This window comes from Cynocephalus volans, chromosome 11, assembly GCF_027409185.1.
Source record: "Cynocephalus volans isolate mCynVol1 chromosome 11, mCynVol1.pri, whole genome shotgun sequence".
Classification (NCBI taxonomy): Eukaryota; Metazoa; Chordata; class Mammalia; order Dermoptera; family Cynocephalidae; genus Cynocephalus; species Cynocephalus volans.
The window spans coordinates 33,504,701-34,081,416 of record NC_084470.1 but is presented as its reverse complement, the minus strand read 5'-3'; the positions used below and the strand labels follow the sequence as shown (position 1 = coordinate 34,081,416).

Sequence of the window (576,716 nt, the reverse complement as noted above, 5' to 3'; positions counted from 1 at the left end):
TCTAAGTCTGTGTTCTTAGAAAGTCTTCATAGGTTTTATTATGATTGTGACAATGGATCCTTCTCCTTTCCCTATTTAATTAACACATCATTCAAAACGCTAGGGATTTCCCTCCATTCATCCCACAGAAGGCCATAAATGTCTCGAAGAGGTTGGCATGTATCAATTATCCTTTCCTTTGTTTGTGTTAATTAGGTTAAACAACAAGTCATAAAATAGACTTACAAACATTATTTTTTTGGAAATGTTCTCCATTTCATTGCAGGTCGTTATAATAAATGTTTTATACCTAAAGCCAAGCAAAGACAAAAGTAATAATTACCCGTTTTCACCCCATAGAGGGAGGGGGGAAGAAGAATGTGCAAAGGGTCATGAAAATCAACTACAATGTATATTGAGAAGTTGAAAGAAAAAAAAATGTTTACTGTATATCCACATTTCCAAAAAGCATTTGATGAAGCTTAAAATAAATACTAATATTTGAGGAGTTCTTAAAATGATTAAATAATAAGTAAACTTTAGAAGCATGTATAGAACTGGCACTTGGTTTGCATGATAGCAATTTGGACATTATTTAATTGTATACAAGACTATAGCTTTTTTGTATGGTATTTTTCTACTCTCCAAGCATCATTCTAGTAGGCTGTATATCTTATAATTTTCTGATGGCCTCATCTCCCAAGAATGACAACATGCCATAGATATTAAATAAATGTTTCTCATTGGTATTTCCCTCTTCCCAGTAACTCTTTCAAATAATAGAGCTCAAAAAGGAAAAGCACTTATGACTGGCACCAAATAGTTGACCTCTCACTGATTCTGACATCTCTATTATCTTTATCTCTTATTTAAATCCTATTATAATTTCAGCTTTTATGTAGGTAAGGATTCTCTTTAGCTTAGATGAAAGGAACTAATTTCTATTACATATTCAAGGTTGATATTTGAAACCAGATCAACTCCTGGTTTGAAACAGATTCTAACCAATCAAAATAGATCTCACTGTACTCAAGCAGTAAGACTGTATCAGAGCGTTCCAGGCCCAGCACCTGTCTGCTGTGCATACCACACCTACTTGTTGGCTGTTTCACATACATTAACCTTTTTAATTGAATATTCTACAAATTGGCATTATTTTAAATCTAGAGCAAAGGAAGTTCAGAGAAAATAAGGGACTAGGGACTAAACAAGATCATACATTTTATCAATTAGGAATTATTGTTAATGGGTTATGAACTTAAACATAATAAAAATTAATTTTAATCATGTTAAAATAATTTAAAAGTAGGCAGCCCATGGTTTATATAGAGCCTCCAAAAGTCACCATGGACTCATGCTCTTTCTCAAACAGCTGCTTGAGTTATAGAAATTACATCTACATTCTAGGTAGGAAACAAGTGAAAGTATGGCAGAAGACAGAAAAAGTTCATTTCAGCTGTCTATCCCCCTCTTAAGGACTTTTCATGGAAGCCTCTGTAGGGGGAAAAAGTAATACCCATCAAAAGGGATCATGACTGAAACCTCTATAACAGAAGACAGATTAACAAGAGAAGAAAAGTATAACACATCTATTTAATCAAAGTTTTACATGACATGGGAACCTTCAGAGATAAAGACCTCCAGTCCCAGGGAAAACTGTGCATTTTTATGAACAGTTTTGCATAAGTGTGATTGGACAAAAAAGGGGTATGATCTAATGGTAATAAACTGGGGGCAACTTAGCAAAGCCCATTTGTTCAGATTCTTCTTGGCCTCCAGGCATAGAGCAGGACCCTCTGGAATGAAAGTCTTATGACCTACTTTCAGGTAAAGTAGATCAGGGAATTCCTTTATGATCATACTTCAGGGAATTATGGTCAGAGGTCAGAGGTCAGAATGACCTTGCTTCTGAGGTCTTCTCAATTACCAAAGTGCCATATTTGGGGGTGTCATGTTCTGAGCTCAGACAACCCCCCCCAACAACTCCCTTTCATTTGCTATTGGTTAATTACAGCATCATAGGAATGGATACAAAGGTGCTTGGAGGAAAAAAGACTCTGTTTCTAAGGTAAAAGTCACAGATGAATTTTGGATAGGCAACAAGCAATCTTTATCACACATAGCTGATAAGCATGATGGTCAGAATCTTAACCTGGGTCTCAGTGACTTACTCACTACTATACATACAGCCTGTCACATGGGGGGTAAACACTTAGAATTAATTAGGAAAACAAACTTTATGTTTTATATTCTTTCTTTTTATATATATCACAGTATCAGCTAATATTGGGAATAATGACTATTTGTTAAGTAGATGAATGAATGAATGCCTGAGTGCGTGAAAGGAGAGAAAGATGGATGAATAACATTGTATATTACTATCTACTATGTGTTTTCTTTTTACAAATAATTGTGGTAGAGCTTAGGATAAACTGGTGGTGGTAGTGAGAAATGAAAGACAAACTGAAATCTTGAATTGGAATTCTGTATATGTCTTACTGTTAACTATTAACACTTAAAGCATATATGCAAAAATCTTTGACACCAGTAAGGCACTAAATTGCTATCAGCTTCATTCATTCATTTATATTCATTTTGTTATTAATTCATCTGTCTTTAAAAAGTTCATGTCAAACATATGTAGCAAATATATTTCTCCTTGTAATGATTATTCAATTGATATGTTTTTGATTGCTGAGGTCTCAAAATCTCTATTTTAAAGTGCAAAATGAGATGGATAAGTAAAACAACTACCTGAATATTTCAGAAACATTTTGGTTTCAGTAGCTTTAAAGGCAATTAACAAGATAATACCCTCAATTTTCATTTCAAACATCGTGTTTGTCTATTAAATTAAATTAACCATTCAGCCCTTATTTTGTATTCCACTTTTAATTTAAATAAACACACACACACACACACACACACACACACAAACACACTGTCATGTAGTTAATCTTATCAACCTCTCATTGTTCAGTGAGTTCAGTTACTTTTAATGAAGATGCCTAATTTGGCCTCTTAGGTAAGTAATGATTAGATGTGCAGTAAATCTGCTGCTTATTTGGAGCAAATCCTTCCCTTCTGTGTGAAGGTATGCCTAAATTTGGTACATAGGGAAAAAAGCATTTGACTATTTCCAGCAACTCAGCTCTCAATTGTTTGCATTTGAAGCAAAGATTCCAGAATAAACCCCAAAATAAACCGAAATCTTCTTAGTCAAATTCGTCACAGTCAGGAATGTCGTAAGACTACCTGTGTGCCTTTAATGCAGTGGCATTATGCTGTGTCAAATATTCCTGAAAATAGATGAGCTGCTGCTTAGGACTTGAAAATGATTTTATAATGTGAAACCTCAGGTTATAGTGGCTTTTGTTGGTAAATAATCTGCCTCCTTAATTTGTTGGTGGCTTTGTCCTGAGATTTAGATCTCTTTGATAGCTATATTTGTCATGCAAGTTAATAGGCCAATTTTAAAGGTTCAACTTGTTTCAAAATAATAACTAAAACTAAATGTGTAGACAAAGGTAGAAATGAATGATCAAAAGCAAAGCAAGAGTATTTTCATTTCTGATAACAGATATCACATGCGTCATTTTCTATTTGTTGGAAAAAAATGATTTTGCTGAGAGAGAATATAAAAAGGGAAATGAACAAATAGAATGGAATGCACGTGGCTGATCTGGGGTAGCATGACACATGCAAAAATCACACAAATCTTCAGAAATGTATAACAGGAGTGAGATTTGCCTGCAAAATACAGAGCGATCTCGTCTCAAGATGGTAACAAGGATAGAAAGCTAGTTAATACCTCTATCTCCTTGCTCCTGTTACTGCTGTGTTGCTATATTCTCATTCTTGGGACCACAGTTGTAGGATATTTTAATCCTCTTGTTTCTTTGGTTCATTTAAAAACAGCTGGCAGTGGATGCCTATTTTGGTTATCTGGCCCTGTCACCCTGTGTCAGTCACTAGCACCAGCACTCAGAAAGCAATCACTTAACCAGACATCACATCAGCCAGTCAGTCAAAATAAAGGATCTTTCCAGTTTAGAAGAAATCAGTTCTTGAGGAACTTGGTTGTTAAAAAACACCTTGCAGTTTAAACACACACACACACACACACACACACACACACACACACACACACACACACACACACACACCCCTCTTTGTTTTTCAGCTGCCTCTGTTGCTCTTGGGCTCAAGGTTAAATGTCAGTGTTGGAGGAATGAGAGGGTATAATAAATTTATCAGGTGGGAAATGAGTCATGAGTATGAAGGAATGTAGCTTGAAATTGGTAAGTAGATAGCATCCCTTGTAAGCATCTTTAGAAAGCCTGGATCCTAATGGTCAAAGAGCTGATGCCTGTAGATTACATGCTTTTTCACAGTCCAAGCACAGCAACCTGCACATATCCCCTTTTTCTGCATTTGAGCACTGCAAGAAATGTGCACACATATCTCTGGTCCTAAAGGCAGACAAGTCAGATGTGAAGCTGAACAGCTGTCATTGGGGATGTACGTTTGGAAATAACAATTATGCAATATTTCATCTCAAAGGAAGACATAAAATATAGTTTTGCCGTCAAAAATGGCTACATTGACTAGTATGAAAAATCTCATAACTCCCTTAACATGATAAATGCAAAAAAGTCATCTCAGCTGTGTGTGAAAATTATCATATGGACACCAAAATTTCCTATGATGTGACATGCTATCAGACCAACAATGGAGATGTCCATTAAAATATTCCTTTCCAATTAAAAAGCAATACATATTAATTGTTGAATATTTTAAAAAATAAAGAAAAGCACAAAGGGAGAAAACACAATTTCTTAAGCCTAGTACTTATATAAACATCTAGGGACATTTCCTTCCAGATTTCTCTCTCCTTTTTGCCTCTTTGGCCTTTCTTCATGATCATATTCTAGATCTTGCTTCATTTTCATTCAACCTTACATTATGAAATTTTATGTGTTTTATCAACTATCTTCTAAATCATAATAGCATTTAGCTATAAAGTATTAATTCTATCCTAAGGATGAAGACCACTCAACTGTCTCTAATATTTGGACAATACTGCAGGTCAAATTCTCTAGGAAACCAACTTTGACACCGAGATTAGAATTCAGGAAGTTGATTAGAGAATGTTGTCCAGATATACAGTAGTGTGGAAGGGAAATGAAGCAGGAATGGGCAGAGCAAGAAGTTGGTCCATGATGTGGTTATAACAAAGGTCTCAGAGGAGCACAGAGTCTATGAAGCTGGTTGTACCTTTGGTGTTAGCCCAAGGATGGCCAAAGCATCCAGACCCTTATACCCACATTTCCCCAGATGCAGGCTGTCCAGAAAGGAGGTGAGATATTGAGTGAGGCAGCTCTCTCCATCTGAGGGCAAATAGAAAGCATCCCTGTGGTCACTTTTAGAAAGCCCATGTTATAATGGCCAGATACTTAGTTCCTGTTGATTAGACCAATCCCAGTCTACTAGCCAAGAGCACTCTTAGCAGCTAGGGAAATAGGTTGGCCCATTCTGAGAGAATGTCAGTGGTATATCACAACTACTAAAACAGTCCACCCCTTGCATTACTCAGAACACTTCTTTGTGCAAGTTCTGGAAGCAGCTCCTTCAGGATTTGGTGGTACTGTTTTCCTGGAGTGAACTTACAGGAGAAGGATTAGTGAGGTAAGTGATAGTTCCTGCCACTGAAGCTTGTCTCCCACAGCTGTTGCTCTTTATTTCCCTTCTCTGTTAACATTTTAGTTTCTCCTCATCCTTAGCTGCCCTCTCTGCTGTTTTGACTCAGATCCTCATTCCATAAACATTTGAATCTCCTGTCATCCTGCCCATCTCAGTTCTTGGTTGTTACACTTGTTTATTTACTATCAAAATTGGGTAAGGGAGCACCAAGAGTTGACTAAGGGGATCTTCTGAATGCTGAACATATTCAGCCATACTCCCATTGGGTAAGAGCAGCCCTACTTCCCTGTTGATTAGGGTCAAATACTCCTGTTAATGCTTCCTGGTACCTTAGCACGAGAAACCTGCAGTGCCTGATGGCAGCTGTAACTTAAATTTCCATGGGACACTTTCTGTATGTCCTGGTGAATAATTCCCATTTGAGAACTACTTCCTGCAAGTTCACAGAGCCTGGATTTATGGAGAGGGGAAATTGCCCAAGAGGGCTAGTAAAACGATGAAGAATGTGCTGTCCCTATTCTAACCCTTTGATTTATGGACCCTCCATTATGGACCCTGTATTTGGGAGCAAAGCATGATATAATAATTGTTGATTTAGAGTGTATTTTGAATAAAATACCATCCTTGTGGAGTATTACTATTTTTAAGCTGGTGCCTCAGCCATGCTTTCAGGACGGGGAAAGATAAAGAAGCAAGATTTCCCCAGAGGAGATAATAATCTGCAGTGCCATCACAACGAAGTCCTACTCAAGGCTTCGAAGGATCCCATGGGGAAGCTCTAAAACTGAGATAGACTTTCAGTGTTGCCTTTAGGGGAGGCAAAGAGGTTGGGCCTTTATGCCCCTGCATCTACCAAGCAGTGGCTATAGGCTGCTCCAGGGAAGAGGTGTCATCTTAGGCAAGGCAACTCTCTTCAAATGAAGGCTATTCTTGAAGAGGGCTGACAGCTGGCAACATTCCAAGTAGCTAGGAGAATAGGTTCAATAGGTTCTTCTGTCCTAAACAGAACATCTGGGTCATACAATACAGTGTCTACTATATATAAAAAAAGCTATGTTCAATTTTGATAAATATTTATAGACAGCCTTTTATTTGTATAGGTTTTCTTTGCTTGTTCTCATTTTTAATTAAAGAAAATTTTGCTAGTGTATCTTTGTAAATGGAATTTGCTATCAGAAGATATTTGCTTGGTGCTGCCCTTCAGTCAAATGTCTGAAAAAAATCAGATTCCAAATGGGTCCTATTTGCCTCTACCTGGAATGGGCTATGCAGTTTGATTGACTTCCATCCAAAAACAAAATAAAAATAACAACAACAACAAAATAACAAATTTCTGAATAAGTAAGAATTGACTCTTTCAAAAAATTGTTGCTAGTTCGTGTGTTTAGTGTGAAATTATTTCCATGGTTCTTGATTAAGTTGCTGACCAAGAGCATGTGGTTACCTGCTTCCATCTGCCATGCCTTGTCCGAAGCCTTATCTTCATGTCCAATATCTGTGGACTTATTGATTTCACACTTTTCATATGAATTCTTATTATATTCTACTCTGATCCATATCTTTCAGGTCTTTCTCAGACAAATGTTCTCATCTTAACATGAGCTTAACATGACCTGAAGAAAAAAATTCTACCATGGTGGGTTAATTGCTTTTACTCAGGCAACTTACCTCCAAAATTTTAAGGTAATTTTAGAATCAATTAGAAACTGAAACATAAACTACTGGAACATGGAAGACAGGAATTCATGTATTGTCTCTGCCTCATGCTCTCTACCCTTCACAATACAATCAGCAAAACCAAGACCATGAAAGGGATCAGCAGAGAGATTGCCTCTTTTACCAATCTCTTTTCATCTAGTCTGATTTTTAAAAAAACATTCTATGATTTCTGAAATAGTTTTTTTGTATGGTGGGAATAAGTATAATTATATACTGCATTATGTATTAATTCATTATAAATGTGTGCTCAAATTTATTTGCTAAATTCCAGAAAAATTCTGTATAAGAAAATACATATATATGAGGATACTTCAAACAGTTCATGGAAAAATAGAATTAAAAGAAAATACAAATATTTCCATGAACATTTTAAATTATCTTCACACACACACACACATACACACACACACACACACGTCAAGACCTACATATGCAACTGCCTATTCAACATTGCATTTGGGATATCTCACAGGAACCATAAACTCAGCGTGTCTCAACCTGAAATCATCTTTCACTTCAGTACCAGTACTCTTGCTGTACTCCCTACTTTAAAGAAAGCCCCCAACTTTGTCCAGATATACAGACATCTCGAATGCCCATCACATCCCCTTCCTCTCCATCCATATCAACCTCGTCTTATCATGCACAGCCTTCCAAATCCATCCAGGGTCTCTGGCTTCTTCTACTGCCTTTTCACTGAATATCTCGCAAAATGGCTACCACGTTGAACTTCTACTCTTTCTCTCCCTCTCTTCTTCTTCTTTTTTGTTTCAGTGGCTGGCTGGGATGGGGATCCACGCCCTTGACCTTGGTGTTATCAGCACCGAGCTCTAACAAGCAAGCTAACCAGCCAGCCCTCTGCTTGTTCTTTAAATGTGCCATCCTCTATCCTTCCTCAGAGAGATTGTCCCTGCTGTTTCCTCCACCCCCAAATCTCTTTCTTCTCACCCACTCCATTCCTTCGATTTTCAGTTCAAACATCCCTTTCTCTGGGAAAACTTTCCTGAGAAGTTTCCATTGTCACACGCCCTCATAGTGCCCCATCCCTTGTAACAATTACTGAAGCTTATATTTATTTGTGATTATTTGATTCAAGTCTGGCTTTTTACGAGGCTATAAACCCCATGAGGACAAAGGATCATGTCTCTTTGGTTTATTCATGTAACCAAATTACTTAGCATAGTGCCTGACATATAAAAAGATTCTTAAAACATTTATTCACCTGAATGAATACAAGAAATAAATACAAGGAATAAAATAACCTTCTTCAAGTCCTTGAATGAGAGCAGCTGTGAAAAAATTTTGCTGAAATTTATTTCTGCACTTCAGACCTCGTGGGATTAGACCACCTGATCTTCTGATCTTCTGAGAGTGTCTATCTGAATCTGCCTATGTATGACTTAGCTGTTACTCTTACAAAAAAAGAGTTGTCTTCCTATAACAGTGATCTATAAAAAATTGTGAATATATTTTAAGATATTTGCAAGGAGGAATAATTTTGTATATTTGTAAAATAGAATATTGTGCAATCATTAATAAATAAATGCTCAATATATTATTTCACTTCTGACATTGAACATGATGGTGGGGAAGATCTGTAGCCAAACTACAATTTTGCAACTTCTGTATGCCTTGTTTTTCCTCCCTGTGGGCCCTTGTGATTCCTTTTTTCTTTCTTTAACCTTTGAAATGGTCTTCAATTTTTTTACTTGTTTAAAATTTTCTATTAGTAAATCCCAGGATATGCTGAGTCTTTTGATTTGCAGATTCAGTATAGTTTTCTTCTATTATATTTTTGGTGTTTCTTTGTTTTTCTTATTACTGATCTTCAGGAATTTTGCTGTCCTTGTTTTCCATATACATCATTTTAGTGATGATAATTTTATATGTTACATTTTCACTATTTCGTTTATATTATTTTCCCTGATCCTTCCAACACAATACTGACTATATTTTAATTTATCTTTTATTCTATAATGTAGCTTGCAGCTTTGCCATGTTTATATTTTTTCAAAGTTTTTATATTCTGTGGTCTTGAAATATCTTCTTCGAATATTTCCATCTTTTCCTTGAGCTATTTGTCTAGAGAGATTATATTTTCATAAATCTCCTTGAGAAAGAAATATTTGTTTGAATTTCTTACCTTTTTCTTGGATATTTTCTTTAGGTATACGTCTTACATATTTTCCTCTTCTACTTTTATTTTCCCCATTCCTCTCACCCCCATTTCTGCGGTCCAAAAGTCTGTATGGTTTAAAATCCCATGTAATTCTCATCATGAAATGGGATTTTAACCAATAAATGTTTTAGTCTCTTTTTTTTTTCTTAATTCTTTCCTTTCTTTTTTCTTCTATTGTTCATACTACAGTTTGAAAGTATGATCTGGGGACTTCAGAGATCCCAAATGACAAAATATTTATTACCAATGAATACAACTTATCCTCTTAGTTACTTTGGTAGCAGTAGTAGTTCATCTCCTTTGGAAAGGAAATACCTTTGAAGCTGGGACATGTAATGGAAGACTTTCCTCCAAATCATAATGGCCATATCACTGCAATCATGATTATAGGCAGAAAACCTCATTGTGCATCAGTGTAGGCCATGATTTCCAGCAGTCAAGCTGTGCCTGCGAAATGTGGTCTCACGTCTCATTGGAGCATGTAAAATACTGTGTGCTTTGGATTGTAATTGCAGGTGTAAATAGCAATCTGGTCTTGTGGTTGGCATCTGAACATGCAATTTACCATTTTATGATTCTGCTTGTGTTTGGGTCCAGGTGCAGTAGCAAATATGCCTCCAAGAGGCAGGCACTCCAAGCCTCATCATGTTTTCACAATCCACTGTACTGTACACTATAATTTGGTAAATGTGGGAAACAAACATGGTTGATGAATCTGCATTATTAAATTTATTTCTGTTAATTATTTAAAGATCAAACATGATGCATCTGTATACTAAAATTATTTATAACTTAAAGTCTTAACCTTTTTCAATGTGTTGCTAAAAGTTAGTCTAGTAGATTAAAACCAGTTCCCTATAAAAGAAAGCAATCTGAATCTAATCCACATTTGTCAGAACAAAAATTTAGTCTTCTTCAAAAGAAAAATGTATCTAAGAAATAATTAAAATAGTGTACATCTATCTAAAGACATGCCAAAGAGCCTTAGCAAAGCAGACTATGAAACAGCCATTTTATATGATAATAGACAGATGACTCTATAGGATTTACGTTGGCGGAAATGAAGTAAATTTTATATGTACACATACACACACACAGACACACACAGACAAAGAGAAAAACTAGTTCAGAAGAGCAAGTAGAAAGTCTTTCTGAATATACAACATTCTTTCAAGAGACTATTTATACCTTGGATATGTAATTATTTGACAATTGAGAAGTAGTATGTGCAAGTTTTTAAAATCAACTTTGTATTTAATAATAGTTTTAGATTTACAGAAAAATTTCAAAGAAAGTACAGAATTCACATATAACCCACACCCAGTTTCCCTTATTATTAACATCTTATAATAATATGGTCTATTTGTTGCAATTAATGAACTAATTGATATGTTATTATTAACTAAGGTCCATACTTTATTTCCGATTCCCTTAATTTTTACATAATGTTGTTTTTTGTTCAAGGATTTCATTCAGGGGACAATACTACATTTAGTTGTCATGTCTCCTTACCCTCTTTTTGATTATGACACCTTCTCAGACTTTATTTTTAATGACTTCGAGTTTTTAAAAAAATTATTTTCTCTCTTTTTTATAATTAATATTGTTTTTGATTGATAAATCATAATAGCATAAATTTATAGAGTACAATGTTTTGATGTATGTATGCAATGTGGAATGATTAAATCAAGCTGATTAACATCCATCACCTTGCTTATTTATCTTTTCTGTGTTGAGACATTTGAAATTAACTCTCAGTTATTTTGATAAAATACAATACATTATTATTGACTATAGTCACCTTGCTGTGCAATAGATCTCAAAACCTATTCCTCCTGCCTATCTGAAACTTTGTACCCTTTAATCAACAGCTCCTCATTCTTTCCCATAGAATTAGGTGGTGAGCCCCAAGCCTGTAGTAACCATCATCTACTTCCATGAGTTAACTTTTTCAAATTCTGTATATAGGTGAGATCCTGCAGTGTTTGTTCTTCTGCGTCTGGCTTATTTAACTTAGTATAATGACCTCCAGATTGATCCATGTTGCAACAAATGAAAGGATACCCCCTTTTAAAGTCTGAATAGTATTACATTGTGCACATATACCACATTTCCTTTACCTGTTTATCTGTTATTGGACACTTAGGTTTATTCCATATCTTGGCTATCTTGAATAATGCTGCGATGAACATGAGAGTGCAGGTATCCTTTCAAAATATTGATTTCCATTCCTGTGGATATATACCCAGAAGTGGGATTACTGGATCATATGTTAGTTCTATTTTTAGTTTTCTGAGGAAACTCCATACCATTTTCCATAATTGTGCTAATTTACATTCCCACCAAAAATGTACAAGAGTTACCTTTGTTCCACATCCTTGCCAACATTTAGCTTTCATCTTTTTGACAAAAGCGATTATAACAGGTGTGAGGTAATATTTATTTGGCTTTAATTTGCATTTCCTTAATGATTAGTGATGCTAAGCATTTTTTCATGTACTTATTGTCTATTTGTATGCCTTCATTCTAGAAATGTCTTTACAGGCCCATTCCCCATTTTTAAATCAAGTTATTAGTTATTTTTGCTATTGAGTTAATTGAATTTTTATATATTTTGGATATTTATCTCTTTCATGTGTGCATGATTTGCAAATATTTTCTCCCATTCTGTGGGTTGTCTCTCCACTTTGTTAATTGCTTCTTTTGCTGTCAGAAGCTATTTAGTTTGATGCAATCCTGTTTTCTCTTTTTGCTTTTGTTGCCTGTGCTTTCTGGGTCATATTCAAAAAAATCGTTGGGGGCTTCAGTCAAAATGGAGGAATAGACAGTCCCCAGCATCACTTTTTCCCAAAAATCAACCAATTTAAAACTATTAAAAAGCTGCAACAGCCAAGCTGGGGCTGCTATATCTCAGGGGAAGAGGAGGAGAGATCTACTGAGTTCATAAAGGCAGGAGAAGCCTTGATGAGAGAAAGAAAGGATTGCTCCCACCATTTTGAGCCCTGGCTACTTTAAGTCTGGAGCTGGTAAGCACATGGAGCAAGAGCTGGCAAAAGCCTCCACTTTGCTCTTTGTATGAATTTGCTTAGAGGTGGCAGGGGAAGAAGGCACAAAGGCCCCCAGGCCAGCAAGATCACTGACAAGGTTCCTGTGGATCTACATAGGAGTGAGGGGCCACAGACAACTGAAAAAAGGAGCCAGTCAAAGGCTGGTGAGTCATTGCAAGGGACTGGCACACAGCCTGTCCTATGGGAAGTATTTGGAGTGCTGGCATGGACAAGATGGGCCCACCGGGGAAATATTGGGGCACAGCCTGGACTGCTGTTCTGCCTTCCTATCAGCACAGGACCACTCAGTGGAGACTGGTCAGGAATATAGAAATGCAGAGGGTGCAGTTTGCTGATAAGACTCAGGCCCAGATTGGAGTTTCCACAAAACCCAAGTATACCGTACCTCACAAGACCCAGAAATGCTTACATGGCCAACAATTAAAACCTGGGCTGCACAAAAAGCCTCCCCCAGAAAATCAGCAGCAAAGCAGCAGTTTATCTCAACCACAGGGCTCTAGTGCTGGTTCCCACAGGAAGTTCCTCCATTTTAGAAGTAAAAAATGGGCAACAAATTAGTTCCAGTGCAGCGTTTAAGTGGTGGGAACAGCAAATAATCCAACACAGAACTGAAAGTAAAAACAAAATACCCACGGGTCAAAGTTTGATAATAACCAGTAAGGGTCTAACGCCACCAAAGAACACCTATAAAACCTGGAAGGACTGGAAGCCCGCTGGGCTTCCAAGCTGGGGAGGAAGGAAGGCCCTGGGCCTCAGCCATGCACCTCAATGACTATACCCAGCCCAGTGATGACCACCATGCTGATGCAGGAAATGCCCCAGGGTCCTGAGTCAGAGCAGTGGGGGGCTGAGGGCCTCATCCATGACCCCCAACATCTGCAGCCAGCCCAGCAATGACTATGGAGCTGCCACTGGTAGTGCCCTGGGCTCCTGAGATGTGGTGATGGGGGACCAAGGGCCTCAGCCATGCCCCTGCAACCTCCACAACTAGCCCAGCAATGACTACTGAGTTGCCACCAGAAACACCGTGAGCTCCTGAGCCAGACAATTTGGGGGCCAAGGGCTTCATCCACACCCCTCCAACACCTGCATCCAGCCCAGCATGATAGCGCTGCTGCTGGAACCTCTCTGGTCTCCCCTGCTGGAATGAGGGTGTTGCCATGGGCCTTGACCACACTTCCCTTCCCTTCTTCCTCCTGCCACCTTATTTCCAACCCCCTTTTACTCTCCGCCTCCCCCCCAACTGTTCCACAACAACATCTTAGAATGAGGCCTGGAGCTGGGGGAAGCTGAACCCAGCTTCAACTAGGCAAACTACCACCACCGCCCTGGGGCCCTGCCAGGCTTCTGAAGTATGGAGCCAGGGGAAGCCAAACCCAGCTGCAACTAGACAAGCTGCTGCCACCACCCTTGAGCCCCACCAAGGTCCTGAGGTATGGAGCTGGGGGAAGCCAAACCCAGCCACAACTAGGCAAGCTTCCACCACTGCCCTGGGCCCCACCAGGGTTCAGAGGCATGGATGGAGCTAGGGGAAGCTGAGCCCAGCCACAACCAGATAAAGAGCATACCAAGAACACCATTTCCAAATAGGCAGCCCACCATAACCACTACAATTGCATGGCTGCCACAAAAGCAGCTAGTCTTTATAGCAGCAATCACAGCCACCATGCAGATGGCTTGCCAGACTCTCAACTACATTGATACAAGGAAAGGCATCAGAGAAGAGGTCCTCTCTCTCCACAAACACACTCCAGAGCAATAGAAGAAGCATCTGCTTTATGATAATAGGGGAAGGGTTGATCACACCTGTCTCAATACTGGAAAGATCATCCAGGTGACAAACCAACAGAGGAACAGTTAATTTATCAGATGGAGAGAACAAATCTATGGTTACTAGAGAGGGGAGGGGGTGGCGAAAGGGGTATCAGTTGTATTGTTTCCTGTTTCATTTACGGTCTTATTTATTTGCATCTTCTCTCTTTTTTTTCCTAGTCTAGCTAAGGGATTATTGATTATATTTACTTTTTCAAAAAAAACCCTCATTTTGTTGATTTTTTCATTTGTTTTTTCTAGTCTTTATGTTATGTATGTCTGCTAACTTCAGGCTTAGTTTTTTCTTCTTCTAGTTTATTGATGTGTAATGTTAGACTGTTTATTTGAGATCTTTCTTCTTTTTTGGTATAGATATAGATATTTATTGCCATAAATTTTCCTTTTAGGACCACTTTTTCTGCATCCCATAAATTTTGGTATGCTGCGTTTTCATTTTTGTTTGTCTCAAGGTATTATTTTACTTTCTTTTTGATTTCTTCTGTGACCCATTGGCTGTTTAGAAAGAATGCTGTTTAATTTCCAGATATTTGTATATTTTCCAAGATTTCTCCTGTTATTGATTTCTATTTTCATGCCAATGTAATCTGAAAAGGTACTTGATATGATTACAATCCTCTTAAATTTGTTAAGATTTGTCTTGTGGCCTAAAATATGGTCTACTCTGTAGACTGTTCTATGTGTACTAGAGAAGAATGTGTATTCTGCTGCTGTTGGAAGGAATGTTCTGAATATGTCTGTTAGATATCTCTGGTCTAGAATGTAATTCAAGTCCTATATTTTCATATTGATTTTCTGTCTAGATGGTCTGTTCATTATTGAAAGTGGGATATTGAAGTCTCCTATTCTTATAGTATTACACTTTCTCTCCCTTTAAATCATTTAATAATAGCTTTATGTTCTAAAGTGCTCTGATGTTGGATGCATATATATTTACAAGTATTATGTCCTCTCAGTGAATTGACCCCTTTATCATTATGTAATGGCCTTCTTTGTCTTTTTGTAGTTTTTGATATGTCCATTTTGCCTGATAGCTACTCCTGCTCTATTTTGTGTTTTGTTTGCATAAATATCTCTTTCCATTTCTTCATGGTTAGTTTATGCATGTTCTTGCTAGTAAAGTGTGCCTCTGGTAAGCAGCATATGGTTGAATCTTATTTTTTCTTTATACATTCATCAACTCTGTCTTTTTATTGAAATATTTAATCCATTTAAATTAAAGGTAATTATTAATAGGTATGGCCATTTTATAATTTATTTTCTTATTTTTCTGTAGGTTCTTTGCTTTTTTTCTTCTGCTCTTGCCATCTTCCCTGTAGTTTGATGCTTTTGGTGGTGGTATGCCATAAATCCTTTTTTTTATATTTTGTGCAACTACTATAGGTGTTAGCTTTATTATTACCAGGAAGCCTACATAAAATATTTTATCCTCATAAAGAATTATTCTAAGATGATAAAAATTTAACTTTATTATTTTTTAAACAAATTGAAGTGCATGCAAAACCAGCATTTCCATTCCCCCTTTTACAATTTTGATGTTAAAGTTTACATTTTTTGCAGTTTGTGTCTCTTAACAACTGTACCAGTTATTTTAAATAATTATGTACTTCAATCTTCACAGCAGGAAAAACATTGCTTTACATAACACTCTTACAGTGTTAGAGAATTCTGAAGGTGACTGGGTGTTACTTATACCATTGAGATTTTTACTTTCATATGAGTTTTGTTATTAATTAACTGCCTTTTCTTTTAGTTTAAAGAGCTCCTTTTAGCAATTTCTGTAAATCAGGCCTAGTGGTGATGAATCACTTTAGCCTTTGTTTCTCAGAGAAAGTTCTTATTTCTCCCTCAGTTCTGAAGGACAGCTTTTCCAGATAAAGTATTCTTGGTTGGAAAATTTTTACCTTCAACCATTTGAATATATATCATTCTACTCTCTCCTAGCCTGTAGAGTTTCTGCTGAAAAATATGCTGAAAACTGTACTGGGGGTCCTTTTAGTATATGTTTCTTATATGTTGCTGCTCTCAGTACTTAGTTTTGTCTTTGATTTTTGATAATTTGATTATAGTATGTCTCGGTGAGCTCCTTTTTGGATTGAGTTTGTTTGGTGACCTTTGAGCTTCATATACCTGGATGTTGTTGTCTTTCACCATATTAGGAAGAAATTTTATCTATTATTTCCTTAAGCATGCCTTCTAGGCCCTTTTCTTTCTCCTATCCTTCTTAAACTCATATTATGCAAAGGTTTGTTCACTTCATGATGTTTCATAATTCCCATAGACCTTCTTTATTCTTTTTCACTCTTTATTCTTTTTGCTCCTCTGATTGCATATTTTTTATGTGTAGGTTCTTTATTGTAGATTAATATGGGGAGCTTTGAGGCTGAGTATTAGAAGGGGAGGGATCAATATGAACACTGGGTTCACACAGTTCAAATTGTGAGGATACAGTGGGCAGAAAAGAAAAAAAACTGAATTATGAGCTTTTAGGAAAATAAGTGTTTGTTCCATCTCACCTGGGTTGTTCTATCTGTGTCCATAATTTTCTCTGAGCTTATCTCTTGAACTCAATGGCCTAATCACAGTGTTCAATTTTTATTCTAAAATATTCTTGCAACATCTTCTTAATTCATGTTTAAATAAGATCCAGTTCTATTGAGAATATTTGAGCATAATACAAATTCTGCTATTTGGTAATTTGGAAAAAATAGCATTGGGTTTTTTCTCACTCATATATATATTTTTCTCTATGATTTTATTTTTTAATTCAGAGAACCAGGGACAATAAACTAAATTGGGCAAATTGTCTGTCATTTTGGCTCTTTATACCAATTGGTCATGAGTATATTCTTTTGATACTTAGGTCAAATAATCCAACTTGCCTTGTAAGAGTAATGAAATAGATACATTAGTCTTGATCAATAAAGCACAAATAAGTTGAAATGATCAAAATGCTAAAGTTTATTATTAATAGTTGCATAATTTTAAGCAATCTCAAATCTGAGTGAAGCACTTTTAAATTCAAAAGAATAATTTAAAATGTCCTATATTCTAGCTATTTCTATGTCTTTTAAAAATTATTTATGTTTTTTCATAATTTGTCATTTTGTTCATGATTTGTTTTCCAAATTTTATTTAATTTTCTGTGTGTATTTTCTTAGTGTTCACTTAACTTCTTTAAGAAGATTATTTTGAGTTCTTTGTCAGTCATTTCTTTGATCTCATTTCCTCCAGGTTCATTATTGGAACTTATTATGTTTTTCTTGTGGTGTCATATTTTCCCAATTTTTCATAAAGTTTATGTCCTTACATTGATGCCTACACATTTGAGAAAATGGTCACCTCTTTTTTGGTGGTGATAGACCTTTACAAGTTAGTCTAGCCTGGGATTCTGGATAGGCCAGCAGGTAGCAACCTTGGACAGGCAAACCTTGTTATCAAGTTCTGTAATTGAGCTGTATAGCCTTCCTGTACTCTGAGATCTAATGGTGCTGCTGACTGTGCTTTGCGGTCTGGTGAGACCACTGGCTGGACTCTGTTGTCAGACAAAACTGCTGGCTCAGCTCAGCGATGGTCTCTTGTTGGGAAGGGTTATAGGATGTCTTCCCTGTTTGGAATCTTTAGTTGGGCAGGTGCTGTGTGCTGGGCTCCAAGGCTGAGTGACGTATCTGAGGTTGTGTTCAGCCATCGAAGGTGAACAGAGCCAGGGTCTGTGCTCTGCAGATATGTATGAACTTGGGCTTGCCTCCCAGCCTAGGATAGGCTTAAGCAGAGCACCAAAGCTTGGTGGAGTTGCTGCTCAGTATCTTGTGTAACACAGGGCCAGATGCTCCTTCTGTAGGTAACTGCTGACCTGAAATTGCGTCCTGGCCTGGGAAAGACTTAACAAGAGAACCAGGGCTTAGTTGGATTACTTCTCAGCTGCTGAGGTTAGGCAGGGCCAGGTGCTCTCTCTGTGGGTAATGACTAACTTGCAGTTGTCTCCCAGTCTTGGAAAGACTTAAGAGTATCAGGACTGTGTGAGGAAACTGGCTAGGGACTCAAGCCTGGTAGACCTGGGGAACATGCTTCCTGCAACGCAATGATGTTAACTAGTCTCTCTGGTGTGACACCTTTGCTAGCTAGAAAGCAGAGAAATGGCCAAGATCTGTGCATTGGACACTGTGAGCCCTATCCATGTTCTAATGTAATTTCTAAATGTTTCTAAGTGACCCCAGGCAGACTAGCCCTGCTGGTATTCCCAATGTTTCCTGTGGGGTGAGGCAGGAGAGCATCCTGAGAAAGGTCCCAGAATAGTGGGGCAGCTTAATGTTTGCCTTCAACTCACTTTTTCCACTGAAGAAACCATGGATTCAGGGAAATCCTGTGTATGGCACTGTGCCAGCTTGGGGGAGGGGTGGTGTGGTGAAAGAGAACTGTTCCTCTTAGTCTTTGAACATGGCTTTTCTCAGTTATGTAATGCAAGGAGGTGTCTCACCCTCACTCCTGAATTCTGGAATATTGACAAAGGTATACTTGCCTGTGGATAGTTGCTAGTTGCATTTTTGTCGGGGGTAGTGGAGCTGGAGAACTATTCAGCCCGTCTTGCTGGTGTCATTCTGTGTTTGACGACCTTGAGAGTTATGAGGAGTTTTGGTCATGTATGTGTAGAATTCCCCTGAATTGGGATTTATGTAATGTTTTTCCTATGGTTAGACTGGATTTATGGATTTTAGGAAGAAAGGCCACAATGGTAAAATTCAATCTCATGACATTTTATCAACAACATGATTTATCTCTACTGATGTCAACCTTGATTATCTGGATGAGATAGTATTTATTGGGCTTCTCCACTTTAAGTTACTCTCCATTTTTCCTGCTTTCCACACTGTGCTCTCTGGAATAAAGTCAATACGTGCAGCCTACACTTAATGAGTACCACCACCTTGTAGGTGAAGTGGATAAATGAATTATTTATAATTCTTCTGCAAGGGAGATCAGTCTATTCCTCATTATATTTTCAATCATTTATTTATATCAGTATGGGTGTTTGGATATTTATTTTATATTTTTGGTTATAATCAAATACCACTTTAATTTTTGCTCAAATTGTTTCAGCCTTGGCCATTGAGAACTCTTTCAGCTGGCTCCTATGCACCTTTAACATACTGTATCATTGTATTTTTTGTTTCGTTTTGTTTTTTACAGGGAGGGCTCTTCCTTACTTTTTGGCACTATCAAATGCTCCAGACTCATCTTGTATATTTCCTGCCTGTATTAGTCTGTTTTGTGTTGCTAGAACAGAAATACCTGAGACTGGGCAATGTATAAAGAACAGAGGTTTATTTGGCTTACGATTCCAGGACAGCTGCATCTGGTGCAGGCCTCAGGCTGCTTCTACTCAGGGCAGAAAGCAGCAGGCAGCTGGCGGGTACAAGCAGATCACATGGAGAGAGGAAGCAAGAGAGAGAAGAGAGAGACAGATTCTCCTCTTCTTTTAAAGCCCTCAGAACCACACCGCTCACCATTTTTAATACATGCACTATAGCACGGTCTTACAATCTAATCACTTCTTCAAGGCTCAACTTTTCAATTACCATAATAGGATTTCCCACCCTCTTAACAGTCACAGTGGGGGCTAAGTTCTAATACATAAAACTTGGGGGATATAATTCAAGCTTCAGGGAGTTTTGCGGGTACATAATTCAATCCACTACATTGTCCTAGTCCTAGAATCAGCCATTTCTCCAAGAAGCCCTACATTTTGTCATAGAATGGTATTAGAAACCAAGATCTAGACACTAGATGTACACATTCAACTGGAGTGTCATTGCTTCTAGACTCTCTCAGCTGTCGGAGTAGGAAATATATGTGTGTATGCTAACCCATGTATATATATACACATATCTATAAATATTTTTATCCCTAACCATCTTATCTAAATAGGTAAATAGGAGTTTTAGGAGTTTTTTTTTTTTTAACTCCTTAGCTAAATAGAAGTTCACACTGTGTCTCCAACTCTAACATATTATTGCGTAGATCATATCAGTCCCCCCCCACCTTGTCGTTCATCAGTATTTGCACATACCACCAGTGAGAAACCTGCCTCCCATCATCCACCATCCATTTTCTTAACCATTCCATTCCAGTGTGCATGTATAGCTGTTTAAGAATACTTAACCTGTACCCCCCTGTAACACAACCTCTCAATTAGAGTACAGTATGAGGGTACTTCAGAAAAATCACAAAAAAATAGAACTGAAAGACAACATGAATCTTTTCATGACCTTTATGAAGTACCCTCATACTTTGGTATCTTTCACCTTCGGTTTTACAGATTCCACAAAATTCCAAGGTTACTTAGATACCTTTTCTTCTTCCTTAGTGAGGTTATTTTCTACAATTGTAACAGTTATATTCTTTTGTCACATTCTGCATTCTATACTGGAATACTTTAAACTCCTAAATATATTAAATATATTTTAATTAAATTTAAATATTTTTAAAAATTCAGTTTTTACACATTAAGGTTCACTCTTGGTGCTGTAAAGTTCCACAAGTTTGACAAGTGTTTATGTACCCACCATTGCAGTATCATGCAGAATAGTTTTCCTTCCCTGAAATATCCTTGTGCTTCACCTATTCAACAGATGCAACCTGATCTTTACTTTCTTGGTAACGGGTTTGCTAAGACCCAGGTCAACTTGAGCTCAAATGCCTACCTTTATGAAACAGTTGGACATGACTGGGGATCTCATTTCTGAAAGTCTGGGCTCTGAATTCTGGCTGCCCATTGGAATCACCTTGGGAGCTTTTAACAGTCCTAATGGCCAGGCAAAAAAAAAACAGAAAGTTAAATGGAATCTCTAGGGGTAGAGTTCAGGTATCAGTACATTTTAAAGCTCCAAGGTGATTCCAATGTGCGGCCAAGTTTGAGAACAATTGCATTAAACATAGAGACATGAACTGATCATTACCTTGCCAACTTAAAACAATGCTGCAAAGCCCTTTCTAACCATGTCTAGATTTCTCCTTTCATAAGCAATCAAACTAAATTGCATAGAACAATTCACATAAACAACTAAGCAACTGCAAACTTATATATGTATATATATGACTCTCCTCATTCTTAATTTACTCTTTTAACTTTTACTTCTGAAATTATATTATTCTTTTCTGGTTTTCTGGGATGCACTTATTTGTTTGTTTCTTGGTTTTTAAACTAGTGTTGGCAGAACATTTTTTTTTTTTTTTTTTGGTCATTGGCTGGTATGGGGATCCAGCAGAAAAACTTTTGAATGGAAAGCATATCATATATGTTTAACTAACTGTATGATCTGTATTGAATACAGTTTTCTCTAACTTGCTTTAGCATTAGGGAGAGTCATCAGCTTTTCTTAAAAAATTTTTTTAAAGTATATACTCTGTAGGATAATATAAGCATTATATATATTATATACATTTACATAGTATAGTATAATACACATCAAAAATCGCATGTCCAAAGACAGACAACAGTAGTGATGCCAGACCCTAAAAAGTCCTCTTGCTATCTAATCATTAAATATACATTACAGTCAAGTTTTGGTGGGTGACAGACTTTGGTATCTGTTTTTCCTTCAGTGTGGTCTGACTCTCAGAAGCCATTTAGACAAGCACACAACCCAGGAACTCCAGCACACAGGAAGCAAATATGAATGTTGGCAACTGAGCTGAGCATATGTCCTCTCATCACTGGCTTGGATACAAAAACTGACAAGCTGCACACCTTATATTTAGTTCACTTATCCCACATTGAGAGCAAATTTATATTCCTATCCATTAGAAGGAGAAATGATAAACCACCTCTATTTTTTTTTTCATTTTAAATTGAGAGTGATATAATGGCTACAACAGAATCAATTGCTTTGAAAGTAATGGGGTGAGGCTCTCCACACCATTACTTTCAGCTCCAGCTTCTTGCCAATTTTACCCAATAGACATTGTAACCAGGTTCAGTGATTTGCACATTTTGTTCACAAGTTTACAGAGATTTTTTGAATTTTCCCCTTTCGATCCCAACACACACAGACACAGACGTGCGGAATAAGGGCTGGATTCCAGCAGTTTCTAAAGGGGAATTCAGGTTCAACTCTACATTTTGGAGCTCACACGTGTTCTCTAATGTTGCGTCATCTTTGTGTGTGTTCCTGATAATCTTCATTTCTCAAACAACTGCCTATTGCAAGTGTTGGTTAGAGCTGTGTTTCAGGAAATGGGTTTCCTATGTCACTGGTGGGTCACTCACCATGGCTGAGGTCATTACCCACTCCACAGAAAACGCCATCAATGGAAAAAATCATACCCTACTAATCTGATTTAATTAAGAATGGGTCTGAGGCTGCAAATAAGAAGAATAGTGTCTAACTATTTTTCCATTTTTATCTCTGTCAAAGCACATTGCTTCTAAAAAGTATTTTAAAAGATGAACACTGATTTTCATATTGGGACTTAGGATATGCATGGGCTTTTACTTTTCCCAGGAACATATATTGAAGGGAGCTTTTGTATTGTGTGAAGACAGGCATCATTTTTTTAACCTAATTTAAATGTGTATATAGATCTATTTCATCTATACTTAAAAAAATCAAATGTAATATATCAAAATAAAATATTTATTTTATTGCTCCATTTAGAGAAAAACTCTTTCACGTGGCAAACTTTTCATGGATGCAGACATTATGAGAGGTGGCAAGGAACCCCTAACTAGAAAGGACATGGGAAGGAGTGTCACTCCCCATTGTTTCTGAAATTGCCCAGATCTGAAAAGCAAGATTTTTCTGGAGAAAGAGGAGAGAATGCTGATTGCCCAGAGTTTATCCCAAAGTTCATAAAGTGACTTCAAAACTTAAATTTAGGTTCATTTAATGAAAATTCAAAGGCAATTACTGCATTATATTTCTGTTTTGGCTAATTTTTAATTCTTCCACACTTAACAGTTTTTCTGGACATCTTTAAAACATCCTAAGAGATAAGCTCTGGGACAAACAGTATTTCTCTCCCCTTTCTTCTGGTTTTAAGAATAACTTAGCAAAACTATACAAACAAACAACAACAACAAAAACAATAAAAGGTGAGATCTGAAGAACACTAATACATTTATTTTACCATTTTATCATTTTTTTCATTAAAAGACATCATGAATTATTACTCATCAAAGATACATGTGTTAGAAGGTGAAGATAGTGTGTTTTCAACAACTCCTATATTACTTTGAAAAGGAAAAACGAAACTTAAATAAGAAATGGAGGGTGGAAAGTGAGAACTCAAGGACATAAAATTTCAACAAGTAATAGCTAAATAGCTTTGCACGACACATATTTTGATCTAGAGAGAAAGAGAAGAAAAGAGAGGACCACAGAGAGAAGCGGGGAGACTAAGGAGAGAAAACAGAGCTTCCCAGGAGGTTAGTCAGCATATTATCATAATTTATAAACTGTTTGGCATGAGAGGAATTAAGGGACTATCAAGTCATGTTCAAAATGGTAGGGAGGTGACAGAGGTGTGGAATTTCTCCAGGTGTGCAGTAGAGTTGGGAGAGACAAGAGTGACCTTTTTTGCAGCACTCAGTTAAGTCAGATAGCCTCAAGCTGACCTTTACCTTCTGACCAGCATATAATTATCACACTTACTTATTAGAATAAATGTAAATCCAGCTAAAAGCAAAGAAAGAGTAAGTAGCTATTTGAGTATCTTTATTCCAGGCTTAATGAGAATTTCCATTAGGCTTTTAAATACGGTAAAACCTTATACATTCAGGGAGGGCAGATTGGGAACCATTTGTTCAGTTCAGCATCATTCATGTTACAGATGAGAAAATGGAAGACCTGAAGAATGTCAGTGTCTTTGATTGGCCTGAAATACACTCAGTGAACAATACTAAGGCTGACTTTTAGGTTTTAGCTTATGCCTTCAGGTGTTAGGATTTTTTTTTTTTTTTTTTTTTTTTTTTAATTTATAGAGTTTTTACAGAACTTTCCCTAAGGAATGTCTCAGTTCCTAACAAGTGGATGCAGGTCCACAAGTTCCAGATTTTACTTATTCCTAGCATCCCTATTCATTTAATCAAAATTGTTCGGGAAATTTCTAAAAAGAAAAATGCATTTTGCTTTAAAGTACACCCCTTGACTGAACCCTTGAGTTAAATCATCTTTGTGGCCAGCAGAGACAGATTACATCACTGCCTCCTGCTGCATCCACTGGTATGGTAGATTGGCTTTGCCTTTCTCTGACTCTCTTTTCTGTTCCACAAGGAAATTGCTGACTAGGAAACATGTTTTGGGGAGGGAAATATGGGAATGTGCCACAAATGCAAACTGATGGCTGAAACAATCAGCTGGCAGCCCCACAATGTGGTATTTGTTCCTGAGATCAATCGAAAGTGCAAAAGTTAATTCTATCAAAATTCTTTTTCTTCTTCTCTCCTCTTGAAAAACATGTCTAAGGCAATGAACTCACTTGGGAATTAGAGGTCAGGCTGTGACTAAGACAGTGGTTTAATCATACAGGAAAGGATGGCCAGAACATTTATTTGTGTTCAATGAGCTGAGATAATTTTACTCCCTTTTCTATATCTTCTCGAAAAAGATTTTATAGGGCCATTCAAAAATGGAATGCCTTTAACGTCATCCTTTATTTTAAGGACCTAGAAGGAATATTTGAGTCATCCTAATTTCACAGAAATTTTCCTGAAAGAGGAGAAATGTATGTCTTTGCTTTGCATGTCCTTGGCCTTAAATGTACTGAGCGAGTAGGGGAATTTGACAGCTTTTGTTCTAAACTTAGCCCTCATTCTCTATTTCAGACTCAACAGGGGAAGGTCTGAACTTTGTAATTAATACCCAGGAAATTAGCAATCAGCAAGGGCAGAAACATAAAATGAGAGTGTGGCTGAATCTCAACCTCCCCTGACCGGCAGAGGCCAGTGAAAGGCTCACAACAGCAAAAATATCAACAGCAGCAGCAGCAGCAGCAGCAGCAACTCTTTTTAGCTGTTTTTTAAAAATTATTTTTAAATGCACTTTATTTAATGTTCCAGAGATGTAAAAGCAGGTCTTATTCTTCTTATTCTTGCCACTGTGCCTCTGGCTCTTTACCTTAGGACCTTTTTTTTTTTTTTTTAAGTGGGTAGTTGTTTCAGCTTCATTTAGAAGTACTCAGATGAACCAAAGTTAGCTTCTTTATCAATATTTTCTTCCCCTCTTCCACGGAAATAAAAGTATCTGTGAGTTGGCTTTCGATCCAGGTGGCCTAGAGAGGTCAAGCATTTTGGAGAGGTCAAGAACAAGAGTAAGCAGGGATCCTGTCTGTGAGCACTGATGTTGACCTTAGGTGATCTTCACATTGTTTAGGGAGAACAGTAAATTTTTGATTGACTTAATTGTCCTTAGAAGTGACAAAGAGCGTTCATAGAATTATAAATTCTAAAGGAATCATTCCTGCATGATTGTGGTAACAAAGGCTTTTATTAGTATACGTGTGTATGCTTGTATATTTATATGTTTATCTCTGTGTTTGTATACTCAGAGAGATTGTAAAAACCCTGAATGTGCATCCACCTTAAAAACTAGAGCAAACAAGTCAGTGTGTATCATTTTCTTTGTTTTCGCTACGTCTTGGAGGTTTTGAAATCTTGCTTCTCTCACCCAGTACTACTATTTATTCAATAAGCATTCATCAAACATTTTCTGCCCACCACGAACAGAGAGAGGCACTAGAGATGTCTTTTGACCTAAAGCAATTCACGATCTTCATGGGATCTTTTTATTTCTCTGTTGTTACATAGCCTTCTACTGTAGTGGTCATGGCCTTTGCCCCAAACAAACCTCTATCTCCTCTGGGCTCTTTAATCATTCTGTTTCCAGTTCACTAACATTTCCTGATTTTTTATTTTATCTTATATCAGGTATGTCATACTCTTTTACATCACCTCCTTGCCCCTTTAGGCATTAGAGTTTTCAATGTTCTACTTCACATTGACTCTTCATTATAATTATCGTCTTTATTACAGGAATAATAAAGAAACTTTTTTTCTAATAATTCAACCATAACACTCTGGAAGTGAAGCTGAAAATAGCATATTTAACTGAGTTCTTGGGTAAGTAATTTAACTTTTCTGGTTCTTATTTTTCTTATTTTCTCAAATGCGAGTGGTGGAATGTATAAATGGATCTCAAATTTCAGGATGCATAAAACCCACCCAAATAATTTATTAAAAATGTGCATTCCCAGGCCTTGATCTCAAAGCTTTAAACTATGTAATTCTCATCAGGTACCTAAGAATCATTATTTCAGCATAGGTGTTGATATGGTTTGCATGTTTGTTCCCACCAAAACTTGTTATGAAATTTTGTTGCCATTGGGGCAGTGTTAGGAGTTAGGTGTTAGGTACTAGGAAGTGGGACCTTTGGGATGCAATCGGGTGATGAAGGATCTGCCCTTGTGGGTGGGATTAATTCTTATAAATGGGCAAGTTTAGTTCCCTCTTGCCCTCTCTTACCCTTTCACTTTCCACCATGTGATGGTGCAACATGAGGGCTCTTGCAAGATGCTGGCACCTTGATCTTGGACTTTCCAGTTTCCAGAACCATGAGAAAATAAATTTCTGCTCTTTATGAATTATCCAGTCTCAAGCATTATGTTACAGCCACACAAACAGAATAAGATATATTTCTGGTAATTTTAATTGGACATACTTTGAGAAACAATGTTCTAGATAATTTCTATGGTAGATTTTATTTTTTAAAAATATTCCCACATTATATCTCATCCCACATGTTCTTCTTATAATGTGGTATTGATGCACCTCAAGAAAGAGGTGGAGATTATGTAACTTCCATATGAAGCTGGCTGAGCTGTGTGACTTGTGGTGCCAGGTTATAAAAGATAGCATAACTTTCTTCTGGTTCTTTGGGGGTGCTTGCTTTTGGAACCCAGCTACTATATATGTGAGAAAGCCACAACTAGGCCTTGAAGAGAGGGACCTTGAAGAGGCCATGTATAGGTTCATCTGGACTGTTTTGGCCAACAGTCACAGACACATGTCAAGCTGACAGCTAGAACCGACTTGCTGGCCAGGTCTGTGAGCATATTGTAAATGGATCCTCTAGCCATGTGATGCTTTGTCGAACAGAGAAGCCTTCTCTGATTAACTCTGCCCAAATTAGGCTTGTGAATTAAATAAATGATTGTTGTTGTTTTAAGCCACTAAGTTTTGGGTTGATTTTTTGCACTATAATAGATAATTTTAAAAAATTCTAAAAATTATATAGTCTGAAATTAGACAAATGTAATGGTCAGATTATGAACTTTGAAATCAGACAGACCTGAGCTTAAATGGTGTCTCCACAATCAGTTACTGGGTGACTGTAGTCAAGTCACTGAAACCTTCCAAGCCTCAGAGACCTTATTTATAAAATGACAAATATTACCTACCACTTGAGGCTATTTTAATTACATGAAGTAATGAATGGAAAATATTTTTATGCCATATTTTTTCTAATCCTAAGAATTTCAGTGATGCACATAACCAGGACACATATACAACTTGCAGTTTTTGGAGATAAATGACCTCTTTTCAGTGACTCTCCCTCCTTTAAATACTAGTATATAGATATTTACATACCCTTCAACATTGTTCCAGTTAGGAGATTTTATTTCTTGATATCTAATAAGAATGAGAACTATATTAAATTTTGCTCATAGAGGAAGTTTATGAATCTTTTGGTATTCAACACAAAGCATATACCTACCGTGGAACTGAGGTTAGCAAATATAATAGAGGTATAAGAATTGGAAAAGAAGTAAGTCTTTCTATTTGCAGATAATCTGATATAGCATACCCAAGACTATTCATGATAGAGCTAACACAAATGATAAAATAATTCAGGAAGGAATAAAACGCAAAACTAAATTAAACAAGTCTAAGGCCTTCTTATACTAAGACAATAGCCAGTTAAAAGGTATTAATCTATGCTTTTCCTAGGACTTGAATGCTTCTTTTTCTCTGTCTTATGCATTAGTAATTTAATCTGATGTATAGTATGTGATGAAAGCTGCAGAGATGGAAATAAAACTACTCGAGATATATGCATGTTTATATATATATATATATATATATATATATATATATTTATTTATTTTTGAGCCATGAATTTAATTTTACTTAGTTTTTTTGTAGCTTTATTAAGATATAATTGATATTAAATAAATTGCATATATTTAAAATGTACAATTTAATAAGTTTTGACTTCCACTGTAGATTAGTTTGCTATTTCTAGAATCAAATATAAATGGAATCATACAGTACATTCTTTTTTCTGTCTTATTTCACTCAGCATAATTATGTTAAAATTTATTCTTGTTGTTCTCTGTAGCAATAGTTTACTCCTTTCTAGCTCAGTAGTATTCCATTGTATATACATATAATAATTTGTTTATTCATTCAACTGTTAATAGACATTTAGGTTACTTCTAGTTTTGACTATCACCAACAGTGCTGCTTGTGCAAGGATTTTATGATTATATGCTTTCATTTCTCTTAGAGTTGAATTCATGGATCACTTGAGAGGTGTATGTTTAACCCTTTAAGAAACTGCCAAACCCTTCTAAAGTGGCTGTGCCACTAGCAATTTATGAGAGTTCTAATTACTCCACATTCCTCCCAGCTATTTTTATGGTCAGTCTCCTGAACATCCCCAATATTGTTCTGTTATTCATTTCTAATTTAATTCCATTGTGATACTTTATCTTACCTCCAACTTTTTTAATCTATTGAGATGTGTTCTATGGCCTAGAATATGGCCTATCTGCATAAATGTTCCATGCACATTTGAAAAAAATAAGTGTTTTGTAGATGTAAGGTGGGTTGTTTTCATAATGGCTATAAGGTCAAGTAAGTTAATAGGGTTTTCAAGTCTACCGTATTCTTGATGATTTTCTATCTAATGTTCTGTCATTTATTGAAAGATTGGCATTGAAATTTCCAATTAAAATTGCCTATTTCTCTTTGCAGTCCTATTAGCTTTTTCTTCATGTACTTTGAAACTATTATTATGTGTATGAATGTTTAGAATGGCTATGTTCTATTAATTAATTAATCTTTTAAAAATTAGGAACTTATCATTTTAACCTCTGCTAAACTGTGAAATCTACTTTGATAAGATATAGCCACTCCAGTTTTCTGGAATTTTGATTGCTGTTAGTATTGTATATATTTCCCCATTCTTTTATGTTCAATCTGTTTGTGTCTTTATATTTGAAGTTCCTTTCTTTTATGCAGCATATAGTTGGATCTTGCTATCTTATCCAATATGCTAATCTCCATCATTTAATTGGGATGTTTAGATCATTTACATTTAATTGGATTATTGATATGATTAAGTTTAACTCTATCATTTTGCCATTTGGTTTACATCTGTGCCATCTATATTTTGTTTTCTTTTTCCTCTTTTTCTGCCTCCTTTTGGATGAACTCAATTTTTTAAATGATTTCAGTTAGTCCCCTTTTTTGGCCTATTAGTTATAACTTATATTGTTATTTTAGTGGTCACTTCAGGGTTCATAGTATCTTTAATTTATTATAGCCTACTTTAATTTATCATAGTCTAATATATTATAGTCTACTTTCAAATGATAGCATATCACTGCACATACAGTGAAGCAAACTTACAATAATATAGTTTCATTTATTTTCTTTATGACCTTTGTGCTACGATTGTCATACACTTTGCTTTTATGTGTATTATAAACACCACACTACAATGTTTTTCAATTTTTAACATTCACTTGTGCATATTTGTGAGGTGCAGTGTGTTGTTTCAATACATGCATATACTGTACAATAATTCACTTGGGGTAGACAGCATAGTTTTGTACCTATAAGTCTATCACTTCTCCTTCCCCTGCCCTCCCAGCCTCTGGTAATCATTATTCTACTCTCTACTTCTATGAGAACCACTTCTGCTTTTTTTTACATTTTCCACATATGAGTGAGATCATGTGGTATTTGTCTTTTTATGCCTGGCTTACTTCACTTAACATGAAGGTTTCCAGTTCCATTCATGTTGCTGCAAGTGATATAATTTCATTTCTTTTTACAGCTGAATAGTATTCCATTGTGTATATATACCACAGTTATTTTTTCTTCATCCATCCATTTATTCATGGGCATTTAGGTTGATAGCATGTCTACATTATTGTTAGTAGCACTGTGATGAACATGGCATTGTTATATACCAACTAAGATATATATTAGAATTTCAAAATCACCATTATATAATTATGATAATATTTTATTGCAGCAAGGGACATCTAATAAATGCTAAAATTTTGGGGTAAAATGTTTAGAAACAGAAGATTTACTTGTCCTTAAGTTTCATGCCATATCCCATAGACTTTTTATTACATATAAAAGGTAAAATTTCTTTCATAAGGAAGATAGTGGTAGACACCACCTAAACTCAGAGACAAAACTTGGTATTACCATTTGTAGAGCAAACTGTTATCATATACTTCTGATGTGATGAAAATAGAAGTAAATAACATCCTCTAGGTAGTAGTCTTGATAAAAGATGTTTCTCCTGAACCAAATTATTAGGAAATAATTATACAAACCCTGATTGTAAGATATTTTACAATACAACTAGCTAGACTAGACTCAAAAAAAAAAAAAAAGAGAGAGAGGGTGAGAGAGAGAGAGAGAGAAAGATAGTTAGAAAGCATGATAAAGCAAATGTGCCCTAAATTTGACAATTGTTAATCTTAATGAATGATATACAAATGTTTACTGTATGGCTATTCTTTCAACTTCTTTGTAGGTTTGCATTTAAAAAAAATTTTTTTTTTTCCTTCGGGGGAGATGTTTCTGATTACATCCTTGGAAGAATGTTCTTAACTCTGAACATAACCCACCTTGTAGCTTGTAGTAGATAAAGGGTGGAGATCCCTCGCTTAAGAGTATAATATTATAGCGAGGCAGAATCTGCATGCATAAAAGAATCAACCAAAAATTTTATATTTTTCACTTACAGTGTCACAGACTGCCCAGAAACTATGTTGAAATACACAGATTTTGATCAATGATATTCACTGTATGTCATTACATAATCATTTTAAGTCACAGTTTTTTCGTCTAGAGTAATGTCTACTTCACAGGATTGTTGGAATAATTAAATAAGACATACATATAATACAACTACTCTAGTGCCTAACACAGAATAAGTAGGTGTTTAATCAACAGTAGCTTCTTTTCCCCTGGACTCTTAAGGTCTCTGTGAAGGCAGAGCTCTGTCTGGGCACCACAGTATTCACTGATCACATTGAAGCCTGACACGTCCCTTTAACCAACATGAACTTCTAACCCAGATCCCTGCTTCCCATTGGTCCCTTATATAGTCCATGTACACCTTTGTCAATTGCTCAATAGAGGGATTTTTTTTTTAAGTTTATCTATTTATGTGCTCCCCATAGTACCTAGATCAGTGTCTTTAGTTAGCAAAAGCACAGTGAATATTTTTGACTAAAAAATTATGAAGTCTGGGGACATACCTTAGCATTCTACCTTTTTCCAACACCAGTGATTCTTCATTTGGAATGCCTAAAAATGCCATGATTTTTTACTTTATAATGAGCCTCTACTAAAGCCTAAAAAAAATCTTCTGACCTCAAGCATAGACCATGAAAGGAAATGGAAAGCAAAGCAAAGAAAAGAAACTCATTTATCAATATACTTGCCATCTTTTTCTGAGACTTAATTAAAATTAATCTGTTTTTGGCTAACTTTAGGCTTATTTTTTTTCTAACCAGTTTCTCCTTGATGAAGAAAAATGTGTTCCTGATGTTCAAATATAACATTTCATTTCTTTTCCACCCTAGCCTATTTTGGAGAACTTTTCTAATATTTTGAAACCTTCACACAGTAAATAATTATCAGTTGGAATTAAGCACTCTGTATAGAGGGATTTCACCAATAAAGGAGAGCATTGCATTACCAGATTAGGCAAAAGGAAATGGTCCCCCCAAAAAAAATTTAAAAAGAAAGAAAGAAACAGAAGGCAAAATTAAAATGTGAACTAACTCTCTTTTCAGTTTTTACAGAGTAAGAATAAGAGTCCACAGCCCTCCATGGAGGAAAACCCCAGCTTCAGGCTGATGTTGAGAAGATTATACAGAAGCAGAAACATGAATCACATGGAAGGGAAATCACAATCTAAAAATGTGTTCAGCCAATTGTACAGTTAAATTTTTAGCAATGGAACCACGCTCAGAAATGGCCATGGCATTAGATTGGAGATACAATTATAATTACATTCCAACTAAATTTTCTATATAATTAGCTCTAAACAGCTGCAGTGGACATTGTAACACCATCCTAAGTTCTAATATGCCTTTATCTTTCTGAGCAGGAGGGGGAAATACTGAGCACCTTTAGACCTGATCCTAAGTCCTCAAAAACCCCTTAATGAATGTGGAAAAAGCAGCAATGACTAAAAGCTGTTTTGCTGCTATTACTGGTACATAAAAAAAAAAGTGATTGTGATGAAAAAACCAATCTATCCCATGTTGCTAACATGGAAATCAGAGTCCCAAGAATGGCCTTAACAGAACTGCCAAAGGAGGCACTAAACACTTATTGCTCATCCCGCTTGGGATTCAGAACTGTGCCAGGTGAGGTTCAATACCATAATTTATTAACTTTATGGCCAAGAAGAAATTCATGCTTATTGAGAGCTAGCAACAGTGAATTATTATCCTTTTTATCACACCTGATTGTCAGTCTTACCACTCTTTTTCTGTGTTAGGATTTCCTCTTCAATGGGGGAATTTAGATGTAAGTGGTATATGCAACCACCTTTAAAGTGTGGTTGGCCTTCGACCTATTACCTAATATTTCTCAAACAGACTGCCATTACTTCTTTTCCTGGTTAAAATGAAAATGCCCTTGGGAGAAAATAATGGTTGAAGGAACTTTAAGTCATTTATTATTGAGTGTGAATGTGTTTCAGATGCTTTTTGATAAAAGAAAGAGGATATTGACAGACATAAAAATCTTCAGGGGTTAGCAATAAACAAAGTGGACAATAAGATAAAGAGAGATGGAAAACACTAAAATGATGCCAGGTTGCCACTTACATATAGTTTATGGAAGCTTTTCCCAATGTTTACCTCTGTTTTCCTAAAATGAATTATGATTTTTGGTTCAAGATATATTATTGAGAGTACTCACAAGGACTTATTCTCTGACTTCATAAAAATTAGATATTTAAAAATCTGTACTCCCAGGAAAGAATAGCATTCTAGCTAACCTGGGACCATACACACCTTGTAGACAAGGGCTTAGTCTATATTTTCAGGGAGCACATAGTAGGTGTTCAGTAAATCTTGGTTAAAAAAATGAATGAATGAATGTAACATCAGTCAGTTGTTATTTGTCAATGTGTTTCACTACTAGGTCTATCTAATCCATATAGCCTATATCCATACGTCTTTCTTTAGTTGCTTGCCAGTTACCAAAGCAGACACTTATTAACTGAACTCCCTTCACTGTGGCTGTTAAACCTTCAGCGTGTTCATCTCCATGAATGGACACATGATCTTTAGTTCTTATGGACAGATTTTTTGATAGCTATTCAAAGGAATTCTGGTAAAAAATGAATCAAGATACAGCCCTAAGGGGTCATGCTAGCTTTTTTGCCCTCCAAATTATGAAACTAAACCCAATTTAATATTAAGTAGATAGCATTCTAATGCCATAGTTGAAAACTTCATACATAATCCCTTATCTTGCCTAACCAAATATTTGAGTTTTTGCACATTAACATGAAGTTTTCCAGGAATTTGCCCTAAGAATGCAAATTGGGGATCAATGTGAGTTGTGAGAAGCCAAGGAAAACAAGCTGTCATCTTGCAAACCAAATCCTTAAATGATTTATGTGTTTGGCTTCAACTTTGGATTATCATTACTGAAATATCTGAACCACAATGAATTGGCTGAACCTTAATGCCTTATCAAAGACTTTTAAATTATTGACCAGACATCTAGCTGTTCTGCCAAATCACAAACTATTATTTCGGAAATCTGGGCAAGCATAGTGGGGGAATATTTGAATCACTAAATCATGGTTTTTAACAGAGGATAATGATGCAAACATATTAATTAAAGAAGTTAATTTTGTCACTTGAACTTGAAGTTGAGGAATATAGTTGTTCTCTGGTCCCCATGTATAAGTTTGAATGGTTGTTTGGATTTTTGTCAAGTATACACGAGAGTCAAAACAACTGTGTTTTTAAAGAAAAAGTAATTTTAAAGATATTATTTTCTAAATGCTTCTTGAATAATATTCTGGTGATGTGTAGTACAATCAGTCCTATTTTACTGTATGTAAATCATCACAATGATCACTATGATTATATAGTATTTGAACATGTATATTTAAAAATGTGCTCAACTATTTAAATAAGAAAAAGACACTGAATATTAACTGCAATGGTACCATCATCAACACACACACTTATGTAGCTGTCACTATATCCATGGCAGTATGTTAGCTCTGGGAAACAGACTGCATAATAGGATCAGTGTATCCCCTATATTGACTTACAGAAGCAAAAAGAGTGGCTGGGAGATCTAGGTGATACAAAAGCGTATAGATAAAACCACTAAAAACCCAGAGAATAAGGATATGAACAAGCTAATTCTAAAGAATATGCATAGCTTAAAAATAACTAGAGCTGTCATTAATGTATTAATCCATTCATTTATGCATCTTATATGTATATATATATATCTGAGTGACAGGAAAACAATGGCCTAGCCATCTGTGGTAAAAAAGCAGAGCTTTCTCTTGGGTAGAAAAGACACATAAATAAAAATGATTAACAAATCAAGAAGGCACAGATATCAAGAAAATACTACAATATTTTTATATGTTGATGTCCTAATCCACCTCCTATGTCATTGTACTTGGAAATAGAACCTTTAGAGAGGTAGTTAAGGTTGAATGAAGTCATAAGGGGGAGGCCTTATCTGAATAGTGCTGCTGTCCATATAAGAAGAGAAAGAGACACCAGAGCTCTCTCTTTCTCTCTCTGCTATGTGAAGAAGGTAGCTGTCTGCAAGCCAGGAACCTCACCAGAAATGAAATCACTACCACCTTGATCTTGCACTTCCCAGAATCTAGAACTGTAAGTAATTTATTTCTCTTGCTTAAGCCACCCAGTCTATGGTATTTTGTTACAGCATCCTAAGCAGACTAATACAGCAGCATTACTCATAATAGTCAAAATGTGGGTATAACCCGAATGTCCCTCATATAATGAATGAATTAATGAAATGGAGTATATATATATATATATATATATATGTGTGTGTGTGTGTGTGTGTGTGTGTGTGTATATATACACACACACGTGTGTGTGTATATATATATATAAAATGAAATATTATTTGGCAATAAGAAATGAAATACTGATATGTGCTTAGAACATGTATGGACCTTAAAAACATCATGCTGAGTGAAAGCGTCCAGTCATAAAACACCATAGACTGTACCATTCCATTTATATGAAATGTCCAGAATAGGCAATCTATAAAGAAAGAAGGATTGATTAGTGGTTGCCTAGGGATAGAGGGGGGAGGTGGATGGAGAGTGAGTACTAACAGATTTGAGTTTTTTTAAGGGGTACAAAGTATTTTAAATTTAGATTGCAGTAATAGGTATACAACTCTGTGACAAAAATCATTGAATTGTACCCTTTAAAAAGTGAAATGCATAGTATGTGCATTGTATATCAATCAAGCTGTTTAATAATTATTTTATTAAAGTTGCTCCATGTTATTCAATCCAGGTGATGTTATTTGAGCTCTGAATCCAATCACACAAAAAGAATCTTGATCCATAGTCTACTCCATTAAGTTTTAATACATTTTTTGTTATGTTTAAGAAGGCTCAACATCAGAATAAGGAATAATGTCATTTTCTAATTAAACTCATTTATACATATATTTTTTACAAATTTTTTAAAAAGCAACTTTTAGCTATAATATATTTAAAATAATATGCACCCATTTTAAGTGTACAGTTTGATAAAATTTGATATGTACATGTGTGTAACCTCGACTATAATCAAGAGGTTGAACATTTCCATCAACTTAAATGGCTTCCTTATGCCCCTTTGCATTCAAGCTCCCACCACCAGCCCCAGAAAACTGCCAATCTGCTTTCTCTCACTGTAGATTGGAAGAAATATGAATGACCAATAAACACCCGAAGAGATGTTCAATTTTATTAGGCATCAGGAAAATGCAAACTGAAACCACACTAAGGTATTCCATATACCTTCAGTATAATAGCTAAAATACACACACTGTCCCAATTGTTGGCTGGATGAATATAGAACAACTGGACACATATGCTGCTGGTGGAGATCAAAAATAGTACAAAACTTTAGGAAACAGTTTGTCAGTTTCTAGTAAAGTTACATATATAATTACCATATAAACCAGCAATGCTACTTGTAAGTATTTTATACAAGAGAAATGAAAACATTAGTCTGCCAGAAGACTTAAATATAAATTTGTTTTATTTCTATTTTTGTACTAGTGCCACAGTGCTTCAGTTATTTTAGTTTTGATATATATTTTAAATTTGAGAAGGGTAAACCTCTGCTTACTATGATTTAATAGAATTTCCTGGATATTCAAGGTTATACATTTTCCCAAAATCTCAGTATTATTTTGTTAATCACAAAAATTTTCCTATATTAAGAACTACCACATACATAATATTGAATCTTAATAAAAGCCAAAAGAACTTTCCATTTATTCAAATATTATTAACGTTCCTAAGTTGGGTTTTTGTTATTTTTATGCATGTTTCTTGATAATTAGTTTTAAAAAAGCATAGTAAGACCAAGAATTCCTTAAGGAAAATGAGTAAAAAATATGAGTTGAGCAGATGAACACACAATATGATTATTATATGAATTATAGAGTGGGGAAGATGGAGAAAAGCCCTGGCTTTCAGGGTGTACCCTAGATGTGGATTTTGACCTATTGTCAGATGGTTACATACACCAAAAGATTATGTATATCTAAAAGTGTGTTTTGGAATGACGTCTGTTAGGCAGAGTAATATGGTATAAAAACACTGATTCACAAGTCAGGAACTCAATATTATAGTTTGAGTTCAGCAAAGACACGTGTTGTTCTGGGCAAGCCCTTTGATGTTCCAGGATCTTGCTTGTCTCATCTGTAAAAAATAAGGTTGGATTTAGTAATTTCTAACTTTTCTGCTAGCTTCAATGTCTTGTGATTCAGCTAATTGTTAATTCCACATGAATGCTTTCTCTCAATATTTTTTGTTAAATTTTCAATTTATATTTCTCTGTTTTGTGTTAAAAAGTTACATATACTTATTATGTGCAATGTGATGTTTTGAAAGTTATATATATTGTGAAATAATTGAAAGCCAGTCAACTTAACCTCACATACTTACCATTTGTGTTTTTGGTGAGAACATTTAAAATCTACTCTTAGCAATTTTCAAGTGTATAATACATTATTAATTACTGTATTCACCATGCTGTACAGTAGATCTCTAGAACATATTCCTCCTGCCTAACTGAAACTTTGTACCCTTTCATCAGTATCGCTACATTTCCTCACTGTCCCACCCCTACCCTCAGCCCTGGTAACCACCGTTCTACTCTCTGCTTCTGTGAGTTCAACTTTTTTAGATTCTACATGTAAATGAGATTGTGCAGTATTTGTCTTTCTGTGCCTGGCTTAATTCACTTAGAATAATGTGCTCCAGTTGAATCCATATTGTCATAGATGATGTGATTTCTTTCTTTTACTAAGCTGAATAGTATTCGTGTGTATGTGTGTATACAACTTCAAAAAGTTGGTGAAAATATTCATATTGTCTTTCAATTTTATTTTTCCATGAACTTTTTGAAGTATCTTTCTGTGCATGTATGTATATATCACATTTTCTTTATCCATTCATTCATTCATGAATGCTTACATTGGTTCTATGTCTTGGCTATTATGAGTAAAGCTGTAAAAACATGGGAATTTCTCTACAACATACTGATTTCATTTCCTTTGGAGATATAACCAGAAGTAGAATAACTGGATCATTTTTTGATTTTTTGAGGAACATTCATAGTTTTCCATAATGGCTGTATTAATTTACATTTCCAACAACAGTGTACAAGTGTTCCCTTTTCTCCACACCCTTGCTGACATTTTTTATCTCTTGTCTTTTTTAAAAAAATTGCTCATTTATTTTGGTCACATAGTAATGGTACATATTTATGGGGTACAATGTGATGTTTCAATATATGTACACAATGTGTAATAACCAAATTAGGGTAATTGGCATATTCATCACCTCAGACATTTACCATTTTTTTTTGTGGTGAGAACATTCAAAATCCTGTCTTCTTTCTATTTTGAAATACACAATATATTGTTGTTAACTATATCACCCTACTGCATAATGGAACACTATAACTTATTCCTCCTATCTAACTGTATCTTTGTACTCATTTACCAAACTCTCCCTAACCTCCCTTCTCCCCTACCCTTCCCAGCCTCTGGTAAACTCTATTTTACTCTCTACTTCTATGAAGGAAATTGTTTTAGAGTCCACAGATGAGTAAGTGAGAACATGTGGTATTTGTCTTCCTGTGCCTGGCTTGTTTCACTCAACATAATGTCTTCCAGGCACATCTATGTTGCTGCAAATGACAGGATTTCATTTTTTTAATGGTTGAATAGTATTCAATTGTGTAAATACACCACATTTCCTTTATCCATTCATCTGCTGGTGGACACTTAGTTTGATTTTATGTCTTGGCTATTGTGAATAGTGCTGCAATAAGCATGAGTGTGCACCTATCTCGTCAACATACCGATTTCATTTCCTTTGGCTGTATACCCAAAGGTGAATTTGCTGGATGATATTGTAGTCCTATCTTTATTTATTTATTTATTATTTTGGTGGCTGTCCAGCCCATACAGGAATCCGAACCTGTGACCTTGGTGTTATCAGCACTGTGCTCTAATCAACTGATCTAACCAGCCAGCTATTTTTAATTTTTGAGGAACCTCCATACTGTTTTCCATAGTGGCTGGACTAACTTACATCTTCACCAACAATGTATAAGAGTTCCCCTTTCTTCACATCATTCCTAGCATTTGTTATTTTCTGTCTTTTTGATAATGGCTATTCTAACTCACGTTAGATGATATCTCACTGTGGTATTGATTTGCATTTCCCTGGTGATTTGCATTAGTGATGTTGAACATTATTTCATATACTTGTTGGCCTTTGCATGTCTTCTTTTGAAAAATGAAGTTTTTGAACCATTTTGAACTGATTTTTGTAAGTGGTGAGAGATAGGGGTCTAGTTACATTCTTCTGCATGTGGCTATCCAGTTTTCCCAGCACCATTTATTGAAGACTGTCCTTTCCTCAATGTATGTTCTTGGTCCCTTTGCCGAAGATTTGATGATAGCTGTTTTGTGATATAATGATAAATAAATATTGGTTTTTGTCCACATTTCCTGGCTCATGCTACTCTCTAAACTTCTGCCCTCCTTTCACTTACTCCTTTTTCTCCCTGAGGCAGGAAATTATCTGACCTACCTTAGCTGATTGTCTAATCTGTTAGCATTAGATCATACTTTTTTGTCTGTTTACATTTCTACATGGTTGTCCATACTTCAATCATGCCTGTGTAATGAAGCTTTCATAAAAACCGAAAATCACAGGGTTCAAAGAGCTTCCAGATAGCTGAAGATTTGAAGGTTCCTGGAGGATTGCATACCCAGGGAGGGCATGGAAGCTCCACACCTTTCCCCCTACACCTAGCCCTATGTATCTCTTCATCTGTATCCTTTGTAACATCCTCTATAATAAACTGTGAAGCATAAACATTTCTCTGAGTTCTGTGATCTGCTTAGCAAAATAACTGAACCCAAGCAGGGGTCTTGGGATCCCCAATTTATAGCTAGTCAGCCAGAAGCATAGGCAAAACAACTTGGAACATGATTGGCATCAAAAAGTTGGAGCAGTCTTAGATACTCAGCTTTCAATCCAACTTCAATTCTGGGTCCTCTAATTCAATTCTGACATTATTTATCCAACGATGCTATCTTCAGATAAATAATGTCAGAATTGAATTAGAGGACACGTGGCTGGTGTCTGCTATAGAACGAATTGCTTGATTAATGTGTGGGGAGAAACCCCTGCACATTTGGTCACAGAAGTTTCTGTGTTGTTAATTGTTGATGAGCAAGACTATAGAAAAAATATTTTGTGTGTTTTTCATTTTTCACATTCACATTCTAACGGTATGAGGTGATATGCCATTGTGGTTTTAATTTGCATTTTTCTGATTATTAGCGATGTTGAGAATTTTTTCATATACATGTTTGCCATTTGTGTGTCTTTTTTTTTTTTTTTTTTAAGAAATGTCTATTGGGTCCTAGTCAGAGCAATTAGGCAAAATAATAATAATAGTAATAACAAATAAAAGGTATCTAAATTGGAATGAAAGAAGTTAAATTATGTTTGTTTGAAAATGACATGATCTCATATATTGAAAATTGTAGACTTCAACAAAAATTCGTTAGAACTAATAAATGCATTCAGTAAATTTTCAGAATATAAAATAAACACACAAAAATCAGTAACATTTCTAAACACTAACAGCAAACTATCTGAAAAAAATTAAGAAAACTATTTGCAAATGCATCAATAAAATAAAATAAAATACTTAGGAATAAATTTAACCCAGGAGGTCAAATATCTGTTCACTGAAAACTATAAAACTTTGATGAAAGAAGTTGAAGAAGAAACAAATAAATGGAAAGATATCCTGTATTCATGGAGTGCAAGAATTAATATTGTTATAATGTTCATACTATCCAAGTAAATCTACAGATTCAATTCAATCGCTGCCAAAATTCCAATGACAGTTTTCACAGAAATAGAAAAAAAAATCCTGAAATTTATATGGAAACACAAAAGACCCCAATAGCAAAAGCAATCTTGAGCTAAAAGGGCAAAGCTGTAGGCATCACACTACCTGTACTCACAATATACTACAAAGCTGTAGTAATCAAAACAGCTTGGTACTGGCATAAAAATAGACATGTAGACTCAGAAATAAATTGATACATTTACCATTGAAAAAGGTGCCAAGATCACACAATGGGGAAAAACAGTATGTTTAATAAATGGTATTGGAAAAACTGGATATCCATAAAACAGAAGAATGAAATTGAATCCTTATCTTACACCATATACAAAAATCAACTCAAAATGGATTAAAGACATAAACATAAGACATAAAACTCTAAAACTTCTAGAAAGAAAAAAATAGGAAAAAAGCTTCTTGACACTGGTCTCTACAAATATTCTTTGGATATAGCCTCAAAAACACAGGCAACAAAAGCAAAAATAGACAAATGTGATTTCATCAAACTAAAAGGCTGCACAGCATAGGAAACAATTGACAGAGTGAAGACACAACCTATAAAATGGGGGGAAATACTTGCAAACTGTACATTTGATAAGGGGTTAATATTCAGAATATATAAGAAACTCAACTCAATAGTGACAAAACAAATAACCCAATTAGAAAATGGTCAATTTATATTCTGATAGTAACATAGTTTTAAATCTTAGAAAATGTGAAATAATTTCAATTTCAAACAAATTCATCATGCTCAAATTCAATTCATTTTTAAAACATATTTTCACCATTTTAAAATTTTTTGCATTGTAGAAAGTAAGTCTGCAAAGCATGTGATTGTGTTTTTTTTTTTATCCCCCTCCGAGGAAGGCTTCTCTCAGTCATTTGAAATACTGGTTTCCATTTTAACAGATGGAACTACTGGATATAAATATGACAGTTAATGAGGGAAGTTCAAAGAATGTTGATGGATTTGCCATTTGTATCAAGTCAATTTTAAAGCATTGTGGATTTTTCCTTTTTTCATTAACATTAGAAGTCCTTTCTTCAAGGACTTTCGTCTTGAATCTCTAGTCTATATGTGTGCATTAGCCTTCTAACTGGACTCTCTGGCTGCTGTCACATTTCTCTCTAAGTCATTTGATCAAAATCAATGCCCATGCCATTTGTTATCACTCCTTAGTGAGCTACAATGACTATCAGATGAAGTCAAACACTATCTTGTGTATTCAAGATCGTTGCTCATGTGGCTTTATCACAGCAATTCACCTGTATCTCAGAGTAGTCTCTATTGCTCATCCTGTGTCACCATGTATAATCTCTCCTTCTCCAGTAAAATTTATCCTACTTTTTTTTTGAGATGTGTTTAGTTGCTCATTGAAACCATTCTGTACTTGTTCCAGGGCATGATAGCCTCCTCCTTCTTGCTATTTATTCTCTACCTGTTCTTATTTCATTTATATGTGTGTATGCACACACATAATCTCTCTCGCTCCCTCTCTGTCTCTATTTATGTACACACACACACACACAAACACACACACAACATATTGACTCATGAGTTTATTTATGAATGTATCTCTTTACAGCAATAACTTTTAATCTTTTTCACAAAAATAATTTTGGGTGATATGCATTAGTCCAACAAATACTTACTGACAATGAATTACACATGCTGAGAATACAATGGTAAAGAAAGCAGACACAATCTCTGCCCCAGCAGCTTATAGGCTAGCAGGATTTGTAAAAATTCTCTGTCTTATAAAATATCCTTTTTATAAGACTCATGCTATGTGACTTGACACCCTGCCTCTGGCCCAATCACACTCCAATTTGTCCTAAATAGCTCTTCAGGCTTAAAATTTATAAAGCATAGCTCTTAGTATCTAATTTTCTTAATTGAACACCATCTGTATCTTCCTATATCTTGTTGACTTAAGAACAATCCCAGCAAGTCCTTGACAGGATATTCCTAACTTGACTTTTGAGGCATATTAGTAGATAGTGAGTTTCCAGGCATGTGTATTGCACTGAGTTTTATGCGAATAAGAGTTATATCATACAGTCATTTCCCCACATAAACTGTTTCCTATTTCTCTCTATATACTCTGATTTCTCATCTAATTCTGCTTCTTCTAGTTGGAATGCCTCCTTTACCAACTTAAAGTGAGAAGTTCTATCTCAAATGCCAACTCCTCTATAAAATTTGCTGATCCCTATCTCCAATAAAAAGTAATATTTCTCTTATAAAAGTCCCCATAGTTGTTCTGGGTATCACCTTTACAGAATTTGTCTTCTCTACTTTAACAGATTCTTCAAAAAATTTTATTGGATTACTTCTTTTAATTTGAAATCTTTTTAAAAATATAAAATAGCCATTTTTAAGTCAAAACAGTCAAATATTGGCAATTTCATATGGTTCAATCTAACAATAAAGAGAATGAAGACATTCTGCTCTGTTTCTCAGTTTCAGGTTCAAAGCTTTATACTCTGAAGATCTGTATTTGTCACAGTAACTACCACTATTGCTCAAAGCTAACAAATGTAACATCATTAGGCAGAGATTGGCTAAAAACAAACTTCATAAATGCCTTCATATATGCTTGATGAGAACGTAATTTCTTTTTTCTTTTTAGCTAACTACAGTTAAAACAGAACAAAAAATTACAGATGGTTCCAGGGTAATTTCAGCCTAATTCTGAGGTACGTTATCAGGTCAAATTCCCAGGGGGTTGACCGATTAGCATGAGTACAAGCTTTAGAATCACTCTTAATTAAAATGACTGATAGAAAATGCTGTGTAGGATCTTTCCCTCACAATGGTCCAGAAAAGGCCACTGTGTGAATATGTCTTCTAAAATCCACATTGGAGCTTCCATTGGAGAAGCCAAAATAAAGCTTATCCATTCATTTCTCTTTTCATTCATCACTGGTAAGTGTTAGTTCTTTTAAAGGAAGGTAAGGAAAATATCATCTCAAGAACACCACAGTCCAGTGAAGACACCAGAGAGCTGTATTATGGAAAACTCCTCTACTTTCATTTGGAAGCATTTATATCCCTCTTATGGTTCATCCTCCCCAATCTCTGCCATCTCAGTGCTCCTAAAGGGCTCCAACTGATAAACTTTTCAAAAAATTGTCATGTATTTACATGTATGTCACCTCCACTAATGTGTGAATTCTTTTCCTGGCTTTATTATTAGTATATAGGACAAAATTGATCCTGATAAATGAAAAATATTTCTTGAACATGTAAATGAATTAACAAAAGAACAAAGAATAAAGATATGTGGTTCAAGAAAAGGAACAGAAAAAGAGCTCATAGTGGTCTTGAGTGAAAAGAACATTATCCTTTCAGTGCCTAACAGTTCACTAATGGTTGGCCCTCAAAATAGAAACAGGACCTTGGGAAGAGGATCAAAAATGTGAGTTCTTTCTTTAAAGGCTCATTTTTTAAAAAATTGACAAATAAATCAAAGGACGTGAGTTTTAAATCTAGTCCTAACACTGACTTACTGGACAATCAGCGTAAAACCTCTGGTTTTTCTACCTACAAACTCCTCCAGAGTTCGTGTGTAGTTTATAAAGCTAAATCAGATTACATAGAAAAGGTACTTTGTGAGTAAAATTCTGTCGCAATGAATGAATTTATTCAATGCTCCAAGTTGCACTGTGTCTAAAAAGATTTGGCTGGGGATAAATTGGGAGCCTGCATTTATGCACATCGGATGTAATAGCTTATTGGGCTAAAGAAAGTTGTTGGATGTCTGAACTAGCTGGGTGAGTTATTTCTTCCCTTGGCTTTTATTATGCACCTGGCTTTGAGTCATAGTTAAATACAGTTTGTCAAATAATTGAAATCTGTCTGACCCTGAACCAAACTTTCTTCCCAAATTGAAGGCATTTTAGAACACAGTAAAAAAAAAAAAGACAAGAAATTTGTTATTTTAAAAATGAGGAAATGAGACATATTTTGAAGTCATCACTACACTGAAGGAGGAAAATATTACGTTGCCATTTAATTAAGAGCTCAGAGATTATTTCTCCCTTGGTGGTTCTTAACCAAATGCCACCACTTAGCTGAGAAAGACACTGTCTCAAACAAAATGGGCAAAACCTTTTTGGTGTAAAGAATTTTGTACGAGAAGTTTTGTTTCACTTTGTGTGTTTTTTTTAACTCTTTATTTAGAGATAATTTTAGAAATACAGAAGAGTTGCAAAAATATTACAGAGTTCCCACATTCCCTTTACTCAGGATCTTCTAATGTTAACATCTAGTAGCTGGACTTTCTTTTAGTAGAAACTATGATCTGTGTTATGTGTGTTCATTGCTACTGGGGTGTCATTGCTTTTAGACCCTTTTATCTAATAGAGGAAGAAAATATGTCTGTATACTAAGCTGTGTATATGCACACATATATAAATATTTCTACATGTAGCCATCATATCTTTTAAGCTAAATGTAAATTTCTACCAATGTCTCTATTTCATTGCTACATGGATCATTCTAGCCTCTTCCACTTGATTAGTTTCCTCCATTTGCTTAGCTGTAATCTCACACTCCAATAGGCAGAAATACTTCTCCTATTCTACCCCATCTATTTACTTAACTGTTCAATTCCAGAATACGTGAGAGTTGTCAATGCATACCTCTGCGAAAACAGGTGTTATCCTAATGGGTGCAGGAGAAATGATGCTAACCTAAGTAACTTTGGACGTAAGTGAAGTCTATAAGACTAAAGACAAAAAGAACTTATGTCCAAAGTTACTTGGGTTGGCACCATTTCTCCCGCACCCATTAGTGATGTTGTTTACATATTTTAGAATACAATTAAGTTCTCTTGCCACAGACTGCATTCCTTCTTGGATCTCTTGAACTTCTAGGTGATTTTTTAAAAATCTGCATACTTTATAGTTTACTTTTTATACTATGAAGTTCTATGGTCTTTGACAAATGCTTAATGTCACGTATCATACAGAATAGTTTCACTACCCAAAAAATTCCCTGTGATTTACCTATTCAACACTTTGCTTTTCTCCCTTCCTCTTGGAAACCACTGAGTCTTTTTCTTTTCTATATAAACTTTATAATCAGTTTGTTAATACCTGCACAACAACTTTCTGGGATTTTGATTGAGACTGTGTTAAATTTACAGATCAAGTTGGGAAGAACTGACATCTTAAAGATACTAAGCTTTCCAATACATGAATACAGAATATCTTTCTGTTTGTTTAGATATTTTAAATTTATTTTATCAGAGATTCACAGTTTTGTGCATGATGATCTAGTACATGTTTTGTCAGGTTGATCCCTATTTTATTTTTGGTGCTATTGTAAGTAATACTGCTTTTAATTTCAAATTCCAATTGTTCACAGCTTGCATATAGGAAAGAAATTGACTTCTGTTTATTAATGTTGTATCCTGCAACCTAGCTATACTTGGTTATTAGTTCCAGGCATATGTTCCTTTATTTTTGGTCTTTTCTACATAGACAATCATGTCATCTGTGAAAAAGACAGTTTCATTTCCTCCTTCCCAATCTGTTATCCTTCTCACTTTTATTTTCTTGTCATGTTGCACTAGCTAGGACTTCCAGCGCAACGATTAACAGTAGTAGTGAGAGGGTACATCCTTGCCTTGTTTGCAATCTTAAGGGGAAAGATCTAGTTCTCACCATTAAGTATGATGTTAGCTCTAAGTTTTTTGTAGATGATCTTTATCAAGTTGAGGAATTTTTCGTTCAGATTTTTTTTTAAATGAAGGGTGAAGTGTCATCCCTCAAAATAAATAACTACAGAAAATTTTTCAGAAGGGTATTAATAGAAAGTTACTCCATTCTTATGAGAAGGAAAAGTCAATTTCCAAAAATATGTCTCTCTTCAACCCTAGCTCTCTGCCCTCTTTCTTTATGAAGCTCTTTCTGAAGTGATGAGCTGACTGGCTAATAACTTCTCCAGTTTCAATTATATCATTCCTCAATTACATTCATTGTAAGCAAGTTTTGTATTCACTGTTCAGATAGCCCAAGGAAAGATCCTTTCTTTTAGCTTCTTTATTCTCCCCTACAGATTTCAATACTTTCATATAACATCTTGTAGATCAGTCATATTTCAGTGCCATGCTCCTCGATACCATCCCTCTCTCCTTTTCTCCTGAGACTCTGGAATACTGAAGCTTTCTACAAAAAAAAACTATGCTTAGAAACTTGTTATAACACTTATCAGCTATGTAAGTAGAGCTATTTGATCTCTCTGATTTCAGTTTTCTAGCAGATGATAATTTTCTTTTTTACCTTATTGATAGTTTTGAATGTTAAAGACAAAATTGATATAAAATGTCTGATATTTAACAGACTTTCAATAAGTGTTATTTTAACCTCTATTTCTAAACATTTTTATCTGGCAATTCGGTGGGGTAGTTATTTTAAAGACCTCTCATCTGTCATTGACTAATTCACTCAAATAGAGACTAGTATCTGTCATGTAAAAATATATTTATACTAAAAATGAGGTTGTATGATTGTTCTGAAAACACGTACAGAAACAACTGTAATACAATTTGATAAATATATACTAAAGCTATGAGGCCAATGTATGGGGCAGAGAACTTTTCATAGAGAGATTGAAAATCAGAAAAGTAAAATTGTCCTTCTTGAACTTTAAACTAAGCATATTATAGATTAATGCATAGGTCTGCAAAATCACCTTAAAGAGATCAGCTCCTAGATCAGTGACACTAAACTGCAATGTGAATGAAGGTGCAAATGTGGCTGAAGAGAGAATGTGTTGGCCATCTATGGAAGCAAGGGACATGAGAATTCAAAGAGGACACTAGCAGAATTCCTGAAAACTCTACCCAAGTGGAGGGTGTTGAGCACGAGGATTTCTTATGTGACCTGATATGGAGAAGGATGAATCTCACTGAGCTGACATAGTGACAGTAAACATTAATGTCCTCGTACCCTGTTTTAATCTCACACTGCTTAGACCACCTTCTGATTGTAAGCTGGCTCCCCAGAAATTCTGCATTAGAATTTCTAAGTGGGAAGACTGCATTAGAAGTTTCCTTCAAATGAAAAAATAAAAAAGAAAATTGTTTTCAAAGTTTATTCATTAGTATCATAAGTTGTTTAATATGAATCTGTTCTTAAGAGAGAAAAGTCATCTTGAAATGCCAAAAAATGAGATTTGGGGGCTCTCAAAGACTAGAAAATTTTTAATAAAAATTTATTAAGGTAAAGTTATTCTTTGAAGTCTCTTAGATGATTGTCTTGAAGAGCCAGATCGGGAGACAATGTTTTTCAAACAGGCATTGATGAACAGTGAGAGACATGTACAGGGAATGTTTGTCTGACTGGGAAGTATGAAAATTTAAGTGTATTGATGTGGGAAAGGGAAGGAGGAGTAGGAAAATGGAATATTGAAAGAAAATAAACCTGGGAAGGTAAGTTGGGGCCAGAGAATAAATGAACTTGCCTGTCAGGCAATGGACTATAGACAATATGGAACTCTTTCAGGGAAGATTATGCTGAGGAATGGTATGACTAATACTTCATTTATCTATTGCTAGATGACACACAACAGTAAAATGTATTAGCTTTAAACAACTACACATATTAGGTTATGTGGTTCATTAGGACCATCAAACTCTACCATTATGACCCATCCATCTGGTGGCAGTATGAAGAATGAACTGGGTCAGAGAGAGACGTGAGAATGGGAGACCAATTCATTGGAGACCAAGATACACAGTGCACAAGCAGGGATCTCCATAAAATTTCTAAACTTGGATTAACAAATACAGTTCTGATAGAATCTTATGAGAAAAGGAGAGAAATAAATGGAGTATATTTATTTTGACCCATAATAAACAAGTCATCTCCCCTTTTCTATCCCGTAGAAGTACAGGGGATCAGGATTGCAAAGAGAACTAGATAAAACTGAACAATATATTTTACATTTTGAATATGCAAAATTATCCAAAATGGTATTGGCTTTGTTTATTGTTTGATCATTTGTTACTTTGCTTTATTTCCTCTTGCCACCTTTCTGTTCCTCTCCGTTGTCTAACATACTAAGTTACCCCTTCTCATGCTTACCTGAGCCCAGAAAGTACATATTGACAGAAAGTCTGAGAAATTCTTTAAAAGTAGACAGAACATATGAAGAATGATCACGGTGGTATTTTCTTCAACACTTTCACAGCTAGTGCTATCTGTGATCTTCCTTAATAACCAATCACTATCTTAGATAAAAAGGAATGTATAGTCCTCTAAAGCTTTATGTAAAAGTTTTCCTATGCCATATGAGGTAAAAGAAAGGACTCAGGACTGAACAAATTCAAACCCAGCTCTGCTAATAAGTATCTTGGTGATATGTAGCCAATTACCTAAACTCTTTAGCTAAGTAGTAGCTCTCTCCATTTACAGAATGAAGGGGTTGGACTTGGAATTTAAAATCTCTTCCAGCTTTTGTATATTTTATAAGCACTGACCCTTCTTGGAAATTTAAACAATGTCTTTCCCATGGGTTAATTTCATGTATTTTGTTTTATTTTCCTTCTAAAATAAGGTCCTTGTCTTATTGGTATTACAATCAATAAAATCCAGATTTCACAGGCTAATGTGGTCGGAAACCAGAAATCAGGAAGAACTAAAAATCTCATGAGATGCTCAGATTAATGTTGAAATGCTGTGGTTACCCACAATCAGGGAAGGTTTTGGATGAACACTCAAGGGTCCAATACTTACAGGATTTGGAATCCCTGCTATTATTCTAAATAAATTTTTCATTAAAAATATGTTATATCAAAGAATGGTAATACTTTGTATTTGTATGACTATTTTGTGTTGCTATAACAGAATTACCTGAGACTGGGTAATTTATAAAGAAAAGAGGTTTATTTGGCTTATGATTCTGGGATGGTTGCATCTAGCACAGGCCTCAGGCTGCTTCTACTCATGGCAGAAAGTGGCAGGCAGCCAATGGGTATGAGCAGATCATGTGGCGAGAGGAAGCGAGAGAGAGAGAGAGAGAGAGAGAGAGAGAGAGAGAGAGAGAGGAGGTGACAGGGTCCTTTAAACAGCAAGCTCTCATGGGAACTAAAAGAGGAGAACTCACTCATTACTCCCCCCTCCCCCAGGGAGAGCATTAATTCATTCATAAGGGACCCGCCCCCATGACTCAATCAGTCTCCAACACTGCCACATTGGGGATCAAATTTCGACATGAGTTTTGGAGGGGACAACACATCCAAACTCCATCAATGATATAAAGTACTTTATAGGGCCGAGCCCATGGCGCACTCGGGAGAGGGCGACGCTCCCACCGCGGGTTCGGATCCTATATAGGAATGGCCGGTGCACTCACTGGCTGAGTACCAGTCACGAAAAAGACACACACACACACAAAAAACAGTACTTTATAGATGTTACTTCTTTTAGAAGATTAAAATTTATTTATTTTACATATGTGTTAGGAGAAGCAATCATAAAAAGTCTGTTTTCTTTTTTGAAAAGATAATTTGTTATAAATATATGTGGGGTACTAAGTTGGCTTTCAATAGTTGTGTACAATGCGTGATGGTCAGATCAGGATAGTTAGTTTATTCGTCATTACAATATGTAATCATTCTTTGTGTGCATTAACCAATTTCTCATTAACCCCCCTTCCTTTCACCCTCCCCTCCCCTTTTCCATCTCTAGTGACCACAGTTCTTTTCTCTCCTTTAAAAGTTTAACATATTATTGTGATTGTTATTTCTTTCTTTTTCTCTCTCTCTTTACTGTTTATTTGTTTATCTATGGATTCAGCTCCCACTTATGAGTGAGGACATGTGGTATTTATCTTTCTGCACCTGGATTCTTTATTTAGCATAATTTTCTCCAGGCTTATCCATGTTTCTGCAAATGGCAGAATTTCATTCTTTTTATGGATGAGTAGTATTCCATTGTGTCTATATACCACATTTTTTCTTATCCAGTCATCTAGTGATGTACATTTAGTTTGGTTCCATAGCCTGGCTCTTGTAAATAGAGCTGCAATAAACATGGAAATGCAGATATTCCTTTGACATGATGGTTTTCATTCCTCCATATATATGTACATACACAGTAGTGGGATTGCTAGAGCCTCTTCAATAAATGGTGCTGGGAAAACTGGATATCCACATGTAGAAGAATGAAACTTGGTCTGTACCTCTTGCCATATACCAAAATCAACTCAAAATGGATTAAAACTTAAATGTAAGACCTGAAACTTTAAAACTCCTAGAAGAAAACATAGGATAAACACTCCAGGATGCAGGACTAGACAAAGACTTTATGAATAAGATCCCAAGAGCACAGGCAACAAAAGAAAAAATAAACAAATAGGATTATATCAAGCTAAAAATCTTCTGCACATCAAAACAAACAATCTACCGAGTAAAAAGACAGCCTACAAAATGGGAGAAAATATTTGCAAACTTCACCTCTGACAAGGGATTAATATCTAGAATATACAAAGAGCTCAAACAATTTTACAGTAAAAAAAAAATCCAATTAAAAAATGGGCAAAGGAGCTGAATAGACATCTCTCAAAGAGGACATACAAATGGCCAACAAGTATATGAAAAAATGTTTAACATAGCTAATCATCAAGGAAATGTAAATCAAAACCACTTTGAGATACCATCTCACCCCAGTTAGACTAGCTATTATAAAAAAGACAGAGATTAAAAAATGCTGGTGAGGCTATGGAGAAAGGGGGACCCCTCTGCACAGATGGTAGGACTGTGAGTACAGCCGTTATAGAGACCAGTTTGGAAGTTCCTTAAACAACTATAGATAGAACTACCATAAAATCTTAATACAGGTAGAGAGAACCAAGGGTTGGTATGAATAAAACACAAGGTGTGTGACAAGAGATTTATATACTAATACGTTCATTTCTTCCTTTATACATCACATAATTCTCAGATGCTTAGTATGTGCCAGGCAGTGTGCTAGTTGCTATACATAGAAAGATAACTAAATTCCTGCCATAGAAGTAATAACATTCTAGGAATAGATATAGCAATTACAAAATAATGTGATAAGTAAAAGGGGTATTATGGGGCACCTAGAGATAACACCTAATTGGAATTTGGAATGTTAAGAAAGCTGTCAGGAATGAAAGAAAGAAAGAACAATCATAAAGATATATTGAATTTTCAGAAGGACAGAAGAAAATTGTGGTTTCTAGAGCCAGGAAAGGGAAGAAAGTGGGAGGATATAAAGAAATGGGTTAATGGGCACAAAACAGCTAGTTAGGAAAAATAACTTACATTGATGTGCAGTCAAGCTAGGTACCTATAATTATTAATTTGCGCCATGTTATCAAATGGCTAGAAGAGAGGAGATCAAATGTTCTCACCACAAATAAATGATTATGTTTTGCGATGATGAATATGCTAATTATCCTGACTCGATCATTGCACATTGTGCGTGGTTATTGATACTCTGTACCCTACAAATATGTATGATCAATTACATTTCAATAAAAAAAAAAAGAGAGAGAGAGCTGTGAAGAGAAGCTACATCTTAGCCAAGGTGAATTGGTGAGAGTAGAGTATTCCATGCAGAGGGGAAGTCATACAAAAATTCAAAGACCAGGGAGATGATGTTAGAAAATAAGATGGATTTTAGCTTAAGCTGAGTAGAGAGTACAATGTGGAGAGCAACATAGGGCTAGGCTAGAGATATCAACAAGGAAGACCCTGAAGGATATGGTTAGCCACCAGAAGGACATTTAATTTCATTCTGAAGGCAATGAGAAGCCATTGGACATCTTTAGGTGGTCACTGACATGGTTTCAAATGTTTACTATAGCTGAAGTGCGAAGTATAGGATGGAAATGGAACAATACTTGAAAGAGTCACAGGCAACATACTTAGAAAAGAAGGCATATACAAGTTGAAGTGGTTCTATATAGGGTTGTGACAAGTGGCACTCAAGAGAAGTGGAAGAATTTGAGTCATAAGAAGACCTGGAATCAACAGGTGCTGTGGGTCACATATGTCCTCCAAAAGTTCATGTGTTGGAAACTTGATCCCCACTGTAACAATGTTAAGAGGGTTGGAAATTTGATTACAGTATTTGAAAGGTGGTGACTTTGAGAGGTTATCAGATCATGAGGACTATGCTCTTATGAATGGATTAATGAGTTATCATAGGTGTGGACTGGTGGCTTTACAAGGAGAGCACATAAAAGAGCTGATATCATTCTTACCATGTGATACCCTGTGTTGCCACAGGTCTCTGTCTAGAGGCACCACCATGAAAAAGGCCCTCACCGGATGTGTTTCCTGGACCTTGGACGTCCCAGCCTCCAAAACTGTAATAAATAAACCTCTTTTCTTTATATATTACCCAGTTTCAGGTATTCTGTTATCAGTGACAGAAAATGGACTAGTAAACAGGACCGATGATGGATATGAGGTAAAGGAAAAGAAAAAGTTACCAGGTTTAATGCCCAGTTTTTCATTTTAAGCACTGGGTTGGTGGTGGTGTCTTTAAATGAGCTGTGGATCTCAGAAAATAGAGCAAACAGGGACTGGTAGGTGATGACAGGGATTCAGTTTTAGACATACTAAGTCTTTGGAGTTTGTGTGACCTCTAAGTGAAAATGTCAAGTAGGCAGTTGGATGTAATAATTATAGGACTTGGGTAAAATGTTCCAGCTGAAGGAGTAGATTGGTGAGTCACCAACATAAACACAGTAATGATAAGGTCACTAAATGCTTATTTAGAGCTTACTATGTTTTGATTACTATTCTAAGTGCTTTACACATATTAACTCCTTAAATCTTCACAGTAACTCTTTGATGTAGATACTGTTGTTTATATTTTGTAGATGAGAAAACAAAGGCATGGAAAGTTTAGTAAGTGGCAGAGCCAGAACTGAACCCAGGCACCCTGGCCCCAGATTCCATGCTTTTAACCACTAGGGTCATTGAAGTCATAGGAAGACTGATTTGTGCTCTAAAGAAAATACATAGAGTGACAATAGAATAAGCCTCAGAGAGGACTCTGGGGAACAACAATATTATTGAGATTGAAAGAAAGAGAAAAGCATGCAAAGAAGAAAACAAAAAGAAGGGGATAGACAGTCAGGAGGAAAAGATTATCTGTATTGTAAAAATGCAAAGGCAAAGCATTTCGTAAATCATACAGAGTAGTCAATGCTATCAAATTCTGCTCAGAAGTCAATGAAGATCAGTCCTAAAATGTGCTCATAGTACTTGAAACACATAATGAGCCCCACTGTGGAAAGTCTTATATGTCATACTGAAGTGTTTGACTCTTGTTCTATGGTCCATTGATTGCTTCGGTTTCATGAATCAGAATTCCCTGGATGCTTTTTAGATATGCAGATGCCTGTCTGCCCAACTGAGGTCCAATGACTTAGAAACTCTTGGGAGGCAGGGTACATCAACACACGTTTAAAGCTCTGCAAAAGACTTTGATACCCACCCAATGTTCATAATCAGCACTATTAGTCACTGGGGAGTCACATTGTCACATGCATGTTTTAGGAAGATTCTTTTGATGGTTGTATACCAGCACATGGGAGGAATAGAGGCCAAACAATAGCTCAAAGATTGAGTGAGTCTAGTATCAGGTAATGTCCTAGGAGAGGACTGAGAGTTATAGCTACTCTTTGAATTTATCATACTCTTTACTTTCTTGATGAAGATTCTACTTTATATACCTATACCCTGTATCACTTGTTATATTTCCAGTGTGAAAAAGCTTTTCACAGTGAGTTTGAAAATGATTTAGTTTAGCAATTATGAAGTTCATCAAGAAATTTTAGGAAGTTTGGGATGAAGTTGAAAATAAAGGGCTTCCTTACACTATGTCGTGTAGTTAGAAAGGAGCTATTTTTTTCTATTGTTTAGAAATGATACTTTAATATGTCTATAATTCTAAAATTGGGGAAGGGGTTCCAATTGAAAATGTTGGGTTTATTTATTATAAAGAATTACAAAGAATAGAAGGAAAAATTCGTTGTTTTCTGTTGAAAAGAAAAAAAAAAAATCTTTAATTGAGCACAGCTGTGATATGGCACCGACCTAAAACAGGAAAGGAGTGTTTCAATAATGGTACATTTCCACAGCACTTAAACATCATGGTGAAAATACCAACAACAATACCTTCTGAGATTAACTGTGAAAAGATGGATTTAATTCACCAAACTATTTCAGGAGATCCTATTTTCAAAGATTCTGAAAAACATCTCTTTTCTCTAAGTTGTAAGGATATACCAAAAATAAAAGTAAAAAGCAAGAGAAAAGAAGAAAAAAGTTAGTATACAAAACAGAGGAAAAAGCTGCTGTTCCAAGCAGAATTTTTCTTTCCTGAGCTGAGGCTGCCGAGTATAATTTCATATTTTTTTATTTAAGAGCGTTCTTCTTGGGATCACTTCTTTAGCGGGAATGTGGCAGTGATGAAGTGCCTGGGTTCTTGGACAAGGTTCTTAAGCACTTTGCAATGATTCAGTTTGGGGAAAGCTTTTTTAAAAGACTTCCAGTGTCAACAAATGTTAAAGCTAGTAGCAGCCCTATGTCACACACACCCTCTCCCACCACTGCCCCTCGTTCATCCCAGGATTTATTTGTATTACTAACATATAACTCTGACCCAGTGACATTGTTGCTTGCAGCATAAGGAAACTCTTGCTTTAGATCATTTGACTACCATGTTCTGGGTCACAGATTGTTGGGTTTGGGTGATCTGCAAAGTGTGCTCAAAATAGCAATATTTATGTTCTTTGTTTTTCAAATAGGCTTCCTTGAGAAAACAAAAGAAAATTAAAGAAACCAAAAGAAAACTAGGACCCTTTTCATCTTGTGTTTTTTAGGAAACTGATCAGTAAATTTAGTTCAGTTTGAAAAGCATTTATTGAGCACATAGAGTCCCAAGCACTGAGCTATATGTTGGTAATGCAAAGATCTACCTTAAATGGATTATAATTTAGTGCAGGAGTCTGCAAGCTTTTTTCTGTCCAGAGACTAGATATACATATCTAGAATGGACTTTGTGGGCCATGTGTAGCCTGTGCCATATGTCCTACTTTCTTATGGTTTTTACAGTCATTTAAAGTGTAAAAACCTTTCTTGTCACATGAGTCATACCAAAGCAGACTCCTGGTTAAATGGATAAATAAATGATATATAAAATGTAGTTTCATTTATAAATGGAAAAACAATAGCTTGAGCTATGTGAAATTGCCAATAATTGATCATTTTAATGGGAATTTCATATGATCCAAACTATGTGTTAAGTCCAAACTAACACATAAGTTCTGGACAACTGTATACTTACTATAAGGCTAAATATAAATGTGTATGTGGAGAAATTAGTCAATGATAACTAAGAGTATCTCATCAGAAATATGAATTTTGGTTTACTTTTTGATGAGCAGATACAGAAGATGGAGAGGGAACAAGAGAATCCAAGTAGGTAAAGCAGAGAAAGGTGAGGTACCAAATCCCCACAGCAGAGCTGAAGTGAAAGTGTGTCTGGAAGATGTAATGAGTAAAGTCTAACTGGATTGTCCACAGCCTTGTACAACTTGCTAAAGAGTTTAAACTTTACAGTACAAACAGCACAATAGGCAGTAGACACAAACGAGATTCAATCTATGTTCTAGAAAGCTAACTTTATTCAGGTCCATCAATTCTATATGGAACTTAACATGCAAATTAGCAAAAGACATTGCTTTCTTAAGTCATTTTCTTTCCATATGTTGGAAAATTGTTTTAATACACTTACTTTGTTAGAACAAAGCACTTTACTATTATCTACTGGAAATTTGCCATAATAGAACAAAAAAAATCTGTAACATCTGCCATGTGAATGGTGCTTGTGAGGTGTAGCATCTTTTGTACTAATTATATGTATGGCAGCTGTATCTCTGGAAACAGTGTAAGGTTAATTGTAGTAAGGAGAAAAGTAACATTCAAGTAAGTCAGAAATTTTTTTAAAAGTAATTCTGGGTGAAGTGGTGGTAATGGATGTTACAATCACAGAAGCTCTATGAGGTGTTGAGTGAAAAGATCAAGGGAGAGAAATAGGATTTATAACAACTCTAAGAATTGTTTCTGAGAGGAATGTGTGAAGAGCATTGCCTTTAACTATGAGAGGAAATGCAGGAGGGGTGGCAGGTTTAGAGAGAATTTGCAGAATTGAATTCAGAAGATGTTAAGTTTGACATACAGTAGGCCTTCCTTATCCACAGGGAATACGTTCCAAGACCCACAGTGGATGCCTGAAACAGCAGACAGTAATGAACCCTGTATATATTATGTTTTTTTCCCTATACACACATACCTATCATAAAGCTTAACTTATAAATCAGGCATAGTAAGAGATTAACAACAATACCTAACACTAAAATAGGTGAATTATAACAATATGCCAGCATCCCTACTCTTGTGACTTGGGTCTGTTATTAGATAAAATAAGGGTTACTTGAACACGAGCATTGCAATATCATGACAGTCAATCTGATAACCCAGACAGCTACTAGGGGGGATCTACAGCTTGGAGATGCTGGACAAATGGATGATTCATATTCTCGGGGGTACTGAACAGGAAGGTGCAAGATTTCATCACACTACTTAGAAGAGCAAGCAATTTAAAACTTACAAATTGTTTATTTTTAGAATTTTCCATTTATTATTTTCAGACCACAGGTAACTGAAACCTGAAACCACAGAAAGTAAAACCTAAGGTGGGACGACTGTAAATGTGAAACATACAGGCAATTGCCAGTAGAGGTCTGAAACTGGAGAGAGAGATCATGTGATTGCTCAGAGGGTAAAAATAGGAGAAAATCTGAAAGCAGAAGGAGAAATCTAGATGAGAAACAGAAATCATCAGATAACAAAATATACAAATTTTGAGGAAAAATTCCTTTAAAAAACCAGATGGAAGTGATATCATAGATTCAAAAAGGAAGAGAAACAGTCCAAAAGGAGTAAACATCAAGATATCCATCCTTATGAGGCTAAGTCTAATGGCCATGGAGTTAGGAAGTCAGTGGTCACCTTCATAAAAGCAGTTTGAAGATAGAATTCAAAGATAGACAAAGATAGAATTCAAATTTCCAGATGTCGAGGACAGATGAAAAATGAGGATTAGAAAGCAGTGAGTATCAAATACTTTTGTCATTATCATCTTTAAAATGTCTAACTGCTGAGTAAGGAAAAATAAATAAGAGTCAGTGTGGATGAAAAGTTTTCTTGTTTGTTTTGTTTTGTTGGTAAGGATTAGAGAGAAATGGCAATAAAAGAAGATTGGATATGCAAAAAATAATTACATGCATGCATAATATATGAAAGATGAGTGAAAAGAAAAAGACAGTGATCCAACTTTAAAAGCTTAAATATCAACAGAAGCATTATGTGTGAACGTACATAGCAACACATGACTAATTGCCCAATGGGCAGCCTGAACTGGAGGTGTTATCAATTTAGGCATTATTAGAATTTGCCTCAGTTTCTCCATCTGAGCATCTCTTTCAGTTTCACTAGGTTGTAGGAATTTGGAAAGCTAGAGGAAAGGAAGATGATATAACATTTTCCACGGGGCTTGGAGATATTTGGAGAAGATTGAGCTGATGGTCTGCCACAATTTGACCTTTCCCAAGCCACCTCCACAAGAGAAGAAAAAATATCTCTGCTCTTATCAACTACCTTATATTGGGTCTGCAAATTAAAGACAGATTTGAAAATAAAATCACTCATCATAAATGTAAAAGTTCTTTCTCTGCACATGAATTTCAGAACTCCAAACAGTAAATTAAAGTTTAATGTCTTTTAAAAATTGTTGTTGGTTCTCTCCCTCCGTCCCTTTCCCTGTTCTCCTCATTAATGTTTAAATCATTCGGATTAATTTGGTATGTTTAGATTTCCCAAGGAAGCAGATTTGTTCTAAGGACAGGTGTGTAAGCACATTTCTCTCCTGTGATTAAATGGAGCCAGTGTTCCTTCTGACACCCAAGAACACAAGCTTTCCTCTTCTAAGATGGATCGATAGGAATAATCTTCTGTATTGAGTGTCACTCCTGGCTCTCCTCATTTGTGCACAGACAACAATCTCCCTCTGAATCTTAAAGTGGATGACTCCATACATTATTCCCAGCAAACAGAGAGAGCTGAATCATTTTGAGTTCATCCGTACTCTGATTAGAAACAATGATACATTTAGGAGGAACACACCAGAGACCAGAGGGCATCTATCATCCTAGCCTATTGAGTACACCTTTAGAACTTAATGATGTAGTCTCTGAGTCTTACTAGACCTTTCAAATATTCTTTGTTCTTCCCTGTTGGTAAAGAGCCTTGCGGAATATACAAAAATCCAAGCCATCCAGGACTAAAATTCCAAAGTTGAATCAGATAGGCAGGGTAGGAAAAGGGCAAGTTTGCTTTATTTTGGCGATGAGATGTGAAGGAGTGAAACTACAGCTTGAAATTTCCAAAATCTATTTGCCTGGTAGAAGCTTAGAGCTGATGTTCACTGGAGTTTGGATTATATAGACTCTAGATCATGACAAGGGGACCAGGAAATGCATCAATGTGTAATTATAACATGATCTTAAAAAGAAACATTGAATATAAACAACAAGATGTGTTAGGAACTAAACTGTAACATGTTCTGTATGTTTGAGGGAGCAAAGATTATGGGCTTGTAGATTTCAGCCCACATAGTGTTTTTGTCTTAGAATTTCTTAAACCACTTTCTTAAAATTGCTAATTTCTCACAAGGCTAAATATTTTTGTAACTTTTTTACTCCCAGCAGTTTGGATGTATTTGTTATTGTGAGAAAGTACCTGCACGGCTGTTTGCTTAGAAGGGATTAAGGCTGTCACTTTCCCAGTATGAAATAGTTGTTCATGCTATTGAGAGAAAGTTTGTGAAATCTAAATTGGGATAACATTCCTGCTCTTATTTTTTTTAACCTATTGCAAACACTTCTGTATTTTAGAAACAGATTAATAATATAATTCTTAAATGTGTAGTCAGCTCAGATCTCCCAAATATGCTGTCTTCCTACCACACCTTGTTCCTATTTTACCTATGACTTCTCAAACACTGAGGGTGTCTGTGGATGTGTGCAGGGGACCATGGTCTTCTGGCTTTGACAATTTCAGAGAGGAATTCTTTTTTGGACTTCCCCAGGCTGCTGCAAGTCTCTCCTCCTTTCTGCCTTGTCCTCAATAAAAATGTTTGCTGAATTGCATTCTTATAAGAAAAAGTGCAAGTGAAGGAAAAAGAAAAAACTTTCCTTAGGCTGCATGACATCAGATCTAGAACAAGACTTGGCAAGCATAGAGTTTGAAAATGGTCCATTAAGCTAAATGCCAAAGTTTATGTTTGTATTAGATTTCCTATCATGTGAAATGATCAGAGTTGTCCGTCATATTGAGATAAAAGATATATGGACACCAGTGAACAAGTAAGTGGCCTTTCTTTACAGATGGATATGATTCAAATTAAGACCTCCATCTCAAAAACTGTGTGATCCAGTTGCTAGTAAGATGGCAGTGAAACAAGGAAGATGAAAAATAAATATATCAAGAATTGTGATTTTTGACTTGCAGGGTTTTAATGATGGACTTTGAGGCGCAGGAGTACATAGACAAAACTTTATTTTTAGAAAGTGTCTTAGATGATTTCAGGGGCTGTTCTCTGTAAAAAGGTTTCAAAATATTATCATTTATAAAATCAAAATGAGAGAAAAAGTTATAGATAATGGAACTGCAGCAAAGATGCAGTCTTGCCAATGAACAGTGATATCCCCCAATTGACTGAAATTTGATTGTGTTGAATGAGTAATGCTTGTGAATTAATGTAAATTATTTATTGAAATTTTCACGTGTGCCCTACAGCCGCCCCTTGTCTGAGAAGAATGGATCCCCATAGAACTCCACCCTGAGCTGTCTGTCAGGGACATTTTAAATGACTCGTAGAATGATGCTCATATATCTTCTAGTAGGCACAACTGGAACTTCAAATGCCCTAATAAATGCCATGTGTCCATCTCTCCCTCTGATAGGCATTCCCTCTAATTGAATCATGGCCTTGATTGGACCTTTGTCTTGGAGGACAGGGAGTGGGGTGCTCTCTGTCTTACTCTTGCCTTCAGCTTATGGTTTCATGTAATAGGTGGACATCGTGACCAGCTAATTTTCCCAATATATCTCTATCATTGATATTTTAAGCAAACTGGGAAGCTCTTCCTACTGAGGAAGCTCTTCATCATTAGGAGGCTGGGAAGCTCTTCATCAAGTAGGTGATGCCATTAGTTGGTATGATATGGAGGAGTTTATGTACTGTTAGCTTAAAGAAAAGAAATTAAGAAAAACAAAGATATATATTTTGAAATTACTCAGTCTTTTAGATAATAATATTCATATTTTAAAATGGTGAAAAGAATTTGTGAAATTTAACTTTTAAAAATCTATACTGAAAAATCCAGGTAGAGCAAAGATGAAAAAGAGCAACAAAAAATTGACAATTTCCAAATGTAATTAATTATGAAATGATATTCTATCCGTTAGTTCAGTAAATCCTAATATAGTTGAAAGTAAATTCTTCCTTTTTCAAAACTCTGGTTCCATTTAACAGTTTATTCTTAGGTCTTAAATAGTCAATCTCAGCTTTTCACCATATTAAAATGTATTAGTAAATTGCTAGAAAAAAACATCCCTGTTGTGCTTCCTTTTTCTTGGTCAGAGATGTTGTCTTATTTAACATCATTTAGCTATGTGCCTCCTGCCAAAAGGTCTCAATACATCCTGGGACAGCCTTATCTTTGAGATTATTCTGCTTTTTCTAGTGGAAATGGATGGAAACATTGCATCTGTTCCAAATGTTTCTCATTGCTTACTGTTAACTTTTTCCGAGTCAATGACTCAGTTTGACTCAGCAATTTATCTTTTCAGAGTCAAGTTAACTCTAAAATAGATCTCTTTATACTCACAGTGTTGTATCCTATAAGCATAAGTTTCTTATTTGAGGCAGTGAGAACCAAATGGCATAAATTTACCGAAAGATTTTCTCTCCCTCCTTCTTTCAACTTTTATTGATGTTAGAAATAATGAAGTCAGAACAAGGAAGATGTTGAAAACAGGTAAAACAAATAATAGTATTTAGCTCACATTTGTTAGAGACAAAAGAATGAGGATTTCAACAAAGTAAAATACTTGAGGTGAATACATTGCTGTATTGTATATGCAATATTCAACTACATATAAATGGAGTTTGAAAAATATTTTCAGTTTTAAAAGAAAGAAATTGGATAGAACTTTGAGTCAGGTAACAAATTGTTAAATTTTAGATCTGGTGTTGAATTGCTTCACAACCTTGGAAAGTACTTTGCTCCTCTGAGTTTCAGTGACTTTATATCCAAAAAAGACATAAACATAACCTGTTCCGCAGAATTGTTGGAATCATTATATGAGAGTAACACAAACAGTACCTGACCATAATAAATTCTCAATAAACATTAGTCAATCAAAACTTCAGAAATATATTGCTGAAACATTTTCTGAAAAATGCCTTCAAATGATGAAATATATTTTACAATACTAGTCTACATGTAAAGCTAGGAGTGGAGCTCAGACCCCTCAAGCCCATTGTCCACACTGGGCCACAAAACCTTCACATGCACGTCTACAAGCTAGGTAACAGGAAAAGGTCCTCGGAGCCCTGGGTGAAGAAGTAACAGGCTTTATTTTTAGATGCAAGCTCTGCTGACCAGCAGTTCAGAGCCTCTTCCGCACACACCAAAGAGCACACAAAAATAGCAACAAGCAAAAGGATACATGGGAGCACATGCACACTAACTGTACTCCCACACAACTTGTTTACAAAGGATGTGCTGCACCATACTCAGCCAGACCTGCGGCAAGGTGGCCTGGCTAAACTACTCTATTTTCCTCACACTACATGATAAACTTACATCAACTAGTCTTCTTTCCATGGGACCTCCAGTTGCTCTTGGTATCAGTAATGGTCAGGTGGGGGGAGGGAGGTTAAGAAGAAAGTCTGAATTGAAGAGATGAATAAATTAAAAAAAAAATTACCCAGCACCTACTGTACTGTTGTTTCAAGTAATCTTTTCAAAAATTCTACATATTATTTCATTCACTTTTCATACCATTTCCAAGAGCGTGTGCTCCTTCTTTATAAATGAAGAAACAAATTTCAAGACAACTGTTTTAAGAAACATTTTGCTTCCTTTTAAGTTCTGGCATGCTTCTTATTTATTTATGATAATGAGAAAAATTGAACTGATTGGGATTCTTTTTCCTCATTTAAGAAATATGTACAGTGAGAATCTATGTGTCTAAGATTTGGCGGAGTAGATTCTGGTGGAAACGGATGACACTATTGATTAATGCCCTCTTGAACCTGAACTCATTATTTTGCTGTGGCCTAGGGATATAACTGAATAATTGTTATGGTTCTGGGTAGATTGTAATGGTAGACATTCATGTCTGAAGATTTAGGTTTTGCAGTGATAAGTTTCAGAAGAATTTCACATGTTCTTGGCAGCATAAATATACAACATAAAGTTAAATATTTACCAAAAACTGTATATCATATTTTTAAAAATTTTATTCTCTGTGAGGTAGACTTGTTTTTTTATACTTATATAAGCTTTGCTTCCTCACTCTGCTGCCAGTGGAACTGGGTTGAGGAATTCCAAGTAAAACACATCTAAAAGACAGGTCCAACATGTCTCCTCATCTCTATGGGGTTGGTAGTGAGTTTGAAATAGGAAATATCTGGTTCTCTGCTTTGTTATTACCTTTGTATATGAAGAGTTCCTCAGTTTCCAGGTTGGAAAAAATCAGTGAATTCTCACTAATCCCCTCCAGGATGCTATCCCCTTCTTCTGAGAGAAGCTGGAAGGCCCCAACATTGGCTTAACTGCTGACTGCTTTGTGAGAGGCCAAGTGGAAGCCTGGAAGGCTGGTCCCAGGCTGAAGTAGGAATCTGTCTACTGCCATTTGCAAGAAAAGGGAATTGCCTTTAAAGATTCACAAATGCTAATGCAGAGGAATTAGAGAGGATACAAGGAAGAAGGTTTATTTTAGAATTAGTACTAATTAATACTAATTGTGTTGCAGTGAGTTACTGAGAACTCTCAGGGAGAAGCAGGAAACACCGAGGCTTAAAACAGGAAAATAGAGTTTATTGATAATGCTGGCATTGGCTCAGCAGACCCTTGTCCAAAGGTTGAGCCCTGAACACAGAGGGGCTGTTGTTTTTATATTATAGCATTTCCAGGTTTTTGTAACCAGGCAAAGGGGTGATCTTATGATCTTATGTGGTTATGACTTTGTCTCAGGATGGAAAAGTACAGCAGGTGAGAAGCAGTCTGAAAAATTTTGTTTCAGCAATGTGTGTTAACCACAAGGCAGGGGTGCAGCTGCAGCTGGGCCTATATCTGGGCAGGGTTCTTGGCTACAGCACAGCATGGCAGAGCATGGATGCCTAATGGCCACAGCCAGGTGGGACACAGCCAGGTAAGTACGAGTGCCTCAAATGATGTAAACCTGAACAGCTGGTGTGAACCAGCTACACTCAAGCAGCCTTCTAGGTAAGAAGTGGAATGTTGTGCAGGATGACATTTAAAACCAGTCTGTAGATATTTCAGATTCACATGTCCTTTGATGCTTATCACATTTGATTTGAAAAAAGAATGAATTGACAAATTTTCTCTTTCCCTAGTGCTTTTTATTGGACTGTGGTTTCTAATTATAATTATCAGATAAGCAAATTTACATAATTGTGTGGTACAATATCTTAAGAGGAACAGAGCAATGTTATGTAAAGTACCAACATACTCTAAGAAAAAATTGAGAAAAAACATTTAAAATGATAAAGCCAATGATGTCTGCAATATTGGTCTTGGAGTGGTGGAAGATCATAAGACTAGGTTTAATTCTAACTTGTCATGGCCTAGTTGTAAACTCTTGATCAAGGAATTTAATCTTCTAGATAAACTCTTTCCAACAAATATAATTCAAGCCACAAAAGTCTTTATAAATTTTTTAGCAGCCACATTAAAAAATAATTAGAAGGAGATAGGTGAAGTTAATTTTTAAAATATTTTTTACTTAACCCCAAAATACAAAATACAATTTGGTTAAAATGTAATCAATTAAAAAATTAATGAAATATTTTATATTTTATATTATTTTTTTCATACTAAATCTTCAAAATACAGTGTGTACTTTACACTTACAACATCTCCATTCAGACTAGCCACATTTCAAATGCTCAATATCGACATGTGGCTTATGATCACTGTAATGGACGTATAGTTTTAGATTGAGTTTTTTATCTGTAAAATAAAGGAGTTGAATAGACCATCCTATCCATGCCTAAAGAATATCTGATTCTGTGGTGCTGCTTTTTGCATAAAATGGCCTTAGATATAATAACTTCAAGCATAAACCAGATGCTCCTTCTATAACAAAGCCAAATATGCTATATAAATGTGCTAAATGTTTTCCCATGGAAAATAGAAAAATTTAAAACCTTCCTCAAAAAATTTCTGTCAAGATTTAATGAGATAGTGTATATCAAAGCACCTAGCATGATACATGCTCAGTATATATATATATATATATATATATGTGTATATATATATACACACAAATATATACACACACACACACATATACTTTTTTATATACATACTTCAGTATGTATATATATATATACACACTTCAGTATGTTTATATATATATATATACACAATTCAGTATGTATATATATATGTACACACACCGTACAGATACACACACACACTCAGTATATACTCAGTAATGCTCAGTGTGTGTGTGTATATATATATATATATATATATCTTCAAACTTATTTAGATTAAAACATACTAAATATGAACACGTGTGTGTGTGTGTGTGTGCGTGTGTATTGAGCATTACTGAGTATATTCTGAGTGTGTGTATATATATTCTATTTAGGTTGAATATATTCTGTTTAGATTAAAACATACTAAGTGTGGAGGTCAAGAGAATGGACATGTCTTCGTAGTGCTACAAATCCGTGGCTGTAGAACATGGCATTTATTACACTTGCCAGGTCACAAAAACTGACATCTATCTTTGATTGTCCTGCCCACTTCTGATAGCAGAAGAAACCTGGATTTTTCTTTCAGGAAATTTAATGGTGATCTAGGTGACTAACTTTCCCTGAGCAAGGAGTGATATATGATCCAGTCTTGGCCACCTACACCTGGAGTTTGAATTTAAGGCAGAGAGGGCCCAGGAGGGAGCATAGTTGGAGGGATCGCATCCTAATAGGGTGTTCCAGGAGAGACTGACCATTTACTCTCATTGCCCATTTCTCTGGATCATCCCAGGATGCTGTTCTTCTGAGGCCTGCTTACTCAGTTTTTCCTTTGATTCTGCAAGATTCCCTATAGCTTTCACATGAATTCCCTTTGCTTAATATGAATACAGCAAGTTTCTGCCAAACACCCTTATTGGGCCAGGTCAAAAACTTTTACTTCCAGTCCTCACAAACCATCCTCATCTGACCACATTTCCAGTCATGATAGCTATTTTAACACTCTGGACAGGTTCTCTCAATTGAAGTGTGAGGTAAACAGTCACTCTTATTTTGTTTAATTTCTGCAGGCAGGTTTTCTCATCTTACGTGCTACAATATCCACCAGCCACGTTTCTATTTAAATTAAAATCAATTAAAATTAAAATTCAATTTCTTATTTGCACTAGCCACATTTCAAGTGCTCAATAGCTTCATGTGGCTAGTGGCTTCTGTATTGAATGAGACAGAAAAGTAACATTTCCATCATTTCAGAAAGTTCTATTTGACAGTACTGGTCTGAGAAGTTTCCAGAACATTTGTCTGAAATATTTGTTAAAAGTTGAGATAGTTCTCATCAAAGTTTATTGAATAAATATGAAATGATGTGTGTAGTAAGAAAATGAATTATTATTTGAAGAATGGAAATTAAATATATCTTCCAGAAGAATAAAACAAAGAAATAAATAAGCTGAGTTAAAGAAAAAATTACATGGAGCATATTTAAAGTACTTTGAAAAAGTCTGTGTGTACAAATAAACACTTTCAATATCTTATGTTTTCTTTTGCAGATTAGGAGCTCTTTTTCTAAAGCCCTCCTCCTTTTAAGACATTGAGTAGTTAAATTGTAGATTATTAGTTTCCTAAGTAATTTCAGTGATTCTAGTCATTCTCAGTCATTTGAGATGTAAGAAGGTTGTCTTCAGAGCATGTTCACTGTATGGGTCACATAGCTCAATTACCTGCAGAAGCAACACTGAAAAAATGCACATCTCCTGTAGTCCCAATCTAAACAGCTGTTCTCTGTTGGACAAGGTATACCCAGGACAACTACATAAGATCATTTCTGTAGCATGATCTTAACTGATGATATTCGAACCAGAGCCTTCATGAACTCAGTCTTCCTCACCTCCTATGAAACAGACAATTGTGCAACCATCATTTCACATTTCCTAATGCTGAATATGGATACAGCTGGATTTCTCTAAGGGCCAGGAAAAGGGAAGTCATCTCCCTGGAGTTATATAACTAAGACTGACCCTGAAAATTCTAAATCTCATCCCCTGAAATTACAAGTCCTTATCCCCTTTCCCAAGCAGCTTGGGAAATTAAGTCATCTTTTGCACATGTATTTTACTTAGGTAAGTATGTTTAGAGCTAAAATAATGAGTGTTGAGTAAAAAGGAAAAATATACTTGTAAAATTCTTTGTGATGTATATAGCAAGCCAGAACCACAGAGAACATTTTCTACTATTAAATGAAAGGTGTATGTGAGAAAGAACAAAACTCTCAAGCATACAAACCTGCATTATGTTAGGTCAGTTTCCAGAGTTATACAGCTATATTCATGCATATGTAAATAAATATATACTTTTTGTCCTTGGGGCCTGAATCTGCCAGGTCTTGAGTTCCGGTACTTTCTCAGGACAGTCTTACATTTTACATTTCCTTAAGTGGTTTAGTACTGGATTGGCCAAAGTCTTCCTGTCTGCCTGCCAAGTCTCCTTGTCTGTTAGACATTTGATGGCTTCCTTCTGGAGGCTGCTGACTTCTGTTGTCTGACAAGTGAATCAACAATATGACATCATCATAGTGATTCCTAGATAATTAATTTACATTTGACATTTCAGTGAGTTTTTGCATTGAGAGACATTTGTTTTTAATGCATACTCCTATCTTCGGCTTTGCTTGGAATGTTTTTCAGCTACTCCTCACGACCTTTTTGGAAAAATGATAGTGTTTCCACTCCCAAGCTAATCAAATTCTATGTAGTTTGCTTTCCTCCACTTACCTTTCTTGGTCTCCTTTCTTGTTGCTTTCATTGATTCTAAAATGGACCATCACTGGCCTTTAAGTAACCCGCTCAAGCTAATACATTGCTATACTCTCCCCCGACTAGGTTAAGCTGTGTCTCTGCACTGGGAATGGCCAGCAGTGTGATGGAGTGGGAGTCATTCCCTACAGAAGACTGGAGACCTGAACTTTAGGAGAAGATCCTATTACAGGGATAATTCACTTTCTGAGGATTGATAGAACCAAACCTAACAGAATTTTTTATTGAGGTCTGTGAAGAATTTTAATCAATTCTTCAGAACAAAAGCCAGGTAAAATGACCCTTAATTTCAGCCTAACAACCCCCCCCCCAAACAAACAAAAGCTTATGTATTTCCATACCTACCCTCCTTTTATTCACCTGTAAAGATGTGGTTTGCCCAACAAATGTAGATATTTATACCCTTAGACCCCAAGAATGGGTTTTGAGGAATTTCTTAATAAGCTTCCTTAGCATCTGTTATTTAGTCTGACACACAGCAGTTACTCTTCTTTTTTTCTTTCTTTTTTTTTTTTGTCTTTTTGTGACCTGTAAGGGGATTGCAACCCTTGGCTTGGTGTCGCCCACACCGCACTCAGCCAGTGAGCACACCGGCCACTCCTATATAGGATCCGAACCCGCAGCAGGAATGCCGCTGCACCCCCAAGCGCTGCACTCTCCCGAGTGCACCACGGGCCGGCCCAGCAGTTACTCTTCTTAACAATTATTAAATCTTGCTGGTCAAGGACTGTGAACATTCTCAGTCCTGCCCCTGGATTAAGTTCCTGGTTTAGTACATCTATTAGCTAGTTTGCTTTCTGGGTCTATTTCCTTGTATGGTCCAGGATTTTTCCTCTTGGACTTTCTTCTTTGTATTTTATCCTTCAGAGTCCCTTCTGAAATGGGCACTGGAAAGAATTCCCTTCTTGAAGGATGTGCAGTCCTGGAGTTGCTTTAGGAGTCAAATAGCCACAGGCTTTGAAGGTCAGGCTTGTGGTTTCTTGAACAATAAAATACCCTCAATAATCTGGTAGGCATCTGGTCTGTTTGCCTTCAGTCAATTCTGTATGCCAGAAAAAATGGGCAAAGATGAAACGTAAGTATGTTATGGAATGAACTTCAACAGAGAAGTGGTCAGCACTCAGAGGGTTGGAGAGTCAGGTATTTTCTTTTGCTGGTGGGCCCAGATGAGCTAGTGCTTCAAAATCTGAGCCTTGAGTTTAGGTCTTACAGGGCTTATATAGGCAGACTCTTCTGGGCTCTTTTAAGTTTTGTTTTCTCGGCATTCATGTAGCCAGCACAGCAGTCATTACAATAAGCAAGCAAATTTACAAAAGTGGGAGTAGAGCAGTTGATTATCAGTAAAGCTGATACAATAAGCAGGTTCTGTTTTAAAGGCAAAACAAGCCACTGAAATAGTTAATTTTGTATTTTTCCAACATTTCCCCACTTTGATGCTCTCTCAAAACATTGGAGTGAGCATTGTCTTCTTTGACGTCACTTTTAGGGTCTAAAAGTGGTTTGAGGGAGGTGTAGTCTGTTAGTTCTAGCAAACTACTGGCTGTTTTTTTCTTGACCAAAGTTTTTATGGTGGCATGAATGCTATGCATCAACAAAGGAAGTAGGCAGGGTACAATCAGGCAGATACCTAAAAGGAACAGGACTATAAATGGCATCTGTCCTCAGATTTCCAGATAGTCAGGGTCAAGAACAAGTTACTTAAAAATCCGTGCTTTGTGGGAGAAGCCTGTTTGGGGGCTCCTGGGCGTACTAACAATGAAGATAATATGATTATCACAATGATTAACAATGAAGATAGTATGATTAACGCAATGGTAAGCAAGGCAAAGGAAAACACCCTGTTGACAGGAGATAAAGGAATAGCTTTTCTATTCTATTCCAATCTTTTGAAGCAATTGCTGTCAATCCTATGGCAAATAGCAAGGCAAGCAATATAACAAAACCTAAAGGCAAGGGGTGACATGTGCTTATCATTTCCTAAAAATACATCAATACACTTGTTATGTCCCATTGCAGCAAATTCCTCAGGCTTCAGCCATGTGCAGGCTGGTCATCTTCCAGTGTGACCAGAGCAGAGCAGTGCTGGTTGGCAGGGCATCACTGGAACCAGACCTTGAGCAGATTAGAGGGGTCAGCCTTCATGGACCATGAGATGGCATCTTCAGAGGAAGCCGCCTGCTTCACCCACGTAAGATGGATCCAGGGGATTAAACCTGTAACTTTAACTGTAGTAGGGGTAGTTAGTACAACTATGTGTGGCTCTGTCCAAGTTGGCTTTAAGGGAGCCTTTTTCCAGTCTTTAACCCATACTGTGTCATCAGGTTGGAACTGATGCGCCCAACTTCCTAAAAGAATGGGAGCTCATTCCAAAACTGTCTTAGTTATCTGTCAGAGAGTCCTAGCCAGTGACTATAAGTTCTGTGATGTTTCTATCTCCCCCAACTGGTGAGGATCCCCCTGCCATCTAGCTGTAAGCAGGGGTGGTCTCCCATACATGATCTCAAAAGGGGAATATCCCATTGGCCCCATCAAACACTGAACCTGCAAAAAAGATAAGGAAACATATCTACCCAGGGTAGACCCATATCCTGGCAAAGCTTGACTAAAGTAGTCTTTAGGGTCCAATTCATGCATTCCACTTTCCCTGAGCTCTGTGGCTGTTATGCTGTGTGATGTTTCCATCACATCCCCAGCATTTTGGCCAGTCCTTGAATGACCTCTGCAATAAATGCTGGCCCATTGTCTGACCCTATAGTTAGAGGGAGTCCATATCTTGGGACAATTTCCCTTAAAAGGGCTTTTGTGACCTCCCAGGCTTGCTCAGAACATGTGGGCAGTGCCTCCTTTCATCTGGTGAATGTGCATATCATTACTAACAAATACTTGTAGCCCCTGCAGTACTACTTTGGTGAAGTCTATCACCAGGTCCTCAGAGGATGATGCCCCAACTGGCTGGACTCTGGGGGTTGGCTGGGGTCCTTGCCTGGCATTGTTTTGAATACAAGTTGGACATTGGGAGCTGATCTGGGCACAAGTGAAGCCAATCTTGGAATGAAATAGTAGTGACTCAATGTGGCCTCCAGGGCTGTTTTTCCCCAGTGAGTTAGTTCGTGATACTCTGGGACTAGTCGGTGGGCCAGTCACTGAGGAGTCATTAGTCGGTGGTCTGGGAGCTTCCACCATCCTTCAGGAGTTTTAATTCCACCTTCTTTTTCTGCCCATTGTGTCTCTACCTTTGTGTACATTAGCTGTTGTGCCATCTCTGACACCAGCATGTTCTTGGCAGTCTCATTCTGGTCTGTAGCATGCTCTGTTTGGGCAGCCACTTTATTGGCTGTATGGTTGGGTTATGGCACAAATGGCTTGTTTTCTTTCTATTCCCAGTGAGCAGCATCCTTCAGAGATGTGGTACCCTAGGTATCTGACCTTCTGTTGACATATCTGAGCTTTTTTCCAGGACACTTTATATCCTACCTCAGAAAGCAGTCTAAGTGGGGTTCTTGTTCTTTCCCAGCAGTTTTTCTGTGTGGGACTAGCCAGGAGGATGTCATCAATATAGTGAAGCAGGGTGCAATTCAACCTGTCTCCTGTGAAGGCAGCTAGGTCTGATACTAGCACTTCTCCAAAGAGTGTAGGCAAGTTTTTGAACCTTTGTGGCAATCTAGTCCAGGTCAATTGAGCTTTTCTCCCAGTGCAGGGGTTTTCCCATTCAAATGTGAACAGTGGCTGAATTTTGGGTGCCAGTCAGGGGCAGAAGAAGGTGTCTTTGAGGTCAAGACAGGAGAACTATCTAGCCTGTTACAGGGAGCAGACTCAGAAATGTGTAAGGATTGGGCATCATGAGGTGGAGGGTGACAGCTTCCTTTTTCTTGTCACAGGTGTTTATATCCCAAATAGCATTGGTGCTGTCATTCAACAAAAGTTTGGAGCTCCCAAAAGTTGTTACCAACAGACCAAGCTTGGCTTGCCTTCTCGTATTAACAAACAACCTGAAAGTCCAAAAGTTGGTGCAAGAATTAGAAGGTTCATTCAGGTTACTAGTACTCAACTAAATGTCTAATCAAGCAAACAAACAAAGAGAAAAAGGGAACTGTGGAGCCCAGTTTAACCTAGGCCCAATCAGTGGGGCCAACCAATTCCGCTGACACAGTAATTGATAAAAGCAGTTTTTCCCACTGCTGTCAGCACAAGAAGAAAAGTACTGACTAGAATCAAATCACAGAAACAAAGCATAGCCAGGAGCCCTCCGGGGTGCACATATACAGTAGTGGATATGATCCAACCAAACAGCAGAAGAGGGCTCAGAAATTCAGAGAAGGGTAAAGAGAATTTTAGCTGCTTCTGGGCCTCCAGTCTCTTTGGGGGTGTGGGTTTGAATTCCCATCATTCTCATGCATCCCTCTTCAGGGAGAATCTGCTCAAACAAGGTCTTCACAGTGTAGGACTGGTCTTCCCACCTCTGCTAGTTACTCATCAGGGCAAGCTGCTGCTGGCCAGAGGGAGCATGCTTCTTACAGATTAAGAGGAGTTTAATTTGTAGTTGTCCAGCCATCATTTTAAAGAGGAAGAAAAGGGGAAGAAAGGTGAGTAAAAGAGAATAAGGCATTGACTTGTCAGAATTTAGGCTGGGGATTCCAGGAGAGACTTACCAGCAGCAGAGATATGGGAGCAAAATAGTCCCAGTGGCCACTTGCCTCTTGCAGCTAGAGTCTTCTCTGGTGTCCAAAGCTTTCCAATTTTTGCCGGTAATTAAATTAGGCTCTTGGGTTCCACAGTCATAGAAATGAACAATGTACCCAACAGTAAAGCAAACAATGCTTTATTAAAAAACAGTAAAGCAAACAATGCTTTATTAAAAAGAGGAGATAGACTTAAGTATAAGGGGGGTGGGTTCTCTTCTTATTGGCTGAGTGGGGGCTTCACCTTGGGGATGTATGGAATTCATGCATACGGAGGAGAACTCTATGGCAGATTGGGCAATGGATCTCATGGGGTAAATAATACAAAAGGATGTGTCACTCCTTGGGAGTCAAATAAACATCATCTAGGTCCAAAAGGAAGCATTTGACTCTCTTTTGGAGACACTAGAGGGTACTCAGACATAAACAAAGTCCTTTTCCTCCACTACTCATGGGATACCTCCCAGATCCCTCCCTACAGTGGAGATGCAAACAGAGAAAGGGTAGGGAGCCCCCCTCTCTTGGAGGAGAGGAAAGACCACACAGGCGTCCACCTGGCCATGTCCCATGAGACTTTAGGTCTATCTTGGCTAAGGTGTACCCATATAAGCCCCAGGCCTGGTCCAGTAAACCAGGGAATGGAATCACCATTATGCCATATGACATGACCACAGAACTGCAAGTTAGGACCCATTCAGACACTGTGACTTAGAAGTCTTGGTGCCACAAATATCACATACTCATTCACACACTCACTCAGAGGTTAAACACTTCCCTCCCTCAAACCCTGACCTGAGCTGAACAGAGGGCCCCACCACAGGGCCCTGACCAGATGGACCTTACTACAAAGCCCAGCACAAACACTCAGGGACAAATCGGGCTCTTGAGGAGACCCTTCCAGAAGGTAATCAAGCTCCCCTTCCACCCAGAGGTGGGCCTGTACTGAGCTGATGGGGGAGGGTGCCTACCTGTCCTGCAGAAGGCATGGGAGGAGGGGGTTCTGGCTGTCCTTCCCTCTGCTGTGTCCTGTTGGGCAGGTACTCCATAGGATCAGTTAGGTCCCGATGGAACAAAAGCCTCAACAAAATAGACAGGCAGCACCTCCCTCAGTCCTCCGTGGCATCACTGATCCAGCCGAACCACATGTCCAAACCAGTGGCTCAAGGGGCCAGTCTGAATTGCTTCCTGGCCAATGCACCAAAAATTATGAAGCAGACTTCAACAGAGAAGTGGTTGGCACTCAGAGGGTTGGAGAGTCAAGTATTTTATTATGCTGGTGGGCCCAGATGAGCTAGCACTTCAAAATCTGAGCCTCGAGTTTAGGTCTTATAGGGCTTATATAGGCAGACTCTTCTGGGCTCTTTAAGTTTTGTTTTCTCAACATTCATGTAGCCAGCACAGGCTGATACAATAAGCAGGTTCTTTTCTAAAGGCAAAACTAGCTACTGAAAGAATTAATTTTGTATTTTTCCAAGAAGTATACACTTTTTTTTATACTTGAAAATTTTGCTTCTTTATTTTCTAGTCTCAATGGTCTGCCCATCTCCCTCTTTTTCAAATTAATGGAGGATCAATGGAATCCTTTTGAAATAATGAGCTTGGATGATGTCTTCAATTGGATTTTCCAGGAAGCAGAACCTGAGACAACTGTTCATGTGAAAATGATTCATTAACAAGTGTCGCCAATGAGCGAAAACCAATAAAGGTGTGAGAAAGTGGAACTAGGATGTCAAGGAGGGCTAGCAGTGCCAACGGAAGGTAACATTGCCTCAATTGCCCAGGGCAACTTTGGAGATGGTATAGTGGTGTAAATCACAAACTCGAATGTTGTTCTAATCAAGAAACAAGGGAACTGGAGTATTTATACTTCTGACCCATTAGTTATTGTACTCTGGCTCTCCCAGTTTGAGGCAAAGCAGTTCCAGTAGCCCAAGGGCAGCCTGCTGAAAAGACATGCAGGTGTTGGAGAGGAAGCAGTCCTGGAGCTGGTGTGAACTGAAACTATAAAAGGATTACTGTGCATATTGGCAGAGTATTGACAGAGTCTGCTTGGTATGAGGAGGCAAAATCCTTTATTTTAAAAAAAAAAATTTTATTATTTTTTTTAATTTTTATTTTTTTTCCTTGTTCTTCCCTCTCCCCGCTCCCTCTCAACAATGTCCTTTCTGTTTGCTTGTTGTATCAACTTCAAGGAATTGTAATTGTTATGTCTTCTTCCCTCCCCCCACCCCCAGCTATTTGTGTATTTATTTGTTTATTTTTAGCTCCCACAAATAAGTGAGAACATGTGAAATTTATCTTTCTGTGCCTGGCTTATTTCACTTAATGTAATTCTCTCTAGGTCCATCCATGTCATTGCAAATGGCATGATTTCATTCTTTTTTATAGCAGAGTAGTATTCCATTGTGTAGATATACTGCATTTTCCGAGTCTGCTTGGTATGAGGAGGCAAAATCCTTAATCTGATAATTCTCAATGAGACATAATGGGTAGAGGCACAGGGTTATATGCTACTTTGCCTGCCCCTCTGGAGGCACCTATTATCACTAGAATGGGTTAAACTCTTGTCTCTTATAGCAATTAATAAATTCGGAAAAGCTACAAGAATTAGGCAACCAATACCAACATACTGAGTTTTCCAACCCATTTCACAGGAGTTACAAAATCTATCTGAGTTCCAAGATATCATAGATGAAAATTTAACTAAAAAGTGTGTCATGAAATCACAAGGTCACAGCTTTCCAGCCTGCAATGTTTGTGTCCTACTATCAACCAGCTACTAAGCCAAAGCCATTTATTTTTAGTTCTCTTAGGGTAGTACCTCAAAAGATCAAATTAACAGTGATTTAAAAAGATGAATAAATGAGAGATTTGTCTTAATCTAACACAGTTAAACATTTGTGACTGCATTGAATTAGGATTCATAAAAGCCAGATACAATAAAAGTTCCTGGATTCAGTATTGGTTTTGACCAACAGTCTGTAATGAACATTTTGGTGATAAATTGGGGTACTAGAATATGGTTTGTTTATTAAATAAGATTAAAATTTCAGAATATACAAGGAACTCAAACAACTTCACATTAAAAAAAAATCCAATTAAAAAATGGGCAAAGGAGCTGAATAATTTTTCAAAGGAAGACATACAAATGGCCAACAGGTACATGAAAAAATGCTCAACATCAGTAATCATCAGGGAAATGCAAATCAAAACCTCACTGAGATATCATCTCACCTCATTTAGACCAGCCATATAAAAAGACTGAGAATAACAAATGCCAGTAAGAATGCAGGGAAAGGGGAATCTTCTACACTGTTGGTAGGAATGTAAGTTAGTACAGCCATTATGGGAAAAAGTATGGAGGTTTTTCAAACAACTGCAGATAGAACTACCATATGATTTAGCAATCCCTTTTCTGGGCATATACCCAAAGGAATGGAAATCATTATGTCAAAGGGATACCTGCCCTCCCATGTTCATTGCAGCTCTATTTTCAATAGCCAAAATATGGAAGCAACCTAAGTGTCCATCGACAGACAACCAGATAAGGAAAATGTGGTATATATACACAATGGACTACTACTAAGCCATAAAAAAAAAAAAAATGAAATTCTACCATTCACAGCAACATGGATGAACTTGGAGAAAATTATGTAAAGTGAAGTAAGCCAGGCACAGGAAGAAAATATTGCATATCCTCACTCATGAGTGGATGATAAAATAGAAAGAAAGAGAGAGAGAGAGAGAGAGAGAGAGAGAGAGAGAGAGGAAGGAAGGAAGGAAGGAAGGAAGGAAGGAAGGAAGGAAGGAAGGAAGGAAGGAAGGAAGGAAGGAAGGAAGGAAGGAAGAAAGAAAGAAAGAAAGAAAGAAAGAAAGAAAGAAAGAAAGAAAGAAAGAAAGAAAGAAAGAAAGAAAGAAAGAAAGAAAGACCACAATAATATGTTGAACTTTCAGAAGGAGAGAACAAATCTATGGTTACTACAGGTGGGAAAGGTGGAGGCATGGGGTGTTAGGGAAAAATTGGGTAAGGGATGTAAAGAATAATTATGATTGAAATCATCAATATGCTAATAATATTGATTTGATCATCACATATTGTACACAAATAATGATAGTCAACACTGTACCCCAACATATGTATAATCAATTATGCTTCAATAAACAAAAAGAAAAAATATTTATTAAACTTAGATTTCCACATTTTTTTTTTCTGGAAATGAAAGGGTGGAAATGATTGGCTGACAAAAGCAGGTTACAAAGGCAGATTAAAATTCATATATAAATGGAAAAAAATCCAGAAATATATGAACTATGACTTTAACAATGCTTATCCCAACTTGTGAAAAAATGTTGTTCCTATTTGTTTTTGATTGTCTATATGCCCTAATTTTCTACAATGTACTTGTGTTGTTTATGTAATGAGTTTTTTTAAAAGATAGTTTTTTCTGTCGTTTATAGAGAAACACAAAATTTGGTAAGTACTATGCTATAAATTTGACAAAAGGATACTATATTATTTTAGAAGGGGCTGGAAATAAACATAAAGGAAAATAATCTAATTTTCAATGGGCAATTAAAAGTATTCAAAAATACAAATTGAAAAAAGATTTAATTTCACTTATACAAAAAAGTTATTTATCTCTAAAAAAATAATTAAGATGTTTATATCCTTTAACACAGTAATTGCCCTTTCAAAAATTTGTTTGGAAGAGGTTATCAAGGTATAATGGGAAACTTCTGCATAAGGATATTTGTAGCAGTGATGTTTATAATAGTACCAAACTGGTGATAACATAATTTGCTACTAAATAGGTTTTGTTAGATAAATAAATTACCATAGGCTGCAAACACTAACTTTTTAAAATTATTTTTATTTTTAATTTGCCAAATAAATACTTATGATTAGGTAGTCACCAAAATAAAATACAGTAAAAAGTTTCCCATTTAGTTCCCATTCCCTATTTTCCCAGATCCCAAACATCCCACCACCCCACCCAACCCTACAGATGTGCATATTTATATTCGAGAGTTTTTTGAATGCACGTTCAAACATAAAAGTATAGATTTCTATTTTTCTCCTTTTCATACACAGTAAGCAGTATACCATTCACATCATTTTGCACTGTGATTTTATTGCATAATAATATATCTTTGAATTCTTTCAACATAAATACATGGAAAGATCGTTCATTTTTTATTATTTTAAAGATCATGATTCCATTATATATTTACCTAGACTTCTATTAATAAACACTTGGATTATTTTTATCTTTTTCTATTACATAAAATGCTGCATAAATAAACTTGCACATACATAATTTTGCACTTTTGTAAAAACATCTGTAGAATAATTCTCTTGAAATGTGATCGTTGGTAAAGAGAATAAGCCTTTGAAATGTTAGTAGATATTGCCAAATTGCCTTCTACAGGAAGTTGTATCTGTTTATGCTCCCATCAGCAGTGTATGAGAGTGTATTTTTCACCACAGCTTAACCACCAAAGTGTGATGTGAAACTCTTGTGTTTCTACCCATTCCGTAAGGGAAAATGGTATCTCAGTGTATCAATGATCTATTGCTATTATCACCCCTCAAAAATTACTGACTTAAAATAACCATGATTTATTATTTCTCACCATTATGTGGGTTGTCCGGGCAGTGTTTCTGCTGGTTTTTCCTGGGTTTACTCATTTGGCTCCATTTGGCTGGAGGGATGACTGGGAAAGCTGGCCATCCCTTCCTGTACACTTTATCCTCAAAAAGGCCACACTGGAAATTCTCACATGGTGGCAGCAGAATTCCAGAAAGCAAGCCCCAACATGCAAGCTTGCATCACATTTTCTGATATACCTAAGGGCAAGCCACATGACCCAGCCCAGAGTCAAAATTGAGGGGACCTCACGAGAGCATTACTGCCCAGAGACCTGGTTCACTGGTGGCTGCCATGTTCAGTGCAGTCAAAATTTGCAGTTTTCTTACTATTAATGAATCTGAGAAATTTGAACATATTTTCACATGTTTAGCAACATTTGGTATTTCCTTTTCTAACAAATGTCTATTATGTCTTTAGCCAATCTGGTTAATTCTCCATAGTTTTATTGGTCTTTTTCTTCAAGATTTTCAGGAATTCTCTATATACTATGGAGATTGGTTACTTTTCTATGGTAGGGGTTACAGCTATTTCACTTTTTTTCATAGACACAATGGCTTCTTTAAAAAAATAAAAAATCTGACCTATGGTTCCATTTCCCTTGTGGGTGTTCTTTATTTTGCATAGGTGTTACTATTCTTTTTTGCATTGTTTTTGAAGGCATTTTGTGGTGATGCTGTGGCAGTATTTTTTTGTTTATTTACAATAATTTAATTAACTGGATCTTTTCAAACTATTTTTTTGAACTTCCTGGGGTGTTTGGTTTCAATTTTTAATTGTTCCATGATGCTGTTTTTCTGGTTAATATTCTTCATGTATTTAGCATGGTTGTCTTGTGGGGTCCGCCGGTTTCCCTGCTTTCTTTGTGTCCTGTCTGAAAATCACAGAGTGCCTGGAAACCTCTGTGACCCAGTCAGATGCAGGTTTTTCCTAGTGAGCTTGAACCCAAACTGGGTCCTTGAGCATTCCCAGGCACTGATAAAGGTATCTAGGTTGTTGCCCAAAACACTGAAGGCAAGTGGGCCTGACCTTGAGCCAAATTCCTTAAACCCTCATATAAACTCCACACCTGAACCCTCTTGGTAGAACATCCCTTTTTCTCACTGTCCATGGTGATAATACTCTGCAGCACTCTATACATACATTCCCCTAATAAGTGCTTTGGACTGATCACCCTGGCATTTAATGCTTCTTTCTTTAAAATCCCAACTGTCCCCATCTCAGGAAGGTCTGGGGCACTCCCTTGTGGGAACTCCCCTGTCACCATGTTTGGGGAAATTCTACCCACAGTTTCAGTGGGCCAAAACAGGTCTTTTTTACACTTTAAGAAAGCATATTTGTGTTGATACTGTGTCAATTCCCTTTTAATTACTAATTATTAAGTTAGGCAGATTTTCTTGTACTAGCTATCTGTTGGAGTTTCTTGGAGTGTGGGGAGATGGCAGGGAGGCTGCCAGGATAGCATTGCTGGCAACAATGGAGTCTTTTTTCTACTTGCTGCCATAGATTCAGGCTGTTTCCTGCAAATATGGCTTTTCTTTGTGATTCATGAATCCATACTGGCTGGTAAAAAATAAGGGACTTGCATTTTAAAACCATCTCTTTCCAAAAGTGGAAATTCTAGCTCCATTTTCTGTTGCTATAACTGAATACCTGAGACTGGGTACTTTATAAGAAAGAAAGGAAGGAAGGGTGTATTAGTTCGTTTTGTGTTGCTATAACAGAAAGCTGAGACTGAGTAATTTATAAGGAAAAGAAGTTTATTTGCTTATGATTCTGGGACAGTTGCATCTGTCAATGGGCCTCAGTCTGCTTCTCCTCATGGTGGAAAGCATGGCAGCTGAGGGGTACAAGCAGATCACATGGGGAGAGGAAGCAAGATAGAGGGAGAGGAGTTGCCAAGGCCTTTTAAACAATCAGCTCTCACAGGAATTAATAGAGTGAGAACTCACTCACTACCCCACTCCCAGGGAGAGCATTAATCCTTTCAAGAGGGATCCACCCCAATTACGCAAAAAGCTCTCAGCACTGCCACATTGGGATTGGATCTCCACATGAGTTTGGGGGCAAAAACATGTCCAAACTCTATAGGAATGAAGGAAAGAAGAAAGGAGATTGAAATTTCTTCCTTACAGTTCTGAAGCCTGGGGTGGGGGGCGTCCAAGATTGGGTGGTGACACGTGGTTGGCTTCTAATGAGGGCCTCATGCTGTGTCATAACTTGATGGAGAGCATCCCAGGGTGAGAGGGCAACAGTCTGTCACCCCAGGTTTCTCTCCTTTTCTTATAAAACCACCACTGTCATCATGGGGGTCCCACCCTGATGGCCTTATCTAATCCTAATCACCTCCCAAATACCCACCTCCAAATGCCATCAACATATGAATATGGGGATTAAGTTTCAAACACATGAAATTTGGGAGACATATTCAAACCATAGCAAAAAAGTCGTGAATTTTTTTCCTGGTATTTTCTGAGGTCTGTTTTTGCTCAGTTAAATAAATAAAAAACATAACAGAGAGCATGAGCAGCAGAGTAGAGCAAGAAGAATAAAGAATTTCAGATCTTGAAGATGGTCTTTTCAAAATAACCCAGGCAGACAAAAAAGGGAAAAAAGAATTAAAAATAACGAGGAAAATCTAAGAGAGACAGCAGACAACCTCAAGCATTCAAACATCTGAATTGTGGGAATTCCAGGAGGGGAGGAGAAAGGAAAAGATATTGAAAACCTATTCAAGGAAATAGTAACAGAAAACTTCCCAGGTGTAGGGAGAAATATGTAAGTTCAGATCCAGGAAGCTCAAAGGTCCCCCAACAGATTCAATCCAAAAAGATCCTCCAGAAGACACAATATAGTGATTTATCTTTTCACCTATTCCTGTATAATTGACTGCTTTTTCAGCTGCATTTTCAGCTCTCACTTGTATTATATTTGCTCCTAGTTTCACTGAAAATAAAGTTTATGGGAGTTTTTCTTTCATTCCTCCTTTTGCATTTATCCAATTTAGGTCTGATGTTTATTGCCATAAACATGTTTATAATACAAGTCTTGTGATAAATTTTAGTCTTATGGAAAAACTCTTATTAAATAAGTAAGCAACAACCATATCTTTGGAAAATTAAATAGAAATGACTCTGAAAAGAGTTCTGAAAGAGTATAACATGGAACTTAATGGAAAGAACAGGGATTTTGGAATTAAGAGGCTTGGGTTCAAACTGATGTTTGAACTGCTTACTGGTCAGTTTATCTGGGACAAATTATTAGAACATGTGAAGCTTCAGTTTCCTCATTTGTAAAATAACAGCAGTTTTTTCTTTAGTCGGTTCTTAGAATGATTAAATACAGCATTTTTCTTAAAGTCATCTAGCTACAGATTATCTTCACTATATGTTAGTTCTCCTTTTTTCACATTCAAAAGTAATTATTTGATAGAAACAGAGTAAAATATAGAATAATGGCTTGGAATAAATAGCTTAAAAATGACCTACTATGTAGAAAGAAAACTAGTATATTTTGGAAGGTTTTAAAAATCCATAAAGTAAAGAACTTTTGTTTGAATGGTGAGATAATGCTTATTACTTTAAGAAAATGTTGAACCTGTGATTGTGAATTTTATGTGCCAGCTTAGCTAGGGTATGGTGCCCAGTTGTTTAGTTAAAAACCAGTCTAGCTGTTCCTGTGAAGGTGTTTTTTGAATATTATAAATACTAAATCAGTGGACTTTGAGTAAAGTAGATTACCCTCCACAGTGTGAGTATTCCACAACAAATCAGTTGAAGGCCCTCAGAACATGACGTGAAGTCCTCAAAGAGTAAAGAATTCTGTCTCCAGACTGCAACATAGATATTATGCCTGAGTTTCCAGCCTTTGGGCTGAGGACTCAGGAGTGCAGTATCAACTCTTGCCATAATTTACAGCTTGCTGAACAGCCCTGAAGATTTTAGGACTTGCCAGCACCCAGAACAGTGTGAGCCAAGTCATTGAAAACAATCTCTCACTCCCCTCTTGGACCTGGAGGGAAGTGCCAGCTCCCACGACACACCCTGCTGAGATAAGCTGAGGAGACCCATGTGGCACAGGCGATCCCTCCCTCCTTGCACCCAGAGGGAAGCGCCAGCACCCACAGCATGGCCTGCTGAGGTAAGCCAAGGAGACCTGCATGGCACTTGGAGCTTATTCTATGGCCACAGATTCTGGAACAGGACCCAAGGTGATATAATATAGTCACTACCACACCTACTGTCAAGCAAGGACAATTCACCACCATAGTAGAAACCAGGGCCACTCTACAGGTAAAGTACTGCTCATTTAACTACTCCAATATAAGAAGAGTCACCAGGAAAGCCTGCAAATAGAGGAAGTAATCTTTATCCTCATAGCCAACCTCAGTGTAATAGAAGAAGCAAACCCTCTACCAAATGACCAAACATCAACAAAAAATACTAGAACTACAAATAAACAAGAAGATATGACACCACTGAAGGAATACAGTAATGCTCAAATTTCAGACTCCACAGAGCAGGGAATCCTTGAAATGTCTGAAAAAGAATTTGGAGCAATGATCTTAAGAAAACTCAAAGAAATAAAAGAAGTGTAAATTAGAGAACACAAGGAAACAAGAAAAAATATCCAGAACATGAAGGAGGAAATTTAAAAAGAGATTAATACCTTGAAAAAAGAGTGTAGCAGAATTCCTAGAAATGAAATATTCACTCAGTGAAATAAAAAGAAAACATAACAGAGAGCTTGAGCAGCAGAGTAGAGCAAGAAGAATAAAGAATTTCAGATCTTGAAGATGGTCTTTTCACGAAAAGGACAAAAAAAAAAAAGATGGTCTTTTCAAAATAATGCAGGCAGCCCCCAAAAAAGGAAAAAAGAATTAAAAATAATGAGGAAAATCTAAGAGAGACAGCAGACAACCTCAAGCATTCTAACATCTGAATTGTGGGTATTCCAGAAGGGGAAGAGAAAGAAAAAAGCATTGAAAACCTATTCAAGGAAATAGTAACAGAAAAGTTCACAAGTGTAGGGAGAGACATATACATTCAGATCCTGGAAACTCAAAGATCCCTAAACAGATTCAATCCAAAAAGATCCTCCACAAGACACAATATTGTTAAATATGTAAAGCTCAAAGACAAAGAGAGACTTCTAAAAGCAGCAAGAGAAAAGCATTGAGTCACCTATAAGGGAGTTCCCATCAGACTAACAGCAGACTTCTCAACTGAAACCCTGTAGGTCAGAAGAAAGTGGAATGATATATTTAAAATACTAAAAGAAAAAAAAAATAGCCAGCCAAGAATTCCTTAACCAGCAAGTCGCTCCATCAGAAATGAGGGAGAAATAGTGTATTTCCCAGACAGACAAAAGTTGTGGGAGTTCACCACCACAAAACCAGCCCTGCAAGAAATTCTGAAGGGAGTCCTTCATCTGGAATCTAAAAAATGATGACCACTATCACAAATGCACAAGAAAGAGCAAAACCCACCATTAAAACAAAAATGCCAGCAAGAAAGAGAAAGAAGCTAAATTGTGCCACTTTAAATTTCTAACTAACATTGAAGAAGTGAAATAAAAGGGGAAGTAATGATCAAAAGATATTTATATCAAAACAAAAAGCAATGAAATGACAGGAATTAAACAATACTTCTCAATAACTATCCTAAATGTGAATGGATCAAACTCCCCATCAAAGGACTTATGGATTGGATTAAAAAGCTAGACCTGAGTGTATGCTGTATTCAAGAGACACCTCACCCTACAGACACAGCCAGACTAAAAGTGAAGGGATGGAAAAAGATATACCATGCAAACGGAAACCAAAAATGAGCTATTCTATTTTGTCTTTTTTAAAGACAAAATAGTCTTTAAACCAAAAGACATAAAAAGAGACAAAGAAGGCCACTGTATAATGATAAAAGGATCCATCTAGCTGGAAGACATAACAGTCACAAATGTATATGCACCGAACACTAGAGCACCCAGATATATAAAGCAAACACTCTTAGACCTAAAGAAAAAAATAGACCTTAATACTTTAATAGTGGGTGATCTGAACATACCTGTCTCAGTATGGGACAGATCTTCTGGGCAACAAATCAACAAAGAGACACAGATTTTAACATACACCTTAGACCGACTGGACCTGGCAGATATATACAGAACATTTCACCCAACAACTAAAGAATGTACTTTCTTCTAATCAGCTCATGGAACATTCTCCAGGATAGACCACAAATTAGGTCACAAATTTAGTCTCAGCAAATTTTTAAAAAATTGAAATCATTCGAAGTATCTTTTCAGACCACAATAGATTAAAATAAGAAATTAATAATAAGCAAAATTCTGGAAACTATACAAATACATGGAAACTAAACAGTAGAGTCCTGAATGCCCTATGGGTCCAAGAAGAAATTAAACAGGAAATCAGAAAATTTCTTGCAACTAATGAAAATAAAAATACATCATACCAAAACTGGTGGGTTACTGCAAAAGCAGTACTAAGAGATAAATTTATTGCAATAAATGCTTACATCAAAAGAACAGAAAGAATTCAAATAAATGACCTAACACTATGCCTCAAAGAACTTGAAAACAATAATAAAAACCTAAAGGTAGTAGATGGAAAGAAATAATTAAGATCAGAGTAGAACTAAATGAAATAGAGACCCCCCCCAAAGTTGAAAATATCAGTGAAACTAAAAGTTGGTTTCTCAAGAAGATAAATAAAATAGAAAAAACACTAGCTAGGTTAACAAAAAGAAGAAGAGAGAAAATCGAAATAACAAAACTCAGAAAAGAAAAGGTATACATTACAACAGATACCACAGAAATATGATGAATTATAAGAGATTATTATAAACAACTGTATGACAACAAACATGAAAATATGGAGGACATGGATAAGTTTCTAGACACACACAAATTACCCAGACCAAACCAAGAAGAAATAAAAAACCTGAATAGACCAATAACAAGCAATGAGATCAAAACAGTAATTAGCAATCATCTAACAAAGAAAAGTCCAGGTCCAGGTGGCTTTACAGCTGAATTCTATCATAATATTTAAAGAGAAGTTAATACCAATTCTCCTCAAACTGTTCCAAAAAATTGAAACAGAAGCTACTCTCCCAAACTCATTCTATGAGGCCAAAATAACCCTGATACCAAAACCAGATAAAGACACAACAAAAAAAGAAAATTACAGGCCAATATCCTTGATGAACCTAAATGCAAAAATCCTCAACAAAATATCAGCAATTAGAATACAGCAACATATTAAAAAAGTTATGCACCATGATCAAGTGGGATTCATCCTAGGGATGCAAGGATGGTTCAATATATGAAAGTCAATAAATGTGATACATCACATCAACAAGCTGAAGGACAAAGACCATATGATTACCTCAATAGATGCTGAAAAAGCATGTGACAAAATTCAACATACCTTCATGGTAAAGACTCTCAACAAATTAAGTATAGAAGGAAAGTATCTCAACACAGTATAAGACAATTATGACAAGCCCACTGCCAGTATCATTTTGAATGGGGAAAAACTGAGGGCCTTTACATGAAGAACAGGAACAAGACAAGGATGTCCACTCTCACCACTTCTATTTAACATAGTACTGGAGGTAGTAGCCAGAGCAATCAGTCAAGAGAAAGAAATAAAGGGAATTCAGATTGGAAAAGTTGAAGTCAAACTGTCTCTATTTGCAGATGACATGGTACTATATATAGAAAAAGCTAAAGACTTTATCAAAAAACTCCTAGAGCTCATTAATAACTTCAGTAACTTTGCAGTATACAAAATAAATGTTCCCAAATTAGTTGCATTTATATACTCAAATAATGAACTAACAGAAAGAGAAATAAAGTAAACCCATTTATAATTGTCACACACACACACAAAAATACATAGGGATCAATTTAACCAAGGAGGTAAAAGATGTCTACAATGAGAACTACAAACCACATCTGAAAGAAATTAAAGAAGACACAAAAAGATGGAAATATATTCCATGGTCTTGGATTGGAAAAATTAACATTGTGAAAATGTCTATACTACCCAAAGTGATCTACAGATTTCATGCAATCCTCATCAAAATACCAATGACATTCTTCACAGAAATGGATAAGAAATCTTAACTTTCATATGGAACAACAAAAGACCCTGAGTAGCCAAAGCAATCATGAGTTAAAAGAAAATAAAGCCGGAAGCATAGCACTACCTGACTTCAATTATACTACAAAGCTATTGGAACCAAAACAGCATGGTACTGGCATAAAGATAGACACTCAGACCAGTGGGGCAGAATTGAGAATCTAGAAATCATGCCTCAGGCTCATAGCCATCTGATATTGGACAAAGGCAACAAAAATCTACATTGGGGAAAAGACTGTCTCTTCATCAAGTCATGCTGACAAAATTGGATATCCATATGCAGAAGAGTGAAACTAGATATGCACCTCTCACCATATACTAAAATCAACTCAAAATGGATTAAAGACTTAAGCGTAAGACTTGAAACTGTAAAATTACTAAGGGGAAATATAGGTGAAACACTTCAGGAACTAGGTCTGATCAGACTTTATGAACATGAGCCTGCAAGCAAAAGCGGCAAAAAAAATATAAACAAATGGGACTATATCAAACTAAAAAGCTTCCTGCATGGCAAAGGAAACAATCAACAAAGTGAAAAGACATCTTACAGAGTGGGGAAAAAATGTTTTTGCTTAGTATGCATCTGCTAAGGGATTAATATTCATAATATACAAGGAACTCAAGCAATTACACATAAAAAAACCAAATAACCCAATTTAAAAAATGAGCAAAAGAGCTGACTAGACATTTTTCAAAGGAAGACATACAAATGTCCAACAGGTACATGAAAAAATGCTCAGCATCATTAGTCATTAGGGAAATGCCAATTAAAACTACATTGAGTTACCACCTCACCCCAGTTAGATTGGTTATAATCAAAAAGATGGTGAATAACAAAGGCTGACGAGGGTGTGGAGAGAAGGAAACACTCCTGCACTGTTGCTGGGACTGTAAACTAGTACAACTACTATGGAAAACAGTATGGAGGTTTCTCAAGCTACAGACAGATATTCCATACAAAATCCAGCAATCCCTCTTCTGGGATATACCCAGAGGAATGGAAATTATCATGGCGAAGGGATACTTGCATTCCCATGTTCATTGCAGCTTTGTTTACTATAGCCAAGACATGGAACCAACCTAAATATCCATCGATGGATGATTGGATAAGGAAACCATGGTATATATACAGCATGGGATACTACTCTGCCATCATAAAACAGAATGAAATTCTCCCATTTGCAACAACATAGATGAGCCTGGAGAAAGATATGTTGAGTGAAATAAGCAAAGCACAGAAGGATAAATACCTCATGTACTCACTCAGAAGTGTGAACTAAGAGAGAAAGAAGGAAGGAAAGAAAGACCACAGTGGTACACTGGACTTGTGGAGGGAGAGAATATACCTTTGGATACAAAGTGGAGCATGGGGGGGGGGAAGGAGGAGGGGGAGGAAGGTTGGGGATAATTGGGTGGGGAACATGGGGTACAAATGCAATTTGTGATAATGGGCATGCTGCCAGTATGGATCTGGCTTTCACATCTTGGGCATGAGAGGTGACAATCAGCTTTTTAATCTCGTGAAAATTCATAACCAATAAAAAAAGGTCCAGCAACTTATAAAAGGAAATAAAAAAACAAAAATCTCTCTCTCTCTCTCTGTCTCCCCCCCCCCCACCCGACACACACCTTATTGATTCTGTCTCTGGAGAACCGATGCAGATGGAGAGTCAAAACATATATTTATACATGAGGTTATAAAAGGAACCTCATCATTAAATATAATATAATTTAAGGGCAGATATATAGGAAAAATGAGGGATGATTTTTCAAAGAAACCGTATACAAATTGATAGGGATTGAATTGTGTCCCCCAAGTTTTATGTATTGAAGCTTAATCCTCTTTGTAACTGTTGATGGTGGGAAATCCTATTATGGTAATTGATAGGTGGGGACTTGAAAAGGTGATTAGATTCTGTGGACCATGCTCTAATGAATGGATTAATAATTGCAGTCATGGGCGTTGTTCTGAGAGCTTTAAAAGGAGAGCACTTGAAAGTCTCTCTTTCTCTGCTTCTGCCGTCTCACGGAGTGATACCCCATGTAGTTGAAGCCACCACCAAGGAAGGCTTTCATCAGGTGTGTTCCATGGACTTTGAACTTCCCAGCCTCAGAAACTGTAAGCAATACAACAATTACCCAGTTCCAGGTATTTTGTTATAAGCAACAGAAATGGACTAATACAAAAATTTTAAAAAATATAGACACCTTTGACTACTAAGAAGTTACAAGCATCTGTAATGCCCTTAATCTCCCTCATAGAGAAAATGAAAAGGCAAAACCACATTGGAAACATAATTACAAAAATATGACAGCAAAAAACAATACCTTTATTATGTGAAATGTTTTTAAAATTAATGAGAAAAACATCGAGTCCCCAACTAATGAAAGACAAATGAATAAACCAAATGAAAAATCTAATGATAAAGAAACAGATTAATACAATCACATATTTTTGTCTGTTTAATAAAGATTAAAATACCAATGATTATATTATTAATATTAACTTATGTGTGATGAAATACAAATTACGGTAGCTTTGAAAATTGGAGTGATATTTATATTTATGACATTATAATGACCTACACCATTTTTCCTTAAGCAATCTGACAATGTGTTACCAAGTGTCATAATGTTTATATAGAGCTTGAAAGTCACTGCTCCATCCTAGCAACAAGTAAAAAGCTGAACAAAATGAAAAATCAACAACTCTTTTTAGAACCATAGGAGAAATGAGGTCACAGGGCAAACTACTTGCCTGCAAAATTGGAGAAACCGACTTGCAAATACAAAGAATCACCACTTACTGGAGTAGAAAACCACAAGAAGCAACCTCTGAGGGAATCAGTACAGGGGTAGGGAATCTTAAATTGTAACTGACAAATTGCTGAAAGCTTAGTGTGGTCAAGTCTGAAGGTAAAGATTTCAGGGGACCCAGTCATTGGTGGGAGCCCCCACATTTACCTCTTGGAGCTCTACCAGGTTCTCACAGTCAATATCAGAGAAAAATGAGGAAAAAAGGAACCATTTTGCAATACAGCAGAGCACTCTGTTTTCTTAACAAGCTCTGTCTTCAGGAGAAACTATCTAACTCACAGGGGTTTTATGAGAGCCTAACTGACCTGAGGGAAGGGAAATACCCAACTCCAGCTCCTTCTACCCTGCACAAAGGAGAAGGGAAATACCTACCTCTACCTCATTCTACTCATTCTGTCCTACGTAAGAGGGTTGTATGGGGGGACTAAAAAGCATGCATAAAGTTTACAATTCTAAAAGTCTGAGAGCTAATTATAGCACTAAAGAATGCTACCTGCTTCCTTACATCTTATCACCACATTACTAAAGGCTGATTTACAGCAGTTCATTTTATCTGGTGCATCATGTTCAGCTATCAAGAAAACATTCCAAGACATAGTAAAAGGCAAAAATCTCAGTTTAAAGAAACAACAAGAATCAAAACCAGACTCCTTTATGACAAGTATGATGGAATTATCAGACCAGGAATTTAAAGTAAATATGATTAATATGTTAAGGATTTTAGTGAATAAAGTAGACAACATGCAAGAACAGATGGGCAATGTAAGCAGAGAAATAAAAATTAAAGAAACAAAAGAAATACCAGAGATCAATAACACTGTACAAGAGATAAAGAATGCCTTTGATAGCCTTATTAGTAGAATAAAAGAGATTGAGAAAAGAACCTCAGAGCTTGATAATAATTTAATAGAAAACTTCAACACTTAAAAGTAAAGAGGAAAAAGACTGTAAAGAAAAGAATATCCAAGAAATGTGGGACAACTATAAAACTTTAATATACATGTATGGAAATACCAGAAGGAGGAAAAAAAAAAGAAAGATAAGAAACATTGAAACAATAGTGATTGAGAGTTTTCCCAAATTAATGTGAAACAGCAAACCATAGCTCCAGGAAGTTCAGAGAACACTAAGCATGATAAATGCCAGAAAATTTACACCACGGCACATCCTTTTCAAAATGAAGAAAGTCAAAGATAAAGAAAAATCCTGAAAGAACCTAAAAGGCGGAGAGGGCAGCCACCTTACCTATAGAGGAGCAAAGATTAGAATTGTATCTAACATCTTCTCAGAAGCCATACAAGCAAGAAGAGACCAGAATGAAATAATTAAAGTAGTGAAAGAAAAAACCCCACCAACCTAGAATTATGTATCCTGCAAAATTATCCTTCAAAAGTGGAGAAATAAAGACTTTTTTGGTAAACAGAAATTGAGAGAATTTGTTGTCATGCAAGAAATGTTAAAGGAAAGGTTTTGTAGAGGAGGAAAATGATATATATCAGAAACCCGATCGGATCTGCATAAAGAAAGGAGGAACATCAGACAAGGAATAAGTTAAGATAAAAATTCTTTAGTTATTCACAACTGATCTAACAGATAACTTTATTTTTATTTATTTTTATTTATTTATTTATTTATTTATTACAAATATTCGTGAGATACAAAGCTGATTGTCCCCCCTCCTGCCCATGATGTGGGGGCCAGATTCATACTGGGGACATACCCATTACCAGAAATTACTTGTGTACCCTTTGTCCCCTCCCAATTACCTCCCAACCTCTCTCCCCTTCCCCTCTCCCCTCAACTCCAATTTGTAGCCCTAGGAATGTTCCCTCCCTCTGTTGGACCACGGCACTACTGTGGTCTTTCTTTCCTGCCTTCCTTTCTCTCTTATCTCCCACATGTGAGTGAGCATATGTGGTATTTATCCCTCTGGGCCTTGCTTGTTTCACTCAACCTAAGTTTCTCCAGGCTCATCCATGTTGCGCAAATGGGAGTATTTCATTCTTTTTTATGCCAGAGTAGTATTCCATAGTGTATATATACCACAGTTTCCTCCTAAGGTCATCTAGTTATGGACATTTAGGTTGGTTCTATATCTTGGCTATTGTAAACAGAGCTGCAATAAACATGGGAGTGCAGCTATCTCTTCAACATGATGATTTTCATTCCTCTAGATATATAACCAGAAGAAGGATTGCTGGATCATATGGAAGATCTATGTGTAGTTGTTTGAGAAACCTCCAAATTGTTTTCCAAAGTGGTTGTACTAATTTACAGTCCCACCAACAGTGCAGTAGTGTCCCTTCTCTCTACACACTCACCAGCATTTGTTATTCACCATCTTTTTGATTATAGTCAGTCTAACTGGAGTGAGGTGGTATCTCAATGTGATTTTAATTTGCATTTCCCTGAAGACTAGTGATGCTGAGCATTTTTTCATGTATCTGTTGGCCATTTGTATCTCTTTCTTTGAAAAATGTCTATTCAGCTCCTTTGCCCATTTTTTAATTGGGTCATTTATTTTTTTACTGTATAATTGCTTGAGTTCTATGTATATTCTGTATATCAGTCCCTTGTCAGATGCATAGTTGGCAAAACATTTCTCTCACACTGTGTTTTGTTTTTTCACTCTGTTGATTGTTTCTTTTGCTGTGTAGAAACTTTATAGTTTGATATAGTCCCATTTGTTTATTTTTTCTTTTGCTGCTTGTGCTTTCAGGCTCATGTTCATAAAGCTTGTGCCCTGACCTAACTGCTGAAGTGTTTCACCTGTATTTTCCCTTAGTAATTTTACAGTTTCAGGTCTTATACCTAGGTCTTTAATCCATTTTGAGTTGATTTTAGTGTATGGTGAGAGATGCATATCTAGTTTCATTCTTCTGCATGTGGATATCCAGTTTTCCCAGCACCACTTGTCGAAGAGTCAATCTTTTCCCCAGTGTAGATTTTTGTTGCCTTTTCTGATATCAGAAGGCTGTAAGCCTGAGGTGTGATTTCTGGGTTCTCTATTCTGCTCCACTGGTCTGAATGTCTATTTTTATACCAGTACCATGCTGTTTTGGTTGCAACAGCTTTGTAGTATAATTTGAAGTCAGGTAGTTTTATGCCTCTGGCTTTGTTTTTTTTTTTTTGCTCAGGATTGCTTTGGCTATTCAGGGTCTTTTGTTTTTTCATATGAAAGGTAAGATTTCTTATCCATTTCTGTGAAGAATGTCATTGGTATTTTGATGAGGATTGCATGAAATCTGTAGATCGCTTTGGGTAGTATAGACATTTTCACAATGTTAATTCTTCCAATCCAAGGCATAGAATGTCATTCCATCTTTTTGTGCCTTCTTTGATTTCTTTCTGAAGTGGTTTGCAGTTCTCATTGTAAAGGTCTTTCACCTCCTTGGTTAAATTGATCCCTAGGTATCATATTTTTTTGGTGACAATTGTAAATGGGTTTACTTTATTTCCCTTTCTGTTAATTCATTATTTGAGTATATAAATGATACTGATTTGGGGGCATTTATTTTGTATCCTGCAACATTACTGAAATTATTAACCAGTTCTAGGAGTTTTTTGATCGAGTCTTTAGGTTTTTCTATATATAGTATCATGTCATCTGCAAATAGACAGGGATTGCATTGAATTCGTAAATCACATTGGGTAATACGGACATTTTCACAATGTGCATTCTTCCAATCCTAGAGCATGGGATATCTTTCCATTTTCTTGTGTCCTCTTTAATTTCTCTCAGCAGTGGTTTGTAGTTCTCATTATAGAGATTTGTCACACCCTTCTTTAACTCTATTCCTAAGTATTCTATTTTTTTGGTGGCTATTGTAAATGGGCAAGCTTTCTTGATTTCTTTCTGCATGTTCACTATTGGAGAATAGAAATGCTACTGATTTTTGTGTTTGATTTTGTATCCTGCAACTTTGCTAAAATCATTTATCAACTCCAAGAGTTTTTTTTGTTTGTTTATTTGTAGAGGCTTTAGGCTGTTCAGTATATAGGATCATGTCATCTGCAAGCAGGGACAGTTTTACGTCATCTTTTCCAATCTTGAAGCCCTTTATTTCCTTCTCTTCTGTAGTTGCTCTGGCTAGTACTTCCAACACTATGTTGAATAGGAGTGGTGAGAGTGGGGATCCTTGTCTAGTTCCTGTTCTTAAAGGAAAAGCTTTCAGCTTTTCCCAATTCAAGATGATATTGGCAGTGGGTTTATCATATATGGCTTTAATTATGTTGAGATACTTTCCATCTATACCTAACTTGTTGAGAGTCTTTATCATGGACGAACATTGAATTTTATCAAATGCTTTTTCAGCATCTATAGACATGATCATATGGATTTGTGTTTGATGTTATTGATATGGTATATCACATTTATTGATTTGCATATGTTGAACCAATCTTGCATCCCTGGGATGAATTCCACTTGATCATGGTGTATAATTTTGCATATTAGCTAATATTATATTGAGGATTTTTGTGTCTCTATTCATCAAGGATATTGTCCTGTAGTTTTCTTTTTTAGTTGTATCTTTACCTGGTTTTGGTATCAGGATGGTGTTTGCTTCATAGAATGAGTTTGGGAGAATTGCCTCTTTCAATCTTTTGGAATAGTTTGTAGAGAATTGATGTCAATTCCTCTATGAATGTTTGGTAGAATTCTACCTGAATCCATCTGGTCCTGGGCTTTTCTTTGTTGGGAGCCTTCTGATAACAGCTTCAATCTTTTTTATTGTTATTGGTCTGTTCAGATTTTCTACATCATCTTGGCTCAGTTTTGGTAGTTTGCATGTGTCCAGAAATTTATCCATTTCCTCCTCATTTTCAAGTTTATTGGCATATAGTTTTTTATAATAGTTTCTAATGATTTCTTGTATTTCAGAGGTATCAGTAGTAATATCACCCTTTTAATTTCTAATATTTATTATTTGGGTCTTCTCTCTTCTTTTTTTTAGTTAGCCATCCTAATGGTTTGTCAATTTTATTTATCTATTACAAAAACCAACTTTTCAATTCATTGATCTTTTTTATTGTTTTTGAGTTTCTATTTCATTAAGCTCTGCTCTGATTTTGATTATTTCTTTCCATCTGTTAACTTTGGGTTTGGATTGTTCTTGTTTTTCTAGTTCTTTAAGGTGAAGTTTTAGGTTGTTCACTTGCCATGTTTCCATTCTTCTGAAGTAAGCATTTATTGCGATAGACTTCGCCCTTAGTACTGCTTTTGCAGTATTCCACAGGTTTTGGTATGATGTATCATTGCTTTCATTAGTTTCAATAAATTTTTTGATTTCCTGTTTGATTTCTTTTTGGACCTATATGTCATTAAATAGAATGCTGTTTAATTTTCATGTGTTTGTATAGTTTCCAGAATTTCATTTGTTATTGATTTCTAATCTTAATCCATTGTAGGTTGAAAAAATACATGGGATAATTCCAATTTATTTGAATTTGTTGACACTTGATTTGTGACCTAACATGTGATCTGTCCTAGAGAATGATCCATGTGCTGATGAGAAGAATGAATATTCTGAGGTTGCTGGACAGAATGTTTTGTAGATATCTGCCAAGTGCATTTGGTCTAGAGTTTTGTTTAGATCTTGTGTTTCCCCACTGACTCTTTGCCTAGATGATCTGTCCAATATTGATAGTGGGGTGTTCAGATCCCCTGCTATTATGGTATTAGTGTCCATTTCCTTCTTTAAGTCTAATAGAGTTTGCTTTATAAATCTGGCTGCTCCGACATTGGGTGTGTATATATTTATGATTGTTATGTCTTCTTGATGGATCAGTCCTTTAATCATTAAGTAGTGTCCCTCATTGTCTCTTTTTATGGTTTTTAGTTTAAAGTCTATTTTGTCAAATATAAGAATAGCTACTCCACCTCTTTTTACATTTCTGTTTGCATGGTAAATCTTTTTCCATCCTTTCATTCTTAGTCTATGTGATTCTTTATAGGTGAAGTGGGTCTCTTGAAGGCAGCATATTGTTGGGTCCTCCTTTTAAATCCAGTCAGCCAGTCTGTGTCTTTTGATTGGGGAATTTAAGCCTTTTACATTAAGAGTTGTTATTGAAAAGTGTTGATTTACTCCTAGCATTTTACTGATTTTTTTTGTTTGGATGTCTTAAGTGTCTTTTGTTCCTTTCTTTCCGATTTACTGTTTGTCTTCTGTATTTGTTGTTTTCTTGGGTTGTAGATAAACTTTTTTTCCTTCTTTTCCTTGTTGGCATTTTAATTTTACTAGTAGGTTTTGATCTTTCTTGAGTTTTTAGGGCAGTGGTAGTTATTTTTCAGGTACCAACCCCAGTACTCCCTTGAGAATTTCTTGTAAGGGTGGTTGTGTAGTAGTTAACTCCCACAGTTTTTGTTTGTCTGAGAAATACACTATTTGCCCTTCATTTCAGAAGGATAGCCTTGCAGGGTAGAGTATTCCTAGCTGGCAATCTCTGTCCTTTAGTATTTTGAATATATCATCCCATTCCTTCCTGGCTTTTAGGGTTTCTGATGGTATTCTTATTGGGGCTCCCTTATAGGTGATTTCATTCTTCTCTCTTGCAGTTTATGAGATTCTCTCTTTGTTTTTGAGTTTTGCCAATTTGACTATAACATGTCTTGGAGAAGACCTTCTTGGGTTGAATACAGTTGGGAATCTTTGAGCTTTCTGAATCTGAAGATCTGTGACTTTTCCTATACCTGGGAAGCTTTCTGCCACTATTTTGTTAAATATATTTTCAATGTAATCTGCTTTTCTGTCCCCTTCTGGAATACCCATGACTTGGATATTTGAGTGCTTAAGGTTGTGTGATATCTCTCTTAGTTTTCTTTGATGTTTTTAATTCTTCTTCTTCTTTTTTTTTTTTTTTTTTTTTGGTCTGCCTATGTTATTTCAAACAGCCCATCTTCAAGGTCAGAAGTTCTCTCTTCTGCTTCTGCAAGCCTGCTGGTTAAACTCTCTATTTTGTTTTTTATTTCATTGAATAAATTCTTCAGCTCAACAAGCTCTGCTACATTCTTTTTCAGGGCATTGATTTCCTTGTACATTTCTTCTTTCAGGTCCTATATACTTTTCCTCATTTCATCATGTTGTCTAGCTGAGTTTTCTTGTATCTCATTTAGTTTCCTTAGAATTATCACTCGAAATTCTTTGTCAGACATTTCAAGGGCTTCTTGTTCTATAGGATCTAGAGCTTGAGAATTATTACCCTTTGGTGGTGTACTTTCTTGATTTTTCATATTTCTGGTGTCTTTTGTTAGATGTTTAGTCGTTTTGGCAAGGGATTTCATGGTCCAGTGGTTTGAAACTATTGTCTGGCTAGGATGCTGCTTGGGCTGCCAATTTGGCTTGGCTGCCTCAGTGTCTGCTCAGTCACCTGCTGGTGCCTCAGGTGCATGATTGCCTTGAGTCTTGGGCCTCTCCATGGAGCTGCCTCTCTGGTTGGCATGAACTCAGGCAGGCTGGGGATGGGGTCTGGCAGTGGCAAGGCCTTCCTGCTAGGTTGCACGCTGGCACAATGGGGTGCATGTTTTCCATGGGACTTCAGCCTCTTTGGTGGGCACCTCTCTGGTTGGCGTGCACTTGGCAAGGCTGGGGAAGGGATCTGGTGGTGGCTGGGCCTACCTGCTTGGTTTTGTGCTTGTGACACAGGGCACATGGTCTCTATGGGACTTGGGCCTCTCCAGTGGGGTGCTTCCTCCAGATTTTTATAAGACTTTGTCTCCCAGCTGGAAAGGGGGCAAAGTCTCATCAGATGGAACAGGGCACCTGGTCTGCTGTGTCACTCCCCTCTCAGGTCTCCTCAGTCCTCTGCTACTTTTTTTCCTGCTGCTGCTGCATCACCCCATGCTCCCAAAAGAGAATGTTTCTAACTCATCCTATGAGGCCAGGATTACCCTAATACAAAAACCAGACAAAAAACATTACAAGAAAAGAAAACTACAGACCAATATCTCTCATGAATATAGATGTGAAAATCCTCAACCAAATATTAGCAAATTGAATTCAACAATGTGTACACAAATTAAACACTAGAACTAAGTAGTATTTATCTCAGGTATGTCAGGTTTTTCAACATATAAAAATCAATTAATTCAATGAATCACAGTAACAGGCTAAAGAGGTAAAATCATATGATCATATAAATAAATGGACAAAAAACACTTGACAAAATCCAAAACCCACTAATGATAAAAACTCTCAATCAACTAAGAATAAAGGGAAATTTCTTAACTTGGTAAAGAATATCTACAAAAAAACCTTCAGCCAACATCATATTTAACAGTAGGAAACTCAAAGCATTCTTACTAAGTTCAAGAATAAGACAAGTACATCCCTTCCTACCACTTCTTTTCAACATCATACTGGAAGTCCTAGCTAATGCAATAAGACAAGAAAAGGAAATTAAAGGTATACATGTTGCGAAGAAAGAAACAAAACTGTTCTTGCTTGCAGATAACATGATCATGTAGGCAGAAAATCTGAAAGCATCAACAAAAATCTCCTGGTAATAAGTGATTATAGCAAGATTTCAGTATACAATGTTAATATACCAAAGTCAATCACTTTTCTACATACCAAAAATGAACAAGTGAAATTTGAAATTAAAACACAATACCATTTACATTAGCACCACCCCAAATGAAATACTTATGTATAAATCTAACAAGATATGCACAATATATATATGAAAATAACTAAAAATCTCTGATAAAAAGAAATGAAAAACTAAATCACTGAAGAGATATACCATATTCATGGATAAGAAGACTCATTATTGTCAAAATTTCACTTCTTCCCAGGTTGGTTTATTGAGTCAACACCATGCCAATCAAAATCCCAGCAAATGATTTTGTGGGATTTAGCATCAATGAACTAATTCTGAAGTTTACATGAAGAAACAAATGACTCAAAATAGACAGCACAATATGACAGGAAAAGAGCAAAGTTGGAGGACTAACAACTTCAAAATTTACTACAGTCTACAGTAATCATGACAGTGTGGTATCAGGACAAAAACCCCCCAAACAGATCAATGAAACACAATAGAGAGCCCAGAAATAAATCACATAAATATACTCAACTGATCTTTGACAAAGGAGAAGATAGTCTTTTGGACAAACAGTGCTAGAACCAGTCAACATCTATGTGTGTATGTGTGTGTATTTTTAACTCAAAATGGATCACAGATGTAAATTTAAAACACAAAGCTATAAAACTCCTAGAAAATACATTAAAGATGATATATAGATGGCATGTCAGCATATGAAAAATCCACATCATATGTCATCAGGAAAATGCAAATTAAAACTACAATAAGATACCACTACACATCTATTAGAATGGCCAAAATTCAGAATGCTGGCAACACCAAATGCTGACAAGTATTTGTAACAACAGGAAGCCTCATTTATTGCTGATGGGAATGCAAAATGAAATAACCACTTTGGAAAACAAAACAAAATATATTCTTATCAAATGGTTCTGCAATTGCATTCCTTGGTAACTATCTAGAAGAACTGAAAACTTATGTCCACACAAAAACTTGTACACAGATGTTTGTAGCAACTTCATTCATAATTGCCCAAACTTGGAAGCAACCAATATGTCCTTCAGTAGGTGAATAGATAAATAAATTGTGATACATTAGACAGTGGAATATTGTTTAGCACTAAAAAGACATGAGCTATCAAGCCATGAAAAGACATGGAGAAAACTTAAGTGCATATTACTGCTATAGTTTGAATGTCCTCCCAAAACTCAAATTAAAACTTGATCCCCATTGTAACAGTGGTAAGAGGGTGGAAAATCCAATTATGGTATTTGAAAAGTAAGGTCTTTGGTAGGTGATTAGATCATAAGGCTCTGTCCTTATAATAGCTAAAATGGGTTATCACTGGACTGTGGACTGGCCACTTTATAAGGTGAAGCAAAAGCATGTTAGCATGCACTCAGCTCTCTTGCCATGTGATATCCTGCTCTGCCTCAGGACTCTTCAGAGAGTCCCCATCAGGAAGAAGGCCCTCACCAGATATGCCCCTCAAGTTTAGACTTCCTAACCTCCACAACTATGAGCAATGCATTTTGTTTCTTTATAAATTACCCAGTGTCAGGTATTCTGTTATAAGTGACAGAAAACTGACTAATACAAATAGTAAGTGGCAGAAGCCAGTCTGAAAAAAACTACATAATATATAATTCAACTATATGACATTCTGGAAAAAACAAAAGTATGGAGACATGAAAAAGAACAGTGGATGCCAGGGATTAGGGGAGAGGCAGGTATAAGTAGAAAAGAGAACAAAGGAATTTGAGGGCAGTGAAACTACTCAGTATGACACTATAGAGGTAGAGATATGTCATTATAAATTAATCCAAATCTGTGGAATGTATAACACTAAGAGTGAACCATAATGTACACTATAGACTTTGGGAAATAATGATGTATCAATGCAGATTAATTGATTATAACAAATGGGGGTTGGGGATGTTGATAATAGGGGAAGCTATGCATGTGTGGGGACAGGGGATGTACGGGAAATCAATGTACCTTCTGCTCAATTTTAAATCTCAAACTGTTAGGGCCGACCCCGTGGTGCACTCAGGAGAGTGCGGCGCTGGGAGCACAGCAGTGCTCCCGCCGTGGGTTCAGATCCTATATAGGGATGACCGGTGCGCTCACTGGCTGAGTGCGGTGCAGCTGGTCACAAAAAAGATGATAAAAAAAGGAAAAAAATAAAAATAAATAAATCTCAAACTGTTATAAAAATAAAGTCAATTAAAAATGTTTATATTTTCCAATCCTGTGACAACACTTCTGAATTCTCTTATAAGAAGATAATTCTAAGTCTAGAAAAATATCAGTACACAAAAACTTGAACTCGGTGTTGTAATACTAAAAAATTGAAAACAATGTAAATGTTTGCTTATGAGGGAATAATTAATTAATTACTGTACCATCATCTATTGGGACATAATACACCCATTAAATCATATGACTATAAAAACATATAGTTAAAAATATTAAAATTTTAGAATATAAACAAGAAGGAAAATGTAAACTTTTACATATGATCTTATTACCATTTATATAAAACATATACATGTGACAAAATTTTGGGAAGAATCACTTTAAACTGATAAGCTTAGTAGTGGCAATCCTTCACATGAGCATGATATTCTTTGTTTAGTCACTACTCTGTAAAATTTTTGTATTTTAATTTTATTCATTTATTTTTCTTTTTAAATCATAATTAAAACACATAAACATAAGCCATTTTTCTCAACACATTTTTCTTTGACAGTTTCAGTTTAATATTCACCTTTTTTTGAGTTCTATATTTGTGTAAATTATAGAATGATAATTTTCTCATTTTCAGTTAAAAACATTTCTATAATTTATCTCCACATTTTAGTACATACGGCCATAATCAAACTCCTTAAAAAGAAACACAAAAACTTGAAAATTATGATTGTATACAAAATCATAACAAAAAAGCTAGTAGAGTCTTTCAAACAATTAAGTTATGCATTTAAAAAGTTATTAGAAAATATACTATATAACCAACTCTACAGATAGTAAAGGTAATTTTCTTCATGCATATAACCTTGAATTCACTTCAATCTATTTTTTGGAAAGTTTGCAATGTATGCATATACTAATCAACCTCACTTGGGTGATAGTGTTCCCTAAGTGGACAACATTCTTAGTCAATTAATGCTAAAAGGATAAAGTCTGGAACAAGGTCAGAAATACATGAATCTCCATAGAGCAACCTATGTGTAGGCAGCTGAGGAATTAATTATACCTGAATTTGAGAAGAAGATGAAGGTCAATCACTGTTTCAGTTATTTAACCTCAGAGAATTATCTCCTTCTCAGATAATTCTGGAAACTTATTAAAAGACCTAGTGGATTAGTTACTTCTCTGAAACTTAGGCTGGAAATAATGGACTAACAAGCAGAGGCTATGACATGGCAAACCCTAATTAGAGGAATTGTTTCTATGATGGGAATTAGAGAATTGATTTTGAAACTGCTTGGTCTTGTTAAACACAAGGAAGTGATAAAGATTTTCTTTCTTTCTCCCCACCCCCAACTGGGGAATTAGCAGATAATATTCTGTGAAGCTTTCAACATCTCTAACAGGAGTGGATACTAGAATCAAAACACATCCTTCTTTTTGTAAAATATATGAGCTTAAAAGGAAATGGAACATACAGTGCTTCTTATTAAAGTAACTACATCAAACTGAAACCCCAATATAATTTTAAGCATATTATATATATATTGATAACATTTGGTTAATTATAAGTTCCTTAATAATCCCCATTCAAGAGGTAGACCATGACCTCTAGGATTAAACTCACTTCTTTATATAGAAATAAAACCAAGGTCTAAAAAAATTCTGTAATTTTTCTGAGACAAAATATTAAATATCTGGATATGTAGATTCAAAACCAGCTTTGGTTGTAGCCTTCAGGCATTTAATCTTGCATACTGGCACCTCCCTCCTGAAACATACACTTTACCACATGGCTAAGGAATCTACATATTAATAATTATTTCTCATTAACAGAATGTTCTATGGAATAGACACCAAGTACACAATTACTGTAAGCCTCCTTAGTGTTATTGACTGTATTTAGTTATATATTTGCTGCAAAAATCTGAGTGTCTGAGTTACGCACATATCTACCTCTGGTCCCATTGGCAACGATCAAAGGAGCAGAGTCAAATAGTGTAGATGTGGTTTCTGGACACCAGGTTCATTCCTAAACCACAGGGTTCTCTAGTATAGGAATTCATGCCAAAAGTTTCTGACTTCAGTCTTGGAAGTCAAGAAAGATGTGAATGGGAAGAAAGTAAAAAGGATGACACTGTGAAACGAGAGGGGGATTTATTACATGGGCAATGCTTATGAGGAAGCAAAAGGATGACATTAGTGAGCAGATAAAGCTAAAACTACAAGTTTGTGTTTTGGTGCAGTAATTGGAAAAGTAGAAAAGAAATACATTGTGAAAAGTATTGAATATTACGGCAATAACTTGCACTTATTCATTGGACTGTAGACCATGGAAATGGATAAATCTAAAAGGGGGAAAGCCATGATGAAAACTTCAGTTAAAAGAATTATCTTCTTGTCCTTATGTGTACTGTAATGATTAAGGCAAAACCTGATATTAAATACATTCATTAATGGTCATGGCAGAAACATATAATGCTCACTCAATATCCGTGTTCTTCCCCATCTTCCTTGTAAATGTGAAAAGTCACATGACTAGTCACATTTAAAGTGTGTCATTTCCAGGTTGATTCATTGATAGACTATAATTCTTCAGCTCTCTTATCCTTTGTCTTGTTGATCCTGCAGGCCTTCTGTTGAGATGGTAGCAGTCAGTCACATGATGGAAAAGGTCTGAATTTCTGAATCACCATTTGGAAGGGTGCTGCACTGGAGAGGTCACCCTAACAGATCTTGTATGAGTGACAAAAAAATATTATAATTGGATTATTTGGTTTTTTTACTGTGAAGTTTTTTGAGTTCCTTCTATGTTATGGATATTAATCCCTTGTCCAATGTATAGTTTGCAAATATTTCTCCCATTCTGTAGGTTGTCTTTTCACTCTTTGGATTGTTTCCTTTCCTGTGCAGAAGGTTTTTAATTTGGTATAATCCCATTTGTTTATTTTTTCTTTTCTTGCTTGTACTTTTGGGGTAAAGGAGTTGAATAGACATTTTTTCAAGGGAAGGCATACAAAAAGCCAATAGGTCTTCTACATGAAAAAAATGCTCAGCATAACTAATCATCAGGGAAGTGCAAATCAAAACCACATTGAGATATCATCTCACCTGAGTTAGACTGGCTATTATCAAAAAGACTAGGAATAACAAATGCTGGCAAGGAGATGGAGAAAGGGGAACTCTTCTGCACTGTTTGTGGGACTGTAAATTAGTGCAGACATTATGGAAAACAGTACAGACATTTCTCAAACAACTACAGATAGATCTACCATGTGATCCAGCAATCCCACTTCTAGGTATATATCCAAAGGAATGGAAATCATCATGTCAAAGAGATACCTGCACTCCCATGTTTATTGCAGCTGTATTTACAATACCCGAGATATGGAATCAACCTAAATCTCCATTGACAGATGACTGGATAAGGAAAATGTGGTATATATACACAATGGAATACTACTCAGCCATAAAAAAGAATGAATTTCTGCCACTCACCGCAATATGGATGAGCTCAGAGAAAATTATGTTAAGTGAAATAAGCCAGGTGTAGAAAGAGAAATACTGCATGTCCTCAATCATAAGTGGGAACTAAGAAAGAAAGAGAGATAAAAAAAAGACCACAATAATGTGTTGAACTTTCAGAAGGAGAGAACAAATATATATGGTTACTAGATTTGGGAAAGGGTGAGAGGGAAGAGGGTTAGGAAGAAATTGGGTAAGGGACACAAAGAAAAATTATAACTTGTAATGATGAACATGCTAATATTGATTCAGTCATCACATATTGTACACAAATACTGATAAGTCAACTCTGTACTCCATAAATATGTATATGCAATTGTTTTCAATTAAGAAATAAATTTAAAAATATTTTATCTTTTGTATCTGAGATTTAGGGGGTTATTATTTTAGCATAAACCAGCTCAGGGATTCTTAAATTTGAGCATGCATCAAATTCACCTGGAGAGCTTGATAAAACATGGATTGCTGTACCTCATTTCCAGAGTTTCTGATTCAGTCGGTCTCCAGTGGAGTCAGAAATGTTTCATTTCTAGTAAGTTATCAGGAGATGCTGATCCTGCAGGTCAGGGGAACACACTTTGAGAATGACTAAGCAAACTAGGAGTATAGTTTATGTATGAATTAGAGTACTAACAATGAAAAATTTTAAAGGATGAACAAAAGGGATGTTAAAAAGGAAAAAATTACATTATATTGGGGCTAATCACAAAAGCAAAATCTCTGTGATGGCATAAACCTTTTGCGTCTAGTTAACATTGGACGTTCTTTCTCTCTTTTTGTCTCAGTGACTACTAAATGTCTGTTTTTCTTCTTTCCACTTCTGGAAACTCATTTTCCTGTCTACAGCCTTCTCTCTTGGCTTCTACCTATGCAGCAACTGATACTAAATTAATCGTTTTTCAAAACTACAGTAACATTATCATGCCGTACTTGTCCCATTAGTATTCTAGATCTGTTTATTGTCAGAAACAATTAAATGTATCTTGTTGGCCATACTTCCACAATTGGTTTTCTTGATCCCTTTATCTTTAATGCCTCATACCTAGCAAGAAGAACATGGAAAAACAGTCAGTTCTGCAGAAGATTTGAGAATCTTGGGACTCCTGTGCTTTCTGCCAGGAATTGAGAGGTGACTGCTGCTTGAGCTTGAAACAGTGCAGAGCCAGAAGACTCCTGTTCCTCCTAAATAGGCACTGATCTCTCAACATGTGTCAGTCTTCTTTGTGTAGACACTCTTTACAACTGAATGCGCACTGGTTTTCCATCATTAATTACAGTCATGGCTGCCTTGTATTGCTGAATCCTTGGGTTGGGGGTTCATAAGCTGTGATGAAAGTTAATGGCTAAGGCAGGAGAAATCACTCCAAATGTAATCTTTAATCTGGTAGAAATATAATAGATCTTTTCACACAGAACAGCTTCAGCTATGGTGAAACTCTTATCTTGGTTCATGGTGGTTAGGCTTTACTATTCTGTTCTGACTCAGTCATCTCTTAGACTAGCAGAAGCATAGAGTGCTGAAGCTGGGCCTAAGTCCAACCTTAAATATCACCTAGGATAGTCTGTTACTTTAAAAGTGAGGAAGCTGAGTCCTAGAGACTCACTCAGATAATTCCCTTCATTGCTTTCATCTTCCCGTAAGGTTATCTCATATTGTAACTATAGATGCAGGGTGCATTCTTCTGTGTGGAAATGAACAAAAAATAGAGTACTTAGAATTATGCACTGCCTCCTCTCTTCATATCTGCATGCATTTGCACAATGGTGTACTCAACATTTTTTATTCTCCTTTGTCAAGTAGCCATCAACTATTGAATATGAATTCAATTATTTAGAGGCTGAGCAAATAAAGTATCAATCAACATCTTTAGAGAATGTTTTTTTTTAATGTGTTAAGTAAAGAGGAATAAATCTTCAGATGTAAAGACATCTGAAATTGGATGTTATGGAGGTCAAAATGTTGAGTATCATTTTATGGAAGAATTATGTTCAAAAATTCACTCTTGGGGCTATAATTGAATACAGTTAAAATTACTTTCCAAATATCCCACAGAATCCTATAAAGTGTAGTGTACATGATTTTATGTACATATTCTTATTGTGGAGTACATTTGGAACTCACTGAATTAGTCTCTAGGAAGACGCAAAAAGAGAGACTCTGTGCCTCCATACATTGAAACCATTCTGACTTTAAGCTAATAATTAGGACTTGCTCTATTCTGTTTAATATTAAACTTCTATTACCTTAATGGATAATAAGGGAAAAAATAAAAAAAATTAAATGGAAGACTAAGTTTCTCATCTGTTCAGGAACTTTGTAGGTTTGAACACAGCAACAGAGAAGCATTTCTTTTTCCGTGGCTCTGCCTTGAATAAATGCCCCCCTCTAGTTAAAACCTTATCATTATCTCAGATTGTGGATGCAAAACTTGGATGGTTATTAGAAACACCTGGGAAACATTTTTTAAAATGTAGATTATTGATACCAACCTGAGAAATTTTTATTCACAAAGTCTAAAGTGGAGAACACACATTTTAGAAAAAATGTCCCCATTAGTCATTAGCCAGATTTTAATAGCACAGATGTAGGAGATTCTGGAAATGAGCAGCAGGCCAAACAATACCAGATGCCTATTTTGTAAGGTTCTCGGTCCCTTCTACCCAAGAGCATCCATCAGCAGACCTCTCCTTGTGCTGCCACCACACTTCCAGATTGTCAAAACGTGATAAGAAGAGACACATGTCTAATTAGTCCTTGACTGTCTTCCAAAGCAGAAGAAGACCATAACCCTGGCTCTGAACAGCAGGCTGTGTCCCTATTTTATTCATCCAGTATGTGACTGAGATGCAAGCATTTCTGTGGGGGAGAGGTGCGGAAGGAAAAAATTGGTAGAAATTATAAAATTAATTCTCTTTCAGCTGTGCACCTTCCTGCCTGGAATATTTCATCATTCATCAGCCAGCTGAAATTACGTTGATAGTCCCTTTTGGGCAATGAAAACCCAGAAGGAAAGAAATATTTTTCCTTTCATTTTTCACATATTCCCCTTTGCTTAATTTTTGTTCTCCCAAGGAAGGGTAGACCGTCCTGACCACACACAGAAGCTGTTTTCCCAACTTTCCTGCCAGTTGCATGCAATTTTAGGACCCTTTGATGTCTAAAAATGTGGTATTTATAAGTCCTACTGGCAGATTAATTCCTCTGAGATGTTTAGGATGTATGTGTACAACCTCTGCAGTTGTGCCTTGACCCCAAGGAAAAAATAAATATATCATTTCTTTATGGTACAGGGAGCAGACTCAGCCCCAAGCCAAACACAAAGCTAGGAATAATTTTCTTTAGGTGCCCCTTCTCTCCTATCCCAATTTCCCTGGGTTTCAGCCTACGCTCACTGTACTCACCAATCCTCCAATTCCTTCCTGGCTAGTAGCATTTTGGCAGAAGACCTTTATCAACCATTCAGAAATCACACCTACATACTTCTAGTCCTATTCTATGAAACTAATGCTTGACTATGTTCCACTGTGATCAATACACTGAGAAAAAATCCTCTGTTAGGCATTGTTAGTTGCTAGTGGGTTTGCTTGTGCTTTAGCTCTTCTGGCTTAGCACAGGCTCAGAGAAAACATCCAGTAAATGTGCACTGAGTGAAGGAAGGAACATGTTTGCATTTAAACTGAAGTCCTCTGGAGAATAACTGGTTATTCTTGAGGTTTTTCATCTGGTCCCAATTCAAATATAACTTCTCATACTACTTATGCATGAGGTAGCTTGAAGTAAGAACTGGAACTGAAATAGAAAAACTAGAAACAGTGAATTTTCAGCAAAGTGGCAGCATATAGCCAAATTTTAGCTCACTATACTGTAGCCTCTGTGAGAGAAAACCTTAATCTCATAATTCTTTTCTTTTTTTTTTTTTTTGGCAGCTGCTGATACGGGGATCTGAACCCCTGACCTTGGTGTTACAAGGCTACGCTCTAACCAACTCAGCTAACCAACTGGCCAGTGCCTGAGAGAAAAACTTCTATAGGATAGAATTAGGGGTAGAAAAAAAGATAGAGAAAGGACACCAGAATAAATCCAAGAAGACCAGGATTTGGGCCGCTTCTCTGTACAACTTTAGGCAACTTTCTATACATTCCTACCTGAAGAAGGTGCTGAGAGGACCCATGTGACAAATTTGCTCTTATGGCCTTCAGAAGGAAGATGGCAGTAGGGTGATTACTAAAGCAATTCCAAAATTCTAGAATAATTACTCCCAGAATAATAGTTTTCGGTGCTCAGCTACAGGCCTACGTTACCCATCCGACTCTATCTTCGTAACTTGCAAGCAGACGGATGTTCTCCACAGATCGCTGTCCTCTGCTCACACTAAGCTCCAGTTTATTTGACAATGCTCTACTTCATCACTGAATCTCTCCCCCTTTTCTCCAGTTGTTGAGCGTGCGTTTATTCTTCACGATCCCAGACCTGTTCTCTTTCTAAATAAAGCCCTTCCAATGGCTCTGGCCCTTTCTCTATTATTTATTTATTTACTTATTTTTACCTCCTGGTTTTGTGCACTTCCTGTCCTCTCTTATACCTGTCTCATATTGTTCTGTAACTACTTCAAAAGTGATTTAATTTGCCAAGTAAGTGGAAAAACTTTCTGAGCGCAAGATTTCTGTTTAAAATACTACTATAGTAACGAAGGAATGAAACAGATGTTTAATAAATACTTGCTGAATTGAATAGCATCAAATTGATTGTTTCACCTCACTAATCTCATAGCTAAACAAAATTATTACAAAACACACGGTTTAGGGTCATTTAGGGAGAAAGGCAGAGGACCAATCTTCTACATGTCTCTGCCTCTGAACCATCAGATCTTTCTCTGAGATTCCAGAAGCTCCAGAGGACAATCACAGACCCATAAAAAAAAAATGGAGAGGTTTTCCAGTTTTGCATCTGTGTAATTTGCAGCTAAGGTGACTGTTAGGTCAAGCTGACTTACTAAAGTTTTTACTGATGAAGAAAAATTTGCATACTTTGAACATTCGAAAATCTCCTGAGAGACCTTTTGTAAACAAATAAGAGTGTGTCCAATTATTCAATCAAAGTGGCCAAATATTACATACTGTCCTATCTTTCCTAGGAGATATTATCTGTTTCAAGTGGACAACACAGGTCATTTTGGTTATTATCATCTATAATTACTCACTCAAATGTTGGCTAATAAAAGATATCTGATCTAGAACTATTTCTTTTCATCTGAAGAGTGTTGGAGATCTGAGTATTTTGCACAAACATAAAAGAGTTCCTCTGCTAAGGACAAGCCCCACTACTTATCCTCAGTAGGAACAGCCCAAGATTTCTATTTTCTTGAAAGGCCTGTAAACCTTGATGCCCTCCAAGGTTTTCTAACAGGGGAAAGTGCTTTGCATCTTCTTCCAATCCATCCTAATTAGAGTGCGTGAATCAAAAACATCCAGCCTGCATTAGATCAGAGCTAGGCATGACTGCAGGCTGGGAAATGCTCACGGCAGCTGCTCCACAATGCTAGACCCATCAGCTGCACTTCGTTAGGGGACACGTCCACCTTCCTAGGAGAGGTGAGGGCTGTGTGGCTGTGCCATAGAAGCCTGGCTACAGTACACAGCGTTGCTTAACCCTTCCCTGGAACCGAAATGTCCCTTCCAGGATGTGTTCCATTTGGGCTGCTATAACAAAATACCATAAATTGGGTGGCGTATAAACAACAGAAATGGATTGCTCACAGTTTCAGAAGCTGGGAAGTCCAAGATGAAGGCGTCAGCAGATTCCGTGTCTGGTGAGGACCAGTTTCCTGGTTCATAGATAGTGCCTTGTATCTGTATCCTCACGTGGTGGAAGGGGAGAACGCACTCTCTTGGGCCTCTTTTATAAGGGCACCAATCCCAAACATGAGGACTTGGCTCTTCTGACCTACATACCTCCAAAAAGTCCCCACTTCCTAATACCGTCACTTTGGGGATTAGGTTTCAACATATGAATTTTGGGGAGACACAAACATTTACACCATAACACAATAGCTAGCATCTTCACTCAGAAATCTGGCTAAATATAGGGCTCTCAAAAAGAGTTTTCAGGTTGAGTTTTCCCTTTGCCAGACAGTGTGCAGATGGTGGGGTGGGTAGGGAGTATGGTGGGTGTTTTCATGTGAATGTTTTGGATGGCTGTAAATGGAGATGCTGATAAACACATTTATTCTTGACCTCATTGCTTTGTGGCAGCTTTGTGGCTGCCCGAATGACAGTTTAGCATCTGGTGGAGCACTGTATGGGTCAGCTGCAGATTCTATGCACTAGCCCTTACAGAAAAATTGGGTAGACATAGGAAGAGCCTCCTATAACCTCTTCACTGGGCACTGCTTTGCAATAAAACCTCCTGCAAATTTACTATCCTAGGTCATCTCTTTCACATTGTTTCAGATTTTTTTTCCAAAAAAATTGCCTGGTTTCAAGATGGATTTTTTTGTGTATGTGTGCATGTTTTTTTGTTTTGTTTTGTTTTGTTTTGTTTTTTCCCTCAGTAGACACTCAGGGAAAAGACTAAATAAAATTATCATGAAACGTGTCACTATAATTTGGAGCTTTAGGGGTAAGGAGACAAGGTAGCCTTAGCAGTTTGTTTTACACACTATTTTTAGTTTACCCTTTTCACTTCAATCTCATAACTAAAAGTAGAGCTCAGCATCCATGTAGTGTATGCCAATACATTTTGGCAGAAATTTATGTTAAAGTTAGTCTTTGTATAAATAATTACGTTTGCTGAAAGGAGGCCCAAATGTTACAAGGCTCAGTTACTTTAAAATACACAGTAAGTTCTCAGTGTAGTTATTGCTCTTATTTTATTTGTGGAAACTTAAGTTGTAGTCACAGTAGAGTCACAAGAACTGTGAGGTGTTGGGAAAGTCACTTGGCTTTTCTGAGCTCCAACTTACTTATATGAAGTCATGAGGCTGTGGGGTGGGTTGAACAAGAGAAATTTTAAGGCCCCTTTTCAATCTCACATTTTATGATTTATGGGAAGAGAGACATCTTAAGGAATGCCTAGTAGTGTCTGATGATGTCCCAAATCAAGTTTAAGAAATTGAATAAATATTAGAAGTAGAATTCTTTCACACAGTCTTTTTTCCTTGTTAGTTTAATTGTTTGGTTTAAGCATCCCAGCTGTGAGAGCTTCGTAGTTTGCTGGGTTCATGAACATTTGCAAAGAATCATTGGTTTTTCAGGGCAATTACACAAACTCAGTGCTCTCATGCTTTCACGAAGCAATTGCAACAACTCTCAAACCCAATGACCTGCTTTCTAAGGTTGATATTTGTCTTTCCTTTAAGAAAGTGATTTGTGAGCAAAATTTATATCCTGGTATTATTTCTTGGAACACAAATTTTCACTGATTATGCATTCACTTATTTCATCCACCAAGCAGTTGTGAGGCACAACTAGGTCCTGGGCCCTGTGAGAACTGCTAAAGTGAATAGAATCTTAATGAAGCCAAGGACCACACATAGGAAGACACAATTATCAAAGAAATCATAAATCCCACCACTTGCCTTTTATGCTATCTCTCTATTGATTATGGAGGAAAGAAATCCTGAGAAAAAAACTTGAATTAAACATGCCTTTTTACAATTCACCTGGTAGGTTCAAGAAGAGAAGATGAACTAAAATATGATGAGCAATGTGTGTTGAAATATATCAGAGTATATCAGAGTGAAAAAGGCAAAGACATTGAAGAATGTTAAGGAAATTGTCCATGTCTCCATTCAGCACATGCCCATTCAACCATTTATTCAAAAATGTTTATTGAACACATATTATGTGCCAAGTTGTGTGTTAGGAAATAAAATTGACGGTTTCTCCCTCCAAGGGCTTACCTTTTAGAGTGGGATGACAAGAGCAGGTACTTAAGATAGAGGATGCTTCCTTTTATGATATATTGAGATTTGGGGGAACCAGGAGTGAAGAATGTCTTCTTGGATGAGGAAAAATATCATGAGATATTTTTGAGAGAGATGAGATCTGGGGTATGAGTAGGAGCATTCACTTGAGGTACAGCATGAGGACTGAAGCAAAGAAGAGGAGGAGGGGTGTTTGCCATGCAAAAGGAAAGAATAGCATCCACCAAGGTCAAGAAAGAACAGGAAGTAGGAAACATAATTAATTCAGTTTTATTGAAGTGATAACCTCCAAAGAGGTTATGGAGAGAAATGGATCTGTTAATATAAGCAGAAAGAAATATTACAGGGACTCACAGGGGTTGTAGGCAGAAAAATGATATGTTTGGATCTGGACATTAAGGCAATCACTCAAACTGCAGTGTGGAGAATGTGCCAAACACAGTGAGACCAGTTAGAAGACTGATGCAGTAACCTAATTGTTACCACAAGGGAGATAACAACGTGAACTAGGAAAACATCAGTGAGTCCTAAAAAGAGGGAGCAATTTGAGAAATCCTTCGTAAGAGGAAAGTAGACATGACTTGTTGGTTGGATGTGAGGATGAAAGAGAACTTTGAGTTTCTGCCTGGTTTTTGATGTCATTCGTTGGCCATGATGGAATAACTGTGATGGAGGACTTAGGGAGCTATTGAGGGGGGAGAGGATGACTTATAGTCATATTTATAACATTCTGAGTTTTACACATACATGGTATATGCAAGTGGAGTTTTCCAGTGGGCAATATGGTTTGGATCTGACGCTCAAGGAAGATAGGGGAATTTGCAATTTGGGAATCATCATTCTAAAGAAAATAATTGGATACAATGGGATCCAAAGGGAATGTATGAAATCACCCACTGAGTGAAGATAGAAGAGGGCCTAGTACAGGACTTTAAATGATATTAATATTTAATATTTTTAGTAATATTTAATAATTAACATGTAAGATGAAGAGTAGCCTAGCAAGGAGATTGAAGGGAGTAGCCAGAGATGTTGGAGAAAAAAACCTTTTTTGTACCAAATGTCCCTAGGATGTTCAGCTGATCATTTACCTATTTGTACTGAGCTTGTTCCATTCTTCTGCACTCAGCTGTGTACTGCAGGGGACTGGACCACTCAAAATCACATTTCTCAAACTCCCTTGTGGGCTGGCTTCCAATTTGGTTTGGGCGATGAGGGGTGCACACTGGAAATTAAAAGACACGAGGAAGGAAGAGGCTACTGATCTTTATCTGTCACTCTTTCTGGTTATGTTTCCAGCGGCAGTGACTATGTCTGCCAGGGGCTATGGGCTCCCCCAAGGTCAGAGATTCCCAAGCACTGGTTTTACTGCAGCCGCATTCTCTTCCACCAGTGTCAGCTGTAAGTGTGCTCCTGAGTTTTGGTAGAACTACCTTCTTGCTGCCTTGTTTATCCTATCCTAGAGATAGTAAAACTTTCCTGGAATTACTTCCGGTGCCAACCTGCTTTCTGTTCTTCCTTCTTCAAACACTCCAAATTCCTAAATATGGTTTGCAAGACTCTGCATGATCTTTCTCCTGATAATTTTCCTGGATAATTTGTGGTGTTGTATTTCCTCCTTTAAAATTAACATTCCAATAAACCTGCAATTATTTTAATTCTTCTATTTTTGTAAGTAGGTTCCTTGTTTTAAATCCCTCCATTTGAAACATCTGGCATGGTTTTTATATTCCTGGTTGGACCCTAACTGATTCAGAGCTCCTGCTGAAGAGAGAGGACTGATATTGTACTTGCATGTGAAAACAAGGATGTTGTCAGGAATTATGGCAAGAGCCATTTCAGTGTAAAAGTGGGGCAAAAGTCACTGCTAGAGGATGAAGAAATTGAATGAAGATTAAGTCCAGAAAGCAAGGGTAGACATTTTCTAAAAGTTTGGCCATATAAGAGAGGAGAAAAAGAGAAGTCAGGTAGAACAAGGAGTTCTAGTCTTGTGCTGTCAAATATGGTAGCCAATAGTCATGTGCAGTTATTGAGCACCTGAATTGTGGTCAATCTGAATTGAAATGTGCTGTAAGTATAAAATAAACTTACTGGATTTCAAAGACTTGGTATTAACAAAGCAAAAATCTCAATAATTTTTACATTATTATATGTTAAAATGAAAATATATTAAATATATTAGGTTCAATAAAAATAGTACTAAAATTAATTTAATCTATTTCTTTCTACTTTTGTTTAATGTAGTGTCTTTGTATATTTGGGCTTATATAACAAATTACTATAAACAGGCTGGCTTTTAAATAACAGAAATTCATTTCCCACAGTTCTGGAGACTGGAAGATTCTAAGGTCAAAATACTAGCAGATTCAGTGTCTGTGAGGGCCTATTTTCTGGTTCACAGATAGCTGTCTTCTTGCTGTGTCCTCACGTGGGAGAAGGGATGAGGGAGCTCTCTGGGGTCTCTTTTTAAGGTTTCAAATCTCATTCATGAGGGTTCTGCCGTCACGACCTAATTACCTCCCAATGGCCCTAATACCATCACATTGAGCACTGGGATTTCAAAATAGGAATTCTGAGAAACACAAATATTCAATATATAGCATTTATAGTTACTAGAAAATTTAAAATTACATATGTGGCTTAGACAGTGCTGTTCTAGACTATGACAGAAATAGCCAATAGTGTCGTAAGCCATCTTTATGTGTTACAGCCTACATGGTACTTGGTTTAAAGAGTTAGACAGGACCCAAAATATATAATAGGTATCTAAAGCAATTTTGCATCAAAACAAGCATAGATGATATAGGAAAAAAATTCTGCCTATTCCTGATCCCATAATTAGAATGATTTTCTGTGCTCAGAAGACTCTTGAAAACAGTTGGGGGTTGGTAGCTGACATGATCAGATTTGCTCTAGGAAAGTAACTGTCATGGCAGGGTTGCAAGGTAGAATTGAGAATGGAGAGACTGCAGGTGGAGAGAGCATTTAGAGGACTTTAGTAAGAGTCCTGGAGAGAGGTGGTGGAGGCCTGAATTAAGGCAGTGTATGTAGGATTGAGAGGACAGGGTGGTATAGTTAATATTATAAAAATAGAATTTTCAGGATTTTAATACTGATTAAATGTAGGGATCTAGGTATGAGCTACACCACCGACCAGCTGTGCAGTACACTGTAGATTTAGATTTGACACTCAGGTTTCTGATAGGTTTGTTTAGAGAGAGAAAATGTCATCATCTTTAAAAAAAATTACTTTTATTGCTGCTTGGCCTAGAACCAGAGACATCACCTCATGCCCAGATTGTGCAGCCAAACCTTATCTTAAACATTCCCCTGAAACCCACAAATAGCAGGTCTTGTGATGATGATATAGAACACAACTTTCTCAGCTCTCACCATCAATCAAGCCTTTAATCTGAACATCAGCTGGTTTCTAATATGATCTCACCCTCTTATGTTGCAGAGTAGCTCCCTGTAGTGGAAAACACCATGGAGGATGAGACAGCAGGTAAGGACTCAGGTCTGGCTCCATCAAATCCAACTGTTAAAGTGACTTTATGTAGCAGAACTTCAGTTTCTTCACTCATAAAATAAAGATGTAAATATCAGTCACCAGATTACTTAAAAATTACACAGGGTCATGTAAGGGAACGCATTTTATAAACAAGGAAGCTTTATGTAAATATGCATATAGTGCATTTTCGATGGCTTCTGTTTCAAATTTATACATAGATTTTTTCCCCCAGTGGAAATGTGAATATTTCCAGAGATGGGATTTTAATAAGTAACCTTCTACGCTGTGGTGGAAAACGAATTCTGACATAAAGTATCTATTAATAGGGCTTTCGATACCCACCCTGCCCCTCTAGTAAATGTGTGTTGGTGTGCCTGCGTGTGTGTGGAGAGGTAGGGGTGTGTGTGTATGTGTTTCAGAGTTGAGGTGTAGAAAGAAAGCAGCACAGCTTGAAAAAGCTACACTTGACTGTTTTTCAAAAGCAGTTTCTACAATTAACCCTGCTGATCTGTTTATAAACCCCAAATACTGTAAACACACACAGTTGCTCTCATTAATTTTTGATAAGCAATACGACTTACAAATATTTTACTTCCAAGCATATGTTATCTACATTTGGCTCAGCAGCAGGCATATGCTTTGACATACGATGTTCCATCTTGTACCAAATGCGCAAGATTCATACCTAAAACAATGGCTGGACTACACATGGGCATCTCATTGGCTGAATGTTTGGCTCATTTATATTTAAGGTTTGTGTTTTTTCCCCCCTACAACACATTTGTCCTCCCATAACCCCCCAGCAATCTGACACACTGGGCTCTATCCTGGAAATATAATTGTCAAAGTCCCTCTTTTAAGTAACCCAATCAAATTAAATATCTTTTACACGTTCAGCACAATACTTGCTACAATGTTTTTTCTTTTTATTTATTTCATTGTACATGTTTATGAAGTCCAGTTTGCTGTTTCAATACATGCATATATTGTATAATGATCTAATCAGAATAGTTAGTATATCTATCACCCAAACATTTATCATTTCTTTGTGTTTATAACATTCAAGATCCTCTTTTCTAGCTATCTTTAAATATACGATATAATATTAGCTATTGTCCCCCTTGGGCACCAGAACTTATTCTTCCTGTCTAACTGTAACTTTGTAACTTTGTACTTGTCTAACAACCTTTCTCTGCCACCCAAACCCTTTCCCCACCTCTGGTAATCACTATTCTACTTCCCCTCTTTTTTTTCTCCTTTTAATTTATTTTTTCTTAATTTAATCATGATAATTGTATATATTTATGGAGTATGGTGTGATGTTTGGGCTATGATGTTTTTTGAGAGCAGAAAAATATTCAAATAGCAAGCCAGCAGTTGGGGAGGCAAGATATACACATAAGACAATTAACAAGTCACTATTACATCTGAATATGTTTCTATATTGCTCAGTGAAAATTAGTAAATTCTACCATCAGTCACTGTCAGACTGTGAATTCTGGAGTGCTTGAAGTGTTGAATAATATCATAAGAGAGGACAGAATGAGGGAATGATAACTGACCGGAGTAAAAACCACAGGCAGGCTAAGAACTTCCAAAGAGAGGAGGAAGGCACTGAATTTGAACCACTATGTGAAGGTTGGAATTGATGTTTGTGCCAATGGCAGAGGGAAGGCTGCTCTTACCAGGGTAGATGCTTTTTTGAAAGATTTATTCTGAGTTAAAGTTATCTAAAGAACTGCTCCTCAGGGATTAGAGTGATAGATAAAAGAGATGAAAATTGGTGGTGAGAAATGGGAGAACCATGCTGGTCCTTAATCAGGGACCAGTGGCAATGGGACCAGATTATCCTTCAGCAGTGTTCAGTGAGGACCGAAAGCAAGACAAATACTAGAGACAGGGAGACAAGGTACAGTATATTTCAGTAATTCAAGTGTGTGGTAATAAGGGCCTGGACTAAGGTGATACCAGAAGTAAAGAGCAAATGGAATAAAAAAGCCCACCCTTCACACAGGGAAAGATGGCCATTGTCACTGATCTCTCTTCATTCTCTTCTTCCTCATCTGCTTCTTCCTCCTCTTTTCTTAACGTTTCCTTACTTTGCTCCAATAACTGAGCACTTACCACATATGAGGCACTGTGCTAAATGCTTTGCATGTATTACCTCTTGGTTTGCATATCAGTTTTGGGTGGTTAATTTTATGCGTGTTGTTTAGTTGAATAAACTGAAGCTTGGAGAGGTGAAGTGCCTGGCCTAATTCACCCAGGACGGAGTCGGGATTTCAGTCCGCATCTGCCCAACACTAAAGCCCAATGTGTAACTGATGAAGCAGCATCAGCTCTAACACCCTGTACAGTTGAGCCTTCAAACAACCATGAACAGCATGAGCTTAGCGACGCTGACCCCACCTCCAGCCCCCCGCACAGTTGAAAGTCTGCATACAACTTTTGACTTCCCCCAAACTTAACTTCTAGTAGCTTACTGTTGGCCAGCCTTGCTGATAACATAAACAATTGATTAAGATATATTTTGTATGTTATATGTATTATATACTCTAATGTTACAATAAAGTAAGCTAGAGAAAAGAGAATGTTATTAAGAAAGTCATAAGGAAGAGAAAGCAGTGAGAGATCATTTTTTAGAGATCTTTTTTTTTTATTTATTATAAATATTCATGAGATACAAAGCTGATTGTCCCCCCTCCTGCCCATAATGTGGGGACCAGATTCATACTGGGGGCATACCCGTTACCAGAAATTACTTGTGTACCCTTTGTCCCCTCCTAATTATCCCCCAACCCCTCTCCCCCCCCCAACTCCAATTTGTAGCCCTAGGAATGTTCCCTCCCTCTGTTGGACCATGGCACTACTGTGGTCTTTCTTTCCTGCCTTCCTTTCTCTCTTATCTTCCACATATGAGTGAGGATATGTGGTATTTATCCCTCTGGGCCTTACTTGTTTCACTCAACATACGTTTCATCAGGTTCATCCGTGTTGTTGCAAATGGGAGAATTTCATGCATTTTTATGGCAGAGTAGTATTCCATAGTGTATATATACCACAGTTTCCTTATAAGGTCATCTAGTTATGGACATTTAGGTTGGTTCTATATCTTGGCCATTGTAAACAGAGTTGCAATAAACATTGGAGTGTAGATAACCCTTCAACATGATGATTTCCATTCCTCTGGATATATACCCAGAAGAGGGATTGCTGGATCATATGGAAGATCTATTTGCAGTTGTTTGAGAAACCTCCAAATTGTTTTCCAAAGTGGTTGTGCTAATTTACAGTCCCACCAACAGTGCAGTAGCGTTCCCTTCTCTCCACACCCTCGCCAGCATTTGTTATTCACTATCTTTCTGATTATAACCAGTCTAACGGGAGTGAGGTGGTAACTCAATGTGGTTTTAATTTGCATTTCCCTGATGACTAGTGATGTTGAGCATTTTTTCATGTATCTGTTGGCCATTTGTATGTCTTCCTTTGAAAAATGTCTATTCAGCTCCTTTGCCCATTTTTTAATTGGGTCATTTATTTTTTTACTGTATAATTGCTTGAGTTCTATGTATATTCTGGATATTAGTGCCTTGTCAGATGCATAGTTGGCAAAACTTTTCTCTCACACTGTGTTTTGTTTTTTCACTCTGTTGATTGTTTCTTTGGCTGTGCAGAAACTTTTTAGTTTGATATAGTCCCATTTGTTTATTTTTCCTTTTGCTGCTTGTGCTTTCAGGCTCATGTTCATAAAGCTTGTGCCCTGACCTAACTGCTGAAGTGTTTCACCTGTATTTTCCCTTAGTAATTTTACAGTTTCAGGTCTTATACCTAGGTCTTTAATCCATTTTGAGTTGATTTTAGTGTATGGTGAGAGATGCATATCTAGTTTCATTCTTCTGCATATGGATATCCAGTTTTCCAAGCACTACTTGTTGAAGAGGCAATCTTTTCCCCAGTGTACATTTTTTGCTGCCTTTGTCTAATAACAGATGGCTGTAAGCCTGAGAAGTGATTTCTGGGTTCTCAATTCCACTCCACTGGTCTGAATGTCTATTTTTATACCAGTACCATGTTGTTTTGGTTACAACAGCTTTGTATTATAATTTGAAGTCAGGCAGAGTTATGCCTCCTGCTTTGTTTTTTTTTTCCTCAGGATTGCTTTGGGTATTTGGTGTCTTTTGTTTTTCCATATGAAAGTTAAGACTGTTTTTTCCATTTCTGTGAAGAATGTCATTGGTATTTTGATGGGGATTGCATTGAATCTGTAGATCGCTTTGGGTAGTATAGACTTTTTTACAATGTTAATTCTTATAATCCAAGGGCATGGAATATCTTTCCATCTTTTTGTGTCTTAATTTCTTTCAAAAGTGGTTTGTAATTCTCATTGTAGAGGTATTTTGCCTCCTTAGTTAAATTGATCCCCAGGTATTGTATTTTTTTGGTGAGAATTGTAAATAGGCTTACTTTATTTCTCTTTCTGTTAGTTCATTATTTGAGTTTATAAATGCTACTGGTTTGGGGAATTTATTTTGTATCCTGCAATGTTACTGAAGTTATTAACCAGCTCTAGGATTTTTTTTTGATAGAGTCTTTAGGTTTTTCTATATATAGTATCATATCATCTGCAAACAGGGAAAGTTTGACTTCATCTTTTACAATCTGGATTCTCTTTATTTCTTTCTCTTGCCTGATTGCTCTAGCTGGTACCTCCAGTACTATGTTGAGTAGAAGCGGTGAGAGTGGACATCCTTGTCTTGTTCCTGTCCTTACGGGAAAGACCCTCAGTTTTTCCCCATTCGGAATAATACTGGCAGTTGGCTTGTCATAAATGGCTTTTATTGTGTTAAGATATTTTCCTTCTATACCTAATTTGTTGAGAGTCTTTATCATGAAGGGATGTTGAATTTTGTCAAATGCTTTTTCAGCATCTATTGAGATAATCATATGGTCTTTGTCCTTGAGCTTGTTGATGTGATGTATCACATTTATTGACTTTCATATGTTGAACCATCCTTGCATCCCTAGAATAAATCCCACTTGATCATAGTGTATAATGTTTTTAATATGTTGCTGTATTCTGATTGCTAATATTTTGTTGAGGATTTTAGCATCTAGGTTCATCAAGGATATTGGCCTGTAATTTTCTTTCTTGTTGTTGTGTCTTTATCTGGTTTTGGTATAGAGATCACTTTTTACTGTAACGTGCAATTTACTGGGGATACAAACTGCTCATGTGGAGATGATTAGCATTAAGGTGTTTTAAGCGGATATTCGCAACACTTGATTTCACCTCAACAGCAACAAGAGGTGGCTACAAAATTGTTACAGTAGTACAGTTTGTACTACAGTTAATTTTATGCAGTTATGACTTAATGCTGCATCTTCACCTTTGCTTACATTTCTCTTGACTGCAAATGGCACTGTGTTTGGTCTGTAAGTGCTTATGTGTGTAAACTTTGATACATTTCAACTTTGTGCAATAGGTTTGTATATATGTTATGGTAGTAAATGATAAAATAGACTTATATATCTTATATATTCATGACATACCTAACTTTTTTTTTTTTTTTTGATATTTCTAGGCTGCATGGGTGTCTATGAGTTTTTTCTAAATTGTTGCAAATATCCAAAAATTTTCTGATATATTTAGTGAAAAAAATTCTATGTAAGTGGACCTGTGCAGTTCTAACCTGTGTTGTTCAAAGGTCAACTGTATTATCAATAGGATGTGCAGTCAATCTTTGATTACTCTGGTCTTCTCTTTTCCATTTTTTACTTTTAAAAACCTTTATTTGCTTAAATTTAAAAGTAAAATATGCACAATAAAAAAAATAAAAACAACAATTAAGCATTATGGAAGTACACAGAGTACAAGGTTAATGTTCTTATTCACCACTGTACCCCTCCCTGCCAGCCAATTTCTATCTCCTCCCTGGAGGCAACTGATGATAACAGTTCAGAATGTAGCTTTCCAAATCTCTTTCAATACTGTAGGCAGTCTTCGCTCCCTTAAGAATTGACCCTGTTTTGGATTCATCTTGATGCGTGAGTCAGACATTGTCTTCTTATTCCCCTTGGGGTGGGTAGAGGAGTCAGGGAGGGGGACAAGATACTAAAAAAATATGGCTTCCATAGAAGTATAAATAATCTTTTTGTTTACATAGTTATATCTTTTTATCTTTTCACAAAGTTTAAGAAATGTAACCAAACAAACCCATCCTGAACACTTACTTTAGTTCAACAGATATTTATTAAGAGACTATAATAATTCAAGTACCAATATTACAAATACCTATAAAACAAGATCTCAATCTTCAGGATGTTCATAGTCTAGTAAAGGGGACATACATACAAGGAAATGACTACAATAAATGGAGTGTGCACATGTAATAACAAAGGTTCTTTGAAACCAAATAAATACTATTCTAGTTATCTATTGATGCATAACAAACCACCTCAAAACTTGGTGGCTTTAAACAATCTGTCATTATGTCTCATAGTTTGATGGCTTGACTGGGCTCAGCTGGGCAGTTCTTGCTCAGTCTTCTATTCGGTTGCAGTCAGATGACAGCTGGAACTGGAATTATCTGAAGATTCAACTAGGCTGGATATCAAAGACATCCTCACTCACACGTCTGACACCTCAGTGCCCTTCTGCACCGCATCTCTGTCCACCACAGTAGCCTAGACTTTTTACATAGCAGGTCAAAACTGTGAGAGGCAGGAGTTGAACTGCCAGGCTGGTTAAAGGCTGTGCCTGTCAAAGGCTGTGCCTGTCATTGTCACAGCATTGTTTCTGCTGTATCGTACTGGTCAAAGCAGTCACAGGGCCTGATCCAATTCAAGGGGGTGAAGAAATAAATTTCGCCTCTTGATAGAGGAGTGACAATGGCAATGCCCAAATGTAGAAGTGCATCTTGTAAGAGATATTGTTGCAGCCATGTTTGGAAAATACAGTCTGCTACAAGCAGTAAAGGCAATGGAATAATTAAGTGCTTTGGGAAGAGGCATCATCATAGGGAAGACAATAGCTGAAACAAATATTTAGGAATCAAAGTTTCAAAGTTTCAAAGGTGAGAAGCAGATCAGGTGATGCATATTCCCAATAGAGTGAAGATGTTGCCCAAATACAAAGAGTGCTGAAATTGCATGGGTGTTGGGAAAACTATGACACATGCACACATACACACACAAACACACATGTGCTCCTCGACTTAGATGGGGTTACAAACAAATAAGCCCATTGCAAGTTGAAAATATCATAAGTCAAAAATGCATTTAAAGGGGCCAGCCCGTGGCTCACTTGGGAGAGTATGGTGCTGATAACACCAAGGCCACGGGTTTCGATCCCTATATAGGGATGGCCGGTAGCTCACTGGCTGAGCGTGGTGCTGACAACACCAAGGGTTAAGATCCCCTTACTGGTCATCTTTAAAAAAAAAAAAAAAAAAAGATAAAAAAATGCATTTAACACACCTACTCTACTGAACATCATAGCTTAGCCTAGCCTACATTAAAGGTGCTTGGAACATTTATATTAACCTATAGTTGGGCAAAATCATCTAACAATGAACCTATTTTATAAAAAAGTGTTGAATATATCATATAATTTATTGAATACTGTGCTCCAAGGGGTAAACAGGACAGTGATATGGTACTCAACATATGGTTTCTACAGAATGCATACTGCTTCTGATCCATTGTAAAGCTGAAAAATCATAAGTTGGGGACCGTTTTTCTCTCTCTCCCTCCTTCTCTCTATACATATATGTATAAACAAAGGTACTTCAAAAAGTTCATGAAAAGATCTATATTATCTTTTAATTCTATTTTTCCATGAACATTTGAAGTACCCCCATATATGTACATATATACATATGTAAAATATCTAGATAACCAAAACATTTCTTTGCAGTAATGATGATGATTTTTTTAAATATTATCTTTCAACTAAATTATTTTCACGTTTGTCTGAGTACAAGGCTCATGGGTTGCTAAAAATTAAATTTATTCAAATCACAAATCATCATTTGCTTAGACAGAGAGACCAATTAGGCTTCTTATCTATCAGAGGGAAAATAGCTGACAAATCAATTTTGCTGAGAGCGGCAGAGCTCTGAGCTTAGCTTCTTGTTAGCAACCCTACAATATTCTTCCAGGATTCTGCCTAATAACTTCTCCTATTTGAACTACTCTGATATGCAAGCAATTTATTTAGGCCTCCAAGAATAAGCAGCCTGGAGTAGATGAATCTGAATTTGCAGACCTGAGTGCACAAACAATAGGAGACTTGAAAGCACAAATTCCTACAAGGATATGCATTATTACTTTATTATTTCTCTCTTTAACTGTTATTTTGTATCCTGTGATACAGAAGACACTTTGGTGAGAGCAAGAATAAAGCTTCAGGAAACATATTTAGTGAAAAAAAAAAAGTAGAAAATAAGAAAAAAAAAAAAGATCTGGGCTAACAACTCGTGTTGGTGAGGAAAATACTCTTTCTCTCCTTCTCTGAGACATGTTTTGCAGAACAAATTGAAATGACATGACCGAAAACCTTTCATACTCATAACAGGAAGCCCTGGGTGGGGGGGGTGGGGGTGATGGATTCTTGTGAGCCCCTTAGGCAGGTGCTGTTTCAGGGGTCCCCTTCCAAGCCTTGTAGCTTCTCAGTGAACTCATGCACATTGTCAATTGGAGAAGGAATCTGTGGGAAACTTCATGCATTCTTTTCACTTGGTCTCCAACCAACTGTTTCATGAGCTCTTTTATTTGATAGATATTGCACCCATAAGAGTTAGCTGGAAGGTTGGTTTTCATTGAAAACAGTTTAGAAACCATGGGAAACAAATTGGCTAAAAATTCTTCACTTGACTGAAAGGAAAAAAAGAAAAAAACAACTTCCCTTTTCAAATTCCCTTTTTCTCTGCTTTTATTCTAACCAGATGGATTCAATGACAGGAACCCAACAAACTATACAGTAAAATTGCACTTTTTTTCATAACGGGAAGTTTATTGCCAGAGACATGAAGGGAGAGAGATTCCTCGGTTCTAATATTTGGGGTTCTAAGTGGCTTTTGGGTGCAGGAGGAAGTGCAATAGGTTCTCTTTGGTCATATACCCTTTGTTTTACATAAATGACTTGAGTGGATCAAATAGAGGAAACAAAATCCTCCTCCTTCTGTTAAGTCAGGAAAATTGAATGACTTTTGTTTTTATCGCTTCTGAGGCCACTCAAACTAGGTTCTTAGCAGTGAAATTTGATTCCCAGTTTTACTCTGTTTTTACATTGTTTTGTCCAAACCATGCAAAATGCTGGGATCTCTTTCTTAGAGGTTGGGGTAGAGCAGATGGAAGGGCCAAAAGCCAAAACAGCCATTTAAGAGGTGTCATGACTAACTGGAGTGCAATTCAGGGTCATGTTTTTAGCGGTGCTGGGCATATTGTTTGTGGCGTTTCTCACAATGAGGTTGACTATCAAGGTCATATGTAAAAGGGAATTATCTATATTAGCACAAGAGACATCGAAGTGTGGTCTACACCCAGGGCAGGGAAAGAAACTGGCAGGAAAAAAAATAATAAACAAATAAAAAAGAAAGAAAGTGGGAGAAGATCTCATCTTGTGACTATTTGAGCTCAGGTGCAGTCCTGAGGGGAAATTGGAGATCACTGTATGTGAGAGTTGGCTACCCATACCTGGTAAAGTTCCCATAAGGCTACATTCTTGGGGTGCATCCTGCACTAGGGATCTGGGTTCACTCATCTGACACACTGTAGAGACAACAGATTCTTCTAAAACCCCACTGCAGGGTAGGAAGGTTCCGCCAAACATCTTATTGTCCCTGAGCCTGAGGTGCTTAAACATGCCAGTATACAGTGCAGGCAAAAAGTGACAGACACAGACATCCACAAGATTATAATGAAAGCTCTGGCTGAACACTAGATTAAGGGACTGTTATCAGTGCCTAGTTTTGATGTTGGTATAGATACAATTGGAGCAGCAAACCTATTTCACAGCCAAATATATATATTCATTTGCTCCTTTTCCAAATTTCCATTTTATTTTGTTGAACAGAAATTAAAGAAGCATTTGGATTTTTCCACCTGGGCTTTTGGTCAAGCACTGTTAGTTTTTATAACTGGTTTTGAGACCCATTCTAAAAGCAAACTTTGAGAATTTAGTTGCATATCCAGTTGGGATATATTATTCAGATTCCAGTAATGATGCTTCTGATGAATGGTACTCTATATGGCAAGAGCATCCTCCTCAATAAAGCTGTCTGCTTAAGTCAGAGGGAGATGACAGTGTCTGCAAAGCCAGCCAGAAACCCCATCAGGCTTGGCAGTCACTGAAATGGCACTCAGGCACTCAGCCTATGAGAGCAAGCTCAGTCTTGAAGGTGAGTTCGCTTCCCCTATTTGATGAGCCTAAATGACTTGGTCCTCCTGTGACCAGTCAAAGTACAGCAGAGTGCCAGAGACAATATGTATTAGGGAGCTGAAAGGAAGTCACCACAGGCTCAAGGAGCACAGGAAATGATTTTTTGCCAGTGGGAAGCCTACAATTGGAGCTTGGAAAACAGTAGCTTCTAACTGAGCAGCCTGGGTTACAACTACTGGAAACAGGGAAGTTTTTTGGGCTTCAAAAAGAAGGTGAAGAGGCCATACCATAGACGATGTCAATCATGACAAATGTCCTTTGTCACAAGGAACTAAAGGACTTGACAACTATCCACACATCTGTCTTTGAGGTCACATGAAGCTTATATATATCATTCCTGCATACATTCATTCATTTATTCAAATGATATTTATTGGGTACTTATAATGAGCTGGTTAAAGTACTGAAAACTGTGAAAGACAGAGTAATCAAGGTTAAATTCAGACAAAGTAAAACTTCCTTTTCCTAATGTTTGACTGAGAATCCTAGTCTATACCTTAAATTGGCTCTTAAGGAGGATCATAAGTAATATATAAACTTGGTTAGAACAAAATCTAGGCTTTGAATTATGTATTTTGGCAAAGAATGTCATCTTTACTTCAATAACTCTGGGGAATATTCAGACCTCTCCCCCCCAAAAAGTTAGTTATAATCCAGAAAATTTAAATATGGTATGAATTACGTTTTTTCAATAAAAAAGAAATTTTCCTGATCCTCCTCCTCTCTGTCCCTGAATATAAATTTTCAAAAAAAAGTTTCATCAAGCACCTAGGCTGTACCTGGTGAAAATAATGAAAACTATGTAAGATATAGAGTGTGCTAAACTCTATGCCAGAAACAAAAACATATTTCCTGTTTTCAAGGCTTTGATTGTTTCTTGTTTATATTCATAAAGCACTCTACAGCTTAAAAAATACTTTAAAACATTACCATCATCATTATATTATCATGTGTGATGACTCAGTATATACCAGACCCCATCCTAATTAATTTACATACATTACTTCCCTAAAGCCATACAACCACTCCTTGAGTAGTTACTATTATTAACTGCAATTTTCAGACGAAAATAAAAAATCTGAGGTCCAGTAAAGGATTAAAATAGAACAACAGTTGCAGGCAGGAGAGTAAATCCAGCCTTCTTTTCAGCTTATTCCAGCTTCCAGGATATTACTGATTTATTTAGTTGGTTGAGATAAATCATGAAATAGATATTTGCTCTCTTGGGGAATTTTTCCAATCCTAAAGGGCAAAAGGACAGCCCATCTGGCTAAGAGTAAGCTTCTATTAACATAAAAACAGGTATCAAAGATGAAAACCACTTAACTATTGTGGTTGTTTACTATTGGTTTCCTGAGCTCACTGAGGACATACTATTTCAATCACCCATCTAATGCTTAGCAGAGGATTACTCATTTATTTATACAGATAGCCCATGTAATCAAATATACTTAAGCCTTAAAATTCTTGAGGTCTGAGACTATGCCAGCTTCTAGCCACACAAACAGGGAGTGCTCAAGTCATTTACTCAGTCATTTCTACATATATTGGACATCAAGAACTAAGATTTTACTCACTCTTTCAATAAATATCGAGTTCTCATTTTGCACAAGGGAATCTCTTAAGTGTTGGGGATTTAGCTGTAAACAAAATAAAATTCTTATTTAAGAAGACGACAATTCCAGGAAAGGGTAACAGCAAAGCCACACCCCTGAGGTGAGAATAAGCTTTGTGTGGAACAAAACAAGATGAAAGAAGGTGAGTTTAGAAGCAGCAAAATGAATTAGGAGGTGGTTGTAGTAACTAGAGAGATACACTTAGTGACTTTAACTATGACAAGAAAAATGGTGAGATTTGGGCTTATTTTTTATATCCAAAATCAATTTGATGAGCTGATGATGTGAATGTAGTGGTAACTCCTAGATCTTTAGCAGCTGGACAGACGCTGTTGTCATTTGCTAATAGCAGGAGCAGCCTTTGTGTCTAATGGAGATCAACAGTTCTCTGTGGGCCGCATTAAGCATGAGGATGTCTATTACAGTGCAAATGTCACACACCATGGGATATATGAGTCTAGTGCCCAAGAGTTAGGACTTGACTGTTCTACATGCTGTAGACACAAACATGAATAAGTACAGTCTCTGTTCTCAAGGGTCTCACAATCTAATGTGCTTTTTTGAAAACGATCTTGGCTGCTGGAAACCAGGCTCTTGTTTCTTTCTTTACTAGTCAGTTATCTTCAGGAGGGTAGGGATCTTATTTTATCCATCTTTGAAACTCCATTCTTTAATGTATAGCAGATGCTCATTATATTTTTAAGTTGGGCTGAACATAATCAATCGAAGTAGAGAACCACTGGACTGAGACATCAATAAATGCATAGACAGGAGAAAAATGACGTAAGGTATGGCTTCTGCTTTACAGGGCTTAAACTTTAGATAGGGCAATAGATTACATCCTTGAAAACTGAAATTTGAGAGATCACATAATAAGTGTCAAATATGTAGAGGTGAAAAGAATTACAGCAGATGAGTGGAGATAAAGATATTGGAAGGTTGGAGTTGTCAGAGAACGCTTTAAAAAGGCACAGGTCTAAGTCTGAACCTTGGGGGATAGGTAAAGTTCAGCATATTGGTGAGAAAGTTGAATGATAGTATACTAGATCACACTTTTACAAAAATAGTGTAGAATATCACTTTGAACAAAAAAAATGAACCTGATTGATCAAAGCTTTAAAATATTAGGTACATACTTGAAATTTATCATTTACAGAAGAGCACTTAGTTAAGATCTCTCTCCAGGGTTTGTACGATGACAGCTTAGAATCCACCAACTCTGTCTCACATTTTGTAAAAAACAAACCCCTAATATGCAACAGTGCAGTAGATAGCTGCCAAAATGCTAGGACTCAAGGGCCTTGAAAAATCATCCTCACACCCAAAGAGCTCCACTAGCATGTCTATCACCTCCCTTAGTGCCAGAAACATCACTATTAAAGTATCATTTTTTTAAAACCTAGGTAGCTCATTTGTCTTCCATCTAGAGTCTGTATTCTAATGCATTTAGCTCTAATGCTTTAAGTGACATAGGTTGATGGTTGTAAAATATTTTTTTCTTTAACTTTAAAAAATTTATTTATTAATTATTCTTATTATTGTTCACATTCTAAGATGTTGTTGTGGATCAGTGAGAGAGGGAGAGGGGATGAGGGAAGAGCGATGCGTAGGGGTGGGGGTGCAGGGCTGGCCCACAGCTGGCTCCTTTGCTGGCCTGGTTGTGGAGGGCAGAAGGGCATGGCTGAGGCCTATAGTCCCCCTGCTCCAGCTCAGGAGCCAGGGCATTTCCAGCAGTGACTCTTTTGTTGCCAGGCTGGATGCAAATATCAGGGGACATGGCTGAGACCCTTGGCATCCCCCACACTGTCTCAGGGGCCTGGGGGGCTTCCGGTGTTGGTACAGTCATTGGCAGACTGGATGCAGATGTGTGGGGGGTAGCATGGCTGAGGCCCTCTGCCCCCCTCACCCTGGCCTGAAAGCCTGGGAGGTTTCTGGCTCTTTTAGATTTTATAGGTGTTCTTTGGTGGTATTAGACCTTTACTGATTAATATTAGAACATTGTCTCTGATCTATGGGTGTTTTGTGTTTTCTTTCACTTCTGTGTCAGATTATTTGTTGTTCCCACCACTTAAACTCTGCACTGGAACTAATTTGTTGTCCTTTGTTTATTTCTAAAATGTTGGAACTTCCTGTGGGGACCAGCACTTGAGCCCTGTGGTTGAGCTAAATTGCTGATCAGCTATTGATTCCCTGGGGAAGGCTTTTTGTGAAGCTCAGGTTTTAATTGTTGACCTTTTCAGCACTTCTGAGTCTTGTGAGGTCTAATAAATCTGGGTTGTATGGAAACTCTGGTCTGGGCCTGAGTCTCTTCAGCAAATGGCACCCTCTGCAGTTCTATATTCCTGACCAGTCCCCACTGAGTGGGCCTGCGTTGATTGGAGGGTAGATCAGCTGTTCTTGCTGTGCCTCAATGTTCCCCCAATGGGCCTGTCTCCCCAATTCCCCACACTACAAGCACTTCCCATGGGACCAGCCACGTGCTGGTCCCTTCCGATGACACACTGGTCTTTGAGTGGTTCCTATTTTTCAGTTGTCTGTGGCCCCTTGCTCATATGTGGATCCACAAAACCCTGTTGGTGGTCTTGCTAGCCTGGGTGCCACAAAGTCCTTTCTCTGCCCTGCCCTCTCCAAGCAACCTCACACAAAGGGCACAGATGCAGTTTTTGCCAGCTCTCACTCTGTGTGCTCACTAGGGCTAGACTTGAAATGTCTGGGGCTCAAAATGGTCAGAGTTGTCCCTTCTTTCTCTCTTTGTGGCTTCTCCTGCCTTCATGAATACTGTAGGTCTCTCCTCCTCTTCCCCTGAGTTCTAGCAGCCCTAACATGGCAGTCTTTGCTTTTTAATAGTTGAAAATTGGTCAGTTGTGAGAGACAGTGACACTGGGGACCATCCATTCTGCCATCTTGGTTCTCTCTGTAAAATATTTAACATAGGACGGGTAACTGAGGATCCAAAGTTGAGAGGATGTTGGAAGAAATGACAAAAGAACTCGCCAGCTCCACTTTCCTCTGGGGTGAATTTATTTCTCTTCCCTCTGAGATTTATAAACATATTTTGTGGCGATCAGAGAAGAATTCCCCTTTTAAAAGTACTATATGGTCAGGATGGTGGAATAGATGGTCCCCAGTGTCACTCTCTCCCACAAATCAACAAATTTACAACTATTAAAAAGCAAAAGAGCCAAGCTGGGGCTGCTGGAGCTCAGGGGAAGAGGACGAGAGGTCTACAGAGTTCATGAAGGCAGGAGAAGCCATGATAAGAGAAAGAAAAACTGCTCTGACCATTTTAAGCCCCAGCCATGTCCAGCCTGGAGCTGCTGAGTGCATGGAGCAGGAGCTGGCAAAAACTACAGCTGTGCCCTTCAAATGAAGTTGCATGGAGGTGGCAGGGGAGAAGAGGACCTTGGTGGCCCCCAGGACAGCAAGACTACTAATAGGGTTCCCATGGACCCACATAGGAGCAAAGAGTCACAACAACTGAAAAAAAGGAGCCACTCAGAGGACAGTGAGTTATTGAAAGGGACTAGCACACAGCCCATCCCATGGGAAGTGTTTGTAGCATGGGCTGTGGGGGAGATGGGCCCACTAGGAGAACACCGGGGCACAGCAAGCACAGCTGATCTGCCCCTCAATCAGCATAGGACCACTTAGAGGAGACTGGCCAGGAATATAGAATTGCATGGGGTGCAGTTTGATGAAAAGACTCAGGTCCAGATCAGAGTTTCTACACAACCCAGGTGCATTGGATTTCTCTAAACACAGAAGTCCTATACAGCCAACCATCAAAACCTGAGCTGCTCAAAAAGCCTTCCCCAGGGAATCAAAAGCAAAGCAGCAATTTAGCTCAACCACAGAGCTCAAGGACTGGTCCCCACAGGAAGTTCCCCAACTTTAGAAGGAAGCAAAGGACAACAAATTAGTTCCAGTGCAGAGTTTAAGTGCTGGGAAGAGCAAATAATCCAATACAGAACAGAAAGAAAAAGCAGAGTACAGACAACCAGAAAAAATTTGATATTAACTAGCAAAGGTCTCATTTCACCAAAGAACAGCTATAACAACAGAAAAACTGGAAGTCCCCTTGGCTACCAAGCCAGAAAGGGGGGACAACCAGGCACACCACCAGCATGAGAGGGCCTGCCCAGGGTCCTGAGGTATGGAGCTGAGAACCAGACCCTCCTCCCACAACCAGGCACACTGCCATCACCACCACCAACTAGGTAATGGGCATGCCAAAAACATCACCTCCATGTGGGTGGCCCACCATAGCCACCACAATAACCAAGGCTGCCATGAAAGTGGCTAGACACCACAATCACCATGCAGATGGTCCGCCATCCACTGTAGTGCATTGACAAAAGGAGAGTCACCAGCAGAGACCAAAGAAAAGAAGACGGTGTCTCTCTCCACAAAGCTCATTCCAGAGAAACAGAAGAAGCATCTGCTCTATGATAATATCGGGGGACCTGAACACACCTCTCTCAGCACTGGACAGATCATCTAGGCAACAAATCAACAGAGTAACCATTACTCTTTCAGAAGGAGAGAAGAAATCTAGGGTTATCAGTGGTGGGAGGGGGAGGGAGAAGGGGATGGGGAGAGAGTGGACAAGCAGAATAAAGAATAAGTATGCTTTGTAGCAATATATATGCTAGTAGTATTGATTTGATCAACAAATGTCAATGCTGAGCCCCCCAAAATATGTATAATCAATTATGATTCAATAAATTTTTTTAAAAAAACAACCGTATGGCTATCCAAATAATGTCTACATTATATTTTAAGATAAATTTTTTCTATCATTTTATTTGTTTTTAAGTATTTGTAAAAAGAGTGGGAAACAAAGAATAGATTCTTTCCTGCAGCAGGGGAAACTTAAGTGTCCCTGGACAGTAACCATTCATATCAAAATGCTGGATGCTCTTCCTTTTCCCTTAACTAAGAACTCTCTTTTCCATTTTCCTGTCACTATCTGCCTTTTGCTTCCACATTTCCCTCCCTGGAGTCTTCCAGCATCATTTTAAAAAAAAAATTCACTAAGGGAACTTGCTGACTCTGCTCTTCACACCTGAAATGTCACAGCTAAAGCAAGAGAGCTTTAGAAATGAAACTAGACGCACATGACAAATTGAGTGCTGGCTACCTCTTGTCCCCTACAGTCATCCATTACACATGTCTCACAGTAACTCCACTTTTGATCAAACTCCTCTAGTTCTAGGTTGATGTTAAAAATGTCTAGCTGGCTAATGCAGAGCTCACTCATAAAGGATCAAGTTCTGGGGACCTGGGGAGCTAAGTAGATATATTGGAATCAGTATCAATTTTTGCTGGCTGCTTTTCTTCGGGCTTGGCAGGTTCACAGAATATTTTTATCACGCGAGGATACTTTATATGAGTGCTAACCACGTTTGGCCAATCGGTATGAGTATAATTCCTCTTAGGTTCAGTTCAGCAAAAGTGTATATGGAATTTTGGGTGTTTGTTAATATGCTTGCATCTTTCACTAGACTAGAAACTTCATGAAGGCAGGAACTATGTTGTGCCAAAATATAGTAAAAATATTGTAGCAAATATGTAGTAGCTAGCATTTATTCAATGAAAGTATTCACTACTTGATGCCTAAAAAATAAAAATAAAAAAGTGCCACCACAACCATTAAGGTGAGTAAGGGCCAACCCTGATCTGACAGAGCATATAGCCTAGTGGAGTAGACAGCCACTCAAAAAGATATCCTGATATTTTAATAGAGTCTTTTGCCCTCTTTCCAGTTTTTGAGCTTTGAGTTCAACTAAGAGATCCCTATGCAACTATATGTCTCTCCTTAGAAAGAAGCCTTTCTTGGTTATTAATTTATTTTATAACTTAAAAGTTACCTGCTTTCTAGTGATGTCAGCAAGATGGCAGAAAGGAAGCCCTAAGCCCATGTTCCCCCATGGAGACCGTAACTTAACAACAATATACAGATCAATTTGCCTTTATGAGAAATCTAGAAAACAGTTAAGAGTTTGCAGCCCTTGGGTGAGCACAGAACCAGAATGAGATACATGAAAGTGTGCATGCAGATTTGTTGCATTTACTTACCCTAGCCCTTTGTCCTCCAGGCATAGCACAGTACTCAGGAGTAAACTCTCAACTCCAGACTTATATCTTGAAAGGGAAAAAAATAGTGAAATGTGTGTCCAACATTCTGGATTTTCAGGAAGACCTTCCCAAAGGACTATACTGTTCTTTTTCAGACCATCCCACTTTTTAACTGGGGAATTACACATAAAAGCAAAGAGAAGATGCATCCCTAGAAAGTTTTGAAAGGTCTGCAGAATCTCTAGTCAGATTGGTGAAGGTCTTCACCTGTAAAAACCCAGTCCCTAATGAATGGGAGAGGTGGCTGTTTTTCCAAATGCCCAAATCTCAACTAAAGATCACAATGCATGCAAAGAAACAGGGAAACATAGTCTAATGAAAGCAGCAAACTAAATTTCTAAAAACCAATCTTGAAAAAATAAAGACTATAAATTCCCCAGCAAAGAATTTAAAATAACCATCTTAAAGATGCTCGGTGAGCTAAAAAAGAACACATATGGATAACTGAACAAAATACTGGAAAATGATGCATGAACAAAATGAGAATATATTAATAAAACAGAAATTATAAAAATAAGTGAGAAGAAATTCTGCAGCTGAATTTCAATAAATGAATTAAAAAATATACTAGAGGAGTTCAACAGCCTAATTAAGCAGGAGAAAAAATCAGCAGGACATTTAAAATTACTTAAAAATATTTAAAATTATCATTAGAGGAGAAAAAATTAAAAATAGCCTAAAGGACTTATGGGGTTTCATTAAGCTGATCGATATAAGTATTATAGGAATCCCAGGAGAAGAAAGAGCCAGAGAGCCAATTTGAAAAAATAATAGTATGAAAGTTCCTAAATTTGAGGAAGGAGATGGATATACAAATTCAAGAAACTCAACAAACTTCAACTAGAATAGATTTAAAGAAACCAACACTGACACACATAATCAAATTGTTAAAAGTTATAAACAAAGAGAGAATCTGAAAACAGCAGGAGAAAAGAGAATCCTCACATACAAGAGAGTTCCTATAAAATTACCAGTGAATACTTAGCAGAAACCTTGGAGGCCAGAAGTAAGTGGGATAATATATTCACAGTACTAGAAGAAAAACCTGTCAATGAAGGATACTATATCCAGCAAAACTGTCATCCAAAAATGAAGGAGAAATTAATACTTTTCCAGATAAAGAAAAGCTGAGGAACATTATCACCACTACATCTGCCCTGCAAAAAATGCTAAATGAGGTCCTTCAAGTTTTAATGAAAAGATAGTATATAACAGCACTAAGACATATGAAAATGTAAAGCTCTCTGGTGAAGATAAATATATAGATCTATATATATATTCCTACAGCATAGTAATAGTGATGTGTAAATTATTTTTACTTATAGTATGGAATCTGAGACAAAAGCACAGAAAATAACTATAAATCTATGTTAATTGATGTACTATATAAAAGACATAATTTTCGACATTAATAACATAATGTTGGTGGGGGAGTGGTAATGTAAAGATTAATTCACCATAAAAATGTAATAGTTATAAATATGCGTATACATAAGAGCTCCCAAATATATAAAGCAAACACTGACAAAATTGAAGGGAGAAATAGACAGCAATGCAATAATAGCAGGAGACTTCATTACCACACTTTTAATAATGGCTAGAACAACTAGACAGAAGTTCAATAAGGAAACAGAGAATTTGGACAACACTATAGACCAATTGGACCTAACGTACATGTATAGACTACTTCACTCAATAATAACAAAATGCACATTCTTCTCAAGCATACATGGAACATTTTCCAAAATAGAGAATGTTAGGCACAAAACAAGTCTTAACAATTTTTGAAGACTGAAATCATATGAAGTATCTATTCTGACCACAATGGAATGAATGGAATGAAACTAAAAATTAATATCACAGGAAAAAACTTAAAAATCCACAAATATGTGGAAATTACACACTATGCTCTTAGAAAAACAATAGGCCAAAGAAGAAATCACAAGGAAAATTAGAAAATATCTTAATAACAAATAAAAAAATAATATTTATAGGATGTAACAAAAGCAGTACTAGAAGGGAAGTTTACAGTGATAAATGCCTACACTAAAGAAAAAAAAGAGCTCAAATCAACAAACCATCTTTAAACTTCAAGGAACTAAAAAAAGAACAACAAACTAAACTCAAAGTCAACAAAAGGAAGGAAATAATAAAGTTTACAGGAGAAATAAATAAAAAGAAAATTTTAAAAAAAAATAGAAGAAATCATCGAAACTAAAAGTTGGGTTTTATAAAAGATCAACAAAATTGACAAACCCTTAGGTAGATTAATGAATAAATGAAAGAGAGAAGATTCAAATAATTAAAATCAGAAATGAAAGAGAAAACATTATAACTGATGTAACAGAAATAAAAAAGATTATAAAAGACTATTATGAACAGTTATAATTAATAAATTAGATAACTTAGAAGAAATGGATAAATTCTTAGAAATATACAACCTACCAAAACAGAATTATGAAGAAATAAAAAATCTGAACACATGTAAAACTAGTGAGGAAACTGAATCAGTAATCAAAAACTTCCCAACAGAGAAAAGCCCAGGACAGATGGCTCTAGTGGTGAATTCTACTAAACATTTCAGGAAGAATTAATGCCAATCCTCCTCAAACTCTTTCAAAATTTAAAGAAGATGGAACACTTCCAAACTCATTTTATGAGGCCAATATTACCCTGATACTAAAGCAAAAGATACTACAAGAAAAGTACAGACCAATATCACTGATGAATTTTGATGCAAAGATTCTCAACAAAATACTAGCAAACCAAATTCAACAGCACATTAAAAGGATCACACATCACGACCCAGTGGGACTTATCCCTAAGATGCAAGGAAGTTCCAACATACAAAAATTAATCAACATAATACACCACACTAACTGAATGAAGGACAAAAACCATATCACTGTCTCAATGAAGACAAAGGATTTGAAAAAAAATCAACATCCTTCCATTATAAAAAGATTCAAAAAACTAGAGATAGAAAGAAACTATCCCAACATAATAAAGGCCTTATATGAAAAGCCCACAGCTAGCATGATACTTAATGGTGAAAGACTAAAAATGTTTTAGATTTCGGTCCTACATACATCCCAGTTTAAGAAACAGTTTACTAGAAAACATTTTTCAGTTCCTCACATTGTTTTCTGAGTGATTATCATAGAGAAGCAGAGAACCTACTCCTGAAATGGATGCATCTTGAAAAGGATGCATAGGAAAAATGTTAGAGAACTTTGAGGCAAGTAACTGACTATATTACCATTTTAACAGAGCTGGTATTATACTCATGCCAGTCCTTCTTTATGCAGATGAATTTGAAGTGTTTTGATTGCTTTCAGGTTTTAAGGAATAGCTGCCAAAATTCTAGGACTGGTACTTATTTCTCTAATTAGTTCCTAATTGTGGATGCATTATGTTGCTCCTTAAAATGCAAAGAAGTCTGTTGCAACTGTAAAGGTCTGTGTTCACCATTCAAAACCTTTCTGTCCTGAAAGAATGATAAACTCTTCAGTGCTTTCCCTGAAGAGGGTGATTAGTTTTCTGTTTGTAGTGTATTGTGCTGTTGGTAAATCCTAGGTTTTTCTTTTATGCACATAGGAGTAATTTGCTCCTCGTTCAATCAGTATTTCTCCTGGAAGGTAGAAGGGGACCCTGGAGAGCTATTAATCCAATCTGCTGGATAGTATATGGCACAAGTAAAGAAGCAGGTTACTAAAACAATAGCCACCAGTGATGGGACTCAATGATATATAGACTTCACCTGCTCTGGAACCAAAGCCTATAATAAAGTTTACAGTTTATAAAACACAGTCTTAAAATATTTATGTGGCTCTGTAGGTGAATTGGATCTGTTTTTCAACTCTGCATGCAATCATGCTGTACATAAAGCGCTGACCTTTATAAAGGAAAAATAGAGCTTGTACTCAGCTGTTCAATGAATTTGATGGTCTACCTGAATGGAGGTTTTGGGGAGAGATTGGGAGTAGTAGGGGAATGGTAAAAAAGGGGCTTAGCTCCCCTAATACAGAGAGAGCAATGCATCTGCTTTTCCGTAAAATGTCAACTATCTTCTAAAGCAGCACTGTCCAGTACAAATTTCTGTAATGATGGAAATATTTTCTATCTGCATTGTCCTAGATGGTACCAACTAGCCACATGTGGCTACTGAGCACTTAAAATGTGACTAGCGTAACAAAGAAACTGAATTTTCAGTTTTATTAAATTTAAAATAATTTAAATTTAAGAAGCCACATGTGGCCAGTGATGAGCATATTGAAGAATGTAGCCTTAGGCATTGATATTAATATATTTGGGCTTATTGAATTCTTTATGAGTGTATTGAAAATGATGCACATGAGTTGTGTGAATCAAATTAGATAATATTCTTAAAATGCCTTCCCTCACCTGTAAAATGGGACTATTAATAGACTTGTGAGAATTAAATGAAAATATTTATCACTCTTAAGTTAATAATGGAAACTGTGAAAGAAATTATAAAATCATTTTATGTCATAACTGGAAGGGACTTTATGAATCCTGGTCTGAATCAATTAGGGTTTAGTCAGGAGAATGCAGGCACTTATAAGTATTACGGGAATGGAGTATACATGATAGGAATTCGAGCTTACATGAATATGGGAGGAGATAAGGAAGGAAGGTCTAGAAGGGGGAAGTGGGAAGATCAGACAAATAATCATTAACCATGTCAGCTTGAAGCACTGGTATGTATAGACAGCTTGCAGGAAAATACTAGAAGCAAAGTACCTCTGGACATCTAAGTGGGATCGTGAAGAGAGATTCATTTCTGCCTTTCAAATCTTATACAAGTTCCTTTCTTGATTGAAACTATTCTGGAATCACACAGGGAAGGAGATTCTGGAAAACACAGCTTCCAGTCTTAGCCAAGTTGACAAAACATATTCAAGCACATGGTCTAGCCTTCTTATTTTATAAATAATTTTGTTTGTATCATTTATAAATGACAATGATTTAAAATCTCTTACAAATTATTTTACATATAATTAGATATATTTAGTCTATCCCCCTTATTTTATGAATGATTTTCAGAATGCTCTATAAGTGATTGACACAAGAACACTCCGTGGGAGGCTATGACTAGAACACAAGTTGTCTGATACTCAGTACATGGAGGGCTCTTTCTCCCTCTAAACAAGCTAGCAAACACACCCTGAAGCAATTCTTTTCTCTTACTCTTATGCTGATGAGAAATAATAAAGGGCTGAATAACATCTAAGGACAGTTCACATTTCCATTGAAAGAGTGACTCAAGTGGAACCAGCCAAACTGATCACTGGAGTACAGAAAAAGCTCAAGGCTGAATTTCCCATAGGGCTTTTTATGTCTCTGTGGATCACTGGCTTTTGGCTGAAATTCAGGCATATCTTTATAAAATTAAAGATTAGTATTTCCTTCCTAGGAAGCAGGACTGCAAGAATGCATTGTGCTCACATTTACCCATGGTGCCAGTGAAGAAGATAAATCGATCATCATTCTTTTTGTGACAAAGTTGTAGAAATAATGATGTACAAGAGAATGAAATGCAAGAGAATTATTTATGTAATGGAGACATTTGTTCTCATAAATCGTCAAATTATAAATAGCTGCTGACCTGTTGAATTTTCCTAAGGCTGTGTGCTCTTTGCTTTTATCAGCTTTATATATGATTTATGAAGGCAGATGCATCAAATTGAAAAATGATAAAGAAAATGTGACTTGCCTAAAAACAGACCCAAAGAAAAGCTTGTGAGTTTTAAAATATACTGAATCAGAAGTAGTTATGACATAAAATTCATCTATTTTCATGAAAACATATCAAAATTGCCATGTAAAATACCTCATACGTAAAAATTCATCAGAAAAACTTTATGAAGCTGCTATTATAATGCCCACTTTTGCAAAAGAAAAAATTGAGACCCAAGGAAATATAGGAACTTGTTCACATTGCTGCTGTCCAAGCCAGTGGTGCAAATGGGACGAGTTTGCTTTGGTTCCAGTCTATAAAATATACTTAAACTCAATGTAGTCTAAAAATATATCTAGACTTAAACTAGGCTACAGCTTAAGAAATTCAAATCTTGCTTCAATCGTGTACTTAAAGCTCCACGTTTCATTTCTATGTAAAATTTGAGGAGAGGTTGTTGAAAGGAGTTCAAATAAATTACAATGAAATTGGCTGAAGAAAGAAAAGAAATCTGGTCAAGAACTATACTCCTTCAGCAGTACACACCACCAGAGAAGCACCGTGACTACACTTCATTAGGTGCGTGATCAAGTTAAGTTCCTCTCTTAGTAATGTTTTCTATACCTCCGTGGTGACAACCAACACAGGCAGGATTATTTTTACTTTTTAAGTCCCAACCATACCTTGAAGAGGTGCTCAATAAATACTTGGCTTTATTCAAATAACCCCTATTTTTAGCTTTAGCCCCTCATTTCTAACTAGCTCATCAATTTCTACACTTGGATCAATTCTAGACATAGCAAACATGGGGTGTCCCAAGCTGAAATTATGATTAATCAATTCTTTCTGTAAATCATTTTCTTTCTATAGTCCAATTCATTCCCAATTACCAGTAACCCAAACTAGAAACCTGGGAAATGGTATACTACAGCAAAGGCTGGCCAGCCTGGGTTTGACTTCAACTTTGCATGACTTTGAGTAACTTTGCCTCCCAGGGCCTCAGTTTCTCACATTTAAATGAGAATATAATAGTATGTTATAGTATGTTCCAGTTAATATTCTATTTAATATTAAGTGAATTTATACATACATAGTGTTTAGGATTCAATAAACCCATACCTTTGGTTCCTTCTCTTTTAAATTTGTAACCAGTTCATTTAATTTCTTTAATAAAAAATTTCTTTGTTCACCATTACCATTGCATTGGTTCAAGTCCTCAGAGCCTCCTTACTTCTAAGTGGTTAGTGTGTATCCAGTGTCTACAAACCACTTCTGCCATCTAACTCCACTCTTCCCTCTGACATCTCTGATCTATCTTCTATTTTATTGTCCTATCATGGACCAGGGTTTCTTTTAAAACTTAAATCAGGTATTTTAAATCTGATTCTCAAATCCAGATAGTAGATGATGGATCTTGGATGTAACCAGTGCCATTTTGCACACAATAAGCACAAAGTGGCTGCCAGCCCCTCCCTTTGTAAGAAACCTCATGATTTCTGAGAAACAGAAACCCTTTTGCTTCCACAAGGGTGCAATTCTCCATCCTGGTCTTATAGCTTCTGCATTAGCATAATGCCCCTCCTTAATTGTTTCAGCCAGCCCTTGGCACCCTATATAAGCTCTCCTACCCCCACACCTGGGGCTGTCCTCCATCCCGAGGGCAGTCCTGGCTGTCCTCCACTTTGAGCACAGCCCGGCAGTTCTTTTCCTTTAATAAAGCTTGATCAGTATCCGGCATCTTGGCTCACTTTCTTTCATTTTGGTGCTGAAACCTGGGAAGGGTTCTGGCTGATGTTCTTGGATGATCCGAACCTGGGTTGATTGGCTCTTGGCCACCCTTCCTGGACTCGTCAAACTGGGCACCTCTGGGACTCTCTCCTTTTGCTGTTTCAGACCAACACATCCAACATTGGCCTCAATTCGAGGTGAGTCAGTGGGTCTGTCCTGCTTCTATGGGTTCCCCTGACTACTCTCTATGACTACACTCTCTATGAAGCCCAGGCGCCTGGCTGAAGGAACCCCCTTCATGTCTCCCAGCTATTGGAGAATGCTTCTCTAGCCAGTTGGTGGCTTTTCTCTGAAAAAGAAGGTGCAAAGAAAAGAAGACACTCTTTGTTGGCACCCTTCTTCTACCAGGACTGCCCTTTTCCTTTCTCACACTTCACATGTGATCCTCACAACCAAAACCTCCATGCTCTATGTCCTTGGGCTGTCTCCTGGCCAACTTACCCCTTGGCCTCCAGGGAGACATTAAACCCAAATGTCTCATTTTCTACTGTACTCTGTGCTCTATGCCTCTGGGCTGTCTCCTAAACAATCAGCCTTCAGGGAGACATTAAAACTCAAATGCCTCATTTAATACTGCAATCAGGTCTGGCTTAAATGCAAACTAGACCATGGATCCCAGTGGCCACAAGATGGCACTCTTGATCTAGATACTCTCAGAGACCTAAACAGCTGTTGTCACCAAAATGGCAAAAGCTGGAGAGATTCCTTATGTTCAAGCCTCCTTCTATCTCTGATCATGTCCTTCTCTCTCTCTGTCAAAACTATCCTATGTCTCAAATTCTCCTAGCTCATGCTTGACCTCCCCCTCCAGACTCAGATCAATCTTCTGATCCATTGGCCTTCACCTTTTTCCCCTCTTCCACCTACCTGGCCTTGAGACACTCACCCTCAGCCACCCAACTCCTCTCCTTCTCCCCCTTCATCAGGTGACAACCCTACCATAGCTCCAGCTCTTTAATATCCACTCTGTGAAGTGGCTGAGATGGAGGGAATTATCCGGGTACATATCCCCTTTTCTTTTTCTGATCTTTCCCAAATTGAAAAACAACTAGAATCTTTCCAGTCTGACCCAGACACACATCTTGAGGAATTCAGATATCTCAACCAGTCTTATGATCTCACCTGGCATGATATTTTTATGATTCTCACTACTACTTTGTCCCCTGAAGAAAGGGAGCAAGTCTGGGTAATAGCCCAATAACAGGCAGATGAGGCACATGCTCAAAATAACAGGAGGCCTGTGGGAGCCGTTGTCGTACCTTACACAGACCCAAATTGGGACTACCAGGCTGGCCACAGGGATCGGGATCTCCAGGATAACATGATCACATACTTGATTTATGGCCTCCAAAAGGCTACTCACAAGTCAGTCAATTATGACAAGCTTAGAGAAATCATACAGAGATCCACCAAAAATCCCAGCTAGTTCCTAACCCACCTCTCTGAGACCCTAATAAACATACACATATAGATCCGAGCTCCCCTGTAGGCATGGCCTCTTACACTCTCATTTCATTACCCAATCAGCCACCTGAAATTAAAAAACAAAAAACAAAAAAACTAGAAAAGAACTTTAGGATGGTCCAAATATGGCTCATCCAGACCTCCTCAATGCAGCTTTCAAGATTTTTTTTTTTTTTTTTAAAGATGACCGGTAAGGGGATCTTAACCCTTGACTTGGTGTTGTCAGCACCATGCTCACCCAGTGAGCTAACTGGCCATCCCTATATGGGATCCAAACCTGTGGCCTTGGTATTATCAGCACTGCACTGTCCCAAGTGAGCCACGGGCCAGCCCCAGCTTTCAAGGTTTTTAACAATAGGGAGGAGGAGGAGATGAAGGATCAATACAAAAGAGATCAGGCCGAATACCAGCTCCTGGCTAACGCCATCAGAGGCTCACATACTCCAAAGCTGGCTGCCTCTAGGTGCAAGCCACCTAGGAACTGCTTCAAATGTGATCAACTGGGCCACTGGGGATGAGCCCATTATAAACCCAGGCTTGGGCCTGAGGCCCCCACAGAGATCACCATGCATGAGCCCAGGGTAACTCTCCTCGTAGCAGGTAAGCTGATCTCTTTTGTCATCGATACAGGGGCCACTTTCTCTACCCTCCCTGAATATGCAGGACCAACAATCCAATCCTCTATCACAATAGTAGGGGGTCACGGGATCAGAAAACCACCCATGGATTACTCAACCCCTTTCCTGTGTCCTCACATCATACCCAATTCACACACAAATTTTTAATAATGCCTCAATGCCCAACCCCTTTACTGGGATGGGACATTATTTTCAAATTGAAAGCCACTCTTACCCTAAACACTTTAACTCCACTTACAATACTTCTGTGACAGGCTGCCCAGACCTGGCCCTTGGGGCTTCCACCTTCCCCTTCCCCTCCAACAAGGTTAATCCCATAGTATGGGACGTTTCTTCTCCCTCCATTGCTACACACCATTCCCCTATCCTTGTTAAATTGCAGAACCCCTCTTTGTTCCCTAATGTCCCACTAACAAATACCTGATAGGCTTAAAACCCATCATACACAAACTTCTTTCAGTAGATAATCTAGCAAAATGTGAATGGATTCTAAATAGAACTTTCAGGAGTTGACAACTTTTTTCTCTATTGTAGGTATATTTCTCCTACATTACCTATTCACTATTATTTTTAAGCTTTTATTTCTCCTTCATTCAGTAAGGAAAATTTATATGTAAGCTTAAATATGGAATTTTTTAGGATTGGAAAGAATAAGATTTAGAACCACTGGACCTATATTTTAGCTGTACATAATAGCATTTTCTAAATACAAGTTCTGAGTAACGTAACCTTGCTAAGCCTAAGATTTAAAATAAAAGATAAAATTAATGCCCAACTCATAGTATTATGTGGAAAGTTTAACATGATAATGTAAACAAGAGTGTTCTATAAATGATTAAGATCAAGGCAAACATTGGCCATTACTATTCCCTTCTAAATTTATTGAAAAGGGGATTATTTTCTCTAAGCTCGCTAATTATGCAGGTGATGTTATGATGATTTCTGCAACAATATCCTAGGACATGGCCTATCTGCAGAAGCTGCCCTAGAAATACAGTAGATGTAATGTTTACCAAACAACTGTGTATAGTTTTGCATCTGCACGATAACTATTTTAAGGGCCCATAGTCCTATTATACGAGATATCAAACAAAAATCTCTCTTTTGGAACCGATATTTTATAATACGGGTTAGTTTAATCACAAACAGGGAATCAGATGGCAAGTTGGCAAGCAGAACTAACTCGCAGCAGATTTGCAAAGAATGGGACTGACTATATGTTTCATATATTTTCCTGATCATCCTGACATCTTCAAAGAGGAAATTCTAGAATACATCAAAGTATCCACCTGGGACCTAGACATAAATGGAAAACGTAAGTCACCACCATGGAACTTTTTCCAAATGCCAACCAATCAGAAAGAATGAAATTCAATAGAAATTAGAAAAGAATGGGTGGGTAGAGATGGAAGGACTCATCCTCTAACAGAGAGAAGGGGATAAGTGAGCTTCCTTCTACTCTTTCAAAATTGCATAATCACAAAGTCAAATTAGAGAATGATTAAGTATGAAGGGAATGATGGAATGCTAAACAGGATAAAAGGCAGAGGTTCTATAACTCAGAGAGTTGTATAGAATTTGGAATGAGAGAACTTTTGACTCTGGTAGGCCTTTTGAACTTTTGGTGCTTTGGGCTGTTTTTTCAGGCAATAGCCTTCTTCAGCAACAAAGGCTCCTCTGGTAGCACTTCCCTGTGTTTTGTCTGCTGTGTCTTTCAGGAACCCTTTGGGAACACTGAGTGGGCTTCAGGACCATGAGAAACCCCCCAAACCTGTGCCCCAATGCTGTTCCAACCCACATAAGTTCCCTCCCCTCTACTCCCATTATTGTTCCTGTCCAGCATGCTATAAAGCTGCCCCTGTAGGTCACATGCCTTCCTGACTTCCCTGCCATTCAAGTTCTCAGGTCTTCTTCCTGAGAAAAATGTAGGGAATTGATAGGAGTAGTGGGCCTCTCTGGATCTAAACCACAACACTTACATTTACTAGTTTTATGACATTAGGAGAAGTCTTAACACTTGTGAGATCTAGAACATGTCAGGAATAAATTTACTTTCCAGGATTGCTGGAAGGAAAACAATATAGTAAAGAAAGAACTTTTTTAAATCTGTAGACCGAGACATACACACACACACACAAGTATATAAGTTGACTTATTTTTTTCATAGCTTCAAAAAATGAACACTTTCCCTTATAAATCTTCTCAATAAATTAGTTATTTTATTCTTGGTACTCCTGGTATAGGCCAGTGTTTATTTATAGAAGGTATATGATATACATACGTATAAATATATTATAAATATTATATACTTATAGCCACACGTGCTGCTGGTCAGAATTTTCAAGCAAAATAGGACAACACAAGAGCCTCCCTGGCATGGCTAGGATACAAACTCACAGTGGATCTAACAGCAAATTAGATTAGTTAATAACTCCAAGGGCTAGTTCAATCTAGCACCACTGGGCGTATCCTAAGCTGCTTGCTATTCACTTACAAAAAAAAAAAGAAAGAAAAAGAAAAAGTATTATCTTTGGAGATCCTTTGGCTTTTCTCCTATCTAGCAAGTCCTAGGCTTACTGGGTCACCAAAATGTCTATTGGATATTACTCTCTCCCCTAATTTTTTCAGTTCCTTTTGAGGACACCTTTCTTTTGAGTTGATTAACTTTCATTTTTTTTGTGGTCTCTTTCTTACCAACGTGGCTCAATATGAGGCCCCCAAACAGTCATTTTTTCCTGGGGTGCCACTTACATCTAATGCCTTTTAATTCTTGACAACTAGTTAGGCTTGCTAACGTATACAAAAGCAGATGGTAACGTCCAACCGCACCAAAAAGATGTCACGTATATAATTGCATTCAAGTAGCCAAGATACCACTGATTGCCGTTTTGTGTTCAGATTGTAAAGAAAACATTATATTTAAGTGTTAATAACAGGCGGTTTTGGTACCTGGTATTTACACGATCGTACAAAAATGATTTATAATGTGGCTAAAAAAGATTTTCGACCCTCACAGTGCTAAATATGTTTCCAAGTCACTTTTACTCCAATGTATAATAACATTTGTGTATAAATAATGTATATACTTTTTTGTAAATATCAATGGTTAAAAAAAAAACAATTTGAAGTTTTGATAAATTCTCTCAAATTCAGCAAGCAAATACACTGCTCAAAGTTTCCATGGTGCCACAGGATATACTAGTTACTCAGGGTAAGAAAGAGACAGGAAACTTAACTTTATCTGGTTTCCATTCTGAGCCAAGCACTCTGCATTTGTTTCTCATTTAATCCATGCAATTATCCTTTGCACCATAGATGTAACCATCACTGTGTTATATATAAGAACCTGAGGCTTAAGTACTTTATGTAATTTACTTAGGGTTTGGAATTCAGAACCAGAACAAGTTGACTTCAAAACCTCTTTTCATTCTACCTTTATAAATGTAGGCTCTGCTCAAGAAGACCTTACAGGTTAACGAATAAAAGAGAATAAATAGATGTGAAATGATTAATGAAAAACTAGTACGCAGTAAGATTCATTTATGTAGCACTAACAATGTATATAAAAAAAAACCTTGCTAAGCCAAAAACCCATGAATATTGGAAAAAGGTGTGTTATTCACAGATCTGGCACAAATGTGAGTGTACTTATTTAAATGAGAGTCAGCCTAATTCAGTTGTTTACCTATTAATCTAACTGTAGTATTGTAGTAGGTTCTTATGGCTACTGGAACACATTATCACTTTGTGGCTTAAAACAGGAGACATTTATTCCTTCACAGTTCTGGTCAAGGTCTTTGCAGGGCCAGGCTCCTTCTGGAGGTTCTAGGGGAGAATCCATTCCTGGCCCCTTCCAGCTTCTGGTGGCAGCAGCAATCCTTACCATGCTACTGCATCACTCCATCTCTACCTCTGGTTACATGATCTCTTCTATGTCTCTTGTGTAAAATCTCTTTCCACCTCCCTCTTATAAGGATACCTGAGATTGCATCAAGGGCCCTCTTGAATAATCCAGGATAGTCTCTCCATTTTAAGATCCTAAATAACATCTGCAAAGACTGTTTTTTTCTCTTCCCATATTTTGTAAAATTTCCAGGTTCCAGGAAGTGGATTTTGACGGTGGGAAGGGGGACATTTTTATGCCTACCAAAAGTGTCTTCTTAACAGATAATTGAAGAAGTATTTAACAGAATAAACAGGAAGGAAAATTTGAATATACAGTAGACTCTGTTGGTTCCTCAGTCAGAGCCCTCATCCAGGCCAATGAACCATGCTCAGCTGCTTGAGAGTTGAGTGCTAACTGCTCACGGCCACGCCTTCTCTTTAGGATTATCCTCTGCTAATGAGAGATGCCACCTTCCCGCCTGAGTCTATGACTGTCATACAGGTGAACAATAAGAATAATTAAAAATGTCAACTTAAATATATTACTGTAATTTTGCAAAATTTTTACGTAACCAAAATCTGCATCTAGCAAACACAAATATTAGCTCACCTTTTTTCACTCATTGAAATTTTAAACAAATAAATATTCCAAATGGTCACCTTAAATCACAGAATTGAAATAACCAAGTTCTGGTTCTTTGTCTTCACTATCAATGTGCTATTTTAGTTTATTTTAGATTTATTATTTAAATGCAGGACTATGTAGGCCCATGGTGATAGAAACTTTGCCCAAAGTGAGTACAAACAATTCTATTCTTTACTAACTTGCTCTAAAAATGAACACATGTAGTTGATTCTGCATGTGTTAGGAGCCAGTATAAAAATGGGAATATTTCAAATTAACATCCAAATTAGAATACAATACTCATTAAAGGATAATTAATAAAAAAGTACAGATTTGAAGCTTATATGCATATTATAAAGACTCAACAGAAATTGAAACAACTGTCTGAATTTAGAACTCAGACCAACCAAAGATTTTTGGGGTGAAAATTACAGGTATACAGTGCTAATGAAACTGATTTTCAGTTGGCCTTAGTACTGTTTTTACATTATTTTCAGACAGTGCATTTTCTATTACCTAAATGCAGGGCAGAACACTCCTCCCCATCCCCACATCCATCTTTGTATCTCCCCAACTGAATGAATAAGGCAAAGGACTTTTTCCTATTAATTGATAGATGATTTTGCTCAATAAAACATAAATTCAAATAGTTTTTAATTAAAATACTATGAAAAAATCTGTGATCTCTTAGAGAAAATAGAGGTGTTCTTTTTATTACAGGATTTCACAGATCTTTAAAATGCAAAAATACATTAAAACACTCCAATGAAAGATTTTGCAGACTTTAAAAAAATACAAAAACAAAACATGAAGTCTTTTCTCCCAGAGCATCTGGAGAGACTAATTTTCCAAGGATAACACTTTGGAAAACATAGCTGTAGTGGAATTCCATCCAGTTTATAAATAATACAATAACGTTTGCTAGTGCCATTACTATTTAACATTTTTCTCTAAGTTCTATTCAAAGCAAAAAGAAAAAAAAGAGAGAAAAGAACAAGTAATAGAGTTAAACCTAGTCTAGTGAAAAGAATGAAACAAAATTATTGCCATGATGTCAGCATATCCATTTTTAAAGCCTCCAGATAATTAATTATAATAGAATTAATAACAAAGTCCAGTAAAACAGCCAATCAAAAAAGCACTAGACTTCCTATATTTCACTAAAGACCAGTTAGAACTTATAATGTATTGAAGTTTCCTTTAATAAAACAATGTGAATATATAAAATGTATAGAAAGGACCAATTCTAGGAAATGGCTAGAATTCATATAAGCAAAGCTATAAAACTTTCTAAGAGATATGATAATTTAAATAAATTAAGAAACAGTATTTTCCTGGATGGAAGGATTGAATACTGAAAAAGATATTACACATGCCCCAAATCATTTTACATTGGCTGACATATCATGAAAAACCCCAGTGAGGATTTATTTGGAATTTAGCAAAACAATTTTTTAGGTTACTTGGAAAATTTTGGAGAACCTATTTTGAAAAAGGAAAATAAGGAACTTGCACCATCAGATGTATATAAATGTATCAATTATAAAAGTACAGAAATTAAATGAGTTATATATACTGGTAACCTGGGGTAGATCAGTGAGCTAACATAAGTAGTTCTGAAACAGACCAGAAAATATGTAGAATGTAATATATGATATGATAAATAAAATGTAATCTAATAAAATAAACATTAAGAAACAACACAGAGAAGGAACAAAGAGATTCCAATAAATTCTGGAAACCTCTTTTGCCTGTGAATTCTCACCAGCAGATAGATATTAATATACTTGCATGGTTATATTTACGTATTTATGCACAGTATGTCTTTTATACATAAAAGAAGGGCTATGCTTAGGTTATTTTAAATATTTTGAGAAGGTGGTAAAGTGTTAATTTATTAAAGCATATGTAACGTGGCTATGAGTTTATAAATTAAAACATTGTGCTATATGTTCTTTTTTTTTTGTACATCCAAGTATATAATACAATACTGTCAACTATAGTCACCATGCTGTACATTAGATATCCTGAGCTTATTTGTCTTATAACTGAAAGTGTGTACCCTTTGACCAACATCTCCCCATTTTTCCTACCCCAACACCTCATCACCACTCTTCTATTCTCTGTTTGTAGGAATTCCACTGTTTTGGATTCATATATATGTGAGATCATGTAGTATTTGCCTTTCTGTGTCTGCTTATTTCACTTAACGTAATGTCCTCCAGGTTCATCCATGTTGTCACAAATGGCGAGATTTCCTTCTTTTTAAGATAGTTCTATTTTTAATTTTTTGAGAAACCTTTATACTATTTTCCATAATGGCTGTACCAATTTACGTGCCCACCAACAGTGTTCAAAAGTTCCATTTTCTTGACACCATAGCCAATATTTATCTTTTATCTTTTTGGTAATAGCCATACTAATAGGTGTGAGATTATATCTCATTGTGGTTTTGATTCATATTTCCCTGATGATTGGTGATGTTGAGCACCTTTTTATGTACGTATTGGCAATTTGTATGTCACCTTTTGAAGAAAGTTTACTCAGTTCCTTTGCCCATTTATTAATTCGGTTATTTGTTTTCGTTTCTGTTTTGTTTTGCTATTGAGTAGTATGAGTTTCTTATGTATTTTGGATATTAACCTCTTATCAGATATATGGTTTGCAAATATTTTCTCCCATTTCATAGGTTGCTTTTTCATTTTGCTGATTGTTTCTTTTGTAATACATAAGCTTTTTAGTTCAATGTAGCCTCACTTGTTTATTTTTGCTTTTGTTGACTATGCTTTGGAGCCATATCCAAAAAATCATTGCTAAGACCAACATCATGCAACTTTTCTTTTATGTTGTCTTCTAAGAGTTTTATGGTTTCTTGTCTAGTGTTTAAATATTTAATCTATTTTGAGTTAATTTTTGTGTATGGTGTAAGATGAGGATCCAATTTCATGCTTTGGCATGTGGGTATCCAGTTTTCCCAATGCCATTCACTGAAGAGACATTCTCCATTGTGTATTATTGGTACCTTTGTTGGAGGTGAGCTGACCGTGCACACCTAGGTTTATTTCTGGGCTTTTTGTTCTGTCCCATTGGTCTATATGTCTCTTTTTATGCCAGTACCATGTTGTTTTGATTACTATAACTTTGTAGTATATTTTAAGGTCAGGTTGTGTGATGCCTCCAACTTTGTTCTTTTCGCTCAGGATTCCTTTGATTATCTGGTGTCTTTTGTGGTCTCATATGAATTTCGTATTGTTTTTTTCTATTTCTGTGAAAAAAAGCTGTTGGGGTTTTGATAGGGATTGCATTGAATCTGTAGATTGCTTTGGGAAGTATGGACACTTTAACCAAACCAATTCTTCCAATTCATCAACATGGGGTATCTTTTAGTTTCTTTCAGCAATGTTTTATAATTTTGAGTGTACAGATCTTTTATCCTTCCTCAGCTAAATTTATTTCTGAGTATTTTATTTTTTCCACGCTATTGTAAATGGTATCATCATCATAATCTCTTTTTTCAGATAGTTCCAAAAAACTTTGTTTGTTAGTGTATAGAAGTGCAACTGTTGATTATGGGTTGATTTTGTATCCTACAACAATTTTGATCTTTATCTAGCAAATTATGCCATAAATCTAGGAAACTGAGCATTAACTATAAAAATAAATGGAAAATAACTGGAAGAAAATACAAGTAAACATTTATATGTTTATATTATGCATAAAGATTTTTAAGAATGAAATAAATCAAGAATTTATATTTGTCTGCACAATAATAAAAAAGATATACATACAAAAGTAAAAATAAAGTTTAAAAGAAAAGATGTTAGAACAGGTATCTCTAAAAATATCCTCCTATAAATCAGCACTATAAAGACAATAATACACAAAAGTTTTGAAAGTAAATTTAAAGAAAAAAGAATATAAATTATTAATTAACAAATGAAAAAAATTCATTTCCACTTGTAGACAGAAAAATGCAAAAACATGAGAAAGACAATAGGACCCCATTTTTTATCCGTCAAACTGACAGAGGTTAGAAATAGTAATGGTAATCAAAGCTGGTTAGGTAAAGTTAAGAATAGCCACTAATGGGGGTGTAAATTGCTAAAGGTGACCTGGAGTGCAATTTAGCAATATGTATTAAGAACCTTCAGAAGAGTCTATGCACTTTGCTGTAGAAATTTCAATTCCAGGAATCTTTGGTGAGAAAAATATATGTGCAGATATAGATATATTATAAGGATACTTATTCAAGTGGGGTTTTTCCTCCTTTGTGTGTGTGTGCATGTGCCTATTTTAGAATAGCAAAATTTTGGAAATATTCTTTATGTTCTAAAATAAAATAATTATTAAAAAATATATGTTACATCTATGTGATGGATCATTATGCAGCTATTAAAATCATATCAATAAATGTTTTTGACATAAGACCATATAACAAAACATTGTAAGAAAGAGCAAACCAAATTTATTCATGAATAAAGGTAAAAAAAGTAAAGAAAAGACATAATTATATTTTATACATTTATATTTTAATGTTCTAATACTTTTCCATAATTTCTAAGATTTATAGGTTGAGCACATAATAACTTTGTAATAAAAAATAAATATTTTTTTCAGTATAGATGCAAATTTGTCTGTAGTCATATAAAGGAATTGGTAACAAATTTTGAAAACATTTCCTGATGCTATATTATATTTTCTGTCACCAGATTCCTAACAGTGGCATAACAGAATAGTTTTTTAAAAAAAATTCAAAAATCCTATTCTTCCCCTTCCCCCCAAACAAACAGAAAACAGGCAACTAATAAAAAACACAAAATCAAAAAGTCAAAAACTTCATTATATAAAAGTGTGGTTGGAAAAATAGAATTATAATCAATTTACACATAAAACACTTAACCAAATAAATTCTAGCTTAATGATTGAAACATTGCCTCAGAGATCCAGCATATTTGTGAATTCTTTTACAAATAGAAGCTTTAAGTTTTGTCAATCTGAATTTAAAATGTCATCTTCATTAGCATCACCTATAAACATGTCATTTATCCCTGGAAAGATTGGTAATGATATGCTAAATACTGATTGAGAAATATGATTGATATGCCTTTTTCAAGGCAGCTAGGTGTATGTATCAGCCTGTTTTCTATATTACGTTTTTTCTATATATCTTACAAGAGTGAGACACTTCCTGACTAGAGCATTAGGTTTTATGAAAACAGAAAAGGCAAGGACTTGACAAATTCAGAGAGGCACACTGTTCCATTGCTTAAAACATGCTCCTGATTTATTTTCATTGCAATAACTAAACCCTTCTTTACCCATAACCTTAATTACCACAATCATTCATTCTATAATGGTTCTTATTTCCCTGACTTCTTTTCTCCTTCCAGACTCCAATTTGTAATGTCACCTCCGTGAGGATTCATTATCTGGCATTCTGCACCCTTGCAGAGGGGATTTCTCTCTTCAAGCTCCACTATCCATGCATTTATAAGTCTCTAGGCACTCTTGCCTGAAATATATCGTGGCAGTTCTGTCTTTATGAGGTGGCTAGCATCCATATGAAAAAAGAACCATTTTCTATGAAGAAGAGTTATACCAAAGATATATTTTTATGATGAGATGTAGATTTCCCATTAAAAATAGTCTTTTATTTCAAATGTTTTAATGCGGTGGTCCCGAACACTGCCACCTGTAATCATTAAATTTGGGGTGCTTCAAATCTAATATGCATATTTACTGTACGATAAATTTTATTATTAGCTGGAGATTTTTGTGTTAATTTTTTAAAAAATTTGTCTCTCATAATTCAAAACCTGGGAGCCATCTAGACTTATCCCTACCCAAGCAATTCCTGTAAGGACGGACTATTCAAATGACACCCAAAGCTTTCTCTCTTTCTGCTATAGAAGTTCTGATACAGGTCTTGTCCTTCTAGTTGCTTATTGCAGCCTCTCAACCCAATAATCTTCCTGTTCACACTAACACAGCTTCTTTTTTCAAAAACACAAGAATTTCAAAAATTCTTGTATACATCTGATCATGTCATACTTATGTGAAAAATCCTTTCATAGTTCCTTATGTTAGAGTAAAGCTAACTAGCTGCAGTGACAAAGAAAATTAAAAAAAAAAATCAGTAGCATAACAGAATAAAAGTTGATTTCTCACTTGTATATCTGTCCAGGGTAGGTGTTCTTGGTTAGCAAGGTGAGTGTTCTGAGGCCCAGTTATTTAAGAAGCCATATTGTTGGACACTCTGCCATCTTCTATATGCAGCTTCTGAGGTTGGTCTGAGTGTCATCATTCAAACAGAAGGTGAGAGGCAGTGGGGAAGACTAATTGTTTTTTCAGCACCTTGACCTGGGAGTGACACATAAAGTGACACATAACCCAGCTGCTTACATTCAATTAGAGAACACCAGTCAACATCTAGAGTCATCAGAGACTGGAGAATATAGACCCTGCCTGGGAAGCCGCTTTTTAGTAGAGATTCCATATTATAGAAAGAGACCTCAGATCTCTGGTGGTCAGTTTGTTTTCTCTGACATAATTTTCATCACCAAACTTCTCAGTAAGGAATGTAAGGTCCTGATCTTTGCTAGTGTTCCAGGCTCTTTTCCCACTCCTGGTCTTTGCAGACCATATATCTCAGCGCCCCCTAAAGGTGTAGTTCCAGGATTTCGTCGTTAAGCTCCCAGATCTCTGCAAAGCTGCCTCCTTGCTTCTATTTCTCTTTCTTTTGTTGTTATTTTTCTGAATCCCAAAGGCACTTCTCAAACTAAGAAGTTCTCAAACTTCTTTTTTGAAGCAACTAATATGCATGTACATTTGATACGTGTCTGAGTCCCCTACTCACACTCCTACTCAGCAGTGACCAGGGATCACTCATGTTATTAAGTTTCTTTAGGACAAGGAAATGCCTGTTTGGTGAATAAATGTATCTCAAATTTCAAACACATGTCTGGGTACATAATAGATGTTTATTGAATATTTGTTAAATAAGTAAATGTATGAACCTTTGCATTACTAGTACCTGTTCATGATGACAATAGACTCAAAGAGCACACGTGAAGGGAAGAAAGCAAAAAGTAGTAAGGAAAGGGGGAAAGGGAAGAGAGGGAAACTTTCTGGGTTCTGCAGCATGGCATCCCTTATTTCAAGGATCATCTTTAATAATTTTTGGTTTGAAATCATAATTAATACTATTACTTAAGTAAAATAAGTGAATGAGCAAGTAAATTCACATCACTGTCAGAGACTTCTCCATGGACAGGGAGAGCAATGACTTTCCTTAAAGCAGGCTATTAAAGAGACTTCTCATTTACACACAACCCTAGCTAACTGTCAATTACTAAGCCTCAGTAAATATTACCTGGGGGAAAAAAATCAGAATGCCATAATTTAATGATTCCAGAAAGTCATGACAAGTTAAAACATGGAAATGTCCTCAATCTCAGACTGAAGTAACTCAGAGAAAATGGAAAACTTTTAGAGCTACAGTTTGTAAAACGTAGATGTTTTGTTGAATGAGGCTACAGAAATTCGCCGGGAAGAGCTAAGAGCTCGTAGAGAGCTCATAGTTATAAAATTATCTAGAAAATATCTTACTGCTAAAATAAAACCCCTATAAAATCTATTTAAGATTCTTCCAAATATTTGGAAAGACTCCATGAAATGCTTCCAAAGTGTTACTAATATGAAAGAACATTGTTTTCCTCTTGGCTCCATGCTGGTTATCCTAGGATGCGATCAGCCAAGGAGCACTTAAGGAGTTCAGCGGATGACTTCATTACATATAATGAGTAATGAGCTTGAGTGTTCTACACTGGTAGTACTTGCAAGAAAAATTTTCTCACTTGCTCAAACCCCTTTCCCTGTAGAAAGTTGATGCCTTTGCTCCAATAGTCATCCATGATTGAAGCTTCAAAGGCAAAAAATAGACTTCCCAACTGGGACCTTTATCTAATTATCAAACACTGAAGATTGTAGAGGAAATGTTCCTTTCTTTTTTCAGACAATCACTAAAATTCATATCCCTCATTTCTAATTAATATATTCAAGATCCGAATCTAATTATCTCTATTATGAATAAAATTCCCTCATTTTATCTAATGCCCTCTAAGATTAGTGCCCTCTTAAATGCTATAAACTCAATCTGTTTTATTAACCCTATCATCTACATTTTACTGTTATTTTCATTTATTTAAGCCATTCGGGAAGTGTGTATTCAAAATGGAGATGCAAAATAGCATTGGTGTAGAATTAACTCTATGATCTCCACAAAATGGCAAATCCACAATCATCTACAGGCAGCACAAGGTTTGCTGCAATTGCTTTCCTGAGATAAGTTCAGTGTGCAGGAGGTTTGTCAGGGAGTGCTCTGGCGATCGAATCTATGGATGGAAAAGGAAGTAGGACTGGGCAAAATGAGAAGTTGGGCTGCAGCACAGTCTCGATGGAAGTCACAAATGACCTTGCAGGGAGCTGTGAAGATGGGGTACACCTTTGAAGCTTTTCCAACTTGGGTAAGACAGCTGGGTCTTTGGACCTAAAATTAGTCTTTGGCTGTAGGCCTCTGAGGGAAGAGATATGACTTTGGATCTACAGCCAAGGTAATACCTGGATGAGGCTGAAAGGCTGAAGTTCCAGAAGCTGGGAGATTAAATCCTTCATTCCTGAAGGATGGTTTGGGCAGCAAGTCACAGCATCTACCACAAGGTTTTACCATACTTAAGTAAAGCTGTGCAGAGAGTTTAAAAGCCACAGAAGGTAAGATGCAAATAAGTGGTTTAAATTTGTGTTAAGAGCACTAATTGAGAGTGACTGATGTCAAGCAATCACAGTGGGAATGCAACCATCATCCCTCACTGGAAGCAGTGGAGATATTAGGCAGTGCATGTTACAAATAGGGACTCTTCATCTGGAAAGTTGAAACATTAATACACGACTGAGACCCTTCCTTTGGCCAAATGAACCATATCTCCTCATTGATCTCAAGCCCGGAGGGAGAGGGAGAGGAGGTCCTCCCAACCAACAGCATAGGAACTCTAGGCAGAGGACTCCCAGCAATGTAGTTGCTATCTTAAGCTGATCTGATCAACCATCTATTGATATGGTTTTTTACTAGTTTCTATGCCATGTTTTTCAGTGGGTACACACTGGCCCCAACAAGTACTGGGGCCCTGCTGAGACTCTGTGAGTGAACAGAACAATGAAGTGTCTCTTCCCTAAATGGCAGATGGTCAAGAAGGCATTTTACCTGCAACGGGAAGACTTAATTCCACACATTTTAATAGGCTTCTATCTCATCATCCTTCTTACAGTCACTCTTCAGTGAAGGAAGCAGAATCACCTGTCGCATCCTTACCCTTGTTCAAACTTGGGAAATGTTCAACAGACTGGTATGGTGGTCTGACCAAATAGTATTCCAGCCCATAAAACTTAGGGTATTACAGTACCTACTGCTACTAGATATTCAAGTCCAAAAATCATAGTAATTACTTGATTATAAGACTAGAGAAATTGATGTAAATCTTATACTTACATAATATACATGTAGAAAGTAATTTGCAGGACGAAATGAGTACAAAAGGACACTCATGGAATGTAAATATTGTATCATTAGAATTGTGCCATGAGTGACTTTAAAAATAATAAAAATGTACTTCATAATCTGGATTCTATTAACAATAAATGCCCAGTTACACTATTACACGTTTACAAATCTATTAAGCTGATGTTTTAAAATTACTTATACTGAAATGTTAGTATGGGATGTAATAAAATACCATACTGTAGCTATAAAATGTTGAATTTTAATTACTATTCTTATAAAATATAAATTAACATAGTGGCAATTCACTTGAAATCTAATTAACTTGCCTTAGTTATCTTGCTCAATGCCTGCAATATAAAAATATCTTTAAAAGTTAACATATTAATAAGAAAATGATTATGAATTTTCCCCAATTTAATTTCTATTTAATTACATTGCTAAACTTGGTTTGTCTCCCAGCAAAGTATCAATTTTACAGAGTATCTGTAACAGTCACTTGATCATAGGTCTTAAAAACAACCCAGTGTCTTATTAATTTGGTGTAAATTATTAAGTGCATCTAAGCTTAATGTCCAGTGCCCCAATTTTCTGCCATCCTGCACCAGTGCTGCTCTAGCTGGTTCATGGAGTTCTCACTAAGTGAAATAAACACTGTGTGGAATCATAATTGATGCATGCCCTGGGCATCTGCCCATATAAATAGACTGGTATGGAAAAGATAGAAGGGGACTGGCAAGAGAAAGAGATGCCAGAGCAAGAACAGGCACCAAGGTCAGCTGACAGGTCATGGATAAAATAGTATACTACTTGTAAAGCTTGACATTGCATATTTTTTAGAACACTGATGATATGCTGAGTTGCATTCGTTGCTTAACACTCATGCAAAGCAGCTCAAATTTCCCTGCTTATACAGGGAAGAATATATTATGTAACAGAGAACTGGAAATCTAGTGTACCTTTGTCAGCTAAACGGAGGCCCGTTCCAGCTGGCACAAACTTGGAGGCTTACTCTTTTCCTTGCGGGATAACACACATCACGGAAGTGACCGATATCTTTTTTTATCCCTGATTCTAAGAGTTTTTCTTAAGATCCCGAATTACAGTAATTTCTTGGGCTTCTTTGATTAATCTTCTCCAATTTACTTGCATGTCAAGGTGAGGGGGGTGGTGCAAAAAGGTGATTCTGCTTCCTTCACAGAAAGAAACTTTTCAGGTGAATTGATCTGCACGTGCCACTTTTGCCCTTTTTCCTGAGAGATTCTGATTCTGCCTTGTGTGTATGAACTGCTGGCATTTTATGATCTTCAGCATCTGCCAAAAGGAGACATGCAGATGCCCCACTGTCAACTTCAAAAGTCCTCAGTTTATATTCCTTTCTATAGCCTTATTTATAGAGACAGCTGCAAATGAGTCTGAAGTATGGAGATAGGTTCTTTCTAACAGATTTTTACTCCATTAGCTAAGAAGGAAAGCAAAAGGAAATGCAGACGTAAATTTCCAGCCATTCAAAGCCATCTAGTCTTGAAATGGCAGATTTAGTGGGGTGGGTTGTTTTGAGAGTTCAGACATTTTTATAATTAATATCAGGCCTTTTGAGTGAGCATTCATTTTATAGCTCAACAACACTCTTTTTTTCTAGTTGAACAGGGTCATATATGGGAGATAGATAGATAATAAAAATCAAAAATCAGAAAACTGTCCTCCCTCTCCTACAGTAATTAGGAAAATCTACAGATTAAAGTATGGGTGAAAATAGATGAAGATAATAATCTTTTAAATTTACATAGAGCCTTAGTCTCTACCAAGTTTTCTCATCAGTACATCAATATTAACTCACTTGACCCGAGCAGAATCCTTCAGTGAGATAGGTATTATAATCTCCATTTTATCGATGAGGAAATCAAAGCTCAATGAGAGTAAATGATTTACCCAAACTTCCCTGACTACCAAATGATGCTCCTAAAATTAGGATTCAGAACTTTGAACTTCAAGCCCAGTTAGTGTTCCTTCCACACTTCTTCACAGATGGGTCTTATAAACAGATTTAGAGAACCCACAGCAGAGATCATATTCATTTCTCCCTCAGCTGCTACTTCTGCTGGGAGGCTGTTTCATTAAAATCTGTGTGAACGGCCCAACCTTTAGGCTTAATACTTTTAGGGCATTTGTGTCACCAATGTAAAAAAAGAACATAAGACCTTCCACACAGATTAAGGTCCTACCTAAACCAAAGGCATTGTGGTGGTTCCTTGTTCAGAACGCAATACTGACAGCCTTGGGTGGTCCTGGGGTCTGGAAGCCAGTAAGGCCCACCTACCAGAGAATTAAAATTAAGACCTGTGATCACACAGGAGTAAGGCACATGTCAGAGAAGTTTTTACTTCAGCTTCTTGCCTTCCCTCTAAGAAATTCTGGGATTTGGGGACCATAAAATAAGCATAAAAGCATCAAAAACAGCAATGATAAGAATATCTACCACGAACTATGTTTCAGCAATATGCAGAAACACTGACATCATTATTCTCAAATAGGTTCTGCAAGAATCCATTTATAGATTAAAAAAGAAAAATCTCTAAGGCCAAGAGAGCCTAAATAACTTGTCCAAGATCAAAAGTCTCCCCCAGTGAGAATGGTAGAATTGGAAAGTATGTTATTTGATTCCAGAGTCTGAGCTCTGAATCACTAAGTTATGCTGCCTGCAGAGTACCACCGGGGGAGAAATATAGACAACTGGGTGGAGGCACATGACTCCTCATGGCTCATGAGAAAAAGCATTATCGCTATGAAAAATATGATAGGACTATCCACAGTACATGAATTCAGCTACATAAATTCTAGACTATAGATCAGGTTTCTACTTTTTTATTCTGCTAAATTTAGGTCATGCATTTTCAAGGAGGTGGGTTATATCACCCCTGAGAGGGTGAAATTGGCTCTTGGGAGAACAAAAGAACCTTACTCTTTTTATGTATAAAGCTCAGATATACATACAGTATACAAATAGATATTTACTGTATCTGTGCTATTAATATTTCATGAGGGGGTTGTTTAGGAAAACAAATGTCTAAAAAGGCTCCTTAGGGAGAGATATTGAAAAAAAAACAGACTGAGAAATATTAATCTAGGTAAACTGTTAAAAAAAATTAAAACCAGGAGCACTTTGTTAGAGTTCAATGGAGAGTACACTTTAAATACTACATGAAAGTGGTTAGTGAATGATCCCCCCACCCCAAATTATTTTTGTTGTATCACTCTTGCCAAATGTCCATATTTTCTTCCTGTTGTTGCAAAAAACCATTTCGGTGACTCTATAAACTTGACTAAGTGTGTTGCTTCAAAACGGGGCAGGGAGGTTTGGGTAAAATCTTTTACAGCTCTCCCTACGGTAATCTTCACCGGATGCTCCACATTTCTCAGCCCCTTTCCAGTGAGCTAGGGCCAGGGCACCAGTGCTGAAGCCGATGAGCTCAGAGCAGAGGTAGCAAGTCTCACTTTTTCCAGTGGCAATGCTCCAACTCTTCTGTTTCTCTGCCACAGAAGGGCATGTGCTTCAGATGGCACAGTTACAAGTTGGCAGAGCCTCTAGCAGTCTGGGTTCCTGAGGGGCAGTGTGAAGAAGAGACCTTGCCCACCTGCACTGGAAGTACAGCTTGGGTGAGAAATCAACTCTGGTTGTGCTGTCACTGAAATTCTGGGGCTAATTTATTGCAGTTGTATAGTCTGTTCTATCCTGAAAAGCACAATGGTGACTGCTAGTTTTGAGATGTGCAGTTGATATTTGGGTTTCAAATTTATTAATCCCTGCAGCAACTTTGTAAAAACAAACTGTTGTGTAAAGCCCTATCTTTGTGCACCACATATAAATGTTTCACCAACTTCCTAATAGAAAACCCGCAGGTCTTCCCCAGAAGCAGCATGTTTGCTTCTGTTATTACTTAAAGAATTCATCGCAGTACCCTCAATGGTGAATCATAATAACAGAGTCAACTCTCAAGGTGGGGTCCACAGGATTAAAAAAGAAAACATCGTAAAGCAAATATTACCAGTGCTTCTGAAATTATTTTATTTTTATTAAAATATGCTTGCTTCCAGCGTTCTTTTCAAGCCTAGCCTCATTTCTTTTAAATCCTATGCCTATGGGCCAATGCTTATTTGCATGCTAATTACCAGCTAAAGGCATTTTATGCTGAGCCAAGGTCTTTAACCAATTAATGAACCGGAAAAGATGGTCTTTCCTTGGAGGAGAATTGCTTACTTTCATTATCATTACCACTGAATTGCACGCCTTGTACCCATTGCCTCACACTTCTGGTTCTTTCCTGAATATAAAAGTAGAAAATTAAGTAGCTGTGGCTGGATGCCACTGAGTACCTTATCTCCCCTACCCCTTATCTGCAGGGAATACTTTTCAAGACCCCCAGTGGTTGCCTGAAACTGAGGGTAGTACCAAACCTAGATATACTATGTTTTTTCGTGTATATGCATACCTATGATAAAGTTTAATTTATAAATTAGGCATAATAGATTAACAACAATAACTAACAGTATAATAGAACAATTGTAACAATACACTGTAATGAAAGTTATGTGAACGTGGTCTCTCTCTCAAAATACCTTATTGTACTCTGCTTCTCCTTGTCCTTCCTGTGATCTGTTGATCTGATCACTGAACTGGCTACTAAGTGACTAATGGGCAGGTAGCTATTTATGTGGAAACACGAAACAAAGGGATGATTCACATCCTAAGGGGGATGACGCAGGACATCATCACACTAAGAACTTAACACTTATGAATTGTTTACTTCTGAAATTTTTTATTTAATAGTTTCAGAGCACAGTTGACCGGGTGACTGAAACCACAGAAAGTGAAACAGCGGATAAGGGGGGGCTCCTGAATCTCATTGCTTAGGAAATGGGCCAAGAACTGTAGATATGTAACTGACACTAAATAGGCAAAAGGGAAATCTAAAAATGGTCTTTCTGCCGTGCCAGAATCTTCTTAGGAGTAGTTATGTTCTGCCAAAGGTCTTAGATTTGAGATCAGGCTATATGTAACCCTTTGATTATAGAATTCTTCATGGTGTACTTAGAGACACTGCAGAAAAGTAAGATGGAGAATCTAGTGAAAGTAAAAAAAGAAAGTCAGTGTCATACACTAAACGGATGTCCAGCAGAGGTTGAAAATTGAGGTGTGGCTCAGGATGCTTGGGCAGAGGACCTAATTATTTGGTTTCTGTGTTTTATAAAAGCGTTCCACATAATCATAAGAGTTGTTTGAAATCTGCAGCAGTTGGTAACAGCTGTTTCAATGACTTGAAATATGCATAATACACACAAACTCCTTCCAGCATGGAGTTTCCTAATTTTAATAACCAAAGAAGCTAATCTATCCTCCTCTTTTTTCTAGGAAGTTGATCTTTGTGACTAGGGACCCAGTTCTAATCCTCAGCCTAAATGATTATTAATAAATACACCAGCACAAATAAATAATGGCAGTATATTATTTCTCCGAACCATCCATTTCTTGACTCCCTGTAGTCTCTCAGGTTTACCGATGTTGACAATAAGCAAGGACGACACTCTATCCCAGACATCCTCGTTTCCAGCATTCTGTTGTCTAACTATGTCCCCTACTTCCCTAATGTATCAGAGTTGCAAAATTACTAATATGTGTGCATAAAACCAGTTTTGTTTGTTTGCTTGTTTTTCTTAGAACTTACTGATCTGACATGCTCTGGAAAGAACACTGTCTGCCTTTGGAGGAAGGAAATCAAAAATTTTCTGTTAGTGTAGTTCAATAATCTGAGACCAATTTTGTAGTTTAGACTCTCTGAATAACTCAGTCTCTGCCTGGGTAATTCAATAGATATGTCTTTCAGATTTAAGTCAACCCTCTAACAAAGCTCCTCTCTTTGATCACCAGTGCTATATGGCAACTGGGGGATGCTAAAGAGTGAAAGCTAGACCTGCCATACCAAGCTCTGCAAGGCTGCCATGTCACAGAGACTTCTGTTTATTTTGTTTGCTGCTCTCTCTCTCTGTCACCTAGGACAGTGACTGGCACAGAGTTGGCACTCAATAAATATTTGTTGCATGAGTGAGTGAATGAATACAAAAGCCCCAATCAGGAAATAGCACTTGAAGTTTTCTTCACTTTGTCACAATCTATCAAAGCCCTGGATAGGAGCAGGGATATGGGAACCTAATCTGAGACCTTCTTTTACCACTTTCTGTCTGCCTTCTCTCTATCATTAGCAATCACAGCAGTCTTCCTTAAACTTTCTCTTCCTTCCTGAGTCACCTGACATAAAACGTTTTGCTGCTCCATGTATCAAGTAAAGCTCTCAATCAGCTAAAGAAGAGATAACAGAATTTATTGAATTCCTTCTTTCCCTGCAACTTGTTTTTAAATCTAAAGTCATGATAACAGGTCAATATCAGATCAGTCCCTCTTCAACTTTAGGAAATAACCCTCTAGACTCAGTCTCAGAGGGAAAAAGCTGATTAAAAAGAGGTGTGAGGGAAAAGTAAATGCAGAGACTTAAAATTAGAAATTGTAGAAGCACTGAAAATGGCCAATACAATAAAGGCCAGAGCTATTTTAATTGGAAGTTTACAGTTCATTAGAAATTGACCTAGAGAAAAAAGTGATTGGTGTAAATTTGGTGGGGACTGCTTTTCCACTAGTCACTTCACCCAGCCTGAGTTATCTCTTAAGAACATGCCAAAGGCTAATGCCAATGACAGTGATTGGTTCAATGAGAGGAAAGGGGAGTGATGCACACATAATGGGAATAGTGAAACTGGGATACTTAATGGAGTCCACTAGTCAGAACCTCCTCTTTGCTTGCTTTGTAAGCAGAGAATCCCTGCTTCACCAAGGGTTGTCTTAGTTATTACTACTAAACATTTCTATGTTTTCATCCTGTTTTCCCTTCTAAAAAAAATACTCTAAATACTTGCTGAAGAAGAACAGGAGATAAAGCACAACATGCCAGCTGTTTTGCTTTTAACTTGCTTGCCTATAACACAAGAAGTAAAGTTAGTTAAGTAATCTATGCTCTAATATTAGCAATGACAAAGGAAGTCATTCAGATTAGTGCTACACATAAATATCTCCCAGGGAATTTTAAAAAAATACTAATTCTTAGACCCCACCTCCAGAGATTCTGATTTAATTTTTCTAGGTTGGTGCCCGGGCATTGATATATTTTTTAAAACCGTCCAGGTGCCTGTAATCGAAAATTTTGGTGGCAAGATTTGGAGCTGCTAGTGTAGTGAAACAAACATTTGATTTAGGGCAGATCTGTCACCTCTTGTCTGATCCTAGACAAGCCACATCATTTTCTCACACTCCTCATCTTAAAAGTGGAGTATAATAATGCAAACTCACAAAGTTATTTGAAAGAACACAAAATATGTGCACAAAAATATGTTTAGAAGCTCTAAAATCTTTTACAAATGTTAGCTATTCTGATACCTAAATCGTAAAATTGTGAATGTTGTTCAGATTATATTAAATGATTTGAATTAGAAAAACCTAGTAAAACATAATGATGGTAGTGATGATGATGATGATGATAAACTACTCTGCCAACCCCAGGAGGTCTTAGCAAGTCTTATATAAAATATGCTTTCTGTGACCTCAGTAAAGCACTGCAGTGATGGAGTTGTTTTCTTTCATACTCTATAAATTGCTCTCCAAAGACTATAGATAATAAAACTGAATTTTATTTTAAAATTATTTCTATGTGGACAACTCTTAGTTCTGTGTTTTTCTTTTCACACTCTTTCCCCCTGTTTAAAATTGAGATGTAAAATCCTGTGGATCCTAAGAAGCTGGAGAAGATGGAATGCAAAAAATCTGTTTGTTATATACATTGCTTGTTTATGAAGCTAAAGGGAAACAGGAAGTCATTTGAATGTGACAAGCTGTAAGAACTGATGAGGGAGAGAAACTATCTTAAAGTAGGGGAGGGCCAAAGGATAAGATACATTTGTCATATATCCTTCTAATACAAAAATGCTGAGTGGATTGCTGGAACTATTCCTGGATGAAAGAGACAACATGACTGGCAGAAAAGGAGAAAGGTAGAACTAGCCAAGCAAATGAAGAGTGCTTTTGAAAGTCACCAAGAAGAGGGGGTTTGATTGTTTACTAAGGGCTTGATACACAGGATGGAGATGTACAGTCTTTTAAAAACCAGCCTAGGAAACACATATAACCCCAGCGTGATTACTGCCTACTCTCTCTGAGTAGCTTTGTCTCCAAATCAGTGAATCCTAAATTGGCTCAAATTCCTACCCAAGGCCATAGAAGTAGAGTCAAGTTCTGGATATATCTCACATACATCACAACAAGCAGAACCCAAAGAATTCCTAGGCAGATTTCTGCCACAGAAAAAAGATGGAAGTTTCCAGGGATTAAGCCAAAAGTGCTGAGCTGACCTCTTAATGAAGTTGAAAGATACTCTTAACACGTTCATCCTTTCCAGTGAAATTTTGGCTTGGAGAGTTATATGCCACTTAAACTCTGACTCAAATCAAGAATCAAGGATCACATATCATCCTTTGGTGACCTGATGTTAAAGACATCGGTTGTTACTAGGATAACCTCTTCATGTCTTGCACTTGTCTTGTACGCTTTTGAGAGAACTTGCCTCCCCTGCCCCCTGCTTTTTTTGAGGGAATGTCAGGCTAATTTTAGGGTCAGTAAAATATATTTATGTGTGAACAATCATAGAAGAAAACGGGCACATGATATTGAAACTATGTATGCAATAAATAGCCTCTTTGAATGAATCATCCCAGGAAAGAGACTGTTATTTCTATTCCAGGCCTTTTGCTGATCCACATGTGCTTTAAGCTGCGTATTTCAACATTGCTGACATCTAGAAATGCAGTGCATAAGCTATAGCTCTTACATCTGCCTCCTCTCACTTTCCCTCTTTGCTTCAATTCTGAGGCATGCCATGCATTTCACTCCAAATGTTTCACAGGTTCTTTTGATTATCTTACAATCCGATGACCATACTTGGTGTCAGGAAAGGCATTTCAGAAACCTCAATAAATAGACTTTCAAAAGGGATGCCAATGTTAAAAAATGATGAAGCAAAGATGTGACTTCCCGCCAAGCTCTAGAGAGTTGAAATCCTGTATGAAAAGATGATGAAGAACAGGTCCTTCTGTCTCTCTCAGGATTGTTCTAGCGCCAGCCAGATGCTCAGCGGAACCAGGCTGTTAGCACGTGCCTTTCCAGGGAACTTTAGAGAGAAACATGAGAAACAGCACATCAAGACCTTGTTCCAAAATGACATCCTTCGGGGAGAAAAAAATTTAGCAAAACCCTCATGATGTTCAAATAGTGTGTATTTTATGCACAGCCCAAATTAATAAAATGATGGGGACAAAAACAGATTTTACTCTCTATTTACACCACCAATTATTCCAGAATTTTTTTTGAAATCAATCGGTCAAACAGACCTAAGGTGATAACCTTCCACTTATTTCCTGACATGAGAACAGAGGTAGTACAGATGATTAAATATATTCACAGAGTCAGACGCAGGAAAGGCTAAACAGGTGACTGTTCCCAACAATCCCTCTGTATCTGTGAAGACTTGAGTTTTATTTCCAGCTCTGCCACCAAGTAAACAAATGGCCCTGGTCAAATTGTTCTACTTTACAGGCATTAGGCTAGATTATTAGTTTTTTTCTCTCCAAACCCTCTACTCTATAATATTTTATTTCCTTCTTTCGTTCTCTCCTTTTTTCCTTCCTTCCTCCTTCTCTTCCTTCTGTTCTTTCTTTCAATCCCTTCCTTCAGGTTCATTTCCTGCCAAGAACATGTGGAGCAGATCCTACCCCAACTCAGGCTTTCCATTCTCTAGGTCAGCGGTTCTCAAAGTGTAGTCTAGTGGTATCAACATCATGCTGCTGAAAAGTGGATTCTCATGATGCAACCAGATCTGCTGAATCAGAAACTTTGGGGGTGGGACCCCAAATCTGCATTTTATGAAGACCCCCCCCCCATGGTTCTGATACACTCTTAATTCTGAGAATCACTGCTTTAGCCACTCCCTTCCTTATCTCCAGTGGCCATTTAGAAAGCTCGAGTCAAGGTGTAAATATCTCAGAATAATTTACTTATGAACTGGCAGAGGGGTCAAGAGTAGAATCCAGAACCAGGAGAACCTGGAATAGAACATTGGCTTTGCCACTGTGTTCAGTCAAGGCTGAGGAAATTGACTCAAGTCATTCTCCCTCTCTTAATCTGTAAAATGGTCATTACGATACTGCCTACTTCATGGGGCTGTGGGAGAATTACACGTGGTACTATTATATTTGAAAATAAGCACTCAGTAAATGGGTTACATGGATATTTTGGTAGTGTTATTTGTTGTTTTACCTAGAAAGTAAAATAAAAGTAATGTGAAAATTTGCAATTCACTAAGTATGACAGGCAGAATAAAGACCCCTCAAGAATATTTGTGCCTTAATCCCATTGAATCATAAATGTGTTACTTTACTTGGCAAAAGGCACTTTGCAGATGCAATTACAAGTACAGGCCTTGAGATGGGGAGACTATCGTAGGTTATCTGGGTATGCAAATTTTAACATAGGTGACCTTAACAGTGGAAAACCTTTCCCAGATATGGTCAGAGGGAGATGTGATTATGGAGGAAGAGTCACAGTGATGCAACACTGCTGGCTTAAAAGTGGAGGAAAGGAGGCCAAGAGCCAAGGAACGTGGGGAGTATCTAGTCGTTGGGAAAAAGCAGGGAAATGGATTCTTTCCTGCAGCTTCCAGAAGGTAATGCATACCTGCTTACACCTTGATTTTAGTTCAGTTTGACCCATGTCAGACTTCTGATCTACAGAACTTTGAGATAATCAATTTATATGGTATAAGTCACTATGTTTGTAGTAATTTGTTAAGGCAGCATTAGAAAACTACTATATCAGGTCACTGGAATGATATCTGGACAGGTTTCCTCTAATTTAACTCATAAAACAGCTGCCTAAAATGCCTCTGAGGTATGACTGATCTTGTCCCCAGATCATTTCAAACTTCCTCTTGGCTAACAGTTTTGACTTCCTCCTACACCAAAATGCCTGCAAGACTACTTTAAGCTCTATCTCCTCATTCTTTCTTCATTTGCTCAACAAAAGAGGAACTAATGATACTTTAATTAGTGACAAGAGAATCAAAGGACTTGGCCATAAGATGGATAAGCAACTACTGAGCAGTTAATTGCAATTTAACTGTGGTTAGAGCTTTGTATCTAAAACAAAGATAAACATATTCCAGGATACTTAAAGCTGTACAATAACATGTTCTACCTCAAAATTCTTCTTGGAAATCTTTATAAAGACACCTAGGGTACATTGTATTATAGAATCTATGTCATTTGCATAATATGAAATACTACTACTATTGATTATATTTGTCATAAAATAGAGGTTTAATAGTTATGATGACTAGGGAACTAAAGAGAAAATCACTGGTAAATTTAGCTAAAAAACTGACTTTTTAAACTGTACTTCAAAAGAAAAAAAAAGAAGAGAAACAATGTGCTGACATCAAGTATATATGATTCCAGTTCTTATTAGTTTCCTATGACAGTAATTTAAAGAAGAGAGAAAAATGTTTGATGCTATCTTTAGTTTGTAGGTTTCTGAACATAATTCTCTACAAAAAAACCCAGACATAACAGGGGCTAATATATATAAAAATTTATACAAATGATTGATGTATACTCTAAGATTAGCATTTTATGTACTAGGTGTGCTCTTGCTGTGAAATTCAAAATGTGTGAAATTTAAACTTTTGAAAAAATTTGACCACATTTCCTTTTAGTGACAGGCCCTAATGACTTAATGACTAATTTAGGCAAAAACAAACGAATATAAAGAAATCACAACCCAAGGGGATTCTGTTAATCTGTTCTATTAATTGATATATTAGTAATAATTTTTCCTGTCTGTAGAATCTGATCTTTTTGTTTGGTTGTTGTTTAGCTTATACTTTTCAGATCCCTGTTTTACATGATTTACTCCTGTATGTGTTATATGATCTCTAAGTCATCTACAGCAACCTAGTCATGGGGGAGAGATATAAACAGCTCATACTGCTTCTCATCTTTGTATTATATTCAAGCTTATCCAATAAGAGTGCACATATTTCAAGCACACAGTGGATAATCCCAGGTGATGACAAATAAATTGATCAATAAATATTGACATTGCAATATATCTATTTTCAGGAAGCCGTTCTGGTCACAGGAATTCACCATATTTAATTGCTCAAGCCACAAAGCATCAAATTCCCTGTCTATTACTCTGGATAACTTTGACTTTGAGTCCACATAGAATACAAACTGGACAAAAAGTAATGACCTAAATATTCAAGCCAAAACACTCATTATTTTTCAGCTCATCATTTTTTTAAATTTTAGAATGAAGATACTGAAAATTTTTACTTATGTTAGTCAGAAAATTAATTTTAAATTATTCTTTGTGTCTAAATCCAGCTTTTTCATGCAGAATTCTATTGTGGAGAAAATGGAGATTTCTTGGGTGGCATACAGTTGATTTAAGGATATTTATTTTGGGAGAATGTTTTAAAAGTGGTGTACTTAGTACCAAATTAAACAATGTACATATTTAATTTTGAAAGTACTCTGATATTTTCAGCAAAACCTACATCCTGTTAATCTTCTGGATAATTATCCAATATACAGTGGGTGGTTGTTGACATCTAAAAGAAGGCAGTCAAACAAATATAGTGATATGGTCCTCAGACAATTTGTAATGTATAGGAAGAAGCTTTCCAGATATAAATAAACAGAAAAAAAAATCAAAACAACTAGCTCGAAGTAGAAGTCTCAAATGAGACTCCACACACTAGTTACTATTTCTCTAAAATAGCTCAAAGAATAATAAGAAATACATAGTGTCCTTTAAGCATGTACATGCTGGAGCAGCCTGTTTCTCTTCACTAGCCAGAAGTGCCGAAATCTCACACCTTGATATAAAGCTTTGGCTTCAATACATGTGAATTATTGCCAGTTATTTACCTAACTGAATAATACAGTTAGTGCTGATAAGCCATAATCCAAGAAGGTTTTAAGGAAAGGATTCTTTTTGTATGTACAAGGGTACTTCAAAATATTGGTGGAAAAATAGAATTAAAAGATAATGTGAATCTTTCCATGAATTTTTCAAGTACCCTCATACATGGTTTCTTTCTTTTTTGCTACTCCTTATCCTACCCTATTCACAGGTCCTCTACTTTACAGGCTATTTTAACAATTTAATGGGGTGATTCTGGTTCCACGTTGCTTTGTGAATTGTGCCTGAATAAAAACATCTTCAGTTTATTAATCAAAGATGCCAGATTGGGTTACTTTTTCTTACTGTTCATGGCCAAGTGCGTGTATATAGAGAGTCATGGTGAAAAGTCAAATACTCATTGGCAAGAATATAATGAATAAAATAGAATGGACAATGAAGAAGTGCAAATCTTTAGGATTTCACACATAAGTGAAAGTTCTGTTGATATTAATCTGCAGGTCAAGTGCATCAGGTAGCTCACTGAAGTGTAAAATTGCTGGCGTCAAATTCAGTCATATATTCAATGAGTTTATACTTAATATCTACCATGGCACTTTTGTATTCTGTTAGGTATGGAGATGCAATAGTGAACAAAACAGACAAATTCCTTGCCATCAGGAAGCATTCACCTGAGGGTGGGAGACATTAAACAAAATGGCTAACTAAAATACACAGCCTCTTAGAGGGTGATAAATGATAAATAAATGATAAGAATGAAGCAAAGAAAAGGAAAAGGACGTGTGAGGGATAAAGACTAAAATTTAATATTTCTACCATGTAGAAGCATAAACATTAAAACTCATTCATTAACTCAGAAGCAATACAAGAGAAAGCAATGATCCCTATCCTGGTAGAGTTTAATGTCTAATGCCTGGAAGCACAAAATAAAATTGACAAAATAAGTAAATAAATTATATGGATGTTTGAAGATGTTAAGTGGTATAAAAGAGAGAGACAGAGATAGAGAAACAGTGGGGGTGGAGAAAAGGGGTATTAGGGATGGTGGGAGGTAAGGACAGAGTTGGGTTGCAATTTAAAATATGGTGGTCACGGCAGACTTCATTGAAAAAAAGCAAAATTAAGCAATGAGTTGAGGGAGGTTAGAAAGTATCCATGTAGATATTTGGAAAGAGCATTTCAGGCAGAGGAGAGCCATTGCAAAGAATCCAAGAATGGAGTTTGCCAGTTTGTTCAGAAACATCAGTGAGTTTGGGGTGGAGTGAGAGTCAGGAAGAACTGCAGAAGCTAAGGTCAGAGAGGAAATGGGGTCCAGGGTATGTACAGCTCAGTGGGCCATTGCTGTATTTACTCTTAGGGAAAACGCAAGCTACTGAAGAGTGTTAGCAGGGGAGTTACATATTTTGACATATTTCCAAGGGTTTCTTTGGATGCTGTGTTCAGATTAGACTGCAGAAGGGCACAGATAGAAGGAGGGAGAGTGTTTCAGGAGCTGTTTTAATAATCCAGACAGGAAAGGATGGTGGTTCAGAAGAGGGCAGTGCCATGGAGGTAGAGAAGTGGATGAATTCTGTGATTACTGATGCAATATGTCAAGAGCTAAATAAAATAATGATAAAGTAAAAACAGATCAAGAAGAGCATGTTTAATATGAAGTTCTATTTAGCCATTTGTTCTATTTTGCATAGGCAAAATGATTGCATTTTCTGAATATTTGGGACCTTCAAGACATGATTCCATTGCCCTGGAATTCCTACTAAAAAGAAGTTAAACAGTTTATTTCTAATATGAATGGTTATTTCTGACTTTTTATTTCAGTTACACACCTTGCCTCTTTCATATGTCTTTTAAGAGGACTGAAAAAATTTCAAGAGCATATCTTTTCCTTATTGATGTATGTGACTGATTATTACCACTGAACTAGTGCAAAGTGTTGCAGTTTGTTCTTTATTTCCCATATGATTAGTCAATTTTTAGTTCACAAAAACAAATAAATACGCATGAATAAGTAAACCAACCTTGAATATGCAATTTTATATTACTATTAAAAAGTCAATTCTAATCTATAAGATTAATATAACAACTTAAACATAGGAAGACTGTATGCACACCACAGAAATAATCAGTACCTGAAGTCCTTTTTAACAAAGAAGCCTTTGCCATTTATTTATTCTTTAATCTGCACTGTTTAATAAGAGTCATTAGGTGGCGGCTACTGAACACTTGAGATGTTGCTAGTCTGTACTGAATGTCTTGCAAGTGCATATACACCAGATCTTAAACTCAGTACAAGAAAAAGAATGTAAGATATCTCACTAGTATTTTCTATGTTTGTTACATGTTGAGATGATATTATGAATATGTTAGTTTATTTAAAATATGTTATTAAAATTAATTTAACCTATTTTTCTTATGTTTTTAGTACAGCTACTAGAAAATTTAAAATTGCATATGTGGCTGATATTTGTGGCTTCCATTATATTTCTACTAAGCATCTTTACTCTAAAGTATAAAACAAGAAGGGTGAGATTTCAAATAGTCTCTCTTTTCTATGTCCCATTTTTTAAAGTTTTCATGAATTTAAAGTGAAGAAAAATACCATGCTCCTTGTAAAGGAGAGGAGAGTGAACAGAATGAAATGAGAAAACACATGATGTCTTTTTGAAAATGTATCTCCACCCCCTTTTACAAAATAGATAAGTCCTGATGATGATAAAGCAAATTTTCACACATCAGAGATAACACATTCATATGAGCACTTGAAGTCCTAACCAAAGTCTCCTATCTCAGACTTAGACAAAATTAAATTTTGTTCTCATTTTGATTTACTGATCACTGTCATTTTTGAAAAGCAATAATGAAATGCAGTTCACTCTCAGTTTCTGTACCTGTGCAAAAACTACCCTGTAGGTTAAATGATTTATTGTGATGGAGAAACCAAAAAATAATTCTTAATTGTCCAAACACTAACTTTCAAATTCTAAATAAATCTTAAATTAATGTTGTATATGTGTAATCAAACTTATGAATTATTATTCTGCTTAGTTTTTCACTTGCTGTGTAAAACTTGTTACCTGAGCTAAATATTCTTTTTATTTATTGCTTTCGGATATGCATACCAAAGCTGTATTATCCAGTACTAAAAATACAATTAAAAATATTGTATATTTGAAAATTGCTAAAAGAATAGATTTTAAATGTTTTTACCACAAAACAATAGGGAGGTGAAGTGATGGATACGTTAATTAGCTTGATTTAATCATTCCACAATATATACATATATCAAAATATCACATTGTAGCCCATAAATATATACAATTATTATTTGCCAATTAAAAACAAAATAAAATAAATGTATAATACTCTCCATTGTTCTATAGATAGCTTTCTGTTATATACTATATCCATGAATCTTTTAAAAAAATTTTTCATTTCAAACTTAATGTGTTATACATAATTATGGAGTACAGAGTTGACTATCAATACTTGTGTACAATATGTAATAGTCAGATCAAGACCGGTAGCTTATTCATCATTGCAATACATAATCATTCCTTGTGTCCACTAATGAATTTTCACTGACCACCCTCCCTGTCCCCCTTTCACATTTCTAGTAACCCCAGTTCTGTCCTCTCCTTCTGGAAGTTCAGTGTATTGTGATTCTTGTTCCTTCTCTCACTTTCTTTCTTTCTTGTTTATTTATTTATTTAATTTTTAGCTCCCACTTGTGAGTGAGGATAAATGGTATTTTCTTTCTGTGCCTGGATTGTTTCACTTAATATCATTTTTGTTTATGGCTGAGTAATATTCAGTGTATATATACCACATTTTCCTTATCAAGACATCCATTGATAGACATTTAGGTTGGTTCCATACCTTGGCTATTGTAAATAGAGCTGTGATAAACATGGGAGTGCAAGTATCCCTTCAACATGATGATTTCCGTACCTTTGGGTATATTCCCAGAAGTGGAACTGCTGGATCATATGGAAGTTCTGCTGAAGTTGTTTGAGAAACCTCCATACTGTATTACATAATGGCTGCACTAATTCACATTCCCACCAACAGTGTAGAAAGGTTCCCGTTTCTCTGCGTCCTCCCCAGCATTTGTGATTCGTCTTTTTGATAATAGACAGTCTAACAGGGGTGAGATGATATCTCAGTGTAGTTTTGATTTGCATTTCCCTGATGATTACTGATGTTGAGCGTTTTTTCATCTACATATTGGCCATTTGTATGTCTTCCTTTGAGAAATGTCTATTCAGCTCCTTTGCCCATCTTTTAATTGGATTTTTTTTTTTTTTTACTGTTGAGTTGTTTGACTTCCTCGTATATTCTGGATATTAATCCCTTATTGGATTTGCTGTGCAGAAGCTTGTTAGTTTGATATAATCTCATTTGTTTAATTTTTCTTTTGTTGCCTCTGTTTTTGAGATCTTATTCACAAAGTCTTTGCCGTATCCTACATCCTGAAGTGTTTCCCCTATTTTTCCTCTAAGAGTTTTATAGTCCCAGGCCTTATATTTAAGTCCTTAATCCATTTTGAGTTAATTTTTGTATATGGCAAGAGTTATGGGTCTAGTTATATTCTTCTACATAAGAATATCCAGTTTGACCAGCACTATTTATTGAAGAGGCTTTCCTTTCTCCAATGAATATTCTTGGTGTCTTTGTCTTGGTGTAAGTTGGCTGTAAGTATGTGGATTGATTTCTATTTTCTCCATTCTGTTCCATCTGTCCATGTGTGTATTTTTATGACAGTACCATACTGTTTTGCTTACTATAGCTTTGTAATATAATTTGAAGTCAAGAATTGTAATGCCTCCAGCTTTTGTTTTTGGAAGTAAAGACATCAAGTCCTGGGCCTTTCTCTGTTGAAAGACTCTGATTATTGCCTCAAACTCATTGCTCATTATTAGTCTGTTCAAATTATCTATTTCTTTCTTATTCAGACTTGGTAGTTTGTATGTGTCCATAAATTTATTCATTTCCTTCAGGTATTAAAATTTATTGGTGTGCAGTTGTTCATAGTAGTCTTAAATGATTCTATGTATTTCTGTGGTGTCAGTTGTGATGTCTCCTTTTTCATTTCTGATTTTCATTATTTGAGTCTTTTCTTTTTTTTAGTCTGGCTAATGGTTTCTCTATTTTGTTTATCTTCTTAAAAAAACAACTTTTTGTTTTGTTGATCTTTTATATCATGATTTTGGTCTCTATTTCATTAAGTTCTGCTCTGATTTTAATTATTTCTTTCCATCTACTAATTTTGGGATTGGATTGTTCTTGTTTTTGTAGTTTCTTGAGGTGTAACATTAGGTTGTTTATTTGAAGCCTTTCTATTCTTTTGATGTAAGCATTTATTGCAAAAAACTTCCCTCTTACTACTGTTTTTGCAGTATCCCATGTGTTTTGGTATCATGTATCTTTATTATCATTAATTTCAAGACATTTTTTGACTTCCTGATTTTTTTCTTTGACCCATAGGACTTTCAGGAGTATGTTGTTTAATTTCCAAGTATTTATATGATTTCCAAAGTTTGGGTTGTCTTTGATTTCTAGTTTTAATCCATTGTGTCTGAGATGATATTTGAAATGATTACATTTTTAAAAAATTTGTTGAGACTTGATTTGTGATGTAATACATTATCTATCTTGAAGAATGTTCCATGTGCTGATCAGAATGTATATTCCATATTCATTGGATGAAATGTTCCGTAGATGTCTGCTGAGTCCAATTGGTCTAAAGTGTAGTTTAAATACTGTGTTTCACTGTTGATTTGTTGTCTAGATGATCTGTCCAGTGTGGAGAAATGGGCATTGGGGTGTCCAACTATTATAGTATTGGGATCTTTCTCAGTCTTTAGGTCTAATAATGTTGGTTTTATATATCTGGATGCTATGATTTGGGGTATATATATATCTATTATTGTTATATGTTCTTGGTGGATAGATCTCTTTATCCTTATATAATGCCCTTCTTTGTCTCTCTTTGTAATTTTTGGTTTAAAGACTAACTTATCCAATACAAAAATAGCTACTCCTGTTTTTTTTTTTTTTGGTTTCCATTTGCATGGTATAGCTTTTTCCATCTCTTCACTATTAGTCTGTGTGGGTCTTTATAGGTGAGGTGGGTTTCTTGTAGGCAGCTTATAGTTGGGTCTAGTATTTTAATCCATTCAACCAGTCTACGTCTTTTGAGTGGGGAATTCAATCTATTTACACTTAGGATTGTTACTGAAAGGTATTGTCTTACTCCTGGCATTTAATTGCTTTTTGTAAGGTTGTTTTAAATATCTTTTATATCTTTCTTTTCTTTTTATTGTTTGTCTTTGGTGTTTGTTGATTTTTTGAAGTGGTTTGGTATAGTTTCTTTCTGTTTCTCATTTGCATATCTGTTCTACCAGTCGGGTTTGTTCTTACTCAGGTATTCATGGTGGTGATTATCATTTTTTGGGTTGCAGATGCAGGACTACCTTGATGATTTCTTGTAGAGCTGATTGGGTGGAAGTGAACTCCCACAGTATTTCTTTGTCTGTGAAATACATTATTTCTCCTTCATTTCTTCAGGATAGACTTGCTGGGTATAGTATTCTTGGCTGGCAGTTTTTCTCTTTTAGTGCTGTGACTGTATTATCCCATCCTCTTCAGGTCTGTAGGATTTCTGCTGAGAAGTCTGTTGTTTATCTGATGGGGACTGATGGAGTTTGAATGTGTTGCTCCCTCCAAAACTCATGTGGAAATTTGATCTCCAATGTGGCAGTGCTGGAAACTGATTGAGCCATGGGGGCAGATCCCTCATGAATGCATTAATGCTCTCCTTGGGGGAGGGAGGGAATAATGGGTGAGTTCTCACTCTATTAGTTCCCATGAGAGCTTGTTGCTTAAAAAGACCCTGGCACCTTCTCTCTCTCTCTTACTTTCTCTCTCTTGCTTCCTCTTGCCATGTGATCTGCTTGTACCCACCAGCTGCCTGACACTTTCTGCCATGAGTAGAAGCAGCCTGAGGCCTGTGCCAGATGCAGCTGTCCCAGAATCGTAAGCCAAATAGACCTCTTCTTTATAAATTACCTAGTCTCAGGTATTTCTGTTATAGTAACACAAAATGGACTAAAAAAGGGATTCCCTTTTGTAGGTGACTTAGTGATTTTCTCTTCTGTTTTTAGGATTCTCTTTGTCTTTGATTTTTGACAGTTTGACTACAATGTGTCTTGGGGAGGACCTTTTCTGTTTGGGGATATTTGGGTCCCTTGGATATAGATGTCTGTATCTCTGCTAATACCTGGGAAGTTTTCTGCTATTATTTCATTGAATATGTTTTCAATGCCTTTTCCTTTCTCCTTTTCCTCTGGGACATCCTACATTGATGTCTGGTCATCTGGGGTGGCTTTGAAGAGAGAGACTCCCTCCTGTAGATTTATTGCCCATTGGGTATATTGTTTTAGTTTGGGTTCTATTTTGTTTTGGTTCTCAGTAGTCTTAGTAGTTCCAGGTAGACTCAGTAGTTCTGGGCAGAATCAGTAGTTCCAGGGGATGCCAGTAGCTGTGTCTGTGGGTGGGGCCATGTGGGTGGGTGGGGTGGCTGGGATGGCTGGGGCCACACACATAACTGGACAAGGGATTGTGCCATTTTGTCACTGCCAGGCGAGGGCTGAATTTCAGATTCCCTGCTTGAACTCCACTGGTGCTCACATAGGGGAGGAGTTTACTCATTATTGACTGGGTGTTTTCATTCCCTAGTAAGTATTCACAAATAACTCTATGGTTGTGAGGGGTTGGAGTGTCTTGTTATTTTTCCCCATAATGCCTCCACTGACATTATTGGAGGGGGATCTCATCACCACAGTGTAGTGATGAATTCCCTGACTTTCCACTAGACCTCCTCTGACACCATCCGAAACAGGACTGGGAGTGGTATTCATTACTACCAGGAGCAGGTGATCCCCACATAGTCTCTATTGATCCTGTAAGGGGAATTTGTCACCTGGTGGGGTTGAAATTCCTGGCTCCCTACTCTGGCCTCTCTGAAACCATGATGGCTGGGTGTTGGAGCACCTTATTACAAGCTGATAAGGGTGGAAATCTAGGCTTCCCACTGTGTCTTTGATGGAGTGGCTGAGTATAAGGACACAGTTTCTTTCTTTGGTGTTTGGTTTGAGAATAGTGGTATTTTCTAAAGTTTTTTGCCGTGCTGTGCTGTCCCTTTTCTTGTGTTTTTGATAGAGACTTTCATTGGGGTTATCTTTGTCCATTGGCATTTCTGAGATGCCCACTTTGTAAGTTCCAAGTCCAGTATATATTAGCCAAAAATAAAATCCAGAGAAATACCACTGTATTATTCCTTTGGTCTCAAGGTTCCTAGCCAATCTGCCTTCTTCTTTCCACCTTTCACAGTCTTCTGATGTTTGCCTTATATAGAATATCTAAGATTTTTAGTTGTACATAATAGGAAGAATAGTGAAAAGTATGTCTATTCCATCTTCCAGAAGCAGAAATCTTTCCCTACTGATTTTATTATTCTTCCCCACCCAGCTTAGCCCAGAGAAGACAGCACCTTGAATGCTGTGTAAACTCTGTTTATGAACAAATGTGTATGCTCTCTCATGCAGAGTCAAGAGGAGATGTGGAACTCAAGGCATCCCTAGTTTCTTGCTAGCTTCCCTCTATCTGGCCAACTTTGCCCTTCTGAAACCACACATTGCCCTTCAAAGCAAGCTACTCCAGACACTTGATTAGAAAGACACAGAAAAATAAAGGTATTTAAGGCCCGTTTCCTGAAGGCATCCATCACTTGGAGGGAATTATTTAGATTTTCCTTCCTGTGGAACTTCTAATTATCACAGGAAACCACAGATTACCAGAAATCGTTTGAGATGCAGGGTCAGACAGCCCATCTACCTGTACTTTGGGAAACCTGATTTTATTAGCTCTAACCAGTCTTTATAGATGGATGTCAAGACAGCCTAGAATTCCTTTTATAAAAGAAGCTGTATAACATTACTTAGCAGGTTACTCGTTTATTCTGACTGAGGTGTCACTGGGTTTGATTATCAGTGCGCCTGGCTAATAGAGACTCAGTGAAAAAAAAAAAGGAAGGTAAAGAACTAAGGCAGTGGTATGGAGTCTGTCAGTCAAAGGGGACTTTAGGGAAAAAATGTGGCCCGCTGACCTTTAAGATGGAAGAAATTTCCATTGTCGATATGTAAAAGTATGGAAGGGATGAGTAAAACATGTTAGGTCATCTACTCACTCCTCAGCATCCTCATCTGTAAACTGGGATCATAATGTTTACCCTCCTTATCTATAAGAGTGTTTGTGAGGTTAAAATAGGGTGCAGTCTCCCCCAATAGTAATAGAATACAAATCCCTCAGAATTGTCAGTTTCATCTTTATCAATGCTGCCTTTATGTTTCATCTTTATCAATGCTGCCTCCATCTGTGTCCTATTTGCTATTCTATCTTCTTTCCCCTTACATTTCTATTCAGGGCATCAAGGAGAAAGTGGAAAGATGAAGAAACACCAGGATCTGTGGGGTATAATGGAATAGACCTTGTCATGCCAGTTTCCCTTCTTTTGTCATAAGCTCTGCTGGCATGAGAGCAGAAGAGGATGAGGAAGATGGAAATGGGAAGAAGGGATGGAGGTTAAAATAGGAACTTTCATTCATTCATGAAATATGTGTTTTTTTTTGTTTTTTTTTTTTTTTTTTTGTCTTTTTCGTGACCGGCACTCAGCCAGTGAGTGCACCAGCCATTCCTATATAGGATCCGAACCCGCGGCGGGAGCGTCGCCGCGCTGCTAGCGCAGCACGCTACCGAGTGCGCCACGGGCTCGGCCCCATGAGATATGTGTTAATCGCTTACTAGATGCCAGGCTCCATGCTAGATACTGGAGTAAAAAAATATATGGTCCAGTCTTCAACAGGATTTCTTTGTAGAGACATCAACAATGAAACAATTAATAATTACACAATATGAGTATTATCAAAGAGATTTATGCCAGTATCTCTGGACATGTTGCACTTCTAACTCTGCCTAGATGCTCAGGGAAGGAAGATTTCACTGAGGTGGTCATATTCAAGCTAATATAAAGGATGAGCAGGAGGTAATAGAGATATGGGGATGCTGGATGCAGGGAAGGTGAGGAGGAAATTTTGTAGCATCAAAGATTTGAAATGACAACAGCAGTTTATAATTATCAATAGCATAGAAATCATCAAAAAGAGAGAGAGAGAGAGAGAGAGAGAGAGACAAAACAGATACGGCAAGTACAATTTGAAAGCCAGATAAAGTTTGACACATTTCAAGCTATCATAAGGAAATTTGTTCTTAAAGGGTGTCTTTTTAAGTTAGCAACATTTTGTTTAGGAATAAGAATTCCCTCCACTTGCCTCTTTTCTTAAAACATCAGAAGCTTTATGCCTGAGAGAGAAAATAAAACTTTTTTGTCTCTTGATTTCTGCACATAAATAGACAATGCAAAGCACTTGATGCCATGTCGACTCACCTATTTTCTTACAGAATTTGATAGGCCACAAGCCCTGGAATTCTCTCAAGAGTACAAAAAAGCAGAACAGGAGAAGATCAAGAATTTATTGTTGAAAGCGAATGACATCGAAGGAGTGGCATTTATTCTTGCCTTGGACGTGGTAAATCTTCTAGGAGCCTTGTTCAGACTCTAAACACTGATCAAAAACTGAGGGTCCACTTCTGTATTGAGATAGATGTATTTATTTTGTTCATCTAGCTTTTTAAAAATCTTGAAGTTTTATTCATTATGTTATCTAATTTATTGCTTCTTTGTAAAATCAGAAGCCCTGGCTTTCTAGGTCCACATTCTGCATAACAAATAGACAGAGAATGAGGAGCAACCATCCCCTTTAGATGGAGCCTGTGCCGTATCATTTACCAGGTCTTCGTCTCTCTCTGTTTACTTATACCTCGGCTAGGTTCCCTCATTTACTCTTCTTTCCTGACCCAAATAGACTTATAATTTATAAATCCTTATATAAATAAAGCAATTTCAGGTGTAACTCACTTGATTTTGATGATGTGTCTTTATTTTCGATTTGCTCAAATGTAAAACCAAAGGCACTAATATGGGTACAAGTAGTTTATTTGGAAGGTGATCCCAGGAAGACTTCATCTGGGAGGGGGGACAGGGAAGGGAAGATTGCCCCAAAATGGTAGATTAATTGGCAACTTACTGCATGGAGCCATTGGGAATCTTCTATAAGACCTTGGAAACATAATTTAGAATGGCCGCATAGAGGATCAAGAGAACTGGAACATTTATCCACCACTTCTTTTCCTTCATTGGGTAAGAGTCATACCTGGCAGCCATCATTCTCCTACATGTCCAGCCTGCCCCTGGGATGCTTGAGCATAGGAGAAGGGATGTTGGTGTGAAGAAACCATAGGTGCCAGTGGGAAGTCTTTATTGCAGCTACAGGTTTTTTCCAAGAGGGCCAAGTATACGTGGATGAGGTAGCAACAGTCTCTGTTCATAGAGATACTTCTTAAATGAAATGTTAGTCCAGATTCTTTGAAAGGCAGACACTAAGATGAGATTAAGCATATAGGAATTTTACTAGGCGAAACCTCTGTAAGAGAAAAATGGGAAAGACTGGAAGATCCTCATGCAGGTCTGATGCTGAATAAGGGAGAGTGGAAAAAACATACTTGGATGGAAGTATGTCAGACTGCCAAACAGTCTAAGGAAGGTTTGACAAAGCCACTGGGAAGTCCTTGACCCAAAGTCTGTTGTCAGACGAGTTCCAAGGCTTCCAGAAATGGGCCTGCCTTAGTATCCCTGCCACTGACTGAGAGCCATCCTGGGAGGTGTGGCCTCTACACAAATGTGATGGGTCCAGAGCACAGCTGCTGTGGCCTTTAGTTAACCACTATCTCTGTAGTTGGAGATCTTCGAAGTACATTATCATGGCCACCACAAACAGTTATCAAAATAGGGCATAGAATACAACTTCCAATGGCAGGCTGGAGTCAGCTCATACACGCTTGTACAGGTCTTTCCAACTTCCTGTTTAGTGACTCCATTTTGGCAGCTTGAAATTGACCATGATGGAAATATTTGCAACATAGAATTTGAGAAATGCTGTAAATCACAACTTTTTATTTCCCTGAGAGCCCGTTGTTAAACATGTACCAGAACCTCACTAATAACATCTATGCTAAATGTCACAATGCAGAATAAAAATTTGTAAATATTCTTTCATTTTCAACCTTACTGAGATTCCACTTCAGAATATTTCCATACGAATTCCTCTAAAATAGTGAATGCCACTCATTTATTTTTACCATCAAAAGAGGTTACCCTTCCTTTTTTGTCCTATTTGGTTTTCCAAAACAGAAATACATGACATTTTTATATCAGTGTTAAATTGTCTTTCTAATCTGAAGGCTCAGGAAAAAAATTTACATTGGAAAGCAAAATTGTGTTCTGTTATTAAAATATTATGCTTGGCATTAATACAATAATACTCTGTTGGTTTAATATGCCCTTTCTAGATGTAATAAGAAAGACTTCAGGTTTAACTGTCAGTAAGTGAAGTAAGGCTCATCCAACCTAGCAAAATAGAGAGGGTCGGTTCAAATACCTGAATTCTAACATCATTTGTGTTATTCAGCCTTCAGTTTCAGGGCACTGAAATGGTCTCCTTTTCTACAATCTGATTCAACAAATGAATAGGTAATATTTCCCTCTATTTGCTATAAAGATGTATAGTAGAACAACACCATTAAGAGAATTTGAATTTTTGAGAAGAAAGGTGCCTTATAAACAGCAAGCTTTGTCATTTTTATTCAGGAATTTTGCCAGCTCCCACAGATTTCCTTGTGATCATCTGCCATTTTCCAGTAAGTAACAATTTAATATTTGATGTCATGTAATGACAATAGAGAGATACTAAGCTGGAAAAGAGAAAAAACCCAAACACTTGAGAATATGTATACGTAGTATTCTATCATATCATGTAACTTAAGATTCAGAAAGTCTATAAGACTGGTATAATTTGATCCTGTTTCAGAATACTCTGTCATTTGGTGTAAATGAAGACTAAAGGAAATAGGGAGCCTAAGATAACATTTCTATATCTACAATTTGGTCCTGTACTTCTCAGTATTTTACCACTTAAACAGATATGCTCATTCCTGGTTTAAACCAAGTTTCTTTGCACATAATGTGGATTCTATCTTCTTAAATACCTGTTGTCTATCAATCCGTTTATTGTCACACACATACACATACGTAAATGTTTCCTCTGCAACAAGGAATATTCAAAGCATGTTGTTTATGGTATCTCATTTGATTTTGATGACCATCCTATGTGGTTCATACAATTAATTCTATTTTATAGATGAGAGAATTATAGCTCATTGATGTCAGGTTTTTGCCCTGTGGGAGATATTTGAATGCAAAACTGCTATACACCAAAACACTTTTTAAATCATACTTGGGGGCTCAGAACACAATAATCCAAATTATAGTACCTTGGCATGTTGCGTACTTTGACTAAAGGACATTGAAAAGGCCTCAGAAGGAAGGTCTCTCTGACCTTCTGTCGTCCCCCCATCACCTTTTCTCCCCCAAAGCAAGTAACAGAAGCCAGAATTTCTCTCTCCCAATGTGAGTCATAGAAACTAGAACTCCTCTCCTCAAAGCAACCCATTGAACCTAAAAAGAGCACTCTCTGACCTTCTTCCCTGAAGACCCTAATGTGGCAGGTGTTCTGCCCTGTACGCAGAGGAAAGAAATGCTACACAGAGAGGCCATGGAGAATCTGACAGATAGGCCTTGCTGGGTTTCTTCCCTCAGTTATACTCTTTTTGCCCAATCACATTTCTATGCAGCTGTCCATTCGTCATTCAACCTAAGCATAAACATAGAAAGTTTTCCTTGGGTCTTTGGGTCTTCATTTCTGAAGGCTCCTGTGTTTTGTAAAACTCTGATAAATAAATGTGTTATGTTTTTCTCTTGTCAATGTGCCTTTTGTTACAGGAGTGTTAGCCATAACCCTTAAGCTAGGTGAGGAAATATATCATACCTTTCCACTTCTCCAACAATTATGCTATTTTATCTTCCTCCTAGAAACTTGTGTAGTAAGATGGTTCATGAAGAAAAGTTGTTTTGTGATTTGATATATTTGGAAAATCACACAATATAATCTCTTCAGCCTTGGATAATCAGAAATAACTTTAACATATCAAAGACTATGAGGAACCCTATAATATAGTAAAAATAAGACTGGTTTACCTTTATATAACTCAACATACTTTAGACTTATGTAACTCTGAAATATTTATTGAAGAATGTTATTTAGATATAAAGAACTAGAGACAAATAATATAGTCCTACATCTCCTTCCCTTCTCCTAAACAGTTTATGATTTTATTTAAAATACCTTCTTGTTTGTTTATAAAAGCTTTTAAGTTTATTATGGATCTTGAGCAGAGTTTACAGTGATGATGCCTTAATGTTGTAGAATGTTGTGGAAAACATGATCACCTGCTTGTCCGGAAAATTCCAAATCATTACTAATTTGTAGGTACCATTCTGCTAGGAAATAAAATTGGATTTTGACTCACCAAGTGCATATTATTAGGTTAGAACTGTTTTTTACTTTACCATTTTCTAACTCTTACCAGATCATAAGCTCCATGAGGGAAGGGACTGTTTTATTTCATTCACTGTAGTAAAGTTAGTATAATGCTTGGACCATTAAAAGTGACTGAATAAATATTTGTTGAATAAAGGTCTTAAATGATTAAACAAATAAAAAATGATTTAAAAACTAAAGATATTCTCAAAACTAATTTTGCTGTTAGAATCCAAGATAGTAGTTGTCCTAGGGGTGGAGGAGGTGGGTGGCAAGAAGTGACTGGAAGGGAGTGAATGGGACTTTATGGGATGTATTAGTCTGTTTTTGTGTTGCTATAACAGAATACCCCAGACTGGGTAATTTATAAAGAAAAAAGGTTTATTTGGTTCATGATTCTGGGACAACCGCATCAGTGTGAGCCTCAGGCTGCTTCCACTGATGGCAGCTGCTGGGTATAGGAAATCACATGGCAAGAGGAAGCAAGACAGAGAGAAGAGAGGTGCAAGTCTTCTTTAAACAACCAGATCTCACAGGAATTAACAGAGCAAGAACTCACTAACCTCCTCCCCCCCACCCCCCGCCAGGGAGGGCATTAATCTATTCATGAGGGATCTGCCCCCGTGACATGAATACCTTCCAACACTGCTACCTCGGAGATCAGACTTCAACATGAACTTTGGAGGGGCAACATATCCAAACTATATCATTTCACCCCTGGCCCCCCAAGCTCATGTTCCTCTCACATACCAAATACAACTACTCTATCCCAATAGTCCCAAAATTTTAGCTTGTTCCAGCACCAACTTAGAAATCCAAAGTCTTATCTGAGACCAAAGGCGAAACTCCATCCTGACGTGAACTTGTAAAAACCAAACACAAATTATCTACAAGATACAATATTGGAACCGACACTGGTTATACCTTCCCATTCCAAAAGGGAGCAGAAGAAAGGAGAAATAAGCCCCGAACAAGTCCCAAACCTAGCAGGGCAAACATTAAATCTTAAACCCCCAAATCCCCTTTGACTCACCAAGTGAGCATCCTGCATCCTGGGCACAGTTAGGGATTTGAGACCCTAAAACCTCAGGCAGCCCTGCCCCCATGGCTCTGCTCAGAGCAGCCCACTGGGCTGCACTGGTGCCTGAGGCTTTTTCAGGGGGGAATTGCACATTGCCAATGGCCCTGCCGTTCTGGTATCCTAGCAGTGGCCCTGCTCCCTAGACTCTACCTTGCCGTGGTGGTGGCTCTCAGGGGGATCCAACCCAATGTTTCTACTCAGCATTGCTCTGGTACTTGCCCTCTGTGGTGGCTCTGCCCCTGAAAGAGTTTGAATGTGTTGTCTCTCCAAAACTCAGGTGGAAATATAATCCCCAATGTAGCAGTGCAGTATTGGGATCTGTTTGAGTCATGGGAAAAGATCCCACATGAATGAATTAATGCTCTCCCTGGGGGGCAGGGGTAGGGAGTGAGTTCTTGCTCTACTAGTTCCTGTGGGAGTGGAAGCTGATTGTTTAAAAGACCCTGGCACCTTCCTCTCTCTCTTGTTTCCTCTCACCATCTGATCTACTTGTGCCCACTGGTGGCCTGCCACTTTCTACCATGAGTAGAAGTAGCCTGAGGCCTGTGCCAGGTGCCGATGTCCCAGAATGAACTACCCAGTCTCAGGTATTCTGTTTTAGCAACACAAAATGGACTAATACAGCCTCTGAAGTAGCTCTCTGCCTTGGCTCCCAGGCTTTTCCATATATCCTCTGAAAACTGGGTAGAGGCTGCCACCCCTCTGCAGCTCTTGTGTTCTCCTTCCCTGCAAACTTAGCACTATGTAGACACCTCCAAGGTTTCTGGCTGTGTTCTATAGAGCTGCAGCATAAACAAACCACACTTGGGGTCACTTGAAGCAAGGGTGTGCCATCTGGAGGTGGCACAGAGGAGCAATGCCCCAGGACCCAGGATAACTCTGTTCTACTAGGCCTCTGCATCTGTGATGGGAGAGGTGGCCCCAAGACTTCTGAAATGCCTTCAGGGCATTTCTCTCATTGTCTTGGCTATTAACACCTGGCTGCCTCATAGCCATGGTAATGCCTTTAGCAACCAATCCATCTGCTGCACCTTGAATTTTTCTCCTGAAAATGCTCTCTCATTCTCTACCACATAGACAGGCTGCAAATTTTCTATATCTTTATGCACTGCTTCCCTTTTAATTTTAAATTCCAGCTTTATATCTTGCTTCTGCTGCCATAACTGAGCATAGCTCTTACAAGTAGCCATACAGCTTCCTTAACGCCTTGCTGTTTAGAAATTTCTTCGATCAAGTATTTTGGTTCATAGCTCTTAAGTCCCGCCTTCCACACAGTCCTAGGTCATAGACACAGTGCAGCCAAGTTCCTTGCTATGGTATAGCAAGGGTTGTCTTTTATCTAATTCCCAATAACTTCCTCATTTCTATCTCAGACCCCATCAGCATGACCTTTACTGACCACATTTCTATCAGCATTCAGGTTACACATTTAACCAGTCTCTAAGTTCTAAACTTTCTCTCATCTTTTTTTCTTCTTCTGAGTCCTCCAAACTCCTCTAACCTTTGCCCGTTACCCAGTTCCAAAGCCACTTCCACATTTTCAGTTATCTGTATAGCAACACCCCACTCCTCAGTACCAATTTTCTTTATTAGTCTGCTTTTGTGTTGTTATAACAGAGTACCCAAGACTGAGTAATTTTTAAAGAAATGAGGTTTATTTGGCTCATGCTTCTGGGACAGCTGCATTGGTCCTGGGCCTCAGGCTGCTTCTACTCATGGCAGAAAATGGTAGGGTAGCCTGAAAGTGCAAAAGAATCACATGGTGAGGAAGAAAGCGGGGGGGGGGGGGGGAGGAAGCGAGGTGCCAGGCTCCTTTAAACAACCAGCTCTCACAGGAACTAATAGAATGAGAAGTCACTCACTCCCTTCCACCCCACCAAGGAGGGCATTAACCTTTTATGAGGGATCCAATCCCATGACTCAAACACCTCCCAGCCCTGACACATTGGGGATCAGATTTCATTGTGGGCTTTGGGCAGACAAAGTTTAGGGAGACAAGGGGGACAAACATGTCCAAACTATATCATGTGGTTCTCACAGTGTTTGTTCCCTGGTCGTTGTATTGGTTACATGAGTGTGCTTGATGTGTGGAAATTCATCAATCTATGCATTTTACTATGGGTTTATTATACTTCAGTAATATTCAGGGGATTTTATAAGATCCCAAAGTGATCTATGTTTTCACCCATTTCATCAGTTCATTCTGAATATGTCAGGGCTAATGCTTCACGGGGATCAAGAATACCACAAGCTATTGATAGTGAAAATCTCATCTGGATGAACTATCCCTAGATGGGCCTTGCAATGCAAAAGATACTCTAATTGCCTAGGTCTGGGCCTTTCCACACAATTTTGGAGAGGTTTTCTAATCGTGGTTCTCTGAGTGCTGAGAGCTGAGGCTAAGGGACTATACTAGAGAAAGAAAGTAACCTATATTGCGATTAGAATTGAACTCTGTGGTTTACTTGCATCACATAATTTAGTCCATTCAACAGTGTTGAGAAGGGTATTATTGTCTCTGTTTTACAGCTGGAGATACTAAGGCCTAAAGAGCTAAACTACTTGGTATAAAGTCATAAGTCAAGCATGAGATTTGAACTCAGTCTCTCCAGTCCTAAAGACCCAGGCTTTTCTAAATACTATGCTGCCATGGGATTAATTTTCCTCTAGTGAGAGAGATCTATGTCTTGGATTAAAACAGAACAAACCAAGGAAAAAAGTTCAGAGTTTATCACAGACAAATTTGACTCCAAAATACAATGGTTCTAAGATTTCAGTTTACTTTTAATACCAATGTTTGACATGTTCCATGGATCTGAATTTTTTACTGTTTTACTGATCCTTAATAAAAATTATGCATATATCTTTGGGTGAGCTTCTTTATATATTTATATAAGCAAATAATTTATATATTTATGTAAATATAAGATTGAGATGAAATATTCATAACTATTACTTAATAAGCACGTGTTCTGTCAATTTTTAATACTATAACATTCCAAGTTAGACAAACAAAATTTAATAACATATTCAACATCTCCTTCTCTGTTTAACAGTTATAATAACATGCATTTGGTTTAAAATATGTAAAATTTTATATTTGCCAGCAAACATTTTCTGTTGTTTGAATGGTACAATAAGTTTTGAAGAGAGGTATGTTTGATAGAATATAGTCACCTTCACATTTGGCCCAATCAGAAAGTGGAGCAATGGTAGTAATAAAGGAAAAAAGCTTAATTTTTTAAAATAATATATTTTGTTAAGGCCTTATAAAGGCAAGAGATTATATCGAGAAAATTCTGGAAACAACTTATTTAGATTGTATTTTGGCTGCCTTGAGACTGTGGATGAGAAATCCAAAACTAGTTCATGCAAATTTTCTTTTCTTTTTAAAAAAATATTGTCATTTAGATGCTGGGTAGTATCACAAAAGATAGGCAAAATCAGTCAAGTCTAAAATGTTCATTTAGTTTCTGACAATATTTCTCACACTTGAGTGAACTATGCAGAAAGAAAGCCTTGATTAGCATGCACCATTAATCATTTAGGTGAAAGAAAGGGGGCCTTTCATTTACAATGAGCAGAAACACAGTAGAAAATGAAGGCAAAGTCAGTGGATGATAAGCAGTTTACTTATCTCCTAAAATAAAGTCTGATTTGGAAGAAAAACTCATGATTCCAGGGACATTAATTTATGATTATTGAAGTCATTTATTCTCTGTGGCACACAGACACATCATTTGTCTAAATATACTGGGGGATTTAAAAAAATTATTTATTATTATTACTTACTTTTATTGTTCAAAGAGAACATGATGCTTTCTGATATAAAAGCATAATAAATGAAAATTGTGGATATTCTGCCTCTCTTAAGGACCCAAATTACCTCTGAAGGAGGTAATTTGCCTGTTGCCAAAGGTCTGTGAAAATCATCATAGTCATTATGTGAAAGGTAAATAACCCGACACTTAACGGTAAAGAAAACCAAATACTATTTAAACAGAATTCTAGGTTTAGCTTTTGATTGGAGGGAATTAGAATCCAAATAAATACAGAAGTGGAGAGAGGTCAGATAGTTCTTGAAAACTTATAGGGCACCCATCACAACAAAGAATTTGATTTTTGTTATCAGTTGGGGTTCAGTCAGGAGATAAAAACCACAGTAAATTGAATGCAGAAGTTTATTACAAAAAAATTTTTAAATAGCAACAGGATATTAATTACTGAGAGGTAAAGAAAGCTGTAAAGAATTCAAGGACAGGGTATTTAGGAAACAGCCATGACCTCTAGGGCTAAAACAAAGTACCCAAGAAAGGAACCCCCAACCAGGGCTGAGATTCAGACCTTGTTGGAAAAGATGGCTTTAGAACACTGAACAGCAGAGAAATTTGCAAATACTTGCTAAGATTTCTCCAGGCTGGGTCTGGAAAGCAGGAAACTGCCTTGGAAGATGCTTGTAAGAGCCACTGAAAACTGTTTTTAGGGGCACCACCAAAATTCACTGGGAAACCATCTTCTGGAGACCATTCAAATTTATTTGTGGGTGAATGCCTGTGAGAGTCTTGCATATCAGCCAAGTGTTACAGAAGCAGGAAGCGAGAAGGGCACTAGAATCAGGAAAAGAAGTCACTTCTCCTGCACTGTCCCTCCAGTGCCATCTACTAAAATGCTTAACATTCCATTTGCACAGTAGAATTATTTACAGGGTCCAGATATAGCACCACAAAACAGGGCAAAAAAGAGTAGATTTGAAGTTAAGAGGAAATAAATTAATAACTGGCATAGGCTTCAAGTATGAGTACATTTCCGTATGTTTGTTGAATATATACGTAAATAAGTATATACCCTATTGACTCTATGTATGCAAAGGTACTTCAAGCTATAAAAATTATTAGGACTGTCAATTCTAACTGTAGATGAGTAAGACCGTAAATGCTCAAAAACTTTAATCTCATAATTTTAGCAAATTATATGAGCTAATTATATATTTAGTGCAGGTTATCTGAGTTGTAAGAATAAGAAATGCCTTCCTAAACCAATTTCATTATTCCCTATATCTACAATGGCTCCAACATTCACTAAGCTTGACAAGGTAGTAAACTGGAATCATTCTTACTTAGTCTCATTTAATCACAATATTAAAGCAACAAACAATACTGCCAATTAGAAAAACAAAGCCTAATATCTCTATATTCATTCATTCTTTTCTGTCTGCACTAAGACAAAATACTATCATCTCTTTTCTACAGAAAAGTGTTTTGCAGGTGATAAGCAGTGAATAAATATTTTCAAATGTATGAATGAATTAAATTATTTTATGGAAAATGTTGAGTTAAAAGTTGAGCCATTTTCTTCACTGAAGATCTTCTGGGCACATTAGTATAATGCCAAATATTACTAATCACTGAACCTCAAGACAAAAGATATACAACATTTTAAGGTAAAATTCATAAAATTTTACTGAGACATTTTAAAAAACTGCTGATGTTTGAAATACTTTGCATTCCAAACAGAATACATGTATAGTTTGAGCCTGGCCCAGGGATCACTGATTTTAAAATTTAGCTCAACCAATGTAGAGTGATGGGGATCATGCTGTCAATTAGGCAAGATAGTAATGAAGAAAAGAAAGAATTGGAAAGGAGAATTCCAATTCGGGCATAAGGAGAATTGGAAACATCACAATACACAATTGGATAATACGAAGATAGGACTTGGCCTAGTGATTGTCTTTGTTGGCATGATTATGCAGAATACATAAATTTTTATATCTTTTCTAATGTTCCAAATAGTTTAACTATGTATGTTCCTTTTATATAAAGAAAAAGTCACTCAGTCACCTTATTTTTCTCCAGAAAATATTACACTCTACCTAAACCATTTATATGTTTGTGTATGTGTAAATTTATGTATTTTATTAAACACCTTGAAGCAAGGTTTTCCAGTGTCTTTAATGAATGGATTCTATTGTTCCACAAGTTTTGGTCAAGAAGTGCTTATATAATTTGTAAAAATCCTTGATATAATGGTAAATCATTTTTTGCTTGAGTTAGTAGAATTGGAGAATAACCTTTCAATGCTCATATTCAAATATTTCTATATGATGTAAAGTTGTGATAGAAAGGAATTATATATTTTAATCACATATTCCCTCTCTGGGTCAGAAAATCTCAGTTCCTGTAGTCTGTCTTCCTGTGTTTAGTTCCACTGCTAACAATCTATTTCAACTCCAATATTTCTTAGGGACATTTTCTGTACCAGGCATGGTGCTACTTGCTGCAGAAAAACATAGGAATCAGTTAGAGTCCCTGCCTTAATTGAAACAAATAGTTTCAACAACAGAAGTATAAACAAAGACTCAGATTATAAGAAAGATAACTTGGTTTACTGCGTGGGTGCGTGGTCATACAAATCTTTACAGCCATACTGGGAAATAATTCTATTATTTTACACAACTCAGTATGCATTAATTCAGACTGAGGTTCTTAATGGCATTTGTATACTGAATATAGGAGTATAGTTCTAACTTTCCTACATATGACTTCATTTGCAGCAGCAGCAAGTTGACCAAAAAAGAAAAAAAAAAAAAAAGAATCCATATCTAACTTTCTAGTTTAGAAGATCCATTTCTGAAAATGGGAACCTCAACTGAATTAGTGCTGCGTAACACTGTTACAGTCCAGCCACAGCAGAGCTCTGTTCTCAGAATTATTTTGTCAAGTTATCTTTCATTCTCTTTAAGACTGTAATGTCATGACCTGCCTCCCATACTAGTTTCTTCTATCTCCTTTCATACAACTGTTGATCAGCTTTCCAGGATGCAGCAAAGCTTATACCACCTTCATAATGCCAAAAGATGTCCACCTATCCCTAAGTGCTGGCTGATCTTTAGCATTTGTTTCCTTAGCAATTAACTTATAGGCTGATCCCTTTACCTTAAAGCTACATTTTAATATTCAGTATTATATCGTTTCCTCATTTATTTGGGTCAGGTCTGCCATTATCACTTGCACAGCGTTTTCAGCCATTGAAGGTTTAAAGCAGCTTGAGAGAACACAAAATAAAGAGGGGTTGCAGTGGAATGACATATATTGCAGAAAAGACTGAATTTGTGACAGAATGGTAGAATGTTCTTTGCTGACTGAATGAAAAAAAATTAAGTACTCAGAACATGTGAAAAAATGTGCTATAATGAAATCCTTTTGTATTTAAAGTAAAGCATTGAAAGAATGAATAGAATTATAATAAATCAGCATTGCAGCAGGGGCAGAGTAAGTGCAGTATATATGTGTATTTTATTTGGATCCAGAAAGGGGAGGAAGAGTAAGGTAATTTATTATGTGCCGAATCACTTCATGGGTGCTTTTTCTTTTACTTCTCACCAAATTCCGCAGTAGAGGCATTATTTCCAAAGGAGTAATGCTAATAATCAGAGATGCTACAAAGCATACCCAGGGTTATGTCCTTAGCATGTAAAGATGTTAAGGATTCAAACCCAGGCCTGTCCAATCCGTGAGGGCATGCTTTCTTCTAGTGCCTGAAATGTTTCCCATTTATTAGGACTATGAAACGAAATTATCGTGGAAAGTATTTAGTGTGGGCTTGGCACATTGTGAGTGCTCAACAAATGTTAAATGTCAGTTTTTAATTGTTTTTATATTGTGTTATCATAAAATCCAATTTTTCTCAGAAAAGAGAAATAACCAATGAAGAGTCAGCAAGATCACCACCATTTGTTGGTTTGGGTATCCAGTGCTTCTCATAGAATATGGAGTACTTACAGTAGTACTTCTCAAAATTTAAAGGGAATAAAAATTATCGAGGGATTTTCTTAAAATGTGGATACTGATTAGGTAGGTCTAGGCAGGGTCCCATGATACTGCATTTCTAACAAGGCTCATAGATGATGTTGATGCTGTTAGTACATGGACCACATTTTGAATAGCGAAAGCTTAAACATCTATGTCAGAGTTACCTGGTACATTTATTTAAAATTCAATTTCTGTGCCATAGTTACTGAATCAGAACACTTGAACATGAAGCTTGGGAATCTGAATTTTCCACACAATCTCCAGATTCTGCTGCACAATAAATGTTAAGAATTATTTGCATGGTCTAAGGGTCAATCATTTCTGTCATACTATGCCATTGTGAGAGAATAAGATTTTTAACCTTTGTACTCATATGCTGCTAAGCTTTATATTTTAATTTGAAAGATTTCACCAGGCTTATCTTGTGATTCTTTTGTAATGAGATTTTGGGATTTGAAGATGCATTATTATTAGCTAGCTGGGGTACTGCAGTGTTGTCTCTTTATGTTGCTTTTGTTCAGTGTTAAGAGTGAGGCTCCTCAGCTTTTCCTTGTGCCTTTATTTTATCCTCTTCCTTCAGGGAGATAATTCCATAAAGAGATGGGTCTGAATGAAAGGAGTTATCCTAGCCTTCTTCCCTGGAGTGAAAAGCAGAGCATTCGTGGTAGGAGTGTGTGTGTTTGTGAATAATGTGTTGGGATTAGACTGATCAAACAGCCATCAATATTTAGTGGACAATGGCCACGTAATGGTCCCTGTGGAGTATCACAAATAAAATACAAGTCAGGGGATCTAAGGAAGGCAGGAAAGACATACAAATCTAGAAACCCTCAAACAAAAAATCACAAAACGGACAGAATACAGAAGGATGTTCATGAGGATCAAGAGACTGGATTTGTGTATCAAAATAGGGTTCTTGGAGGAGCTGTTTTATGTAGTGATTCGACAAAATTTAATTCAGCTAAAACTTACTGACTGAGATCTTACATGTATCATAAAAGACACAGAGGAAGACAGATAAGAAAGATAGAATCCTTTCCCTGATGACATTTGCAATCTAGCAGAACAGAATAGTGTGACCTAGCAGAGAGAAATAAAATATGCACTCCTGGTGGGAGGAAATAAAAGAGTAAAGCAATTTTTTCAGGTCACTTTAATAAATTCAATGAGACAAACTTCTGCCCACAAAATTTCTTTAGTAATACTTAATAACTGAAAATAATCCAAATATCCATCAACGGGTTAAATGAATAAACAAATTATAGTATATTCATATACTGGACAACAGTTCATCAATAAAAATAACAAGAAAATGATATACGTAAAACATGAATGAATCTCAAAAGCATTATGTTGAGAGAAAGAAGCCAGATATTAAACAGTGCACATTGTATTACTCAGTTTATATAAAATTCAAGAAAAGGTAAAACTAATTTATGGTGTTAGAGATTAGAACATTCATCCTTATATTGATGGGGATTGACTGGAAGCAGCATGTGGGAACCTTCTGGGGTGATGGAAATGTTTATATCTTGAGCAAGGTGGTAGTTAGCCAAGGATGTACTTTCACTGAAATTACTTGGATTTGTACACTTTACTACATGTAAACTTTATCTGAAAAATGAAGAAAGGAGTGTAGCTAAAGCATGTCAAGGATTGACAAGTTTGCATTTGAATTTGAATTTATTAGCATATTTTCTTAAACCTATATTTTAAAATAATGGAAAACACAGCAAACAATAAATCAGGGACCTACTCCCTCCAGCTAGTTCCATAACAAGTCATACCTTCAGTTCTTTCATTGTAATTTCTTCCTTGCAGGGTTATTTTAATGATTATCTGGCATAAAGCTCAAAAACTACCTAATATAATATCAATTTAATAATTATTAGCTAATGCTATCATTGAGGTTGATAATGACAGGGATATTATCAACCTGTCATTATCAATGACATATCATGTAATATAATCACAGGAGTAAAATCCACCATACGTGCGGGTCCCACACACTAAAGATGTGTATACTCCAGAGGGCAGAAATCTTGAGGGCCATCTTAGAATTCTGCCTACCCCAACATCCAGAGCCTTTAGAGAACTTTCACAAAATACAAATTCACAGGCTCCCAGCCTAAAAGACCTACTGATTCAGTATCTTCTGCATGAGTCTTGGGTATTTGTGTTTTTAAATAATTCCCCCAGACAATGCTGATGTCTAGGAAGCTTTGGAAACTGATGTGATCTGTCTGTCTTGTGTGACTGATAAAGATAGTCTCATAATAATATTTCAACTGACCTATGCACTTCTTCCATTGTGTCCTTGAAGATGCTTCTCTTATTCCTGAGAAAGAGTCCCATTTATGGTTGTTTTCTTGTCATATATTAATACATAACAAATACGTGTATATATACATGGTATGTATGTAGATGCGTATATACATATATACCTATGTATGTATGTGTGTGTGTATGATGCTTGAAGAGGCAGGTTGAGTTTATCTTGCAGAAGATCAAACAACTAAAGCCTGGAGATATTAAGGTAGCCAGTTACATGGTAGGGAGGGTCAAGGTGTTAATTTGTAAAGAAATTGAAAGGCCATGACATGAAATTTTCATTTGACTTGAGAAGTAGTTGAGTGGTTTTGATTGTGTAAGATATTTTCATTACTGTTCCTACTGGGTGAAATCCTGTGTGTTACAGGTAGCAGAACAATTGGGGGTGATATCAAGGAAAAACCTGTGAGGAAAAGAAGGAATTGAGAGCACTATGAACTTAAAAGTTGTTTTCTTTTTTTTTCTTGTAGGTCTGAAAAAGAAGCTACCTTTTTGAGAAATGCAGTGGGTGAGAAATGGCAGGAATTGATAGTAAAGAAGACATGAAAAAACAAAAAAGAGGGAGAACACCAAGTTTATTATCATAAGAAGGTTTTTTGTCGGTAGTGGAAATGGTTAAAAGGAGTAACACTTTGGCAGAGAGGAAAATGAAGTCAACATGGGATGTGTTTTATTTTAAATGTTAAAAAGACATGGAAGTTCAGTGGCCTGGAGGGGGAGGAATTGAAATTCAGGAGGAAGAGAAGGGCTAGAGGTGATGATCTGTTTAGAGGTAAGGTAACTGGATTCCTCTTAGATGAATTCTTCAAATTTCAACTCAGGGCAGTAAGACTGAATAATCTACTCAGAGTAATTCCTGAGCTTCTAATGGATTTAAAATATTTTAAGTCATACATTATTATAATATTCATACTCCTATAGTATTATTCTGCCTGTATTATTCCATCTTGAGGTTATCTCAGTGGAAAGAGCATAAGATTTGGAGTCACACATTGCTGGGGGCGAAGCCAAGCTCAGAGAAATTGCTTAACCACTCTTAGCTTCAATTCCATTTTTTTTTTTTTTTTTTTAGGATTAAATGAGATGATGTGCACAAGATACCAGGCTAGGCATGTCCTACATAGTATCTTCTCAAAAATGTCAATTACAGAATAAATATCAGTGAGAATGTGAATATCCTTTTAGTTTCAACATCCGTATTATTGTCACTATGTGAAATAGGACATTCAACCTCTCTCTTCTTCAGTGGAATGATAGCATTCCCTCCTTTCAGTTCTGTATCTCATCACCCTGGAGGTTGTTGCAACAACAACGAAATTGTAGCAAGTTAAACAGCAGTAGGAGTACACGGTGAGGCAGCAGACAATGCGGTTTATCAAAAGATCCGTGAAATGCAATCAGCGCCCATCTCCTGATTCTCCTGTTTTCAATGAGAGCGCCGGGTCTACAATGGAGTGTTTTTCTTTCTCGAACTCCGTCTGAAAATGTGTTCTGTTATCATATCTTTTTGAGACATTGTAATTTTTGTTTTAGAAATCCCTTTCTATAAATTGAAAACTAGCCAAGCAAAGTAAAAGGTACAATTTACAAGAACAGAAAAGAAAAAAAGTCTCTGGGATTTATTTGTTTTTAGCTTTAAGACAAAATCTCACTTTCTGTTAAAATATCTTGATGTATTATGAACATAGTTGTCCTCAAATTTACGTCTGAATCAAATGTCTGAGTTTGCTGATCTCTTCACTGTTTTCTAAAGATTGTTGTCCCTTCTGCTGAAATAATAAATAGGTAAATAGTCACATGTCAGATGCTTGCATCTTTAATATGCCTGTGCCTTCTGTCTTAGAGGCATATTGTGCCAGATGGAATGTTTCATAAACACTATAACAGACAAATTACATTAGATACCCTGGCTAGCACAGTGACACACGGCACCTTGATGTAACTCAGTGTTGTCTTTGCCTACATCTCAACCACTGCATTTTAAATCAGCAGTGGGATGGTGTAAACTCTTATGTCTGAATAGAATGATAAATCTGTCCACTATGTTTGTAAAGCATTCAGCCCCTGTAGAGCTAGGGTCTGGAGCTCACAGACCCCTTGAGCCCATTCACAAACCCTTCAGTCACAGGTCTATGAGCTAGGTAACCAGCAAAAAGGTCCTTGGAGCCTTGGTTGAAAAAAGAGTAGTCTTTATTCAGCACACACATCTAAGACCTAGGCAGTACAAAGGAGAAACTCAGAAACTCAACTGCTACTGGCAAAGTCCAAAGAAAAACTGAGCAGCTGCCAACAGAGTAAACATGCTCTATTTTTAGACACAAGCTCTGCCACCAGCTCTGCTTGGCAAACTGAAGAACACACAATAGCAGCAAACTAAAGAGATACATTGGTGCACATGCTCAGTAACTCCACCCACACACAACTTGTTTACAAGAAATGTGCTGCTCCACCCCCAACCAGACCTGAACCAAGGGAGCCTGACTAAATTTTCCTATTTTCCCCACAGCCGCTATTAATTACCTTCATAGCAAAATTTATGCTAACAGTCAAACTTTAGAATGGCAAAATGAGATTTTTTTTTTTTTTTTTGTCTTTTTTGTGACCGGCTGCACCGCTCTCAGCCAGTGAGTGCACCACACTGGCCATCCTCACATAGGATCCGAACCTGCGGCGGGAGTGCTACTGCGCTCCCAGCGCCGCACTCTCCCGAGTGCACCACGGGGTCAGCCCAAAATGAGATTATTTTACCTACAAAACTATTCTGAAAAGACAGTATCTCTTTTTATGGGTATTCTAAAGATTATGAGAGAAAATAATTGAAATAAATTTGAATTATTGTTTTGATATTTGCATGAGCAAATGAGTGAATATAGACATTTAAAAAAAAGAATTTTAAAGAAATTAGTAGCTTGAAGATTGAAGAAAATAATAATTCCTGTCATAAACTAGTATGGCTCTTTGGGACTTAAAGACATAATATGTTCATTTTCAGTATATAAATGGGGAGAGTGACAGACAACTGAGGAGAAAAAGGCAACTAAATAGACAGACAGATAATGGGTAGGTTGGTGGGTGGATAAATGAATGGGTGGATGGACAGATGAAGGGGTGGATGAACAAATAAATAGATGGAGCACACCTAATCCTGGGAAGTCAAGAACAGTATTTATTTTTCCAGTATGAATAATAAAATGTATTCCTGCATAGATAAGTTTGAACAGGCATTTCTAGTTTAATAGCTTTATATGGATGTTATTTTAGAGAAGAATTAACATCAGAAGTTGCAAGCATGTAAAAGATAGACTAAAATACTTTAAAAAGTGATTTACTACAAAGACGGATTTTTGTCCGTCTCCAGTCATCACAAAGCCTTTTGTATCTGCTATTGCCCACTCTATTAAATTCCAGGGCACACCAGGGATTCACAGCAGGCCCTCACCACTTCCCGCTATGGGGAGCTTCTATATGAATATATTTCCATTCCCAAGACAAGGTGATAATTATTTTTCTTCATGATGTAGCTTGCCTTTACAATCTAGTCTATTATGTAATTTAGTAGAAACCAAGGAAAGCTTAGGAAATGCCTCATGAATTCATGTATTAAAATCATTGTCTTAATGGTGCATTCCTTAATCTCATGAAGGAGACAATGAAATTTATAGCTGCATGACTAAGTAGAGAAATTGACAACTTTTTTTTTTTTTAATTAGTGCATTTAAATACAATTTCAACGTGCTGGTGGTTGTGAGTTAATTATAAAGCACTGGTAAACTATGTAAATAAGAAATTGTATAAGTCATCATCAAATTCCTAAAATTCTCTCCCTTTTTAAAAATGATTTTTTAGTAAACATACAATTGGAAATATGTTGTCAAAGAAAATATATTGTACAAACAAATCTGGCCACTTTTTGCTGAATTAACTGTCTGTTTGAGAAAGAAAATAATATGATAAATTTTTAACTTCAGTTATTCTATTTTAATATGACCACCATTTATGATAAAGAAGCTGATTTGATTTAGTCAATCTCTTTTAATTTATTTTTACTCTTTTGTTTTTTATTGATTATATATATTTGTGGGGTACAGAATAAAATATCAATACATGTGTACAATATATGGAAATCAAGTCAGGATAATTAGTATGCTCATGTTTACAAAATGTAATCAATCTTTGTGACCCTTAACTAGCTTCTTGTCAATCCCTCCCCCTCCCCCTTTCCTTCCTCTAATAAACGCAGTTCTGTTCTTTTTTTTTGAAAGTTTAATGCATAATTGTGTTCCTTCCTTCCTTCCTTCCTCCCTCTCTCCCTCCCTCCCTCTATTGCAGCTCCCACTTATGAGTAAGGACACCTGGCTTATTTCACTTAACATAATTTTCACCAAGTTTGGCCATGTTGCTGTGAATGGCAGAATTTCATTCTTTTTTACGGCAGAGTAGCTTTTTAATTGTTTTATTTTTATTATAAAATTAACATAGCTAGTTTTAAAAAATTACTAAAATGTAAAAGAAAAACGTCCATAATCTCAACAGCCTAACATAGTCACCCACAGCATTTTGTTGTATTTTTTTGTGTTTTTTCTTATGTATTTTTTTTTTAAAAACATCATGCCATCATCTAGTTTATACACAGATGCTTTTCTTATTTTCTGTTATATAGTAAGCATTTTGAGCTTATTAGTCTTTGTAATACTCAATTTTAATGGTTGAAGAATATCCCATCCTGTGGTTTTAAACCATTCCTTTATTATTGGTGATGGGCATTTTCTTATCTGCAGATTTTGTTGTAATTTGAAAGGAATTACCAGTTTTGAAATGGTTATAAGAAATGAAATTGCTAGCTCAAAGCACGTGATCTTGATTTTTTTTTTTTTACTTTCCTGTTATGCTTATTTCTTTTTAGACTTTGAGTGATAGATATTTAGTACATACTTTTAAAATGCATAAATGAATGAATGATATTATTGTTAAGGTGTTCTTTCTATTATGAAAGTGTTTCCAAAAAAGCTTATGAAAACTACGGACTCCAGAGGAACTAAGCTGGACTCCACAGACTTCCTCTTTCTTACTTCATGGTCTGTAGCAAACTGTTTACTTTTCCTTAGCCTCAGTTTTTCCAAGTGTAGAAAAGTGTAGTATATGTATTTAGCTTTTGAAGCTTTTTTGACTATTAAATAAGAAAATTTTTGCAAAGTATTTAGTACAGTGCCTAGTTAATTGTAAATCCTAGTAGTGTTATTAATTCCTTAAAAATTGATGTTAATATTTATGATTATATCTAATCAGTCCTTCCATAGATTCATTCATTAAATTGCATGTTTTAAAACATATCTCTAAAAAACACATGGTTATTAAACTACTTTTTTTTTCCTAAAAATTTTATTTATTTTAGATTATACATATTTATGGAGTACAGAGTTGACTGTATTTGTGTACAGTATGTGATAATCCAATCAGTATTATTAGCATGTTCATCATTACAAATTGTAATTACTCTTTGAGTCCCTTACCCAATCACTCCCTAACCACCTTCTCCCTCTCCGCTTCCCACCTTAGTAATTTTCGGTCTGTTCTATCCTTCTGAAAGTTCAACATTTTATTCTGGTTATTAAATTAATACAACACAGCTAAAATGTGCTGATAAAAAGTCTCAGAGGGACTGGACTTTCCCTCCTGGAACTGGCCAATAGTTTGGGAATCTTATACTCTCTGGGAGAGATCTCTGCATGACTGATTGAATTGGCCAGGTAGTCAATCTGAATTGGCTCTTAAGACAGTATTTATCAAATAGATGTGTCTCTGAGTGACATCTATGGCTGTAGGCATTCACATTTCACACTCCCACATTGACACGAGGATGTAATGCGCTCCTCTCAAGCTTTAATTTAGCAAGGAATTTCTGCCTCTTAAAGCAAGGATGTGACAGCTGTCTGAGGAGGCACACAATGTAAGGAAGGAATTATATAGCTGCAAAGACAGGGCTCTGCTCTCTTATTACTATCGTCGTCATTTAATATTTATCAGTGTGTCCACATTCTGCTGGGTGCTTTACAGGCTGCAGGTATCACTATGCCACTGAAGAGAGAAGCAGATGAAAGTCAGCACATGTCAAAGATGAAACTAATATCCAGGCTCCATCAAATGAACATGCAATATTTAGAAAGATGCTACTTATTTTTGAGGTTTGAGATTGTACATGCTGGTGGGAAACTTCCCAACCCATAGTAACAGTCCTTCAAAAGAAGAAGTAAAGGTGAAGTTTAAGAACCTTTTAGCCAGTGACCCTGATATCAAAATAAGATTGATTGCTGTTTTGAGGGTGTGCTCTTTTTCTCTGTTTCTCTCTCACTCTTTCTCTCTCTTTTTTTTCCCTAGAGGTAGGGTGGAGAAAGAGGATTGGATGTCTTATTTTTCAAGTGCCACGTTTAAGATGTTAAATCACTCTGAGAGCTCATTCATTTCTGAGATATTATTATGGGGTAATAGCAATCTGTATTACAGCACAGAATTATATTTTGATGTGAGCCTCTATCAGCAATTTTAAATTGTATATTTTTGCCCCAACAATTTATTAATATTTTTTATTGTAAAACTAATTTGCATTATTTGAAGAAACTATAAAAAGTATAAAAATGTATTAAGAATATAATAAAAGCTTAAATCTACAATGATGAACGTTTTGCGTACCATGTTTCCTTTCAGTCATTTTTCCACTTAGAAAATACTTTCCTCCTGAAACTTTTAATTTTCTTTTCATCATTAAAATGTAAGTGATCTCTCTCATTCTTTTTCATAGCTAATTAGTAAGAAATTATTTATGATAGATAACTAAAAATTATATTCCCAGGACAAAAAGCCATGCCCATTTAAAATTTTGATGGATACTAATCAATTTTTAATACACACACACACACACACACACACGCACACACACACACACACACTCAAAATCAGTAAATGAGAATTTCCATCTATTTATGCCTTGCCAAGACTGGATATTAAATTGTTAACCAGTTTTATGGTTAAAGTTTGATTTTTTACTGTTGTTACAATTTGGATTTCCCTGGTATAAATTAGTTCACGAATTCTTTCATATGTTTATTGACCACTTTAGATTCTTATTAAAAATTTACTGTTTAATGTATCACTTAAAATTTGGTTGTATCTTTTTGTTTGTTTGTTTCTCATCTATGCTGGCTTTTTATATCTTCTGGTATCAAAGCAAAAATGGCACTGAAATTAAACATGCAAGGAAGACTTTATTCAAGGCTATAGCAACAGGGAAGAGAGAGGCCGGAGTTCATCCTGCACTCCAGTCTGCTGAAACAAAGGGTGGGAAATTCTTAAGTACTCAGGACAGTGTACAACACAGGCCATTTCTGTCTGATAATTAGCTTTACCCAAAGGAAAAATAAATTTTCTCACATCTTAATGACAACAAGTAATTTTACAACTTGGAGCAAGGCAGCCCTTCCTTATCCAAAGTTAGGCTTCTATTCACCCACAAAAAGCAGGGAAATAGGGGTACTATCTCCTTTGATGATTACATTTCAAAGAGTGCTCCCAGGTCCTTAATAAAGACATTCCTGGATTGTAAAACTGGCAAGAGGCTATGTTGAATTAGAGTGAGGAAAGTGGGCATCTTTGTCTTATTCTACATCTTAGAGGAAAAGCCTCCAATTTCTGTCCATTCATTATGATATTAGCATGGGTTTGTCATAAATGGTCTTTATGGTATGGAGGTACATTTCTTTTATACCTAATTCATTGTTTTATCATGAAGGGGTATGGGAGTTTATGAAGTGCTTTTTCTGCATGTATTGAAATGACATACATTCTTTTCCCTTCACTCTGCTGATGTGACGTGTCTTGTTTATTGATTTGCATATGTTGACTCTCCTTGCATCCCTGGATAAATCCCACTGGATCGTGGTGAATGATCTTTTAAATGTTTTTTTTTTGGATTCTGTTTATTAGTATTTTATTGTGGATCTTTTCTTCTTCATTCATTAGGGATATTGGTTGATCATTTTCCTTTTTTATTGTGTCTTTTTCCAGTTTTGATATGAGGTTACTATTGGTCTCATAAAATTACTTTGGAAGTATACCTTCCTCTTCAATTTTTTGGAATATTTTGAGGAGAATTGGTATTAGCTCTTCTTTAAATGTTTGGTAGAATTCAGCAGTGAAGCCATCTGACCCCGGAGATTTTTTGTTGAGATACTTTTTATTACTGCTTCAATCTCATTACTCATTATTGGTCTGTTTAGGTCCTCTAGTTCTTCATGATTGAACCTGGGTAAGTTGCATGTGTCCAGGAATTTATCCATTTATTCTACATTTTTCAGTTTGTTTGCATATAGTTGTTTGTAGTAGTCTCTTGATCCTTTGTATTTCTGCGGTATCAGTTGTAATGTCTCTTTTTTCATTTCTGATTTTATTTATTTGAGTGTTCTCTCTTTTTTCTTTGTTAGTCTAGCTAAAGGTCATCAATTTTGTTTATCTCTTTGAAAAACAAATTCTTTGTTTCATTAGTATTTTGTATTGAGTTTTTAATCTCGAATTCATTTATTTCTCCTCTAATCATTATTATTTCTCTCCTTCTACTGATTCTGGGATTGGTTTGTTCTTGTTTTTTCCAGTTCCTTGAAGTGTAATGTTAGGTTGTTTATTTGAAGTTTTTCTTCTTTTGTGATGTAGTCATTTATTGCTATGAACTTCTCTCTTAGAACAGCTTTTGCTGTATCTCATGGGTTCTATCCTATTGTGATTTCATTTTCATTTGTCTCTAGGAATTTTTAAATTTCCCTTTTGATTTCTTCTTTTTCCCATTTATTGTTTAGGGGTGTGCTGTTTAATTTCCATGTATTTGTACAGTTTCAAGTGTTCCTTTTGTTGTTGATTTCTAGTTTTATTCCATTATGGTTGGACAAGGTAGTTGGTATGATTTCATTTTTTAAAATTTGTTGAGGATTGTTTTCTCACCTAACATATGGTTTATTCTGCAGAATATTCCATATGCAGCTCAGAAGTATGTATATTCTGCAGTTGTTTGATGAAATGTTCTATACATGTCTGTTAGGTCCAATCAGTTTAGAGATTAATTCTGATGCTTCCTGCTTCATGTTCTGCCTGGATGATCTGTCCTTTGTTGAAAGTGGGGTGTTAAAGTCCCCAACTATTATTGTGTTGGAGTCTATTTCTCCTATTAGGTCAAAAAGAAATTGCTTTCTTTAACTGGGTGCTCCAGAGTTGGGTGTGTATATATTTAGAATTGTAATATTCTCATGTTGAATTGATCCCTTTATCATTATATAATGACCTTCCTTATCTTTTTTTAAAATTTCATTGGCTTGAAGTTTATTTTATCTGGTATAAGTAGAGCTACTCCTGCTCTTTTCGATTTTTATTTGCATGAAGTATCTTTTTCCAGCCCTTCCCCTTCAGCCTGTGTGTGTCTTTATAGGTGAAGTGACTTCATTGTAGGCAGCATATTGTTGATTCTTGCTTTCTAACCCATTGAGCTACTCTGTGTCTTTTATTTGAGGCATTTAGTCTGTTTATATTTAGAGCTATTATTGATACATAGGGAATTGTTACTGCCATTTTCTTTCTTTTTTTCTGGTTATTTTATTGATCTTTTTTCCTTTTTTCCAATCTTTCTATCTTCCTTTGTGATTGAATGGTTTTTTTCTAGTAGTACATTTTGATTTCTTGCTATTTATTTTTAGTATGTCTCATACATTTTTGTGTTATGGTTCCCATGAGGCTTACAAAAGACATGTTATAGTTATAACAGATTATTTTAGACTAATAGCATCTTAACTTTGATATCTAAGAAAAAAGAAAAAAATGGAAGCCAACTCTATGCTTTGGTGTCATCCCCCTCTTCCCCCCCTTTTGACAATTTGTTTCAAGTTACATCTTTTAATGATTGTAGTATATTTTAGAGTCATCGTAGGCTTGTCCTTTAGTCTTCATATTTAAGATTTAAATGGTTTTATTAATTACTCTTACAATATTGGAGTATTCTGAGGTTTTCTCTGAACTTATTTTAGTAATGAATTATGTACCTTCAGATGTTTTCTTGCTGCTCCTTAGCGTCATCTTCTTTCAGGTTGAAGAAATCTCTTTAGCATTACTTATAATGCAGATCTAGTAGCATGGATGAATTCCCTTAGCTTTTGTTTGTCTGGGAGAAAATTTATTTCTCCTTCATATCTGAAAGTTAGTTTTGTCAGATAGAGAATTCTTGGCTGACAGTTTTTTTTCCTTCAGCACCCTAAATATATCATCCTATTCTCTTCTGGTCTGTAGGGTTTCTACTGAGAAACCTGTTGAAAGACATATTGGGGCTCAGTTGAATGTTATATGCTTTTTTTGTTTTGTTTTGTTTTGGTTTTTGGTTTTTGGTTTTTTTCCCTGTTGCTGCTTTCAGTATTCTTTCTTTGTCTTTTGTGTTTGATAATTTGATTATGATGTGCTTTGGTATGTTCCTCCTTGGGTTCAATTTGGTTGGTGACCTCTGAGCTTCCTGTACCTGGATGATGTCATCTTTCTCCATGCTTGGGACATTTCCAGCCATTATGTCCTTGAACATACTATCTACATCTCCTTTTTTCCTTCAGGTATGGCAATTATGTGGATGTTATTTTGCTTGAGGGAGTCCCATATTTGCTGTATTTCACTTTCATTTTTTTCTTATTCTTTTTTCTTTGCTCCTCTGATTTGATTATTTCATATGTTGTATCTTTGAGCTCACTAATTCTTTCCTCTATTTAAATCTACTGTTGGAGTTTTTTTATCGTGTTTTTCAGTTCAGATAATATATTCATTATTTCTAGAATTTCTATTTGTTGTTTTTAATTGTTTCAATTCCTTTGACAAATTTCTCATTCTGCTCCTGGATTATTTTACAGATATCACTTAATTTTCTACCCATATTTTCTTGTGACTCCCTGAACATCCTTAAGAGGGTTATTCTGACTTCTCTTTCAGACATTTCATAAATCACCTCTTCCTCTGGATTTATTGCTGGTGCTTTGTTTGCTGGTGTTGTATTTCTCGGTTCTTTCTTGATCTTTGTGTCTTTATTCCGATGCCTGGGCATTTTAGGTGACTGCTCCCTCTTCTAGGTTTTACTGGTGTTTTTTGGTGCTGTTGGATCTTTACTTGTTAATATCAAAGCTTTGTCTCTGGTCCATGCTTTTGGTTAATTCCAAAATTGGGGGAACTTCCTGTGGGGACCAGCACTTGAGCTCTCTGGTTGTGCTAAGTTGCTGCTTTGCTGTTGGTTCTCTGGGGAAGGCTTATTGTGCAGACAGGATTTTAATTGCTGGCTTTTGATTCACTTTCACATTTTGTGAGGTTGGATACACCTGGGCTGTGTGGAAATTTTGGCCCAGATTGAGTCTTTCCAGCAAACTGCACTCCCTGCAGTTCTATCACTATGACAAATATCTCCACTGTGTGGGCCTGTGTTGATCAGAAGGCAGATCAGCTGCCCACTCTGTACTCCTTTGTTCTCCCAGCAGGCCAGCCTCCCTCCTGCACTCCAAAAACTTCCCACATGGTGGGCCGTGCATGGGTCCCTCACAATGACTCACTGGCCTCTGGGTGGTTTCTTCGGTTGGCCACAGCCCTTGCTTCTATGTGGGACCCTGCCAGTGGTCTCGCTGGCCTGGGGATTGGCAGGGTGCACTCCAAGGGTCTCTTCTACCCTGCAGACTTCAGGCAACTTCATGCAAAAGGCTCAGCTGCAGCTTTTGCTGGCTCCTTCTCCATGTGTGCTGTAGCTTCTTCCCACCTCTCCCAGGGCTGGCCCTTGTGTGGCCAGGGCTTGAAATGGTAGGAGCGTTTTTTTCTTCCTCTTTCCATGGCTTCTTTCACCTTCACAAAGTGCAGGGGCCTGTCCTCCTCTTCCTTCAAGCTCCAGCAGTACAAGGTTAGCAGTCTTTGCTTATTAATAATTGTAAATTGGTTGATTGTGGGGGAGAGTGATGCTGGAGACTGTCTTTTCTGCCATCTTGATGATGTCACTTCATAAATTAAGTTTTTTATGACATATACAGGCACAGAAGATGGATCTTGAACCTAGTTTTTCTAACTATGTGATTGCACCTCTTTCAAGTACACTATTCTATCTCCCTCCTTCTATTTAACTAGGAAAAGAGCAATATAGTCACTTAATTCTTTACATTTTTTTTCAGGGCAAGCGTTAGGAAAATGAGCACTTATGTCACTATCAGAGAACCAAAATCATTGTTACTTCTTAGTCATGAAGGCAGAAAGATTGTGTAACAGAACCTTGAACTAATGAATAACCTTTTATCATGAATTATAATGTAACACGTGTAACATTTAGCTTTAACAATATTTTAATTTAGTGGAGCTTTCTATGGTAATGTTAGCATGCTTATGTGCAAATCAAGCAGAAAGTATGAGGATCTTAATGGAAACCATTACACAGATGACCTACACTCTCAGAATTTTTATAAGTAAAGGAAAAATTATTCTATTTTCCCATTCAACAATTAAAAGAAAGTAAGACAATTTTGGTCCAAGGTAAACTTAAGAAGCCACCAATGGCTCAACTGGACATATTTTTGGAATCTATGTATTCATTTTCTTTTTTCTTTTTTGTAATTCTTCCTCCCCAGTTCTGCTACCTCACTTAAGTCATTATATGACAGTCCCTATCAAGACACATGAGCTTTTCCCAGAAATATGTATTTGGGAGAGGCCTTCACTATATTTTGAGGAGGATATTAGCTCTTTGGGAAAAAAAATAGGAAATTCTTTTATCATAAGCTTCATTTCCAAGCAACAAGTACTGCCCTTCCTGTGTAATCCTGGCGTATACTAATATAAAATATAATACATACCAGTGTTTTATAGGCACTGGTTAGTGTTTATAGTGGCACTTCCTTTTCAGTACTGCAACTGTAAGAGCTTCTAGTGAGCACAGGAGATGGAACCTTGTCCCTTTGTTATAGTAAGACTTTGGTTCTGAGTTTGTAGTTGCTTCTTTCTATCCAAAAGTTTTCAGAAATGTGGGTCATTTGCCTTTCTTACAGCAATTTATGGAGAATATCAGTTGGCACATAGTTAATAACACGCAGGGATTTTAAATGTATATCTGTGAAGGAAAATACTATTTCTGAGTGGAGTAGATTATTTTCAACGTGAAAAACCACTCTGGCAAACTTAGCTGGGTAAATTGGCCATTTCAGGTCAGCTTGGCAGCCTCAATGTTGTATCAAATGCAGAAGGATATATAATAAATAATGCTGCATTTTATTTCTACATTTTTCATGCACTATAAAGGAAGCCTCCTAGGTGTTAACCAAGATTAATAGCAACAAAAAAGTTAGTGTACAATAAACCCACAGATAATTTAGCCATTCCATGTAGATACATAATGTACCCTTTATTGCAGAAATAACATGACACAACAAAACAAAACACATCTGAAATAAGCATATGATAAGCATATATATACATATACATATAAGCAAATATATCTATATGTATGTATGTATGTATGTATACACACATGTAGCAAATTAAAAAGAGGAGAAGAAAACGAGTTGACGGGAATAAGGACCTGTCTCATCCAGGAAGGTCCATTTCTCTTTAGCTGCAGGAAAGATGGGTTCCCCTTGGGTATTTATTCTATTTGAGCTGTGGTTCTGAGGCTCTTTATTGAGCGTTCATAGCCAGATTAGGATTCTAGATGAGTTACAGTCCCTGTTTTAATTAAGACCAGGGGGCAGTCATAGTATTTCTTTAAAAATAAATTATAGTCCATTTTCCACGTGAAAAGAATCAGGAAGCCAGGGGACAAAGAGAAAGAGAATAGAAACATAAAGGGGATAGGAAAATGCATTGGATGGTGCTATTGATTGTTACCAAAAATTAATTTGTTCTTTGTTGTGAACCTTTTCATTGGGAGAACCTCCATCAAACACAACATGGTATTTCTGATGAATGTCCTCAAGGCAACAGGAGGAAAAATTCACTCTAGTTCTCAGCAAATGCTAACCCTGAAATTAAATAGGAGCAATCAATTCAAGTTCAAACAATAACATTTAAACAAATAATAAGAAAGACCTTAAATCAAGGAAAGACCTAATTAAAAGGCAGTGTCTTGAGAACAGAGAAAGTCTGGGGTTTAAAAAATTTAGTTGCAGTTTAAAAAAAGTATTAAAAAATGTAATGATTTTTAAAACAATTCACCTTTAAAGACAAATACTCGCCCCTGTTTTTACATATTCAGAATGGAATATCGAACCTGAGTATAAAGAAGATAGCAAGGACCACTTTAGAGGATTTTCATCACAATTGTTTTGTCTTTTTTTTTTTTTTTCACTACAACTTGCAAGATCTCAAGGGGCAGATGGTTGATATCTGTTTTTTTTTTTTTTTTTTCTGAGAAGGGAATGGAGATGCAGAGACATTCAATGATATATACCCAAGTGGTAGAGCTAGAAAGAAAACATTGGGTTTATGTGTCCTTATCAAACATGATTTTTTACGAACACTTAATTTTAAAGAAGCAAATGGCAGCATAATATTTTCATGAAACAAGTTTCTGTTAAACATGGAGTGATTTCTAAATTTTGGTGCTTAGTTTTGAGACTTAGGGTTGAATTATTTTGGGTAAGCGCATGGATCTCCTTGAGTGAGTCTGCCTGAAACATTTTAGAAGTTTTAAAAAATTATTTTTAATTGTAATTTTGAAATAATCTTAGACTTCAAAAGAGTGGCAAAAATAGTCCAAAGAATTCTCTATACCTACCCAGATTCTCCAAATGTTAAAATGTTGCATAAATGCAGAGCAATAATCAAAAATCAGGAAATTAACCTGCAACAATACTAATCCTTAAATCTACAGACCCATTTTTCTGACTGATGAATGAGTGTTCGTGTAGTGACACAGGATGCAATGTAGGATCAGAGGAGCATTTTGTCGTCATGGCTTCTGACTTTCCTTTAATCTGGAAGGGTTCTCATTGACCTTTGTCTTTCATAACCTTGACACTTTTGAAGACTACTGGAGAGCTAATTTGTAGAATATTTCTTAAATTGGCTTAGTCTGATGTTTTCTCACAATTATGCATTTTTGTAAGAACATCACAGAAGTGATGCTGTGCCTTCTCAGCACATCATGCTTGTCTCACCTCGTGATGTCCATATGTTTTATTACTGGTGAAGTTAAGGTGATGTCTACCAGATTTCACCCCTGTAAAGTTACTATTTTTCCCCTTTGTGAGTAGTGAGTAACATATGGGGAGATACTTTAAACTATGCAAATATCTTTTTTCTCATCATTTTTTTTTTTGCATAATATCTATGGCTTATTCTTTGCTGAACCAATTATTATATTTCTTTCATTCCTTCGAAATTTATTAGTTTGAATTCTACTTAAGGAAGAACTATTCCCCTTCTATTATTTATTCATTTTTTAAAAGAATCATTTAATCAATATGGAATTGTGGTTTCTTACTTTACTCTGTTGGTAATAATCCAGGACTATCATTATTTATTTTCTTTCTCCAATTGTTCTTCTGGGACTATTTGAAAAGCAGTCTGTTAGAAGCGGCAGAAAAACAGGTTACAAAGGTAAGTTGATACAAGCAGGTCTCCTTTAGGGCTAAAGTTCTATGCTCTAGATGTTCCCACACATAGGAATGTTCCTGATGTACAATTTGCTACCACTCCTTTCTTTGTCTCAGTTGTATTCATGAACCAGAGATCATTATTGTTTGAAAAATGGTTTTCTGAGCTGAAGTCTGATGCTCTGCCATTAGGCCAAATCCTTGGGCTCAGCTAGACATTTTCCTCACTCTAGTTTCAACCCTGTCTTTCCCCAGGTCCCTTTGTATACCCCTTCCTTATATGTCCTGAAAATCCCCAAACAAAAAAAATTTACTTTTAGGTTTCTAAATTATAGGAGATGTTATTATTTACCAAATTATTAATTTGATAAATATCAAATTTATTATATTAATTTATTTTTTAAATTAATAATAAAATAATGAAATAATAGCAATAGTATCATCATTCCCCACTCACGTAGCTCTTCACAATGTACAGACTCTCTTATTTGAGTTCTACTCAATGTAGACCCTGAAACCTGATTCAAGTATAAGTGGTATATTTGGGAAGTTCAGATAACACAGGTAGAGATGTGATTAAGGGAAAGGAAGTCAGCCAACGAAAGGTGAGCTACTAAAGCAACTGATGGTGTGTGCAATTTGAGCTAGATCCTGCTTGGAAACTCTGGAAGTTATTACCAAGCACAACTTTTTGATAGCACAGTTGATGTGAAGCATACACCATAATTATCTAAGCTGGAGTATAAGGAAACTTCAGTATTTATATATCAATTATTGGATAACCAATGCACACATTTGAGATTACAAGCAGTGGGGTTTCCCACAGTTTCAGCAAAAAGAGTCCTCAGATGCAGAGCTCCAGATACTAGAAGTTGGCAGTTGGCCAGAGGACACTGAAAGATACTATGGGTATGAGCCAGGTACTGATAAGGTCTGGTGTCCCAGTCCTTTTGCATAGTTTATTTAATGTTCCAGAAGAATCATGCCAAGTAGGTAGAGTAGGTATCATTTTTGTTTTATAAATTAAGTGCATGAGGTTTGGAACACCCAAGTGACACGCTTAAACTCACATACTATAACATATGTACATGAAGGAGAGGGTTAGACAACTACAGAGCACAGGGAAAAATACAGTCTTTACTTACCTTATCTAGAGCACAGAATCACTAGTATTAGGTGGACTCTTAAAGGGAAGAGATTTGCTCCTCAGTTTTCTAAAGTTGAGCCTGGGACCTCTTAGCCACATGAAGTCCTCAGACTTACTTCAAAATGCAAAATGGCATGAACCATCCCCATTCTCAGTGATTTACATTTTACTGCTCTACTCAACTGATACCACTGAGTAATTACCTGTATTTCATTTCTTGCTGACTTTATCTGCACTTTAGGCAGTTTCTATTAATGTCCAAATGTGCCAAAGTAGTGGTAAATGGCTGATCAGGAAATTGGCGTACAGCTCAAAGTTTCCTTAGAGCCATCCAAAATGAGACACGGTCAAGCTAAGGCCTTGAACTTAAAACGTAGGAAATGCCTGTGTAAATTCAGCACTGAAAATAAAGGAAGTGTTCCATATTTTTAATAGACATAAATGCAATAACAGACATAGAAAATAAGAACAGAATTAATCTACAGTCAAAATGTTCTGCTAAGCTACCAATCATTTATTTATTCATTTATTCACTTAGCCTGTCAGTCATGTTTATCTACTGAATCCCTATTGTGCTAGACAAAAAATAAATGTCACAGTCCCTGCTTGTATGGAACTCACACTCTCAGGAAAGTGTGAATTCAAAGAATTTCCTGGGAAGCTTGAAACATTTATGATACAACATAATGTAGTATACAATATAATATAGGGTGGTAGAAAATGAAGGTGGAATGACAGATTGGGACCAGATTGTGAAAGGCCTTCAGTTTTATGATGGGGACACTATGTTATTTAGGTAACAATAAATTACTGGATTTTACTTTAAACAAGTAGAATGACTCAAATAGCAATATCAGGAAAGAGAAGAAAATGATTTCCCCCAAAGAAACTAAGTAACCTGGTGCTTGAATACTGTTCTCTATTTCAAAGAAATGCCATGTTATTAAAAATGACCTCTTAGGACTATATGAACCATTTGATTGCAATTTTTGAATGCCTTTGTCTTGTTTGTTTACTCAAGGGCACATCTATTGCTGAATGATGTTTTATCCATTACCTTGGCCCACCTGCAGAGAGCATTCAAGAAATCTGTGGAGAAATGTCGGGAATGTTATAGGCTATGGAAATTTCTACTGGTCTGGCTCCCAGGAGATTTCAAAGCATACACCTGCATATGTATCTGAAGAAAGACTCTCTTATTTTCTTGACTCAGTGCTTCAAGGAAATATATGAGATGAGAATGGCTTAGAGGAATAACACCACCAACAGCAAGTAATTATTGAGGTATTGTTATGTTTCAGGTACCAGGCATGCAACTGTGAGTATCATGGGTGGACTCATTTCTATCTTAACCTGAGAATTGAAAAGAAAGTTAGAGATAGAGATAGAGATAGAGATAGAGATGAGAGAGAGAGAGAGAGAGAGAGAGAGAAAGGTGAATGTCAAATTAACAACAGGAAAGAGCCCAAACTATTCTTGGTCTTAACTCCTCATTTGTAAAATGGAGATAATATACTCATCTTTTTATAGCCCCCAAGTCTTATTGATCTCTTCCCACCTACCCTGCCCTATTCTGTTTATCTATTATTGACAATTAATGACACGTTTCTATGTTTGTTGACTTTCTGCCTCCCCCATTAAAATACCATTTCCATCAGGGCAGGGATATTATCAATCTTGGCTACTGTGGTAGGCAGAATAACGGTTCTCCAAAGATGCTCACGTCCTAGTCTCCAGAAACAGTGAATATGTTATATCATATGGTAGAGGGAAATTAATGTATCCGATTTAATTGTATGCTAATAAGCTGATCTTAAGATAGGGGAATTATTGGGATTATCCATGTTTTTAAAGGGAGGACAGAGAGATGACAGGGTGAGGACTCAGTGAAGTATTACCAGCTTTGAAGATCACAGAATGGGTCTACAAGCCGAGGATGTGGGTGACTTGTAAAAGCTGGAAAAAGTAAGAAAATTGCTCCTTCCCTAGAACCCCCAGTAGGAACACAGACTTGCTAACACCTGATTTTAGTCCAGTGAGACTTATTTTAGACTTCTGACTTACAGAAATGTATGATAATAAGTTTGGATTGTTTTAAGCCACGAAGTTTGTGGAAATATGTTCCACCAGCAATAGAAAACTAATATTGCAACTCAGGACTTTTTTTTTCTGCCACTCTGATAATAGTGCCTAGAACTGTGACTGTATCACAGTAAATGACTAAATGTGTGTGTGCATGGGCTTTATAAGTGACTATAAGCACAGTCATTTGGAATAAAGATGCCAGAATTTAAGAGAGTGCAGACTGTTACAAATAAGAGTAAAATGCACACACTTGCACATAACAAAGGCCAAATATATATCAAAGAGGTTTAATGTAAAATTATTTAATTCTGTTATATCCAATATTTTATAGGCTGCATTTAGAAAGGTACATGTTACTCTACAGAAAACATCTTGGTGCTTTGGTTTAGGAGCACAAAACTTTACATAACTTTTTCTTTAGACGAAAGAGCTAAAAGGTCTTATCAACTACTCTCACTTGTTTTTATGAATTATGCTTTTCTAAACTCTTCTGTTTTTTTATTATTACATGAAAACCCAGGCCACATCACTGAGGAAAAAGTATTTTTCAAGGCATGTGGTAATGTGGGTGACACCATCTCAATACTTAGTTGCTTTCTTAGTAGCACCTCATCTCACCACTGCTGCCGATCTCCTCTCTTTATTTTACCTCATTACATCATCACATTTCAGTATTCCAATTCCTTTTCCCTAGACTAACCACAAAGTCCCTCACTAATGTTATTTCATCATAATTGTAAGGCTAAGAACCCTGTGAGATGAAACACACAGAAAATAAGCGAACATAGGCACAAGATGAGTCTGTGCCACAAAATAATATAGTAGTCAATGAATGATGGGGATATGTTTAAAATACACTTGATTCAGCTTGAAGGGACTCCAATTGGCCAAATCTGGGACAACTGGAAATCAAATAATGATATTAATGAATTATAATCCATTTAATAAAATAAATTGCATGAGTCCAAAGAGATATACTTAGATTCATAAATGGGAAGAAAAAAAAAAGCTCTTTCTTCAAACAAAATGCCAACTAATAAATAGGGAATGATTGAAAGACTTAGACTCATCCATGGATGCTAAAGTTAGTAAGTTAAGTTTAATGAAGAAAAAGGTATGTATAGTCCCAAATTATCTCCCCTCAAATTACTTGCTAATTACAAAGGGAAAAATAATAACATTATGGTAGAGAAATCTAGCAGAAACCACCCCAAACAAGTGAGCAAAGATATTTTCACTAGATTTGGGACACATTAATATCATGTGCCTCCTGATAAGATGCACTAAGGAGGACACAACATCATTTCTGGAGTATTTCTGCCACAAATGTATATATCCTAAATAAAATTGTGAAGAATGTCAGATAAACCAAAATTTAAAGGCATACTATACAATAACTGGTCTTTATTCTTTTGAAAGGTCAGACAGAGTAAATGTTCCAGATGAAAGGAGTCTAACAAGAGATGAAAATAAATACAACATGTGATCCTGAATTGGATCCCGAACCAAGGGAAAATAGCTATAAAGAGTATTATTCAAGCAATTGATTGTATTTGAATAGGACTGGGGATTACATGACAGTATTGAATCAATATTAAATTTTCTGATTTACATAATTGTATTGTGAATAAAAATAGGAGAATATCCTTATTCTTAGGAAATACATACTGAAATAGTTAGAGGTAAAGGGACATATATTTCCAACTTAGTCTCAAATAGGGCAAAATAAAAAGAATGGGTGAATATGTAAGTGATATTCAACAGTTCTTTATATTATTCTTGCAACTTTTCTGTATGTTTGAAATTACATCAAAATTTAAAGTTATAAGCAATAGCAATAAGTTTAGGTTTTATACCTTCCAGAGAAGCTGGCAATACCAGGTGTTTAAGACATGAAAACATTGTAAGCAGTATTTAAATTGCTACAACTGCATCAGAGAAGAAATTGAATAGTACCTGAAATCTTTTTTTTTTTTTTTAAATTTCAGAAGATCTATTGTACAACATGGTGATATCTTTGGTGATGTTTATCCCTGAGGTAGGCTGAATGGTGTCCCTCAAAGTTGTTTACATTACTTTGCAACGTGATTAGATGCAAGATCTGAGCTGGGGATATAATCCTGGGCTATTTGAGTGGGCCCAATGTAATACAGAGGTCCTTATAAGAGGGAGGCAGGATAGTCAGAGTTAGAGAAGGAGATGTGATAATAGAAGCAGAGGGTCAGAGTCAAGGAGATTTTAAGATACTACACTACTGGCTTTCAAGATAGAGGAAAAGGCCACAATCCAAGGAGTTCAGGAAGGCTCCAGAGCTGGAAAAGGCAATCAAACAAATTCTTCCCTAGAGACTCTGGAGTGTGGCCCTTCTCACGCCTTGACTTTGGCCCAGTGAAACCCATCTTAGACCCTGACCTACAGAACTCTGAAATAATAAGTTTGTGTTGTTTAAAGCTACAAGTTTGTGGTAATTTGTTAAAGCAGCAATAGAAAAACAATGTAATACCCTATGGCCAATATTTCTATTTGTAGATATAGGCTCTAAAGAAACTCTCATTTATGTGGCCAAGATATTTAAGCATTCTTTGTAATAGAAACATTAAAAACAATCAGATATCCACCAACAGCAAAATAGATAAATAGTCCAGTCATCTGATAAAACACCAAATAACTAAATCAGGAAATATGTTAATGTGGCTAAATCACAAAAATACAATATTGAGTGAAAAGGAAAAAAAATAAAGATTCACTCTATGAAATGTAGCTTCAATTAGCTACAATATGCAAATTCTTAAAGTATTAAAAATAATATTCTCTATTAAAAATACTCGTATATGCAAAAATGTATGTTTATAACATGAAATCTTGTATGGAAAGGATACACATCCAGTTAAGTATCACATCCAGAAGAAAGAGGGATACTGAGGCTGGGGAGGGAATACTGAGGGGACTCAATCAAATAAATATAAAAATTAGTAAGAAATAATGGATATATACAGTGAGGAGAAGTCAGTAAGACTGATATTTTTAAACTCGAACAAGTGAATATTCACTGATAACTGTAGTTATCAAGAGTGGTAAGAAAGAAGTAAGAAGAGCACGTTTTGAGGGAAACATAATAATATCTGATTTCATCCTCCAGAGTTTGATCATTTTCTCTGAGATGTGCACAGAAGGTAATGCAAATATATCTAAGATATTATCCTCAGGATGATTATATTCTAGACCATGGGTAGGCAAAACTATTCTGTAAGAAGTCCGATAGTAAATGAATGCTTTTGCTATTGTTGTCCATGTGGTCTCTGCTGTAAGCACTCAACTATGCTATTGTCACATGGAAGCAGCCATAACAATCCATAAATGAAAGACTGTGCCTGTATTCTAATAAAACCTTATTTACAAATGCAGGCAGCAAGCTGGATTTGGCCCATAGGACAAATTTGCTGACCCCTATTCTAGCCTGAATATTTTACACTTTTTTCACACGACAGTGACTATAGTTTTACTACGTTAGTGATTGAAAAAAATATACATGGATATGTAAATTTATGGGACTTCTTTAATAATTTCATTCTTTACCAGGGGATGAATGTTTGCATTTTTAGAACCACTCTTTTGGGTACAGTATTTTAGAAAATTAAAATACAAGATTAAACATGCAAGAAAAGAGGTTTGAACAAACATCTCTGTGAACTGACCTAGGTGAGCCATCAATGGGGTGTCAGAGAAAGCTTGGAGATGTGAGTGCAGCTGGCAGTATGGCTGGCAGGGTAGGAACTGCTGGAAATTACACAAGCAAAGACATAAAGTCCAGAAAACATGTGGGGTATTAGCAAGGATGGAGAGAACAGGACATTTGCTACTACTGTTGCTTTTTTTTTTTTTTTTTTTTTTGGCTATAGCATAGGTTACAGGCAGGGATGGGGAGTTAAAATGTTCTCAGAATGTGATTTGGGAATCAAGTCTTTAAGGGCCTTAAGCTCTAAGTCTAAGACCTATGATTCTGGAACCAGAAATTTCACACTACCATATAAATCTTAGGATAGTATATTAATTTGCACCATAAGACACTTCTAACTGTTCAACTTGCTGAGAAAATGGTTGAAATTGCTCTCAGGGTGCAGTTTTTCAGAGAAGATATTTTTTTCTTTTATTTTATTAATTTTTTGGCTTAGAACACTACAGAAAAAATGTATCCATAAACTCCAAGACCTTTTAAGATATCAAATGCATTTTTAAAAACAAATGAATAATAGTGAAAATGACCTAAGAGGCTTTCCAGTCTATCTTTCTGCCAGCTTATTGTTCTTCATGTTAATATACTTTGCTGTATGTTATCTACTCTGGTTTAAAAATCCACTAGGGATAAAACTATTGAAGTAATTTTCTGTTTCTTCCTGAGACAAGTCATCACTGTGGTCAGATAAATTTCTGTTATTTCAGAGTGAATTCTTCTTTCTCTTAACTTTAGCCGATATATCTTGACTTTGTTCCTAAGAGAGAAAGTGATTCCTTCCTCTCCTTAAATTAATTTATTTCATCTTATTGTGTACTTTCCACGTGTAGCTTTATAGTTCATCATCGAATCATATGATACTATGCAAATTCTGCAATATAAGTATTTTTAAATCGGTCCTCTTGTGACTCTCTCCATCATACATTATGTTGCATAAGAAGAGCCAAGGATACCATTAAAATATTGCCTTCTCTGTTTCTTCTTATTTATTGGCATTTGGTAAAACAAATAGTGTTTGGTATCATTTATATGACAGACAAATAATGATTATTTTAGGAAGAACTTAAAATAAAAAACACTGCCAACTAACAGATTAAGGCCTTTTCAATTTTCAAGTTAAAAGCATATTGGGATTGTGTGTGTGTATGTGTGTGTATATGTGTGTGTGTCTGTGTGAAAGAGAGAGAGAGAGAAAGAGGGAGGGAGAGAGAGAGAGAGAGAGAACGAATGAATCATCTTTGTATCCCAGGACTCTAATTGCATGGGAGAAAATAATATTAGCAAGAAGCAATTATTGTACACACCCTGTTTAAGTAGCCTATACTTTTATTTACAAGGAACTACCTAGTTTGGGTTTAATAATCCCTTGCACAAATCAATTAAAAAGCAAAATGGTAGTCATTAAAAAAAGAGAGTAGTGGGGGAGAAGGTCAAACTCAGTAAGAAAAGGAAGAAATAGCATTTGTGATCATCTTTAGAGCACCACTTCTCTGAGACTTGAATACATGATTCCAACTAATTTCCCATTATCGAACCAATGTACTTCCTCTGAGTTGAATCTCAATTTATCCATCCTTGCTCAAGGCTCTGCTGTGTTTTATTTCTAAGGTAGAGTATCTTTTATTATGTTATCATTCCACGGTGTCTCCTTTATTTTCCCTTTTGAGGCTGTGTAGTGCATATCTTCAATCAATGGACAAATACGTATTGAGTATCTACTGGATAAAAGACTGTGTGATAGGTGTTGTAGGATAGTTTATGTGGTAGGCAGAATTCTAAGATGGCCCTCAAGTTTCCTGCCCTTTGGGATACATGTCTTATATAATCCTTTTCCATGAACGTGGGCAGAATATGTGGATATGATGGTATATCACTCAGGGATTTTGCAGGTGTAATGACGTTAGCAATAATTTGAATTTAAATTGAAGTTAATCAAAGTTAACTTACTGGATCAAGAGGAAAGGAGTAGACAGAAGGAAATGGAAAGGAGATGGCAGAAGGGATGTTTGTATTGGTGTAGAACTAGCACGAGGTATTCCAAACCTAGGAAATCCAAAGGGAGATAAAAGAGCAGTTCGTGGAAAAGAAAAGGGGTGGGACCTCTGTGAGACTGTGGGAATATCAGCAGCAGGTTTAGATTTAGGAGTTTTCTGGGAGTGACTCTACAGATGAGGCAAATGTCCGTGCACTTTAATCTTGCTTTAAAAGTTCATTTGGTCCTGCCTTGCCCACCTTGCTATCTTAATCAGTCTCTTAATTAGCCAACAGACTAAATACAAATATACCACTAGTTGGTTCTGTCTCTAACATACCATGCTTTGTTTTACCTCTGTACCTTTGCAAACACTGTTTAGTTCATTCGTAGTCATTCCCAGTCAGTCTGATCTGGACTCTTAGTCTATATTTACAAGGAGCTTTCATCGGACCCAGTGAATATCTCTGTTAGAGCATTGATCACACTATTTCATGATTATCTATTACCTTATCTGTCTCTCTCACTTTCCTATGACCTCTTTGAGTTTATGTAACAGGTCTTTAATCTCTGTACCTTTAGTCTATCATACGCTGTCTGACACATATTAAGTGAATAATATCTGCTTTTATGAGTGAATTGGTGTGAAACACATGCTTCCCAGTCCTGGTAACCACAAATATCCATTTTTGAAAACAGTTTGAATCATTATTACACACTCTCCCATTCTGTCAGTATCTCCTTCCCTAGAGTTAAACAACACAGATACTTTATGAAGACCTCTAAAAAAGCAGGTGGTGCAATCCAACAGAGGCCTTGGGAAGAAGGGAATCAGAACCACACAAAAGTGCTGTAATTGCAAGGAGGGTCTATATGGTGTAACTAGACCAAATGAGGCTATAGAAAATGGTTGCAAAGCCTAGAGTAAAAGATTTCCTGGAAAATGCTGCTGAGGGACTTTCTTTTCTGACTTTGCACTTTCTCTATTACATGGATGTTAAACATAAAGTACTATGAATGGTGCATGGAAACTCTAGCAGATCTTTCTATTTAAATGTAGTCCTGTTGTTAGAGCAGACTCTATTTTGATATATGACTATGTCTTCGATCTCTTTTCCCTTGTTCTTCATTATGGAGTACATTTTCAGGATAATAGGATGTCTCTCTTTTAGTAGCGCATCTGTTCCTGTTCCATTCTCTTCACTTGAAATCATAATTTCCTCTTTGGGAATATACAATTGGTGGCAAGTACAGATGATTATGATGTAATAAACAGAAACGATGACTTCAGGTGGGTAATAATAGTTAAGAAACCAAAGTCTTTGCTTCCATGTAAATTCTCCTGCTGATTAAAATGAGGGAAAAGGAAACAAAAGCATGCGTAATGCCTGAGCAGAATGGCCTCAGAATTGAATGGCTTCTCAGATCGTCTCTGATTTGAGATTGTCTGTTCCTTATGGTTTATGTCACAGCTCTTATAGCTAAATAGATTTGTCATTGCCACATGTACATATTATATATGTGTGTGTTTATATGTATTTGTGTGTGTTCATTTATATATATGGACAGTTCCCTTTAGGAATGAAGGACTTATTCTCCTGTATGATGAGAGTGCTGTCAGCTGAAAGCCCTCTCTGACAGCCCCTATGGGGACTGCTTAGCTGAAGAAAGCTGCACATGCCCTTCTTGAAGTGGTCTGCATACAGCGACTGACACACCCTAACTCAGCACAACATTGAAAGTTCATCCTTGCTTCAGAACTGCCTATGGCATCAGCTAAGGCCTCCACAGAAACCCTGCAGCATCCCAACTTCTCCCTCTTCTCAGTCCTGCTCCTTTCCCTTCTAAGAGTATTCCCTAGTCAATTTTCTGCATGCCAATTTCACTGTTAGTCTGTTTCCTGCAGAATTCAAACAGTGATAGCCATGATCAGGTAATCTTTGATAGTGAGAGAAATTCTTCTGGGTTCCAAGCAATTAGATGCTTCTATAACATCTAATTAGCCTAATTGGCCCATACAAAGTGACAAGAAATCATCCTTCAATAAGATAAAGAGAGAGTTGAGATGACTGATTGCAAATACTGATAGAAATTCACTCTAGGCAAGGATAGAGGCAAGAAAAATTTGACAATTTTCTTTCCTGGAAAGGAGAGAGAGAAAACTCCTTACATCCACTTTTGGTAGACCTGGATTCACCTATTTGTAGCTTTAATCCTACTTCCTGTGCATACTTCATTTGAAATCATAAGAGGTGTCAGTTTTAATATCCTGTATATATTATTTGTAAAATGTATTATTTGATAATACATTTGTATAAGTAAATACACAGACACATTTTTATCTAAAAAACCACAAACAAAAATAGCTTTCTTTTTTTAAAAGCAAAGATGTTTACTATATATGCTAATTTCAGTCTCCCTCTGGGACTAAAAGATTTGTTTATAGTTAAACATCATTTATACTTGCTCATACTAACTTCAAAGAGTAAAGGCACTGCCAAAAGATGAAGTGTGAATTGCTTTGACTGCCACAAGTAGACCAAATCAGAATAATTTTAGTGACAAATATTGCTATATTTGGATGGATTATGAAGTTTTTACATATAATAAATGTAAAGTATGCAGAGAATAAAAGAATGACTGTAAAGTATCCATAATAGTGTCTAGAAGACAGTAGGTATCCAACCAATAGAAGTTTTGTCCCTCCATCCCCACTGTTTGTCCTACTGCGACACAAACACACATGTATACGTGCACACTCACACATCTCCTTGTCTTTTGAGGCTCTCATGACCCTTGACTGTTTTATTTTGTATTTAATACAGTAATTTATAAACAGAAATGATGTCTCCTCATTTCATTGCTATCATCAAGCAATTAACAAGTAGAAATGTGATATAGAATCCTCATTATATAAAAACTATAGCATTAGACCATAATAGTGTATACTAGAAAAGATAGTCCAACTCTATCTTTTTTTAATTAAAAGCCTGGAAATATTTCCTAATCCACACTAGCAGACAAAATTATATCAATAGAAGAATCAGAATTTACTGTACTAGTTATTGTTATCATGATCTCCAACAGAATCTTTGTTCTTTAGAAAATTTAAGTAAATTTCCATCACTTCTTATCAATATTTAGCCTCATCATTTCAAAAATTTTGAAAGGAAAATGGCCAAGACCAAATTGATCCTTCGATTTTGCGTGATTTTAAAGTAAAATGCATTTGGGGCACTGCACTGTCCATTGCGCTCACCTGGGCAGCTTCTCGGTCCCCAAATACTGGCAAGGATACGGAGAACGGGGAATTCTTCTACACTGTGGTGGGACTGCAAATTAACACAGCCATTATGGAAAACAGTATAGAGGCTCCTCAAACAACTACAGATAGAACTGCCATATGATTCAGCAATCCCACTACTAGGTATATATCCAAAAGAATAGAAATCACCATGTTGAAGGGATACTTGTGCTCCCATGTTTATTGCAGCTCTATTTCCAATAGCCAAAATATGGTACCAGCCTAAGTGTCCATCGACAGATGATTGAATAAGGAAAATGTGGCATATATACGTAATGGAATACCACTCAGCCATAAAGAAAACAGTGAAATTCTGCCATTTGTAGTAACATGGATAAGTCTCAAGAAAATCATGTTAGTGAAATAAGCCAGACAAGAAAGAGAAATGCCACATGTTTTCACTCATACTGGCTGGAAGGAAGGGAGAGGGGGAGGAAGGAAGGAATGAAGGAAAGAAAAAGAAAAGACCACGACAATATGCTGGATTTGCAGAAGGACAGAACAAGCCTAAGGATACTAGAGATGGGGAGAAGGAAGAAGGGGGTTTTGGAAGTCATAGGTCATATAACAGGCATGGAGAAATATCATGATTTGTAAGAATAAGTATGCTAATAATAAATAATATTTTTTTTAAAGTATAATGTATATGAGACAAATGCTAACATACAATAATACAGAAAATTTAGTTCATGGTATGTGTTTAAATTGGCCCATACAGCAATAGCAATTGGTTGGAAATAAAGTTAAAAATTATCTTCCAATTGAAGAATAAAACAGTTATATTTTGTGATGACTTCTTCAGGAAGAGGGCTACATTGATTTGTTTCATCTGAAATAGTTTACGATCCAAAAAATGAAGGATTTCCCTTAGGATGACATTAGATACAATATATACAGCTCACCCAACACTTGATTTTACTAAATGATTATATTATGATTCTTCTTTCTTTGAGCCTCTTCTGCATCACAAAGCACCAGCCATTCAGTAAATATAAGCCTTAAGCATTTGCCTCAAGAGTTTTCATTAATTTACGTTTAAATTTAGTTTAAGTCCATAACAAATTGTAATTTAAAAAATCTTTTTACTCTGATCAGTGAAAACCACTTTTATAAGATTCTTTTAGACAAACCTTCTTTAAGCAAAAATAGGAACATGGTGTAGTAGGAATCAATGTAAAGTCTAGCTAAGAGACCAGAAGAGCCAGCTGGTTCCCTGAGGTCCCAAAGGTGTCAAGAAAGATAGTACTTCCCTGCCCATCTCATCACTGTCAGTTCCTCCCAAGTAAAGAAGCAGCTCATTTTATTGAGTTATATTTTGGAACTCCAATTAGACATTTTACTAGTGGGGAAGACAATTGTACATTAAAAGGTCATGCACATAGGCTTGTGTAGTAGATGGAATTATGTCCCCCCAAAAAGCACTGAAGCTTGAATTGTGTCCCCCAAGTTTTATGTATTAGAAACTTAGCCCCCAATGTGACAGTTAAGAGGGTGGGAAATCCTATTGTGGTAATTGAAAGAAGGGGTCTTGAAGAGGTGATTGGATTGTAGGACTGTGCAGTAGTAAATGGTTTAATAATGGTGGTCAGGCACATGGTTCTGAGGGCTTTAAAAGAAGGGAGAGGAGAGTCTGTCTCTCCTCTTTCTCTCTCTGCTCTCTCTGCTTCCACCATCTTGTAATGTGAGATCCCTGGGTCACTGTCACCACCACCAGATGGACTTGGACTTCCTAGCTCAGAACTGTAAGCAATAAATTTCGTTTTCTTTATAAATCACCCAGTTTCAGGTATTTTGTTATAAGCAACAGAAATGGACTAATACAACATGTATGTAATCCTTTCTTGCTTATTCTTTCTCCTTCCACTAGTCCCTTGGATGTCAAAGCAGGAAGGGCCTGCTCTGAGAAAAGTTTGAAATATCTCTGGAGCTATATTTTGGCTCTTGTGTTTATGCTACAACATCAGAAAGACAGCTTAGACCATCCATCTTGAAATCTTTCAGTGTCACACAGTGCACTGAGGCTTGGTAATCAAGGAATTTTGGAAAGCTGGCTTATGGCAACATTTAGGCAGAAAAGGAGGGAGATGCCCTTGCAGTCTTTATAGGTTAGATCACAAATTTCAGCTCACTTTTCGGGAATGCTCTGCATTGCAGTTATGGGCACAAGCCCAGCCAACAATAAAATCAGCCTTTAATTTCCATTTATGATTATTTTTCATTAAAAAATTATTCTTAGGGGCCGAGCCCGTGGCGCACTTGGTAGAGTGCGGCGCTGGGAGTGCTGCGATGCTCCCGCCGCGGGTTCGGATCCTATATAGGACTGGCCGGTGCACTCACTGGCTGAGTGCCGGTCACGAAAAGGACAAAAAAAAAAAAAAAAAAAAAATTATTCTTAGGATCTTCAGTGGGAGGCATGGATCTGTTTGGGGGCAGTATTTAGAGCCTTGAGTCTCCTGATCGAAATAGAATATTAATATTATTAAGTATTACTTTAGACACAAGATTAAATAGGTATGTCATGTTTATATACATATTATATGTGTAATATAACATATATATGCCAATATTATATATATATTATATATATTGCTTTAAGAACTAATTTTAGTAAAATTTGTCATAGGAAAGAAACACATAAATATTTCTACAGTGATCTTTAAAAACAATACTGCTTTCTAATTCTACTTTGGAATATATTTTAATGACATTATGAAATAAAACCTAGGCCTAGACAACTGGTCTCTGGTTTGAAATTTTTTGATAACTCACTGAATGACTCAGCCTTTCCATCTATAAAATGGAAATCATATTTGCTCAGATACCTCTTTGGGTTGTAGTATCATCCATTCAACAACAATATTTATTGAGTGTATATTATGTGACATTATTATTCTAAACTAGTGATTCAGTAACTAAAAATAGAAAAAATACTCTGCTGCTAGGGGCACAAAGATTTGTGAAGGCATTTTGAGAGATACTCAGTTATGCTTAAATATAAACATTATCATTTTAAATATTATGAGCTTGGCATAAGAAAGTTCACATTCTTTGATTCAGAAACTTTGCTCTGAGGGTTATTTTCTCCAAGGGAATGTCTCAAAAACATTCAGGAGAAGCAAAAGGCAAATGCACAACTATTTACTGAGCTCTTACTGTATTCTAGTTAGTGCTGCCCAATACAAAATGCTGCAATGATATGAATATACTTTACCTGCACTGTAGAATATTGGCACTAGCCACATGTGGCTATTGAGTATTTGAAATGTATTATGCAACTGAGGAACTGAATTTTTAATTTTATTTAATTTTAGTTAATTCAAAATTAAATTAAGTAGCCATATGTGACTAGTGCCTACCATATTGGACTGCACAGTAATTTTTTAGCAGTGTAAAATAATTTTCTTGTTTAATTATTATTACTGTTTACTATCAATTTTATTCTACAGATGTGAAAAATGTGGCTCAGGGTAATTAAATAACTTTCAAAGACCACCAACTTTGGATGTGATATAATTGAAATTTGAGGCCAAGTAGGGTTATGCTGTAGCTCATGACCGGCTAAGTTGCTTCCCTCTACGCAATACTGACTTCCAGTGATAGGAAATGTATGTATACTTGGGCTTAACAATAGATAAAAAACCATGAAGCTATTAAGTGAAATTTATTATCACAATATAGAAAGAAGAAAACTTTTATGACAAACAAAAATAGCAGATGCAAAAGAATAAAGGCTTTAACATTATAATTGTGTACAAATAATATGAACAAAATCGTAATATACAAATTTCAGCACAGATTCTCTTTTAGTGGTGAGATTATGGATAAATTTTAAGTGTCTTCAATGTTCACTTTTATTAGTTTTAATTTTGTTTTTGTTGATCTTTCTTTCGAATAAGTACAACATTGGGTTATGTGGAGACAGGTGAGGATAATCATTTGACTGTCTTTCAACTTAGAGGATAGACTAGGAGCCTCCAACGTTTTTACAAGGCTACCCTAAAGCTTTCTCCCTGTTCTCCTCACAAACAAATACTTAAATTTCTTCCAAAGAAAAACTTCAGCCAATTGCATGGAATTAAACATGCTTTGTCCAAGCTAGTTATGGTTATCTCATCCTTCTTTACCATCTCCTCACTTTCCCAGCCTCCCACGCACCAAAAGATGGCCATATTATCTGATTTTAGCTAACTGAACATGAAGAGACACTACTTGGTAAATCTAAAAAGGATTTTACTCCTTAACAAAAGGAAAGCCTCTTTTCTACTTACCTTCTTCCCTGTTTGAAATGTGATATGGTGATGTCCTGCTTGGAGCTAAAGCTGCCGTTTTGTGCTCATGAGGGAAGAACTAGAGATGAGTAAAAATACCTACACCCCTGACATAATTGAGATGATGTTTTACAAAAAAGAGATATACCTCCATAATTTGCATGTGAATTAACATTTTTCTTTCTTTTTTTTTTTTAAGTTACTTTTTGTTCTATTACCTGCAGCTTAAAATTTTCCTAATGGACTCAAGGTCCTTTGCCTCAGAAGCTGTGGTTTCCATTGTGTGGAAGATACAGGAAGTTGGGAGACTGAGCATTAATTAAGCTTCATGGTAAAGACTTTCCATGGATTTCTATGAAAGACAGAGCCTCCAAATAAACCACAGCTGAAAAGGTCTGCTAACCAGCACAGTTAAAGTCTTAGCTCAGTTGGTTAGAGCGTGGTGCTGATAACACCACGATCCAGGGTTCAATCCCTGTACCAGCCAGCGTCCCCCCTTCCAAAAATATATGACATTTTTTATATTTAAAATATAAAATAAAATAGAAGTCTATAAATCAGCAGGGAACTAAAAGTTCTGCAAATGCCTATTTTTAAATTCTGCTTTCCTAACACGAATGTATTAAAGTTGCTGAAATCTTTCTACAGATGATATTTGGGCTGGCATTTCTGTAAGTGGAAGAGATTATCTTTTGCTTACAATTTGTCACTTCTAACTGACTGTAGATCACAGCAGTTTAGAAGCTTAACCCCTTTAAGTTAGGCTTTCTTCCAGCATTTAAAAAAATCCTTTCAGCAGGCGGATAAAAATAGCAGCACTAAAGCAATTAGATGTAATCCCAAACATCTGCAGTTCAAGCCAGACCAGTAAATGCTTTCTTCTATTTTAGTTACACATGCATTCAAAATTCTCATTTAAGGTTCTGATAAACTGAAAAGAATGGAGGATCTTTCAAATAATAGTACATTTAAATTCATCTCTAAATACTGTACTCCCATCCAATTTCATGGCAAATATTGGCCATCAATGTCAGTGAAACTTAGTTCAATGAAGGTATTTTATGTCTGGATTCACTGGCACAAAATAACTGAAAATTGCATTTCAGTTCAATTTAGGTAACATTTCACAATTACCTACTAGTCTTAGGTGCTTTTGTGGTGTAATCCTGCTGACGACAACAATTATAGAGCTAGGGCTAGGGTCTGAAGCTCACAGACCCCTGGAGCCCATTCACAAACCCTTTACATGCAGATCTATGAGCTAGGCAACCGGCAAAAGGTTCCTTGGAGACTTGGTTGAATAAGGAATAGTCTTTATTCAGCACACACACATCTAGGAGCTAGGCAGTACAAAGGAGAAACTCAGAAACTCAACCACTACTGGCAAAGTCCAAAGAAAAAACTGAAATTGAGCAGCTGCTGGCAGAGTAAACATGCTCTATTGTTAGATGCAGCTCTCTGCTGTCAGCCTGCTTCACAACTCAAGAACACACAAAAGCAATTAACTAGAAATATACATGGGTGCACATGCACACTAACTCCACCCACACACAACTTGTTTATAAGAAATGTTGAGGGAGCCTGACTAAATTATCCTATTTTCCCCACAATTTACCCCTTCAGGGTCCCTCGCTGTACAATCTATGCATTAAAAATCTTCCACAATGTTCCCTTAGTGAGGATAAATGACCCTTTTATTTATACAACCTATTGTCATCGCCTGTTCAATATGTCTTAAGGCTTCTCCTTAAGGCTTGTCCTGTAGTTCTGTCCTTTAGCTGCACATGTCTGGTTAGTAGTCATCGTTGGTGTGATATTCCATGGGAATTTTGTAGTCATACTGCTGTGAAGTTCAGTGCATATTCAGTAGATGATCGCTCTAATGTATGTATGTACCCAGTTGACTCTGGTGCAGTGCCTGCAGCCAGAACATTATGGGCTAAAAGACAGAAGGGTTATTCATACCAATATGGGAAGTTCTTGCCCCTCTGGTAAGATACATGCCAGTTTGCCATCCTGAGAAAGGATGGTTGCAGGAATAGGTATCTTACCTGGTTTATGATACCATATTTTATCTGCTAACACTGTGGGATCTATAGGTTCTACATGTAACAGTATAAGAGAACTCATAATTGGCCATAATGATAATATAAATGTGCCCTTTAGAATAGAGCACTTATCTGTTCCAGGCCACGTTACCTTTACTCAAGGAGGCCAGGTACTTGTCACCCAAGGTGAAACTTGCAAGCCTTCCTCTAATCCTTTTCCCCAAGGCCCCATTAAGCCAACCCAGCATATATGGCAGGCTTTTATTCTCCAAGGCCATCCCCATTGTACTACATGTCCCTGTTGCAAACAGGTTGGGGCCGGTAAGAGAATATTTCCATTCTTACCATAACCTGGCTTCAAAAGCTTATCTTTAGTAGTGATTTACAGCTGTATAGGTGCTGAAGCCCTATGCAACAGAGCTTCCACTGGAGAGGGCCCTCCCTTTTGGGGTCTCTCATTTAGAACCCTGACTGTCGGCCATAACCACCATGTCCACCCCTTCAGGGATGGGGGTTGAGTAGATAGCCTTAGTCCCTTTTTTAAAAGACCATTGAACCATTCAATCATTCCTGCTGCCTGGGGATGATATGGCACATGTAACTTCCACTGAATGGACAGCTGGGAGGCCCACCTCTGAACCCCATGTCCAGTAAAGTGGGTTCCATTGTCACTCTTTTTGACTACAGGCCAGCCATACATAGCAATAAGGCTATTCAATGTCTTCACAGTGTTTACCTGGTCTAGGGCCTTACAAGGCCATACAAACAGAAGACCAGTAGCCATATCAACAGCAGTGAAGATGTATCTGAAATTCTCCGACCTTGGCAGTGGTCTGATAAAGTCCACCTGCCATCGAGTCAGGGGCACCCTTCCTTGAGTTATTTGCCCATCTGAATGGGGCATCCACCAGGGGTGTGAACTCTCTTGAGCACATACTGGACAAGTACAACAAGCATTCACTACATCTTCCAATTTTATAAGCAAGTCCCATCTTTGAGCCGCCATCCACATGGTTTTACTGCCAGCATGCTGCATTCATTGATATAACCACTGGGCTACATCAGTAGCTGGGGCTCTCTTCAGCCATCTTACCTTAGCCAAGGCATTGGCTTCATCATTTCCTGGACTGGCTAAGGGGAAGTGTCCTGTGACATGGAAAATAGTTACTTCTTATGCCCAATTCCCATAACTCTTGCCATGTGGCTTGTCCCCACAGGGGTCAGTGGCCTACCATCCACCATTGATATTTCCAAGTAGAGATCCAAAGGGTCAAACCTTTGCACACAGCCCAGCTGTCAATACAGATGGTTAACGGCCCAGGCTTATTTTTTATGATGATCCATACTGCTCTCATTTCAGCCCATTGACTGCTTTGCCCTGTGCCATTTTCATACCACATGGTATCTGTTGAGAGCTGGACAGCAACAGCTGTCCATGATGCTGAAGTCCCATGCTAGAGCCATCTATATACCATGCTTGCTCTGTGATAGGTCACTGTCCCTCATGGAAAGGTATAACCTCCACCTCCAGGGGTAATAGTTTTGTCAAAGTTTCCTCCACAACCTTTACTGGACCTAGCACAGTTTGCAGCTCTTTGGACAGAGGATTCATTGACATAGTGCTCCTTTGTTCTATATATGCTCCCCATTTAGACAGAGTGGGAGTCTGAGCCACACCCATTTTAGGGCTGGTGGCCCATGTGCACAGCCAACCATGGGGTATGTGATCCTTACTAGGACTTTGGCAGTTCCTGTGATAGCTTCAGTGGCTATCAAAGCAGAATACACAGCTGTTAACTGTTTTTCTATTAGTGTGTAACACACTTCATCACCCTTCCAGAGTTGAGACTAGAATCTTACAGGTGTGCGGAATCAGTCTTGTCTCTGCCACAACCCCCACCCTAACCCATCCAGGGTCACATTTATGTCTAACTCAAAAGGTTTAGTGGTATCAGCCACTTGTAAAGCCTGTACTTGCTGTATTGCCCTTTTTGTAGCCCAGTAAGCTTGTTCTGCTTCCTCAGTCCAATCCCTGGGGGCTCCTTTCTTTGTTAATGCATACAGCGAGCATGCCATTTGGGCCATATGGGGTACAAAAGCTCTCCAGTGCCCCAGAAGTCCCAATTATGTCTGTAGCTGAGCTACAGTTGTGGGTCAAGGGTATGCCTTTATCTTATCTGTAATAGCCTTTGGGATGCTTCATCTTATCCAGTCAGGAATTTGACTGACCGCCCAGGTCCTTGCACCTTGGCTGTATTCACCACCCACCCACATTGTTCCAAATGACTTAGCAGTATTGGAGCTGCCTGGGTTAAATCTGCAAGATAATCAGAAGTTAATAACACATCATCAATGTAGTGAAAGACTGTAACAGTGCTGGGCCTAGTCCACTTGGCTAGGTCCCTGGACACCAAACCATGACAGATGGTTGAGCTATGCAGGTAACCTTGGGGCAATACTTGAAAGGTCCACTGTCTTCCTTCCCACATGAAGGCAAACTGATCTTGGCCATTAGCCGAGATTGGAATGGAGAAAAAAGCATTTGCAAGGTCCAATACATAATGATAAGTCCCCAGCTGAGTCATCAGCTGATCCAAGTCATGAACTGAAGGCACAGGGGCATGCAAAGGAGGCACTGCTTTGTTTAGTTCTCGGTACTCTACAGTCATTCTCCAGGTACCATCAGGCTTTTTCACTGGTCATACCAGAGCATTAAACGGGCTCTGAGCCAGATGAATAATGCCAACTTTCTCTGATTCCAATATAGTGGCACATATCTCTGCATGTCCTCCTGGTAGGCGACACTGCTTTACATTTAACTACACATCTTGGCTTGGGTAACACCTGTGGGTCATGTTTAGCATATCCTTGTAATACAGGCTTTACTGTCCATATCCACAGCTGAAACTCTCCAACTGTTGTTTGCAGGTGCAAACCATAAAGTATATCCATACCCAAGATGTATTCAGATACAGGGGAGATATATATATATATACACACACAGTGTATACACGAGGGGGTAATCTTCCTGTGCCCAATGGCAACGACACAGCTTTGACCTCAACGGTATGTCCTTCATAGCCATCTGTATGAACTGTGGCCCCTGGAAACTTATCTGGATTGCCATATATCACACTACATTCTGCACCTGTATCCACCAATGCCAAAACATGCTGCACATTTGTCCTCGACCAATATATTGCCAATTCAACATGAGGCCTCTGGTCCTCACCTGCCCGCAAAACATGAGTACCTTGGTCTGCTCCTAATTTGAAATTGAACATTTCGTCCACCTCCTTGGGAGTAACCAAAACGTCCTTTAAATCCACTGAGCATACCTTGCTACTGGTTTCTGGACATTTAGTAAAACGCTGTTGAGGGTGCAATTGCTGCCATAAGGCAAACAGAACTGCATTTGGCTGCCGGTTAATTTTCTTTTTATCAACCCCTGCTGCAAGGAAGTCAAGCCACATCTGCTTATGGCTAGTCTTGCTTGGTCCCTTTGGGATAAAATCCTGAGAATTTCTTGGGGGTTTGGTCTTAGCCACCTTTCGGATCCCCTTTGCTTGTCTGCTATCCTCTACTTAACCCAAGCTGGCAATCATGGTCATCACCTCATGTATAGGACGACCAATGTATGGGGCCAGTATGGCCATCAGTGACCCAAAGTATGTTGATTGGGCATTCTGCAGCACTATGTCTCTCATGCTGCCTATAAAGTTTTCATCATCTGGGCCATGAGCGTTCACATTAAACATGGACTGCCACATCCCCAGCTCTCAAATTATTTGAACTAACTCAGCATATGTTTTCCATTTACTAACAATCTTGGGCAGCCCTCCAGCATTTGCCCACACGGTTCAGGCAGCTGCACTCACCCATTCCATTAAGGAGTGATTACCTGGCCCTTGTGTGTAACTGTGGCTATTCTGCAGCCACTGCCTCAGGGACAGGTGCATGGTGATGGAAGCCAATTTTTCCATCTCCTCACCAGAGCATATCACACTATCCACCCATAGGTCCCATAACCACAACAGCCAAGCAGCCAGGGGCTCCCCCTGTTTCTGCCAAAACTGTCTCCCCAAGTCAACTAACTCAACCTGGGTATATGAGATATAGGTGGTAAATTGGGTCACCTGTGGATTGCCCACTGGTTGTCCACCCAGTCCCACAGGCTGCTCACATTTCACTTTCTGGTACATGACAGGTTGTGTCTGAGTATGCACAGTCTCTCCCAACTCACCACTGGGTTCATCATCTTCCCTGGAGTGAGAAGCTGGAGTGGCCAGTCACTGCACGTCATCCTCCAGGACATTCATCCATGCTTCCAACAACTCTGCTTTCTTCTTCGGCTCTTGATCAGTTTGTAGCAGAGTGAGAAGCAGCCAGGCTCTGGTCAGCAGAAAAGTGGCCACTTGGCACCACATAATCAAAGGCAGCCACATTTCCTCCCCCTCCCAAGGGGCTTTCCACTTCACTGCCTGGTCTATGGTGCCTTGCATTACAGTGAGCAGCAACCAGATCCTGGTCAACAGGAAACTGGCCACGGGGCACAGTATGTTCAAAAGTAGCCACATTTCCTCCTTCTCCAAGGGCTTCTTGGCTCCTGTACCTGCTCAGAGTCCTGCACCGACTATGCCAATTGTGACATAATCCTGCCAATGACACCAATTAAAGAGCTAGCGCTGGGGTCTGGAGCTCACAGTCCCCTCAAGCCCATTCACAAACCCTTCACATGCAGGTCTATGAGCTAGGCAACTGGCAAAAGGTTCCTTGGAGACTTGGTTAAATAAGGAATAGTCTTTATTCAACACACATACATCTAGGAGCTAGGCAGTACAAAGGAGAAACTCAGAAACTCAACCGCTACTGGCAAAACCCAAAGAAAAAACTGAAACTGAGCAGCTGCTAGCAGAGTAAACATGCTCTATTGTTAGATGTGAACTCTCTGTCACCAGCCTGCTTCACAACTCAAGAACACACAAAAGCAATTAACTAGAAATATACATGGGTGCACATGCACACTAACTCCACCCACATACAACTTGTTTATAAGAAATGTTGAGGGAACCTGACTAAATTATCCTATTTTCCCCACAGCTCTCAAAAGTTGAACATAAAGATAAATATGGTATATTCCCTGACCTCAAATATCTTATAGTGTTGAGGTGGGTGACAATCTTTTTTTTTTTTTTTTTGATACTACATATACTATATTATTATGGATTCATAGTATTATAGACTTCAATGTTTAAAGAAACTTATAGCAAAACTCATTGCAGATACTATTAAACATGTAAATAACCCATAGGAAGTTAGTTAACTTTCAAAGCAGAAAATGGGGAATTTTCTGACCTGAGTCAATAGACTTATACATCTAAATTAATAACAATAATAATGAGAAGACAGTTTAGGTTTTGTATATCACACAATGTATTGGAATTTTCAAATAAAAGGGTACTTCAAAAAGTTTGTGGAAAAATAGAATTAAAACATAATATGAATTTTCCCACGAACTTTTGAAGTACCCTCATATCTGTAATGCCATTTTCCTTGGTTAAATAGCTACAGGATCCTGTCTCTCTGACAAATCAGTTTTTGACTGCCAGCTAACTTTTTTCAAATATTTTTTATAGCAAGAAAACTATTCCTGTTGTACCAATTGTATTTTATGCTGATTTCTAGGTTACTGGGCTTTTTGAGAGTCTTCCTTGAGCTAATTTTGAAGGAGCTCACCCATGTATATAATCTTTCTCTGCCCTCTTCACCAAAAAGGAAAATGCTGCAAGTCTTCTATTTCATAAAGGTTAATAATGATTCCCAAATGAGGATGTGACAGTTTGGGATCTCTGGGAAACAGATACCAAAAAGGAAATAATTCCTAAGAGGAAAAAAAAAAAAAAAAGAGGAAGCAAAAGCAGGCAGGGAATGCCTTCTGACCAGGATTCAGGTCTTGTATTTGTAAAAGGAGCAGAAAGGAGGCAGGATTGGGTAGGAAGACCCTCAGGCTGCAATGCAGCAGCTCTGAGAAAGTCTCAGCCAGCCCACCAGTGTGTTTGACTGTAACAATTTCCTATAGAGGAGATCCAAACTGGCCAGAAATGATGTATGCTTTAATCCCCATTATGCTCAGTTATTGGCTAGGGGCAATCCAGGAGGTGTGTGGCCTTGGCTTGAAAAATGGGGCAGACTTTGAAGGTGCTGGGGCTTCAGCTAAATGCATTTCTTCCAGCAGATTGTCTTTTGAAAGGAGAAATGTGTGTCTTAACTCCATGGCTGTAATCGAGAATAGGTAATAATTTTTTTTTTTTATTTTTCCTTCAGAGACTTGGCAGTTTTCTAATACTACACATACATATAAATATATGTATGTTCATATAATTTCATTTAGTGCAATATGTTTTATTTAATGAAGTTTTCCAAATATTACATTCAGGAACTGGTACTGTTGCTTTGTTAGGATCACTTCCATGACAGTGAGCATCGTGGAAGGATTTCTCTGTTATTAACCAGCTGAGTCCACAAAATGGTACTCGTGCTGTTCTATCTAAAAGTACCAACTGTTTGAGTTTTGGGCCTCTTTAAAAATATAAACTTAATTGGGTTTATAGAATTTTGTATTCCAGAGAGCTCATAATGGCTTCTCAAGCTTTTCCATCTTCAGATTCCTGCTTCAAGTTCAGCTGAAAATAACAGTAACTCCTGCAGTCAGTACTGAGACCTAAGAGATTCCATGTCCTTGCCCAAAGTTCACACATCATAGTTATTGCTGAAATCTGAAACTTATTATCCAACTCTAAACTGTATGGAGTGTACCTATGATTTTCAAATATGCCTTTTCCAGTAGATAACAGAACAGAAGATAATAAGATGAACAGCTATGTTGAAAATATGCAGTCCGTACCATCGTTCATCTCCTCATCTTAGATATTTCACTGGCAACCACTGTTTAACTTTATTTGCAAAGGATATTCCCCAAGCCTCCAATGCCCTCAATTAGACAGACAGGAAGCTCAAACAACATCTATACTAAAAAATTAAGAATTTAACACAGAACAGTTTCTTCTACTCATAAGACTTACATTTCTACCCTCGTATCTAGGAAAGATATTTATGAACTTCAGATACGTATTCAAATAGCTACCAGAAAATTTCCCACTTGTATATCTGATAGGCAATTCAAAATTCAGCACGTCCAAGAATGGACACATTTCCTTTCCTTCAAAGTTTCTGTTGCAATTAATGGCACTATTTTCTATCTCACCACTCATGACAGAAACTGAAGGCCAGTGTCTCATATTTAACCCCTTGGTTTTCAGAATTCTACCAAATAAACATTACCCAAGTCTATACATTCCTACAATGTGTTCTGTGAAACAGTAGTTCTACAAAATGCTTTAGTAAAAAGAAAATTCTTTGACATATAGAAAACACTGTAACTCAATCCTTCAGTTAAGAGTTAACATTGCATTTTAGCAAGTCAGAGTTTATTTAACTTGATTTAATTAAATGTTTTTTCAAGTTACTATTTAATCCCCAAACTCTTATTTACTACCTATTAACATCCTTCAAAGCTAACATTCCATGGAGCATGCTTAAGGAAACGGTACTCTAACATACGCCCTGCTGATTATTTTTTCATCATCTTTTACCTATCTTAATATAAAAGCCTTCTAACTGATTTTATGTTCATTTTATTCCTTCCAATGTATCTGTGTCTTTTTGATTGCACTCAAAGTGATATTTGTAAAATACAAGTCTGATTCTGTTACTCTTCTGCTTTATCCCATCCACTGGCCTCCTAATATTTGCAGGATTAAATCAATTACTTTAAGTATTTTAGCTGCAAGTTACAGAATCTCAAATAAAGGTAGCTCAAGAAATATAGATAAGTATTTATCTCTAACAAGGTCAGAGATAAACAGTTTCAAGATTAGTTAAATCAGCGAAACAAGAACACCATCAGGGTCCATGTGTTTTCCAACATTCTGCTTTGCTCTTCTTTGGATATGGATACAGAAGAGGAAAGTCACAGGTACTGAATTTATTGCCTCAGCCATCATAACCTTACACAATTATAACCAAAGCCAAAGACAAGAGTGTTTCCTGATTTGTCTGTTTGTATTAGGTAGACAAAACCTGTCCTATAAGCCCCATGGAAATAGTTAGCCAGCATTGAGTCACAGTTCCTGTTGTAACTGCAAGGAAGGCTAGGAAAGGGGAATTCTGATATTTTCAACTTTTGTACTTTAAGGTAGGATTTGCAAGCATAAAAAAAGAGATTATGGAGTATGTTGGGTGGCAACAATTAGGGTTACCTTTGGCATTTGAAAGTACTCAAAAGCTACACTAAACCTGTCTTTCTAGGCTATTGCTGATCATTTCAGACATGATACCATGTGTTCCAGACACTACATCATTTTTATACTGTTCCTTTTACCTAAAATGCCCTCTTCACAACGTTCTCATATTCAGCTTTTAAGATTTAGCTTAAACAGTATATTCTTGGTCACTTCAACCACGAACATAATTAATTACTCCCCTGTGAATTACATTTTATATTTTATGTTACTGTGACTCATTTATTTTGCATTGTAAGCTCTTAGTCCCACATCAAACATATAATAAGTGGCTAATAACACTGTTAAATAAATGATCTAAATTCAGTTCAGAATCTTGATAGTTGCTCTGAAGGCAATACAATGGGAAGTATGCAGTTTTTACTGTGCATAGGATTGTAATTTAATATGGCAGTTAGATATAAATACATCTGACAGGCAGATAAAACATAGATACATAAACAAGGCAAAAGAATAAATCAAGTGTTCTGGATGTGGCAGTAGAAAAATGTATTACAGCTTGGGGTTGGGTGAGAGTAAAAGGGTAGGCAAGCTTTGTTTTTGGATAGAATGAGCAAATCTATAAAAATGTCTCAAAGTGTTTTGACAAGTAGACATTACAAGAAATGACATTCAAAGATTCAAAGGACATTCACAGAAAGATTGTGTGTGTGTGAATGTGTGCGCATTCGAACAGGAACCCTCAATTGCAGCAATATATGTTATTTGGAGAATAATGTTCAAATGAGTGGTACTGAGGTGTTGGAAATGGATAGGAAAAAGAGAGAACAGAACATGGAAGTAAGACCAGAAAATCACTTAGCAACTTCGTAGTGGAGAATTCCCAACTGCTAAGTGAACTATTTGACTTGGATCTCTACCCGAGCCTTACAAAGGTGACCCCTGACCCCAAACACTCAAAAGCTCCACAGGGAAATAGCAGAGTAAGATGATAAGATCAGGGTCTTAAAGATGTTCTCTTGCAGCTGGACTTAGATCTTGTAAGAAAGAATAGATGGTTGAGGGCTGGGAACATAACACAGGTGGCAGAAAGACCAATTAGAGTTTTGAAAATATACAGATCGTTTAGTTAAAATTTTAAGCAGAAAAGGGACAATGAGAAAAGAATTGCATTAAAAACTGGCTCTATCAAAAACAGGAACCATATATTTATGAAACAGGGATTTTTTTTTTCATGCTCTCTTCCCATGTGTTCTTGACGTTTCTATTTAGATATTTTTGTTTTTATGTTCATCAGTGAATGTCAGTGTACAGGTGCTTTGTGACACCACATTGGATGACACAATCTTTTAAAGTCACTTGTTTTGTAGAACAAGCTTAATTCCTGGGTTTGGTGGGACTTACATTCAGTACCACAAAAAGAGTAGAGACCAACAAGTCCCTGTAAAATCCTACATGAATTTCTGTATAAATAAAAATGCAGCTTCAAAGAACTTTTTTTTTTACATTTGCTAAGGCAGTTACCATAGTCCTGAGCATGCCGCTCATAGCTATTTTATAGTGGGAGGTAAAACCAGGAGAAAAACAGTGCTATTTATACTCTTCTGATTCATGAGAAAAAATGTTTCTCTTTGTGACTTAAAAAGGAAAATCTCTAGTTTTTGAAAAATCCGGTGCAATGAATGAGCACATACATGCACACACAGAAATGTGGCGATGCATTTTAATTCATCCACAGGTTTCCCTGCAAAACATTCAGAAAACCTTCTGGGTCAAATTTGCCAATGTGGATGCCTGAGTTATTTCTGCTAAATAAAATCAAGTCAACTTGTCATTTTGCATTATAAACAGACTATCTATCAAGGACACACAATGTAACATCTGCATGCATAGTAAGCAGTTGGGCAAGTACAAACAGTTGCTATGATGTGGACAAATGAGTGAATCCACACTCACTCTTTATGCATTATTCCAATGGCTTCATCTGTAAATTTGGGTCTTTAAATACAAAAAGAAAGAAAGAAATAGTTTGGTCAAGCCAGGGATTTTAAGTGAGAATCCTTAGAATGAAGCAGATTTGTTAATGAAATGCAGTATAATGGAAATTTGGACACAGGGAACACCTGACACAGAATTTTGGCAGGTACTTAGATAATCGAATACCTATGAAAGCCAGTTAATTGTCATAATCAGTGGATAATTTATTTGAGATGTAATCTTATTCACACCTTTCTTATGTACAAATGGACGTGTTGCCAGATGTGCATGAAGCATAATTTCAGTTCTGATTTTACAATGGAATTTGACTTCCATTAGTCTACCTTGGCCAAGATGTATCCCTTTAACTTGTGGTTTTCAGAAAGCAGCATTTTGGAGACAGATTTTGAAGAGAAATCTTTAAGAGAGAATCATTTTTAGTTAACAAAAATAGATTAGAACTGGTGATAAAGGAGATGAATAATTGCACTCAATGTATTCTGAAAAGAAAGCTACTTCTTAATAAAAATTTAAATCCCCTCAAAGAGGATTCTAAGATCTCATCACATATTAAGAAATTAGAAAATAGTACATAAAAGAGGAGAAAATAGAGATACATTCACACGTGTAAATAGTCTTCCATTGCCTTTTCAGTAAGTTTTTAATGTCTGCATACTTTTTTAGACACAATACACTTTATCGCAGGTCTCTGTGTTGTTCTCCTGGAAGTCTCTGAATTTTAGTTAAAGAAAGTGCATTTTCAGCTCTTGATACTGATCTACTGCATGGAGAATAGTTGTCATAGAAAATCACCTTGATTTGCATCAAAATTCATGAGAAACTTTTGTGGAGATAAGCCACTGAATTTATGGATTGTTATTGCAGCATAACATAACCTATGCTACCTTATACACTACTTTTTTGATCTCTCGAAAATTCAGTGTATATTTACTACTCTCTGTGATAAACTGCCCTTAAGAGAGGACCTGAAACTGATAACTTTTTATACTCTAATGTGGAAAAATTGGTAATCAAAAACTAATTCAAAAATAATGAATTACCAATTTTGTCATTGGCTAAAAAGTGAATCATATGTTCAAACCTGTCTGGGACATGTAGCTTTTAGCTAGGTGAATTGCCTACCCAAACAAACTGGAGTTCACTTTGTAAAGAATAAGGGGATAATGGTATTGGGAAAACAGTTTCCATTTCTGCCAGAACTCCCAAACTTATTTGCAGAGATGGAAAAAACTAGATTCAAAGAAGTTAATTAATTTGTTCGTGTGCTGGAACCAGAATTTGAATCCAGGTCTCTATATCTCTAGATAATCCCTGCTGCTTCCTCAGGTTAGGTAGATTGTCTACAGGATCGATAGTTTAAAAGAAAGTAGCATGTGTGGCCAAGAAGGCTTGGTGTATGTCAAAGATTTATGCCCTTTTTCCATTTAGGAGAGCTGGTGCTAGGAAGCACCTAAGCAACCAGTAATGTATTTTTCCATCCTCTCTTGCATCTAGTGAGTGTGTAACTAGTTCTTGCTGGTAAAACTTAAATAAAAATGATGTGTATTTCTTCCAGATAGAGATAAGTAAGGAATGTTAGCGCCTTCACTGTCCTTGGTCTTTGTCTGTTGAATTAGAATGTTTGAAAGAACTGTCTTAGAAATTGTATGTTCACATAGGCAGAGCCTTAGTCTGCTGGGCATCTGAATGACTTTGTTGACTGCAGGTACCCTCCCCCCACCTAGGGCGTTTGCTGAAAAGAAGCCTGAATTCGGCCTATTACCTAAAAGGGAAATAAATTGGGAGGTTAGCAACTGAAATTTTGTAGTTTGTCTATTATAAAAGCTAGCTGATTGGTAAAGTAATAAACAAAAGGAACTAACTGGCTTCTGTGGAAATCAGGTGTCAGTAAGTAAAAGGGAATTCTTTTGGAAGAGGAAGCTTTATTTGCTCTCAAGATATGTCATTCACTGTTTCTATCCTGAGGCTGGTCCTTGTGGAGATAAGCAAAATTCTTACTGAAAAGGAGAAGAAAAAGGTCAGAAGAAAGTGAGGAGCTAAGAAAGCACAAAGAGTCAGTTAAAAGAAATTCACATTTCAATTAATGGAAAATTATGCAATGATTATGAGGACAAAAGTTAATTAGCGGAGTTCAATGATAACTCTGCAAGCAGACATATTTCCACGAGTCCACTGAAAGTCTGGAAATATTTTAAGTTTTATTTAACCTGAAGAGTCAAAATAGACAACAAGTTCCAACTGCTCTCAGACTGCACTGTGCCATCATGTAGCTATCGAGTACTTGACACGTGGCCAGCTCAAGTTGAGATGCACTGTAAGTATAAAATACACATGAGATATCCAAGACATAGTATCAAAAAACAATGTAAAGTATTTCATTAATGATTTCTACATTGATTGTAAATTCAAATTATAATATTTTGGACATATTGAGTTAAATAAGATATACTAATAAATTAAGTATACCTTTTTCTTTTCACTTTTTAAAATGTGGCTACTAGAAAGTTTAGATTACATAAAAGGCTCACATTATATTCATATTGGACAACATTGCATGAAGAGATTCATAGTGGGTTTCAATTGTTCCTCTAAAGTCAGGGTTGGGGAGCCAATATGTGATAACAAACGCTTATCCAAAATGCTTATCCAGAGGAGCAACTTTGTTAAGAAAGTATGAAAGGAAACGAGAGGTTGAATCAGTTCAACAGAAGTTAAAACATTATTCATTAAATGAATATGCAAATGAATAAAGATTACCTTCCCAAACCAACACTTTAATGATTCTCCTCGAAGGAAAGCAAACAAAATAATCAGACCCTCGCTGAAAAATTAAAAAAACACTTTGTGACATTCTGTCACCAACACTCTGAAGTTTACGTAAAAACATTTAAAGTCACTATGCCTCAGTTTCCTAGTACTTAAAATAGGGGTGATTATATTTGCTTTCTTTACATAATTATGACAGTCAAATGTGAAAACATGCATTAAAGCACATTAAGAAAGCATGTAAGTGCTCTGCTACTGTAAGAAAGAAAACACCTACAACTTAGGGGATTTGATATCTGAACAGAGAAAATATTACAGCTCTTTCAAAATAATGTTTGAGCCTGTAGGTGAGAATATTTGATGGATTTAACAGACACTTATGAACTTTCTTTTCATTTTAAATCCTATTAAGGATTCAATTAGACTTTCATCTTACAATAGTATGTAATTATTGCCTCTATCATAAAACATTTTTAAAAATGTGACAACATACACTTTTTAACTTCAAATTTTTTCTGTTCCTCACACTCGCTCTACATAACTTAGCAGTGTAATATAGAGCAAATCTCAAGAGCCAAGACACTTATATTTGATGTAAGCCTGATATTTTAAAACTTATAAAACGTAATACTGCATTCCATAAAAATTACTTATATATAATTTAGATAGAGAGATATATGATGTTCATATAATTAAAAAGTAATTAAAAGTATACTTTAGGTCTTAGGGAATATAGCCCACAGATCTTTGGGAGAAGAACAATATTGTCAATTTACAAATCTTCAAGGCTCACCTTGGAATCTCGGTTCCAATTCCATGTCTACTTTTGCAACCTGTTTTAATTATATCCTTAGTCATTTGCATTTTACATTTTTGTTTAATATAGACATTTGCATTTCTGCTTATTATGCTTTTGTTTCCTTATGTCATTCTTTGAAAAAGTTTAATAAAGCTATCATATAGGTATGAGTGTGTTGTTTTTCCTAAATACTCTCCAAATCTTTAAGTCATTTTTTAAAAAAAGATGTTTAATTTTTGTTAATGCCAGGTTAAACTGATATTTTATTAAGAGTTTGAGTTGTATTTGTTTAACTACAGAGTCTTAAGTTATTATTTGAGCTAATTTGCCACTTGAAACTATTAGTTCTCATCTTTGTCTATTTTAATACGTAAGGGGTCTATCATATTATTATTAATTTTAAATAACCTTTCTATGTTAAAGCTATCAAGTCTTTTTCATCACATAGGTTTAAAGTACTTTTCCAAATATGTCCCTATTTTGTAACTTGTTTCAATCATGTCCTTAGTCATACTGGAGAGGTACTTCACTGATCATCACATCATCATTTAATTGACTAGGACATACTTCCCCTCCATTGGCTTTTTAAGCCAAACTATGTAATATAGTAGAACAAAGGGGGATCTGGTGCTAAAATTCATGGGTTCAAATCCCATCTCAAACATCTATCTGCTGCATGATCTTATGTATGCTGTGCTTAACTCATTTTAACTTTAATTTTCTAATTTTAAAAGTGAGGGTAAGTAATACTGATACCTTCATAATAGGACTGTTATAAGGACTGAATGTGGTAATATACATAAAACTAGGAGAGTTTCTTACACACAATAATTACTCATCAAATAATAGCTATCACTATTGTAGTATGCTGAATTCCCATGAACCCATGGATCAGTTTCTAATCTCTCCATTCTGTTACATGGATATTGTAAGGTAGAAAAATAGGAGACAGCAAAAGAATCAACCTCTACAGCAAGAGCAGACTTTATTGAAGGATAAAACCTGAGAAGGGCTCCTCTCACCACCAGTAGTAGTTGGCAGGCAAAAAGGGCCTCTTGTACAGGCTGAGGGTTTCTTTAATGGTCAGAAGGGCAGGTAGGGGCAGAAACAATAGAAGAAAGGCAGACAAAAAAGGGTGGAGGCTGGTGTCGTCAGAACAGGGACATGAAACCAAATGGAAAATGAAACTCAATCATCCATCTTGTTCCAGTGGAGCAGCCTCATCAAGACGGTGGTCCTCCTTAAGATGGAAGTACTGGCCTTCTGCATCCATCAGATATATCTGAGGTTAAAGTTGTAGCTGTGAATCACTGGAGAAAAGCAAAAGACTACCAGTTTGTCCTCTTCTCCAAATCCATAATATACAATTTACAGAAATATCACAATATTTTATGCACATAGAGAAAGAATATGAATTCCTGGAGGTCAGCGACTGGGTTTTCCCCTCTCTGTCTCCCAAGGACCTAGCACAATATTAGGGATAAGTCATTATAATAAAGCACATTATTGAGAACAATCTGTGTTTTTGAGGACTGGAAGAGCACCAGAAGATCCATGAAATAAAAGTATTTTTTCTTTTTTTCCAATGCTACTTTTCTTTAGGTTCTAAAAGAAAAGAATCAATTGGTACATTTTGGAACATACCTGAGGATTTCCTGGCATTTGAGGAGATGTATTCATAGTGAGATATAACTTTCCATTTGTGTTAAGATTGAAACTCTGTATACAGTTTTCAAAGTACAGAGCAATTATACTAAAAAAACAATTGGATGGACATTCACTGAAGTCTTAGCATGAGTATGCCTTGTCATCGTGTACCATTGGTGCCTGTTTATCATCTGCAAAATCTCCCAAGTAATTTATCTACAAAAGTAATTGATTTTCAGATCAACCATTCACTAACTGTGTGAAGTTAGGAAATACTTACATTTTCTTTAGTTTTATCTTACATAAAAAGGGAATCAGGATATCCATCTTATTGAGTTAACATGAAGATTGAAAATAATGTATGGCAAGAATGTAGCATTCGGTATGCATTAAATGAATAATAGTTAACATTAATATAAAGATTAAAATTCACATACATTTATTCTCCTCACTATTTCCAGGAAAGTAATGGGTTACTATGTGAGAAAGTAATTTTGTAGCTCTCAATGGCATCACTAAATCAATGATTAGTGATGAAGAGAATGAGATTTTTAGGTCAAAAATTTAATCAGTCCTGAATTAAATTTCATCTATGACACTGATTTTGGACTAGTTATTTAAACTTTCCAAGTATTATTTTTTCATCTCAAAAGTGATAATAATAGAAGTATCTCATAAAGTTGTTTTGACGTCTAACATGACACAATGGGTAAAGTGTTTTGCAGAATACTGGAACATAGAAAATGCCCAAGACATTATGTAAGAATGCCCTCAACAACAATGATGACAAGGAGTTATTATCATGTTTGAAGACCTTCAGCCACTCATGTATTAAAAGGATTAAATCAGATAATACATTGGAAACCCCTAGCACATTGTCAATCACATCAGTATTAAATCAGATGAGTGTTAAATAAAGATATAATTATTTTAAGATGAAGACTAGATTATTAGAATCTCCTTTATATGTCTACCTGAGCTCTACATTACTATAATTTAAAAAATAATAGGTCCCAGATCAAGGCAAAGTAGATGGTCCCCAGCATTACTCTCTCCCACAAATCAACCAATTTACAACTACAAAAAAGCAACAACAGCCAAACTGGGGCTTCTAGAGGTCCAGTGAAGAGGAGGAGAGACCTATGGAGTTCATGAAGGCAGGAGAAGCCACAGTGAGAGAAAGAAAAAAAAAAAAACACTCTGACCATTTCAAGCCCTGGCCACATCCAGGCTGGAGCTGCTGAGAGCACAAAGCAGGAGCTGGCAGAAGTCACAGCTGTGCCCTTTGGATAAAGTTTGGAGGTGGCAGGGGAGAGGAGGGCCTTGGTGGCCCCCAGGACAGCAAGACCACTGATAGGGTTCCTGTGCACCCACATAGGAGTAAGGAGCCATGACAACCGAAAAGAAGGAGCCACTCAGAGGCTGGTGAGTCATTGCAAGGGACTGGAGCATGGCCTGTCCCACAGGAAGTGTTTGCAGCACCGGTGGTGGGGGACAAGGGACCACTGGGGGAACACTGGGGCACAGCAAGGCTGATCTGCCCCCAATCAGCACAGGACTACTTAGAGGAATATAGAACTGCAGGAGGTGCAGTTTGATGAAAAGACACAAGCCCAGACCAGAGTTTCTACGCAATCCAGTTGTACTGGATTGCATAAGCACTGGAAGTACCTATAAAGTCAACCTTTAAACGCTGAACTGCAAAAAAAAAAAAAAAGCCTTCCCTAGGGAAATAGCAGCAAAGCGGCAATTTAGCTAAACCACACAGCTCAGTTACTGCCCCCCACAGGAAGTTCCCCCATTTTAGAAGTAAGCAAACCACAACAAATTAGTTCCAGAGTAGAGTTTAAGTGGTGGGAACAGCAAATAATCCAACACAGAATTGAAAGAAAAAACAAAGTACTTGCAACCAGAGACAAAGTTTGATATTAACTAGTAAAGGTCTTATTTCACCAAAGGACACCTATAACACCTAGAAGGACTGGAAGTCCCCTGGGATACCGAGCCAGGAAGAGGGAAGGCCCAAGGGTGTAGATGACCGGTACCCAAGGGGAGACAATGGGCAATGAAGAGGAATCATATTTATGGGATCAGGAAGACTTTACAGGTTGCTGACCTGTGAAGCAACTTAGTTTATTTTAGGTTCTTTTTATAAGCCAGTAAAAATAACTTATTATACTGATTAAGCCAGTTATGTCTGGTACAAAGCTGTTTCTAGAACACTTTCTGTTGCCATGGCACTTAAAGGTTGATAGCTAACTACTTATCAGCAAAATAAGAGCATAAATTCCTCCTTTACAAAGTTCTCAGGCTCTCAGCTTCATTCAAAGGTCAGACCTCAAGGGGAGGGAGAAGGGGGAGACAGGCAAACGGGAAGCCAGCCTTGCTGGCCTAATTCCAAACTAACAAGGACTCTGTCAGCTTGTTATTTAGTGCCTCACAATTTCCCCTTCTGTATTTTGGACAATGAAGACCCTGGGACCTCCCATCTGAAGCCATAATTGTTGGGAAATGCTATGGAGTCATCTCAATTGGTGATTGGTACAGCAGAAGCAGACTGAAAACACAAAAGGTCAAATACAGAGACAATTATAAAAGCTACTAAGAGGTATTACATTTGTTGCACCACACTTGAAGGATTCAGATGAGACAATGTATCAAACAGTGTCTTCACAAGTTCCTCAGCAGCCACAATATTTAACTGACTGCTTTTTCTTGTTGTTGTTGTTGTGTTGGCTTTGTTTGTTTGTTTTAAATTTTACTTTATCAATATACAATGTGGTTGATTATTGTGGCCCATTACCAAACCCACCCTTCCACCTCCCTTTCCTCACTCCCTCCCAACAACCTCATATTTGTTTGCTTGTCTTAACAACTTCAAGTAATTGTGATTGTTGTGTCTTCTCCCCCTCGCCCCAGTTTATTTGTGTATTCATTTATTTATTTTTAGTTCTGACAAATAAGTGAGCACATGTGGTATTTCTGTTTCTGTGCCTGACTAATTTCACTTAATATAATTTTCTCTAGGTACATTCATGTTGTTGCAAATGGCAGTATTTCATTCCTTTTTGTAGCAGAATAGTGTTCCATTGTATAGATATACCACCGTTTCCCTATCCACTCATCTGATGATGGACATTTGGGCTGGTTCCAACTCTTGGCTATTGTCAATAGTGCTGCACTGAACATTGGAGTACAAGTATACCTTTAAATTGACGATTTCCTCTCCTCTGGGTATATTCCCAGCAGTGGGATAGCTGGGTCATATGGTAGATCTATCTGCAATTTGTGTGAGGAAATTCCATATCATTTTCCATACACGTTGCACCATTTTTCAGTCCCACCAACAATGTATGAGAGTTCCTTTTTCTCTGGAACCTCGCCAGCATTTATCATTCACAGTCTTTTGGATATTAGCCATCCTAACTGGAGTGAGATGATATCTCAGGGTGGTTTTGATTTGCATTTCCCAAATGCTGAGTGATACTGAGCATTATTTCATGTGTCTGTTGGCCATTTGTATATCTTCCTTTGAGAAATGCCTGTTTAGTTCCTTTGCCTGTTTTTAATTGGGTTACTTGTTTTTTGTTGTAAAGTTATTTCAGTTCCTTGCATATTCTGGATATTAATCCTTTGTCAGATGTATGTTTTGCAAATAATTTCTCCCACATGGTTGGTTGTCTTTTCACTCTGTTAATTGTTTGTTTGGCTGTGCAGAAGCTTTTTCGTTTGATATAGTCCCATTTGTTTATTTTTCCTTTGGTTGCCCATGCAACCAATATTTTGTTTATAGTCGTCACTAATGATTTCTTGTATTTCTGAGGTATCACCTGTAATATCACCTTTTTCATTTCTATTTTTTGTTATTTGGGTCTTCTCTCTTCTTTTTTTAGTTAGCCTTGCTATTCATTTGTCAATTTTATTTGTCTTTTCAGAAAACCAAATTTTGATTCATTGATCTTTTGTATCATTTTTTTTTTTTTGGTTTCTATTTCATTAAATTCTGCTCTGATCTTAATGATCTCTTTATGTCTGCTAACTTTGAGTTTGGATTGTTCTAGTTTACCTAGGTCTTTGAGGTGAAGCATTAGGTTGTTTACTTGCCATCTTTCCATTTTTCTGAAGTAAGCATTTAATAAGATAAATTTCTCCCTTAGTACTGCTTTTGCAGTATCCCATAGGTTTTGGTATGAGGTATCATTGTTTTCATTAGTTTCAGTAATGTTTTTGATTTACTGTTTAATTTTTCTTGGAGCCATATGCCATTAAGTAGAATGAAGTTTAATATCCATGTGTTTGTATAATTTCCAGGATTTCATTTGTTATTGATTTCTAACTTTAATCCATTGTGATCGGAAAAGATACATGAAATAATTCCATTTTTTAAAAAATTTGTTGAGACTTGATTTGTGACCTAGCATGTGATCTATCCTGTAGAATGTTCCATGTGCTGATGAGAAGAATGAATATTCTGAGTTTGTTGGGTGGACTGTTCTGTAGATACCTGCCAAATTTAATTGGTCTAAAGTGTTGTTTAGGTCTTGTGTTTTTCTGCTGATTCTTTGCCTAGATGAACCATCCGATATTAAGACTGGGGTGTTCAGGTCTTCTGCTATTATGGTATTAGTGTCTATCTCATTCTTTAGGTCTAATAGAGTTTGCTTTATACCTCTGGCTGCTCCGACATTGGGTGTGCATATACTTATGGTTTTTATGTCTTCTTGATAGATAAATCCTTTTATCACTATATAGTGGCCCTCTTTATCTCTTTTTATGGTTTGTAGTTTAAAGTCTATTTTATCAGATAGAAGAACAGCTACTCAAGCTTGTTTTTCACTTCTATTTGCATGGTATATCTTTTTCCATCCTTTCACTGTTAGTCTATGTGAGTCTTCATAAGTGAGGTGGGTCTCTTGAAGGCAGCATATAGTTGGGTCCACCTTTTAAATCCAGTCAGTCAGTCTGTGTCTTTTGAGTGGGGAATTGAATCCTTTTACATTCAGAGTTATTATTGAAAAGTATTGATTTACTCCTAGCATATTATTGATTTTTGATTGGATGTCTTAAGTGTCTTTTGTTCCTTTATTTCTGATTTACTGTTTGTCTCCTGTGTTTGTTGGTTTCTTGGGCTGGTAGATAAACTTTTTTTCCTCTTCATTGTTAGCATTTTAACTTTGCTAGTGGGTTTTGATTTTTCTTGAGTTTTTATAGCAGTGGTGGTTGTTTTTCGGTACTAAACCCAGTACTCCCTTGAGAATTTCTTGTAAGGCTAGTTGTGTAGTAGTGAACTCCCACAGTTTTTGTTTGTCTGAGAAACATACTATTTGCCCTTCGGTTTGGAAGGATAGCCTTGCAGGGTAAAGTATTCTTGGCTGGCAATCTGTCTTTCAGTATTTTGAATGTATAATCCCATTCCTTTCTGGCTTTTAGGGTTTCTGATGAAAAGTCTGATGTTAGTCTGATTGGGGCTCCCTTACAGGTGACTTGACGCTTCTCTCTTGCAGCTTTTAAGATTCTTTGTCTTTGAGTTTTGCCAATTTGACTATAACATGTGTTGGAGAAGACTTTTTGGGTTGAATACAGTTGGGGATCTTTGAGCTTCCTGAATCTGAAGATCTGTATCTTTTCCTATACCTTTGAAGTTTTCTGCCACTATTTTGCTGAGTATGTTTTCAACGCAATCTTTTTCTTCCCCTCATCGAATACCCATGACTCAGATATTTGAGCACTTAAGGTTGTCTGATATCTCTCTTATATTTTCTTCAATTTTTAAATTCTTTTTTCTTTCTTTTCTTTTCTTTCTTTCTTTTCTTTCTTTCTTTCTTTCTTTCTTTCTTTCTTTCTTTCTTTCTTTCTTTCTTTCTTTCTTTCTTTCTTTCTTTCTTTCTTTCTTTCTTTCTTTCTTTCTTTTTTTTTTTTTTTTTTTTTTTTTGCCTGCCTGTGTTATTTCAAACAGCCCATCTTCAAGGTCAGAAGTTCTCTCTTCTTCTTCTGCAAGCCTGCTGGTTAAACTCTCTGTTGTTTTTTATTTCGTTGAATAAATTCTTCAGCTCAGCAAGCTCTGCTACATTCTTTTTCGGGGCATTGATTTCCTTGAACATTTCTTCTTTCAGCTCCTGTGTACTTTTCCTCATTTCATCGCATTGTCTAGCTCAGTTTTCTTGTATCTCATTTAGTTTCCTTAGAATTATTGATCAAAATTTCTTGTCCATCATTTCAAGGGCTTCTGGTTCTATAGGATCTAGAGCTTGAGAGTTATTACCCTTTGATGGTGTACTTTCTTGATTTTTCATATTTCTGGTATCTTTCCTTTGGTGTTTAGTCATTGTGGCAAGGGATTCCATGGACTACTTGTTTGACCCTATTGTCTGGCTAGGATCCTGTTGGGATTGCCAATTTGACACAGCTGCCTCAGTGCCTGTGGGTGGAAGGTTCAGGCCTCTCTGGGCTATGGGGACTGGACTGGACTGGGAGTCCAGCAACAGTGCCTATCTATTCCCACATGGGCGCTTTGAGGCATGTGGTCAGCATGGCTCTCAGGCCTCTCTGTGGGGCCTCTTTGGTTGGTGTGCACGCACCTGGGCTGGGTGTGGTCCAGGGGAAGTGTCATCTACTTGCTCAGGTGTGCCTGCACCTCAGGGCATGTGGCCACCATGGCTCTCTGGCCTCTCCAGGGCACCTCTCTGGTTGGTGCACACTTGCCCAGGCTGGGGGTGGGGTCCAGTGGTGGTGGCACTTACCTGCTAGGGCACACTTGCACCTCAGGGGCATGATCACCATGGCTCTCGGGCCTCTCTGGGGCCATCTCTCTGGTCAGCATGCACTTGCCCGGGCTGGGGTGGGGTATGACTTAACTGACTGTTTTGAATGTTTAAACTGTCTTTATGTAAAATGTCCAAATCTACACTAAAATTGTTTGAATGACAGACACCCAGCAGATGGCAAAATATCCTCTCTCATTCCCATTCTGTCTTATTATAGGGCTTTGCAGTTACACAAATTCATTTATAGGTGGCATGGCATTGCAACGACATGCACGTTTTTAAAATTTGTACCCCTTCTCCTAAATAGTCTACTGCCATTTCAAGATCGTTAAGCTTGGCATTAATTTTTATATCTATCTCCTCTTGTACCATTAAGGCTTGTGAAGTACTTTGAGACAATTGATTTACGTAATGGGCAGTATGGATACTTTGAGAGAAAGCAAGCATAGAGGTCACTGCACTAGCCACAACAGAAATAAGTGCAAGGACTCTGACAATAAGCAATCCTAGAAAGCACTTTTTCTGAGATAACAGTGCAGAAACAAGGGATAAAACCTGAGTACCTGTATCCTCACACCATGAGCCATTTACATGCACAGGGAGTACTACAAAAGGCGGTTGTGTTAAAACAAATAATCTCCTTTCTTTGTGTTCAGTCCCACTACTGGAAGAGATACAGTATGTTAAAATACATTGGTTACAGGAAATATTATAACCATTGCCATGGAGCATTATTTCAAATTTCCCACATTGGGAGGAGCTACACAGGAACGTAGACCATAGGAAACTACAAGATGTTGATCTGGGTCTATAATAGTTACAATAACAACACTCAATGAAGCAAGCAATCTCCACAAATCTGGATGGGCTATACCCTAAGTTATATACCATATACTAGTCACCCAACCCCCAGGCACCACCCAATAAGATGGCATCCAGGATTCTAGGTGACGAGGAGATGAGTCCCATTATGCCTTCTCATCATCTGAAGAAAACCCAGGAGGGTAGTGCAATACAGCAGTGAGATAATAACATTCCAGCCAGTGGGGGTGTTTGACAAAAAGCTGTCCATGTTGATTCACACAGGAAGACAGCCCTGGGGGGGGCTTCTTGAACATCAGTTTGTTTTTTTAAAATCTTTTATCCCATCCAATCCATACAGTATTATAGTCTGCGTATGAACTGCTGGACAAGGCTGAAGTCCTTCTAAAGGCACTTCTATTCTGTGCACCAATTTTCCTGTGATGCAGGTATGAAAGCAACTAAACCTAAGCTTAGTGGTAAAGAAAATAGGTAAAGCAGAAGAGTGAGCAAAGTAATTAACAGACCTATTTACTTCAGGATTTATAGATCCATCTTTCCCCACTGTTTTAGTCCATTTTGTGTTGCTATAACTGAAATACCTGAGACTGGGTAATCTATAAAGGAAAGAGGTTTATTTGGCTTACGATTCTGGGACAGCTGCATCTGGCATGGGCCTCAGGCTGCTTCTACTCATGGCGGAAAGTGGCAGGCAACCGGTGGGTACAAGCAGATCACATGGCAAAAGGAAGCAAGAGAGAGAAAGCAAGAGAGAGAGAGAAGGTGCCAGGGTCTTTTTTAAGCAACGAGTTCTTGTGGGAATTAACAGAGTGAGAACTCACTCATTAACACCCCCTCCCCCAGGGAAAGCATTAATCCATTCATGAGGGATCCACCCCCATGACTCAATCAGTTTCCAACACTTCCACATTGGAGATCAAATTTCCACATGAGTTTTGGAGGGCACAACACATCCAAACTCCATCACCCACCATCAATAGAGTATCATTAGTGAAAACACAAAAACTTGGGTCACCTGAAGTCCTAGGCCTTAACATAGGAGGTTTAGGATAATATGCCCAAAAAGTTTCTCCGTATATTACACTGACCTGACAAGATACAAGTGCCATCATAGCTAAAAATAGCACCTCTAGAGTCAACTGCCCGCCTGCCCTCTTTACCACTTCTTGAGCATCTGACATGAGTCATTTGATTTGGCTGCAGGTGACCAGGGATGCCCTCCTAGGACCATGTGCTTTCCTCCTAATCAGAGTTGGAGGAATCAACCTTAGGCACTTCATTCTCTCTGTCACTTCTTCAGTTTGGTTTTGTTCTTCTTTCTCCATCTTGCACCAGCCTCTCCAGGATCCAGCATGGGGCATCTGCATTTCTAGGAAAAACACACACATGCCCTCTACCCCATGTAAATACTGGATTGGGTCCATGTCAATCATTGGTCTGAGGGTCTTTCCAGAGAACCTCAGGACATGCCTGTCATTCTTGAGGATGCAAACTTTCAGCAGCAGACAGACCATCTACATTTATATTAAGAAAATTCAAAACAAACAAAGCAGGGTTTAAAATGTTATGTGGTGACCAGGGGCATGTTTCCCCCTTCTGAATTATGAGTATTTGAGTTTTCAGCATGCTATGAGTACATTCAACAATGCCTTGTCCTAGTGGATTGCAAGGAATACCTGTGAATAAATCAATATTAAATGAAGAAAAATATGTAGCAAAAGCTTTAGAAGTGTAACCTAGAGCATTATCTTTCTTGATGCATTTAGGCACTCCCAATATAGTGAAGGCAAATGAACAATGAGCAATAATGTGCTTAGTAGCTTCTCCAGTTCTCGTTGAAGCCACAAGAAAGCTGGAAAACATATCAATAGTGACATGAACAAAAGAAAGAGAACCAAAAGAAGAAATATAAGTGACATCCATCTGCCAATATTGCACAGGCAACAAACCATGAGGGTTAACTCCATAATAGGAACTGGGTGATGTAAAGGGCCAGATTTACAAGACTGGGTAATCTGATGAGCAGCCTCTCTGGTAAGGTTAAATTGGTGACGTAGCACTTGAGAATTTTGATGATGAAGAGCATGTGAATGTGGAGTAGATTTGAAAGCAGTACAAATCTTATGTGTAATTGAATCTGCAGGGGCATTTCCAGATGAAAGAGGACCTGGTAAAGCTGAATGTGCATGGGTATGGGCAGCAAAAAAGGGGAAAGAGTGGCTAAGAATTAAAGTTTGTAAGGAAACAAAGAATGTAACTCAGGGTCAGAGGTGGAACTTGTGGAGTATATTATAAAGCAAATGTATTTCACAGGGCCTGCAAAGCCCTGCAGTTTCAGGTTTAGCCTAACGTCTTAAAAGTACATATAGAAATATTAACCTTGCAAAAGACAGGAAACTTTCCTCAGGCTAGGTTCTCTGATATGGATGGAGAGTTGTGGCACAGCAAGGTTGCTGGCTCAAGGACAGATAGGTTACTGATTGATATGTAAAGATACTGGGAATTTCTGGTAGGGAGAGAGAATGTTTGCTAAGATCAAGCTTTTGTTGGTGGATTGACTTAACCTTTTGCAAATTGCATTATGGAATGTCACTTTGCTTATTTCAATGACGTTACTACTTTTCCATTTGTTAGTCATAATTCTGTTGACATCCTTGTGTCTTTGTAATTGTTAAATCAACTGAATTTTCTTGTAAAACTTCCTTGTCTTTACAATAAATGGGAGAGGCTAACTTTGGAGGTGGCTGCCATATTCAATTTTGCTCCGTCTCATGGAGAAATCACTGAAGTGCAGTCCATCTGGGCCTCAATGCATACATAGTGCTTGAGTATTTGTCTAATTCTTTTCTTCATATCCATTACATAGGGAAAAGAGGTGTAACAAATGGTGACCCCGTTGTGATGAATTCTGGGTCCACAGATCAGAGACTGACCTGCCAGGCCTTGGAAAGGAAAGTAAAAGGACATCTGCTACTCATCCCATCAAAAGAGAAGTCCCGGTAAAAACGGGAAAAAGGAAAAGGACATCTACTCATCCCATCAAAAGGGAAATCCCAGTCAGGGATGCACAACCCAGTAAAGGAGACCACAGAGGTGGCTTTCAATTAAGCAATTGCACACCTGCAGCAGCGTCTGGCTAGGACTTCACCAAGAAGTTTTGCTTTCTTTCTCAATTTTCTATCTATTCTTGCAATTATGGGCAGTTCACTGTCTAAGAAGGTAGTTCAACATGGGTCACTACTTCCATGTCTCCTTAAGGTAGTAGGTTATAAAGTGTCTAACCATCATTTGACTCAATTATTATTGATTATAATGGTTTGGAAATTATGTCAAATTGCTTTAAAAATTATTCAGAACCTTAACAAGAGGCAAAAACATGTTTATGCCATTAAAGAGGATGAAAGACAATCCTCACCTACTCCTCTCCCCCCACCTCCACCTTTAGAGGCAAACAATTTATTTATTCCCTTGATGGAGTCCTGTCTTAAAGAAGGACATAACATGGGAGTTGATGCTCATCACTTCTTTCCTGTTGTAAGAATTGGGACTCAGTCGAGACATGAAAACCTCTCCTTCTCCTTGTTTGAAAGATTTAAAAAGAGCATAACAGAAAATGACTCACATAGCACTTTTACTAAGGGATACCTAGAATCAATTGCTAATGGGTATAATATGACTACTTGGGATTAGAAAACACTTGGAAAAACTGTTTTAACTCCTGCTCAATATTCCATATGGCTACAAGAATATTGAGAAGGGTTATATGCTATTTCACTCAAAAATTTATGAAATGAGGTTCAAATTAGTATGGACATGTTATTTGGGGAAGGAGATTTTATAACACCTCAGGCACAGGCCTTACTTCCTCAACAAGTACTTGACTAAACAACTTGTGTATCCATAAAGGCTTGGAACAAAGTTCCTGAAACAAAATCTAAACTTTGACCTCTTGCTTCCCTGATGCATTTTAAATTCAAAGATTAGATAAGTCTCAGCCACTGTTGACATTATCTGTTGAACAAAAATTAATTACAGATTCAGGGGCTGATGTTACCGTAATTGCTAAAAAGGATTGGAATCCATTATGGAAAGTAACTTCTTTGCCAGTTGAACTTACTGGATTAGATGGGTCTAAAACCCCTTATCAAAGTAAAAATCCTTTGTTGTGTACTGGTCCCGAGGGATAAACTGCCTCCATTATGCCTTATGTTCCAGATCTCCCTCAAACTCTATGGGGCCAAGACCTCCTTGCTCAATGGGATGTTTTTATTGGGACATCTCCTTCAAGATTTATTATGATGGCCATTACCACAGTCCCTCCAATCAAACTACAATGGACCCCTGGTCCTCCGGTTTGGGTGAAGCAGTGGCCTCTTAAAGGGGAGAAATTAAATCAAGCTACTTTACTCGTTAGACAACAGTTACAAATGGAACGTTTAGAGCCATTGCATAGTCCTTGGAATACTCTTATGTTTTGTATTCCTAAAAAATCAGGAAAATGGAGATTATTACATGATTTAAGAAAAATTAATGCCCACATTCTTCCCATGGGGGCTCTACAGCCTGGGCTCCCTAATCCAGTCCTCATTCCTAACAATTATCATCTAATTATCATAGATCTAAAAGATTGCTTTTTTACCATACCTTTACACCCTGAAGACAAAGAAGAGTTTGCCTTCTCCCTTCCTAGCATTAATGCAGGAGTGCCTGCTCAAAGATATCAGTGGAAAGTTCTCCCTCAAGGAATGATTAATAGCCCTACTATTTGTCAAGACTTCATGGATCAAGCTATTCGACCCACTCATGAAAAATTTCCAACTGCTCTTATTTATCATTACATGGATGATATCCTTATTGCTCTTGACAATCCAGAACTGCTATCACAAATTATTTACATTTAATCAAAAAAGTCAATAACGCTGGTTTACAAATACCTCCAGAAAAAATTCAAAAAAGGCAGCTTTGGAAATACCTTGGTATTTTGATCACTCAGAGAAATATACAGCCACAAAATATATCTTTCCATATTCAGGAGCCTTTTACTCTAAATGATTTACAAAAATTACTTGGCCATCTGGCTCCACCTTTCTATGGGTATTCCTACTTATCAATTACAACATTTGTTTAATACCTTAAAGGGAGACCCTGATCTGTCATCCCCTCATTACTTATCTGAAGAAGCAAAATTAGAATTAAAACAGATTGAATCCTTTTTTACATTTCAGACAATTAACATGTATTGTTAAATCTCAAGTCATTCATTTCATTATTTTAAATACCCCACATAGTCCCACAGGTTTGCTTTGTCAATTTCTTCCTCAAATAGGAGTCATTGAATGGGTTTTCTTATCTCATCAACAAAAAAAGAAATTATATACTAAATTAGAACAACATATTCATTTTCTCACTAGGGGAAGACACCGTTGTCAAGTACTTACTGGGTATGATCCTAATATTATTAATCCTGGTCTTCCTGGCCCTTTATCAATTGGAAATGATATGGCTGATCACTTTGTTATGTATAATAATATTTTACAAAAGGCTATTAATTCTCATCAGTGTGCATAAGCTTTGGCTAACATTGATCAGATCTCTTACAGGCAAGCTCAAGATATTGTTTGTGCTAGTCCTGATTGTCATAGGTTTTCTAAATCTAATTTCCCTGGAGGAGTTAATCCTCAAGGAATAAAAGGTAATAAAATTTGGCAAATGAAAGTCACTCAATATTCCTCTTTTGGACGTCTTAAATATTTACATGTTACTGTTGATATTTACTGTGGTCTTATTCATGCCACTGATCAAACAGGAGAAACTGCTAAACATGTTAAAAAAAAACATTGTTGTTCTGCCTTTGCTGCCATGGGGATTCCAAATCAAATTGAGATAGATAATGAACGGGCATACACCTCCAAAGTCTTTCAAGTATTCTGTGACAACTGGAACGTTAAACATGTCACAGGAATCCCATTTAACCCCACTGGCCAGGCAATTGTTGAAAGAGCTAATGGCCTTAAATCTCAAATAGGTAAACAAAGGAGGGGTAATGTAGATATAGGAATAGTCCCTCATGAACAGGTCTTTAAACCTCTGTTTATACTAAATTTATTAAACTGTAATTCCCAAAAATTAATGGCCACAGAATGACACTTTATACCTCCTAAAAAAAGACCTAAACCCTTGATTTTATACCACCACCTGCCAACAGGACCACAATGGTTGGGACCTGTTGAATTGTTAACATGGCGGAAAAGGTATGCATCTGTTCCTTCACCCACAGGCCCTCTATGGGTTCCTGCTAAGGCTGTCAAACCTTATGTGGAACCCCAAACCAGATGAAGAATTGAATCTGATTCCAAAATCTCAATGCCTCGCCATCACACCTCAATCCATCTCACCGGGGATAGTACACATCAGACCACCAGTGATGATGGTGCCAACAACCACCTCCACTCTGACCTACATGAGCCCACCAGTAATGAAAATGATGACAACAAGCTCCAAATTCACCCAGGGTAAATTAAAAACTTCAACAGTCAAATGGCTTTCATTAGCTCAGCCCTTAAGCTCAGTAACTCATTTGAGAAACAAAAACTAGACTAAAATCTACCTGTTTAACTAGATGGTCTCAAATTTTCTGGTATCCAGCTGGCTATCTTAAACAGACTTCTAAATTCTCTTTTAAGCTCATCTATGTATTTCTTCACAAAATCTTCTGATAAAGTTCTATGCCATTTTTAAAAAAAGAAAACCTTCTCTGCATCTTCTTGAAAAGGCTTGCATACTTTGCTTTACAATATAAATTCATTATATTGCTTTCTTTAAAACAGGGTGAGGTCTCACTGATAAGCTCTGATATTCTTTAGAAACACAGTCTAAACCTGACTATCCTCCTATGCTAGTAACTTTTTTTTTATTACACTGTAAACAAAACCTATAAGATATTTATTTGTTTTTGTTGTTTATGTCTGTATATATATATGTATATAAGCTGTATGTTATGTCTCTATATGCATGTCTGTATGTGTTTGTATTGACTACACGGTACCAAATTGGCTTATAATTAATGCATGCTCATTGAATAAATAAGTATACTTCTCAAGTTCATGTGAATTGCCAGAATCAGAGTCCTGATTAGGACACTGCTTTGTGAAATGACCTCCCCTTCTGCATTTAAAGCATGTTTTGGGTCTGCGCTGAGGTTTTTTCTTTTCTTGTTCTCTAAAATATTGAGAGGGAGTTATATTTCACAAAGCCGCTTCAAAAGCTACTCCCTGCATATACGAAGGTCCAATATCCATGCGGAGACAGACATAATCAGAGAGTGTTCCCTTTTTTCTATAAGGCCAAATAGCAGCCTGGCAAGCTATGTTGGCATTTTCATAAGCCAGATGTTTAGTTAGTAACATTCTAGCTTCCCCATCTGTCACTTGGCATCCCACGGCCTGCAGCAAATGGGACAAGGAATCCTGAAATGGCTCATCAGGACCTTGCTGGATCTTACTAAGTTCTTCCGTTTTAGCGTCAGCCATGGGAAGCCTCCTCCAAGCTTGCTGAGTAAGAGAATTAATCTGCTGATATACATCAGCAGAGAATCCAAGCTGTCACACTACTGTAGCAAATTCACCTTCTCCTGTTAGCATATCAAAAGTAACCTCAAGTCCTTCCCTCTGATTGCGCTCAGCTTGTTCATGAGCATGTTCAGAAAACCCTGATTTCCACAAAAGGTATTCACCTCCACCAAGATAGGTTTTGCTATATTTCTCCACTGGGGGGAGAGCTCATTGTCTCAAATGTCATTGTCTCAAATAAGCTTAAAGTAAAGGAACCATGGCCCCATACTGTGCCACAATAGTTTTTTTTTTTAACCCTTTCAGAGTTTTAAAACGGAGTAGTTGATACTCCTGGCACTGCTTGTCCCTCAGCATTTAAAGACTCAGTAACAAGATAACATCTTTATCCCTGTAAGTCATCTTCCCCCTCTCCCATGCCATAGGATAGGGTATGTCTGAGGTGCCACAGAGTCATGGGAAGACAGAGAGGACACCTGTGAAGACCGTTTATGATTTCTATGGCAGGACTTCATCAGATGGTCAAAGCCAACAAAAAATCAAGGAACTGAATGGCCAAAGGTGGAGGTGGAGGCAATGGCTTGGCAGGAGGTGATTCCACCTCACTATCTATTTCCGCTTCATCCTCTATCTCTTCAGTGCATTCCCCAATCAAAAGTTTTTCAATAACATCAGAGGGGGAAGAAAGTATATGTGAAACTTCAATAGGTTTAGAGACAGTTGAGACCACAGGGGCTGTAGAAGCCTAATGGCTGGGATGTAAACAGTCTCTGGTCAAATTCCATAAAGAAAAGGTGTCAACAGGGACCTTAGAAAGACCCACAACACAATAATGGTCTTGAAGCTGTCTCCCAAGATGTTCTCAAGTTTCAATGTTGACTGTCCCTTCTTCAGAAAACCAAGGGAAGACTTCTTGAATATAATGTAAAAATTCTTCTGACTGAACAATAGAGACCTTGAAGCCTTGGGCTTTAAGCATAGATTTCAAAACTTGGAGAAAGAGATCCTGCTCTTTGCTCCCACCTTGTCCCATTAGTTTTACTCCTGACTATATGCCTTTGTTCCTAAACAGAATAGGTGCACACCCTAAAACACAAAGGTTCCCTTACTTGTTTCCAAGAAGTTTCTCTGTACTCAGGTCCCTGTCCAGGTGTCACTTGTAGACAACCAGTACCTGAAGGGAGACAGTGGGCAATGAAGAGGAATCATATTTATGGGATCAGGAGGACTTCACAGGTTGCTGACCTGTGAAATGACTTAGTTTATTTTAAGTTCTTTTTATAAGCCAGTAAAAATAACTTATTATACTGATTAAGCCAGTTATGTCTGGTACAAAGCTGTTTCTAGAACACTTTCTGTTGCCATGGCACTTGAAGGTTGATGGCTAACTACTTATCAGCAAAATAAGAGGATAAATTCCTCCTTTACAAAGTTCTCAGGGTCTCAGCTTCATTCAAAGGTCAGACATCAAGGGGAGGGAGAAGGGGGAGACAGGAAAATGGGAAGCCAGCCTTGCTGGCCTAATTCCAAACTAACAAGGACTCTGTCAGCTTGTTATTTAGTGCCTCATATGGGGACCTCAGCAATGCCCCCCAACACCCACAACCAATCCTGAGGGTGGGGGAAGAGAGCCTCTGCTATGCCCCCCAGATACACACAGCCAGCCCTGCAGTGACCACTGAGCAACCACAGGAAGTGCCCCAGGCTCTCCTGAGCTGGGGTGGTGGGGGTCTCAGGCTTCAGCCACATACCCCCAACACCCACAGCCAGCTCAGTGGTGACCACTGAGCCTCAGCAAGAAGGGCCCTGGGTTCCCAAGCTGGAATGGTGGGGGGTGAGGGCTTTTGCCACAAACCCCTGACATTTGCACCCAGCTTGGCTGTGACCAGGCCACCACTGGAAGTGCCCGGTCTCCTCTGTGGGAATGAGGGGGGTGCCACAGGCCTCAATCCTGCCTCTGCTCCTCCCTCTTTTTTCCATCACATCTCCTTCCCCTTTCCCCTCTTCCCCTCCCTCCCAACTGCTCCTCAACAGCATCATAGAATGTAAATAAATAATATTAATAAAACTACATTTTCTTTTTAAAAAATAACAATAAAGCCTTGATGACATCAGTGAACATGGTGGATTAACAACTTCTGAAAGTCTGCCCCTCCATACAGTCTACAACAATGACAACTGGCAAAAATCGTCAGAATCAACTTTTTTCAAAACCTTGGAAATTAACCAAAGGCTCGCAGCAACTTGGATAGCATTTAAACAAGAAAAACAAATGACTATTAGTAAGAACACTGAGCTCTGAGGTGTTTTAACTTGCTTTCTCCCATCTCCAACTCCCCAGCTTAATGGTAGCCTTGAAAACAACAGCTAGTGTTGCCAGTACTCTAAGGAGAGGACTGATATCATTATTTGAGCTCACTTAAACTCACCTAGTGCTAAACACCTCTCCTGTATTTATGGAGTGAGTTGGGGGCTTTTTCAAATGTTTAGCATCACTAATGGATCAGAGAAGTCACAAAGAAAATTTAAAAATGCTTGAGTTGCATGAAAACTAAAACAGAACATACCAAAATGTATGGATTTCAACCAATGTAGTGCTTAAAGGGAAATCTATAGCTTTAAACACCTATATTACAAAAGAAGGAAGATCTCACATAAATAACCTAAATTTATACCTTAAAAATCTAGAAAAAGAAAAGCAAACTAAATTCAAAATGAGAAAAAGAAAGAAAACAATAAAGACTACAGTGAGAAAAAAATCAACTTGAAGAAAAATTTTTAAATGGCATGTTTATTTTTGGCACAGTGTGGGCAAAGCAAGTGGTTGATTGAATGTGACTTAATTTTCCACTTTTCACCTGTCTGTTTGGCAACATCCAGAGATATCCATAATTAATGTAAAGCATCAGGATTAAACAGGTAGGAGGTAAAACAAAATCTTGTCTTTTTTCCCTTAATTGTAATATATTTTGCCCCTAAGTATAAGTTGTTGCAGTTTAGACTTAAGCACACCCGTATCACAGCCTTAGAAAAATGGTTTGCAATAGATGTACACCTGGGATAGGTCACTTGTCCATCATCTTGGCCTTGTGGGAAAAGATAAGGGAAATATTGTTGGTAAGTTACTTCATTCAAATTATTTAAAATAATTTCACTCAAAGTAATGGCCACAATCATTTTTTCACAGGCATTCTTATTACATAAATTCTAAATTCATAATAATAAATTTGCTTTCATGTATGTAGTATTTTTCATCTTATTAAGTATTCACAACTGCATACTCTCACTTAGCAATGTCACACCATTGGACTTCTACAAGGTATACAAAAATACTTCTACAAGGTACTCTATTTAACTATTATGAGCCTCACCATAAATGCAGAGAACAAATATGTCATCTTTTTGTTCTTTAATTAATAATTATTTAATGAATCATTCAAATATTTTTTGGCTTATTAGCAGGAATCTCAACAGTTCCCGCCAAAGCTAATTTTCTTCTGCCTTTAACTGTCCAGAAATCCTAGGGGCTTCCCCATTCCCAAGGCAAATCAACTTCCTCCTGATATCAGGATTATCATACAGAGAGTGGTGAAAATACTATTGCTGTGATTGTTGAAGCAGAATTCTACATACTCCTTTGGAAACTTGTCCACATGATGATACCAGGCACTTATGTCTAGACAGCTCCTAACATGGTGCCGCTCACAGGCTCCAAATTATAACTCCTTTAGTTCACACTCACATATACAACTAGTATTACTCCAAACAAACCTCTTACTGGATATTTGGATTTAGAGCAACTACCAAAAGTAGTCACAGTTAAACCTACACTACCCTTAGTAACTCAGGTTCCTCAAGTTTAGGTTTCCTGCCTCCCAAAGGGGGTGTTATTCCAAGAATCTTACTAAACTTTCCTGCTACTAATCTTGGTTGGAGCTCTGCAGTTCATGCAAATAAATCTCCCTAACATTGAAATGAAAAATCTGATCTTGAGAGTTCTACCATACCTTTTAATAAATGATCTGCTAATTTATATATTATTTACATAGCCCTTGCCAAGGCAAGAATTTTAAATAAAATAATGTTTATTCATTCAAAAGAAATTCATTTAGAATAAACCATATATCCAGAGATATAAAGATGAATTAGACTTGACCATAAAAAATTCACATTTTACTAGACATGTCAACAAATTACTAGAAAGCTATGTAATATGTGCTTTAACGGAACTATAAACAAAGTGCTGAGAAAACAGAGTGGCTGACTACCTGCAAGAAAGCATCAGAGCCGAGATAGGATTTAAACCAGTTCAAAGAAAGGTGTTACCAGCTAAATACAGTAGCCACAGCCATGTATGTCTAAAAGAAAACATAAAAAGGGAATAGGAGTGAGATAAATAGAAAGTCCAGTAGAAACCTGGGAAACAACATTTAACTGGTGTCAGGGAAAGAAAATTCAATGAAGAGAATTGAGGATCTCTAATTAGAAATGTCAAAAAATAAAATTTCTTTTATAAATGATTTTTATTCATTAACTAAGACATTCTACAACATGTATTATATGGTTACCCTATGCCAGGTACTTTCTTGGGCTGGAAATAAAATTATGCTTAAAGGAAACACATTTCCTGCTTTAATACAGTTCATAAGAGAAGGAATAAGTGTCTGCAATAAAATAATGAGTTCATATTTGGGTAGTCTTACATGGAGTGAAAAATAAAAAGGTTTTTATAAAATTATAAAAAAGCAGGAGAAGAAAATAGAGGTTTCTTAAGTGACAGAAAGATAAAAATAATGAAGAAGAATTAAAGAAAAAGAAAAAATACAGAAGTAGAATAAGTACCGGGAAAAATTGATCTTCAGAATATGGAGGGATAAAAGCTTTTTATGAAATATTGTGATAATCAAAACAGTCAGTGGGAATTGCTAAAGTGAAGGTTATTGATAACTTTAGAGAGAGTAGCTGTAATAAAGAGGAGACAAGAATGCAGATTATTAAGTTGAAAGAGAAATGTGGTGATTGAATGTAAGCATTTATTTCCATACCTTCTTAAATTGATATTTAAAAAGTTTTGAAAGAGGTATAAATCCACTGACACGGGAAGAATGTGAAAGAATGATAACACAAATATTTGGTGGCTAGAAAGCATTCAGTTGAGTAGTAATGATTGAACTAATTGGAAATAGTTGAAACCAAAGATGCTGGTTGCACAGAAGAACAAAATAACTGATAAGGTCTCTAGATTTGACTAACAGTCCACAAAAAAATGTTGAATGATACCATGGGATGCCCTCAGCAAAACAAATAATGCGGATAACTCTGAAAGAAAACTGATCATGTTTCTTCAACAAGCAAATATCAATAAATAAAATGAGTGTATAAGAAACCATTACCAATGAAGAGAGAATTAACAGATGATGTGTGGAATTTGGACAAACCAGCTGTAAAAGTCCCTTATGAGAAAATGTGGGAAATTTGAACATGACTATGTATTTTATGATGTTACGTTTTGGATGTGTAACTGGTACTGTGTTTACGTTTCTAAAAGAGTTTATCTTCAAGAATAACATACTGAAATGTTTCTGAGTAAGATGAGTTTGTGATTTCCTTTAAAGTAATCCAGAAATGGTGGTGGTAGGGTTGGGGAGGGACAGAGGTTTAGGGAATATAGATGAAACCTGATTGGCTATATGTTGATGATTCTTGAAGCCAGGTGATTTGAGGAATGGTTTTTTTGATATTATTCTTTCCATGCTGTGATTTAAATTTTCATAGTAAGAGGTTTTAAGGAAGAATAAAGTAAAATTATCTGATATACACTAGTAAAAATTGAGAGACAAAGAATTAAATTGCTATTTTACTTTTTTCAGAAAGATCACTCTATGTATTTTGGAGAAGCTTATTAATGAAAGGGATATAAAACAGTAATAACACAGTATAGATTTACTTATCTATTCATTCACATAATATTTACCTAGGTCTTGGCAATGTGCTAGATAGGAAGAATCCAAACAGACCAAGTTTATGAGAAAGCACACAATCCAAAGAAATATATTATTTTAAATGTTATTGCAATTAAGAAATGCAAGAAATCACTGAATGCTACACATTAAGAGATAGCAATGTAGCATCTAGAACTATCTATGCACATGGTAGCCACTAGCAACATTTAGCTATTGAACATTTGAATGTGGCTAGCAAAGTACTTAATTTTCTATTCAATTTAATATTAATTTAATCAAATTAAATAATTTAAGCAGTGTAAAACACACACAAAAAAACCCTTATTATTTTGGTAGAGCTACATTTCACTTTGACTGTTGCATCATGTAAAATATTATTGTTATATTTTATGACACATGTTGGGAACATTCATCATTTCTAGTATTACACATAAGTCCATCACCAATCTAGTTGGTGTTTATGGATTGATTCAATTCAATTTGAGTGATATTTTTCTATGCACTGTATTTTTCTATGTAAGATTGTAATGTCTTTATTTGAATATTTTATGCACACAACAGTACCTATGTAAACTGCAACTGACAAATAAAATGAAATACTTATTATTTTAATTATAATATAGCAAATTATTTTTCTAGTTAAAAAAATAAAGTGGCAATTAAAATTCCCTGTAGCAAAAGATATCCTTTTTTGTTAAAAATTCTCAACAAATTGTGTATAGAAGAAGTGTACCTTAACACACTAAAAGCCACATATGACAAGCCCACTACTAACATACTCAATGGTAAAAAATTGAAATCTTTTCCTCTAACATTATGTATAAAACCAGATGTCCACTCCTGCTACTTCTATTCAACATAGTACCAGAAGTCCTAGCCAGAGCAATTAGGAAAGAGAAAGAAATGAAAGGCATACAAAATCAGAAAGGAAGAAGTTAAATTGTCTCTGTTTGCGGATGACAAGATCTTATTATATAGAACTATATACAGATTCTACTAAAAAAACCTGTTAAAACTAATAAACTAATTCAGTAGAGTTGCAGGACACAAAATTAACAAACAAGAATAAAGTTTCTATACACTAACAATAAGCTATCTGAAAAAGAAGTCAAGAAAATAGTCTCATTTACAATAGCTACAAAACACATAAAATACTTAGAAATAATTTTAACTAGGGTGGTGAAAGGTCTGTACACTGAAATGATAAAACATTGATGAAAAAAATGGAGAAGACACAAATAAATGGAAAGACAGCCTGTGCTCATGGATTGGAAAAATTAGTATTGTTAAAATATCCATACTACACATAGCTATTGACAGATTCAATGCAATCCCTATCAAAATGCCAATGGTATCTTTTACAGAAATAGGAAAAAAATCCTAAAATTTGTATGGAACTACAAAAGATCCTAAATAGCTTAAGCAATCTTGAGCAAAAAGAACAAAACTGGAGGCATCACACTATCTGACTTCAAAATATCCAACAAATCTATACTAATTGAAACAGTATGGCATTAGCATAAAAAAAGACACATAGACCAACAGAACATAACAGAGAGTCAAACAATAAATTTATGCACTTATGGTCTCTTGATTTTCAACACAGATGCCAAGAACACACAGGGAAAATAACAATATTTTCAATAAATGGTGCTGAGAAAACTGAATATTCACATGCAGAAGGAAATAGGACTCATCTCACACCATATTAAAAAATCAACTCAAAATTGGTTAAAGATTTAAAATATATATAACATCTGAAACTATAAAACTACTAGAAGAAAACGCAGGGGAAAATCTCTAGGACATTGGTCTGGGCAAGGGTATTTGGATAGGAACCAAAAGCACTGGTAACAAAAACACAATTAGACAAATGGTATTACATCAAACTGAAAAGCTCTTCACAGCAAAGGAAACAATGAACAGACTGAAGAGACAACCTATGGAATAAGAGAAAATATTTGCAAATCATACATCTGATAGGGGGTCAATATCCAAAACATATAGGGAACTCACACTCAGTAGCAAGAAAAAAAATAACCCAATTAGAAATTGGGCAAAGGACCTGAATAGACATTTCTCAAAACAAGACATAGAAATGTCCAATGGTATATGAAAAAATGCTCAGCATCTGGGAAATGCTAATTAAAACCATGATGTTATATCACCTCATACTTTTTATAACAGCAATTACCAAAAACACAAAAGATAAGTGTTGGCAAGGAGGTAGAGAAAAGGGGAACCCATGTACAATATTGGTGGAAATGTAAATTAGCACAGCTATTATGGAAAATAGTATGGAGGTTTCTCAAAAAATTAAAAATAGAACTACCATGTGAACCAGCCATTCCATTTATGGGTATATATCCAAAGGAAATGAAATCAGCATGTCAAAGAGACATCTGCACTCCCACATTTATTGCAGCATTATTCACAATAGTGAAAATATCGAATCAACCCAAATGTTTGTCAATGGATGAATGGATAAACAGAATGTGCTATATACCTGTACAGTTGGCCCTGTGGAACCTGTGGCTAAGGTGAGATGGCTCTACTTATATTTTAGATCTGTGGTTGGTTGAATCTATGGATAAGGAGAATAATGGACTGTAAGGGACTTGAGCATATGCGAATTTTTGTATCCTGGGGGGTACTGGAACCAATCCATCATGGATATTGAGGGACAAATGTATATGCAAAGGAATACCATGGTCAGAAAAAAATAAGGAAGTCCTGTCATTTGAGACAACATGGTTGAACCTATGGACATTATGTTAAGTGAAATAAGACAGGCACAGAAAGACAAATACTGCATGATCTCACATGTGTAATCTAAAAATGTGGAACTCATAGAAGAGAGTAGAATGGTGGGTCTAGTGAGGCGTGGAGGAGGGAATGGGAATATGTTGATCAAAGGATACAAAATTTCAGTTAGAAGGATAACTTCAAGAGATCTATTGTACAACATGGTAACTGTGGTATGTGTACTTGAAAATTGCTAAGAGAGTGGATTTTAAGTGTTCTTGCCACAAATAAATGATGTTTGTGAGATAATGCCTATGTTAATTAACTTGAGTTAGCCATTCCAGAATGTATTTTTAAACATTTTATTGTATACCATGACTATACATAATTTTTATCTGTCAATTAAAAAAAAAACAACAAAGACTAAAGGCTTTTAATTTCTAAAATAATAAAACCTAATGGGGGCAGGCGGTCAGTCTATTTATTTATTTAAGAAAATTACTATCTAAATTATAATTTTATTTCTTGGGAAGGATATTATGTGAAATGGAATGGGATCAAAATATTGTTGAAGTCTAGATAGCAGCACATTGTGAACACTTAAAGCCGTAAATTCTCCCTGTCCCTTTTCTTACACGGTCCACACTCAGTTTCAGAACGTGTCTTAATTGATTTTACATGGCGTATTCTAAAACAAATTCTGATTCTTCTCCAGAAAAATTAAAAATATTTGCTGTAGCAGAGAAAAATGAAAAAGTTTGTTTTACAAAACAGTCTTGAAGATAAAGATAATAATGTTAAATGGACATAATAAATTTGATAAGAAATTTTATCTAAAAGCTAAAAGAAAAATTAAGGAATTAGTCATGTAAAATAAAAATTAAATGTCCAAAAAATCATAAATTATTTTTAATAGGATCTGAGATTGTAACATTGGCTAGCTATAAAACAGCTTGGATTCCTGCACATGCACAAAAAGCCAGTTTTAAATAAAGAGATGGCAAAATAAATTATTATTTCAGTTATAACAATTTAGTTAGCAATTCATGGAGAAAAGAGCTTGAAGGTTCATTTCTAAAAATTGGAAGATCTTCAGTTAATCCACAAAACAATTGCCCATAGTACACCTTTCCTATAATAACAAAGATCAGTTCATTACAAATTTGAAAAATTTTAAATAATTTTTTTACTCTAGATAAATCATGTAATATAATACATATTACCCAATTACATATTTGGGTATATTTTGCCTAAATGGGCTATCAAATTTAAGGGGCAATGTTGTCAATTTGCAGCCTAAAATAGTAACCTCAGGCCATAATAGATACTTTTGAATATTTAAATCTTTCAAGGAAGGAGTTGGCTAGATATAAAGACAGTTTTTCTTTATCACAACAAACAGTGATCTATATTAGGTCATAAACCTGGATTTACAGAAATTTTAAACAAGAGATTGATAGCTCTTTGTGCTTTATTCCACTGTGTGATGAATGTCGAAAATATTGGTACTTTGGTATCTGAAGTAGACTGTGAAAAGTGTCATAAATATATGAATCATAACCAGTTTTTGGAACTTATGAAAGAAATAAAAGACAAAGTATTTAGTGATCTCATGTTCTTCGCCAATGCTCATGGTTTGAGCCATGAAAGCATTTTATAAAGATTTAATGTACTGTTAACTTCAATTCAAAATTTTCTTGAAACAAAAACAGTACTTGCCAAATATTCAATAATCAAAGGAAAATGACAATATGATTTAGGATTTTTTTGCACTGCATATAAACAGACTAAATTTAAGTTCAAAGAAAGGAAAAGTTTATTTCAGAGCAGATTAGAAGGGTACTAGAATTTATTTTGAAATGAAGATCTTTTAAATTACAGATCAATAATATTGATTTAACAAATTTTTCTAACGTGATTCAATATGTAGAATGAACTGTTATGTCAATTAGCTGCAAAACTATAAGAAAAAAATTTAAGAGGCTTTGTTCATATTGTCAAATTTAAAATTGCCCTTCAAATTATACAGTTCCTCTTTGAATTCAATATTAATAATTTCATGTTCACACAAGAGTTAGTGAATTTCTTTTCCTTGGACAGATAAAGTTTTAAAACTGATACTCTTTTTCTTCAAAATTAAACCAATTCTTCTATAGAATATGAACAAATTTTAGCAATATATATTTTAATATTAAAGGAAAATTATTTTTTGATACTCAGTTCACTTACTGGAAAGCTTTTAGTTATAAAAGTTTTTATAGCTTGGAATAATTTGAGTATATAAATCTATTATTTCAACTATAAATTTATGGAATCTAAATAAAGATCAAGTAAATCCAATGAAAATTTAGCATCTAGATTTAGATGGGCTAGAAGTATAAAATACACTCCAGATTTTAAATATTTGGAACAAAGACAAAGAAGATAAAATATCTCAATAATTTTTATATTGGTTGCATCTTAAAACGATAATATCTTAGACTTAATTGGTTAAATAAATATACTATTTATATCAATTGTACCTGTATCTTGTTGCTTTCTTAATATGGCTATTAGAAAATGTAAAGTATGTTTGGTAAAATTCTGCTGTGAATCCATCTGGTCCTGGGCTTTTCTTTGTTGGGAGCCTTCTGATAACAGCTTCAATCTCCTTTATTGTTATTGGTCTGTTCAAATTTTCTACATCTTCATGGTTCAGTTTTGGGAGCTTGTGTGTGCCCAGAAATTTATCCATTTCCTCCAGATTTTTAAATTTATTGGCGTATAGTTGTTTATAGTAGTCTCGAATGATTCCTTGTATTTGTAATATTGCCTTTTCATTTCTAATTTTTGTTATTTGAGTCTTCTCTCTTCTTTTTTTTTGTTAACCATGCTAATGGTTTGTCAATTTTATTTATCTTTTCAAAAAACCAACTTTTTGATTCATTGATCTTTTGAATTGTTTTTTGGGTTTCAATTTCATTCAGTTCTGCTCTGATCTTAATGATTTATTTCCGTCTGCTAACTTTAGGTTTGGATTGTTCTTGTTTTTCTAGTTCTTTAAGGTGAAGTGTTAGGTTGTTCACTTGCCATCTTTCCATTCTTCTGAGGTGAGCATTTAATGCAATAAATTTCCCCCTTAATACTGTTTTTGCAGTATCCCACAGGTTTTGGTATGAGATATCATTATTTTCATTAGTTTCAATAATTTTTTGGATTTCCTGTTTGATTTCTTCTTGGATCCATATGTCATTAAGTAGAATGCTGTTTAATTTCCATATGTTTATATAGTTTCCAAAGTTTCATTTGTTATTGATTTCTAATTTGAATCCATTGTGGTCTGAAAAAATACATGGGATAATTCCAATTTTTTTGAATTTGTTGAGACTTGATTTGTGACCTAACATGTGATCTATCCTGGAGAATGATCCATGTGCTGATGAGAAGAATGAATATTCTGAGTTTGTTGGATGGAATGTTCTGTAGATAACTGCCAAGTCCTATTGGTCTAGAATTTTGTTTAGATCTTGTGTTTCTCTGCTTATTCTTTGCCTAGATGATCTGTCCAATATTGACAGTGGGGTGTTCAGGTCCCCTGTTATTATGGTATTAGTGTCTATTTCCTTCTTTAGGTCTAATAGACTTTGCTTTATAAATCTGGCTGCTCCAACATTGGGTGTGTATATATTTATGATTGTTTTGTCTTCTTGATGGATGAATCCTTTTGTCATTATGTAGTGGCCCTCTTTATGTCTTTTTATGGTTTTTAGTTTAAAGTCTATTTTATCAGGTATAAGAATAGCTACTCCAGCTCGTTTTTCATTTCTGTTTGCATGGTAAATCTTTTTCCAACCTTTCACTCTTAGTCTATGTGAGTCTTTATAGGTGAGGTGGGTCTTTTGAAAGCAGCATATAGTTGAGTCCTCCTTTTTAATCCAGTCAGCCAGTCTGTGTCTTTTGATTTGGGAATTTAAGCCTTTTATATTGAGTTGTTATTGAAAAATGTTGATTTAATCTTAGCATTTTATTGATTTTTGTTTGGATGTCTTAAGTGTCTTTTGTTCCTTTCTTTCTGATTTACTGTTTGTCTTCTGTATTTTTTGGTTCCTTGGGTTGTAGATAACTTTTTTTGTTTGTTTTTTCTTCATTGCTGCCATTTTAATTTTACTAGTGGGTTTTGATTTTTCTTGGGTTTTTATGGCAGTGGTATTTGCTTTACAGGTAACAAACCTAGAACTTCCTTGAGCATTTCTTGTAAAGCTGGTCATGTGGTAGTGAACTCTCACAGTTTTTGTTTATTTGCCCTTCATTTTGGAAGGATAGCCCTGCAGGGTAGAGTATTCCTAGCTGGCAATCTCTGTCTTTTAGTACTTTGAATATATCATCCCATTCCTTTCTGGCTTTTAGGGTTTCTGATGAAAAGTCTGATGTTAGTCTGATTGCGGCTCCCTTATAGGTGATTTGACACTTCTCTCTTGCAGCTTTTAAGATTCTGTCTTTGTCTTTGAGTCTTGCCAATTTGACTATAACATGTCTTGGAGAAGACCTTTTTGGATTGAATACATTTGGGGATCTTTGAGCTTCCTGAATCTGAAGATATGTGTCTTTTCCTATACCTGGGAAGTCTTCTGCTACTATTTTGTTGAATATATTTTCAATGCAATCTCCTTTTTCCTCCCCTCTGGAATACCCACGACTCAGATATTTGAGCGCTTAAGCTTGTCTGATATCTCTCATAGATTTTCTTCATTGTTTTTAATTCTTTTTTCTTTCTTTCTTTTTTTTTTTTTTGTCTGCCTGTGTTATTTCAAACAGCCCATCTTCAAGGTCAGAAGTTTTCTCTTCTGCTTCTGCAAGCCTGCTGGTTAAACTCTCTGTTGTTTTTTATTTCATTGAATAAATTCTTCAGCTTGGCAAGCTCTGCTACATTCTTTTTCAGGGCATTGATTTCCTTGTACATTTCTTCTTTCAGGTCCTGTATACTTTTCCTCACTTCATTGTGTTGTTTAGCTGATTTTTCTTGTAACTCATTTAATTTCCTTAGAATTATCACTCAAAATTCTTTGTCAGACAGTTCAAGGGCTTCTTGTTCTATAGGACCTAGAGCTTGAGAGTTATTACCCTTTGGTGGTATACTTTCTTGATTTTTCATATTTCTGCTATCTTTCCTTTGATGTTTAGTCATTGTGGCAGGGGATTTCATGGTCCACTGGTTTGACACTATTGTCTGGCTAGGATGCTGCTATGGCTGCCAATTTGGTATGGCTGCCTAAGTGTCTGCTCGGTTGGCCACTAGTGCCTTGGGTGCATGGTCTCATCAGGTCTTGGGCCTCTCCAGGGAGGTACCTCTCTCGTCAGCATCCACTCAACCGGTCTGGACATGGAGTCGGGCGGCGGCAGCAAGGCCTATCTGCTGGGTCACACACCAGCACTCCAGGGCGTGTGGTCTCTGTGGATCTTCCACTTCTCCAGCTGGGCACCTCCCTGATCTGCACATACTCGGCCAGGCTGGGGATGGAGTCGAGTGGTGGTGGTGAGGCCTATCTGCTGGGTCGTGTGCTAGCACCGCAGGGCATGTGGTCTCTGTGTATCTTGTACTTCTCTGGCTGGACGCCTCCCTGATCTGCACACACTTGGCTGGGCTGGAGATGGAGTTGGGCGGTGGCAGTGAGGCCTTCCTGCTGGGTCACGTGCCAGCACCGCAGGGCCTATTGGATGGTTCTGAAATAAGACAATGCATATTGTTAGAACACATATAGCAAGACAAAACAAAACAAAAGACACGCTAATATTAATACCTGGTACCAAAAATTAGCTAAGAACCATTAGGGCTTAGAAGAATTCTTTTATATGAACAGAGCTAAGAAGAAAATAAGAAATGGAAGAAAGCTAAATTGTTCTAGATAAGCAATAAATAGGAATTTAGAGAAGGATAGAGAGCAGAGAAGAGAGAAAAGGTAGAATAGAGGCTGGAGACTAAGTCCACAGAAATTCTGAAGAAATTCTTTAAGAAACAATCTATGAATAATAAATATTTTGTTGTCTTCAACATGGATGTATAACATGAATGCACATACCCAGCATTACAAAAAGCAAAAACAAAAACAAAACAGAGCAAAACATAAACCTTCAGTAAATTTTGCTATATGCACTGATGCTTGGTGTGAGTGATGTTTTGGAGAGAAATCAAAGATTGTGCTCTGTATTTGCACTTCAGCATTGTGTAACTAAGGTGAGAATAGTGAGATTGGAGATGGTTTTCTCCCTAATTCCCTGGATGTCACAGATCCGAATCAGAAACACCTTAGAAAAATACAATCTTCTCAGTCTTTTCTTTACCCTACGATGCATAGAGAAATTTTAAAAGGTGGGTTTACAAAATTTTGCTTGCTTCATGAAAAACATAGTAACTGAGTTTACTTCTGTTACCCATACCCAGCTAATATTTTTCTATTTGAGAATTTCCTCCTGATTCTCACATTGACCTTATTTATTAATATTTTTACTTACCATTGGCTTCTTTAACAAAAGGCTGAAAGTATTCCAAAAAACTATTTTCCCTGGAAACAAACTTTAAAAAAATTGTTTGTGAAGTCTGTTTAAAAAAAACCGAGTAAGATTAGATTTACTTGCTATAATAGAGATAGTTTCCCTGTGAAATACGTTTGTACTTGTCTCTCATTGCAGTAGTACCCCCAATTTTAAGCGGGCACATGACTGTTCATGATAATGAATGCATTTCTCAACCTCCCTTGGAGCCAGCTGTGAACACCAATAAGTTCTGACCAATGGGATGTGAACAGAGCTGATGTGCATGCTTTCTAGAGCATGCCGTCCTCTTTGCCTTGTGCCTTTACCACAGGCTACCACCCAGATTGTGGGTAACACTGGATTATGGCAAGACCCTGGAGATGGAAGAGCAGGAAGGTAGATCTGGTAGATTTTTTTCAGGTCTTTCAATACTGTGAAAGATCTGAACTAGCTCTGGACCACTTATGTGCATATTGTACATTTAAAACAAAGTTGTTTTATTGTTCAAGACCATTATTATTTTGACTCTCTGTTAGTAGATCTAATATTAATGCCTCATGCTACTAATACCCCTGCATTTCAGAAACAAGTGTGACATTTTGTTTACTAATATATGCATTTCCACAATCTTTTGGAAATTTTATATAATCAAATTTGTAAATTTCTGTTAAGAACACAAACTGGGGGAGAGTGCTGAATTACCAGGAGTAAGGCACTTCTCTTAATGTGCTGGCAAAATAAGTGTACAGGTGACTGAAGTTTTTACGAGATAGTCTGCAGAGCTCTGTCCAAGAGAATTTAGTCAGTTTTGCTAAGTGTTTCCTCCCCAAACAGAAATTTTCTGTTGTGTAATCCAACTTACCAATATTTGCTTTTATCTGTAGGTATAATTCTGATAACTGTCTCAGTCAACACTTGATGTCTTCTGTTAAAATGCTTTGTAGTCACCCTAATTTCATCCTATAACACTTTTCCTCACCTAAAGCCTCTCAGGTAAGGGGCTTTCCCAGGCTTTTATCTTCTTGATATCCTGGCTTTATATTTCATATCAGCATACTACATTAAGAGCTGAAAGCATGCAAAGTTTATTGGTTTATGTACATAGGAACATTTGAAAATTAATTATTCATTAGCTAACAGCTTTGCTAAAGGAAGGAAGGTCATTACTATTGGAAAAAGACTGCCATAGATTTGGTGCTCAAACGTAACTATCATGAAGTTTTTAGAACTTTAGTCAATATACCATAAAGAGAAGAAAGAGGGAAAAGAAAAGGATCAGGTAGGTGTAAACCAGTGAATTAACTCTTTACTCACTCACTCATCCATCCATCCATCAATCCATTCATTCAAAATATTATTGAATGCATCAAATGTGCAAAGTACTGTTTAAATGCTTGGAAAATAGCAGTGAAAAGATAAACACAGTCCCTTCCCTCATATAGGTGATATTTTAGTGTAGGAGATAAACATTTAAAAAGCAATTGTATAATTATCTAAATTATTTTTTAAAAAGGACTATGGAGAAAAAAATGCATTGTTTAATAGAGCCTATACAGTGACATTGACAAAGTTGGGGGTTCATGAAATGCTTCCTAAAGGGAACAGTGCTGAACTGAGCTCTAAAGCATATATTAATTAGGAAAAGGAGGAAAGGTAGAGCATTTCTAACAGAAGGAAAATATGAATGAAAGCCCCATGGCCAGAAAGGGCATGAAGATTTTAAGGAAGTCAAATTGAGTTGTAAGGCTAGAATTAGGAGAGGTAGGGGAAGGTTAGGCTAGATGAAGTTGGTGAAGTAGGCAGGGAACAGAACATGACTGGCCTTGGACGCTTTCTATATGACTACATCCAGTTTTACTTTTTGTTTTTTTTTTTAAATAACAAAATAGCATAGATCGTGTAACTTATAAACAGCAGAAATTATTTCTCACAGTTTTGGAAACTGAGAAATTCAAGATCAAGGAGCCAGTAGATTAGGTATCTGGTGAGGTTCCCTTTTCTCACAGATGGAGCCTTCTTACTGTGTCCTCTGATGGTGGAAGAGGCTAACTAGCTCTCTGTGGTCTTTTTTATAAGGGCACTAATTCCAATCATAAGACCATAGCGCTATATATATATATATCTAGATATATCTAGATATATCCAGAGAAAAGGAGAGAACATTTTATGTGAAGATAGCAAATAAAGCCATTCATTTGTTCATTTAACAAATATTTATTGAGCACTTACTATGTGCCAAGAACTGTTTAAGTACTCAGGATACACCAGTAAACAAAACAGGCAAAATTTTCTACCCTCATGTTGCTTATTTTCTATTATTAACAGATAAATAAAAAAACATAATTGATAGGTAAATTATATATTATGTAGGAAGGTGGTAAATGCAATGGAGGAAAAGTGCAGCATGGCAGCTAGGATTCAAAATTCTGAGAGTGAGCACTGCAATATTAAATAAGATGGTCAGGGTGGGAATAATGTAGAGGTTGACATAATGAGGAAAGACTTGAAAAGAATGAAGGTGTGAGATATGCATATATTTAGAAAGTGAGTGTCCCAAAGGGAGCAACCAGTGCAAAGATCCTAAAAGAGAAAGGCACCTGATAAGTTCAAAGAACACAAGTCACTGTGCCTGTTGCAAAGTAAATGAGAAGGGGAGTTGTAGAAGTCAGAGGAGCAGAGGAAGCAGCAGGTCACAGTGCATGCAGGCCATTGTAAGATATTAGTTCTGAGTGAACCATTAAAGGGTTTGATTAGAAGACTGATGTGACTTGATTTGTATTTTTTAAGGACAATTCTGGATGATGTCTTGAGAGTACATTGTAGATAAGGTGATCATCTGTCCCAGTTTTTCTGAGACTGAGGGATTTTTCTGAGACATAGGACTTTCACTACTAACACCTAGAATGTCCCAGGAAAACTGGAATAGTTCACCTCAACAGTATATTTGAAGATCAAGGGTAGAAGTGGAAAAAAAAAAAAAAAAAGGCTATTCCTCCTAAGGCTACTGCAATAATCTCAAGTCTCAAGTTATCATGGCACTTAGGACCAAATTGTAGCCATGGAGATGGCAAGAAGTGATCATATTACAGATTTGTTCTGAAGTTACAGACAGTTGGATTAGTTGACAGATTAGATAGTGTGGTGTGACAGCAGAGGAATCAACTCCAACTGAAAAGATTGAATGGCCATTAGCTGAGTAGAGCAAGACTATGAATGGAGTGGAATTTTAGAAAGAAAAATCTATTTTGATCACTTTAAGCTTGAAATGTAAATTAGACATCCAAATGAAGACATTTACTGAGAAGTTATATGAAGTAGAGTTGTAAGATCTGGGCTAGAAATATAGTTTTGGGAGACATTGACAAGGAAATTGCATATAAAGCCATAAGGCTAGATGAATCATCAAGCGATTGATAAGGAAAGAGTAGGTCCAAGGGTCAGATGAAATTACCTACTCAAAGTATACAAAATGTAGGAAGTGCTAACATTTCAATATCTAACATTTACAAAAGGGAAGATAGTCTGGCAAATAAAACTTTAAGGAGAACAATTGAAGGCATAGGAGGAAAGTCAGGAGAAGAACTGAGACCAAGGGGAAAATCAAAAAGTTGGCTCGCTCATGTAATTCAGGGAAAATACTGATTGTTCTTTGGCCTCAGTAGTAGAGATGAACAGTAATTTCCAAAGCTGTTTTTTAGTCTGTTTCAATTCATGAGTGATGACTTGCATGGCTACAACTGGCTTCTGTAACCAAACATTTACAAGTTGGCAAGCAGTAACAGCATCATTCCAATAACCAGTTTTCCAAAGCTAAAGTTTAACCTATCCCTAACACTACCACTTCCAAAGATCTGTATCAGTCTCTGTATTCCACACCTTCCCAAACTCTTCTGATTGTCAAGACTTTACATTTCAAGTATAGTTCTTGCTTACTTAGCACACAACTCATATAGCTTTTTGCTTCAGGTCGTGAGAGTAGTCTCTTCCTTCAATAATATATTTCAAAAAGAAGAGTGATCAGAGGTGTTCAGTGTGACTGAGAAGTCAAAGCAGATAAAGAGTATGGATGATCACTGGATTTATCAAAATGGATGTTACTGGTAACTTTATAAAGAGTCATTTCAGTCCAGTGCTGAGTCAGACTAGAGTGGTTTGAGTAGCGAGTGGGAGCAGATGAAAATGGAGACGGTGAAGAGAAAACACTTGTGGTTTTTCTTTGATTAATTAATCCACTTATTTTAGAGTAGTTTTAGATTCACAGCAAAATTATAAGATAGTACAGAGAGTTCTCATACACCCCACTCCCAGTTTCTCTTATTGTTAACATTTTATATGAGAGAACACTGTTTCTGTTTTCAGAAATTTCACTCTGAACAGAAGAGAAATGGGTAAGTAGAGAGAAGGGAAACTGAGTTAAAGATATTTTGCTATTTGAATAATTGTTGGTTCCTTTCACTGGTTTTGTTTGTCTGACCATTAGTTTATTTAAGATAGGACAGATTGATAACTAAATGACAAGGGCAATAATTCTGAAGACAGGAAGAAGATTGTTGCTTTGCCTCCCACAGATTTATCACCCCTTTTCCCCTGTGTGATGGAGCTGCCAAAGATTACTCAAGCCCATCTCTTCTGAGCAGTGAGAAGCCCCCAAAAGGAGTCAATCTCCTGGAACCCTCAAGAGTGAGGCATTCCTTCCATTTGGGAAATTAACCATAAATTGCGATTCTCTTCCCACATTTATTCTCCAGACCAGGAAGTTACAGGAAGAGAACATAGGTGGGGTTTTGTCTAAGTACAGTTTAACAAGTTTAACAATAGAAACTGGTTACATTCAGTAAGAAAAGCAAGGTGACATTCCATAATGCAATTTTTTCAAGAAGTTAAGTTGATCCACCAAGAAAATCCTGATCTTAGCAAGCATTCTCTTCTTACAGCAATTTCCCAGTATCTTTACATATCAATCAGTAACCTGTCTGTCTTTGAGCCAGCAACCTTGCTGTGTTACAATTCTTTATCTTACAACAGAGACTATAGCTTGGGGAAAATTTCCTGTCCTTTGCAAGGTCAATATTTGAAACTGCAAGGCTTTGGAAAACCAGGCCCTGTGAAATACATTTGCTTTATGCATACTCCACAAAGATGGAGATAGATTGAGAAAAGGCAACTTCTTAGAAATTTTAGAATTGACATTTGTGGTTTTAGACAGAAATGTTATGTTTAGTTTCATTTGGTTCAATATGCATCACTGTTGGGAATATCCCAGGGAAGCTCTGAAGAGCTTTTCCCATTCTAAGGAATAGACCTGGGCCTTATAGCTGAAGTTCTTATTACCAGCTCATATCCATTGTAGCTATAATAGTACCAGCTTGTACTATAATAATTTTTGTACTACAATATTTGTACTATAATTGCTTGTAGCTATAATAGTACCAGTAAAATGTATCAGTTTCTCTATATAATTTCGCTTCAAATCTTTTATCCCATCTCCATACACAATAATTTGACTGATAAGCTACTGTTCACAGCTCCCCATTTTTACAAAATGTGACAAAACTTGAAATTGAGGGATGTTATGTATTTTTCCACTAACTTCATCTCACTCCATTTTACTGCAGCCCGTTACGAAGGGATAAACGTGGAACTCAGTATTCTCAACCTGAATTGTGACCAGAACGCTTTGGCTCTTTCCAGTGATGGGAAATACACCATTCAGTATTATCTATGATTACATAAAATGAGATTTAATACATTGTTTAATACATTGCATAACTCAATATGACACTTTATAAATTTTTCTCACAGAGATTTAAGAGTCAAAAATGAAGATGTTAAGAGAGAAGCAAGCACTGAGATAAGGAATAACAATGCAACAGGGCACATCAGAAAAAGTTCAGATGAATCTAGGAGGGCAGTTCATAGCCCAAGGTTCCAAGAACAGTTGTCAAGGACAAAGGCAGAGTGGTGAGCAAAGCCACTTCCTCTTCTTTCCTGCCTTATGTCATTTCTTACTCATCAGAGACTAGGAGCATTCTCTCCTTGCAGTTGATGGTCCTAAGGCATATTTTTCCTTCCTTCGTCTAAAACCAAAGTTTATATACAACACAGATATTTCTCAAAATATCTGAACTATAGTACTAGAAAAGGAACACACAGGTACATCAGGAGGCCTCACATTGTCATAAAAAACAGCTTATAGGCATGTGCAATCGAGTTCAAACAACCTGGCCATGTCCTTATTTTTCTGCTTCACTGGTCTTCCATCAGAACCCTTTCCCCCATATCTTGCCTACCTTGTGCCTGTATTGATGAATGCTGATGAGATCTGACTTGGGTCAGCTCCAGCCCCTCATTTTTAGGTAATTGTCTTGGGCTCTAAATGCTGGCTGAAATTGCGAGAAAATTGGTAGGCTAAGCGTCACCTCCAGGGATAGGGGAAAAGGATGCTACTCACGCAGATAGAATGTTTCTGCAAACCCTCTCAGTTGGAAAGAGTGTAACTGGAATATCCAGAAGACAGGAATGTAATCTTAAAACAACCAACACTTGAGTTAGACATCATGGCTTTTGTTTTCACTAAGAAAGTAAGCTAAATTAGAAAATAACATGTAGACCCCAGTAAAAGACTTGTGCCAAGAATTGGCATAAAAAACCCAGGCACGAGTGTTGCATAGAATTCTGCCAAGTCTGCTCCACATGATTCCACTTTAGAAGCACAAATCACTCTATGTGGAAGGAGAAATAAATCTCAGAGCACACGTAACATGAAAATATGACTCACTGTTATTTAAGCAATTCCAAACACTCCAGGGACACCTCTGCAATGGGGACATTTCCTCAGATTGAATCAGATAGCAGTTCTTTCATATGCTGTCTTCGCTGCAATTTCAGAGCATAGCTCCATCATTGACCTCAATCCTATCAGGGCAGTGTGGGGCAATGTAAAGAGCCCTGGAGCACACTGTCCCCAGCATATGGACGCTGTCTGTGACTAGCTCCTTCACTTGGCAAACATATAAATCTGTGTAAGGTACTCAATTGTAGATCCTAAAGCTGGGATGAAATATTAGGCAGGTAAGTTATTTACAACCCCGTTTTGTTGAAGAGGAAGCTCAGTTTCACAGAGTTTATTCTTTGTTAAAGGCTATACAAGGAAAAAATAACTGGAAAGAATCTGGAAATTTCTATTTCTTTCTCTTTAAAATAAGAACAGTATCTGATTCACTTGCTTCACAAAATGTTATGGGGAGCTATATGAGATAGTGTTGGTAAAATATAAAGCAGAATGCAAAAGTAAGTGGTTGATACATGAAAAGATCTAGGTGGCTTCAGAAGGGAAATTATCTGTACTAAGAAAAAACAAAAAAATCGATCATTTACAAGCTTCTCTGACTCCAAATTGCTCTGGGATAGATAGGGTTGCCTCTTTGAAGGTGACACCTCTTCTTAGAGATAGCTCACAACCAATGACTGGCCAATGTGAGTTATAAAGGCCTGTGCCTCACTTCCATTGTATGGGGAAGATCTGAGCAGTTATCCCAGCCATTTTCATCTGCAGGATTGGCTACATGTTTTCTTGAGATTGCAGCACAGGCAAAGCTTTCCTTCTGACTAATCCTGCTTCCTTCCCTTCTGTTCCACGAATATAGATCTCAAAAGAATTTTTAAATAAAGTTATCAAACACAAATCTGTTCCTCAGAGTGTACTTCCTGGGGAACCTGAGCTGTGACACTGACATCTTTTATTATTATTGAAAAATAATTGATTATACATATTTGTGGCATACAGAGTTGAATGTCAATACCTGTACAATGTGTGACAATCAAATCAGGATAATTAGCATTTCATCATTACAAAGTGTAAATCATTCCTTGTGTCCGTTAGATAATTTCTTGCTAACTCCCACCCCCTACCACCTTTCCACCTCTAGTAACCACAGTTCTGTTCTCTCTCTCTAAAAGTTCAACATAGTATTGTGATTTTTTTCCTTCCTCCCTCCCTCTCTCCTTCCTTCCTTCCTTTCTTTCACTCACACTTAAGAGTGAGGACATGCAGTATTTCTCTTTCTGTGCCTGGCTTGTTTCACTTAAAATAATTTTCTCCAAACTGATCCATGTTGTTGCAAATGTCAGAATTTCATTGATTTTTATGGCAGAGTAGTATTCCATTGTATAAATATACCACATTTTCCTTATCCAGTTGTCCATCAATGGATACTTAGGTTGGTTCCATATCTTGGCTATTTTAAATAGACCTGCAGTAAACATGGGAGTGCAGGTATCCCTTCAACATGATGATTTTAATTCCTTTGGGTATATACCCAGTAGTGGGATTGCTGTATTGTACGGCAGGTCTATCTGTAGTAGTTTGAGAAACATCCACACTGTTTTCCATAATGGCCACACTAATTTACAGTCCCACCAACAGTGTAGAAGTTTTCTCCTTTCTCCACATCCTCGTCAGCATTTGTTACTCTCTGTCTTTTTGACAATAGCCGGTCTAACTGAGATGAGATGATATCTCAATGTGGTTTTGATTTGCATTTCCCTCATGATTAGTAATGTTGAGCATTTTTTCATAAACTTGCTTGCCATTTGTACGTATTCTTTTGAGAAATGATATCTTTTCTGGAAGAGAAGACAATGAGTATGTTTTATAAACATTGTATTGGCTGAGGTAAGTTTGTGTGTATGAATGAAACTGGTCATTCCTCTTCCACCACTGCAATTGTTTCTATAAAGGAGCTACACACTCACTGGTGAACAAATGAGTAAGTAGGCAAGCGTCCACTGAGAGCTGTAGACTGGAGAATGTAGCTTACTTCAAAAAGCCTCAGAGGGACATCTTGTGTCTTTTACCCTCCCAGTCTAAGGTTGTCAGGTGAAGCACACAGAAACATGGATTACCTAGCCAGTCAAAGGCTCAGATTGTACACAGAAATCCATTGCATTTTAATACTGTGAAGTTAATCAGATGAAACAGGGCTCACTGTTCCCTCCCTCTACAATTGCCATTTTTAGGGTGAAGAAACTAAAGCTTAGAAGAGTTAAGCAAATTATACAAGGGCCTTCCCTTTTAATAAGTTGCAGAGGTAGAACCTGACTGGAGCTCTGTCTGACTCTATAATTCTTGCTGGCATTTCAATAAACAGTCGTAAAAAGATCCTCATGGGGCAGTAGCCTAATGTAGGTGCGAGAAAGGAATCTCTCATGGTACAATCTGTGACTGACACCATAGACCTGTTGAGTGATGGGAACTGACATTGAGCGAAAGGAGGTGCTAAAGGAGGCAGGTATATCCTGGACTGTTTGAAGAGAAGAAGAGAATTAATATCAAAAAGAAGTAATTGATATCTTTAAAAACAAAACAAAATTGCCATCCCCACCACAATCCCACCCCAGTTATCTACTAAGCACAACGGTGGAAGAAGAATTGAAGGAGAAAAGAAAAAAATCATTCAAAACTGTGCCTTACTAAAGCAGGTACCTTGCCAAAGCAGAGATGAAGGGGCTCCGAAATAGCAGAATGAATGGTATCCCCAGAACTGAGCTTCTTTTCAAGTTGAGCTTGGGGTGGTAAATGCTAGCTTTCTAGCAGCAACTAATTGCTCTTACAAGGCCCGATCCATAGCATGTGTCCATTCATCTTCAGCTAGCTACGCCACATTGACCTGCAGCTAAAATCCCAGTGCACAATCAGCTATGATAATGAATTGTTCTGCATAGTGATGTTGCATGTCCATGTCCCCGCTGACAGGACATCATATCGCTGCTTTGTTAATCTGATTGCAGAGATTCTGCCAAATGTGGAGAACTGCTTCCTGAGCCCTGAGCCCTGATTAATCATATACTGGGCTGTCAGGTCTGGATCTTGAGTGAAGGGGAGTCATGAATCTCTTATTACAGGTTATAAACTCAGATGCTTAGCCCATCCAGCAACACTGGCCTGGAGACTCCAGATCTTTTAGTGTTTCAAGGAAATCTAGAAATCCATACTTTCTGTAATCTATGGCTTGGATGCCACATGTGGACCAAACAAAATGCATCTGTATGTGGCATCCAAAACACAGGATACTTTTACCTTATAGTGTACATTTATAGTGTTGTACTTAATTGTTTAACAAGTACATTACTAGTGATTATATCACTAGAGCCTTGTAAGGTAGGTAAGATAAACACCATTCCCTTTCCATAGTTAAGAAAAATGCAATTTATAGGGATGAAATAACTTGTTTATAGTTACATACACAGAGAGGAGAAAAGACTAACTGCTGATCTGAACCCTAGACTTAGTCTTCTCAGCAACCTTAAAGTTCTTATAATTTTACTTCTATGTTAATACACCCTGTTTCTCTTTTAATATCTTTAATCCCTAGTGACTGCTTCTACTCTCTTGACCACTACCATCTATGGCAGCTCCAGTTAGCCGCTTCTGTCTGTTGCCTGGTTCTAGACTTAGTGTTTGGCTTCAATTTAGGCATTGTTCTGGAAATCTCAAATATTCTGGATTTGTCTTCTAGCCCTGCTCAATGATGTTCAAACCCAGCTCAGTTGACATAAGTACTGAAAATAATACAGTGTGCCACATGATTTATTGCATTAGTCAGTATTTAATAGCCAATGTCAATTGAATACTGAAAAGCAAAATTTGAATGTGGACTACACAACTCATTATTTGACAATTAAACCTAAAAAAGGAGAGCAGGTTTTATGTATAATTTGACTTTTTACATGTTTGTTTCTCTTTCTAATTCTAATAAGCAGCCAAATCATTGTAAAAGTAAGAGACTATGTTCTTACTATTTGTAGCTGTTCCAGCATCTCTGGGATGGGAAAAGTGAGCTGTGCTGCTTGAGAAAGAAAGAATTATATGGCCACTGTGTACCTTACTTACTCTTTGGAAGAAATTTTATAGACGTTGTCTCATGGAGTACCTACAACAACAGAAAGTACTGATACTTGGAAATGACATACAGTAAATAGAAATGATATACAATGATTCACAATAATTTGTCAGATACCTATGCTTTGAAAACTAAAAGCCATAAATTTAGAATACTCTGATAGCAAAAATCAGCCAAAGAAAGAGATGTCTTCTGCTTATTTTTAAATTGAGCTTTTTATTTTTTATTGGTTTATAAAAGTTCTTACATATTTGGGTGTTAACATATTATAGAATATATTTGTAGCAATTATCATCCATGGCTTGTTTTGTCAAATTTTTATTTGTGCTTTCTGATAAAGAGTACTTTTTGAAATAAAATGTTGAAAATTCAGACTCATTAGTCATCAGAGATGGCTCAAAATGTTAAACATAGAGTTACCATTTGACCCAGCAATTTCACTCTGAGGTATCCAAGAGAATTGAAAACGTATGTTTACATGAATACTTGCACAGAAATTGTTTGTAGCAGCATTACTTATAACAGCCCCAAAGTAAAAACAACCCAAATGTCCATCAACTGATGAATGGATAAATAAAATGTCATGAACCCATACCATGGAATATTATTCAGCAATAAAGATGATTGATACATGCTGCAGCGTGGATAAACCTTTAAAATGTTATGCTAACTGGAAGAAACTAGTCACAAAAGACCATGAACTGTACTATTATATTGATGTAAAATGTCCAGAATAGGCAAGTCTATAGAGACAGGAAGTAGATTAGTGGTTTCCTAGCACTAGGCAGGGAAAGGTTTGGGAAAAAATGGAGACTGATGGCTATTGTGTAGATTTATTTTTAGCGGGGTGCTGAAAATGTTCTAAAAGTGGTCATGGTTTTACAACTCTGTGAATATACTAAAAGCTATTGAATTGTATAATTTAAATGAGTGAATTGTGTATTATGTGAATTATAACTCAATAAACCTGTTATTTTTTTAAAAAGTTCAGAAACACAATAATGTCAATAAGTCTTCAAATTGTTTCCATCTTTCTGTGTTTCCATCCTCAGCAGGTTAGATCTACCCTCAGCCATATTCACTCATATTATAAAGAAAGAAGGACAATCTATTTTACAAAGTTTATTATGAAATATTTCATAAATATATAAAAAATAATTTAATAAAAATCCATGTGCCTATCTCCCAATTTAAAAAATAAAGCAAGCCAATATGTTGATATCCCTGTTGATTCCTCCAAAATTGGTCTTGATCATTACCATATATTTTAAATACTTTTACTACATATGTATGTATCTCCAGGCAATACATCGTTTGTGTAATTTAAATTTTATGTAAACAGTATGTATTATTCTATGTCTTGCTTTATTCACTCAATTTTATGTTCTGGAGTTTCATCCATGTGCTGTCTAGCCCTACATGTGAATATATTACTTCTGTGTGTAATGCATTTTGTGAATATATTTCCAATTTCTTATCAATTCTCCTGTCAATAGGCATTTCAGGTTTTTTTTGTTTTTCTTTGTTTTGTAATTATAAACCTTGAAGTTATAAACATTTTTACACTTGCCTTTTTATGTACATGTGCAAGAATTTCTTTAGGACATATAAAAATGCAATTTCTGACTTATAGAATTAGCTCTTCTTAGAAAGAAATGCTCATTTCCATATATCTAGTATCTATATGAAGAAATTTTCCCTAAATTATTCAAGCTTTACTTTACCCTTTTGTTCATTTTCTTCTTTAGAAGAAGGAAAGTGACCTTTTCAAATGGCATTATTTTGTAAGCAAAAACTGGGCAACTGGGCACATTTGGATCAGTTTCTCCTTTTCTCCACTTAGCAGTTAAGCTCACATTTTTTTTTTCTTAATTTTATTTTGTCGATATACAATGTGGTTGATTATTGTGGCCCATTACCAAAACCTCTCTCCCTCCTCCCTCTCCCCCCTCCCACCCAAAAATGTCCTTTCTGTTTGCTTGTCGTATCAACTTCAAGGAATTGTAGTTGTTATGTCTTCTCCCGCCCCCCCCCCGGGGGGGGGGTTTGTGTGTGTGTGTGTGAATTTATTTATTTATTTTTAGCTCCCACCAATAAGTGAGAACATGTGGTATTTCTCTTTCTGTGCCTGACTTGTTTCACTTAATATAATTCTCTCAAGGTCCATCCATGTTGTTGCAAATAGCAGTATTTCATTCGTTTTTATAGCTGAGTAGCATTCCATTGTGTAGATGTACCACATTTTCTGTATCCACTCATCCGATGATGGACATTTGGGCTGGTTCCAACTCTTGGCTATTGGAAAGAGTGCTGCAATGAACATTGGGGAACAGGTATACATTCGACTTGATGATTTCCATTCCTTTGGGTATATTCCCAGCATTGGGATAGCTGGGTCATATGGCAGATCTATCTGCAACTGTTTGAGGAACCTCCATACCATTTTCCATAGAGGCTGCACCATTTTGCAGTCCCACCAACAATGTATGAGAGTTCCTTTTTCTCCGCAACCTCAACAGCATTTATCGTTCAGAGTCTTTTGGATTTTAGCCATCCTAACTGGGGTGAGATGGTATCTCAGTGTAGTTTTGATTTGCATTTCCACGATGCTGAGTGATGTTGAGCATTTTTTCATATGTCTGTTGGCCATTTGTATATCTTCCTTAGAGAAATGCCTACTTAGCTCTTTTGCCCATTTTTTAATTGGGTTGCTTGTTTTCTTCTTGTAAAGTTGTTTGAGTTCCTTATATATTCAGGATATTAATCCTTTGTCAGATGTATATTTTGCAAATATTTTCTCCCACTCTGTTGGTTGTCTTTTAACTATGTTAATTGTTTCTTTTGCTGTGCAGAAGCTCTTTAGTTTGATATAATCCCATTTGTTTATTTTTCCTTTGGTTGCCCATGCTTTTGGGGTCGTATTTATGAAGTCTATGTCCAGTCCTATTTCATGAAGTGTCTCTCCTACGTTTTCTTTAAGAAGTTTTATTGTTTCAGGGTGTATATTTAATTCTTTAATCCATTTTGAGTTGACTTTAGTGTATGGTGAAAGGTATGGGTCTAGTTTCATTCTCCTGCATAGTGATATCCAGTTCTCCCAGCACCATTTGCTAAAGAGGCAGTCTCTTCCCCAGTGTATAGGCTTGGTGCCTTTGTCAATGATCAGATGGCTGTAGGTGTGTGGGTTGATGTCTGTATTCTCTATTCTATTCCATTGATTAGTGTGTCTGTTTTAATGCCAGTACCATACTGTTTTGGTTATTATAGCTTTGTAGTATAGTTTAAAGTCAGGTAGTGTTATGCCTCCAGCTTTATTTTTTTTGCTCAGCATTGCTTTCGCTATGCGTGGTCTTTTGTTATTCCATAGAAATGTCTGGATAGTTCTTTCCATTTCTGAGAAAAATGTCATTGGAATTTTGATGGGGATTGTATTGAATTTGTATATCACTTTGGGTAGTATGGACATTTTCACTATGTTGATTCTTCCAATCCAAGAGCATGGGATATCTTTCCATCTTCTTGTATCCTCTCTAATTTCTCTCAGCAGTGGTTTGTAGTTCTCATTATAGAGATTTTTCACATCCTTGGTTAACTCAATCCCTAAGTATTTTATTTTTTGGTGGCTATTGTAAATAGGCAGGCTTTCTTGATTTCTCTTTCTGCATGTTCACTATTGGAGAAAAGAAATGCTACTGACTTTTGTGTGTTAATTTTGTTTCCTGCTACTGTGCTGAAATCATGTATCACATCCAAGAGTTTTTTTGTAGAGGCTTTAGGCTGTTTGATATATAGGATCATGTCATCTGCAAACAGGGACAGTTTGACTTCATCTTTTCCAATCTGGATGCCCTTTATTTCCTTCTCTTCTCTGATTGCTCTGGCTAGTACTTCCAACACTATGTTGAATAGGAGTGGTGAGAGTGGGCATCCTTGTCTAGTTCCTGTTCTTAAAGGAAAAGCTTTCAGCTTTTCCCCATTCAGGATGATATTGGCAGTGGGTTTATCATATATGACTTTAATTATGTTGAGATACTTTCCATCTATACCTAACCTATAGAGGGTCTTTGTCATGAATGAGTGCTGAACTTTATCAAATGCTTTTTCAACATCTATACAGATGGTCATATGGTCCTTGTGTTTGATTTTATTAATATGCTGTATCACGTTTATTGATTTGCATATGTTGAACCAACCTTGCATCCCTGGGATGAATCCCACTTGATCATGGTGAATAATTTTACGTACGTGTTGCTGTATTCTGTTTGCTAGTATTTTAGTGAGGATTTTTGCATCTATATTCATCAAGGATATTGGCCTGTAGTTTTCTTTTTTGGTTATATCTTTACCTGGTTTTGGTATCAGGATGATGTTTGCTTGATAGAATGAGTTTGGGAGATTTGCATCTGTTTCAATCTTTTGGAATAGTTTGTAAAGAATCGGTGTCATTTCCTCTTTGAATGTTTGGTAAAATTCTGCTGTGAATCCATCTGGTCCTGGGCTTTTCTTTGTTGGGAGCTTTCTGATAACATCTTCAATCTCCTTTATTCTTTGGTCTGTTCAGATTTTCTACATCTTCATGGCTCAGTTTTGGGAGCTTGTGTGTGTCCAGAAATTTATCCATTTCCTCCAGATTTTCAAACTTGTTGGCGTATAGTTGTTTATAGTTGTCTCGAATGATTCCTTGTATTTCAGATGAATCAGTTGTAATCTCACCTTTCTTCATTTCTAATTTTTGTTATTTGAATCTTCTCTCTTCTTTTTTTTGTTAGCCATGCTAATGGTTTGTCAATTTTATTTATCTTTTCAAAAAACCAACTTTTTGATTCATTGATCTTTTGTATTGTTTTTTTGGGTTTCAATTTCATTAAGTTCTGCTCTGATCTTAATGATTTCTTTCCGTCTGCTAACTTTAGGTTTGGATTGTTCTTGTTTTTCTAGATCTTTAAGGTGAAGTGTTAGGTTGTTCACTTGCCGTCTTTCCATTCTTCTGAGGTGAGCATTTAATGCAATAAATTTCCCCCTTAATACTGCTTTTGCATTATCCCACATGTTTTGGTATGATGTATCATTGTTTTCATTAGTTTCAATAAATTTTTTGATTTCCTGCTTGATTTCTTCTTGGACCCACAAGTCATTAAGTAGAATGCTGTTTAATTTCCATGTGCTTGTATAGTTTCCAGACTCATTCATAACAGACTTTAAAATAGCTGATATGGTTTGAATGTTTGTCTTCTCCAAAGCTCACGTTAAAACTTGATTCCAAATATGGTATTTGAAAGGTGGGGCCTTTAAGACATGATTGAACTGTGAAGACTATCCTATCCTAAATGGATCAATTAATTAATGTATTAATGGATAATCATAGAAGCAGACTGATGGCTTTTTAAGGCACGTGATACCATCTGCCACTTTAGGACTCTGCAGTGAGTACCCCCCAATAAAAAGGCCCTCACCAAATGTGTTCCCTGGACCTTGGACTTTTCAGCCTCCGGAATTATAAAATAAATTTCTTTTTTATATAATTTACCCACTTTCAAGTTTTCTGTTATAAGAGAAAATTGATAACAGCAGTAGGTTTGTTCCTCATAACAAACACCAGCAAATGTGGAAGTGGCCATGGAACTAGGTAACAGGCAGAGGCAGGAAGAATTAGGAGGTACAAGTTAGAAAAAGCCTAGATTCTGGTAAAGGCTTAGAAGACAAGAATTTCAGAGAAAGTTTGGAACTTCTTAGAAGTTGGTTAAGTGGTGGTGACTAGAATACTAATAAAATATGAACAGTAAAGGCCATTCTGCGAAAATCTTAGATGGAAACGAGGAGGACCTTATTGGAAAGTAGAGCATAGGTCACCCTTTTATACAGTTGCAAGGAACTTGGCTGTATTGTGTTCATGCCCAAGGGCTTTATGGAATGCAAAACTTAAGAGTGATAATTAGGGTATTCGGCAGAAGAAATATCTAAGCAACAAAGCATTTAGGCTATTGAATGGCTACTTTTAACTGCTTACAGTGAAATGAAAAAGCAAAGCGACAATGTAAAAATAGAATTCACAATTAGAAGGGAAGTACAGTGTAAAATTTGGAAAAAAATCACAGCCTGTCCATGTAAGGAGCAAAAAGGTGCATTCAGAAGAGAGTGCCAAGGTTTCTGCAGAGCAACCGCTAGTTGCTAAAGAGATTAGCACTGATGAAAGGGAGCCAGGCAGGTGCTATGTATCTGGACAATGAAAAACAGATTTTGATAGCATTTCAGAGATTTTCAAGGCCTCCCCTCCCATCACAGTCTCAGAGGCCTAAGAAGACAGAATAGTTTCATGAAACAGGCCCAGGGAGCACTACATGGGCTTGCTGCTCAGGGCCACCTTGAGATGCTGCTCTTCACATCCTGACTGCTCAGGATGCTCCAGCCATGACTAAAATGGCCACAGATGCAGCTGGACCTTCTTCTCTGAAAGATACAAACCATAAGTCTTAGCAGTGTCCATGTGGTGTTGTCTCCAGGCTCACAGAGTGCAAAAGCAGTGGAGGCATGAAGGTCTCCACCTTGATTTCAAAGGATGTATGGAAAAGGCTAGGGGTCCAGGCAGAAATTTGTCCCAGGGACAGAGTCACTACAGAGAGCCTCCACTAGAGCAATGTTGAGTGAAAATGTGGGTTCAAAGTTGCAGCAGAGAATCACCACCACAGCCATGTCTTGTGGAGCCATCGGAGCTGGACCCCACTGAGACCCCAGAACTCTAAAGCCAGCAGCATACAATACCAGGCTGGGAGAGCTGAAGTGTGGGCTGAGCACAGGAAAGCCATGGGGGAGGGGCCCCCCAATGCCTTGAGAACCCAGTCCCAGCACCAGTGTGCAAAGAATGCAGAGCATAGAGTCAAGGGAGATTATTCTCCAGCCTTAAGACTTAATGCGTACCCCGCTAAGTTTTAAACTTGATTGGAACTTGTTACCCTTTCCTTTTGCCTCATTTCTCTCTTTTGTAATGGAAATGTCTGTCTTATGCCTGTCCCACCATCGAATTTTGGAAGTAGATAACTTGTTTTTATTTCAGAGGCTCACAGAAGGAACTTTGGACTTGTGAGTTGGTACTAGGACAAATTAAAACATTAGGGCTATGGGGATGGAATGAATGTATCTGTATGTGAGAAGGACTCTGGTGGGCCAGAGTAGAATGATATGATTTGAATGTTTGTCTCCTCCAAAACTCATATTGAAGCTTAATCCCTAAAATGATATTTGAAAAGTGGGGTCTTTAAAAGGTGATCAGACAATGAGGGCTATTCCCTCATGAACTGATTAATCCATTAATGGGTTAATGGGATTAATGGGTTATCATGGGAGCAGACTGGTAGCTCTCTTTGTAAGAAGAGAGCAGTTTAACATATTCTTGCTGTTGACATGTGATACCCTCTGCCACCTCAGGACTCTGCAGAGAGTCCCCATCAGGAAGAAGGCACTCACCAGATGCACTCCCTGGACCTTGGACCTCTTAGCCTCCAGAACTGTAAGAAATACATTTTCTTTATAAATTACCTAGTTTCAGGTATTCTGTTATAAGTGACAGAAAACCAACTAATACTACTGCATTTACAATAATGTCAATAAATTCACAATTGACAGAATAAAATTTCAAAAGCTTTCCTTTGACTCCATTTATTAAGCACATAAAAATGAGCTGGTTTTGGAATTAAATTCTTTTCTGTGTAATGTCATTTACTGTTTGCAAGACTATTAGGATTAAATGGTCATAATATGTGAACTTCTATGGTTTCATATTTTGTACATATACAAGAAAATTTGGAATTAAAAATGAGCAAAATTATTTATAAAATTATTTGATCTAAAATAAAAGATTTTATGTACTATATAAAAAGATATGAAGCTACACTTTTATTCCGTTCACATACTGTCTTCTTAATCTAATTGCTACTTTTTGAAAGAGATGTTGCTTCTTTAAGACACTTGTGTCTTTGATTTCCACATGGTCAATAATATCTCTACTGGCACATGGTGAATGTTCAAAATGAATGTTCATGGTGAAATTTCTTTAAAACAAAAATATTAATAATCTTACTTTTAAAAAATGAACATGTTGTAGGATAAAATTGAGAAACATTTTAAAATGGACCAAGAATAGTAGTAGGTATCTAAAAATGGAAAACTAATTATTGTATGAATTATATAATTTTATGGCCACTCTGTGTGTTTTTCACTATCTTTTGCTGTTTTACAACTCTGTTAATTGTAGGACACTGATCACTGATAGTAATGCAAATGATTGTTGCCCATAATAATGCATATTGTCTGTTATAGATACAGTTGATTATTGCCATAGGAATATTAACCAATTTTGTATCTGTTAAGGAAATTCATTTCAACATTCCTGACTACATATGTATATATGTGTGTATGTGTGTGTGTGTGTTGCTGTTTGAATTTCTTTTTTGAACATCTTACTGGTACCCTCATTAAAGAATGAGTTAAAAACTTTAACAGATGTTAATTTTATTGTGTGTGTCATGATTTTACCTTTTAAAAAACAATTATTTTTGAGAGAGGCCTGAGACCTGCCAGGCTAACAGGCTCCAAGCCACCTATACCAGAACAAGCAGGTGCCACCACTGGACTCCCAGCCCAGGCCAGTCTGCACCGTCCAGAGAGGCCCAAGAGCCACTGGGCCCATAGAGTCCCAAGCCACCCACACTGGAACAGGTAAGAACTGCCACTGGACTCCCAGCCCAGGCCAGTCGGTGCTGCACAGAGTGGCCTAAAAGCACCAGGCCCACAGGGCCCCAAGCCATCCATGCTGGAATAGGCAGGCACCACACCACAGGAACCCCAGCACAGGCCAGTCCATGCTGCACAGAGATTACCGGGAGCCACTGGGCCCACAGACCCCAAGCCACCCACACTGGAACAGGCAGGCACCATGCTGCAGGACTGCCAGCCCAGGCCGAGTCCCCACAGCTGAGAGAGGCCTGAGCCACCAGCCCACAGCCCCCAAGGCAGCTGTGCCAAATCAGCAGTCCCTGCAGGATCCTAGCCAAATACTAGGGTCCAATGAGTGGACAGTGAAATCTTCTGCAACAAAGACTAAACACCAAAGGGAAGATACCAGAAATATGAAAAATCAAGAAAGTACGACACCACAAGAGGAAAACAATAACTCAAGCTCTAGATCCTATAGAGCAGGAAGTCTTTGAAAGGACTGACAAGGAATATCGAGCAACAATTCTAAGGAAACAAAATGAGATACAAGAAACCTCAGAAAACACAATGAAATGAGAAAAAAATATACAGGACTTGAAAGAAGAAATGTACAAAGAATTCAATGCCCAGAAAAAGAATGCAGCAGAGCTTGCTGAGCTGAAGGATTCATTCAACAAAATAAAAAACACAACAGAGAGTTTAACCAGCAGGCTAGAACAAGCAGAAGAGAGAATTTCTGACTCTGAAGACAGGTGGACAAAAAAAAAAAAGAAAAAGAAAAAGAATTTTAAAAATTGAAGAAAATCTAAGAGAGATAACAGACAACCTTAATCACTCAAATCTCCAAATCATGGGTATTCAAGAAGGGGAGGAAAACGGAAATGGCATTGAAATGATATAATGGCAGAAAACTTCCCAGGTACAGAGAAAGTCACAGACCTTCAGATTCAGGAGGCTCAAAGATCTCCAAACATATTCAACCCAAAAAGGTCCTCTCCAAGACATATTACAGCCAACTTGGCAAAACTCAGAGACAAAGAGAGAATTGTAAAAGCTGCAAGAGAGAAGTGTCAAGTCACCTAAAAGGGAACCTCAATCAGAATAACATGAGACTTTCATCAAAAACCCTAAAAGTCAGAAAAGAATGGGATGGTATATTCAAAATACTAAAAGACGAAAATTGCCAGCCAAGAGTACTTTACCTGGCAAGGCTATTCTTCTGTAATGAAGGACAAATAGTATATTTCTCAGACACACAAAAACTGCAGGAGCTCACTACCACACGACCAGTCTTACAAGAAATTCTGAAGGGAATCCTGGGTTTGGTACCTAAAAAACAACCACCACTGCCATGAATAATCAAGAAAGAATAAAACCCACTAGTAAAATAAAAATGCTAACAATAAAGAGAAAAAAAAGTTTATCTACCACCCCAAGAAACCAACAAACACAGATTACAAACAGTAAATCAGAAAGAAAGGAACAAAAGATAATTAAGACATCCAAAGAAAAATCAATAAAGTGCTAGGAGTAAATCAGCACCTTTCAATAACAACTGTTAATGTAAAAGGATTAAACTCTGCATTCAAAAGACACAGACTGACTCACTAGATTTAAAAGGTGGATCCAATTATATGCTGCCTTCAAGAGACTCACCTCACCTATAAAGACACACATAGACTAAGAATGAAAGGATGGAAAAAGATATACCCATGCAAATAGAAATGAAAAAACGAGCTGGAGTAGCTATTCTTCTTTCAGATAAAATAGACTTTAAACCAAAAATCATAAAAAGAGATAAAGAAGGCCACTATATAACAATAAAAGGATCTACCCATCAAAAATATATAACAATCATAAATATATAAGCACCCTATGTCAGAGCAGCCAGATTAATAAAGCAAACACTTTTAGACCTAAAGAATGAGATAGATACTAATACCATAATAACAGGGGACCTAAACACCACATTCTTAATAATTGACAGGTCATCTAGTCAAAGAATCAACAGAGAAACACAATATCTAAATAACACTTTAGACCAATTGGACTTGGCAGATATCTACAGAACAGTCCATCCAACAACCTCAGAATATTCATTCTTCTCATCAGCACATGGAACATTCTCCAGGATAGATCACATGTTAGGTCACAAATCAAGTCTCAACAAATTCAAAAAAATTGGAATTATTCCATGTACTTTTTCAGATCACAATGGATTAAAATTAGAAATCAATAACAATGAAACTCTGGAAACTAAATAAACACATGGAAATTAAACAACATTTTACTTAATGGCATATGGGTCCAAGAAGAAATTAAACAGGAAGTCAGAACATTTATTGAAACTAGTGAAAATAATGATATGTCATACCAAAATCTGTGGGATACTGCAAAAGCAGTATTAAGGGGGAAATTTATCTCATTAAATGCTTACTTCAGAGGAATAGAATGATGGCAAGTAAACCACCTAACACTTTACCTTAAATGACTAGAAAATTAAGAATGATCCAAACCCAAAGTTAGCAAATGGAAAGAAATAATTAAGATCAGAGCAGAAGTTGATGAAATAGAAACCCCAAAAATGATACAAGAGATCAATGAAACAAAAAGTTGTTTTTTTGAAAAGATAAATAAAATTGACAAACCATAAGCAAGGCTAACTAAAAAAAGAAGAGAGAAGACCCAAATAACAAAAAATAGAAATGAAAAAGGTGATATTACAATTGATACCTCAGAAATACAAGTAATCATTAGAGACTAGTATAAACAACTATATACCAACATATATAAAATGGAAAAATTTCTGGACACACACAAACTGCCAAAACTCAGCCAAGAAGATATAGAAAATCTTAGTAGACCAATAACAATAAAAGTGATTGAAGTTGTTATCAGAATGCTCCCAACAAGGATAAGCTCAGGACCAGATGAGATCAGTGCAGAATTCTACCAAACCTTCAAAGAGGAATTGATACCAATTCTCTACAAAATATTCCAAAAGACTGAAACAGAAGCAATTCTCCCAAACTCATTTTATGAGGCAAACAACACCCTGATACCAAAAACAGACAAAGATACATCAAAAATAGAAAACTACAGGCCAATATCCTTGATGAATATAGATGCAAAGATCTTCAATAAAATACTAGCAAACAGAATACGGCAACACGTACACAAAATTATGCACCATGATCAAGTGGGATTCATCCCAGGAATGCAAGGTTGGTTCAACATAAGCAAATCAGTAAATGTGATACACCACATCAATAAAATCAAAGACAAAAACCATATAATCATCTCTAAAGACACTGAAAAAGCATTTGACAAAACTCAACATTCATTCATGATAAAGACTCTCTACAAGTTAGGTATAGATGGAAAGTATCTTAACATAATTAAAGCCATATATGATAAGCACACTGCCGATATCATCCTTAAGAACAGGAACTGGACAAGGATGCCCACTCTCACCACTCTATTCAACATAGTGTTGGAAGTACTAGCCAGAGCAATCAGAGAAGAGAAGGAAATAAAGGGCATCCAGATTGGAAAAGATGAAGTCAGACTGTCCCTGTTTGCAGATGTTATGATCCTGTATATCGAACAGCCTAAAGCCTCTAGAAAAAAACTCTTAGAGTTGATAAATGATTTTAGAAAAGTTTCAGGACACAAAATTAACACACAAAAATCAGTAGCATTTCTATACTCCAATGACGAACATGCAGAAAAAAAAAAAATCAAGAAAGATAGCCCATTTACAATAGCCACCAAAAAAATAAAATACTTAGGAATAAAGTTAACCAGGATGTGAAAAATCTCTTTCATGAGAACTGCAAAGCACTGTTGAGAGAAGCTAAAGAGAACACAAGAAAATGCTCTTGGGTTGGAAGCATTAACATTGTGAACATGTCCATACTACCCAAAATGATCTACAGAGTCAATGAAATCTCCATCAAAATTCCAATGACATTTTTCTCTGAAATGGAAAAAAACTATCTTAACATTCATATGTAATAACAGAAGGCCACAAATAGCCAAAGCAATTCTGAGCAATAAATAAATAAATAAATAAAGCTGACAGCATAACACTACCTGACTTTAAACAACACTGCAAAGCTATTATAACCAAAACAACATGGTAGTGGCATAAAAAGAGACACACATGGATCAATGGAATAGAACAGAGAATCCAGAAGTCAACCCATACACTGACAGCCATCTTATCTTTGACCAAGTTACCAAGTCTACAAACTGGGGAAGAGACTGTCTCTTCAGCAAATGGTGCTGTAAAAACTGCATATTCATATGTAGGAGAATGAAACTAGACCCATACCTCTCACCATATGCCAAAATCAACTCAAAATGGATTAAAGAATTAAATATACACCCGGAAACAATAAAACTCCTTAAAGAAAACATAGGGGAAACACTCCAGGAAGTAGGCTTAGGGACAGACTTCATGAATATGATCCCCAAAGCACAGGCAACCTAAGGAAAAATAAACAAATGGGATTATAACAAGCTAAAAAGCTTCTGCACAGCAAAAGAAACAATTAACAGAGTTAAAAGACAACCAACAGAGTGGGAGAAAATATTTGCAAAATATACATCTGACAAAGGATTAATATCCAGAATATAAAGGAACTCAAACATCTTTACAGCAAAAAAATCACGTAACCCAATTAATAAATGGGCAAAAGAGCTGAATAGGCATTTCCCAAAGGAAGATATTGGCAACAGAATTGCCAACAGACTCATGGAAAAATGATGAATATCACTCAGCATTTGAGAAATGCAAATCAAAATCACACTGAGATACCATCTCACTCCAGTTAGGATGGCTAATATCCAAAAGATGGGAATGATAAATGCTGGTGATTTTGTGGAGAAAAAGGAACCCTCATTCACTGTTGGTGGGACTGCAAAATGGTGCAGCCTTTTTGGAAAATGGTTTGGAAGTTCCTCAAACAATTACAGATAGATCTACCACATGACCCAGCTATTCCACTGCTGGTAATATACCCAGAGGAATGGAAATCATCATGTTGAAGGTATACCTGTACTCTAATGTTTATTGCAGCACTATTTACAATAACCAAAAGTTGGAACCAGCCCAAATGTCCATCATCAGATGAGTGGATAAGGAAACTGTGGTAAATCTACACAATGGAATACTACTCTGCTATAGACAAGAATGAAATACTACTATTCACAGCAACACGGATGGTCTTAGAAAAAATTATATTAAGTGAAATAAATCAGGCACAGAAAGAGAAATATCACATATTCTCATTTGTGGGAACTAAAATAAATTAATATACAAACAGTGGGAGCAGGGGGTGGGGAAGAAGACACAACAATCACAAAAATTCCTGGAACGTGTTAGGAAAAGTGAACAGATATGATGTTGATGGGCGGAGGGAGGAGGGAGAGGAATTGATAAAGGGACATGAAAATCAACGACATTGTATATTGATAAATTAAATAAATAAATAAGCAAAACAATTATTTTTTGACTTGCTTTTCTGGTTTCGGAAGAATCATTTCTTAAAATTATATTGCTATATATGTTTGCTATAGGTTTTGACAGATACAGTTTATCAAACAGGACACTTAAGTTTGAATGAACTCACAATAAAATTATCTGAATTTGATTTAAATTTGTATGATTTTAAACTGTAGATTCTTTCTCTTTTTTTTTTTTTTTGTCTTTTTGTGACTGGCCGTACTGTGCTCAGCCAGTGAGCGCACCGGCCATCCTTACATAGGATCCGAACCGCGGCGGGAGCACTGCTGCGCTCCCAGCGCCACACTCTCCTGAGTGCACCACAGGGTCGACCCTAGATTCTCTTTTTTTTAACGGCTCAGGCTTTTGCCCTCCAATCGAACCAGTTTGGAAGTTCTAATAATAGTGTGTGTTCTATTCAACTTTACTCATAATAAGCTAATGAGCTTTGTTTTTTGGTTATGTAACACCTGCAGAATTTTTATTGTAATGTTTGGTATGTTGTCAGTATATATTGGTAGCTATTTCATGTGTTGAAAAATAGGCATTTTTAAATTACTAGGTGAAAAACTCAGTACATATCTATTAGATCATCTTTGTTCATTGCATTGTTCTCATTTTCTTTAGACTTAATTGTTTGCCTATACATCATTAATTAAGAGAGGTATATTAAATCTCTCATTTAGATGCTAGATGTCAATTTGCTTTTATAATTTTTCTACTTTTGCTTCAATTATTTTTAGGATATGATAATTAGTGCATACAAATTTAAATTTTTAATTTTCTTGTACATTGGAATTTATCATAATTTAGCAAACTCTGTCTTTCATAACACTTTCTCTCTTAAGTATTGTTTACCGGAGGCTAATAGGGCAGCAGCAGTCATTTTAAGTTAATACTCGCCTGGTCTATATTTTTCACTGTTTTACTTTCAACCTTTCTGTGTGTCTGTTTTACACGTGCCTCTTCTAAAAAGCATAAAGCCTGATTTTTTTGTCTCTGCACTCATATCCAACCTACCAGCAATTTACGTCAATTCCCCTTTATAAAAATTCTTTGAATCAATCCAGTTCTTCCCATATCCTTTGCCACCATCCTTGTCCACGCTACTGCCTTGTATCACCTGAATCACTATGTACAGAATAGGTCTTCCCTATCCAAACAGGCTCTCTTTTAATTCATTTTCTATTCTGAAGCACATCTAACATTTAAAAAATGTAAATCTAATCATTTCACTTCCAAAGTTAAAATCCCTTTAGTGGCTGCTCTCTGATATGATCCACAAGTCTGATTATAAATTGCAAGGTACTTCATGATCAGAACTCTACCAATCTCATGATCCTTATTCTACATTATTTTCCCCATTAATCTTGATGTTTCCTTTTTTTTTTTTTTTTTTTTTTTTGTCTTTTTCGTGACTGGCACTCAGCCAGTGAGTGCACCGGCCATTCCTATAAAGGATCCGAACCCGCGGCGGGAGCGTCGCTGCGCTCCCAGCGCCACACTCTCCCGAATGCACCACAGGCTCGGCCCAATCTTGATGTTTCAATCATACCTCATTTCTGTTCTTCAAATACACCATATGCTTCCTTTTACCTTTGAGCCTTCACACATGCTGTTTCGTATGTCTCTGATATTTTGGCCTAACACCTGCTAATCTTTTCACCTCCTTAAAATTCATTTACCAGTGGAACTTCAGCTGCCCCTTATTTATAAACACATGTATCCCAGACAAAGCTAGCTATAAGAAGCTCCAAAATGTTGCCAGCAAATTCCACTTTTGCTAGTACTTTTATTTTGATGCCCTATAAAGTATATTATATGAGTATATACTATTTATAAATATATGTACACATTAATAATTGATAAATAATGCATAATCACATTCTCAATATAAAAATTAAATCAGTCACAAATATATAGACTGAAAATGCAAAGATTTCCCACATAATGGCTTTATTGTCCTTCTCTAAATTCCATTTCTTGCCCTAAAGATAACCACTGTTAATTGATTTGGTGTACAGTCTTGCAGACTTTCTTTTATATGCATTTAAACATAAAACATTTTGTTCTCAATTATTTCATTTTCTTCAATAACATATTATATCTATTATTTGATGCCTTTTTTTCACTAAACCGTGCCTTTTAAATTGAATGCATCATCATTTGTCGATCTGGAAACCTATTGAAAAACATTTGGGTGATTTCTAAATTTGAATTATTAGAAGTAATGCTTCCCTATACAGATGTCATTTTGTAGAAGTACTAATATTTCTTTAAAACATAGAAATATAAGCATTGCTTGGTTAAAGGGTATACACATTATGTTTTCTTTTTTCAAAATGTTCTTAGATATTCTTACCCTTTTCCTCTTCCATTTGAACTTTAGAATCAATTTGTCAGTTCTATGACAAAACTGTTCAGAATATGACTGGGAATATCACACAAAATAATTCATTGAAATAATTTGCTAGAATGGCATTGAAATACATTTTAGATATATATTATTACATGGAAGAAGTAGGTAATAAAACTTTTTAAAGTATGGCCCTATTGGGAGAGAAATAAATCTATTTATCTAGACACACCCATTAAGAAAAATACTAAAACATTACTAGTGATTATTACTGGTTGATAGGAACATAGATGATTTTTATGTTTTATGTTTTTAATTCACTCTTCTACATTTTATATAATGAATAAAACTTATGCAATGTAAAAATATATGTCTTACCAAAATACAAAATGAAAGTCTGTTAACATACATATCTCTAGAAGAAGAAATGTAGCTGAAAAACTCTTCAGTAGAATCAAAGAAATTAGTTTAAGTACACAGTGTATTTGGGTTTCAGAAAGGAGTATGAATTTGGGCTGCCTAATTTTATCATCCAATTTTCATGGAAATAAAATTGTTTTCTTATTGCCTGAAGATATTATGATGGATAGCAGTAAACAAGAAAAGATGAAGTAGGATTTCAATAATTTTTTTAAAAATTTCAATGGAAAACCCTAATATTGTACTACACATAAGTGTGCTAGCTAGTCTCACTTTAAGTTTATGACCACAAACCTCAATTAGGCCCTCAGGGCTACCTAGCAATCGTCTTCCATTTCTCCACATTTACTCTCCCTCCCTGGAGCTCTTGATTTTCATTTTATTGAGAAAACTGCAATCAGGAGATAGCTTCCATATTCGCATGTTCCCTCCATGTTTATCAGCTTGCCTTTGTTTGTCCCCAAACACTCCACCTTTCTTTCTGTTAGAGTGAATAAACTGAGTACAATCCTAAAGTCAGTCCATCCATTTGTGCTTTGGAGCCTACTCACCATCTTTACTCCAGCATTTATCCCTTCTCCTTTATCCATTCCCATTGCAGAAATGTTATGCACACATAAAGCACAAACAACCTCAAAATAGGAAAATTTTTAGTAACATTGAGATTTTATTCTAGATATATATATTTTGAGTATTCATAGTAAAAACAGAAAACAGAACTAACACTTGTCCTTCACAGGGGTCAATGAATTAACAAGTATAACACAGAGGAAGGAAGCAAATATCCTCACTCTATTATGCTCTTGGACCTTGTCTATTGACAAGAACTCAGTTGGAAGTACCCTGCTTTCTGATCTCTTATATTTCCAACTTACTTCTTCTAATAACATGAATCAAATGAATTTTTAAACCCACAAGAACTTCTAAACAATTGACCCTATAAATTTTCACGTCTGTCACCCCCATCAATTCATTGTCCTCTGCCTCGCAAGCTCTTTTATCACATTATTCCCATTAGCATTCAAATATGATATACTGTGTCTTACAATAAAAAAAAATTATTTCTTTGCCTGACATCACCATCCAGTGACTGCCCCATTTCTCTGATCCCTCCTTTAGAAAATCTTAAAAGAAAATTTTTGTTTGTCTTTTTCCAATGTTTCACCAATTCTCTCTTGACTGCTGTTGGAGAAAGTTTTTATTTCTACCTCTTCACTAGAACTATTTTTGTCAAGTCACCAAGGACCTTGTTACCAAAGTCCACATTAAAATTAAACAGTCAATTATCAGTCCCCTTCAAACGCAAGTTCTCAACAGCATATGACACTGGCAATCAATGCCACCTTTGGAAACACTCTTCACCTGTCCTTTCAGATTCCTTACTCACTTGGCTTTTCCTCCTTCTCAGTTGTGTATATAACTTTTCCTCCTCTCCCATCATCTAAATATTACATTGATCCAGGATTCAATCTTTCATTACTTTCCAGGTATGATCTTGACCAGTTCTATGGCTTTAAATTCCATCTACAAACTAATAACTCTAAAAATATGTTTAGTCCCAACTTGTCCTTTGAACTCCAAACTCACAACTTCTACTTCCTACTGAGCAGCTTCCCTCAGATTTGAATAAACATTTCAAATTCAATTTGTCCAAAACTGAAATCTTGTATCCTTCTCCAATTTTTTGTCACCTGTGTTCTTGTTTCAGTAAATTACATTACCATTCACTTAGGTGCTTAGGAGAAAAAACTTGAAATCATCTGTGATCCTTCTCTTTCTATCATACTCTGCATCCTATCCATTAGAAAATAAATTGGCTTCATCTTCAAAATAAATCCCATCTCCCAATTTTATCCACCACCTCTGTAACAACAACTCCATAATCTCATACCTTGACTACTGCAATAGCCTCTGAATTCTCTCTTGTCCCACTCTGTACCCACTTTGGTCCATTCTCCATATCACCATTAGAGTGGCAATGTAAAATATAAATTGGAGAGTGTTGTATAAGCGAATGAAATAAAGTATGCTACTCATGTCACTTAATTTTTAAATTACTAGTACTTTAAACTCACTAACCTCATTGTTAGGGGAGGCCTTGAAGTATAGACATTTCACCAAAAATCAGAAGGCCATGTTAACAAAGTGTCTAGAACCTCAAAGATGTTTTTTATACATAAATCGTCACAGGAAATGAGAAAATAGATCAATGGGTGAGATATATATGGCTTCCCAGGAGCCCACTCTGCTCAGTGCTTTCGGCTGGCAGTATAAAGCATCTGGTCTTTCCAGAGGAGTATCTTTCCCCAGGGCTCCTAGTCCCTTGGCAGGCTGTGGTTATAATTTCGTTTGAACAAAATTTCAGGACTTAGATGCTGAATTCTATTCGCAGCTCTGCTAATTACTGTGTGACTTTAGCCATGTGATTTTTACCCTCTCCGGGCATCAGATTTCTCATCTGTAAAACAAGGTCCTAGGAATGCTATGAGGAACAGTTAATGATAATAATCATTAAAGAATTATTTCCATGTTCATTGGATATTAAGTGCCTCTGTGTGCAGAATTCTATTCATCAATAGGAAGCAGAGTGAATGAATAACAAAAAATATATCAGACATCATCTTCTGCCTAAAAATAAAAACCTGTTAGAAAATACCAAAAGAAAGTAATAGCGTTATGCCAAAATTGTAACAATAATAATTGCCCTTTATGTGGCCACAATTTTCTGTCATCTTTTCTCTTTACCTAAAATGTTTCTTTGTCAGTTGTGAAATGGTAGGAGAATGGTAGGCTACGGAGGTATCATTTCACAGAATTTCAAAGCCTTGAAGGATCTCAGCAGTTCTCTGTCTCTAGCTCAACACTTTCACTTTAAAGATAAAGTAATCGACAACCAGAGAGATTTGACAGCTTTCCAAGTTCACCAGGCTGGGTCTTTAATCTCCTCATCCTCAGCTCATTGTGCTGGCTGATACACTAGGCTGCTTTTTATTGTCCTGAAAACTAGCACAGAGGCCAGATTCTATTGTAAGAAGCATGATGAGAAGCCAAGTAATGTAAAGCTATTAACTTACAGGTAGTTTGGCACTAATGATAGAATTTTGATAGAAGATTCTGATATTCTGACAAAAAATGATAAACAAGAATTAGTATTTTTGAACCTTCTACCACATTCTATCTAAAAATTCTACTAGGCTGTTTATATCCGCTATTTTAGTTCACCCTCATGATAACTATACAAGAAGTATTATCATACTTATTTAATAAAGAATGTTTTTATACTTATTTCATAACTGAATGCCAGGAAGCCTATGTAACTTGCCTCAAATGACACATTTATTAAGTACGGGGGTTAAAATTTGAATCCAGATTTATCTAGCTCCTAAATTCTTTTCTTACAACTACACAATATAGGAGAAAATTTGTGCTTCGGTGGAATCCTAGGCAGTATCTACACCAGCAGTCAGCAACCTTTTCTTCAAAGGGCTCAATAGAAATATTTTAAGTTTGCAGCCTTTAAAGTTCATTTGCATCTATTCAATTCTGCTATTTTGCGTGATAAGCAATACATAAACAAATGAGCATGGCTGTGTTCCAATAAAACTTTATTTAGAAAACAGGTGGCTTGCCCACAGTTGTAATTTGCCAGCCCCTAGTATAGAGCTCTCCCTTGTGTTACCTGATTCTGACTCCGTGGGAGCTACCTTATAACTTTTCACATTGGCCACGTTTTTTTTTAAACACCGTTAGTTGTAGATAACTAACAACAATGCAAAATAACTCATTTCTATAAACATGTACATTCTATATGTCAGAGGTTCAATTGACTTTCTTCCCCCACTGTGGAAGAAGCCAGCTGTGCCTTTCATTTGCATATGCATTTCAGTATTCCTGATCTTTATACATGCCTGTTCTTTGGATGCTCCTTTGAACTAGTTTGACATCTGGGTTTCCCCTTAATTAACTAATAAGTTAAATAAAATCTTTAAAACAAATTCAATTTATACCTGTATGAGAATCATTATTTTACCTTTTTCTAAAATTATCCTTTAACAACAGTATAATGCAAAGCATTAGCATACACCCTTTACTATGTCCTATCTTGTAAAAATGTGACTTTATCTTTTTTCCCCCCCTTTTAACTTGAGGAGAAATAAAAGCAGAAATGTTTCTGGGCCCCTGCAGAGACTCAAAGAGGCCCTGTGTGGCTGACACTCTCCGTTGGCTACATGGTGTCATTATTTTCTTTTCATTTATGTAACATGAAATTTGCTTCATATCAATCATGTCAGCGTATGTCATAACAGAGAACATCAACACAATTTACTTGTCTTTTATGATACAAAGTTGATAAGAAGAAAGAAAGAAAGTAGCCAATGTGATAAAGTGGTCTCCACCACAGATTTGACAGAGGTATTCTCCATTTTATGCATAGCTGGTACACTGAAGATAAGCACACTGACTCTGGAAATAAATATCTGCATTCACACTCATCCCCCACCTTTCCCTCTCTCAGCTCCCTCCAGAGCTGAACAGCTTAGTAATGGATTTACCAGGGCTGGCAAATGACAGCTATTTCTTAGCAAATCTTAGAATCTCTAGGTTAGAAGAAACCTTAGGTGTCATCTCTTTTATGACAACAACTAAAGCAACAATAGTATAAACAACTACTGTAAGAGCTAAATTGTCCAAAACTGAAATCTTGTATCCTTCCCTAATTTTTTGTCACCGGTGTTCTTTATTTCAGTAAATTATATTACCATTCACTTAGGTGCTTAGGGCAAAAAAATGTGAAATAATCATTGAGCTAACATATATTTATTATTTGTTTATATCAGGAAATCTTTTAGTTTTTTTTTTATGTGAATACCCAGGACAGAACACCTGTTGTCTTGGCATAATTATTAATAATCCCCTCTTTAATCTCAAAAGTATCCTAGTTTGTTTATCCTATTTATGTATGACATCTGATTTGATCTTCATACAATTTTGTTATACTAGTACGACAATGATAAGTACAGAAAAGTAACTTGCCTAAGTACATTGTTGTTTTCCCATTTCAAGCCCCATCCTTCTGAAACAGCACAACCAAGTGTTTGTCCACTAAGAGTGAACCCACTGCCTGAAACCACTTCCATCTTTGGTTAATACAGTTGAAAATTCTCTTGTTTATTATGTTGAAATCTATTCTCCCCCGGTTTCAGAAATCTGGACAAAAAAATTGAAACAGATTGTAAAGGCCATTTTATTCTATGTGAAGAAGTTCATATTGTATTTTAATCTAAAAGTAAGAGGAAAGGAAAGAAAGTCGCTTTTAGTTTTGCTTTGTTTTAAGAATGTTTAAATTCAGAGGGATTGATTGTAAATTATACTGGGGGAGAGAAAGAAAGGGCTGCATACTAATCTTGAGGACAATAATTAGCATTTTGCACTCTGTCAGAGAAATTCAGATCCTTACCTTTGGTTCCCCTTTTAGAGCCAAAGTTTACAGAGAATGTGTATGAGCAGTTATTTAGTAGCATGATTGCTGTGTTAAAGATTGTTGACATTTTTATCTTCACTAATACACAGGCGCCATTTAGTAGAATAGTAGGTAGACAGGAATTGTCTCCTGCACTTGACCAGCAAGCAGAAGTTCTTATAATTTCAATAATGAGAACATTAACATATATACATATCTCTCTCTTTAGACACGTGTTCCAGATCTATCATATTTATCACACTAAATATCATGCTTTGAAAATACTTCTTGTCAGAAGACAAGACAGAATCGGCCAACTATCATAAAATGGAGATGCCATGAACAGAAGACACCCAAACATATGAAAACATGTGGGAAATGGGAAAACGAATTGGCCAATAGGGAATATTTTTGGAAATATCTGAAATAGCTGCAGCTTTTTATGATGAAGCTAAAGGAAATATGAGTGAAGACATCTAAGTCCTCACTTTCAACAACATCTCCCAAAGTCATTTTCCTTGTCTCTTCATAGGGTTTGTCATCAGGCTATCCAGCTATTAAATATTCAAAACAGTCCACTTGAGTATATGTCTTTTTAAGAATATTAAATTCACTGTTTTTCATTTAAGAATGGGAGAATTTGGATTGCCAACTCCAGAACCCTCTTAGAAATAAGACCTTTGGAGTTCAGTGCAACACAGAAGCTTTTAAACTACATTTTCCGTTTGCCCGTGGCTACATTTGACTTCTTTGCTCAAGCCTGCCATTTAAATTTCCACTTTATTCCCCTCATAGCATTGGAAACAAATCAACAATTATTTTAAAATAGGAATCTTTGTAGTTTAAATATTGCAGTCTCCTATTTGGTTACAGAAACATTTTACCTTTAATTAAGTGTGTGGCAAAAATCCTTGTTTTTAATCAAACAAAATGTGCTGTGAGGCTAAAAATTGAGGCACCTTTGGAGATGGTGGGGTGCTACAGAATGTTTTCAAGAGGTCTGTGGAACTCGCAACAGTAACTTGTTCCATTTGGTGGGGGAGCTATTTGCTTTTACACAGTCTAGATATCAGTGCCACCACCTTCACAACTCCAAGGAGCACTATTCTTGTTGCAGTCTTCATACTTCAGAGGATACAGTATGATTTTTCCTCCTTGGACTCAGCAACTCACTGTAAAATTTTTGATAACCTTGCCTATGATCAAAATTGCCAAGGTCATCAGAAAAAAAAAGACCCCATGGTAAAATTATTAAAGAGATTAATTGCTAGGAAAATATGCATCTCAAATTAGAGGACAATGATTAAATTCATTGTTTGATGTAACTGGAGATCTAATTTTCTAGTTTTTTTGGATCCTAAAGTTGAATCATCATGGGGGAAAATGTTTTTAATACAGCAAAACTGAATAAAATCCTTGCTGGTAAAGAATCAAATTGATTCTGAAACCTAAGGAAAAACTTATCACTAACCTTTGTTTAAAAACTTAAATGATAGCACTGTCTACTTCATTTTCTAGAAATTATTATTGTTATTTTTTTGCTCACCAATTCTCTTGGCCTAGTAGAACTGAGTTCATATTTAAAACAGACTACTTCACAATTCCAGGTTGTTCCCACAAAAGCTAACATTTTCTTTTAAATTCTTGGAGGTTCCAAGATTACAGAGGACTTAAAATAATTCTCATTTTCTGCCTAGTAACTTGTGCTGTCTATTAGAAACACCTGGCAGATGTACCTGAAGTTTGGATGGGATGACTGCTCTAAAGCAGGTGTTTACCAGAACAGGGAAAAAAGTGGGACTGCAATTAGGAATGTCAAGAGTATATTTAAAACTCAGTGCGTGTCTAGTGCCAATGAAAATACACTGATATAACCAAAAGTCCATAACAAATTGATCTTACAATGTTGAAATAAATAAATCTGACAGCACTTGGCCATGAAATAGATGTCTATTTTAACCTATGAGCATGCTCACAACAATCTCAGGGCTAGTAGGTGTTGAAAATGTTATTAAAGAGCAGAACTCCAGATGGTCCCAGGGAAAAGGTTTGCTGTATTATAATAAGCACAATGAAAGGCTGACAAGCTCTACAAATGACAGACAAAAATAACAAGCAATATATCAGATGCTATGACTGATGTCCCATGAGCATCTTTGAGCAAATATGGCATATAAAAAAAAGAAAGAAATTTCCTAGAGAAAGAGGAATAAAAAAATTCCCTAGTGAAGATGCAGGGAGAAAGGTTAGACAGATGGTTTTCCATGTGTGTTATTTGTGCACTCAGCTATCTCCAAGATCAGCATACATACTTACCATTATTATTATTTTAACTTTTATTATGGAACAGTGTAAGCATATACAAAAGTAGACAGAACAGTAAAACAAACCCTCCTGTACCACCAGTCAGCTGTTATCAATTCATGGCCAAACTTGTTTCATCCTAATTCTCGCACACATTTCACATTCCCTATTTTTTAAACTAAATATCAAACATCACATAATTTCATCTGTCAGAATTGATATATATCTCTAAAATATTAGAGCTCTGTTTTTAACATAGCCATGTTCTCATGATAACATCTAAAAATCTAACAATAATTTCTTAGTATCATCAACTGTGCAGACAGTTGAAATATTCAGTTGACTTGTAAAAGTCAAAGACATTTTATTTTGCGTTTACGTTTTGTTTGTTTGAACCAAGATCTAAAGAATGTCCACATAGTATAATGATTTGACATGCCTTTTCAAATTTACTTTTTAATTGACAAAAAATCATATGTATTTATCATGTATAACAGGTTTTAAATATATTTATTATGTACAACATGTTTTAAACCATCGCAGAAGAGTTAAAAGTAGCTGACTAAAAATTGCATTACTTGACATAATTATCATTTTTTGTGTGTGGTGAGAACACTTGATATTCACTCTCTTAGCATTTTTCAAGAATATAGTATATTGTTATTAACTATAGTCACCATGGTGTACAATAGATCTCTTGTGTTTATTCCTCCTATCTAACTATAATTTTGTATCTTTTGATAAACATTTCCTCAGCTCTACCTCCTCTACTCAGCCTCTGGTAACTACCATTGTACTCTCCAATTATGTGAGATCCACATCTTTAGATTCCATATGTGAGTGAGATTATGTGGTATTTTGTTTTCCTGTGCCTGGCTTAATACGCTTAACATAATGTCTTCTGGGTTCATGGATGTTGTCACAAATGATAGGATTTCCTTATTTTGTATGGCTTAATAGTTTTCGATTATGTATATATACATATCATATTTTCTTTATTCATTTATCCATTGATGGACTCTTAGGTTGATTCCATATCTTGGCTATTTTGAATAGTGCTGTAATAAACAGAAAAGTGAAGGTATCTCTTTAACATACTGATTTCATTTCCTTTGTATATATATCCAGTAGTAGAATTTGTGGATTATATGATAGCTCTATTTTTAACTTTTTGAAGAACCTCCATATTTTTTTCCCTAATGGTGCTATATTAGGGATATTATAAATATCATATCAATTATTAATTTTTAAATATTAATATTACAAATATTAACAGATACCATTGAAATACAAAGGATCATAAGAAACTATTGTGAACAATTACCCACCAACAAGTTGGATCACTTAGAAGAAATGGATAAATTCCTGAACACATACAACCTACCAAGACTGAATTATGAAGAAATAGAAAATCTGAATAGACCAGCAAAGAGGAAGGGGATTGAATCAGCAATAAAAAGTCTCCCATCAAAGAAAATCCCAGGACCTGGTAGCTTTACAGCTGAATTATATCAGTTAAAGAACTAGCCCCTTCTCCTGAAATTCTTACAAAAAATTGAGAAGGAAATACTTCCAGACTCATTTTATAAGGCCAGTTTTACCCTAATATCAAAATCAGGCAAAGACACAACAAAAAAAGGAAACAGCAGGAAAATGTCCCTGATACACATAGATGCAAAAATCCTCAACAAAATACTAGGAAATAGAATTCAACAATACATTAAAAAGATTATTCATTGCGGACAACTGGGATTCATCCCAGAGATGAATACAAGGATGTTTCAACATATGTAAATCAATAAATGTGATACATCATATTAACAGAATGAAGGAGAAAAACCAAACAATTATTTCGATAAATATGGAAAAAGCAATTGACAAAGTTTAACATCGCTGTGTGATAGAAATCCTCAACACATTAGGTATAGAAGTCATATAACTCAAGACAGTAAAGGCCACATATGACAAATCCATTGCTAACATCATAGTGAACAGGGAGAAGTTGAAAGCTTTTTCTCCAAGATCTGGAACGAGACCAGAATACCCACTCTCTCCACTCTTATTCAACATTGTACTGAAAGTCCTAGCCAGAGTAGTTATGTAACAGGAAAAAAAAAAAAAAAAAGACATCTAAATTGGAAAGAGAAAAGGTAAATTGTGTTCACAGATGACACAATCCTATGTTAGAAAAATCTAAACACTTCATCAAAAAACTTTAGAACTAACAAATAAAATTAATAAAGTTTCTGGATACAAAATCAACATACAAAATCCTATGTTAGAAAAATCTAAACACTTCAGCAAAAAACTTTAGAACTAATAAATAAAATTAATAAAGTTTCTGGATACAAAATCAACATACAAAATCAACATGCCTGGTGGAGGGCAAGGAAGAAGACACAACAATCACAATTCCTTGAACTTGTTAAGACAAGCAAACAGATATGATGTTGATGGAGAGAGGGGAGCGGGGGAGAGGGAGCAGGGAGGGAGGATTTGGTAAAGGGACACAAAAATCAGCTACATTGTATACTGATAAAATTAAATTAAATTTAAAAAAAATTAGTAGCATTGCTATACACTAACAGCAAAGTACCTGAAAAACAAATCAAGAAACTGTCCTATTTATATAGGCTACAAAAAAATAAAGTAAAATACTTAGGAATAAATTTAACCCAGGAGGTTTGGTAGTTTTAGGTCTCTTTATTCTCTCTAGTTTCTCTCTCTATCTTTGTCTCTTTTCTTGAAATTTATTTGTTCAAAAACTGTGGCCCTGTAGAATTGCTATGGTTTAGATTTTGACAACCACATTCTTATGGTGTTTTTTTTATATGGTCCTTTATACTCTCCATGTCCTATGACTTCATAGCTGAATTTCGAGTCTTCATCAAACTCAAGATTGCTTTGATTTGGGTTTGATTTTTGGCATTACTACTTCAGAGATAATGTTGGGTTCTCTTATCAGGGACATACATGTAGTTGAAGCTGTTGATTCTCAAGGCCTTAATCCGTTAATCCTTTAAAAATTGCAAAATGGCATGTAAAATGCATATACCTTGGCACATACATATACATATAGTCATAGCTTGCAAAACTACAATATTCTAACTTTATTATTTTATTTTTATTTATCAGCTAGAATACTTCTTTAAAGAGACATTTAGCATCGTCAATGTTTTTTGTTTTGTTTTGTTTACCATGGGACAGTTTATATAGGAAGGAAAGGCTAAACGCATGATCTTTTCCCTTTATTTAACAGTCTTAAAAATAGTGAGTTGATTTACTGTCATTCTGTAATGGTGACCAATATTTTTTGAATCATTTTCAAATCATGGATTAAACATAGTTGAAGTTCTAAATCTCTTGTAGTTATTACTTATATTGATTCATAAATTGTTTCAATTTTGAATTGGGAGCCTCTTCAAATTTGTCTTTTGACTCAACTCTAGTGGCGTTCAAAAGCTTTCTTTTTAATTCTTTTTTTTGTAAAGATGTGATTTTATTTATTTATTTTTTATTCATTTATTTATTTATTGTGGTAAAACATACATAATATAAGGATTGCCATTTTAAGCATTTTTAAATATATAATTGTATGGAATTAATTATATTCACAATGCTGTGTAACTACTACTTCTATCTATTTCCAAAAGGTTTTTATTATCCTAAACACGTGCGCTGCAGCTATTAAGCAATAACTTTTCATTATTACTTCCCCCTTGGTTCTGGTAATCTCTAAGATCTTTGATAACTTTCTTACTATTGGATCTGCAAAGTTGTACCAGACTTAGACACTTACTGTCCCAGATCTGACATCAGCAATTTCTCCAAATGTCCTGGATCTTTATAATGTGACCACAACCTGGGAATTGAATATATTTACTGCTTTTGAGTTATTTGGTTTTTTAGACCTCTTTATTGGATAGATCAAGAAAGATTTTAGGGAGGGAGGTAGGGGGGTTGGGGAGTTATAGGTTGGGTAAAGGGCATGGGGGAAAAAAACGAAAGATTTAGTTATATAATAAATAATGAGTTCATGTGAATACTTTTAAGTCAAAGTCAAGATTACAGACTTTTACATAATTTCCTCTATATTACGTTTTCATCTACTTTCTTCAGTACTGAAAAATCCCAGGTGTCAAGGACACTGGAGATGCTAGAATTAAAATATCACACAATTACTTATTAATTTTATCCCACATTACATGTAGGATAAAAAAATTATACTATTGACACTACCACTAGTATGATTACTAAAAATTGTATAAATTTTTATTTTGCAATTCTTGTTATTCAATGTAACACATTAGGGATTATTAGCAAATTAATGTGTTCGAAGTCACTTAGAATAATCGCTTTCTATGCCTCCAAGTACATGCCAATTTAGTTCATTTAATTTATTATAATATTAACTTTATAAATTTTTTAAATGCCTTATGTTTTATTTTTACATAAAATATTTACATAGCTCAAAGTAGAGTCTATAAAATGAGGCATATTTAAAAAATTAAAACTTTTATCCTTGTTCTCTCTACTCAATTTCTTCCCTCTTTTACAGGCCAATTATAGAATGATTGATTGATTTTTTTATAGCTTCTGTTTCTATCATTTTTTAGGAAAACTAAATATCTATACAACACCACCTTTTAGATAGAGGGTGACATATCATATTTTAATGTATGGTTTGTTTTAGGGAGGCTTGCATTTTTTTCCTATTTTTAATATTAATACTATTTTAAAACGTTCATTTAAGAATTACTTTCTATGGGTGTTTTAATAAGCATAAAAAATTAATTTAATAAAAATCTATTCATACCTCTGAATAAGTGCTAAATTTCACTGGAAATGAAAATTAAAGCCTCAAAGAGAAACCACTACCCATCTACCAGAATTGCTAAAATGAAAAACTCAGAAAGAAACCACTATTTTGAGTACTGGAGAACAACCAGAATTCTCATGTTTTGCTGATGATAGGGTAAACTGGTATAGCCACTCAACAACACTCCTTTGTACTACCTTGAAGGTTTAAGTAGGCAAACTGCAGGACCCATCAATTCTACTTCTACGTGTATAGCCAACCCAAATTAACACACATGTTTACCACCAGGCTGGTATTTAAATATTTATCACAATATTACTGGAAATAGGCCAAACTGGAAATAACCCAAATGTTCATCAACAGTAAAATAAATCATAGTATACTCACAAGGTGGAATACTATACAACTATGACAATGGATGATCTGTAACAACCAGCAATCCTATGGTTTAGTCTCAAAGCATAATGTTGAACCAAAGAAACCAAATGTAAAGGAATCTGTAGTATAATTCCGTTTATAAAAGAAAATGTTCAAAGCACATGCAAAATGTTTATATGCTGTTAGAAGGCAGTGTTCTGGAAATAGCAATGAGAAGGGAGAACAAAGTCAATTTCTTGAGTGCTGATAATATTTTGTTCTTGATCTGGTAGCTGATTACATGGGGGGATGCAGTTTATAAAAATTTATTAATATGTCCATAACATTTATGATATGTTCACTGCTCTCACTATATATACACTCCGGTAAATAAATATTTAAGCAAAAAAAATGCAGCTGAAAACTTTATTCCAGCTTTCTCAAAAAGTAATAGAACAAAACTATGTTCTAAATAGATGACAACTCTGTATGGATTAAGTTCTTAACTGAATAAGTAAATATGATCTAACAAATGTAAAGCACTACATGGAACAACTAGATATTATTTTTCAACTGCAGATGGAACATTAAACAAAATAGGCCATTGTCTGAGTCAAAAAGTTATGGATCTCAACAAACTTTAAAGGTTTGGAATCATTCAGAAATATTCTCTGCCACGTTCATATTAAGCTAAAAATCAATGATAAGAAAATAATTTTAAAATTCCCAAATAATTGAAAGTTAAGCAATATACTTGAAAATAATCCATGACTCAAAGAAGATCTCACTAAAATTTAGAATAAATGTTAAACTAAATAAATGAAAAAAAAAATGTCAAAAAGTACTGGATGTAGTTAAAGCTCTGTTTAAAAGGTAAAAAAGGTTATTCATATCAGAAAATTATAAAGGCTGAAAACCAGAGATGTAAATATCTATTTTTAGAAATTAGGAAACTAACAGCAAAATAATCCCCTTTCTCAGGGTAAATGAGAGGAAATAATAAAAACTAAAGTAGAAATTAATCAAAGTGTAAACAGACAAACAATAAAGGAAAGTATAAAAATCCTCTTTTTTGGAAAGGCTAAGAAAATGTATAGATCTCTAGTAAGAGAGGTCAGAAAAAGAGAAGAAAGACAAACTTTTAATATTTCGATGGGAAAAAGACAAATCTAAAGATCTTACAAACAATGACATGTTAGTAAAATGCTATTCAAATTTATGCCAACACATTTGAAAAATTATATTAAATTTTCAGAATTCTAATGAAACACAACTTGCCAAAACTGACATAAAAATAAATAGAAAGCTTGTGTTGACCCATATCTATTAAGTAATTTAATCTATAATGAACATTACCATACATATTACAAAACAATCTCTAGAAGTGCAGAGGGTTTCAGGGCTGATATCTTTCTCTTATATAAGAAGGAAATACTACCAATCTTATTCAACATCTTCCAAAGAATAGAAAAACAGAGAATTATTCCCAACTTATTTTATGAGGAAGGCATATCCTCAATACCAGAAGCAAGTAACATTATTGGCTAATACACATCATAAACATGGGTGCAAAAACCACAAACAAAATACAAGTTCATCAAAATCAGGAGTTAAATAAACAGAATAATACAATGTGCACAAGTTGATTTTATTTCAGCATTATTTTACATTCAGAAAAGAAATCAATGTAATTGTCTACATTGACAGGGTAAAAGAAAATGATCGTGTTATATGATTATCTCAATATATACAGAAAATTTTTGAAAAAATTTAATACACATTCATGACAAATACTCTGAACCATTTAAGATTTTACTTATTCTGTTAAAGAGTAATAAACAAAATCTTATAGCCAACATTGTGCTTAATGGTGAAATATTGAAAGCTCTTGTCCTGAAATCGGGAACTGGACAGGGATATCTGCTCTCATCAGTTATTTTCAAATATGCTGTAGGTGCTAGCCAATGCAATAAGACAATGAAAATAAAGGTTCTAGAGAGTTCTAAGAAAGATATAAAGCTTTCTTTACTTTTAGATGGTTGTATATAAAATCTCAAAGAATCTTCAAAGTATTAAATTTCAAAAATTAATTTAATATAATTGTCAGATAGATGCTAAATCTATTTCTTTATAGCAGAAAAAAGTAGAAAATAAATTTTATAAATAAAACCATTAAAAATAGCATTAAAATAATCAAATATCTAAGAATAAATCTAATGAAAGATGTGTCAGACCTCTATAATAAAAACCACAAAACATTTAAAAAAACCTTAATTGTCATAAAGTACACATAACATAAAGTTTACCATCTAAACCATTTTCAGTAATGTTAAGGACATTCACATGGTTGTGCAACCAATCTCCAGAAATGTTCATTCTGCAAAACTTGAACTTTATCCATGAGGCCACAACAACGCCCTTCCCCCTTCTTGCCTCCCTCTAGTCCCTGGCAACTACCATTCTACTTTCCGTCTCTATGAATTTGACTATTCTAGGGACCTCATATAAATGGAATCATATAGTATTTGTACTTTGTAACTGACTTATTTCACTGAGCATAATGTCCTTAAAGTTTATCTATGGTCTATATAGCATGTGTCAGAATTTTCTTCCTTTTTAAGGCTGAATAATATTCCATTGTATGGATATACCACATTTTGTTTATCCAGCCATCCATCAGTGAACACTTGGGTTACTTCCACCTTTTGGCCATTGTGAATAATGTTGATATGAACATTAGGTGTACAAGTATCTTGAGGTCCTGCTTTCAATTCTTTGGGGTTTATACCCAGAAGTGGGATTACTGGATCATATGGTAATTCCATTTGTAATTTTCTGAGGACTCACCATAATGTTTTCCATAGCATCTGCACCATTTTACATTTCCACTAACAGTGAACAAGTGTTCCAATATCGCTACATACTTGACAACACTTGCTATTTTCTGTGTTGATAATACTCATTTTAACGGGTGTGGGATGGTATCTCATTGTGGTTTTGATTTGCATTTCCCTAATAATTAGTGATGTTCAGCATCTTTTCCTGTTCTTATGGGCCATTAGTATATCTTCTTTGGAGAAATGTCTGCTATAGCCTTTGAAAATTTTTATGATTGGGTTATTTGTTTTATTGTTGACACAAAACATTTTAAAGAGAAATTAAGAAAAATACTCTGTTCCTATTTTAAAAGTTAACACTTTAAAGATGCATACTCTCTAGAAATTGTTCTTTAGATTCAATGTAATCCTAATCGAAATGCCAGCTATTTCTGTAGATATTTGCTAGCTAATTCTTAAATTCATATGGAGGTAGAAAGTACCAAGAATATCTAAGGCAATTTTAAAGGAAAACAAAGCTGAAGACTTATACCACCACAGAGTAAGACTATATTGTAGGTACTAAGAACGTGATTACTTGTAAAAGAATAGAAAAAGAAATCAAGGCAATAGAACAGAATTCAGAAATAGAATTGATTCATGATCAAGTTGATACTGTAATGCATTGGATCAAGGAGAATCTTTTCAAGAAACAGTGTTGTATGAAAGGGAGCACTTAACTCCAACCTTATAGTAAACACAATAATAAATTCTAGATATCAATATGAAAGGTAAAATAATACCTTCAGAAGCACACACGTAATATATAAGTAATATATTAATAAACAATATATAAAATAAACAATATATTAATAAATAATATATTATTTATTTTTAATTGGTAAGTAAAAATTGTGTGCATATGTATGTGTGTATATATATCATATACAACATGATATTTTGATATATATACATATACACACACATTATGGAATGGCTAAATCCAGATATTTAACATTTGCATTACCTGACATATTTATTTGTGGTGAGAACACTTAAAAATATGCTTTCCTGACAATTTTTAAGTATGCATTATATCATTATTAATTATAATCATGATGCACAATAGATCTCTCAAATTAATTCCTCTTATCTAACTGAAATTTTGTGTTCTTTACCAACATTTCCTCAATTCCGCTCCCCCATACCAGCTTCTGGTAACCACCATTTTATATTCATAGAAACATAGAAACCATCTCTGTTTCTATAAATTCAACTTTTTAATACTCCACATATATGTAAGATCATGCAGTATTTGTTTTTCTGTGCATGGCTTATTCCACTTAATATGATGTACTCCAGATAAATCATGTTGTCACAAATGACAGGATTCCTTATTTTTTAAATGCTGAATAGTATTCTATTTTGTATATATACCACATTTTTATTATTCATTTATTCATTGGTAGACATTTAAATTAATTCCATATTTTGGCTATTGTGAATAATGCTGAAATGAACAGGGGAGTGCATATCTCTCTTCAACATACTGATTCCATTTGCTTTGAATACCCAGTACTGGACTTTGCTGGATCATATGCTATTTTTCATTTTTGGAGGAACCTCCATACGGTTTTCCATAATGGCTCTACATTCCCACCAGCAGTATAAGAATTAACTTTTATTCACATCCTCATCAACACTTTTTTGTTTATTGTCTTTTTGATAATAGGCATTCTAAAAGGTGTGAAGTAATATCTCACTGTGGTTTTAATTTGCATTTTCCTGATGATTAGTGATGTTGAGCATTTTTTCATGTATTTGTTGGCCCTTTGTATGAGAAATGTCTTCTTTTGAGAAATGTCTATTGAACTCATTTGCCCATTTTTTGATAGGGTTATAGATTTTCTTACTATTGAGTTGAGTTTCTAACATATTTTGGATATTAATCTCTTATTAGATGTATGATTTGCAAATAATTTCTCCAGCTCTGTGGGTCATCTCTTGATCCTGTTGATTGCTTCCTTTGCTGTAAGACTCTTTTTAGTTTGATTTAATCCCATTTCTAAAAATTTATGCTTTTGTTACCTGTGATTTTGGGGTCATATCCAAAAAATTATTTCCCAGGCCAACATAATAGAGCTCTTTTTTAAATATATTTTCTTCTAGTAGTTTTACAGTTTCAAGTATATGTTTAATCTTTAATACATTTTGAATTCACTTTTTGTACATGGTGAGAAATAAAGGTCTAATTTTATTTTTCTGCATGTAGATATCCAGTTGTGACAGTATCATTTATTGAGGAGATTGTCCTTTCCTCATTTTGTGATCTTGGCTTCTGTTTCAAAAATCAATTGAACACGAATGGGTGTATTTATTTCTGGGCACTCTATTCTATTCCATTTGCCTGTGTCGGTTTTTATTCCAGTGCCAAACTGTTTCAATTACAATAGATTTGTGGTATATTTTGAAATCAGGGAAGCTGAGACTTCCAGCCTTGTTCCTCTTGTTCAAGATTTTGCCTTGGCTATTCAGGGTTTTGTGGGGGGGTTTTTCTATATTTGTGAAAAATGACATTGGATTTTGACAGGGATTGCATTGAATGTGTAGATTGCTTTGGGTAGTATGGAAATTTTAACAATATTAGCTCTTTCAATTCACAGACAAAAGATATTTTTTCATTTACTTGCACCTTCAGTTTTTTAAATCAATGTTTAATAGTTATTGTTTTTTGAGTTCTCATCCGTATAGTTTGTTTTTAGTGTATAGAAACACTAATGAGTTGTATACGTTGATTTTGTATTCTGCCACTTTACTGAGGTTCTGTATTAGTTCTAAAAGCTTTTGGATTCATCTGCAGAGATGATTTAACTTCTTCTTTTCCAGTTGGGTGCCTTTTATTTCTTTTTCTCACCTAATTGCTTTGCCCCAGACGTCTAGTACTCTGTTGTATAGAAGTGGTATGTGTGGGCATACTGATTCTGATTTCAGACAAAAAATATTTTAACTTTTCACCATCAAGTATGATGTTTGATGTAAACTTTTCATATATGGCCTTTATTTTATTGAGGTATATTCCTTCTGTACCTAATTTGGTGATGTTATTTGTCATGCAGAAATATTGACTTTTTTGAATGCCGCTTCTACATTTATTAAGATGATCATATGTTTTTTCCCTTCATTCTGTTAATATGATATTTTAGACTTACTGATATGTATTCGTAGAACTAACCTTGTATACTAAAGATAAATCATTTGATCTGTGTGAACGATCCTTTTAATGTGCTGCTGAAATCAGTATGCTAGCATTTTGTTGAGGATTTTTGCATCTATGTTCATCAGGATACTGGCCTGTAATTTTTTTCTCATAGTATTCTTGTCTGGCTTTGGTATCACGGTAATATTGGCCTTGTAAAATGAGTTTGTAAATGTTCTCTCCTCTTTGATTTTTCGGAAGACTTTGAGAGGAATTGTTATTAGTTCTTAAATGGTAGAATTCATTAGGGAAGTCATCAATTCCTGGGCTTTTCTTTGATGGAGACTTTTTATTACAGATTCAATCTCCTTACTCATTGTAGGTCTATTAAGATTCTCTATTTCTTTATAATACAGTCTTGGTAGACTGTATCTGTCTAGGAATTTATCCATTTCTTCCAGGTTATCCAATTATTTGGCATGCAATTGTTCATTGTAGTCTCTTATGAACCTTTGTTGTACCAGTTGTAATGTCCCTTCTTGCTTTTTCATTTTATACACTTGAGCAATCTCTCCTTTTTCTTTTTCTAGCTAAAGGTTTGTCAATTTATCTTTTCAAATGTATCTTATCTTTGTTTATCTTTTCTATTGTTTTCTATTTTCTATTTCACTTATTTCTGCTTCAATCTATTATTTCCTTCCTTCTCCTAGTTTGTTCTTTTTCTAGTTCCTTGAGGTTTAACATTAGATTGTTTATGTGCTATCTTTTTGTTTCCTTTACATAGGAATTCATTGGTCTAAACTCCCCCCTTAGAACTGTTTTTGCTGCATTACATAAGTTTTGGTTTATGATGCATCCACTTTTATTTGTCTCAACATATTTTTTAATTTCCATTTTAATTTCTTCTATTACTAATTTCTAGTTTCATACCATTGTTGTCAAATAGACTCTTGATATGATTTCAATATTATTATACTTCTTTAAGACTTGTTTTGTAACCTAACATATGATCTATCCTGGTGAATGTTCCATGTGCACTGCTGGGTAGAATCTTCTATATATATATTTCAGATAATGTGCTCTCAATTTCAGTACTAGTTCAATGTTTTCTTATTGATTTTTCATCTGGATAATCTATTGATAAAAATAGAGTACTGAAGTACTCTAATATCATTGTATTGCAGTCTCTCTCTGCCTTCAGATCTATCAATATTTGTTTTATATTTAGGTGCTCTGATATTGGGTGCATATATATTTATAATTGTTATATTTTCTTTAGAAATTGGTCATTTTATCACTATATAATGACCTATTTGTCTCTTTTTATGGTTTCTGACTTAAAGTCTATTTTATCTTATATATGTATGCCTATCTCAATTCTCTTGGTTTCCATTTTCATGGAATATTTTTTTCATCATTTAATTTTCAATCTATATATCTTTACAGGTGAATTGAGTTTCTCATTGGCAGCCTATAGTTGAATCCCGTCTTAAAAATTCTATTCAGCCATTCTACATCTTGTGATCGAAGAATTGAATCCATTTACATTCAAGGTAATTATTGATAAGAACTGAGTACTGTTATTTTGTTGTTTTCTAGTTATTTTGTAGATCCTTTGCTCCTTTATTCCACTTTTCCTGTTTTTCTTTATGATCAGATAATTTTCTATAGTGGCGTGCTTTAATTATTTATTCTCTGTCTTATATGTATCTACTATAGGTTTTATCTTTGTGATTACCATTAGGGTTACATAAAAAGAAATTATAGCAGGCTATTTTAAATTGACAACAATCTAACTTTGATCACATGAAAAAGTTCTGCACTTTTACTCCTCTAATCCCCATATTTATGTTTTTGATGTCACAATTCACATCTTTTCATATTTTGTATATCTTTACAAATTATTGTGTTTATTATTATTTTTAATAGTTTTGTCTTTTAACCATTATATTAATATGAATTTGTTATTTTTTGTTTATTATTATTTTTAATAGTTTTGTCTTTTAACCATTATATTAATATGAATTTGTTAATCACTATCATTACAATATTAAAGTATTTTAAATTTGACTATTTACTTACTTTAACCAGTGAGTTTTATACTTTCATATGTTTTTGTGCTACTAATTAGCATCCTTGTTTTCAACTTGAAGAAATCCTTTTAGCATTTCTTGTCAGACAGGTCTGTTGGTGAAAGTCTTTTATCTTTTGTTTGTCTGAGAAAGTCTTTATCTCTCCTCATTACTGAAAGACATCTATGCCGGATAAAGTATTCTTAGCTGGAATTATTTTTACCTTCAGTTCTGTGAATATATCATCCTACTGTCTCCTGGCCTGTAAGGTTTCTGCTGAGAAATTCTTTACTAGTTCTATTGAACTCCCTTATATATGATTTGCTTTTTATCTCTTTGCTTCTATGTTTTCCTTCTTGAACTTCTACAATTTAAAGCTTTACCACTTTGATGTTCTTGCAAAAATTTCATAAATTTTCTTCATTTCCTTTCATTCTTTTTTCCTTTTTTCTCCTTTTACTGTATATTTTCAAATAACCTTTCTTTAAGTTCACAGAGTCTTCTGCTTGATGATTTCTACTGCTGATCTCTGCTGCATTTTTTATTTGATTCATTTTATTTTTCAACTTCAAAATTTATATTACATATATGCATAATTATATACATATTTTCAATCTCTGTTAAATTTTTAGTTTTGGTCATTTATTATTTTACAGGTTTTATTGTACTGTTTTTCTGTATTTTCTTAAAGTTCACTGAGCTTTCTTAAAACAATTATTTTGTATTCTTTGTCAGGCAGTTTGTTTATCTCCATTTCTTTGGGGTCAGCTACTAAGAAATTATTGGGTTCTATGGTGCTGACATATCTCTTTAGTTTTTCATGTTACTTGTTGACTTATGTTGACATCTGCATGTTTGGTACAGCAGTCACATTTTCAGACCTTAAGAACTAGTTTCAGTATAGAATGACCTTTCCCTATGGGAATGTGTTTATGAAAGTTCTTCTGGCACCAATGAGGGTGCAGCTGTGCAGTCTGTGTGTAGTTCTGTCAGCTGAGATCAGTGTTGATAAACATTGCAGGGATCCTCAGCTGCTGATGAGTTAGATGCTTGCCTCATGGTGAGGGAGGACTGTTGGGATCATTGGTGGCAATGGCTGATAAGGTGTTTCAGAACTCTTTTATTCCCACCAGGTATGTTATGGCTAAATATATTCCTCTTATCATTGGATCTCACTTGTAGGCCCACTTGTGGTGGCAATGATGCTAGTGTCTGATGAGTGACCATGAAGCTGAGGGATCAAGCACAGGCACACACAGAGGTATTACAACTCTGGGATCCACGGCAGTAATGGTGATAGTTCTCAGGGCACAGACACCTCCACTGCTGCATTGGTAAAAGAATGCAAAGAATGGGTGCTTATAAAGCAGCCTTGGACCCAAAAATTGGAGAACAGGGTTATAGTGGCCCTGGAGTTGGGAAAAGGGCCTCTCTATGGTGGCTGAAACAGTGCCAAGAGCACAGACATGCTCAGAGAGACCTTGGGTCCAGGGCCTGGAATGCAAACCAGCTTGCAATTGTGATGGCTCTTGTGTCCAACACATAGGCAAGTGCAGCAAATCCACAGATTCCAGGCCTGGAGTATGGGCCATCACAGGGTGGTTGTGGCACTGGGATCAGGACATGCATGAGGTTGAGAAAACTGACAGCTTCTTTTCTAAAGTGGCTTAGCAGTGGCTGTATTTCCCTCTCTAGATTTCCCTGGCAAGAATGGCTATAGGTTACCTCAGTGGCAATAGATACTGGTATCCTGTGCAGAGCAGGCCACTGGAACCATGGCGGTTCATGCTGTGTCTGATGCTGATAGCCTCTACCTTTTTTTGTTATTGTTCCTAGCTGACTCCTGGCATATCAGGTATGCCAATCTCATTGTGATTCTTTCTGTGTGGATATTCTCCATTTTTTTGCTCCACTGTGTTACTGCAGATTCTTTAATGTGCCCTTGGACCTTCTCAGAGTTACTATGGTTTGTGGATAACTGTCTATATTTGTTTATTTATGGGTGAATGAAGGCTGGTAACTCTTACTCTGTCATCTTGGTGACAGCACCAGAAGCAAGCATTTTTAAAAACTTGACCCTAAAAGGCCTCTCTTTAGAGTAAAAAAAATAAGTCTGACTATATAAAAATAGTAATTTTGTCCATCAAATGTTACCATTTCAGAGAGTGAGAAATCAAGCCACAGTGTTAGAGATAATTTTTTATACGTGTATCCAACAAATGATTTCTATTTGTAATATACAAAGAATTACTAAAAATTAATAAGAAAAAAAATAGAAATGGGCAGAATGCTTGAACAGCTGTGTCACAAAAGATAATATACAAATAGCAAATTTGGGTTAGAAAACAGATACTTTTCTTGCCCTAGAGCCTCTAGAAAGAAAAGCAGCCCTGAAAACACCTTGATTTTAGCCCAGTGAGACTTGTGTCAGACTGCTAACCTACCAACACTATACAGATAATTTATTCTTAAGCCACCAAAATTGTGATAATCTGTTATAGCAGCAACAGAAAATTAAAACACATATCAAAGATCATGAACTCTAGATTGGGAAAAAGTAATACAATAAATTAAATAAAATATGAACCTTGCATGGATTGGTGTTTAGTCAACTTGAAATTTTTTAAGAAGGATTAAATTACTAACTAACTTAATTAATTAACCCAAAAAGATCAGAATAAGTAGAGAAAACTTTCTTACCTGAAAATTCTGAAATTCATTTTTCCGAACATTATATAGAAGAGGTTACTTTCTCAAATCACAAAAGCTAAAAGGAAATATATCAGTCATGTTTTCTACCTTTTAAATAGAAGTTATATTTTATAAAATGAATGCTAAGAAATCAACATTTAGTCATTGAATGAAACACTAGAGTTCTTCCACAACATGGCAGTTCCTGGAAGTCAGGCGAGGTGATGCAGGCAGTCATTTTTCACTTCTCATATGATTTGAGGAGCTTGCATTCTCTCTCCTGCTCCCCCATTATGTGAAAAAATCTAAATACGGTTTCACACTCTTCTTCTGTCAAGTTATCTAGAGTTGTTCTCCCTATTTGCCCTGTCCTATGATTTTTATTTCTATCCCTTTTTCAGAAAACAATATAAGAAGTAAAAATCTGGCATGAGCCAGATCTTTACTTATGTTTCAGGCAATCCTTTCAAAATTCTAATAAATAGGGATTTTTTTATGTCTTAACTTTGTAGCAAAACTGAGACCTAGGGAAGTAAAGTAAAATATTCAAAATTGTATGGCTATTAAGTGATTGAGCCTAGATTTGAAGCTATGTTTGTTCTGGTTCTAAAGCTTATGATCTTTCTACTCTATCAAACTACATTGATTTTAATTTACTGAGGGCATCATTTTTCTTGCTTCCAAGGCAGTGAGCAAAATCACTCTTGCTTTTCGGGAGAGCTTTGCAAACATATGACAGCAATTTATACACACTCTTTGAATTACTTAGAACAAAAATAGAGTTGAAATAAAAATTTTAAGTTCAAATAAAAAAACCCCAACCTCTTGTTCAAACACTGTTTGAACTGTTGCAGAGTGATTTTGCAGTGAAGCCAAATAAAGTTGGCTGTCCCATGATTGCCTAGTGAAATTATTGCTTATGTTCTTTAATAGAACATAGAAGCTAGTTCTAATTGAAATGGCATTCTTGAACATAAAACTCATATAAATATTATTTTAAGAAGTGAATCTCGCATTATTTTCTCAACATGATTTTTATTTTTAACCTGTATAAGTAAGGAACATTTGTACTGATTTGCTCTGTCCAGTGACACTAATTCTTCCACTTACAGGACCCTAGTCTCAATGACATACACACATAGTCTCAAAATCATTCACACAAAATCAATAAAATTCTTTTATAAGTCATGCAAATTAGTGGACAACAAACTCCCATAATATTTTAACACATTACTCATTGTCTAGTAGAAAGCAGTGCCCAAGGTAGGGTTATAGTCTACAAATGGTTGGCGTTTGATAAGATACAGCGGCCTACCAATGTCAGGGGAACTACTCATTTGAGTAATAAATCTGTGTATTTTGATGGTCATTCCAGGGATATCCGGTGACTACTGCTGTGCATGGATTCATAGCAATAGAAGCACTGGCATTTTTCCTGATGTGGATAACAGTTGGTCTTTCTTTCAGATTCTTAAAACAAACAAACAAAAAAACCTCTATCTTAAAACTAAACTGCCAAATCAGAGCCTCTTCTTTTCAAAAGTGTTCTTCCAGAATGTTCTCATTATAACTAACAATAGCACTTCCTGTACTGTACTTTGCATCCATCTCCTGGTGAGAGCAATTTAGTTGTGTCCTATTTATTAACACCACATTTGATATTGCAAAGTTTTCAGTACATGAAAGTATAATGTTAATACTGCCATTATTGGTTTTTCTTTGTTCTCTTAATCTTTAATTTCTTTGTTAATTAATAGAAAACTGGATATCTACAAGAATAATGTATACTAATAATTAAGATGTGATGACTGTCTTCAAGGAACTCACAGTTACTAGGAGGTGAAAAAAAGACACATGAGTATGTAACCTTAAGTGTGGAAAAGGCTGTGTTGGGGATAGTGCAAAATGTCAAAAGAATATAAGGTAAAGAGCAGAAAAGATTATTCTTTGAGAAGGAAAAAGTGGAAGTCATTGGGGAGTCTTCATAAAAGAGATAGTCTTGTAATAGATGCATACCTGGGCTGCACAGAATATATGTAGGTACTTATACGCAATATTCTGGTGCCCAGAGATAGTAAATGCAAGTAAATAGCCTTCCGATAAAAAGTTGTCCTAATTAGGTTTATGCCTATGAATGATGCATGTTATGCCTTATTCCCTTCTAAATATGTTCTCACAGTACTCAAAATTTAATTTTCATAACTATTCTGGAGAATTAGATAGAGTAAAAAAAATAACCTTCTTTTATACATGAAATGACTGAATCCTATAGAGGCTAAGTGACTTACCCAGGGTAAACATCTATTTAGTGGTATCTCTGATTTCCAGTCTTGATAAAACAACAAGAAGAGAAAAAGCGTAAGAGAACAAGACCCAATAATGTTTTCACAGTATAAGTGTCTGTGAAATAGGTTAAGAAAATGTTCCAGTTAGACATGGTCTCAAATGCCAAAAAACAAACTGGGTCTAACTTAAGCTAAGAGACAATTTACTGAAAAGCTGTTGGGAAGCTCAAAAATTTCAAGGAAAAGTTTAACTATGAGACCTCACCAAGAGCAGAAAGTGAAGAAGCCACACAGATCTAGTTAGCAGAAAATAACAAGGAGCCTCCTCAGGGTGCTGCAAGGGCTGAGCTCCAACTGTTTGCAACCTTATGTTAGGTCTGTCAAGAGTCACTTTTTTTAAAAAAATTTTTTTAAAAATTTTATTTTGTCGATATACATTGTGGCTGATTATTGCTCCCCATCACCAAAACCTCCCTCCCTTCTCCCTCCCCCCTCCCCCCCCCAGCAATGTCCTTTCTGTTTGCTTGTTGTATCAACTTCGAGTAATTGTGGTTGTTATATCTTCTCCCCCCCCCCCCGGTTTTGTGTGAGTGTGTGTGTGTGTAAGTGTGTGTGTGTGAATTTATATATTAATTTTTAGCTCCCACCAATAAGTGAGGACATGTGGTATTTCTCTTTCTGTGCCTGACTTGTTTCACTTAATATAATTCTCTCGAGGTCCATCCATGTTGTTGCAAATGGCAGTATTTCATTCGTTTTTATAGCTGAGTAGTATTCCATTGTGTAGATGTACCACATTTTCCATATCCACTCATCTGATGATGGACATTTGTGCTGGTTCCAACTCTTGGCTATTGTAAAGAGTGCTGCAATGAACATTGGGGAACAGGTATACCTTCGACTTGATGATTTCCATTCCTCTGGATATATTCCCAACAGTGGGATAGCTGGGTCGTATAGTAGATCTATCTGCAATTGTTTGAGGGATCTCCATACCATTTTCCATAGAGGCTGCACAATTTTGCAGTCCCACCAACAGTGTATGAGAGTTCCTTTTTCTCCGCAACCTCGCCAGCATTTATTGTTCAGCGTCTTTTAGATGTTAGCCATCCTAACTGGGGTTAGATGGAATCTCAATGTGGTTTTGATTTGGATTTCCCAGATGCTGAGTGATGTTGAGCATTTTTTCATATGTCTGTTGGCCATTTGTATATCTTCCTTAGAGAAATGCCTACTTAGCTCTTTTGCCCATTTTTTAATTGGGTTGCTTGTTTTCTTCTTGTAAAGTTCTTTGAGTTCCTTATATATTCTGGATATTAATCCTTTGTCAAATGTATATTTTGCAAATATTTTCTCCCACTCTGTTGGTTGTCTTTTAACTCTGTTAATTGTTTCTTTTGCTGTGCAGAAGCTTTTTAGTTTGATATTATCCCATTTGTTTATTTTTCCTTTGGTTGCTCGTGCTTTTGGGGTCGTATTCATGAAATCTGTGCCCAGTCCTATTTCCTGAAGTGTTTCTCCTATGTTTTCTTTAAGAAGTTTTATTGTTTCAGGGTGTATATTTAAATCCTTAATCCATTTTGAGTTGATTTTAGCATACGGTGAGAGGTATGGATCTAGTTTCATTCTCCTGCATATGGATATCCAGTTATCCCAGCACCATTTGCTGAAGAGGCAGTCCCTTCCCCAGTGAATAGGCTTGGTGCCTTTGTCGAAGATCAGATGGAAGTAAGTGTGTGGGTTGATTTCTGGATTCTCTATTCTATTCCATTAGCCAGAGCAATCAGAGAAGAGAAGGAAATAAAGGGCATCCAGATTGGAAAAGATGAAGTCAAACTGTCCCTGTTTGCAGATGACATGATCCTATATATCGAACAGCCTAAAACCTCTACAAAAAAACTGTTGGAATTGATAAATGATTTTAGCACAGTAGCAGGATACAAAATCAACACACAAAAATCAGTAGCATTTCTTTTCTCCCATAGTGAACATGCAGAACGAGAAATCAAGAAAGCCTGCCCATTTACAATAGCCACCCCAAAAATAAAATACTTAGGAATTGAGTTAACCAAGGAGGTGAAAAATCTCTATAATGAGAACTACAAACCACTGCTGAGAGAAATTAGAGAGGATACAAGAAGATGGAAAGATATCCCATGCTTTTGGATTGGAAGAATCAATATAGTGAAAATGTCCATACTACCCAAAGTGATATACAAATTCAATGCAATCCGCATCAAAATTCCAAAGACATTTTTCTCAGAAATGGAAAAAACTATCCAGACATTTATATGGAACAATAAAAGACCACGCATAGCCAAAGTAATGCTGAGCAAAAAAAATAAAGCTGGAGGCATAACACTACAAGAGTCTTATTTTTGTGTGTCTTTGTCCTGCCTTATTGTCCTCACTTGGTTCATGTGCCAGAGGATTCCAAATCCTATCAGGACTTTATGAAATAGAGGAAGTATAGTCCCCAAAAGAAATGAAGCATGTTATAACTAAAAAAAGGGAAAGCAATGATGGACAGGTTGTTTTTGCACATAGGTGTGACCCAAACATTCATCTCCAGAAGGCATAATGCTTGTGCTACTGCCTCTGTAAGGTTGTAGTAGTCTTCCCATAATTATATCCACTGGGAAAGTGCAAAGAGGAGCATGAGGAATATCTGGGTTCTAACCATATCCTCTTATCTCCAATATCTCAAAGAAACTGTGTTTTCTTTGACAGTTGAGGTCAATCATCGCTCTCAATGTCATAACCCAATGTTTTGTGAGAACACAGTGGCCAAATGTCCGTCTTAGCTTCCAGTCTAGTGGTCACAAGAGTGTATCTCCCAGTAGAATCATTCAACCTTAACCACTAAAATTTATGACTGAACAGATACCAGACTCATGAGAACAGGATTAAATATTGAAAATACAGGTTATTTTGTATAAATATAATAGGCATTACCCCATTTCCAATCATCAGTTACTATATCTGTGTATTTTGGCTGTGGGAAAAAGAGCACCCAGTATTTTTTGCTGTCTCAGGGCACGTACAACCTCCTTAACTTGGCAGAGTAGTGTTTCCCAGCTGGCACTGGAATTAAGGCTTCACTTTGTCATTGCATCATTTCATAAGGCCATCTATTTGTGAATACAGTGTATGTGAAATGAGTACTAAAACTCATGAGCCTCTTCTCTCTTACATTCTTCACTTTGATAAGAGTTTTCTGAAAAGTATATCAAATGGGATATTATTATGATGCATTAAGTGATAAGTTCAGAAAAATGAGAGACAAGAAACAAATCCTAAACAGAGACGCTGTTGTCCTAATGAGGAAAACTCTATATTGTCCTTCAAATAAAAAAAGGAAGTTCTTGATAATCGGCCTTCAACTGGGGACTAGGCTGGTCCCATTCAGTTATTTGTACCATTCTGTAACTTCAGAGTTGATCACTGCTGCTGGCCATGTAGGAACTTAGTAGTGGTAGTTAACCAGGCGAGCTTTGTTAAGTGAAAGTTTGTGTTTTGGGGCCCTTGTGCTGCTTTTCATCACTACTGCACTGAATAAAGTGTTTATCAGCAAGTACTGGAATGACTGAAGAAATCAAGTCTCACTAACATATGAATCTTCTTGTCTGCTGGATTATTGCTACTGTAGTGGAGACATTTGGTTGAGCATTCACATGGGGCACAGACACTTTTCAGGTTTTGGTCCATTCTGAGAGGTTCATTGGTGTATCTTTTCCAAAAAACTTTCTTGTCTCCACTCTAACAATATTTGTCTTACCGGATTCCTGGCTTTCCAGGCAGTTTAATAAGAAATTTTACAGATTTTGAGATCGGCCATCTCACCTCCCAGGCCAAATGGTTAGAATATAGTTATCTAGATAAATGTCCACAGATTTTTCTTGGAAATTCTATGAATGTTAATAGTGTTAAAAAATATGGGCTCTGAGTCTATCTTGAACTTGGGTCAAGTTCTAGTTGTGCCAGTCATCAGCTCGTCAGGAATGGACAAATAACTATTCCTCATGTGGATGATGGGAAAAATAACAGTGCCTATGTTATTAGAGATACTTTGATGATTGCATGAGTTAATACTTAGAAGAGATCTTAAAAATGGTTTGGCATCTAGTAAGGACTTATTAAAATTTAGATATTATAATAATTTATACATTTATTCAACAAACATTTATTGAGCAACTTCTATGTGACAGCACTTTTCTAAACTGGTGAACATAGCACATGTGAAAAAGAAGATGAGAGACAAGCCTCTGATCATAGCACCTCTTGTCATGACCACCTATTGTAAAGACCATCCCTTCTTAGTGTCCACAGCTGTAATGACCTACGCTTTTCCATTGTGCATTTCTGCCAAGTGCCTGAGAGTAGAAAGCCCACTCAATAGCAAACCTTTACACCAGAATTGGAACATTTAGAGAACATGACCTAAAGCCTGTTGAAAATATTCTGGTCCCTTTTCCCCCCAATGTATTCTTCAACCAATGCTGTAAGTAAAGTGTTCTGTGCTCCATTGCTGTTCATGGAAGATGGACAAAGATCAAACAAGCATTTCTATCCTTGGTATTAAAAAAAATGCTTTTGTATAGATTATGCCAAGAACAATTTCTGGCTCTCAAATGTCATTTGGGATATGCTAATGCTGGGTCCAAGTTGGAATTATCCAGCTCAGCAAACAATTAGACTATAGTGTGTAGTCCTTGTTGGATCCTTGAATAAAGAGTTTGGCCAGATCAATAAGTCTACCCATGGGCAATTTGTTTTATGGGTGGAACAAACTCAATATCTAATCCTATAAATAATACCTAGATTTTTAAAAACTTTTTTTCAAATAACTTTAGTCATTGTTATGGGCTGAATTGTGCTCCCCTCACACAAAATATTCACATATTCAAGCCCTACACCCCAGTGCCTCAAAATGTGACTGTATATGGAGATAAGGCTATTAGAGAAGTGAGACTAAGTTAAAATAAAACCCTTAGGGAAGGCCATAATCTGATCTCATTGGTGTCTTTATGAGAAAAGGAAATTTGCACACAAAGAGAGATAGCAGGGATGCACAGAGAGACCATGGAAAGACACAGCAAGAAGGCAGGCATCATCAGCCACTTCAGAAGAAACCAAACCTGCCACCTTAATCTTGGAATTCCAGTCTCCAGAAATGTGAAAACCAAATTTCTGTTGTTTATGCCACTCAGTTTTTGGTATTTTATTATGGCAGCCCAGCAAACTGATAACAGATTTACAGAAAGAGACTCTATACATCCTTGCCCAGCTTCACCTAATGTTAATATCTTATATAACCATTGTACAATTATTCAGTCTTTAGTTATCAGTAGACAACAATGGGGGATACAGAGTGAGAACAGTGTTAACTTTCTTTTAAAGGCAGTATTTCATCCTCAGACTTGGAAAGTGCAGTTGAACTTTTTCTGAATATTGCGACAACTCATTGGACTACTCACAAATATTTTATTCCAACTGTTAGTGTTCAATATGTTTCTTATCAATGTTGTAACTTTCACATAAGAAGCTTATGAAGCTGTGAATTTTGCTTTTGTAACTCAGCAACTGTATATTAATCAGTTTGTTTTTATTAATTGCAAACCCACAGATCTAAATACATAAGGAATATGTAATATTTTCATGCCTGAGTGTCATCCTTTGCCTTGAGGTAAGACTTTTTACATTGTTTCTCGTCATTTTCTTGCTTTAAATGATCAAACTCTATCAGAAACAGTATCTTACATTGATTTTTCTCCCCTTAATCATCCCCTATTAAATTGTGTTATGGCAGGATCTACCTGGTAGCCTGGAGCTACATATATGATTTCAGATGATGACAAACCAAAAGATAATTAGCTAATTCTGATTTGTAGCACTTTTATAAAAATGATAAAAAAGAAAGCCTTAATGTCTCTCATTTCTACTCAAGAACCAAAGCCAAACATTGCCATGTCTCAGAGATCTGCTTTTTGTAGCCAACCCTTGGATACAAATCTCATTATCAGTTACAATTCTTTCTTTCCAAAAATCAACAATAAATTTTGGCTTACATAAGAAAAAAAAGGAATTTTTTAGATGGATAGTGGGAGCTCACAGATTAAAGACATTTTACAAACAGGGCTTGGAAAGGACAGGAACAAAGGCCTCTCCAAAATTCTTCAACTTTTTCCATGATTTCATCTATTTGTTCAAGATTCACATTCCCAGGAGAAAATCTCATTATCCTAGATTTTGTTAAAGATAGTTTTAATCCCTAGCTGGGGTAGGAGGAGCCAGACATAGGAGAAAGCATGTGATGACTACCACTACCACAGTGAATGAAGAAACAGTGTTCCCAAAGAAAAGATGGAAGAAAGGTGAGAAGGTAAGAAAAACTCCAGCTGTCCAGTACAGGGCCCAAAAGGGAATCTAAAGAGACTGAATTGTAAGTGTGAGGCGAAGATGTGTCAAGAGTTCCAGATTTTTATGATAAAATGCTGGCAGTGTCTGATTTGCTGTTTTCTATATTCCTATCAAATTATTCACTAAAGTCCAAAATAAAAGCTTAAACAAGAAAAAGCATCAGAAATGTTCAATAACCCTCCAGGTCCCAGGTGGAATTTCTCTTCATTAAGAAAAGTTAGAATGAAGCCCTTAGGCAGAACAGCAGAACTGTGCATAGGAAAACGTTATACAAACTATCCACCAACCAATACCAATAGCATGGGCCTAACAGCATATTTTCCACACAGGCATGGCTTTTAATGAGAACAAGGCTATGTCATTCTCACCCACCCCCTAACCCACAACATTAGTATCTATTTTCTCCTCAGTACTTCAAAACATATCTTTTGACTCAGCATTTTCACTTTTATGTGTTTATTCAAAGGAAATAATTATTGCTATAAATAACATCTTTATACAAAGATGTAAAACTGTAGAATGAAAAGGTTAATGAAAGGGCACATTAAACAGATTTTTAAAGGTGATTCCTGGGCACAATATAAAAAATTAAAAATATCACCCCAAAGAGAAATTTCTGTAAGTTTCAGTAAAGTAACAGTACAACACTGATCACAGAATAAGAAACTGGCTGGCAACCATGCTAGATAAAGAAAAGTATGGATAATGAAATTAAAAAATTAAAGATAATTTTAGATTCAGAAAAACAATCATTTAATAGTAAAAGAAAAATAACATGTTCAGTCATACAAGTCTTCATAAATTTTACTACACAATGATCCTCTTTGAAAGTAAAAAAATAAGACCAAGAATGTATGCCAGCAACAATCTAGATCTGAAATTTTAAATAAAAATATAACGTTAGCGGACAGGGGATAGTTGGGTAGAAAGACCAGAGGAAAGAGATAACTTGTGTAATTATTAGCGGAGCTTGAGGTGAAGATGTAGATGTTGGTAAATTTAACAGATAGGTAAAAATAAGTCAAAATATGGATCATAATTAATCAGGGATGACTATCTGAAGAAAGAAAAGGTGAATTAAATAGATTTTGAATTTTCAAAAGAGCTGAAGAATATTGAGCTATCTAAAGAGAGAGAGAGAGAGAGGGAAAAAAAAGCATGATGAAAATTACAAAATACGATGGCAGAAATGAGTTCTGATAAAACAATATAGTGAGACTTCTGATTCTGGCCAACATGGAATAACTGGAATCAGATTTACTCTACTGTCTTAAATACCTAGAAAACTAGACACAATATAGGAATTAATTTTTAGACATCAGATAGCAGGCAATGCAGGACTGTGATCCCTGAGAGAAGACAAACCAACAATGTGACCCTATGATTTTACCAGCTGATTACCCGGAGGCCGTTTCCAGGGCACAGCAGTATGAGGGGTACCCAAACAAAGTCTGAAAGTCTTACTGAATTGTGGAAACATATTTTGGAGTTTGGGAACTCAAGTTAGCCAGAATTTGTAGGGAAGAGGGAGCTGCAGAAAGAGAGACAGAGACAGAGACAAAGAGAGACAGAAAGACACACACAGAGAAAGAGAGAGAGAGAGCTGAAAATCTGAAGGACCTCAGGAGTATTTAGCTAAATTTGGATCTATGCAGTGGGAGTAGAAAGTACCTAAGTGTGAGAAGAGAACCCTCAGAGGGAAGTAGGAGAGAAAGGAGTAGGTCTAATAATTCCAATAGCTCACAGAGGGCTGGGAATAACTGTAATTAATGGGCTCGTAGTGTAAAAACTTCAGAAGAGTATTGCCTTAGTAAGCGAGATTAATTTAAACTTAGACTAAGGCTTTTCTAGACCTCTTCAACCAAAGCTTTAAAGCAAGCCTTGAAATAATTCAACTAATTCCAAAGGAACCAGTTAATTCCAAGAAACTTACTGGAACAGAATCTAATGCTATTTAAAGAAATATAGTAAAATACCAAAAATAACAATGAACAATCCACATCTGGAATCCAATGAAAAAATTATCAGGCTTGCAAAGGGGCAGAAAAATATAATCATTAATAAAGATAAAAAATCACGAATAGAATCAAAATGAAGAATGAGATGTAATGGAGCTAGCATACAAAGATATTAAAACCATTATTATAAATATGCTCTATATGTTCAAGGAAGTAGAAGAAAACATGACCATAATAAAGAGAGAAATGTAAGGTATAAAAAAATGCAAATGAAAATTCTTAAGATAAAAAATTATAATTTGTGAAATAAAAAATACTGTGAATAATGTTAAGAGAAGATAAGACACTATAGAAAAAAAGATTATTAGTGACCTTGTAAAGATATTAAAGATAATAGAAATTATTCAAATGAAGAAAAGCAGAAGCAGAATGATGTACAAAGAATACCTGTAATCAGTGGTACAATATAAAATGGGATAACCTGCATGTAATTGGAATTCCAGAAAAAGAGAAAGATGAGATGACAAAAAAAAAATTGGAATATTCATCAAAATTTTTCCAAATTTGATGAAAACTAAGCACACACTCTAGAAAACTTAATAAACTTCACCTAAAGGAAACTTTAAAAAGACATCTAGGTAAATCATAAATTGTTGAAATCCAGTAACAAAGAGAAAAATCTTAAAAGCAAACAGGATAAGAAAAAGGATAGTTACATACAGAAGACAAAATTGAAAGAATAAAAACAGATTTCTTATCAGATATTGTGTGAACCAAAATACAATGGAAACATAATTTTATATAGGCAATAAAATTTTGAAAACCTGAGAATTCTTTAGTAAGTAAAAATATTTTTCAAATTTGAAGGTGAAATAAATATTCTTTCAGGCAAATGGATCCTGAGAAAACTTATCACCAGCGGACTGTTACTATAAGAAATCTTAAAGGAAGTTTTTTCAAGGAGAATTCCAGAGACAAATTTAGATCTACACAAAGAAATGAAGAGTGCAGCAAATGATTAAAATGTGGAAAATATTTTCTTCATTTTAGTACTTAAAAAATGTTTGTTTAAAGAAAAATAATAAAATATTATTGGGTTTACAGAATTTGTAGAAGTAAAAATCTGACAAAAAGGATGAAGAAATAGAAATATACTTTTATAAGAAAAGTATATTTTTACATCTCTTATATAAGTACATTCTATATCTTATATGAGTATAGATAAATATGTATGTATAAGCATAGATATATAAGTATGTATTCTGTAATTGCAGTATTATGAATTTAGACTGTTATAATTTAAAGATGCATAGGTGAGTTTGAGAAAACTGCTAAAAATTAAACAAATGTGTGCACCTACTAAGCCAATAGTGTAGAGAAGTAGAATAATAAAATAATGTAGAAAAAAGAAGAAAAAGAAGAGCAGATGGATAAATAGAAATAAAAATTTCAACATGTAAGATTTACACCTAACAATGTCAATAATTACATTCAGTATTAATGGTGTAATCATTCCAGTTAAAAATCAGAGATAATCACATAGGATTAAGAACAAAAAATATCTAACCATATGCTGTCTATAAGACACCCACTTTAAATACAAATACATAAATAGTTTAAAAGTAAATATTGGGAAAGTTATGCCATGAAAATGCAAATCACAAGAAAGGTGAAATATCTCTATTACTATTAACCAAAAGACTTCAGAGAGAGGAATATTGGCAGGTTTACAGAGGAAAATTTTTAATGATAAGAGAATTTATTTATTGAGACAATATAACAATCCTTAAATGAACATGTACCCAATAAGAGAATTACAAGACAAAGAAAACAAAACTAATAAAACTGAAGGAGAACTGGAGAAATTCATAATGTTGAAAATTTCAACACTGCTCTCTCAGTACTTAATAGAAAAAAGTAGAAAGAAATTCAGCAGAGATAGAGAACATCATTATCAACAAACTTGGTCTAATTGACCTGTATAGAACAATTCCCCAAAACTCCAAATCCTTTTTAAATGAACGTGGGACAGTTACCCAAATAGGTCATATATGGGTCATCCATACAGGGCCATAAAACAAGTCTTGACCAATTTTAGAGGACTTAAATAATGAAAAGTGTGTTCTGTGAACAAAATGAAATTAAACTAGAAATCAATTTAAGAAAAATATCTGGAAAATTGCTACATATTTTGAAATTAAACTACAAATTTTAAAATAACTGACAGATTAAAGAAAATCAGAAAAAGATTTCCAACAAAGTAAAAATAAAAACACAGAAAATCAAAATGTGTGAGATGTAGCTAAAGTTTTTAAAAATTCTATCTTAAACAATTACATTAGCAAAGAACAAAGATCTTAAATCAATCATCTGAGTTTCTAACATAAGAATTTTTAAAAAGAAGAATGAAAGAAGGATAAAAGGAAATGAGAGGCTATTATTTCAGATTCTACAAACATTAAATAGTTTATAAAATGTACAAGGAAAATTCTAAGCCATATGTCTTAAGTAGCACTTCTAACAGACATCAAGGAAGAAATATCAATTTTATACTAATTCAATGAGAAAACATTTTAATTTATTTTATAATCCCAAACATACTCTGGCAAAGACATCACAAGAAAACGATGATCAATATCCCTCAGGATCATAGATGAGAAATTTTTTGACAAAATATTAGGTATTAATATCAAATCCATCAATCTATAAAAAAAGTAAATAGATTGTATCCAAATATGGTTATCCCTTGAATACAAGTTAGATTTAACATATAGAATTAATCAATGCAATTCATTGTATTATCAGATTAAAGAAGAAAGAAACATATTATAATCTTAATAAATGCAGAAAAAGTATTGGACAACACTTACATTCCTGATAAAAATTCTCAGTAAACTAGGAATAAAAGGTAACATCCTCAATCTAAAGAAAGAGAGGGACACATAGAAAGAAACTTACAACTAATATCACAAGCAATGGTGAAAGACTACATATTTTTCTATAAGATTGAGAACAGGGCAAGAATATTTAATGTCATTACTTTGATTCAAAATTTTACTGGAAGTCCCAGCCTATGCAATAAGGCAAGAAAATAAAAAAAAATAAAAGATAATATGTGAATAAGACTGTAACAAATCCATTTGGCCATACAATACAGCCATAATCTCTACCTTGTTCTTTATTACTAATTGTAAGGCTAATATTTTCATATACATCTGATAATAGCTTTTTGGTTCTGATCTTAGGCAGAAGAGTCTAACAACACAAACACTCTATATACTTTACAAGTACACAAGGATAAGAATGTTTGTGTGGATAAATTGATTAGATCACGTTTCTCTGGTCGGAGGGGAACCAGATTAGGGTTGAAGAAAGAAAATGTGAAATTGTTGACTGTCAGCCATAAACTGAGGAACATAAATAACTCAAATATCCAACTGAGACCCATAGAAACAACACTCTCTCCTCCTAAAAATGTTAAATGTCAATGTGAGTAAGTCAATTAAAGAGGAAGAATGTGAAAGAATAATCCTTTTAATAAGGTTCCTGAGAATTGCACAGTTGGATTCATTGACAATGGAAAGGAAAAGAGACACATTCTCAGTTGTAACACCATGGCAAAAGGAGAGAATAGTTGAAGATATTGCTAAAATGTAGGTCTAGAGGGAAAGAAGTTGAAAAAATTCCCAACTGATGGCCTCTTCTTCCTCAATATTAGAGTTGAGATAATTTACAGAGAATAAAGAGGCAGAAACAGCATTAAAAATTTAAAGAGCATGGAAAGTGAAAGAAAGTGAAAGAGTACATTGACCAAAATAAGTAGGCTACACACACACAGTCACATATACATATATACTCAAAGATTACTTATGTATACAGATCTACTCACAAACATGAGACAAAGTATTTTCAATAAAGTGTTAGAAGAGGTTCTATTTGAGAAATGAGATAACAGGTAATTTAATTTAAAAAATTTTATCTTCATTTTTTTCTTTTCTAAAATAAAAATGTAGGACTTTTATTGTCAAATTGAGGCCAGGTATTGTAGAGTCATGAGATAGTGCTAATTTATGGGTTAGAAGCAATAATTTGGCTAAGTCCCAGAAGGACAAACAATCAGGTGTGAGGTTGCATTGAAAGAGCATCTTCTCAACTTATTCTCCAAAGATTTTGAATAAATATTCAGAATATTCAGCTTTACAGTACAGAGCATGATATCAAGGGTATTTCTAAAAATATATTATGTGTGTCTTGACCTAAATTCAACAATAGTTTATTTTGATAAGGTTTACTAACTCATTTTGAGATGATCTATTTTATTCTATATTCAACCCATACAATTGATGTCAGGATGCTTCCCATTCTTAAGAAGAGTGTTTTGGAGCACAGAGGAAATGAGAGATTTTTCCTGAGTAATATTGCAAGGCAATAGCAGAACTGAGACTAAAATTCAACTCCTCCAGATGTTGAATTTTTTATTCAGCTGAATGTAGTCCATATGACCTTCTTTGTGCTTCTAACATCCTTCGGAGTCTGCATCTGTTTTATATACTTCTCCACTGAGAAAGATCCCTAAACAGATGCAATATGTAAAGTACGTGAGAATAAGAAAGATGTGGACAATGGATTGTAATCAATCAAGCTAAAGTTATTTTTGTTCTATTTCCAGTATTCTGCCAGACCCCAAATGTTCCAAGTTCCTTGATCAAGTCAGAGAGTAACCAGGTGAGAGAGATCTATTTCTGTGTTTTAAATATGCTTTAAACAACTTAGGTTCAAATAAAGTTTAAATTGCATCAAGACAGTCAAGTCTTCCTAAGCCCAGGTAGGAACTAGCTTCCCATTCAGGTACAGTAGAGACATTATATGTCAATGTGAAGGATAATATAAAATAAAGTATCTCAGTCCCATTGTTTTCTGCCATTGTCTCTGTGTGGCTAATTGAACTCCTCCAAAAGTGATCTGTAATAAAGGATGTATTTCCAATATTATCTTCTTTTTTCCCTCCTTCAACTTAATTACATATAAAGAACCAAATGGTCTTTCTGTGTCTCTGGACAAGGAAACCAGAGATTATATATCATAATAACACAAGGTGTTAACAATGGAGAAAACTAGAGTCATTAGTTTGCAAGAATTGCCGTAAAATACCACAGATTGGCTGGTTTACACAACATAAATTTACTTTCTAACAGTTCTAGAGGCTTCAGGTCTGAGATCAAGGTGTCAGCAGGTTTGGTTTCTTCAGAGTCCCACTCCTTGGCTGGCAGAGTCTGACTTCTTACTTTGTTCTCATGTGGTCATTCCTCTATTTGGGTGTCTGTGTCCTAATCTCTTCTTATAAGAACACCAGTCATATTGGATTAATGCTCACCTCTATGCCCTTATTTTATCTTAATTACTCATTTAAAGGTCCCATTTCCAATACAGTCACATTCTGAAGTACTGGACATTCAACATATGAATTTGGGGAAGATACAATTTAAGCCAGAACACAGAATGAAAAGAATGTACTGTAACTCCATGTCCTATCTTTGCAACTTTTCTATAAATCTTACAATTATTTCAAAATAAAACATTAAATTTTTTTTTAATTCTACCAGTTTTTATGAAATCACATTTTTTTGCTTATTGGTAAGAATGAGAACCTGTTCAAATTTAAAACAAAAGATACTGCAACTACCCTCCTTGTGCATGAGTTCTTTCACCTTAATTCTCCCTCAGCTACCTCCAAAATGGTTGTAACAATTGTTTATTTAAGATATGTTAAAAATGTAACTGTGGCCCATATGCCTCTGGACACACAGGAAGAGAACCTCTGTGTGTAACTAGTGAAGTTCTTTGTAAGATACTCAACGAGGATTACATAAACTAACCCTTTCACAGCTGTTTCTTTTTTTTTTAATCTTGGACAAGCCATATTTACATTTCCTTCTATTTCTAACAGCAGTAACTGCTATTTGTATTCCAAAACAATTAAAATAAATGGTGAGCAGATTTAAAAAATGGTAACTATTAAGACTAGATCATTATTTGATCACTATTTCTCAACTCAAATTTATTTGCTATAAAATTTTCTAAAGGTGTTTTCATAGTGTTAATTACATTTTCTTTAAGAAGAAAATATTAAATAAAATTATATAAAACAAGGTTTGGGGCAATTTCCATTTTATCTTTTTGCTTATAGCACGATTTGTGTGGTAGTGTCTTCAACGCACATCTTTTCATAGGTCCCTGAAGAAGAATCAAGTCATCATTAGTATTTTCAAGGCCTCTGAGAGTAGTAGTAATATGAGGAAACCCTCTGTCTATTCTCCCCTCTAGAATAAGAACCATACCTCCAACAACCTCCAAAGATGTCAAGAACTTCCCTTGTAGCTCACGTCTCTTTCCTTAAGAGTTAGTCTGAACCAAATACCCCTGCAAGACCCATATTGCTTCCAGGACTTAAGCAGCCACAGGGAAAAAAAGAAAATAAGAAGGCTGATTAAAACTAGGACAATGGAAATTTAAGTTGCCAGTGAAAGCTTAGAGATATGCAACAGGTGTTTCTTTAAATTTTTTGGAAGCATTCCAGGCTGTTTTTTTTTTTTTTGACAAGATTGATGAACTTTTTATTTACAAATGGCTTTGTTGCTGTCAGTCTCCAAACTCAAGTTAAAATCTGCTCCATTCAGGGATCTAATCCGATTAGAACTGAGAATGTTTTTAAATTGTTCATTCTCATTGCTAATGTGATACTCCAGAGTCTAGTGCATCTGTACATCTTCTTGTATGTACTGATTAGTATTATCTTTTACAGTCTAGGATTTGAATCCTAGCTTCACTAATTTCTGACTTTCTGTGTTCGTACAAGTTTGTTGACAATTTATGAGTTTATTTCAATGTCTACCAAATAGGGATAATGATACCTGCTATATAGTGCTGTATAAGGTGTTAATGAGAATTACTTTAAGTGATAAAATACCTGGAAACAGATATGCTCAGTAAATGGAAGACATTTTTATTTTATTATGATGTAATTGCTATAGTTTGTCTTTGAAATATAATAAGCAGATCTTTTCCTAAGTAGGCACATCTGAGGCAAGAGAAAAGAATGCCAGGCTTGTAGAAAATTGTTAGTGGCAAGTTCAAATATGCAGTACATATAGACTATACCAGATTGGTTCCTTAAACCAGTGTCCTGTCCAAGGGAGGAACCTGGAGAAAGTAAACTTGGATATATGAGAAGTCTTCAAAAAGTTCATGAAAAATGCATATTATCAAAAAAACTATGCATGGATTTCAAGTTTTTGTTTTTTTTTTTTAATGCATCTAAGTAAACTTGTACTAACTTGTTACAATATGTCTGAACAGAATCTAGTTTGAACCCCTATGAGAGCAACATCAATTCTGCTAAAATTAAAGCAAGAACAAACATCAAATTTATGGTGAAACTTGGGAGAAAGAATGGTGAGATTATTGATGCTTTATGAAAAGTTTATAAGGAAAATGCTCCAGAGAAATCAGCAGCTTACAATTGGATGACTGGTTTTATGAAGGGATAAGATGATGTTGCAGATGATGTCCACAGTGGCAGACCATCCACATTTATTTGCAAGGAAAAAATTAATGTTGTTTGTACCCTAATTGAAGAAGACCAGTGATTAACAGCAGAAACAGTAGCTGACACCATAGACCTCCCAACTAGTTCTGCTTATACAATTATGACTGAAAAATTATAGTTGAGCAAACTTTCTGCTTGATGGGTGCCAAAACTGTTGTGCCCAGAATAGCTTCAGAGAAGAGCAGAGCTTTCAATGGAAATTTCAAATAAATGGGATTGAGATCCAGAAGCATTTCTTTGAAGAATTGTTACACAATATGAAACATGGCTTTACCAGTGTGATCCTGAAAAAAAAAAAAAAAAAAGCACAATCAAAGCAATGGCTACTAAGAACTGGAAGTAGTCTAGTAAAACCAAAAGCAGACCAGTCTAGACCAAAGGTCATAGAAACAGTTTTTGGGGATGTTCAGGGCATTTTGCTTGTTGATTTTCTGGAGGGCCAAAGAACAGTTATGTCTAATTATTATGAGAGATTTTGGAGAAAGTTAGCCAAGGCTTTGGCAGAAAATCGCCTGGAAAAGCTTTCTCCACCATTGCAATGCTGCTGCTCATTTCTCTCATCAAACAAGAGCAATTTTGAGAGTTTCAATGGAAAATCATTAGGCATCCACCTTACACTCCTGATTTGCTTCTGTCCGACTTCTTTTTGTTTTCTAATCTTAAAAAATATTTAAAGGGCAAGGCATCCATTTTTATTCAGTTAATAATGTAAAAAAGACTATTGACATGGTTAAATTTTCAGGACCCTCAATTTCTTAGAGATTGACTAAAGGGCTGGCATCATCATTTACAAAATGAAGTCTTGAACTTGATGGAGCTTATGCTAAGAAATAAAATTTCTATTTTTATTTTTATCTTTTAATTCCTTTTTTCCATGAACTTTTTGAAGTCCCTTTGTATGAAGCTTATACATCTAGAATTCTATGATCTCAACTTGGCTCTGGATTCTGGATTTGTTAATTATACAAATATTGGCTATGGATTTTGCAATGGGTTGAATGCCCTTCCAAAGTCATTGAAATTTAAACCCCGCTGTGACTATTAAAAGAGGGTGGGACATCTCTTACAGTAATTGAACAGTGGGCCTTGAAGAGGTGATTAGATTCTGAGGACCATCTGAGGTGATGGGCGTTGTGCCAAGGGCTTTAAAAGGAGAGCACGTGAGAGTCTTTCTCTGTGTTCTGCCATTCTGCCATGTGACACCCTACATTTCTGTACAGAAACCTCACCAGATGTGTACACAGAGTCATCTCACCAGATGTGTTCCCTGGACTTTGTACTTCCCAGCCTCCAAAACTGTAAGTAATAAATTTTGTTCTCTTATAAATCACCCAGTTTCAGGTTTTTATGGTATAAGCAACAGAAATGGACTAATTCAGCTTTGGATTTCCAAAACCATAAACATGGCTCCACTCATATGAGATTAAATAATTTATTCATAAACAAACAAAGAGAAATGAGGAAACTTACTATAAAGAGAATATGTCACTTTCTTGGGTTGAGGTAAAGAAATAACTCAATAAAAAGATTACAATTTTAAAGGCAAAGGAGCAACTTAAAGTTTTGAGATTGGCACATTGTGTCTCTAAGAGTCATGTTTGCTCAGGAAATCCAGTAGGAACTAAAGCAGTTTGAGAAACTTGTTTCATTCTTTCCTTTAGAAAGAAATGATGAGCAAAGGAAGATAAAACAAAAAGTAAAAGACTGATTTAGCCAGAGGAAAAGAGAGATTTCCTTAGTAAAACGACTACAATTATAACAGTCGGACAGACATAAACGAAATGGAAAATTGAATGCATTAGAAAAGACACAGAGAGGGAAAAATTTAAATATTGCTAGATCAGGGTCCAAAGTAATAAAACAGAAAAAAAAAGGGCATATTGTCATAAACATGCCTGACATAACTTCACTAGAACAGCCAGGTCCATAATTCCACTGAGAAGCAATGTTTAATACCACAGGTAGTCTACAGTTTGAGTAACTAGTGAAATATCCCTTCAAGATTTGTATAGTAAAACCAGTGGTTACAGAAATTCTGAATGGATTTGAAAGGGAAGCATGAAAGATTATTTTAAAAAAATACTCAAAACACTGTAGAAAGGTTTTCTCCATGACCTATGTAGGTAGTTACAAAATTTCCTATGTCTTAATGGAATGTGCCTAAGAAATTTATGGAATTATGACATTAAGAGAAACTGCAACAAAGATGATGCATCTTTGTTTGGAAGCCAGGCAGGGCAATGACAGAGCTGGTCTAAGCCTAATGTTGGGTGTTGATCTGATGTGAAAATACCTTCTTCAAGGAAGAATTGTCTAATTCCAGGAGGTGGAGTTAAGATTTAGGTGAACAACATACTTTGGTAGACTCAGTTCTTTCTTACCACAGGAGGACACTGAGTATACTTTAGCAGGACAATCTAGAAGAGTATGTTAGAAAGATGAATGTCTGAGCCAAAAATTAAAGGAAAATACAAAAGTATTACACTGAAATTCATCAAACAGTGCTAGATTTACATGCAGTAGAAAAGAAAATGGCCCAAGTTTTAAGCCATTAAAAGCTGAGCTGAGCCTTGTTGAAAGGACAGAAGACCAACAAAGAGAAATGAATCATAGGCATATCCTACAATTAATAGCGAAAATATATTATAAAAAGACTGGATGTTCCATATTTCAAGAGTGCAAATGTCTTGAGCAGAGGTATTGATCCTCATTAGGCCTCTAAGTTTCATTAAAAGAAACTAGTTAAGGGTCACGAAGATTGATTACATTTTGTAAGCCTGAGTATACTAATTATCCTGATTTGATCACCACATTTTGTACACATGTATTGATATTTGATTCTTTACCCCATAAATATATGTAATCAATTACAAAAAAATCAACAGCAGCTGCAATTCAGACATCTGTAGAAAGTGATTCTGCAGTTGGAAAAAATGTGGGATTGAGGGAGAAAAAATCCATCACAGACAGATCTCACCCACCTTATCAATTCCAAGGCAAGTAATGATGGAAGCGTCCAGAAGAGCCCAAATATACCTGCTCACCATAGTACAGGAAAGGTTTTCAATCTTGGCTGTATATTGGAGTCACCTGGGTAGTTATTGAAAGACCTTCTACCCATATCATGCTGCAGACCCTCTTTAGGGAAGAGGTGCTTATCAGTAGTTTAAAGGCTCCCCAGGTGATTAAAATACACTGCCAAAATCAAGAACCGCTGTAGCAGAGGCTATGCCACTTCTGACTAGGTGAACTCACTCTCAATGCAGCACTGACTGCCAGAAAATGTGGGCCAAGGTGAATTGGCAATAAAGAGTTTTTTTATATAAAGGTTGGTAAATAAAGGGACTTCTTTTAATACTTAGTGACTAAAGAAAATTTCTAAGCTATGCAAGAAAGTGGTGGAGTCTTAAATACCATTCCCTGAGAGAGAGGAAATAGTGTGCATAGGGTGTCTCATCCACAATACACAGTGCCAAAATTATTCTCTTACCGAAGAATTTCTCCAAATTGAGTTTAAATTCACAGGTCATGAATTCCAGACCACTGGAATATGGTAGCATGAAAGCAAGATTTTCTACATCTACCCTCATTTGCTGAAAAATCACATCATTTCTGCTATGGTCCTTGTCAACATTAGTGCTGGATTCTAGAAACATAATTTTGCCTGGAATAACTGGTGTCGAGCTGAACACTAGCATTTTCTAAATTTTGTGGCATTGGGGCCAATGCATGATGATACTGTATATCTTTTTAAAAAGTTGTTTCTGAAGTGTTTAGAAAATGGTACAAATTAGGATTTGGTGTCAATGTAATAAAATTTTGAGAACCACATGCAGTTCATAGTGAAACAGGCTTGGATGACACTACAAGTAAAAAAAAAAATTGCAGAGTATAAATAAAGTTGTATTTTATTTCTTTGAATTTTAATTCGCAGGGGTAATATAATTTGATTTTGGATTTAATTCTTCTTACTTCAACTTGCAAAAAACATTACTGTGAGGATTTTAATTTCTCCTCATAAATCTATAGCAGTATACATTTATATTAAAATTTCCTGCATTTATCTGTTGCTGGCATTTTATTATTGCAGTATTTCTACGGATTGATTTTATCCTGTAGTAGAACCTGTAATAGCCTAGTTGGACAATGGTGAACATAATTTGGGATGGAAAATATAATACTGAGTTTTAGGTTTTCAACCTTGGTTCAAGCCTAGAGGTTGGTTACATGAATGTAAAGTTCTGACCTATTTGAGAGCCCTCTGGTGCAAAATTCTGTCAATTAGCAATTGTCCGGAGAAGATATCTAACAGAACAGTACTTTGTCTTGGAGAATTAGTCTCATGAGATGAGAACTGGACTTTCCTGATAATTTCAGTTCTCCACTCCTGAGACAGATAGTCTCATTCTTAGTTAAGCAAATACTTAACGGTTACATCAATAAATTAAAAGAATAGAAAGCAACTGCGTACTCATTAGAACCCCCCCCCCCCCACACACACAGAGTTTCAATCCATTCATTGAGTTTTACTGGCTATGACAATTCTTTCTCACCCTATCGCTCACAGCTCTCCTGAGGGTAGGAAGCAGTGACGTAAAACTCTTGACTTTAGAAGGAAAGTCTGAACATGTGTAGCTCAGACTCTCTCTTCCCTACCTACATGTGGAAGAAAGCCTTCTTCAGTCCAGTGATGCCTGCACTGAGTGGGGAAATGTAAGTCCTGGTTTAGAATTGCAAAGATTACTTGCTCACATATGTAGATTATGTTCTCCAATATCTGCTTAATAAAGTTAATATTTTGACTTTTGTATATCTCGTTCTTTTTTTATTTCTCAATTATTTTATAATTAGAATAGGATAGAAGAATTCCAGTTAGTAAGGGGCCAACTCAGATATAACAAAAAGTTATACCTATGAACTCATTGCTTTATCATTTAACCAATGTTTTTCTTTAATGAGATCTATGAAGGATTGCTTATGAAATTATTGACATATTTAGATGCCCAAGATAGGATAAATACTATGCATAAAATATAAATAAGTTAATACCAGGTGAACAATGGCAGCTGAGCTATGATGTGATAGGACAAAGTGATAAAATTTCCATCTGTATGGCTATCTTAAAAAGTATAGCAAGTATTCCACCAATTATGCTTTTCTTTATGGTCAAAAGAAAGCTAAAAATAATGGCTTGAAAAATAAACCTGTTTAACATCATTTAATATTATTAACCATCAAGCAAATGCAAATGACAACCACAATGCAATTTTCTCTTTCGCAAGATAAAGTAACAGTAACCAGATTTACCCTCCTGCCTGAAACAACCAAAAAACTGAGCATGGGGGAAGGCGTGGAAGGGAGAGACTACAAAGGGAAACTTTTGTGGGATAATGGCCATATTCATTATTTTATCTTGATTGTGGTAATGGTTTCAAGGATGTATACACATGTCAAAATTTAGCAAGTGGTGTGTCTTATGTGCAGATTATTATATGTCAGTTATATCTCAATAAAACTGTTACACATGCACACATACGGTGCATACAATGTAATACCGCTACACACAGAGAATAGTTGAAATAAAAAAGTTAGATTATATCTACTGTTGCTTCTAACATGAAAGAACCAGAACCCTCATATACTACTGAAGGGAATATAATTTGATATAATCATTTTGGAAAACTGATTGGCTAAGCATATGCATATTTTATGACCCAGAAATTCTAACAGGTATACACCCAGTAGAAATTCATATAAATGTTTGCCAAAAGACATATTCTAGAATGTTCATAGCAGCACTATTTGTAATATACCCTAACTGGTATTAAATAAACCATGGCACATTTCCACAACGGGATACTATACAAAAATGAGATTGAGTAATCTATAACTACACACCTAGTATACGATTCTCTCACATACATATTGCTGAGCAAAAGAAGCCAAACTCAAAATGGCACACAGTGTGCTCAGAATTGCACACTCATGAATATAAAAGTATTAAACTGGGTAAAAATAAACATTACTTTTACAAGTAAGGATGGTAACTACCCTTGTGGGTGGGTTAGTGACTAGATTTGAGATATTGAGAGCTTCTAAGTTGTTCTGTTTTTTGATCTCAATGATGGTTACATGGATGTTTTTATCTTGTAAAAATTAATCAAGCTTTATACTCTGTGAACTTTTATATACTTACATTATACTTTAGAATGTTTAAAAAAAAAAACATAAAACTTTCAGGTAAGAAAAAAACTCTATTCAAACCAGAAGACACAATTTTCTAATCTCTAATTCCATCAAAAAAGAGCAAATTTTCAAGGCCTCTGGTAAAGATGGCAGAATAGATGGTCCCCAGCATCACTCTCTCTGACAAATTAACCAATTTGGAACTACTAAAAAGCAACCACAGCCAAGCTGGGGCCTCTAGAGCTCAGGGGAAGAAGAAGAGAAACCTATGGAGTGCATGAAGGTGAGAGAAGCCATGATCAGAGAAAGAAATAACCACTCCTACCATTTTGAGCCCTGGCTGCTTCAAGGCTGGAGCTGCTGAGCACACAGAGCAGGAGCCTGCAAAAGCTGCAGCTGTGCCCTTCGGATGGAGTTGCTTGGACGTGACAGGGGAAATGAGGGCCTTGATGGCCCCCAGTCCAGCAGGACCACGAACGGTTCCCGTGGACACACATAGTAGCAAGGAGCCACAACAACTGAAAAAGGAAGTCAATCAGAGGCCAGTGTTTCATTTCAAGGAACTGGTGCACAGCCTGTCCAATGGGATGTATTTGGAAAACAGATGATGGGGGAGATGGGCCCACCAGGAGAACACTGGGGCACAGCAAGAACAGCTGATCTGCCTTCCAATTAGCGCAGGACCACTCTGTGTAGACTGGTCAGGAATATAGAACTGCAGGGGGTGCAGTTTGCTGAAGACTCAGACCCAGGCTAGAGTTTCTACACAATACAGATGTACTGGATCTCACATGACCTGGAAGTACCTATAAAGTCTACCATTAAAACCTGAGCTGCACAAAAAGCCTTCCCTAGGGAATCAGCAGCAAAGCAACAATTTAGCTCAACCATAGAGCTCAAGTGCTGGTCCCCACAGGAAGTGTCTCCATTGTAGAAGTAAGCAAAGGACAACAAATTAGTTCTGCTGCAGAGTTTAAGAGATAGGAAGAGCAAATAATCCAACACAGAACTAGAAGAAAAAACAAAATACATACAGACTAGAGACAAAGTTTGATATTAACTAGTAAAGGTTTCCCATCACCAAAGAACACCTGTAAAACCTAGAAGGACAGAATTCCCCTGGACTATCAAGCCTGGGAGGGGGGAGTACTGGTGTCCCCAGCCATGCCCCCCAACACCCGCAACCAGCCCAGTGATGACCACTGAGCTGCTACAGGATATGCCCTGGGCTCTCCTGAGATGGGGTGGTGGGGGGCTGAGGGCTTCAGCCACACATCCTGACATCTTCACTCAGCCCATTGATAACTAAGCTACTGCTGGAAACCCTCTAGTATCCCCTGCAGGAATGAGGGGGGTGCCACACGCCTCAATCCTGCCCCTCCTCCTTCCTCCTTCTTCTATCGCATTTCCTTCCCCCTTTCCATCTCCCCCTTTCCCACGACTGTTCCACAACATAATAGAATGCAAAAAATAATATTAATAATAATAAAAAAAGACAATACATTTAACAACAACAGCAACAACAAAAATAGCAAATTTTCAAAATTGTCAAGTTTCAAATTCTTCTGTGCTGTCATACTAGGGAAGTCCAGGAGTGAAAATATGTGACTGTATACTCTGATCTTTCCCAGGGATGTGTGCTGAAAGGGACTTCATTCAGCGTGTGTGCCCAGATTCGGGGTGGGAAGGAGAGAGTAGATAGCATATTCAGATGTTAATTTATAATGGGAAAGCCCTGGTTTTATAACTATTCAGGTAGCACAGAGAAAAATCTTAGAAAGAGGATATCAGAGAGTGTTTTTGAAAGTACCTGGCATCTTAGGTCAAGCAGCAATATGTCACTGGAAGATGTATATAGCATTTGCTTCTGATATACTAACTTATTTTTTAAATCATAGATTAGAGAATGATGGATTTACATAAACAGGGAAGGTGGTTCTGACCATTATTCTACACCTTGAAGTGAAAATGAGGTTGAAGTCCAGAATTCTAAATGATACTCCTACATCTGATGAGGATCCCACAACACTTTTCATAGTTTTATTTCATTTTGCTGTGTGTTTAAAGATACATCTTTAATTACAATCCTTCTACATTGCCCAGTATTCAAGCAAAGAGAAGTTAATCTTTTGAAAAACTGTTTATTGAAATATTTAAAACATTAAAAACTGGAAAGAATTACAGGACAAATCCCTACGTACCAGTTACTCGGTTTCAACAATTACCACCTCATGGTTTATATATGGTTCTGCCCACTCCCCAAACCCTATATTAACTTAAAGCAAATTCCAAAATTCTTTGCATTAATCTATTAGTGTCCCACTGTTCATCTCTAAAGAATAAATATTTTTTGCTTATCAAATTATAATAATTCACATTTTAAAATTTAGGTGTATTTGTAACAGGTAAAGTGAAAAGGTTAAGTGCATACCATGAGCTTTGACAAATGTATGCACCCTTTAGTCAAAACTGCAGTCAAGACATGGAGCCTTGACATTATCCTGGAAAGTTTTCTCAAGTGCAGTTACAGTCCATTTTCCTCCAGAACCAGTATTCTGACTTCTAGCACCATAAATTAATTTAGACCAAACTTGAAATTCAGATAAATAGAAATATAAAGTGTGTATTCTTTTATCTTCATTATTATTATTATTATTATTTTTAGCCCAAATCTTTTGTCTCCTTCTGGTAATCTTAGTACATGTGTTTTGTCATTTGATGTTATTCCACTGCTAAATTAAACTCATACTCTGCTATTTTCCAGTCTTATTTTGCTCTATTCTTCATTTCAGATCATTTCTACTGGCCTATCTTTAAGCTCACTAATCCTTTAACTTGCAGTGTTTATTCTATTGTTAAATTAATCTAAAGCTTAATCTAGGCTTTCTTTTATTTTTGCAGTTTCACGTTTCTTTAATGAGATTCCCTATCTGTTCACCTATTATTTCCATCTCTTCCTTAAATTATTCAACATATTTATAATAATTATTTTAAAGTTCTTTTCAGCTACTTCCAGTCTCTGCGTTATCTGTGGGTTGGTCTATGTGAATGTTATTTTATGTGTAAGTTCTATTGACTTGCTTCTTTGAATGTTTTGTGCTTGTTTAATATATAATGGTCATTGTCTATAGAAGAATAGTAGAGATTGTAGAATACTGCATTTTTTAAAAAATTATTATTCCCTGACAGTGGAAGCTCTTTCTAACATCTGTTTGTAAAGTAAAGAGATGTCACCATGAATCAGTGACTGAACCACAGAGTTGAGAAAATTGAGCCTAACCACCCGTGCCTTGTGTTATTATTGCTCCTGTCACTACCATAAATCCCCCCATTGACATTTAGGGGCTAGTCTTTTTTTTTAACAGTGCTTGGGCCTGAAGACAAGAAAGAGTTGGCTAGGGTTGAGTGGTTGGTTCAGTGGTTCTGGGCACTTGGAGAGTGTGCAAGACTGCCCAGTTTCTTTCTGCTAGTCAGGCCCACTTTCACTTTACTTTTCTTACAAAAATTGAAGGAATGGAAATGCAGGCATCTTTGTCATGCCAAGCAAATTATTATTGTGTTTCGGGATTTTCCAGATTCTAGTCCATCCCACCAGCTCATACAGTTGCCAGTGGCTTTGTGCCTTCTCAAACTCAGAGTTTAGGTCTTTGGCATGTCCTTTCTTACATCTATCTACACCCAGACTCAAATTTTGCTTCATAAGCTGCTGCAGATCACTGCTCAACCCTGCAGGGCTCCATTCTCTGGAAATTAGTTCATCAAGGCTTTCTTACATCCAGAATTCCTTAATAGTCACATAAATATGTGTAACATTTATATTATTAATATTTTGCTTGGTGTTACCATGAGCGGAGATCTCCCATGTCTTTTCATGTACTGCATTGGAGATTGAAATCCTCTGAGGATCTGTTTTAATGCTAGAGGGAAAAATGAACCTTGTGAATTCCTTAGGAGATAGTACAAAGATTTGACATGACTATCACCTTCTAGAGGATTTCTCAGTGTAGCACTGTTCTATTGATATTTTGGGCCATATAATTTTTTCTTGGTGGTAGCGCAGGGAGTCAGGGGATGGGGGGAGGGTCCAATGTGTTGTGGAATATTGAGCAGAATCCTTGGCCCTACCCACCAGAATCCAGGAGCAATCACTCCCTATCATTCTGACAACCAAAATGTCACCAAACATTGCCATGAATGATCTTGGTACATAACTGGTCAGTTTTTTCCTGAGGAAACTGTATTTTATTTTCTTTACACATGATTTGGAAAAAGATACAAGGGAAATGATTTTGTTAGTAAAAATAGAGAATAGTTTTAGCTCATTTGTAAGCCTGGCTTTAATTTTAAGTGGGTTATGCCTTTTTAAAAAAAAAAAATACAGAAAACATTTAAAATATCATCAAACACAACTCAGCTTTAAAGCAGTTATTCAAAATGATTTCTTAACATCAGGCCAAAGGACAGAGTTAGAAAACATTGCAGTCTTTCCACCCAAACAAATACCCGAGTGTCCTTAGAATCCCCCAAAGCAAGTCTGCACAACCTGGCAAAGGAGGACAGGCTGAGGTCATGCCATGCAGCATATGTATGGAAACCTGTGGTCACAAAGATGGTCCCAATGACCAGAATGAGGTGAAGAGCCTTGGCCAAATGCATCCCAAATATCCATCTTAATATCCCCAGCATAGAACTTGAATTTTTAAATGCCAAAACTCATGGAGGATGGATTCCTTTAGTTCAGAATCCATCTGCCACCCTTCACTATCTCCAATTTTTTATTATAAGGACAGACTCATATTGTAGAATTATCTGTTTTTATTCCAACATTGGGCTAAGCAATCTGGTGTGAAAATAAGGTCATTCCAGATTATTGCTAGAGGCAGCTTTCATTTATGGCAGGGTAAGAAATAAAATAAAATAAAGCACAGATTCTGCAACTTTAATGTAGAGAAGCTCTAGCTAAATACTGCAAGTACTTGAGAACAGTCACATGTTTTGCTGCTTTCTAAAAACAAAATTCATAATAAAGAGAACAGATAGCATTCTTTGGCAAATTCTACTTGGGTCTTAGTGTATTATGGGATATTTTGTTCATCCTCAGATTTAATTTTCTTCTTAGTATTTTTTTCTTTGATTGTTACAAGTGTACTTGGGGTTTTTGATCTGTTGAGTCAATCAAGCTCTAGTCACCGCAAAAAGAAATCTTAATACCCAATCACTATCAATGGTTGACTCTTGTCAATAAATGTTTCAGATATTTAATCCTGAAGAGGTGCTTCAAGAGTAATTTCAGTCATGCAGTTGGTTTCTGATGGGATGAAAAGACTTTTTAAACTCTCAGGTCTAAAACAAGATTGAGAAATAAATGTGCTTTAATGTGATTTCTTGTACTTGGAGTGGAGGGAGGAATGCTTTTATGCTGACTTCCAGTATACACACAAGGTAGTTGAAAATTATAAAAAGTGAAACAAAAGTTTCACAGAAAGTGAAGATATTTGAAGGGGACATGATTTAGTAGAAACAGTAATGTTATCAGCTATAGGTAATTATGGTCATGGTCCTTTCTCTACTATTGAATTCCTGAGTTTACAAGCCTGTGGTATGTTAGGAAACTTCTACAGACTCTCACATCTATTCAATACAAGCATATACTCTACCTTCTCTTCTGTTACTGCAAATAAACTCTTCAGGATTCATCAAAAAACAATCCTCCAAATGTGTACTAGATCATATCTTTTCCTACCTATTCAAAGACATCATGCCGACAATTCTCTGTTCTCTGTACTGAATTATCATTTTTCCCTCCTTTACTGAGTAATTCCATCAGCATATAAACCTTCTATTATTTAGCTCATATTAAAATTAAATAAAATAACTTAAACATATTTTCTGACTTTATTTCTCAGCCAGGTACCAGTCCATCTCCCTATGCTTTTTTGCAGCAAAAATCCAAGAAAGTATTATCTGTAATCATTCTTTTTGACTTCCTCTCCTCCTATTCTCACCTAAATCTTCACCAATCAGAATTTTGTCCCAACCACTGTATTGAAACTGCTGTTGCAAGGGTCACTAACAGCCTCCAATGTTCAATTCTCAGTCCTCATTTTACTTGACCTATCAGCAACATTTGACATTCTCCTTAATGTACATTCTTCACCTGCCTCCAGGACAGCATATTCTCTATTTTCTTCCAATGTCATTGATCACTCAGCCTCAGTGTCTCAGTGCTACCACATGTGCACTTCTTGGCCAAAAAACTTTACAATGCCCTCCCACTGTGGATCTAGCTTATTTCCCTATTATATGAGTCTGGGTTAAATTTTGTGACTGGTTTTGGCCGGTGAAACATTAGCAAACGTTTTGCAAGTAGAGGCTTGAAAAGCCATTGTCATAAGAAAGACAGGCCTGGGTTTGCTTTGGTCCCAGAAGGATGCCTGATATGTGGAATAGAGATCCTGCAGATAAGCTGCTCCCATTCACCCTTGCCTAAAACAAAGCTACCAACCTGCCTACAGACATGAGAGCACAGCCCAGATCAGTAGAGCCTAGCCCACAGCAGGTATCTCTTAGCCAATTCACAGACTCATGAGCAATGTAATAGCTTAGGCATTATATACTTTAAAGTTTAATCTGAATTATTAGCATACCCTATCACTTTAAGTCTAATCAACAAAAAATAAATTAAGCCTTATTTGTAGCATTTGTTGATATCTGACATCTGTGACGTAAATACTACCACCATGACCATTTTCAAATACTCCCACCATAGTCAATTTCAAGCTACTAGGAGGTCATCATGCAGTGTTGGAAAGAAATGTGCAGTAGCACACCATTATACTCACACACTATATACTCACTCACTCACTATTTCCCCCATGCAGATACAACAGATATAAATGATCTCAAGAGTACAGATAGTGGTAAAATGTAGTAAAATAATTAGCAGATGATGAGTTCAAATATTTATTACCTTTGTACTCAATATAATTCCATGTTCATAATGCTTTATTTTCGAATCATGATTTTGTTGAGCAACTAACTCTCAAATTTTCTGAAAATTTACAATGGGCTCTCCTGAGCCAGTGTAGGAACATACACACCAGCCTATCCCTAGTGCTAACTCCATCCACCTTGAAAGGGAGGAGCCAAAATCCAGAAATGTTTCTTGCCTCTCTTGACCTCTGTTCTAAAAGCATTCTTTTTCATTGTTCTCAATAGGAGCAGGACAAAATAGGAAAAATAATTTAAATATTTTGGAATTTAGCAAACAAATTAAGATGGTTTAGAATTTTTAAATGTTTTATTTTAGTTTTTAGTCAAGGCTAATGTTAATTGCTTTAGGTTTCCAAAGATTTTCTCTGTATCTATCATTTGAGAATCGAAATGAGTCAGAAAGTTCATTTTATCTTTCTTCTAGTCTCCAAGCACTACTCCATTTAAGAACTAATAGAGAGGTGGGTCACTAATCTGCCTTTACAATTCAACATTTTCCCAGAATTGTCTACACGCAGTTTTTTTTAAATCAATGAGTTTTTTCTTTTTCTTTTCAAGTTCCTAATGAAAAACAGCATTAAAAAGTTCAAATGGAAGTTTCTGTTGCTTGGTTTGCCAAGGGAGCACCTCTCGGATGTGATAATAATAGCATAATAAAAGCCTCCTTTTCTTCTCTGTTATTTCAGGGTTCAGGTCTGCATTTTCCTTTCCATAACATCAATGGAAATGACATAATAGAAGTATCTGCTATATTAGACGTTTTCATAGGCATTATATTGACCCTGATGCTCCTCACGGAACATAGACTAAATGGAACCATTATAGTTATTCTCAGAATGGATTGTCGATGTAATTGCCATTGTATGAAAGCGTTAGGAACATTTACTGCTTCTCTGCTTTGACAGCAGATTCTTTTCAAACATGAATATCTCAGCAATTAAAATCACAAACATAATCATAGCAACAAAGGCCCTGTCTTCAACTCTCATTTTTTAAAAAACGTTGTTGGTTTTCACCCATTTAAATGGAATAAAATGGTTCCACATTTTGGATTCAGTATTGACGTGAATTGAATAATGCAATTAATCAGGATCTTTAGTCACATAATTATCTTTTATCCAAGTAAATCATTTTATGCATCAGTTTACGTTTATTGAATTAAATAATTCAAAATAAACAGTTATCATAAAGAAAGTTCCACGGCACTTTAAGAGCAAATCAATCAGATTTGTTGTAGATTAATTTTGAAAGAAACTTAACACACATGGAAACTCAGTTATATGCCACACACCCCACCATTCAACAAACTCAATAAAATCCCAGGTACTTTTACTTCCCTTACTGCTGTGGTAGTATATTGTGCCAAAAGGACAGTCTGACATATTTAGGCCAAATTTTAATTGAGTTAAAACTACATAAGTGCCAGGAATTTTCAGCCTGATTGGAGTCAAAATAGCTGAATCATAAATCCTGCCCAGATCGATGCCAAAAAGAGCCCAAGAGTTGATTCCTTTGAGCAGCGTGGGCTGCAGTGTCATAATGTATTTTGTGTTCAAGTATTAGAGGGATTTCTGGATATTTAGCATTTGTTTGAAGAAAATTGTACATTCTCAGGAACTCCAAGACGATTGCAAGAGATAAGCCAAGGAAAGAACATTACTGAGGGGGTGGGAGAAGGTGGGGCATAGAAGGCATAACACTGTTAGGAAATTCTCAACAATTAATTTATAGAGAAAGTCAATCAGGCTTTCAGAGGACTTAGAGTATAAACATCTATCTGATCATATCTATTGAAGTGAAAAAATCTTTAAAACTGATTCTATGGAAAGGAAAGGAAACTACACCTTAAAAGCATTCTTCTCAAACCCAGAGCTAGAAATCAATAGTCACCCAAATTGGATGGGTGGGCTTTCCTGGGCATCAGGCTGAAGATCAGTGCCTTCCATGATCTGAGGGCTTGATAGACCGAATAATGTCAATCAGCATCAAGGGTAAGCTGCAACCTTGATTTGTTTTTTCTTAAAACGCCTTAATGACTTTTAATTTAATATATAGGTAGGGAGGTATAGGAAATCCAAGACAAGCATATTTTTAAGTTATGTAATTACTCTTAAAGAACATTTAATTTTATGATTTTTCAACTCAGGAGCCAAAAGTAAGACCAGCAAAAGAAGCCTAGATAATTGGTTCCATGTAAGCATAATTTTATTTCCATATTATAAATAAATAATAGTTTTTTGCTTAGATTTTGTAGGGGAAAGGTTTGTTTAATGTGGTTTTTGCAAATCTTCACACTGTTGTCTAATTTCAAGACCAGATGTTTCCACAAATTATAAAATTAGATAAGGTTTTTAAATTTCCCATTATGATAATATGAATATAAGAAACTTCTCTAAATTCTACTCCCAAGCAGACCAAGGCTGCATTCTTGCTTCTAAAATGTTCTTCAACCATAGCATTTTTCCATGCTTCTGTAGAAATAAGTAGAGAGAGGCTTGTAGCAAATCTCCTTTTCTCCCTTACCACTCCCACCCCCAGGATACCTTCTGTTCAGTGGTCAGGTTATAAGTCTTATATAACACTTAACCTTATGAATCAATTACTACTAACCTTAGTTCACCTTCTCTATTCCCATGTGAAGGGGGTACTTTGCAAGATGATGGCAGCACTGTCAGAGGTAAGTACTTTCCAAATCGTTTTGAAGTAAGGCAAAATACTTTAGAGTCAGTATATTATGAGTAAGAGTTTGGGTTTGAATCCCAGCTCTGATATTCACCATCTTTGCAACTTTCTGTTAATGCCCTATATACTCTGGGCTTTTATTTCCTCATCTATAAAATGGATATGATGATAATAATAATGCAGAGGAGTGTTATGGTGGAAAATAATACATTTGAAAAGATTATAACGCTGGTCTGTAACAATTGTCAATAGGTATTATCTATTATGTGCATAAAGCTATTATTGTTGACACAAATGCAATTATTCTGAACTTTAGCTAAATTTTGGATCACCCCCCAAACGCCTTTACTAGTTAGCTAGTTTACCAAAACCCCATAATATGTGTTGAAAGGCGAAACAAACAAACAAAAACATATTACACGTATTTACAAGTACAATTCATTATAAAGAGAAGAGCTCAGAAAAATTATTTCTAATGCTGTATTTTTCATACTTCCCTGGAGTCTATGCCAGACCTACTAAATCAGAGTCTTCAATAAATGCTTTAACATATGTAAAGCATTTAGAAAGTGTTAGCTGTTATATTAAATTACAAGTATGGCTCATCTGATGTCCTGAGTTCAGCCCCACACTTTGGCCTTAGGCAGAGGTTCCAATGTGGCCTGGACATGGGAATGAGCTGGGGAGGGGGTTAAAAAAGAATTCAGTTGCCCAGCTCTTGACTAGAGATTCTCATTAGGTAAGATAAAAAGAAAGACAGGAATCTCTATTAGAAACAAACAAACAAACAAACAACATCCAAAGTGATTTTGATATACAGGCAGACTTGAAAATCAGTGATGTGTATCAAAAGCATCTTTTACAAGTTACCAATGAGGTGGTAACTCTCAGAGACTCAAAGGATATTGGAGAAATAAAAAAATTTAGAGACAGTCTGGAGGTACGGCTTCCAACATTTTTAGTGGTAGAACCTTTCCTCCAAAATAATTCCCAAGCAGAGGCACAACAGATATAAACACACAGCCACTCTGGTGCATCTCAGTATGGATGAGCCCCCTGAGCTCTCCATGGAGCAGCCAAGGTTCCTAGTAATATAATTTGGAAAACTTTGTTTAAGAGATGACAAAACAAAGACCCAGAAAATTAAAGTAACTTTTTAATATGAAGAATTAATTGGTTCCTGAACCATAATTAGAATCTTTTCTTCATGCAATCCAGGTTACTTTTTAAATCCAGGAATGGTCTACATAACACCTAGACAGTTAAAAAGATAAAAATCAACAGAGTCAATTATTTGTGATGGTGAAGCAAAAAATAAAGGTGCATTGTACAAGTGCTTCTACTTTTTTCTTCCTCATATTTCTCCCTTTCTGTCTTCTCTCTTAAAAACAAACAATTTTCCCTTTGATTGCTTTACATAACAGTTTTAATACACAATTTAGAAAGTAAAGATGAAGCAGTGAGCAAAGATTTGAGGACTGTCTGGTGAGAAGTACAGCTTAGAAGTCTTCTTCCTCCTCACCTAGCGCGCTGTGAACTTACACAGTCGCAGAAATCTTGCCCTAAAGCCAACAATGGATGCTGTCACGTTAGAGCAATGATCAGATAAGTGCCATTAAGCATCACAACATTAAGATGTGCAAAGGAGCAATGAGCAGAGAAAAAAGCAGGTTAATATTAGAAGAGGGAGAGGGCTTACGAAGCAAGGTCTTGACTCGCAGACTGATTATATTTTCAAGGGTCACTTTTAAAAACATTTCTTGCTCATTGTAAACAACTTTAAAAGAACAGAAAATATAAAATATCAAAATCAGAAATCTCATAAACTCAGCTATATATCGCCAGATGAGAAAATATGCCCAAGCAGAACATAAACCCTAGGAAAGCTATAAGTCTAGGAGAAGGGAACAGAAATGAGAACACGTAGTTGAGTCATATAAGATAATGACCTAAAATGAGATTTAAGGGGGCTGTAGAAAAATCCTTAAAGCTATGAGTCCAGTATATGGCTGCCATTAAAGATGGAAGTGGGAACAAAAGGAAATACTAGGACAGGATACGTCAACTCGAAGAAAGAAAACACAAAACAAGTCAAACCAGGCACTGTCCTTCAGGATATTTTATTTTACTTTCACTGCACTGGCCTTCCCTAAAGTGCTTGCAATGTTTAAAGATGGAAAGTGCTGAGAGAGACTTGATGGACTGTAAAAAAGTGACTTTAGGGCTATCCTAGCAACACACATATTTGAGAAAACACCTTTTAAGTCTCTGACCTCATTCTATTATTGAGATAGATAAGTAGGTAGATAAGTAGGTGTCGGGCCTTAAAAACTAACGCCACCTTAAGTGACATTACAAGCAGCGCCATTATGGGCCCACAAGGGCGTATTAACTTATTAACATGGCAGCCTAAGACAGCGCAGGGAGGAAGTAGGGTGGGAGTGTCTGCGGGAACCTTGCCTTAGTCCTTATTGGCCACCGCGCTAGTGAACACTGCATGATTGCAATAGCTAGGCATTGCGACGGGATGCATGCTCTCCTAACCTTTAAGCTGATTGGAGGATGTACAAAACCTCCCTTCCTCATTTGCCTTTAAAAGCAAGTGCCTGTGGGATAATAAACGGAACTGCTCGACAGAACCCCCGCTGCATCTGAGTGTCCTTTTTTTTTTTTTTTTTGGTCCTTTTTCGCGACCGGCACTCAGCCAGTGAGTGCACTGGCCATTCCTATATAGGATCCGAACCCGCGGCGAGAGCGTCACCGCGCTCCCAGCGCAGCACTCTCCCGAGTGCGCCACCAGCTCGGCCCCTGAGTGTCCTTTAACGGGCTGGTTGGGGCCTGCGGCTGTGCTCACCTCTCTTCGGGATCCCTTCCCCCGTCTCCTTCCAACGGGGACCGGAGGGAAAGAGAAATCCGGGCAATTCGCTCGCCCACCAGAAGGAACACCAAGGGAGAGACTGATAGCGAGGCAAGGGCTGTTCGGGTCAGCCCGCGGCAGACCTGACAAATAGGTAGGTAGATAGATGGACAGATACAGATAGATAGGCAGACCAGAGTCAAACCCAAGCTCGTAGGCAGATTCAGTGGGATATAAAGAGAACAAATTCTTTGAGTCAGACAAACTTTTTATGTGTGCAGCTTTCTTTTCTGGAAAATAAATCAAATCATAATGGATCTATACTTGAAACCATTCTGTGATTCAATAAGTTGCCATTTTCCATGAGAATAAGTCCAGAACCTGGTTCTTAAACACAAGGCTGACGCTGACCTTACTCCCCATTATACTCCATGCAGAAAAGTTTAAGATTTTATATAAGTTTTGAATTTAAGTATACCAGGAAAATTTAAAAAGTAAAAACCACTTTTAGAACAATCACATTTTAAAAGTTACAATGAGTAGGAGGTAAAAACATCTCCCTTACGAACACCAAGCCTTTCTTATAAAACCTCTTTCTTATAAAGAGGCAGATCTATGTAAATAAACTAATGAGCTTATGTGATGGTTTACAAAATTGGGACTATAATATATGTTATAATTATATAATTATTAATACATATTATTACTGTATATTATAATGGATAATATAATGGGAAAAAGCAAATATCTTACTAATATACCATACTTATATGTGCAATTATAACATACAGTAAAACATATAACAACATATATGTATGCATTATATACTGTATATATGTGTAATATATCATACATACATATATACATATATACCCATATGTATTTATAATATATATGTATACATGGGTATACATATATAATATGCATGTATATATATTAGTAAGCCATTTGCTTTTCTCATGTAACAGTGGACGAATGCTATGCTCCTTCTTTCCTCTGACTTACTGGAGATATTCTCTGTAAAGCTCCTCATTGCAAGTATCTGCCACTTTCACCCTCAATTGTCAAGTCATATTGCAAATTCAACTCTGAGATCCTTCACAAATATGTATAATACCACATGCAATTTTAACATGCTATAATTTTCTTTGCTTTATATATATATATGCACACATATACATGTATGTGTGGATTATATATATGCTTTATATATATACGTATATGTGTGTATGTATGTATAGATAAATAGAAAGATAGGTAAATATGAATACATTTTTGGATCTTACTAAGCAAATTAAATTTCTAAAGCCTTGTTTACAAAACGAGGAAGCAGGCTGAATTTGGTCCATGAGTGGCAGTTTGTCAACCACTGGTCTAAATTGTGGGGCTTTTGTTCTTTGGGTTTTTTTACTTTTACTGTTGTTCATGGTGACTTTTCCTCATGTTGTGTGTTAATTTTCTAAAGAGGATTCATTGCTTGGCAGAAGTCAAACCATGAGAATCTTGATAATCAGAAGCTTTCCTATGGAGAATATCTGCATTTGTTTCCACTGGGCACTAGGGAGCCACCAACCTAGGACTACTTTAATTTAGTGTCTCTGCTTTGAATTTCCCAGACTGTTTAGATAGTATAAAGTAAGAGTCAAGACCAGGTTTGGAGTGAATCATGGTTACAAATTCTATAGGAGAATATTTTTGGTATTAGTTGTTTTTCCATTCAGAACTATGGCAGAAATTGACACATATCCTTGTGCACTTTGTTTGTTGGCACATAATTGTCTAACCCATGTTTGAAAGAAGCTTGTGGCTCTTCAACACTCCAGAAAAATGTGGATTTCAGCTTCCAGTTTTTCACTCAGCACGTATAAAACCTAGTTTTCTAATTCCCTTGTGACTAAGAATTTCCAAATTGTTAGGTTCCTGAAATTCCAGGGCAGACCTGGCATCCATTCTTACTTCCTGGCTTTGACTCTTTTTTAGGTATGCCTTGAGAATTCCCTTTGCTTCTTGGAAACTGAGAAATATATGTAAGATATGTTTGTAGTAATATATCCATAATCTAGTGCATTTGGGATTTTCTTGTCCACTGTGTTACTTGTTTTTAGCTTTATGCTATATTCAAAACTTTGGTGTTAACTGGTATTCTTACCTGAACGATGCAAGACTCTAAGGCTCCAATCTACTTGTTTCTATTTGGATCATGCTCAGACTGATTGGTTTTCTCTGCTCAGAGGAATCACTCACTGCTCATCTCTCCATTTCTACCTTTAGAAGGTCTTTGGCATATTTCTTCTTTTCTCATTTATTCTCCTGGGTTTTTTTCATTGTGGATTTAAAACTTTTTAAAATTCTGTCATTATAAATTTAGTTAAATTTGGGAAAAGTTTGTAGTTAAGCATGATTGCTTAACCTGTCACACTTACGTGGAAATTCTGGTAATAAATATTTCATTTAATCAATCACTTAAATTTCATATAATCATTTACTTCTGATAATAACGATCATTTGTTAAGCCTCTACTACTGTCAAGATGATTTATATACATGATTATATGACAACCCCATAGGCATGATTATTCTGTGGTAGTCATTGGTGTCATTCAAAATTTTTCAAGTTTACCTTTCCTGGGTACATGGTGTGATTGCACCCTCACACCCCCTTTAAGGTTTGGCACGGCAATGTGACTTATTAGGTTAATGAGATGTGACTAGCAGTGACATGTATCATTTCTGGGTGGAAGTTGTGAGATCCAGTGAACAATATGCATGACTTTTCCCCTTTCTTGTGGTTCCACAGAGGCACCTATCATGATGGAAGCCCTGAAGCCTGGGTCCTCAAGTGACTACAGAATGTAGAGCCCCATCAATACAGGTTAAGTAGCTGTTATTATAAGCAAGAAATAAACATTTTTGTATAGAAAATGATGTTTGGAGGTGGTTGCTACAGCAACATAGTCTGTCCTATCCTGATGATATGAAATCCACTGATAAATGAGGAAAAACAAATTATTGCCAATATAACATGGCTATCGATTGAAGAGGCTGTAATTCAAACCCAAGTTTACTTTATCAAAACCAAATACTATTTGTGCTAAACCATACTGCATTAGTTTCTCAGACTTCTGAATGTCTGAAGTCAATAGACACATTTGAAGCCAATGACACTTAGTGGCATCATCCTGAAAACTTTTTTAAAAATAGAGCCTATGTCTTACAAATGAGCAATTGTACTACATGACATTTTATTTTTGAAACAGTTAGATGGAGATTATATACTAATTGCTGTCATCTATTTTTCCTCTGAATTATGATGGCAGAGCAGAATTTCTCTCTCAGAAATTCTTCCTCAGCTATCATGACACCAAACCAAAGCCAAAGGTCTCAGTAATGATTCCAGACTGACACTGAACAATTCAGGGAGGGTTTCTGACCACTAATTAGACTTTAAAAATTATAGTCCTGCCTTACCACATAAGCAACATAACTTCTATGAATGGCTAAATATTCTCCTTTGTATTTTTTGTTTGTTTGTTTTCTGCTTTTAATTTAACTTAATTTATTTTTTACTTTTTTATTGTAACAGTTAATTGTACATATCTGTGGGGTACAGAGTTGAATATCATTACCTGTGTGCAATATTTGATGCTCAAATTAGTAGACAAAAAGAAATGATTAAGATCAGAACAGAACTAAATGAAATAGAAACCTGAAAAATGATATAAAAGATCAATGAAACAAAAAATCAATTTTTGAGAAGATAAACAACGTAGACAAACCACCAGCTAACTAAAAAAGAAGAGAAGACCCAAATAACAAAAATCAGAAGTGTAAAAGGAGACATTACAACAGATATACAAAGAAGCGTTAGAGACTGTTATGAACTATATGCCAACAAATTTTAAAGCCTGGAGTAAATGGATATATTTGTGGACATATACAAACTACCAAAATTGAATCAAGAAGAAACAGAAAAACTAAACAGACCAATAACAGGCAATGAGATTGAAACACTATTCAACAATCTCCCAACAAAGAAAAGCCCAGGACTGGATGACTTTACTTTTGAATTCTACCAAACCTTTAAAGAGGAGTTGCTAATACCAGTTCTCTTAAAACTATCCCTAAAAATTGAAACACAGGCTGTATTAGTCCATTTCTGTTGTTTATAACAAAATACATGGAGCTGGGTAATTTATAAGAAAACAAAACTTTCTGAGGCTAGGAAGTCCAAAGTCTGTGGAACATATCTGGTGAAAGCCATCACAGTGGCAACAGTGGTGGCCGAGTATAACATTGTGGAAAACGGTGGAGCAGAGAGAGAGAAACTAACTCTTTCATTCACTCTCTCTTTTTTTCTTCTACAAGTTCTACATTTTTCTAAATATTTAAATATTTATTTATTTATTTACTTATTTATTTATTTATCAATGTATCAATATATTCTCCTTTTAAAGCCCTCCAAACCATGCCCATGACCACCATTTTTAATCCAGTTACTAGGCATGATCCTCAGAATCTAATCACCTCCTCAAGGCCCCACCTTGCAATTACCATAATAGGATTTCCCATCCTCTTAACAGTCACAGTGGGGGATTAAGTTTTGGGAGAACATTCAACTGAAGGCCCAGGCCATTCTCCCAAACTCATTCTATGAGGCCATCATCACTTTTATACCAAAACTAGATAAAGATACAACAGAAAAAGAAAACTACAGGCCAACAAATTGATAAATATAGATGCAAAAATCTTAAATAAAATTTTAGCAAATAGAATACAGCAACACATCCAAAAAGCTATACACCACAATCAAATGGGATTCATCCCAGGGATACAAAAATGGCTCAACATATGTAAGTCAACAAAAGTGATACATCATCACATCAAGGACAAAAACCATATTATCTCTATAGATGAAGAAAAAGAATTTGACAAAATTCAACATCCCTTCTTGATAAAGGCTCTCAGCAAATTAGTTATAGAAGGAAAGTATCTCAACACAATTAAAGCCATATATGACAAACCAACCACCAATATCATCTTGAATGGGAAAAAGTCAAAAGCTTCTCCCTTAAGAAAGGGAACAAGACAAGGATGCCCACTCTTACCACTCCCATATAATGTAGTATTGGAAGTAATAGCCATAGAAATCAGGCAAGAGAAAACAATAAGGGGTATCAGATTGAAAAAGACAAAGTCAGGTTGTCCCTGTTTATGAGTGATATAATCCTATATATTGAACTGTCGAAAGGCTCTACAAAAAACTTTTAGAGTTGATAATTGGTTTCAGAATATAAAATCAATGCACAAAAATCAGTAGTGTTTTAATACTCCGACCATGAACTAGTAGAAAAACAAATCAAGAAATCAAGCCTATTTACAGTAACTACCCCAAAATAAAATGCCTTGGAATAAATTTAACTCAGGAGGTGAAAGATCTCTATAATAAGAACTACAAAACACTGTTGAAAGAAATTAAAGAGGACATAAAAAAATGGAAAGACATTCCTTGTTCTTGGATTGTTAGAATTAACATTGTGAAAATGTCCATAATACCTAAAGTGATCTACAGATTCAGTGCAGTGAAATCCCAATCAATATACCAATGACATTCTTCATAGAAATAGAATAAACAACCCTAATATTCATATGGAACAACAAAAGACCCCAAATAGCCAAAGCAATCCTGAGCAAAAAAAAAAAAAAAAAATTTATTTTCAGAGGCATAACACTGCCTCACTTCCAATTATACTACAAAGCTGTAGTAACCAAAACAGCATGGTACTGGCATAAAAACAGACCTTTGGACCAAGGGAGCAGAATAGAGAACCCAGAAATCAGCTCACAAACTTACATCCAACTGATCTTCAACAAAGTCACCAAGAACATATTTTGGGGAAAAAACTGCATCTTCAATATATGGTGCTGGGAAAACTGGACATCCATGTGTAGAAGAATGAAACCAGACCTGTACCTCTCTCCAGATACAAAAATCAACTCAAAATGGATTAAAGTCTTAAATATAAGACCTGAAACCACAAAATTACCAAAGGAAAATATAGGGGAAACACTTAAGGATATAGGACTGGGCATAGACTTTATGAATATGACCCCAAAGCACAGGCAACAAAAGGAAACATAAATTAATGGGATTATATAAAACTCAAAAGCCACTGCACAGCAATAGAAACAATTAACAGAGTGTAAAGACAACCTACAGAGTGGGAGAAAATACTTGCAAACTATGCATCCAACAAAGGATTAATATCCAGAATATACAATGATCTCCTTTGTGTATTTCTTTGTATTTGTATATCTCCTTTCTATTTCTCCTTTGTATTTGTTCTTTGGTGCTGCTGCTCACAGACACAGCTCTGTTCATAGTGTTTACCATAGTCTTCATTATCAACAACAGTATGACAGATGGTGTCCTGCCCTCGAGCAGTTTACAGTTGAAGTGTGGCAATAGGGCAGGTGTTGGGCCCCCATTTGTCTTAGTGGGGCAAATTCAGCCTGAGGTGCAGCTCTCATTTGATGCTGGGCTATCTCATGGCAAGCAATATTTCTTTTCATGCCAATCCAAACTGTCCTCAAGACAATCTGTTTCCATAACAGGGTCCAAGTCAGCATTATAGACATATTTTAAAATTCTGCTTATCCATTTGCAAAAGACCTATCCTATATCCACACCTCACTAGGCTCCATGAACTTCCAATCTTCCAGCTTTTCCTCAGGAAGACTTTTTCATGCGAACCTATATGTCCTCACAATACTCACATTTTCACTCAAACAAAAAGCACAGAATAGAAATTTTCCTCCCAGTCTTCACTAAATGTAATAGAAATGCAAATTTGAGCTTCTAATATTTCTCTAAGGGCTTCTCCTTGATTTCCTTTAAGCCGTAAGTGGCTCTATATTTACAGAAGTTTTAAAATCACAGACATTTTGACTCAGATGCCTGTTTCCAAGACCATACCTGGCAAAAAAACAGTCTGCATTCTTCCAGATTTCAGCTCTACTTTTGAAACTGCTTTCAGCAGGTCTCTCTTTCCACCTACCTTTCAGTACTCTCCATTTGTGTTAGAATGTGCATGTCTGGGAGGAAGATCATGTCAGTCGTCTCTTTTCCACATGTGTCCTGGGTGGTTTGAACTAATTCCATGTAAGTGTCCAAAACAAGTCTCTCTGGCCCAGTGACAAGGCAGACCTCCCGTCTAGGGCTGTTTTCAGCCTTGTGGTCTCTCAGCGCCAGCCGGAACTGACCTGCTTCTTGCTGTCAGCATTGCTGAAAACTCCAAGGGCTTACCTGCCCCTGGGAAGGTTTGGTACAGTTCCTTATGTTGAATGAATTAAACCAAGTTATTGCGGTGTCAGATTTAGCATGACACTGAAATGCTTGTCTCCCATACCGCTTTGTTTTTCTGGAACAAGACAGACACCATTGGGTTTCTTTTCACTTGAGCAGCATGACCTACAATGGAATCTGTAGAACACAATGCAAGATAAAAATATTGGGCCCCATGTTAAAAATGTATTAAGAAGTTTAAGACGGTAGACAGGAGAGCATTACATTAAATGTAGGGCCCCCGTCTAAGTGGGGGACTCTTGTGGCTGCACAAGTCTGCATGCAGATGAAGCTGGCTCTGTTGAGAACAATTCTACTCTGACAAGGCACTTTTCTCAAGAATAGTGTTTCATGTGTTAGTTATCTTCTTGAGGATGTTTCTGAGTCCTACTATGATAATTCTGACTCATAATCTTCCCTGCAACTTCAGACAGGGAAACTTAGGAGAATTCTCATTACAAATAGGACACTTGGTGGCCCACCATTACTGTCCCAGAATCCCCAAGGACATTTGGAAATTTAGGCCCATTATGGAGCTGGACACCAGGCACACAAATGTTCCCCATGACAGAGCAAGACTTAGGTTTAATTCTGTATTGAATTCTGAAGCAAGGATTGTGTCTGCTGGACGTTAATGTGTTAGCACAAGAAATGATTCCCAAATCAAGGTTTCTGTGAACAACATTCTAATGCCCATTGGCACCATTTTTTGGGACAATCCATCTACTCAAAGTAGTTTCAAAAGTTCTTTCAAATAAAGACAAAGACACTTAAGGGAATATTTCCTTAAAAGCTGGTGCATAACCACATGTCTTGCAACCTGCCTGTGAAAACCATTTGGCCACAGTAATATGGCTGATTTCCTAACTAGCATTTTCACAGAAGTACAGAATTCTTAAGTCTAAATGTACCATTTAGGTACATAGAAAAAAGTGACAGAGAATAGGTACAATCCCTTTTAGAAAAATTATTAGAACAAAATGTCTGCTATAAAGCTAAATGCCAACATAAGCCGTCCAATTCTCCACGCCTTCAGTGTCATTATTATATATTTAAAAAATGATCTTTCTCATTGCAAAAATTCCATGTCACTTATGCCCTAAGTGATTCTGTGTTGATGGATTGATGCAATGGTTTTATTCTAGATAAATTTCAACTTCTACAGATGGAAGACAGCAAGTAAATCACCTTCCACAGGCAGTCCTGAAAACACTTATCAAGGTGTTTCTAGCAAATATGAGATTGTGCAAATAAGACATGTCAAATAGCAGCTCCTAGCACCAATGAGAATAGAACACCTTTGTTTTCTCACATCCTCATATGTGAAAATTATCTGATGGCAAAGCAACTTGCACACCCTTCCTTGGGGTTTACGTCTTTTCCTTGATTTTAACCTCCTAAGAACAAAGAAAAGAAACCAAACTCTTCCTTGATCATTAAGCTGCCTTTCCCCTAGTTATGGGTCTTTTCCCTGTTTTTCCACTAGCTACATTCTCAATGGGAATAATAAACAGAGATAAACAGATAATAATAGATAACAACCAATCATGGATTAGTGTAACTTAGAAATATATATTTTGAAAAGGATGAGGAAGGCATTAGAAAAAAAATCTGCCAAATTGCCAGTATCAGAGTGTTATAACTGGTACAAAATTTTTAGATGTGCTCTTCATATCACTTGTTTTTAGCTTTACCATAAATACTTTCATAAGTTAAAACATATCATATCAGTGTGTTTCCTTTGGTAGATATGAATATACTATGTTCTTTATTAAAATTCTAATTTTTATTTTCAAATATGTATTTATTTATTTGTGAGTATCTATTAAGTATAAAGATGAACTTGGTAGCATTCCTACCTTCAAGGAGTTTGAGCTTAGTAAAAAGATAGACCCCCCAAATTTGGTTAATATATAAAATATTAAGTATTATGATTGGGAGAGAATTAAAAATACCTATTCTTTGGCCTTAGTCCAAAGCTATAAATAACCATAGAATGGTGTTAATCCCACCCCATCAGTGGCAGCCTCCTTTTAAAACCCATGCATGAGAAAGTCAACCAGTTCCTCAATTCTGTTACTTCTGTAAGTCAGCCAGTCCCTAAGAAGCACATTTCTTGTAACCCTAGGTGACAATAATTGTTTGCTTGTTCAGAGAGTTTGTGTCCAAAAGGTACAGTTTTTCCTTATTTATCAAGTGATAAATTCAGCTTCTTTGTTTCAGAAAAATGTAAGGGGGGTGGGGTGTTTTGTATCTCAACAAAGCGGGGTATGCAAAGTTATGTGAATGAATACTGTGGGAAGTAGAGCAGAACCAGGAACTCCTAACTCAAAACGGGGGGAGGTGAGAGGCAGGCTAGACATAAGGGAAGCACTGGTCAAGTGATTCTTCAAAGAGGAAAACTCTGAACTAAGGTGTGAATATAGATATTAGCAAATGCAATCAGTTGTCAATGGGTTTCTCAGGCAGAAGACACAGAGGAGCAAACTTAGGGAAGCCTTTGCCTTTCTAGTGCATCTGAAGAACTACACCTAGTGTTGAATGGTTCAAAAACACTGCAGGTGGATATGTATTTGGAGATAAGACAGGTAATAAGTGCAGGTGCAAAACTCTGCATGGTACATTTGTATGATGGGAAGTCAGTAAAAGATTTAACCTGAGGAGTAGTAAAATTAGTTTGACATTTTAGAAGAAATAAAAAATAATCCCAGAGTGATACAGATGGATTGAAAGTACAGAGACTCTAAGTGAGGGACTTGTTATTGCTGTAATTAAATGTGGATATCCTCCAGAGAATCTCTTTATTTTGAAGATTATAAAAATAAGGTCCTGTGGCTTATTTTTAAGTGACTCATCCAAAGTCACAAAACTGGGACTGGAACTCTAAGCAGGTACCTCCAATTTCTGTTAAAAAATTAAAACAAGCTACACAGTCTTCTTTTTCCTATGACCAAATCTCCTTTTAGGAAAGAACATCTAAGCTAGGGTAGGATGTGCTCAACTCTGCACCGAGGAACACATTGTTATTTCTGTTTCTTAACTGTCCCGTTATAAAGAGAAAGTGTGAATAAGAGCTTCCAAGTTGATATTTGTTGGATCACCTGTGTATCTCCTAAGCCATGCTAAGTGTCTGTCTCGAGGTCAGTAATTTGCAGTTTTTGTTTGTTTGTTTGCTTGGGACAGATACAGTGCTGGGTTAAAATAGCAAATGTCTGCGTGACAAGTGATATGGCAGTAGTAAGACATTTGGAAACTTGGCCGAGTGCCATATTACTAAACGAGACCGAACGATCAACATATGCCTAGAATACATTTCACAACATTTCAAAGAAACTTAGAGAGCATTTAATCCAGGTTAAGTCCAAGAAAAGATAAGATGTTAACATAAGGTCACGCAGCCAAAAAGTAGAGGAAGAGGTATCAAAATTCAGGTGTACAGATCTGAAGTTCAGGCCAATTATTCTAAGCTGCCCAAAAGTTTGAACTGAAAACAAATGAAAAGATAATTGTCTTTAGCTGAGTCCTGTTGATTGTTTTCTCTTCTTAATTCTTCTCTTAAAACATATCTTGTTTCTTTTTTATTTTTTAATTTAAAGATACTTACAATGAAACAGATAGGACTACTTCAATAAGTTTTGACAGTTGTATAATACCTATATAATCACACTCAAACAAGTCTCAGAACATTTTTACCACCCCAGGAAGGTTCCTCTTGCCTCTATCCATTCAGACCCACCACTTAGGCAACCACTTTCTTCTATGATTATAAATCAGTTTTGCCTATTGTTGAATTTTTATAAGTAGCATAGTAGTACGTATTTTTGCGTAACTGGCTTCTTTTGCTTAATATTTTTGAAATTTATTCGTGTTGTTGCACGTATCTGTTTTTTTTTTAAATTGTGAATAAAGCTACTATGAACAGCCTTGCACAAGTCTTATGTCTTAGGAGAGGAACTTCTTGATCATAGAGTACATGAATGTTTAATTATATGAGAAAGTGCCAAAACGGTTTTCCAAAATGGCTGTAATATTTTACTCTTATACCAACAATGTATGATAGTTTTAGTTACACCACACACTTGTCTATATTTACGTTGTCAGTCTTTTTTTAATTTTAGCCATTCTAATGTATATAATGGTATCTCATTTGGGGTTTATTTTAGCACTTTGCTAGAGACCCGTGATATGTGCTTATATGCCATTTATATATCTTTTGCTAAATATCTCTAGAATTTTTTTAACCCATTTTCATATTGAGTTGTTTATTTTTGTCTTTTTGATATGTACGTAGATATGCTTTATCTATTCCAGGTATAAGTTATTTGTCAGAAGTATTTATTGTGAAAATTCTCCCCGGGTTCTGGCATATGTTTTTGTTTTTGTAATAATGGCTTAACATGAACAGGTGTTTTCAAGTTTGATAATTCAAATTTTCTAATTATTTCTTTTTGGTTAGTTCTTTCTGTGTCATCTCTAAGAAACCTTTGCCTACCCCAAGATTACAAATGGATATCCCATTTTATTTAGAGACATTATAGCTTAAGTGTTTTTATTTTGACTTTATGAGAAACTGGCAAATACCTTCCAAAGTGCCTGTGCCATTTTATTCACCCACCAGCAATGTATGTAATCAACCTCCAGTTAACTTCTGTGGGTGGTACAAGGGAAGAGTGGAGGTTCATTTTTTCTCTATATGGCTATATAGCTGTTCTAGCAAGATTTTTGAAAATAATTTTCTTTCCACATTACATTCATTGCCTCCTTTGTCAAATAACTATTTACCATATATGTGTGGGTCTATATTGGGGCTCTCTATTCTGTTCATTGATACATTTGTTATTCTTCATGCCAATATCATATTGCATTTTAGCTTTCTACAGTGTTTTCAAAACAGTACTGTCAGTCCTTCCATCTTAATTTTTCTTCTTCAATAATATATTCACTTTTCTAGATCCTTTGCTTTTCCAAATAAATTTTAGAATCAGCTTGTCAATTTCTATAAAAAGTCTTGAAATTCTGATTCGGTTATCACAAAATATATTTACCAATCTGAAGAGAATCGACATCTTAACAATATTGAGTGACTCAACCTATGTATGATGCCTTTGCTTTTTTAAAATTTATTTATTTATTATTATTATTTTTTACATTCTATGATGTTGTTGCAGAGCAGTTGGTGGGGAGAGGGAATGAGGAAGATGAGAGGGAGTAGGATGAGGGGATAGGGAGAGAATAGAGGGGAGGAACTGGCCCATGGCTTGTTCCTTTGCTTGCCTGTGGCAGAGGGCGGTGGGGCTTGGCCAAGGCCCACGGCCTCCCCCATTCCAGTTCAGGAAATCGGGGGCTTCTGGCAGTGGCTCGGTCCTTGCTGGGCTGGATGCACACATTGGGGGAGCATGGCTGAGGACCTGGGGCCCTCTCCCACCCACACTCAGGAGTCCAGGGGGCTACTGGTCATGGATACCTGAAAAAAGGAGCCACTCAGAGGCTGGTGAGTCATTGCAAGGGACCTATGCATAGTACTTTAATTTATTTCAGCAATGTGTTTAGTTTTCAGTTTATGTGTTTGTACATATTGTATTAAATTTATACTTAATTATTTTATGCTTTTTGATGTAATTTTAGATGGAATTGTTCTTCAAATTTTATTTTGCAACTTTTTGTCTCGCATATATATAAATACAATTAATTATTGTATATCATTTTTGTATCATGCAACTGTGTTAAATTCACTAATTCTAGTATTTGTGTTGTTTTACCATAGAATGTTCAAACTAAAAAGTTATATCATCTGAAACTATAAAAATTTTACTTTTTCCTTTCCACTGCTTATGAATTTATTTCTTTTTATTTCTTACACCTAAGATTTCCCACTTGAATAAATATGGTGAGAATTGACATCTTTGCCTTGTTTTAAATCTTAGAGGGAAAATGTTCAACATGTTATTATTAACAAAGATGTTAGCTATAGATTTTAGTAGCTGTCATTTTCAGACTAAAAATGCTCCCTTCTATTTGCAGTTTTCTGAAATTATTTTTTATCATGAATGAGTACTGAATTGTTAACTGCTTTTTCTTCATATTTTAAAATTATTACATGTATATTTTTCCTTTTTTATGTAAAAAACAAATTAGATTGCTTAATTTTTAATTTTTATTTATTTTTTGTTTTAACATTTTCTTGTACAGTGTGTTATTTCAATATGTGCATATAAAAGTAGATAGCATAGTTTGTACTCGTTAATCCACCACTTCTACTCCGCAAACCTCTCCCCTCCCAGCCTCTAGTAGCCATTTTTCTACTCTCTACCTCTATGAGACCATTTTTTTTTTTTTTTGTAGATTCCACCTGAGTGATATCATGCAGTATTTGTCTTTCTGTGCCTGACTTACTTCACTTAATATGATGGTTTCCAGTTCCATCCATTTTGCTGCAAATGATAGGATATCATTTCTTCTCATAGCTAAATAGCTAATTCCTCTGTATATGTATATCACAGGTTTTTTTATCCATTCATCTGTTGATGGGCATTTAGGTTGGTTCCATCTCTTGGCTATTTGAGTGGATCTGCGATGAACATGGGAGTGTAGATGTCATTTTGATATATTGATTTCATTTCTTTGGGTATATACCGAGTAGGAGGATAGCTAGGTCATAAGGTAGATTTATTTTTAGTTCTCTGAGCAAACTCCATACTGTTTTTCACAATGGCTATATCAGTTTACATTTCTACTAACAATTTCAGTGACTTCCCTTTTCTTCACATCTTTGCCAGCACTTGTTATTTTCTGTCTTGTAGATAATGTGCATTCTAACTAGGGTGAGATGATATCTCATTGTGTTTTTAATTTGCATTCCCTTGATGATTAGTGATTTTGAGCATTTTTTCATGTGCTTGTTGGCCACTTGTATGTGTTCTTTTGAGAAATATCTTTTAAGGTCCTTTGTCTATTTTTTAATTTTAATTTTTCCTTTATAGTTGTTTGAATTCCTTATATGTTCTGCTATTAGCCCCTTGTCTAATGTGTAGTTTGCAAACACGGTCTCCCATTCTGTAGGTTGTCATTCACTTTGTTGATAGTATCCCTTGCTGTGCAGAAGTTTTTAAATTTGATGTAGTCCCATTTGTGTATTTTTGCTTCAGTTGCTTGTGTCTTTGCAGTTTTGCTCAAACAATTGCTGCCCACTCCCATTTCATGTAATATTTCCCCTATGTTTTCTTCTAGTAATTTCATAGTTTCAGGTCTTAAATTTAGGTCTTGAATCCATTCTGAGTTGATTTTTATGCATAATGAGAGATATGGGTCTAGTTTCAATCTTCTTCATGAGGATATCCAGTTTCCCAGCACCATTTATTGAAGAGGCTGGACTTTCTCCACTGTATATTCTTGGTACCCTTCTCGAAAATCAATTAGCTGTAAATATGTGGGTTTATTAATGAGCTCTCTCTTCTGTTCCATTGGTCTATGTGTCTGTTTTTATGCCAGCACCATGCTGTTCGGGTTATTATATCTTTATAATATATTTTGAATTCCAGAAATATGATGCCTCCAACTTTCTTCCTTTTGTTCAAGATTGCTTTAGCTATATGGGGTATTTTGTGGTTACAAACAAATATTAAGATCATTTTTTTTCTATTTCTGTGAAGAATGTTATTGGTATTTTGATAGGGATTGTGTTGAACATGTAGATTGCTTTGGATAATATAGACATTTTGATGCTGTTAATTCTTCTAACCCATGAACATGGGATATCTTTCCACTTATTTGTATCCTCTTCAATTTTTTTTTAATGAATGTTTTATAGTTTTCATAGTAGAGATCTTTTACCTCATTGGTTAAATTTATTCCTAGGTATTTCATTTTTTTTTTTTTTGGAAGCTATTATGAATGGGCTTACTTTTTAGATTTCTTCTTTGGCTATTTTGTTACTAGTGTGTAGAAAGGCTATTAGTGTGTGTTGATTTTGTATCCTGACACTATACTGGATTTATTGATTAGTTGTAGTAATTTTTTGGTAGGTTCTTTAGGATTTCTATGTATAAGATCATGTCATCTACAAAAAGGGCTAGTTTGACTTCCTCCTTTCCAATTGGTATGCCTTTTATTGCTTTCTCTTGCCTAACTATGCTGGCTAGAGTTTCCAGTCCTATGTTGAATAAGAGTGGAGAAAGTGAGCATTCTTGTCTTGTTCCAATTTTTAGAGGAAAGTCTCCAATTTTTGTTCATTTGGTATGACATTAGCTGTGGGTTTGTTTATATGCCCTTTATTGTGTTGAGATACATTCCTTCTATACCTACTTTGTTGAGTGTTTTTATCATGAAGCCTGTTGGATTTTTATCAAATGCTTTTTCTGTGTCTATTGAAATGGTCATATGTTTTCTTTCCTTCATTCTGTTGATGTGATGTATCACTTTTATTGATTTGTGTATGTTGAACCATCCTTACATCCTTGGGATGAATCCCACCTGATCATAGTTATTGGATTTGGTTTGCTAGTGTTTTGTTGAAGATCTTCACATCTGTGTTTGTTAGGAATATTGATCTGTAGATTTCTTTGTTTTATCTTTTTCTGGTTTGGGTATGAGAATAACATTGGCCTTGTAGAATGAGTTTGGAAGTATTCCCTCCCTTTCGATTTTTTGAAGGTTTTGAGAAGAATTGCTATTAGTTCTTCTCTAAATGTTTAGTAGAATTCAGCAGTGAAGCAATCTGGTTCTGAAGTTTTCTTTGTTGGAAGACTTTTTACTACTGCTCCAATCTTATTACTCATTATTGGTCTGTTTACATTTTCTAGTTCTTCATGATTCAACCTTAGTAAGCTGTATGTATCCAGGAATTTATCCATTTCTTCTAGGTTTTCCAGTATATTCCAATACAGTTGTTCACAAAAGTCTCTTATGATTCTTTTTATTTCTGTGGTATCAGTTGTAATGTCTTCTTTTTCATCTCTGATTTTCTTTGAGTCTTCTCTCTTTTTTTTCCATTATTCTAGCTAAAGGTTTATCCATTTTTTAAAAAATCTTTTTGTAAAACCAACTCTTTGTTTCATTGATCTTTTGTGTTTTCTGAATCTCTAATTCATTTATTTATTCTCTGATCTTTCTTATTTCACTCATTCAATTAATTTTGGTTTTAGTTTGTTCTTGTTTTTCTAGTTCCTTGAGGTGTAATGTTAGGTTGTTTATCTGAAGTCTTTCTTCTTTTTTGATGTAGTCAATCATTGTTGTAAACTTCTCTCTCAGAACTATTTTTCTGGGCCGGCCCCGTGGCGCACTCAGGAGAGTGCAGTGCTTAGGCATGCAGCGGCACTCCTGCCGCGGGTTCGGATCCTATATAGGAATGGCCAGTGCGCTCACTGGCTGAGCGCAGTGCAGGCGACACCAAGCCAAGAGTTGCGATCCCCTTACCAGTCACAAAAAGACAAAAAAAAAAAAAAAAAAAAAAAAAAAAAGAACTGCTTTTCCTGTATCCCACAGGTTCTAGTATGTTGTGTTGTCCTTTTCATTTATCTCCAAAAATTTTCTAATTTCCTTTTAATTTCTTTGACTTATTCATTGTTTAGGGTCATGTTGTTTAATTTCCATGTATTTGCACATTTTTAGTGTGTCTTTCCTTGTTCATTTCCAGTTTTATTGCATTGTAATTGGACAAAGTAGTTGATATGATTTTAATATTTTTTGGATTTGTTGAGGCTTGTTTTGTGACCTAACATATAACCTATTCTAGTGAATGTTTCATGTACTGCTGAGAAGAATGTGTATTCTGTATCTGTAGGATGAACTGTTCTGTATATGTCCATTAGGTCCAATAAGCCTAGCATAGAGATTAATTCTAATTTTTCCTGGTTAATTTTCTGACTGGATGATCTGTCCTTTGCTGAAAGTAGGGTGTTAAAATCTCCAAATATTATTGTGTTGAAGTCTATTTCTTCTATAAATCTAAAATTGTTTTTATTTAGCTGGGTGCTGTGGAGTTGGGTGTGTATGTATTTAGAATTGTTATGTGCTCGCTTCGGCAGCACATATACTAAAATTGGAATGATACAGAGAAGATTAGCATGGCTCCTGCACAAGGATGACATGCAAATTCGTGAAGTATTCTATATTTTTCTGTTATCAACCAATTCCTCCTCTTAAAAATAAGTCACCTTTACAAAATTATTAACAAAAACTTCCACAGTTAAAATGTGAAGAGTGAGTGTCTTAGTCTTTGCAAGCTGCTAAAAATAAACACCATAAACTGGGTGGCTTTTAAACAGCAGAAATTTATTTCTTACAGTTCTGGAGTCTGGGAAGTCCAAGATCAAGGCACTGGGGGATTCAGTGTCAGGTGAGGACCTACTTCCTGGTTGATGCATGTCACTTTCTCTCTGTGTCCTTACATGGCAGAAGGGAAGGAGCTCCCATGGGCTCTTTTATAAGGGCACTAATCCTATTATGAGGTCTCTGCCCTCATGATCTCATTATTTCCCCACCTCCTGATACCATCGCCTTGGGGGTTAGGATTTCAACATAGGAATTTTGGAGAGGCACAAACATTCAGACCATAGCAGTTGTTTCTTAAAAAACCAAAACTAAAAAGTCATTTGTCTTATACAGAGAAACAAAAGGCAAAAAACAAAAAAATGAACTGTTATATCCTCTTATTGGATCAATGAAACCTCTATCATTATATAATAAAATATCTTATCTTTCTTTTTACTTTACTTGGCTTGATGTCTATTTTATCTAAGTATAACTACTCCTGTTCTTTTTTGGTTTCCATTTGCATGAAATATCTTTTCATCTCTTCACTTTCAGATGGCGTGTGTCCGTATAGGTGAAGTTCGTTTCTTGTAGGTAGCAGATTGTTGGTTCTTATTTTATAATCCATGGAGTCACTCTGTGTCTTTTAATTTGGGCATTCAATCCATTTACATTAAGAGTTGCTATTCAGCTTTTCCCCATTAAGGAAGATATTGGCAGTGGGTTTGTCATATATGATGTTTTGTTGAGATACTTTCCCTTAAGGACAAGAACATGACAAGGATGCCCACTCTTAGTACTCCTATTTAATCCAATATTGGAAGTACTAGCAAGAACAATCAGGCAAGAGAAAGAAATGAAGTGCATCCAGATTGAAAAAGATGAAGTCAAACTGTCCCTATTTGCAGATGACATGATCTTATATATAATAAAACTTAAAGACTCTACCAAAAATCTCTTAGAGCAGATAAACAATTTCAGTAAAGTTGCAGGATATAAAATCAAAATGTAAGTATCAGTAGCATTTTTATACTCCAGAGCAAACTAGCAGAAAAGAAAATAAATAAAGCAAGCCTACTTAAAATAGTCTCCAAAAATATGAAATATCTAGGAATCAATTTAACCATGGAAATGAAAATCTCTACAATGAGAATTACAAATCACTGATGAAAGAAATTAAAGAAGACACAAAAAGATGGAAAGACATTCCATGCTTTTGGATTGGGAGAATTAGCATTGTGAAAATGTCCACATTACCCAAAACAATCTACAGGTTCAATGCAATCCTCATCAAAATACCAATAACATTCTTCACAGATATAGATTAAACAATTCTAATATTCATATGGAACAACAAAAGACTCCAAATAGCAAAAGCAATCCTGAGCAAAAATAAATAAATAAATAAATAAATAAATAAAAAACAAACAAACAAACAAATAAATAAATAAATAAAATAAAGCCAGAGGCATAACACTACCTGACTTCAAACTATACTACAAAGCTATAGTAACCAAAACAGCTTGGTACCGGCATAAAAACAGATACTCAGACCAATGGAACAGAATTAGTACCCAGAAGTCAACCCACATACTTACAACCAACTGATCTTTGACAAAGGTCACAAGAACATACATTGTGGAAAAGACTGCCTCTTTAATAAATGATGCTGGGGTAACTGGAAATCCATATGTAGAAAAATGAAAATAGACCTGTACCTCTCATCATATACCAAAAACATCTCAAAATGGATTAACAACTTAGATATAAGACAAGAAACAATAAAACTCCTAAAAGAAAACATAGGGAAAACACTTCAGGATATACAATTGGGCAAAGACTTTCTGAATATGACCCCAAAAGCACAGGCAACAAAAGAAAAAATAAATAAATGGGATTAGATCAAACTAAGAAGCTTCAGCACAGCAAAAAAGATAATTAATAGAGTGAAAAGTGAAGACAACCTACAGAATATGAGAAAATATTTGCAAACTATGTTTCTGACAAGGGATTAATATCCAGAATATACAAAGAACTCAAGCATCTCAAGAGTTAGAAAACAAATAACCCAATTTAAAAATGGGCAAAGGAACTGAAGATATTTCTCATATGAAGAAATACAAATGGCCAACAGACACATGAAAAAATGCTCAACATCCCTCAGCATCAGAGAAATGCAAATTAAAACCACACTGAGATATCATCGCCCCTTATTAGACTGGCTATTATAAGACAGAGAACAACAAATGCTGGAGAGGATGTGGAGAAAGTGGAACCCTCCTACACTGTTGATGGGACTGCAAATTAGTGCAGCCATCATGGAAAACAGTATGGAGGTTCCACAAACAACTAACGATAGAACTGCAATATGACCCAGCAATTCCATTGCTGGGTATATATTCAAAAGAATGAAAATCATCATGTCAAAGGATTACATGCATTCCTGTGTTTATTGCAGCTTTATTACAATTGCCAAGATATGGAATCAACCTAAATCTCCATTGAGAGATGAATGGATAAGGAAAATGTGGTATATATACTCAATGGATACTACTCTGCCATAAAAAAGAATGAAATTCTGCCATTCACAGCAATATGGATGATCCTGGAGAAAATTATGTTAAGTGAAATAGGCCAGGCACAGAAAGAAAAGTACCCCAGGTCCTCACTCAAAAGTGGGAGCTAAAGTAAAGAAAGAATGAAAGAACAAATGAACAAAGAAAGAAAAAAAGAAAAAAGAAAAAAAAAGAATCACAATAATATATTAAACTTTCAAAAAAGAAAAAGAGAGAAGAGAACTACAGAACTGTGGTTATGAGAGATAGGAAATGGGGAGGAGGAGGGAGGTTGGCGAGAAACTAGTTAAAGGTCACAAAGATTGATTACGTTTTGTAAACATGAGTATACTAATTAACCTGATTTGATCACCACATATTGTACAGATATATTAATATTCAATTTGTACCCCACAAATATATATAATCAATAAAAGAAAGCAAAAAAAAAAGTTATTATTGATATATAGGGATTTGTTACTGCCATTGTATTATCTTTTTTGTGCATGCTTTGCTGATCCTTTTTTCCTTTTTTCTGATCTTACTATCTTCATCTGTGGTTGAGTGATTTTCTCTAGCAATGTGTTTTGATTTCTCACTATTTATATTTAGTATGTCTCTTATTTTTTGTGTTCTGTTTACCATGAAGCTTACAAAGAGCATTTTATAGTTATAATAGATTATTTTAGACTAACAACAACTTAACTTTGATATCTAAGAGAAAAAAACAAACACAGCCAACTTTATACTTGGGTGTCATTCTCCCCATTTTTTAACATTTTCTTGTTCCAAGTTATATCTTTTAATATTGCCTGTCTCTTATGTGGTCATTGTATATGTTATTGTCATATTAGGTTTGTTCTTTCATCTTCATATTAAGGATGTAAGTGGTTTATTTATCACCCTTATGACTGTGGAGTATTCTGAGGTTGTCTGTGAACCTACTTTACTAATAACTTATGTACCTCCAAATGCTTTCTTGCTGCTCTTTAGTGTCATCTTCTTTCAGATTAAAGAACTCCCTTTAGCATTTCCTGTAAGGCAGGTCTAGGGTTGATAAATTCCCTCAGCTTTTGTTTGTTAGGGAAAGACTTTATTTCTCATTGATATTTGAAAGTTAGTTTTTCTGAATAGAAAATTCTTGGCTAACAGTCTTTTTTCTTTAGTCCTCTGAATATATCATCCCATTCTATTCTGGCCTGTAGGATTTCTACTAAGTAATCTGCTGAGAGATGTGCTGGGGCTCTGTTGAATGTTACGTGTTTCTTTTCTCTTTCTGCTTTCAGTATTTTTTCTTTGTCTTTGGTTTTTGGTAATTTGATTATAATGTACCTTTGGGTGCTTCTCCTTGGGTTGAATTTGATTGGCAACATGAGCTTTCTGTGCCTAGATGCTGTCATCTTTTCCCATACCTGGGAAATGTTCAGCCATTATGTCCTTGCATATGCTTTCTACATCTGTTCCTTTTTCCTCTCCTTTTGGTATGCCAGTTATGCAGAGGTTATTTCACTTGAAGAAGTACCATATTTGCTGTATTTTTGTTTCATTTTTTCTTATTTTTTTTCCTTTTTTCTCCTCTGATTTGTTAATTTCATATGTTCTGCCTTCAGTCTCACTGATTTTTCCTGAGTTGGATATAGTCTACTGTTTAAGCTTTCTGTCAAATTTTTTAGTTTAGATATGTACTCTTTATTTTATTCTTCTTCTGGATTGTTTTGTGGGTATCAATTAATTTTCTATCTGTATTTTTGGAGATTTCTTGAACATCCTTAAAAAGGGTTTTTCTCAATTCTCTGTCAGACATTTCATAAATCTGCTGTTCCTCTTGTTCCATTGCTGGTGCTTTATTTATTCTTTTTTGTTGTTGTATTTCTCTGTTCTTCCTTTATCTTTGTGTCTTTATGTTAATGCCTGGGCATTTGAGGAGACTACTACATCTTCTAGGTTTTATATTTGTTCTTTGGTGGTGGTGTTAAACATTTACTCATTAATATCAGAGCTTTGGCTATGGTCTGTGGTTTTTTGTTGTTCTGGGATGTATTATCAGCTACCGCCATCACTTATACTCTGCATTGGAACTAATTTGTTGTCCTTTGGTTAATTCCAAAATTGGGGGAACTTCCTGTGGAGACCAGCATTTTAGCTCTGTGGGTTAGCTGAATTGCTGCTTTGCTGCTGATTCGCTGGGGAAGGCTTTTTGTGCAGATCAGATTTTAACTGTTAGCCTTTTAATCACTTTTCGGTCTTGTGAGGTCAGATACACTTGGCTATGTGGAAATTCTGGCCCAAGACTGACTTCTTTCAGCAAACTGAGCCACCTGCAGTTCCATTGCCCTAATCAGTGTTCACTGAGTGTGTCTGTGCTGATTAGTAGGCAGATCAGCTTCCTACATTGCTCCCCAATGTTCCTTTGGTGAGACAGCTTCCTCTGCCCACCAAATGTTTCCCATGTGCCAGACCATGCATGGGTCCCTTGTGGTGACTCACCAGCCTCTAGATGATTCCTTTCTTTGGTTGTCTATGGACTCTAATTTCTATGTGGGTCCACAAGAACACTGTCAATGGTCTTACTGGCCTGGGGGCTGGTGTGGTATGCTCTGAGGCCCTCTTCTCCCCTGCAGACTTCAAGCAACTTCATGTGAAATGCTCGGCTGTGGCTTTTGCTGGCTCTTGATCTGTGTGCTGTAGCTTCTTCCCATTCCTCATGGGGCCAGCCATGAAGTGGCCAGGTCTCAAAACAGTTGGAATGTCCCTTCTCCTTCTCACAAAGGCTTCTCTGCCTTCACAAACTTTGCAAGGTCTCTCCTCCTCTCCCCCTGAGTTCCAGTGGTGCCAGTTTGGCAGTCTTTGCTTTTCAATAGTTGTAAAATGATTAACTGTACGGCAAGTGACACAGGGGACCATCTATTTCACCATGTTGATGATGTCACCACCCGTTGCTTGTATTTTTTTAATCAATAAACCAATCTTGCTCTCCTCTGATAAATCCCACTTGGTCATTTATTTATATTTCTACATTTAATATACCAATATTTTGTTAAGTTTTTTTGTATATATACACATGAGAGATGCTATTTTGTAATTATTTTCATATAATGTCTTTGTCATGGTTTTTTAATCAGGATTTTTTTAGATTCATAAAAAATTGGGGGATTTGTTTATTCTTTAATTTTTTGAAAGAGCTTGTATGAAATTTGTACTATTTATTTTTAAAAATTTTGATGCAGTTTATAACCTTTGTGAAAAAGATTTTGTTTATAAATTTAAGGTATTTTTGATATATAGCTATGCATATTTTCTATTTTTTTAATTTTGAAAAGTTGCATTTTTCTAGGAACTATCCACTTTATTCAAGTTGTTAAACTTATTTGCAAAGAAGATTTCATAATATTTCCCATTTTATCCTTTTAATTTCTGTAGAGTCTATTGTGATAGTCCCTTTCACATCTGTGATATATTTTCTTTACTCTTCATTTTTTTGGCTGGGTCTTTTTAATGAGTTTTTCAATTTTGTTAAACTTTTCAAAGTACCATAATTTCTGGTCTTCCACATTTTTTTTTCAACACTTAGTATAATCAGTCTTTTTAATTTTAGCCATGCTAGTGAGTTATAATGGTTAATTATATTGAACATCTTTTCATGTGTTCATTTGCAATCCATATATATATCTTCTTTGGTAAAATGTTCAAATCTTTTGTCTTTTTAATATTGAATTATTGTTAATTTGTAAGTGTTCTTTATATATTATAGATACAGGGTATCTCACTTTTTCTCATATCAAAAGATTTAAGGATCACAAAAACAGTAGCTATTGGTGCCTTCTTTCCTGACAGAGAATAAGACAAATATAAAGAAAAACAGAGCTGGGAGATGAAAAGTTCTTTATAACTATGTGTAAACACCCTTGTCCAGCCATTCTTGAGAATACTGTATGTTTCAGTTAAGTAAAACAGTATGTTCTCTTTTGCTTAAATTAATATAAGTTGGATTTCTATCTTGTTACCGAAAGTCCTAACATAACAGTTTTATTTATATCTCTGTGCATGTGGCAGAAAAGATCTATAGCAGCCTAGATGATTTCCCAATCCGAAGGTTCTGCAGGAAGTAGAGTCTTTCTGAATCTCAAGTATAAAATCCCAGGGAAAAATTCAGATTTTTTTTTTAATCAAGTGCCTGTGAGCAGATAGGTGGTTCATATGGCACATTTCTTAAGCATTATGGGTTGTGAAAGAAGACATTGAGAAGAGGATGTGGAAAGTTTCTACAACGTAGGTTGAGGAAATAAGGGGGAAAACAGTCACCTCTTTGCCATAGGTCATGACGACTATGATTTTATAATAAAATAACCTCTGTTGCATTGAAGAAACAGTATAGGAAAGATGAGGGCACTGAAGAGCAGAAACATGAATGAATATATTAAATATAGATTGACTTTTGGAAGAAACTGCCTTAAGGAAAAATCATAAAAATGGAGGCATTATTGAATAAGTTCATGTAAGCATCTTGACTTTAAAGGTGGATTTACCTAGAATATTTGAACTTAATCCTTGGCTAAACATTTTAGTACAGTGTGTCTTTGCTCTTTTGGATCCTTCATTGGCTTTAGGAACTTAATATCGGTTGTTAGTTTGCTGGTCAGAAGCACCTTCCCTGCAAGCACTGGCACTGAAAAACCCTCCCTCACCTAGCGACACAGCTTAAAGCTGCCACTCCTTATCTGCACACACCAGGGGAAGGTCAACTAGCATTGCTAGGCTTAAAGATTCAAACTGCATTCTGTGTTTCTGACTGTCGTGGCCCCATCTCTAGACTCTCAGTCCATATTTAGTCCTCTTGTTCTTTACCTTAATATTTAACCTGAGCTCTCCAGCCTAGAAAGTCTAATGATGCTTTCTTTACCTCACACTTTTGATTGTTTCACCTTTTGGATGTCAGCCTGTGGCCTGTGTTTGGCCCACATCAGCTCGACCCTCAGAATTCATGTGCCAATGCTATTGCTCATTCTAAACTTTGGTGATACCTTAGTGTTAAACCTCATCCCCTAACTCTGATCTTAGTTTTCTCATTGGATTCATAGCAGCCACACGTCTCCATTAAAGGAAAGGAACTCTTAGCAAAATCTCTTGCTGTTCTTAACTGTACTTTCCGTTTTACATTAGTTTTCAAATATGAGTTCCAAAGTTTTCAGGCCACAATATGATACTAACCAACCAGAGAAGCTCATTGTCCTTATGTCTTATCAACGATGTATTAATCAAGTGTCTATGTGTACTCGGAGAAAACCAAGGCAGCTCAGTCACAAACAAACACTATTGAGGACCTGTCACATGCCAATAATTGTGAAAATCTGGAGATCCTTAAAGGAAATAATAAATACAGCAATAGCAGCTAACATTTATTGAACACTTACTGTATACCACACATTTGGGGAATACTTTATTTTATCAATTTCTATTATCCTTACTATAATCGTATGTAGTATTTATTATTGTTATTATTATTCCCACACTATCCTTAAAGATAGTGAGGCACAAAAAGGTTGGTAAGTGATTTGTCTTAGATTATCCAACAAAAAAGTTGCCAAGTCAGAATTTTAACTCTAATTTCATTGCCAGAGCTTTTTCTTCTGTCTAGTGGGGAGGAGAGCCATGTATAAGCAAAATATAATAATAAAGGTGAAAATATTTAACATTAACAATAAATATTTAGCATTAACAAGTAACTAAGAGAGTACCAGAAAATATAATCCATTGCTTGAGTGGAGAAAGGAAAATGATTGGATTCACAGGGCAAAGAGATGATTGAGTTAGGCATTGACGAGTAAGGATAACTTGAACAGGGCAGGAAGGCAATGTCGTTCCAGGCAGAGGGGACAGATGGAACAAGATTAGGAATGGCTACATGGAGGTATGAGAAAGCAGCAGTAAGTTTTCTCTTTCTCCAGTGAGAAATCTGTACTGAATCTTTGGACCTCCGCACAGGGCTTTCCAATGACAATCTCTCGTATCAGCCAGGAAAGAAAAATATTTTATGTAGAAGAAATATTTGGCATCTTCTCTTTTTTTCAAGCTTGTCACAGGGCTATGAAGAAAAGCCTGCAACAAGTAAAGAAGTCAGCAAAGGCAAAGATGGGGCTACCTTATACTTGGGATCCTGGTACCTGAATAACTAGACTATCTCAAATCTAAATGACTTTCTATGGAGCAAAATACTATCAGGTAACTAATTTCATTTCACGATCTTTTTCTTCTTCAAAATTCTCTGCAAGTTAGGAGATTCCATATACTACATTCTGCAAGCCTTAGAATTGCTCCAATGCCTCCTGCTGCCTCTGTTAAACCGAAAATTCTCAAATCTTTTTCCCATCACCTATCTTTCGATTTCTATGACTTTATGTCTTTTTCAGGCTCTTCCTCCATCATCCTTTTACTTTTCAGGCTATTTGTGTGCAAAGCCACACAGAGAAAGGCCGTGTTATCCATTTCTCGGAAATGGCCTATTCTGGTTCCATTTCTCTAAATGGCCTATTTTAGTAAAATTACTATCTGGGTTCTCCGAGATGATGGCTCTGATCTCTTCTACCCAGCAAATCGCATCAGCCATTCTGTACTGTTGGCCCAGTTATGGGTCTTGGCCCTGTCAGGCCATAAGCCACCTGCACCGTGGTGATGGCTGATCTGTGAAGCTGGTGATTCTTCTGTCTCTCACTGGAGCTGCAGCACACGGTAACCACTTTGTGAGTCAGTGTCTTTGACTCACAAAACCCTATCTTTTTCTTGCTCTGAAACTGCTCATTGCACTAAATTCTTTGCTATGGGATATTTTAGAGCTCACCATTTAGCTTTCATTAAGGTCTGGCTTAGTGTTTAACCACTTCTGGGTTTAAAAGGGCAATTCACTTGATTGCTATTTTTTATTAATAAAGTAATAAAATCAAAGTGCAGGTACCTAAGGGTAAATTGTGCTTATAAACCTGACAGTTTCTTACCCATAGCAGTTAGCAACTCATCAAAGGAGAATTATCAAAGCCCAAGAAATTCAAAACAAATAAAAACAATGAACCACAAGAGAAATATATTACTGATGTCCAACTTACAGCAAGCAGTCTATACATAATCACTCCGGAAGACTGAATGTCCCCCCAGACTCATTGAAGCTTAATCCCCACTGTAACTGTTGAGGGTGGGAAATCCATTATGGTAATTGAAGGGTGGGGCCTCTAGGAGGGGATTAGATTGTGAGGACCACGCCCTAGTAAATGGATTAATAAATTGATGGTTTAATGGTGGTCATGGGCGTGGTCCTAAGGGCTTCAGAAAGGAAGAGAGGTGAGGAGTTAGCTCTTTCTGTTAGCTCTCTATGATCTCTCTTGGCTCCTATTTGGCATGTGATACCTTGTATCACCGTAGAGCCACCACCAAGAACAAGACACACCAGATGTGCTCCCTGGACTTTGGATGTTCCAGCTTTCTAAACTGTAAGCAATAAACAGTGTTTCTTATAAATTACCCAGTTTCAAGTTATAAGCAACAGAAACAGACTAATACACTCACCAATTGAGATACAGACTCAGAACACATAACATGGTGCTTTCATTTCATATCCATCTGTTCTCATCTGTTCTGGATCATCTTTTGGTTCCTTAACTATGTTTTCAAACCTACATTTTAATTTTTGTTATATCTAAGTTCTTTTCTGTGATAGGTCCTCTACATATATTTTGTTTTATCAATACTCATGATACTTTCATAAAAAGGCAGTGTTACAAGCTATGAGTTCCTTTTACCACATATTCCTTACATGAGAGACAACTAGAATTTTACTCTACAGATTTATCTTTGAGCTCCCAGAGATCTCTTATTAATGTCCTTAACGGTGTTCTTTGGCTTAATCTGAATATTTTAGTTCTTTCTCTGTACATGGCCAATTTGCTAGAAGCTGAGAAGCTATAGTGCCCTTAAGTTTTTACTTCCTTACAAAATGCTTTCTTGTGCATTCTTTGCTCTCAAATTACACTGATGAAGAAGCTGAGCCTAATGAATCAGTGACCACAGAGCTAATAAATGACAGAGGTGGAGCTATGTGCTCTAACTTCTTGACTTCTGGTCTAAGCCCTTTCCCACTGGGAAGGGAGAAAAGAATGGCTATTAAGATTCAAGAGGCAGATATTGAATTAAGAATTAGAGAGACACTTATTGAAGTTTAATAAAGGACTGCTACTGCCTTTTACATATCTCTCCTATGCCTTTAAAATCTATTTCACCTGAATTATCGTTTTTCTTAGACTTTTCATTTATTTGCATTAAGAAACTTGATTTTTATTACATATTGGTGCAAAATACAAAGATTTTGAGATTAGTAATAAATACAATAACTAAAATATATTTAAAAATAAAATGACCACGGACATGTAAATTTTGGCTTCATTGAGATAAAAAGGAAATATTGTCCCAGATCCAAATATTTGGGGGCATTATTGCAAAAAGACTCATTCCAATTTACTCGTCTTCTGTATTTTTTTCCCTTCATTTCTCTACCAATCCCCGTTCCCCTCTCCTTTCCAGTGGGGAGTACTCTTGATGACAAATGTAAGTGAAAGTAAAAATTATATTACATTGCTATTCTGGAAAGAATATCTTTAGTGCAAGTCTCTGGCCACATCCTCTGCCTGTGTTGCCACGAGTTTATACTTTTTATATAAAATGACTTTAGGACTCAGAACTAAGAAAATGGTGGCAATGTTCAGAGATGACAGAGTGAAACTCATGATCATCCATCAGTTCTTTTCACAACCTTAAAAACAATAACAAAAATGAACCACTTTTATTTTGAAGTAATCATAAATTCATAGAAGTTTGCAGAAAGATGCACAGGGAAATCTCATGGACTTCTCCCTCAGCCCCTCCACTATAACAACATCCCACAGAACCGCAATATAATATCAAAATCAAGAAATTGACACCATCCAGATCAGATTTCACCCATTATACATGTATTCACTTGCGTCTCTGTGTATATAGTTCTGTAGAATTTTGTTTCATATGTAGCTTTGTGTAACTACCACCACAATTGAGATACTCAACTATACCATCATGTCAAGACTTGCCTGTGTTACTTTTATAGCCACACCATTCTACTTCTCCATCCTTAACCCCTGGCAACACTAATGTGTTCTCAATATTTATACTTATGCTATATAATAAATGTTATATAAATGGAATTATGCAGTCATGTATCCTTTTGAGATTATTTTTTTTCACTCAGCATAATTTCCTTGAGGTCCAAGATGTTAAGTGTATCAGTGGTTCATTACTTTTTTTTATTGCTGAGTAGTAGTATTTCATGATATGGATGTATCACAGTGTTTTTAGTCATCCACCCTTTGAAGGACATCTACATAGTTTCCAGTTATTGGCTACTGTGAAAAGCTGCTAAGAACAATATACAGGTTCTTATATGAAAATAAGTCTTCATTTCTTCATGATAAATGCCCAACTATGCAATTGCTGTGTTGTGTGGTAAGTTCATTTTTAGTTTTGAAGTGAACTATTTTCTAGAGTGGTTATACCATTTTACATTCAAACCAGCAATTTGTGAATGATCCAGTTTCTCTACACAGCCTTGCCAGTATTTGGTGGTTTCTCTTTTTAATAGTAGCTTTTCCAATAGGTGTGAAGTAATATCTAACTATGGCTTTATGGTTTTAATTTTTGTTTCTCTATTGGCTAACGATATTGAAAATCTTTAAATCTATTCATTTTTCTTCTGTATGTACTTCTATATCTGTGAAATGTCTGTGTATTTTTTGGCCTATTTTCTAATTGGATCAACTGCATTTTTGAGTTTAGAGAATTCTTCATGTATTCTAGCTATAACACCTTTGTTATGTATGTGATTTGCAAATGTTTTCTCTATTTGTTTTTATTTTTATTTTTTTAGTCCTTTCAGCAGGGTCTTTAACTGAGTACATATTTTAGATTTCGATGAAGTTCAATTTAGCATGTTTTTCACTCTTATGGATCATGGTATTGATGACAAATCTTAGAACTTTTTGCCTAGTTCTATGTCCTAAAAAGTTTGTCTTATGTTCTTAATGGACTTAAGTTTTACCCTTAAGTTCATGATTCATTCTGAGTTAATTTTTATGTAGATGAGATTCATTTTTTGCTGATGACTATCCAATTGCTCCAGCACCATTTATTGACTTGTACTCCTTTATAAAAAATTAAGTGGGCATGTTTGTTTGGGTGTATTTCTGTGTTCTCTATTCTTTTCCACTGATCTATGTGTTTAGGCCTCTTTCAATACCACAATGTAATGACTACTTAGGCTATATTGTAAGCCTTAATATTGGAGAAAGTTTTTATTCCTCCTACTTTCTTCTTCTTTTTCAAAGTTGATTTGGCTAATTCAAAAACTTTTACATATATATTTTAGAATAAACTCGTTTATGTCTGTTGAGAAACTTGCTGATATTTTGATTTGTATTAATAGATCAATTTAGGGAGAACAAACATCTTTACTACAATGAATCTTCCAATAAAAAAACATAATATGTTTCTCAAACATTGAAAGTCTTTTTGATTTCTTTTATCAGCATTCTATAATTTTCATCATATGGGACCTGTACATGTTTTGTTACATTTATACTTGAGTATTTCACGTTTGGGGGCAATTGTATGTGGTATTACTGCATTTATTTTTATTTTGGTTTTTACCCATTCATTATCAGTATATAAAAAAGTAATTGATATCTGTGTGTTGATGTACTTCAACCTTACTGAACACAATTATTAGTTCTAGGAGGTATTTTTGTAGCTTCTTTAGGTTTTTCTATATAGGCAATCAATTAATCTTCAAATAGAGTTTTGTTTTTTTCTTTCCATTCTTTATGCCTTTAATTTGTTTTTCTTGTCACATTCCTCTAGCTAAAACTTCCAGTACTATACCAAGTAAGAGAAGTGAGAGAAAACATCCTTGCCTTGTTCCTGGTCTTAGAGAGAAAAACATTCAGTTTTTGGCCACTAATTATGATATTAACTGTAGGTTTTTGGTGCTCTACATGAAATTGAGGAAATCCCCCTCTATTCCTGAGAGTTTTTATCAAAAACGGGTGTTGAGTTTTGCTGAATGATTTTTCTCTGTCAATTAATATGATCATATGATTTTTCTTCTGTAGCCTATTTGTAAGGTGGACTACATTGATTTATTTTTTTTCATATCAATGCAGCCTTGGTAAAATGACATAAATCTTACTTGGTCCTGTTGCATTTTTAAAAAATATTTTTGGTTTCAATTTGCTAAAATCTTGTTGCATATCTTGGTACCTAAGTTTTTGACAGGTACTGACCTGTAGTTTTACTTTTTTGCATTTTATGTTTTTGGTTTTGGTATCAGGATAATATTTGTTTTCTATTTTCTGGAAGCAATTATACAAAATTGGTTTTAATTCTTTGAACTTGGTGAAATTCTCCAGTGAAACCAGATAAGCCAGTCATTCTTTTGTCAGGAAATTTAAAATTACAAATTCAATTTTTAAACATTCATAGGATTATTCAAATAATCTGTTTCATCTAGGCTGAATTTTGGTAGCTTACATTATCAAGGAATTTGTCCATCTTTTCTAAGCTGTCAGATTTAGGAGTCTAAAGTGTTTTGAAGTATTCCCTTATTATCCTTTTAGTGACTGCTGGATCTGTGGTGGTATCCCTTAGTTTATTCTTGAATTTGCTTATTTGTCTATCTTCCTAGATGTTTCTCAATTTTATTAATTTTTTTTTCTTTGCAGAGCCAAGGTTTTATTTCATTGTTTTCCTATATTCAATTTTATTAATTTATGCTCTCTATTTTCTTCCTTCTGGTTGTTTTGGTTTTACTTTGTTCTTTTTTTTCCAGTTTCTTCTGGTAGGTCTTAGATTACTAATTTGAGATCTTTCTTTTTTTCTAACATAACCAATTTGTGCTATAAATTTCCCTGTCAGCACACTTTAGTTGTATCCACAGATTTTGATATGTGCTTTTATTTTTGTTCAGTTATATTTATTTAAAATTTTTTTCTGAGACTTTTTTTTTAACACATTTTAATTTCTTTTTTTTTCTCTGATTTTGGTCTCTATTACACTTCTTTATTAACTGGAACAATGGTCAGTTAATTTTGACAAGGATACATGAAAATACAATGAGGAAATAATAGTGTTTTTAAAAAAATTTTGTCAATATACATACAATGTGGTTCATTATTATTTCAATTTCTAAGTGTTTTAGAAATCTTTCTGTTGTCTTTCTGTCATTAGTTTTTAGTTTGATTCCATCATGATCAGAAATGTACACTGTATGATTTCAATTCCTTTAAAATTTGGTAAGATTTATTCTATGGTCCAGAATGTGGTCTATCTTAGTGAACATTCCATGAGTGCTTGAAGAGTTCGTATTTTACTGTTGTTAAAAGAAGTTTTATAAATGTCAGTTTAATCCTCTTGGGTTGATAGTGTTGTTCAGCTCTTCCATATCTTTGTTTAATTTTTTCTAATAGTTTTATCAATTGCTGACAGTGGGATGCTGTATTCAACTGTAATTGCAGATTTGTCTATTTCTATTTTCACCTCTATCAGTTTTGCCTCCTGTATTTTGAAGCTCTTTTGTTTGGTGCATACACATTTAGGATTGCTATATAATCTTGATAAATTGATTATTTTATTATTATATAATGTTCCTTTTTTTCACTAGTAATTTTTCTTATTCTGAAGTCTATTTTACATGATATTGATATAAACACTCCTGCTTCCTTCTTATTAATATTTTTATCATTTATCTTTTTCTGGCATTTTTCTTTCAACCCATCTATGTCATTATGTTTGAACAGCTTACAGTTGGGTCATGTTTTCTAATTCACTCTACACACCTCTGTCTTTTACCGATGTTTTTAGACCATTTACATTTAGAGTAATTATTGATATGTGAGCACTTAACTGGGCTATTTTATCTATTGTTGTCTATTTATTCACTCTGCTCTCATTTCGTGGTTTCTTTTCTCTTGCCTTTTTGTGAATTACTTAAACATTTTTATTTATCTTTTTTTATTATATTGATTGTATATTTTTCTTAGTGGTTATTCTAGGTATTATCGATACATATGTAACTTATCACAGCTTAATGGTGGTTATCATTTATCACTTTGAGTGAAGAATAGACTTCTATTGAGGCCCCTTTACCTTCCCTGCTTTTTAAGTATAATTGTCTTACTTATTTCCTTGACATATATTGCATAGCATATTAGATGGTGTTATATATCATAAAGTTGATTAGAGAAAATAATGAGGTAAAGTATAATCTATTATGCTTAATTCTATTACTGTTTGTTTTTGTTTCTGAAGGTACTAACTTTCTTCTGTTTTTGTTGTTGTTGCTGTTGTTGCTGTTGTCATTGTTTGGAGAGCTTCCTTTACTTTTTGAAAATGGAGGCAGATATATTGATTTTAGTCATACTCATCTCATATTTCATGTTTTTCCATAGATCAAGTAAGGATGCTAGCTTGGATTATAGAGTATATTTTACTCATGGGACACCGTTAAGCTAAATGATTCAACAGTGAGGAATTTCAAGGTTACTACCTCATTAATATGCTGGACTAATTTAATTAATTGATTCCAGAGAATTTTGGATGTTTTTTGTTCTTTCTATATATCTTTTCACTGAGAATATTGTATCAGTGTAACTGTTTATAGATCTGATAACCCAAGTAGAATGTTTCTTAAGAGTAGGTACAATACCTCACTCAAATTTATATCCCTAGCACCATAGTGCACAGTTTATGACATATATAATCAGCACTAGGTGAAATGTCTGTGGAGCTGAACTTTCAAAGAAACTTTTATGGCATTCATTCATTTAAAGTCAATGAATCCTTTTTTCTTTTTTCCCTCTGATGTTCTTTTTAGCTTCTCTGATTCATAAAAATAGAAAACTGAAGAATGTTACGTGCTGATGTTGAAGCAGTCTTATAAAATTCTTAAATTCCACTAAATCTGTCACTGCAGATTCCCTTTTACTTACTAGAGCAATTCCTGTGCTCTAGGCTTGAAAGTTTTTTCAGTCTTACCCACATTATTTGCTCTCTGGAACATTCTCTCCTATCCCTGTATCTCCTCTTTTTGTGGACAACTCTGTCATCTCTTGAAAGTTGCTCAAATTCTGAACTCACTGTCCATTCCTACTCATCTATGTGCATATCTCATACTCTATTTAGAGGTTTTTCAGTTTGTTGTTAGTCATCTTGTTATATAACTTATCTTCCTCCAGTTTACATAATATGCTGCCCCAACATGATCCTCCTAACCATTTCTTTCCATACTGCCAAATGTTCTTCATCAAGTTCTTCAGTGTAACCCACAGGGTCTTTGAGTTTGTATTCTTTTAGTTGAACTTACTCATCTCATGTGCTGATACCCTACTCACTCCAACTCTTCCCATCAAGTATCAGGTTTTATTCCTTATTCAGAATGAGATTCTTCATTTTGGATGCCTGAGGATCTTCCTTTTAGTGTTTAGTTCATAGATCTCCTACTTCGGGAACATTCTTGTGAGCTTAGAGATAACATTAATCACTCTTACCCTTGAACTTCCAGGTGACTCTTCTTTGCTTCTATTGCCTCATATGTCACTGTCACTTATTTGTTTACATGTCTTTCTCTCTTAGTAGGGGACGGCCCTTGTGTCTTATTCACCTCTGGATTCCCAGCACTCCACACAGTTCAATGTAATTTTTTAGTTTAACTGAATAATTTCTTCAAGAATTGCCTTTATGAATAATATATTTTAAAGCCTTTTGAGAGGATTTTTCAAATTGTATGCTTCTATGTACCCCTTTTCATAAGCACCCTGCTTTGCATATAGATGGTGACAAAAAAAAACCTTAAAAATAAAAATTAAGATTATTGGAATACACAAAAGGGGGAAGCTGTGGTTATATTTACAATTGCACAAATTTTCTTAGAATTAGATGCAAACAGAAAGTATCAGGGCACCTGGTTCAGTGACAAAATTATGGTGGTGGCACCACCATCCCTGGAAGGCCTTGGGATCTTATTCGTGTTAGAAAATTTCATGATTGCAGATGATTGCCCCAGTCATATTTATTCTCACTTTCAGATTGGCTGCATAAGGACTAGACAAGCTGTATATGGCTGGGTTTTATTTCTCTTCCAATAAAGTCACCAATATTGTTTTCCTTATTACAAAAGTAATATGGACTTATTTCAACAAAATTAAAAATGATCACACACACAGAAACACAAAGACTGTAAAAAAGCAAGCTACTGCTAACACCTTGGTATATTGACTTTTTGAGGAGGGACAGGGATGGCTAGTGCTGCCATTTACTGAATACTTACTCTATGCTAAGCTATCTGTTTAGCCCAGGTGTTAGTTGAGCTGTTTTGGGCCCTTGAAGTCTTTGTTGGATTGTACTGAATTCCCATTCTAGGGCCTAAGATAGTACTTCTCCCTCTTCTTAATTTTTATGAATTTTTGAAAATTTGGTCCTGTACCCTTGCAAGCTGCCCCACTTTTCATCTTATGCTAATACAGTTCCACAGTTTAAAAAGGATGCACTTGCAATTTCCTCTTAGCTCTTTCTGTTTCCCTTAAGTCCTGCTTCAACTAGGTACCTCTGAATATTCGTTCTTCTGGGCTTTCTCCAACACATGACTTCATCTTCTATTCACTTATTCTTATTTTGGCTTCCTCACACTCCTTCTAAAGTCCTTTCTAGAGATACAGTTTTCTTCTCCTCTTAAGACTATGACTTAAAGATGGATTTTTGTCAAAACTTAATCTCTGGGTTTTATTCTTTACAAGTGTATCCTTTAGCAGAAGGGTATTTAACCAAATAACTGTAGGGCATAATTTTTTCACATCCTTTTATAAGCATAATAATTTTATAGCCTCACAACAATATACAATAAGATTTAATTTAGCTCTACTTTATAAATGAACTAACTGGAGCATAAAGAGGATATAAGTTATAATAGCATTTTATAATTTATTATTTTTTAATTTTAATGGTATTTTATTCAAATTATTTTAACATTTACTTATACATATTTGTGGGGTCAGTGGTGGACTAATAGGTACAAAACTATGCTATCTACCCTAACTGAATCATTGTGCAGTATATGCATGTATTTTAGAATTTCTTCTAATTGCTTGGATATCCACTGATAAATAAAAATCCTAAAGGTAGAAATTATGCTCTGTTATCATTTTTATTTGCAGTGTCTAATGCCTAGCTGAAAAATAGTAGATAGGCAATAAATATTTTTTATATAAACAAAATTATATGAATAAATAAGTAAACTTATTTTATATCACAGTTCTCAGTTTAGTTAAGTTCACAGTAGCTTTTGAAACTGTGGATGACTGCTTCTTTCAGAAGGTACGAGAGGTCTTCAAAAAATTCATGGAAAATAGAAGTAAGAGATAGTACAAATCTTTCCATGAACTTTTTGAAGACTACTCATACTTCCTCAATTTGACTTCCAGAACACATGCCTCATTGTTCACTGCTCAGAATCCTTTGCTGGTTTTTTCTCAATAACTTGAAATGGTCCATGGCTATGTCCTTGGTCATCTTGCCTTTTCAATCTACACTGAATATATTGGCGATTTTATCTAGTCTTATATCTCTATACATCAACAAAATGCTGATAAGTTTAATTTTTATGTTGAATTTTGAACTGTCCAGTTGCTATCTGAACCCAATGTGTATGAACTTAATTCCTAATCCACCACAAACCCTGTTAGCCCTGCTTAATCTAAAAAGCTTGAAGTCGCCTTTGATTCCTTTCTCACACATCCTGCATCTAATCCCTTTGGAAAATCTACTGGCTCTAATTTTAAAATAAATGTATAAATTATCAATTTATAATTTTATTATAAACTTATAAAAATAAATTTAAAAATAAATATATCCAGAAATCTGTCATTTCTCACCTCCCAGCTCCCATCCTGGTGTGAACCATCATGCTTCTCTCTTAGATGGCTGAATAGCTCCCAAGTGTTATTTCTGCTTTTTTCCTTGCCACCCCACAGGCTATTCATAATACACTAGCCAGAGTGTTCTGTTACCCCTTTGCTCAAAACAATCTATAACAACTGATGCACATAAATAATAACAACAAAACACAAGTTTGTAAATCAACTGGAGAAATGTGAACACTGATTAGGTATTTGGTAACATTAAGGTCTTTATTTTTAGCTATAATGGTTTTGTGGTTCTGTTTAAAACAATAAGGTTGCTATCTTTAAAAAATATTACGAAATTATTTACAAGTGAGATATAATGTTTTCAATCTGCTTCAAGATAATCAGGGATTGGCGGACTGGGTAGGGATACAGATGAAATAATACTGGCTTCATATCAGTAATTGTTTTAGCAGGATGATGACTAGTCTCTATACTTTTATATGTATTTGACAATTTCCATAATAAAGGGAAAAGAAGAATTATCCTTTAATGACTCTCCTTTACATTCAGAGTAAAAGCTAAAGTCCCTACCTGATTGGCTTCCATTTTTCTCTCTGACTTAATTTCCTGATGCTCTTTGAGTTGCTCACTCCACTTCAGCCTCTCTGTTGTCCCTCAAACATGTCAGGCACACTCCTACCTTAGGTCCTGTTCTCTAGATCTTTTATTTGCTTACACCTTTTTTTATAACTTTTGTAACTCCTTAGAGTCTTTGTTGAAATATCACCATCTTAGTGAGATCTATCTTGATTGCCACATTTAGTAATGCAATTGTTTCCCCAACCCCACCAAACTCCCAAATCTCCTTACACTCCATTCTTATTTTTCTTTTATTTCCTCCATAGCACCTATAAACTTTGTAATATTGCAATTTATTATTATGTTTATAATTTATGGAACATCTCTTTCCATTGAAATGTAAACTCCTGAAAGCAGTCTTTTAGTCTTTTATGTTTCTTTTCTCATGCACAGAACATGGTGGGAATTCAATAAATATTTGTTAAATAAATGAATTAGCAGACTGTAACTGGCAGAGCATATATTCAAACCAAACTTCCAAAGCCAGTGTTCTCAACTACTATGCTCTTATACCAAATCTTTAGGTCATAAATTATCACTTATTAAAATGTCTCAAGTTACTGTAGTTTGAAATATAATATGTCATCACTCCTTTCCATCTGAGAATGAAGGACACTGGTCATTTAAAGGCATTTGATAATCTAGTAGGTAGAGTCTAGGGCCTTATCTTTTATGTCAGTTCCTCAAATTCTTCTCTTAAACTCAAACTCAACGTGTTAAAAATGAAACTCATTATCTCTCCACAATGCAAACCATTTACTCATCCTCCTCTGACTTCATTTCTGAGAATGACATCATCAGTATGACAATCAACAGCTGCATCAAAGACTTCAGTCACTTTGGACTTATCTTCACCGTTCCATCAGCTGTCACATCAAATGGAGTCAACTCCAGGAAATCTTCTTGCATATATTTTCTTCCTGTCATTTCAGTTTCTACTTACACTCAATTTGATCATTGCCTATCATTTAGATATTAGTAATACCTTCCTGCTGGGACTCCCCATACTGCATCTGTGCTACACACTCTGCCAAATGATTCTTACTGAAGTCAAGCTTTAGCTGGGTCACTCTCTTATTCATAGCACTTCAGAGTAGTTATTCTTATCATTTGGGTATGGCTCAGAAAAATGTACATATATACATTAAAATTAACATTTTATTCCATTATGAGACCGGGAACCCATCCATAGGTTTCCTAACAGTCAGCAAACTACTTACAAAGACTGTTGTTATAAAGGCCCTTTTATGTTCAGTAAATTGAGAAGTACGACATTCTGAAACTCAAGATTTTATACAGTATATCCCTCATTAGATATTACCAGCTAGATTACTCTGCTATAATTTCAAAATAAACCACCCAAAATGCAATCCCTTATAAAAATAAGCATCTGTTTTTCTCACTTGCAGGTCTCTTGACTCAGCTGGCAGCTTTGATTCAGGTTGGGGTTTGGCTGGCTTTGGATCCAGACTGAACATTGGATCCAGTTCTGTTCTTTACACCAGAAGCTACCCTTGGGGCTTTATCTCTATACCGGTTTTATGGTAAGAGGCAAGCCATCCTGTGTAAGCATATTTAAAGCTCCAGCCTCGGTCACAAGTAGTTATTCTAGATTTGCCAAAGCAAACCCCATGGCTGAACCCCAAACCCTAGGTCTGGACAGGGAATTCTACCCTGACATGAGAGGGAAGTATTTAAACATTTCTCCAATTTATCACAGCAGCCTTATTTACAATTACTCCCATTAATGTTAATAACTACTGATAATAAAAATAATTTTAACTCTAATGATAACTATGAATCAAGAATTATTGTAAGTACTTATTATAATTATCTTCTTTTCTGAGGTGATTTTTGTATATATTGACAAAGATACTTTGCATGATCAAACTTCAGTCAGGCTCCTGAACCCTCTGTCCCACAAGGCTCATCTGTGCACTTTCTTATAGAGTCAAGTTTTAGCAAGAAGCCTGCTAAGTCAATTTAACCAGAAACCCCATCCTCCATATCTAATCACCTTTAGTATTTGATCAGGTTTTTCATCCTCCACCGTTCCCCAGGTGACATCTGATCACTGTGGCTTGTCTTCAGCAAGAATCCTGTTAGTTCGATGCTATGGGTCAAATGTGTTCCCCAAAGTTCGTGTATTGGAGACTTGATTTACAGCGTTCAGGATGGGAAATCTTATTATGGTGACTGAAAGGTGGGGCCGTGAAGAGGTGAATAGATTGTGAGGACTGTGCCTGGTGGATAGATTAATTTGTTCATGGAGTAATGGGCATGGTCTCTAAAAGGAGAGCGAGGAGATTAGCTCTCTTGCTGAATTCATTCTCAACCTGTCATACACTGCATTGCTATGGAGAGTCACCGCCAGAAAGAAGACCCTCACCAGATGTGTTCCCTGGACTTTGGACTTCCCAGCCTCCAAAACTGTAAGAAATAAATTTCATTTCTTTATAGATTACCCAGTTTTAGGCATACTGTTATAAGCAACAGAAAACAGACCAATATAGTCAGTTTAATCAAAATCCTCCTTATCCCTGATGTTTCCTTTTAATAATTTTCCATTCACCGCTCCTTGGCTATAAATTCCTGCTGGCCCATGCTATTCAGAGTTGAGCACAATCTCTCTTTCTGACTGCAAAATCCCATTGCAGTAGTCGCTATATGTATTGCATTGGTCCTGAATCTGTGCTTTATCTGTGCTTTTTTTTTTTTTTTTTTTTTTGTCTTTTTCGTGACCGGCACTCAGCCAGTGAGGGCACCGGCCATTCCTATATAGGATCCGAACCCGCGGCGGGAGCATCGCTGCACTCCCAGCGCCGCACTCTCCTGAGTGATCCATGGGCTCGGCCCTGCTTTACCTGTGCTTTAACAAGTGTCATTGAATAATTTCTTCTTTAACAATATCTAGCTAGCACTGCTGTAAGTTATTCGCATGTATTAAATTATTTAGTATGACAAGTTACTTTTGTTCAGATATTTCCCATGATTTCTCTTATGTTTAGTTCATTCTGTGCCATTTGTTTAGCATGTTTTGCTCTATTTGCTTAGTATGTTTCCCTTCCACTTTTATTCCTTTCAAAGCTTACCAATATTTTATGGTCTATTGGAAATGCCACTTTCTCTATGAAGTTTATTCAGATTTAACAAATGATTTCTACCCACCTTGAAACTTCAGAGCCTTTTAAAAAAATTGTTCATGACATTTCATTTCTGTTCCATCTTAGCCAATGTATGTTCTTGTTCCCACTCTAAGAATGAAGCTCATTGAGGATAGTACATCTGTCCTGTTCTTCTTTGTATCTCTCACTGGTGCTTAGTACTGATATTGCTGGACATTCCCTAGAAAGATCAGCTATAAGCAGGATGCTGACAGGAGTCTCAAGCCCCTTCCACAGCAGCCTCACTGATTTCTGTGTGACTTTGAAAAAGTCACAGAACCTCTCAGTGCCTCATTTGCTCCAGCTGTAAAAATCAGTACAACAGTGCTTACCATCAGGCTGTCTAATGACTCAGAAGCATTGTTAAGGATTAATGAGACAGAATAAAGCTTGCTGAGTCTTCTAATGAAAGATGTGACAGAGGAACAAATGAGTTATTATTATCTATTAGTAGCACCTTGCATAAAATTCTCCCCAACCCTGAAAAGAAATTAAATAAATTTGGAAGAACAATTAACTCTTTCGGTCATTAGGCAGTGAATTAGTAAATTAAATTTAATAATAAGACTTTACATATTCCATTTACAAAGTGTCTTCACAAATACATTACCTACTTTCATCTTCACAAAAAATCTTATGGACTGAGCAGAGCACTGTTATCTAAAACCTACATATGAAGAAATTCAGGCTAAGGAAGATTAAGCGGCTTTTCAAGCTTAAACAATTAGTAAAAGATAAAACCAGCACTCAAACCTATTGTTTTGACTGTAAGGTCAGATCACAATTCACTTTATCACACAAGAGTAAATATAATTAATTTTTAAATATTCTTATTACTACAACATGTAAAGATGTCCTGTATCATCAGTAATCCTAAAAATGCAAACAAAAATAATCATCTACAAATGTTAACATTTTTTTCCAAAGATCAAATTTTAAAAGATAGAATGGATGAATTAACACAATGTTGGTTGTAAGTTAAAATAGTATAAACAATTTCAAAATCCATTAATTCATTCAGAAGATATTTATTATCTTGATATGATATGCCAGGAATGCTGAGGATAATATGGATCCTGCCTCTTGTAGACAGAAAACATGCAATAAATAAACACATGATTTCGATAATGAAAACTTAAGTAAAGAAAATAAAAGGGTGTTGGCATAGAGAATTATGGATAAAAGGGTGTTGGAATAGAGTATTATGAAGGTAAGTATTTTAGATATGTTTGTTAGAGAAGCGTCCCTGAGGAGGGTTTATTTGAGCTGACATCTGAACAATGAGGTGTCTGCCTGGGAAGGTTCAGGTGACTAGCACTGCAGGCTGAGGAGATGCAAAGGCCCAAGCACAGGAAAGAACAAGGCTTGCTGAAGGGTAACTGTGAGAGTTAGGCTGAGAAAAACTAGAAATCACAGTTATTTCTAAAGGAAAAAAAATATGTGATTCTATTGATCTGAACCTACACTGACAAAAAATAAAGAAGAGCAAATCTCAGAGACCCTTCTGTCTTTCTTACTCATACAATGCACAGCACAATGTGGAAAAATGAGTAATTTCCAATATCAATAAAATTATTACAAGATTAGTATTAAAAATCCAAATGAACTAGTAAAATTTTTTAAGTTTTATATTTGTAGAAATAAACAAAATAAGGGTCAGAATCTCCCAGCAAGGAATACTGGTACCAGAAATTGTAAGGTCTCTCTCTCTCTCTCTCTCTCTCTCTCTCTCTCACACACACACACACACACACACACACACACACACACACACACACACACACACACACAAAATCATTCCCACTAGAGGAACAAAAAGGGACAATACATGTACCTTTTCCTTGTTTAAAAAATTAAAACATATTTTAACTATAATTTTGTTTTCTCTACTTCCTTACTTTAATTGCACAATTAGACTTAAATTTATGTGCAAAGAAAACCTAGACAATATTCAATATTCTCTCTAAATTGACTAATAAACTTGACACAAATCCTATCAAAATTCCCCTAGGCTTTTTTTGAGAAGCTGGCTCTAATTTTATACAGGAATTCAAAGGCCTGAGAGTAGCCTGAATAACCTTGAAAATGAACAGAGTTGGAGGACTTATATTACCTGATTTTAAGGCTCACTATAAAGTTACAGTAATGAAGACAATGTGCTGTTGGTATAAAGACAGATCAAGGAACAAAAATAGGACTACAGAAATAAACCTATATATATGCAGCCAAATGATTTTAAACCAAAGTGAAAAGTTAATTCAATAGGGAAAGAGAAGACTTCTTTTTCTTTTTCTTTTTTTAAAAAAGTTGATGTAACAATTAAATATTTAATGTGAAAAATGAACCTTTTTATCTTATTTCATACACAAAAATTAACTTGAGATGGACCATATATCTAAATCTAAAATCCAGAACCATAATATATAAAACACAGGAAACCATCCTTGCAAACCTGAGGTATGGAAACACTTTGACAGGACACATGAAGTACTAACTACAAAAGATAAAAATGGATTAGTTGACCTTGACCAAAAAGAAATATTTCTAGTATCCAAAATAACTATTAATAATATGAATCAGTAAGCCACAGACTGAAAAAATAAATATTAGCAGAACATATATCTGACAAAGGAATGGTATTAGTATATATAACGAATTCCTACAAACCAATAATAAGATGACAACTCAATAAATAATAGGTCAAAGACTTGAATGGACTCTTCACAACATAAGATATACAATAAACATGTGAAAAGAAAATCAAAATTCTTACTTATTAAGAAAATAAAAATTAAAGCAACAGTTGAAATAACCACTGCAAGTATACACTAGAGTGGCTAAAATTCAAAAGACCAACACTGAATGTTGGTGAGGAAATGAAATTCTTGTACCTACTTGTTTGCTTCTTTGATGATCTATGTGGAAGTGCCATTTAAAATATTTGACCAAAAAAAAAAAAAAAGAAAGAAAGAAAGAAAGAAAAACCAAACAAAATCATGTATTTACAAAAAAGTACATAATAATATTCACAGAAGTATTTTTTGTAATAGCCCTGTATGGAAAGCAGCCCTAATATCTGTCAATGAAAGAATAAAGAAATTGTGATATATTAATATAATAGAATATCGCTACATCAAAAAGAATGAAGTATTGATACATGAAATGGCTTGGATAAATCACAAAAATATCATGTTAAGCAAAAGAAACCAGACACACACAAACACAAATACATAAACACATACTGTATGACTGCACCGTGTAAGATTAAAAACAGACAAAACTAATCTATGGTGATAGAAATCAAAAAGAAGTTAAGGAGAATGGCTGGGAAAGAGCCCCATGGAATTTATGAGTTATTTTGGGTGATGATGACATAAATGTATTTAACTATAAAATCCCAAAGAATTGTATATGTATATATCTTCTGTGCATTTTTACTGATAATTACATCTCAGTAAACTAAGTTAATATTGCTTAATATATATGTAACTTTCTTTCAATATCCTAACAAAGAGACACTGTATCTTTTGGGTCTTCCATGGGAACCACTGAGGGTGGAGAAGAGACAACTCAGGTGGATTCACGAGGCTGAGAGAGTGAAGTCAAATCATATAGGCACTTGCTTATAAAAATTGTACCAGAGAGGATTTGGGGTTGAGTATAAGGATTCAGGATCGAGTGTGATTCAAAAGTTAAAAGACTTTCATTTTTTTCATACAAAATCTCTCTAAACAAAGCCAACCAGTTCATATAGTGCCCCTAAGAAAAGAAAATAAACATTTTTTTTTTTTTTTTTTTGGTAATGCTGGAGGAGGAGCTAGATTAATTGAACCAACTGCCACTGCTGCTTTTGCTGACAATGCATATTCAAAGAACTTCCAAGGATTATTGTGATCATGAAATATTTTACATTGTATACTGACTCTGAACCTACCCTCAGAATACGTTTCCACTGTAGTGAAATTAAATTATTGCAAAAAAATTTAAACTGTACATGGGATAAAAAGAAAGTTGTTCCAAAGAGTAACTTTTCATCCATTTTGTGTCCCCCACTCCTCTTCTCTAGATCTATTGAAATGAGACCTTGCTATTGATCTTTAATTAATTAATTAATCAATCAGTTGAAGTGGTAACTTTAATAGTTGTGAGTTCCCGGTCCGGATTCAGTCCCATACCAGGTCTCTGTACTGTGTAGCTAGCTAATAATTCAGTGTTGGGGGAAAACTGTGTGGATTAGGGCATCTACTGATATGACTCCCAAGATTTGAAATGACCACTTGGCCATACTCCCATCCCCAAAGTGTTTATTTTAAGGCTCCACATTCTCTTTGGTCTCCCACTGAACAGGGGATGTTCCCCTTCACACTTGCCCCAGTAGCCTACTCACACTTCTTATTCTCTCTGCTAATTTCTTTGTCTCTAACTTAACATAAAAATCGAGAACATTTATGTAGAACAGGGCTTCTCAAACTTTAATGCATAGCAAATATCTGGAATCTTGTTAAAATACAGACTCAGGTTCAGCAGTTCAAAGGTAGGGCTTGTGGCTCTGTATTTCTAATGAGCTCCCAGGAGATGCCCAGGTTGCAATTTTGTAGACTACATTTTGAGTAGAAGAGCTGTGGATTCCCACTATTCCAATCTCTCACTTTCACGTTGTTATGCATCTGTACCTATCCATTACCTGCGTCCCTCTGTCCCCTGAAGAACCATCTCAGTTTTGTTGTTACATTTTACATGCCACTCTGGTCAACCAGATTGTGTTTTCTTTATCTTGATATCTCCAATGTCCTGAGCACAACAGCAACTTAATAACTATTTAAGTAAATCCAAAATTAAAATAAAATGATAAATGCAATTTGTGCAGAATTCTGCCAACATCTTAATGGAAAAAAATGCTTAAAGGATGCTAGGACAATTACACAAACACACACATACATAGAGAGACACACACATGGACAGCTCTTTTAGATAGACAAATTCAGAAATTTTTGGAAGGTAAGTAAAATTCTGCAGTTCTCTGAAAGGACTATCTCCTACATTATGAAATCACCAGTTTTGCTTGTATTTCATTTCTTAACTTTGATAAAGAGGCTTTATCACAAGATAGAAGAGACTAGCAATGGTAAGAGTAGATAACTGTGGTAAAAGACTGGACAGGAGGGGGGTGGGAGTAGTAGGTGGGAATAAGAATCTTAGTCCCAAAGCCAGGAAACACTCCCTCTTTTGCTTCCTTTGAGTTGATGCTGGCAGAGTATTTTATTCATTTTCATTACAGAGAGACTTCCATGGTCTATAAAAATAGCTGAATCTGGAAATTTGTTATCTTTCTAGCTTTGAAATGTTTCATTGAAAAAAAACCATTTATTTCCATCATAGAAGAATAAAAAGAGCAGCTTCTACACATTAACTTTCACAATGCAAAATGTTCCTATCTTTGCAGAATGGTTGAGAGATGAACAATTAAATCCTCTAGTTCCCAAACCAAAGAATCATCACTGCATTGATGTATGTTTATTCCAAGAAAACTTTGTAAGCCCACGTTTTGTCCTTTTGCAAAGAGTTTTTCTGTTTGCATTTTTAGAAATGCTGAATAGTCTAATATGAAAATATAGCATATGTTGCTATAAAAGAATCATTTTTTTTGCTCACTTAAATTTTGGAATCGTCCTCATGAATATTTGTGTAAGTTATTTAAGTAATAGCTCTCATAACATAGCACATTAGAAAATTATGGGAAGTGAGAGTTGGAAGGGGCCATAGATATAGTCATAGTCAAAACCATCATTTTACTTATAGATGGGCAACTGATGTCCAAAAAGGTTAAGCAGCCTGCAGAAGATCCGTGAACAGAGATGGTATAAGATGTCTGAAATTCTGTATCACCAAATGAACTGAGTTAATACGTTTATAGTCATATGGTCTTTGTATTACCTCCGCAACATACTCCTCATATGATATCTTAATGTAGGCATTCTCTGTGGCTTTTATCTCTTCAGTCATAAACATTAGCAAGAATACATGCAGGTCCAACACTTGTTTGCATGCCTTTTATTCTTCAAATTATGTTGGAGCCCTAATGAAAGGGTTGAATTCATGCTATATTTAAAGAAAAATTTTAGGTCTTGTTCACTTTGCATCTGAATGCAGGTGATCATTTTCATAACATGTTGTGACCAGTTTCTCTCTTCCCAATTGTTTAGAGCTATACCTGCACAAAATAAATCATCACCATAGACTAGAATCAAGCACATACAATATTCTAAGACTGTAAAGGTCTCTTCTCTTCACTGTGTGTCAACTCTTAGTACCTTCTTTGAAAAAAATCCTTGGACATGCTTTTAAGTTTCTGGGATCCAACACCCTTTCTTGAGGTCCTGGGTTGGGAGTTACTTGGGAGATTGTATTGCCCTTTTAAAACTGAGGGAGATGGTTCTGGTCAAGAAGGCAGAATAGATGGTCCCCAATGTCACTCTCTCCCACAAATCAACCAATTTACAACTATTAAAAAGCCCGACAGGCCAAGCTGGAGCCACTATAGCTCTGGAGAAGAGGAGAAGAGAACCTATAGAGTGTGTGAAGGTAGGACAAGCCACAATGAGAGAAAGAAAGGACTGCTCCAACCAGTTTGGGCCCTGGCCACTACCAGGCTGGAGCTGCTGAGCACACAGAGCAGGGGCTGGCAAAATCTGTAGCTGTGCCATTAGGATGGGTTGCTTGGAGGCTACAGGGAAGAGGAGGGCCTTGATGGCCCCCAGGACAGCAAGACCACTAAGAGGGGTCCTGTGGACCCACATAGGAGCAAGGAGCCACAACAACTGAGAAAAGGAGCCACTCAGAGGCTACTGAGTCATCACAAGGGACCAGACCATGGCCCATCCCATGGGAAGTGTTTGGAGTCCCATACGTGGTGGGGGAGATGGGCCCAATGGGGGAACTTTGGAGCACAGCAAGGACAGCTGATCTGGCCCCCAATCAGCGTAGGACCACTCAGTGGAGACTGGTCAGGAATATAGAACTGCGGGTGGTGCAGTTTGCCCAAAAGACTCAGGCCCAGACCAGAGTTTCCACACAACCCAGGTGTACTGGACCTCAAAAGACCCAGAAGTTCTTACAAGGTCAACAATTAAAACTTAAGCTGCACAAAAAGCCTTTCCCAGGGAATCAGCAGCAAAGCAGCAATTTAGCTCAATCGCAGGGCTCGAGTGCTTGTTCCCATAGGAAGTTCCCCCGTTTTAGAAGTAAGCAAAGGACAACAAATTAGTTCCAGTGCAGCGTTTAAGTGGTGGGAAGAGCAAATAATACAACACAGAACTGAAAGAAAAAACAAAATACCCAAAGACAAGAGACAGAGTTTTGATATTAACTAGTAAAGTCTTAACACCACCAAAGAACACCTATAAAACCTAGAAGGACTGGAAGTTGCTTGGGTTCCCAAGCCAGGGAATGGGGAGGACCACGGGCCTCATCAATGCCTCCCCAATGACCACATCCAGTCCAGCAATGATCACCAGGCCACCACAGGAAGTGCCCCATGCTCCCAAGCCAGGGCAGTGGGGTGCCGAGGGCCTCAGTGATGACTCCTTGACATCCACAACCAGCCAAGGTATGACCACTTAGTCACCACAGAAAGTGCCCTAGGCTCTCAAGCCAGGGAAGTTGGGGGCTGATGGCCTCAGCCAGGACCCCCTGACATCCGCAACCAGTCCAGCAATGACCACCGAGCTACCACAGGAAGCACCCCAGGCTCCCGAGCTGGTTTGGTGCGGGTGCTGAGGGCTTACCCGTGCCGTCCCCAACATACACAATCAGCCCAGTGATGACCACCAAGCTAACCCTGGAACCCTCCTGGTCTCCCCTGTGGGAATGAGGTGGGTGCCACAGGCCTCGACCAAGCTCCCCCTTCTTTTTACCTCTCCCACCCTATTTCCTTCATCTTTCTCCTCTTTCCCTCCTCTCCGACTACTCTGCAACAACTTCTTAGAATGTAAAAAAACCCCAATATTAATAAATAGATAAAATAAATAAATAAAATAAAATGAAGGGAGATCATGGAAGAAAACAACGTGATGTCTCAAGTTTATTTCAAAGGAGTATTTTTAACCCATATTTGTAGAGATCTCAAAAACCTCTTCTTCCAAAATGGTGAGTATGTTACAGTAGCTTCCTATATTAGTCTCCTGCTTTTTAAACTCCCCATGGAAGTACCAAAAGATCCCCACAGCAGTACACCAAAGTGGCACTAATGGATATTTTAATTCTTTGAGGAAAACACAGTGACATATGTCAGACATTGTAAACTATTAGCTTGAGGTTATTCAAAGTTTCAGCATTAGATCTTGCTACATTCTGTTTAATGATGCCTTATCTTTGTGAAATTGAGTTTTTAGCAGTTGCTGTGATGAAAAGCTGACACTGCATAAAAAAACATGGAAAAATTGCAACATGGAAGAGAAAGGGAAGGTGACAGTGATTGGTGTGATTCCAAGGTTCAAGAATTGTATGGCACACAACAGATTAGTAAGTAATTGAGGTTATTTAAGAAAGAAATAAAAATATTTTTCCTTTCTTTTATGAGGATTATTTTTTATATACTGCTCTTAAATTGTTAGGATATGAATATGAGGGTACTTCAAAAAGTTCATGAAAGGATTTGTATTATCTCTTATTCCATTTTCCATGAACATTTTGAAAGACCCTCAAAAGGTAAAGTAGGTAAGTTGTTTTTACCTACTTAGTAAAAGGAACCATCAGATATTACTTTAGACCTAGGAGTGTCATGAAAAGAAAAAAAATTAGAGTCACTCAGCATACATAAACCAAAAAGGAACTGTATTAATTGATTTTTGCTGCATAAAAACAACACACATAATAGCAACTTACATGTAAATAAATATTAATTTTGTTGAAATATAGATCTGTGGACTGGCTGAGGTTTGGTTGATTTCCACGAGTTTGGCTGATCTTGGCTCCAGGCTACAGATCAGGTTTAGCTCTGCTCTATTGTGTCATTCTGGATCACAGGCTGAAGGGTAACCACTACCTCAGACATGTTCTTCTCACGGATCAAAGAACAAAGAAGGCAAACCAAAACATGGAAGCATTTCTAAACCTTTTACTAAAGTCATGTCTTGACTAAACCAAGTCACATGGCCCAGGTCAGCATCAATGAGATGTGAAAGTATACCCAGTCCAGAACAGGATGCCATGCAAAGACATGCCAAAGGAGTGAATAACTGGGAGCAGTGATCTAATCTACCACTGTTATAATGTCCCTCTTTCATGCATCCCTATTTTGATTCCCACTGGACACAGCCCTACCGCACCTTGAGATGTTTTTGACCATCTCAGGCTTTAAGGTGCCAACTTGGCTATATTAGTTTTGAATTGTCCAAGTTACCTGACTTTTTACATGGAATTTGAGGGGAAAAAAGAGTGGTTAGATTTCATTAGAGGCCATAAAAGCTATGGAAAAGAACGATACAGGGGTGTCTTTGTCTCTAATTGAGGTTATTTTGTCTTCAAGCAATATCTAATTGCTGATGGTAAATGGAGGATAGATTCTAAATTTTCCTGCATTTCTACACAATTTCCTCCATTCTCTTCTTATAAAGTACCTATGTTAATACATGTTAACATGAATTAATATTTATAAAATGCCCATTTATCTTCCTACTAGCATCTTCATTTTTTTTTCAGTCTGAAATGCTCTTTACCTCCTCTGCTGGGAGAACTTATATATCTTCTAAGATGCATTTTAATGTTCTCCACTAGGAAGCATTCCCTGATATACTAACTGTTCCCTGTGCGTGCGTGCGCACGCACGCGCACACACACACACACACACACACACACACACACACACACACACACACACACAATCAAGCTTACACACTCCTTTTTCCTCTTCTATCACCCTCTGCTCCAGGCAGCAGGGAGAGTTAACATTCCTCCTATGTGCAAACTCTGTCTCTTACAGTATATATTCTTTTATCCCACTGTATTCTTTACCCCACTATATTGCAATTTACTTAGATCTCTATATACCCACACTAGATTGGTTCTTAATTTGGGATTGTGTTGTAGTCATCGTATATCATAAATATCTAAAATGGAGTACAACATTTCTTTATTCAGTTACAACTTCTCTGAGCTTTGCCATTGACCTCACAGTACTGTTATGAAGACCAAATAAAGTAATGGACTTGAAAATGCCTACCTGACATGCACAGGGTGGATATGAACATGCTGAGTTTATACAGCTTAAGAGGTTACAGTACACACATGTTCTCATTACCTGATTCAATGCTTGAAACCACATATTGAATAGATGGGAAAAGTATTGCTATTATCTCCTCTTTTTTCAAATGAAGGAACTGAGGCTCATTAAAGCTGGAGCAGGGACTGGGCTTCCCTAAAATAACATGGATTACTTCATGAGCAGTAGACTCAGAGATCCAACTCAAAATGTTGCCTGAGTGCCCAGGTGATCTTCCTGCCATACCACATGAGAGGATCCTTCAGAACTAAAGGATCACATCAACTAAAGGGTGGTTTTTAATTACTTCTAAAAGAAGAATCTTGTTGACCAGTACTACATACTTTTTGAAAACAAGCTTTATTAAAACTAATGCTATCTATTGAAATGCTGTGTCATCTACAGTGTGTACAAAATCAGAGAGAAAAGATCATTTACCAAAGGCTTTTGTTTTCTTTCAGATAACGGGGGAGAAGGAAACAGCAATTGTTCTCTGTACCTCCTGCTGATCACTCCACTCCCCCACTTCACCAACTCCCTAAATTCCTTCAAACTTTTTCCTGGTAGACTATCACCATGGAAATCTGTTGAATTTCTTTTACGGACAAAGTCCAACACTGCTTTTATTCATTAGAGCTGATCTATGCCAAAGTTCTTCCCAGCAATCTATACTTTTTGCCTAGACAAAGTTAATAATAGTAAGAAAATGATTGCTTTTATCTCTAACACAAAAAGCAATTATTTCCTTTTGTGTTCAAGTCCAAAGAATCCTCACAGATGGCATTGTCACCAAAGTCAAGACGATCCCTTATTGCCAAATGGCATAGCAGACTTCTGAGTTAATGATGCAGTTTGGTTTTTAATACTCCAGTGACTGAAACAACTATAATGAATCTCCTTGACTTGAATTTCAGGGCATGGACCTGCAAATCAATGGCTTGGAAAAGTCACCTTCAAGGCTGTCGAAGTGCCTCATTATGTTTTATTTCTTCTGGTGTGGAAAGCTGGCTCTTTTCTTGCTGAAGATTATACTCCCTGTGTATTTAAGACTCTATTGAAAGCTAAGGACATCCTGGTATCATTTTCATGGGTATTATTAGACAAATCCCATTAGATTACAGTACAGAATACCTAACTTTGAAATTGCACATGCAGAAAATGAGGCGTGCTGTAAACATCACAGGACATTCTTGGTCAACTACATTTTTTTGGTCTGGTTGCTGTCATGTTTTGGTTTGAAAATTTTGAATACAACAGAAAGCATTTGAGTCCAGAGAAATATCCAGTACGCTAATTATACAAATTTTCTTTTCTTATTTTTCAGTTCCTGTGGGAGAAGTATGTGCTATGAGATAGCAGCAGTCCTAGATGTCATTGGGAGCTCAGGGACCTTCTTTTTCCTTTTCTTCTTAATTTGCATTAGTATTTAAATTGCACAATGTGCTTTCTGTTTAATCTGACATACAAGTATTTCAAGAGTCTGTTTGAAGCTTAACATGCCAGGGTAGTGATAGCAACCTAGAAAAGACATAGGAATCTGATGTGTTCTGATCACCATCACTCTCCTATTTAAAATCCTCTAATATGCTTTTCACAAGGGAGGCATTTCTTGTTTCTTTGTCAGATCTGCTTTTCTCTTGTCCTGTTTCTTCTTTGCTCAGTGAACTTCTACTCACATTCCAAAACTCAGCTCAATTATCAACTTCCTTGTAAAGTTCTTTCTCAATCTGTGTGGTTATTCCTTTATGCTCTTATAGCTCCCTAACTACACATGTACTGTGGCACTTATCACCTAATATTGTACTTATTTTTATGTATTTTTATTTTGCCAAACTTGAATTCTTCAGGGCAAAGAATGTCTTGGTTATGATTGTCTGCTTTTCTCAATATAGCACATGGAACAGAAGAGACACACAAATGTTTACTGTATAAATGAATAATAAGTGTGTTTTAGCAGGGAGAAATGAACAAGGAGTCATTAGGGACAGATTCTGGCTATGTTTGAACCACTCTTAAATTATTTTTCCCTCCTCTGCTTAGATGGAAGAATTATTTTTAGTATCTCCAATGTGTCTTTAAAATAGTGTAGGAAACTTCCAGTCTTAACTGATTTACTAGCCAAAGCAGATTGAACCTGTGCAGGTCACAGCTTCTGAGGGATTTTTTTTAATAGCTGGTTAAATGCAAAAAGAGCACATAGGCCCCAAGGCTCTTTGCAAGCAGATATATTTTCATAAAGTCAATCCTCTTCTAAGGGGATGGCAAAGCTTAAATTATAAGACACAAAGTATTTGTCTGCCTTTTACTAGTGCTATTATAACTGGCAGACCTCGGTGGTATATGGATTTATTCCAAAGGTTAGCTTAGTTGCTTACCAAGATTTACCTGATTGTAACTGTAGTATGTTTTATTATGTGTAGTCCAATAGTGAGACCTCTGGGGCCCAGCAGCAGGGCCGCCTCTTTACTTTACCTCTCTGTACACCCACTCAGTCAATCTGAACAGGGAATTGCAGGGGTCTTGATGAAAAAGTAATGACATAGCCTGTAGGCACAAGATATAAACAAGCAATTCAGAAAAAAATTAGACTAAGTATGACCAGGCCAAGGGGAAATGTTCAACATTATAAATTTTCAAAAATTGAGACTTAAAATAATAACAATACAGTGATAATTTGCCATTTTCCCACATCAAAAATGTCATTATTTAAAGATACAGTGCTGCAAACTGAGCCCCACTAAACACTGCATATCCTGTGAGAATAAATTTGAAGGCATATGACGAGAGTTACACATTTGCATAACATTTGATTCCATAAGTTCACTTTCCCAGAATCTAGCCTAAGGAAATAAACAGAGATGAGCACACAAACTTATTCATAAGGGTGTTTAATGTTATTATAATAATGAAAAATACAAATATTCCACATGCTCAATGTGAAGAATTTGCCTAAACACATGGTAGTTCACATAAATAGTTTTATAAGATTAACTGCAAGAAACTGTAAAGACAAAAATAAAACCAAAGTCAAAGTTTATGAGCAATATGTATAATAGCTTTTTATATGTTTAAATCCTGCAAATATGTGGCCAAAAAGACTTGGAATAGGATTTAGCAGTTTTTTGTCTTTAAAAAAAAATATATATATATATATATATATATTATATATATATATATATAATATATATATATATAACATATATATATTATATATATATATATAAAATTCACTAGGAATTTATTGAAACATGAATATTTTACTAAAGATTTGTTAAAATGTTTGTGTTGGGGTTAGGGGGACAGGTGTATACATACACAGAAAACATGATTTTCTTCTGAAATTCTCCATTATTCACCCTAAAGTCCACCTCTGATCATCAAAGCCTCTTCTTTACCTTGTTCTTTTTTTTCTCTGAATCTGCCCTGGCTTTTGTCCTAGGATCAGTCCAGTATAGTTGCTCCCAGCCACCTGCGGCTATTTAGCACTTGAAATGAGGCTGTCAGTGTAAAACAAATATCAGGTTTAAAATATTTTTTACAAATAAAATAATATAAAATGTAGTATTAATCATTTTATATTGAAAGTATATTTTTATATATTGTTTAAATGAAATATATTATTAAAATTAATCTCTGCTGTTTCTTTTTATTTTTGTATGTGACTACTAGAAAATTTGAAAGTTCATATGTGTCTTGCATTGTATTTTGATTGGACAGCATTATGCTAGATTTTCCCTCTGGATCTGTCAATTTCTCGCTTCTTTTCTTATGCAGAGAAATTTAACTCCATCAAACTCACACTAGATACTACTCTCTCATTACTTTATATTGTTTTTAAGACGGCAACAAGTTGCATCAAAGGATTCTTCATTCAAAAAGAAAAATACAAAATATATGACAATTACTATGTACCAAACACTGTTTTAAGTGTTATACAGATATTAACTCAGAAATCTTTATAACAATCCTTTGTTTTAAATCATTAGCATCATCTCCATTTCATAAATAATAGAATTTTCCCATTTACTATGCTCTACCATCTCAGAAGTGGAGATAATTTTATACAAGAATAAATTTTCTATGAGACACAATGTTTGCTTTTCATATTCATGAAACAAAGACTGATGAGAAATACATCAAAAGATTAAAATTATTAGGATTACTCTTGACATAATAGGTAATTTTTATTTCATTCTTTAAATTATTCTGTATGTTAAACTTTCTCAACATGAATATGTACATATACATGTTACTTAAAAATTATACATAAATCAAAAGTGACTTTTAAGTGCTCATGGTACATTCATCATAAGGGATTTCTGAAGCTGGCACCAACATGATAAAACAATTGCTTTCAAGCTTATCACTAATTTCTCCCATTTACCAGCAGAAGATCAGAGAGTTTAAAAATAAGAGCTCTTCTGAATATCCTGACTCTTCCCAAACAAATTTTTTTTTACAACAGCAGCAATATAAAAAACAATACTAATATCCACGAACATAAAAGTCAAAATTCTAATAGGCCTGGTCTCATTCAAGGGAAATTACTTCTAGTCTTGCTAGGACTTTTAAATTTAAAGAAATTTCTTAAGGACTTTAGAATATGATATGTTGAACTTCATTTTTTCAGCATATTTTTCAACAATAATGACAATTACCACTTCTTTAATTCAATAAATATTTGCTATACGCCAACTATGTCCCAGGTACTGTGCAAGCTGCTGAAGTTATACATGTGTTTAGCATAGTCCTTTTATTCCCCCCAGTCATTTTCTTTCACTGATGAGTCTATTTTTTCATTCTCTTGCTCATTTCTCCCTATGGAGCATTATTTCTCTTCAAAGTGTTCTTTCTCTCTTTGTCTTCATTCTTGCAGTTGGACTAGCCAAAAAGGTACCATGTGACTTAGGGTTCTTTTTATGTTTCATGGTCTTTTAGTGAGTTTAGAATAAAAAAATAAATAAATCAGGATTGAGGGGTGAGCTAGCTTCATTTTACCCAAAGAAAATCGTGATGCGTGTCTCCTAAAGTGGAGCTCCTGAAGCTGTCACTGGTGAAGAACTAGCTCTATCTATCGATAGATAGAATATATCTATCAATCTTTGCTGTCTGTCATTGACTTGTGATAATCACAATAAAGTAAAAGTGATTTACTAGATAAATGAAATAAGGAATAAGGTCAAAGGCAAGCCAATTTTTTTTAATTCTTAGATTGAACAGATATTAATAAACTGCTAAACATTTTCTAAATTCTTACTCCCAAATTCTCTACTTATTGAGTTGTAGACCACTAACAAACAGTTCACAGACTGGCACTGCTCCACAGACCACAGTTTGAGCAACCCTGTGCCATAATATCCCTGCATGTCTCTGCCTTAGGTACAGTGTGTGCTATGTGTCCTTTCCAGAGCCTCTTCATTCTATTTTGACTTCCCCTTAGCCGTATAACATAAGTTGCTTTACTCTTGGTTGTCTTCCTCCTTTCCACTGGCAAACAATCTCTCTCTACAATAACTCAGAATAAAAGATGATGGGATATAGCACTTGCTATTTATTTTACTAATTCAGCTATTAGATGAATTTAGAAGAGAATATTACATGACACAGAAAACAACTGATATTAAACATCATGCCCTGTAATATCATTGGTCATTCCTCCCAGAGGGAATGCTCATGTCCTGGCCCTGACTCTGGCCCCATTTTCCTTACTGCCATCCTCTAAGTTGTTTTTCTCCCCCTGAAGGCCTTTCTCCTCAACAGATGCCAGACCAAATCCCCAAATGCCATTATTCTAGTAGAACAGTAAAGTTCTTTCTCAACCATCCAACTATGTCCAGAGGGCCGCATGTTTTCTAGCCAGAAGTACCTGTTACAGGTCATCAAGACTTATCAAGGTGTTTTTCACAATAACACACTCAGATGCCTCTCTCCCCTACAATGAGGAAGCACACTGACCATTTTGTTTTCTGTGTAGTTGTCTTTCCTTCCCTGTTTGGTATTTAAACATTTATCCAGAAGAAGGTATATATTGGCAAGTTCTGCACTGCCTTGCACCACTCCAAGTGCTTTGAATTATGGTAGACTTTGGGAAAAATAATGGAGAATTTAAGTAAGAATAATGTGTCTTGGGAGAGGATGCTGATGCATGGATAGACATGTAAGTAAATCATAACACAGCATGTGAGCAGCTGTTTTATGTGCATTCTGACGCAGCACAGTGCAGGTATGTACAACAAACAGAAATAATAAAAAGCCAGTGATGAAACATGTAACTGGGGGTGGAATCCAGTGAAAGGTTTACAGAGGAGTGATGATTCTGCAGAGCTTTTAAAGTCAATCTTTCTCTAGGCAGGTAAAAATGAGCAAAAGGTTGGCATTCCACATAGAGAAAACAGCATGTGCTAAGGTACAGAGAAATAAACCAGTGCATGTTCAGAGTGATCCAAGAAATTGCCATGGGTGGATGTTAAAAATCTAGAGGAGCCCACAGGTAGATGAAGATCAGAACATGAGTGATCATTAAGCCGTGCACAGCAGTCACTGTTGGCTGCCTACCCATCAGCCATTTACTTCCAACATACCCTCAATGTATCCAGCTGAGAGGATGAGTAATGGTAGTACTAATTCAGTCTGGGAAATTCCATTTCTCTTTGCCAGATATTTATCTGTGGTTTAGCATGTGACCTAATTTTGGCCAATAGAACATAAGTTGGGGTTGTAGACATTTTGCAACCCAGAGAACAAGGTCACAAAGATAACAGAGATATTAACTTAAAGCCTTGATGTGGTTGACCCAACTGAATCTAGCTACTTTCATATTCTACTCAAGTGATGTAACAAAAGACTGCATTGTTTAAGAAACTTTAATAAAGTTATCTGATATTTGCAGCCACAAGGATCCTTGCTGACATCACATTAAGGTGCTAATTATGAGGCAGGGACCAACTAAAGAGTACTTGAGAAAAGTGGTTAGGAATAATTACAAATGGTCTTACAGAGAAGGTGTAGCTTCAGCCAGTACTTTTTAAAGTACTAAAAGTACTAATGCCTTTTTAGTACTTTACACTTTATAAAAGAATAAAGTATTACATTATCTGGAAGGCAAAAGGAACATAGGTGGGAGACAAAAGAGTCATTATGAACGAATAACTAAACTGGCATACTGGAGGATCTATGTGGGAGAACGTTGAAAAAGGAGAATTGGATAAAAAGAGGGGTTTCTGATATGCCAGCTTGAAGAAGTAAAACTCATAATTTGGAGAAGGCAGAAGTAGAACCCATGCATGTCCGACTTCACAACCCATGCTGTTTTTAACTACCCCCTGCCACCTTCCAAGTTAGATTGAAGGTAATCTAGAAAGAAAATATGAAGACCCCTCATAAAGCTATTATGATCATTCAGGTTTGGGATGATGACTTGATTCTTTGTCTAAAACTAAAAAATAACCACTTTCCTCTTTCTTCCTCCTAGGAAGCCATGCTTTTACCAATGTTCTTGTACACTGTAGCCAGGCACGTCTTAGCCATGTCCTGTCTTTGCTTCAAACCCTCCAAATTATTTTCATTATTCTCAGATTAAAGATGAAACAAATTAAATGGTCTGCAAGGCCCTTTGGCTGAGTTCTTTACCTCCAGCTTTCCTACCACACTCCTATTTGACATTTATGTTCTAGCCACCCTAGATCCCTTACAACAGTTACCAACAGACTTTGCCCTTGCTTTTAATCTATCTTTAATGCTCTTTTCTGCTTTGATTGTTCATTTTAATCTTTAGTCCTTCTTTATATTCTTCACATAAGAATAAGAATAACTTCCCCAGGAAAGCCTTGCCTGAACTCAACAAATATAGCAAAGTCCATTATCTATTTGCATACTAATACTGCATAACAAACAACCATGAAACATCAGTGGCATACAAGCATAAGCAGTTATTTTGGTTCACAAGCCTCTGGGTCAGCAGGGAAATTCTGCTGACCTGAGAGGAACTTGGCTGGGCATATTCATGTATATGTGGTCAGTTGTGCATTAATTAGGTGGCTTTGCTGATCTTCTCTGGGCTCTCTTATGTGCAACAGCTGGGCTGACTCCACTTTGATCTATGCATCTCATCCAGCCAGCAGACTGGCTTAGGCATGTTGTTCTCATGATGAAGGAAGAGAAACAAGAAAAAGGGGAATCTCACAAGGTCTCTTGAGGCCTAGGTTTAGAACCGTCACAATGTCTCTTCTGCCACTTTCCATTGGCCAAAGAAAGTCACAAGGCCAGCACAGATTCAAAGAGTAGTGAAATAGATTTCACCTCCCAATGGGAAGAGCTATAAAGACACATTGCAAAATGCACAAGTATAGAAAACACTAGTGAAATAAAGCCATCCTCCGAATCAATCATCCATAATCTCATAGCATTGTGCATCTGCCTTTTATAGCACTTATGGAAATTTTTATTTTACATTTTTAGTTTACTCTTTGGTGTCTGTCTGTCTCCCTCATCCCACTAGATTGTAAGTTGTACAAAGGCAAATGGTCAGTGCTTCACAAACAGAAGTTGCTCCATAATTAATTTTTGAATGATTAAGTTATTTTCTGTGCTGCTGGTGGGGGAGGGGACGTCTAGTCCTGCCAATCCTGAGACATAACTATCTCAAACTGTCTTTGACAACCATTAAAGTCACTGGCAGACCAAGATGAGTTGGGCAAGGGGCATCACACAGATTTTCCTCAACTTTGAGGAGACTGGAGATAATCTAGGTCTCCCTAGTCCCCTATCAAGTAGCAAAACACATACTTCTATTAAACAAACAAACAAACAGAACCCAGAAATGAACGGCATCTTTTTCAGGCCTAATGACTCCTCAGGATAGCCATTAATAAATATATTAATTATACTCATTGTACTGATAGAATAATCAGTAAAATCAAATTTTATTTTTGGTCAGCCACAAGTAATATAACTATTTGATTCACTGATATGTCCATTTTAGCTTTTAAAGTAAATTTTGGAAACTGTTACATTGCATTGCCGATTTGGTTCAATGAATGAGAACAGTAAGGGGAAATAATCATAATAAAAAGAATGTCTTTGTTAAAAACTGTGTTTTTCCTACATTCCTTTAAAACATTTGGCTTTGTGATTAATGGCTTTCTTTTTGAAGCTGTGGAATTATGGCAGTTTTCTTACAGAGTATAAAGAACCAGGACTTTTAAAAAAAACAACAATAGGTTACAGCTATTTTTTAAAAAAATAGTCACTTTCTATACTTGTAAGAACCATTTCTTGATTTTTATCACTCATCAATTATAGGTTGTGCAAAATATGAAACATTCTACTGAACAACATTTATGACCTCTAGCTCTAGTCGAGCTTTCTTTGTTAGTTTTTCATTTTCCAGAGCAGTCACATTTTTTTAAGCTCAAAAATCAACTCAATGGAAATTGTTAAATAAAAGTAATGCTGCGATTCAACTAGCTTTAAAAAGTTAGAAACACCTGAGAGACATGCAAAGTTCTTTTCAGTGCTACGGACATAAAGACCCTTCTGACATAAATTTTTTATTTTCATTTTTTAAAAAAACCTTTGTGGTTTAAGAATTTATACTCTGTTTTAAAACTTATCTTTTCAGTGCTTAACTATGCGTTGTGCTATATTGCAAAGTACAATCATGTTCTAGATGAAAATGAAAGTCATTTTTAGAAAATGCAGCTAATTTACCTGCCCTTCAGCTGCTTAATATCATTAGCAGTCACTTGCTTTGCATCAAAGGCTTGTAAATGTGATCATCTGTAAAGCCCTTTGTGAAATCCAAAATGGAATGTCAATAGCCAATAGAACAGCCTGTTCTTACGTTTTAGGGAATGAAATTCATTTGTGGGATGAGCATCAAAACTAAATTTAAAAAAAACAGAACAAAAAATCTGCCATTAACATTAAGTACGAAGTTCAAATATAGAGTATCCTTAGACTGAAATAAGTACTCTTGGAGAATAGTGCAACAACTTCTGAAGAGTGAAACTACATGTAGAGCATTAGAAAAACACCAGTCTCACAGAAGTCTCTCAAGTTCTGTCACTGGACCTGCCACAAATTTAGTTGGTAGAATACAGTTAATATGTATGTGGGTGTGGGTGTGTGTTGGGGGAGATTTGGAATCTAAGAACATGGGTTCAAGCTAACTCTGGTATTTCCTAGTTGTGCAGCTTAAATTTAAGGAAGTTATTGTACATTTACAAATCTCAAATTCCTCATACGTAATTTAGTGATAGTTATAGATTTTCCTCCAGAAATTTATTGAAACAATGAAATAGCTTGATGCTTGGCATAGCTAGCGACACACACTAAGAACTCAATTAAATGTTAGTAGGCTCTTTAGTTGTGTAAACTTGGGCAATAATAATATATTATTGCCTTTTAAATGTCAAGCACTATGCTACACACTGAAATAGAATTTTAGGTGTTTGCTTACTTTGGGAAGTAGATATTGTCTCTAGTACAGAAATAAAAACTATGTCACACAGAGAGGTGTAAAGCACTTTTCCAAAGGAGATAGACAGCCATGATTCAAATCCACATATGTGAAATTCACAAATACACACTTGTGTCAGTTTGCCATGTTGCTCCCAAAGTCACTTAACCCTTCTTGTGTCTCAGAATTTATTTCAAAACTGAATGATTCTGGTTCTGGACTACATAGAGTAAACATATTCAATGTTGCTAAAGAAATGGTCAGTCTTAAACACCCTTTTGCCTCCTTTTCAGACTACATAGGTCAACTTATATTTTTTTTTTAATGAATCTGATTGAAGTACAAGTATTGTTGTTACCACCTGTCATTCAATATTTTACCATAGGAACAATTTATATGGCAAGCAGACGTGGGTCCCAGCTTGGGATGTCTTCTGTCAAGGTCTCACTCCACAGGCACCGCCCATTCTTTCCAGTGGTGTCGTCATCACTGCTGTATCCCCCAGCTTCTAGAAAGCAGCCAAGAAATAAAACTTATCAGAGTTCGTATCCTGGGGTGTATACCCATCCTTGCATAGAATTCATCAACTTGAATGGAAAAAAAATACATCTTATATTTTGCTAAACCGTGTTTACTATATTGCTTGTCCTACAATTATAAATACTGACCAAATTAATAATAATAATATTGGTAACAGATAGTAACTTTGCCTTTGTCACCAATTAAAGTCACAAGTATTTCATATCACATTATAATCACTGCAAATATCTCAAAATATTACATTGATTACTTTAAAATTATATTAACTATGAGATCCACTACTGAACCTCTAATGTGTTAATAAAGAAGTGTATATATTAGTATATGGCAAACTTTTAAATTATTTTGTATAAGTACAATCGGATATAATTGATTTCCTTTATAATACAATGCATTTTACTATATGTACTTAAAAATATTATTCTTAAAATAAAACTTTATATTGCCAAAGACAACAATAGCATTGGGGGAAATAAAAAAGGAAAGAACCTCTGAATCAAAGGTCTGAGCACTGACTATGAGGTGACATATAGTCCCTAACATAAGACCCTGGTAACTCCAAACAATGGAAAGTTAACCCTTTATAGAAGTCTCTAATAGTTTATTTACAGCTTCTATTGTATTGATTTATTGGCATTTATTTATTTACTGTAATCATTAGCAATCACGAAGAGTTGGAGCTGTTAGCTATAGGTTTCACTTGAGGCAGCAAATAATGTCTAGCATTGCCTGCATCCATAACACTCAATGGTTACTCCAGAATTTTAGATACTAGAGGTGACATTATAAAGGAATTCTTTGAAATAAAGCAGTCATATTATTATCTTTTGCTAAAGCACATTGTGCATGACTTTTCGGCCTCAAACCAAAAATGAAAACTGTAAAACACGGATGAAATTAACTGAAGAAGACAAAGAATGGAAGGATATCCTGTGTTCATGGATTGGATGAATTAACATCATCAAAATGTCTGCATTTCCCAAAGCAATCTATACATTCAAAGCAATCCCTGTCAAATACCAGTGAAATTCTTTATAGAATTTTTTTTTTAAAAAAACGTAAAATTTGTATGGAACCATGAAAGACCCTGTATAGCCAAAGCAATCTTAAACAAAAAGTGTAAAGCTGAAGGCATCATTCTACCTGACTTCAAAGTATTCTACAAAGCTATTGTAAATAAAACAGCATGGTACTGGCATAAAAACAGACACATAGACCAATGGAACAGAATATAAAGCCCAGAAATAAATCCATGCATCTACATCCAACTGATTTTTGACAAAGGTGCCAATAACACACATTGGGGAAAGGGCACCCTCTTCAATAAATTGTTCTGGGAAAACTGGATATCCACATGCAAAACATTGAAACTAGGATTCCTATGTCTCACCATACATAAAAATCAAGTCTAAATGGATTAAAGACTTAAATTTCAGACCCCAAACTGTGAAACTATCAGAAGAAAATATAAGGGAAACATTACATAAAATTGAACTGGGCAACACTTTTTTGAACAAAACTTCAAATGCAGCATAAACAAAAGTACACAAATGAGATTAAATAAAACTAAAATCTTCTGCACAGCAAAGGATACAATCAACAAAGTGAAGAGACCTCCTACAGAATGGGAGAAAGTGTTTGCAAACTATGTATCTGACAGGGGGCTTATATACAGAATATATAAGGAACTCAAACAACTCAGCAAAAAACCAAACAACCCAAGTGGACAAAGTACCTGAATAGACATTTCTCAAAAGAAGACATACATATGGCCAAAAAAGTATATGAAAAAAATGGTTAATATCACTAATCATCAGGGATATGCACATTAAAACCACAATGAGAAAAACATTATTTTTAAAAAACTCTAAAATTTGTATTACTTATATATATTTATGGGGCACAAAGTTGACTATCAGTGTAGTATTTGTGTACAGTATATGATGATCAAATAAATAGTATTAGCATGTTCATCATTACAAATCATAATTACCCAGGTAGGACTAAGGCAGGCGCAAGAAGATCCAGTTTTATTCAAGTTACTTAAAGGCTTTGCCAACCGTGTGTGTGTGTGTGTGTGTGTGTGTGTGTGTGTGTGTGTGTGTGTGTGTGTGCATGTGTGTGCATGTGTGTATGTCCATTTTAAACATTTGAAAAAAACTTTCGTGGGCTACATCTATCATCTCACCAAATGTCCTTTTAATCTGAAATGTCAGAATTCTCTCTCAAGCTTCTCTTTTGCTCTTTCACCTACTTCCTTGACAGCTCTATCCTGATGTCTTATTAATATGCAAAATGCCACATGCTTAAAATTAAACTCTCCTTTCCCTAAGGCTAATTTTTCTTTCAAATTATTGACTATCTGTATGATAATGAGTTATACCAGTATTTCTCTGAGTCTCATATGATGAACATCTCAGGACCTCCTTTGGCTTTCCTCACATCCTCACTTCCATCCAAACTCATTTTAAACAGTTAATCTTTGTGTACAGATGTGTTGGGTACTGATTGAGGTATTGGGGATATAGTGGTGAAAAAGACATACAGGCTCTTAGGTCAAAGTTGACCAAAAACATGGGATGGTTTTCTTTTGGAATCTCTCTTATCTATCTCTTTCCATCCTTGCTTCCATAATCATAATTCAGACCATCATTTATCCATGTCTGGGCAACTACTGTTGTTTACCACCTGAACTCTGAAAGCACTTTCACCCCTTCTCATCAACCTTCTAAACATCTACATTGTTTGTTTACTAAATTTTAATTTTCCTAGTCTTTGTTCAAAAGTACAGCATAAAACACCATTATCTATAGTACGGAATCTAGTCTCTTTACCTGGCATTCAGACACCTTGAAGTTCAGTCCTGATGTTACTGGCTATCTTCATCTCTTCCATGTGTACATTGACATACTCTTCTATTCATCACACTCTCAATGTGCCTTATGATATTATTTCTGCCACACATTTGCTCTTTGGGCAAGAAACGTTTTTTCTCTTCTTCACATCTATCTGAATGCAAAACTTTACTGTACAAAAACCATTGTACAAGTCATATTTAGAGAACCTTTACAATTCTTCAAAAACATTCACATTCATAATCTCATGCATTGTACCTTTTGAAACTCTTAAAACTATGGTAAGAAGGGCTGGTTTTAGTTGGCCAATTTACAGATGAGTAAACCAAGTCAAAACAAGTTTATGCATGAGATAAGTAAAAATAAATTTAACTAGAAATTTTTAGTCTTACTTTTTCCCAGCTTCTTCTACTATGCCATGTGTTTAACCAACTAAAAGTTACACTGAGGAGGTTAAAATTCCAGCAACTTAACAAATAGCAAATGCATCCTCCTAATGGAAACTTGCAGTGCTTTCCCCTAGGGTAGATAACTCGGTCAATGAGGATTCTATGTGACACTAATGCTCTATTGTGGGATTCACTATACCTTCTAGAGAAGCACAGAGCCCTTTAGCTTTCATTTTATCTTCATCTTCCTGCCTAGGTGAAAGCCATTGTTGATATAACACCCTCAGGATCCTTTTAATTCTTAGATTGATCTGGACAATGTTAAACTAGACTTGCCAAACTCAGGTTATGTATTGGGACTCAAAGTGAACCCTTGGGACTCCTCAGAACAGTTGGTGTCAACTGGAATATGATGAAATCTTATAAGAATGGAATGGGCTATAAAAACATTGCAGCTTGGTGATGGCAACAGGGAAAACAAAGAATCTTTTTAAAAAGGAGAAAAAGAAGAGAAATTGCTTTGAGTATATAACCAAAAATTGGTACTTGCATTATGTAACTCTTCTGACTGAAAGATATCTCTATGTAGTCAGCAAAAAAAAAATTGCTGTAGCACAGCTTTTTAAAAGTCAACTTTGCTATTTTTATATTAACATGCATATTTTTACATTTTAGGTATATTTTGGGAATTGCTACTTTTTGTCAAAACTGCACAGGGAATGAAATTTCCCAATTTCAGTTTTAGAGAAAAACTCATTTGTTTTGAGTATATCTTTCTTGTCTGAATAAATAATAATCATTATTTATTTTTCACATGTTAATATTAGAAAATTTGCATTGCAACTATAAAATATCATCACAAGGCATAGAAGGGAGAAGAAAAATAAATGGCATTTACTGAGTTCCTACTACATGCCCATATCTTCACCCATATCTCACTTTATTTGGCAACAAATTTAAACATAGGTCTTTAGTCTACATTTTAGAAATGAGAAATCGGAGGTTTAGAGAAAATAAGTAGCATATTCAAAAGCTCTCAACTAGGAAGTGGCAGAACTAGAATTCAAACTGTAGGTGTGTCACTCAAAATCAGTGACTCGTCCACTTATGACAGCATCTGGCATGTACAAGGTGATCAGAAAATGGTAAACAGAAATTTCTGACCAAATGAAAGGAATAATGAAATGAAAATAATCTGAAAAGAAGTATGTACCTTTGTAGGCTAGTTATAAAAAAGGTTTATTTCCTGAAATATGCAAAAATTGTATTGTTTCTGCTTTCATTAGAAAACACTTGCTAGTATAACAAAACAAATTAAACTTACAAAACTTCAAAGATTATGTTTACTTCTTCAACCAACAGAGACATAGAAAGTAGGTTGGAAATAGGATGTGGAAATGAGTGACAGCTTTTCATCACCGTTCAAAGGAAAAGAGTTTGCCCTCCACTGACTGGAGAAGGATGACATCTGTAAAAATCCAAGCCATTCGCCTCAACCCGTTTTAATACTGGCATCTGGCAGTCAATCACTATGCCAGCAAAACTAGCACTGTGGACAAATTGGCTTGTTCCTTTGAATGAAACCTGTGGCAGTTTAGGCAGTTGTAATTTTACAGCTTTAGTTTCTTCCTGTGTATTTCTAACCTTAATGGCACCAGTGGAAGATGCATTTTTTTGTTTCTGCCTAAAATGGCCCCTTAGCATATTTTATATTTTACTATTAGACTTTCATTCTGAATGGCATTTGAACAGAGGGAGGGAACATCCCTAGGGCTACCAATTAGAGTTGAGGGGAGAGGGGGAAGGGGAGGGAGGTTGGGGGATAATTGGGAGGGGACACAGGGTACAAAAATAATTTCTGGTAATGGATATGCCCCCAGTATGAATTTGGCCCCCACATCATGGGCAGGAGAGGGGAGAATCAGCTTTGTATCTCATGCATATTCATAATAAATAAATAAATAAATAAATAAATAAATAAATAAATAAATAAATAATGGTATCTGAATTCCAGGGAGGAAGGGTCTGTAGCATTATACATAGTCTAAATATTTTATTCAAGCTGTCATTAAGTGAATGTTATTTGTTGTTTAACACACTGATTAAAAAGTCGGGCTCTGAAGTCATATTCATGAGGGTGTCAAGTCCCAGCTCTGCCATTTGCTACTTGTGTGATTTAGGGCAAATTTCTTAATCTGTTTATGCCTCAGCTTCCTCATCTACAAAATGGGACTAATAATAATGTTATCAATATGGCTCACGCATAGGATTACTATAAGGATTAAATAATGTATTGCTTGTAAAGCGTTGAACAGTGCTTGTCGAATGCTAATCATTGACGAACACTCTCTTACTATTATTAGTTTGTACCCAATTATCCATTAAAATACTCAGGAGAGCATAGGAAAAGAAATACAGGAATCTACTTTGAAAGCTGATTAGTGTCTCTGTGCGAAGGTCAGACTGTTGTCTTTTCTTGTCCTGTCTCAATAAGTCTGGTATGTGTATGTTTCTCAACTTAATTCATCTCCACTGAAATTGGTTCACAAAAGCGTGGAAGGAAATTCACCAATTTCATTGCCGATGAAATTAAATTGAGTAGGACCAGTGATGACACACAGTAAGCAGGCTAAGGACTCTGCATATTAATATGGCCTCCAACTTCTGCAGCAGAGAAGGGGCAAGGAACCTACTGAAGGGCAATTGATTTCCAGATAAGAATTAGTTTCCTATATATTTAAAAAATGAGGGGAAATTCCAGAAACAACATTATGCCTAAGAGATAAAAAGTATAAGGTTAAAGGGAGCATTATTTAGAAAAATGAGGAAAAGAACTGCATTAGTCAGCTCAGGCAGCCATAACAAAATACCATAGACTGGATGGCTTAAACAACATTTATTTTCTCACAGTTCCTTAGGCTGGAAAGTCTAAGATCAAGTGGGGAGAGAAAGCTCTGGTGTCTCTTTCCTTCTTATAAGGGTCCTTGCCTTAAGTGGATGAAGTCTCCACCCTTATGTACTCATTTTTCATTAATTACCTCCTAAAATCCCCATCTCAAAAGACTATGTCACATTGAGGGTTAGGGCTTTAACATGAATTTGGGGGGTAGGACACAATTTAGTCCACAGCAAGGATATAAGTCTTAAAAAGTTTTAATTATGCAAAGAAGAAAAAGACCTTAATATTTCAGAAATCAAAAATATGTGCACCTGCAGGGAATAGAAGATGTAGGCTTTGTGAATTTGGAACAGGTAGACAGAAGCAGGAGACTAGTAGAGATGAGCAAAAAGTACCAGAAAATGGAAAATGAAGTAGCAACGCTAAAATCATTAACTTGGAGACTCCTGACTCCCATACTAAATCACTCACGTAAACCACTTATTCCTGAAGCCTTCAATCTAACAAAGGAGTTACTATGATTAATGCATTTTCCTTAATATCTAGTGGTTGTTTAATTGCAGATTTTCACAAAGAGAAAGAAAATTTTTAAAAGGCAGTATTTGGTCTGAGAAGGGACCAAAGAAAGAGAGATGAGGAGATGACAGTAGATAAGTAGATAAATAAAAAAGAATAAAGAAGGGAGTTCATAAGATATGGACAAATCAGAAACAACCGAAGATGGGGGGGAAAAAAAGGAGTGATATGAAGAAATTGGTTTAGGAAAGAGAAGAAATAAAGTAAATATTAGGAAAAAGGGAACAAAAGGCTACCTCAGAAAAACAGCAATTATAGAATTATCGAATATTAAAGATGACCTAAACAATGATAGAGTCAGGAGAATAATAAAAATGCTAAAATCATAATCAGGTTCAAATGATTATTTTGCAGTATTTTAGTAAACTCTTGCTGTGTTTTATTCTGTAAGTTACATTAGGGAAGGACCCCTATCCACATTGCCTTTTATTTCCACTGTGAGCAAATTGTGTTCAACAAATATTTGAGGATGGTTAAATTAAATAAATATTGATTGTGTCCATATTGCATACCAGATAATGTGCTAGTTGCTAAGGATATAAAGATAAATGCGCTTTGTTTCCTGACCCCAAAGTGTATCAGCCTAGTTGAAGAGAAATATACTATGGACATCCAACATTTACTCTTGAAGTAGAAATGAAATATATCTAAGAATGCAGAGGTGTCGGAAAAGGACTGAAAGTTCTGACTGTGGAGAAAAGATACATTTTTTAAGTAAAAATTAAAAATTTAATGCCCATATGAATTCATCAACTTGAGTTCTCCATATTGTGGTGTCAACCCTAAACTTATACTGTTACCCATGATCGTTAAGGGCTTATCTTTAAAGATCTTTGGATTTCAGGCTAAACTGTTTTTTTTCCTCTAATTATTCCAAGACTTAGATTCTTTCCTCATAACCATAAACTTCAACATAATTTGGCAATAAGGAATTTGAAGAAGAGTAGACTTTCCCAAAGTCACAGAGCTGGTGTGGGGCAGAGCCAGTTTAGCAATTAAACCAGCACTGCGTTTTCTCTAATCTGGAAATTTGGAGAGAAAAGCATTGTAGCTCATTCTTTATCATTTGTTTTACTGGAATTTTATGCTCTCTCTTCCATTTCAAGCTGAAACTCTAAGGAATTTTATGCTCTCTCTTCCATTTCAAGCTGAAACTCTGAGGAAGCTCAGTTACACAATCCCATAACATTATTTGTGCATATGTATCAAGCCCCATCCATTTAATTTTACCTCTGAAATGACTAATCTAAACTCTACAAATCTGTTTTAGAGCTGGGATAAAACCTGGAAACAAAAGGCAGGAAGTGAGATTATACAGTTTAAGCAATTATAAAGCCACTTCTTAAATCACTCCAATTTCTAGCAAGTCCTATTATATAATTTCTGCCCAAAAGAGTGCAGCAAAAAATGAACTAGCTGCTAGAGTCTTCTAACACAGCACAGTTTATAGCTCTTCTTCAGAATTTTGACTGAAGCTTTTTAGCAGCTCCGGCTAAATCACCAGATGGGATTGAAAGAATGTCATTACAAAGTCCTTATGTGAGTTGGCAAATAGAAGTCAACAAAAGCTTTGTGCTTTATCCAGACCAACCCATGCCGAGGAGTCCGAAGTCTGATTTTCAGTGCTGAAATATTTCTGTCTAAAAAAATCTTTTCTGACTGAGCTCTGTAGCTTTCCTCCCCACCCCTATCTCTCTTTAAGGAAGAAACACAAGATAGTTAAGCTTAGACCTCACAAGAATAGATTTTTAAAAGTAAGCACAAATTTCAAAAGGCACCCTATAATACAGGAGCTAAATCAAAGAGACTTGAGAATAGCAGTATCATGGGGAAGAATGAAACCACTGGGTATTTAAAGCTCGGCATAAATAGACGTGTGTGTGTGTGTGTGTGTTTCCCTTTTGTGTACTATCTGTCTTGTATTATATTTGTTACTTGAGACAGATGGTGGGTACTTCCGAGAGAAAAGAGAAATCAAAGTGACCAGTTGCTAGCGCCAATGGAATGTTATATCTTCTGGATTGCAGTACTTCTCCACCTGAAACTGAGTTTTGCAGAAAGCAAGGCTCAAGCGTTTCCAAGAAGAAAACTTTTACGTTTTATCTATATAGGGCAGGCCACTTGGGTTGTAGAATGGCCCATCTGTTCACATTTGGCAGTCTCCATGAGGGGCAGGGATGGCTACTGCTAAATTGAATGTTCCATGCAGCCTCCATGATCACCGAGAGGGGAAGCACCAAATGGCTCACCCCTATTGGGGCCCATCCGAGTGTGAACATTGATGCCATGGTGAAGAGCAAACATGGCAGATGTCCTCAACGGGGAAGACCAAGCAGCATATTTGCAAACTGTGCTTCTGGTCAGATGACTTGTGAGGGGTAAGAGTAAACAAGTACACAGAATGTTGACTGAGTTGTGGGTGGGAAAGCAGAGAAGCACACTATTCTGAAACAATATTAACATCTTCATTATATTTTGCTATGTATTTAGTAATTTAGGTACTATGCTCCTTACTGCCTCAGTTCAGAGAGAAATTCTAAATTCCACCTTGGTCACAAGATGAGGTTATTCCTTTTAAGTCTTAATTTTTCAAGAAAATTTCCATTCTGCCACACTCTGTTAAAAAGCAGTTCCAGGTATCCACAACTGGTAAATGGCAGAGCTGTCCACAGGAAATGGGGAAAAGGGTCACACATTGGGGGAAAGCTCAGGGGCTCTGTTTTCCTTTCATTTTATCCCCTTTTTCTCCTGACAAAATGTCCTTCTCACCTCTCCCTCGTTAAGAATTCAGATTCCTTAGGGACATTCTTGGAACCTATATGCACTTCCTCCCCCTTTCTCAGGCTTATTACTATGTAGCCTTTGAGAGCAGAAAAACTTACTTTGCAATCTTACATTTATTTCAAATATTTCTTCTTAGCCCTTAGGGCAAATTTTTCTCTGAGTATTTGTTTCTGCCTTTGGATGTGCTTGAAAAGAAAAATGTCCACTACTACCACTGGCAGAACAGAAAGGGAGAGAAATACACAGAACATACACATACTTGTACTTCAAGGAACAACCCTAAATTTTCAAATACATTATCCTGTGTTTTCCTCAGAATATGAGTAATACCCCTAGGTAGATGTTATTAGCTTTACCATACAGATGAGAAAATTGAGACTTCGAGAGGTACTAATTTACTTACCCAAGCTTGTTCAGCTCAAATTTTGGGAGAGGTGGCCTCTTACACATGCAGAGTTTGACAAAGATTCTCTCCGGGACCGAATTCCAGCCAGACTCCTTTGAGCCCTCTTCTCAACTAGGCCTCAACTTCAGTCCACAAAGACTTGAACAAACACTAACATAGTTTCTAACAGCTCAAGGCCACATTCCTGAAATGACCCTAGCCTCCTTTAAAGCGCCTGCCTGAGAAAACTCAAAGCTGCCAAAATAAATTTACTGTTTGTTCCAGTCAACACCTGAGAATGCAGACTAGGGCCTCTGTGCCCCGGTCTTCATGGGAGGATGAATCCTGACTGTGATCATTGCCAACTAACAGACACAACTGGCCTAATTGCATTTATACTGGCTAAGCCTTTGTAAATTTTTCACTTCCCTGACTCTACTGAGCCCCTCCCTGCTTGCCCTCCTCCCTGTTCCCTCATTCTCCCATTAAAATGCCCATTCACTTCTGTACAAATCAAAGTTGAGTTCAGTTCACTCTGGACTCTTTTCCCTGTTGCAATAGTTAGTACTGATGAAAGTCAGTTCTTACCACTTCAGTGTCCAGCTTTGTTTATTTTTGACAAGCTATAAAATGATATGAGTGCAGACTGAAATTATAAAATCTTTCTATTTTTTTTTTTTTGGCTCGTTTGAGTTATAATAAGGTTATAATCGGTTAAAGTAAGATATCACCATTGTTTATAAGCTTCCTGAACAGAGACCAAATTCCTTCTGCTTACTATTGTAATTGCCAGCACTTAACATCCTGCCTGGCCCATAAATATTTGTTTATTTGGAAGAGTAAGACATACAGATAGAACCATAACTCATATGTTTCCTCATTTTTCTGTTTTGGTATGGACAAAGGTCAATGTTTAACTCCATAGCCTTAGAATATAGAATTAGATGGATTAATATATTCGCTCACACAAATGTACAAATTTCAGTGTTTCTTGAGTTATGTAGTGTGTTATCTACTTGTAGTCTTACTTATGTAAATAACCTACGGATGAATAATGGAGTATGTAAGGAACAAGTATTTCATTATCTAGCTGTTTGTATGCAAGTAGAACCTACTTTACTTTACACAGTGAGCAGAGAAAGAGTCCACGGACTGTCTTCCACTCTTCTCTCTTTTTATTTCTCAAAAGGTATATTGATTAACTTTGTGTATTTTATATACTTTCATAAAAATATTTTATGAAGACTTTCACTGATGCAGAGGCAGTGAAAGGCTCTATAAATGTGTTGCTTTCTATTATCGAAAAAGGAGGCAGTTCTTGACAGAACAAATTTTTCAGTGAGCCTGAGAAGGGTTTGGTTTAGAAAAAGAAAATGCCATTCAGGCTCTATCTAGAAAAGAAAGGAAAATTCTGGGGCTCAATTCAAAACATCTTAGAATTCTCTCTAATGTTTAAGGGGAAATGCACCAGGCTCAAAACCCATCTTCTCGTTAGTTTTGTTGTTATGTTTATTTGATCAACCAAGCATGTGGTACTTTCATATGTGCATTCCTTGCTGACTTGCAGAGTGTTTTGTCATTTTAGTGGCATTCCAGAGGCAGAAATGGAATATGTTGCCAAAAGAATATGGATGGTGGTGCTTACAGACAACATTCTAGGTAGAGGTCAATTTATATACATTACAGAGTATGTATTTTATAGAAATAATTACATATCTGGTTCAGATATACATTTTTGGCATGTGCATTTTAAGTCAGGTTGGAAATTCATGTACACAACTGAATAACTTAAGGCTTGATGATGTATATATGTGTATATCTTATTTCCAAATGTCTCCTGGTTATATTCATTATATAACCTAGTGGAAGACAAGTTTGTCAAATTTGTGAAGAATAAATAGCCATGTATTATTAAGGGTAGGGTAAAAATTATTGAAGAAAAAGAAAGGAATCTGATTTGTGTCTCTTCATGTAGAAACAGACTGCTTCTCTATTATTAGTTACTTTTCTGAATATATTTGAAGACAGCAGACTCCATTTTATTAACACTTCAGTTGATTGTGAACTGTTCAAAGGCTTAATGTGAGGATTTATGTTGAGGACAGACCCCTGTAAACAGGCTTCTCTTCTCAGATGGTAAGGGTAAAAACACAGACTCAAAACTATGATACAGCTTTCAACTCTTTTCCATTCAGTAAAATGTTATCTGTGAGTTTGTCATATGGAGCCTTTATTGCGTTGAGGTACATACTTACTGTACCTAATTTGTTACAAGTTTTGATCATGAAGAGATTTTGAATTTTGTCAAATGCTTTTTCAGTGTCTATTGAAATGATCATATTGTGTTTGTCCTTCTTTCTGTTAATGTGATGTACTACATTTATTGATTTGTGTACATTGAACCATCCTTATATCTTTGGGATAAATTCCACTTGATCATGGTAAATGATCTTTAATGTGCTGTTTAATTCTGTTTGCTAGTATTCCGTTGAGAATTTTTGCATCTATGTTCATCAAAGATATTGGCCTAAAGTCTCCTCTTTTTTTGTTTTGTCATTATATGGTTTTGGTGTCAGGTTAATGCTGGTCTCATAGAGTGAGTTTGGAAATATTTCCTCCTCTTCCACTTTCTGAAATTGTTTGAGAAGAATTTCTCTAAGATCTGGAAGAAGACAAGGATGCACGCTTTCACCACTCTTGTTCAACATGGTACTGAAAGTCCTAGCTAGAGTAATTAGGCAAGAAAAAGAAAAAGAAATAAAAAGCATCCAAATGAGAAAGGAGGAAGTCAAAATGTCCCTGTGTACAGATGATGTGATCTTGTATATAGAAAACCCCAAAGACTCTACCAAAAAAGCTGTTAGAACAAATAAATTCAGCAAAATTTCAGGGTGCAAAATCAATAATATCCAACAATCAGCAGTGTTTCTATAAACTAACAGTGAACAATCAGAAAAGAAAATCAGCAAAACAATCTCATTTGCAATAGTTACAAAAACATGACATACCTAACCACGGAAGTGAAAGATCTCCACACTTAAACTATAAAATATTGATGAAATAAATTAAAGAAAATACAAATAAATGGAAAGTTATCCCTTGTTCATAGATTGGAAGAATTAATATTGTTAAAACGTCCACACAACCAAAAGCAACCTACAGATTTAATGCAATCCCTATCAAAATACTAATAAATTATTCACTGCAATAGAAAAGACAAAGAAAATGTATGGATTTGCAAAAGACTCCAAATACCCAAAGTATTCTTGAGCAAAAAGAATAAAGCTGGAGGCATCACCCTACCTAACTCCAAAATATACAACAAAGCTATAGTAACCCAAACAGCATGATACTGACATAAAAACAGACACATGGACCAATGGAACAGAATAGAGAGCTATAAATGTATCCGTAAATCTACAGCCAACTGATTTTTGACAAAGTTTCCAAGAACACACATTGGGGAAAGGACAATCTCTTAAATAAATGGTGTTAGGAAAATTGGATATCCACATACACAAGAATAAAACTATCTTGCACCATGCACAAAAAACAACTCAAAATAGATTAAAGACTTAACTGTAATACCTGAAATTATGAAACTGCTTGAATAAAACATAGGGAAAACACCTCATGACATTGGACTAGGCAAAGATTTTTTGTGTAAGATCTCAAAAGCATAAGCAACAAAAACAGAAATAGACAAATATGATTATATCAAGCTACAAAAAGCTTCTACTCTTCAAAGAAAAAAATTAACAGAGTAAAAGGACAACCTATAGAATGGAAGAAAATATTGGAAAACTATACATCTGACAAGGAGTTATCATCCAGAATATATAAGAAATTGAAAAAACTCAATAGCAAAAAAAAAAAAAAAAAAAAAAAAAATCTGATCTTAAAACAAGCAGAAGACCTGAATAGGCATTTCCCAAAATAAGACATAAAAAATGGCCAACAGGTATATTAAAAAAATGCTCAATATTGCTAATCATCAGGGAAATGCAAATCAAGCCACAATGTGGTATCACCTCACTTCAGTTAGAGTGGCTACTATTAAAAAGATAAAAGATAACAATTATTGGTAAAGATGTGACAAAAAGGAAATCCTTACACACTCTTGGTGGAAATATAAATTAGTATAGCCGCTATGAAAAACAGTATGGAGGTTCCTCAAAAAATTAAACCTAGAACTATTATATGATCCAGCAATTCCACTTCTGGGAATATACCTAAAGAAAATGAATGCAGTGTGTTGAAGAGATACCTGCACTCCCATGTTTATTGCAGCACTATTCACATCCAAGACATAGAATCAACCTACATTATCAACAACAAATGGATGGGTGAAGAAAATGTGATATATATACTCAATGGAGCCATAAATAAAAGAATGAAATCTTGTCATTTACAACAACATGGATAAGCCTGGACGATACTGTCTTAAGTGAAATAAGCCAGACACAGAAAGACAAATACTGCATGATCTCACTCATATGTGGAATCTAAAAAAGTTGATCTCATAGAAGTAGAGAGTAAAACAGTGGTTACTAGAAACTAGAGAAGATTGGGGGAGGGAGGATGGAGAACAACAGGTGCGAAGTTACAATTCGATAGGAGGAATAAGTTCTGGTGTCCTGTTGTACAGTGGGGTGACCACAGTTAACAACATATATTTCTAAATAGCTAGAAGAGAGGATTTTGGATCCTTACCACAAAGAAATGATAAATGTTTGTGGTAATAAATATGCTAATTACCCTGATTTGAATCTTACACAATGCTTACTTGTATAAAAACATTACATTGCACCACATGTATATGTAAAATTATTATGGATCAATTAAAAATTTAAAAAATAATAATAAAAAATTGTAAAACTGACATAAACATTCACTCATACCTAATCATAAATTTATCCTAAATCATTAACAAGTATGTACTGTTCCTTAATGGACTATGGAGCTAAAATTTAATAATGTATATAGTGTATGCATATGTGTATGTGTGCAGTGTGTCACCCAGATTCCCCACTTTAGAATCAAGACACTCATAACCTGCCATTAATTGTAATTATGATCATTCACAGAGGTGTCTCCCTCTGCAAGAGGTGGTTGCCTCACCAAGGCCTTGCCCCTCCATGGGGATTAGCCTGTCAGGACTGGCTGAGATATGGCACAAAGGCCTGTCCCTCTTGCCTCAATTCTGGACCTCTGTAAAGGGTCATTCCAACTCTGAGCACCCCATGGGATCAGCTGTGACTCTGTTGCTACAGCATTGCTCCCTCGAGCATCATTCCTGAGAATACTCCCCAATAAGCCTCCTGCAGGGGTATCTCCATCTCAGTCTATTTCTTGGGAGTCTAGCTTTTGGCAGTGTGATTTTTAAAAAGCAGTATATACTGTGATTATCTTCTGTGTGTATATCAAATATAATCCACTGTCTAATCCAGTATTTCTCCCACCACCAATTTCCACCCAACAACTCTACCTTCATGGAGAAGAATGTTCTGAATTTATTGTGTTCTTCATCCCATCTTGCTGGCTCAGCTGATAGGGGACAGACAAAAGATTTATGTCTATCTTCATAAGTAGTTATTTCTACTTTTTAGGTTTGGTATGGGCCAGATGTAAAGAAGCCAGCACTGTGCAAAAATAGTAATAAATTTTTCTCTTTCTTTGTGGTAATGAGAGCGAACAGTGCACATATGAACCAGCTTGAAAAAAATGCTGAGTTCTTGCTTATTTTCTGCTCCAGTAATCTTTATTGAACAGCAACCCTGTTTTACATGAATAATATTTGTTTTATTTGGGGGGCTCTACAGTTCTTTCTCTAAAATTCATTGCATACCCAGTCTCATCTAAACTTCCCTACAGCTGTTTATGAGAGTAAGCTGGCTCAAGAGATTAGGGGCTGAAAAAGGACATTGAACATAATACTAGTGTTTGGAGTTTCCTGTGACACAAAATAAATATTATAGTGCAGATTTCTCCAAAAAGTCTCTTCCTAGATGACAAAATCTTACCTATACTAGCTTGTGAAATAATTACTTCAAATTTCTTTCCAAATTCAGCTATTGTAGGTTAAGAGAAAGCCTAAGAGGAAAATGTTGGGTGTCTGATTGCCACATCATGAGCAGGCTTGTATGGTGTGTATGCTAAAATAACAAGAACATATGTGTCCATCCATTTCTGGTTGTAAACTGCTACCAGTCAGGCTAAATATTTTTTAATATAAATGACCAGTATTAGAAACAAAACATAGGAAAAGAGACACAAGCATATTTTTCCTACCAAGTCCCACCAAATTCTCTATATCTGTGTCTCTAATAATAATAACAAAGGCAAAACTGCAAACTAACACACAATCATTCAATTATAATTGGCACTGTTTGCATGTTTCGTTAGGTTAGTTCCAAAGCTCTGCAAGAAGGACACTAGTGAACCAAAGGAGAAAATCCAAATGCAAATTGCATTGGCTTAACAAAAAAATCTTTTTTTTGGCAAAGATTTCACAAGCAAAATTGAATCTGATTTTTATGAGAAAGAACTCTGGTATGGGGGAGCACTTCTCAGAAAGCAAAGATTTTACCAGAGACATACTATGGCCACAAAAAGAGAGAGAACAAAAAACATCTCTTGGCTTCCAGTCAAGATGGTGGAATAGACAGACCCAAGCATCACTCTCTCCCACAAATCAGCCAATTTACAACTATTAAAAAGCAATCACAGCCAATCTGGGGCTGCTAGAGCTCAGGAGAAGAGGAGGAGAGATCTACGGAGTGCATGAAGGCAGGAGAAGCAACAATGAAAGGAAGAAAGGACAGCTCCAACCATTCTGAATCCTGGCCTCTTTGAGGCTGGAGCTGCTGAGCACATGGAGCAAGAGCTGGCAAAAGCCACAGCTGTGCCCTTCAGATGAAGTTGCCTGGAGGCTGCAGGGGAAAAGAGGGCCTTGGTGGCGCCAGCACAGCTAGACCACTAACAGGGTTCCTATGGACCCACATTAGAGTGAGGAGCTACAACTGGAAAAAGAAGCTGCCCAGAGGCCAGCGAGTCATTGCGAGGGACCAGCACATGGCCTGCCACATGGGAAGTGTTTGGAGTGTGAAGGGTGGGGAAGATGGGCCCACTGGGGAACACTGGGGCACAGCAAGGGGAGCTGACCTGCCCTCCAGTCAGTACAGGCCCACTCTGTGTAGACTGGTCAGGAATACAGAACTGCAGGGGGAGAAGTTTGCTGAAAAGACTCAGGCCCAGACCAGAGTTTCTACACAACCCAGGTGTGCTGGATCTCACGAGACCCAGAAGTACCTACAAAGTCAACCATTAAAACCTGAGCTGCACAAAAAGCCTTCCCTAGGGAATCAGCAGCAAAGCAGCATTTTAGCTGAACCACAAGGCACAAGGGTCATCACAGGAAGTTGCCTCATTTTAGAAGTAAGCAAAGGACAACAAATTAGTTCCAGTGCAGAGTTTAAGTGGTGGGGACAATGAATAATCCAATTCAGAAATGAAAAGAAGAAAAAAAAATACTCACAGATCAGAGACAAAATTTAATATTAACTAGTGAAGGTCTCACTTCACCAAAGAACACCTATAAAACTTAGAAGGACTGGACACCCCCTGGGTCCCCAAGCCAGAGAGGGGAGAGGGCTGGGGGCTATAGCCATGCCCCCCAACACCCACAACCAGCCCAGTGATGACCACTGAGCTGCCACAGGAAGCATCCAAGGCACCAAACTGGGACAGTGGGGGCTGAGGGCTTTGGCCACATCCCACTGACATCTGCACTGAGCCCAGAAAGGAAGCCACCATTGGAAGCCCCCTGGTCTCCCCTGCAGGAATGAGGGGGGTGCCACTGGCCTCAACCATGCCCCCTCCTTCCTCCTTCTCCCAACCTATTTCCTTCTGCCTTTCCCTCTCCCTCTCCCACCCAAATGCTCTACAACAACATCTTAGAATGTAAAAACAGATGGAGCCAGGACCGAACCCTCCTCCCGCAACCAGGCATGCTGCTGCTGCCACGGGGCTCACTTGGAGTCCTGAAGCACAGATCTGGGGACCGACCCCTCCTCCCTCATCCAGGCAAGGAGCACACCAAAAACAGCACTTCCATGTGTGTGGCCCACCAGATCCACCACAATAGCCACAGCTGCCACAAAAGTGGCTAGACTCCACAACCACCATGCAGATGGCCTGCCAACCACTTGAGGGCATTGACACAAGGAGTCAGCAGCAGAGACCAAAGAAAAGAAGATGTCTCTTTCCACAAAGCACACTCCAGAGTGACAAAAGAAGCATCTGCTGTAGGATAATATGGGGGACCTGAACACAACTCTCAGCATTGGACAGATCATCTAGGCAACAAATCAACAGAATAACCATTACTCTTCCAGAAGGAGAGAAGAAATCTAGGGTTATCAGAGGTGGGAGGGGCAAGGGAGAGGGGGATGAGGAGAGACTTGATAAGGGACATAAAGAATAAGTATCATTTATAATAAATATGCTAATAATATTGATTTGATCATCATACATCAATGTTGAACCCCCAAAATATGTATAATCAATTACGATTTAATTTAAAAAAAAAGAAAAAAAAGAAAAACTCTTGCAGCAATCTCTGCCCCTGAGAACAAAAGATCTTACTACCACCTACCACGGTTGGCCTCATCATGAAGTTTTCCAAAGACTCTAATAGTAGAGATTAAGAGAGAATTTAATACCAAGAAAAAATATCCTAGAATACTAGTAATAGTCACTATTCTGAAGATTATTGGTGCATGTAAGCAAAAATGCCAAAAGGAATATGGAATGAAAGAACAGTGTATTCACAGAAGCCTTTTACCCACACTAGTGTTGCCCTGTAAGAAGTGTTTAAATAAAAAGAAAAAAAAAATTATAAGACATTTAGGTGACTGCCCAGGTGGTATATTTTAGAAGTACCAGGGAGTCTCCTTTTCCCCAAACTTCTTTTTTATTTATTGGTATGATTTCCTTAAAAAAAAAGAAAAAAAAGAAAAAGAAAAAGCATTCATTTAAAAATACCTAAAGAATAAATAGGGAAACAAGTATCTTTTGAGCTCTTAAACTATGTGCTAGAATTAGAACTGGAACTCTTACACAAATCATATCATTTAATTCATTAAGAGTAGCAAATGTCAGGTAATTTAGTCATGGTTTCTGTCACACCTGCATTTCATTCATTTATTCTAAAAATATTAATTTAACATTTACTATGAGCTAAGCACATTGAGAATATGGAAGTGGATAAAAAACAAACAAACAAATTAAAACTCATGGCCCCAGCTTCTAGAAGGAAAAATAGTTGTTAATTCAGCCAGTAATGCTAACTTTCTCTAGAATTTGGCCAGAACACTATGAAGAGGATGACCAGTAAAAGGGGGGGAAATAGCAAAAAAAAAAGCAATGATAAGCAATGACATAAGACGGTGTCTTTGTGAGATACAAGAAAAAGATAGCATTATTTCCAGTTAGAGTCTTAGTCTCATTTATACAATAGCCTTACAGTAATGGCCCTTATTTATAAGATGACCTGATGAATATCTCTATTAATAACAAAGTAAAAATCAGAATTAACAAAATTCATTGGAGACAGAATTTTTATTGCCTACTTTAATGACGTTAAAAGACATAAAAAGGCATTTGCCTAAAATCATATTACTGGGGATGTTTCTAAACTGAGAGTTCAACCAAACTCTGAGTACAAAGTACTCTATACCTCCTGCCTTTTTAAAACAGTAAGAAGAAAACATGTCAAGAATAAAGAAGACGGTGAATCCAAAGCTATCAGTATGTGAAAGACTAATGTCCTGGCCTTCAGAGTTCTGGATTTTATAGGAAAGGAAATATGAATAAGAAATGTTGGCCACACATAATAATTTTCCTGAATTCCCAAATGTGCCTCTTACTGTACTAGAAACCATGATCTCAAATTCTTGCTGTAGATCAATGATCTATGTACTGTTGTGTTTTGGATCTAGTTTTTATGTTTATGAAAAAATTTGTATAAAACCGAAGAGAACATTTTCAGTTACAATTAATTGCATTTTTAATCAGTTGGCACTGCAGTGATAAATCTAGTTTTCAAGACCAGTGGGCATGTATTCTGATAGGATATTTCTATAGAAAATAATATTTTCTTGAAGAATCTTTGATTTGGAAAGAACTTTAAAGATTATCTAGTTTAGCTTTTTGGAGAGAAGTGTTCAGTAAATTCTGAGAGATTCAATAAGGAGGATTAAGTCTCTTAGTTTAATCCCAAATTATTGATTAGGCCCAGGATGGACACAACTGGAACTGCATAATAACCTCAGAAATTTAGTGTCTTAAAACAACTTATCATCTTCCATTGTCGACTGGATTGTCTTGTCTCATTTTGGCATTTCTTCCTTGGGGTTTTTCTTGTGGTTTCTGTCAATTGGTAGCTGAGGCTGGGATTATCTGAAAGCTCAACTGACTCAGTTGAGGCTGGATGTTGGCTGGGAGTTCCACTGAACTCTCAATTAGAGAAACTATACATTGTGTCTATATGTGGCTTGGGCTTCTGACAGCATGAAGTTCAAGTTTCAAGAGGGAGAACCCATGAGCAAACCTTCCAAGGGACACTGGACAGGAGTTTCAAATCATCTTATGACTTAACCTGGGAAGTTGCAGAACATCACTTTCACTAACATAAAGCAAGTCTCTAAGTTTATCCTGTATCCATAAGAAGAGGATATGGCTTCACTACTCCCTCTAATATGAAGGACTACATGTACGCATAGGAAGAAAGAAACTGATGATGCCATCTTTAAACGATGCTTACCAGACATCTTTCCTTTGTATGTAGTTAGATCAGGTGAAATTTTACTTGGCAGTTGTATTTTTTATTTCTTCTTTTTATCTCCTTTTGTGGGCACAAAGGGAATGTTTTTAAGGTGGGCAATGATAGATCAAGGGAGATCTTACTTCAGCTGTGTCAATTCTGGGCCTAATCAGTAACCTGGGATTCAACAAAACGAGCCTAATCCTTCTCAATGAATCTCACAGAATTTACTGAATTCTGCCTCCTAAAGAGCTAAACTAAATGGTCGTTAAAATCCTTTCTAGCTCTAAAATTCTATAAGATGATTTTCTGTAGAAACATCTGCCTCTAGATAGCCAACATTAGATGATTACATAAATTTTCCTGATTGAAATAATTCCATTATCAGAGGTGTCATCTCCTTTCTTGGCAAATAATTAGCTCATGGCTTAATGAACTTGCCTCACAGGAAATTATGTTTTGAATGAAGGAGGGAATTTTACTATCATTATATCAGAATTTCTATTCAGTACCTATGTCCCTGAGTTTTTGGTACTTTCAACAATGCCTAAAATGTACTTACTACTTCAGTATATTTTTGTTGGATCTTGAATGATTAAAAAAATGCATGCGTGTATGATATAGTTAGCACCATCTGAAATAGCACAGGGTTGTGTTTCTGAAGTTCCAGGAAAGACAAATATATTCTAATGAATTCTACTTGCATTGATGCAAACATAGACTAATAATATATGTGACATTCCCATAGCATAGTGAAACTGGAATCATAATTTCTAATCTTTATTGCATGGAGTTGCATGGAACACTCACTCATAACCCATACCCCAAAAGACATTTCCTCACTGTGCTCCAGAGGTTCAAAAAAACTCTGGATGCTCTCAGTCAGGTAACAAAGTTACAAACTCAGCAGATAATAGAAAGATCAGGTCCCAAATACAAACCCTCCAAAGATCTTTCTAAGATATAATTTCCATTTCATCCTGTTTCTGAGCAGAAACATCTCCTTAACCTCCCCTGAAACTGCAGGCCAGCACAGGCACAGCCTGCCTCTGCATCTGTAAGGAAGCGGGCACAAAGGCAAGGCAGTTTGACTTGGTCAGGTGCCCCAGCATCAGTGCTTCCAAGGTGACTGTGAATGTTCCAGGTAATGGGCAGCCTAATGGTTCTGGCTCGTGACCATGTGGCCAGGAGGGCCATGTGCTCCAACATTTTCTGAAATAGTGTCACTAAAATCCTGACACTCCTTTTTCTAATTACTGATTAAGAAACTGAAATTGATTCAAATACAAAATTATGATTTCATAAGTCCGTTGATTAGCCTGAGAACAGATGTACTGCTACATTGCCAGAATCCAAGTGCTTTGGCTTTGTCCCAAGCTGTGCCTTGCACATGTACCAATTTTGCTAGAGAAAAGCTTTGTGTACAAAGAATTAGACAAATTCCTTAGGTTGTAGATCTTCTTTACCTTCTCTGTACAAGAAAACTCTTTAAAAAAATAATGTCTTCAAAAATATGAATGTGCCTTTTTATCTTTGTATTTCCATGTATACGAGACTTTTTTCCCCCTCAGCATCTTGAGGCATACATCTACTTCATGGCCAGAGGTTAGGATAGTGTCATGAGAGGACCACAGCAATTACAGTATGACTAGAGTTTAGATTTGATTTCTGCCATCTACAGTCAAATTTTAGAGTCTAAAGCAAGACAATGGTAAAAACAAGGGATTGTCTAGAAAAAGGGTTTGGGTTAATTTTTATATCATCTTTCTTCCATTTAAAATAAACAGAAGAAGTCATTGTCAACCTCATCATAGAGCTTCACAAAGTGAAATTCTTTCTCAAACAGGAAGAAAAATGAAGAGAAGCTATTTCCAGTCCTGACAGATTGAGAGAAGAGAAAAAAAGGAGAGTTAAGGAAAAGAGGGAATGGAAAACTTGTTCTAACTTTGCTTGTCTGTGCTCAGGTCGTAAGGAAGGAAAATGTATAAGAAAGGTGGAAAAAAATCCTCAGCGTAGACAAGTCTCTATTTCACTTCTCATTTGGACTCATGTAAGAGACCTCTGGGAAGGGTATCCCTATAATCTCATAAAATTGATTCCAAAAAGAGTAAACAAAGAGAGAGTAATAGCATAGTCAGATTGAGATGTAACCCAGTTAGCACCCAGGAGCCACCATCAGCAATGAGCACCAAAGTGAGGGTGACAAAAGTTCATGTGTGCCTCCTCAGAGTCGAGGAGTGAGGTAGGGAACTTCTAAGGTAGCAGCAATGATCCCCACCTCCTGGTATTCACAGATTTGTGTAATATCGTCTTTTGGATTATCTTGCCTTTAACCAATAAAATGGAGTAAAGTGAAGGAGGTGTCACTTCTGTAATTAGGCTTCCAACATTGTGACTTCTGTCTTGCTAGCAGATTCTCTATTGCTTTCTCAGCCTGCATGCTTTAATGAAGCAAACTGCCATTAAAAGGAAAAGGTCCACATGGCAAAAAAGCTATGGGTAGCTTTATTAGTCTCCTTAGGCTGCCATATCAGAATAGCATGAACTAGGTGGCATAAATAACAGAAAATTATTTTCTCACAGTTCTGGAAACTGGAAGTTCAAGATCAACATGCCAATAGGGTTAGTTTGTTAGTGAAATCTTTCTCCGTGGGTTATAAATGGCTACCATCTTGCCATTTGTTTCCCCATACAGGCTTTCTTTGGTGTGCACAGAGAGAGATCTGGTATTTCTTTCTCTTCTTATAAGGACACCAATTCTATTGGATTAGGGTTCTACCTTTATGATCTCATGCAACTTTAATTACTCCTCTAAAAGGCCTGTCTCCGAATACAGTTGCATTGGGGGATAGGGCTTCAACTATGAATTTAAAGGGGACACAATTTAGTACATAACAGTATCTGCTGGCCAATAGCCAGTATGGATCTGAGGCCCTTAGGCCATTAGCCAGTTAGGAACTGAATGCTGCCAACAGCTAATGAGTGAGCTTGAAAGCAGTCTTCTTCCCAGTCAAGCATTCAGATGACATCATATACCTGTGGCCAACGTCTTGATTGCAGGCTTATGAGAGACTATGAAACTGAGGACACTGGTAAGCCATTTCAACACGCCTGACAAACACAAACTGTGAGATGGTCCATGTGTGCTGTTTTAAGGAACTCAGTTCTGTGGTGATTTGTCAGGCAGCAATGGAGAACTAATACTGGGCAGGAATGTACTGAGAGCCAGTAGGTCCTCCACGGAGGTCAGGAATCAGGCAAAGACATCACTCAGGAATGAAGAGAGTAATTTTAGCCAAGGCAAACCTTCCTCTGTCTCTTTCAGTATGTTAGGAAAGCAAAAAAGTTTATGTGTGGTTAAGAATAAGGGTCCAAAAGCAAGCAAATCTGTGTTCTAACCCTTCTGTAATTAGTAGCAGTGCGTCCTTGGCCAAGCTACTTTACAGAAAAAGTGAAGGCAAAACGGTGAATGCAAAGTAAAATGTCTTAATATCTAAAATGGGTACAGTAACTGATTTGAGAAATAAATGAAGTAAAAGTAAGTTATTTGGTATATATAAAGTATTTCATCGACATTAGCTTTTATTGTTAGAATGCAAGTAGAGAAAGGGAGTAAATGCCAAGAAATTTGCTATGCTATATATAAACTATATAGTAGTTATGTATACTATGCTATATATAAACTATGCTGTATGTTATGTATGATCTTGTGTCCTCTATGCATAATGATCTGTATATTTGAACTTGCATCCTCTTTTTGAATTTTCCTAACCAAATACTGTCCATCTTCATTTTTGCAACAGGAATCTCATAGATTGCCAATAAATTGGCTAGCATCATACAGGTTTCATGGGAATTTGAATCCAGGACACTGGGTCTTGAGAATCTTGGCCCTTTTTTTGTACCATGTCTACATAATGATGATAAAACTCTAACAAAAATCTGTGGTGGTTTACTCAGTATACTGCAGAAGAGAGTGCCTGCCTTTTGCAAAACAGAAAATTCAATAACAACAAAATATTTGTTGGTTCAGACTGCTTTCAGCTTGGATTGGATCCCTCTTCCTATCATTTCTGCTAATGTCATGGCCACATCAGAAAGAGATTATCCTTGGCTAATTCAAAATGATTTTATTCAATTTATTCAAATTACTTCACAAAAGAGAGAAGTAGGTTTATGTTTCCCACTGCTTATGAGCAAAATAGGGTTATCACCCTTTGCATGGTATTGATTTGATTTTTGTTCACATCTTTCTCACATACTACATTAGTTACAGCTGAATTATTATAGCTTCCTGAAATTGACCAAGTTTACACTGGGAAAGATGCTTTTTGAGGGAGAAATCAGAAACCAAAACTTTTTCCCCTCATATTAATAAGACTATTTAAAGTGGCACTATAACCTTCTATTTCCTTGCACATGGAACAAATCACACTGCTGTGTGCATGTGTTTCTTGTGACTACTCAATATGCTTTAAATGCCACATCTGGATAATACAATGTTCAGGTTCTATAAGAGCATCAATGAACTGTCAGACCAATCCCACAAAGAATGACAGAAAGACAAGAAAATGAGTCCAGTGAGAAAAACACTAGATAAATAATGTTGGAGTCAACTGTGTTGAATACGAACAAGCTAGGAGCAAACGAGGGAAATGATAAACTATCCTAGTGAAGATACTTCAGATGCTACATTTCCATTAAATGCAGAAAGTTGCCTGCTAAAATGACTACAAAGAAAAAAAAAAGGAGATAAAAGAAATTTGAGGTGTGCTTCATTTCTCCCAGTCATTTATTATACACTCCAAAATCTAGTGAATATATTCAAGGACATACTGACCACGAATGTAGCCTTTATATCCCTTGGGGGAAAAAAGGATATTTGACACATAAAATGATCAATTATGGTGAATGCAAAGCAACGTGGCTTCAGCAATTCTTTGGTGTTCTGTTGGCTTCCTTCAATTTTTACAGGCTGTTTTGCTATTGTTGTGGTGATTTTTTTGTTGTTGTTGTTGTTCTGTGTCTTTTCTTTTTTCTTGTTCTTTATTGAGTTTAATTACAGTTACTGTTCGTCGACTGCTGAGCTTAAAAATCATTTGCTGTTTTGTATATTTACGCTGTGCTAGATTCATGCACAGCTGTTCATCAGTGCCATGCTATTCAGACTGAGGGGTGAAATCGTTTATCTTTACAGAGCAAAGGAAGCATTTTTATTTTTTCAAGGTCTATAAAGAGAGAATAACAAAATGATTACAATGGTAATTCTTTAGTTCAATTTATTTAACTCTTCTTTTACAAACCAATATAGTTGTATATTTTTGTTAATCTCATTAACTATGGTCACTAATTCCTAGAGATAACTGAAAGAATGAATGAAGTTACCTTCACCATTTCTAGAAAGACTGAGTCAAAGTCCATTGGCCACAGATGAAGACATATTGATATCTCTGCCTCAGTACTGATATCTATGCACTGGCTTTACCTCATAGGCATAATTTGAGTAATATCAAATAAAGATTCTCTGCATAACAGTTTTTTTCAGAGTGCCTGACCTTTACACATTTTAACTCTACTTTGTGTGAAGGCATTGTCTTCAAGTAATTTATTTTAATACACAAGTTATCTCCTGGGAGAAGCAACATATTAGCTGTCACTAGCAAATGAAATTTTTTTAAAATCAAAATGTTTATTGGGGTGTTGTACAAAACGTTACCAGTCATAAAATATATATTAAAAATCATTGGAGGAAAAAAAAGACTACACATTTGGCATGCATCTTAAAAACCAACTACACCTCTGAAAGTCTAGAGTAGCCCGAAGTTGTAGAAGCCCAGTCCCATTTCCAAGTTGTGCTGTAAGCTTTGCTTGATATATGGATTTAAGGATTTTGAACGGGCCATGTCCAGGAGGGATGTGAGCTCTGACTCAGATTTTTAATAAAAATAGAACTGCTGCTAAGTGTAGATTAAAAACAAATCCAAGTCAACAGCCATCACTGTCATGAAAACAGGTGCATGATCAGGTTCTGGGTCAGACTACATGCCTCCCTCTGGTTCCTGGGGTCAATGGGAAAGGCTTTAGTGTCAACCCACAGAGTCTCCTGGAGCTTTGACCCAGTGGTCCAGCAGCGTGGGCCTTCCTTGCCAAAGATGGGCCCGAGTGTGAGTCTCCTCTAGATAGGGCACTGTACTAGGGGTCACAAGACGTAGGCTCACACAATGTGCGCTCACACAGAGTCATTTCTGCTTTGTTCTAAGTGCCATAAGCTAAGTATATTTTAGGACAAGTGAAAATTTTGTTTCCCAGGACATAGTCAACTTTTAAAAACTTGGACTCTGCTGTGTTTACAAATATTTGATTACCAGTGACTATCATTAATCTCCAATCACCAGCTGGCCACCCAGTCCAACTCCCCCTACCCCTGCCAGGCAAGAGCAGACCCCCACCCCCAGTGCATGGGCCATTTCCAGCTGCACCCAAGGCAAACTCAGGTCAGGGTAAGGACCAGAACCAGCTTGGAGGTGAGTAGCCTCTGCCAGGAGTAACCCCTATCTATGCACCTAGGGTCTGTGAGCCTGGGGACACGCTTCGGGACATCTGGGCCTGCCAGGAGGGTGAGGCCCCTTCTTGCTTCCACCCTTGAGACTAGACTGCAAGGCTGTTTCAGCAAACCATAGACCCAAACCCCAGAATATAGCTTTGGTCTCCCAGATTTCCAAACTACATGGGAGGATGTGTCTGAGACCAGTGAAGACTCCCCATGTAACGAGTGACCACCAGTACCCACCCTCCTGAGCCCTCACTGGCACCAAGACTGCTGGTTTGGTACCCCATGGTTCCTAACTTTGAAGGTGAGAAAGGAGGACAGCAGGTGGCTTCGGGGGCCAGCCAAGGGTGACATATCAGGGAGATAATGTGTCGCCTGGGCAGACCTGCCGGACACAGGCATGGGAGTATAGCCTGTCTGGGCCTTTCATGAGGAACTGTTTTGGTAATACCCATGTCCCTCTACACAGGAAAAAGTAGTCCATGGCCCAGGGAACTGTCACCAGGGAGAGGACTTCCAAAAGCAAGGAGCAGCTGGCTGGTCCCAGGTACTGCAACCTGGCACTTTTCTGGCCTGGGGCTCAGGCTTCCTGCTCCCTCCAGACCTAAACAATTCCAAAGGAAAGCCAGGCCAGCAGCCTCGGGGGAAGGGAGCTGCTCCCTGCTGCAGGGAGCAAGAAGGGCAGGTGGGCTCAGGCAGAATCTCTGGCTCAGAAGTGGCATCTTAAGACTTGAGCTGTGCTTTCTGAAGGAAGTTTGCTGTTTGGGGGGCTCAGAGAGTTTTGAGATGGGTCCCCATCCCCATGCCACATCTGCACAGGATGGTCAGCCTGTCCTTGCAGCCCTGCTGCCAGCCACTGAATGAGGATCCTGGCAACCTGCGTACTGACCAATATAAAAAAATTAATATCCATTAAAAAAAAAAAAAAACCTTCTGTGTTATGTATGTAGGAGAGGTGTAAACAGTACGCTATTGCAGAAAGTGGGCACTGGGTGGGGAGAAGCTGAATTGTGATTCGGAGCCATAGAGACAGGGATTAACTGACATTGGCCTGTCTGTCTGAGAAACATAACTTCAGTGAGAAAGTTAGACAAAAGCTACAATATTGATATATGCTTATGTATATACAGGAGACTGCCACAGAGGTTTCGCTACACTCAGCCCTAGGCACCGAGAGCCAGAAATGGGGAGGAGGCCCACAGCCCACCCCGAAATCTCTCTCCCCTGCAGGGTCAGAAACTGTGTTAATGCAGAAAACTGTTCTGAAACTCATGGTTATTAAATGTCCCCTCAACTTGTCCCCTTCTCATTTATCTTGGTGACAAGACAGAACAAACTAAACCACAAAAGCTATAGATACAAAATTATCAGATATAGAACAATAAATATGTTCATATCATTTTAAGAAGAAACATTATAAAAAGGAACTTAAAGACATTAAAACAATAAAAAACAAATAGGATAATTTCAAAAAGAGACCAATAGAATTTCTTAGGAGAAGAATATAAAAATTCAATGAATTAGATCAACAGCAAATTAGACACAAATTAAGAGGTTATTAGTGAACTGGAGATAAAAATAAATGTGTTAAAAGAGTGTAACAGAAGGCAAAATGATGGAAAATAGGGAAGGTGAGAAAAAAGTTGTAGTGGATTGAGTTATGTCCCCTCAAAACTCACTGAAGCTTGAACTGGGTTTCCCAACTTTTATGTATTAGAAACTTGGCCTCCACTGTGAATGTTAAGAAAGTGGGAAATGCTATTTCTACCACATATCTAATTAAATTTACAGAGAGAGAGAAGAGGGGAAATGAGGGAGAGGACATTCTTGAAGAAATGAACAGAGAGAGTTTTTCTCAATTGATGAAAGTCACAAAAATTCAGATTAAGGAAGCTTAATGAATGACAAACAGAATAAACAAAAGAAATCCACATGAATTTATAACATAATAGCACTACAGAATACTAAAGAGAAAGAAAAGATCTTAAAAGCAGTCAAAAAGATAGGAAAGTTAATCTATTAATAACTGGCAACTAGACCTCTGACTTCATACTGAATGGAAAACAACAACAAAAAAATATTCTCAAATTGAGACCTAGAACTATACACCCATCAATTTTTTTTTCTAGAGTACGGGAAAATGAAGACAGATTAAAACACATGAGAATCGCTGAGTGAGCTTTTCACCAATAGATCCTTACTTAAAGAAAAGATAATGTACTTTAGGTAGGAGGAAAATCACCTCAGAAGGTCTATCTTTTGTAAGTTACACATGCATGGTAAAATTTTCACTGTGACCACTAAAAAAAGTATGATACATAGAGAAAAATTTAAATAATAATTATGACTATTGCAACAGCAAAACTCAGGCAGTCTTAAAATGCAAAAAAATAAAAAGAGAGAGAAAACCAGAAAAAAAAAAAATAAGAAAAACCAGAAGAAATAGAAAGCACAAACAGTACTTAAATTTTTTAAATCCACAATCAAAATAAAGATAAAAACGATTTAATATTTCAGTTAAAATATAAATATTTTCAATCTGTGATTTTAAAAAATCATCTGTTATTTAAAAGAGTACACCTAACATCTAATAAGAACAAAGAAAGGCTGAAAGTAAAATAATGGAAAAAGATAAGCTGAATAGACAGTAAGAAAATAAGTCTCTCATTTTTGCTCTACTGTCATGAGAAAAAATAGATATTAAAGCAAAAAGTAAAAAGTACTAGAGATAAAGAAGACACACACTAATAAAATTTTAATCCATTGGTGGAAAACATTCTAAACTTTTATAAGCATAGTAACGTAGTCAAAATGTATGAAGAAAAATCTGGCACAAATACAAGAAGAAATTAAATTAAATTAAGTTAAAACAACAAAATGAACAAGGTTGACCTAAAGGACATCTGCAGCAGAAGGTGTAACCCCTCATGCATTATTGATTTGAAAAGTCATATTCCATACATATACCTTACCACGAAGTAAGTCTCAGCAAACCAAAAAAATTTTTTTGGTATCATAAAGTTCATATTTTTTAACTGTAAGTTAATACACTCTGAATAAAATCAATGGAATTAATTATTAAGACTTGTACATTTGTAAATGAAAAACAAAACTTAACGAGTTTTGATGTCAAAGAATTAATAGCTTTAAATATAAGAAAAAATTTAGTTCTAAGCTGTAATATAAATACTAAATATCTAACTTTGAAAGATAAAGTAGTATTTAAAAGGAAACATACAGACTTAGAAGCATATATTTGGAAAGAAATAGTCTGAAAATTGATGAGCTAACAATGAAATTTAAGATGTTAGACAAAACAAATGTAATAAGTCCCAACTTCAGAAAGAAAAAGAAAAGAAATCATAAAGTTAAGTCCAAAAGTAATCAATTTATATTTTATTAATTGAGAGGATAAACAAAAATAAATATTGATAGCTCAAAAATGTTGAGTAGAATAAAATAGCTTCCTGTCTAATTTTAACTGTGGACATAAAAACATGCAGCAGAGATTAAAGAGCTATTAATAGTATTATAAATTACTTATGTGAATAAATTTGAAAATGTTAATAAAATGAACCAACTTCCAGAAAAATATGTTACAAAAACTGACTCAAGATTTAATAGAGAACCTAAATAGTCCTGTAACCATAAAATTATTGAATATTTAGTTGAAAACTCTCCCAAATGAAACTACTAGACCCACATAGTCTTAGAGGTGAAACAGCTAAACATTCAAGGAACAAAAAATTTCTTTTCAGGGAAAAAAGGAAAAAAAGAATTATTCTACAGCTCACTTTATGAAGATAACATAACCAGATATTAAAACAGGAGAAGAATTTTGTAAAAGTTAAAACAATCTCATAAAACAATCTCATTCATGGCCCTAAATATAAACATCCTGAATTTTAAAAATAAAAGTTTGCAAATGAAAATTCACAAAAGAATACATTTTTATTCATATAAAGGCCCCAAAGGTGAAAAACTAAACAATCTATTCTTTAAACATTTGTGCTTAAATATTTAAAACTTAAATGAAATGAGAGAATAATAAACACAAAATTCAGGTCAGTGGTTACATCTGAGGTGGGAGGAATTGAGTTGTAATCTAGGTGAGGGTCAAAGGTCTTGAAAGATGTTGATAATCTAATTTTTGAGCAAAGTGGTTGACACATGGGATTTTGCTTTATGATTTTGTTTTAAAATGTGTCTATATGTTATGCATACTCTTAAATATTATATGTCATAATGAAATATTTTAAAAGAATGAAGGATACTATGACCACAGCAGCAACATCAGAAAATAATAAGTCACCTGACAGATTGAAGGCAAGAGTTCATGTTCACAGCTATGATGCCAGATCAGTTACTCATCTCATGTGAGGAAGTAGTGGAAAGTAAATAGGATTTGGAAGGTTGCATCATATTATAGGTAAACTCTGAATTCCAGTTGAAAATGTAGATGATTTGATATGGTAGGTAAAATTCTAGTAGTATGCATGGAACTTGGAAGCTGGGATCAGTTCACAATCTGCTTTCATTTATCATTCATTAAATATTTACTGGCTACTAAACTGGACACTGAAGAAAACAGAAGGGCACATTGCATAGACTCAAGGAGTTCAAAATCTAGTAGCAGAGATATAAAAGTCAGAAATTATAATGTAGCATAAGATGAATAAGCACAGTGTTCACAAAGAGGAACTGGTAAACCCGTAACGGAGATCAGAGAGGTAACACACAAGCTGTGAACTGAAGTAAGTAATCAGGCAAAGAGTGGAGAGAAAGGGAGAAAGAGTAGAGTGTTCTAGACACAGAAAGGGGTATGCACAATGGACGAGATATGACATGTTTGCAAAATTTTAAGAAACTCAGACTTAGTATACTTTCAGGGAAGGAAGAAGTAAAAGATCAGACTACAGAAAAATTAAATAGCAAGACAGAAAAAGAAGGGCTTGCAATCAATACCAATGAACTTAATTCTGAGGGTGATGGGGATCCACTGAAGGGTTTCAAGCAGGGCAATGACATATTCTAGATTTGTTACTAAGAAAGATCATTCTGCAGTGTGAATGTTTTATTTTTGGGGAAGACTACAGGCATAACAAATAAGAGGGTCTTGAAGAAATCTAGGTGAGACATAATATTTTAGGGAGAAGAAGAGAAATGAAAAGATTCAACACATGTTTAGAGAGTACAGAACCAACAGAACCTAAAATAACTGGATGTGTTACATAAAGTGAGATGACTTTGAGATTTGGGTCTTAGGAAATTGAAAACAGCACGGAGCCATTCAGCTCTGGAACCAAGAGACTAAGCAAAATGGGGAAAAGATGGTGTGTTTCATGCTAGAAAAGTTGAGTTTGAGATGCTCGAGGACTGGTCAAGTGAATCTGATCTTAAGCCAGTCTTAAGGTCAAATAATGGATTTGACCTAGAGATAAGGATTTAGAAGGTATCAGTCTCTGGAGCTTTTATACATATAGAAGTCACAGGATGTGTTGAGAATGACCAAAAGGAGTAAATGCAATAAAGAAGTTAAGTAAGATGAGGAATGGCAGCTGCTGATCAAAATGATCAAAAAGGAGGTTTGATGACTTTGATAAAAACTACAGGGTCAAGGATAATGACAGAATAAATGAGCAGAAAACATTTAAATGACAGCAACAAAAGAACATATAGAATTTGGTTGACAATTTGTCATACAGGATAAAAACAGAACAAAACAAAACAGAACAACAACAACAACAAAAACAGAACAAAAAACTAGAAAGGATGCCCTCACAGATTTGGAATCTGAAAGGACTGCTATTAACTGTGTTATAACCACTAAAAGATATTAGTAAATTTACTTTAATACACTTTAGAGCATCAGGTCTGAGATACATTCTGGGAACTGGTGTATCAGCCTTTCAATACACTTCATTTTCATTCTATTCTTTTCATTGCTTTATTTTATTTTGCATTCTTTCTTCTTCTCTGTCTTATCAAGACCTTCTTCTCTTTCAACTATGGAGGAAAATCTAATAAAAAATGAATTTGCAATAAAAAAAAGTTAGATCTTACTTCTAAAATCATTGAGATAGATTTTTTTTTTCTTGGCTTCCAGGAATTAGATCAATGAATCAAGCTAGTTTAAGTTTTATGTAACTTCAGCTAGCAATTAGACCACAGTCAAGGATGAAAATTCTGAGAAAAGAAATAAACTGTTGACTTCTGAAGCAAATAAAGACACATATGTTGCTGAACTGACTTTATTAAGGCATAATAATTTAGTACAATATAGTCTTTTCAAGTGGCTCACAATCGAGATTTGTTATAGATAATAAAAAAGGACATATGGGCTTCCCATCACACTTTCATCCTGTGCAAATGATTTTTTTCTCAATTAAAGATTCATGGCATATTTTAAGTCATATCTCCTAGAGTGTATACATAATGTAGAAAACTCTTTACCATCAACCATTTGCCAGTAGCAGTCTCTTTTATATATTAGCATAAGCAATTCCTCCCTTGTGGTGTGTTTCAGCATATCCTATTAATTTACTAGTAGGTAATATTCTCATTTTTGCCATCTCCTGTGATAACATTAATTAGCATCCAGGAACAGGCCATTGTAATCTTTACAATTTGACTCAGGTTTTTGCTGTTTTATTAGCATTTTTGACCTTGCCTTCACAATAGAACTGCTCAATAAAAGGAAAGCAGCCTTATCTTCTCAGACCCACTGCCCTACTGGTATCTGTTCTGAGCACAGCCGGGTGTACCACGGAGATCAACAGACTATTCCATTTGGGGCATTCTATAAAGTATATTGTTTTTTATTCCCAGCTGACTGAATTGTGCTGTTCACAAAATCTCTTTGAATTTACCTTGTGCCAGAAACCATATCCTTGCCAAGTGTTGTAGGTCATTTTGCATTTCTCCAAAGGAAAAAGAGAGAGAAGGAGATTCTTCTGCTGTGCACATAGGAAATGATTTGTTTCAAGGAATTGGCAAAGTCCTCAGGATAAAGAGAAAACTACAAAGGCAAATAAAAGGCATCGACAGGTCCAGGCAACCTATATGCTGAGTGTAGAATTACAGAATAAAGTTAAACAGTGTCTTAATAGCCATCTAGTCCAAATGCTAATAAATACAACAATCATTTCTCTGAAAACAAACTTTGTGGTCGTACAACTCCTGTTTGAATAAGTCACAAAAGAGAATCTTGTCACTAACTGCTTAATCAGGAATTTGAAAATTCCACTTCTCTGCCTCCTCAGATGGAGTCCCTAAAGCTTAGCCTATACATACTTAGTGTCCTTTTCTCTTCCATCCACCCTTTACCAAGACAGCTAATATCTTACGAGCATCATTCCCATTAGCAAGTAACTAAAAGATTAGCTGCACTATTATGAGCTTAGTATATAGTGGTCCTGGTATGAGCCCTAACCAGCTGTGTACTTTCTGAAGTTCAGGCTTTCACCAATTTCTGACACACTTTCCCAGAACAATAACTGGGCTTATCCCTGATTACTCAAAGAGAGTTCTAATCTTACACAAGGACTAAAGCCCTTCCCTAAGTCCAGGCTCACTCAAACAGAATCCCAAAACATAAGCTTTTGATGGATACTTGACTCTGGGAGGCTAAATTTTGTCTTAATGCCATAAGATTAACATAATATAGCTTATTAGCTAACTCCTCCCTGACTTCAATTTTCTCCCCTCTAATATGGAAGCTAAACAAGTTATCTAATTCCTGTTAAAATAGGATGCCTCCAAGTGAACATAATTCTGTTTTCTTTTAAGAACAGAGAACTAAATTATGCCTTTGTTCTGAATAACTTCACATCTATTAATGCAGCATAAAATAATGTTACATTTCCTGGAAGCTACATCATGCTGATAACTTTTGAATTTAAGAAATGTATCAGTTCTGCAAACAGTAGGTATTCAGTAACTGGTAAGTCATTTTCTGTATAAAACTGATAGAGTTAGGTCTCTTTTAGTAGGTCTCCTTTTACCTGCTCTTACGCAGGTTGGTTTTTGAACCCAGAAATTTACAGCTATCCATATTACATTTTATTTTGTTTAATTCTGGTGATCATTTTTGTTTATTTAGATACTCGTACAAAGGTTTTCTTCATGAAATATATTATTTAAATCTTAATTTGTATCATCTGAAAATCTGATAATTGTGTCTCTGATATATTCATTTGAGTCATTCACAAAATTTGGGCCCAAAGGTAAACAAGAACAAAACCTATATTTTGCCACTAAAATCCTCCTTTGAGGTTTTTAAAAATCTAATAGTTATCACTTTGGAGTCATCCTAATTCAATAAATTTCAGATTAAATATCTACCACACAGTTTCCCATTTCATTACAAGGATATAGTAACATGTTTTACTATATATCTGGGTTGGTTTAATGTTTTGAAGATTCATCCACATTTTATAAAGAACTGAAGCTCAATGAAATTAAGATAATACTTGCTCATCTCCTATCTTCCCAAGGTTCTACTATTCTCAAAAATATCTTAAAATCACAGTGGTTTAATTCTTCATTCACTCAATAGAAAACTAATGTTCAGTTACTATGTTAAAGAGCATCTTCAATTTGTCCCAGTATCTTTTGACATAACTTCCCTGGACATGGAGATAAATCTTTTCTAAAGTACCTGTCAGATTGTGTGACTGTAAAATCAGGAATTTGGTCCACCTTATTCACGCCTTCATCTCCAGTGCCTAACAGTCTAGCAAATAGTAGGTGTTCAATAAATTTTTGCCAAAAGAAAAAATTAGTATCTCTTAATCAATACATCTTCATCAAGTCTGTCTTAATTGTAGCCATGTGTCATTCAGATCATAAAACAGTCTCTTTCACAGAAGAGATAGGTACAAAAAAATAAGAATCAAGTAGCCTCATAATGTTTTTTATTATTTCCTGCTTCAAGCTAAAGGCCTGACCTTTCTTGGTTCTAAAAGAGCTAAGAGGTCCTATTGATTAGTCTTTGCTATTATTTCATAAAATTGGAGCTCTAGTTTTAGTTATTTTTATTTTATATAATAAGATAACTTTTATTTTTTTTAAAGTTCACCAGTCTTTGTTATAATAAAAATAATTTGACTCTGATATCATGGCTATCTATAATGATGAAAATTGGACTCAGAGAGGTGATATTATTTCCACAAAAGTGTAGAGATGTCATGCTCCTGAAACAGGACTCAAACTCACAAATTCTGTCTTAGGGATCTGTAATCTTCCACTGTCCTTTAGCTAGCTACCTTTGCAACTCTTTTGCAGACACCTCTGGTTAAATACTCTCTCCTTTTTTCCTCTGTAAATGTCCTTATAAAGTTAGATTTTATTGAAAATCTGCCTTTGAAAACAAATTGGTCTCTGTTGATACTTCCTCATTTGCTGTGTCATTTAGATTACTTACATAATCAGCATTTTATTTTTGCATACTTCCATTCATCTTGATTCAATTTTCTCATAATGACTCAGCATGAGAGTGCTAAATTTCTTCAAACAGGGCTTTTTGAAATTCGCCATTTATAGCAGTCCTCCTTGATAGTCTCAAATTCCAAGAAGAAATGAGACAATTTCTCCCAAGGTTTTATCACATCCCTAATACACTTTACCTTCAGTGACTCTCTTCTAATGATTATACGTCTCTACTCTGTTCTATGGAAACACTCACCTTTATAATACTTTGAGTGGCTTTGATTTCCTGATGGAGTCCTGACTAAAACAATAACCTAGAGAACACCTAGCATATTAATTCTGGAAAGTATGTGCAAGAATTTTCATAGCAACAGTGTAATAGTAACACCCAGCAATAGAGTGATAAATTAATAAAAGGGTATAGATCATAGGAATGTTATTCTCTTTATCATGAGAAAGAATGAAGTGTACAGAAATTGACTCACAACCTATATTATTGTTTTCAATAATTTATTTCATTTCTACTCAATAGCAATTTTAAATACTTAACTATTTTAATCCTTACAAAAAGTTACGATTACTACTAGGTATTATTATAGTGATTATTACTAGTAGTAGGATTTTTACCTTTGTAAATTCATAAAGTTTGAGACTTGCCCGAGATCACAAAATCCATAAGCAGTAAGGTAAGCCCAGATTCAAAATCCAGATTTTCTGAGTCCAAATCTCAGTTTCTTGTACGTCAGAAGTTAAGGCCATAAGGCAAGTTCCTTTCTCAATTTCTCTGTTGTTGAGAGTTAAAAATATGTGGCCTCCTGCACTGAAAGATTTTAGGAATTCCTGAAAAAACATCTCTGTTGCCACATTTCTGCACAGCATATGCTCCCCACAACCTAAATGTGGCTACCTATATTCCTTTGGTGAGGAAAGTACAGGATCGTGCACTCTGAAAACAAAACATTAAGCCATTCCACACACTCAGGTGTTAGTTGGGTTATCAATTCATGCTATCCCTAAGGGAATTATTATGGCTCTTCAGGAAAGCAAGATATTAAGTATGAGAGCCTTAGAGGCTGTGTGATGCCTTTATCGTGCTCCAAAGTGAAATACCCCCTCATATAATAAAGCTAATAAAAACCTTTGGCAAACTTTTGTATAGACATTCCATGAATGAAATAATTGTATCTGCCATGGGCCAATTGTCCACTGTGCTACTTTACAAATGTATCTTATTCTCCATTATGGCCAGGGAAGAAACTGAGTTTCTTTCTGGGAGGTTAAATAGCAAGTATTAGGTCACATAGCATAGCCACCATATTGTACAGACAGTCTTTAAATCCATGTCTATCTGGCTCTAAAACTTACATTCTTTCCCTAACAAGATATGATCTCCCACATATGAATTCCCTGTACCTCATGTGAATTCTATTTAACTTTGTCACAACTCCTCCAGGATGTAAAGACCTGAAGTCACCCTCACCGCCCCAGGCTGGGGGTAACAGAACTCTCCCTATCTGGGAAGAGAAAGTGCAACATCATTAGATCTTTCTAGTAGTGATAGAGAATACCGAGGTGCTAAAAGGGCATAGGTCACAGGAATGCCATCCTTTTTGCCATTTAGAAGAAGGAAGTGAAGGGAACAGAAATTGACCAACAGTTTTGAAATCCATCATAATTTATCTTCATAATCACATAAAAATTTCCTTTGATTCCTCACAATATTTTGTAAGTTAGTTATCTTTATCATTGTTGTTAGTATTATTTTCATTTTATACGTGAGATTAGGAGAGTTCAAATAATTACCATAAGCATAGTTCAGATCCATATTTCAGATTTTTAACCCCCAAATCTGAACTGTTTCCACAGTATTATGAAACTTTTAGCTAACTAACGAAATGATATATGATTTCATTTGAGTAACAAAAGAACTATAAAAATCCACTTTGGATGAGGTGGAGGAAAAATAGGTGTGAACTCTACTAACTTGGAGATAAAGAATCAAAGGATCAGGGAGTTTGATTACAAAATTGCAACATACACTTGGTTTATGACCCAATCCAACCTATTTTGGCTCAGACTTTCTGACAAGCACTATGGGAAAGTAGGCTTGAACTTTCTCCTCCCGGAAAGTGACCATAGCATGAGGTCTGTAGGCACAACCGAATATAGGTGATGAGGCCCAATACTGAAACAGTAAGTTCAATTACCAGCTGTCAGGTGACAAGTGGAAGGCTGAGTTCAGTAAATAATCCCAGAGGTCAGAATTCAAGGATTCCAGAAACAGATTGGGAAACAAAATGCATAGTGGGATAACATTCAAGAGGCAGACCATGCTGGAGGCCAGGGAAGAACTCTTACTTTGTAATAGCCATGTGGCTATGAGGCTGTCCTGTTTAAGGACATAAGGAAGGAGTAAAAAATAAGATATGCTTGAGAAAATAAATATTAGAGGTTGTTTCTAGGGAAGAGAAACCTAACAGACTAATTTATTTAAATACTTCATAAATTGAAAAATGTATACCCTGGGAAAGCCATTTGCTTAAAGCTACTCAACCCCATACCCACCCAGTTTACAGCAGTGACAAAAGGACTCTAAAGCTACATGAAGAACATTTTCTAGTCCTGAAACAAGGACAGATCCTTATAACATCTGCATCCTCAATGAAATAGGACTGACAGTGATAAAGCATCCCTGTTTTTCCATTTTCACATCGAGAAGTACATTATGATATATTTTCCCCAAGTCTTCTGAAGTGTATTTTCTTTTTTGTACAGGGAATGTGTAAATGGACAGGTAATGAATCTCAGGAGGAAAAATCATGACATTAATATTCTCTTAAAAGTCATTGAGGATATCAGGAGAAAGAGATTTTTATTGCTTTGAACAGAGAGTAAGTATATCTTATGTTCATCTAGCATTTGGACATACAGCCCTGTATGAGATACATGCATTTACAAATAAATCATATAACACCTGTACAATTAAAACATCTTTCAGTCCATCAATATGCTCTAGAAGGGTTAGCATTCTTTAATCCACCCCCAGTAACATTTCTGGAAAAGAAAACCAGACAAATTTGAAAAACTCACTCAGTTCCCAAATAATGAATAATTATTCACATCATATATTTATCAGAAGTTGGATCCAAATGCAATGTACCTACCCACCAGTTGCCAAGAATGATTGACATATTTGGTAATTATAATACAATTTTGAAGGGAATCTATTACCAGTTTGACATCTGGAAATAGGAAACCTAAATACTTATGCAAGTATCTAGTGAAGATGCATCTCAATTCATATTTGTGTCATGACTTCTTATGCTTTCTTTATGCCATTTTTGAAGTCACTTTCCATTTTTAAAGTCAGCCTTGCTAAACCTCCTGTCACTGCAATTTGGCTTCCTGTAATTTCATAAATGATGCTAATCCATCTGGCTTAGGGTGCCGCAGATCCCATTGTTTAGGGATGAAATGATAACCAGGTATACTCATGAGAATAAAAAAAAAGAAAAAAGAAAACAATATTTGATTATATCATTATTATAATGCCTATTAATTAGAGGGACTTTCATATAACCTCTGATACATACATGCTATAAATCCACAGAGGACCCCATTTGGATTAAGTCCTGGAATGCAAAGGAAGAAGAGTCTGGAGTTCTCATGTCCACAGACAGAAGAGAACAGTGTACCTTAGCTCCAGTGAATAGAGAGAGATTCGCCTTTTCCTCTGTTTTGTTCTCTTCGGGTCGCCAGCAGATTGGACGCTGTGCACCCACACTGAGGGCAGATCTTGCCCCCCGGTCCACTCAGGATCACATGCAAATCTCCTTTAGAAACACCCTCACATACATTTCCAAAAATAATATTTTACCAGATTTCTAGGTATTCCTTAATCTAGTCAAACTGACACCTAAAATTAACCAACACAGGTATGGTTGAGGAAGATTATTCAGTAAGAAAATATCAATAGACTGGCTGGCGGGAGCAATATGTAAGTGTACAACTGTGATATTTTTAAATATAGTATATATTTGATCTCTGTCCCCTTTCCTGTACCATTCCTGACATAAAACTCCTTAAATCCTTAGAATCTCCAAAGTGATAAAAGTGTTTTTTGTATGCTTATCAGTTGACTAATGGCTGGCAGCTACTAGGTAACTTCGGGATGGGGTCTGATCACAGACTTTCAGCCCCACCACCTAAGATCCAGGAGGGGAGAGGGGCTGAAGGTTAATTTTATCACCAGTGGCCAGTGATTTAATCAATCATGTCCACGCAATAATGCCTACATAAAAATACAAGAGGCCTGGGTTCAGGGAGCTTCTCGGTAGCTTAACAAATGGAGGTTTCTGGTGAGTGGTGAGCCCAGGGAGGGCATGGAGGCTCCGTTTCCCTTCTCCCATACCTTACCCTATGCATCTCTTCATCTGTATTCTTTGTAATATTCTTTATAACAAATGGGCAAATGTGTTTCCCTGAGTTCTGTGAGCCCCTCGACAAATCAATAGAACCTGAGGAGAGGGTAGTAAGGACCCCAATTTATAGCTGGTCAGTTTCAGGCCTGAACTTATGACGGGCATCAGAAATGGGGGCTGGTCTTGGAGAGTCAGCCCTCACCCTGTGGGATCTGAAGCTGTCTCCAGGTAGATAGTGTCAGAATTGAATTGAATTAGAGGACACCCAGCTGGTGTCTGTTGCAGAATTGGTTACTTTCTTAGTGTGCAGAGAGAAACCCCCACACATCTGGTGTCTGTTTATTTATATGAGAACACAGTGCTTTTTCTTTCAAGAATTCTCATTCACCAGGGCCATATGTGTAAGAGGATGTAATATTATTTCTGCTTTATGTAAGCATTTTATTGTGGTTTTAACAATGGCAATTTTAGTGGTACTCAGATACGAGTGATAAGCCATTTATTCTAACGAACATTTTGAAGAAGCTCCTAATTTTTAACGGTATTATGTTTTAGCTTGCTTGCACTCTGCATTCTAAGACGCCCAACTGACCGCTGTCTTCCAGGAAAAAGAAACAGGGCTGTCAAAATTAAAGCATTTGTTATAGAAACCCGGCCTACAATTGCTTTAACTTTGTTAGGAGTCCTCTTAGTAAAATCCCCAAAGAGGTTTCCCTAGGAATCCTTTTATTTATTAAACTCTAACTGAAAAATAGCTTAGGGACACCAAAGTTTTAGTTAAAGTATACTTTCAATTTTATTTTATTAAAATCTAACGTAAAAGCCTCCTTTGTCAGGGAATTGAAGAGCACAGTAGTAGAAACTTGGTTAGCTCCTAATTTTTAAGATGAAATCAACAGAAAAAACTTCATTCACTAAAATGCTAAGTGGGTACACCACCGTGTGTATTTGGGGGAAAAAAAAAACTTTCATAAGCTGATTGGGGCTGAGATCCTAAAGAGCTTGCTAAGTAGAAAAAGACAACCACTACATTGCTACCAGCATCCCAGAGTATGGTAGTAACTAGAGGTTCTTTTATGTGTTTCTAAGTACATAGACGGACTGGGACATACACATGTGGAGTAACAGGAAGGAAACAGCAGAATTGTCAACATAGTAGAGAAGAGAGGCATTTAAAGATTTCTAGGAGGAAAGAATCTGGGAGAGGAGGAAATGGAAGCCTGGAAGGGAAGAGTAAAGAACCTCTTTTAAGGACACAGGCTAAAAGCTTCAGAACAATAAAAATGTTTCTGGGATGTATGATAATCTGCCCCTCTGTCTGCTCTACAAATTCTTCAATAAATAGTACATTCCTCTGTAACTTTCTGCTATGCATTTGGAGGCCTCAGGGAGATATCGCCAGAGGTTTCACCTTGCATCTGGTTTATGACAGAACAAGAACAGAACCAGCACAAGCAGCCTTGCGAACAATGATGAAAGGACAACTGTCATCTGGGTCACATAAGCAGGACCAACATGGCAATGCGGGAAAGCAGGATGAGGCTGCAGGAACACTGTTCACAGTTACTGTTTCTCACTTTCTTTGCTCTATTGTTTTTTCTTGAGCCATTTTATTAATCATCCGCAACCACCGAATTATGCTTACATGCCTCATATTTTAAGAATGTGAAACGCGTTGTGTGTGTGGTGTTTTTGTTTTGTTTTGTTTTGTTTTAAGAAAACTCCTAATCCGGTTCCTAAAATATATTCTAAAGTTTCCTAAAATATATTCACAGAAGATTAGTCCTGTGGAATGTGAGTGGCTTTTAGATAAATAAAGTGTTTTGTGGTCAAATAAATTTGGAAAACGCTAGGTTAATTGGTTTCTTCACTACAGAACTTTCCAGAACCTCTTCTATGTTAATATTCGTTGTGAACATCCCAGAAGAGGTCAATAGTGTGTGCAGTCCTGGAATACTTTTCTCTCTTACCATCTCTTGGAACTGGTGTTAGGAGGAATGCTTTCTGAGAAAAACTGGTAAAAGGAAAAAAAAAAAGTGCTGCCTTTCTGTATCTTGCAATACTTGAACAAAAATATATCAAATGTTCATATCTTTTACCAATAATAGCTAACACTTAGTTTTCCTTTTTACATATGAGGAATCTGACACAGATATGTCATGCAACTTGACGAAGATAATGAGAGTATTCTTTGCTTTACAAGGAACAGTAAGTTTATCTGTTGTGGGATTTGAGAAGTGTTTGCTCTAAATACACAAGCTTAGAGCAGGACTCAGGAGCAATAGAGCATACTAATTCTGGAAACATTCAGGAGCTTTCAAAACTTGGTTTCTTCTGGAGTTTTCAGCTACCACCGCCCCTTCTAATTCCACATTGCCATGGCCCAAAGACTTACAAAATACCTGAACGTTCCTTAGGTCAGAAGGCAGAGCCATATGTAGTAAAAACCCATAAGCAGTGGGCAAAAAATCTGAACTGAGGAAGTCAAGCAGTCTAGTGGAAATTATCTCTTCAGTACAGCTCAGTTATCATCCAGAACATGAAGGTCATTGGGTTCAGCCACTAATCTCCAGTCTCAGAACTAGTCTCTTCATGGGGAGTAGCAAGGATGGTTTAGAATATAACCCACTCCACCTACCCCCACCCCCCACAGGTCTGCAGGGAAGCAGGAAGGACCACGGCAGGCCACTAAACTTGGCTTCTCTGTGAGCTTCACAGAGGTCATCTGTCCTGTTCATTAAACTGTTTATAGTGCACAAATACACACATACATACACACAGGCTGCTCTTCCCCAGCTTGTTGATACAGGAGTCATTGCAAAGTATTAAAGATGCAGCTGACGAATCAATCTATTATTATGGGAGAGAAAGGAATAGACTTTAATAGAGGTTAAGAGTCTGAATGTCTAGATTTGAATTCCATCTGTGCTGTTTTCTAATTTTGTGACCTGAACAAATGACCAAACTTCTCTATACTTCAGTTTTCTCATCTGTTAAATGAGGATAGTTTCAAGGTTATTTTTAGTAATAAAGGAAATGACATGTTTTCTAGGATGTGTTCCCCCAAAAGCCAATCCTAAGAAAAATATTTAAGTGCAAGTAGTTTATTTGGCAAGTTATTCTAGGAAGCAACAGTGGAATAGAAGAGTGAAACAGAGAAGGGAAGGAGGAAAATTAGGAGCATGATATCGAGCAAGTTGTAGCTATGGTCAACTGGAACTTAATCCCACTGGGGAACCCTGGGAGACAGTAGAGAACACAGCTCAGAGTGATTCTGACTGAGGACAAGAATGAAGGACATTGGAGTATTATCTACCAATTCTTTATATGCTATTATTTGAGGTCTGCTCCCATGGGTATTAACTCTACAGAACTTATGCTTTGTCATATGTGTGCCTAGTATTGGGATTCTGCAGCCAGAAGGGAATCCCTTGAATACAGTGAGCACAGGTGTTCTCTGAAAGTAGCCTTTAGTGGGAAGAGGTAAATGCCGACTAAGAGCCTCTGCTGCACACATAAAATAGATGGAACAGTGCCTCACACATATTAAGCCAATTAAAAAATAAATCTATTACTTTCCAGTTCAAAATTTATATTAATCCCATTGTGTAAAGATTAATGTCTTTTTGTCATTGACTCCAGTCATGATCTAGTTTTCTCAGAAACTCCTAAAACTTATTTGTAACTACTTCCCAGGGACAATTTAAACTTCTGAAATTTGAATTACTTAGAGGTCCCCAAACATGCCACATGCTTTCCCACTTCTATATTTTGTTTACAGTATTTGCCTCACTTTCTATTACCATATTTACTAGTCCTGCCTTTTCTACTAGACCCATATTAAATGTTTTCCTCTTCTCAGTGACTTCCATGATTTCTCATGAAATGTCTTCACTCCTTCCCTGTGAAGGCCTATAATATTTTACCTGAAGTTCTCTTTCTCACATTTATCTCTAAAAGAAGGTATTCTCTTTCCCCAGTAAGTACTGAGTTTTTAAAGACAAATTATGTTTTACATTTTATTACATATCCCCTCAATGCTATTAAATGAAGATTGCTCTGTCAGAAGTTATAATTAAAAGTTTGTTTGAAAAGAAAGTTTAATGATGACCTAAAAAAATAGCTTGGGGACTATAAATCTATATGGTTTAGATTTTTAAGAAGTGGTGCTCAAACAGGAATAAGCCAAGGATGTCTGCTGTTGCCACATTTACTAAACATTTTATTAGAGGTTCTAGCAAGGACAATTAGGCAAGAAAAGGTAATAAATATTATCCAGATTGAAAGAAGAAAAGCTATCTCTATTTTCAGATAACATGATCTTTAATTTAGAAAAGTCTAAGAAATATGTGCGCACACACACTATTAGCGCTAATAAATGATGTCAGTGAGGTTACAGGATATAAGATCAATATACAAAAATCAATTGTATATCTATACACAATGAATAATCTGAAAATGAAATGAAGAAAAATTCCATTTATAATAGCATTAAAAAAAAGTACTTAGGAGTAAAATTTTAAAAAGAAGTGCAAAACTAGTACACTGAAGACTACAAAACATCATTTAAAGAAATAAAAGAAAACCTAAATGAGTGTAAAGATATCCTATCTTTATGGATTGGGAGGCTTACTACTAGGATGGCAATATTCTGATACAAATTGACTTACAGATTCAACACATTCTCTTCCAAAATCACAACTGACTTTTTTTGCAGAAATTGACAAGCTTATCCCAAGATACATATGGAAATACAAGGGACCTACTAGAAGAGCTAAAACAATATTGAAAAAGAAGAACGATACGTGGAAATAACATTTTCTGATTTTAAAAGTACAAAAGCTACAGTAATCAAGAATGCATTCTACTGGCATAGAGTAGACATATAGATCAATGGAATAGAATTGTGTCCAGAAATAAACCCAAACATTTATGGCCCATTTATTAACATCAAAGGTGCTAATATAATTCATTGAGGAAAAAATAATCTTTTCAATAAATAGTGCTGGGGCAACTGTGGTTGTTGGATAATCACATGCAAAAGAATGAACCCATACCTCATACCATACACAATAATCAAGTCAAAATAAATCTAAGGTCTAAATGCAACAACTAAACTATAAAACTCTTAGACAAATAAAACATAGATGTAAATCTTTGTGACCTGGTTTAGGAAGTGATTTCTTACATATGACACTTAAAGCACAAGCAACCAAAGAAAAAAAATAAAGTAAGCTTCCTCAAAATTACAAGCTTTTGTGCTTCAAAAGACATTACTAAGAAAGTTAAAGACAACTGATAGAATGGGAGAAAGACATTCAAATCATATATCTGATCAGAGTCTAGTGTCCAGAATATATAAAGAATACTTACAACTCAACATAAAAAGACAAATAACACAATTAAAAATGGGCAAAGAATTTGAATAGAAATTTCTTCAAAGAAGATCCATAAGCGGCCAATAAGCATATGAGAAGATGCTTAACATTATAGTCATTAGGGAAATGCAAATAAAAACTCCAGTGAGATACCACTTCATACCCACTAGGATGGTTATAATCAAAAAGATGGACAATAAAAAGTATTGAGAAGGATGTGGAAAAATTGGTGCCCTCATACTTTGCTGGTGGAAATGTAAAATGGTACAGCCACCATGGAAAACATTTTGACAGTTCCTCAAATATTAAACAAAGTGTTACCATATGACTCAGCAACTCTACGTTTGGATATATATGCAGGAGATTTGAAAACCTATGCTTACACAACAATTTGCATCAAATTTTCATAGCATCATTATTTATAATAGATCAAAAGTGGAAAGAACCCAAATATCCATCAACTGATGAATGAATAAACAAAATGTGGCGTATCTATACAATGGAATACTATCTGACCATAAAAAAATGAAATACTAATACATGCTACAATATAGGTGAGCCTTGAAAACATTAAGTGAAAGAAGCCAGAAATTATAAAAGCCCCATATTGTGTCATTAAATTAAATATAAATTGTCCAAATCAATATAGACAAAAAGTAGGTAGTGATTGCCAAGGGCTAGGGAAGGAGAGGGGAGGGAAACAAGGAGTGACTGCTAATGGATATGCAGTTTCTTTTTGGAGGGATGAAAATGTTCTGCAATTATATAGTGATGATGGTTGTAAAACCTTATGAATATATTAAAAATAACTGAATTGTACTTTATAAAATGTACTTTTAAAAATGTTGCAATGATTTTTCTAAAAAGGAAAACCCTACTACACAGAAGTTGATCTGCAAAGTTGAGTAAACCCATTTCTCTGCCTCTTCAGCTCCTGAATTCTATTTTTTGCTTAATTCATTTCTTTAACAAATTTCTACTTTGAGTCAGATAGTATCTTAGATGATGGACAAGGATGGAAGTGTAGAACCATGTATAGTTCCTGCACTCATGGAATTCACAGTCTGACTCTAAGAGAAGTCAGTAAGTTCCATGCCAGAGTGAGGAAAAGAAGGAAAGGAAATGATGAGGTTCACAGCAGGGCTTGAGCAGCTGAACTAGGGTTTTGAGCTTGTCCCACATGTCTGGTTCTTAAACTTCTCAACAGGTTCCCAAACAGTTCTCAACTTCTGGGATTGTGTTCACTGCTTCTCCTAGCCAACAAGGAGTGACACTGTTGAGTAGATGAGCATGCCAATTATCCACAAGACAGCTGCTAAATTTATTAGTTATTTCTCAACTCTGAAGCTACACCATTCTACAGCAGATTCCCATGCAAAACATCTAAATCTTTTAAGCCAGTTGAAAAATTCAGAAGCAGCAAATATTCACACTCATATCTTGGTTATAGTTTCTATGATTCCTTGAAAGAAGGAATCTAGTCTGCAAAAATATCTACTCTAAAGTTGTGTACTTATATCACTGCATGTAACTGCTCATTTCACCCTGTTTATCTATTCCACTCACAAATTTGAAACCCTACTCTCATTTTTTTTCCTTAAAGTTTAGCCATATTATAGAAGATAAAAGGCAATGCCTTTCTGAGCCTCAACCATACAAGGTACCTAAGGCACAGTCGGCACAAGCCTTGCATATGCACAGAGAATTAATGCAAGGGCAATGAAAAAGGGAGAAGAGCAAGTGCTCCTAGATATTGGACTGAGAGTTTCAAAGAAAGCTGTGGGGTCCTTCTTCCAGAAAATTTTAACTTTGGAAGAGGGCCATGCCTGTGATTTGGATTGCATATTTCCTTGCCTAAAGATAAAAAGAGATTCAGTCATTTTTGAGGGTTCTGTCCTCTCTAGAATTCACATGTGTAAGCCTCTCTAGAATGGCTCTATGTGTAAATTGTAGCTATTTGTAGCTGTTGGTGACCTGGAGATCAAAATTACTCTGCATGAGTGTCTTCCTTACATCCTATTTTCCTGCCAAATCATCTATTTTGCACATTCCATTTGATTACTAAATTTTGGTGTGGTCCCTGCTTTCTCCTACTTTCCTGAATTTTTCAGAGCTAAAACACAAAGAAAACAAACTCCAAAACAAAACAAAAAATTGGCATTTAACGTTTTAGTAATATATAGTTACATTTGGCGATATACCATTTAATTTTTTTACTGTCTACAACAACTTGAACTTGAAAAATAATTCCTCATTAAATGATATTTCCAGCATTACACGTTTTGCAAAAATATTCAAGGCTGTGTTCTCAACCACAACCATAAAATAAAAATTTGGCTAAGAAAAGACAGAACAGGAAACAAATGGATAATGGTCCTGGGAAAGAACACATGATTAAGGAGCTGGATTATGCCCTAATTTGGAAAGGAAAACTGAATCTCGAGTTACAGATGCAAATAGATTCATATGTTGTAGAGGACCTTGACTGAATAACATGAGAAGCTCAACCAGTGCTTACAAATAATAAGTTATTCCAGAAAGAATAGGGGATTAGAGTCCTTTGCTGGGAGAGAGACCAAGAAAATGAAAACTCAGAAGAGAGGAGAGGGTGTCTATGTATATTAAGATTTACTAAGTTATAAAGTAAGTATGTCTGTGTAACTGTTGGAGTTGGGCGGCATGTATTTATCCATATGAGTGAAGTCATGACTGTGCATAGGACAGTAAATAATGTGGAGACTTGTAAACAGGCATGCACTCAAAATCACCATATGGAATTTTACTACAAAATAAAGGTTAGTGAATTTGCCATTGGTGTATTTCAGAGGCATTACACTAACACTGAAAATCAACACTTGCCTATACAATTGTCAAATCTTAGATCAATAAATTAGGTCATAGTTCATAAAATAATCACTCCTTGGTATCCATAATAGCATAATCTGAAAAATAAGGATGCTGTTTCTAACTGCTTAAGATGCTTATGAAAAGACTTTGAAATAGTGATTGACTTTGATTTTCCTTTTCAAGTGAACAAAAAAAAATGTTATTGAAATGGGGTTTTGGTAGGCAGATATTTATCATTTAAATTAGCTTCTACTATATGCCAATCCTTGTGGGGGTGGTGGTGGAAGGTGGCTGTGGTAAGGGAGGATGATATTAGATATATATACTTTATACAATAATATGCATCCTATTCTCGAGGATCAGAAGACCTCCTGAAGGCCTACTCTTTGGAACAGTTGAATGGCTCACCCAATAAGTAAATAAGTGGTGAATTTAAGTGCTGGAACAGTACTACTCAAAGTACCTTCTGGGGAAAGCTGTTATTGGCAAAACCTGGAGCTCATTAGAAGGGAAAATTTATTCAAGACTTAGTGAATCAGAATTTCTGGGGAGGAGACTGGGATTCTGTGCCTTAACAAGCCCTCCAACGGATTGTGCATGTGCTAGATTTTGAGAAGTACTGTGCTAGAATATTGTGAAACCTTCAAACATCAAAATCTTTCTAGCTTCATTTAGCTTTTTATAGTTGTAGAGCTGGGTCTGGGTCTCTGGAGCTCACAGACCCCTCGAGCCCATTCACAAACCCTTCACATGCAGGTCTATGAGCTAGGTAACCAGCAAAAAGGTCCTTGGATCCTTGGTTGAAGAAAGAACAGTCTTTATTTAGCAGACACAACACTAAGAGTTAGGCAGTCCACCAGAGAAACTCAGAAACTCAACTGCTACCAGCAAAGGCCACAGAGAAACTGAGCAGCTGCCAGCAGAGCAAACATGCTCTATTTTTAGATGTGAGCTCTGCCAGCCAGCCTGCTTCACAAACTCAAGAACACACAATAGCAGTTAACTAAAAAGATACACGGGTGCACATGTGCACTTACTCCACCCACACACAACTTATTTACAAGAAATGTCATGGAGCCTGACTAAATTATCCTATTTTCCCCATACTAGTCCTTCACTATCTTTCTAATACTAAATCTACCATCAGGGTAAGTTATTTAAAGATTCTCCCTACAACAGAGGCTCCTCTAATCTCAGATTTCTCCCTCAGGCTTGGAGTCATCTCTGGTGATTTGGGGGTCTTCTCCATTTGGTACATCCAATTTCACATCTTATCATTGCTATTCTGTTGCACTGAACAGACTTCTGTGGTTCCAGCTTCCACTGGGTAACCCAAACTGAGATTCAGTACCATTTGCTTCTTTTGTCCTTCCAGTCTACAAGTGGTGGTTGTAATGTCAGAGGTCGGGTCTGTGGGGCCCAATAGTCAGCCTCAACCCACCCAGTCCTCTTAGCAGGTTCTTGACTCCACCCAGGAGAGAATTCAAGGGCAGAGTCACAGTAGAAAGTGAGAACAAGTTTAATGTAACAGATAAGAAATACAGGTTCCTCAGAGAGAATGTAGCATAGCTCTAGAGACTGAGCAGGGCCCACACCAAGTTTAACACAAAACTAAGTGCAAGATAGATATCAAGTCTAACACAAAAGCAAGAAAAACATAGTTAAAGTTCAGTACAAAGTGCAGGCTGGCTTAAGAGAATAAGCAGCCACTTGCTGAAAGTAAGTTTGATACAAAGTAAAGCACACACCTCAGCCAACAAAGTGTGAGTTGCCTCCAAGAAAGTGAACTTTTGGTTGAGATTTGGCTTTTGTAGGTCCTCCATCTAATGAATATTCAATTAAGGGGGTGGCTTCCAGTTATGTAACATCTAGTCTTGCACATGCTCAGTCTCTTCCTGGAGCATGTTCATTGGTCAGACCCCATCACATGCACCAGTCATATTCAAGAATACTCTGTGCTCTCTACTGAGCATGCCCAACCACGAGATTTGCATAAGCCAGCCCCTGTGGTCTCAATTTCCCCTGTCCTGGTGAAAATAGGTCTAACCAGCAACAGTAACTTTTCTCCAGGGGAAAGTGCAGAGGAGGGGGCCCAAGACCTCAAGGAGTGGCTGGAAATCCAGAGGCATGTCCTGAAGCCTGAGCCCAGGGAAACTGAGCACCTCCCATACTATTCTTGCTGATTTCTGCTATCCACTGCTATCCACTGCTTGGCTTCCCAGTTCTTCCATCCCTGCATAACTCATTCCCTATATTAAATTATACCATTTCTAAATACTTCGAGTGATTTTTCGTTTCTGAGTTGAACCCTTAATGATAAATATACTAAGTGATTATTTTTCTTATCCTCTTTCCTCTTTTATTTTTCAGACTTTGGGTCCATTTTTTGGTACACTGGGTCTACCACTTCCTATCTACATGAACTTGAGCAAGTTACCTTCCAGAGTCAGTTTCCTCAGGTGTAAACAGGGATAGAAATTCCTACATTTATAAAAGTAATGTAAGAGTACAGTGGCTAAGCTCACTGAATTTGGAGACAGCAGAATTCAGATCCTGTTTGCATCCCTGTGTAGCTGTGTGATTTAAGCAAGTGATCTGATGTATATATAAGCCTCAGTGTACTCCATAGAATGTAAATAATTATAAGATTCTCATAGGACTGTTTTGAGAACTAATTTAGATAACAGAGATGAAACAGTTAATTGGATGCCTGGTAGTTGTTACTATGATCACCATCAACATCATTATCATGATTATCATAGTAACTGCAAATTAGAGAGAACATTGCAGGCGGTACCACCTTTTTATTCTCTCTTTTACTCTTTTCACTCTCCTGTCCGCTGTTTTTCTTTTTCTTTTATAATTTCCCTTTTTGTTTTTATTTCTGAACCATTCATAAAAATTGTAACAAAGTTGACACACTTTTTAAAAAAAAGTTACCTCACAAAGCTCTTTTCTACATAATTTAAAAATCAGGCAAAACAAAAAATTGTACAATACAAGGATACTTTAAAAAGTTCATGAAAAGATTCATATTATCTTTTAATTATATTTTTTCACAAACTTTTTGAAGTACTCTCATATGCCCATGATGCCCCTATTCGTAATCTAAAAAAATGCTTGTCACAGTAGAAAGATAAACAACTTGTAATATAGTCACATAATGAAATATTACACAGCAATGAGGATTCATGAACTTCAACATGCAACAATATGGATAAATCTCACAAACAAAATCTTGAGCAAAAGAAACCAAATATAAGAAAAGACTATGCTAGGTATATAAAGTTCCAATTCAATTAACATAAAGTTCAAAAACAGGCACATCCACCTGTAATGTGAAAAGTCAAGAATTACCCTAGGGGACTAGAAAGCAGCACATGGGAACCCTGCTGAGGTGCTGGCCATGTTCTGTTTCCTCATCTGGTAGCTTATCACCAGGTGTACTCTCTCAGTGAAAAGTCATGTAGTTGAACACATATCTCTGCATGTTTCTCTCTCTATGTTTTAATTTAATAAAGAAAAAAAGAAAAGCAGGTGAACTAATTGTTCTTTAGTATTCCCTCTAGAAAATAAAACAACTTAAAATTAGTTGCTTATATTTATGGCCACCACATTTTTTCTCTCTACTACAGGAGCTCTCAATAGGAGCAAAATATACTTCCACTTGACTACAGAGCTACTGCTGCATTTCTTCACTTTATTTCATGTGAAAGGAATTAGTAGCTATCGTCATTAATTGTGTCTCACAATTACTGGGGAAAATACAAATTACGTAAAATGATTGGGGTATGCGACAAAGCATTAAACTTCAAGATGGCAAAAAAAGCACTGTTTCTAATCCCAGTTCTTTCGCCTGTTTACTAACTGCCTTGTGAGAAATTACAAACCCTTCTAGTGCCTCAGTTTCCTTATCTGTAAGATATTAATGATGATAGCACATGGCCACCTGTCTGGACCTGTCAATAGAAACAAACGAAGTCCACTTGAAACCTTTTTAAAGGTGAATGTGCTGTGTGAATGCAAACATTAACACAAGGAATTAATGTTATGTAGGACCCTTCACGATGTGCTCTTACTTTTTTTTACAGGCACACAACTTTATGCTAACATTCTTATTATTTCTTTATCTTAATTGTCTCTCTTACCTAATTCATATATCACCTCCTCTTTGTTTTCATAAATCTTCCACCCCTCCTCCAAGGAAAAATTATTTTCTCTATATATGCTTTCAGTGTGTTAGGCAATTGTGTTTTAGCCGATGTCTCAGACGGCAGCAGGCAGACGGGAGGAACACCCAAAATGGCTGCGGAGAGTTTCAGGTCCCTAGAACAGAACGTTTTCTGAGAATCGCAAAAAAAACCCTCCTGCTTCTTCCTCACCACCACATCCCCTTCCCGCGCGTGTGAATTTCTCCACCTATAGAAAAATCCCAACTCACCTTAAACCGCACTCGCTTCCCTCCCCTTCCTTCTTAGCCAATAGGAACCGCCCAGCTCAGCCTAGCAGGATATAAAAGGCCCACCCCGACTCTAGCTGCTGCTGCTCCCACTTCCGAGAGGGCAGCGCTTTTGTTCATCTTGCCTGCCTAATACACTTTGGTTGAGTCCCTGTCTCCTGGTGTGTTTCTTTTGAACTCGGCCGGGGTTTTTCCTTTCATTGGTGCTGTGACTCGGATGGGGTTTCCCCACTCTTAGTGGGACCCCCAAGCATTTCTCTGCCCATGGCCTGGAGTCCACACCAGTGATGACATTCAGCCCGGCCCTTCTTCCCGATCGCCACCAGCACATCCAGCACCGATCTCCAATTTGGTGAGTTATCCCTTATTGGTGCCTTTCGTTGGTGCCAGCCTTTAACTCTCAGGTAGAGACTCGGCCAGATTGTGCAGGAGTTCTCCTTTTTCCTCTACCACCACGGGGTTCCAGGAAACCAGGTTTCTCTCCTGCCCTTGTGGCACTTCGAAAGCCCCGGCACCGGCTGACCCAAGGCTGTCGGACCCACTGGGGTCCCCTCAATCATTGGAAACCAGTGATGACTGTTCTCGGTGATCTGAGGCTTCTCAGTTCCTCAGCCAAAGTGGGGACGCCCCTTCGGTTCTGGTAACTGTCCCTTATAGGTGCTAGTTGCACCATCTATGTCCCTTATGGGGGCTGCTTCCTCTTTCCCTGCTGACTCTCCCCTGAAGTGCTTGTTACGACATCCACGTACACTAGGCTCAACTCCAGATTTAAAACCCAAACAGCTTATTTAACTTTCCAGTCAGGAATGGCCAAATTATCGTTTAGATAACCAGAACAAGCGGCCCCCTTTCGGGCCTCTCAACCCTGACATCTTGCGGGATCTATATAATTTCTGCGAGTGATCGGGAAAATGGGCCCAAATTCCTTATATCCAAGCTTTTCTTCCCAGCCACAGGCAACTATAACACCAGATGAACAAGCGTTAATCCCAATTTTACCTTTTTGTCTGCTTCTTTTCCTCCCTCCACTTTTTACTTTCATTTTGGAACCGGACTTCCTCATTCAAAACACACCGGCTCCGTCTGCTCCAAAACCCCCGAATCCTTCCCCCTTCTCCTCTGTCCAAACCCCCTGAAAACCTGGCCAGCCCACCTGCTCGGGGGCCGGCAACTCTTTCTCCCCCTCTTGCACCTTCTTCCTGTACCCTCTGTCTTTCCGGGTTCTTAGCTCAGTGGTGGCTGCTCCACTCCTGGCACCCGACGTCCCTTTCCCCTTTTTAGTCTTGCTTTTTGTCAACTGTAACTGCTTCATTCTTTTTTCCAGAGCTCCTGGAGCTCCCTTTATCCACTACCTGTTACCCCTATTTTACTTACTGCCTGTTTTGCGTTTGGTCAACTATAACTGCTCTGTCCTTGTCTCCGGAGCTCCTGGAGCTCCCTTTATCCATTACCTGTTTTACTTTCCAAACCCCAGCTTTGGTAGCAGCCCTGCGGCCGGCCGGCTCCGGGAGCCAACGGAAAGGGGTAACCGAGTGCCCACCCCGGGGGCCTGCTTCAAGTGTGGCGCTGACGGACACTGGACCCGCCAACGTCCAAATCCAAAGGAACCAACATGCCAGAGGATAGCCCACTGGAGGTCTGACTGCCCTGGCATCGGCAGGTCCCCGGTGCCTCCATGCAGAGGAAACTCTGAGCCGGTAAGTCCCGCCTTCCAGCTCCTCGGCCTGGATGACGACTGATGGGGCCCTAACTGGGAAACCCCTCTCACCCACGCGGAGCCCAGGGTCATGCTCCAGGTAGCGGGTAAGTCCATTTCCTTCCTGTTGGACACGGGGGCTACCTACTCTGTGCTGCCTTCCTACTTAGGCGCCAGCTTCCCCTCCCCAGTGGCAGTCACGGGAATTGATGGCACCTCTTCTAATCCACGGACCACCCCACCTCCTTCCTGTAGCCTGGATGGGTTTCCCTTCTCTCATTCTTTCCTAATAATTCCCTCCTGCCCCGTCTCCCCTCATCCAGACTCATTTCCTTTTTGCCTTCACTTGGGAGGACCCTGACACACATACTTTGCAATAACTTGCCTGAACTGTTTTGCTACAAGGCTTTTGAGATAGTCCCCATCTTTTTGGTTAGGCTTTAGCCAAAAATTTTACTCTCTGCACTCTAAAGTACAGCACCTTCCTCCAATATGTGGATGACCTCTTTCTTTGCAGCCCCTCATGATCTCTTCCCAAGAGGATAATGCCACCCTTCTCAATTTCCTTGGGTCTAGATGTTATCGGGTCACTCTTTCCAAGGCTCAACTTTGCACCCCCACAGTTACTTACCTAGGCATATCCCTAACCCTCACTTCCAAGTCTCTTACAGGGGACCATATCCGCCTCCTCCAGGATCTCCAACCTCCCCAGAGTGCCGACGACATCCTCTCCTTTCTGGGCCTTGTGGGTTTCTTCCAACATTGGATCCCCAACTTCGCCCTCCTAGCACGACCCTTATACAAGGCAGCTAAGGACACCCTGCTTGGACCATTAACTGACCCCACCACTGTTAAACATCTTTTCTCTAGGCTATGGGATTGTCTCACTGCAGGACCCACTCTGGCTCTCCTGGACCCTTTAAAGCCCTTTCATCTATTTATGGATAAGTGTTCTGTCTTGGCTACCGGCCTCCTGGCCCAGCCTGCAGGACCAGCCTATCGGGCAGTGGCATACCTATCAAAACAGCTAGATGTCAAGGTCCAGGGATGGCAGCCATGTCTCAGGGCATTAGCAGCTGCTGCCTCCCAGACCAAGGAAGCTCTCAAGTTTACTTTGGGCCAACCCCTCACTGTCTTTTCTTCCCATCACTTGGGGGACCTGCTCAGCCACAAATCCCTTGCCCATTTGACTCCTTCCACAATCAAACTGTACCACCTCCTTTTCATCGAAAATCCCCAGATTTCTTTATCCACCTCCCCCCACTTAAACCCCACGACCCTTCTGCCTACTTCCTCCACTACTCCCGACCCTTTACATTCCTGTCCTCAACTTTTAGAGGACTTTATTCCCTCACATCCAAGGCTCTCTGACCAGCCCCTATCTAATCCTGACCGTGTGCTTTTCATAGATGGTAGTTCTTTCATTGCCCCGGAAGGCCAAAGGCATGCAGCCTATGCTGTCATTACTCTAGATGCCACCTTAGAGGCTGTACTCCTTCCCCTTGGAATAACCTTTCAAAAGGCAGAGCTAATAGCCTTCACCTGGGCCCTCCACCTTGTCCAAGGGACAATGGGTCACTACATACACAGATTCCAGATATGATTTCCTCATCCCCATACTCATTCTGTCCTCTGGCAAGAACGAGGATTCCTCACTACTAAAGGGACCCCAATAATCAATGGGCCCCTCATCTCAAAGCTACTTGAGGCCCTTACCCTCCCAACCAACATGGCTATCATTCACTGCCATGGCCACCAGTCCTCTAAAGACGCTATATCTAAAGGCAACAACAAAGCCAATTCCACAGGGCAGGCTACGGCTCTAGGCTCTTCCCCAGCTCCTCTCCTTTGCCTCAACACACCCCATTCCCCCTCGTATACAGAAGAAGAAACTCAGACCCTCAAGGCAGTTGGGGGGAATTATTGGGGACAAGGGTTGGATTTTTATCTGAGATAAGGTCACCCTCCTGGGCCACCTAGCCTGCAGCATCATTACAGATGTCCACCAACCCCTACATATTGGCCCAAAAGCTTTATATCAGTTCTTAGAACCCCTTTTCCATAACCCACACCTCCAAAAGCTCATTGAGGAGGTTCATCATTCTTGCATACCTGTTCTGCTGTTAACTCTCAAGGGGGAATTTGCAGGGTAGGACCTAACCATCAACTCTGAGGCCATCAACCGGGGGAGGACTGGCAGCTTGATTTCACCCACATGCCATGCCATGCCACAAAACCTATCGTTACTTTCTAAGTTTGGTGGACACCTTTACAGGATGGATTGAGGCTTACCCCACAGCTCAAGAAACAGCAGACATGGTAGCCACTATACTCATTAAACATATCATCCCAAGGTTTGGCCTCCCAAGAACCCTACAATCTGACAATGGCCCAGCCTTCACCTCCAGTGTCACCCAGTGGGTCTCCAAAAGTCTGAACATCACCTGGAAACTCCACATCCCTTACCATCCCCAATCCTGAGGAACAAATTAGAGAGGTGTCTAGGGTATCCATCAACCAGCTTCTGCTCCACTCCTACTTCCATGTGCCCACTTCTCACAACCCCTACGATGCCCCTCATTCAGCAGGAAGTAGCCAGAGATGATGGCAACGCCTGTTTTCCTCTCTAAACCAAAGAGGGGGGAATGTTAGGCAATCATGTTTTAGCCGATGTCTAAGACAGCAGCAGGCGGACGGGAGGAACACCCAAAATGGCTGCGGAGAGTTTCAGGTCCCTAGAACAGAACGTTTTCTGAGAATCGCAAAAAAACCCTCCCGCTTCTTCCTCACCACCACATCCCCTTCCCGCACGTGTGAATTTCTCCACCTATAGAAAAATCCCAACTAACCTTAAACCGCACTTGCTTCCCTCCCCTTTCTTCTAAGCCAATAGGAACAGTCCAGCTCAGCCTAGCTGGATATAAAAGACCCAGCCCGACTCTCACTGCTGCTGCTCCCACTTCCGAGAGGGCAGCCGGCTTGTTCATCTTGCCTGCCTAATACATTTTGGTTGAGTCCCTGTCTCCTGGTGTGTTTCTTTTGTGCTTGGGCCAGGGATTTTCCTTTCACAGTGTACCTTAGTCACACTTTTATTCTAGAACAGATAACTTATAATAGTTCGTTTTTCATGGGCTGTTACTGTGACTTTCCATGCATAAGGACCCTGGCTTTTTCATCCTAACAAATGCCTAACAAGACACAGAATAGGGGCTTAATATATGTTGTATTGAGATAGTCTCAGAAAACCTTAAAGAGTTCCTTAAACACTTAGCTTATTTGCTACATTTGCTACATTCTAATTGTTTTTATACACTGTGGTATGTGATTTTAAAATGTATGCAAGTATCATCTATACTTCTTTTGTAGAAGGCAGGAAATCATGAATACACAACACCACCAAATAATTCCCCATCGTGTGCTTTTACAGTGCAGCTGAACCATATGTTTTCTGTTGCACAAACTTTCTACTATAGGACAGAAAATGCTTGAAAACCCCTAGTAGAAATCTCATGGAAGTTATGATGACCTTTGTAACAACATGAGTGAATCTGGTAGCATTTTGGAGTTTTCTTGTATTCTAATTGAATATTTTATTTCCTTTTTTTATAATTTTGACCTTTATCTCCCCACTGTATGTTTATATTTAGGCTTGAACAGTTCAGACAAAACTCAATTTCACTGATACTTGACCTATAGAATCAGAGATTCAGGATTCTGGACACTTTGCTGAAATGAACTCAAGATAGAGAGAGTCAGATGTCAACCCTAAGGGCAGGCTGGAACAAAGGTGCTTACCTTGGATTCAGCTATGAGATGGGTTTACTGTGCAACTTAAGTACCATGGCTGGGCAGTGTGCAAGAACCTCGCTATATAATGAAGAAAGAGGGTGAGACATGTAATCACATCCAACTGTGATGAAAACCCACTGACATGTTCACTTTGGTCCAATAAGCATTTGATCTTCACTATGTGGAAGACACTTGCAACATGACTCCAATTAGGTGGTAATTTTGAAGTCTCCTGCCCTGACTTCTGGAACTTGCTTCTGCCACATCAGTGGTGACTTTCAAGTACAGACCTATGGCAGAGAACTAAAATCAAAAGATTAAGCTCTAGTTTTGATTTATCAGCTACTCTGATGGCTCCATCCAACTTCAACCATGGGTGGTGAGTCCAAGGCATGACACTGCAATGATGGCTTGCCCTCTCCCTGTTATTTGCACTACTTTGTTCAAAGAGAAAAGATCCTCTCCAGTGGTGATGAGGGCAGTTCACTCAAGCCATTAGACACAGATTCTGAGAGATGAAATATACATTTTTTTTGAAAATAGGTATTTTTAGAGAAAACTTGATTCTTTGAAGCTAATGCTTGTTTTCATATAATTTGCAGTCGATTTTTACAAATATCTCTAGTGTGCTTGAAAGAAATGAGAATTTTTTATACATTGCCTTTAGTAATCTGTGTATCTTCATTATATCAAGATTGCTAATTGTGCTTTTTCACGTGTTCTATGTTTTTACTGATGTTTTGTATGCTTAATCTATCAATTACCAGAAAGAATGTTGAAGAATTTCTATTAGGTTCATACAAATTTTAAATTGTTATACTTTCCTTGGTGATATCAAGCTCTTATTTTTTTATATAGTCACCTTCTTTATCTTCAATAATTATTCTAACTTAAAGCCCATTTTATCTGATAATCATGTAGTTACACCAGCTTCAAGTTGGTTAGCATTTGCCTGGCTTATCTTTGTTCATACTTTTATTTTCTATCTTTCTGTAACCTTCTTTTTGTTCCTTATGCATTCTGACCACATTTATCTTTCAACTAGTTAGTTCATTCAGCTTATAACTTATTTATGTTAATTTATATGTATATATATTATTTCTTCCTTATAGTTTTTATTTTCTTTTTGTCATCTTTTTTATTCTGTTTTTTTCTTTCCACAGTTTCTATTTTTGTTTACTATCTTAGAAGTTTAATTTGCAAATTCATAAAGGAAATAAGCTATTAAGAAAGATAGAGGAAATGAAATAATGAGCATGAAGATGGAATTAATCATTAAAAACTAAAGAAAATTTTGACAGTAACATTAGATAAAGAGGAGATTAAGAATTAAGAGAATAATATTCCCAATTATACTTTAAGAAAGCTAAAAAAATCTCCATGAAGTAGATAATTTTCTTGGAATATATATCATTCCAAAAGTATTCTAAAATATTAGTAATATAGGGCCCAGCTCACTTGGTAGAGTGCAACGCTGGTAGCGCCGAGGCCGCAGGTTTGGATCCTATGGAGGGATGGCCGGTGCGCTCACTGGCTGAGCGTGGTGCTGACCACACTGTGCCGTGCCAAGGGTTGCAATCCCCTTACTGGTCAAAAAAGAAAAAAAAAAAAGTAATATATGTAGAAATTAAGAATTATAAAATAATCATCTCCAAATAAGCCTTTGGTAACAGACCATTCTATGTTGAAGGTGGTATTTTGTTTGTTGTTTTGTTTTGTTTTTCATTTTAAAGGAAAAGCTAATTCAAATATAATGTAACATATATCAGCATATATTAAAAGACAGAAAAATTTTCAGTTCATTTAATAGGATGGCACTATTTTGATGCCCAAACTCAGCAATAATAACAAAGTAAAAGAAAAAAAACTCCTTGTTCATCTTCCTTATACACATAGATGCCACAAAAGAAAATATTAATAAATGGAATTCAATAATACTTTAAAAATCATTATCCATCCTGACCAAGCATGAGTTATTCTAAAGAAAGAAGGTATTAAGAAATATAGAATAAAATACATAAGAGCAATAGACAGTATATGCAATATGAAACAATTATCTCAATGCAGTGTGAAAAGACATTTCGTGAAAGTTCACAGCAAACACAGATGGCCAATATCTTGATCCAGTGTGGAACTGCAAGCATGATGACTGACAATAAGAATGCAGGTTAGTTTTCGAAGATAAGAGTAGAGAGATAATAGGAGCCATATCATGACTGGTTCATTCATGTAATCTTTTTTTCAGTCACTCACTTACTGTTTATTCTTAAGAATTTATTTATTTTTAATAGGCAAATAAAAATTATGTATATTTATTATGTACAACATGATGTTTTGAAATATGTATACATTATAAAATGGCTAAATCAAGCTAATTAACACATGCTTTACCTCACATTATCACTTTTTTTTTGTTGTGAGAATACTGAAAATCTGTTTGCTTAGAGATTTTCAAGAATTCAAGACACTGCTGTTAACTATAATCACCATGTTCTGCAATAGATCTTCAGAACTTATTCCTCCTGTCTCACTAAAATTTTGTATCCTTTGATTAACATCTCCCAAACCTACCCCCACCTCCAGACCCCTGAAGTAACCACTACTCTACTCTCTACTCCTATGAGTTCCAGTTTTTGGATTCCACATATACGTGAGATAATGCCATATTTGTCTTTCTGCACCTGGCTTGATTCACTTAGCGTGATGTCCTCCAGGTTCATAAGTGCTTTCACAAATGACAGGATTTTCTTCTTTTTAAAGGCTGAGTAATATTCCACTGTCTATACACACCACATTTTCTTTATCCATTTATCCATCGATGGACACTTAAGCTAATTCCATATCTTGGCTATTGTTAATGCTGTTGCAATAAACATGGAAGTGAAGATATGTTTTTGATACACTTATTTCATTCCTTTGGCTATTTATACCAGTAGTAGGATTGCTGGATTATATAGCAGTTCTATTTTTCATTTTTGATGAACCTCCAAACTGTTTTCCAAAATGGCTGTACTAACTTACATTTCCACAGTGGACAAGGATTTCCTTTTCTCTACAGCCTCATTAGCACTTGTCTTTTGGCTTTTTTTTTTTTTTTTTTTTTGGTCTTTTTCGTGACCAGCACTCAGCCAGTGAGTGCACCGGCCAGTCCTATATAGGATCCGAACCCGCGGCGGGAGCGTCGCCGCGCTCCCAGCGCCGCACTCTCCCGAGTGCGCCACGGGCTCGGCCCGTCTTTTGGCTTTTTAATAATATCTATTCTAACAAGTGTGAGGTGCTATCTCACTGTGTTTTATTAGTGAGAATTAATTATTAGTGTTTTTGAGTACCTTTTCATATATCTGTTGGCCATTTGTATGTTTTCTTTTGAGAAATGTTTTTTGGGTTTTGTGTCCAGTTTTTCAATGTTCTATTTCTTACTATTGAGTTGTTTATATTTCTTATACTTTTTGGATATTAACCCTTTATCAAATGTATGGTTTGCAAATATTTTTCCCCATTCCATAGATTGTATTCACTCTGTTGATTGTTTCCTTTTCTGTATAGACATTCATTTTTTACTTTGATGTAGTTCCATTTGTCTATTTTCACTTTTGTTGCCTGTGCTTTTGGGGTCATATCCAGTAATCATTGCTCAGCCCAATGTCATGGAGCTTTCCCCTATGTTTTCTCATTACTATTATTTTGATAGCCATAGGTCATCACTGAAGAGTTGTACGAGTGGTTGTAATCTGATTAGGCTGGCACTGAGTGAGATGACTCCTGCAGCAGTGTTGGAGATTGATGTTAAAGAAGTCAGACTAGAGGCAAGAAAACCAATTAGATATAAGACAATTCTATTAATACAGGGAAGATGTGACCAAACTTGAAGCAAAGTAGTGACATTAGGAATAAAACTGATAGATCTAGTGTGAAAGATATGAAAGTATGATTTGCGTAATGTTGTGACTTCATGGATATGAAAAGTAAGTGAGGAGGAAGAATCCGGTGTTGTCTACCATTAGATAGATGATAGGACCAGTCAATGGGCTGGGGAAAATCAGGAATGACTTAGTAAATACATTCAGTAGCTAGTTGATACCATTTTGGGAAATGAGGTTGCCTAAAAATTACATATTAAATGAAATAGAAGAAAGCTCTAGGAAAAGCAAAAATAGAGAAAAATAGGAAGAGTCTGTAAAGATTTTCAAGTAATGCAAAACTTAGTTAGCTAACACACAGAATTGAATTACCAAGTCTAACTGAAACAAATTAGTAATTGTTCTCAAGTTTAGACTTTACAAGTAATTTAAAAGATACAATCAAACAAGAGAGACAGGCATAGCAGGGAGAGGTCTGAGACATGGAAAGTGACTCCCCAGTTATGTCCTTTTGAATTGGACATAAACTATCTGGTCCAAAGTAGATAAGTCTATACGAATTATGAAGATTGCCTCACACAGTGAGGAGAGCTCAGATTACAAAACATTTCCATTTTATATCTCAAATGGTAAACTAACTTATGTGATATTCTCCAGTGAGCCATATATCTTAGATTTTAGATCTTTGATCCGTAGCAACTTCAGACCAGGAACATCATACTAAAAGCATTTCATAAATAAGGGCTCTCTTCCTAACAAATACTATTAGTCTATTTGCTCAGCAGTCTGCTTATCATGTTTGCAAGCAGATTATACAAGGTCATCTTCCTTATTTCCTTCCCAGAGTCTCTCTCTCTCTCCCCTGTTAATGGAGAGAGGAATGGATCACAGGCCAGCTGCTTTGTTTCCTTTCAAATGCATAAGTCAGTGTAGAATTGTATCAAGAAAGGAGGTGATTAATAATGCCAAATATTATAGAGAGGTTAAATTTCTCTTCAGTTGAACAATAAGTTATTGGTTACCTTAGCAATACCAATTTCAGGAGACTGAGGAAAATAACATGTTTCAGTGTGTCAGCAAATAATTGGGAGATAAGGCAATACTGAAAAACAGATTAATTTTTAAGAGTTTGTACAAAGGTTAAAAGATAGGATCACAGGGTGGAAAGTAAAATTAAGGATTTTTAAAAGTGAGTCAGACATAAATTTAGTTATTTTATGTTAAAAATTTAGTAGACAGGAAAATGATGAAGAGATAAGGAAAAAAAGAATAATTCCACAGTATTTGCATGAAAGAATCACTCAAATATCTGTTGAATTAATGAATGGTTACATCAAGGTCTATGGCTGTCTACTCTTTGGGATAATCCATTTCACCATAAAACTTTATTAGCTTGGACAGTAGAAAATTATACACTGAAATAGGGCATAATATGTCAAGAGCAGAACACAAATTAAGATATGCACTTTGATTAACTTAGAGACAAGCCAGTCAAAGCAGAAAAGTATTCCTGACTGATTCCTCTACACAATATGGAGCTCTGAAGAGATCTCAGTCTCCCTGTCTCATCCTTGCCATTTTGATGTTTATCATCTCAATGTTTAACATGCAAAATGTTGTCATGTGAAATGCTGTCTTATTTATTTTGCTTTCTCAAAATAGCATACATAGCCCTGTGTCAATAAGTATTTGTTTACTCACTTACTTTAAATCACTCCAGATTTTCTGATTTAGCAGTTTATATTGAGTGATTATTTCCTGAGTGAAGGACAAAAACAAAAATCACAAGATAAACCACCCAAATTGTTTAGCAACTGAATTGCATCTTTACACTCAAGAGGCTACGTGCTATCTATTGTCAGCCACCTCTTTTACGTGACTGATGGACAAATACACCTTATGTTTTAGACTATTCCATTGGTGGTATTATGTTTTCAGTATGCAACAGGAATACAGTCATCGACATTCTACCAAATTCAAAAGTTGAGGAGAGAATGGTAATATGGGAGAGGTATGATTAAAAACATATGCCCCAACTTTTACATATTTGCTAAACACATTATAAATACATCCTTTTCTGACTACCTGATAAAGCATTCAAAATCTTTTCTCAATTCATGCTTTGAATTTTCCTGTGTTTTAAATTCTTCCATATCTTACACACATGGGACAAGAATGAGTGAAGAAACATATTTTTAAAAAATCAGATTTCCACACCATATCTTTCCTTGAGCATGTTTACTCTCCCAGACTTGATGAATGTCTTAAGTCTCTAAACTTATAGATTTCTCTCCAACTTCTTTTTCTTCCTCTTGCAATATCTTTGTTGAAGTAGTAAGTTCTGGATTTTGCTGATAGCATACCTATAGTGTTAGCATATCCTTTGTCCCCATTTTTCCTGGAAAGTGCTAGTTATATGTAGAATTGATCAAATTCAAATTTAATTTTTTGGTAAGAATGTTTTGGAGACAATATCGTGTTCTGTCAGAGGAGCATAATGTCTGGCTGCTTTTCTTTTGTGATGTCAGCAACCATTGATAATCATTGCCAAGATAATTTCTATAGGGGTTTCTAAGTTTGCTCGGGGTGACTAGTTTTAAAATATACGGTGAATTGGTTTTAGATCTTTGATCCATAGCAACTTCGGACCAGGAACATTATGTTAGAAGCACTTCATAAATATGGGCTTTCCTCCTCGGAAATACTATTAGTCTATTTGCTCAGCAGTCTGCTTATCATGTTTGCAAGGAGACACAAGATCATCTGCCTTATTTCCTTCCTGGAATCTCTCTCTCTTCCCCCTGTAATGGAGAGAGGAATGGATCACAGGCCAGCTGCTTTGTTTCCTTTCAAATGCATAAGTTAATGGAGAATTGTATCAAGAAGGGAGGTGATTAATAGTGCCAAATATTGTAGAGAGGCTAAATATCTCTTCAGTTGAGCAATAAGCTTTGGTTACCTTAGCAAAACCAAAACCAATTTCAGGAGACTAATTGATTTATTTGTCAAAAATTTGAGTTTTACTAAGTCTAGACACTGTAGATGCAGACGTGAATTGATGTAATTTCCTCTTTTATTAGGTAAAAGCTATACATTTCTATTTACTTTTCAAGATTCTTGGTCAATAGAAATTATCAGCAAAAATGTAACTGACAGAAACACAAGATGTTGCATGAGTGATTTAAAATAAAAAAGAAGTGTAAAGTTTATAAGAAATAAGAAAGACAAATAAGAAAATAATTCTACTGAACATAGTGAAGGTACTTAACTTTGTTATGGCTGTGGTAAATATCATCATCTGATGGTTTTCCACTCCTGGAAACTAAATAAAAATAGATAAGCAGAAAGAAGTCAGCATTTCTGCTACCATAACAGAATACCTGCAACTGGGTAATTTTAAAGAAAATATATTCATTCGGCTCACAGTTCGGAATGCTGGGAAGTACAAGTGCATGGCATTGGCATCTGGTGACAGCCTTCAATCTGCATCATCCCATGGCAGAAGGCAGAAGGTCAAGAGAGTGCACAGGAGAGAGAGAGGTCAAGAGAGCAAAAGAGAAAGGGAGCCAAACTAATCCTTTTTATCAGAAACTTACTCCTCCAATAATGGCATTTAATCCATTCATGAGGTCAGGACCCTTATGACCTAATCTTTTCTTAAAGGTTCCACATCTCTACACCATTGCATTGGGGATTAAAGTTTCCAAAATATGCTTTTGGGGGGACACATTCATAGCATAGCAATTCCCAAAGGCTTTCCTGAAAAAGTCAGTCTATTAGCCTTTCCAAGGAAGCCTCGAAAATGTTCTTTACTGTGCTGCAAATCTGAGTGACAATTTCCACCTTCAACCCTAACAGGAAGAAAAAAATATTTACCAGATACAGCAATTGCATTAATGAGAAGATGCCCTCCTAGTTAGGCTGCAACAGAAAAATTCTCTAGAGGACAGAGCACATAGAGATGAAGTGATGCGCCACCATAATGTCAACACCTGGGGCAAAAGAGGAGCCTCATTATAAGCTTTCCTTGTTATAGTGAGAGAGAATTCTGTGTTTGCATTTGAGAGAGGAGTGGTAGGACTGGAGCCATAGCATAAGTAGCTAAGTCTGTGAAGTGGAATAAAGGCTCTACTATTATCATCCAAAGCCATATTTGCAGCAGTCTTTAAAAATGACTCAGACTATGTCTATGTGATCTTCTGGCATGTAGAGTAGCATGTTAGACACAGTCCCAGAAGGGGAGATTTCAGCTGGAGAGTGAAAGTAGGTCTGTATCTGAGGTACAAGGCACTGAAATGAGCGATTATAGATTGAGGAAAAGAAAACAAGGGAATCATAAAAAACTCTACCAGGAAAATTCTGATATGGAATTTTGTATTTCAAAAGTTTGTATGAAAGATATTTGTGACTCTGAATACATTTTTTTCATAGGAAGAAGGTTTCATACAATGGTAAAGTTCCCAGGCAGCCTAGGAGGTGACTATCTTATGGTTGGTTATTTCTTTCACTATTCATTATTCATTAATTTATTCATTCATTTATCCATTCATTTATTTGTCAAAAATGTAAGCTTTTACTATGTCTAAACACCGGAGATGCAAAAGTAAATATCAATTCCTAGTTACCTAACACTAAGATAATTCAACACTGCACAGTATCAGGTATAATTATACTTTTCATCTATATTTCAATGAAAATGTGTTATAGTACAAATTGTAACATAATATGTTACAGACAACTAATGGCTGAAAAATTACCCTATAAAGCAATTCTTATAGTAATTTACAAATGGAACTTTCTCTAGGTTGATTTGGTGGCAAGAAGAGAGTGTGGGAAGCTGCTGTGGTCACACTTGCTGTTTGATGGAGGCAGGGGTGAGTGAAAGTGAGCTGATGAAGGGGTGAGAGAAACAATGAGTTTCCAAGTTACTGAACCTAAGGAATAAAAGATAATCTTCTCTTCTTGGCTCTCGAGACACTGGAAGTGTATGGTCATGAATATTTGACAAAAGTCGTGCATGAAACAATGGATCAAACAAAGAAATTAGTGAACTTTCAAAACAGACATGTTTGGGGTCCCTTTTCTACTGATAATATATAGTGCTATAGTTGAAATGTGTCCCCCAAAGTTCATGTGTTAAAAAACTTAATCTCCAGTTCAACAGTTTTGGGAAGTGGGCCTAATAAGAGGTGATTAGGTCATGAGGTCTCTGCCCTCATGAATGGATTAATGTCATTCATTATCAGAGAGTGGGTTAGGTACTGAGAGAGTGGGTCTGTTACATAGGCGAGTTTGGCTCCCTCTTGCTCTCTCTGGTGCATGGATGTGCTCTCTCATTATGTGAGCCTTCAATCATGGGATGGCATAAGAATGCGCTGGCCAGAGGCTACCACCTTTATATTGGACTCATCAGCCTCCAGAACTGTCAGAAATAAGTCTCTTTTCTTTATAAACTACTCAGCCTGTGGTTATAGCAACACAAAATGGATTAAGACACATGGCTTCACATATAATTGCAACTTTTGGATATGATGCTTCTACTCAGGACACAATCACTTACTCGCAACAACCACCATCTTGTATGCAATTTCTAAAATTGATTTTAAAACTTTACAGTTGAACAATGGGTGCTCTTTGTCTTCCTCTCCTTTGGGCCAAAGATGAGTGTCAAGTTGAATGTATCTCTAGGGAGTGATTTCTTCACTATTTGTTGCTGACAGTTCTTTAGTATTTTCAATGTCAAATCCAGACTCCTTAGTAAGATGTAAGATTTTTAATTATGGTTCCATCACTTTTATATTCATACTTCTCTCACTGACTCTTATCATTTCTAACTTGTCTTTTTTATTTTTTTAATTTTATTTTGTCGATATACATTGTGGCTGATTATTGCTCCCCATCACCAAAACCTCCCTCCCTTCTCCCTCCCCCCTTACCCCCCAACAATGTCCTGTCTGTTTGCTTGTCGTATCAACTTCAAGTAATTGTGGTTGTTATATCTTCTCCCCTCCCCCTGTTTTGTGTGTGTGTGTGTGTGTGTGTGTGTGTGTGTGTGTGTGTGTGTGTGTGTGTGAATTTATATATTAATTTTTAGCTCCCACCAATAAGTGAGAACATGTGGTATTTCTCTTTCTGTGCCTGACTTGTTTCACTTAATATAATTCTCTCAAGGTCCATCCATGTTGTTGCAAATGGCAGTATTTCATTCGTTTTTATAGCTGAGTAGTATTCCATTGTGTAGATGTACCACATTTTCCGTATCCACTCATCTGATGATGGACATTTGGGCTGGTTCCAACTCTTGGCTATTGTAAAGAGTGCTGCGATGAACATTGGGGAACAGGTATACCTTCGACTTGATGACTTTCATTCCTCTGGGTATATTCCCAACAGTGGGATAGCTGGGTCGTATGGTAGATCTATCTGCAATTGTTTGAGGAACCTCCATACCATTTTCCATAGAGGCTGCACCATTTTGCAGTCCCACCAACAATGTATGAGAGTTCCTTTTTCTCCGCAACCTCTCCAGCATTTATCGTTCAGAGTCTTTTGGATTTTAGCCATCCTAACTGGGGTTAGATGGTATCTCAATGTGGTTTTGATTTGCATTTCCCGGATGCTGAGTGATGTTGAGCATTTTTTCATATGTCTGTTGGCCATTTGTATATCTTCCTTAGAGAAATGCCTACTTAGCTCTTTTGCCCATTTTTTAATTGGGTTGCTTGTTTTCTTCTTGTAAAGTTGTTTGAGTTCCTTATATATTCTGGCTATTAATCCTTTGTCAGATGTACATTTTGCAAATATTTTCTCCCACTCTGTTGGTTGTCTTTTAACTCTGTTAATTGTTTCTTTCACTGTGCAGAAGCTTTTTAGTTTGATATAATCCCATTTGTTTATTTTTCCTTTGGTTGCCCATGCTTTTGGGGTCATATTCATGAAGTCTGTGTCCAGTCCTATTTCTCGAAGTGTTTCTCCTATGTTTTCTTTAAGAAGTTTTAATGTTTCAGGGTGTATATTTAAATCCTTAATCCATTTTGAGTTGATTTTAGTATACGGTGAGAGGTATGGATCTAGTTTCCTTCTCCTGCATATGGATATCCAGTTATCCCAGCACCATTTGCTGAAGAGGCAGTCCCTTCCCCAGTGAAAAGGCTTGGTGCCTTTGTCAAGGATCAGATGGCAGTAAGTGTGTGGGTTGATTTCTGGATTCTCTATTCTATTCCATTGGTCAGTGTGTCTGTTTTTATGCCAGTACCATACTGTTTTGGTTATTATAGCTTTGTAGTATAGCTTAAAGTCAGGTAGTGTTATGCCTCCAGCTTTATTTTTTTTGCTCAACATTGCTTTGGCTATGCGTGGTCTTTTATTGTTCCATATAAATGTCTGGTGAGTTTTTTCCATTTCTGAGAAAAATGTCTTTGGAATTTTGATGGGGATTGCATTGAATTTGTATATCACTTTAGGTAGTATGGACATTTTCACTATGTTGATTCTTCCAATCCAAGAGCATGGGATATCTTTCCATCTTCATGTATCCTCTCTAATTTCTCTCAGCAGTGGTTTGTAGTTCTCATTATAGAGATTTTTCACCTCCTTGGTTAACTCAATTCCTAAGTATTTTATTTTTTTGGTGGCTATTGTAAATGGGCAGGCTTTCTTGATTTCTCGTTCTGCATGTTCACTATTGGAGAAAAGAAATGCTACTGATTTTTGTGTGTTGATTTTGTATCCTGCTACTGTGCTGAAATCATTTATCAATTCCAACAGTTTTTTTGTAGAGGTTTTAGGCTGTTCAATATATAGGATCATGTCATCTGCAAACAGGGACAGTTTGACTTCATCTTTTCCAATCTGGATGCCCTTTATTTCCTTCTCTTCTCTGATTGCTCTGGCTAGTACTTCCAACACTATGTTGAATAGGAATGGTGAGAGTGGGCATCCTTGTCTAGTTCCTGTTCTTAAAGGAAAAGCTTTCAGCTTTTCCCCATTCAGGATGATATTGGCAATGAGTTTGGCATATATGGCTTTAATTATGTTGAGATACTTTCCCTCTATACCTAACTTATAGAGGGTCTTTGTCATGAATGAGTGCTGAACTTTATCAAATGCTTTTTCAGCATCTATAGAGATGATCATATGGTCCTTGTGTTTGAGTTTATTAATATGGTGTATCACATTTATTGATTTGCGTATGTTGAACCAACCTTGCATCCCTGGGATGAATCCCACTTGATCGTGATGAATAATTTTACGTATGTGTTGCTGTATTCTGTTTGCTAGTACTTTAGTGAGGATTTTTGCATCTATATTCATCAAGGATATCGGCCTGTAGTTTTCTTTTTTGGTTATATCTTTACCTGGTTTTGGTATCAGGATGATGTTTGCTTCATAGAATGAGTTTGGGAGATTTGTGTCCGTTTCAATCTTTTGGAATAGTTTGTAAAGAATCGGTGTCAATTCCTCTTTGAATGTTTGGTAAAATTCTGCTGTGAATCCATCTGGTCCTGGGCTTTTCTTTGTTGGGAGCCTTCTGATAACAGCTTCAATCTCCTTTATTGTTATTGGTCTGTTCAAATTTTCTACGTCTTCATGGTTCAGTTTTGGGAGCTTGTGTGTGTCCAGAAATTTATCCATTTCCTCCCGATTTTCAAATTTGTTGGCGTATAGTTGTTTATAGTAGTCTCGAATGATTCCTTGTATTTCAGATGAATCTGTTGTAATATCGCCTTTTTCATTTCTAATTTTTGTTATTTGAGTCTTCTCTCTTCTTTTTTTTGTTAGCCATGCTAATGGTTTCTTACTTTTCTTTTAATCTACAGGATTTTCTAGGTCTCTGATGGAGTTTGGATGTGCTGTCCCCTCCAAAACTCATGTGGAAATTTGATCTCTAATGTGGCAGTGTTGGAAACTGATTGAGTCATGGGGGCGGATCCCTCATGAATGGATTAATGCTTTCCCTGGGGGAGGGGGGATTAATGAGTGAGTTCTCGCTCTATTAGTTCCCGTGAGAGCTCGTTGCTTAAAAAGACCCTTGCACATTCTCTCTCTCTCTTGCTTCCTCTCGCCATGTGATCTGCTTGTACTCGCCGGCTGCTTGACCCTTTCTGCCATGAGTAGAAGCAGCCTGAGGCCTGTACCAGATGAAGCTTTCCCAGAATCATAAGCTAAATAAACCTCTGTTCTTTATATATTACCCAGTCTCAGGTAATTCTATTATAGCAACACAAAACGGACTAAGACAGTCTCTTAGACTCACCTACTTTCTTCAATAGCATTACCGCTTACTTAGAAGATGTAGTCATCTCTGTACCCCACAGATATGTACAATCAGTTATGTTACAATAAAAAAAGAAAGTAGTGTCATATGAACATAAAAGAATAATAGGGATGATATGCCCTACATTTGAACAAGAATAAGATATTAAATCCTTATGGAAAAACAGCTCTATCACAACTTCAGTGTGTTCTACATCCTCTCATTTGGACCTCATGTGTAACTTAAATGTTTTTAGTAGTATATATACGCATATTTGTTACATGAGGTTATTTTGTGTAGTGAGTAGATTTCAAGTAAAATTTTTTGCAAGTTACTGTATCAAATATTCAGAGAATGAGTGTTCAGATTATAAAAGCTATCCGTCTTTAAAGTCAAGCATGTTAGCTCGTTCTTAACAGCTCAGAATCTAATCATTTTTTTAGTTTAGGCAGCCTTAATAGTCGCTGGCATTTCACTGCCAAAATCTACATCTCTCAGAAAGGCAAACAAACCAAAACATAGGCTGCTTTCATCATAGATATCTTTGATTCAGAATAATAGGCAACTATATGGGATTCATAGGAATCTGCTAACCAGTTACCATGCTACACTAAACATATGTAGTTCTATAACATGCATTGGCCTACATTATAGTAAATAACAAATTTGAAAAAATATTTTTCCCAGACAGTGCAGGGAAAATAGAATTACTCTTTGTCATGATTGTTGAAAGTTTATGATATTTAGTCTATTAAAATAATATAAGTGAAAGTGTTTTTTAAAAAGTAAATATCCATCTAAATATACAGGGTTGCTGTTATGGGCTGAATAGTATTCTCCCAAATTCCTATGTTGAAACCCCAATCCCCAGTATCTCAGAATGTGACTGTATTTAAAATAAGGCCTTTAAAGTGGTAATTAAGCTAAAATGAAGCCAGTAGGGTGGCCCTCATTTAATGTGACTAATATTCTTGTAAGAAGAGGAGAAACAAATTTTGTTGTTTAAGCCATCCAGTCCGTGGTATTTTGTTAGCACATCCCTAGCAAACTAATACAGTTGCTATTATTATTTTTATTTAAAATTAAAATAGCAACTGGATATTACCATTTAATATAACCCTTTTATACCAAAGCAAGTTTTTAATGAAACTATCATAAATCTAATTATTCCAAAAGGAGAAAGTCCTCCTAAAGGAGAAAACCCTACAAGCACCATTTCTTCTACATATTGTGAAAGAGAGATCAATTTCTATGGTAACCAAGTCTCAGACCATATAGCATTTTATAACTTGCTTTGCAGCCAGCAGCTGCCTAATCTTGAAACCTTAATCTCTTAATAGATCTTAAGATACCAGTGTTAATTCCAACAGATTTCAGAATGAGCAATTATTTCTTCAATGAATCCCATAAGAAGACATAGAGGAAGTTGCTTCTAGGTGATAAGATCCGTGTTAAATCTTAGAATGAGGCCCTTAATGTTTACAGCCTGGTCCTCAGCTTATTCAGTCCCTGAAGCATCAATCTTCCAATCAACAGGCTTTTAAACCGGGGCCACAAACTGTCATGTGATAGTTAAGTGATGTGCTAAAATAACAGAAGATTCTTTTTCTGAGACAGATTGGATAATAGGAGTTTATTCTCTTCTGGCATATAACAACTACGTGTGATAATGAAAAGACTATTGCTGTAGATGTTTGTAGTACAGAGTATGAGGGAGTAAGAACAGAAAAGCATTTTTACCTCTATGTAAAGTCAAGAGTAGACCCTGCTAGGGAGGACCCACGCAGGCACAGAGTCAAGGACTCCTGTTTTCATCTCATTTCCATTTTTCAGATGTGATGAAGTCTGTCCAGAGGCTGCCTGCTGTGAACGTCATGGACTTTCAGGGCACTTCACTAGTGTAAGACCTTTCATGCCCCTAGAAGGGTCCCTACCCAAAGTAAAATGTTTTGATATTTTTTGATGTTAATGTAAATTTTACAATTTTTAATTTGTTATAATTATTTGATTATTCCATTATTCTAAATATTCACTTTTATGTCAAATTTTACTTACCAAGTAAATGTAAGTCAAGAAGGTATGTAAATCATAGATATTTTTAAGTGATGTCATTGTGGCTCAGGGAAGTTAAAGGAATTCTCAACTGGGGGAAGTCACCCTCCCCCCCCGCCCCAGGATACTTGGCAATATTTGGAGACATTTTTAGTTGTCACAAGAAGGAGACAGGGCCACTGGTATCTAGTGAGTTGAAGCCAGGAATGCTGCTAAATATCTTAAAATGCACAGGACAGCCCCCTACATCCAAAAGTTACCCAATCTAAAATATCAATCATACCCAGGTTTGGAAACATTGAGATAAATTGTTCACTATTTCAAAACTAAGAGGCGGTAAGCAAGGATTTAGGCCCAAGTGTGTCTAATTACAAAGCTCATGCTCTTGCTGCCATATTATTTAATTAATTATAATAACAACTTTTTTCCAGCAGCAGCACCGGTATCAGTGGGACAGGTTAGTTTCAATTGCATGCTAGATACATAGATGGCCATTGCATTTGCCTTCTTAATGTTCTGTAATGGAAGCAAATGGGGGTATATGCTGCCTTGTTGGGTATACTGCACGATGGAGTTTGGATATGTTGTCCCCTCCAAAACTCATGTGGAAATTTGATCTCCAATGTGGCAGTGTTGGAAACTTATTGAGTCAAGGGGCAGATCCCTCATGAATGCATTAATGTTCTCCCTGGGGGAGGAAGGGTAGTGAGTGAGTTCTCACTCTATTAGTTCCTGCAAGACCTGATTGTTTAAAGGACCCTGGCACCTCCTCCCTCCCTCTCTCTCTCTCTCTCCCTCTTGCTTCCTTTTGCCATGTGATCTGCTTGTACCCGCCAGCTGCCTACTGTTTTTCCGCCGTGAGTAGAAGCAGCCTGAGGCCCATGCCAGATGCAGCTGTCCCAGAATCGTAAGCCAAATAAACCTCTTTTCCTTATAAATTACCCAGTCTCAGGTAGTTCTGTTATAGCAACACAAAATGGACTAAAACACTGCATGAATAGAGAAGAGGCAGACAAGCAAGATCGTTCTAGTCCTTTTCCATTGTTATCTGTCCCAGTTAATGGCACTATCACACACTCAGTTATATAAGCCACACCCCAAGAGGCATCCTTAAGTCTACCCTTCCCCACTCACCTTACTTAATTCATGATTTTATCTCTTGAAATCTATTCTACGTTGTCATTCCTACTACTGTTTTAGCATTCACATTGATGTACTTGCTCTTTACATAGCAGTCAGAATGATCTTTTTGAAATTTAGCTTTGAACTTGTCACTCTTCTATGTCTTATCCGTACACTAACTGCCCATCCTTTCACAAACATGGCTTAATCACACAATGACCTTCTACTGGTCTTAGGATTATAGCCAAAATCTCCAACATGGCCTACAAGGTACTCTTGGTCAAACTCCTGTCTTTCCAGAATCATTTCTCTTTCCACTCTCTCTCATCCTTGGTGTCTGAGTCACTGGCCTTTTAGTTCTTTGACATAAACATGTTACTACCCACCACAAGGCCTTATGCTATGCTTAAAATACTCTACTTCTCACTTCTGCTTCCTTTTTTATCTAAAGCATGTCTGATTTCCTTGGGTAGATGACCTTTGCCCATTCTAAGTAGTTATAGCACTACAAAGATCTGTTTTGTGAACTTATCACAGCTAGTTTTACATTTATATGTGTAATTGTTTAAAAAAAAAAACAACATAAGCTGTACTATAAGCTTCATGAGGGCAGGTACTGTGTTTAGCTTTGCTTGAAAAGCAAAGCATGCTGAGAGTCTATCCCCAGCATTTCTCAGACAACTTCACACTTAATGAAGATCAATAAATACGTGTTGAATGAATTACTGCATAAATAAGTGGATGAATGCTTGGATGAATGAATGCATGATAGTAAAGGGAAAATAGACTTAGGCTTAACGCTTAGTATAACATAAGTTCTAGATAAGATCTGAGATAGTTAAGCCAAGATGGTCACTTTGACTGAAAAATCCAAGAAGTGTTGGGCAAAAGTCTTAAATAAAAACTTTTAATCTGTACTTTCCTGTGAACCACTCAATTATTTTCCCAATCAGAATATTTTAAATCTCAAAGAGTTTTTACTAGTGAAAATAACATACTTGACATTGGTAAAGATCATTTCATTTCACAGACCCAATTGCATGTGGAAAAAGAATACAGCATCCTCCAAAAGTCCCAGGAATCCAACTCCAAGGTGACTTCTCATGGTCCAGCAGAGGAAATGGGATTCCTGGCCTCAGAGCCCACATCATGACTGACACAGGCATGCTCAGTTTACTTTAAGTAGTGTGGAGCCTTGGACTCAAGCCACAGCCAAGAAAACACAAAAGATCAAGAAAAGAAACATAGCTGTCAAGTTCTAATAATGCCTCACATGTCTTTGTGGAATCTGAGTCCAAATATAGAAACTTGTTTTCTCTAAATGGCATGTAGAATGCAATGCTATATTCTAAATTTGAGATATCAAAAGAGTTTGTACTTGACTTCAAGACCTTTATGTGTCCTTTCTTATTCCAGCAATACATTCTCCAGATTGCAGGTTATTTCAACTTAAAATGACCTTTCTCTAAATCTTCCAAATATGGTCTCTTAAAAACGTTATGTTAAGAATGAAAAGTGAGCCTTTGACCTAGATGAATAAGGTGATATAAATGAGAGTACAATGTTTTAGCTATAGAATTCATCTTAATAGCAACTATAACTCAACAACCTAAAACTCATCTTTTACTATCTTATTTCTGTGGTGACATTTTTCTATCCATTTACCATCAGGCTGTCAATAGTTGGCCATAAAACACCAAAACTGGGTTGGTTTTTCCCTAGCTCATTCCAAATGAATGACTCAAGGATCTGCCAGAACCCAAACAAAAGATGGGTGGCCCCTGATCCTCCCTGCTTTTCCTGTATCTTTATATAAATAAGACAGGTTGTCCAGCCCTTTCTAAAGCTGAAAGCCAGCCTTAAATACCTAAATGACATGACCCTAGACAATTGCAGACACCCTAGGACAATGAGAGGCTGAAATTAGAAGTACTCATTGTTTTGCATCACAAACAGGCTCATTGTACATTTTTTTAAAACAAAAATCACACAAAGTGGTAACCCACTTGACCTGGCTAGCACTTCCTCTTAGGGAAAAGAAAAGGCAAATTGGCTCCTTCTCCTAAAGTAATAACAGCAATGACAATATAATTGGCATCCAGGTGGCACCTTTCACTGGAACTGCTGTAAGGCTTCACATCAAAGACCAGCCCACTATGAAAAATTCCAAGTTCGGCATTAGATTTCATCTAGGACAGCTGAGTACAAAATGTTTCAGAAGTACTGAAATATTATAATGTTCTTGGTCCTTTCCTCATCCCAACCCCTCTTGAATGAGGAATAATCAGCTTAAAACAAATACAGTTAATCAGAAAGTGAAGCAGAAAGGCAGGTATTATTTATTGATCATTAACTTGTGTCTTCAACAAATATCTGAGGGTCTATGACACAGTGTAGTAAAAGACATAAAATAAACAAGATAAGGGCTATTCACCTAGTAATGAGTGCTGTTTATGTGCCAGACATTGTACTAACTGACTTATAGATATTATCTCATTTAATCCCCACAACAACCCTGTGATATAGGTAACAGTTTTACCTCAATTTTACAGATCATGGGATTAAGATTTAAAGATGTCTTTTGGCCAAAGCCATAGAACCAGTAAATGGTAAGTCAGGATTCATACTCTATGACCTACTACCTTTCATGAAATCCAACAAATAAAAGTCACTCACTAATTTGATCACAAGGCAGAATGAAGTAACTGATTTAATAAATGTTACTTTTAAATTTGAGCACCTGTAAGACTGATGGAGTGGGGGATTATGACTGTGGAGTATACTAACATTTATAAGCACATGTATTTCACAGAGACTAACTTTTTGGTATTGCACATAGAAGTGTTAAGCTTGGGAAAGACAGAAAAATTTCCCCAGGCTAAAGTCTCTATTGTAGATAAAGAATTGTAACACAGCAAAAATGCTGGCTCTAAGGGTGGATGTCCTTGGTGCAGCTAAACCTAATGATTGTTGCCATGACGAATGTCTTATTATTCTTTTTGTAACCACCTGTGTTCCTTTTCTGTAACTTTCTTGCCTGGACAATAAATACTGAGAGATAACCCTGATTCAGGGTTATTTCCAAGAATTCTTGTCCCTTGAAGGATTTGTGGAATTAACACTTTCAGGCCTCTCACTGCTCAGAAAAAATGGGCTTTGAGTAATCCTTTGCACCTCTGTCACCCTGGGAGAGGTGACATATGACATTCATTTACCTCCTTGCATTTAGATCTGCTATAGTCCATCAAAAAGGGCTGACACCACAAACCATATTTCTCAGACTCCTTTTCTGCATACATTAGGCCAATGGGAAGTACTCATGGAAGAAAGGTGAAAGTAAGAGAGAAACCAGGATATTTCTCCTCTTCTCTGTTCTTTGAGCAGTAACTCTGTTCTTTGAGGCATAGTACCTCCGACCTCACCATTGTTCCAGCTCTCACTAAGTGGCTCTAACCCATGGTTACATCATCTCCTCTTGTCCTTCCAGCCCTGAAGTTGATGATGGCTTTTAGGAATGGATATTTTCAGGTTTCTTTTCCTTTTCCTGTGTGTTCTTTCAGCTTTTCTAATACCCTTTACTAATTCCCCATATAGCATTCATTCGTATTGAAAGAATTGCCACTTGGCAAAGCCATTTTGTTTTTCTGGCTAGATCCTAATTGATACAGGTATCATGGAATTTCAGCTGGACTTGGAAGGATCAGGCAGATTACAAGAAACAAAAATTGAGGATGAGTAGTCTTAGCAGCAGCCCTCAGCCTTGCGCTGTCTCTCTCACACTCATGACCATCATGTAAATAGGACATACGATCAATCCTTCCTACAATGAAAAAACAACTTGAGTTAGACACCCTTTTGAAAGAGTCTGCTAAGTGGAAGGCATTCTGGCATGGGTCTTTCTCTCCCTGCTCAGGGATTATTAGTGCAAACAAAAGAGAAGTTTACTTCAGCCTCTTGGAAAAACAGGTGGCGAGTGATGTTAAAGACATATATGGCATTGAAGTGTGACTGGGCCTTGTGTACTTCCTGCATTTTGACTCCTGTGCATAGTGTGTTGAAGTCAAATTGGACAAATGAAACAAAGACACTGCAGCCAGCTTCAATCAGTGTTACCAAGATGCAGGTGGCCTGGCAAACAAGGAACAGCACAAGAAGAGAAATGCTCCAGAACTAAAGCATGTAGCATCATGCAAATTAATCACAGTGTCCTTTACAAAGACAAACCAAAAATGCTTTAAAGGATAACGTATTGCACCAAATTTCATCAAGGAGGTAGGAAATGAATACAATAAATATGGATAGTGAGATTGCTAAATAGTTATGGAAGAAAAAATAACAGCTAGAATGTATGGAGTTTTCAACTGGGGTTCTAGGAGAATTAAGCCCTCCTGTCCTAAGTCAGTGGCTCTCAAAGTGTGGTCTCTCAACCAGTGGCACCAGCATTACCAGGGTACTTGTTAGAAATGCAAATTATCAGCCCCCACCCTAGACCTACAGAATCAGAATCAGAAACTGTAATCATCATCCCCAGTTTGCAGATTAAAAAAATAAACTCTGATTGGTTAAGTATTACGATTCCAAAGCCAATTCATTAGTAGTTAGAATTAAAATTGGTTTTATGACATACTATACTGTACTGTACACATGACCAGCTAATCTACCTGAATACAGGAATGGCAAAATGATTTTCCACGACATTGGCCATTAGACAGTGTTTTTGAAAGGGGCACTTTCTCATTCACAAAAGTGAGTCCCTATAATCCCACAGGCTATCACACAAGTGTCTCTCTGCTTTGGAAATTGGAGCATCCCAATCAGGTATCTTGCCAGAGGCCAGTAATTCTAGCCTCCCTGCTGATATATAGCAATGTAGCTTAGTGGGTGAAGTCATGATCTTCAAAAGCAGGACTTACCAATTACTTAGTGAACTTTGGGAAATGTTTAATCTTTTTGAGTTTCGGTTTCTACATTTGTATAATGAGTGCATTAAAATCCTCTGCCTTAGAAGATTACTCAGAGAAGCTCCTTAGCACCTTTCTTGCTATTGTGTTTTCCTTTGGGTCTGTTTTCCACCTCTAAGACTAAAGTTACTCCAGGGCCATGTACTAGATGGAGGTCATAGTATTGTTTTAATGTTTATTTACAGAACCAGCCATGGAAATTTTATGTTTTATTATCTACACAGGGATTCTCCACTTTGGCACTATTGACATCTGGGTCCAGACAATTCTTTGTTATAGGGGAGTCCTGTACATTGTAGAATGCCAGCAGCATTTTCCTCTCCATCCCCTGGTTGTGACAACCCCAAAACTGTTTCCAGACATTATCAAATGTCCTCTGGGTGAAAAATCCATACCCTCCACACCCCTCCACTCCAAAGCATAAGACTAGAACTTTTTGTAAGCAGGACTGAAATAGAAGAAGGTCATTCTATCCTATTGCACAACAAATCAGAGAAACCAGTTATTAAGACCTCCCAGAGAATTTTTGTTAATGAATTTTTAACTATTCCCATTTTAGCAGAACATTTGCTTTGACAAAGAATATATTTACCCAGAAGAAGCAAATTGGTAAACTAGGGCAAGTAATTTAATAGTTTGGGTAGAACTACTACTAATAGTTAGTATCCTAATAGTTAGGATCCAACTATTAAATAAGTACTGGTGCTTTTTGTTTGCCTTTCTATTTTCTTGATTTATCCATACTATGTTATTAAATTCGATTAAATCTACCCAGCACAACATAAGCCATCTGAGAAGTTCTTAACAGTTATCATTAAAATATTACTATTTCATTAATAATCTAATTTTTCCCAGATACAACACTTAATGTGTTCAATGATCAACCCCTTATAATACAGTATAAAGTGGTCTATATCTATCCCTGTGACAGATCAATAAGCTCATGCAAATCTTGTAAATAAAAGGATGTGTTTTGTTCAACTATCCCGGCTGAGTCTTAGGGCTTTTAAATAAAAGAAATAAGATGGCTACTGGGGACTCCTACTTATCTCAACTCAGTCTTTTCCCCTTTGGGAAACACCTTAGACTAGACTACCAGAGGGCTCCCAGGTCCTGAGGTGAGATGGTGGGCAGAAGGGAGAAGTGACCTGTGGGTCCAAGAGATGAGTGTCTAAATGTAACTTTATCCTGGGCGATAAGAATAGGATAGTCAGTGATCCAGCATCATTGGAGTGTCTGGAATAGTGTGTGTACGTCTGTTATCCATGTGGCTGTAGTAATCAGTGTTGGTCTTGTAAATAGAGGTTTGCAGTGGTGACTGTGTCTAGGTTGTCACTTACTAGTCTGAAATGTACATAAAATAAGGCAAGCTGTTACTGGTTCAGACTGGTCGACGTATATGGTCCATTTGGAGTGATCTTAGTGGTCAGTTTTCCCTGAATGGATATTTAGTTCAGAATGGCATATCTGGGTCGTCGTATGTCTAGAGTGTTTAGCTTCTCAGAAGTGACCGATTTAGACTATACAGTCTGCTTGGAGTTGCCAGTCTGGCTGAATCACCACTATGTCTATGACTGCTGCTTCCCAGGTAACTGGATGTTTCTCCAGTTTTGCTGGGTACGGTTCCCACTCTGATTTCCAAACATTTTGGCTGGTTGTGGTTTTCACACATCACTGGATACCTGCTTATGCATAGGCTAGAGAAATCACACAAAAAAACTGTACTGAGCTGAACTAAAAAGAAATAGAATAAACACCTCTCCTGTATCAGGGTCTCCTCTTCCTTTAGGGGAAGCCACTATAAATTAACTCATCAATATTTACTTCACCCAGGTAGAACCAATCAGGATGTGTTCTCATTTTTTTCTTTTCGAAAATGACTCTCTTTTCAAACATAGTTCTAAATTTGGGTACAAAGCTGGACCACTGTTTCCAAAAGAACTCAAAAAACACTGTTTCACTGTTATTTGAAAGGAAAGTGAGCTCACCAAGCAATACATTTCTGAATGAGATAAAAAACAGCCGACTAATACCTAGCTTGTGTGTCCTTCACCTCACCGTTTACTTTTCTACTGCTCTTGTTCAAATAGTTATTTAGTGCTCAAATGCTAGTCTGGCAGGCATTCAAAAAAATAAGCAATCTTTTTTTGTTGTTGTTTTTGTTTGTAACTTTTGTTTTGTTCTTGTTTTTATTTTAAGACCAGGAGAAAACATTTAAATGACGCTAACAGGGAAGAGCAGATGTCTGCAGTTTATTTTCCTTGACTGGATTTTAATAGAATTTGCATAGGACCTTATTTATTTTCACTTTATCACATTAGGGATTCTGGACTCACTGAGCCAACTGAGGGTCAGTGTTTGTCCTGGTTGATGGATGGTGGAGCTGTGAGACTGGGATCATTTGAGGGAAATTATCTGATTCTGAGCAGAAACAGAGTGCTATTCACCACTGGGTAACAGCTGAAGACAACTTGCACAACTTTTTCTCTGGGCTTTCTATGAAATAACAACAATAATCATCGTTAGTAGCTTGCATTCATTGAACATTCTGCTGAGCATTATAAATGGAAATTCTAATTTAATGTATTTCTCTGTGAGTGAAATACAATTCCACGGCCTCTTATCAGCAATTCTGATATACAAAGAGCTCTAAAAACAAAGTAAAATAACTCTCCCCCTCCAAGTTTGTGGCAAACCTATTCATGGCAAAACATGACTAGAACTGATGTGAGTCTATAAAGTACTTAATTATCCCATTCTGTGTGAATATTTGTACATTTGCTGCTGATGGGGGGTATCCCAAGCCCAGAGAGTGGGGAACCCAAGGTCAGGCAAATGACAGCCCTGGAAACATGAGGGACTTAAGGTCATAACTCCCATTTCCTGGGATGGAGCCCAGAATCTGCATGTTGAACAAGTTTCCCAGGGGATTCTAGCAGAAGCACTCAACCTTATCACTACATCCCATCATACCTCATTGTGAATTCAGATCATTGTGACTGTTTCTGCTTTTTTTTTTCTTTTAATTTGCCCTCTTCCCATAAACTAATTCAAAAAGAGGTTGAAAGAAGGGAGTTTTATCCTACCCAGTTAAGGGCTGAGTGAGGGATTCATGATAAACAAATTATGATACCATCAAGAAGTTATTCATTGTTTTTGCTAAGTTTTTGCAGGTGCCTACATGATGTACACACGGGCTATAGTTGGATACAGACGGTGACAGGGAGAGGAGATAGAGTTAACTTCATCTCCTTTAGCAGGCAGGCCCAAAAGCACTTATCTAAAGCCCCATTCCTTCTAAGCTGTCATATTCTGCCTGCTTTTTCAATGAGAGATAATTTTGCTCTGCGAGAAGCACTTCTTCTCTTATCAGTTTGTGCATCAACTGCAAGGGTGATATTTGAGTGGCAGAATCCTCCAGTGGCCTATTAGAATCTGGGGTCAGAGCACAGTTTTGTCCCTGACTGAGACAGATATTAGACATAAGCCTTCCTCAAGCGATGGACTTCACTCAAAGGATTCTAAAAACCTAATCACTGCCTGTCTTCTTTACCACAGTGGTTATTATGTTGACTCAAAGTGTTTGGACGTTTTGGGTGATTTCAGATAAATAAAGTCAGGCATCAAAAACATGTACTTAAATTGTTTGTACCAGTATTATTCATAATAGTTCCATGATGTTCATCATTAGTAGAATGGATAAATGGATTATGGCATATTCATACAAGGAGTACTATAGAGCAACGGTCAGAAACATATCACACTACACACAGCACCATGGATGAACCACAACCTATAACCCTGAGCAAAAGAAGCCAGGAACAAGAGTATGCACTGTGTAATTCCACTTATATAAAGTACTAAACCAGGCCAAGTAATCTATGTTGTTAGAAGTAAGGATGGTGGTTCCCCTTGGGGCTGTGGTAGTAGTGACAAGAAGGGAGCAAGAAGAGGCCTTCTTGGATTCTGATTGCACAAGTGTGCTCAATCTGTAAAAAGTCACTGAGCTCTACACTTATATACATATTTCTTTTTTTTTTTTTTTAATTTAATTTCCTCGATATACATTGTGGCTGATTATTGCTCCCCATCACCAAAACCTCCCTCCCTTCTCCCTCCCCCCCTCCCCCCAACAATGTCCTTTCTGTTTGCTTGTCGTATCAACTTCAAGTAATTGTGGTTGTTATATCTTCTCCCCCCCCCGGTTTTGTGTGTGTGTGTGTGTGTGTGTGTGTGTGTGTGTGTGTGTGAATTTATATATTAATTTTTAGCTCCCACCAATAAGTGAGAACATGTGGTATTTCTCTTTCTGTGCCTGACTTGTTTCACTTAATATAATTCTCTCGAGGTCCATCCATGTTGTTGCAAATGGCAGTATTTCATTCGTTTTTATAGCTTATATACATATTTCTGCATGCATGTTATAGTACAGTAAAAAGTAAAGAAGAACAAACAGCAGGAAGAGGAGCAGAAGATGAGAACTTTTATCTGGTAGAAACCAGAGATTTTTATTGGCTCATGGCCCACCCAATACCATAAGACTCAGGAAATGTCTCAGGCCATACCCAACTAAGAGGAGAAAGCTCACACAAATATTGCATCCTTTAGAAAAATGTTCAACCTCTTCCCATCAATTACATTTTTAGAAAGCAAGGCAGAAGGAACTACAAAACCAGTGGAGGAGACAACAGGAACTTCATTAAGCAACTATGGAGGCATTCGAAGACTGAGAAAATTCAGGAGAGGAAAAACCAAAGCTTTCTGCCACCTGTTTGAGTTAACAGACTTCATTATGATAAATTATAGGACTCTATTATTATTATTCCTCAAAAATAATTTTTTTATAGAATGAAAAGTACAGTTATTCATTCATTCAACATATATTGATTGAATATCTGCTAAAGGTCAGGTGCTATGTTAGATACTGACAGCATAATAATAAATGAGTATAGTCCTTGATTTGAAGTTCCCATAGATTAATGGGAAGAAAGACTAGTAAATCATTACAAAATAATTCCAGCATAATATAAAAATGGGAGAAGCACAAATAATTAAAATAGCAAAGATGTAGAAGGACCTCTTATAATAGGTGATATAAATGATAGGATGTGGGAGTTTATTTGCTTTAAAGTTAAAAACCTCTCAAACTACCTTGAAAGAAAACACAAACTTTATTGAATAGATAGAAATAGATTTTATGAAACCCAGAGCAAGAGTGCAGCAACTCAAAAAGAACTGGATATGTTCTGAAAGTTCACCAAGAATTGAAGCAGCAAATCTCTTTATCTTGTGGGCTCTTCTCTCTTGGTTGCTCACCTGTCCATCTAGACTTTCTGTCCATCTAGACTTCTGCTTCTATGAGTTGGCTTTATTCTTCTTTTTCTCTGTTGGCCATGTTTCCTGATGCATTTGAACCTGAGCAAGCATGACCACCACTGTCCTGATTTTATGTCACTTCTACATTTGGGACTCCAACAGAGATATATCCCAATTCCAAGTTTCCAGGATATTTGCATCCTAGCATTCTCATTTAGGTATTCATTTAAGATACAGTCATCAGTGATACCTGAAAGAGAGCACTATCCCTGCAGAATGCCTCACAGAGAACGTGATGTTTTAGCTGAGTTCTAAAGGTTTGGCAGAGCTTTTTCAAATAAGAAAAGAAGGTCTGGATGTTCCATGTAAATAATGCAAATCCAGAAAGTCACATATTGTTCTATAAGTGGTTTTGGAATAGAACCTCTCAAAGCAAGTGAATTTTTCCCCCAAAATTGTTCTTATTAACATATAAAATTGTATGTATTCATCATGTACAACATAATGTTTTGAAGTGTATATACAGTTTGATATAGTTTAGCCTAGCTGATTAACAAATTCATTACCTCACATTATCATTTTCGTGGTGAAAACAATATCCAATCTCTTCGCATTTTTCAAGAATATAATATATTGCCATTAACTATAGTCACTATGATGTGCAATGATCTCTTGAATTTATTTCTCCTATCTAACTGTAATTATGTGTTCTTTAATCAATATCTCCTCAATCCCTCCTTCCTGCTAACCACCCCAGTCTCTGGTAACCACCATTCTAATCTCTAACTATTTGAAATCAGCCTTCATGTGTTATCTCCCTTTTTGTGCCTGGCTTACTTCACTTAACACAATGTCTTCCAGGTTCATCCATGTTGTTGCAAATTATAAAATTTCCTCCTTTTTATGCCTGAACAGTATTCCATTGTGGATATACCACATTTTCTTTATCCAGTCATTTGTTGATAGATTCTTAGGTTGATTTCATATCTTCATTATTGTGGCTAGTGCTGCAACAAACAGGGAATGCAGATATTTTTTCAACATACTGATTTCTTTTTCGTTGGATATATACCCAGTAGTGAGATTGATGGATCATATGGTAATTTATTTTTAATTTTTTGAGGAATGTCTATACTGTTTTCCACAATGGCTGCACTAATTTACATTTCCACCAACAGTGTGCAAGGGTCCTTTTTCTCCACATCCTTACCAGCAGTTATCTTTTGTCTTTTTGATAATAGCCTTTCTAACAGAAGTGAGGTGATATCTGTGTGCAGTTGAGAAGAATATGTATTCAGTAGCTCTTTGATGGAGTGTTCTTTATATATCTATTAGGTCTATCTAGTCTAGAGTGTAGTTAAAGTCCAATGTTTTCTTTTTGATTTTCTTTCTGAATGATGTGTGCCTAGCTGAAATTGGAGAATAAAGTCTCCTACTATTATTGCAATACATGGCTCACTTCTGATCTAGTAATACTTGATTTATACATATACAATTATTTAGGTGCTCTGATATTGGATGCTTGTATATTTACAATTGTTATGTCCTCTTGCTGAACTAGCCCCTTTACCATTATACAATGCCTTTCTTTGTCTCTTTTTACAGCTTTTGATTTAAAGATTAGTTTATCTGATACAAATATAGCTCCTCCTCCTCTCTTTTAGTTTCTGGTTGTGTCCCTTCACTATCAGTCCATCTGTGTCTTTACAAAACAGTCTTGTTTTTTATTCAATCAGTCACTCTATGTCTTTTGACTGAATAATTTAATCCATTTATAGTCAAGGTAATTATTGATAGGTAAGGACTTACTGCTGCCATTTTCTTAATTATTGTCTAGCTATTTTGTAGATCCTGTCTTCTTTTTTTACTCTCTTACTATCTTCTTTTGAGGTCCAAGAATACTGTACCCAGCAAAGCTGTCCTTCAGAAATTAAAAAGAAATTAAAGACCTAAATCAAAGACACAAAACTATGAAACTACTCAAAGAAAAAACAGGTGAAATGCTACAAGAAATAGGAGTGAGCAGCACTTGTTTGAGCAAGACTATGAAGGCACAGGCAACTAAAGCAAAAATATGCAAATGGGACTACAACAAACTAAAAACCTTCTGCACAGCAAGGGACACTATCAAGGAAGCAAAGAGACAACCTGTAGGATGGGAGAAAGTGTTTGCAAGCTGCACATCAGGCAAAGGGCTAATATCCAGAATACATAAGAAACTCAAACAGCTCAACAGCAAAAAAAAAGCAACAACAACAAAACAAAACAATTAAAAAATGGGCAAAGGACCTGAAAAGACATTTCTTAAAAGAAGATATACAAATGGCCAATGAGCACATGAAAAAAAAAAATTGCTCAAAATCACTAATCATCAGAGAAATGCAAATTAAAACCACAATGAGATATCAGTCTAACCCCTGCCCAGTTAAATGGCTATTATCAACAAGTCAGAAAATAACAAATGCTGGCAAGGATGCAAAGGAAAAGGAACCCTCCCACATTACTGATGGGAGATTAAATTGGTTCAGCCTTTGTGGAAAAGAGTATGGAGGTTCATCAGAGAATTAAAAATAGATCTACCTTATGACCCAGCTACCCCACTATTTGGTATATACCCAAAGGAAATGAAATCAATATATCAAAAAGACACCTGCACTCCTATGTTCATCACAGCACTATTCATATAGCCAAGAGATGGAATCAACCTAAATGCCCATCAACAGATTAATGAATACAAAAACTGTAGTATACATACACAGTGGAATACTATTCAGCTGCAAAAAGAAATGATATCTTATCATCTACAGCAACATGGATGGAAATAGAAACCATCATGTTAAATGAAGTACGTCAGGCACAGAAAGACAACACATACCCTCGCTTATACTTAGGATCTTTTTTAAAAAAGTGGTCCTTATAGAAGTAGAGAGTAGAATAATGGTTACCAGAGGCTGGGAGGGGAGGGGGGAACATGGGGGAGAAGTGGCGGACTAATGGGTACAAAACTATGCTATCCACACTAAGTGAATCATTGTGCAGTATATGCTTGTATTGAAACAACACACTGTACCCCATAAAAATTTGCAAGTAAATGTTAAAAAAAAAAAGAAATGAAGGACAGATAAAGACTCTCCCAGACAAACAAAAGCTGAGGGAGTTCATCACCATCAGACCTGCATTATAAGAAGTGCTAAAGGGAGTTCTTCAAGCTGAAAGAAAGGATTGCAACGAATAACAGGAAAACATCTGAAAATATGAAACTTACTGGTAATAGTAAATACAGTCAAATTCAGAATACTCTAATTCTGTCACGGTGGTGTGCAAATTACTTATGGATATAGTATGAACATTAAAAGACAAAACTATTAAAAATAGTAACAACTACAATAATTTGTTAAGGGATATGTGATATAAGAAGATGTAAATTGTGACATAAAATTTCAAAATAGAGGGGAGTGGATCAAAAGTATAATTAATTATTTTTTACGATCCCAGTTAAGTTTTTATTAGCTTAAAATAATCTGTTATAAATAAGAGTTTTTTGGTAAGCTTCATTATAACCACAAAGCAAAAACCTATAACAGATACACAAAAAATAAAAAATAAAAAATAAAAACGTAATACTAGAGAAAATCACTTAACCACAAATGGTTTTTGGAGTCACAGTGTTTGAGGAGTTTTCTTGCAGAATAGAAAGATAATTTTGGCAAAACAAATTTAAAGGAAGTCACTGTTAAAAAACATCTGCAAATCTCCCAAAGCTGTTAGAAAGTGACTAGCTGCTAAGTGTTATCTGGAATGGGTTAAAAGAGTCTTTTGAAAATCATAAACAAATTATCTTAAAACAATAGTCAATAGAGATCATAAAACAAACATGAAAAATCTCTCATCCTGAAAATAGGCTAATTTTTTGCAAAGAGTATGTATGTATTCAAAAGTCAGACTTGAGATAACAAGCTTACATATTTAATGATCTTTGATCACTGTATTTGTAACCTCCCAACTTCCTCCTTTACTTAGTAAATGAGTCATGGTGGTAATTTCCAAGTGTCTCTAGTGGCAGTGATGTTCTGAGTAAATCAAATATATCCTCGGCACTCTAACACATATGGCATATAATTTCCTTTCTCTGCAGGCATGTTTATGTTAACATCTATTTTCCTGTTTCTGTTTCTAATATTTTCAAAGTTCTGTGCTGAGTGAAGTTTAATTTCTTCCTCTTTGATTAAAAAGTAGTGTATTTTTTTTCTTTTTCATGGATTTATCAAAGCTCTTTTAGCCAATTCAGAACATCAGTCTACCGAATTTCAACCAATAGGGGATGCATACTTGCCCTCTTCCAATTTTTTAAAATTTCACTATAGGTAGTATTTTTATGTTAATCAGCTTGATTCAATCATTCCACCATGTATTCGTAAATCAAAACATCCCATTGTACCCCATAGATGTATACAATTATTATTTGTCCATTAAGAATAATTTTTAAAAAATGATTGCAAAAAAAAAAAAAAATGTCTAGTGTTTTGTCTTCTTGGATCCACCTCTCCAGAGCCCTGCGGTGTTTTTTCTACAGTTCCACTGGACATTGATCTGCTAAGATCCTGCAAGCTTGTTGAATGCATTCCCACCAACTGTCATATCAATAAGATTTCTCTAAAAATTTTGTCTTTGAAAAAATTAAACAGCCCCAATCTCCAGTGTGAGATAGAAGGGTAGAGAAATAAGCTCAAAGGCCAGCATTATCAGGGGTGAGCAAGAGAAGAGATTGTTGGTTTCCCCATTCAGCTAGGAAGACCTTCACTTCATCATTATTTTCAATATGGCAGCCTCCCTCAGCTCCTGCTGTGTTTGATGTCCTGGAATTTAGAGCTTCTTTGGGACAGCATATCTTCAGAATAAGCCACTAGTTTTCCAGTTCCATTCTGAAAGGGTTGATCTCCAGGATTCACCAGAGGAAGTGGGACTGGGGACATAACTGTTCATTGTACAGACTTTTTAAACAACTTCTTTATTTTTAGCTCCACTCCTCAGCTTACCTTCTGAGGTGCAGTATTTTGTCCTGAGCTTGTCTTTGTCAGTAGCCTGAGTCCGAGCACTTTGCATGGAATCTCCCCTATGAACACTTGCTATTAAAAAGGAGATAGGGGAGCTGATGACATTTGCTTCCAAAGATTTGTTGATATTTTTCCACTGTTTCTCTTCTTCCATCTTCTTCATGCCTGTTTCTTGACAACAGTCAGAAAACTTCAGTATGCTTTAATTTTTTTCATACTAAATAATGGACATCTTTCTTCTTAGAAGATGTAAATAGTTCATTTGCTTTCATCTTTTCCCTAGTTGAAAACTTACAGAACTCAGTTAATAGCTTCAAGTTAGTAAAAATCGATTATTAGTGTATACATTACTGTTAAAAGAATGTTCTTGTGGTCATTGACAACTGGACTTTCCTGGTCATAAAAGAATGCAAATTCAGAAAGACAACCACATGCAAGGTAAATAACCACAAAGTAAAAGTCTCCTTATATGCTAGCAATAACCATATATAAAATAGAATTTAAAAGATGTCTGCTCACAATCTCAAAATAAAATAGAAAAAATGAATAGATGCCTTAGAATAAAATTAACAATAAATGAAAAGAACCTACAAAGAGAAAACTATAAAACTTTGTTACTGGATATGAAAAATAAAATAAATAAATGTATATGCCATGTTCCCGAAAGAAAAAATTTTGTAGGGGCAGGGTCCCTGTCCACCTAGTTTACAGTTATGAACTCAGCACACAGCAGAGAGCTTGGTACATAATAGACCCAAATAAAACATTGGTTGAATAATGAATGAAATTCTATTTTTTAAATCAGTTCCAAAATATTGTGGATTAATCCAACTGAAGAAATCCCAAATTAACTGATTTGCACAATTCTTGTTGGACCATTACTAGACCCCACCACGAAGGAAATATGACCCTAAGTATGAATAAAATTATTCTAATTGAGAAGGAAAGTTTGGGGAGCCAAAAAGTAGAGACATGAGCATATAGCATTAGACACTGAGTTTGGTTAAAGCATGTGATCTAGAACTGTACTATCTAATAGGGTAGTCACTAGCCACATATGTATGTTTAAATTTAAATCTAAACTAAGATTGCATAAGATTAAAAATAAAGTTAAAAATTTCAGATGCTCAATAGTTATGTGTGACTAGTGGTCACCATATTGGACAGCTCAGATATAGAACACTTTCATCACCACATCAAGTTCTACCTGACAGCCCTGCTCTAGAGCAATAGGCAAACTAGGTCCTGTGGGCCAAACCCAGCCAGAGCCCACAGCCTATTTTAATAAATAAAGTTTCAGTGAGACACAGTCATGTTTACATATTGCCTGTGGCTGCTTTCATGCAAAAAGGTAGTGTTAAATAGACACAAGAGGGACCATATAGAGTACAAAACCCAAATTATTTACTGTCTTGCCACTCACAGAAAAAAAGTTTGTTGGCCCCTTCTCTAGAGCATGACCAGAGGAAGTGAAGAACAGCCCCTTCTGACCTTGTTCCTGCATTTCTTCCTTTGGGTCTGGCTTCCTTTCAGGCACTGTGGTGGGAGGGTGGTGTTGCACTCACTTAGGAAGTTGCTGCAAGAGACTGCTGGTCTCCATGTCTAATCAAGCACAGAAAGACCTGGGCCTTGTTCAAAGAGTTTTGATCTTGACTTCAAGGTTTCCTTAGGCTTCTCACTGGCTCTGGAACACTGGCAAGACCTTACTCACTGTGAGGGTTAAGTGTCACCTGCAAACTGCAGAGGTTGCCTGGCCTGATGAGTTTGGAGATATGTCTGAGATGACTTGGGGTTCTCCTTTGGTACTTTATCAAGTAGTCCTGTATTTCCTGGTTTTGCTATTGAAGTCTTGAGAAAGATTTTATCTGAATAAAAGCTTTCTCTTGAAATGTTTGAAAACTTTTTTTTATGGCTGAGTAGTATTCCATTGTGTATATATACCACATTTTCTTTATCCAGCCTTCTGTCAGTGGATTCTTAGGTTGGTTCCATATTTTGGCTATTTTAAATAGAGCTGCAATGGACATGTGAGTGCAGGTATCTCTTCGACATGATGATTTCCGTTTCTCTGGATATATACCCAGAAGTGGGATTGCTGGATCATATGGTAGCTCTGTTTGTTGCTTGAGAAACTTCCATACTGTTTTCTGTAGTGGCTGTGCTAGTTTACAGTCCCACCAGCAGTGTAGAAGAGTTCCTCTTTCTCCACATCTTTGCCAGCATTTGTTTTTCTTGGTCTTTTCAATAATGGCCAGTCTAACTGGGGTGAGATGATATCTCAGTTTGGTCTTAATTTGCACTTCTCTGATGACTAGTGACATTGAGCATTTTTTCATGTACCTGTTGGCCATTTGTGTGTCTATTCATCTCCTTTGCCCATTTTTTAATTGAAATCATACAAAAGAATGAAATTCTGCCATTTGCAGCAACATGGATGAGTCTGGAGAAAATTATATTAAATGAAATAAGCCAGACAAAGAAACAGAAATACCATATGTTCTCACTCATAACTGGCTGCTAGGAAGGAAGGGAAGGAGGGAAGAAGGAAGGAATGAAGAAAAGAAAGAAAGAAACAACCACAACAATAAGTTGAACTTTCAGAAGCAAAGAACAAACCTAAGAATGCTAGAGATGGGGGGGAGAGAGGAAGAGTTGGGAAGTGATAGGTCGGGCAAAGGGCTAAAGAAATATCACAGTTTGAAAATTCTGACCCCATTGATGTCTCAGTTTCTTTCCATTTCCCATTGTCTATAATCACGGGAAAGAGCACAGGAGGAGTGGGATTCTTTCTCTTTATTCTGAAAGTGGGCTTTGTGATTTCACTGCTGCTTAGCAGGAGGAAAGAGTAAAATCCATGATGACATACTTTGAATATTAGCAAATTCAAGATCGAAAAGCTGTCCGCAGTCCTCGGTTAAAGGCTTCAACCACAAACATTACGACACTGAGATAAACATCGGTAAGAACTGAGCAAACAGCCTCTGGAAGCATGAATTGAAGAGCCCTACTCACTGCTACAACCAAGCAAGTGCTTCCAGTTTTCATTAGATTTTTCTACATTCAGATTCCAGATTACCTAAAGGGTTACCATTCACAACTCCAAGGTTCTTTCTATATAATTGAGGTTATTACTGACAACAGCCATAATCGGACAATACATGTTGGCATTGATCATCCCTCCAAAGAAAAAGCCTGTGGTTTGCCCAGTGGACTTTAAATCAGTGGTTCTCAATGTGTGGTTCCAGGACCAGGAGCAGCAGTTATCACCTGGGAACTTGTTAGAAATGCAAATTCTGGGTCCCACTCCAGACCCTCCAAATCAGAAACTCTGGGGTGAAGGCCCACCCAACCCAGCCACCTGTGATTTAGCAAGCCCTCAGGTGATTCTAATACACTAAAGTTGGAGACTTGCTGTTTTAGACTATCACTTCCTCTGGGACTGGGGACAAGTACCATGACTGAGGAGATGTTAGAGACACAAGACTTGAAAGACATAGAAATGTTCAGGCAATTACTAATCAGAAATATTTACCTTCTCCTTTCTCTCATTTCCTGCTTTTTTCCCACCCCCAAAATTTTTTGAAGTGGCAGAGGGATTTTTACCTCATAAAAGCCACAGAAAATCAGTACAGAATTTAAAAAGAAGGATTTCAGAAATACCTCTGAGATATGTGAGGACTTCTGACTCTGATCACTGATGCTAGCACAATCAGTGCTACTGTGATGCTATTTACCTACGAGCTCTGACCTTGGGCACACATTGGCATTACTGACTCATAACTCCAGGTGAATTGGAGCCATCTTTGTGCTATGGGTCTCAGCTGTTCCTTAGCCCTTCCTCTTGACTGTTACCTCCATTCCATGCCCAATCTTGTTGCCATCCTAAAATAAAGGTATGTCAAACTCTTTTGGAAAGCTAAGTCACATGCTTCAGTAAGCTTTCATGCTGCCTGAAACATAATTCTCTCTGAAAGAATTGTCTATAGTACTAGCTGGTTACTAGGCTGCCTGCTGCAGTCATTTTCAAGGAGGTGAAAATATTCTTTATTTGCTCTTCTGATTGACAGTAGCCTGGGGTTTAAAACAACTGTTTCTTTAGAAAGGTGGCAATATTAGAGTGATGGGGACGGAATGATTTTGTATGTGTCATACACAATCTATTTTCAAAATGCTGTGAGATATTTGGATAAAAGGCAACATTTGACTATTCAAAAGACAATTTTGTGGGTCAAATTTACCAACTGAGACAATGTTTTTGTGATTATTTATGATTTATTATAATGCTCTATATGCTAGCTTACAGAAATCACAAAAGACAGTCCATGGCTTAATCCATATTCTAAAAGTTATTGAAATAATGTGGGAGGAAGGAATTTTCTTGACAGGAAAAAGAATAGTAGCCCCTTACCTGTTCATTTTGTTTTGTGGTTTAAAAGGGGTTTTCGTATACACACTTTTACAATAACTCCATTGCTGTGGATTAAATTGTGACCTCTAAAGCCCATGTATTAGAAATTTAACCCCCACTGTGACAGTGTTAAGAGGGTGGGTGATCCAATTATGGTAAGTGAAAGGTGGGGCCTTGAAGAGGTGATCAGATTGTGAGGACCATGCCCTAGTAAATGGATTAGTAAATTGATGGCCTAATGGTGTTAATGGGTGTGGTTCTGAGGGCTTTAAAAGGAGGAGTGAGAAGTTAGCTCTCCCTTTGCTTCTGCCGATCTGCCATGTGACACCCTGCTTTGCTATGAAGTCACTACCCACCAACAAGGCTCTTACCAGATATGTTCCCTGTACTTTGGATTTCTGTTATAAGAAACAGAAATGGACTAATACATCCAGAATGTGGCAGGGCCTGGAATTAAAACCTCACAATGGACTAGGAGAATAAGGGATAAAGAATGCCTCTTGTCTAGACTACACACTTCTAACCCAGGAAACATAACAAAATACTATGCTTAACTCCATATGTACATATTCATTAGAACAAAATTTGTTTTCTTCAATTTTTATAGTTATATTAACTACTTACTAAGCTCCAGCATTGGAAGTGAGGATGCAAGGGAAGAGAGAAAGATGATTTGAAACCAGATCTTAAATCAAAGATGGACTACTCATCTTGAAATGAACTTGGAAATAGTAATAGTTGCTTTGGACAAAGTCCATGTATTAGAATCTTAACCCCCACTGTGACAGTATTAAGAGAGGTTGGGAAGTCCTATCATGGTCATTGAAAGATGGAGCCTTGAAGAGGCGATTAGATTGTGAGGACCATGCCCTGGTAAATGGATCTATTGATGGCTTAATGGTGGTCATGGGACATGGTTCTGAGGACTTTAAAGGGGAAGGAATGAGGAGTTTGAAAGAAAGTGAGCCAAAACACCGGGTACCGATCAAGCTTTATTAAAGGAAGAAAATCCTTGGGCTGCACTCAGAATGGAGGGCAGCACCAGGCCTGGGGGTAGAAGAGCTTGTATAGGCTGTAGGGAAGGCTGACATAATCAGGGAGGGGTTTGGTGCTGGTGTGGAAGATAAGGCTGGTGGATGCAATCAGGGGGAAGGCTGCACCAATGCAGAAGTAGAGGAGTGTCTATTTCTCAGAAACGATGAGGTTTCTCATAAGGGCAAGGCTGGTGGCTATTTTGTGCTTATTTTGTGCACAAAGAAGATGGATCTTCACGTCCAAGATCCATCATTCCAGCCTTTTAGGTATAGGGAGAAAGGAAAAAGGGAGAAGGTCTCATTCTTCTGAAGCTACTTCCTGCTGCAGATGGGCGAAGATATGAGAAAATAAAAGATTTATGTTGGCAGGTAAAACAATTAGGTGGCAGAGTATTGGTTTCGTGTGGGAAGGCTGTATTCTTCTGGGGAAGGGTCGATGGTTCTCAGCGGCTGATGTCCTCCTCCCATGAAGAATTCAGTGACCTTTTGATTGGTGAAGCCCTGCATACTTTCCTGTAAGAAACTAGAGAAACACTGAAAGAGGCAGGGACCAAGAAGGATAAGTCCCATCATGGTCAGGGGTCTGATGTGTTTTGTCCTGAAGTCCTCCCACATCACTGTAGCCTAGATGAGTAGTTTGGGTGAAGTAGAAATGTTTTTTGTGTGGGGGGGCACTGGATTCCAGCAGAATCCCCTTTGGAAAGAGCTATCCAGTAGTTTTTACCCCCATAAGAACATGATGTGGCAGTTATCTGGTCATAGCATGTTGTGGGAACATATGTCAGGGATGTGAATGTGTGCTGTAGGGTTCCCCCAAGGTTTCGGGGTGGCTGACCTGGTAGTTTGGAAAGTGTCCTTCCACCCACCAAGACCTTGGTTATACATTTTGAACAGGGTGTGGCATATGTCTCTGTTAGGAAAAGAAACAAGAGGAAGAGAAAAGGCAAGCATTCAGGGGCCGAGAGGTTGAGAGGATGCATAGTAGGAAAAAGGAGTAGAGGGTAAACTCATTGGGGGTGTAATTGCAGAGGGTGCTCTGCCAGGCTAATTCAGTTACCCACTCAAGGATGTCTTCAACACTGGGGATGGCAGGTCAGTAGCAGTCTTGGAGCAGCTCCTGTGTGAAGGACGTGAAGCAGGCCTGCAAGACTGAGAGGATAATCACTGGTGTAAAGATCATCCTTTTTCTGGGATTGGGGAAAGAGTTGAGGTCCTGGAGATTTTCAATTTTGTGGGTCCTAAAATGAATGAAGTGTAAGGAGATGTTGGGTTGGGGGTTGAGCAATTGGACCCCTCTGGTTTGGTGTTAACAGATTCTTTGGGTAAATTCTCAGGTGCTAGTTTTACCAAGGATGAGTGATACAAAGGGGCCTTTCCTAGTACTTTTACTGTCAGGGTGGTGGTGAGAAGTACTGTATAAGGCCCTTCCCAACATGGTGAGAGGGGCTTTTGGATTCAGGTTCTAATATACACTTACTGTCTTGGACTCAGTTTAAAGTCTGAGGGGGTGGTGGGGACAGGATGAGGTAATAGAAGGTTGGCCTGTTCCTGAAGAAGATCCCTAATGAGCGAAAGAGTAGGGAGATACTGGCCTAAAGGCAATGAGCTGGAAGGGAGAGATGTGAGAGGGAAGGTTCCACTGTACATAATTTCAAAGGGGCTGAGGCCAGTGCATTGCAGGGGGCAGCTCTCAAGCGAGTGAGCACTAGAGGGAGAAGTTGGGTCCAATGGAGGTGAAATTCCATGGACAGCTTGGTGAGTTGTGTTTTGATGAGGTGATTGGCTTTTTCTACTTTGCCTGATGACTGAGCTGGTGTAGGTTAGGCTTCTTGATAGGGTGTGGGGAAATGTGTGAAAAGGGATTGAGAAAGAGGTCCAGGGCCTCCATGCAGTTATGTTGTAAAGGTTGTGACTATTTTGGAGTGAGAGTGGCTGGATTTAAGGGAGGGCAAGGTTTGATGGAAAACTGGGGATTCTCAATGAAAGTAAGGTGAATAAGTTGTAGGCGGGAAGGGGAGAGAATTGACTTGGCCTTATGGTTGAGAAGGTCTTGAAGATGATGAGGGAAACAAATGACTGTTGTCCAAAAGTTAGTTTAGAGCTTTCTTGTGCTAAAAGGGAAGCTGCCACCAAGGCCTGGAAACACAGAGCCCATCTTTGAGCTGTGGTATCCAATTGTTTGGAAAAGGTATGCAACAGGGGAGAAGATATCCCCTGCTTCTTGTCCCAGAACCCCAATCCTTGGGTTTCAGTGACATACTACAGGATTCACCTTGTCTGAGGGGAAGGGGAACATGGAAGCCTCAGGGGCCAAGTCTGGGGTGGCCTATAACAGGAGTATTGTGCTGGAGTTAAAGTGTTTAGGGTAAAGGTAGCTTTGAACTTGGAAAAGAATGTCCCATCCCAGTAAGGGAGCTGGGCACTGAGACATTATTAAAAATTTGTGCATGAATTGGGTGTGATGTTGGGTGCACGTAAGGGGTTGAGTGATCTGTGGGCAGTATTCTGATTCTGTGACCCCTACTATTGTGATAGAGGATGGGGTTGTTGGTCCTGCATATTCAAAAAGGGTAGAGCAAGTGGCCCCTGTATCAATGACAAAAGAGATCAGCTTACCTGCTACAAGGAGAGTTACCCTGGGCTCACGCATGGTGATCTCTGTGGAGGCCTTGGGCCCTGGGCATTGTCAGTTCTCCTCTTGGGCGAATCCAAGAAGTTCCAGTAAGGATGGCCATGAAGCCAAAGGCTGTGGGTTGGGGACTGGGCCACTCCCTTTCTCACACATATAACAGTCAACCCCCAGTGACCTGGCTATTTGCAGTGAGGATAGGGCCCAAGTGGGGACCTGGAGTTAGGACAGGCTCATACCCGGTGGCCCAGCTGACTGTACTTGAAGCAGTTCCTGAGTGGGTTGCCCCTAGAGGCAGCTGGCTTAGGGGTATGTGAGCCTCAGATGGCATTAGCCAGGAGTTGGTATTTGGCCTGATCACTTTTGTATTGATCCTTCTTCTCCTCCTCCTCCCTATTGTTAAAAACCTTGAAAGCAGCATTGAGGAGGTCTTGTTGGGTCATATTTGGACCATCCTCAAGTTTTTTTAGTTCTTCTTGAATATCAGGGGCTGACTGGGTAATGAAATGAGAGTGTAGGAGGGCCATGCATGCAGGGGAGTTTGGGTCTATACATGTGTATTTATGTAAAGCCTCAGAGAGGTGGGTTAGGAACTCACTGGGATTTTTGGTGGCTCTCTGTGTAATTTCTCTAAGCTTATCATAATTGACTGACTTGTGAGTAGCCTTTTGGAGTCCATGAAGTAGGTGTGTGATCATATTATCCTAGAAATCCTGGTCCCTGTGGCCTGCCAGGTAGTCCCAATTTGGGTCCATGGGAGGGACAGCAACGGCTCCCACAAGCAACCTATTATTTTGGGCTTGTACCTCATCTGCCTATTGTTTGGTCATTATCCAGACCTGCTCCCTGTCTTCAGGGGACAAAGTAGTAGCAAGAATCATAAATATATCATGCCAGGTGAGATCATAAGACTGGGTGAGATATCTGAATTCCTTAAGATATGTGTCCGGGTCTGACTGGAAAGATCCCAGTCATTTTTTGATTTGGGAGAGATTGGAAAGAGAAAAGGGGATATGGACCCAGACAATTCCCTTCATCCCTGCCACTTCATGGAGGGCATATAAAGGAGCTGGAGCTGAGGCAGGGTTGTCACCTGTTGAAGGGGAAGAAGGAGAAGGATTGGGTGGCTGAGGACAAAGAGAGGGAAAAGGTGAAGGGGCTGATGGAGAATCTGTAGCATAACAAGGTGGTCAGGGAGCAGAGTGGTTTGGCAGATCAGAAAATTGATCTGAGTCCAAAAGGGAAGGTTGGGCATGAGCTAGGAGAATTTGAGATGTAGGACAGTTTTGACAGAGAGAAGGACATGATTGCAGATAGAAGAAGGCTTGAACATAAGGAATCTCTCCAGCTTTACCACTCTGGTGACAAAAGTTGTCTAAATCTCTAAGAGTATCCAAATCGAGAGTGCATTTTCTGGCCACTGGGACCCATCATCTAGTTTGAACTTAGGCCAAACCTGGTTGCAGTAGAAAATGAGGCATTCAGGTTTTAACATCTCCCTGGAGGCTGAGAGATAGTCCAGGAGACAGCCTACAGGTTTACAGCATGGAGGCTTGGAGACAGCCCAGAGGTGTAGAGTGTGGAGATTTGGATTGTGAGGATCCCATTTAGAGGGTGAGAAAGGAGGTGATCAGTCCCAGTAGAAGAAAGGTAACACCACAGAGCCTCCTCATTGGTGTGCACCTTCTTTTTGAGAGAGAAGCCACCAACCAGCTAGAGGAACATTCTCCAATAGCTGGGGGTCATGAGAGGGGTTCCCTCAGCCAGGTGCCTGGTCTTCAGGAAGTAGACAGTAGTCATTGAAAGTAGTCGGGGGAACCTATAGAAACAGGGCAGACCCACTGACTCACCCTGAATTGAAGCCAATGTTGGATGTGTTGGTCTGAAACAGCAAAAAGAGAGAGTCCTGGAGGTATCCGGTTTGGCATGTCTGGGAATGTTGGCTGGGGGGGCCAATCAACCTAAGTGAGGGGATTGTCCAAAGGTCCTAGCCAGGACCCTTCCCAGGTTTTGGCACCAAAATGAAAGAAAATGAGCCAAAACAATGGGTACCAATCAAGCTTCATTAAAGGAAGAAAATCTGCCAGGCTGCACTCAAAATGGAGGGCAGCACCAGGCATGGGGGTGGGAGAGCTTATGTAGGCTGTACAGAAGGTTGAGGAAATCAGGGAGGGGTTTGCTGCTGGTGTGGAAGATAAGACTGGCAGATGCAATCAGGAGGAAGGTTGCACCCATGCAGAAATAGAGGAGTTTCTATTTCTCAGAAACCATGAGGTTTCTCATAAGGGAAAGGCTGGTGGCTATTTTGTGCTTATTGAGTGCAAAATGGCACTGGTCATATCCAAGATCTATCAGAGTTAGCTCTCCCTCTGCTCTGCCATTCTTGCCATGTGACACCTGCATTGCTGTGGAGTCACCTCACCAGATGTGTTGTGTGGACTTTGGATTTCCCAGCCTCCAAAACTGTAAGAAATAAATATATTTTCTTTACAAATTACCCAGTTTTAGGTATTTCTATAAGCAACAGAAAGGGACTAATGCATAGTAGAACAAAAGCAGAAAAAAAAATTACTTTTATTGCAGTGGTTCCATGAGGCATTACCTAGAATTTTCTTTTAGTGAAATAAGTTTGAACTTTTTTTTAATCTACAGAGAAAAACTTCTCAGTGTACATTCTCTGACTCATCCAAGAACACTTGAGTAGCAGTAGAGTAGATGTCCACATCTGAGAAGGGAAAGAAGAACAGGATGTTCTGTACCTGGCAAAGGCTGATGCTTCCCATTTATTTGGTAGTCGGAGAAAATGCTAGAATGTATTAGCACATTTGCAGGTCTAAGGTAAGGAGTCTTCTGGGATGTAAATCCATCCAGAGAAAGGGACATAAATTCATCCAGAGAACCGACAGTTGTAGATCCTCTTTGATGGTCCTCACCATCAAAAGGCCCCCCCATCTCCAAAGTGGAGGTTGGTATTAGATGAGATAGATTGTCTGTGCTCAGGTTTAGCACTGAGTATCTAGAAACAGTCTGCAGGCTGCAGGTAGCAATCCATTTGGACACAGTTCTGATTTTCATGGTGTCCATATAAAGTGGCTTTGCCTAAACATGCACAGCTGAAAATTCTCTAAACTAAGGAGCACTGCTGCAGCCCATGCAAGCATCTGCATGAGCAAGACCTAATTGCATCAGTAGTCATTCACTGGATTGTGCAAGATGCATTTCAACACTGATCCCATGTTGTTGCAGCAGCAGAGTCACAGGAGGAGCAGACATGCTCAAACTCTCTAATTCTCTAGGCCTGGCATCTGCCACACTGGGCTGGAGTAGCAACTAAAGTTTGTGCACCACTTGAGGACTGGAAGAAATGAGAGCGTTTCAAGACAGAAGCATTGGATTGTTTGTTAATAGAGGCTGTGGGAGCCCACGTAAGTAATCAAAACAACAAGTGATCTGAACATATTTGTGCCCCAAACTGGTGAAACTGAATATACTATATTAATTAAATCTTTAAAAAATTTTTGTTATATCTATTTTTTCTATTTTTACCTATTCTCTTTATTTTTATTTTACTCACCCATTAGATAAAAGTTATTTACAGAAACATAAGATATTCTAAAAGGCAGTAGAATACCCAGTTTACAGATAAAGAAAATAGTGGCAGAGCTGGGACTAGGTCTCTACTTTAACGTTTAACTCTGGTCCACAGTGCCCTAGACCTATTTTATTTATCACTCCTGCTTCTGCCTTCTAAAGTTCCTATCTGCATAGCTGTTTGTAAATTAAAAGAGAAGGCTAAATTAAAAGGAAGAGAAAACAAGCAAAGTCTGACAGTAATATAAATCCCTCCAAAATCACTGGTCTTTTCAATTAACAGCCTCTTTCTGAGACAATTATTACTCTTGGCTTAAACTGAGGTCATTAAAATACTCATGAGCAGGGTTTTCAAAAAGTCTGCTTAAATACTCTTTACAAGATTTTGGGTACCACTTCTGCTTTGCATGGACTCAGAGAGAAGCCATAATAAAACAAGCCCCAAGGCTGTCATTTTTGCCTCTTTGCCTCTGTTTTATTACCTGAGTTCACGAGCCTGTTCAGAATTCACCCCTGGATATACTTTATCATCCCAGGGAGAAACCTATTCACTTTATTTAAAATGTAGGTCTGAAAGAAAATAAATATATAAATGAAGTAAACCCCTACATACAGCATAAATTCCAGCTAACCTCAATGTGATTTTGCACATCTGCCTAAAAGATGCCCAGCATAAAAAGCATGCTACACGGTGGCAAGATGAATCACAGCAACTTTATTAACCTACACTGAATTAGCCTTCTCACACTGGAATATTTTACAGCATTATTTTATTGGCAGTCACTGTCACCAGATAAACTACAAAGCAGTGACTGATGTAGTAGAACTAGACAGCTTGACGGATCTAGATTACTTGTAAAAGAGAAGTATTTTGCCAAGCTTTGCAACGATAAAGCAATCCTGATGCTCATAAAAGGAGACAAGGGATGGTGGCAAATCTCAGCTGAACCAGGGCTTGGGGAAATTACCTGGTGAGGATAAAACTGACATCAGAAGCCTTGATATTTTCAAACACATGAGTTTGCTTTTTTTGTTGTTATTGTTGTTTATTTTCATTTCTTTTATTTAAAAAAAGGCAATAATATTTCAAATACAGTGTATGTGTGTTTTTTTTTTTTTACTGTAGCCAAACATATCATGCACTTACAGACTTACATTTGGCAAGGGAATAACTAGACTCTAAAGTCAAGTTATACCAAATGTAAGTGTGTAATATAGGAAGCTGCTCAAACCGAGCATGGAGCACTTGTATGCAAGGAATAAATGAATAAATGATTGTTGTCTTTTTTCTCTAAATATTCTAATTGACCCCTTATTTATCCAGACAATATCAACTAAATCTTTTTTTTTTTTCCTGGAAAAAAAAAAGGAATGACATTAAACAGTTTCAGAGATGATGAGTTTGAAATTTTAAGTGTGTAATGCCATTTTAGCATTGTTTAATAGGCGGAAAAATTTATTTCACCCTCTGAAAGAGAAACTTCAGTCTCATGAATGCAATTAAAAGAATAAAAAAGATTGGCTATTTAAAGACCATATCCTGAAGTACACGAAAAGGAGGGATTTCAATGTGTGGAGAGGTAAAACAGGGGATGTCTGCCTCCCTTTTGCATCTTCTGCAGTTATCATTCTAATATCAGATCTTATGATTTCACTGATTTAAAAGTTTCTCCTACAGGAGAAAAACCAAACCATTTAAATTGACTCATAGGACCTTTTGACATTGGACACAGCTATCTTTCCAATATCAGATCCCATCTTCTGCTTTGGAACATCCAGCTCTCCTGAGATCCTTACCAGCAACTGAAGGCACCAAGTTCTTCCACTCTTTAATGCCTACTCATGTGACTTTTCTCTGCCAGGAATACCAGTACCTTCTTTGCCCATTCATCCTCCACCCCCAAGTCCCTCTTCTATGGCCCCTGCATGCTTTGCACCTACCTCTTTAAAAGATTCTTCAAGCCTTACTGGCAGTTCTTGTTTCGGGTCTAACTCTCCCAATGGATAATAAAATATTTATGGACTGGGACACTGTTAGACTTCTATGAATCAGTTCAGTGCCTTGCACAGTTTCTGACCATGCAATAGATGCTCCATAAACGTTGGAATTAACAACATTTTTATTTTTAAAGTTGTGTTTATGTCTGTCTTTCTTATCAGTTTGAGATTTCCTTGAGAACCAGGACTCTTACTTATCATTCTATTTTTTTTTATTCTGAAATTTAAAAAAAAACTGTTACATTTTCTTATTTTATTGTGAATTGCCAAATTATAATTGTACATGTTTATTGGGTACAAAGTGATGTTATGATATATGCATACAATATAAAATGATTAAATCAAGCTAATTAAAATATTCATCACCTCAAATACTTATCACTTTTTGTAGTGAGAACATTGGAAATTTAATCTCAGCAGTTTGAAATACTATGCAATACACTATTAACTATAGTTACCATGCTGTGCAATATATCTTGAAAAACATATTCCTCCTGTCTCACTGAAACTTTGCACCCTTTGACCAATATCTCCCCATTTCCTATACCACCAGCCTCTGGTAACTACCATTATATTCTCTGCTTCTATGAGTTCAACTCTTTTAGATTCCACATATAAGCCATTTCATGCAGTATTTGTCTTTCTGTGTCTGTCTTATTTCATTCAACATAAAATCCTCCAGATTCATACACATTACGGTAAATAACAGGACTTTCTTGTTCTTTCAGGATGAATAGTATTCCATGTGTATCTATGCCACATCTTCTTTATCCTTTCTTCCACTGAAGATTGCTTGGGTTGATTGCATATCCTGGCTATTGTGAATAATGCTGCAAGGAACATGGGAGTGCAGATATCTTTTCGACAAGTTGATTTTAAATCAGCTGGATCTATCCACAGAAGTGGGATTGATGAGTCATATGGTAAATCTACTTTCAGTTTTTGAGGAAACCCCATACAGTTTTCCATAATGTCTGTACCAATTTACATTCCCATCAGCAGTGTACAAGGGTTTCCTTTTCTCCACATCTCATCAACACTTGTTATTTTTCCTCTTTTCCACAATAGCCATACTGACAGGTGTCAGATGATATTGCATTGTGGTTTTAATTGGCATTTCCTTAACTATTAGTAATGGTTGAAATTTTTCCCACATATTTGTTGGCCATTTGTATGTCTTCAGGTTCTTTGCTCATTTTTTAATTGGGTTATTTGTTTTCTTGCTATTGAGTAGTTTGAGGTGCTTATGTATTTTGAATATTAACCCCTTATCAGAGGTATGGCTTGCAAATATTTTCTCCCACTCTGTGGGTTGTTTCTTCTATCTGTTGATTGTTTCTTTTGCTGTGCAGGAGCTTTTAGTTTGATGTAATCTTATTTGTCAATTTTTTCATTTTGTTGTCTGAGCTTTTGGAGTCAAATGCAAAAAATCATTGTCCAGTTATCATTCTATTCTTAAGTGTCTAGCAAAATGCTCGGCACATAGAAAACACTTATTAAATTTATGTTAACTGAGTAAATAAGAAAATGAGCAGTGATACCTTTTCCGACAAAAATATTTTCATTCAAATCTAGCATACCATTTATAGACAAAAAGACTGGAGCCAGTTCGTTAACATTCCTCAGCTATAAATGATAATAACAGTATCCATCCCATAAGATTATAATTGAAGATCAAAAGTAGTGACATGTAAATGGATTAGCCTAGCATTGACACGTGCACCTGCTCAATAAATGTTGGTTCATTCTCTCTTCTGCTATATCTATTTAGATTAGGAATATTTCTAGCTGCAGGTAACAGAACACCCAATGTACAGTGTCTCAAACAAATTTGGCTATTTTTCTGACATAGAAACCTGTGCAGAAGGTAAGCAATTGTTGATGAGACTTTTTCCTAACACTCTTTGGCTGGATTCAGAAGGGGACCTAGAAGCAATCCATATCTATGGCTCTGATTAAGACCACTCCTCCCCAGCCTCCACATCAATAAATATCCCAATTTATATTGTATGACATAAAGCCCAGAACACAAATCATCTCTCACTTTCCAGATTATAATTCCCAAATAGGTCCTTTGACAATGAAACATACCCTCACCTTAGCACTTTCTAGACCTCTCTTTTTCCTGCTTTATTTTCTTCCCTAGTACTTTTTTCTTATCATTTGACATACCAAACACATACACATACACACACACACACACCTATACATTTGTTTTCTGTTTCTCTTCCCACACTAGAACATAAGATCCATGAGAGCAGGAATTTTCATTTGTTTATTTCACTGATTATCTCTAGTATCTAATACAGTATGTTAGCAAGATGCAGATTCTCAATAAACATTTGTCTAAAAAGGCATAAATGGTTGAAGTTTTGTTTCAGATGTTTGGTGATGAACATCAGGACTTACTCTCCTTCTATGTTTTAGCTCCTTTATTCTTAGCATATTGAGTTTCAGGATGGCTGTTCTACTTCCAAGCATCAGTCCACATTCCAGAGAGGAAGAAGATGGTAAGGCAGAAGCTTTACCCACTCATTTTATATTCTACCCTCTTTTTCTGTTCTTAAGAATATGTTTCCCCAAATGCTTATGGCAGATTTCTACTTCTGCATTATTCTTCACAGCTATGTCACATGACATCCTTAGCTGCAAGGGATTCTGGAAATCCAGTTCAATTTTCCTAGTAAGCAAAGGAAGATAGGAAGGATTGGAAATGGGATTTGAGTCAGTCAATATAGTTTCTGCCACAGATTTTTCTGTGATCTTGCATACTATTTAAACATAAATGAATACATTAGCAATTAAAGTACAAAAATGCAGGTAAAAAGTCTTGAATGTAGTATGATTCCATAGCTTATAAGAGAATGTAGATGCATAATTTCATATTAATGAAAGAGAGCAGGAATATTGATACTTCAAAATTGAAGGCAAGGGCCAGCCCCGTGGCGCACTCAGGTGAGTGCAGCGCTTGGGAGCGCAGTGGCGCTCCCGCCGCGGGTTCGGATCCTATATAGGACTGGCCGGTGCGCTCACTGGCTGAGTGCAGTTCAGATGACACCAAGCCAAGGGTTGCGATCCCCTTATCGGTCACAAAAAGAAAAAAAAAAAATTGAAGGCAATACAAACTCACTGTTTAAATTTGTCTTTGGAAAGTATCTTCAATTTATACATTCATGCGATGAATTTTACTTCCTAAGGCTGATTCAGGGTTCATCTTCTATAGTGCATCTCTAGTTGAAATGAAATGGGACATGTCTCAATTACAAATGTACTGAAAAGAAAGATAATAGCTACCTATTGAGTGTCTATTATGTTCTAGAAGCTTATATGCACTGAGTCATTTAACCTACAATAAAATACTTCAAGGTATGTGTTATTATCTTCACTGTAGAGATATTATCATTCTCAACTTTATATATGAGAAAGCTGAGGTTCAGATAATTTGGAAAACTTTTAGTTTTGGTAATGAGAGTGCCATGATTTGAACTAAGTGAGGTCTGACCCCAGGGTTGTCCAACTATGTTCTATGCTCTTTCTTAAAGAGAAGGATTGCATTACAGTGTGTCATAAAAGTCATGTACTGCAATATAATTTGCCTATTTTCTTTTTTTAATTCAGGCATTAACCCATCCTATATGAACTACATCCTCTCAGACTGATTTAAGGCTGATAATCCCCAGGGATTCTTGGATCAAAAAGATAACAGGAAGTATGTAGATTAAAAAGCCTTTCTTAAATAGAAAAAATAAACTACAGGGAGTTGAGATGTCAACTCGACTAGCAGATTATCTCTGATCAATAGTGAGTACCCTTGTCAACACAGCTAATCCTTAAGCAGAGAAGACCCTGTCAAAGCTGAAAACAAATTTTAACAAGAGCAGAAATAGATTGTGCTGTGGACAGAACTCTGGACTCTGAGTTATTTTTCATTTGGTTTTGGGCCTCTGAACTTCTACTAAAAGCACTCTTCATAACTCTGATGCCAATTTTCAGAAGAGTGTACCATTTATATTGCCAGTTTCCTCCCCCTTTACACACTTCTCCAAAGTTTGATGTTCATGAAGTGAGAGTAGAGAAAGAACTTGTGAGTGACCCTAACTGTTTCAACTCATAGCACTTCTTCATAAGCCTCAAAACCACAAGATATTTTCAGTTATTTAATTGACACTATATGAAAGAGAAAGCAGAAAACATAAAAGTATAAACTCTTCCTTCTCTATAAAACAGACAATTGTGATCTAACTACAGCAAGATTGTATTCTAAGTATCCCCCAAACAATCAGGGCTAAAATAAGCACAAAAGTTGGAAGAAAAAAACACGAATATTGTTGAGAAACTTTTTGTGCCTGGTATTTCCTTGCTCTGAATCCCCATGACAATTTTGTGAGTCATGTGTTGTTTTAGTCCATTTTGTGTTGCTATAACAGAAATACCTGAGACTGGGTAATTTATAAAGAAGAGAGGTTTATTTGGCTTTTGATTCTGGGACAGCTGCATCTGGCACAGGCTTCAGGCTGCTTCTACTCATGGCAGAAAATGGCAGGCAGCTGGTGGGTACAAGCAGATCACATGGCGAGAGGAAGCGAGAGAGAGAGAGAGAGAAGGTGCCAGGGTCTTTTTAAGCAACAAGCTCTCGCGGGAACTAATAGAGCAAGAACTCACTCATTAATACCCCCTCCCCCAGGGAGAACATTAGTCCATTCATGAGGGATCCACCCCCATGACTCAATCAGTTTCCAACACTGTCACATTGGAGATCAAATTTCCACATGAGTTTTGGAGGGGACAACACATCCAAACTCCATCATGTGTTGTTTTCATTATTTTACAAATGAAGGAACTAAGGTTCAGAGAGATGCAAAGTGAAAAGGGTAGTAGATAAGGAGTAGGTCCACCTAATGCCATAATATATGTTTTGCCACTTGACTATGCTAACTTTCATGAATTTTCTTTGACTTTCCCAAGATATAACAATTCTGATTCAACTGTGACCATGCTTTATCTCCCCGATATTTTAAGGTTATCAGAACAAGGCCAACTTGAATCAAAAAAAGTTACTGCCATCTATATTTAGGTTTGTAGAAAAAGACTTTGCCTTTGGGGAAAACTAAGCTTCTATAACAAACAGCTTCCAAAACTACAGAATCTCACACAAGGTGTAACTTATTTTCTCTCAAAATAATAGTCTAGAAGTAGGTGGGTATGCAATTGGCAGGCAGTTCTGCTATCCCTGCTGTACAGGAACTCAGGTTTCTTTAATCACCCACTATAACCTAGGGTGTTGATTTCCTCCTCTTAAATATAACTGGTCATCAGCACCGTAGACCGAGATATAGCTAACACGAATTGTAAAAATGAGAATGTAGAATTATCAGCTTCCTTCATAGGGATGTGATGAACAAGTTGCATGTAATATTTGTACTCATCATCCACTGGTCAAAATTTAATTGAATGACCACAACCTGCTGCAAGGAGTCTCTATTTGAGTTGCTATTGGCATTGTTATAATTCAATAAAGTTTCTATTACTAAAAAAGTTACACCAATAGGGATTCTCAGAAAAGTCCTATAGAAAACAAAGTGGGCCACCCACTGACTGAGCAGGTGCCCAGGTGAACACTAGTCATGCACCCTGAACCTGTTGCAGCCTCATGCCCTTGCCCGAGCCATGAAGAGGCCCACCCACCAACCAAACAGGAGCTGAGGTAGTCCACTGTACACACAACTGCATTGATACAAAAACAGTCACCAGCAGAGCCTACAAATAGAGGTAGAAGTATTCCCACTCATGGCCTACTCCAGAGTAATAGAAGAAACAAGTGTCCTACAGGATGACAAAATGTCAATGAAAAAATATGAGAATTACAAATAAACAAGAAGATATGACACACCACCAAAGGAATGTGGTAATTCTCAAGTACAGACCCCATAGACCAGAAAAACCTTGAGATATCTGCAGAGGAATTCTGAGCACTGATCTTAAGAAAACTCAAAGAGATAAGAGGAGAATCAGTTAGAGAACAAAGTGAACAAGAAAAAATACACAGGATATGCAGGAAGAAATTTACAAAGAGGCTAATATCTTTAAAAAGAATGTAACAGAACTGCTAGAAATCAAGGATTCACTCAGTGAAATTAAAAAAAAGAATAGAAAACTTGAACAGCAGGCTGGAGCAAGCAGAAGAAAGAACTTCAGACCTTGAAGATAGTCTTTTTGAAAAAACTCAAGCAGACAAGAAAAAAATAAAAAAGGAAAAAATAATTTTTAAAAAATGAAAAAAATGTAAGAGAGCTAGCAGACAACCTTAAGTGCACAAACATCCAAATCATGGGTATTCCAGAAGGAGAGGAGAAAGGAAAAGGCATTGAAAACCTATTCAAGGATATAATAACAGAAAACTTCCCAGGTATATAGAGAGATGCAGACCCTCAGATCCAGGAAGCCCAAAGATTTCCAAACAGATTCAATCCAAAAGATCCTCTCCAAGACACATAGTCAAACTGCAAAACTCAAAGACAGAGAGATTTCCAAAAGAAGCAAGAGGAAAGCATCAAGTTACCTACAAGGGAGCCCTCATCAGACTAACAGCAGACTAGTCAAATGAAACCTTACAGCCAGAAGAAAATGGGATGATATATTCAAAACTGCAAAGGAAAAAAATTGCCAGCCAAGAATTTATACCCCTCCCCATGAGAATGAGGGGGGTACCACAAGCCTCAATCCCACCCCTCCTCCTTTCTCCTTCTTGCATCATATTTCCTTCCCCTTTCCCCTCTCCCCCTCACTCCCAACTGCTCTGAAACAATAATATAGAATGTAAAAAAAATGATATTAATGAAGTAAAATTTTTAAAAAAGAATTCTATACCCAGCAAAGTTATCCCTCAGATGAAGGAGGAATATTGTATTACCTAAACAAAAGTTACGACAGTTCACTACCACACAACCAGCCCTGCAAGAAATTCTCAAATGTCTCCTGTATCCAGAATCTGAAAAACAATAATCACTATCATGGATTTACAAGAAAGAGCAAAGTCAACCATTAAAACAAAAATGCAAATGAGAAAGACATAGAAGCTAAATCATGTCACCTCAAAAATCCAACTAACATTGAAGATGAAAAATAAAAGGGAAAAAAGGAACAAATGATATGTAAAACATCTAAACAAAAAGCAATATAATGACAGGAATAAAGCAATACTTTTCAATAACAAACCTAAATGTAAATGGATTAACCTCCCCATTCAAAAGACATAGAGTGACTAACTGGATTAAAAAGCTGGACTCAAGCATATGCTATCTTCAAGAGACCCACCTCACCTATAAAGACACACACAGACTAAAAGTGAAGGGATGGATAAAGACATACTATGCAAATGAAAACCAAAAACGAGCAGAAGTAGCTAACCTTATGTCAGATAAAATAGACATCCAGCCAAAAACAATAAAAAGAGACAAAGAGGGCTATTATATAATGATAAGTGGATCTATCCAGTTAGAAGACATAACAATCACAAATATGTATGCACTCAACACTGGAACACCCAGATATGTAAAGCAAACACTCTCACCTAAAAAAAGAGAAAGACCCACATATGATAATAGTGGGTGACCTGAACACCCCTCTCTCAGCATTGGACAGAGCTTCCAAGCAACAAAAGAAACAGAGGAATTAAACTATACCTTAGACCAATTGGACCTGGCAGATATCTACAGAACTTTTCATCCAACAACTACAAAATACCCATTCTTCTCATCAGCGTATGGAACATTCTCCAGGATACAGCACTTGTTAGGTTACCAACCTAGTCTCAGCAAACTTAAAAAAATTGAAGTCATTCAAAATATTTTTTCAGACCACAGTGGATTACAACTGGAAATCAATAACAAGCAAAAAGATACATCATACAAAACCTGTGGGATACTGCAAAAGCAGTACTAAGAGGGAAGTTTATTCCAATAAATGCTTACATCAAATGAATGGAAAGACTTCAAATAAACGACCTAACACTATACCTGAAAGAACTAGAAAGACAGAACAATCCAATTCTGAAAGTAGTAGATGGAAAGAAATAATCAAGATCAAGGCAGAACCAAATAAAATAGAGGCTCCAAAAGTGATACAAAATATTGATGAAACAAAAAGTTGTTTTTTTGAGAAGATAAATAAAACAGAACAAACCATTAGGTAGGCTAACTAAAAAAAGGAAGAAGAAGAAGAAGAGGAGAAGGAGGAGGAAGAGGAAGAAGAAGAAGAGGAAAAGAGAGACCTAAATAACAAAAAGCAGGAATGAAAAAGTAAACATTACAACCAATATCACAGAAATACAAAGAATCATTAGAGATTATTATAAACAACTGTATGCCAACAAATATAAAAACCTAGAGGGAATGTATAAATTTCTGGACACAAACCACCAAGATGAACCAAGAAGAAATAGAGAACCTGAACAGACCGATAACAAGCAAGGAGAGTGGAGCAGTAATCAGCAATCTTACGACAAAGAAAAGCCCAGGACCAGATTGTTTTATAGCTGAATTCTATCAAACCTTTAAAGAATAATTAATACCACTTCTCTTCAAACTTTCCCACAAAACTGAAACAGAAGCCAATCTCCCAAAATTCAATCTATGAGGCCATCATCATCCTGATACCAAAACCAGATAAAAATAGAACACACACACACAAAATTACAGGCCAATATCCTTGATGGACATAGATACAAAATTCCTTAACAAAATATTAGCAACCAGAATACAGCAACACATCAAAAAAATTATACACCATGACAAAGTGGGATTCATCTCAGGGATGCAAGTTCGATTCAACATATGGAAGACAATAAGTGTGATACAACACATCAACAAAATCAAGGACAAAAGCCATATGATTACATCAATAGATATAGAAAAAGCATTTGACAAAATTCAACATGGCTTCATGATAAAGACACTCAGCAAATTAGGTATACAAAGAAAGTATCTCAACACAATAAAAGCCATCTATGATAAGCTCACCACCAATATCATCCCGAGTGGAGAAAAACTGAAGGCTTTTCCCTTAAGAACAGAAAGAAGACAAGGATGCCCACTCTCACTGCTCCTATTTAACAGAGTATTGGAAGTACTAGCCTAGCCAGAGGAGTCAGGCAACAGAAAGAAAGAAAGTGCATCCAGACTGGAAAAGACAATGTCAAACTGTCCTTGTTTGCAGATGACATAATCTTATATATAGATAAACCTATAGACTCTACCAAAAAACTGTTAGAGCTGACTAACGATTCCAGCAGTGTCAGGATACAAAATCAACATCCAAAAATCAATAGCATTTTCATACTCCAACAATGAACTAGCAGAAAAAGAAATCAAGAGAGCAAGCCCATTTACAATAGTCACCAATACCTACTAATCAATTTAACCAAGGAGGAGAAAGATCACCACAATGAGAACTACAAAACACTACTGAAAGAAACTAAAAAGGACACAAAAAGGTGGAAAGACATACCATGCTCTTGCATGGGAAGAATTAACAACATGAAAATCTCCTTTCTAGCCAAAGCAATCTATAGATTCAATGTAATCCCTATCAAAATACCAATGACATTCTTCACAGAAATAGAAAAAGCAATCCAAACATTCATATGGAACAACAAAAGACCCTGAATAGCCATAGCAATCCTGAGCAAAAAAAAAAAGAAAGAAAGAAAGAAAGAAATTAAAGCCAGAGGTATAACATTACCAAACTTCAAATTATACTACAAAGCTATTGTAACCAAAACAGCATGGGAATGGCATAAAAACAGACATTTGGATCAATGGAACAGAATAGAAAACCTGGGAATCAGTCCACATACTTACAGCCAACTGATCGTTGACAAAAGCAACAAAAACATACATTGGGGAAAAGACTGCCTCTTCAATAAATGGTGCTGGGAAAATTGGACATCCATATGCAGAAGAATGAAACTGGACCTGTACCTCTCACTATATACCAAAATCAACTCAAAATGGATTAAAGACTTAAATATATGACCCCAAACCATAAAAGTACTAAAGGAAAACATAGAAGGAAGTAGACTAGCAAACACTTTAAGAATAAGACCCCAAAAGCACAAGCAACAAAAGAAAAAATAAACAAATGGGATTATATCAAACTAAAAAGCTTCTGCACAGCATAGAAAACAATCAACAAAGCAGAAAGACAACCCATAGAATGGGAGGAGATACTCGTAAACTATTCATCCATCAAGGGATTAATATCCAGAAAATACAAAGAACTCAAACAACTAAAAGTAAAAAAAAAAAACCAAATAATCCAATGAAAAAATGAGCAAAGAAGATAAATAGACATTTTTCAAAGGAAGACATATAAATGACTAACAGGTATATGAAGAAATGTTCAGCATCACTAGTCATCAAAGAAATGCAAATCGAAACCACATTGAGGTATCATCTCACCCCAGTTAGACTGGCCATTATTAAAAAGATCGAGAATAATGCTGGCAAGGATGTGAGGAAAGGGGAACTCTTCTACACTGTTGGTGGGAATGTAATTAGTACAGGCATTATGGAAAACAGTATGGAGGTCCTTCAAACGACTACAGATAGAACTACTGTATGATCTAGCAATCCCACTACTGGGTATATATCCAAAGGAATGGAAATCGTCATGTTGAAGGGATACTTGCACTCCCACGTTCATTGCAGCTCTATTTACAATAGCCAAAATATGGAACCAACCTAAGTGTCCATCAATAGGCGATTGGATAAGGAAAATGTTGTATATGTACACCATGGAATACTATTCAGCCATAAAAAACAATGAAATTCTGTCATTTGCAGCAACATGGATAAGTCTGGAGAAAATTATGTTAAGTGAAATAAGCCAGATAGGAAAGAGTAATACCACATGTTCTCACAACTGGGTGCTAAGAAAGAAGGAAAAAAATAAAGAAAGAAAAGAGCACAACAATACATTGAACTTTCAAAAGGAGAGAACAAACCTAAGGATACAAGAGATGGAGGGGGAGGCAGGGAGGGAGTTTGGGGAGGGGATAGGTCAAGTGAAAGGTATAAAGAAAAATCACAATTTGTAATGATGAATTTGCTAATAATAAATAATAAATTGATTTTAAAAAAAGGAGTGGAGGATGGAAACCAGGGGACAAAGAGTACTTTCAGACATAGGTCTTACTTTTTTGTTTGAGGTGTTTTAGTCTAGAAATCTTCACCTAATATCATCTCCTTATTGGAGCAACTAGTATATATAATTTTGTGTAACTAAAAAATGCTTCCTTTCAAATCCAAATGACTGTGAACTCTTTCTGAAACCAAAGTTGTGACAAGAGGATGGTCGGCAGGTAGCAAAATATCTACAAGTTTCTGGTGGAATATTAGCGTCTGATTAATACTGAGGTTCTGTAAGGATCTGCTACAATTATACAACATCCCTTCACAATCACAGCTCATTAGTGACCTAGCTGAACAAAGGAAGCAAATGGCAGCTTCACTGGCTCTGCTTTTCATAGATCCCCATGGGGTTGCTCTCCTGCAGAGAAAGCTACAGAATATAAAGGAATATTAAATAGCCTTCTTTTCCCGAAGGAGCGATTGAAGAATTTCTGAAAGAGCCCCAGGTGAGAGCAGATTGGCAAGTCATGCTGTATTTGGGGCTGCGCCATTATCCTTACAGAGGTGACTCTTCAACTCTTAAAGATCTCTCTTTGTGGAATCATGATCTAAACAAAATAAGCAGCAGTGCCTTAACATTCAGGGAATGCCCACAGGATTTGACTAAAAAATCCTCATTGAATATGGTCATTTTCTTGCCTAGAAATTTCAGTATTAAAGCCAAATGGAGTGCAGAGACTGTAGAAAGTTGAATTTTACAAATAATAAATCTAAAGTGTTAAAGAGCCCTGTGCTGGTCCTGCAAAAGCCGTGTCCCTTAAGTCTATTATGTCGGCTGTAAAAGTGACTAATGATCGGGAACAGCATAGTGTAGTGGTTGAAAACCTGTACTCCGAACCTCTCTAACTGTATTTTGAGTCCTGGTCTTGCTACCTCCGAGATTTTTTCAAAAAAAAAAAAAAAAAAAAAAAAGCGGGGGGGAGGGTGAAAACTGATTAGAAGACATTTGCCATCATTCAGTCATTTCTTCTTTCAAAAATTGTTGTTTTCTGGTACTTACTATGTGTCAGATAAACATTGAATGGAGTCTGAACTGAAGCAGTGGCTGAAAGGATAGAGAATAGAGGACAAACTGAAAAGCTATTTGCTGCCCCCTTCCTCCCTGCCCCTTTCCCCCCTCCTCATTCCCTCTTCTCCCACTGCTCTGCAACACGTTAAAATGTAAATAATAATAATAAATTAGTTAAAAAAAAGAAAACCCATTTGCTATTTTAGAGGTAGAACTGGCATCTTTCCAAGTAAATACAGATCTCATATGTCACTCCCTCTCCCTGGGATCTGTATAACGAATCAGCTGCAGCCTGCTTTCTACTAGTAATTTCACACCATGCAGTCAGTGCAGTAATAGGGAGATTCGAATAAATTTCTATCAGTAAAGTGAGTATGATATCTTTTTGCTTCCCTCACTCCAAGTACACAGCATTTTAGATTACAAGAAGATTTAAGTGAGAAAAATATGGAAAATTTTCTGAACTGTGGCATTAATAGAGTGTGGAAGAGAGAGTACTGGGTTCCAAGCCAAAGGACCTGAAAATGATTCCTGGTTTAATTCGATAGTAGCAGGGTACCAGATTGGACAAGTCTATTGCTACTGAAATTCTTTATCGGTCTAACGGGGTTATTAAGCGCCGTGCTGACCACCTCACAGAATGTTTAGAAGGAATCAACTCAAAGTATTTTATATATAAAATGTTTTACAGAGACTTCTGGGGAACCAGAACTCAACTTCGTTAGCACATATTTTATACCCACAAAATCAGGAAAAAAAATTAACATTGAGAGCCTCCCAAGTATGTGACTGGAAATACCAAGGGGCGATCCAGGCATCTCTGCATAATAATTATGTGGGTGAATATCTATACCTATATATCTGCATGTAAACACAAAGCTACACTGATATATTTTTCACACCAAAATCACGATTAATTCCTTTTATCTCACATTGGCTCACGCACTGGTCTGCTTCCTGTAATATCTGACAGGAGAATAGAGGAGAGAACAGAAGTCCCAAAATAACGTAGATGTTAGATCACTGACCTCAAACTGCTGTTTCCTGTGAAGGTGTGTTGTTGTTGATGGAATAGTTGTAAGACCTTAAATCCTGTAAGACCTGAACCTAACAAAAATTACATGAGCAACGCTTTATTTCTAATAACTTACAACTTCAGTATCTGAAGAAAAAAAAGATCAGAATAAATGAATCAAGTCTCTTCCACTCCTAGTGTTCAAAAAGTGTCAGTATTTTCTCCATGTAATATTTCTCCAGTCTGTAATAGGATTAGAGGTCTTCATATCTAACATTGGACAGCAATGGGAAATTTTGAGAACTTAAGGAGTAGTTCTCAAGCATAAATGTGCTCATGAATTACCCGAACAGAATTTTCTTTTTCCCTTTTTTAAAACACAGATTCCTCAATTTCACCCTCCCCCACAAAACTGCATTTCCACCTCGTTTCATTAGATCTATGCAAGGACCTGGAAATCTGCATTTTCACATCTGCTTACTGTTAGATGCAGATGTTCCAGACAATCCATGGCTATAAATTATATGACATATGGCTATTACAGGCAGAAGACCTTAGTCATCACTTAACACAATCACCCACAGTTTGATGATAAATAAACTGAATACAGGAAAACTTGAATGATTTGCCCAAACTCATGGAGTTAGCACAGGAGTCAACAGTCAAGGCTAGTTTATTCTTTTGGAGCTTTTGGATGACTACCTTTTTTACTTAATCTACATATGTTCGCCAATTGGTATTATATGAATCTCTAAGGCCCTTGGCCTGAGACAAAGCAAAACTTGCAATTTTCTGTAGAATCATAAATGGCAGTTTCAAGAGCCCCCAAACCCACCAATCCTGATAAACAGTAATGAGACTTGAAGGTTATGAAATTCCGTTTCTGCACCCATTTTACTCATATATAGGCAGGATTTTAAGCTCAGCCACACATCACTGAAATAGAAACATATCATGCAACACTTTGGGGCAAATAAAAATATTTATGGTTTATCTGCATTTTCCAGTCATAGATCCTAAATAACAAGGTCTTTCTAAGGTTTAAGTCACAGCAATTGTTCATGGTGATGGCTATTTCCTTGAAAAAACCCTGCACTCTTTTTCTTCCATATTAATATTCTGACAAACTTCATATTGATGACCACCCCCCAAAACACAAAAAAAACACCTCTTTTTAGTTTTATCTCCTGAACAACCAATGGAATAGAGCTGCTAATTTCTTCAGGATTAAAAAAGACATGATCTCATATATGGAAAACTTTAAAGACTCTACAGGAAAACTGTTAGAACTAATAAAAAATTGTTAGACTAAAAAAAAATTAAATGCTAAAGTAACAGAATAAGTAAACAAACAAAAAGAAACAATCTTTAAGATAACAGATTTTCACAGACATGCAGGTATCCCTTCTTATTTACTTCAAGCATCCAACATCTAGCCATGCAAATTAACCAGCTGAAGCATAGTACTGGAAAGTAGAATAGAAAAAAATGACTTGATTTTGTGAACATCCCCCTATTTTTTGTAATTAGCTGCTGTATGTTTTATTTTAGATCTTTTGTTTTGGGTGGGTTTTCTGCTCTCGAGGTATATGCACTAAGAAAACATTTTTCTTCTTTCTTGTATGCATGTTAATTAGCAATGTGAGCAATATTTCCTATCATACTTCACTTCCAATGTTTTGAGATGTTTGTATAAAACAGAATTTAAAGTTTACTTATGATGTATATGAATCACAAAGAAGCCCATGAATTAATTTTCAAAAACTTTTTAAATAGTTAAATATAGAGGAAAAAATTTTAAATTAGGAAACATTAAAAATATTTTTTGCAAGATACAAAATCAACACACAAAACTCAGTTGTGTTTTTATATATTAACAACAAACTAGCTATAAAAAAGTACCATTTTTGATACTATCAAAAAGAATAAAATCCTTACAAATAAATTTAACCAAGGAGCTGAAAGATCTGTACACCCAAAACTATAGGACATTGATGGAAAAAAATTGTAGAAGACAAATAAGTGAAAAGATAACACACATCCATGGTTTGGAAGAATTAATATGGTTAAAATGTATATACTCCCCAAAGCAATCTACAGATTCAATGCAATCCCTATGAAAATTCCAGTGGCATTTTTCACAGAAATAAAAAAAAAATCCTAAAGTCTGTATGGAACTGTAAAAGACCTCAAATAGCCAAAGCAAATTTTAAGAAAAAAGAACAAAGTTGGAGACATTACACTACCTAATTTCAAAGTACATTACAAAGCTATAGTAATTAAAACAGTAGAGAATTGGCATAAAAAAATGATACATGGATCAATGAAACAGAAGAGAAAGCCCAGAAATCTATACCTCTAGGATCCACTAATTTTTGACAAGGATGCCAACAATACACAGTTGGGAAAGGAAAGTGTCTTCAATAAATGATGCGAAAATTGGATATCCACATGAAAAAAGATGAAACTGGACCCTTGTCTTATTCTGTATAGAAAAATTAACTCGAAATGGATTACAGACTTACATGTAAGATCTGAAACTGTAAAACCCTTAGAAGAAAACATAGTGGGGAAAGTCCTCATCATTGTTCTGGGCAATAATTTTTTGCATATGACATAAAAAGCACAGGCAACAAACAAAAACAAACAAGTGAGACTATATCAAATTTAAAAAGCTTCTGCACAGCAAAGGGAACAAGCAACAAAATGAAAAGGCATCCCACAAAATGGGGGGCATATTTTCAAACCATATATCTTATAAGAGGTTAATATCCAAAATAGATAAGAAAGTCACACAACGTAATAGCAAATAAACAAATAATCAGATTAAAAAATGAGCAAAGTAAAAAACTTTAATTCAAATATCCATCTTTAAATAGGAGCTGAGATTAATAAAATCCAAACAGCCTTCAAGATACCCAAGAAACAGAAGCAAAGAAAGATAAAGCTAGACAAATATCAGGAAAACTGTAAAATAGGTAAAACTCAGGCATAGCACTTATGATCCCATCCTGTGCTCTACCCCTAGTTGTCCTTGGGATATTTCTTCTTTACTACATTTGCAGGTAACTTCATTCAGCCCAATATTTTATGAAAACCAGGCTGCAGATAAAGGATGCTTAATTGGTTATTGCATCTCCCCAGACATGGGACTTTCATTTAAGCAGCAATTAAAGCTTTATGTCTTTTCACATTATAGCATTTGGAAAGATGTGTGCTTCATGGAAAACTATACATTGTCTAAAGCACACCCTTCTGCATTATCTGATTCTTATTCTAGGGGTTTATTTTATAACTCTGAAAGTTGTAAATAACAGACGGCCATGCAAAATAAATCTGTCTATTGACATGCAACTGAATTCTGTCTGGTAAAGGGACAACCCTTTCCCCACATCCCCCCACCCCCACAATAAAACTAGTTTTGCCTTCATTTGCACATTTTTTTCAATATTCCTGAGTTATAAATGTGTCTGTTCTTTGCATTCTCCTTTGAACAAGTTATATAACATCTGCTCGGTACCCTCACTATGAGTTAAATACATACAATTTAACACATGTTCATCTTAATATTTTCATGAAATTCATGATTTTACCCTTTTATGACAGTCATCTTTTAATAAAGTGTTTAATGCTACACTTGTCATATCAGGTAAAAATTGTATATTGTCAAAATCACTTTTGAAAAACCCTTAAACCACCCTTAACATATACTCACTTAGAAATATCTTTCCACACGGACTGTATTTAGAACTTAAATACAAGTATGATTTAGTGTTCCGCTACTTGGAATGCTCCAGTGAATTTTCAAAGACTACAATCTTTCTATTTGCTGTCTTCACTTTTTGTCTTCTGTAGTACAGAGCACCACACGTAATTTCATGTACAGAGTTATGAAGATAACACTAATTCCTCTCCTTGGTTTACATTCTTCTATGGGTCTTATTTCATAAGTATCTTCTTTTTTTTTTTCTTTTTTCTTTCTTTCTTTCTTTTTTTTTTTTTTTCTGTTGTTGGTGTTGGTGGTGTTACCCATCCCCTTCCTAAAGCACACATTGGTACAATGATCCTGATTCATAGCAAATGATGGCCCAGTGTTATGTATTGTTGCATATACTTTGGATCATTTCATTTCATAAGTTTCTTCTTTAAGGATCTACCACCTTTCTTTCCTGGCCTCCTAAAAAATGTGTGATTTTTTTTTTTAATTCTTATTTGTTTTCAATGGTAGAGAATCCCTTGAACACACATCATTTCTAGAGGTTTTGCCTACAAGTATCATCTGATTCAGCTTCAATTTGTCCTCATGCTATGAGAAGTCAGGAAAAATGAAACCAGGAGCACCAGTTCATTTGTCCATCTCATACTCACTCCCAGCTATAAGTCTATGCTTGGAATAATCACCTGCATTATTATTAATTTTCAATTTCTTTTGTATTCACACTCTAGCTCTTACTCTTGCACTCTGCACTTTGCTCTCTCTTTTATAGCACATAAACCTGAATTTAAGACCAAAGAACCTATGAGCTGACTCCTTTATGAACAAATATGATGGTCTTTTAGACACCTTGGGGATGCTTCCTAAATGACTAGAGTAGAACAGAGGGGACTGGGGTAGGTAGCTGGGGTGGGAAACAGGACTTTTCAAGTGTCCGTATAGAAATCAGAATGATTATTTTGGAAGCATCAACCACAGGGACACTGTATACAAAAAACTATCTAAATCACATGTTATAGAAAAAAAAAACATTGTCGCTGTTAACCTGACATGGAAAAGAGTTGGCTTCTATCGGTAAAGGGCATTGATTTCAGAAAGAACTTTTCCAGAGTAAGAACTGTCGGAATAAGCTCTCAGTAGGGAGTATCTTGGCTTACTGAACCTCTGAGACACTCAACCATTCATCATAAAGTCAATTTGAATTTTTCTGTGGCTCAGCACTTTGCCAACTAACTTTCCAGTTAAGAGATTCTATATTACCACCAAAATATCAAAGGCTAAGCCCTAAGTAATCATTCCAGCTTATTAGAACGCTCTTCAAAATATAAAACTATACTTTCTGAATGGTCATAGAAAGCGTTCTGTAATTATTTACAAATTTGATGGTGATAATGTACAGATAAGGTCACCCAATATTTTGAGTTAAGAAATGAGATTAGACAAGGGTGTAGAGAGAGGAAGTTTGAGTAATTATGTCTGCTTGTTATTGGAATTCTCTGGCTGGTTTACTTCCCATTTCTTCTACTTCTGGAATTTTTTATTGCATTACCCAAATATTGAATTGTGGCAATAAACTGGTGACATCTTCCAGGAGCTGAGCTTGTTCAATTTCAGGCATATCAAAGAGTCACTACCAGTTTTGAAAAGCATATCTGAATTGCTAACCAGACCCAGAGTCTCAAATGGAATTTGGGTTAATATTTTCATTAGCCAGATAAGCCCAGGTGAGTCTCCCCTATACGCACTTTACACAGTCAAAACCAGTGCAGTGCTTTCTCTGCTTTAGACAAGAAATGGTACAACCTGATAAAATCTGGAAGTTTCAGAAAATAAATATATTTATATGTTCATGTGTATATATAATGCAAGATAAATACTGTATACAAACTATTCACAAATAACAAAATAAAAGCAAATTAGCACATAATTCCTTTGTTTATTAACTTAAAATTATAAGTATACACACATATATGTGTTTATCCTCAGACAAGGTTTATTTTTTGAAATAACTCCCAAAATATTTTTTTGAAATGACTAAAAACTTCTCATTAACCATGGCAGATTAAACGCAGCACTAGCACCACTATTTTTTCTTAAAATCCTCTAAAATAAGTAAAAGGAAATGAGAGACGATAGTCAACTAGAGTTGACAAGCAAATTTTGGAAAATGAAAATAAATGTGTGAGGGTAACTGACTTAGTACAGAGTTTCTCCAACTTTACTGCCCAGTAAAGTCACCTTTAAAATATAAAATTAAACTATGATACAAATGGATTATAACCCACTGAATGAAACAAGAGTCCATGAGTCCTCCCTGCAAGGGATGACGGAGAGCCTTACCATGTAGACATGGCAGGGACAGCTGTGGCAATGCTGCGGAGCACTATTGTTTTGTGGTTAAGAACATGGCTTTTTAGATTAGATACACCAAGCTTTGATTCATTTTCTGGCTTTTCAGAGCTATGTCACCTTGGTAAGTTGCCTTGTTTCTGAAAGCCTCAGTTTTGTCACGGGTTAAACTGAGAACCATATCCTAGGATTGTTACGGCTATTAAATAATTTCATGTTTGCAAATGTTTGGCATATTCCTAGCCAAGAGTCAGCATTCAGTAAAGGCTGCTATTACATTATATTACAATTAAATGCATGTTTCGCTTATTTTTTTAATGGTATATTACTTGGTTATCACAAAAATAGGTATAAAAAATGAGATGACTAAATTAGAAAATAATTAAGATCGGTACTATCTAATTTATTCCAACCTTGAATAAATGTAACACTTAAGGGCTACAGGATAAAATGTATGTTATTAATGTCAATGAAATTGGGCATTCTTTCCATCTCAAGTGTTGTAAAATATAATTCTTACATTTTTTCTTGTTCTGTAGGTGCATATCTACAACAAGAAAGTAAAAAGATATTTTTATTTTCTGGTTTTCAACTTTTAGAAATGAGTCTGCCCTCTTGACCTCTATTGACCTTCCCATTAATATGAGATGTGATCACTGAATGACCCTATTTTTCATCTTAATAGTTTGTATTAACCTGTAGGAAAAGAGTGAAATTATGGGGCACTCCAAACACAGTATTCCAAACACTTACAACTACAACAGCAGTCTGCTCTCATTCATGGAATTTATTAGCTGCAAATACTCGGACACTGGCTTCTCAAGGCCAAAATTATATTAGATGTGGAAAACGGATGGAAAGTAAGCTCTTCCTGTAACACTCTGGAGGCTGGCACAGTCACAGGGTGCTCCTCGGACACACTACCACTGCGATGAATTTTGAGTCAGTAACACTGTCTCCTTACCACATACCAGCCAGAGTTGTTCAAATCTCTGAGGAAGGACCAAGCAAAAAATGGCCTTATAAAAGTGAAGCTAACATGATACATTTTAGTTGAGAAAGAGCCAGCTTGCCGCTTTAGCAGTTTTGTTCATGTATCTGTTAATCATAGGACAAAACTTTGAGCATCAATTCTATTTGTGGGGAGTTAATTAGACAATACCTATTCCCATTAAGTCTTACCCTTATTAATACTGAATTTGAAGCCAATATATATCATTATTAAGCATTTTTACTGGGGTGGAAGTCTTTAAGAGATCTCCATCAAATCAGATACATCTTCAAATGTGACTAGAATTATATAATTCAGAAAAGACAATAATTCTCTCTCTCTCTCTGTCTCCCTGTCTCCCTCCCTCCATCCCTCCCTCCCTCCCTCTCTAGACAACGGAAAATAACAGCCTATCTTATTGATATTTTTAAATGTCTCACAAAGCTGTTAATAATCTCATCAGCTCAGCCTTCCTTTCTCTAGGATGAATAACTTTCACTTAAAAAGTGTTGGTTTTCTTGTCTTTGCTTTTTTTATTTTTAAAGAAGTTTTTATTTTTCAATTAACACATACTAATTATACATATTTAGGGGTACAGAACTCAAATATTCTTATTACAAAAGAATGATAAAATCCTGTGATGATGAATATGTTAATTACCCTGATTTGATCATGAGACATTGTATACATGTACTGAAATATAACTTTGTCTTTGCTTTTAAGACTCATTTTTTAAATTCCTTTTCTTGTTTGTTGTACTTTACTGGATTATATCACAATCCCCATATTTTAGATAAGCTGGGTACTCTTAAGCCAGAAATATATATAATAAAGGTCTGTCTGAATAAAGGCAACATTTATCAAGAAGAGTAAATCCCCAGGTTTTATACTCTTCATATGTTTGGCATCATTAACAAAAGTGTTATCATTAAAGCTAGCTTATCAAGCTGCTGTAGACATCAGTCAATTTTCACATTTCTGTATTTATTCTTAAAATTAAACTAGAAAAAAAGTTCTTACGAATTTGAAGAATAGGTCCTTAACATTGGCTGAGAGTCCTTGGAGGGAGCTGAAAGTTTAAAAATCTCAACCACCAACATCTGTCTATCAAAACTATTCTGTGTAGGGACGAGAACACTCAGGTCTGCTGAGGATCTTCCACGAAGCATACCTTCTCAACACACAAGCCAATTGTACCGGAGAAGAGGGGACATGTTTCTTAAGAGATCAGGCTTTTGCTCCCAATACTCCACCAAAACTGCTTTCCTCAGTATCACCAAGACCTCCATGTCGTCCATTCAAAGGCAAATTCCCAGTCCTTTTCTAACTTGACCTATTAGCAATACTAGGGACAGTTGATAATGCTTTCTAGTATGTTTTTGCTTTTTTTAAAATTGGAGTATAATTTACAAACTCCCCAAATGTACATATTATTCAATGGGTTTTGACAGTTATAGACACCTATATGAGGACCACACAAAGCAAGACACAGAACATTTCTATCACTCTGAAAATTTTACTATGTCCCATTCTGGTCAATCTCCTTAACCCTCAGAGGTAGCAATTTTCTGATTTTGGTTACTATAGGTTACTTTGCCATCTATTATTATTATTTCTTGTACCTGGGACTTTTTTTTTCTTTCTGTATTAAAGCTTTGCTCTTCGTGCTTTATTTTCATCAGTTTGACTATGGGGTGTGTAGGTATGCTTTTCTTTTTATCTGTACTACTTGAGGTTTGCAGAAGTACCTGGCTCTCTGAGCTGATATCTTTCATTATTGTTGGAATATGGTCGGCCATTATTTCCTTAAATATTCTTTTCTGCCCCATTCTCTCTTTCCTGTTGGACCAGAACTTCAATTACATGCTAGACTATTTGATATTGTCCCACAGAGCTCAGTTATCCTATCCTATTTTTTTTCACCCTATTTGCATTTCTGCTTAGATACATCATATTGATCTGTCTTGCAAGTTTGCTGATTCTATACTCGTCTATCTGCTGTTAGGTTGGCTCATCTAATGAATTCTTTATTTTTAATTCTAGCAGTTTCTTTTCATTCTTTTTTATAGTTTTCTGGAAAAACACTTCATATCTTTTTGCATGTTTTCCATCTTTTCCAGTAGACTAATTTTTATCAGAGTTGTGTTAAATTTCTTCTCTGCTAATTAAAATATCTGGGCTATCTCTGCATCTATTTCTATTTACTACTGTTTCCTCTCAGGATCATGGATCATGTCTTCTTGATTTTTTTTTTTTTTTGTATGTCTCACAGTCTTTTTTTTATTATTATTATTTTATGACATAATTTTTGTACAAAAGGGCATTACAGATTGATGTGAATAATATTCACCTCCAGAAAGAGGCACATTCTTTCTTCTGCCAGGCTGCTAGAGTGGGTCGCTGAGTCAGTCTTACCTGTAGTTGAGCTGAATCTGGTTTTTGTTGCAACTCTCGTTAAATATTTTAAAGATGGGGTTAGAACTTTTCTTTTTAGCAGGGCATTGATGAGATTCCAGGCAGCTTTTACTCCTTTTCAGCATTTCAAACAAAAGGAAATTTCTCGTTTTACAGTCGGGCTGCTAGCTTCTGGGATCCTTTGGAATTCACTTTGCTCTCTAATCCTGTCCTCAGTTTTCTGCACCTGGGAAAATCTTTCTCGGCCTTGCTGCACTTCAACCAGTCTTCAGACAGAGGTTGGCATATCTTCCATGGTATCTGAAAATACACTGGAGAGGTTTTATTCTATTTTTCTTTCCAGTCCCAAACACTGGCAACTGAAAGTGCAGAGCTGCCTCAGATGGATTGCTCTCAGCTTTGCTATCATGCTCCCAGCCTTTGCAGTATAGCTGCTGTGCACTTGGGAAAGAGTCTTCATGCCTCAGCAGGGTCTCTCTCAGCTTCTCTTCCATGTCCCCAGCCTTTGGCATACTGCCTGTACACTTGACAAAGGCCCATGGGAAACTGTTGTCTAGTAGGTGAAGACTTGCTCTGTGCTAGGCTCCTCAAAATTCTAATCTGACATGCCATGTGGCCAGAATGATGTCTGTAAAAATCCATGTGGTTTATCCTGTCTGACATCTACATCCTAGTCTTCCTCTTCCTATTGCTCTTCTGCTCTTAAGAACAACAGTGAGCCTTTGCTGTCCTTTGAAGACCTCATCACTTTCTGGAATTTAATTAATATTTCTTTATATCCTAAGCTTCTGATAGGTTTTTAAAAATCTATGATTTTGTATCTTACTAGTTTGTTTTGGTTAGGATGAAAGGGACAGTGATTTTCGACATTACAGCCAAAGGCAGAAGTCCTACCTTCTCTTTGACATACTGTTGACACTTGACTTCTAGGACACCATGCAATTTTGATTTTCTTTTTACCTTAGTGGTTACTCCTTGTCAGTGTCTACTGCTTGTTTTTTTATCTTTTCTGTGAGTTTTTAATGTTGGAGTATTTGAGGGTTAGGCTCCATTGCTCTTGGTTTTCTGTTTACACTCACTCCCTAGGTAATCTCCTTCAGTCTCAGGGCCTTAATATTCCATCTACATGCTCGTAAATCCCAAATTTATAATTCCTGCCCATAGACTTGTACACCCAACTGCCTACTAACACCCACACCTCAACATACCTTAGATATCTCAAATTCAACGTGTTCAAAATTACACTCCTCATCTTTCTCCCCCCCACCCCCAACAACATCTGACTCACAGCCTTCCTCATCTCAGTGGATGATAACTCAGTCATTGAAATATTCAGGCCGAACACCTTGAAGTCAACCTTGGCTTCTCTCTGTCTCTTATGCCTAATATCCAATCCATCAGAAAATTTTGTTGGCTCTACTTTTGAAAACACCCATACCCTGAATGATTCTCTCCATCTCCACTGCTATTTCTCTGATCCAAGGCACCATTAACCCATTAACAATAGTTGCCTGATTTCTCTCTTATCTTTCTATAGTTTATTTCCAACACGTGATCCAGTGATTTTTTAAAGTATACATCAGGTATTGTTGTTTTTCTGCTCAAAACCACCCACGATTCTTTATTTCACTCAGAGCGAAAGCCAAAATCCTTATAAGGGCCCACAAGTGTCTACATGATTTGGCCCCTCGCTCTCCCTCTGTCTCCTGTTACTTTCTCCTCCCCTCCCTCTGTCTACCAATCACACTGACCTCTTTGCTATTCATTACTCCCATTTTAGGCTTTTGTTGTAGCTCTTGCCTTTACCTGGAATACTCTTCCCCAGATATTTGCCTGGTTAACTTCCTCTTCTTTAATTCTTTATTCAATACTCTTCTTTCCATTGAGGTCTACTCTAACCAGGCTCGTCATCTTTTACTTCTACTGGCATTCCCACTTTTTTCTTTCTCTGCTCTCCTTTTAATTTTTTTCTACAATATTTATTCATTGTAATTATCATGTAATTTTCTTAATTGTGTTTATTTATTTATTTATATTTTCTATAGCCTTTTACAAGAATTTAAGTTCTACAAGGCCAGAGATTCTTGTATGTGTTGTTTATGTAATATCCCATGTGCCTAAAACAGTGCCAGGCATATAGTAGGTATAAATAAGTATTTGTCAAATGAATAAATACTTTGAAAGATATTGACTTTTATTAAGATATTGGGAATTATGCTATTACAGCTCCAGCTACTTCTTAGGCAATTGAATTTGAGTGTGGTCATTTTCCTATTAAGCAAGATAAAAAACATTACTGCATAATAATTTTTTAAATTGTTTGCTAAAAGACCCATAAAATTTTGTAGTACATACATACTGATGGAGTAAATAAAAATAACTTGGAGTAGTTATTTTAAATAATGTCCAAATGTTGTTTAAATTGGAGTATGATTTCCCTGATGTGAGAAAATGCATTAGAGTGGTAAAACAGTTCTGAAAACAGGATGGAATTTTCCATCAAAATATTATTAGAATGGCTTACTAGTAGATATTCTTCCATCAAACATGTAGATGACTAGAGATTAACTGTCTACTATATTTCCATATGTCAAAGTTAAATGATTTAGTTTATATGTTGCTAACCCTAACCACAGCAAATTGCCATTAACTACATTCATTGGATAAGGTACCCTATGGAAGTTAAAGTAAGGAATTAGAAAGGACATGAACTTTTTGTCACAGATATCAAAATTTATATACAGCTTACCATTTGTATGACCTAAGGTAAGATATTTAATTTCAGTACAACTCAGTTTGCTCCTCTGTAAAATGGGTACAATAATTCCTGCCTTACATGGATATTATGAGGAGTGGATGAAATATCTCACATTAGAGCTGTAATTATACCATAATTGTAGTTCCTGACACAAGGAAGAGGCTTGATAAGTAATAGCTATTGTTTTTCTGTTTGTAGTTATTATATATTATATGATATTATGTAGCATACATAATAGCATACATATCTGTGTGTACTATGGCCAGAGTCATGTTAATTGGGTCAGTAACAAAGCTACTCAAAATTCCCAAACAAGGAAGCAATAGTTGTAAGCCTTTTCTTTTCTGAAAACATGAATTGAGATTAGTAAAAACCTGAAAAACATTCAGGCATACCTTACTAGAGCTAGATTAGTAAAGTGAGCTCAAAATGGCTGAGATAAGGAGCAGGCATTAGTCAAATGCAAGAGCAAGATTTAACCGTAGGCAAATCAATAGCATTAACATGACAACCAAATGATATGATATACCTGAAAGCAAAATTTGTCATAGAGGTAGGATTGGTTTTGAATCTCCAAGCTTGTGGAGGAGAAAGGGTGTCATCAATCAAGGTTAAGCTGCCAGTGTTCTTGGCATAACATGGCTCTAGAGCAGAGATAGCTATATCAAGTTATCATTATTTGATAACATTAGACATTAGAGTCATCAATTAAATCTCCTACCATCAGTTAACTTCCATCACTCTAATTCCAAGCCAGCCAGAAGCCTCCTGATTTTACTCTGCTGACTTTCTGTTTGAATGTCCAACAGACAGAGACTGTCATCGTGTGCTCACAATCAGTAGTCTTTCCATGTGGCAATTTTTTTTAAAATTATAAAGAGATTAGCTGGTATTGTTGTTTGTAAGTCAGTTACTGGAGTGTCTAACTTGCTGAATCTATTGAGACATTTTTCATCTCAAAAGGCACAGCCAAAAGACAATGTAGGGAAAACCCTGCCTCACTAACCTCATGAATAAATGCCTCCCCATGGGACCTTGAACAATAAAACTCACCTCCCTGAGCACAAGTGCCATAACTATCCACTGGGGACAATATAAAAAATAATCTTCCAGGTATGATGTAAAGATTAAATGCAGTAATGCAATATAAAACTCTTGGCATTATTATTTGTGCATAACTATCATTAGTGCTGATATTACAACTATTATGATTGGAATACTTGTTGAGAGAGTAAAAAAGAATATCTTGACCAGTACTTCTCAAACTTTAATGCACATGTAAATCACCTGGGGGTCTTGTTGAAATGCACATTCTGATTCAGAAGTGCTGGGGTAGAATGGGGGATTCCGCATTTCTAACACACTCCCAGGTGATATCGATGCTGCTGGTCCATGGACCACACTTTGAGTAGCAAGGATCTAGATTACATACCTGCCATATCCTATCTGCTGAACTTGAAGACCTCCACAATAGACGTGCTAACATCTGTAATCTCCTTCACTGTTTAGAAAAGCGTAAGAGTACGGCACTATGGGTGGCCAATCTGAACGAGCACCACTTGGCCATTAGACAAGAGAGGCGTATGTACACTGGTGTAATTGTCCTTTCAATTTTCCTCTTCTCCAATAGTTGGCAAGAAGCAGTTTTCTCATGGTTCCTCCTCTGCCTGTCAGAAGAGAAACTGCACCCTGAATTTACAAAAAGCATAGCAGAAGGCATCAAAAAAGCTTCATGACCTCAGGAGATTAAAATTCTTTAGAAAAGAGAAAGTTCTTGCTGAAGGATGAAAATAGAAAATGTTAGAAGGAATTGTGATGCAAATAAAACAAATAGAAGAAAAGAGCATGCAGAACTTCAGATTAAGCTCCCCTTTAAAAATGTGAACCACATAAGGCAGGAAGCATTAGTAATTCTACAGAATCTGTATAGGACTAAACTCCATAAAGAATATGAGTTGTAGCATTGATAATACCAAACGATAAAACATTATCCTTTTTAAGATTTTTTTTTCACAGATAAATTCTTCCCAGTCAGTGCCACGAAAATGTATTTTAATCAGAACCATATTTGTATATAAATGAGAGATAAAATATACGCGAGCACATTTTCTTTCTTCGCTCAGCTCATCATTTCTTGAAGGAATAGAAACACAATAAAAGAAAACTGATTTCCATTAATTTTTTCTCCTCGCTGCAAGTAAATTTAGGAATGGAACGAGTCAGTGAACAATTTTCTACCTATCCATTTAATTTTTTTTAACCTCTAATTCTCCACCCAGCCTATTTTTAATAATAACCAGAGAATTCTGCACTACATATATTAACATAAGCACATTTTCTTACTGAATGAAATGTCATTATGTTGCAAATATTCGACTTCTACCTCCTATGGGAAGTCAGAAGAGTCAAATTCCAATTTCAATTGCTGAGGGGTCATTCCAAACTCACCAATGTCAGCAAATAAAGATCAGTTGGTACCCACTGCCACAAGTGGTTTTCACAAATTACTAAAGTGGATTCAAACCAAAAAAAAAAATAAATCTGAAGACGAAACTTTACTCAGAAGTTACATAGAGCCACCCAGGAACAAATTTAACCTTAGGGTCTCCATATACTGTTTAATGGAAAATGTTACACTTTTACTAAATTATTTCCATAAACAGAGAGATAAAATACTGCACTTGCCAGCAAAAATCTGAAAGGATTTTTGTCTGAATTCTCACTTGAATTTTTTTTTTTTTTTTTTTTAAGAAGAAGGTGAGTGAAATTGAGAGCTTAGGTCATTGGGAGGAGAATGCTTTCATAAGTGAGTAAAGAAATAACGGCTATAGCAGATGTTATCATATTCCTTGAAAACTTTACCTTAACTCCTCCTCCCCCCACACCTATCTTGCATACATTAAATGTACTGAATTTTTCATTTTATTCTGAAGATTTGTAGTAAAAGGTCCAATGTTTGCAAGAAATATTCCCCCTGTCTCTTCCAAATATTCCCCCAGTCTCTTCCAGAGAGGCACGATAATCCATCCATTCTTGAGATCACAGCCCAGAACATTCTTTACAATTTTCTTCCCTTTGCCGTTTCTTCATAACGGAGAGATGCAAAAATGCTGAAGGGATGCTTCATCTATGCATAAAAACGAAAATGAAAAACCTTACCAAACTTCTCAAAGTGAGGTTATGTAAGACAGCTTTCTCATGAATCTGGTGATGTTTCAACTGTTTTTAAGTAATTGGACAAATTGTATATCATCTAGTACATCATGACCTCATTAAGAAATGAAGCCTATTGACAAAGGACAGTAGTAGGTTAAGCCTAGCTAATTGGAAGCAGGTAAACTGAATGGATAAGGAAGTAAAATGTTTAATCAGAACTAGTATTGTATTAGTTTGGGGCCAAGACACTAAAATGTGTCAGTGAGATGGAGTGACAGAATTCTTAATAGCACTTATTACATTGGATTTACACAAAGAGAAAATCAGACCTAGTGACTTAATAATGTTGATAGCATCATCCATCTTACCTGAAGAAAACAGCTAATCTACTTTAGCCCCGAGTTCATTAAAGACTGATTTTTTTTTCCTTTCCCCTGTGGGAGAAGCAAGGTCTGAGATAAGTCACCTCCAGATGAGCATCTGTACAGCACTCCAATGACAGGCAGTGTGACAGCCCACAAGCAAGAAAGCACAAAAACAGAGAAGCCACATATACAGTAGAAAACACTATGAAATAGGGAAGATTAAAGTCAGTGACACATTGATGGAGAATTATTTGATGTAAGAGGCTGAGAGATAATTAAATGGTTGCTCAGAAAGAAATAAAAGAGAAAGCAAAGTAAACATAAAAAGGAAAGAGAGGAGATGTGCATATAGAGGACCATGCAGAGGAGAGAGTGATGCAGTCCAACAAGGTTTTACTAGCATGTCCTGTGCATCAGGGTGGCCAATGTCAGGAGACAAGCCAGTCACCAAAAAGGTTGCAGAGATGAATGAGAATCTAAACAAAGAGCCACTAGATTTGACAAGAAGTTTGTCTCAAGGACCGATTGACTTAGACAACCTAAAAAGAATTTTCAAGATATGTAACAAGGCAGGAAAGGATAGTCACAATACCTTAGAAGAAACAAATTCTTTTGGTTCTTTTTACCCAGATGAAGCCCAAATAAAGGGAATCTTAATAGTCATTAATTTGGTTCAAGACAATCTTTATGAGGAAACCATTCCTGCTAATGACACACAGACCAGGAGAGCTTCATACTATTCTTAGGCAAAATTTGGAACTGGTGTGGAATCTGAATTTGCACAAGTGGTTCCTGTGAGAAGCTTCAGAGTGTAAAGACAGGGAGCATTTTTAAATAGTGGTCATATCCCAAGAGACACATTAGTTAGCCTGCACCTAAATAAAAAAGTAAAAGGAAAGTATGTACTAACTAGTATAGAACTTAGGGCAAAAGGTCTGAGTTTGATGATATTTATACCTGTGCAACCCTAGAAAATGTAATTCCCTGAGCCTAATCTATAATAACAACATGGTATTGAACACCTACTCTATCCAAGGCACTGTTCAAAGAGCTTTACATGTTTGATCTCATTTAATTTTCAAAACAATCCCACAAAAAAGTACAACATTGCCATTTCAGGGATGATAAAAATGAAGAGCAACAGAGCTTAATTAACCTCCTCAAGGTCATATGAGAGCAGATGTTGGAGTGTGAGTTCAGGAAATCTGGCATCATGGCCCAAGCACTGAACTAATCACCTACGGCTCCTGATTATAAAAATCTACAGAATGGTGTAGATGGATCTACACCAACACTTGAGAATACAGTCACATTTGTAAAAGCAATGCATAAACTGTAAAGCATTATTTAAATGTAGTTATCGCTAATGTCATGTTATTATTTGCATAAATTTTGGCCTCTTGAGTAAACTCTTACAAGGGAAAGGGCCCACAGAAGTGTTGTCTTCATGCACCTTCCTCCTGTATCCTTCTTATAGCACATGTAAATGGTGGTGATTGTTATGGCAAGGCCAGTTTAGATTTTGAATACTTGTAATAATACCTATGACACATTGGATACTTATTTTGTCTCTGACCTCTTAACACATTTTTTCTCATTTAATTTTCCCAATGACTCTGTAATGTTGGTATGACTATACCCATTTTAGAGATGAGGAAACTGGCCTTGAAACTGTTTAAATTAATTTGCTTAACATCCACAGCTAAGCATGTGAAGGAGTTGGGATTCAAATCCAGGGTAGTCTAATTCCAAAATACGTGTTGTACTCTTTTTATCATATCACACTGTCTCTCAAAATATGGTAAACCATAGTTGTTTCAGTTATTTAATGCTGCATCACAAAAACAGTGACATTCATAAAACAATCGTTTTATTATGTTCACAGATTCTTTGGGTCAGGAATCTGGGCAAGGCTCAGCAGGGATGGCTTATCTCTTTTCCATAATCTCTGGGGCTTTAGCTGGGGAGACTGAAAGGGCTGGAAGTGACTCAGTATGGCTGGGGGTCAGGAGAACATGGAGGTTTTCTATTCATATGTCTTTTATCTGGATGACTTGAAGATTGGGTTTAGCTGGGCTGTTGACTGGAGCACCTACACATGATCTCTTCAAGTGGTTTAGTGTTATCCCAGCACAGCAGTTGGGTTCCAAGAGAGATCATCTCCTAGAAAGCATCAGATAATGAGCATTCCAAGAGATACAAGCAGAAACCGCTTGGCCTTTTAGGACCTAGCCTTGGAAGTCATCTAACATCACTTCCTCTTTACTCCATTGGTAAAAACAATAATAAACCTGTTCAGATTCAGGTGGAGGAGAAATCAACCCTCTTTTTGACAGGTCACATTGCAGAAGAGCCCAGGGGATGAGAGATATTATGGTGTCTGTCTTTGAAAAAACTCAGCCTGATACAAGTTTCTTCCTTTGAAGACTTATAACATCTAGTCTCTTTTTGAGAATAGAAGCTGTGCATCATACACTTCCCACTCTTAATGCATGTAAATATTTTACATACTTTTCTTCCTTATGTACTCTTAAAATCTTAACTCAGGCCTCACCTATTCTACCCACTTCCTGGGAAACCCTCACCACTTCTGATTTGTCCCTGTCCACCCTAGAATCTTCGTAGTCCTTATTTTGCATTTTGGCATTTAATATGCTCAATTAGTAACTTTACTATGTATTTTATTATGTTACTCCTCACAAACTTTGAAGTTCATACCTTCAAACTGAATTTCCAAAATTCTAATGAAGAAACTGATGGGTTTATGAAATTACTCACCAAGGTCAAAACAACAAAAGCTAATTAATGAACTGATTAAAAAGAATTATGGGTTTTACAATTTCCTTATTTTTGAAACACTGCTGGTTCTCTTAATGTCTTGTTTTCCAGATTTAAGAAAACTCTCTCTCTTAAGCTGTCTACCGCTGACAACAGTTTGGTAAATATAATTTAGAACAGAGATAGGAGCATTTGTTTTCTATTTGATCCCCCCAAATTTAATAACTTTAAGTATCTCTATGATTATTATGGCAATGTGGCTATTTTCATAACTTCAATAAAAATTAACTCTATCTTTATAACAGGATATAATTTAAAACTTTGGTTATAAGATAGCGTGTCTCTTCTAAGTTGCTGACCCCTCTTCATATTGCTGTAATTTGGCCTAACTGCTGCTTCATCTTTCCTCCTGATGTGGGACATGACAACCTGGGAATCAGCCTTCCCAGTGCTGAGGGATATCTATACAAGGAAAAGTAAGAACTTTTCAATCAAACTATTGATTGTCAATGCTTTTATGAGGAGTGCTTTGATTGTAAAGGGGAAAATAATAGTTCTCTAAATTTTCTCAGGCTTAATGGGGTGTTTGTAACTTGGATGAGACAACCTGTTCTTAAACAAAAGATTTATAATCGATCAAAAATTTAACAAATACTAGATACTTTGGAAAGAGTAATGTCCTGGACAGGTGAACATCAACAAATTCTCTGGACTCAAAATCAACTATTATACAGAGCAGAGTCCCATTCCAGAGTTTCAACAACTGGTAATTACACCCAATTCACAGCACCCGGGATGGTGCCAATGCAATGGCCCTGGAGACGGTGCCATCATCAGTCCCCAACTGAAATAAACTAAAAGGACTTGCCATGCTAAAACCAACTTTGCTTTAAGAAAATGCTTTTGTCTTAACTGTGAGAACCTGATCTATAGCTTTTTCTTTTTCTTTTAATTAAATAAATAAAATGAGGGAGATGTGGAGTACACCAACATTTATAAAGCACATGTATTTCACAGGGCCTAGTTTCCAAAGCCCTGTAGTTTCAGGTTTAACCTAACTTTTTAAAATTACACATAGAAATGTTCAGCTTGCAAAAGACAGTAAACTTTCCCCAGGCTAAAGTCTCTGTTGTAGATAAGAATTTTAACACAGCAAAATTGCCGGCTCAAGTACAGATGCCCTTGGTGCAATTAAACCTAATGACTGTTGCCATGACAATTATCTTACTGTTCTTTTTGTAACCATCTACATAAATGTCCTTTTCTTTAATTTTCTGGCCTGGAGAATAAATACTGTGAAAAGACCCCAGTTCATGGTTAATTTTCCAAGGAATGCCTCTCTCTTGAGGGCTTGTGGAAATTAACCCCTTCGGGGCTTCTCACTGCTCAGAAGAAATGGGCTTTGAGTAATCCTTTTTGAGTCTCCATCACCCTGGGGAGAGGTGACATGTTACTATTAAATATTCTTCAGGACAAAATGTCTTGCTTCCCTAGCTAGATTCAAAACACCACGTAGACTTCATTTTGAATTCCATAGCACAGATCTGGATGTAAATCTTAATAATAATAAGAAATCTTTGGGTTGAATGATGTTATTTGGTAGTTTTCAAGCCTTTGACTAAGCATTGTAAATGTGTTTGAAGCTCTATTTTAACATATATGAAAGTGTAGTTGTGATTTATGTGTCTTAGTCTATACAGTAAGCATAATTAAGGACCTACTCTATGTATAATAACATGCCAAGTGCTATATATTAGAGATATGGTGTCGGGTTCGCTGCCGGCCGACCCGAACAGCCCTTGTCTCACTATCAGTCTCTCCCTTGGTGTTCCTTCTGGTGGGCGAGCAAATTGCCCGGATTCCTCTTTCCCTCCGGTTCCTGTTGGGAGGAGACGGGGGAAGAGAGCTGTGAAGAGAGGTGAGCACAGCCACCAGCCCCAACCAGCCCGTTAAAGGACACTCAGATGCGGTGGGGGTTCTGTCGAGCAGTTCTGTTTATTATCACACAAGCACTTGCTTTTAAAGGCAAATGGGGAAGGGAGGTTTTTTACATCCTCCAATCAGCTTAAAGGTTATGAGAGCATGCATCCTGTCTCAATGCTTAGCTATTGCAATCACGCAGTGTTCACGAGCGCAGAAGTGTGTATTTGGCCAATAAGGGCTAAGGCAAGGTTCCCGCAGCCACTCCCACCCTACTTCCTCCCGGTGCCATCTTAGGCTGCCATGTTAATACGCCCTTGTGGGCCCATAATGGCGCTGCTTGTAATGTCACTTAAGGTGGCGTTAGTTTTTAAGGCCCGACAATATGGCTTGGACACATTTTCCTTAAAGGCATTATTGTGTGGAAAATAAGTCATGGACTTGTTCATGTGCAAATGAAAACAGAAATATGTCAATGTCATAGGGAGGTATGGATATATTGATGGGATAATTCAAAGGAGAGAGGGATTGATTCTAACTAGGGGATCAAGAAAGAATCCCAGAAGAAGGTTTTTATTTTATGCTGGTTACTGATTGATAGATAATATTTGCATAAGGTGAGATTGACAAAGAACAGGTTCTAGGCAAGGAAAGAGAAAAGCCAATCATATTTAACTGAAAGTACATAAATTAGGCTGTTGGTGGGGTCCCCTTTATATTTCTCTGCAGTCCCATTTAGGGTAAGAAATCTGAGCTCATTTGTTTTGTCATTCTCTATAAGTGATCAAATTTTCTATATTTGGAGTTTAACTATTTCCTTCAAACAGTCATCTTAAGTGGTTTCTTTTGAAATCCATACCTCCTTCTCAATAAAGAAAAACCTTGCATATGGATGCTCTCTTTATTCTCTTGAGCATTTACCATGACACTCAAGCTTGCAGACAACTTGCTTGGTTCTATTTAGGGCTACAGATACAACTTCCTTTCATTCTTTACTAAATGTACGAATCAACTGGGGATCTAGTTAAAATTCAGATTCTGATTCAATAGGGATGGGGCAGTCAGAGTTTCTGCATGTTTTCAAAAGCTCACATGACGTTGATGATTCTAGTCTGTTGGACACACTTGGGGTAACAAAAATCTACATTGTATATGTTATGAATGCAGGAACTAACTAGGTCAGTCACGTTTCCCACATTATCCTTAGTATCTAGTTCAGTGCTTTCTATGTAATAAGTGGTGAATTAATATATTTTAGGAAATATATCAGTGGAACAATAGAGGAATAAAATAACAGTGAATAAACTACCCTGCTATTTTGCACATGGGCTTCTGCTAGCCCATAAAGAAAGCAATTTCTCCAAATCATTTATAAGTCAGTAAATGGAAACTGGAAATTCAGACTTTGGAATTTTCAAGCCCTTTGTTCACTAATCTCTGGTGTTCCCATAAATTAAATGACCAAAGCAAATACAAATAACAGTTAATATTCTGCCTACACTGATGGACTGACTTTACAGTCTTTGATATGGGTTGAATGTCTCCTCCAAAGCTCATGTGGAAGATTGGTTCCCAATGAGACAATATTGATAGGTGGGGCCTTTAAGAGGTGACTGGATCATGAGGAAAATGCTCTAATGAATGGATTAATTCCTTCATGGAGCAATAGGTTAATGGATTAATGAGTTATCATGGGTGTGAATTGGTGGCTTTATAAGGAAAGCAAGTGAGTACGTTAGCAAGTACCCTGGCCCGACCCTTATGATATGTTTCCTGCAACACCATAAGACTCTGTAGAGTTCCCAGCAAGAAGAAGGCCCTCAACAGATGTGCCCTCTGGACCTTGGACTTCCTGGCCTCCAAAACTGTAAAAAATAAATTTCATTTCTTTATAAATTACCCACTTTCAGGAATTCTGTTATGAAAGACAGAAAATGAATTAATACAGTCTCCAAGGCTGTTTTCCTTGTTTCAAAGTAATGACCTAATTCTAGCACTCTTACATTGTCTCCTTTTTATAATCTCCTAGTCAAAGTCTCTCCCAATCTCCCAGCTGGAAATAGGTTCTGAATTATCCCAGGGCTCTTTTTGTCCTGTCCTAGAAAAGGCATTATCATGAGAGCTCTCTTCATAGCTGTTTATCTCATTTGTCAACCTGTAGGTTCCTCAAGGAGAAAGTTCACTTTGTCATTGGAATTCCTCCTCCCACACTCATCTTCTGTACCCATCAGAAAGCCCTGTGCAAAAATGGTGCCTAATAAGTAACTATTCTGGGAAAGAAGGAAAGAATGTTGTGATTGACATTTTTCTAATAGTTTTATTCCCATTTATCCTTATTTATCCCTAGGGCTCAGGGAATGTTATGGCCAAATTAGAAAACAATACAGGGGTATCCTATCATTTTCCATCAAAGGTCAAATGTGGCAGCGTTTGGACATTCAAATATCTAATCCAAAACTGAATTCATTCAGGACTGATGAGAACAACATTCTTCCTTCTCTTTTAAAAGCAAAAGGAATTGTATTTAGGTGAAATTAATCCACCCAATAAAACTTCAGGCAGGATTCACAGCCCAGAAAATATGACAGGGAAAATTTGTCATTACTATTTGTGTATCTAATTTGTTTATAACACCCTGGAGGTGCCATTCATCCAGATTTCAGAGGATAAAAGAGACAGAAAACAATTAGTAAAAAAAGAAATTTTGACTCTACTGAAATAGGAACTGAGGGAGGGCCACATGCTGAGGTTACTAATTCTTTCAAATACGTTGTTTGAATGATTTCAGTATTCAGTTCATGTTAAATAGTGCTAATAATGATAGTTTTCAAAAAACATTTTAGATTTTTGTTGTTTTAATCATTGCATCATTTATTCTTTCCCTGCAACCTATTTAATTTTCTAAAAGGGGCTATTTGAAACCTCATACTCTTTTATGTGTTCCTCTGCCAAAAACAAACACAACAAACATGACCAAATAGGTAAGTATTTGTTAAAATATTTATTTATTTACTTTTTCATTCATTCATTTATACAAAGAGCCTAGACTTTAGGACTTCAGAATAAAATATATCATGTTTGGCATTCTTGGTATTCCATTTACAAATGAAAGGTTTTAATCAATGAATTTGACTTCTCTAAGGCTCCATTTCCCCATTGGTTTTATGGATAAACTAATAGCTATTTCATAAGCTTGGTTGATGTAAGGATCTGATAAAATAGCATAGGAAAAGCACTCAAGATAGTGTTTGACATATAGAAAAATAGCAATAGGTGTTAGTCCCTTTTAACTTCCCCACAGTTCCCCCAATTTTCTTTTTCTTTCTTTTTTTTAAATTTATTTTTTTTTACATTTTTTAAATTAATTCATTTATTTATCACAAATATTCATGAGATACAAAGCTGATTGTCCCCCCTCCTGCCCGTGATGTGGGGGCCAGATTCATAATGGGGGCATATCCATGACCAGAAATTACTTTTGTACCGTTTGTCCCCTCCCATCTATCCCCCAACCTCCCTCCCCTTCACTGTCTCCCCTCAACAACAATTGTAGCCCTAGGAATGTTCCCTCCTTCTGTTGGATCACGGCACTACTGTGGTCTTTCTTTCCTGTGCCTTCTTTTCTGTGCAGCTATAATATAAAGTCAAGAAACAACTCTCAGGACTATGTTGAAGCTGAGAAAATTGTGTCTATGTTAAAGTCTAAAAGAAGCCATGCCATCCACTCCATTTTCCCTCTCACCTTCACCTGCACTGTGGAATGCTGGGTTAGGCCCTGAAGAAACATTACAACTGTTTGCACCTTCAGCCCAAATCTAGCATAAGCTACAGGCTTTATTTAATCCCTTCTTAGTGAGCCCTTCCTTCTCTCATAAGCCTTTCAGGCAACAAAGACAGCTTCAAATCAGAAGGTACATCAAGGTCTTGCACAAGAGGAGAAAGTTAAAATTCAAGAGCACAATAAAATTTAAGAGATTGTATAGCAAAAAGAATATTTCTTTAAGATCCCTACCATTTATAACTTCTTCATTGCCATGGATTAATAAATTCGCCCTCTGAGAACATAAGCAATTTGTGTGATAAAGTTTCCATTTGTCTTCAACCCATATCAGGGCTTCTCCTCTTCAGAGGTAGAAGAGGCAGTAGGTAGATTGAGTCTAGAAGTTATTTTGGCCATTAAAAAATAAATGCCAGCTAATTATTGGTAGATTATTTCTGGTGTCCAACCCAAACAGCAGACTATTGAGTAAGCATGATTAATTGGTTAATTGTCCTATTCATGTACTCAATTATTTGTTCATTCGGTCTTGTGTTCATTTTTTCAGTCATTTGTTCAAATAGTCATCTATTGATAATCTATTATTTGTAAACTAATAGGTGAGGCGCAGTGGAGAATACACAGTGGATAATACAGGACCCACTTCATGGGCATGTAACCAGTTGCAGTTACATAGGATCCCCCACTTGGGACTTAGTGTTCTGCAGTGACTTTTTGAAACTTAGTAATTTTGTCTTTGAATCTAGGTTTTATAAGCAAAATCTGATGGGACAATGAAGTATGCCTTAGGGACTCAGAGATTCAGCTTACATGTGGTCCCACCTCCAGCCACTCCCCATCATGGGATTTTGGCCACTTGCTGTCTATCCTCTAGCATCCTAGGCTGCCCTCTTCTTGTTCATGCTCACTGACTACTGTAGCTCTCTACCTCTGATGGGTGTCTGGGTACAAAAGTGCCCCAGGGTCAGTGTTGGGCATATGCCCAGAAGCATCTCAGGGTGGGGCTGCCAAGTTGTCAGCATCACGGTGCTTTGGAGGAGGCCAAACTTGGTGCAGGCCAGGCTACCCAGTACATGCTAGCACAGCTGTTGCAGTACTCGCAGTGCGGGGGTCACTTGTCCACTGTGGGTTGAGGCAGAATGCTCATGGAGAGGGTAGATGCCTGGCTCAGCTTCCAGAGACATTGGTCTGAGAGGGAACCCAGCTGTTAATCCCTCACATGCACACACGTACATGCAAAGTCATACAGTGGAGTCCCTGGGTGCCGGTTAGTGTCTATACTTAACCTGAAGTGTTGCCATAACAGAAGTATTGTGATATTAAACAGCAAATTAAAAATACCATTACAGATCAAAAGTGAGACTGTATAAAAGATAAAGCTTTTTTCCCTCTTTTTTTTAAACAAGAGCCTCCACATTTTTGTTCTGCACTGGGCCCCCAAAATTATGTAGCCTCTCCTGCATACATGAATAAGCCAGTCTTGATTTTCAAGATTATAAGACTCTACTGAATGAAGAAGGCACATTTTATATAAAAAGCTCTAGTGGTTTCTCTCTCTCCTAACATCCCCCACTCTCCACAATATTCTAAGTGCCTGCCATTGGCCAAACTCAGTGGGAAGCCTGGAAAATGTAACTTGTAGCAATTGGCCCCCAGTAACACAAAACAGAGCAAGAGAAAAGTATAGAGCTAAAGGAAACAGGCCCCCGAAGACTGTCAAAGGGAGAGATTTTTATACAGAAAGGTAACTTAACATACAACTGCAATAGGTAGTAAGTACTCAAGTAATCTGTTCTATAGATGCTCAGAGGAGGTAGAGAAGACCATAGAATTGTAAAAGAAACATCTGTCTGTCAATTTGTTTCCCAGCCTCTTCCTAAGTGTTAAGCAAGTTAGAAATTACATCCTTGAGATGGAGAGCTACCTTACTCATCTTAATATCTCCCAGGATTTTGTTCATTAAGGGCACTCGATAAATCTTTGTTTGTTGTAACTTAATTGCACTGACTTCACACCCATTTCACACAATCTACTTGTGTCAAATAAGCAAGACAAATAGAATGTGACAGAAAACCAACTTTATTCATCTCTCTCACCAATTCCTTAAATTTCAGTAGGGGTAATCTACCTTGCCTCTGGATGACAAAACCCTGGCAGGAATGTGGTGTTTCTGGGCACTTGGGTACATTTTCCTAAACCCAGGCATCTTTATTTTGTGTGATCCTTGCCTATGGTTAGGAAACTGCAGAAGAGAGGTACCCAGGAGTGGAACTCTCTGAAGAGGTTTTCTAAATAAGATCTTCTTATCCTTGTACTTCTCTTCTCATCCCTCCTTGGACATCTAGTGTACACCTCCATCTTCTCTCTGCTGAGGTCTCCCTTAGCTCTCTAAGTCTACTTTATCAAACGAAGCTTATTACAATCCTCCATAGGCTCTCTCTCTCTCCCCCACATGGTCTCCATGGTCCTCAGAAACACTTAAACATCTGCAGCACAAACACACTCTGGGAAGTCAGCACAGTTTCAACACAGCAATACTCTCCTGGATCCTCTGCCAAAGCATACAACTTCCCCTAGAGATCCAGGGTACAGTCAGATCCCACTCCACAATCTGTTTTTGTTCTTTGAGGCATAAATTTTGCACTGGAAGTGATACATGCCCATGCTCTCTGAGTGACTTTTTGAGAATCCTTCACTAAATATATGATTCCAAGGTAGCCGGACCATGCTCTCCCCTAGGTACAGTGGGGATTATAGACTCAGCAGTAGCTGTCTTCAAAGAAAACTTTTTTCTAACCTCCACTTCTCAGATCTCTGAAAACTCTGCTTTTACTTCTTGATGTAGCTGAGAAGTTCAAAAGTTACTGAGCAGATAGAGTCATTTCCTTGTGCCTATGGTGTACGTTAAGGAATGGTGGTTCCTGTCTCCAACTCATGCCTGCTCTATTGATACATATAAAACTAATGCCACAACTGAAACTAAAGAGGATGGGTCACACTCTAAAGTCACTGTTTACACAACTGGTTTGAGCCAAGAGCAATACAGTGAAGAAACATTTTCAAGGTTATTTGGGTATTCAGTGGTGATGCAGGAAGGACTTGTGGAGGGCTCAAGAACACTGCCATAGAGCCTTCTGGCATTTTGCATTTGTGCTAAACTGTGGATTGAAACACACTGGAGAATTTGCCTGAACAGGTTAAAAGAGGAAGGCAAAGAGAATCAACATTCAGCAGATAAATTTTTTATAAAGTCTTCTCTTTGTCTCCCCAGTCTCCATCCAAAAGCAAATTCAGTTTTGCCTCAAACACATTGTCAGCCAAGTGTATTTCTAAACTCAAGTGTGTGAGTCTGTCCTTGATTACAATGTAGCCTGCAACTGAATAGCTTGGGGGTCACAAACAGCATTTTCTGGGAAAGTAACAGAAATATGAGTAGGAGGTGCCCACTACTCTCCTCCAATTCCTACCCCATTTCTTGTCTGCATAATGCAGGCTTCTTCCAGAGAAGTGCCCATGGGTATGGGCTAATTTTCACAGTGGCCTTAGAAGGTACCATTCTAATTGCTTCAGCTGAAATCCATTTATTTTATAGCCCAATAAAATTCTGTGTGCAATGGTAAATAAAACCATGTGGACACAGCCTCAGTGCACAGTTCTCTGGGCTCCATTTGCAGCCCTTCGGGGGGGGGGATTTAAAAAAACTCTGTGCAAATGGATGCAATTAGCTGAAACGGTATGTTTTTTGGCCTCCAATAATGTCTGCTTACATTCAATTCACACTTGAAAACCAATCCTCATTTGAAAGCAAACTAAAAAAAAAAAAATCTCTGTGATACAGATGGACCTTATTTGGCTGGATGTTGATGTGCAAAGACACCTTTGTACATTAAATTGCAGTGTTGACTTCTGCACTTGAAATTTCATTTTGTCATTTTTAATCACAATGAGCAAATGTCATGCTTGATAATAACCCTCTGCTTCTCTATAATGCCTTTCAACAAAGGACCTGAAAGCACTTTTGTAAATATTAATAAACCGAGATTCACAATAACTCCCAGAGGCATCTGTGTTGCAGACTGAAAGAAAACCCAAAGTCATGGAGTGACTTTGCTAATCCACACAGGAAACTAAGCTCATGGAAGAGAAACAAAGACTATCATTCTGGTTTAAGTCAGCCTCACCTCATTCATGTCCACCAGCTACAACCTGAATCTCAGGGCCCAATGAATAAATGAACTATTTACTTGTTGGGGGGAGGGGGGAAGGAGGTTTTGGTGATGGGGAGCAATAATCAGCCACAATGTATATCGACAAAATAAAATTAAAAATAAATAAATAAATAAATAAATAAAATGAACTATTTAGACTCTTGCTGAGGATTTACGTTCATTTTTGTTGTTGCTTCTTCAATACCATCTATATGTTGTTGACTCCAAAATTTGTATATCCAATCCAACTTGTCCCTTGCTTTCCATACTCAAATATCCAACAGGCCTGGATGTCTAACTGACTTCTCAGTCTTAATATATTCAAAACCAGACTCAAGATGCCCTCTCCAGAAACCTGTTTCTACCGTGTTCCCATTTTTCTAATTAGTAACTCCTCTCTTCAGTTTATGGGTCCCCAAACCCTAGGGTGATCTTTGATTTCACCGTCTCTCTCACCCCCTGTCAAATTATCTATGAATCTTGTTGAATTTACTTTTTAAATAAATCCAGAAACCAAACACTTTTCATCACGTCTTCCCGGGCCTATGCCAGTGTCATATCTATCCTGGACTACTGTAACAACCTCCTAACTTATCTCCCTGTTTTCATCCTTCCCTGCTAGTCTTTTTTTTTTTTTTCCACAGCAGACAGATTGAGCCTTTTAAAATGAAAGTCAGTTCATACACTCTTTTGCTTAAAAACCTTCAAAGACTTCCAATCTCATTCAGAGTAAAATCTCAAGTCCTCACTATGGCCTACAAAGCCTTACATGATCTGGCTCCTAGGATCTCTCTGATCTTATCTACTACCGTTTCCTCCTAACTCCTTTAGCTCTAGCCGAGCTGTCTCTTTCACGCTCCTCAAATAAGCCAAGTAGGCTGCTACCTCAGAGCCTTCACACTAGCTAATCTTTCTGCCTGGAATGCTCTTCCCCCAAATATACAAATGCTTGCTTCTTCCCTTTCTTAAAATCTCTGCTCAACCATCATCTTATCAGAGAGGCCTTCCCCAACCACCTTATATAGCATACCGCTGTCCTCTACAATATTCAAGGCCATGAACTTTGTTTCATTTATTTTCATTTCACTTAGCACCGGGCACTAACTTCTAAGTTGCCCTTATGTGTTGTAAATCTACATGACTATGCCAGTTGTCTGGTTGAGGCAATAGCTATGCTAACTGTATTGTTAAAACAATTCATAACTAAAGAAATCAAAACGTTCCATTATTTTAGTTATACTAAGTTTCTACTTGTACTGTCAGAGCTAGGGCTCAGACACTTCAAACACATTGTACAGACTGGGTCACAGACCCCTCTCATGCCAGCTGGGGAACCAGACCCCTCACATGCCAGGCTGGGTCATAGACTCTTCACACACAGGTCCACGCTAGGTAATTGGGAAAGATCCTGGGAGCCACTGGCAGATGACACTAGTTCAGTCCTCAGCAACAGCAGAAGCAGCAGCTGCTGTGGCCTCTTGGGGCATCCCGGGGGCACTGGCAGCAACAGCTTGCAGCAACAGCCTCCAGCAGCAGTAGTGGCTTCTCCTTGATCCCCCCGGGAGCATTCTGAGGCAGAGGGCAGTGTGGATCAGAGCCATTTGTCCTTTATACTTAAGTCCAATAACCCAGGACACCTGGGTGCACATACACAATTACATTAGACAACCAAGAAACACCTGGGCACAAGTGCATATTTACATCAAATGCTCCACAAGATTCTGAACATCTGAGAGGCCCTGACCATTTTCCTTCACTTTCCCTCATATAAATGGCCATTGTGGCCAGAGATATGCCTTCCTCCTTGTGATTACAGAAATTCTCCCCATTGAATGTCAGGTACTTTCTCCTACCTATAATTTTTTCCTCCCTCCTAAAATTGCTCAGGAATCTTAAAGTTCCAAACAGAAGGGAGCAGGGGTATGAAACACTTTTGTCTTGCTACCCAGCCTACATCATTGGAAAAATGGGTTTTGGCATCTGAGATTAGAACTCAGAGTGTTTTTGCATAGAATCTATATGATAAGCAGGGGTACTTTTATGCCTCAGGGACCTTATAAATTAGTGTTTCATGGGCTTGCCTGGGAGTCTAACAGATATTTCTAACATATTCTAAAAGAAAATATGAATATAAGGTGGTTGGGGAAGGCCAGCTCAAGTGTTAACTATTGCTGTATAGCATACTACCTAAAAATTCAGTGGTTTTTAACAACAGCTCATTAGGCTATGCAGTTTCAGTTTAGGCTGGGTTCTCCTAGGTGGTTCATCTGTTCCCAGCTGGGCTCTATTGAACATCTTCCATCATCTTGTTCTTCATATTGGCCAGCTGTGGGCTACGGCAACAGGGGCAACTAGACACACGTGTAAGTTGCTTCAGTAAGCTTCCTCTGGCTGGTTCACAGGTCAGATTCAAAATTTCAACAGAAAAAAGGGGAAGCATGCAAGGCCTTTGAAGCCCACTCTTGCAACTGGCATACCACTATTTCTGTCACTTCCTATTTGACAAAACAAGTTATAAGGCCAGCCAAATTCAAAAGACCAAGAAATAAGACTCTACATCCTCATAGGAGGAGCTGCAAAGTTAATTGCAAAGATTTTAAGCATAAGAAGGGTGAAAACTTAGACATTTATTTGCAATCAATTTACCCTGCCTCCTTTCTGATACTTTGCCTGCAGTAGGGTTACGTCCTGTAGGTTTTGTGTTTTGGGTGTGTGTGTGTGTGTGTGTGTGTGTGTGTGTGTGTGTGTGTGTGTGTGTGTGTGTGTGTGTGTGTGTGTGTGTGTGTGTGTTTTGTTTTTCATTGGGGGTGTGTGTGTGTGTGTGTGTGTGTGTGTGTGTGTGTGTGTGTGTGTGTTTTTTGTTTTTCATCTCCCCTGCTAAAGAGTAAAATTCTTGAGGACAAAACTCACACATTTATAGGGACATAGTATTTGTTCAATAGATGATTATTGAGTCATATTAAATGAATAAATGGTAA

The 576,716-nt window shown here is 36.5% G+C and overlaps 1 non-coding gene across 1 annotated transcript; it reads left to right on the top strand.

Moving 5' to 3' along the window:
• The first annotated feature begins 382,708 nt into the window (after positions 1-382,708).
• On the top strand, positions 382,709-382,815 carry LOC134391482 (U6 spliceosomal RNA). The gene has a single exon (XR_010024998.1). It is a non-coding gene; the product is annotated as a U6 spliceosomal RNA (small nuclear RNA).
• Positions 382,816-576,716: the final 193,901 nt, after the last annotated feature.